The 533,494-nt window shown below is 45.3% G+C and overlaps 13 protein-coding genes across 16 annotated transcripts; 3 read left to right on the top strand and 10 right to left on the bottom strand.

Moving 5' to 3' along the window:
* Nucleotides 1-6,107: 6,107 nt before the first annotated feature.
* On the bottom strand, nucleotides 6,108-15,963 carry KLHL40 (kelch like family member 40). The gene is made up of 6 exons (XM_063303291.1): nucleotides 14,775-15,963; nucleotides 12,413-12,573; nucleotides 10,551-10,658; nucleotides 8,677-8,862; nucleotides 7,627-7,773; nucleotides 6,108-6,363 (listed from the first exon to the last, which is right to left on the bottom strand). Exons 1-6 carry the CDS (start codon nucleotides 15,918-15,920, stop codon nucleotides 6,252-6,254), a joined length of 1,860 nt encoding a protein of 619 aa, XP_063159361.1. The 5' UTR covers nucleotides 15,921-15,963; the 3' UTR covers nucleotides 6,108-6,251.
* A 3,026-nt stretch (nucleotides 15,964-18,989) lies between these two features.
* On the bottom strand, nucleotides 18,990-34,648 carry HHATL (hedgehog acyltransferase like). Its single transcript, XM_063303292.1, has 11 exons — nucleotides 34,502-34,648; nucleotides 31,450-31,517; nucleotides 29,957-30,070; nucleotides 28,809-29,003; nucleotides 27,715-27,924; nucleotides 26,812-26,983; nucleotides 25,352-25,496; nucleotides 25,103-25,138; nucleotides 24,711-24,912; nucleotides 23,621-23,762; nucleotides 18,990-19,243 (listed from the first exon to the last, which is right to left on the bottom strand). Exons 1-11 carry the CDS (start codon nucleotides 34,605-34,607, stop codon nucleotides 19,119-19,121), a joined length of 1,515 nt encoding a protein of 504 aa, XP_063159362.1. The 5' UTR covers nucleotides 34,608-34,648; the 3' UTR covers nucleotides 18,990-19,118.
* Nucleotides 34,649-51,081: 16,433 nt separating this feature from the next.
* CCDC13 (coiled-coil domain containing 13) lies at nucleotides 51,082-74,128 on the bottom strand. Its single transcript, XM_063303331.1, has 15 exons — nucleotides 73,901-74,128; nucleotides 71,505-71,653; nucleotides 69,910-70,052; nucleotides 69,333-69,407; nucleotides 68,534-68,644; nucleotides 67,156-67,260; nucleotides 66,242-66,406; nucleotides 65,557-65,733; nucleotides 63,360-63,566; nucleotides 60,773-60,906; nucleotides 58,713-58,787; nucleotides 56,707-56,835; nucleotides 54,885-55,039; nucleotides 54,533-54,647; nucleotides 51,082-51,447 (listed from the first exon to the last, which is right to left on the bottom strand). Exons 1-15 carry the CDS (start codon nucleotides 74,122-74,124, stop codon nucleotides 51,288-51,290), a joined length of 2,124 nt encoding a protein of 707 aa, XP_063159401.1. The 5' UTR covers nucleotides 74,125-74,128; the 3' UTR covers nucleotides 51,082-51,287.
* A 22,747-nt stretch (nucleotides 74,129-96,875) lies between these two features.
* On the bottom strand, nucleotides 96,876-98,716 carry LOC134497574 (5-beta-cholestane-3-alpha,7-alpha-diol 12-alpha-hydroxylase-like). Its single transcript, XM_063303290.1, has one exon. It carries the CDS (start codon nucleotides 98,668-98,670, stop codon nucleotides 97,141-97,143), a length of 1,530 nt encoding a protein of 509 aa, XP_063159360.1. The 5' UTR covers nucleotides 98,671-98,716; the 3' UTR covers nucleotides 96,876-97,140.
* A 6,983-nt stretch (nucleotides 98,717-105,699) lies between these two features.
* Nucleotides 105,700-108,305, top strand: LOC134497573 (5-beta-cholestane-3-alpha,7-alpha-diol 12-alpha-hydroxylase). Its single transcript, XM_063303289.1, has one exon. It carries the CDS (start codon nucleotides 105,729-105,731, stop codon nucleotides 107,259-107,261), a length of 1,533 nt encoding a protein of 510 aa, XP_063159359.1. The 5' UTR covers nucleotides 105,700-105,728; the 3' UTR covers nucleotides 107,262-108,305.
* Nucleotides 108,306-114,523: 6,218 nt separating this feature from the next.
* On the bottom strand, nucleotides 114,524-308,212 carry OBSCN (obscurin, cytoskeletal calmodulin and titin-interacting RhoGEF). The gene is made up of 113 exons (XM_063301888.1): nucleotides 307,090-308,212; nucleotides 303,580-303,849; nucleotides 301,093-301,353; nucleotides 297,886-298,188; nucleotides 296,583-296,849; nucleotides 293,894-294,163; nucleotides 291,145-291,420; nucleotides 290,295-290,576; nucleotides 289,424-289,705; nucleotides 287,464-287,739; nucleotides 286,581-286,856; nucleotides 285,602-285,883; nucleotides 284,504-284,779; nucleotides 282,963-283,244; nucleotides 282,117-282,392; nucleotides 281,302-281,577; nucleotides 280,619-280,894; nucleotides 279,768-280,043; nucleotides 279,026-279,301; nucleotides 277,908-278,174; nucleotides 275,857-276,126; nucleotides 274,416-274,682; nucleotides 271,756-272,022; nucleotides 269,947-270,059; nucleotides 269,294-269,447; nucleotides 267,672-267,833; nucleotides 262,806-262,910; nucleotides 261,138-261,404; nucleotides 260,329-260,598; nucleotides 258,652-258,918; nucleotides 257,470-257,739; nucleotides 255,068-255,334; nucleotides 252,790-253,059; nucleotides 251,053-251,319; nucleotides 249,456-249,722; nucleotides 247,727-247,993; nucleotides 245,756-246,022; nucleotides 244,239-244,502; nucleotides 243,461-243,727; nucleotides 242,928-243,191; nucleotides 241,141-241,407; nucleotides 239,980-240,246; nucleotides 237,153-237,416; nucleotides 236,071-236,337; nucleotides 235,448-235,711; nucleotides 230,014-230,277; nucleotides 228,090-228,356; nucleotides 227,598-227,870; nucleotides 222,272-222,538; nucleotides 220,754-221,020; nucleotides 218,840-219,106; nucleotides 217,698-217,967; nucleotides 216,457-216,723; nucleotides 214,426-214,692; nucleotides 213,926-214,192; nucleotides 211,518-211,520; nucleotides 210,826-211,098; nucleotides 208,724-208,990; nucleotides 206,775-207,047; nucleotides 204,542-204,814; nucleotides 201,802-202,068; nucleotides 198,930-200,273; nucleotides 197,942-198,220; nucleotides 196,723-196,801; nucleotides 195,260-195,384; nucleotides 194,083-194,280; nucleotides 191,862-191,891; nucleotides 191,184-191,282; nucleotides 190,787-191,008; nucleotides 190,231-190,297; nucleotides 188,404-188,435; nucleotides 186,733-186,855; nucleotides 186,028-186,167; nucleotides 185,544-185,744; nucleotides 185,031-185,113; nucleotides 182,285-182,458; nucleotides 180,995-181,154; nucleotides 180,498-180,614; nucleotides 178,679-178,843; nucleotides 177,912-178,070; nucleotides 176,290-176,467; nucleotides 176,059-176,172; nucleotides 175,042-175,209; nucleotides 174,359-174,461; nucleotides 173,002-173,131; nucleotides 171,272-171,377; nucleotides 165,938-165,980; nucleotides 161,924-162,846; nucleotides 151,147-151,261; nucleotides 149,769-149,905; nucleotides 147,954-148,066; nucleotides 146,076-146,244; nucleotides 144,247-144,328; nucleotides 143,902-144,102; nucleotides 143,136-143,196; nucleotides 142,379-142,456; nucleotides 141,251-141,423; nucleotides 140,665-140,691; nucleotides 139,705-139,857; nucleotides 139,401-139,446; nucleotides 137,785-137,862; nucleotides 132,548-137,057; nucleotides 131,670-131,792; nucleotides 130,295-130,405; nucleotides 128,746-128,913; nucleotides 125,159-125,281; nucleotides 123,196-123,366; nucleotides 122,220-122,307; nucleotides 120,526-120,765; nucleotides 119,366-119,589; nucleotides 118,907-118,982; nucleotides 115,511-115,660; nucleotides 114,524-114,894 (listed from the first exon to the last, which is right to left on the bottom strand). The coding sequence occupies exons 1-113, from the start codon at nucleotides 308,210-308,212 to the stop codon at nucleotides 114,720-114,722; spliced, it is 29,700 nt and encodes a 9,899-aa protein (XP_063157958.1). The 3' UTR covers nucleotides 114,524-114,719.
* A 22,355-nt stretch (nucleotides 308,213-330,567) lies between these two features.
* Nucleotides 330,568-335,971, bottom strand: LOC134496132 (uncharacterized). Its single transcript, XM_063301887.1, has 3 exons — nucleotides 335,179-335,971; nucleotides 333,703-333,804; nucleotides 330,568-332,263 (listed from the first exon to the last, which is right to left on the bottom strand). Exons 1-3 carry the CDS (start codon nucleotides 335,322-335,324, stop codon nucleotides 330,568-330,570), a joined length of 1,944 nt encoding a protein of 647 aa, XP_063157957.1. The 5' UTR covers nucleotides 335,325-335,971.
* Nucleotides 335,972-345,324: 9,353 nt separating this feature from the next.
* Nucleotides 345,325-349,898, bottom strand: IBA57 (iron-sulfur cluster assembly factor IBA57). The gene is made up of 3 exons (XM_063303288.1): nucleotides 349,555-349,898; nucleotides 347,276-347,613; nucleotides 345,325-346,054 (listed from the first exon to the last, which is right to left on the bottom strand). Exons 1-3 carry the CDS (start codon nucleotides 349,824-349,826, stop codon nucleotides 345,660-345,662), a joined length of 1,005 nt encoding a protein of 334 aa, XP_063159358.1. The 5' UTR covers nucleotides 349,827-349,898; the 3' UTR covers nucleotides 345,325-345,659.
* Nucleotides 349,899-354,517: 4,619 nt separating this feature from the next.
* On the bottom strand, nucleotides 354,518-387,316 carry GJC2 (gap junction protein gamma 2). Its single transcript, XM_063303286.1, has 2 exons — nucleotides 387,091-387,316; nucleotides 354,518-356,295 (listed from the first exon to the last, which is right to left on the bottom strand). The coding sequence occupies exon 2, from the start codon at nucleotides 356,273-356,275 to the stop codon at nucleotides 355,025-355,027; it is 1,251 nt and encodes a 416-aa protein (XP_063159356.1). The 5' UTR covers nucleotides 356,276-356,295; nucleotides 387,091-387,316; the 3' UTR covers nucleotides 354,518-355,024.
* Nucleotides 387,317-411,604: 24,288 nt separating this feature from the next.
* GUK1 (guanylate kinase 1) lies at nucleotides 411,605-429,559 on the bottom strand. Its single transcript, XM_063303328.1, has 8 exons — nucleotides 429,403-429,559; nucleotides 419,207-419,320; nucleotides 418,253-418,294; nucleotides 416,890-416,986; nucleotides 415,099-415,237; nucleotides 413,308-413,392; nucleotides 412,098-412,183; nucleotides 411,605-411,831 (listed from the first exon to the last, which is right to left on the bottom strand). Exons 1-8 carry the CDS (start codon nucleotides 429,437-429,439, stop codon nucleotides 411,796-411,798), a joined length of 636 nt encoding a protein of 211 aa, XP_063159398.1. The 5' UTR covers nucleotides 429,440-429,559; the 3' UTR covers nucleotides 411,605-411,795.
* A 57-nt stretch (nucleotides 429,560-429,616) lies between these two features.
* On the top strand, nucleotides 429,617-439,949 carry MRPL55 (mitochondrial ribosomal protein L55). Its single transcript, XM_063303329.1, has 4 exons — nucleotides 429,617-429,717; nucleotides 430,920-431,049; nucleotides 431,784-431,985; nucleotides 439,801-439,949. The coding sequence occupies exons 2-4, from the start codon at nucleotides 431,003-431,005 to the stop codon at nucleotides 439,945-439,947; spliced, it is 396 nt and encodes a 131-aa protein (XP_063159399.1). The 5' UTR covers nucleotides 429,617-429,717; nucleotides 430,920-431,002; the 3' UTR covers nucleotides 439,948-439,949.
* Nucleotides 439,950-442,133: 2,184 nt separating this feature from the next.
* Nucleotides 442,134-455,405, top strand: C4H1orf35 (chromosome 4 C1orf35 homolog). 4 transcript variants are annotated; one of them, XM_063303284.1, is made up of 9 exons: nucleotides 442,134-442,213; nucleotides 443,614-443,720; nucleotides 445,409-445,559; nucleotides 446,900-446,945; nucleotides 447,868-447,950; nucleotides 449,879-449,951; nucleotides 450,066-450,145; nucleotides 451,262-451,429; nucleotides 454,070-455,405. In XM_063303284.1, the coding sequence occupies exons 2-9, from the start codon at nucleotides 443,627-443,629 to the stop codon at nucleotides 454,341-454,343; spliced, it is 969 nt and encodes a 322-aa protein (XP_063159354.1). In that variant the 5' UTR covers nucleotides 442,134-442,213; nucleotides 443,614-443,626; the 3' UTR covers nucleotides 454,344-455,405. The 4 variants fall into 4 exon arrangements, with proteins under 4 accessions (XP_063159354.1, XP_063159353.1, XP_063159355.1 ...); XM_063303283.1 differs by lacking the exon at nucleotides 442,134-442,213 and adding an exon at nucleotides 442,791-443,018; XM_063303285.1 differs by lacking the exon at nucleotides 442,134-442,213 and having other exon boundaries at nucleotides 443,520-443,720; nucleotides 451,265-451,429.
* Nucleotides 455,406-468,088: 12,683 nt separating this feature from the next.
* On the bottom strand, nucleotides 468,089-486,383 carry ARF1 (ADP ribosylation factor 1). The gene is made up of 5 exons (XM_063303280.1): nucleotides 486,231-486,383; nucleotides 476,004-476,187; nucleotides 474,393-474,503; nucleotides 472,400-472,524; nucleotides 468,089-469,615 (listed from the first exon to the last, which is right to left on the bottom strand). Exons 2-5 carry the CDS (start codon nucleotides 476,149-476,151, stop codon nucleotides 469,454-469,456), a joined length of 546 nt encoding a protein of 181 aa, XP_063159350.1. The 5' UTR covers nucleotides 476,152-476,187; nucleotides 486,231-486,383; the 3' UTR covers nucleotides 468,089-469,453.
* Between the last annotated feature and the right edge of the window lie 47,111 nt (nucleotides 486,384-533,494).

The raw sequence follows: 533,494 nt of genomic DNA, 5'->3' as shown, positions 1-533,494 counted from the left end.
ACCAGTTTTCTGGTCCCTGCTGTCATTAAGTGAGGACTACCTGTACTGTAATGTGAACACATCTGGAGAGACCCATACTGTGTGAAAACCATCCTGGCACCCATCCCCAGGTGTGTTCACATTGCAGCACACGCTTTGGGAATTCAGGGGTTGTTCCAGCATATCTGAAGGGCACCAGGTTAGGAAAGTCTCTCTTTAGGCAGATCTAAACCTGGGGTTGCTTTCAATAAAAGCTTTTTAATATTTTGAAAGAGGTGTTTTTTTCTTGCTTCTCGCTCCTGGTGCAACTTACAGTTGGCCAGAGATTCCTTGTGAAGCGCATAGTTTAGTAACGGCATCACTGACAAGGTGGAGGAATTTTAAAAAAAAATCCCACCCCTGAAACCCAGCAAGAGAAAATGGGGGGTTTGGGCGGAAACCGCGTTCATCCATTTGTACGGTTAGAGTGGGAGCTAATAGGGATTCTGCACTTGCCAACCTGGCATCAGGAATGACCTTTGCATTTTGCACGAGAGAGAAGGGGCCGCCGCGCTTCCTGTTTCCATGCGCTCCCACGGTTTCTATCCACGTGAAATTCTGCTTTGGAAACGCCCTTGTGGCACCTTCTGTTTCATCTCCCTTTTTGCAGGGAGGAGGTTAAGGCACGGCTGGGCAACCTGTGATTGATCACGGAGATAACCACTGAATCGATGCTGTCCTTCTTGGCAATAAGTTTGCTTGCTTGCTTGTTGAATGCGTTTGCAAATGTGCTGGTGCGTGGCCAAAAAAGTTTAGCGTGGTATGCGGTGGTGGGTTTGGAAGGAAGGAGAGAAGTTAAAATGATGGGTGAAACAAAGGAAGAAAACCCTCCTTCCGGTTGCCACAGAAGAAAATTACAGGTAGCTCTTGACTTACAGCCATTCATTTAGCGACTGTTCAAAGTTATGACGATGGCACTGAAAATAGTGACTTATGACCAGCCCTCACACTTACAATCGTTGCAGCATTTCCCACGGTCATGTGATCAAAATTTGGGTGCTAGGGCTTCTGGTTGTGCTTGGTAACTGGCATGTATTTACAATGGTTGCAGCATCCTGGGGTCACATCATCGCCATTTACAACCTTCCCAGCTGGCTTCCGGCAAGCAGAATCAATAGGGAACCTCATGATTCACTTAACAACCATGTGAATCACTTAAATGACCATGGCAAAAAAGGTCATAAAATCGGGTGCAGTCATGTGAGTTCTCGCTTAACGACTGCACCACTTAATGATGAATTTTCCAGTCCCTATTGTGGTTGTAAGTCGAGGACTACCTGTATTATCAGGCTCAACACATTTGTGCATTGCATCTTATTCATTATGCACATTGTCCATTGTGCACATGATGCATGATGGGCCAGACCTAATAAATACATTTTATTTATTCTCTTGCTGACTCCTGCTGACTAGTGACTAGGGCTAAATTCCCTCACTTTCTTTGCTCTGTTACAAGTATGGGACTAATAATAATTTATTCTGAGAGAGGTGGGCTGTTCCAGGTGAATTCTACCCAGGAGTGCATTTGGGGGCAGAATATGATTTTTTTCCCCTACCCAGGTCATTATCTGCGAATTCTTGATCAGTGGCTTTATTTTAATTATTGGTTGATTGGAGAGATACCACCTAGAGGGCCTTGTGTGAATGCATTTCTAAATGCAGAGCTTACCCATGGAAGAAATGCTGCTTCAGGAAAATCTTTTGGGTTTTTTTTTAATTTACTAAAATGCATATCTTCAGCCTAGCATGTTACCTTTTTTCCCAAGTCAGTTGCCCCATTCCAGATGGCTTGGCATTCTTAATTAGTTACTGATTTAATCCATTTTATGGAATTACTTTGAAACAGAAAAAAATCCAGCAGGCTGAAGTCCTGCAACGCCCTAGCTTGGGGGGGGGGGGAAGTGAAGCCAGGTTAAAGCTGGTGGAGCCTGCTTGCTTGTGCAGACTCCACCCTGATCTTTTTAAGCATGTTGTATGAACCCTGGCAGAGCTCTTCGTTCATCTCCATGAAAGGGTTTGGGGAGGAAAAAAAGAAAGAGAAAAGGGGTGGTTTTAAACCTCTGCTGGCATGGGACGCAAACACTTAGCCGAGAATTTTGGCTCTTTTGAAGAGAAGGGGGTTCCCACTGCTAAGGGGAATAATTTCAGGATATCTGGCAGAGTTCTTTCACACTGCCTGACCCTTTAAAAAACCTTGACTGGAGAAGCTGTGATCTAACGCCAGCATCTTGGCTACCGCCCTTTCTTTTGTCCTGATCCCTGGCGTGTTCACACAACACGCTTAACTGAGGAGCTATGCAAGCCCAGGAAGTGCGAACTAATGTAGGCCTGGCCCTGGGAAGGAGGAAGGGAGCAATTGATCTGTAAGGGAGGAGAACAGTTCTCCCAGTCCTGGGGAAGAGGAAAGCGTGAGAAACTCAATTCTGCCTTGATTTTGTTTGGTATAAGACGGAGTAGAGAGCTTTTAAGATTCTGTTATTCTGCCCTCCAACAATAAAAAGCATTCCTGGACTCCTTGCTGCTTCTGTCTCTTGACCTTGCCTACTGCGAAGAATCAACAGGGAAATAACTGCTTGAATGAAAAAGGATGCCAAGGGGTGCTGACACTGCCCTTAACTCAAAAGCATGTTTTCCTGGCATCATGCAGCTACTACGTGAGCACAGCTCCTTGAAAGAGGTATTGATCTGTGCAATGTGCACCCATACAGGTAGTCCTCGCTTAATAAACACAATTGGGACCAGCAGTTTGGTTGCTAAGCGAGGCGGTCATTAAGTGAATTGACCTATTTTATGACCTTTTTTGCGGCAGTCGTTAAGTGAATTGCCATGGTGTTAACTGAACTGGGTGGTTATTAAGCAAATCATGCATTTACCCATTGATTTTGCTTGCCAGAAGCCAGTCAGGAAGGTCGAAAATGGCGGTCGCATGACCATGTAACGCTAAGATGGTCATAAATGCGAACCAATTGCCAAGTACCCAAATCGTGGTCATCTGACCATGTGGACGCTGTGACGGTCGTAAGCATGAGGACCAGCCATAAGTCAGTTTTTTCAGCACTGTCATAAGTCTGAACTGTCACTAAATGAATGGTTGTTAAGTGAGGACTACCTGTATCTGCTCCAAAGGATCTTCTCAGTTATGGATACAAAGCCCTGCTCAGTCCCAATGCTAACCCAGTTAATATTGAGGAACTGGGGTTAGGAGAGGAACAGTTTCAAGCCAAATTTACTGGAACAATTGTGACCAAGTCCTGCCTGATTGCTCATCCCAGAAAAGTGATGAAATTCTAGACTGACTCAAAGAATTGTCGGTGTCCTGGCAGCCTCGGGACATACCTACCCAACACGGATTGGCTGCAGCACCCAAGTCACGCCCACTTATTGCCTGTCTGACCAATGGGGAAGGAGCCATTGAAATAATACAGACTTGCCAAGACTTCTCCTTGGGGGAAGTGAGCTGGACTGGGCGGGGTGGGGTGGGGTGGGGTGGGGTGGGGTGGGGGGGGCTCGATATCTCTTAAAATGACAGCTGCCAAATCCAGTAGTAAAAAGCTGTGCGCAGGTTAGTGGCTGACTGGGTTAAGCAAGTTGTGTGAACTCAGTAAGACTTCGGGGGTTCAGCTGGACTGCTTTCCTGACTGCCTGTTTTGATGCCGTTGATGCCTGTTGATCAGTGTGTCTGCTTGTATGTGTGAATCTCTCCTGGGGAGGAAGATTTCCGTGCGCAGTCTTTAAAGTCTTGGGTGATCCAAGCGAAGCGCTTTGCAAGAGGTGAGTCTGTTGCTTGCACACCGCATAATCATGAGCCCTGAATGCAAATTCCTTATAGCCCCATTTCGATGAGCCATTGACAGGCTGTGCAACGTTCGGATTAGGAGGAAAAAGGGCTTTGCTGCGGAAGAAAGGTGGCATCTGTGGGCCATGTCTTAAAACATTCGCATCTTTTCCTGGGAGGATGCATTTGATGTAGGGGTTGCAGAGAGGTGCCACATTTGCAAGGCATGTGCTCAAGATACCTTTTTGCCTCAAAGCTATAAAGCACTGCAGAGCCCTACGCATTACGCCAAACCAGGATCTGTGTGGCTCGCTCTCTTTGAGATATTTGGAGATACCTCAATTCTATTGAGTTCAATTTCACATCTCAATTCTAACTTTATCCAGGGAAGAAGGTCAGTTTTCTTGTCCCTTAAGATGGAAGCAATAGGCAGAGGTTGAGAATGTTTTCCCCAATCCCGTGGAACCCTTGGCCTTCTGAGAACCTCTTTATGGTAGGAAAGGAATTCCCCAAAATGTATGTTTAATCATAAAAGGCTGACAGTAATGCTTTTCCTGCCAAAAAAGGCCCATGGGCAAATTTGTGGAAAATAATCATGGTGGTTTGGCTACGTGCTGTAGTGTCCTCTTTCTATTTTATTGTTCTCTTCAGTAAAGAAGCAACATGGGATGGATCCACAGGATTAAGCATTTCATTTCCCTGTGAATTTTCTCATTTTCTTTTTTTTAAACTGCCTCTTCTGGTTAACATGAGGCATTTTTTTGGCATGAGAGACCCTTGGCTAACGATTGCCCCAAAGTCCCGTTTCACTGGGTCTTTTTTGTAAAAAAAATAATCTAACCTCCCAAATAATTCAACAACTGTTTCCAATTCTACACCAAACTAAAAAAGAAAAAAAACCTTCTTGACCTGGATTTTGAGTCTCTCCTTCTAGAAAGGTTGTGTTACTAAACAGCCATCCTGTCTTTGAAGTTTAAGAGTGGAATGTAGTGGTGGTGGGTCAAAAAAGTCAAGATGCCAGTTGCAATTGTGCAATTGAAGCAATGTATGTTAAAATGTTGCAACCACCATCTTGACTTTTTTGACCTCCCTCCATATATACTCCTGTGGGCAAGATTTGAGTCTGTGGTTTACTAAGTTGCAAGTGCTGTTAGGATGTTCAGCAGGAAAAAAGTAATGGGCTTCTCCAAGCTGCCACTTTTCCAGTGTGTTGGGCTTCAACTTTTATGTTCCTTAGCCTTTATGGCCATATAACCTGGGATTATGGAAGATGAAATCCAGCATATTTAGAGAGCAACGGATTGGGAAAAATGCTGGAGTAAAATCTTGAGTGTGGCATTGCCATAGCTCAGCCTCCAGACGTGGTCTCCTGGGTGTAATGGGATGTGGGAATGACCTTGGGAGATGGGGAAGAGGTACAGTCAGCGGAATGATGGGATAAGAGGCAGCTGAGCCCTCAGCAGGAATGGGGGCCTGGCAAACATCTCAGGAGGGACCCTTCCTAGTTTCTTGGTGTAAAGGTAAGGAGGGAGCAATGTACTTTCAAACTTGCAAGATTCTGTTAATGTAACCTTACAATAAAGTAGAATTAGCTCATCTGGGTGTGCTTCCTGTCTGGACTACCTCGCAAGGCTGACATCAATCTTGCAAGTCTGAAATTTCATGTCTCCCCCCTCATCTTTACAGCCAAAGAAACTAGGGAGGGTCCCTTCTGAGACATCTGCCACTCTCCCATCGCTTCTGTGGGCTCAGCTGCCTCTTATCCAACCATTCCCTTGGCTGTGGGTGTTCCCCCGTCTCCCAAGGTCATTCCCACATACCACGACATCAGGTTAGCGGTGCCAGTTTTGAACCCCAAGTGTCCAACTCCTCTGAAATAAATGCCAGCTGCAAGATGGCCTTCAAGATGCTCTCCTTATTTCCTAGTTCAAGATCGGGGAAATTGGACACCTGGCAAATAGAATCGCCATGGGACCCTGGTTAAGGTGTTGGTGTAAGAGCAGGTGTCTATGTAGGGGTCCACCCTTGGACGTGGAAGCCTCCTGGTTGAATTTTGGCAACCTACCTCCTAACTCCTGGAGGAAAAGTTGAAGGTTTGAAAAAGATTGGACGAATGTAGGTGGTTGTATGTCAATAAGAGGTTTCCTCCCCCTGTGTCACATTGCCAGTTGCATCCAGCTTAGTTTAGAGGTGACACCGTGTTAAAATCTAGTTGCCCAGATGCAACAGAGCACACCAAACTGAACATGGGCAGGAGCCCCCGGGCCCTCACAAACAGCTGCCCTCTCCTTGCATTTTCATTGAGGAAATAGACGAGTTTTGCAAAACCAGCATCTTTTAGTTTTTACCAAACAAAACCAAATCAAGGCACCACAGTGGAGTGTTTAAATGGAGATACAGAAAAAGACAGTGAGGAGGACGAAAAAGGCCCCAAATCGGAGGGGAGGCCTTGGCACGATCACATCTTTGTCAGCCGCAAGACATTGAGACGCACCGGGAGAAAAGTGGCACCCGATGCGTATTGGATCTCCCGGAGGACGCCTTCCCACTTCTTCCCCTCTTCGTCGTACCTGGAAAAGTCACACAGAAACCCTTATCACGGGATGAAGGGATCCCGACTGACCACATCAGTTCTCGGTCTTGAAGTCTTAATGCAAATAGTACAACAGCCAGGGCTTTGCTGTTCTTCTAGGCAGCTGAATTCTACCAATTAGAGCCATTTGCAACAGGTTTGCACCCCAAATCATTGAGATAAAGCAGCAGTTATTGGGGAGGGGGTCTTGTCCATCCCTCACCTGCCTCTCCACTTATGCCTCTGTTTTTGTGACTTGCTTACCCATATTTGCTTGGGGAATTAATCTGGTTTTCTGCATTTGTGCTATGCCTTGAACCATAAACTAGCTAAACCTGCTGAGTTTGCAAAACGTGGCTTGGGCCATCACCCAGCACTTATTAAAGCAGCCGTATCTTTTTCCGGCTTCTGAACAGCTTTAAAATAAAGAGGATCTTTTGGGTGGCAAAGATGGGCTGCTTTAATGAGTAGCAGGGAAGTGCCGTGTTTCCAGTTGTGGGAGGTCTGAAGTGTCTAGCCTAAATAGAGGCCTTAAAGTCAAATGAGGAGAAGTGAAGAAAAGGGAAAAAAGGGAATGAAGAGAAGTTAAATGAAGAAAAGTGGAAAGGGGGAATGAAGAGAATTGAAGTTAAATGATGAGAAGTGAAGAAGGAGAAAAGTCAGTGGAAGATAAGCAGATGAAGAAAAGAGAACAGCAGAAAATTAAATTAAATTAATTAAATAAAATGAAATGAAGGGAAATGAAACGAAGAAGAAAAGAAATGTGAGAAGGGAAAAAAAAGTGAAATGAAAAGAGTTCAAGGGAACTGAAGAGAAGGGAAACGCACAACACGCTGCGCTAAAGGGTTGCTGAGTGATGGCCCAAGCCACATTCTGCAAACGCTTAAGAAACCCTGCTTTAGGGCATCATTTCTCACCTTGGCTGGAAATTCTGAGAACTGAATCTCAACATCTGGAGCGTGCCAGGCGGGAGAGAACTGCTCTAAGGCAGAGCCCATTGACGATCCATCGCTAGGGATCTTTGCTTTGATTAACAACTGGAAACGGAAAGGTGGCCTAGATAGGCAACGAGGTCTTCAGCTTGATGTTCTGCATTTGATCTGCCGGTCTGAAGTCCAACCCCTGGCTTAGGCACTTTCTCATACAAGCAGCATTAAGCAGAGGGTAGCAAAAAGCAAATGAATGCACAACAAATCCATGGGATGTGCTGTTTTTATTCCAGCTGAGTTGAAAAGGGAGAGTGATGTTCAACGCTTCTTACCTCCAGACATCATTGAGCTCCGTGGGAACCAGTTCTCCAGATTCGGTCTCTACGGTGGCAAAACCACCAATTAAATAGAGCGTCCCAGCGAGGCTGATGAGGCTGACGGAGCTGCGTTCCTGGGGGAATTCAGGAAAGGGCTCCCATCTATCAAGGGGCAAAGGAGAAACCAGACCCGTTTGGGAAAAGAGAAAAGAAACACAGATTTCCTCGCAGGCCAGGAGCCTCAGACTCAAAGCATTAGGAAGGCTGTCTAAGCTCCTTAGCCTGCGGGCAGCAACATCCATGCCCTTCCATCTATTGACACAAAACTCTCTAGGGCAGGGTTTCTCCGCCAGGGTCCCGTGGCACCCTCGGGTTCCACGAGACGTCACAAGGGGTTCCCTGGGAGATCACAATGGATTTAAAACATCATTTCAAATTCGGGCAACTTCCCCTTAAAGAGGGAAGTTTCATTCTTTATTTTCAGTTTAAGAACACGGTTAATGCATCTAGACAGGCCTACCCATGAAACAAATAGAATAATTTTGTAACTTCTAGCCTCTATTTGAGCCTGAATGTGCAGGGGTCCCCCGAGGCCTGTTTCAAGGGTTCCTTCAAGGCCAAAAGGTTGAGGAAGTCTGGTCTAGTAATTCAGAAATGGGAAACATGTTGTGGCATACCATTATGCATTTATTACCGTAGTGCGGGGAATTCTCCAGAAGACCCTGTCCAGTGAAAATTAGCTAGTGCTCGTGAATGTGTCCTTTTGGATTAAAGGTTCACCTGGATCCGTGTTTCTCAATCTCAGCAACTTTAAGATGTGTGGACTTCAACTCCCAGAATTCCCCAGCCAGCCATGGCTGGCTGGGGAATTCTGGGAGTTGAAGTCCACACATCTTAAAGTTGCTGAGGTTGAGAAAGAGTGTCCTGTGCTATTAACCCTTCTTGCTGCAGCGTGAAAGAGCTTGCTTTCCTGGCATAACGCAATTGCATTCAAAGAGACTGCAGACCTATTCACAGGCCCTCCAGTGCGCCTTTGTGCAATGTGCAGCCTAAGGGGGCACTTACTTATCAGTCGCAATATCGTACACTTCCACCGAGTTGGTCAAACCAGAATTGGTCACTCCTGCAGCCACGTAAATTTTGCCATTGTGGACAGTCGTCCCGAAGAGAGAACGGGCATTTTTCATCGGCGACAGTTCCTTCCACTCAAACTTTTTTGGGTTATACACCATCAGAGCATCCAGACATTTTCTGCAGCAGAGGGGAGAGATTAAATAAGTTTCCAGCGGATGAACTAAATTCTGTGCTGGGCCAGCTGCAAAAGTTAGGGCTGGCCCAAAGCTTCTAGCTTTCCTTTAGGTAAATGCTGTTTTTCTTCCGGCTGATGTTGTGCAGGCCGAACGTGGATCCCAGCCTTGCCCAGTTATGGCCAGCCAGAAAAGGAGCACCCCACTTTTCCAGGTTACAATTTTAAGTACATTGGATGGGAGCTGTTGAGAGCTGCAGTAGGCGCAGCAATTAAACCATGAAGCTGTGCTGGTGGGGTAATCGTTTAACTAAGCTTTGCGTGGCTTTCCCATCCATTTTACTTGCCACCCAAATCTGTGGGAAATTACATCTTTTTCTTCAGCAGGGAAGTGTAAATCTCAGTGTGTTCGGGGCCTCTAATACAAGGTTTGGAAATCCAGATCATGCACAATCTATAGGTAATTGAGCAATAAACTAAGACCCAAATAATGGATTGAGGATAACCATTTCCATTGCAGGATGATGGACATGCCTACCTGAGGCAACCCCCAAATGTATCTGGGTGGCTGGCCATGCTCAGCCCCCTCCCAGCAATTTGGCCTCTCTAAATGGGGTGGTTAATTATATTTTAGACCTATGATGTGATGACCTAGTTCTCTGGAATATAATGCTGAGGAAACTGGAAGAGAAGAAGAGGAAGATCAGCAGCAAGGGGGATGGACTCAGTTACAATGTTGATGGGAGTACTGGTGGGACATCTGAAGGACTGGAGAAAATCTATCTATGTGGCTGCTAAGAATTGACACTAAGTTGGTGGCATTTAATCAATCAATGCAAAAACCCAGATGCCTTTGAAAAGTCCATAATGCTGGGGAAGGTGGAAGGAAAGAGAAGGAGAGGATGGCCAGCAGCAAGGGAGATGGACTCAGTTACAGTGGTGATGGGGGCACTGTTGGGGGACTTAAAGGTTATGGACGGATTGTCTTGGAGAAGGTCTATCTATGTGGTTGCAAAGGATCAACACCAGTTTGATGCACGCAATCAATCGATCAACCAATGCAAAGACCAAGCTCCCTTGAGAAGTCCATAGTACTAGGAAAGGTGGAAGGAAAGAGAAGGAGAAGGCAACCAGCAGCAAGGTAGATGGACTCAATTAGAGCAAAGATAAGGACACCATTAGCAGATCTGAAGAACATCCTGGAGAAGGTCTACCCATGTGGTTGCTAAGAGTTGACACTGACTTGATAGCATCTAATCAATCAATCAGATGGGGTAACCAGACTCCTTTATTCTAATAGCAGTTCTGCCTCTCTTCTGTCCCAGAATTTAAGGCATATCTCAAAGAGTGACAGCTGCCTATCAACTTGGCCTCTTGAGAGACTGGATTTCAGCTCGCAGGCTTTTCACCAATAGTGGCATCCTCAACAAAGGCAAGATGGCGGTCACAGCATCCAACTGTGCACGTACAAAGGCTGAGGCTTTGGTTGGGTCCCACTGCCCCCCTCTTGCCTTTTTTGACCCCCACCTCCCAGGGCTGCTGCCGCCATATATTGTGAGAGTTGAATTCAACACATCTGGAAAGTTGATCATAATCTACCCTGTACACACCCCTGTTTCTTTTCACTTGTCCTACCCCTGCTGAGAGCCATACATTTATAGAGAGGTCACAAATCAATAGGCCAAAAACTTACTTGTCATTTCCTTTGCCTCCTATGGCATAGACAAGGTCGTCGTGCGATACCACACCGTGACCGTAGACGGCATATGGCAGAGGGTCTGCTTCCCCCCATTTAAAGGACCTGAAGGAGAGAAGAGAGGTTGGATTGGGGGGGTGGCATTCACAGCCCCTCTCTCCTGCTCCCCTTTTATTGGGGGATACAGCAAATCCAGTTTTTGCAGCCCTGTTTGCATCACACCCCACACCAACGCTATCATGTATTTTCCTGCCATGCTGCGTACATTTCTAACAATCAACAAAACGACTGTTTTTAACAGGTTTTCTTCCAATCCTGGGTGGCAAACATATATACTGTATATATCCCCCTGAATTTCAGGTATGATCTGAAAGTTTTTAAAAGTGTGAGAATAATTATCCTATGTTTCTTAAATTCCTTCATTTTCAAGTCCCCCGCTCTCCTTCACACCATTTTCTTCTTTGCATTGTTGCACTAAACCAGATCATTTAAATCACAAACTAGGTTCTATATAATTATTGCTTACTTGTTTTTTCCCCCCAAAAAAGGACCCTTCAAAACAACCAGCTTTTCCTCTGCCTAGCTCTTGCCATTTTATTATAAAACATAGCCAGGACTGCACAGGTTTTTTTATTAAGCCTACATCTATTATGATACTGAGAGCCAGTGTGGTGTTGTGGTTAAGGCACCGTGCTAGAAACCGGGAGGCTGTGAGTTCTAGTCCCACCTGAGGCACGAAGCCAGCTGGGTGACTTTGGGCCAGTCACTTTCTCTCAGCCCTAGGAAGGAGGCAATCAGACACGATTGAACAGATCAAAAAAAAAATTATGATACTACAGTGCTCAGGAATGGCCACATTTATGAGTCTACAAAGTTTATTAAGAACAGCATTTGCGCTTTCTGGCCAGTAATTGAACCTGGAGCTCTATCAACTAATTAATATTTGGTTATAAAATATTAACAGCAAGGCCCTTCAGCATTGCTCCTTCACCTTCTAGCCAAAACATGCATCCCTCTTCATCATGAGAAGAAGGAAAAAATAAAATAAAATTGATGGTATTTGTGTGATCACCAAGGTGGTATGTCCCCTCTAGCATTGTGCCCCTCTATCAATCAGGCCACAACCAATCTCTTCCTCTTGAAATAAGGGGCTAGCTAGCTTTTCCCTCCAATCAGCATGGATTTATTTAGGTTTTTTTAAAAAAAATTATTTATAGGGCTTACAGACCTATAGTCAGCCAATTCTGAGCAGCATGCCACTGTCTAGATCAGTGTTTCTCAAATTTGGTAACGTTAAGATGGGTGGACTTCAACTCCCAGAATCCCCCAGCCAGCCATGCTGGCTGGGGGATTCTGGGAGTTGAAGTCCACACAGCTTAAAGTTGCCAAGGTTGAGAAACAGTGCTCCAGCGGAACCTGCACCAGGCGGGGGCTGGATTGGATGACCTCAGAGAACCCTTCCAGTGCTCTGATTCATTTATGATTCAATGACCTTGTGCATGGCTATTTGAGTCATTTGCAACCTGAAGGGCAAAACTGGCATCCGAAAATCCTTACGCCAATGGCATAAATGGCTCCAAATAATGTAAATACGAAATTAATGTAAGGGGAAATATCTTATGTAGATTACTTCACATGTAGTGAACTTGCCTTTTACATTGGGGGGAGATAAACACCCAGTCTGTTGCATCTTCTAAAGGCAGGGGGATCCCTTAAACTAAAATTTGGACCTAATGCCCTTGAGGTCATGATGGGCAAAAGTGATGCCAAGGATTTTCCTGGCCAAGCAGGAGATGCCGATTAGGCCTCAGTTTCCCCCTACTGGTCCCCACCACCACCAGGAAGCCTTTGGCACTTACAGCCGGTCGTAACACAGGACTGAGTCGAGAGTGTTTTCTCCCTCTTTTAATTCCTTCCCCCCGACCACAAAGATGGAGTTTTCCGCTTCTCCGAGTCCAAACAGGCAGCGGGGGGACGGTACGGGGGGCATGCCCAGCCAGTCCGAATCGAGGTTGTCATACTGCCAAAGAAAGAGAAGACAGCCATGGGGCACCTCCACCCTGTCCGTGAACCCTATGAATGCAGCCACATCCTTCTTTCGCAGAAAGCTATCCAATTATTCCACAGCATTTCCAGGGTATTGAGAATGATGGTTTAATTCTAGTTTGGGGCCACTTGATTTGGGGCCAGGGAGCAGATCGAGAAAGGGGAGAGTACTCTGTGGGCTCCTCCACAAAATGGCTGCCACGTAGGAGGGGTCTTGCTTCATCTCCCAATGGCTATTGTTGGGGTGGCGGCAGGGTGGGGGTCAAAAAAGTCAAGATGGCAGCCACGATGGCACAGTCAAAGCCCTGCCTTTGTGCACTGCGCACGGTGAAAAGGATAGGGCTTTGATCACCCATTCACAGAAGTCATCTTGACTTTTTTGACCCCCTGCCACAGCTATGGTAGACATGGCCATCTCGAAAGGTCTATATTGAAACATAAATTGGTCAGTTTGCTTCGCACCTTTTTTGCCAGCTCCTCAGGATGCTAATCAGGGGTCTCTGCAGGGCATGGTCAAAAAAGTCAAGATGGTGGCTGCAAGGATGCAATAGCTTTGATCACACTGCTGGGGCCACCATCTTGCCTTTTTTGACCATAACTTGTGGACAACCCTGTGGACACACTTCTTAATGAAAAGTTGAACTGCTCCTGCAATTTTTGACTTTTTGACTTGACTTTTTGACTTTTTGTTTTCTACGCCTGCCTCCTGGGACCATGCTGGACTCAGCTTCATGCTGGAAATAAACAGGGCCAAGGGTGATGTTTTGCCCTGCAGCCTAACCATTTCTCACTTACAAGAAGAATATGAACAACAGGATGAAGTTAGGTGAAGAAGGTAAGTGTGGTGGACGATTGCAAGAGAGGAAGCTGTTGGAAGTTCCCCTGTAGAAGATGGTGCAGAAATGTCCACAAAAAGATACCAAGGAAATACGAAGTTCAGCATTTTGTTTCCCCAACAGCCAACCAAGACTCTCTGAGAAGTAACACTAACAGATATCCTGCTCCTGCTACTGGAGGCCAGCTATAGCTACTCTGACTATAAATCAGACGCTTGTGGGTGGGCAGGCTGCCAACCCGTAGTGATTAGCTTGGCTTCTATAGCAACTATGTTGGGGTGGCAATTTTTTAATAATGCAAAATGCTCTGCTGGATCCAAAAAGATTGTGGCTGGAAGGATGTTCTGGGGTATTCCATATTTTATGCATCCTTCTACAGAGAGAAATGCAACCAGCAAAATAGTGGCAAGAAAGAAAGATGGGACTGTACTCTTCTTAGAAGTAGAGCATCATAGCATTCTTCATGATTTTAGTAATCTTCTAATCCAGTGTTTTTCAAACTTGGCAACTTTAAGATGTGTGGACTTCAACTCCCAGAATCCCTCAGGCAGCATGCTTTAAGGTATATGGACTTCAACTCCCAGAATTCCTCAGCCAGCATGCTTTAAGGTGTATGGACTTCCACTCCCAGAATTCCTCAGCCAGCATGGTTACTGAGGAATTCTGGGAGTTGAAGTCCATGCATCTTAAAGTTGCCAAGGTTGAAAAACACTGTTCTAATCCATCCTCAAGCTCAGTGCCTGGTCTAAAATGCAGGATTTAGCCACAGTACCCCTGCTACATGTTTATCCACCCTCTGCTTTCCAATCCCACCATCTCTGGTTGCCCTGAAAATCAAGATACTGGGTTATCTGAGCCTTTCACTCGGACCCAGCAGGATTCCTTTATATATATTTATAGATCTTGGTTAGGGCAAGATCACTCTACTTAACTTTTTATTTTTTAAGACCACCAGGGATACATCTGAATGTGAGATGCTGGTGAGAAATGGCAAGAGAAGGTCAGGACGGCGTCTGGCTGTCCCCTGTTGGAAACAGCATGCTGAGAGAGACAGACCTTTTGTCTGATCCAGCGAGGCAGTTGTTGCATTCTTGACAAATTAATAATATTCTATGTAAGGAAAGTTGGCATGCATTACAATTAGGCAAGGTTCTTTCTCCCACCCTCAGTAGGGCACATCGGTTGGAAGTAGGGTTCAAATCAGTTTGAACGAGGAGTGGGCTGAACGTGGACCTCAGTGAAACTGAGATAAAACCTAGTTAAGTCCCCAATGCAAAGGGAGACCAGAAACCATAAGCTAGACCCTGGTCCCTTGCCAAAGTGAAAAGAGGCTTGATACCTGCAAGAAATAGGAATTCATGGGGTCCTCCTTGTCTTCTTCATTGTAGTAAAGTCCACCGGCTATAAAGATCTGGTTCTCTCGGGTAACCAGACTGACATGGTTCTTTGGAATCTGAGCCGAGATGGAGGCAAAATAACACTCATTGGCAGCTGGGTCATAGGCCACAGCCCCCGAGTCACTGACCATGAAGATTAGGTCTTGAAGGAACATCCCAAAACGCATTGAATCATTTAAGATCCCTGGGAGAACCTCCTCTTCTTTCTCACTCTCTTCTTCATCTAACTCTCCATTGACAACCTGGTCCTCAGATTTCTCCTCTCCCTTCTCTTTTTTCTGCTTCACCACTGTTAGTTTCCCCTGGTGAGCATCTTTCACCATCTGGATCTTCTTGAGAAGCTCTGGGCTGGATTTGATCATGGCATGCTTCTCCACCTTGTCCCTAAAATAACCCTTGTCCATGAGACGGAAACGGATGCTCTCAAAGACTACCGGTAGCGTCTTGACCCGGCTCTCACGGTCCTTGGCCGTGGCCCATTTCATGACCACCTCAAAGACCAACTCTTCCTTCTCAACATTGAGGGAATCACTAGAGATGATGGCAATAAGTTCATCTGGAGAGAGCTGGCAAAACTCCTCATCACGGGAGATCAGGGAAAAACGATCACAGATGAAATCCCGGGCAGCCACTGCTAAGCGGGCACAATCCAGCATCAATCCCAGCCTGAAAATGGCTAGACAGTTGCTAAGACAGAGCCTCTTCTGAAGGAAGGAGACACAGACTGTGAAAATAGAAGGGATCTGGAACATGTTGGCTACTGAGAAAATGTCCTGAACGTTTTGCTCGGTAATCTCAATCTCCGAGGTGTAGATGTAGTGGAGAATCTTACTCATGACCTCTGGATCCACATCTTCTAAGCTGACTTCCCTCTTCTTGCTCTCATCTATGTCGGAGAGGAACATGGCCCTGAAATAGGGGCTACAAGCCGCAAGCACCAGACGGTGGCAAGGGAATTCCCTTCCTTTCACTTTCAAGACACAGTCAAGGAACTTCTGGTGGTCCAGCATGTCCTTCAGCCCATCTTGGAGGAGAGTCTGCTGATAAAGACGCATCTCCTCAGCTTGCTCCATCGGCAAGGCGGCCATGGTAGAAACCTTCTTCCCGGCTGTAATCTCCCAGGAACCCCTTGAACCCTTTTGCTTCCGGGAAGAATGCCGAGAGACCTCCCTTTGCTGCTGATGTGGCTGCTCATCTGCTTCGGTTCAGATGGCAAGAGGGATTTATATAGATGGTCATATCTCTCTCTATATATAGCTGCAGCATTACAAAGCTGATGGAATCTCCTGAGGAACACGTGTAAGCGGATCATCTTTTAATATGGGAAACCAGAGGGCTAGGCAGGGGCGGAGAGGATGACACAGAAGGCTGAATAACAGCTGTATGTGTAATTCTAGCCCCATGACCAGGGCCTGTCTCTCCCCAATGAAGCATTTTCCCAAAGAATTCCTGGAGAAAGACTCAGGTCCGGCTTCTTAGGAACGGGGCGCAAGTGACATTACAGCTGCAAAGGGTGGGCATTAAACTGATACTACACCAATATTCGGGCTCAGGGACCCCTCTTTGCACCAGTTCTTCACAGACACAGACACACACACAGATGCCACAGCTCCGCTCTCTTCTAAATCCAGAGCTAAGCTTAACGGGCTAAAAATATACTGCAGCTTCACAGCAGAATAAACCGGGAAGAAAGACATCTGATCTTCGTTGTGATGGAAAGAAATCCCTCTGAGTCAAGCATGCCGTTGATCTTGCTTTCCTCCAAAGATTTTTATTGCATTTATTTGCACCTCGATTCTTCCAGTAGCGTGGAGTTCCAGGGGCCATCCTTCGTAACTTCGGTTGTCTAGTGGTGGGCAAGCATGGCAGAGTTATGGTGGGTTTGCAATAAACTTTTTATTTATCAGTATAAATGCTGAGCAGGTAGAACCAGTCTTGGAAGCCGGCAGGAATTCACCTTTAGACAATAACTCAGTACATATACCTAAGCGTTTGTTTCCAATCTTTTCCAGCAAGTTTCAGATCTGGACTATATTTCCCTTTCCTTGGGTTTCATGCTTTCACCGTTTGCCACAACAGGACTGTAAAGTAGGGCAAGAGGTGAGTTCCTAGCAGGATTCTTGTTTAGAGTTGCCAGATCTGGGCTGCAGAAATAAAGACAACCACCAGATGGCGCAAGAGAAGTGGATTGGCCTGTATCCCTTTGCTGCCATCTAGTGGCCATCAAGAGCCTTGCAGCCCAGATCTGATAGTCAGCTAGGGCTCTTTGAGAGCTGCTAAGCTACATTCTGCAACGGTAACTGTGATCATACGATCAAAACTGATCTCACTTGATCCAAGGCTTCACGCTGAGCTTGATAACTTCTTCAAAACCATATTTAGTTAGGAAATTGCCTGGCTCACCCTGGTTCAGCTATTATCTGGATACACACCTCATGTTATACCAGAAGCAAGCAGATCACCTGAGGACCCAACATGGTGTCTCATCCCAGCCACTCCCATTGCAAACATCATCTATTCAATCAACCATGGTTTAGTGTGATGTGTGGAGCAGCTAGCCAATATCCCAAGGCGTCTTGTGAAGATGGATGGAGATGGAGAAAAGGACCACACAGATTTTGAACTTTGTTTTAGAGAGAAAAGAAGGATATGAAGCTAATAGATTATATCTTAAAAAACTGAGAAATTAGGCAAAATTAAATTCCCAAAATGGTAGGATTGTTTATTTATTTATTTATTAACTCATTCCTTCTTTTTTCAAAGTTCTCTTTATTTATCTCATGTGTATCTTGAATGCTGAAGACAGTGGCATGCGCATCTAGTCCTATTTTATCATCCTCATTTCATCTTAACAAGAACCCTGGAAGGCAGGTTGGGTTGAGTTGAAATCAGTTCTTCCAAAATCACCAGTAAATTTATGGTCACACTGAGATTTGAACCCAGGTCCTCCCAGTCCAAACTTATTATAAGTTCCACTTTATAGTGCAGGACCCACTAGTGCATTTCTGACAGAAGACCACCCAACTACTGTTTGAAGAGCTCCAGACCATCATGTATGAGATAATACCTCACACTAATTCCAAAACAAACCACTTTATGGCTCAACAGGGTGAGTAATGTTAGTTAATGTCATATTGTCTAGGAGAATCATTCATCACATGAGGTAGGATTTATCATGATCCTGTTTCTTCTCTGCCCCATCCTGACTTGATTACTCATCCCTCAAGTGGCATCTAACTCTAGATCTTTCTGCAAAATTCTAGGAGGTCCAGTTGCCCATTCAGATTCCGACTGGCTGTTAGGAACAGAGTGTGGAAGGAGTTGAGCCCATTCTTGGCTGGCTATCATTGATACTTGACACCATTCCTTCAGAACCAAGGGCTGGATGTCTCAGTTCCCCTGAGCAGGATCCCTGGCTGCCTATGTCACATACAAGTTGTGGAACCTGGCAAGAAACCTCAGTGCCATCGTCTTTGTCTGGAGAGCAAAGAGGACTTCCCTGTAGTCTTAAAAAATGGCAGCATGGATCAGTCAAGCTGTCTTCATTGGTGCTGCTAAGTCTGTACATTCACGTTAGAGTGCAATCTTCAGTTTCATTGTGGGTTGACTTCACTTCAGGACTTTCCAGGACCCATCATTAGTTAAATTCTGGTTCTAGAGGTGCCCAGAGGATATGGTCAAAAAAGTCAAGATGGTAGCCATGATTGTGTTTTGAAGCTCTGCCGGTGTGATGCCCAAAAAACAAGGAGAGCTTTGGTTGCACTGTCAGGGCCACCATTTCCACTTTTTTGACCATACGCTGCAGACACCTCCATCTAGTTCCCTTTTGAGTCTTCATTCCCACCTGGGCTCCCAGCCTGGCTTCTGGATTGGCATGAACCACCATAGATCAGCCTACACCTGGGTTACACCATCTTGGTGATGGTTACTCATTTGCACTCCTGCATTTGTTGGGACTGCTGGCAAGATCTGGGCTGACACCAGGTGCTACCTCTTCTTTAAAAAACGTTCAACTGTGGCAGCAAGGGCAATAATACTTGTGGTCTCGATGGCACATTAGCCAAGGACACGGGGAGGGGAGGGGATGGAAAAGAGATCTTTCCAATGTTTGCATAAATAAATTCTTTATTTTGGAAAAGGTGTTGTTGTTGTTGTTGTTGTTGTTACACTTAATTGAGCAAGACACAGTACAGGAGAACTTCATGGCTCTTACACAGCTTTGGGGCATCTGGGTTAAACACAGCTCAGACACCCCAGGGTCGGATCTGTGGTTTTGCCTTTCTCCATTATTCTGCCTTTTCCTTGTTGTCTTTCTCTTCGTCTCTTATGGCCAGGATCCGTTCCCTTTCTTTGATCAGTTGCACACCGCAGTATGTGATGAACCAGATGGATATGGTGCTGAGAGGAAAACCTGAAACAGGACAGAATGAGAGAGAGAGGGAGAGGGAGAGGGAGAGAGATGCCATCAACATGGAGTTGACCTGGCTGGACTGTAATATCTCTTGAGGAGCACAAAACTGGATGGAGGATAAATAAGAATATCGGGAGCGTCCCATTCGAGAAGACTAAACTCACTTTCCAAGCATTGCTCCTGCAAGGCTTCAAAGGGAATTGGTGTTCACTGAGGGAAGCCAAGGAGGGGAGTTTTGAGTAGAAAAGGCCTTCCTACACTTCTGAGGAAGCTTCAGAAGATGCGTGGTGATTAATCAGAAACATAGGAGGCCATCTTCTCCCGGATCAGGAGAGTAGTCCTTTCCCACACTGAAGAGCGGGGTGTCCTCCAAGGGTCTGGCCTTTCCAAGGTGTTCCTGGGGATGCTGAACTCAGGACCTTCTGCGACCAAGCTGTGACAGTCTGCATGCTGTCCCAGCAGTGGGGGTCAAAAAAGTCAAGATGGTGGCTGCAGTTACACCTTCGAAGCCCTGCCCCCTTTCTTACATAAGTTGTAACATGTGTCAAAAGGGGGTGGAGCTTTCATCATGAGGCCGTGGTCACCATTTTGACTTTTTGGATTCGGCCCACCAGAGCCACCACCCGGGATGCCCTCATATGCAGTTCACTTAAATATTGGCTTGAATTCATAAGTTTCCTCTAGGACTGCTGCGCTGGAACCCCTTTCTTGATTTCTTAATTTCATTCCTCCTGACGTCACCAAGTCTGAATAAAGCCCACCAGAGACGTTGGCTCAGACTGCGATCTTGGGATGTGGTTTGAATTTTATTTGTGGGCTCTTTTGAATAGGCCGGTAACTCCATCTCTCTTTCGCACACAGACACCATCACATTCACACACTTGCAGAAAGGCTGACATTCCAGTGTATAAAATATGGAAATAGAGATACTGCCCTACCTTGCATGACTTTGAATTGTGAATATTGATCCAAGCATGAATCCAAAGTTTTTCCTCTCTGGAGCCCAGCCAGCCATGGAACTTAATGAGATTTAAAGTCATCATGCTTAAGATGCATTGATTTAATGAGCTTACTTTAAAATAGCTTCCAGGCAGAGACGCCTCATGGCATTCATTTGTTTTTAAAGTATTTATGATAGAACTACTCCATATTTCTACCTTAACTATTTTTCCCCTTGGAAGGAAGAAACCAGTGGGAAAACCAAGGAGTGGGGAATGCCAATATCTGGACTCCCCCCCTCCCTAAATCTGGATAAGTGATGCAAGGAATTTGCATTTTTTTTTAAAAAAAATCCAAAATCTGTTTAACTTGTTTACTGATTCACCCATTTTGGGTGGTTGGCACAAAACATAGAACCAGGGACATTCCAAGAAGGTGTGTTTAAAAAGTCAAGGTGATGGCTGATGTCCTAACTTAGAGCGAAGTCCCACGCTGAGACAGTGAGTTGGTCTCTAGTGTTTATTGAACGCTCCAGTAGATAGGAAATCCTGCCAAACTGAAGGAACGTGGGAATCCCACACAGATAAACCCACAGCTCAAGGCAGGTCTGCTCTGAGTTTCTTCGAAGGACAGTTCAAAGCCTCTAAACTACGCGTGTGTTTTCCCCCCTGGATAGGGGCCCCCTCCTGCTCACCATCCGTACCCACGACAGCTGAGTTTGAAACCGAAGCCCCTCCCCTTCTTAACATGCACAGAATCATCAACTAAATGAATGGGGTGACGGAGTGGTAAAAATCTTGTAAACCATCCCCCCAGTCATGGTTAGCAAGCTTAGGTTATGGTGCAAAGGTCGCCATTAGGCCCTCCCATGGTTAAATTGCCTAAATGTATGCAAGTTTTTGAAAACGTTCTTAGTTAATTTAACGAAAAAAGAAAAGAAAAGAAAAGGAGAGAAAATCACAATAAAAATAAACTAACACTGAATACACACACACGCACACACACACCATATATATATATATATATATACACATACATACATACACACACACTGTGCATATAATATAATAAATATATAGAATTATATATATTTAATTATATATATATAATTAAATATATATAGAATTATATATATTTAATTATATATATATATAATTAAATATATAATTAAATATATATTAATTATGTATATTATTAAATACATATTAATTATGTATATTATTAAATACATATTAATTATATATTTCATTATATATATTTAATTTTATATACGCACGCACACACACACATGTACATACATAGAGGGCCGCAACCAGGGTCTGTGTCACCCGGGGCAACCATGGATTCCGCACCCATTTTGGCGCCCCCCCAGCATTCATTTTGGTGCCCCCCCAGTGCGGCACCCAGGGCACATGCCCCAGTTGCCCCCCCCTAGTTGTGGCCCTGTATGTATGTATGTATGTATGTATGTATGTGTATATATATATATATATATATATATATATAATAAAAATATAATAAATCAAATATATAGAACTAGCTCAGCCCTTTGACATGTTATTCAGTCTGGGCCACCTAAAAGCATATTGCTCCATTTTCTGATTCCTTGTTTGGTCTCAGCTTATTATATAGGTTAACCTAACTCTGGGGAAAAACCAAGGTGTCACAGATGTAAATGTGTTATATTAGACACTGGCCAGTAGGAGGCACTCCAGAATTGGTTTCATCCTTACTGTATTGGACCGCTGAAGAGTCCCAATATGTTGTGTAGTGCCACCTACTGGTCAGTAGCTAATATATCATCTAAAGCAACTTTTCTCAACCTTGTGACCCTGGAGGAACCCTGGCAATATTTTTCAGGCCTTGGGGAACCCCTGCCCATTCAGGCTCAAATAGAGGCCAGAAGTTACCACATTATTATATTCGTTTCATGGGTAGGCCTGGATATCTGCATGAACCGTGTTCTTAACATGAAAATAAAGAATGAAACTTACCTCTTTAACATGAAGTTGCCTGAATTTGAAATAATTTTTTAAATCAATTGTGACCTCCCAGGGGACCCCTAGGGACCTCTTGCAGAACCCGAGGGTGCCACCGAACCCTGGCCGAGACACCCGGCTTTAAAGCTATATAAGACTCCCCGCTTTAAAGGGAGGCAGTCTTGAAGCCCCTCGCAGGAGGCCCAGACCAACGAAAAGACAAAACTCTCTAGTATGACTGCATATAGAAAACAGAAGCTGTACTTGCATAATTCCTACGAGATGCAAATGTGGTGCTGATGTAAACTCCAGAAATTTGAATCTGACATTTAAGGGAGCACTTCGCTCCTCCAAGCCTGGAGATCGGCAAAGCAAATCGTTCTGCTGAAGACATGGGTGCCGGGTTCATTTCTGGAAATGGCTTTCTCCTCTAGGGATGGGAATGCCTGCTCCTCGGCTGCTCAGAGGGGCATTGCGTGGAAAAGGGGGAGACATTTAGAGAACGGGCTAGAAGGATTTTATTGTAAGCCGCCCAGAGTCCCTCTTTTGGGGGAGATGGGCGGTAATAAAAAATTTGAAAAATAAATAAATAGAAGGATGGCTAACTCGAAGGGAAGGGGGAAAGAGCAATGGATGGTTTCTGAAAAGAGGGGCTGAGCAAAAGCCAATGTGGTCGTGGGACAGGGTGGAAAAATGCAGGGGGACAGAGGTCTCCACGGATCCCACCCCCTTCGTCAGAGTGACAAAAACACTGCACTGCCACAGAGCATGACGCGCATGCAGAAAGGGCGGAGTCGATGGTGCAGCCCAGCTTTTGTCACCAGCTCCTCTTCATTCCTCACCTCCCTCCCCCAGAGCAGCCTTGGAGACAGCAGGTACTAGAGGTCACACCGGGGTGCCGAGGTCTCTAGTAATTCCTACATGTCAAGAGATTACAGGTAGTCCTTGCTTAACAACCACAATTGGGGCCAGAATTTCAGTTGCTAAGCAAAGTGGTCATTAAGCGAATCTGGCCCGATTTTATGACTTTTTTTGCTGTGGTCTTTAAGCAAATCACCGCAGGCATTAAGCAAACCACCACAGGTGTCATGCGGATCATGTGGTTCCCCAGATTTTGCTTGTCAGAAGCCAGCCGGGAAGGTCAAAAATGGCGATCACGTGACACTGCGACAGTCATAAATGTGAACCGGTCGCCAAGCACCCAAATTGTGATCACATGACTGCTGGGATGCTGCGACAGTCGTAAGTGTGAGGATTGGTCGTAAGTGTGAGGACCGGTCGCAAGTTGGTTTTTTCAGCACCATTGTAAGTCCAGACCATTACTAAATGAATAGCTGTTAAGCCAGGACTGCCTGTAATGCTCATCAGAGTGAAATTGACAGGAGGCCCAGGTGGTCAGTGAAACTAACAGAACAGGCAGTAAAACTGACTAGGTTGGATCATTGAGTCAGAAGATTACCAGTTAGGAAGATCCTCTTGGCGACAAGAAGGGCAAAGTCCAGGCTGTTGAGGGCAAGGATGTTGTAGAAGACAATAGCCCAGAAATTGGCTGCCCCAAAGATACCTCTGACTCGCCGAGACGTGGCCTCTGACATATTGGCCTGCCAAGAAGAGACATCCGTGAGACAAGGAGTTAGGGAATATTTCTCACCTCATTTTCCTGCCCAAATTTTCTGGTTGGTCATGGTGTGTTCTTTGCAACAAGAAGTTCCAAAGCTTAAAAAAAGCAGATCCTGTTGAAAAATACGCAGCTCACTAAAATATGTATGCAACAGGCACGCAGACGTCTAGAGGCTGGGAATCACCCATTCGTTCATGAGCATTCCACACCATCAAACAAAATGCTTGGTTTCTTGAAAATATTTGGGGAAGAAGAGGTCACAATACTGCCAGATGGTTTGGATTTTTCTTCTGGTATCTGACTTCAGCATGTTGTCTACTATTTAAACAAGGCAGGTCGAGATGCTGATTTGGTTCCAACCCCTTCCTCAGTAGTGGCCACAGAGGGGGTGACTGTATTTTCTTCTGTGTAATGAAGTAACATGTGATGTCTTTCCGTGTGCTTCTGCTCTCCCCTTGCACTGCATTTGTGCGTGTTTTGTGTCTGCTTGTTCTGCACGTGCCCCGCTGTGGTTCACATAAGGGAGAGAGGGAGGGGAGAGGGGAGGGGGCTTAAAATGAAGGAGATGCCTCTTCCATAGGGGTGCAAGGGGGAACATTTTTCTCTGCAACCCCCATTTGGATCTGGCCCACCTCACTCTTGGTTTTTTTTTTGCCAACTTTCATGCCACACTAAATTTGGCCCCATTTTGTTCTCTTGGGAGGCGTTGTCCTGCTGATGGACGGATGGACAGACCTTCAAGCCCTGTTGCATTATTCCTTTTCAATATGCCATTAGGTTGGGGGGGAAATTAATAAGTGTAACACTTCCATGCACCCATGTGACTCAGATGAGGAATTTTTGAGAATTCAGTTAGACCTGTATAGTTTCTGCCTGGTTTGGGAGATCTTACAAAGTTGACACAGCCCACGAAGGATGAACTTCGCACCTCTTTCTCAGCAAATGGTTTCAGCTGAAAGAACTGTTGCACCCACAGCTCAAAATTGAGGCCGAAGCAGTTGCAGATGGACCAGATATAGACGATCTCACAAGGACCCAGCCAGAGGGTGGTGATGGCAAAGGTGGAGATGGTGGCCATCAGTTCCTTCAAGATGTTGTCATGGTCCTCCCCAAGGTAATCGTAGACATATCTGGAAATCAAAACAACGATAAGGCAAGTGATGTTCAGCAGAATGGCTGGCGGGGACGTTCTCATGTCTGTGAAGGGTTGAGGCGTTCTAGCTGGCTTCCATCCCAGGAGCTACAGTATGTGTGTTACTTGTCTCAATGTCTCCTGGAATTCTGAAGCACCAGTACGTATTGCTACCAAAGATTGCTTACTTGCACAGCCAGTTGTTAATCCCTCTGTCGAAGTGCCTGGAGACAAATGCAAATGATAAAAGCAACTTAGATTATTAATTGCCCTTACGACTGACATATATTCACCTATCTATGTGGTCAATGTAGGATCCATTCCCAAGGTTCGACCTCTCTGGTGCTACACCAAAGCTGCGTCAGGGTGGGACCCTCCCCTCCTGCAGTTCAATCAGGAGGAAAGCTTTGCTCCTACAGCTATTGGCAGCAACTCACGTTTCCGCAAAGACATAGAGCATCGTGATGCATTTGGGTGGCCGTGGTGGGTCCAGGTGGTCCAGCCTGGCAATGGTGTTGATGACCCCAAACATCACGGCAGCTTTCACCCAGTCATACACCAGGTTGGAGTATGCTAGGCCAGCTGTGGGGCAGAATGGAAGGAGGAAGAAGAAGAGGACAGAAGGACCATACAGTGAAGTTCCATGAAAGAAAAGAAGAACAAAGAAACGTATTTTCCACCAAGGTGGATGTAACAGAAGCAACAATAAAGTCAGTAAGAAATTATTTTACTTAACTTAACCTAATCCGTCTAAGCGTGTGATTCTTTACGCTTGGGAGGGCTGAGTGTGTAAGATCCATGACCTGTTTTTCTCTGGCATGCTTACTGAAGCTATTTTAAGATAATATTCTTTTTTCTGTGCCAGCTTCTCAGCTGTGTTATAAGCTCTGCTCCATTTCAGTGGTTCTAGCAGGCCACTAAATTGGCTTCATTTACATAGTAGACCAGACCCGGAAACAGACTTCATAGGAAGACTAAACTAAGCCTTATTGAGATAGGCTACAAGGCTCTCCCTCCCTTCCCTCTTATACCCCAATGAGTCAGGGGGAGGCCAACCTGATTCTCTTCTTAATATTGTCTCTCTTCCCACTTTCAGAATATTTGCTTCAAGGGCACCTCCCTGGCTCTCCGTGCTATCAGACCCAGGCTGTAATGATTATGTTGCCACCCATTGGTCCTCTGGATTTTGGTAGTCCAAATATGGTAGATGTAATAGGCAGCATTCCCTGGAGTTAGGCTTCCAAGGGACGTGAGCAAAGCCAAATTCAGGCAATTCAACCCAAGAGAACCAGAAGGTGAATTAGCCCTGGAGGTGTTAAGATGGTGGGATTGCTTGAGTTTTCTGCAATCCTTAGATGGGCAGTCTAACGTTGGAAGGTAAGGTGATGTTTCCTCACCCGTGCCAAGGAGAGAAGCCAGACTAGCCAGCAGCTGTATATAATTTCAGGGGGACATTGTCCTACACAGCATTCAAGCCAGTGGTTCTCAGGGAAGAGATGCCAGTTATGTCAACAACCAACGGTTGCTCAGCATCAAGGCCAGGAAGCATAGGGCAGAGTCCACTGAAACACTGGAGAAGTGGGAAGAAGACACAATGGGTTCAAACTGCCATAGGTATAATGGGCACTGCCACCTTCTCACTCACAGAAGGCAAGTGACTGTCCAGAGTGGCTTCAGTCAAGTTTCCAGTCAAGATTCTCAGCCAGCTGCACTGCAGTGTTTCCCAGCCTCTTTAAGATATGTGGACTTCTGCTCCCAGAATTCCCCAGCCGTCGTGCATGGACTTCAACTCCCAGAATTCCCCAGCCGTCGTGCATGGACTTCAACTCCCAGAATTCCCCAGCCGTCATGCATGGACTTCAACTCCCAGAATTCCCCAGCCAGCATGCATGCTTACCCAGTGCCCAGTCAGAGAGACGGTTCACAAACTTCAGGTCCGAAGGAATGGTCAGGATGTAGAAGAAGTGGAAAAAAACATCCACAACCACAATGGCCGTGAGGTGGACGGCGGCATGGAGGACGATGTGCCACATCTCGCGATCTTTGCGCTGCAGCTCGTTGTTGTGTACCTGTGGCGGAGGAAGAATAAGGAGCTAATAGAGATTCCCAGAACATCTGGCCCCATAGATCACACAACAGGGAATAGGGGAAGGGAAGGACGGAGGGAGGGAGGGAGGGGCGAACCATTAAGGGGGGACTTGCAGAATTGATTAGAAAGGGTCCTGGGAAAGAGGCAAGTATGATAAAGAAAGTCAAAATTACCCTGCCTCGATTTTGTTTAACACAAGATGGGACAGAGAGACCCTTGGAGAGGCATTCCAGATTCTGCTGTTCTATCCTACAATAAGTCAGCATTCCTTGAATCCCTGCCATGCCTATTTCTTGACCTGGCCTACCTCAAAGGGCTGGCGTCAATCTTGAATGCCTCTCCCATTCCTCTCTGCCCCGCCTTATGCTCAACAAAATCAAGGCAGGGTAACATTGACTTTCTTTCTCACCCTTCCCTCTTTCCCAGGACTCTTTTGCAAGTCCTCCCTTAACGGTTTGCTCCTTCCTTCCTCAAGGCCAGCTCTACCTTTCTTTGCAACGGGTGGCCAGAAGACCATAATGGGGAGGAAGCCCAATCTGTCGATTTATTCATTTGACAGATTTGGGGCCCACCCAACAGGAGCTGAAGGGGGGCAACACAGTGCTCCCACCTCCTCTTTTCCTCCCCCTTCTTGATTGGTGAAGAAACATCAGAGACCGATGCAACAAGACAGCCCATGGGCCACCGGTGCGGATGGTGGGTGGTGCTTACCTGGGCATGAAATTGGTCAAAAGTCATGACGGGTCCAAAGAAGAAGAAGGGGAGGTAGAAATTGTATTTCAGCAGGGCGAAGACAGAATAATTTCCCTCTTTCCTCTCGCAGTTCTCCAGGGCGAAACTCATGCAGCGCATGATGCTGAATCCGCTCCCCCCATAAAAGAGAATATCTTGAAGATCAAACGTCCCTGTTACAAAGCCATTCTGGACAAGAGAAGACAGTTACCACGCATATACTAAACAAGAGAGACTGCCGCAGAATTTGGTCAAGAGCCCGAGCCGAGCCAAATCCAATAATCAAACAAGCAAATAAATAAATGAAATTTCTCCTTGATTCCTCGGGAAGAAAAAAAATCCTCCAGAGCTTTCTGAAGGACAGGATCCCCCCCTTGGAGGGACTGGATCACTACAGCTAAGCAAGATGCTCTAGGACAGCCTTTCTCAACCTTTGACCCTGGAGGAACCCTTGAAATGTTTTTCAGGCCTCGGGGAGCCCCTGCCCATTCAGGCTCAGATATAGGCCAGAAGTTACCAAATTATTATCTTTGTTTCATGGGTAGGCCTATATACAGTATATGCATGAACAGGGTTCTTAAACTAAAAATACAGAATGAAACTTGCCTCTTTAATGTGAAGTTGCCCAAATTTGAAATAATTTTTTAACTAAATCATGATCTCCTAGGGAACCCCTAGGGACCTCCTGCGGAACCCTAGGGTGCTACAGAACCCTGGTTGGGAAACCCTGGTCTAGAGTTTCTTCTTGGAGGTAATAGTAGAGTGAAAGGCCAAGGGAGCCGCAGAGAGATGGAGACAGGAAGAGTCCGTGACAGGTGATTTCAAGGATTGTTTTCCTCTTTCATTTATTAAAACCTCCCTATTAAAACCTAAAGTCATGGAAGGGGAGGCATGACATTCCATTCAATCCTTGTAGGATGGGGTATACCTTGTCTGCTCCCTGTCCTGCTCACTCAAGGACTGTCAACCGTTTGTTATGGAAGCGTTCCAGCATTACACTCAAGGGTTGGTTCTTAGCTGTACTGTCCAAGGTTCTGGGGAGCTGGGAGCCAACGCCAGGAGGACCTACCCACCTGCCAGGAGCTGAAGGGTTCGATCTTGAATGAAGCTAGGCTGCAGAGGCCAGCAGTGAAACACAGCCATTTCTGTTTAGCCAGCCCCACCGTGTAGAGCACCAGGCAGTGGGACAGGGTGACCATCAGGTAGCTGCTTCCCATCGTGCCCAGCACAGCCAGGATGCCGTACATCATGTACACCACAGACCTGTGCTGCGAGGAAATGAATGGAGAGGAAGTTTGTCCCAGGGCCCCACAGTCTCTTCTCTGGCCAAGGACTGTGTGGTTGGAACAGATGCCTCCTTCGCAAAAGGCTACTGAAGTTCTTGCATTATTTTTTTTCCACCATCAATATGTCCCCCTCCCCGTCACTTCCAGGCCTACATCACAAATTTGCTCCAAAGCAAGGCAAAGAACACACAGGTAGGTGTGTGTAGAATATCTTCTCCAAAAAAACCCCACAACAACCTGCATAATGTACACAAAGGTTAATTTTGGGAAATTTTAATCCATGGGGGTGAAGAATACCCAGGTAGGGGTTTCATGCAGAAGAGCGAAGGTGTCCACAGGGTGTGGTCAAGATGGTGGCTGCGAGGGTGCAATCAAAGCTTTGCAGTTTTTTTTTAATGTGCATTGCAGTCTGCATTTATTTTATTTATTTATTTTCTATCTCGCCTTTATACCTAATGCTCCTTCCTCCTATTTTCCCCACAACAACAACCCTGTGAGGTGGGTTGGGCTGAGGGAGAGGGACTGGCCCAAGGTCACCCAGCCGGCTTTCGTGCCTAAGGCAGGACTAGAACTCTCCTACCACACCTGATTGGCTCTTGGGCTGAGAGAGGGGGACTGGCCCAAGGGCACCCAGCCAGCTTTCATGCCCAAGGCAGGACTAGAACTCGCAGCCTCCTGGTTTCTAGCTTGGTGCCTTAACCACTACACCAAACTGGCTCTCTGAAGTTGGGCTGTATGAAAGGGCCTCATTGGGGATTGCTGGAGCAAATGCTGGGATTTAAAGTAGGCTTTGCTCGAGCGAGTTAGCATCTCAGACCTGTTGTGGAATCCCCGGGGCTGGTTGCTATATGTGTCATTGTGTGATTCCATGAACAGCCAGCAGGTGGCAGGGCTGCTGTATTTTGGGTGACTGCAACCGCTGAGCATCCACATACCTGAGCAGACACCATGGAGCAGATCTTGGCGAAAAGGACGTGCCCTGAAAGAGCGAAGAGGATGAAGTTTCTGAACGACGTAAACCACATGGCCCATTCGAAATCGGCTACATCCTGCAAGGACAGAACCAAGAACCCAGCTGGTCAATGCCCAGAAATTCCTGTTCACGGCTCACGTGTTACTTCCCATGTTGGGCGAGCCGGCTGGTACAAATCCTGCCACTGTTCGCTTGAGAAGAAATTGACTAGGTGGACTGACTGGGCCACAACTGACTTGCTTTATGGACAAAGTCCAGAGGTTCTTTGCACTTTACGTACAAAGAAAGACAGAGGGGGAGAGAGGGAAAGAGAGAGAGAGGTTGAGAGGGATATAGAGGAAGGGGGATGATGGATGGATGGATGGATGGATGGATGGATGGATGGATGGATGGAGAAGATAGGTAGAGGTAGAAGTTGAGGTAGAGGTAGAGGTAGATGAATGGATGGAGAGATAGACAAGATAGTTGATAGATGATACATAGAGATGGATGGATGGGGAGATGTTAGAGTGATAAAGATGTGAGATAGGGAGGGAGGAATCAGGAGATTAGATGAAGTGAAGAGAAGAGAAGAGAAGAGAAGAGATGGAAGGATGGAGATATAGGGATGGATGGATGGATGGAGAGAGATGAGATAGATAGATGATTGATAGATGATAGATAGATAGATATGGATGGGGAGAGAGAGATGAGATGATAGATAGTGATAGAGATGGATAGGTGGATGGATGGATGGATGGATGGATGGAGAGAGATGAGATAGATAGATAGATGAGATAGATGATAGATAGATAGATAGATAGATAGATAGATAGATAGATAGATAGATAGATAGATATGGATGGGGAGAGAGAGAGATGAGATGATAGATAGTGATAGAGATGGATGGATGGATGGATGGGGAACTAAATGATGGGAGAGCACAAGGAATATACAAACATTTCAAGAAGTATCCTGCGTTAAGTGATACAGTCCCCTAAGACACATAAAATTCAGCATGTCACCATTTACTGCTGAAGAACAATGAGAATACGAGAGCAGGCCCATCCTGTTGCAGATTTCCAGGGATCAGTCTCTCAACAATAAGAAGACCTTCCACATTTTGCACCAAGCCACGGTCTGCTTATCCATGGCTTGCTGAACAAATCACAACTGGTTTGCAGAAACTGAGCCAGCACATTACAAAGCACATATCTGAGCTCATGCATGGTATTAGGACCAAAGCAAGCAAGCCACAGCCTGCACCAGCAGCACATTGCACGTCCCCTGCTCCAACTTGCTAGCAACATTCATTCTTGTGTGAATCATTTAACTGTATACAAAATCTCCAGCAAGGGGATTAATTGGCAAATAAATGCATCAGACTAGATATAAGCTTAGGATCTTAAGAACAAGTGTGAGCAATGAGGCACATTCATGTATTCTTCATCTTGCTATCCCAAATTCTCTACTTACCATTTTCCTGCCAAAATAATGCCATCCTGGTTTGATATTCTCTCGGAAGGTTTTTCGATTCATGCTATCTGAAAAAGAGAAAGGGAGGGAGGGAGGGAGGGAGGGAATGATTCTTGCAAGATGACGTCACCCACAACATGGTGAACTTGTGCAAATAATGCAGGTGATGTCATGGTTCCCCCCACCCTGCAGACACCCATAAACATTCCTGGTAGGGAAATTCTCAGCAAGAAAATAATGCCCTATTGCAGCCATATCCAACCTGTAAAGGTAAAGGTAAAGGTTTCCCTTGACATTAAGTCCGTGCTCATCTCCGTTTCAAAGCCGAAGAGCCAGCGTTTGTCCGTAGACACTTCCTCTGTGGTCATGTGGCCGGCATGACTACACGGAATGCCGTTACCTGCCCGCCAAAGCAGTACCTATTAGTCTACTCACATTGGCATGTTTTCGAACTGCTAGGTTGGCAGGAGCTGGGACTAGCAACGGGAGCTCACCCCGTCACACGGATTCAAACCGGTGACCTTCCGATCGGCAAGCTCAGCAGCTCAGTGGTTTAACCCACAGCGCCACGTCATCCAACCTGAGATCCCCCAAATTACATCTGGAGGGCAGACACTTGGAAAAATCTACTTCCCAGTATCCCCACTTCATTGTTGTTGTTTATTCGTTCAGTCGCTTCCGACTCTTCATGACTTCATGGACCAGCCCACGCCAGAGCTTCCTGTCGGTCGTCACCACCCCCAGCTCCCCCAGGGACGAGTCCGTCACCTCTAGAATATCATCCATCCACCTTGCCCTTGGTCGGCCCCTCTTCCTTTGCCCTCCACTCTCCCCAGCATCAGCATCTTCTCCAGGGTGTCCTGTCTTCTCATTGTGTGGCCAAAGTACTTCAGTTTTGCCTTTAATATCATTCCCTCAAGTGAGCAGTCTGGCTTTATTTCCTGGAGGATGGACTGGTTGGATCTTCTTGCAGTCCAAGGCACTCTCAGGATTTCCCTCCAACACCACAGTTCAAAAGCATCGATCTTCCTTCGTTCAGCCTTCCTTATGGTCCAGCTCTCGCAGCCATATGTTACTACAGGGAACACCATTGCTTTAACTATGCGGGCCTTTGTTGTCAGTGTGATGTCTCTGCTCTTAACTATTTTATCGAGAGTTGTCATTGCTCTTCTCCCGAGGATTAAGCATCTTCTGATTTCCTGGCTGCAGTCAGCATCTGCAGTAATCTTTGCACCTAGGAATACAAAGTCTTTCACTGCTTCTACATTTTCTCCCTCTATTTGCCAGTTATCAATCAAGCTGGTTGCCATAATCTTGGTTTTTTTGAGGTTTAGCTGCAAACCAGCTTTTGCACTTTCTTCTTTCACCTTTATCATAAGGCTCCTCAGTTCCTCTTCACTTTCAGCCATCAAAGTGGTATCATCTGCATATCTGAGATTGTTAATGTTTCCTCCAGCGATTTTAACTCCAGCCTTGGATTCCCACTTCATTGCTTCATTGCAAATTGTTTGCAGAATCAAGTTATTTGGCTACTTCTAGATGGATCCACACCATTTACCACTCATTACGTGTGAGATCCTAAAAAAGCTTCAACTTTCAAGAGTAGGTGGTTATAAAACAAAGCGGAAGGCGTTACTGAAGATGGCAGATTTAAGCACATTTTCTGGAATCCGCTAAAAACGCCCAAGTTGATTGTGCCTTGCAGAGAGGAAGTCAATCTCTATCAAGCAAGGATTTGAAGGCCTTTCAAAGGAGGACTGAAAAGGCATCACAGCATCTGGTACAAGCCATGATGGCCTCATGTGCTTGATGGCATCCTCACACAACTGATGCGACAGATGTAATTTGCATCAGTTGCACACAAATGACATCACCCGCATGATGATGTCATGATGTGCTGATGTCACTCGCCCCTTCCCCCACATTACACGAACTTGATCTTTGTACTCATCTTCTGGAGGAATGCGAATAATACCTGACCCACGGCCAAACTGGTTTCAGTCCAGTTTGTCTTCAATCTGAATTTGAGAGGGCTTGGCATTAAAAGAAAATAGTCATAATAATCATTCACAACTGTGCTGAGGTATAAGTACATGGAGTCTCTGTCCCTCCAACCTAAGCACTGCACTTTGTTCTGCTTTTCTAGTTTTCAATGCTTTTAGATAATTATTACATTAAAATGGCTTTAGGTAATGCTTGTTTTATATATCTACTGTTTTAGTGGATTGTTGTGCACCACCCAGAGTCACTTTTCGTGAGACAGGCGACCACGTTAATTGGATTAATAACTAAAAATAAATAATAGTAATGTTCTGAGAAATGCTATCAGGTAAGGCTTGGGAGGTGCAGTTCAAGGAACTGGGTCTGTTTAACTCACAAAGGGGAAGAATGTGGGTCTGTGTGTGTGTGTGTGCGTTGTGTGTCGTGTGAAGATTTCTATAAACATGTGTCCCCCCGTCTCTTTTTTTTATATTTTTAATTTTTCAAGGTATAATTAAGACACATAATGCAGAATATAAGACTGAGAGAATACAAGTTCAAAAAAAAAGGAAGAGGAAAAACTAAAAGTGTGCAGGAATAAGGAAAAGAGCATATCAGGCCAGTGGCTTCTGACCTTTTCCAGCACACCTATAAAAGTACATAAAAGTTAATCTCTTACTATTAGTTAAATGTTTAGTCACATTATTTCTCTGAAATCAAACCATTCAGTCATCAAAACCTAAAATCAAGACTTTATTCTTTTGAGTTACAAGCAAATAGTCCAAAAGTGGCTTCCAGGTAGAAATGAATCCAGTTACAGTGTTTTCTCTTATTAGTCCTGTCAGCTTAGCCATTTGCGCCAATTCCATCATCTTAATCATCCAGTCCTCCATTGGGGGAATTTGTGCATCCTTCCATCTTTGAGCATATAAGAGTAAAACCAGCCTCCACCCCATTAATAAAACATATCTGTAAAGAGACTGTTTTAGCAGTAGATGGGAAAAGAGAGGTAATTCCAGGGGCCCAATGCAAATTCTTTCCTCCTCCACCCAAAGGATTTTTCAACAATTACCTCTGGAGCTCTCAAAGATCTCCTGCCCGCTGTAAGCAATGGCGCAGGACACGACCAGGGCATAAAGCCCCAGCTCATAGGTAGGCAATGCTGCTTTAATGCCCATGTTGGACAGAAGCACTTGAAGGACCAACACCAGGGTCTTCCAGATCTGTGGGGCAGAGAGAGAGAGAGAGGGAAATTGAGGGAGGAGAAACACGGTCATAATATCATTGAATTCTGGAGACAGAGGAGAACTTCCAGGACATCTAGACCACTCCCCCACTCAGCGCAGGACTGCAATTAAGTCTGAAATTAAATGATCCTCAGACAGTGTTTGAACATATCCAAGGAAGGAGATCCCACCATTGCTCCGGGTCTTTGGTCCTATTGTTAAACTTGAACCCATTCTTCCGTGTCTTGCACTCTGGAACAAGAACGAAGACGGCTTGACCTTTCTCTTGTAAGAAGAAGCTTCTAATAAGAGCAGGTCAACAGTGGAACCAAAGACCCAGAGAAGTGGTGGCCTTCAAGCAGAGTGTGGACAACCATCTGGCTGGATGCTTTAATTTGGATTTCTGACACAAGCAAGGGTTGGATGCAGCAATTTGACAGCCCCAATTCAACTCTAGGATTCCAAGATGGCAGACACCACCTGAGGAAGGGCCTTTAGAGAAATGTGTTTGCTAAATGTTTATTTCAGCCTTTCCCAATCCAGACCCTGAGATATGGGGGCTGGAATTTTCAAAATTCCTATTCAGTGTAGGAATTGCCTTCCAAACACTGGGAAGAGCCAGGGAAAAGATCAGACTATGGTTGGGGGATCTCTAGAACCTAGAAAAATAAATTAGAATAAATGTATTAAAAGACATGGATTTGACACCATTACAGAGAAGACTGTCTAGAAAGACTGTCTCTTTTCTATCCCACTGGAAAAGTTACAGAGGCATATCTTCATGTCCAACCACCCTTGGATTCTTCAGCCCAAATCGAAGAGTTAGGTTACATTCTGTTAATATGTTTTCTACTACAGATTAAGGTTACTATGGTAAGTAATCATTTTGGCCGGGTGAAGAGGTTGAATTTAATTGTCCCCTTTTCATGTGTTAATGGTTGCATCGCCTAAGGGAGGAACTTGCCTGAACTTGTTTTAGTTTCAGTTTCCCATCTGTGTAGGCTTGCAGAGAATATGCAGCTGAGAGAAATCTCTCCTCTCAGCAAACAGCCTTTAAATATGTTTGTTTTCTGTAAATAAAATTATTTTTATAGAAATGCCTGGTGTGTGACTTTTCTGATCTTTCCTGGGCCAAAGGCTTTCCTAGCAATCTGCTAACAGGTTATGGGCCCAGTAAGCAGCCCAGTAAACTTAGTAAGAAGCCCAATTAAACCCCAGAGAGAAAAGAGAGATCAGCTCCACACCTCATGCACAATTTAAAGGCAGGTAGCAAAGACCTGTGAAGATTTTCTTTGGATCCACCTGGAGATTTTCCAGCAACTGCTGGTCTACAGGACAAAGAAGCCAGATGAGGTGACTTGCAAAAGAAGGAAGAAGCCATGGCTACCTCCCAGCCCTCAGCAATGCCTCTGGAGCGCCTATCAGAGACCAACTATTTGAATTGGGCCCTGAAGATGGAGATGTATCTTCGCAGAGAGAATCTTTGGCTGCCAATTGGTGAGCAAACCCCCCAAAATCCCAGTGCTGAATGGCTTAGACGGGATGAGCGGGCTAGAGCCACCATTATCCTGGGTGTTGAGGACAATCAGCTAGTCCATGTGCGAGGTATGCAGTCTGCAAAGCAACTTTGGGATGCTTTGAGAGACTTGTATGTAAAGGCAACAGCAGGGAGTAAAGTTACCCTGACAAAAAAGCTGTACAAAGCCTACCTTGCAGAAGGAGATAGCCTTCCTGAGCACCTGCATCATATTCAGCATCTGTTTGTTGAGTTGCAGGAGAGAGGAATGGAATTTACACCTCTCACAAAATCCTATATCCTCCTGTCCTCACTGAATGAAATGTGGGACACGCTGATTTGTACCCTGGAGGCTATGCCTGAAGCAGACCTCACCCCATTGTATGTTACACAGTGCTTACTCGCTGAATGGGAGAAGAGAGAGGAAAGATCCCCCCCATCTCTTCTGGAAAGCTGCAGTACCAGAAAACAAGGGAAAAGAAGGGAAAGGAACCTGAGGCCACAGCACTAGCCAGCCAGCAATGCTTCACTTGTGGTTCAGCTGGACATTTGCAGAAAGACTGTGCCTTGAGACCCAAGAGTAGAAAGACAGAGAAGAAGAACACAAGGGCAACACAGAAGAAGGCTCTTCAGACAACCCAGATTGCACAGGTTGCTGAGAAGGGTAATTCTGATGTATGGGTGTTAGATTCTGGGGCCAATTGTCATTTATGTAATTGTAAAAGCTCTTTTGTGTCACTGTCTAAAACTGAAAGACAAAGTGTATCTTTGGCTGATGGGTCTGTGACCAAAATTATGGGACAAGGTGACTTGTATTTATCCTGCTTGGGAGAAACTGTAAAAGGTGTGTTGTTTGTTCCAAATTTACAATCAAACCTTTTATCTGTGGCACAATTGGCTGCAACAGTGTATGTCATAATATTTAAGAAAAATGGTTGTGAGATACGTAAAAATGGGTAATTGTGTGCTACTGGTATGTTAAAAGACTCCTTGTACATTGTGCAAAATGCAAGGAAGCCAAGCTGCAAGGCTGCAGTTGGCAACACACCATATCATGACCAATGTGTACACCTGATGCACAGGAGATTTGGTCATGCTAATTTCAAGTATGTAGCACAAATGCCACAGCTGTGTGCTGATCTAAAGATAAAACCCTGTGATAAATACTTAGACTGTGTAGTTTGCAAAGAATGCAAAACACTAAAAGCTCCTGTGAGTAAGCACAGTGACAGAGTTACAACTAGACCTTTGGAAATTGTACACTCTGACATTATTGGTCCTTTTGCTCCAAGTCTTGGACAAGCAAGGTATGCAATGACCATCACTGATGATTTCTCAAGATACACATTTATCTACATCTTAAAACACAAAGATGAGGCATTTGAGAAATTTAAAAGTTTTGTGACATGGGCAAATGGAAAATTCCCTAGGCCTGTATCTGCACTCCAATGTGACAGAGGAGGAGAGTACCTTTCTCACAAATTCAGAAGGTTCCTAGTGGAAAAGGGGATAGAACAAATTCTTTCTAACCCTTACACCCCTCAGCAAAATGGTGTTGCTGAAAGGAAGGACAGAACCTTGCAAAATGCAATGGAATGCATGCTAAAAGATTCACATTTATCCTTTAAGGATTGGGGAGAGGCAATATCTACTGCCTGTTATGTACAAAACAGATTGTTTAACTGTCATTCAGGACACTCCATTCCATTTGTTTTATGGTGTGAAACCAAAGGTAAACCATCTTAGAGTGTTTGGTAGCACTGCTTGGCTTCATATTCCAAAACAACAGAGAAGGAAAGGAGGCCCCACAACAAAGAAAGCCGTCTTTGTTGCCTATGAACAAAGCCAGAGGAGCTACAGGTTCATAGTGGGAGAGCAATTGATAATTAGCAAAAGCGCTTCTTTTGCTGAACAAAACTGGGGGAGATTAAATTTGAGCTCTCCAGTTGATCTGACCACCACAAGAGAACAGCAAGGACTTGCTGATGGTGATCTTTTGCCTGATGAGGACATTAAACCAGAAAAGCAAACTGAAGATCTGTCTGATGCCTCTCAGGAAAGTGATAGGAGTCCAAATTTAAGCCCTGTATTACCTCGCAGATCTCAGAGAAGTAATAAAGGCGTTCCTCCATCACGTTTTCAGGCTGAAACAGTAAAGGCTTTTCACATATTCACAGAACCTGAGTCTTTAGAACAAGTGAATGCCTTACCACCTGAGATTGCACAAAATTGGCATTCTGCCATGCAACAGGAGTTAGCATCCTTGAAAGAATATAAAACATGGAAACTGGTAAATCTACCTCCCGATGAATGCTGTCTAGGTTGCAGGTGGGTTTTCAAACTGAAAAGGGATGCTGATGGCAAAATCCAAAAATATAAAGCAAGGTTAGTTGCAAAAGGGTTCACTCAAAGGAAAGATTTAGACTTTGACAAGACTTTTGCACCCAGTTACTAAAGGTGAATCAATTAGATTGGGTAACAGGGTAATTGGGTAATTAGATTACTGTTAAAAATTGCTGCACTCAAAGGAATGTCAGTTCACCACTATGATATTCAAACTGCATTTCTCTATGGTGATTTAGACCACAAATTATACATGCAGCCACCCCCTGGCTATGAAAAAGGGGAGAACCTAGTCTGTGAACTGCAGAAGTCAATCTATGGGTTAAAACAAGCTGCTAGATCCTGGAACCAAAAATTAGATGAAAAACTGCAGAATTTTGGTTTTGAAAAAGGAAAAGCAGATCCATGTGTATATATGAAGAAGGACAAACAAGGCTGTATGTATCTGTGCATTTATGTTGATGATTTGCTGCTGTTCGCACCAACAGAAAAACAAAGGCTTGATTTTGAAGCCTGCATGAAAAGCCGTTTCACACTAAAAAGCCTTGGAACTGTAACAAATAACCTAGGTTTCGAAATACACAGGAAGAAGGATGGTAGCTTTCTGTTAAACGAAAGGGGAGATAATGTTAAAATATTGTGAATGGAAAGACACAAAGAGTGTCTTTGGTCACAAACCAAAGCAAATTGGTTTGCATCTTATTCTGTAGTATAAAAAGGGGAGTGTTAATGTTTTCTACTACAGATTAAGGTTACTATGGTAACTAATCATTTTGGCGGTGAAGAGGTTGAATTTAATTGTCCCCTTTTCACATGTTAATGGTTGCATTGCCTAAGGGAGGAACTTGCCTGAACTTGTTTTAGTTTCAGTTCCCCTTCTGTGTAGGCTTGTATGCAGCTGAGAGAAATCTCTCCTCTCAGCAAACAGCCTTTAAATATGTTTGTTTTCTGTAAATAAAATTATTTTTATAGAAATGCCTGGTGTGTGACTTTTCTGATCTCTCCTGGGCCAAAGGTTTTCCTAGCAATCTGCTAACACATTCCTCTAAAGATTGTGTTGTTGTTGTTGTTATGTTTTACTCTCAGGCTTCGCCCATGCTTCTATGTTGTTGTGTCTCATAGCTACCAGTTGCACAAAAATATCTATTTCATTGATTTTAATGGAACGGGGATGAGCGTGCATTATGTTGCTCCCCAGATTGGTGTTTGAACTGCTGAATGAATTTATTTCATTTGTTAGATTTATAGGCTGCGTTTCCTCCAGGAGACCAAGGTAACATATATAGTGCTTCCTCCTCCTGTGTCTTCCCACAACGATGACCCTGTGAGGTAGGATGAGCCGAGACAGACGGAATTGGCCCAGACTCCCACAGGTAGCTGTTCTGGAAGGTCTACAACCTGGGTCTCCCTAGTTCACATCCAACAACAATCGTGTGAGGCAGGCTGGGCAGAGAAAGGAAGACTGGCCCAAAGCCTCCCAGGGCGCGGAATATGGTCTTCCTGATCCTAATCCAGTACCTTCCCCTCTGGACCATCCTGCACGTCACAATTAGACCCCTATTCTTTTGAATCCTGGCCAGTGAAATACCTGACTTTGCCCCACATCCCACCCCAGGGATGCCTTCAGCTTTATGATGGGCTTCAGAGAAAGGCATTAAAGCACAACCGTAGTAAGAGTACATTCCATTTTTGATGCGTTTTTATCAGCACTTCCGATCAGGGATGTCATTTCCTGTTTGCTGTTACGTCATGAATGTAAACAAACAAAGCCACGTGTTGCTGACGTCACCAGGAAGTGTGGCGCAGGGATACGACGTGGCCCTAACCCACGTGCTAGCCAAGCCGCATGGTCGGAAGTACAGGCTTGTAGGAAGAGGCTTTTTAAACTGCAATCAGAAAAAAATGGTGTTTTAACCTAAAAGCATTTCTTTCCCTATCACTGAGGAAAATAAGTAAGTACCAGAGCCTTTTTACTCACACTATGCAGAACGCCCAGGCAAGAAAGGGACCTCATGGCCAGCAAAAAGTGACTCTCCCTCCAGCTACCTACCGGGTGCCTATGGTTTTTGGCTTTATGGCCATTTCTCTGGGTTTTAAGTCATGCTTTAACCCCAGCGAGGGCCAACTCAGACAGGGAAATAAATAAAAGGGCATTTTAACCTCAAAACGGGGTTGCATATGGGAAAAGCCTTTTTAAAGTACAAGATGTTTTCCTTTAGCAGAAACAGGGATCTGGCAGAGGGGGAAAAGAAAGACTTTAAGTGTACAGCCGGGGGGGGGTCCACGGGGGGTGGGGTCCGCGGGGGGCGGCCACGTCATATCCCTGCGTCCTGGTGACGTCAGCAACACATGGCTTTGTTTACATTCATGACGTAACAGGAAACAGGGAATGACATCACTGATTGGAAGTGCTGATAAAAACACATCGAAAATGGTACGTACTCTTACTACTCACAACGCTGCCAGAGATGCTAAGAAATATCGATTGTCCCCATTTCTGGTCTGTGTGGTTAGCTTCTGCTTCTGGGCTGATGAAAAAAAAGCCTTTGAACAATGGCCGGAGAGAAAGAATTCCCCCTTTGTGTTTCTGCGTGTTGGCATGTGTGTGTGATCACTCTCCATTCAACCCCCTTCCATCCTCGCTCAGCTGTACGGATGATTTCCACTCCGTCCTCGAGGGAGTGAAATAAGGAATAAGAAGATGCAAACTCTGCAAGGCAGGAGGGCGAAGAAGAGAAGGCCACCCTCCATTCCCATTGTAGTTGCAGAAAGGCGTTATCTGCAGCCTGCTGTGCAGCGTGGGCGCCTTTCCAGCTTGGGCACTGGAGAGATACCAGCTACAGAGAGAGACGGAAGGAAGCGCACAGCTATTTCTTTTGGCAAAAGTTCCCTTCTGCTGTTCCTCTCTCTTTTGATTGCAGTGCATCAGCGCCTGGTGCATTGCTGGACTGCTTGGCACCGAAAAAGTGGGATATACCTCTGGTTTAAGGATTCCACCCCCACATGCCCCCAGACCAGAGGCAACTTACTATAAATTGCAAGCTTCCCCGATCTTTTAAGCAAGGCTGTTCTTTCCCCATGCGTCGTCCCAAACTCTCATGCCCCCTGCCCATTTAAGCCCCCCGCAGCCAGGTCTCAGGGTCACCCACTTCACTCCCCGTGAAGCAATTTTTACCAAGATCTCCACCCCCATATCCCTGGCAGCATGCAGCCCACCCCTTCACCTTCACTGACCTTCAGAAAGTTGGCAGAGTTTGGCACTGCAGCCTAAGGAATCAGGAGGGGGGGGGGCGTGGGCAGACTTGGGGTAAAGAAGGGAGTGGGCCTGGGGCAACCTCTTTCAGAGAAAGTGAAGTTTAAGAAGCCATGAAGATAAGGTCCCGCTCAACGCCCCTGGTACAAGCTGCCGGGCTGGTGAATTCCCCTCTGGAGATCCTTGGTGGGGATTAGCAAAGAGTGGAAGGTGGCCGGCTGCAGATATTCTTATCTGGGAGCAGAACTGCAGAGGGAAGGGGTGGCCCAGAGCTGTCTGTCAGAGCAGCAGCTGAGGACAGCCCAGAGCAGCAGCGGCATTCTTGGCAAAAGGCACAGCCCAAGTTAATCCAGGGCACTGCGGGGGACAGGGCGATTGAGGAGCTGATAGGGCCTAGCCAGGAGATCAGTTCCATCACAGTATTGCGTTTTCTGGCCACTGCTTCTGGGTCAGCGGGATTAAATGGCCAGCTCCCTGGGAGTTGTCATTGGAGATCCCTGAGGTGGCAGTTCTTCTGAGAGGAAGGGTCACTTTGGAGCATCAAGGGCTCCTTGGCATGAAGACCGAACGTGCAGCATGGAATGGCACAGCTTCCTTCCACAGTCATGGTCCAACGGTTGCTGGTCAAAAAGTTGATCTTCTTTCCTTGCAATGTGCAATAAGGACTAGCACACCTTCCACAGCCCTGGTCTGAAGGTTGCTGAATCTCCTCCTGGAGATTGGCCAGGTCTCTCAGACTTGGGAAGTGAAGGGAAAGGGGGGATCTGTTGGGGCAGGAGCAGCCCAAGGGGTCTGGCTTCTTAAGGCAACCCGCCTTTTCCTGCAGTTGGCTTTGACTTCAACGTTGTCAGCGGAAGAGCATCCAACGTCGGAGCAGGACCCACCACCACCTTGACTGGGGTCACTTGTGGCTTGGTTTGACACCTGTTTCCTGCCCATTCAAGCGAATGTGACGGTGCTTGCGTGTTGCTTTCCCAAACCACACCTAGCATTCAGCAAGGGTCCACCTATCTCTACTTACAGATGGTTCCTTCCCCAAATGAGCCAATGTTGGCTATCTTATGAAGCTAAGCGAACAGAGTATAGGTAGTCCTCGCTTAACGACCGCAATTGGGACCAGAGTTCCAATGGCTAAGAAGCGCAGTCATTAATTTATTATTTATTATTTGATTAATTAAATTTATAATTTAATATACATGAACGGAATGAAATACCCCCTGGAGATAATGCAAGAGTGAGCAATGCATAAATGCATAAATAAATAAAGCTGGCCTAATGTTAGGAATGTGAAAATGCTGTCAAATCTGTTTCTGCAGATGAAATCCATGTTGAGAGTGTTACAGAACAGGGTTCGTCTGCAATTTTTTCTTTTTTTTTGTCCTGCATAAGCTGAGGTTGTCTTGGCAATCTAAGAAGACTCATTTTTGAAGGAAATTATTTATGAAGGGAAATCTTCTTTTCTTTTCGCGTAAATAAAGTACACAGATTGTTTCTTTACTCACTCACGCAAGCTGACACCCTGGGAACTTCTGAGTGACAAAGTGCACAATTTTCCCCCTGCCCTTTGAAAAGAAAGGGTGGGATTCAGGTGTTGCAGTGCCCAAGGAAAAAGTTGTGGATAGATTGGGAGCCATGCAGAAATCCTGGAGAAGAATGGGACACTGTTCCCAGTAGTAAAATGTTTTTGGCTCAGGAATTCCCATCTCCTGCCAATCTGAGAAAGAAAACCAATGCAGGGCTAGACTGAGCTTTGTACGGTTAAAGAGTCTAAACCAGGATTTCTCAACCTCAGCAAGTTTTAGATTTCTGTACTTCAACCCCCAGAATCCCCCAGGCTTGGCAAATTTAGGACGTGTGGACTTCAACCCCCAGAATCCCCCAGCCTTGGCAACTTTAAGTTGGGTGGACTTCAACCCCCAGAATCCCCCAGGCGTGGCAAATTTAAGACGTGTGGACTTCAACTCCCAGAATCCCCCAGCCTTGGCAACTTTAAGATGGGTGGACTTCAACTCCTAGAATGTCCCAGCCAGCATGCTGGCTGGGGAATTCTGGGAGTTGAAGTCCACACACCTTAAACTTGCTGAAAGTGAGAAACATTGATCTAAACCACAAGATTGTTTTTCTGCATCTGGAAGTTCACCTTCCCTTTTTATTTGTTTGTTTATTATATTCAAGTTGGATGCTGCCCAGCTCCAGCTGACTTCTGGCATTGAATCAATACTGCAGCTAAGTCATTGCGGATGTAAAGAAATACATCTAACCCCTTTCTTTAAAAAATCCAAGCCAGGAGCCCACTGACCATATCCAGACCGATACATTCCATTTGCAAGCCCCATTTGGAGACACAAGGTTGGGCCACCTGGCCTAATTTGGGGATTTTTTCCATGACTTCCCTGCCCCCCTGCTTTTTTGTAACACCCTGAAGAGCTGGGGAGAATTCAGGAATGCACGCATAGTTCTGTGTCTCACTGGGGCTAACGTTTTCTCTGTTGGATCGACAGAGTGACAGTTGTTGTCTAACCACCTTTCAATGCCCACTGTTCTTCTCTGCTTGGGATTCTGCTCCTGACTTCCTCTGAGTTGAAATTCCCACTGTGACCGTTTCATTGGGAATGGCTTGAGACTCGCAAAGATGGTTGGAAGTTCCTGCAGCGTCCTGCTTAGATGAATGGAAAGAATCCCCCCATTTGCACATTCAGTCTCCGGGGGTAAAACCAGTGCAGGCTAGCACACACAGACACACACACACACCTGCCCCACCTCCTTATTTAGGTCCACTCTATGCACCATTCTCCTTATTTACCATTTCTTTCTCGGCTGCATTTTCCATTTCTGCAAATCGTTGTCTTCCAAAGCCATTGGCATGCCTCAGTTGCAAAGGGAGAAAGGCTGGTCTTCGGGCTGCCGAGACACAGAGAGAGACTTTTTTTAATTTGCAAAACCAATTGGAGAGCCCTTTCAACACTTCTGCCGAGGCTGATGTTCCCTGATTAATATTCTTAATTGCTTATTGCTTAAATAGCAGCTGGCTGAGGCCGGCAGTGAGAGTTGCTTGCAAAAACTGTGGTCCGAGACGGGCAAGCTTTGCAGGCTGTACACGCTGAGTTCATCTTTCTTTCCTTTCTTCAAAATCCAACTGGCTTTTTCAATGGCTGCAGGGAGCCAGAATTACGACGGCTGATGGATCATGGCCAGAATTTCTCGAGCTGATGGACTGAGACCAACATGCGCTGCCCTTTAGCTGTCCAGTTCTAGGACAAACCTTGTGGTTGCATTCATCCAAGATGTTTAACCTGGTTACTGAATTAACCCTTTTTGTGGATTTGCACAAGAGGGTGGACCACAGCCCAACCCCCAAAAGCTGCGTTTTCATAGGCTAAGATTGAAAACCAAGCAAACCAACCAACCAACCAACCAGGATTAAGAGTAACCGAGCTTTGAATGTTGTGCAAATGTGGTCCCCACATCTTTAACTGAAGCATTTCAGCATTTTCAGGCAAAAAGTGTCCCCTTCTGTTTGATTCTCACTGGCAGAAATGTGCAGTCAGAGTAAGGCAGAGTTTTCCGTGTACTTAAAGGAAGTTAATTAAGAGAAGCCCATTGACTGGCCACAGAGTTGATCTTGTTTGTTGGTATCTCAGTTATCAGAGACTGAAAAAGTGTGCTAACCCATGATTTCTTTTGGCCTCTTATCTGAGTGGTGCATTTGATCCTGGGTAATGCACAAGAGCATTCCGCCCTTGGCTCTTTTATTTCGCCCGATGGTCCTTAAGACCTGAATTTCAGGATCTTCATTAGATCTCCATTTGAGTCATTTCCAATCTACCGCGGGGGCCTCTTTCCTAAGGCAAATGCATTAATATAAGCATTTAATGGGCATAAGGTGTGTTCCTGGATTAGGGAATCTAAATATTTATTTATTTATTTATTTATTTATTTTCTATCGCTGCCCACCTCAACAAGAATGGTGGTAGGGCTGAAGAAGACCATAACAGCTGAAGAGCAAAGGATCTGTTGCTCTTCCTAAGCAAAGTGCTGGATCTTGTCCTTTCTCGACTTCCTGTTTGCTTGGAGGGGACAGTAGCATTTGCGAGGGATTTTCAGCAGGACCACAGCACAGGGGAAAAGAGTTAACCCCCCAAGCTTTCATGCTGTGATCCCATTCCTGTTTCCCTTCCATAGGTGGTCTTCAGAGAAGACAAGACGCTTCTGTGCCCTGATTACTCTCATTCATTGAATCCTTCCCGGTCTGAGCCTAGCTTGTTTCTAATGATGATCTGGTAATGCAGGTATGGATTTTAGGAACTTTAGGTCAAGGAAATGTAATGAACTATGAATGTTTGCAGAGGGAATGACACGTGGGTGGGAGGGAAGGAGAAGGGTGAAGGAAAAATCTCCCTGGGTTCTATCACATTCACCACCATTAGATGGTTGCTCAAAGGTCCCACGTTTCCTTTATTTGTCCTCGGCCAGTTTTGTTCAACGAAGCAGGTATAAATATCCAGGGTGGCTCAATCTCAGGGTCTGGGGTTACAAGTCGAAGCTGGTTTCCACCACCTGTCACTTGCCAGGGCCGCATTCTTCCATCCAAAGAGCAAAGGCCGAGATGGTGTCTCATTTCAAAGGCCTCAAGTGTGCTACTCAGGAGAATGCTATGCAGAAATCTGTTCCTGGGTGGAAGAGCTGTCTCTCTGCCCGCTGTGCGGTCCCAGCCCCACCGTGCCTTCTAACATTGTGACGTTGCAAATGGAAACATCCTTGGCAGCAGGCACATGGTCGCCAGCCTGTCTGATTTTTTGCATGCTCTCATGCTATGCGCGTGTTGGATGGCCCTCAACAGATGTTGTGTGGTAGCAAGGCAAGCTCCACTTTTTCTTTGATGTTCAACTACTGGCACTTGGGTAAATTGGAGTCCCCCTCTATTGCTGGGCCTTTTAAAACGTTTAGGTTGGAGGTATGGGTGGTTTTTTTTGGACAAGGGCCACACTTAATCGCACTTAATTTTTTTAAAATTAAGGCTGCATTACCAAGCCTGTAGAAGCAGGCTTGGTAATGCAGTGATATCACAGGTTAGAACAAAATGTTTGGGGCCTTCCTTTCCTTTCCTTTCCTTTCTTCCTTCTCCTTTTTCCTTCTTCCCTTTCCTTTCCTCCCCTTTTTCCTTCTTCCCTTCCCTTCCCCCCTTCCCTCCCCTTTTTCCTTCTTCCCTTCCCTTTCCTCCCCTTTTTCCTTCTTCCCTTCCCTTTCCTTCCCTCCCCTCTTTCCTTCTTCCCTTCCCTTCCCCTCCCCTCCCCTCTCTTCCTTTCCTTTCTTCCTTCTCCTTCCTTCCTTCCTTCCCTCCCTCTTTCTCTTTTCCTCCCTCCCTCCCTCCCTCCCTATCCCTTTCCTCTTTCCCCTCCTTCCTCTTTTTTTCCTGCTCTCTTCCCTTTTTCTCTCCCTTCCATTTCCCCCTCCCTCCCTCCTCTTTCTCCTCCCTCCCCCTCCCCCTCCCTCTCCTTCTTTCCTACCTTCGTTCCCTCCCTCCCTGGGTATCTGAGAGAGAAAGACCTCCGGAGTCCTTGGATGGGAGACCACCAGGACACTGAAAGGACACCCTGGTAGGAGGCGGGGGGAAACCACTCCGGCATTATAGCCAAGGAAACTGCATGGATGTGTTCACAAAGTCACCAGGACTGGTGCTCAGCTTGACTTAACTTGGTGTATATTTTAACGCCTCTTCCAGCTTGCACCACCCAATTGGGCAGTTGGGTGCACCCCAGAGATGGACGAGAAACAGGCTTTAAGAAGCACATGAGGCAAATAAATGAGTGTTGCTGGAATGTGTGAAGGTGGGGCAGAGTGCGAGGGCTCTCGTCCCCATAACCTTGGGAAAGGGATGGGAACCTGTGCAGTATTAAATCAAGTTAGAGCAAGACCTCCCTTGGGTGTACTAGGGGGGTCACAGCCAAGAGGAAAGGATAGAGACACACAGTTGGCCTTCTGGGACCATCAGAGCTTAATTTAGAGCCTTACAGTCGTAGCTATTGTTTTCCAGCTGGCTTTTCCTGCCAGGAAACAAGGAACAAGAACCCACCGGAATGCTGCAATTAGAAACTGTAGAAAAGTTTGAGCTGTGCAGATTGGGGAAACCCAGGTGTTCTGACCCACTTCTGGCATCACAGCGCTGACTTCAACAGAAGCATTTGCCCCAGTGTTCGGGCCACATCTGCAGGCTCTGAGAAAGGGTGCCGTGCCGTCTTTTTGTTTGTTTGTTCGTTTAGTTTATTTTGTCAAATTTTATCACCACCCATCTCCCCGCAAAGGAGGGACTCTTTTCTCAGAGGATATGAAATATCCCGGAGTTTATCAGGAATGGACAGCCTCAAGGTTTCAGGCTTTGCTGCCATTCATAGAAACACTTTCTGGAGAGAATGACCGGTTGGGTAGCTGTACTATCAGGCTGAATGTCTGCCTATGATTGGGGTTGCTCCATGGGTGGAAAAACCCCAGGTTTTTCCATACTTTGATGCCAGTTGCTTGGGAGAATGGTTGAAGAAGGAAGCATGGAAGACCCATTCGAAGTATTCCAAAAAATTTGCCCCAGGAGATTTTGCACAGCCTGTGGAGCAAAGAAATCTGACCCTGCTGGGCTGCTGGGAGACCAGCCAGCGTTGGCCGAACACTCCACCTGCTGGGGGCTGCAGGAGTTGGAGAAAATAAGAATTTAATTTAATTTATCTGATTTAATAGAGCTGCCCGCTCCAGACAAAGTGCCAAACAAGCGGTGGGGGAAGATCGAAGGCAGGAGAAGAGTTGAAAGCTAGAAAAACAACTTTTGATAAAAGTTTACTGCAAAAAAGATTTGCTGCACTGATTGTTCTCTCTGTGCACGCTGATGACGGGAAGAGAGAATGGGGATGGGAAAGCGGGAGAGATGCATTGCCTCTTGGCCAGTTTTTTTTTGAATGATGGTGGATGATAGTGTGGGGAGAGATCTTCATTCCCTTCCAGTTCCTGTTCACTAAGGGTGGGGTGGTGCAGAGGGCAGAAGGAATGGCCTTGAAGGACAGGAAGAAGATCGCCTATGGAGGCAAGGGTCAGATAAGAGGGGCTTGCGCCCGGACGAAGAAAGTAACTAGAGAAAACGTCACAGCCAAGCCCCTCCCTAGTTCACGTGAACTAGAGGGAGGGAGGGGGAAGCACATTCATTTAGCATCTCTGCATCTGCTTGAAGCCAGTAACGTATATCCCCAGGCAGACACGTCCCACATTTACTAGAAGACAGATAAATTAATTCCTTTCCTCCCCAACCACGCATTTCTGCCTAGTTTTCTCCCCTGCCCCACCCCAGCAGCATCCAGCTGGAACATCACGAAGCAAGTCTTGCTCCTTTACGACATGTGTGCAATGCGCGGGCAAAAGGTGGGGGCTGCCTTGCAACGCTCCATGCACCACCTTGTCGACGTTGACGCCCTCCCCCCATGCTTTTGTTTCCCTTCGTTCATTCCCCTTCCTTTCTCGGTGCAGCCGCCCTTTCTCCAATTGGTGTTTTCTTCTGTGTCGCTTATTCTGGAGGTGGGGGGGGGCAGTGTGTGCTGGGGGTGTGTGCTTGTGTTTCTCTGTGAGAGAGAGAACGGTGGGTGTTAGGGGTGTGCAGTGCTTTTGAATCAATCTCTGAAATTGTGTCTTCTGGAGATAACACCACGTAGCCCTAGTGGACAAGCAGAGGTGGGGAATCCCTTGATTTATACAAACGGGACGCTTTATTATGTTCTCCTGGTCCTTCAGGACACCTTGATTCTGGATGACTGCATGGACAGGCCCGTTCAGTTTTTGGGACTTTTTCAGAAGTGATTTGCCGGTACCTTCTTCCAGGATGTTTTTTTCGACCTTCCAATCCGTAGTTGAGCGAGAGGGACTAGCACCAAATCTCCGAATTGGCTTCGATGCTTGCAGGAAAACTAAAATTCAGGATCCCTGCTCCTAGTCCACTGCGTTTAACCATGATACCAACGTAGCTCTTATTTTGCAAGCAATACATTTTAATCGGTACAGGCAGTCCCCTGGTAAAAACCAGTTTGATTGTCTGCTCTCTGGGCGAGTGCACACTCGTGCAAAATGGCAGCCTTGGTTTTTGCGTCTTGTGTGCTAAGTCAGGGCTTAGATAACTCAGGGACTGCCTAAAGTTATTCATTCAATTTTTTAACCCTGACTCTCCCTTGTTTGAGAATAGGGCTTCTGGCCAGTTGCCAGGGCCGCAACTAGGGTCTGTGTCGCCCGGGGCAAACATGGACTCCATGCCCATTTTGGTGGCCCCCCAGCGCTCATTTTGCCTCCACCCCAAGCCTGGCGCCCGGGGCACATGCCTTGCTTGCCCCCCCCCCAAGTTGCGGCCCTGCCGGTTGCAGACATACAACCCTATGTAAAAGGAGATTTTCAAGGCACAGTTTTAGTGGGTTGGGGGGCACCTGAATTGTGAGCCTGCCTGGAAGGAAACAGCTGATTGACTTGACACCTGGCTGAAAATACAAGCTGGAAACAGGGCTACCTTCCTCTAAGGCAGTGTTTCTCAACCTCAGCGACTTCAAGATGGGTGGACTTCAACTCCCGGAATTCCCCAGCCAGCTATGGAGTTGAAGTCCACCCATCTTGAAGTCGCTGAGGTTAAAAACAATGCTCTAGGATGTTTTCGTGGCAAAGCTCCAGGGCTGATTTCAAGCTAGCCTGGCAACTATAACGTGACCAGGTGGGGAATCTGGGTGTTTCCCTGGATTCTTCTCTGGGTTTATATATGATATATTTTTCTGCCTACTTTTCCTTTCATGCCTACAGGCTGGCAAACCACCTTAAACTCAAGCTGAATTCCTTTTGGTTAAACATTTTCTGAATCAATCCGAGCCCCCAAGCAACTTGACAAGGAGAAAACTTCCAGAGAGGAGCACCGAGTCAACGAGGAAGCCAACTGGTGGCAAAGCAAGTTTGGGCAGAGAAGAAGGAAGGCACGATGGGTGCACCGACGACATGGCCCAGGAAGAGGAGGTAGCTCGTGGCCTTCCTTACAATTCACGCGTGGGAGCAAAGCAGAAATAGCGACCCGTCAGTCGTGTCATTTGAGAAAACAAAAGAGACCCTTTGCCTCCTCCTGGTCTTGCCAAGTGACAAAAACGGTGTCTGTATTTACACCTTGAAAGTTAAAAACAGGTTTTCCTTGGGCAGGCAGACTGAGCTGATCCAGTTCTTTCTACCCAAGCCAATCCTTCCGGGTTACAGATTCTAGCCTTGTTCGGAGAGGGTGCCGGGCTAGAGTCCACAAAACGTGGCTATGTGTACATCATTATGGACGAGAGGAGCTGGCCCCGAAGCTTCTCTAGCTGGGAAAAGCCTGAAACAGCACCACCCACTTCTTCCACAGGACCAAGGTCTGTTGTGTATCTCACTCCCTCCTGCAAGTGTTCAAACAAGAGTCACCTTGGAGGGAGCAAACCTGAACGTTGGGAGAAACCCCCTCCCTCCACTGGGCCGCCCCCAGGTTGGGCCTGGCTTAGTTCTTCTCCTGCTTCTGCTGCTTCAGAGCGTGCAGGAAGATCTCCTTCACCTGTCCCACGGTGTCCTGGTACACCCGGAAGTCCTCCTCCTTGATCCTGACCGTGTCCTGCAAGGCGTTCTTCAGCGCATTGTTCTCATCCACCTGGATTGCGAGCCTGCATGGAAGGAAACAGCCGATTGGCTTGATACCTGGCCGAGAATACAGGCGGGAAACAGGGCTACCGTTCTCCAGGGCAGTGTTTCAACCTCAGCGACTTCGAGATGGGTGGACTTCAACTCCCGGAATTGCCCAGCCAGCATAGCCACTGTTGAGAAACAGTGCTCTCGGGTGTTTTAGTGGCAAAGCAAAATGTATTTCTTTCCAAAGCATACACATTTGGAAGTATTTCGGGGAGTCCACGGGACAGGCTCGATTTACTTGCCCACGTTTGCCCGCTCCCTAATCCTTGCAGCTCTTGGAAGCTTAAAATAGATCTCTCTGTCTCCGACGGTATCAGCAGGAAGACGACAACCGACTGCAAAAAAAATGGGGGAAAACTACAACGTAAGGAAAACAAGTGATCCGTATAACTATTAAATACGGTTCATAAGGCTCTGGCGGCTTTTGGGTGTTCAAATGCACGCTGTTTGGGACGTTCAAGCTCTCCCGACTGTGGGGAGACAATTTCCACGCCTCCTGTTTTGGAGGAGCAGAGAAGGGTGGAACCAGCAGTCCTTCTCGTTTGTGAGCCCCTAAAAGACGTTGCCCGTAAATTCAACCAACACCTCACCTTATGTTTTATTCTTCGAGAGCACGATTTTGAAAGAACAAGGTAATGATTACAGTCCTAGTGTCCCTAGGTATCAGCCCTGCAAGGTAGGCCAGGTCAGGGAACCGACACCGCAAGAAGTGTTAGGATTCAACTTCATTGAGATAGGCTGTGATAACAGAATCTTGAAAAACCGACAGCATTTCTCGTTCCCTCCCTCTTCTACCAAGGGAAATCGAGGTGGGGTAATCTGTTTTGCGAACGGTCTCCAACGTACCTGTTCCAAGGCCGTCTCTCCGCTCCTCTACCGTGGGGAAGGACGTAACTCCACAGTTTATGCCCTTGCATAAATGCCACGCAAGTACAAAAAGGTGGCGCCCACGCTGCAATGTTATTTCGGCACTATTGCGTCCAGCTGTGGACACCTAGGATTTCGCTTTCGGCTATGCCTTTGACCATACCCTTCCACACCTCCCATTTTAAAGGGCTTTTTAAGGCTAAACTTCCTATCAAACATTTTAATCCAAACCTGTTCCCCACTTTGCGTTTGAACTGTGCGCTGCAGTAACAACAAGCCTATGCCCAAGCTTGCTGCTTTCCAGCAGCAACCTCTAAGGACTTCAGGTCTGCGCTCGAGCCCAAGGAAATCCCGCTTTTTGGTAGCGGCTGTCTTAATGGCTTCTTTGCCGTTTTCATTTTGGGATGCTCGTTTTGCACAGCACCGGTGGACTCAGGAACTGCACTCGTGACCCGCTTGCTATTGTCAGCCTTCTGAGTTTTAGTTCTCCTGGCACGACTTGTATTATCACTTATACATTTCGGTCCACCAGGCTGTTTTCAGCTACGGATCATTTCGACTGGTGGGGAACTCTGCAGGCCTCCTAATGAATCTCCACCAGTGGTTCACGGACCACAGTTTGAGAATCATTGCTGTAAAGCAGCGTTTCTGAACCTTGGCAACTTTAAGATGTGTGGACTTCAGTTCCCAGAATTCCCCAGCCAGCATGGCTGGCTGGGGAATTCTGGGAGCTGAAGTCCACACATCTTAAAGTTGCCATGGTTCAGAAACACTGCTTTGAAGAAACTGTCCACTGGAAGCAAAATTTACCAAAGATTGTAGAGAAACACAGATTATGAATGAGCCATAACAATAAGGGAAATTTGTGAAGCTATAAAAAAGACTAAAACTGGAAAGATGCCTGGACTGGATGGCTCACCGGCTTCTTATTATAAATGCTTTGAGGAGGAACTTTTAAAACCTTTACAAAATACAGTGAATTCTATTTAACAGAAGGCAAAGATGCCACAGAGCTGGAAAGAGGCTAATACAGCATTTGATACAATTAATCAATTCGTTAATTCTTAATTAACAGGGCGTATTTTTAAATTTTTGATATTTTTATTTTAACACTCACATTTTATCTTGCTATAAGGAGTGGTGGTTTTTTTTTAATCTATTTGCTGTTTTATCTCATTGTTGTATGCCACCCAGTGACGCGATGTGTGAGATGGGTAGCCATAAATATGATTAATAAACAAATTTATGAATGTATGAATACATTTATTTATTTATAAATAAATATAAATTTATTTATTTATTTATAAATAAATAATACCTAAGGAGGGATAATATTTGACTTTAACAAGAAGTTATTGGCCGATATCATTATTGAATAATGAGTTATTATTACTGAATAATATTATTATATTATTATTATATAATAATAATATTATTATATAATTTTATTATATTATTGAATAATATTATTATTGAATTATAAGTTGTTCACCATGATTTTGGCTGAGAGGTGGAAAATGACTTTGCAAAAATTTATTCATGAAGATCAATGTGGGTTTTTACCTAAAAGACAGTTAAAGGATAATATAAGAAATCCACTGGACATTTTGGAATATTTGGAGCAACATAATGAAAAACAAGCTGCGCTGATTTTCTTAGATGCAGAGAAGGCCTTTGACAACTTGAACTGGGCCTTCCTGTTTAAAGTTTTGGAAGATATGAATTTTGGAGAGGAATTTATTAAATGGGTAAGATCGATTTACGCTTCACGGAAAGTGCAAACGATTGTCAGTGGAGATCTAACCAAACCCTGTGAGATACAAAAAAGGACAAGATGGGAATGCCCATTGTCTCCTCTCCTGTTTATTTTACTTCTTGAAATATTGGATAGAGATATAAGACCAGAGAACTGTGGGAGTAAAGTTTAAAAAAGAAACTTATAAGTTGAGGGCATTTGCTGATGACTTGGTGCTGGTTTTGGAGGATCCATTAAAGGGAACAGAAACATTAATGGAAAAATTAAAAGAATTTGGTACACTAGCAGGTTTTAAGGTTAGTAACCAGAAGATTATTCAGAAGACGAAGATGTTAACAAAAAAACATGAAAACAAAGGATCGAACAGAATTCTTCCTAAGTCTAATTGAGGGCTTGATTTAAAAAAAAAAATGGACAAGGAATACGAAAGATCTTACTGTGTGGATAGCTCCTCTAACTGAGACTCCAGAGGGACTTCTGAAAGTTGCATGGATGGGAGGTCTTTCTTATCTCCTGCATTCCAGCTCATCCTGGTGCTGCTGGGTGGCTGAGCTATGGAGACAAGACCTGTGGTTAAATGGGAATGATGATCCAGAAGTCGGCCCGCATTCAAACCCACCCGATTCTAACTTTTCTAAAAAACACGATTCACGTTTTCAGTTGAGATGGGAAAAGAGACACTGGGATTTTCCTCAGGGCTGAGGAGTACATCGCTATTCCACCGGCACGCTTTTTTTGCGCAGGGCTTCTGCAACCGGTAGCTTCTCCCGATGCTTAAAACCCCTTTACCTGCTTTGTTTCTGGAGTACGCTTTTGAGGCACCAACCGGTTTCCCCGACTCTGTTTTCAGCTTTGCAAACTGCTGCTCTAGACTGATGTACTTGCGCTGCTGTTCTTGAAAGTTCTTCTCCGCCTCCCAAACCTTAGCAATGCTGTCGTCCACCCTGGTGGGCCAAGCACAAAGACGGCCTGCAGACGCCTTTCGAAATTTGAGGTTTTGAACCTCGAAAGGTTAACCCTCGGGATCCCACCGCAGCAACAACTCAGGATCTGAGGGTGAATTGTCAGCCCCTGGCCGATGTCCCCCAGGCTGGGCAGAATCTGGCCTTGCTGGTACATGGATGGGGGACCACCGGGTATCACAGGGTGGTTGGCTCAACTGGGATGTTGAAGACAGACCCTGGAAGAAGAAGGCAGTGGCTCCTCTGTGCTTATATATATAAACACATAATGCCTTGTCTGGGTTTAGGACCTTTCAGGATTTCCCTTGGGTGCAAATAGGATTGTCGGCCCTTCAGGGTAGGTCAGATTAGGAAACAGACTCCACTGGAATGCTGGAACTCTGTTGAGATGCAGTGTTTCTCAACCTTGGCAACTTTAAGGCATGTGGACGTCAACTCCCAGAATTCCCCAGCCAGCAGGGCTGGCTGGGGAATTCTGGGAGTTGACGTCCACATGCCTTAAAGTTGCCAAGGTTGAGAAACACTGGGTTAGAATAACAGAATCTTGAAAACCCTTGAAATTTTCCCTTCCCTCATAGCCCAGGGAGTTTAGGTGGAGTCAGCCTGAAACTCTTTCTAATGTTTTCTCCAATTCCCAGGCTTAAAAAAACATAGCTTTGTAACGGCTGCTGCATCTATCGGCTCCCCACAATGACGGTGAGACCAAGGCTGAATTCTTCTACAGGCTTGTAGCCTCTTTGAACTCCACAAGGCTAAACTCAGCTTGCAGTTGAGATCGACTGGATGTCCATGCGTTTTTCTGGGCGACAGCATGAACTTGACTTCCTCTTGCCTATTTCAGAATTTCTTCGACTTCCAGGTCTGGGTTACAGCCCCGGACTTCCCAGATTGTCCCCCATCCAAGTATTAACCAGATTGGACCCTGCTTGGCTTTTCAAGATTGACCAAGGTTGGCTGCTGGTCAAAGATTGACAGGGTTGTAAATAAGCTTTGTTAATTTCGCGGGCAACTTCAGATCTTTTCCATGAAAACACACATACAATGTTGGAACTCTGGAACATTTTGCATCCAACAACAAGTCCAGGAGTCAGTGGCATCTGCGGGGTAAGGATCAAAGCAGACAAAGATGGCCGCGACGGCAGCACGATCCAAGCCACGCACCTTTTTGTACATCTGTGGATTTCACGCTTACGTATGAAGAGGTGGGGCTTTGATCACACGGCTGCGACCGCATTTTGCCTGGCCTGACCATCCTGCAGACACTGCTGTATTGAATTACAAACGCATTATAATTCCTTCATTGCCGTTCTAAGGGATGTAAATACCCCACGGGATGGAAAGGAATCAGAGAAAGAAAGAAAAAACACCTTATTTTTGAGGAAAAGTGCTTCAAGAAGATAGACCAAAACACACATAGGGTATGTCACAGGAGAGAAACTTGTCATTCTGATGGGATGTATTGTCTGTCTAGATCTCCCTTGGTGTCCACAGAAACACATCACTTCTCTCCTTTGTCTTCACAACCCAAACTTTTGACCGCTGGAGCTGGAAAAACCCGCCTGACATTTTCAGAGACTTGAGTGACGTGGGACAATGGGACCCCGGGCTTCAAGATATAGGGGAATTTTCCTCTCAGCGACCCCTTATACCTTTTCTGTAGGAGGCTGACCAGCTCTATCAGACGATCCCGTTCCACTTCTGCGGCCTGACAAAGAGCTTTGTATTCTGTGATCTGCATCTTCAGGGTCCCGATATCGAGTTCGTTAGGCTCCGACACCCTAAAGCAGAGGGAAGATCAGGCCGAAAGCCCAATTATTCCATCAGTGATCCATTCAGCAAAGCCCAGCTGGACACTTATGGGAAGTCACAGTCCACCTTCTCTGTCAGTTTCCTAGCTGATATTAAGAGGAAGAACACCTAGGAAGGTACCCCCGACAGGCCTACCAAAAGCTGCTCTAAAGACAGGCAAACCTGGGGCCTTGCCCCCATCTCCTGGCAGGGGTGTCCACAGCAGTGGTCAAAAAAGTCAAGATGGCAGCTACGGACACCCCTGTCTGGTGCCCATCGAGCCCATAAATTAATGCAGCACTGCAAAGGTTGAACGACATGCGGAAGCCAAGATCAAACGCCAAGTAAGTGATTTGCAAATCGCTCACACAAAGTAGACTAACAGAGATCTGAAGTTCACTTATTCATTTATGCCTTAACCATCCTTATACACTGCCCCAGCCTGCAGGATTCTGGATGGTGCATATGAGCTAGACAAGTTACTATCCTGATGCTTAAAAATGTTCACGGACACAGTAGCAGTAGATGTGCACCAACCCACCTGAGGATCCAAAGGGCTGCAGAAATAAAATCGCTTTAAGGGCCTTCCTGAACATAAGGAGGAAGTGGGCCTATTGTAACTTCAGGGGGAAAGTGTTCCATAAAGCGGGGGGCACACCTAAGAAGACCTGTCTTCAAATCCAAGCCCTTAAACCTCCCTTGGGTTGGGGAACCTGGAGCAGGTCCTCCTTGAACGTTCGATCTCTGCTTGTACAGCTCTAACCATAGTTAGTTGCAGGTGCAGGATTTCTTTGACGCAGGAAAACCCAAGATCAGTTCTTGTAGGCTTGGTGGCCTTGAGCCAGGATGCTAATGCCTACGCATCCCGACACAACAGAACATGCACATTGAACAAGCTGCAGGAGCAGAGTGGGCCAGTGTGGGCCAGGCGGGCCTATGCTTAGCTGTTTCGTTGACTTCATATCATTACACTCGGCCCGCTCCTTCAGCCATTTCAGCAGCATTTGACGCAAGGCACGATGTTGAAATGGGCAGGTGGAGAGAAGGGAGTAGGGCTGTCTGCAGGGTGCGGTCCCAAAAACTAAGACAACGGCCACCACGATGCAGTCGAAACTCTGCTGTTTTTTTTAATCTTTTATTGTACCATCATACCTGGATTACTGCAATGCACTCCACATGGGGCTGCCCTTGAAGAGTATTTGGGAGCTTCAGCTGGTGCAAAACGCAGTGGCACAGGGTTATTATGGATGCCAGCCACTTGGCACAGGTGACATCTCTGCTCCGTGCGCTGCAGTGGCTTCTGGTGTGCTTCTGGGTGCAATTCAAGGTGCTGGTTGTCACCTTTAAAGCTCTTTCTGGCTTGGGGCTGGGTTATTTAAGGGACCGCCTCTCCCCAGTGGTGTCCACCCATCCCAGTACATCTGGGTCTGTCCACAAGACAATGCCATGTAGTGGGACCCAGGAGAAGGGCTTTTTCTGCCATGGCACCCACCCTCTGGAACAGTGTTTCTCAACCTTGGGAACTTGAAGATGGGTGGACTTCAACTCCCAGCTGTGCTGGCTGGGGAATTCTGGGAGTTGAAGTCCACCCATCTTCAAGTTCCCAAGGTTGAGAAACACTGCTCTGGAACATCATCCCCATGAAACCAGATTTGCCCCAACGCTGCTCACCTTCTGCAAGGCATTGGAAACTTGGCTGCCCAGAGTTATGTAGACGAGATGGGCGGCCCTGTAAATTTACTAAATAAATAAATAAATAAATAAAGGCTGCCATCTTGGCTTTTTGGACCACAGCCTGCAGACCTCCCCGGAAGGGCGGGAAGGAATCCCAGGCATACCAGATAGAAACACGGAAGTTGGCACAAACCTCCCAGGAGCGTGAGCAGCTGGAAACAAAGTCGCTACCGAATCCACAAGGGTGTGTCCCATCTTCGTCAGTGTCCTGGAACACACAAAGCATCTGTCACGTTGTTTCTCTGCAGCTTCGGCATCTAACCCCCCCCCCCCCACACACACACACACAACATCCGGGCAGGTTGCTGCTATCTAGGGAGTGTTTAGAATGCTGTGGGAGTTCTAATTTGCAAACAATGCAGCCTTCAAATACCACGAAGGCCAAAGCCATGCATTCATCAGCCTTCTTCCCATGCAAAGATTAAGAGGGAAGAGGGTGCTGCCCCTTGAGACGGAAGCATTCTTGGCCCCACAGAAACCTGGAATGTCTGCGAAGAGGCAAAGGTAAATCCTTTTGGCTAAACTGCAAGCTTTCTTGCCTTTCCCATCACAGAATCCCAGAACGGAAGGGCGGAAGGGGGTCTCAGAAATCGCCTAGTTCAACCCTCTACCCAGCGCAGGAATCCACCACTTCGACATCCCCAACACAGGGCCATTCAGCCTCTGTTTAAACAGAGGAGAGTCCACCACGTCCTGGACGAGATGTCCTCTAAATTCCCTTCCTCCCTTTCACTCCAGGTTTCTGTGGGCCAAGAATTCCTCCATATGGAGGAGCCCTTTCACACAAAGATGCAAGGCGCCACCTGAAGTTGATCACTCCCGGTGAGAATCAGGTCAACAAGGGGAGGATGGAGGAGGGTGCAATCCAGATGGCTAGGGTCCTGTAGCCCACCTCTACGATGGGTTAGCTTGGTGAGCCCAGCCACTGTGGTTTGTAAATTCTAGCTGAGCTTATTGTTATTGTTATTATATTTATATAATAATAATATATATTATATAATAATAATAATAATAAATTATTATTATTATCCTCACACACTGAGACAATTGTAATCAGCACAGTAAACTATACAGGTAGTCCTCAACTTATGACCACGATTGGGACTGAAAAACTCATCGTTAAGCAGTGTGGTCATTAAGTGAGGCATCATGTAACCGCACTCGATGTTACAACCTTTTTTGCTACAGTCGTTAAGCGAATCGGGCTTCCCTATTGAATTTGCTTCTCAGAAGCTGGTTGGGAAGGTTGCAAGTGGTGATCACATGGCCCTGAGATGCTGCAACCATCATAAATATATGCCAGTTGCCAAGCATCCAAATTGCGATCATGTGACTGTGGGCACACTGCGACAGTCGTACATGTGAGGACCAGTCATAAGTCACTCTTTCAGCACCGCTGTAACTTCAAACGGTTGCTAAACGAATGGTCATAAGTCGAGGACTACCTGTAGTCAGGAAAAACACAGCTTAATGAGATGCATGAACACAGCCAAGGAGGGGGGTCTTGTTCCTGGGACACCTCTTCCTTTGATTTCTCACCTGGTATGATTTTCAGGGAATTAATCCAAGATGAAAGAACTAAATGAAAGGGTGTTACGAAGGATGCAGACAAACTTAAGGGGAATAGTTAGGCATGCTGGGTACGTTTAGCCTGGAGAAAAGAAGACTGTGATGGGACGTGATAGCTGAGCACAATTGTTCACAGGTTCCAGAAGGAACAATGAGCTTACATTACAAGGGAGTAGATTTTGGATGGATATCAACTTAAACTTAAGAGGTGCTTAAACTGAGGCTGAGTGGCCATCTATTGGAGATGCTAAAGTAGTCTATTCCTGTGCTGGGCAGGGGGTTAGGCTAGATGACCTCAAAGATCCACCCATTCCAGGAGTCTAAGATGGGCACGATTATCGTCTCCGAAGAACCTCTCTAACAGGCTGGGAGAAGTTTTATTATATATCTAAGAGGAGAGATCAGAGTTTCTGCCTGAAACGTTGGCTCAAGCGCCCCTAAATCATACGATTCCTTACGAGCCATCGGATAAAATAAACAAGGGAGTCCAGCCGAGGAGCTCGTTCCCTGACCAAAGGTGGCCGGTCTGGGTCAGGATAATGACCTGGGACCAAAACTCAGGGAGCCTCTCACATATTTAGAGACAGATGTTAAATGTGAAATTTGGAAAGCTATCTTCCCTACCGTGCACAGCTGTTACTTCTATTATAGTCTTCCTTCTGGGGTGCGAAAGTGGAATTTGCCTCTTCTAAAGACTCTGTAGACAATGTGGAAATGGAATCCGAACCACTTTCCTCTGGTTGGGGAGGACGCTGCTGCTGTGAAATACCAGCCATCAGATTTTGAATATCTGGGGTTCAATTTGACCATTTTTCTAGCAAGCCCTAGCTTTCATCAACTTTTGGGATAGCAGGAGAGAAAGGCTGCTATAGGTAGTCCTCACTTAACAACCACAATTGGGACTGGAATTTTGGTTGCTAAGTGAAGCGGTCATTAAGTGAGTCCAACCCAATCTCACAACTTTTTGTGGCGGTCGTTAAGTGAATCACCATGGCATTAAGCAAACCATGTGGTCGTTAAGCGAATCACATGGTTTCCCCATTGATTTTGCTTGCCAGAAGCCAGCCAGGAAGGTAAAAAATGGCAATCATGTGACCACGGGACTGCAACGGTCATAAACGTGAACTGGTTGCCAAGTGCCCAAATCATGATCACATGACCGGGGTGACAATTGTAAGTGTGAGAACCAGTCACAGGTTGGTTTTTGCAGCACCGTTGTAAGTCCGAACCATCATTAAACAAATGGTTGCTAAGCGAGGACTACCTGTATCTATAATTACATTTCATAGTTATGGGTTTGTTTTTATGGACTTTAGGTTTCCAGGGTCCACTTGTTCAGGACTCACTTGCACTTCATGGAGCTCATGTAGATCCGTACCCAGGGACATCCATGGTGGTTAGCAGGAGGGGGTGTCTTGATTTAAGACCACCCTTTTTTTAACCTAAGTTTTTATGCACAGTCATGGCCACTAACTTGACTTTTTAAACCCCACTTGTGGGTACCCCTGCCCCACCCTTGATTTTGCAAACTTTAGAGCAACCTAGCTCACACTGGCAAAATTTGGCAGCAAAATCACCAATTTTCAGTGACAGGTTTTTTTGTAAAGGTTTCTGCGTCCCTCTGTGTGTAAAAAGGTGCAAAGAGGTGCAAGGCTAGCTGTATGCAAAATACAGCATTCCAAAGACAGTTCTCTAAAATGTTCTGCTTCTTCTCCCAAAATGCCCCAATCTGGCAGTTTGAGGAGCAAATGGTTGTGGTTTTCCAAAAGGAAATCTTTTCATCCAGGTCTCCTGGCCTCCAGAATACTTGAGTCTTATTCACACACCCCGCTTGATGCACTTAGTTGGGACTTTAAAATCCTTCAGGGATTTCATGAGTAAATGAAAAGGAGGAACAGGAGGAGGAAGCGGGGGGAAGTAACCAAGTTCTCAGCCCCATTATACTTCGTACGTTGCCAAATTCACTGCCATACCCCTGCATCTCTCAGGGACAGGAAAAATTTTAGGAAACTGTCAGGTTCAGATGCTGCTTCTGCACACACCACACAGACCGTTTTATGGAGCACCTTTTGAAGATCCTGTCTTCAGCAAGTTTACCCTCAACAATTAATTCTGCTTTTCCCAGTAATTAAGTCTGGGAAAATATGGAACAATTCGCCATTGTTGCTGGAACTGGGACTCTGCCACAAACCGCTTCTCACCTGGTATTTTTAGAGATGCGTATTTTTTTACACCGAGGTCTGTATTCAACAGTTACGTTTTTGTAAGCGGCCTAGGCCATCAGCCTTAGTCGACCTATCCATCTCCCCAAACTAGATGACTAATAAAAAGCACAGCCGGACTGCAGTTTAAACGGACCGCATGCAACGTTCTGTGAATAACAGAGTTGCTATTTCTTATCAAAACCGTTCTTGTTTGCCCACGAGAAAGGAGTTCTCCTTTGCTGGGGGCCTTCGTGGAAAGGCAGGGTGGCCATCAGTCAGCAAGGGTGTCATGGATCTGTAATGGGCGGTGAGAAGAGCCTTGAGGAAGAGGAGGAACAGCCGCAGCCCAGGCAACGGTCCGATAAGAGAAATCTGAGTCCTAAGCAGGAATGTAGTTTGAGAAAGCGTCTCAGAAGGGACCCTCCCTAGTTCTCTTTAGGATTAAGGCGGAGGGGGTCACGTCTGAGGCATTGTCTCAAATTCCATTCCTGCTTAGGACTCAGATTTCTCTTAATGGACCGCTGCCTTGCTGCGGCTGTTCCTCCTCTTCCTCAAGGCTCTTCTCACCGCCCATTATGGGATCCTGCACTGAGCATGGGGTTGGACTAGAGGGCCCCCGAGATCCCTTCCCTCTCTAGGGTTCCATGATGGGTGCCATTCAAGACTGAGGGATCCCCTCTCCCAATATGCATGGATAGCGACCTCTCTCACCAAGAGTCCAGCAAGGTAGGCCAGACTAAGAAGCCAACGCCATAGAGGCCAGGATTACTTTTATTGTAAAGCTGCAGTAACAGAATCTTCCAAGTCTGAATGTGCTTCCCACCCTCCCTCCCTTTATCTTTGTGTGAACTAGGAGGGGCTTGGCTGAGACGTTTTCTCACATTACTTGCTTGGCCCAGACTCAGGCCCCTTATCTGACCGTAATCTTTGGGGTGGGTCCTCCTCTTGTCCTTCCAGGCCATTCCCTCTGCCCTCCGCACTCGCTTCTCGTCCCTGAGGCAGCTTACCTGCAACTTGAGCTGCCTGACCATCTCCTCAAGCTGCTTCACCTGAGCCTCTCGGTCCGCCACCATCCGCTTGAGCTGCTCAATGAGGCAGCTTTGCTTCTGGACCTCGACATTCAGCTGCATCCCCAGGGTCTTGTGACACTCTGCGTTCCTCTCTTCCTGCTGGCTCAGATTCTTTAAGATGACCTGCATTTCCTTCTGCTGGCTCTGGGGAAAGCGAAGAGGGACAGAGACCCTTGCTTTTCTCTCTGCATTGCATGAAAAGGGCATGCTGAGCAACAGGAGACTCACTTTGGGCCAGTTGCAGAAATGCATTAACAAACAGGTACCCCTCGGACAGGGATCAAACAACAGGGACCCCAAATCAAATCATTTGAACCATCTGGATCACATACATTTTTGCACCATTCTCTTCAACAGGAGCTTGAAGGAAGCAAAGGTTCTAGAGTTTATCCTGTTAAAGCCCAAATGGAACTTCAGTGCAAGCTGTACAGGTAGTCTTCACTTAATGACCATTCGTTTAACAATGGTCCGAAGTTACGACGGCCTCAGAAAAAGTGCTTTATGACCTGTACTCACACTTACGACCGTTGCAAACTGTTGTACCAGCCCCATGGTCCCGTGATTGCAATTCAGGCACTTGGCAGCCAGCTCGCATTTATGCTCAGTTGCAGCATCCTGCAATCACTTGATTGCAATTTGTAACCTTTTTTGCCAGTTTTTGGCAAAAAATGTCCATTGGGGAAGCTGGATTCGCTTAATGACCATCATAAAAATGGTTGTAAAATCGGGTCAGGTCACGTGGTGACTCACTTAATGGCCGTACTGCTTCACAACCAATTTTCTGGTCCTTATTGTTGTCGTTAAGTAAGGACTAGCAGTAAATCTGTTGATTGTCACTGATGATTTCCAATATATAACCAGTTTATTTAAACTTCCTTTTTGATTTTTTGCAAAGGTGGAAAGTGTTTTATTGTGTGTTTTATATTGAGATTTTATTATATATTTATTGTTTTATATTGTAAGCCGCCCAGAGTTCCTCCGCTCAGAGGAGATGGGCGGTGACAAATTTGACAAATAAATAAATAAAATAAATAAATAAATAAATAATCTATTTTTCTTCTTCTGGCTCTCTAAGGTTTAAGCAGGGGTGTCAGCGGCAAGCTGAGATTTTGTCAAAAGGACGTAACGTGTTGTGGCTTCCCAACGGCAGTTGTGCGCCATGTGTACATGCATGTGATGTCACAGCACAGGTGCCACAGAGCCAGAGTTTGTCTTGCAACACTGCAACGTACATTTTGCCATTTGCTTATCCCTATATGATTGAGCCCCCAGGCTGCACGTGCCCCACCAGAAATCTTTAGATTTGTTCCTCTGGAGCAGGATTCCTCAACCAGGGTTCCGAGGCACCCTCGGGTTCCACAAGAGGCCACTAGGGATTCCCTCGGCGATCACGACTTACTTAAAAAATTATTTCAGATTCGGGCAACTTCACGTTAAAGAAGCAAGTTTCATTATTTTTAGTTTAAGAACACCGTTCATGCATATTTGCAGGCCTACCCATGAAACGAATATAGTAATTTATACTTCTGGCCTATATTTGAGCCTGAATGTGTGCGGGTTCCCCAGGTCTGAAAAATATTTCAAGGGCTCTTCTGGGGTCAAAAGGTTGAGAAAAGATGCTCTAGAGGTATCCCCAAAATTACTTAACTATTAATGGGAGATCAGGAGCGTTATTCAACATACAGGGAGCAATTATATGAACTGTATTTCAATTTTATTTAGAATGAAATGAAATCTTTGCCCTAGCCTCTCTTGATCTAGACAGTGTTTCCCAACCTCAGCAACTTTGAGATGTGTGGACTTTGACTCCCAGAATTCCCTAGGCAGCATGCTGGCTGGGAAATTCTAGGAGTTGAAGTCCATGCATGCTGCCTAGGGAATTCTGGGAGTTGAAGTCCACACATCTCAAAGTTGCTGAGGTTGGGAAACACTGGTCTAGAGAAAATTGCCCTTCTTTACATCTTGGGCTCAAAATCTAAACATGGGCTAATCCGACCCTCCCACAACTGACTGGGAATTAGGGGAATTGTGGGTTGGGAAACACTTTACAAATTCATGGTGTATATAACCGTGAGTAACAGCCAAGGCCAAATCTCCCTCATGGGAAGCAGGAATACCATCAGCGAGATCGTACCAGTAAAGCATCAACAAGTTCATCGTCATGTTTCCCCTTGTCCAGCAGGGTTGAATTTTGCTCCTTTAAAGTTTTCAGCTCATTGGACAAGACTTTGTTCCTTGCTTTGGACCCATCCAGCTTCTTCTTCAGGTCCTCATGATCCTTCTGGAGGACCTGATGCTGGTTCATAAGCTTCTGCCGTTAAGAAAGAGAAAAAGGGAAGCCAAGGCTGAGGATCGCTGCACCCCAAAATGATTTTTGCAATGGCACACAATGCCTTTCAAACTTAGGCAGCTGAAGTACTGATTCTGCCTGAGGGGCTCTGATCCCCTCCTCTACACTTCTATTTTGACAAAACCCGCCTGGGTAGGACTTTCTTCCTACCCAGTGGGGGAAAAATTCACCTTGGAGATGGAAATTCCAGGGAAGGATTAAGCAGTTTATTGACCCAGGTCCTTTTCCCATTTGTTCCCCTTCTGTCGCTAACTGCTTTTGGTTTAAAAAGACAGTTGAAGACAGAAGGATCAATGCTGCATAATGTGGAATGTAAATCCCAGAAAATAATCACCTTCTGAGCGGCCTACCCACCCACCCTGTTCACCGACTCCATCGATGGACAAGCACCTGCCGACGACTCAGCAAGCTTGTGATGTGGTTTCAAAATCTTACTTTTAGTTGAATTTGCCCAGCCAGAATTCCTTACCTCCAAAGCTTCTTTCTTTTCCCTTTCCAAGCTTCGGATCCGCAGCTGGTTCTTCACCTGGGCTGACGTCTTCCTTGACTCAGTGAAGCTTAATGGTTCTTCATTGGCATCATTCTCAGATAACCTGCTTTTGCTGTGATTCAGCTGGGTTTCTAACTCCCGAACCTACGGGGGAAGGTGAGCGGGAAACAGAAGGCCCAGGGTTGATTCGTCACATACCAATTCTTCTTCTTAACTAGGTGAATGTGGGGTAAAGAAATCCGCATTGGGATATCCACCGATCCTAGCTAATCTGACTTGAAAAATTCCTTCCTGCCTTCTCCTGTTGTGGCAGTCACCTGAATACTTCAGCCTGGTTCACACATCCCGGTTTAAGCTACGGTTTATTTGGTGCCATGATCAAAGCTAGTCACTGTGGTCTACAAATGATATTTGTGGCTTTGTCAGATCCCCCCCCACCCCGATCAAGGTTTTACAAAACCCCTCATTGGAGCATCTACCATCACTTCCTTCTCCAAGGAATGGAGTCTGTGTTGCCAGATGGGAGGGGGTGTGAAGTTGGAGTGTGAAGTGGTTTATTATGGTTATGGCGGACATCAAGGACGTGGGACTACCATCTGGATGGGAGGGGGGTGACATGGTTTCATGGGAAAGGGGACTAACTAAGGAATGTAGTTTTTAAGTTAGGTTTGAGCGGGAACGCTTTATTCGCAGCTTGCCTTTGGTACCGTTCATTACACTTCATTAAAACAGTTAAAGGAATCCCAGCCTCCTGACTGTGATTGTGTGGATGCTCGAATGATCAGGTGCGGACCGGCTTAGTGTTTCATGTCAACAAACTATGGTTTAAGCCAGCAGTTGCTTAGCACAACACGCAAAGTCAAATGCATTTGAAAGGATGAAGGTTGACGCACTTTGCCTTGCAGGACAAGAATCTGCTGAGCCCGTCCTCGCCAGCTGCCCGGGGTAGACAAAAGACTTTGAACGTTGATGTCTTCTCCCACTTCATTTGCCAAAAGCTGAAAGTGAGATGTAAACAGACCCAAATCAGTGCAAGTATTGGTACTGGAGGTCTGAAAATGCTTCACTTAAAGGTCATTTGGCCAGGCAAATACCCACATACTTCAGGAGGACGTGAAATGAGTCCCAATAAAATTTGGGCTCCCCAGTCGTTGACTTGTGGCTTATACGCCTCTTTTCAATATTTACTTACATATATATTTATTCAATATACCTATTTATCTATCTATTATTCATCTATTTATCTATTCGATATATTTAGTCAATATATATATATTTCAGTATTCAGTCGTCGCTCTCTGAGTGAGATGGGCAGTGACTCAACTTGAAATATAAATAAATAAATAAATAATTTTTTATCATGTGAAGGGTGTGTGTACGTGACAGCTCTGTCTGCTGACATGGTAAAAGGCTTGTGGACATTCCCTGGGACAGCAGCAGCAGCCATAGGGGGGGTGTCAAAAACGGTCAGATGGTGGTGAACCTCTCCCCTCCCCTCCATGTGATGCATGTACACACAAGGGGATGGGGCTGTTTTTGACAATCAGCCCCCTGTCCACCCACCCACCCACCCCATTCTCCACAGCATTGTTGCTCTGGGATTCCACTGGTAAGAAAACATCCTCTGCTGAAAACACCACCAGCACCACCGGTTTCATCCCTGTGTAAGTATTTATTTATTGAATTTTTATCCCACCTTTATTATTTTTTTATAAATAACTCAAGGGGGTGAACATACCTAATGCTTCTTCCTCCTCCTATTTTCCCCACAACAACATCCCTGTGAGGTGGGTTGGGCTGAGAGGGAGGGACTGGCCCAAGGTCACCCAACCAGCTTTCAGGCCTAAGGCAGAACTAGAACTCGCAGCCTCCTGGTTTCTAGCCCAATGCCTTAACCACTAGACCAAACTGGCTCATTGACTTCATCGCTTTGGGGTAATTTTAACTGCTGTTTACTTGTTATTTTTGAAATGTAGATGGTGATTGGACCACAACCTGGTGCAGTTCGCATTATAAATAAAGGATTATTTGTTTGAAACTCAGTCTGGGGAGGAAATTTCAATAATCCAATTTGGGTGAAAACATTCTCTGCACTAAGAGATCTTCTATTTACCCACCTTCTGGCATATCTTATACATGCCAAGCAAATTTAAAAGGATAAACAAGATGTTTAAAAAATTTACCTAACAGGTAACAGTGTACGGAAATTATCCTGTTCTCCCCCACCCCACCCACCAGTTATTGTTGCCCAGGTCACACACAGACCCCTACCTTGTGCAACAATTTAAGTTCCTGCTTTGTGGTCTGGAGCTGGTTGCGATAATCAGACATTTTGAGATTGGCAGCTGACAATTTTTCTTGCAAAGCTTTCATTTCTGGGCTCTCAGATTGGAGGGTTGTCGTGTTGTTGAAGAAGAACAGAGACCCCGGGAAAAAACAAGACACACCTCAGTTACTAGCACGAGTTTCAAGATCAGGATCGAGAACCACACGGCATTCGACGACAGGCTAACCGAATCCAATTCTGCAATTTGCATGGCATTTTCACACAATCAGGAGGGCCACCCAGCACGGTGGGGACAGAGCCGGGAGGTGCTCTGAATTTGATGGCCAAAAATGCTTCTGAGCCCAAGTGAGTATAAATCTGACATCTGCTGGCAACCCTTTAAAACAGTATTTTTCAAACACTGGTTTAAAAGCACCATCCTGGCTTCGTGCAGCCGCTCTGGAAAAAGAAGCAGCTGCTTTAAGTCGCTGCAGACCTTCGTACGCCAAAGTGCCTTCTGGATACGGCAGACAGAATCTTGCCCAGCCCGAGACCGCTTTTAGCTCCATTGGTCCCAGCTTTTACAAGCCTCCCCGAAAAGCATAAACCAACTGTCATCCCAAACTCCCTTCACTGTTCCACACTGATTAAAGAGCCTAACAATTCAATTAATTAAACACAGTCCCCGTTAACCCCGCCGGCTGATGTCAAAAAGATAAGCAAAGCTGGATCTGCAGTCCAGAGAGGCTAAATTGAGAAGATGCAACTTCTCAAAAAACAGTGTGATGAAGTTTTAACTCTTACCAGAGAGGCGTCCATCTTTTTACGAGAAGCTGGGCTGTCGCCGTGGGGTTGGAGCTTAACAGTCGACAGTTGTAGCTAGAAAAAATGGATAGGTATATGCGTGTGCAAACTGGTAGATAAAGACAGGACAGGCGTGCAGAAGAATGATAAAAACAGATCACACCAACAGCTTTGGTTAAGTCAGCATTCAGCCAAGTTATCGCCAGCAGAACTAAAACTAAGTCACTGTTTGTCATAAAGATCTTTATAAGATAGGGGTGGAAATCTGTTTTAGGATCAAAATACAATCTGTTGCTGGGCTCAGAAATGCAGAGCAATTAGGTTAGGGCAGTTTGATGTGTTCAGCAATTATTCTTATTATTATCAGATTTTTGTATCCCACCTTTTATATGTATGTATGTATGTCAACTCAAGGTGGCGAACATCCCTAATCCTCCTGATCCTGTTTTCCCCACCCCAACAACCCTGCGAGGTGGGTTGGGCTGAGTGAGAGAGACTGGCCCAAGGTCACCCAACCGGCTTTCACACCTAAGGCATGAAATTGTTGAATGCGTGTGCTAACAGAGCGAAGCCTCACTTCTTTTTCCAACTGTCTGATCCTGTTGTTCAGCTGTTTCGTTCTGGTTTTCTCCCTTTCCATCTCAGCCGTCATGTGTCGGTTCTGTTTGGCCAGTTCCACAATTTTAGCAGCGGCAACGTCCCCAGAGAAGCCAGATGTCCCTGAAAAAAGAAGGGAAAGAGAAGCTGGAAACAAGAAACCAGGTGTCTCCAAAGAGATAGGACAGTAAGAAAAGAATGGATTTTGCAGCAGAGTTTCTTAATCAAGTGGGTGTTTCTTATCAAGTCAGATTTTCCTACCACAGACATTTCTATCCTATCACAGACAGGATCCAGAAGAACTGAACTCAGACAAATAATGATCTTCTGTGGGTTGGAGTTTCACTCAGATGGATAATTAGATAGTTGAGGTCCTATACACGGAGTCATTGTGGTTTGGATAGCAGTGAGCATTTCAGCATTCATCCAGATATCAGAGATTTTATACCCACAAAGGAATGTTAAGCAAATTCTGTCTTGATACTGCATTATTATGGCAACTTCAGAATTAAAAAGAAAGAATAATCTGCAAAAAAGGCTAAAGGAAAATGTAAAGTATTGCACGCATACCTATCTGCTAGGTGTTTTGATTTGTTAAAAATACAGGGATCGTGTATTTGATTTGCTACTGATTGTCATGTCATCAGTTGCAATTATATTTCCTGAATGAAGCAACCGCATCATGATCAGCCACTTAAAAGACCAGCTTCCTTCCTTAAATCCTTATTTCCATATTAATTGCTGCTTTTAGGACACTTGAGGGCCAATTTCCCACTCTAATTCAGCAAGTAAAATTGGACTTCAGTTCCCATCACTGCCTGACATCATGACCAACATCCACACTGCACTGTTTTTATTTTCATTTAGCAAAGGACAAAAGCAACAAGGAATTTATGCTTGCTGGCTTTCAAGGAATCTGCCCATGGATGGGTGGGTCAGAGAGAGAGGAGTCATGGGGAAAAGTTGCAGGTGGAGAAGGTGAAGTAACAAGGAAATAAGGCAGGATTGTTTTATATGCCGTAACCTGGCTTGAATCAATGGGATCATTAATTAAAATGTTTTTAGATTTGGTCTTAGGGTTATCCAAGGCAAGGTTTCTTTCTTGTCTCTTATGAAGAAAGCCAACGTCAGAGGCCTTTTGGGTTTTCAGAATGCCAAGGCATTAGAAAGAAATTAAACACCTTGAAATAATTCTATCAAAGAGAAGTCAAAACATCTTTGAGTTTGACCTTCTTAAGGACGGTTATACCCTGAAACATTCCCCATTTTTCTCAATAACTAAGAATTCCCTGCTATCCGTTTCTTTCCCTACAAATCCCTTGCTCTCTCATATTTTGCAAGCAAGTGAATTATAGAGCCATGCAAGATGCTTTATTTGGTCTTTTGGAAAGAGAAGGGGAGAACCTTTGAGGCAGGTCCCTCTACTCCTAGTAAACCCCTTGAAATAATGGAAGTGCATTATTTGATACTTGTTGGTCTGGACCACTATCTCCATGGCCCTTCCAGAAAGAGAAAGGAACTGCAGAAGAGACTGGGGAAAAGACACGGCAGGCTGAGTTCCACTTTCCTGCTTACCCATTAGAGCCAGCCTTTCCTCCTCAATCTTCTTGTGAAGCTGCTTGATCTCCAAATCCCTTTCCTTCAACAGCTTGTACAGCCTGCCGTTCTCATCCATGAGCTCTCGAAGTTGATGCTGCAGCTGCTCATTTTCATTTTCAAGCAACCTAGAAAATAAACAGACAGCTTGGCCTAGCCCATGGTCGCAATCCTGACACGGATTAGGAGGGCCCATGATCCGAAAAAGAGATGAATTTGGGCGGCAGAGACATTCTTCTGCAATTCATTTCCTCCTATCAGTTCTCATGCAGAAAGAGACTTGGCCTTCAGATTGCTTTTAGAGGGAGAGCGACTTTCCAGAAAAGTTGCTGTGGGTGCAGCAAGCTTTGAGATGACAGTTCCCATCTTTCATCGCACAATTATCTCTCCTGCGATCTGCGGCCACCTCATCTTCCCACTCTTCCTTAAATCTCATGGGAAGCTATCAAGAGCAAACTACTCCCACGGAGATCTTCAGCAGCAGTGAAGAAGGGGTGGCCCTGCCCTTGAGAACTACTCGGAGAATTTCCCTTCCTTTGGAGAAACCATCCACTCGGTTTCTCTGTTTAGAGCTTGGATGGGGAGCCTTCAAAGGCCATTTATGCTACAGCGGTGCTAACATTGGTGACCATTCATTGTCCTCTTCATTTTCCCCTTCTCTTTGCCCCTGTGGTTAGTATCACAGAGATGGGAGTGCTGGGCTTGCACCGTAACTAGTCATTATGCCAAAGTTAATAGCCACTGTATCGGTTGGCACTCTTTCCATTCGTCTGTTCCAGGAGGGTCCGTAGGTTGTGGTAAAAAAAAATCAAGAGGGTGGCCGCAAGGGTGCTTTCAAAGCTCTGCCTGTTTTTTTTAATGTGTGTTGCACACACAATGCACAAAAAAAAAACAGGTGGAGTTTCGACGGCATTGTGGAATCAACACAGGACTCAAAGCACAAATAATCAAGGCTGACCGCAGTCTTTACTGATACAGTGCGCTCTGGAGGGGTCCTCACCAAGATGGTGGGTGCCTCCCCTGCAGACAGAAGAAATGCCCCGATATTTATGCAAGACAGAAAAGGAAATGATGTAAGCATACATATTCATGTCATATATACATATTCATAAGCCGTAGATCTCAAGTTACTTTCTGCTCTACTTATCTACTCTGAAGAAAGTGGGAAGAAGGGAGGGAGCAAACTTCTTGAGTACAGGGATTTGTGGCTTGCTATAGGAATGTCCTGATAAAAGTTAGCAAAAGCTGCAGAAGCTGGTGTGAGATAGCTCCCAAGGGTGTTGCCACATACCTTTATGTTTCAGTTTGGTTTGAACAGGATCATTCATCTGAAAACTTATTTTTCTCACAGTTCCATCACAGACACCATCCTGACTTTTTTAATCATATCCTGCAGACATTCCTGGTCTGCCCCTTTCCTTCTTCCAATCCAGACTAACATTCTGGTGGTCCTTTGTGGATTTGTTTAAGAAAGGATAAGGAGTGATTATACGGAATAGTGTGAGGCATGTATATATGTGATATGCACAATGTGAAGAATGGTTAACTGGTATAGTATAGTGCAGTGTTTCTTAAAATGTGGTCTGAGGACCCCTAGGGTTCCCCCAAGACCCTCTCAGGAGTCTGCGAAATCAAAATTATTTGCCAGATACTGCAGATAGCTGCAAAATTTAAAACAAAGTCACTCTTCTCGTTATTATTTTTTATTTGTTAAAAAAATATTGTTTTTTCATGAAAAATATTTTATTTATGTTAATATCGAATGGGTTTAATACTGTTACTTTTACATCACTCAATAAACAAATATTCTGTGAATGCGTCAATGTTCATTTTTCATATGGTCAATATTGATAAATATAATCCATGCAAACAAAAGCTCTTTTGGGGTCCTCCCTAATTTTTTAAAGTGGGAAGGGGTCCTGAGAGCAAAAAGTTTAAGGAACGCTAGTATAGAGGACGAGTGGAAAACTTGGGTTGAGATGCCACCTTAATTTAGACCAGTGTTTCTCAACCTCAGCAACTTTAAGAGGTGTGGACTGCAACTCCCATGCTGGCTGGGGAATTCTGGGAGTTGCAGTCCACAAAAGTTGCTGAGGTTGAGAAACACTGGTCAAGACTTCTGCTCTGAGTCACAGGTTTGACCCATCACTGTGGAGGTAGCAACTGCAAAGTGTTAAAGTGTTAATTTCCTCGTGAATTATTTTCACTAAAATAACTGGGAGGCAACAGGGAGGCTGGGGAAGGCTCCAATAATCCTGTGATGCCTCCATGCCCAATCAACATCTGAAACTATCGATGTGTCGGATCTGGACCTACAGTATGTAACACTTCACACACACCCTTTCCATTTGAACTAACAGGGATTGCTTCCTTACTTTTTGCCAACGCCTGCATCTGACACATCGCTGGCCAAGAACGATAAGTTGAGAGCATCTGGGATGCCAAAGGCCTCGTCCTGATTCTCCTTGTTGTTTTGCTTTAGGCTGTGCTGAGTTTCTTTTTTCTTCTCCATCAGATTTTGCATCCTCTTCTGCTGCTGCTCTTGGAGTGCCTTAAACTGCGTTTTTAAATTTTCATTTACATCTTCATCAGGCTCCATTGCTGCCTTTTAAAGAGAAATCAGGTTAAGATGGTTAAAGCAGAATGCCCTTGGCGAGCTCTTTAAGAAAATTTCCCCAAATTTCCTGAGTTAATGGAGTCTTTTCCCTCTTTTTCATTTCTACCTTCGCCCTAACCCTAACCCTTTCCCGTGTCTGTCTATCTGCTTATATTGGGAAATCTACAAGCATCACAAGCAATGCACATCCATATTGATGGGGCAACCCTTCCTGCAATGCCAGGCTATCCTTTCTCCATATTTACTACTGTTTAAAACAAATCTAAATATGAGAAATTTTAATGCCGAATCAATTGTATTCCATCTACTTTACTTTTTAGCAAACAGTGTCCTTCTCTTTCAAATTCCCAGCAACCCCAGCCAGTAGCAGCCATACCAGAAGGGGGAAAGATAGGGGTTGAGGTCTAATGCCATGCCAGTTGGGTAATGGGGTTGCAGTACAACACTGTGTTATTTAAAATAGTTACTGGAATTGAAAATGCATCCAGCTATAATTTATTCTGAATAAGGCCGTTTTATTCATGATGGCAACAACATGCAAACGAAACCGCTGTAACTTCTGAGAGGGAGAAACTGGATTGTAGGGAACTTGAAAATAGGATCAGGGTGCAGATTTTTTTTAAAAAGGTGCCTTCTCTCCCCACCCTACAATTCAAAGAGTGAAGTAAGATAAATAGAAATTTTCCGAAGATCTAAAACATAAAAAGATTTATTTTAAAAAGTGTAAAACCAAGTATCACACGTAGACAAGCAAAGGCTGGCTGGGGAATTCTGGGAGTTGAAGTCACCCATCTTAAAGTTGCCAAGGTTGAGAAACACTATTCTAATGGCAAAAATTTCCAGAGGGGGAAATTGCATGGGCTGTTTCGACATTGATAACCTGGGAGTTGAAGTCCACCTATCTTAAAGTTGCTAAGGTTGAGAAACACTGATCTAGATGATGAGAAAATGTAGATTTCTTAGTAACTGCATGGAAGGGGTCTGCCACAGCCTTCCCCTGTATATCTATTTTATTACCCAGCCCAGCCTACAGCCATGAGATTCTTGGTGGCCTCCCATCCAGGCTCTGACCAACTTGGTCTTGCCCAGATTTCCAAGGCCAGCTCAGCCTGCCTCCCCTTTGCAGGCCTACCTTTCTCAGACCAACTCAAGACGACAAGAAATCAAACGCCGGTTTATTGGTTTATTTGCTCCTCTTCCGCCTCGCCCCAACTCTGGTTTGACATCCCCAAATGCAGAGATCTTGACGCCTCGAATGCTTGCAGGGGGAACTTGGCGCAGACCAAGGAAAGAAAAGTTTAGGAAACGGAGCCTGTCCTCCATTAAACAGGGGTGGGGGCTCTCTGGAGACTTGTGGGGGGGGGAGATTCCCCCTTGGCAACTTGGAGAGGGGCAGAGAGGACCAAACGGGGAGGGGAGGGAAGGGGAGGAAAACCAGGAGTGGCATTTGGACCAGCCTCCCCTGCTTCACATCTTCCTGGGGGGGCGGGCAGAGTTTGGGGGAGAGGGAGCTCCTTCCACCCCCCTTCCAACCCCTCCTTGGGGACTTAAGGAGGGTGCAAGAGGGCCCCCCGCCCCCGCAGCAGCCCCGCTCACCGCTGCCGGGCCGGCGCCCTCCTTCCTCGCTGGACAGCCCCGGGGCGGAGCTGCTCCCCGGCGAAGGCGCCGGAGGCAGGGTTGGATGCTAGGGACGCGGTTGCCCCGGGAACCGTCGCCAAGGAGAAGCCCGGGCTCGCGTCCAGGAAGATGCTTGGGAGGGAGGAATGCCCCTGGGCTTTGCAAAGGCAGGGGGGCGGCGTAGGCTGGGCTGGGCAGCGGGCAGGAGCGGGGCAGAAGAGGGAAAAGCGGCACCTTTTCTCCAGCTCTGGAACAGGAACCGCTGGATCCGCTTTCCCCCAGCTTGGGTGCCCTCCAGATATGGGGGGGGGGGGCTCAACTCCCAGCATTCTCTGCCAGGGCTCTGTGGGTGGGGGCTTCTGGGATAGTTTATGCCAGTGTTTCCCCACCTTGGCAACTTTAAGATAGGTGGACTTCTACTCCCAGAATTCCCCAGCCAGCGTGTTGCTGGTTATTAGCGGATCGTTTTATTCTTTGGGTTGTTCTGTTTTGTATTGTATCTTGAATGTGTACACCTCCCAGGGAGTACATGGATTGGGGGAGCTTATAACCACTGTTTAATAAGTGAAGAGCCAGCCTAAATGGGGTAAGAGAAATTTTATCTGGATTTAATTTGGGGTGCAGAGGAAATTTAGGGGCTCAGTTCTCCTCCCCTCTGCAGCTAGGGACCTGCTTCTTGTCCCAAAGCTTTAATCATTTTGGATTATTGTTTTGGGAAACAAAAGGGCTCAGCCTGTGATGTTCCAGGATGTGGATGTTTCCAAGGAAATGTTGGGCAGCTGGCTATCAGGGATGCTTTTATTTGGATTTCTGCCCTGAGCAGGGGGGTGGACTAGATGTCCTCAAGTGTCACACCAACCCTTTGCCTACCCATGCATAAGAGGAAAAAGCCTATTTTAAGAGGTTTTCCTTGCAGTACCATTAAGGTGCTCCCTGCCAGGCCTTGAACCAGTTGAAAAGTAGCTACCAGTATACGCTGTTCTGTCCCCCTTGCCAATCCCTCTTCTACCTTACTTATTGTGAAGCAAGTTAAGAAAAGAATTGGTGGGTTCCCTTGCTCCTATTGAGTACTGCCTTCCTCTAATTTCGGGGGCCTGGATGGTGCAACTTAAGGTGGGCACTCAAAATATCAGATTTAGCCACCTGTCAAATTGGCAGAGTGACAGGTGTCAGGCACTAAAGAGGGTGTGGGGTCTTCTGAAACAATGCCACCCTGAACACCCTGCTCAAAAACAGCCTGATTGATAGGTAAAATAAATCAGTAAACAGTGCCACCATGAGAAGCTGCTGTTCAGCAGGAGCAAGGGGAAAAAACTATAACACACCAATCCAATAATCTGTTTTTTAACTGCTGCCACTGGAGCTATCCACACTTGAGAACACTACGGTATGGAAATAAATTAAGATATCATAGCATCTCCAAGGCAGTTTCAGCTAAACCCTGCAATTAAAGAAGCCTGAGCTTATCACTGAAATGCAAATCAACTTAATTAAATGATTAATCATTTCAGTCTTCAGTTAGCAACAATTAGTGGAATGTTAATAAAGGCATTATTATTGCATTGGATTTGTGTAATCTGAAAGCCCTGGGAAGTTTGCTTGTTTGTTTATTTTACAATAATCTATCCGACGGATATGGCTCCAGGCCATTTTCCAGAGATGAAATTAAATGTGGCTTTTGGTAGAGCATTTTATTTATGACTGTGGATTACAGTCAGCAGTTCACTTAAACTGAAAGATCTTCCTGTATTATCCAGATTTAATAACACGTTAAACAGTTAAGCTAGTTATGTATTAAAGGCATATGGATCTTTTTTCTTCGTTTTTAAATGGCTTATTTTTATCTCTATTTTTGTTGTTGGTGTTGATTGTGTCATTGAATCATCCCTGTCTCAGTGTTTTTTTTTTATTTGTTGTTTCTTAAATTCACTAATAGTATTTTTTAAAATGGCTAGCCTGAGGTTAAATCCGGACCTTTACTCATGCCGCCACCAGTTTTCTAATATCTTTTGGGATGCGATGGGATGGGATGGGATGAACAGCAAAATTATCACTTTGCTGTATTGAAAGTAGCCTCCTTAAGACTTTATTCTACTATTTGATGCAAAGGAAAATCAAAGTAAACTTTATGGTGGGTTTTAGGGAGGATCCTAGAAAATTACAGTGATTTCTTTGTTTGTTTCTCTACAGGAGCAGCAGAAAAGCCCATTTAGTCTCTGCCCAGTCCAATGCCCTCTAAACTGGTCTGGATGCGTAGGCATCCATAGGGAGAAGGCAAGACAACTGAAAAAATTAGCACTGCATTTTTTTGATATAAACTCCATCCCTTTGGCATTTGCATGTGACAGTACAATATCACAATGCCATACAAACAGGCAGAGCTTGCATCATGCCATCGTGATGCACATTTCACCATGCTTCCTTGTGATTGGGAACTGACACTAAGGTCTGGATGCAGCATGGGAATTATGGGAGTTGAAGTCCATCAGATATAGCAGCTGACTTGAAAACCCTAAGCTGGTAATGAAGAATAAGAAAGGGGTGCCATAATTAATATTTGAGCCCTTGATTTTTTTTTTGCCAAGGAAAGCACCCCTCTGAAAGTGAGACCTGAAGGGTGTCTGTGGATATCTGTTCAGTGAGCTCTTTCAACAGGGGATTTTTCTCAAAAAGTTTTAATTCTGGCCCTTTTTTGGAACACGCTCTGTTTTTTGCTTAACTGCACAACAGAGGGCAACCGTTGCTGATCTCAAAAAACTAAACAGTATCAGATCTGGTTCAGAAATTGGGATGATCTCAATGGCTTCCTTTCTTTGCTCAATTACAAAGAGGAAATGTACCTATGGAACAGCAGATGGAGGAACCAGCCAAGCCTGGAAGCTGTTTTTTCCCCCAAGGGGCAACCAATAACCATTTGGTGATGGAAAACTGTAACTACTTAGCTGATATTTTAGGAGAAAGTAAGCTCACCCATTTTTCTGGGCTGCAATGATCTGGAGTAGCCACTAGGTGGCAGCAAAGAGCCTAGAAAAATGAAACTTGCTGCCCTCTAGTGGTCTTTGGGGTACTACAGGCCAAATAGGGTAGCCCAAGCTCTCTCTCTCAGCCCAACTCACCTCACAGGATTGTTGTTGTGGGGAAAATAGGAGGAGGAAGGAGTATTAGGTATGTTCCCTGCATATTTGTAAAAATAATAAAAAGGTGGAATAAAAAATAAAATAAAATAAAAAAAATAAAATAAAATAAAAAAAATAAAATAAAATAAAATAAATAAAATAAAATAAAATAAAATAAAATAAAATAAAATAAAATAAAATAAAATAAAATAAAATAAAATAATAAAATAAATATAAATATAAATATAAATAAGCAAGACTGTCATTGTTAATTTGCTTTTCCTATTGGATTGCTGTCCAGACACACTGCAGACTCAGGCGGCCTTACAAGTTTGAGAAGCAAACACATACAGATAAGTCCTTGACTTATTTATTTTATTTATTTATTAATCAAATTTATCACCGCCCATCTCCCAAAAGGGACTATGACCACAATTGGGACCAGAACTTCCATCACTAAGCAATGTGGTCATTAAGTGAGTTGCACCCGATTTTATGACCTTTTTTGCTATGGTCATTAAGTGAATCATGCAGTTGTTAAGCGAATCTAGCTTCCCCCATTGACTTTGCTTGTCTGAAGCTGGCTGGGAAGGTCACAAATGGTGATCATGCGACCCCAGGATGCTGCAACCATCATAAATATGTGCTGGTTGCCAAGTGTCTGAATTTTGATCACGTGGCTGCGGGGATGCTGCGGCGGTTGTAAGTGCGAGGACCAGTCATAAGTCACTTTTTTCAGCACGTTTTTCAAACGATTGTTAAACAAATAGTCGTAAACTACCTGTAAATGAAATAGGGAGAGTGATGGTTGTGAGTGTGGGTCAAAATTCTGAAAAACAAAAAATGGGAATTGACATTATGGACAAGGGTGGCCTATTGGCCCGGACCCTTTAAGTCAGTTTATGGCTTATTGGATGCACAAGCGTAACATGTTAAGCTTGGGAAGACCTAAACTCAGTTTATGGGTTTGTTTTCCTTTTTAGTTTGTTTGTTCAGGTGGCTTGTTGTCCCAACAGCCAGGAACCACGCCGAGACAAGGAACAGGTCTCTAGTGTTTTATTGCTGCTACATAACAGGAAAATCCTAACAAACTGAAGAAGCGTGGGAAAAACCCAGACATATAAACCCCGAAGGCTAAGGCGGGCCCGATCTGTGTCTCTCGGAATGGCCGCCCAATTCCTCCGTGCTACGCATGCGCTTGACAGCCTGGATGGGAGCCCCTTCCTGCGCGCCATCCTCACTCATGACACTTGTGGAAGCCTGGTTTATTTGGTTTCCTTTCAGGTCAAGACATTGAATAACCCCCCATTCAGCCATTGACAAAATGGCTGCCATTTGCCCCGTGGCCGCCACGTATTGGCCCTCCACTGGTTCAAGGGGGCCTTGGCAGGCAGCCCCCCAGGAAAATTAGGATGGAATTAAGTAGAGAAAGGAAAATGGGCCCCAGGACTCAGCTGGGCACCATTTCTTAGCTGAAATGTGTCTGTGCCCAGAGAAACAATGGCTTGTGGCATGATAAAATGGCCGTTACTTCACCCCAGAAGAGGGGGGGAAAAGAGGAACGTGATGGCAGAGTTGCACTTTTGTTGTTGTTCCCTCAGGAATGTACTTTTTTTTTTTTTCGTTCTCTCAGGGGAAAAAAATCAACAAACTGGCTGCTAGACGGTTTCTCCTCCCGTGTGTTAAAAGCCACCACATGGAAGCCATTTTGCCAATTTGCCCCCTTTGGGAACAGACAAAATGGTTGCCAAGCTGAAGGGTTGACTGGTGGCCTTCCACGACTGGGGCAAAATGGCATCGGTTTGGTTCGACTGCAGCGCCTGACGAGGCCAAGAAAATGGCTGCCTCTTTCCCCGCCAGGTCCCTGAGGCCCCATTAGAGCTTTCATTTCTCCTCAGTGGACAGGAAAGGAAATGCAGCTGAAGTCAGCCACCTAAAATCTAATGAAGTCAACCGTCTAAAATAAGACAGGAGGGTGGATTATAGCTGGGCGGCAAAGATAAGATGGCTGATATAAAGACAACTGAGAGGCGTTTTAGGAAATAAAGGCAAAGCTTTATGTGTGATGGAGATATTAAATATGGAAAGGAGGAATGTTGGTGGCATTAAGGATATTTATTCATTTTAAACACCGATCTCGCTCTTGAATGAATGTCAAAGCTTCAAGCTATGCTGCCTTGAGTTCCTGAAGGAAAAGTGATTGTGGTCCTGCAATAGAGAAGAAGCCTTCAGATGTCTGAAGACTGCTATCACAGTCACCTCTTTCGATGTCAGCCCTGTAGGGTAGACCAGGCTAGGACGCCATACAAGCCAAAATTTCTTTTGTGATAGAGATATAGGAACAGAATCTTGCAAGACTGAATGCGCTTCCCCCCTCTCTCCCTTGACCTTCATGAGAACTAGGGAGGGTCTTGGCTGAGATGCTTTCTCAGGTTACCGTTCTGCCCCGGACCCAGGTTTCTTTTATCTGACCATTGTGAGAGGGGAGTGAAGATCCCCTGAAAGTGCCTCAAACTCATGGCTAAGCAAAAGCTAGTCACAGGTGGTGAACGGGCCCTGAACCTTGAATATATGAAACAAGGATGCGGGTGTTTAGATAAGATTGCTTAGGTTAAGAATTTGTAGCTAATTGTGTGTAGGATGGCTTGCTGATAGAACTATGTGTTTGAGTAGAGATAGACTTTGAAACCTCAAAACAAGGAAAAGGGAGGATCTGCAGAATCATCCCACAAACCCATAAGTTTAGAAGATAGTGCAAAAATGTATGAGATAATGTTGCCTGCTGGGAAGAAAAAAAGGAAGATTGTGAGCTGAGCCCTCATAGGAGGGGGAGGACAGATTAGGGTATAAAAGTTTTGTGTTAACCCTGTTCTTGGTTCTTTCCTGCACCTGCATGGAGGGAACCCGCCTTTGCAAATGCGTTACAAATAAACTCTTTTCTCTGTATCATCGAACCTTGTGGATTGGAATTCTTTTGGGAGTTTTTCCCACTGACACCATTGTCTTCCTTCTGTCCCTCAAGGCCACTCCCTTCTCCCACTACACTTGCACACAAAATATACCCAACCCTTCAACTGTTCCTTGTAGGAATTGCTTTCCAGACCCTTCCCCATCTTCGTAACCTTCCTTGGAACTTGCTCCCATTGGTCATTGTCCTTTTTGGTGCCCAGAGCTGGACGCAGTCTTCCACATGGGATGTGACCAGGGCAAAGAAAAGGGGGATAGTGATTTCCTGGGATTTAAACTCTGTGCTCCTATTAAAGCATCCCAAAATAGCTCTGGCCTTTTAGCAGAGCTGGAGATGATAGACCACAGGCACCTTTAGAAACCCAATTCCCAGTGCTGGTGTTATTCCAAAATGGAGCCATGCTTTCTTTAATGGTGGGGTCCTTCTGCATCAGGTGGTGTCCAACCCCATCAGCTCAAAAACTGCATTGGGGGCTTTGTGTGGTGCATCAGGGGACAGGACCACAGCGGGAGAAAGCTTCAGGAGTAGCACTGTTTTTCCCCTTAGGCATTCTCCAAACTTTCCAAAATTCAAATAAATTAAAAAAAAAAAAAACTATAACAGAGGTTGTTCCTCGGACTCAACCGAGCATGCAATCATAAGCATTTATACTATAAAAGGAATATTATTTCCCGTAATCAGATACTTGTTCATCCTTAATCCATTAGGATTAAAATATGGGAAGTATTCTTTCCCTGTCTCAGCCGAATGAACAAGAGATGTCTAATGGGTAACAGGGCTGTTCTGTGGCAGTCATTTTCCCAAGAGAACGACTTCCTTCCTTCCTCCCCAGCTGCTTTTTTCCCAACGCTTCTTTCAGGACACCCATCAGGTTCGGGGACACGTCAAATATATTTTGTAAAGCAGATTTCCCGACCACTAGAGAAACAGCAGTTGTTTTTTTCTCAGCTATCCTAACAGGTGTTGGCTTTTGGCATATGACTAAAAATAACCATAATCTATGGGCAGTTAAATGTCGTATCGGTATTATTATTTCTAACCCAGACCTGTTTGAAGGGCTGCTGTTTTAGCTTCTTACATGCAGCGTAACGATTTCCCACCATATCCCACTTTTTCCTCTTGATTGTAAGCTTGAAGGATTTTGCCCATTTCACATATTACAGGCACAAACTGACTCAGAATTTTAGGCACAGTTATAAGAAGTTTCCTGGGAATTTTGTTCCCCCAAGCATTGCATCTGGCCCAGAAGTGGGAGGAAACTTTTCCAAGTGGCTGACTGTCAGCCCTGAAGCTGTGATATCAATGGTAGAGACTTGTCCTCACAATGCTTCCCCTTGATACCATCTCAGTGTTTCAGATTTCAGACATGAACCTCCTTTTAATTTTTTTTTTTAATGGTGAAATTCAAGAAACAACTATAATATACCCAGCCTCACCAGCGCCCCCACCCAATACAGTAGTGGTTAATATCTATATATCTATGTCATCTATGACATTACAGTGATTAAAACGTGATCAATATCCGTTTAATAGTAATATGGAATTCATTCCTTAGACTTCTTGTTAAATCTCTACCACACAGAAACATATTGCTTCATCTTCCCATTTTTGGAATATAAACGTATTTCAGCAATTGATCCATTCCTTATCAGTTTATTTCCATTTACATAAGATTATCCTCTTTGCTGAGATCCAGGCTCAGTACAGCCAAAGCTCTTCATAAAGTGACAAATTCCATATTTTAGGAATATAGTTTAAGGTTATACTAATATCTTTAACTTTGATTTCCTTCCAAAATTATATTAACATATGCTATGATTTGAAAGCAAAAATCCAGTTATGGCTGGACAAGATCAAAACATAATGAGAGTTCTTTAACTGCCCAGAGTTGCTGGGAATTGGGCGGCATACAGTATACATTTAAACTATTATTATTATTGTTATTATTATTAAATTTCTACCCTGCCAACACAAAAAAATGTCCAACCTTTTTAAAACATTCTTTGAGGGGTGCAATAGACATGGCATATTTTCTGATAATGTAATCTCATTGTTAAATCATAAGATTATGTTTTACATTTCTTAAAACTACAGCTATTGATTTTCTAAGATTGGATATTTCAGTTCTTAGATCAGCTGTTCAGATAAGTAATTATTGCTTGCCTTCATTCTGGTGTTTTTTTTTTTATTCCTCATAAAATTGAATTGTTGGCTCCACTTCAAATGCTCAGTCTCTTAAGGCTCCAAACTTTGCAGGTACTTTTGAGGCTGCTAAAGCATCTGAGCAAACTGCTTCTTTCAGTTGTATATACAGTATTGCTAAGCAGATATTATAGGTAAACCATATTCAGAATGCAGTCTCTCTAAGTCTACAAAACAACCACTATAAACGACTGATTTAAGATATTTATTCCTTGTTTGGCCCAATAGTATATCTTCCCTGCTATCTTCAAATCTGGGTTATTCTACAGTGTCACTTTCTCAACTGATTCTAGAGTCAAGCTTAACTGCTTCTCTGTTAGTAATCAAGTATGTCTAGCAGCTTTCAAGAATGAAAATGAAGGACCTCATTTAATATAATTGGACCATAAAACTTGCCAAAATTTCACAGGGTTTACAGATTCATTCTCCAAAGTTGCCCAAAGAGGGCAATATTCAAAAATGTTCTCATTCTAAAAAATATATATATGTTAAACTGAAAGCCCAAAGGTACAGTTGAAAATCTGGTAAGGTAAGGCCACCTTTAATTTGGCCAAAGATATTCAAAGGGTTTTGAAACATTTTTCTCATGAATTGGTCTATCTGTAAGATGACTGACTGAATCTCTCTTAAGAAAGCGCTATAAATAATGACAGCAATAATTACCTCCCTGGCATCTGTCATAAAACATCATAACTTTTCAAGATAGCAACGATATTTATTCCTAGAAATTGCTGGAGGGGGAACAAAGGTTGACGCACCTGACATGAGCAGAGCTTATCACAAACATGTGCAGCATTTGATTAGGGCGTGAATAGTTTCATTCGACCTATGAGCAATGCTCAAGCTGTGGCCATTTTAAAGTGTTCCAGATGGCTTACCTGAGATTGCCAATGTCATTCATTCTTGGATCCTCTCCTTTCCAATTCAGGAAAATTGTCACCACAAGTGCTTGCCCTGAGATTCATCTGAAATTATACCTCGCTGTCAGGGCCTTTCCTTCTGCTGAGTTAGTGCTCTCCACCCATCCTTGTGTTGACAGAAAGTTGTATCAGCCTGAAGTTTGCAAAACCCTATCCTATCTCTGTTGCCTCTATTCTTTCTCACTGCCATGTGGTCCTATCTTCATATGGTGTGCGCAGCACGTAATAGGCAAAGCAACTGGTTGATTCATTCAGCTTGATGGTCTTCCCTCTTCAACATATCACCAGCCAGAAAGAAAAACGTCCACCAATCATGGGTATTTCAAGCAGGAATGGGATGCGGTGGACCTCAAGACATTGTCTACCACCTCTTGGTTCCTTCCTAAATTCCTCCTCCTCCAAGCACAACCATGTCAGAGTCACAAAGCAGCATCTTCATTTGGACTTATCTCTGCTTCCTTTCCATTCTTCATGTAAGAATCAAACACCAGCTTCCAGATCTCTCCTTACGCAGTTCAGGAAATGACAATGAGTTTCATCTTAGCACTCTGGTGTTCTGCTCTGGCCCTGCACTAAACCAACGAGGCCCGTAGGATCTAGTGCTTCTATTCAAATCTGACAGACCCCTGGTTAAATGGAGAGCGCAGCAGGATAGTCCTAGACAAGGCTGACTGGAAACCAGAAGGGAGATGTGTGCCTGTCCTATCCCAGGCTGGAACACACACATAATAAGGAGTAGTTTTCAAGAAGCTTGACTTAGGATTTAGCAAATACAGGCAGCCGCATGCAGAATGCATGTGCAAATACACACACGCTGCAGGAAAGTCACAAGTCCCTGGAGAATTTGCCTACAACGCGTTCCAAATGGTCAGAATGCAAAGCGGGGAGCAGAAATGTAGTCAGGGCATGGTCCGGGAGTACAAAAGTCCAAACATGGCTTGTCAGCCAGCCCAGGTTTCAAGAGGCAGAATTTTCTCAGGCAAGAGGTTCAGGAGATAAAGACGCAAGAGTGCCACTAAGTGGAACTGTTGCTCCCGATAGAGATCTGCTGGGCAGTGATGGCTCTTGAGTGGAACTTGCACCAAGTGCAAGCAGTCAAGGGTGGACTGGCCACCCAGATCTCCTCTCCTCTGCTCTGGGCTCAGTTCTACGTACTCTAGGGCTGGGAGGGAGTCCTAGATCCAGCCCTTCATCCTGCACTCTTCCAGACGTCTTGAATGTTCCTTGGCTGTGTTGGCCTCAGGTGCCAGGTGGCTGGCATTTGTCTGGGGCATCCTCAGCAGCTTCCTCCATCTCAGATTCTTCTGAGTCTGAGTTGGCCATCATGGTGCCCTCATGGTCCTAAAATTCCCAATGGGGCCCACACTGATCCCATCCAATACTGGACACCTGATTTCGCCTCTGATATAGTGAGCAAAGAGTAACAGAGTTTACACACTTTATATCTGTCACTAGATACCGTTGGTTTAAGGGGTAAAAAAACCCAACGACATTATTTGCACACCAGCAGATGAGTTAACCCCATCTCATTCCTAGGCAGAAAAGGAGATGAAGGCAATGACACAAACTCATGGGAGAACAGAAGGTGGCTGGGGCATATTTGTGCCATGGTTATGAGCAAGGGGAGAGGTGCTTTCAGAGATGCACTGTTTATTCTAGTGATATTTCACCAACCAGTCTTCTTGATCTCTCTTGGCCTACTTAAGTGACAAAAGAAGTTCTCATTTCAGAACTTATGTAACGATGTTCTGGATTCCTAAGATAAAGACTGATTCCTAAGACAAATGGTAATGGTACCATAATTATAAAATGGCATTGAATCATCTTAATTATGAAATGGCTTTGAATCATCTTGCTTTGCTAACCCTCCAGGAAAAGATAAGATAACTAGGCGAGGGAGAGTGATTTATGAGATAGAGTTCTTATATAACGACAATCTGAGTTAGAAAAGGAGTCCTGGTACAATTAGATTTTGCGTGCTCTGCCAGGATTTTATTTTGCCCTGTTCTTTTAACTTTATTTTAGAAGCAACTTCTGTCTGATTCCATCGCTGCTCTCTTTGGGTTGGATGTGAAAATGGTTTTATTTCAATAATTCTAGCTTCCTAACCTTGGGTAAGGGGAGGCATTGCTTAGCCTCCAAATATTCTACAGTCCTATACAGGGGAGAAATCTTTAGACAGCAACCAAATGTCTTTCTCCCTCCCTCCCTCCCTCCCTCCCTCCCTCCCTTCTTTCCTCTAGCAGCCCATCTACCAGTGGAACTCTGGCCAGTGAATAAAAAATAAAACATAGTATAAGTAAAGGTAAAGGTTTCCCTTGACATTAAGTCCAATCGTGTCCGACTCTAGGGGGCGGTGCTCATCTCCGTTTCAAAGCCGAAGAGCCAGCGTTTGTCCGTAGACACTTCCTCCGTGGTCATGTGGCCGGCATGACTAAACGGAACGCCATTACCTGCCCGCCAAAGCAGTACCTATTAGTCTACTCACATTTGCATGTTTTCGAACTGCTAGGTGGGCAGGAGCTGGCACTAGCAACGGGAGCTCGCCCCGTCACGTGGATTCGAACCGCCGACCTTCCGATCGGCAGGCTCAGCAGCTCAGCGGTTTAACCCGCAGCGCCACCGCGTCCCTTTTAAAACATACTACAGAAATCAATTAAAAGAACCAAGCTGAGGCCACTTACCAACATCTCTCTCTCTCTCGCACACACACACATACATACACACACAATGGCTCCACTAACATCCAGCCCCAGTGTCTGGAGGACAAACCAGGTTCACTGCCTTCCAGAAGTTCAACAGGTTTAGATATGGCAGAGTTACAGCCGATGGTGAAAATATCTATGTGATGTTCCTGTAAGAATGTCACTCCACAAATAAAACCTCTATATGAACTGGCTAGGACTTCTGCAACCTTCGGTGAGAGCTAGCTGTGAACATACATCAGAAATAGCTGCTGCAGTTCCTACTAAGAAAACAGGGCTGTCAGTAACCCGATGGTGTCACCTGGTTTGGTAATGCAACATCTGCAAGAAGAAAACAAGCTCAGAGCATCAGGAAGCCGACCATTTGGTCATGAGCTGCATTCCTTGGATCTCAGACAACTGAAACTTGGAGAGGATGAGTCTTTCTTATCAAAGGAGGCAAGGAAGGGAAATCAGCTATGCAATGAAGGTGGCAACACTTGACTGAACTCCTAAAAAACATTTGCAGAGCACACCAGCTACCAACTTGTTCCACTGGGCTCGGAATCTGCAACTCTTAAAAACCGAAGATGCATGATTACCCTCTTGTAAGAAGCCTAGCAGCAGTACCATTTTGTTGCACACCCGAAGAAGGGGCAACTGGGAAATAGTAGCACACAGCTGGAATAAGATGCACTGCTGGGAAGCCACAAAGAATGAAGAGTTCTTAGTCTACAAGGAAGAGAATGAAATGAAAGCAAAAATGGGAGGAAGGAAATCCCGCTCTAGAAATATGGATAGCCCCTGAATCCATAAGGGAGACATCCTAAGAAGGATCATGAGGAAACGGTTAAGAGCAAAAGAAATTCTGATTGTATCACAGAAGTACTGACAGTTGTACTCTGAGTATACCACGTAAGGTATGAAATGTCAAAATCAGGGGCATCCAGTTGGCTTCAAAAAGGGGCAATAACTTTCTAAATTATTGCCCCCTTTTGAAGCCAACTGGATGGCCTCAAATTTGACATTCCCCTTCAGAAGGGGGAAGAACCAAGGCATGAATTAATACTTTGTGAGAATAAAACAGAGCCTTGAAGAGATGACTACTGTAATTAATCCTGAATTAAAGGATGTGTATAGGAATAGAGGATAGATATGAAATAGATATTGATATTGATATATATTGATATTGAATAGACAGAGGTAGAACTAACAAGATCCTATCAATTTTCTCCTTCTCTTTGGCAATAAATGAATGATATATAAAGTGTCAGGCTGCTGACTTCCCTTCCCTTCCCTTCCCTTTTTCCTTCTTCCCGTCCTGTCCCGTCCCTTCCCTTCCCTTTTTCTTTTTTCCCTTCCCTTCCCTTTTTCCTTCTTCCCATCCCGTCCCGTCCCTTCCCTTCCCTTCCCTTCCCTTTTTCCTTCTTCCCGTCCCGTCCCGTCCCGTCCTGTCCCGTCCCGTCCCGTCCCTTCCCTTCCCTTTTTCCTTCTTCCCTTCCCTTCCCTTCCCTTTTTCCTTCTTCCCGTCCCATCCCGTCCCTTCCCTTCCCTTCCCTTTCCTTTTTCCTTCTTCCCTTCCCTTCCCTTCCCTTCCCTTTTTCCTTCTTCCCATCCCATCCCTTCCCTTCCCTTTTTCCTTCTTCCCTTCCCTTCCCTTTTTCCTTCTTCCCTTCCCTTCCCTTTTTCCTTCTTCCCGTCCCGTCCCATCCCTTCCCTTCCCTTTTTCCTTCTTCCCGTCCCGTCCCATCCCTTCCCTTCCCTTCCCTTCCCTTTTTCCTTCTTCCCGTCCTGTCCCTTCCCTTCCCTTTTTCCTTCTTCCCTTCCCTTCCCTTTTTCCTTCTTCCCGTCCCGTCCCATCCCTTCCCTTCCCTTTTTCCTTCTTCCCGTCCCGTCCCATCCCTTCCCTTCCCTTCCCTTTTTCCTTCTTCCCGTCCCGTCCCTTCCCTTCCCTTTTTCCTTCTTCCCTTCCCTTCCCTTCCCTTTTTCCTTCTTCCCTTCCCTTCCCTTTTTCCTTCTTCCCTTCCCTTCCCTTCCCTTCCCTTCCCTTCCCTTCTGTCTGGAGTGTGGGTAAAGAGATTTCTTCTTGTGGCAGCCCAGGGCAAGGCAGTAATTTTGGTAGGCCTCAGTCAGTAGAAGAAGAAAGGAATAAAGTGGGTGGGTGTTGTATCTGCAAGGTTATAGGATAAGGGTGTTTCAGGATTGAGCATCACTTCTAGCCATGACTGGCCAATTTAAAGGTGTCCCTTACGATGCTGGCCTAGTGTGTTTTGACACCGTGTTCCTCTGCTGATCACTGGCGAAGAGGGAAAAAAGCCAAGGATGCTGCCCGGAATTTCTGTTCAGACGATCAGGATGTGAACAAGCAAGCAGAGCAAGGGCTAGTCTCAATTAGCATCTGAAAATGAGAAATACTTGAAGCACGTTGCCATATTCACCTTCTGCATGATACATTATCATTCGAGCTAAACAAATGATTATGATTGTCAGGACGGGAATGCAATCCAGGTGCTCGTAGATCCATTTCACTTGCTTCACTTGCTCAGTGATTCATTCATGCATTCTTAGAATCATCAGGAAATAGGGGCAGAGTGTCACATTCATCGTTCCAATGGTCTGGGTACATCGTAACGTTTCACAAGTCAATTTCCAGATTCGTGTCTGTCATTTGCTGGGAGAGGAATTTCAGCCGTGCCGGGCTGTACTCTCCTTCATGTTACTGAGGAATGTGTGTTTGGGTTATGGCATGTGTTCAAGGTTACTTTCCCAGGCCGATGTGTAACGGTTACAACACCTGGGAGGGGGTGGTTGCTATGGTGGGGCGAGGGGCGGGATCGGGTTTGAAGCGAGGGTTTTTAGTTTGTATTTGGCGCGCTTTTGGTCATTCTCAGCTTTCTTTGTATTTGCACACTATTCTTTCAATAAATCAGTTTTCATTAAGAACCCTCTTGTGAGGCTGAGTATGTCAGAATAGGCAATCATTACATAAAGCTGAGAATTCCTTAAATCTCTTACCACTAACATCCTTCCAGTGTTACTGTGAAGAAATAAAGTTAGTAATGGCTGAACCTACTTCTCGCTCGGGAGAGAGTGAGGAGTCCAGCGTGGGGGACTCGGATTCCATGGGACAAAGAAGGGAAAGAACCCTCACTCTGGAATCGGAGGAACTGTCGGAGTCTTCGGATGCCAGCTCAGCTACTGCGAAAGCGGTAAAGTCCAAGGTGGTCAGGAAGGCAGAGGGAACCCTGTCCGGAACGCCCCAGGCACCTGTAAAGCCAAGGTATCCGCTGTCCCCAGATGTGGCCATAATGGAGAGGAGTGGGTCGGACGTCTCCGAGGCCACTGAGAAATCACAGAGGTTGGAAGACAGGGTAAAGTCTTTAGAAGACATGATGGCGAGGATGTCATTTGCGAGGGGCAGCCAGGACAGAGGAAGAAGGGAACATCAGTCCAGATGGTCGTCCCCGTCTGTTTCTCCCTCCCCCCTCCGAGTGTGAGGAGGAAAGACCGGAGGAGGTACTGGGGGGGATCGCCACCGCGCAGTCCCCGACGGGTGTCTCCATCGCCCCCGCGGCGGGCTGAGGACAAAGGGAGGGGACGAAGCAGAGATCGGAAGAGAAGTCCCAAAGTTGGGGTTGCGAGTCTCCCCGTCTCAAGAGGAAAGGTCTCCAGAGCCCAGAAGGAGGACTGGGTGGAAGGAGAGGAAGAGCAGCCCACAAAGAGCCAGGTATAGGGATTTCACTGTCAAGTTTGATGGGGATCCCATGAAGCTGTCATTCTTTTTGACTAATGCAAAAAGCTATATGGAGGAATTTGGGAGGCTGTTTCCTTCGGAAAGGGACGCGGTGGCGCTGTGGGTTAAACCGCTGAGCTGCTGATCGGAAGGTCGGCAGTTCGAAACCGTGCGGCGGGGTGAGCTCCCGTTGCTCGTCCCAGCTCCTGCCAACCTAGCAGTTCGAAAACATGCAAATGTGAGTAGACCAATAGGTACCGCTTCGGTGGGAAGGTAACGGCGTTCCATGTCGTCATGCTGGCCACATGACCCGGAAGTGTCTACGGACAACGCCGGCTCTAAGGCTTAGAAACGGAGATGAGCACCGCCCCCTAGAGTCGGACACCTTTACCTTTACCTTACTTCCTTTGGAAAGGGCAAAGATAAACGCTGTAGCTACCCAACTGGAGGGGAGGGCAGCTGACTGGTTCGTCCAATTAACCAAGATGGACGCCCTGGAGTTGGATGATTTCAGAGACTTTCTGTGGGTGCTAAAAATGCACTTTGCTGACCTGTTAGCAAAGGAGAAAGCTAAGGTGGCTCTGAGGGAACTGTTCCAAGGATCCAAGTCCATGGCCGAGTATGCCCTCAAATTCCAAGCCCTAGCGGCCAAGGTCGATGATTGGTCGCCAACTACTCTAATAGAAATGTTTAAAGATGGAATGAGACCCGACTTGCTGAGATGGGCGTTAGGAAGGGCAGATCCGATCACCCTATATGATTGAATTCAACTGGCGGGGAATGTCGAGCAAGCTCAGGCTAAGTTCGCACAAACCAGGAGGGGCCCCAAGCAAATGGCCATGATGAGGATGGGCAAGGCACCCGGGACCACTGGCATAGCAGGACGTACGGCCTGGCAGGAGGAGAAGGAGAGCCGTTTTGCGAAAGGGCAATGCCTGCGATGTGGGAAAGAGGGGCACCGAGCAGCGGCGTGCCTGCAGAGGAAGACTGAGGAGCGTCCGGCAAAGCCGTCAGGGAAATCCCCCTCTGTGCCCAGGAAGATGAAGGCAGCGATGGCTGAAACCGAGGCTGAGAGCATTCCTTTCTATGGGGACGAAGGGGAAATCGAGCCGTCTCAGCCGGCGGGAAACGCCAGCCACCTGCCCTAAGAGGCACCGCTGGGCAGGTGGTAGAGGAAGGGCGCGACCACGCTTCGGTGAGTGGAAACTTCCCTACGCTGACAGTGAAGGTGAAATTGGGGTCCCGTACACGAACTGTTGAAGTGTGGGCAATGGTCGATTCGGGGTGCTCGCGGTGTTTAATGCACCCTGACGTGGTGGCTGCATTAGAGCTACCCATGTTCCCTTTGAAACGGCCCATGATCTTCACCCAGTTGGATGGATCTACAGCGGGGGGGAAACCGGTGACTCACTCCACAGGGATGGTGGCATTGCAAATGGGCAGCCACTGGGAGAAACTGTCTTTTGTGGTGGCGCCTGTGGGGGGTCCGTTTGTCATTTTGGGGATGCCTTGGTTTGTCCAACAGAACCCACAAATAAATTGGGTGCACAGGACGGTGACTTTTGCAGATGGGTTCTACAAAGCCCCTGAGGGGGATGACGTGGGCAACGGCGCTGTGGGGAGGGCGGCAGCAGCAACTCCGCATTTCCTCACCAGTCCGCTAGACGGGCTGCCGGAACAATACCAGGACTTTGCAGATGTGTTTGGCAAAAAGGAGGCGGATCAGCTGCCGCCACACCACAAAACTGACTGTGCCATAGAATTTATCCCTAATGCACAATTGCCTAAGCCAAAAATTTATGCTATGACCCAGAAGGAACTGGCCACGCTTCGAGAGTTTGTCGACAAAAATCTGTCTAGGGGTTTTATTGAACCGGCCAATTCCCCGGTAGGTGCTCCTGTTCTCTACAGACCAAAGAAAGATGGAACTTTGAGACTATGTACAGATTTCCGTGGATTAAATGCAGTATCAATATTAAATAAATATCCCTTACTGTTAATCAAAGACATGTTAGCACATCTGGCAAAGGGGAAAATATTCTCTAAGTTAGATCTGAGGGAGGCGTATTTCCGTATTCACATATGGGAGGGGGATGAATGGAAAACTGCTTTCAATTGCCCTCTGGGCTCTTTCCAGTATAAAGTGTTGCCTTTTGGGTTGGCGGGAGCGCCTGGGGTCTTTATGCAACCGATCAATTATCAGTTATAAAGGTAAGTTCTAACACTTCTGACCAAATGTGTATCTGTGATATTCTTTTGTGATGCTGGTCCCTCCCTTCACCAACACGATAATCCAGAATTCCAGAGAATGTTGCCCTATTATTCACCAGCATGTGTGTTGCAGCAAATGGTTCAATCATTCCTGCTTCAGTCATGTGACGGGAGGAAAAGATGCAGTATCATATCCTAAACACACACACTTCTATCCTGCCAGACTCCAAAATCAGGTCTGAAGTTGGTTTTGCAACTCCTGTTTGGGACCAGACAATCAGGAGTTCAATTTTAGTAGAAGAACCAGCTTTTCTTTTGCTCACGAGTCTCTGGCTTCACGCACTTTCACTTGTGAATGATAAGCCAGGACTTTCCAGTATTCTAACTTAATTCTTTTATGAAAAGGCACTCTCATTATTCATTTTTGATGTAGTCCGGATCTTTCTGTATGTATGTATACAGGAATAAATATTGCCATGTAGGATTCCTATCTTGGTGCTGTACTCTGCACCTTAATTGTTGGCAATTCAAGCTCATTCAAGAAAGTTTTGCTTCTTTTATCATGCTCTACAATTAAGAATGGTGACAGCTGGTTTGCTCTCACAAGCCTTTGCTAGGAGTTTGTTGCCTATATTCTGATACCTCAATCCATCACTTTTTATTCTCTGGGTCTAGGATTCCATAATGCAAGGATCTGGTGTTACGTGAGGGGGTATTTTGTCCATGGCTGTGTTGTGCAGGTGAGCGTCTGCATCCCTCAAATTAACTTTGGGAAATCAGAATAAGCTTGGTTGATCCAGAGTCCTACAGGGAGCTTCTGTGGCTGAATAGGGTCTTGAACCTGGATCCCTGCTCCTAGTCCGAACCCTTCCCCACTGGACCACATTCATTCTCTCTCCCTCCCCTTCCCTTAGAAGAATCCATCTGATGCATCATGCAATTTTCTCTTTGCTCTTTATTCAGCGACTTGATTAAAATAATTAAACGATAAAAGGCAAGCTCCATTCCTTACATTAGCTGTCCTGTAAAGACAGGTCATATCATTTTAATGCATGAATTCAGAGAAGCAAACAGAGGCTGACATTACCAAGTTAAATTCTAAAGACCCAGAGTAATATGACAGCGAAGTAACATATAATTTAGAACAGAGTGGGATTATTCAAAACCATCTTCATAAGTATTACAGGTATTCTAGTTTCATCTAGTTTATTTTAATGGTTTCATTTAGACGACTAACAAAGGACATGCTGTCAGTACATCATAACCAGTACAATATTAACAGAACAGGGATTCCCAAAATTTGGGGTATTACAACTACTTAATACGATAAATGAATGTAGATGAACACCCATGAATGAAACATCATTTCATTGGCAAGAAATAAATACACTACACTCAGATAATTAAATGATAATAATTAAATTTTCATTGGGCTTCTTGAACTTTGTCATACAGCAACTGCCCAAGCAAAGCAAGGTGCAAGATGCCAAACATTTATATTCCATTTCTTCTATTTGAGGGAAATGATGTGATTAAATCTAATCTTTTTGTCAACTAATACCACATTTTCAGAGCGGGGTGGGGGGACAATTCTGATGTAATCTGAGATATACAAGAGAAATCTCACAAAATATAAAAACAGGACAGCAGTGCCTGCAGAAATAAAATCCCATCTGAAAGATCATCACATGTATTATGACATTAATACAGCTGTGGCTTTGCCTCATACAATGCATAATTTTTTTGTTTTATTGATTTTATTGTAAACCGCCCAGAGTCCCCCTTTTGGGGGAGATGGGCGGTAGCAAAATTTGAACAACAAACAAACAAATAAATAAATAAAAGCATGATTCTGGGTTCCCAAAATATGTAGGCATGCAAGTGATGAATGAGAATGGGCAGGTGACAATGGCACATAAAAGCATTTTGAAACTAAAATGATATTTGCTTGGGCTTAGAGCGAATATGGCTTTCTAAAAGGGGGGGGTTAGAGAATGCTTGCCACAATTTACCTTCAGCTCTTAAATTCCCTTCTCCCCTTTCCTTTTTGAAAAAGGCTTTTGATAGCAATAATACATTGGAGGCTCTCATCCTGAGAAGCAAATTATGACCTTTCAGCAACACTTATTTTTTCCAACTTATCCTTTGGAATTCTTCTCTGCCTCGAAAAAGATGAAGGAGTGGAGCAGGGGGCAACATCAGCCTTCTGCCCTTGGTAAAAAGGAATGTTGTGAAGCCACTCTGGAAGCCATTTTACAGATGTGCTTGAGACACACTCCCCAAATTTGAAGGGGAGCTAAGAGGCAAAGAAGGTTGCCTACCAACTCTGTTACCTTTTAAAAAGTACGGTTTAGACCAGGGGCATCCGGGGTGGGGGGAGTCATAACAGTCAAGAGGGCAGCCGCAGCTGGGCAATCAGCCCATTTTAGGTTGAAAAAAGGAGTTGGGGCTTTGATTATCCAGTTGCAGCCACCGTCTTGACTTCTTCTGACGCTCTGCATCCTTTGTGAGCAGATGTGTTTTTAACCCAAGTTTTTAGAGAAACTTACATGGAAGAGAATGAACTAAGAAACCTAATTACAGTCCGGCATCCCCAGTTTGAATATTGCTGGTGCCATGAGCTTCACAAGGTGGCTGAAGAAGGTTCTTCTCTGTTCACCCCAGTCTCCCCATATACAGAAATAATACATTAAAGGTAAAGATTACCGTGAAAAGATCCTACCTTAAACCAGGTAATTTTGTTTCCCAGTGATCACAGCTGGGTGTTCTGGAAGTTGTATTCCTGAGTTTTGAGGGCGCCACCTGGAGAACGCTCTACTGCCTTAAGCAATTTCTCTCTAAAACACTTCATTCTTATTCAAAACTGCTCAGCAGTTTTGTTTACATTCTTACAGCTTGCAACAGTATATACTGTGGAATTACTAACAGTTAAGGGACTTAAAATTGACTCAGTTCCTTACTGCACTCCTACTGAACTCAAGAAGAAATAAAACAGCCAATTATACCCAAGGCTTTCATAGAAGTCAGACAGTTCCTTGATATTCATGAAGTGCTCAGACCAGATCCGCTTGATCTCTTCCCAAGCTAAAACCTCTACATTTTATGACAAGTTGATTGCCACATCAAGAACCAGATTTTTCTTTGTAGAATTGGATATATCCAGGTTAAAGGTTTTTTCCCCCCTTTCTCTTTCATTCAAGGTTTTGTGGGATAGGTGGGACTAGCCAAGGAAAGTGATCAAAGCTGACGCTTCAGATAAGCAGTTGGGTGGAAAATTGAAGCCCTGACCCCTTTTTTGCATCGTGGGAGCTGCCATCTTGACTTTTTTGACCCCCTTCCCGTGAACACCCCTGCTCTAGCTGATCCTTTGGCTTCATGCATCTACATCAGTTCCTATCCTTACCCACCCTCTGACAGACTTTATGAAGGAAGTTACTGTCTATGGAAGCACATACTGTACAGCATTAGAAGATGAACCTAGAGGTGACATTAATCTTTGTCCCCCTGTTACAAAATCCAGGTTTAAACTGACACTCTCTACGTTACTTTACAGTCGCAGCCGATACTTGAACTTGATGTCGTGTGTGGGATGGGAGGTCCCAATCCCAGTTCGGTTTTCGGCTGAAGGAGGCAGCTCTTCTTCCACATTAACCAGCTCCATATCGAAGTGGGTGAGCATCAGGATGGCAAATATTTTCATTTCGCTGACAGCAAAGAACCGGCCCGGGCACATGGAAGGCCCACCCCCAAAGGGCATGATGCGGGTTTTCAGCTTTTTCCCATTTTTGAAGAACTCTTTCCTCACGCCGTCTGGACTCAAGAAGCGGTCATACTTGAACGTGTGAGGCTCAGGGTAGATTTCTGGATCCATGTGCAGTCCAAGGAAAGGGAAAAGAAGAAGGTGGTCTCCTTTTCGAAGAGTATATTCTCTTCCATCATCCATCTCGAGGTTGACGTCCTCCATCACACTTCTAAACACGGAAGAGCCCGCTTTCAGGCGGAAGACCTCCTCCACTGTGCTGTCAAGAAGAGGGGTCTTGATTGCCTTCAAGGACAGGTTCAACGGCTTCCCTTCCTGACCCGTCTCTCTTAGCGCTTGCTCTACTTCTCCCCTCACTGCCTTCATTGCTTCTGGATATTTCAAGAGATATGCAAGCAACCAGAAAATTGCTGGACCAGTGTTTGCTTGAGAAGCCCACAGGAGAAGCAGCTGGACCCGACTCCTCATCTTTTCAGTCATCCCAACTTCAGCCATCGTGTGATCCTGGTCCAGAATCCAGCCGCTGATGTTCTCCCTCTTGTACAGCTTTTCTACGGATAGGAGATCCCAAAAGTAGCTCCTCAGTCTCTGAACTTCCTTCTTGCTTTGGGGATCCAGGCTGCTGAGGACCATTTGGGGAAAGAACTGATCAAATTGCTGAAAGTCTTCAAACATCTTATCATATTGTTTGCTTCTTCCCTCCTTAGCATCTTCTTTTCTGGTGGCATCCTTCTCTGGCTCAGAGCCAAATAAAGTCAGGAAAGCAGCTTGGAAGATGGCTTTGTAGCTGAAGTGCCAAAGTCCCTCCTGATGCCACCCTCTTTTCCCTTCACCTGAATCTTGGTCGTGAAGCAATATCACCTTCAGATTCTCCATCAATACTTGGTTTAGGACCATTAGACCTTTACCTCTGAGATATTGTTTGCTCCCAGCTTCCACAATCTTATGATGTGTTTCCGTTGGTTGAAAACTAAATACGTTAATGACTATATTTGAGGCAAATGCACTGAAGTTCAGCTTGTTTTTTGATTTCTTTACTATAAATTCATAAGTGTGAGGATCCATCACAACATGTAAATAATTGCCCCCAACCAGCATGGTGAAGATATCCCCGTGTTTCTTCATCATCTTTTCCAAAAACTGTAAAGGGTTTTTCCCAAAACTTATCCCATGGCCTAGCCATGGAATTAAACCCTTATCCAGGGGTGGTTCCTTGGATTTCCTCCTGCGAAATGCTCCTATTTTATAGAGTCCTCCAAGTATTAATGCAATGAGGATTGCCAGGCAAGCGCAAAGCACTGTCTCCCAGAAATTCATCACCGGTGTGCAGGGAAGAAGCTTTGCAGAAAGAAATTGAAGTGACACAAAGGGCAACCAGTATTTATAAGCATCCAGTCATATGGCAGTTCAGCATGGGACTGCCTTAATTCCATTTCTGAGGTGCCAGAAGCAGTTATGGTTTTCCTGTCCCTGAAGCTGTTAACAACATTCCAATGTTCACCTCTTGCTTCAGGCTCTGCCTGTTCACACTGAGGTTTTTTGTTTTTTTAAAAAATGGACATCGATGCATTTGAACTTGAAATCTTTGTATAATGTGGAGAAGAAGGAGGTTCTAATCCTAGAATCCTAGAGTGGAAAGGGACCTTGGAGGTCTTCAAGTCCAGCTCCCTTCCCTAGGCAGGAATCCCCAGACTATCCCAGACAATCATAATTCAGCTCAGGGTATTTTGATATGGAGTTCAAGCTTTAGGATCGGCACCATGAAATCCCCTGGGATTTCACACCACCATTGGAACACCTGCTTCTAGCTCAGCGGAGGTCAGCAAGATACAACTGGTTTCCACTGGGTTGGGGCATACAGCGGTGCTTAAAAGTTTGTGAACCCTTTTGAGTTTTCAATATTTCTGCCTAAAGAAGACCTAAAACAGGGTCTGTTCTCCACACAAGCCCTAAAACTAGATAAAGAGAACCCAGTTAAGCAAATGAGTAAAAAACATGAGACCTGCTCATTGATTTATTGAGGAAAATAATCCAAAGTTAGATAGTTAGATAATAATAGGAAGACCATTGTTTACTCAATCTTTGGAATTTCCTTTAGAAGGAAAACGAAATCCAAAACTTGAAAGCTTTTTAAAAAAAAAAGTAAGCCCAAAAATAACATGAGGCACCAAGAGAACCAGCTTCTCCTCACCGTAGAAAGCCTCTCTTGGGGTACATATACTTAAAAAAAAATACGAATTGGTGATTTAGAAATGGGGTGGCCGGTCTTAGTGTCCCTTTAAGGCTGCAGCATGGCTTGGAAAGTGAAGTCCCCACTCCCAGCTGGCCCTACCCAGTTGAACGCGAAACACTGTTTGCGATCTGGCTGCAAGCAGCTGTCCAGACGACAGATGGGATGATTCCAGGTATTCTCCTTGATCTGGAGTATGTTTCTGGGCTTCAGGAAAACCTGCCTGGGCCAGAAAAAAGTTACCGCATTGTCATTTCCACCCGCTGAACCAGTGGGCACAGCCATTCAGTCCTGCATTCTCACAGGAAGCCACCTTACCCAATCACAGAACTTAGAAATTGGCACTGTAATTGTTACCTCTGAGGGAATCCAGGCCAGCTTCTTAACCGATGCTTCAGAGAGGCATTTATGATGTTATCAGCTTACACAGTCTGATATATACCTCACGCTAATCCTTTCCAGGGTAAACAACATTATGCAGAACGCAGAAAATGGGTCAGAGTTGAAGCCAACGAAGTTAAAAGGAAGGAAAAAAGCATAGCTACATCTGCCTTTCATCTGTTCCTGTCCTTGCTTGCCATCCTGCTTCCACCATCTTCCTAAAATGCTTCATATGTGTAAACTTCTCCTTCGCTTTACACATATTTGTTTCGCAGTTGGGTCCTCATTCATTCTCTATATATGCAAATAAACCATGCAAATACCTCTTAAGTCACGTGCTGAAGGAGCAAGAATGGCATTGTGGCGGCGATTGGCGGCCAGATGGATAATTCTGGCTGGCAAAATCTCCCTGGAGAAAGGAGAGATCGTGAGATCACCCACATGTACTCCAGACAGCTGCTCCTCATGAGTAGACTGCAGGAACCAAGGTTTTTGTAGTCAACTTGTGAGTCAAGCGGCTGGGAGGCGAGGGATTTCAGTCAAGCTCACAGCCGTAATGTAGCCTATAAGGACATACGATCCACCAAGCCTCATTTCTTAATCACTTTTGGAAATTACTTCTTAAATGTGTTTCAACTATTACAAGTTTTATAGCACTCACCAGGTGAGTTTCCTTCAGTCCTTAGCAAAAGAAGTTTCAAACCTGAAACCACTTGTTGTTCAGTATGGGATAGTCCAATTTTCTGCTCAAATTATTTGTAAGGTATCCAAATGTATGCTTCTATTTTTTTTTTTAAATGATGGTAATACATTATTGGTTTAGTCTCTATGCCAGTGCTTCCAGCATTGGGGCCCAGCCGGTGTTTTGGCCTGTTTGCTACGGAAGCTTGTGGGGACTCTGAGATCGCCCATCTCCAAGGGAGGGGGGCAACAGGGGGCAAGAGAGCTGGATATGGTGCCTTGAGCACCTGAAGAACAGGTGGATGAGACATCTCTAAGAGAGCCAGGGAGGTCCAGTGGGGAAGGGGCTGGACCAGGAGCTGGGAGACCTGGCCTCTAGACCCTCCTCAGCCACAGAAGTTCTCTCCGGGGTCTATGGGCCCCTCTCTCCCTCCCTCTCAACCAAGCCTACCTCGCAGGCTTCTGGTAGGAAGACTGACAGTGATACAGAAGTCTGTGTAGATATAGATAAAGGTAGGAGGGCTGATGACCTTGGTGGGCCAATATGGAGCTGTAGGGAAGGTGCTGAAGGTTCTGGTCCCCATTGAGCCACGGAAGGATGTGTGGTCAATTGCTCTTCCTCAGCCCAAGAGTTAATGTGGGGCAGTGGAGAAGGTGCTGGACTAGGAGCAGGAGAACCCTGGTTGAGGTCCACCACAGCCCTGGGGAATTTGAACCACTCTCTCTCACCCCGAGACTGGGAGGTCAAAAAACTTCTATACACCAACCTGCTCTGAACCATAACTTCAAATGAAAAGGTCTTCATGCTGCACCGGACCGATTTGGGCTGATAACTATAACCACTAGGCACTTATGAGCTGCATTAGGTATATATCCTTTCTGAACACTTCAAAACTTTTAAAAGTATAATTATGTAGCAATTGATTAATTATCCCATTCTTAGCCCATGCTCCCCCCCCCACCCCACCGTCAAAAAACGAATACACAAAAAACCCACAAAGGTTTTCCAGCCATTTTTAACCTAGGGATTACTCCAAAGGGCCAAATTCTCCAGAGAATTAAATTAAATCAGTTTATCCACCTTCCTGTTTGAAGTAGCTTTGCCAACTTCAAAACAGAAGGCAAATACTCCCCTCTAGTGACTGAGCAGAGACAGCACAAACTGTTGTGTCTCTAACAGAGTTCAGGGGGGGAAAAAACACAATTTTCCTTTATTTATTATTATTTTTATAAGGCAATTGCCCGAAGCAGTGGTTGAGGGTAGACAGATCCTCCCTGAACAAAAACTTGACTATTCTCCAACGGAGCAACAGCACATTATTTTTTAGGCTGCCCATTATATTCACAGTCTATCAGAAATACATTGAAGAAAGGTAAACAGTCTCTCAGCGCCGTTCAGATGAATAAAATAAAATAAAAATGAAATTAAAGGATAGGGATTACTCAACTAAACCATCTGAGACTGGTTAAAAATGGGAACTCGGTTTTGTGCCAGCCAGTTTCTGGACCGTTTTCAAGGGCAGCTCGAGCGAATTGCAGTGGCTTGAAATGCTCGACAGACTTGGAAATTTTACTTCACCCCCAAAGGGCTTGATTCAGGGATAGGTTAACAGAAGGATGATTTCCATGTCTCAGGAAACAGTTGTTCTGTTTTGATCAAAGCCCACCTTGAGATGGATCTCCAGTTCTGGATATGCAAGAAGGGGGCGGGGCTTTGACTGCCCATTCGCAGCCACCATATTGACTTTTCTGACCCCACCTCACCCCCATTGGATACACCTGGCTCTCATACAAGTCCCAAATGTCCTTTTTAGGTTGACCTTTAAGCAGGGTAACACTGGGTTTTGTGTAGAAAGGGCTTCCGTAAACTTTGTTCATGTAATGGGGTCTTGATTATATCTGAACTCACATGAACTTTGCAGTTTCAAAAGCTGCTGCAATCTCTTTTACTGCATTTCACAACAGGGGCATCAGCACCAGTTTCCAAGGTCATCCAAAAATGTACACACAAGGGCAAATAGGATTGCTCAATGTACTTCAACAACCTTGGAAGGAATGCCCAGATCTGTTTCAAAAGAACTAAGAAACATGAGTTCCTCCAGAGAGAGCTGGGATGAGCAGATCTTATTTTGTTCCTTTTTCCAACATTGTGTTCAGTGTTTCATTCCATGTTTGCTGCGTTCCTTTTTAGTCTGCCAGAACATTTGTCTTAGTTTGGAGTAAATGTCTTCTTCTACAATGCACACCTTTTCCTATTCAGAAAATATTGATTTTTAATAATAATAATAACAACAACAATTTATTAAAATGTATATGCCACCTGACTCCCAGCGACTCTGGGTGATTCTTGAAATATACTTGCATTTTAAGTCTACAGATTGGTTCAGGAAGTGCAAATTAAGTAAGTTGGTCTTAAAATACCACCTGGACTATTTTTATTTCCCTGTTCAGCTTATTCACAAACATACTTTGCAATCTGAATAGTGCCCGTTATCTCTTCTCTAACCCACTCATCTCTAACCTTTATCCCAGGGTTTCTCAACCTGGGCCACTTTAAGATGGGTGGACTTCAACTCCCAGAATTTCCCAGCCAGCATTCCATGGGGGATTCTGGGAGTTGTAGTCCACCCATCCTAAAGTGGCCAAGGTTGAGAAACACTGATAGACATGAATGGAATGGAGCTGCTTAATAAAATAAAACAATGCAGGACTTTGAATCCGAAAGCAGGAAGTGCTTGGAGGGCACGCAGTCGGCGATTCCTTCCATGAAAGGCAGTTTTCTTCTGGTGGGGTGCCCAGGGGACAGTCCAAACAGTCAGGATGGGAACTGCAGGGTAGTGGTGCTGCCGCTGGTGCGGTCGGTCCATCGTTTTTGTTTGACTGTGCCTCCCAGCTCCTGGGCCAAAACAGATCTGTTGCAAGTTAGAGAAGGCAGTCATGTTTATTTTTTCCTCTGTCCAAAGCTAACCTTTGATTATAATAGTTCAGTGCATTTTTGTAAGCATTCCTTAGGCAATCTTATCAGTGAAATACGCTTTCTCCTGGTTCGATTTTCCTGCTCATTATCAGCATCCTCTGCCTTCGTCGTTCTATGCCTGCTAGCTTCATCATCTCTTTTTGATAATATTTCCTAGCTGGTTCCCACCCAGTCTGGGGATGGGGTTGGCCCAGCCAACGTAGCCCTGGGGTATCCCTGGAGCCCCTCCTGTGTTCGAGAGCTGCTTCCTTGCAGAGATTTTCCAACCAGAATCTCTTCCAGGGCCTACAGAGTTTATTTTTATCACCCCTACGCTATTACGTACACTTTCGTTTCTCCTGGTACCCTTCTTGTTGTACCGTATGTGTTTAATTTCTGTAGGTTTGCTTTCACTCACATCCTCTGGGAAAGCTGTCCAGAGGCAGCAGGCGAGTGGGTGTCCTTTAAAAACCCGAAGAAATCAACCAAATGTGTTCCGTGTGTTTAGAAAATAGTTTTTAAAAAGCCGGCTGCTAAATGTACCACCAGCAGGGGGAGCCCTACGAGGTGACTTCCCTCCTGCTTAGCCTCAGGAAGCCAACGACAGGGACTGAAGCATCGGTGCTGGTGGGGAGATGCCCTTCAGACCAACAGGGTTGATCCCCTGGGTTTAGGAAGCTTTTTAAGGCAAAGGGTTACGTCCCGCCAGAGTCTCCATCCCAAGGATTGCGCGTCTCCACCCATACCGACCAAGCTAAGACGGGGTCGGGGGTGTGGTTTAAGGGCTCGCATCGGGCTCTGTGGGGTGTGTCTTAAAGGCTGCACCCCCAAAATGGAGAGATCGGGGTCAACTTTGGGAAGGCCGAGGCTGTTGAAGGGTGGAAGTTGCCCTTGAAATCATCCCGGTTCCTCAGAATTAAAAGCCTACCCACTCTCTCACCTCTCCCCCAAAAGCATATTTGGGGAGCCCCCCGTTTTACACTTTTGTTTGAACGTGTTTTAAAAGGCCATCGTGTTAAGCTAATCCTGTTTTTCCGTAGGGGATCACATCTTCTGCAAACACAGCAGTTCTGGCTTGCTAATCTGGATTGTAAGAACCCAGCCCTGATGTTGCAACTGTGTAAAGTCATCTCTGTGAGGAAGGTCCGTCCTCCTCTTTCTCCATAAATAGGGCGGTGATTGTAGATACCACCTAACTGTTATTGGTACACACTTTTTATTTGAACTTAAGGCAGCACAAACAAATCCCCACAATAATTACAAGGTCAGCAGAATCTCACATTCTGTATTTTTTCCACAACCCTTTTCATTTTGCACATTGCTCCTCTCCCAGTATGCCAGAGTTCTTCTTCCCCCCGCCTCCCAGTTCTGGAAATTAAACCTTGTTCTTAATGCTAGGTTTAATTAACAAGCTATGTTTGCTTCTTAAGAACAAGGTTTAATTAACAAGCTATGCTTGTTTGCATAGCTGGGCAAGAAGGAATAGACTAGAGTATTTAAAGCAGGCTTTCTCAGCCCTGACCCTGGAGGAACCCTTGAAATATTTTTCAGGCCTGGGGGAACCCCTGCCCATTCAGTCTCAGATATAGGCCAGAAGTTACAAAATTAATTACGTTTGTTTCATGGGTAGGCCTGTATAGATGCATTAACAGTGTCCTTAAACTAAAAATAAAGAATGAAACTTACCTCTTCAATGGAAAGTTGCCTGAATTTGAAATAATTTTTTAAATAAGTTGTGATCTCCCAGGTAGCCCCTAGTGACCACTCGCAGAACCCTGGTTGAGAAACCCTGGTTTAAAGCTTGCATTGGATAAGGAAAATATGCCCCATCAAGTGTAAAATAAACACAGGCACTTATACTTTCAAACTCACTTCCAATTTGTTAATTATTTCTTTGTGGCTTTCTGGTGGAACCCCCCTAAAAGAAGTGGTCTTCCTTTTTTTCTTTCTGTCTCTCTCTCTCTCTCTCTTTCCCTCTCTCTCTCTCTTTCATCGCAAGGGTTAACTGCAACTTGCAGTTTGCTTGTTGGAATGAGACTCCTCCTTTGCTCATAAAACACCTACCTGCCCTTGAATCATCTGTTTTTGAACAGGCTGCTTTTGTTCTGCTGCACAAACTCTTAAGAAATGTCCTTCTGGGAGCCCGTTCTGGCTGCCCTGGCAGTGGCTCTGCTGGGGGGCCTCTACCTGGTGGGGTCCTTCCGCAGGAGGCGACCCAAGGAGCCTCCTTTGGATAAAGGGATCATTCCGTGGCTCGGACATGGGATGCACTTCAGGAACAACAGCATGGATTTCCTGCAGACCATGCAGAAGAAACATGGGGATATTTTCACCACCTTGATCGCGGGGCACTATTTCACTTTTCTGATGGACCCCTTGTCTTTCAGAGCCATTGTCAAGGAAGCGAGAGCCAAGCTGGATTTTATTTCATTTGCAGCCGAACTTGTCCTCACAGTGTTCAGATTTCAGGCCACTGACACAACTCATAAGATCATCGAGGTCTCCAGCACAAAGCATCTTAAGGGAGATGGGCTGGTGGTCATGACCCAAGCTATGATGGACAATTTGCAGACAGTCCTGCTTCACCCCCAAGGATCCTCCGAAGGGCAAAAGTCCTGGAAACAAGACGGATTGTTCCACTTTTGCTACAACACAGTCTTCAGGGCTGGGTATCTCGCTTTGTATGGAAATGAACCCCATCAGGATGAAAAACAGAAAGAAAAAGCCAGGCAACACGACCTGAATCACACCGAAGAGATATATGTAGAATTTCGTAAATACGACAAACTGTTTCCACGCTTATCTTATTCCTTGCTGACCTTTGCCGAAAGGAGCCATGTGAAAAAACTATGGAAGTACTTCTGGCACATGCTTTCGGTGAAGAGGGTGCAACAGAAGGATAACATCAGCAGGTGGATAAGCGACCAGGCACAACAGCTGGCTGAGACTGGAATACCAGAACATATGCAGGACCATTTTATGTTTTTGCTGCTTTGGGCAGCTCAGGGCAACACTGGCCCAGCTTCCTTCTGGCTTCTTCTGTACCTTTTGAAACACCCCAAAGCCATGGAAGACGTGAGGAAAGAAATGGAGGAGGTTGTGCAAAATTCTGGTCAGGATGTGGCCTCCGGTGGGAAGATGATCAATGTCACCAAGGAGATGTTGAGCCAGACCCCGGTCCTTGACAGCACAGTGAAGGAGACCTTGAGGATGCAGACGGCTCCTATGCTGATCAGGGTGGTGATGGAGGACATGGAGGTCAAGCTCAGCAACGAAAGGTCATACCTGCTGCGCAAAGGAGACAAAATTGGCCTTTTCCCCTATTTGTCTGCCCACATGGATCCAGAAATCCACCATGAGCCCCACGTTTTCAAGTACGACCGGTTCCTCAGTCAAAATGGTAACAAAAAAGAGTTCTATAAGAATGGGGAGAAGGTGAAATATTTTACCATGCCTTGGGGCTCAGGGACCTCCATGTGCCCTGGACGCTTCTTTGCCACCAATGAAATCAAACTTTTTGCCTTTCTGATGCTCACCTACTTTGACCTGGAGCTGATAAACCAGGAGGAGGACATCCCTCCAATAGACAAGACCCGCTATGGATTTGGCGTCATGCAGCCCTTGTCGGACATCCAGTTTAGGTACCGATGCCGCTACTAAAGGCTTGCGTGGGGTGGGTAGGCTGTGATCTGAACACAAACCTCTGGGATGGCCAGGGGTGTTTCACCAGTGAACTGGTTTATCTTGAGCCTCCCTTATGGAATTAGTTTGGGGGTGGAGGATTAACCTCTTCTTTTCCTTTTGCACGCTTAGGCTGTTGTGCAAATACCAGTAGGTATGATATATCTCGCTCATGCTTCCTAGCCATTGTTCAAGCTCACGCTTTTGTGGGCAGACAGAGCTGCGGAAAATACCCATAGAAGCCTTAATGAAATTAATTGCCCAAAGTGGCTTTTCTTTCCTTCCTTCTCTGTAAAGTGCCAGCTTCCTAAAACAATGCACTTTTTCTAAAGTGCATCGAGAGCATATTAATGTACAGAGGTCGAGTTTTGTCTTCTACTTACCTGAAGTTCCAGAGTAAATTTGCTAAAGTGCTTTGTGAAGGTTGAGAGGAAGCGACACTTGAGGTGCTGAGCGAGGACGACAGTGGAATTCTCATTACAGTAATTAATTACAGGTAATCCTCACTTAATGACCACAACTGAGACCGGAATTTCGGTTGCTAAGCAAAGTGGTCATTAAGTGAATATAACCCATTTTATGACCTTTTTGCCATGGCTGTTAAGCGAATCACTGTGGGCATTAAGTGAATTACATGGTCATTAAGCAAATCAAGTAGTTCCCCATTGATTCTGCTTGCCAGAAGCTGGCCAGAAAGGTCGAAAATGGCAATCGCATGACCATAGGATGCTGCGACGGTCATAAATGCAAACTGGTTGCCAAGCGCCCAAATCATGATCACGTGACTGCAGGGATGCTGCAACGGTTGAAAGTGTGAGCACCGGTTGTAAGTCAGTTTTTCAGCGCCATTGTAAGTCTGAACTGTCACTAAATGAATGGTTGTTAAGTGAGGACTACCTGTACCAGTTTGTGTATACTTAGCAGCTATCTTAATTCTAACCCTTCTGGAATTGAGTTTCAGTCTTCGATACTGTGAAGAAGTAAATACCTTGACAACCTAATAAATTGAAAATCATGCCTGTAGTGCCTTGTTTTGTTTTAATCAAATGTGTACAAGCCAGGAATGGGAAGGTGGAGGAAACCTGAAGAAACCTGAACTTTGCCCATGGCAAAGATTTAGAAAATTGTAATCTCACTGACCGAGTGGAAACTTGGCAATAACAGTGACTGCATACTTGGATCCTGCTCCTGTTTTCCAACAGAAAGCCTAGAAAAGGGAATTAAACATCCATCCCTCTGTTGTATGTTTTTCAAATCACACTCAAGGCCACCCAAAAACAAGCAGCTTTCTAGATTTATTCACAGAGAAAATCTACCTGGGTGGTCGCTAAGAGCTGACGCCGACCTGATGGCCCAGAATCAATCAATCAATCGATCCTAGATTTGTATTTCTTCGTTCTAGTTCACCAATGTAAGACAAAGGTAATTCCATCAGACCCCAACACACCCAGCCCAGACTTCAGTTTCCAAGTGAATGTTGTTGCTTTGGATGGCAGAGATTAATCCTACCTCCACAGCTCCTGGCTCCTGGCCATTGTATTCCAAACTAGGGTGGGCTGTGAAATGAATCTGTTCTTTAAATGACAGAGATGAGAACAACCCAGCCTGGAGCTAAACAATACAAACAAAAGGGAACAAGGAGCAGAAGTGAAAGCTACAGGGAGTGGCGGAAGAAAGTTTTTCACACGACAGCTGCAGCTGCTGTTGAATATAGGCTATAAAATATATTATGGCCAGCTCTGAATGCCCCATGCAGTGGCAGTAAGGCCAAAATGCTGACCAAGTGATCCTGCACTTAATTCTAAAGGGCAAAAGCCACGGGGGTTCGCACCAAAACGTCCTGTGCTGATGTCATACTTTTAGTCACCATGCTGCTTTTGCAGGTCCTCCTCCGAGAAGCGGGTTAGACTAGATGTTCTCTGAGGTCCCTTCAACCTCTGGGATTCTGTGATAAGCTACGTTGCCCTCACATAGCAGATCTGAAGCAGCTCCAGATTCTGTCTCGCTTTATAGTTTTATCTACCCGGCTGTGCAGCTCAAGGGCAAATTTAACGTGCCTCACGCCTCCCCACTACGCATTGGCCTCTCCTGCATTGCAGAAGTGGGGCTGGCATGAAATCACTTTCGCCACCCACCGCCCACCCACCCAAGTCCACATTTATCTGCACAAGGCAAGCTTTGATTGTGCTGTCAAGTAAGCTATTTAGGGGTGAGAGAAAAACAACTGTCGGAGGAGGGGTTTGCCCTTGTGTTCTGTCTGCTGTCTCATGCACCCATTTCCCTGGACGCGAGCCAGTTTTCTGCAGTCGGTACCAAGGCCTCGTGACATATAATCTTTATTAAAAGAAAATATTTAACAAAGCAGCTCTGTGTTCCTCCATGGGAGGTGTGTGTTTAAGAAAGGCACTTCATTTCCATAGTATACAAAAGGTTTTGGAACCCAGATACTGATTTTAAAAATAAAACCTTGACATAATCCTTCCTTCCTTCCTTCCTTCTTTCCTTCCTTCTCTTCTCTTCTCCTTTCTTTTCCTTTCCTTTCTTTTCTTTCCTTTCCTTTTCCTCCCACTTGGACGTGCTGAAATTGGTGGCACCTTTTAAAACACAGAAGGATTTGGGGAAGGCCCCTGTCTATGACCGATAGCTCACATCTGTACCTGTGACATGAACATCACTGTTAACAGACCAAAGTTGTGTATTCCATGGCAATATCCACCCTGTCTGTGTTGGCCTAGGGAAAATAGCCATTTTTGAAATTCGGAACTCAACAGGCTGTGGCTTATTTTAAAAGAAACAAAGATGGGGGAGCATATATGGTTGCTCAGGTAAAGGAACTTTGCTAAGTTAGCTCTTAGTCATATTCAGGATTATGAGAGCTGCTTTGAAATACCTGAGCTACCATTGCTGTTTGCACTCTCAATAATCTTTTACTGAATTGGCACCTGCTATTGCTCACTCTAAATGTGACAGGTACAATCCATTCATACCAAGTACAAACCAACAGTATTTTTATGGAAACCCAGTGAAATTGGAAGAAACCGGATGATCCACCACAATTTGATTATTATAAAGTACCATGACGTATGTGAATGTCCTCATTTCCATTAACATATACTGTGAGGATTGGTTTTCTACTTTTTGCAGTTATTAGATTTATTTATTTATCTATTTATTTATTTAATGTATATAGCCACCCATCTCAAACCAGTGACTCTGGGCCACTGACAATCATAAAACAGTCAAACAATTAAAACAGTACAAAAGAAATTAAGTACAAATAGCAGCCAAGAGATATTATAATCCATAGATATTAACATAACCAGGAAACGGGGCCCTTCGCGCACTTGGGGCCCAGGCCCGGGCACACAGCCAGGTCTTCAAGGCCTTCCGGAAAGCCAACAGGGTTGGGGCCATCCTAATCTCAGGAGGGTGTAATGGTTGCCTATTCTAAAACACTATCAGACTCATGAGCAGGAATTCAAAGATATCTGATTTATTAAAGAATAGTGTGCAGGATCACAGAGAAAGCTGAGAATGATGAGAGCGCGCCAAATTCAAACTAAAAACCCTCGGTGCAAATGAAATCCCTCCGCCCGTAGAATCTTCCCAGGCTCACAATCCCAGGTGCTCCTAACGGTTTCTGATGGTCTGCGCGAAAAGGCCTTGAACAGAGAACATAACCCAAACACATTCCATTCTACTGACTTCAGATACAGAGCTTGGTACAAGGTCTCACAGCAGCTCCCTCCCAAACAGAAACGCGCGCCAACGCCATGGCATGGGAAACGTTACGATGTATAAACTACACTGAAACAGCGAACATGACATACTGCCCCCCCAAAATAAAGAATACATTAAGCAGCAGGCTTCAAAGGGTAAGCAAGGTGGAAACAGCAAACTAAATCAGTAGCATTAACATGGTGGGCAGACACCCATTCAGGACGAGGGAAGTGTTTCCATCGGACCAGATACTGAAGGGTGCCTCGAAGCTTGCGAGAATCAACGATGTCCTTGACTTCAAAGTGTTGTTGGCCATCAATGATAATTGGAGCGGGAGGAGGAGGTTGAGGGTGCCAATGTGGTGAGTGGTGGACAGGCTTGAGCAGGCTGCAATGGAAAACAGGGTGCAAGCGTTTCAAATTGTGAGGCAGGTCCAATTTAACAGTAACTGGATTGATAAGACCAACAATAGGAAAGGGACCAATGAATTTGGGAGCAAATTTTTTAGAGGGTTGAGGTGATTTGATAAATTTAGTAGATAGATACTTCCAGGATGCCCCCAACGTCCCTGGCTGGGGTTCCTCTACTTCATCCAAGGTGATCAACTCTGCGAGCAATTCGCTGGGTGCCGGTTGCTCTGGCTTTTCTCCATCGTTAGATTCCTCCACATCAGAACTGGAACTCGATCCATCCCGGGAGTCTGAAGGTTCTGGGGTGAGGTTCAGTTCTCTGCTCTTGACTGTCGACTCGGGCATCAAGCTAGCCATCTCCTCAAGTCCCTGGTCGTGATGTTCGAGGGTAGGAGCCATGGCAGAAAAGGCACGTCTCCTGGTCCCTGCCAGCCGACATTCCTTGGCTGATGGGACCCGGAGCAGGCCCACCCTGCTGGACCGGATTGGACGGGTAGAACTAACTGGGAAAAGACGGTCCCTCGGGTAACCGGGTCCCAAGCCATGGAGGGCTTCAAAGATGACAACCAGCACCTTGAATTGCGCCCAGAAACACACCGGCAACCAATGCAGGCCCCAAAGCAGAGGCGTTCCATGTGCCGAGTAGCCAACACTATTTACTAGCCCAGCAGCTGCATTCTCTACCAGCTGAAGCTTCCAAATGCTCTTCAAGGGCAGCCCCATGTAGAGCGCATTGCAGGAGTCCAGACGGGAGGCCACGAGGCTGTGAGTGACAGTGAGCAGAGCCTCCCAGTCCAGGAATGGGCGTGACTGGTGCACAACCCGAAGGTGTGCAAAGGCCCTCTTAGCCACCTTCCAGCAGGAGCCGAGAGTCCAGGAGGACCCTGGATTGCGCACCGGGTCCGTCTGGGCAGGGCCACCCCGTCCGGGACCAAAGATGGAAGAACCTTGGTGCTGGGAGGCCCAAGCACCCAAGGCCACTCGGTCTCGCCTGGGTTGAGCCGGAGCCCATCACGCCCCCTCCAGCCCGCCCCCCCACAGCCTCCGGGCACCGAGACGGGACATCCACGGCATCCCTCAGGCAGCCCGGGGAGGAGATAGAAAGCTGGGTATCCTCAGCATAAATACAGGAAAGACTGGTTTTCTACTTTTTGCAATTATTAAATACAGGAAAGGCTGGGTAAATCTATGGGTAAACTATGAAAGTTTCCCCCCCTTAAGCTATGAAAGTTATGTATTTAAGTATTTTGTTGTTGTTTATTCGTTTAGTTGCTTCCGACTCTTCGTGACTTCATGGATCAGCCCACGCCAGTATTTACTTCCTCATTTTTTGCAATAAAAGCACTCAAAAGGAGGCTTGGTGATAAAATGCTGCTACAAGTGATGATTTTGTTTGAAGGATACTTAAAAAACAAAACAACTCCAGGGTTCCCACCACTAGCAAATGTTAAAATAAATAATAAATCTGCAACAAATGTTTGTTTTGATTACAGTATTTATTTACCTGGGCTTAAAGCTACACAGATTAATAGGTAGTCTGGCTTCTTCAATGATGGGGAAATCAAACAGTTCCCAGTAATTTAATTTTTCTGTTCTATTGGGCTATTTTTTTTAAGTGAACACTAGGAAGAAATATAGATTGCTACTTCAGATATTTGAAAATAGCAGAATCTGAACACAGCAAACCAATTCCTTAGAACTAGGAGAAGCAGCGTTGTGGAATATCTGGATTGCAAACTAGATTCCAACTCTGACAGATAATCACGACATGAAATAACCAAGTCATTCTTCATTGCAAGGGAACAAGGAGCCAACTCAAGGTTTTGCCTGGAAGACAACATGCATCACACCGCTGGTGGTGAAGGAAAGGGCCTCCACACACTCTCAGGTAAGACTATGAAAGATTTTCCGACGTGGATAAATCTGTTTAGAAATGGAAATTAAGCACGGAAGGGATGTCTTGACTCTCCAGCAATAGTGTCCCTGGCATGCTGATATTCTTCTGGGCTCCCCTAGGGAAACGGAGTCCTTGATCACGAACCAGAAGAATGGAAACCCTTTGGCCAAAGCAGGCCGCTCTTGCATCCCAGCTGCAGCCCGCACGGCCGTGGCTGGCCATATAAGGGGCGAAACACACTTCTTGCAACACCGAAGGAGCATCTTTAGGCACAAAGGAGGCGCTTTTGAACCAGTCCACTTCCTCAGCCTTAATGGGAGTGCGCAAGGGGCTCTGCTGCGTTCCCGTCGGCTCAAGCGCTCGGAAGCGAAGGTGACCAGAACCCCGGGCTTACGTTTCCCTTTCGAAAGAATGCTGTCATTCTTTGAAATGCAGAGCTGGTAAGTTGTAAAAAGGCCAACATGCAACCTGGCTAGTTGAAAAGAGAGGGCTCCTTATAAATCAGGAGGGACGCCATGTATGGTATGATTCCTGCAGGAAGCTGCAGGTCATTTTGATTTTAGTTTAGAATATGATTATTCTTAGCATGGAATTTCTTTATCTTATCATCAAAGTATTTCTGTGTATCTTCATCCAAAATTAGAAAATAACGTCTGGTGTTTATCACAAGGCTGTCTATCTCAACAGAAGGCTGAAGGCTTCCCAACGCAAAGCCCTTCTCTTCCGAATGAAACGAGCCTTTCTTGGCACTCCTGGAAGATTCCTGTTGAATGCCAAAGTGCATTTGGGGGGAAAGGTGGCAAAAGGGAGATAAATTAACCACGAGCCCGTCTTCCATTTTTCAGGGAATAACGGTAAGGTTCGTGGATAACGGCATGCCCAACTGACATGGAACTTGGATAGAAAATATTGCATGGAATATTCTTCCCCTCCAGCCTTTGCCAGAGGATCTGAAACAGATTCTTCATTAATATTTTCTTTTCTGAAAACAAAAAACAAAAACCCAGAGATTTCATAAGCTTCCTCTGTGGGTTGAATCCATCCTTAAATTGCTTTTGAAACAGAAAGTCCTCCGTTTTAAGAGAACCCTACATAGGGCCTACTTTCACCTTCTTCTATCTGTTACTCCAGAATTGTTCCACTTTGTCACGGCAGTGTGAGGAACGTTACCGTAGAACAAATAAAATCTATCCATGTGTTCTGACTGTTGTCTCTTCTCTTCCCTGGTTATTGGAAACATCTAAACCCGCCAGCCTCTGATGCCCGGCAGTCTGCATCTTAAAAATCATTGCTTTTTGGATCAGAAATCAGAAAATATAATAAAGTAGATCTCCAAAACTCAGCACTGACGTTCACAGGAGTCAGTGAGTCATGGACAGCCAGAAAGAGATTGAATGCAGGTTGCACTTGCTACACAGCCATTACACCGTACTTTGAACAGAGCAGTGCCCTTTTCCTCTCTCGTTCAGCCACAAAATTCCTCAGCTTGGCGGTGGAGAAAGTAACCGTGGCTTGCTGGTGTTCATCCAAGCCGGTCTCTTGCAGCCATGAAGACTGAAGACATTCTGTTGCTGTTGGTCTTCTCCTGAAAGGAAAGAGAACGCTGAGGTTCAAGCACGATCAGACGAACCATTGGATTAAGAAAAACCAAGATTGCTTTTTCCAAAAAAAAAAAAGAGCTTTCGAGGTCTGTGGGAGGAAGAAGCAGAGTTAAATCCTCTAGAGAGGGTTGTCCCATCAGAGCCTTATGCTTAGCCTTGGCTTCATACCACGCTGCGCTGTGAGAGGAACTGCCGCGTGGTGGAGTAGGACACGTCCCACCCAGAAAATCCCACCCGTGGGAGCCCCATTTAAAAGGAAGTCAGGGAGGAGGACCAGGGCAGCCAAGGGAGAGTGGACACTGTTAGGTGAGGTGGGACAATGGCCTGGGACTGGCAGTGGGACACTGCTGCTGTTGAGCCACTCTCCAGGAGCTCCAGTGCTGTCTAAGCCACTAGACCTTCAAAGAGCTAGAATAAGCCTTCTCTCAAATAAGTAGGTCCAAAAGATCCCTTACAGCCTCACTGCACTTGATTGTTACTCCTAAGGGATTCTTGGTTGGGGGACAGTCGTTAATTGGGATCGTCTGGGGTGTGGGGGACAGGAAAAAAAAATCAGCGCTGTGAAAGAGGAACCCTTGAGGGGCCAACAGGTCTTCTCACCATGGATTAAAGGAGAGTGTGCTTTGGAGAAAGTTGATGGCACCCCCAGAAAGGCCCGCATAACATTTGTTGAGTCGGATTTTGCCTCGCTTGACCAGCCTTCCAAAGTCACAGGCAGCCTCGGGGCTGACGGGATACTCGGCGCTCAGCCTGAAAACAGAGAGGAAGGAAGAGCCTTGATCGTCTCGCGTGGAGGCCCCACGTCAGTTCCGCCCCTCTGCACTGTTAGCCCAGGAAGACACCCAGCGACATCTCCCCACTGTTGACCCTGCATTTGTTAATGGCATTTATGTTTGCGTTCAGCCCTGATCAGCCTTGTCTTTGTCAAGGAAATTCAACCAGAAGTCTCTGCCCTCCCGGTGTGATGTTAAACAGAAGGGGAGGGAAAAGGGGTAACATCTCACAGCACCACTCTTTAGGGAAACCACAGAATGAGAGCAGACCGGGGACCGGAGGGGAGGCAGATGTCCACATCATCCCGAAATATCCAGCGGGGTCCACGCTGACCCCACCCCCCGCTGGTCACCTGACTTCCCCTCTGATATGACGAGTGGCGAAGAGGAACAGGGATGACACACTTTTCACCTGCCACTGGATGCTGCTGGTTTAAGAGGGAAACTGTGTTTCAGACTCAGTACGGTGAAGGACCAGTTAAGCCAGTCTCAGGCCTAGGCTGATGCGGTGCGGTGGCACGGGGCACGGCAGAACAAAGATGCTGCTAGGGCACTTCTGTGCCATAGTTAGGCCCAAGCGGGGATACAGATTTTGCCTCCTATTTCCAAGTGTTCTCTTCCAGGCCGGCTCTGCCTTCCTCAGTCTTCCTGCCACCTGTCCTCTCTCAGCCTCTTCACGGTTGGCCTTGTTTGCTCTTCCCCCCATCATCAGGGACTTCTGCAGCCCGCCTTCACTGCCGCCGCCACCGCCGCCAGTCTTTAGCCTTTGCTCCTTCTTGCAGCCTTTTCTGCTCTGCCTCCAGCAAGAGTCGATCTTTGGCTCTGTTGATCTTTGATTTGCCACCACCAGGACCCACAAATCGTAGAAGAAGACGTAGTAAAATCTAAGTCCACTTCAGATCCATGGAGAGGGAAGGACCATGACCTGCCAGTAACCTGCGCTCTTTTATGGTGCTCAGTCCTTCCCAGGTTTTACTCCCCTCCTACTTCCTTTTGGGGCAAGTTAAACTGGCGCTTTGCTGTGATGCCAGTTTAGACCGAAAAGAGGGCTGGGCAAATTCATGGCAAGCCAAGCTGTTGACGGCTGTTTCCCACTTGTGGAGTAACAAGCAGCGGATCTCAAATACCAGCTGTTGGGAAGCAGCTGCGTCAGAGGGTGGCCTCTGCCTGGGGGGCCCTGGAAAGCCTCTGGACAGCCTCCGGGTGACCCTGAAAACCTAACTGGATCTGCACTGGGCTTGATTCGGCCTCAGAACTTGTTTTATGTCTTTCCTATTCATTTTACAAGAAAGCCAGTGTGGTGTCATGGCTAAGGCACCAGGCTAGAAATCAGGAGGCCGTGAGTTCTAGTCCCACCTTAGGCACAAAGCCAGCCGGGTGACCACGTGCCAGTCACTCTCTCTCAGCTCCAGGAAGGAGGCAGTGGCATGCCACTTCCGAAAAACTTTGCCAAGGAAACGGCAGGGATTAGTCCAGGAAGTCGCCAGGAGTCAAAAACTGACTCAAAGGTGCACACACCTTCATTTTACAGGTGGGGCCCCCCAACTAGGCCCCCAAAGGCAGCAGGATTGCCTACAGCTATGAAAAGCATGTCAGCCCTAACTGTATCATCTAGCCTTTCGTAGAACCGGTAAGCTGCAAAACTGCTGATCTGCAGGCATGCCTCTTGCTGCAGGGTCCAGTGGAGTGGGAAGATGCTGGGCTGAGAGTGGGGAGACCCAGACTCCAGTCCCCCCTCAGCCTTGGAAGCTCCTGGGGGACCGAGGGCCAGTCCCTCCCTCTCAGCCCGAGAGCCTGGGGGCCTAGTGGGGAAGGCCTTGAACCAGGAGTGGGGAGACCCAGGTTCCAATCCACCTTCCTGAGTGACTTCGAACCAGTCACCGCCACTCAGCCTGACCTCCTCACAGGGTTGTTGTGGTGGGGAAAAATAGGATGAAGGAACGCTGCAGGTGCCACCTGGGGTGCCTGAACAAAAGGCAGGATATAAATTTAGTAAATAAAGCAAAGACGATCTGGAATGTTATGCAAAATGGGGCGGGGAGGGGGGCTCAGCCCGGCAAGGAAACTTCCCTCCTAAGGGTGGAATCCTGAGGCTTCTAGGAAAGGCATCCTGTGTTCTTGCGATGAACACAGGGAAAAAGCAAAAAGCAAAATGAAAGCAGTAAAGGAGTCTACCGGCCAGGGGCGTACTGGGGAGGTCAGAAAAGTCAAGATGGCAGCCACGGCCATGCAATCAAAGCCCCACCCTCTTTACCATGCCCATTTTTACCATACAGTTGGAGGCCCGCCCCTTTTATTATGATGCATACAAAGGGATGGGCTTCAGTTCTGTGGCCCCAGCTGCCATCTTGACTTCTTTGGTTGCCCAGTCCCCCAAGATGCTCCTGCTATGTCCCATTGTGTCCACAAGGTGGAGACGGAAGGGGAAACCCGTTTCTTCTTTCTGGTCTTAACTCAAGAAGTGGGACCAATGGATAGGCAGGGCTTTGCTCTAGGAGATACAGTGAAGGAAAAGCAGTAGGAGACCAGTCTGTTCCTCTTAGCTGCTGGAGGCCAAGGAGCAATTATTCAGCTCTCTTAAACTGCCAGCTGGTGCGGTGTTTCTTCTCCGAACATCCTCCTGATAGTGTCTCCAGAACGGCCATGCTCCAGTGCGTGTTCCACTGATTCTGGTGGTACAGTCGCATGAGCAAGGAGCAGGCAACATCTGGAATACTGTGTCCGATTTGGTCACCCCATTTCACAAAGGAGGCTACCAGCTGGAAAGAGTGCAGAGAAGAGCAAAGAGGGCGGTGAGGGACTGGGAAGCGAAATCCTATGAAGAACAGTTTGAGGAACCGGGTATGTTCAGCCTAAAGAAGAAAAAGTTGGGAGGAGACGTAAGTGCAGTCTTCCAGTCCTCAGAGGGCTACCCCAGGAAGAGGCTATGGATGTATTCTCCGTGGGGCACAAACCAGCAGGTTGAAGCTTTACGGAGAGAGATCCAGATTCGAAATATGGAGGAATTTCCTAGCCGTGAGAGCTGTGAAACAGTAGAACAGCCTGACCCCGGAGCCACTGGGGTCCCATCACTGGTGGCTTTCAAACAAAGGTTGGATAGCCATCTGTCTGGGACGGTCTGAGGATTCCTGCCCTCTGCAGGAGGATGGAGCAGAAGACTTCTGTGGTCGCTTGCAAACCTAAGATTTTGTGATTCTGTAAACAGAAGCTTAGGCTGACTTACATGATGAAAGCCGTCACGCCAATCGCCCAGATGTCTGTCTGTGGGACCGCTCCCTTATCAGATAGGAGTTCTGAAGCTAAAAACACACATCCGCATTAGGAAAGTTTCCTGCCTTAACACGGATATGCACCTGATTCAGGGACATTTGGGGAATCAAATGTAATAAAACCCACCCCCCAATATTCTGACCTACAAGAGGGGGTAACATTCTATAGTTGACCAGGCATGCTGTAGCAAAAAGGCTCAAGTGAAAACCCTGGCACCCTTAATTGAAGAATCTAGATAGCAGGATCCAGAGATCAGTAGATCTTAGTATTTAACAACTTTTCTTTCTTACCAAAAAAAGATTCTGGCCAACTCAGAGCTAGTGAAACTAAGTAACATCTAATTACCCCTCCTCCCTCTGTTTACTGTGCCAAACTTCTGTTGCTTGGATTGGCTGATAATGCATGTACTCACCCATGGTTTCCACGTAATCTGCACTTCCATCCAAGGTTATGATTTGGTCTGGCACATAGAACTGTGCATTGCCAAAGTCCAAAAGCTTCAGAAGGTTTGGCTCGACAATAATCATATTCTCAGACCTTAGATCCAAATGGAGGATATCCTGCTTGTGAAGGTACTCAACGGCACTGAGAATCTGCCAGAGGTAGTCTCTGACTTGCACCTCTGAATAGGAAGACCTAGGAAAAAGAAGCCAGTAAAAACACGGGGCTCACAGGTCCCCCAAAAGTTAGACTTGGGTTTGATCCATATCAGCCCAGGGGGGCCAAGAAATCCTTGACTGAAATCAGTCTCAGTGGATATGTCCAGACAGTGCTCGATGGGATGAATGCGAATGGAATTCTACAGGAAAACGGTTATTTTTAAAATTTTCCAGAGCTGTTGTGAATCATGGTGCTCAAGTATTTTTTTTTTTATTTTAAAACAAAGCTTTCTGAAATACTGAATTCCCCAAATTCTCATTTGACACAAGCACATGCAATTCACCCATGTTGTTTTGATTTTTTCGTTTTCCTGAGCCAACTTCATCTAAGAAACCAACATGATACTAACATGGAAAACCACAAGCCAGGCAAGGGTTAGGATTTGGGTTTAGGGACTAGATGATCTCTGAGGTTCCTTCCATTTCTATGATGCTATTAAGTAGCAGTTCAGCCAAAGCCAGGCCACCACGTGGCAGGAAACTCCTCAAGATGTTATTGCTCCGTTGGCTAATTCTTTTTCTTAACTTAACAAAACTGCCTTTGAACTTGTACTGGAAACTGTTCACAATATAAAATCAGTGTCACCCCATCCCCGAAAAGGGAGCTTTTACAGCCAACACACCTCTGTGCCATTCACATGTACTGTCTGAAGTCTTCTTCTACTTCTTTAACCCGAACTAAACATGGTTTTGGCACCAGAATATGAAATGGAAGAGGAACAGGAGGAAGAAAGAGAAGGAAGGAGAAAGGAGAAGGCAAAGATAGACAAGAAAAAGGAGAAGGTAGACAAGGAGAAGGAGAAGAAGAGGAGAGAGACAGACAGAAGAAAAAAATGGAAGCAGCAGCAGCAGCAGCAGCAGACAGCTTATAGCCTCAGCTGGCCAAAATATAAAGAGAGAGGCACCTATTTACCTTCCAGCCAAGGCATGAAGGAGCTCGGGCCCCACGCAGAGCTCCATAATCAGCACAAGATGGCGTGGACTCACGTAGGCGCCCTGCAGCTGCCCTATGTTGGTGTGGTGGAGTTTTCGCAGGATCTGGTACTCCTGCAGTACGACTTCTTTCTCTTCTTGCCTATAGGGGATGATTTTGGCGGCCAAAGGATTTCCGCTGAACTTCTCTTGGCATTGTTTGATGATGCTGAAACGTCCTCTGTTCCACGGAGGAAAGACAACACTGTTCAGAGTACTTTCGCCCCTAAAGTCCTAAAAAGCTTGCGGTTAGGCTCTGCGAAGGAGCAGCTTCTCCTGTATTTACCTGTTCAGACCCCAAGGATTTCATCCTCTCCCGGGTTCCTCACCTAGTGTGGCCAGGTGATGGAAACCAGAGAAAGGGCCTTTTCGATGGTGGTACCCCACCTGTGCTAGTCCTCCTCAGAGAGTTTCCTCTGGCACCTACATTATAATCTTTTCAGCTCATTTTCCTTTTCCTAGGACTGTTAAAAACTATTTTGCTTTTAGAACCTGACGGTGCTTGATTTTTTGCTGCACTATTTTCTCTTACCTGTTGTGCTGCTTTCAGTGTGTATCTTGTTTCATGCTGTTCTGATATTGTATTTATGTTTTTCTTACTCATTGCATACTATGCAGAGAACTGTATAAAAGAATGGAGAGTAAATAAATAACTGAAGCTTCAGGACTGACCGAAGCTTCAATTATTTATTTACTCACAGTTCTTTTTCTCTCCCATATCCTAAATGCAGAATGGTGACTCAATTGCTGTGCAGGATCTGGAAATTTCACCTCTGGCTGTATAATTCCAGCCCAGCCCAGAAACGTGCAATACTTAAAACAACTTTCAGCCACACCATCCACTCCCTGGAAATCTTCAGAAAGCTACAATTTTATTGCATCATTCTTTTCCATGCCACACGCTCACCCGGTACTTCTTCCAACATACTGCATTCCTGTTCGCGTTTTGAAAGCCACTTCCTAGCTCTGGGTCTAGGCATGCGCATGCACCCACCTCTACAGTGCTAAAGTCAGGCGCCAGAAACAATTTATTACATAAATTACATTAAGTGTTTGAATTGGTTGCCATTTTCTTCTAAACCCTTCCTTATTCATCTGACACATGACCTTTGGACATTCCCAAGTACAGTCCATTTCCTCTCTGCGGGGGGGAAAAAATTAAGAAAACATATTGTGATTGGCCAGTGGGGCCTGACTTTTGGTCCTCTCTCTCTCTCTCTCTGTATACCTCTTAAAGAAAAAGCAGAATATAGGAGCAATTTCCAATTCCCAATTTCTTTTATTTTCTCCTCTGTTTCTCTGCAAACGGTTTCCTTTTCAGGAAGCACTGTTCTTTACCTCTAGTCCAGATAGCTAGCCAGTTTACTCTCAAGATTAAAGAGTTCATAGAAGAGATAAATAGGGGGAAAAAGTGTGCCATTGTTTAATTAATTTCTAAACAAACAGAAGTACCCAAATAAGCCCTTAGGCCACCAGGCATAGCCACATCTGGTTTTAATTTGGAAACTCAAATTAAAGCCAGATAGATTTACCAAAGGCCTGGCCCTCTTTATAACAAATTAAGTCTGCGCACACCAAAGACTGCATGCAGGAGGACCTCGAAGGGCGTTTCAGCGGGCTGGGGGATCTCCGTACCTCTTAATCTCTGTCTGGAAGGCGTACGTCTGGTGCTGCGTTGCCTGTGCTGTCATTTTGTCCTCTCCGTCCTGAGACGCTGGGAAAGGGGGAGAGCGGGGAAATTCCAGCACAAACCATGACCGTCAACGTAGGGAAAGTGCCCCTAGCACAGCTCCAGTGTGTGGCTTCTTCTGCTCAAGGTATTGTCCCAAGTGGGGTGGGGGGATTGTCCTGTGGGGTTCTCATGGGGGCGTGGGGCTGCTCGGACACCCACGTTGACCCTTACATCCTCTGCTCACCCAGAACAGAGATTCTTAACTTTGGGGGGCCATGGAACGTTTTTCAGAAAATTGAACTTAAACGCACCAAGTAAAATATGTAAATAGAGATTGTATTAAAGGAAACCAACTGTGCTCAAATCCAGTGATCAAAACTTTAAAAAAATGAGTCAGATGAATTTAGATAGTGAGATTTATGGAAGTACGCAACCCTTTTTGGAGTCTAGAGTCCATTAATTACTCTGTTGCCTATATTCAGAATTGCACGAAGAGCTAAATTGCAGTTAGAAATTAGTGAAAATAACTGTGATTTTTTTTTCCACCCAAGTTCACAGATCCTTTGAAATCTATCCGTGACAACTTTAACTGGTGTGGACTCCAGTTCCCAGACTTCCCCTGCCAGCAGGGGTGAACTTCAACTCCCAGAATTCCCCAGCCGACATACTGGCTGGGGAATTCTGGGAGTTGAAGTCCACCTATCTTAAAGTTGCTCAGCTTGAGACACACTGATCTAGACCATGCAGATGCTGACATGATAAACACAGTGAAGCTCTCAGACCCAGAACCTCAGTTTTCCTGGGCTTTGAGGAACATCTAACTCTGCTCCAGGGCAAGAAGTAAAATGGTCGGTCACGAGGCAATAAATGCTCCTCCTTGAATTCAGATGCCAACCAATGCAAGTCAGTGTTCAAATTCAGTCTGGAGAAGATGGATACCTGCTTGATCTTGTTCACCAATTTTCACTTTGGGAGTTGGGTAGCTATACGGACCCACGCCAGCCGGGCTCACGCAGGCAATGCGGAAGGAGTACACCAGACCCCGAGGAAGATGTTCAACTGTGTAACGGCAGTCCAGGATGTCACTGGCTAGAGTCTTCCATTCTCCATCTTGGCAAAGAAGGAGAAGATTAACATTTTAACCAGATGAACCCCATATAACTCTTCCGTAGTTGGAGAAATGTATTTATTTTGGACGAGGCAGGGATGCCTGCACAGGGGCCTGTCAAAAAAGTCAAGATGGCAGCTTTGATTGCACAGTCACAGCTCCCATTTTTTACTTTTTGGCCTCTCCACAGACACCCCTAAAAGGGCTTCCAGAAAGAAAGATTAGAGCACAATGGGTTCATTTTCAAACAACCCCTTGTATTTTTAGGCAATCAGGGTATTCCAATTGGGGGGGGAGTGATTCATAACCAGCTATGGCCCTTCTGTTTGTTTTGATGGACACCCCTGAATGGTTCGTGTGCTTTCCTTGCCCATTGCAAAGGGCTGGGCTAGATGATCCTCATGGTCCCGTCTAACTCTGCAATTCCCTGATTCTGTGACTATGTATCATGTCCAATCCTCCAGCCCTTGCTCTCTTAGTCGGTCTCAAGATCAATGTTGAGTCGTCCCTATTTCTTCTCATTTCTTTGAAAGCAATTTCATGATCCTTTTGGAAAAGATGACAGGATTTTTCAAAGGAAGAGGGAAAGACATTGAGGATGCATATTCTCGGAACCGATTAGGTTTTTAAATCTTTTGTCCAAGACGATTCTTCATAGGGCTGGCAGCAAGACAGCCCACCTCAGCTGTGCATGCCGAATTAGCGGCTGAGCAGATGGGTGTCGGCACCTGCTCATTCAGGCATTCACACACACAGTCAAGAAACCGGAGTTCTTTGAACTGGTGTATTGAAGCGTAATGAACGGTACAGAAGGCAAGCTGCAAATAAAGACTTCCCGCCAAAACCTACTTTAAACTACATTCCCTTTGCTAGTCCCCTTTCCCACGAAGCGTGTCGCTCCCCCGCCCATCCAGATGGTATTCCTGTCGTATCTCAGTCTCGCGTCCTTGATGTGCTCATAGCCAAAGCAGCCTCTTGCATTCCAACTTCACGCATCCCCTCCCATCTCCTTCCCATCCTGCAACTTATGAGAATGACACAATGGGAGATGCCCTGATAAGGGTTTCTGTGAAAGCTTTGATCGGGGAATCTGACAATGGGAGCCTTTAATGTTTGGATCGCAGTTCGCACCGCTGCTCCGTATCCTGTGTCAGGCAGGAAAAGACGTCCCTGTCACCTGAGCCTCACCTGACGGTTCCATCCTGGAGTGGGCGGGTGTAGATTACTGCAGATTACTTTAAGACTCTCTGACCGGGCCGGGGCTTAGGGGAGTTAAAGCAAAGAGACACTCTGGTCCAGTTTTTAAGATACTGGGCTAAGAGCAGGGAGATCCAGATTCTTATCCCCTCTCAGTCATGGAAGCTCCCACCCCCACACCAGCCCAAGAAACAGGGTGATCCGGTGGAGCAGGTGGTGGATGAGAAGCCAGGAGACCCTGAGTTCTAGTCCTCCCTTAGGCATGGAAGACAGCCGGGTGACTTTGGGCCAGCCCATCCCTCTCAGTCCGAGAACCACAGCGAGGAACGGAGACAATGCTGGACCAGGAGTGGGAGACCCAGGGTCTTGTCCACCTCAGCCGTGGAAGCTCAGGCTTGGCCCAGGGTACTTTGTAGAGAATTTCTTGCAGGGAAAAGCTGGAGGAAGGAACCCTGTGTATAAGGAACCCACTTGGAGCGCCTATAAATCTAAGAAACGAGTAAGTTCTCCCCAGAGACTGGGCGAAACAGGGGCAGGGATTTTGAGCAGCTCAAAGCCTTGGAATCGGGAGACGTTAGAAGCGAGACGCTCCCTTACCATCCTTCTTGCACAGAACGCTGTAGGTCACTGGGGTGTTGAGTTCCACCGGCTCCCAGGCCAGCTGCACGCCGTCTTCAAGCACCTCGAGGATGTCGGGAGATGGTGGATTTGAAGGTGCCTCTGGCAGGATGGAAAACAAACGCTAATTCCAATATTGGTGTGTAGGGTTTTGAAAACACCACTAGCAGTTTGGAGGGCAGGGAGGCAACTGAGGCAACCTGAAACATGAGTTTCAGCCCAGGGTTGGGCAAATACGTATTTCAAGACACACCCTGAACCCTTATCATGGGTTTTGGGAACTGATCTCATCAGGACAAACCCACACCAATTCCAGTTGAAAAGTCTTTTATTTAAACTAATAAGTTGTTTTTCATTACGTAAGAAATATGACCTACTGCTTTACAATCAGCGTCTCCTGATTTTACCCTTTCATAGTGTCATGTTCACCGTTCCAATGTTGCCGGTACATCGTAACGTTTCGCATGTCATTTCACTGATACGTGTTTCATCTGGGAAGGGAGGAGGATTCCATCTCGGGGAGTCGTTATCTGTTGGCTGCTGGGTTGGAATGTGTTTGGGTTATCTCGTGTGTTCAAGGTGACTTTCCCAGGATGGCAGTTCAAACGGTTACCAGCACCTGGGGGGGGGGGGGAGTTTGCAACGGCCGGGCGAGGGGAGGGTTTTTAGTTTGTATTTGGCGCGCTTTTGCTCATTCGCAGCTTCCTCTGTATTTGCATACTATTCTTTTAATAAATCAGATATCGTTAAGGTACCTGCTTGTGAGTCTGAGTCTATTAGGATAGGCAATCATTACACATAGGCCATTTTCCTCTCCTAAGCTCTGTTCTATCCTTATTCTACCTTCCCTTTTACGATTCCTTCTTTATTCTCCTAACTGCTTTTATTCTTTAGCTAATTTTCTTCCTTCCTTTTGTGTAACCTACAGTCTTCCATACTTCAGCTCAATCTCTATCCATCCATCCTGGTCCTGCACACCACCAAGGGTGGTGGTGGGGGGGGTGGGGGTCAAAAATGTCAAGATGGCAGCCCCAGCCACGCAATCACAGCCTGGCACATAAGAAGGAGCAGGGCTCCAATCACCCAATCATGGCTACTGTCTTGACTTTTTTGACTCCCCCTCCCACCAACTCCTTCTCCTTTGGCTGTCTTTATTGCTGCTCTGGTCTCAGGGCTGGAACTGCAGCTGGGCTCGGCTGATACGTCACCAGGGTCTTGCTTCCTCTGGCTCTGCTGCAGCTCTTCTGACCTGGCCCTCTGACCTCGTGGCCACTTGGGGCAACCAGACCACAGTCCCTTCACCATCTCTGCACCAGCACAGCTTGGTTCCCTCTTCGCTTGGCTGTGGCTTAACATCTGCTTGCCTGGGCTAGCATTGGGACGGATCAGTCTGGCCTCTTTGCGTCCTTCAGATGTCTCCTGCTTCTGATGCCCATCTTCTCCCAGCCTTACAAGAGCTGTCTCCCCAAAAGCTTTTGGTGCTTCAGCCTCACTTTCTCCCACTTCTTCCCTCTTTAGTTGGGGTCACTGCTGGTGTAGCTGGCTGGAAGTTCTGGCTGACCACAGTTGCACTACCATGGCCCTGCCTTCCTGACACTCCTTCAGGGTTGTCCTTATGCTGGTACATGGCACTATGGAGTGGGGAGATGCTAACCCTTTCCTTCCTTCCTTCCTTCCTTCCTTCCTTCCTTCCTTCCTTCCTTCCTTCCTTCCTTCCTTCCATCCATCCATCCATCCATCCATCTCCCTCCCCCCTCTCTTTCTCCCCCTGCCCCACTGATGCTCTCGAGTCCAGCACAATCTTTTTTGCCCCCACAGCCATCCAACTCAGTTTTGCTTTCTTTCTTTCTTTCTTTCTTTCTTTCTTTCTTTCTTTCTTTTTCTTTCTTTCTTTCTTTCTTTCTTTCTTTCTTTCTCACACACACAGTGACCCAAAAGCACAAGTTCTGAGGGAGCCCTCGCAAGTTTTAACCAGATGTGATTTTATTGCACAGATATAATCAATATAATCAGTGTGCACAGCTTGGGAAGCAGGAGGAAGAATCCTTGTGCAATATGGTGGGAAGTTTGTTTTTTCAAGTACAGCTTCTACAGAAGATTAGACTTTACTATTCCTCCTCTACCCCTTGTAGAAATCTAGTAAAGACTTCCCAGAGTTGAGCTCAACTTGTCTTGGCTTCATGGACATGTCATGTACATTTCTTGGCAAAATACAGAAGTTGATCGTCATTGCCTATTTCTGGATTTTTTTTTTCAACTTTTCAGTCTAGTTTACAACCCTGGGGTTTTCTAGTGATCTCCCATCCAACTGCAGATCTGATCCTACTTCGCTTTGTAAGATCAGCCAGAGTTGGTGAGGTGCCATATCAAATTACATCTTCAGACAAGCAGTTTTTGTACAAATACCACAGAGTTAAATTTGCTATTCTCGCCTGCCACCAGCCTGAGGCAGCTTTCAACTCAACTGCTCTTAATTCTTTAAAAAAAGCATTACTTGCTTAACAAAACACCCGAGAGAGCCAAATAAAACATGATGTTGGTCAACTGCTTTGGTTTTAGAAGTGGACTTTTTGACTTTTAACAAAGTGACAGCAAAGACCTGGGAAATATTGGGACAGCAGGGAATGTGTGAAGGTCTTCCATTCACTAAACCTACTGTGGCCATGATAGGAAAATGGGAAGAAAATGGGATGCTAACTGCATCAATACAATTAGCAGGCTTGTTTTTTATAACCTACATAGCAGCTGCCAAATTGGAATTGTGCCTGGGGTGAGGGTGGAACCACGCCTCCTGCTAAAACTGCTGTTAATTCCATAATATAAGCTTGTTCAGTTGCCATGTGAAACTTCCCCTGGGGGCTAATAGCAGCTTCAAAGAGGGCTTTGAATTCAACCTGGACACAAGCCACTTTCTCCTCCAAGTGTTGGGCAAGTGCAGCACAATGTTGGGGCAGATGTTTCAGGAGCTGCCAGCTGCCAGAAGCCCCTTCCACTGGCACTCCAGCTGTTTCACTCTGATAGCAAAGCTCTGTTTTTGTTTTGTTTTTTTGAGCTCTTGCTTACCAGTGTTTGCCGGTAAACAGCAAACACTGCACCTTTTGAGAGGGAGCGGGAGGGGGAAGGAAGGAAGGATTTTATATGGATAGACGGAGTGTGAGGGAGATAGATATGAAATTAGATGAATGGAAAGACAAAGAGATGGAGAGTGAGTGAGTGAGTGAGTGAGGGATGGATGGATGGATGGACAATAAACAGATAAAGAAACATAAGATAGAACTGGTGGAAAAGAAAGATGAACAAAAGAAATGGGGCCAAAGCGGGGGTGGGATTTGGGAGAAAGCTGAAGGGGTTAAATGCCCCTTAATCCCCAAGGAAAGATTGCCTTAATTCTGGAGAGATTTTAAGGGTGGGATGTCTTCAGACAGCGCAAGGAGAGATGCTTTCCTTCTGTAAAGCTCCTCTGAATGCCCATTTTGGCCCTACTTCTTCTGAGGGGTGCAGACAAGGTGACAGGTGGCAGCATTTTTGGATCCTTGGGGGCAAGGGGGAAGAAGAGCCTCTTTTACCTGCTTTCCTTATTGTGCAGGAGGTGGACACAGTGCCGTGGGAACTGGTAGCCGTGCAGGTGTATGTGCCAAAGTCTTCCATTGTGGCAGATAACACGGTTAAAAGCTGGAAGCGTTTCAGGGTAGGTGAAATTAGGATCCGGTCTGTGCTGCAAATTCCTGCTCCGTCTGGAAGGCAGAAATAAAAAGCTGCAAAGAATTTGGGGACGGCACAAAATTGCAAGTAAATCTCTCTGAAATATCTGGCATCCCAGCCACATAGTAGCGCACCAAATTATAAGGAATATAGCTTGAAAATGTCTTTCCTCTGGACAAAGGACCTCCTTTTGAAATAAAAAGATTAGACTCCACTTAGAGGAATAATTAGGACCACATAGCCCTTCAGTTTCCAACAGGAGCTTTGGCATGCACAGAGGCACACCTGTAGCATTTACAGCAAATCCTCGCACCCACTGCATCCTTTCCCAGGACCAAGTGGCAGTTGCAGAGGGCTGCCACCCCACCCTGGGAAAAAATGCCCCTGCTCTAATTTGCTGCAGCCTGTGGTGGGAGCATCCTCACGTGCACCAAAGCACCCTTTTGCCTTTGATCCAAAGCACCACACAACCTCTAAAAACCACAGAAAGCTTTAAAAAAAGTGGGCAATGCCAGGTGATAGCAAAATGCGTGTCCTGTTGAGCCAGCCTGGGAGCAGGACATGGATAGCTCTCAGAGCTGAGGCAGTGTATATAGTCATCTAAAGGGCAAGGGTTCTGAGTTCAGTTCCTGGTGGAGGGTTGGAACCCCATAAAATAACATCTGGCTATGAATATCTGATGGTTCCTACTAAGGATGAGGCTGGTCAGGTACTGTACTCCCTCCTGTGGTCAGTGTAACTGTTCTTTGCCTTGACAAGGCATGAAGAGATGAATGCGGAAAACCCTGAATTTCAAGGCAAGCATGCTACAGTGAGCCAGTCTGGTGTCGAGGGGATGGTGCTGGACTAGAAACCAGGCGACTGTGAGTTCTAGTCCTTCCTTAGCCATGGAAGCTGGCTGGGTGACTTTGGGTGGGTCCCTCCCACTCAGCCCAACCCACCTCACAGGGTTGTTGTTGTTGTGGGGAAAAGCAGAGGAGGGAATATTATGTAGTTTTCTGGGAGTTGTGCAAAACAAAGGTGGGATCTCAATCTAAGAGGAGATAAATAAATCTCCTCTTCAGCTTTTGCTACTCTGGTGCTGCCCTAATGTGTTAGACTCCAATTTTTTAACACTCCATCAGCCGCATGCCAGGGGGTTACAACAGTGAAGGCCCACCAGGTCTGGAGGACTCCTATTTAGGAAAAATGGGAGGCTCCTTTAATTGAAAGAAAGGCCCTACCATTTCAGATGCCATGTTCCAGCCGCCTCATTCACTTTCCCCCACATCTGCATCTGCAAATGACTGTACCTTATGTCGATATCAACAGGTGGGAAGTGAATTGAGGAAGGAGTCAGGAGATGAACAGGAACCTGGAGAGAAGGGATATTCTGCCAGCCTGGCCATCCCTGATACCGAGAAGCTACGTTACCTTTGAACCATTCGACGCGAGAGAAGGAATGGGCAGAGGTCCGGCAGGAGAGGGCCAGAGATTGTCCAATTGCAACTGTCTGATCAGCTAGCTCTTCTGCAAAAAAGGGTCCTGGAAAGGAGAAGAGAGTGGGCTCATTGGTGAGTCTGAAAGCACAGATACTGAAAATGTGCTGATTCTACTTTGGAGGGTCATTAAACCCCTTAACCACTAAGCACAATCGAGGAAGGAAGGTCCCCTTGGACTTTCTGAAATGTGTTTGAATGTCAAGAACTAGGAAATAGAGACCAGAATCTTGAGAACTCAAACAGGAACTTTCCAGCCCTCTTTTATCACTTCACAGCTAGAGTACTGTAACTTTTGCTACATGGGGCTGCCCCTGAAGACCATTCAGAAGTACTACTGGGGCAAAATGCAGTGGCCCGTGGGTTTTTTGGTCTGTTTCATAATTGCCATGGGATATTTGCTGAGGATGTGTTTAGCCCCTTAACTGCAGAACACAACCAAGGAAGCAAGGTTTGCACAAGCTTTCTGGAATGAGTTTGAAAGCCAAGAATTTGGGGCCAGTGTACAGACTCGTGAGAACTGAGAGAAGAGGAAGCTTCCAGCCTCCCTTTATTAGTGAATTCATTAAGGTAAGATCTCTTTAAAACTTTGAAATCTCTTTTTCCCAGATTTTTTTTTGCATGACAGATTAAGAACCCTTTTATTTGATGGAACAACATCTCCAAGCTGCTGATGTTTAGAGGAGTTCCTGGTTCATTCTCAGCCTCAACCCAACCTCTTACAGGTATTTTGACACAAAGGGAGACAAGGATAACAATCCACATTGTTCCTGTCACTTTTCCAGACTGCACTCCAGATATCCTACTTGGTTCTTTATATCAATGCTATCTGTCCTTATTTAAAAGCCTTGGATTATCCAATATTTATTTACTTATCAGACTTACAGTATATGCTGCCTGAGTCTAAATGTAAGCAACGACCAGTACAAATTAACACAAGCAATACTATATATCTGCCTCTCTCTCTCTCTCTCTCTCTGTTTCTCTCATTTAACAATTCAAGCCACATTTCCCGGTGTTTAGTCATTCATTCATTCATTCAATCATTCATTCATTCATTCATTCGTTCAACACATTTATATTTATTTATTAGTTAGGGCATTTCTAGACCAACCATTCCCACTGTTTTGGGCCATGGTGGTTAATAATAAAGGCAGAAGGCAGAGATTGAACCCGGGACCTCATCCCTGGGAAGCATGTGCTCTGCCGCTGAACTAAGTCTCCCTTAAAGGCCCCTCCTACACCCCAACACCGCAATCGTACTTAGGTTCCCCCTCCACCTGTAAAGCTGGCCTCTACGTTCAAAGTACCTTTGTCCTTTGTCTTGAGGCTTGGAAGGGTAAATGAAGAGAACACTGATTTCTTTTTTGAGGCTGGTGAAGGCTCAGTCGAGGATGTTCTCTCTGCTTGCTCACTCTTGCGCTCCTCAGAGTCTTGAAAAGGAGAGGACCACCATAAAGGGAAGGGAAGATTGCAGCCATGAGACTGAAGCGCCATCCATTTTTTGACCTCCCCCCAACCAGGATGTCCCTGATAAATGTCTTGGATTGGCTTTTGGACACTGGATTAGGACAATAATTGGTGGCTACTTGTCAGCCCTTTGAGGAGGGTCAGGAAACAGCCACCACAAGGATCCCAGGGATGCTACTTTATTGTTGTAGGGTATGATAACAGAATCTTGAATGCTTGCCAGATTATCTCTCTGCCCTTTCTTATGCCAACAGAATCAAGCCAGGTTATTCTGAGTTTCTTTCTCACAGTGTCCCCTTTCCCAGGACTGAGTTATGGTTTCTTTTCCCTTAACAGTTCACCCATTCTTTCATCAAAGGCATCTCTACCTTCCCTTATGTTACTGGGGTCATTGGCAGGGCTGGCTCCTCTGGTGGCCCATGTTAGTGTTGGAGCTGTGGTTGGGATGGGACACCTAAAGTAGGCTGGAGCACCTAAAAGCTGAGATTTTGGGAAAGAACACCTACATTTAAAGGAGTGAAATGGGTAAATCTATCAGACAACTGATTCTGTTGGTTACAGTTATATGTAAAGGGAGCTGCAATGGGTTTCAGATGCCTGGTGACATTTTTGTTGGTTTGGTCTCATTTCCTGAGCACTGTCTTTCTCTTGTAGAAGGATTAACAAAACATTCATTACATTCCTTTGGCTCATGTCAGTCATGGAATAAAGTCATTACCTTCCCTGTGTTCCTCACTGGACAATTTTCTCGACAACATTCTCGAAAAGTGGGCCACTGATGCTTTCATCCTCTTCTTCAGACTTTGCTCCACCTGCTCCATGGACTGAGACCGGACAATGGGCTTAAAGAGTCCTAATGCACTCTGCAGAGAACTTTTCCTCTTCCTAGTTGGATCTGATGGGAGATCATACATTTGCTGGGACCCAACTGGTAGATCACCTTCTGAGTCAGACCTTTTCCCTATTCGTGGTGCTATGGTCGGTTCTGGACCTATCTCCACCTTGAGGGCACCTTTTTCTCCTTCTCCGAAAGGTTCCCTGATAGCCTCACCTTGCAAATTATCTTCCCTGAGACATATTTTTTTATCCTGCTGAGAATGAAGTTTGAATCCAGGTGGCAAATGCCTCTTGCTGGGTAGCTTCTCAGGAGCTTTCCGGAAGCTAAGGAACTCAAATGGGGAATATACAATGTCATAGAGTTCGTGCAGGTTGAGGAAGGCTGGCTCCACTTCGGAGATATCAAATTTTGCTGTCTTGCTATCAGGACGAGGCAACTCTGAGAGGTCCTGGATCTGCACAAGGGCAATTTCATACATCCGATTACTTCCTTGGCGGCCAGCATAGTAGGACAATCTATCAAACAGAGATGGTGTGGATGTTTCTGCACCTGTATAATCCCGGCCTTGGCCTTCATAAGGAGATGACATCCTGCCTTTCTTGCTCAGGTGAGACTGGGCACTGAAATAGTCTTCTTCCCCAGGATATATAATATCTGCTTCTGTAGGATCTGCTAGGCCAATGCCTCCTTCTCTTTTTCCTCTGCGCACAAGATACCTGCCTTTTGGTCTTACTGCTTGCCCAGGTGAATCTTGATAAAACATCTCTCCTTGTGGTGCAATATGTCTCTTTGAGCCTTCTGCAGCAGGGACTGACTCTGCCAAAGGAGGTGTTGCTTTAGAAAGGGAAGCCATCTCCTCCGCTAAGTTTTCCAGAGCTTGAGACTCTGGGTCGCTGTACAGAGAGAGCTTTTCATGCATCGTGTGCTCCTTGCTTCTTCCTTCTCCAATGGAATATGGTGTTTTCTTTACAGTTACGAGGATTCTTTCCTCAGAGGTTGAAAAAGGCCTCACTTTTGCTTGAGAAAAGCCTGCTAGAGAGGGTGTTTGGCCCTTGGGGATAGCTGACTTGACCTCACTAGGAGCAGATGGCACGTGGTGGTAGAGCTCCCAGTTTTCAGCTTCAAAGACCGACGTAAGATCTGTTTTGACTTGTGGCCTTTGACCCTTTGGGATGACTGCAGCAAATTCACTGGTCTTCAGAGACTTTCCATGCCCCCAGTCCCGACTTTCAGAGGTGGAAGTCAGGGTTTCTGCTTGTTGAGGAGGGCGCTGAACTTCCTTGAGAAGAGGCTCTCCTTCTGGGTAAATGGAGGGCTTTGGAAGTGAGGCCATCTGGGTTTCTCCAGGAAGTATGGATACGAAGGTGGCTCCTGGTTGGAAAGCTGCTTGAATAAAGGAAGCAGTGCTTCCCGGGGCACTAGGAGGGGGTCTGCTGTAAACAGAAGACTCCTGTCGTGAAGGGTGCTGGCTTTCTCCCATGGGGACCATCTCTGGATGAACAGGACCTTCACCTTTTGCAACAGGTAGCTTCCTTTCAGTGTGTGCAAGGGGCAGTTGATGAAAATGCTTCTGTTTTGCACTCTCAGAGACTGAAGTTGGGGCCATTTTTGCTTGAGAAAAGCCTGCTAGAGAGGGTGTTTGGCCCTTGGGGATAGCTGACTTGACCTCACTAGGAGCAGATGGCAGGTCGTGGTAGAGCTCCTGGTTTTCAGCTTCAAAGACCGACGTAAGATCTGTTTTGACTTGTGGTCCTTGACCCTTTGGGATGACTGAAGCAAATTCACTGGTCTTCAGAGACTTTCCGTGTCCCCGATCCCGACATTCACAGGCGGAAGTCAGGGTTTCTGCTTGTTGAGGAGAGTGCTGAACTTCCTTGAGAAGAGGCTCTCCTTCTGGGTAAATGGAGGGCTTTGGAAGTGAGGCCATCTGGGTTTCTCCAGGAAGTATGGATACAGAGGTGGCTCCTGGTTGGAAAGCTGCTTGAATAAAGGAAGCAGTGCTTCCCGGGGCACTAGAAGGGGGTCTGCTGTAAACAGAAGACTCCTGTCGTGAAGGGTGCTGGCTTTCTCCCATGGGGATCATCTCTGGATGAACAGGACCTTCACCTTTTACAACAGGTAGCTTCCTTTCAGTGTGTGCAAGGGGCAGTTGATGAAAATGCTTCTGTTTTGCACTCTCAGAGACTGAAGTTGGGGCCATTTTTGCTTGAGAAAAGCCTGCTAGAGAGGGTGTTTGGCCCTTGGGGATAGCTGACTTGACCTCACTAGGAGCAGATGGCAGGTCGTGGTAGAGCTCCTGGTTTTCAGCTTCAAAGACCGACGTAAGATCTGTTTTGACTTGTGGTCTTTGACCCTTTGGGATGACTGAAGCAAATTCACTGGTCTTCAGAGACTTTCCGTGCCCCCGATCCCGACTTTCACAGGCAGAAGTCAGGGTTTCTGCTTGTTGAGGAGAGCGCTGAACTTCCTTGAGAAGAGGCTCTCCTTCTGGGTAAATGGAGGGCTTTGGAAGTGAGGCCATCTGGGTTTCTCCAGGAAGTATGGATACGGAGGTGGCTCCTGGTAGCTTCCTTTCAGTGTGTGCAAGGGGCAACTGATGTACATGCTTCTGTTTTGCACCCCCAGAGACTGAAGATGAGGCCATTTGTGCTTCAGGAATATTTAAATTCTCCAGGTCTTTCTTCTCTAGCTTCGCTGACTTAGCCAAGCTGAGTCCTGAGGGTTTCTGGGATGGAATTTGCTGCTCCTTCTCTACAGGGATAGAGGAGGCAGAAATGTCAGTGTGCAAAACAGGAGAACTTGAACTTCTACTCTCCACTGTTTGTGTTTCAGGGTAAACCAAAGGCTTTGGATACCCAGGTGAATGGCCTTCATGCACTGCCACAGTCTGCAGGCCTTTTGGACTCTTGTCTGGAGCACCAGCAAGTTGTTTTTCTGCCTGAACATGAGTGATGTGAAAAGGAACAGATTTCAGAAGAGGAAGGCTTTCCTCCTGTTGAGGTGTACGGCCTTCTTCACTCTTGGGAGAACTTGGTTTTGTCTCATAGGACAGTTTTTCCTCCTTGCTGTCCTGAGACACTAAGCTGGTCGTCTCTGATTGTGTCCCTCTCAAAATAGAGCTTTCTCCTTTCTGAAAAATGGCTCCTGTATCCCTGTGAGTAGAAGACAAGGAAGCCTGCCCCTCCTCAGTTTCACATTTTGGGGCCAACCCTGGAGCTAAACCTGTCTGCTGAGCAGCTAGAATCAGGTCTTCCCTGCCTTGAAGAGACCTTCCCTCAAAAAGAGGTGCCTTCTGTTTCTGAAGTAAATCCTCACCTTTTTCAGGGCCCTGTGCTGAAACCAAGGCCTTTTCTTGCTGCTGAAGGCTCAAATTGGAGCCTTCCTTGTCATCAGGTATGACTAACATTGGCTGCTCCTCAGAGAAACCCTCCCTAGTTCTTGTTGCAGAGGAGTTTCCATCCCTTAGATGAGTTACTTCTGCCAGACTGCCCTGGGGAATGAGGTCCATGTCCTCTTCTGCAATACCCTGCTCCTCAGCAAAGCCTGTAGCTCTTATTCTGTAGTCATCCAAAGAACGGCTTCTGGTGGAGACTTGGAAAGTAACTTTTGGTGATTTCTGAGCAGTATCAAAAGAAGCTGATTTAGTCATTAGGGGACCACTGCCTCCTTCTCTGCCCTTCCCAAACTCTGTATCCGCTAATGATCCTCCTTCCCCGCCAAATTCAAACTGCTCTAGCAGGGGTTCCCGTAGGCCGCTTAGAGCGGACTTCGAATATCCCGCTTTCCTGTAAGATCTCTTCGCTCTTTCTAGCTGTTTTCTTTGCTCTTTCCCTGGGGAGGAGGGAACATCTGTCAGACTGTCAGATGGTTGACTGTAAAAAGTACTTTTTATGACACTGTGTCTCGGGACACATCCTGGAGATCTTTCCATTCTGCCTTCTTCTGGTAGCAACAGTCCAGCTTTATCTTGCAATGAAGCCAACTCAAACAATCCTCTGCCATGTGTCTCAGGCTCCTGGTACACTGATGCTTCTCGTTCTTGCACAGGCTGTCCATCCAGCTGTCTCTTCGCTGAAGTTTCTTTCAGTCTTGTGGTTTTGGCTGGTTGCACGGCGTCTTCAGGAATTTTAACTTCAGCTCCAAATTCTTCATATTCTGGATAATCTGGTCCCTCTAGCACAGATAAATGAAGTTCTGGAATGGGACCGAATGGTTTTCTTCCTGAGGAGACTGAAATTTCATTGTCTGAAGATGACCCACTGGTGCTGGAGGAACTGCTTTCTTCTACCAGCTGCCGGGAGATGCCAAGAGAGGTGTTTTTATGACGCTTTTCCAGGATTTCTGGGATGGGTCTCATTACAAGCACCGACTTATAGCTCATAAGAGACCGCTGAACATTAAAAGAAATTGCAGAACAGAACAATTAAAACAGTCGAAAAGAGAAAACATATGCCATCCAAAACACAACATGTTTCCCCAAATGCTGCTACTATCATCATCATCATCATCAAAAGAAATCTGATCCCAATTAATTTTGCCAAAAAATCTACAATAATCTTCCATCTCACCATGAATCAGTAGTTAATAGGAAATCCCATTTGACATTTGCAACTCACATTTGCAAATTATTTCATATGTTAAAAAAAAGAAAAGAAAGAAAGGTAATGTTCAGATATGGCCAGCAGAAACAGAGCAAACCAAACAAAGAAAAAAACCACACTCTTTTTTTAGCGTCACTAACGGTATTGAAGAAGATCGTAGATTTTTATCTACCGTCCTCCTGAACATGATTAGTGGTACTAAATTCCTACAGGGACCTGCTCCCTGATCCCAATTTAAAACAGATTTCTTAGAGCTTGCTGTTAAATGGAGGGGCATGGGAAAAGGAATCCTGAAACAACATTTTAGGCATTTAAATATGCAGTTAAAGCCTAAATTGTTCTTTTTCTGAGTATGCCAGCTTCCTTAGGAATAAAAAGAGGTGTCTGTATTGCACACACTCCATCTTCTAAAATAAGAATCTAAAACATGGATAAGAAGACACACATGCAGACCCCAAAACACTGCCAGCGCTGAAGCCAGAATAATTGTGCGTTATGCTAGAGCTTGCTACTAACCTGCCATCTGCTTCGGGATACAAAAAAATTGAGCTGTTTCGTATCTATAAAATGAGCATCTTCAGGAGAGGGGTTGTGCTGAAAAGGAATATATCAGTTTGAAAATAATTCTGTGTCATATCTTCAAATACCCAGCAAATAACCTGACATTTATTTGAAAACAATGGCTTCTAGCAGTCAAGCATTCCTTCTTTCGTCATGGTTCATAGGCAGTGCTTTAATTTCTATCCACCTCAGCAAACCAAAGAATGTGAAGAAACCTTAGACATGCTCCTCCTAGTTACATCTAGATTTGATTTGCAAAATGGAGAGATTTGAATTGGATGCCCACGAGGTATGTGTCTTGCACGTAATAACATAACAATGAAGTGTGCCCAGATTTGAGACAGGCCTTGTGACATCACAATGCAAACCACAAGTTCCACGCTTGTGTTGACACTGGGATGTAAGTACATAAGTGTGGGACTTGCATCACAATGTACTGCTTGCGTGTTCTCACTCTAGGTCATTGTGGCCTGCAGTGGACACCCAGCAGGGTACTTTGCATTTGGAAAAGGATGAGGGCCCCATAGAAAGCAATTTTTGGCAATGTTTAGTTTTCAAACTCTTTCAGAATGTCTCCTTTCTTTCTCCTGATGTACAAACATCTACACACAAACACACACTCTTCTTTCAGGAAGGTGAATTCCAGAATTTTCTTTTTTAAAGGGAGAAATGTTTTTACCAATCGAAGCGAAGATTTGTAGCTCAGGGTTGAACTGTGGAGTCCCTGGTGCTCTCTGAGCCTGGTTGTTTCCTTGCCGACGTTTCCTTGCCAGGCTAGGCAGCATCTTCGGTGCGAAGAGGGAGTGGGCCTCGCTCTCCAAGGAGTGGGCCTCGCTCTCGGTTTATAGACCGTGGCTTGCGCTGCCCCCACACAAGCAGGGCAAGCCACGGTCTATAAACCGAGAGCGAGGCCCACTCCCTCTTCGCACTGAAGATGCTGCCTAGCCTGGCAAGGAAACGTCGGCAAGGAAACAACCAGGCTCAGAGAGCACCGAGGACTCTACGAAATGTTTTTACTTTTCATTTTATTTAGCACTTTATTTACCAACAATCAGGTAGGCCTTTGGCTCCTGAAACTTCCTCATGGCTTCTCGTGAACCAGAGAGAGGTTTAGTAAAATCCTTGACAGCGAATCACAAACGCAGACCATACGTTGGAGTGTCAAGTTTCTGGATGTTTTCCATTTTCCCCTGCTGCCCTAAAACTCTTTGTCAAACCTGATTCATGGCCTGGAATTGTTCATTTTTAGAAAATGGACCCACCAGGTCAAAAGACACAGCTATTTCTTTACATTCTTGTTGCAAATCACAAATTATTTTGGGAGAAGCTGACATTTTCATATATGTCATCCTAGCAAGAGTATCCACAAAGGGTGCGGGGGTGCGGGGAGGTAAAAAAGTCAAGATGGCAGTTGCAACTGTGCAATCAAGGCCCTGTCTCCTTGGGCTGCCATCTTGACTTTTTTGACCTCCGTCCCCCATGGATATCCCTGCAGCCCAGACTAAGGGGGGAAAAGGGGGGGGGAATAAAAATCTGGTCCTTCCAATCCTTCAGCAGTGATCAAAACTTACAGCAAACCACGTGTGGGACAGGCACTCCAGAGCACTTGGTCTGGTTCTGCAAAGAGACATAGCAAGCCATGTTTCACCTGATACGTCAAGATACAGCTGTACATGCAAAGAATATTTCAACTACTCTGACATGTCTGGAAAGAACTGTTCTTGTGCAGAAGAGTTGCTTAATACGGTAACTGGCAAAGGCATCCTTTAGTGGTAGATTCAGGCTGTGAGCATCAGCATTCTGTCAGGTTTTACCAACAGCTACTTTCTATGCTACCTCTATGAAGTGAAAAGGAAAGTGTACTGAGCTACTCACCCTGGAGCTGGCTGAAGTATCTCTGAGATAAAATCCTTTGCTTCTTTGCTCAAATGATCCCAGTCGGAGCTATCCCTTGAAATGACCCCATGCTGGACATTAAGCAGGGTTGCTTGGTCATTTTCCCCAGCAAATGGAGATTTGCACGTCAAGCTAATCGTTTGAAAAGAGTACAAAAATGTGAAATGTTTGTATAGTCGTGAGCCAAGTATCTATTTATCTTTTTTTATATCTTTCAAGGTATTTATTGATTGTTTTCAGCTCTTTCTACGCTGCCCAGAGTCACTCGTTTGTGAGATCGGTGGCTATATAAATTTGAAGAATGAATAAATATGTAAGTAAGTGAATACAGAAAGAAAGGGAGAGGGTGATCATTCGTTGGTGACAAGAAGTAGCCTATAATTATTTTAATACATAAGTAAATAAAACCAGACACAAAGCCCCTTTGCTTTGGCTGGGGCAAGCTCCATGTGACTCCTTAGTCAGACTTTCCAAAACAAATTGGTATCACCTTGCTTATTTTTATTTGCTGTGATAATGCAGAATATGTCACTGTTACCTCCACTGAACACACCCGGGGCTTAACCCAAGCTGATATCCTTCAGTTAAGCAAAATATGGAATTAAAATGGGTTTGAATACATATTTGCATGTAGAAACTGACCCATAAAAGGTGCTCAATGAAATCTAGGCAAATCTAGAGATGAACCCAAACTGACTTAATTAGGAAAAGAAGATTCTGTTCATTCCCTAAACCAGGGAGGGAAGAGGTAGGAAAGGGATCCAAGAAGACACTGTGGTTTGTAAAGGACCAAACCAGGGTGGGGTCTCCTTCCACAGAAGCCAAGTGCTCTGCACTGACTGAGCAAGTGAGAGGAATAATTTGCCTAATTTGCCTATGTCTCTTTGTCAGAGGGAGAAGGATGTAATACAACAAACTCTTAAGGTCCCACATGCTTACCTTAAATAGCAAATAACTCCAACTGGCCTATAGGAAAAGAAACAAATATCAGAAAGAGATTTCAATACCCATAAAGCCTTGATAGATCAACCTTCCCCAGTCTGGTACCCTGAAGTGGAGTTTCTCAATCTTAGCCACTTTAAGATTTGTGGTCCAACACCCAGAATTCCCCAGCCAGCATCTTAAAGTGGCCAAGGTCGAGAAACACTACCCTGAAGGACGAGTTCCATTCTACCACTGCCAGAATAATCTTCCGTGGTTTCTTCATTTCTCAACCCGTTTGGACCATAAGGCTCAAATTCAGGCCCATGAGCCAGCAAATTACTGAGATCAGGTCCAAGAGAGAAAGGATCACCCAAGGGGGAACCAACAGAGACAGACTTGGAGAGATATTTTTCACATGGATCCCTAAGGTTGGCCATGCCATTAGACCAAATTTGTATCTCAAGGATGCCTAGCAGATTCTGGATCTCCAGCAGCAGGGAAACACTTTTCATGTGTTCTCCACTTCAATAAGGTTCCCTAAAAGCAGTGAGGAAGGTTAGAGCAAAACTAGAAGAAACAAGAAGGGGTAGGATTATTTTACCAGATGTCAGATGCTGTTGTCACTGGTGACTGGGAGAGAATTTCAGGTGAGACAAACTCAGGAGACCCATATGTGCTATACTGAGGCTCAAACGGATTTATCTTTTGAGAGAAGCCAAAATCGCAGATCTTAATGTCATCCCTGTCATTGTGAACCATCAAAATGTTTGAGGGCTGTGGAAGTAGAAACAGAAGGGAAAGTCGGTGTGGAAGAGAATTGAGGCATAAAACCTGTCAATGAATAAGGGCACTCAAACTGCTTTCCTTGCTGAGATTCTGAGATATTCCACAGGCCCCCAATTCTTATCAGTCAGGATGTCCTCCCTGTTTTCCTTTGAAGACTGCAGAGGCCGATGGGAGAGATTGTGGGAGAGGAACAGAAGAAGAAGGAACAGATATAAATAGTCAAAAAATAGGTGGGGAGTCTGTAGGCAGCTTCTCTCATAGATGGCAACTTAGCCCAGGTGGGGAGAAAGCTGGGAAGCAGCATTTTGAACCCTTCCAAGAGACTTTGCCTTAATGAACTGACTAGAAACAAAAGTGGAAAATTCCTCTTCTGGTTCCCACTTGTGTTTATTCCCCCAATAGCAGCATGAAAGACTAGCATTAATGAACCAGAACAAGTCTGGTCGCCCCTTTTCCAACTAACACATTTTGTTAATCAGCAGAAGCTGCAGCTCACAAGAGCTTCTGCCTTTTAATACAATTTGTCAATTGGAAAAGGGGTGACCGCACTCCTCCTGATTTTCTGCCACTATAAGGAGGAGAGTAACACAACTCTCCTCCTTCAATTAACATTAACAAAATCTGTGTAATTCTTGCATCCTTGCCCTAGCCCAGCTGTGTGGGGCTTGTTGAGCTGAATCCTAGGCCAATATAGTGGGCAAAGGTGTCCACTCAGAACTTGTGGCCATTTTGTCCCGTCCCCCCCAATCCTTCAAGGGTTAGGTATCGCCATGGAACTTCATCCCCAGTTCCTCCTGGCCCCTAATTCTACAGCAACTCTGTAAAAATGTTAATTTGTTCTTCAGTGGGCTTCCTTCAACATTATGTCAACAGATGATCATCCCAAAACATTAATGGAAATCATCCGTATAGTCACCAGCTCCCAATCTTTATAAAAATTTACCTTGATATCCAAATGTAGTATTTCATTTTTGTGAAGATACAGAATCCCTTCTAGAAGCTGTTTGATATAGAATTTGACCTATAGGAGAAGGGGGGAAAAATAATTTTTTTATCTTAATGTCACATGGAAAAACATAATTGAACATCCCCAGGGAAACTGCTTGTATCCCCCCCCCCCACATTTTATTGGGGTAAGTTTAGAGGAGCACCTTTTCAATAGGTTTGTCTATACTTTGCAACCACCTGCCCCCAGAAATTCAGTCTGCCTCCCAACTCAGTTGACTTTCTGCAAGCTATTAAAAATGAAGTTATTTTGAATAGCATTTGGGACAATGAGCTAACACCACCAGACTGACTCAGTGGTGTCCGTAGGAGGGGGTCAAAATTGTCAAGATGGCAGCTGTGGAAACCCTGCCCTTTTATGCATGGATATGATGTCAACCATGCTACTGCAATGTGGATGTTTTACTGTATTTCTCTTGATACATGAGAATCACCAGGAGCCTTCTTGATTGCAGCAAAGTACTAATCTAAGTAAATATTTCTGATTTCAGAATTATTATGCTGGCCTTCCTCAGCCTGATGCTGCCCATAGATACATTCCTCAGCCAGCAAAGTGGAACTGGCTGGTAATAATGGAAGTCTACTACATTGGAAAAGAATCAAGCTGGGGAAATATGCTTGACTGAAGTCAACTGTCGTTGTTTGTCTTAAAATCTTTGGTCCTCTCCATAAAGTACATGAGAAAGGAATTTCACCTCTGCTTCCGTCACCATGTTCTTCTTGTACAGGCGGTCCAGAAGCTCTTCATTGGAACATCTAATACATTAAGGAATACGGAGAAAGCCATAGAGTGGAGCAAACAAATAAATCTCTGACAATTTTTTTTCAAAGAATCCTCCCAACAATTTACTCTCCCCACCTGGCTAAATAATTCAGGCGGAGAGAGAGGGGCTGGCCCAAGACATTTGGTACCCCTGTGGTTGCAAGATGGGACTTGAAAAATATAGAAGAAAATTGATTGTCACCATGAGCTATTGATATTTTGAGAGAGGAGTGCCGTCAGAGTGCAACCCCACCACCACCTCTTCAGGGACCTCTGGACATCTTGCACAGCCTGTCCCAGATCTCCTCATGTGCAAGACCTACTCACAAGGAGTGCAAAGGAATTGAGAACTGACCTTAGGGAAGGTATGAAAGAACGATTAAGGAGTAGCTTGCAGAAGAGATTATATCCTCCTGAGAAACAGAGACACATGAGAAAGAAACTCAAAATAATCCCGTCTTGATGATGGTTGGGATGAGACAGAAACAAACATGGAGAAGCTTTCAAGATACTATTAATAGACCTTACAAACAGTAGAGGAGCATTCCTGGAATCCCTGTGGTGCCTGTTTCTTGACCTGGCCTACCTTGACAAGGAAGGACACTAAGGACTAGTGTCATGACTCCATCTCCTTTCATATCTTTCTTATTGCCCTTTTCAGGGCATACCAGACTTAGCGGGAGAGGAAAAAAGGATACAATTCCAAAATAAGGATTAAGGTTTTCCGTGTTTCAAACTGGTCCAGCAGCTGGGTGATTCTGTCATGGGAGAGCTGGACTAGAATATCTCTCTCCCGATAGGCCTGTTCCCTCGATCGGCTTCGCAGGGGGATGAATTTGGCTGCACAGGGCACACGGTTGCCTTTATGGATAACTTTCTTGAGAATGCTGAAGGAACCCCTGGGAACCATTAAGTGTTCAGAGAATGAAAGAGTCAGTTCAAATTCTGAGTTTGGGTAAAAAAGTTTGCTATTCAACAGTTTCCCAGGTCTCGCATCTTCCCACAAAATAACAGCGGATGCCAAGAAAAAAATTCACTTTTACCTGCCTATTTCCTGTTTAACCTCATAGAAAGAATGAAGTTTCCTTCTTGGGCTTCGCTTCTTTGCCTCTTGGCTTTTCTTGTCTATTATAATAAAATAATAACAACAACAACAACAATAATAGAACAAGTGAAATTATGGGCTTGCTTAGACACACCATATAATGTGCTTTCTATTTATTATGTGTGCCCACTTATCTTTCACTTATGTAATATCTCTTTTTTTACCTTTGTGTTCTAAGCATGCAAAACCCTTTAAATTCTGGAAAATGCAATGCAAGCTGTAGATAAATATTATTTGTAAATTGTGTTTGATATGTCCATTAAATGAATATCAGTAATTTATTTATTTTCTATCCCGCCTTTATTATTTTTACAAATAACTCAAGGTGGGGAACATCCCTATTACTCCTGTCTCCTCCTATTTTCCCCACAACAACAACTCTGTGAAGTGAGCTGGGCTGAGAGGGAGGGACTGGCCCAAGGTCACCCAGCTGGTTTTCATGCCTAAGGCTTAAAGTCATCACCGGCCGGAGGAGAAAGATTAAGCAAGACGCCCGGGGCACCAGTGGGGGCCCCGCGACCCCTCACCCACCGGCAACGGGGCATTCGGGGCTCGGGGAATTACGCAACGGAGGGAAGGGGGAGCGCTGACCGGCGCGGGCTATTTAAATCCCGGACCGGCGCGCTCCCTCCACTCTCAGCTTTAACTAGGCATGCACTATGCTTAAATAAACTCAGAACCTAATTTTCCCTAAATTGGCGTCTGTGTCTTATTGAGTAGCAGGCAAAGCCTGACATATGGGCAACCAACAAGGTGCCAGAGGGATGGAAATGATGTCCCAGAAAACAACACCAACCTTATCCTCCTCCGGGAAGTCTAATGGTAATGAAATCTCAGAAACACACTAAGAGAAATCCAAAAGAAATTCTCAACTGTCCTGAGAATGAACTAGAAAAACAGGAGCCTCTTGCACAGAGGAAGATGATTTCCAAAATTGCAAGAGAGATCTCGGCACATTTATTATGAATCCATCCAACCCAAAGATAGTCTACTTGATCTGCAGCAATTTTCTAGGAACTGGCCCCCTAGATTTCATTTCAATATATGGAAAACTTTCCTACAATAAAATCTGTACAACGGTAAAACGGCCTGCCTATGGAGATTGTGGGTTCTCCATTTCTAGAGGTCTTTAAGAAGAGGCTGGACAGCTCCTCTCCTAACAGTTGAATTGGATTTCCTGCACATCACAGAGGGTTGGACCCTTGTGGTCCCTTCCAAATCTACAATTCTGGGTTCTGTGATCTCAGGTGCAGGAAGTTCTGAGTTTTTAACCTAAATACTAGGTGGACCTGGGGTTTTTATTTTGCAGTGCATATACTTTCTCTTTTTTAAATATATGAAGGACTAACTAATAATTGTCTATTTCTTGTCTGCATCCTGTATGTCCGATGTCATAAAAGATTCCCCAGCATTCTAACCAATGTTTGAATATTGACGGGTCTAACCCAAACTCTTAATGCAACTTCAGTGAGGAAGCACAATGTTACCATGGCCCGAGGACAGGAGGGATTAGGTATCTAGGAAGAGAGGCATGGATTCATGGTCTGTTTATATCACAGGAAGTTTAAATACAGAGGGCCAGGGGGCAGGGTGGTAAAAGCAAAGCAACTGGGAAGTGTTTCATGGTTAAAAAAAGAAAAGGAAAGAAAGCAGGAAGATTAGGGAATGCCCTGATGCTACACTAACCAGCTAAGAGCCTTTGAGACAGGAATTCCATCAATCAACAGGGCAGATTGAATGAGAAGAAAGCGGCAAAGTCAACATTACCTTCCTGCACGACAAGCTCCGCCTTGCATAGAACTTCGCCTCCCATATTTTTAGCCATGCAAGTGTAGACGCCACCATCTTCTGCTCGAGTGTTGTATAAGATCAAAGAGTAGCTTGTGCCTTTGTTGAACTGGTAGATTCTTTCACTGCCTAGCAACAAGGAAATACCCTGGAAGGAAGAGAGGATACGGCACAGCCTTAACGTCTCGCAGATAGGCAAGTAAAATTAGCTGCTACTTCAGCCCTTTGCATGGAATCCATCCAGGTGCAGTCTTTTGGTGAAGCCCATCTACGTTCTCTGTCTGGGAATATACTGTATCTCTGGGGAAGGTTTGCACCAAGACAGAAGGAGTTGTGATCTGAAGACCTACCATAGCCTTTGCAAGCCCCATTCAACATGGAAGACATTGCAGTTGGGTGGAAAAGAACCCGTAGAAAGCATGAGCCTTCAGTTGTTGCCACAGGATTAATATGGAGATGTGAATTAATCCTAAGACCATGGCAAAGGAGAAGTACAGTTTGGGTCAGAAAGTGGAGTTCAGAAGTACCACAGTTTATGTCAGGCTCTGCCTGCGATCCAGTAAAGACACAGACGCTAGCGTAGGCTTAGGTTCTGGCTTTATTGAGGAACAGAGTGCATGCCTTTAGAAAGCTGAGAGTGAGGGGAGCGCGCCGGAACGGGATTTAAATAGCCCGCGCCGGTCAGCGCTCCACCCCACATCATCCCAGGTGCGTCCCACGAGTCCCACCAGTTCCATCCCTGTCAGGTGAGAGGTCGTTCAGCCCCTCCGTGCCCCGGGCGTCGCCTCGATCGCCTTCCTGAATGGTAATGATTCATTGCCGGGCGATCAGGCTCTAAATCCTTTGACAGCTCGGGCGCGCCTCTCTTGTTGTTTAGTCAATTGCTTGTTGGCAACTTTGTATCGCTGTCTTCCGCGCCGCCGGTCTTGGTTGTTACTTAGTTTCCTGCACCTGTTGCTTTCCTTTGTGTTTCACAGTTGCCTTTGCCTTAATCCGCCAGGGACCCATTTCCCTGTATTGTCATGCGAGCCGTCGCGATGGCACAAGCATCGCAACGGTGATCGTGACAGTTTACCTCTAACACCCCACAACACCATCCTGGTACGTAACAGAGGCCTCAGGTCCCTAGCAACAATTCTTCTTCATGGTTATTCTGGAATTCCAGGACCTTCTTGGACTCTGGATGAATTCTGCCACCAGCAGCACATGTCAGTAGGCCAATCCTATTTTGACTTCTAAGTTTATATCACCCAGCAGCCACAAAAGGGGTTTCCAGTGCAGAGTATAATGATAATCTATATGATTTAATGTACATATTTAAAACATATACACATACAAATATATTCTGATTGTTTGGCGGGGTTGCTGTTGTTACTGTTTTTGTGTGTCATCCAGGGTTGTGATTCCAATATAGGCGGATGGAGAAGTCTTTTAAAATAAGTAAGTAAGTAAATAAATAAGTGTGTCTGTGTGTGTATATCTGTGTGTGTGTGAGAGAGAGATTTTTAAACTCCAGCAGAAAAACTTTCCAAAGCAAAATAAAAAACACTTCTGTTGTTTTAGGAGAATAATCTATTTCAAAGGGCAAGTTTCAGGCTGAAGGGCAAACACTCCCAGAAGATCCAATGCTTGATAAAAGAAAGACTAAAAGATTGCATAAAAGAAATGTAATGAGTAATTTAGCAGAGGAAGATTTATTGTTGCTAATTGCTCCACTGTTGAAATGATCCAAATCCCTAGGATTCGTTCTTCTCTCCATACCCACGGAGCATAAATTTTCTACCCCCAGTTTTATAAAGGAGACCTGAAGGGTTTCTTCTTCATTTGCCCCCCTGTTTGGGGGCGTCTTTGACCTACCTTAAACCATCCGACAACCGGCTGAGGATTGCCTTCAATGATGGCGTGGAACTTGGCCATTTCCCCACACCGAACCTGGACGTCTTCAAGGGGCACCTGCATGTATGGTGGACCTAACGGTAGAAAAGTAGGAGATGCAGTTGAACAGGCTGAATGGCTTTAAAAAGAACCATTCTTTTCAGAAGGATAAACGAGAAAGGCGTCAGAGCCATGCTAAAAATTGGCACCACAAGCTGGTTAAGCCTCGTTGTCTGAGTTCCTTTGCCCCTTCTTCCATTTTTGTCTCCTATGAATGATCACCCTCAAGCTTTTAGATCAGCTGCCATAAAACAATACATCACAGACCCTGGACTCTCCCGAGCTGCGTTCTTCTGCTTTCTCGCTCTCCAACCTCATGCCCATCAGCCCATCTCATCTGAACATCTGGAGATCATTGCTGCCAATTCTGTGGACTGGTGTTCTGTCTCAGCATTGGCATTAGGGGAAGAACAGAACTGGGCACCTGTGAACATTTCCAATGGAGGACCAGCACAAGAACCACATTGTGAGCAACTCTTTCTGAGGGTGTCTCTGCATGAAGCCTTTGCTCCAGTTCAGAAGCAGCTTTATCTGAGCTCATTATGAGCTCTGTTCAGTAGCCAGACAGATTTATTTCTGGCCCAGCTATGATGCATTTGAAAACTCAACAAAGATGGCCTTCGGTTTGAACTGCCACAGTTCTGCAGAGTTTGTGGACAGGACACTTTTCCTTAAGTAGGAACAATTACCTCAACTCATATCCCCAAAACTATTTCACCGGGACTTTTCAGAGCAATAGAGGAATGGCGGCTTAATGGCTGTGCTTCTGGTTTGCAGGCACATGATAGTACCAAAGGAGGAGGAGCTATGATTGAGTACAAAGTCACAGAATCTGGTGGCAAGGCAGGTGGTTTTTAGCAACACCGATGATGTTCTTGACGGCTTAAAATCCATGTTTGTGGAAGATATTCCTGTTTAGGGCCTCCAAATCCGTGGTGGCTAAAATGGTATTGTTAGGGAGATTGCACATGGAGTTCAGTCTTCTTAGGAAATCTGTGATGTCTCATATGAAATGCATAGTTCTCAGACTGATAAGAGATGGTTTTACAAATGCCTAACTGCAAGATCCTGGGGTACCAATGAAGAGACCCACCACTTTGCCAGTTCACAGTAAGAGAGTTAGGAAGAAGATCGGGACACCTCCACCCTAATGAACTTTGGGATATATTGGTTTTCGACAAGAAATAGCTTAGTCGCTGGAATTCTTGGAGCCCCATCCCTTTCTTCTCAGTAAATCTTGCTAAAGAAACTCTGTGAGAATTCTGCTTCCAGAAGAATGACTTTGGGTACAGGCTGAAGCCAGAGACCTGGGCATATAATAGGTAGGCCAACAGACCACTGAAAGAGGGAAGGTTGTCTCAGTCTTTTTCCAATTGTGCATGTGGGTGTATTCTGATTGCAACTTTAATTTGTTCAATTCATAAAAAAGAAGTAAAAGCATTTGATTGATTGGGCTGTGTAGGTGTCTGGTACAAGGTGTTATGACATCATTTACCTCATGACACCACTGCATTCTGTGTCATTAATCTGATGACAGCATGACATACTGCCTGTCCCCCTCCCTTCCCTTCTCTGCAGAGGCCAATGGGTTATTGAGTTAAAGAATAAACCATGTTCTAATAACACTGCAAATATTAAAATCTAAAAACAGAATTTAACCTAGCTTGGGAAGCCTCAGTTCATTTTGAGCAAAATGGGTTCGTCTTGATGCCATGAAAACAGAAAAGACTGCCTTACTTGTGGCACTCTTTTCTCCTGTTTTATCTACACAGGGTTTCTCTGCGATGCGCTCAGGAGCTTCCCCTGCTAAATCCGAGATGTCCTCTGCTCTTTCACTCCTGAACCACTCCACTTCAGCCATCATTTGGAGGACCCTTCATGATCAAAGTCAAGAAGGAGAGTCAGAATTACACCCAGGAATGATGAGACAAAATAATCAGGCTCCAGACACATGCAACTTTTAGTAGCAGCCAGACCCAGGTGGACTTTAAGATTCTTTCCACCCCTTCAGTCTCATGGAAATGGTAACAGTCTTCCCACTGTACTGTACAGTACTAAACTGGGGAAGTCCACCACAAATATGAACACCTTGCACTTGATCCACTTTGGCCTAGTGGTTAAGGCAACGGGCTAGAAACCAGGAGTCTGTGAGTTCTAGTCCTGTCTTAGGCATGAAAGGCAGCTGGGTGACTTTGGGCCAGTCCCTCTCTCTCAGCCCAACTCACCTCACAGGGTTGTTGCTGTGAGGAAAAGAGGAGGAGGAAGGGGTATTAGGTATGTTCACTGCCTTATTTGTAAAGATAATAAAGGCGGGATAGAAAATACCGGGAGAATGTTCCATCAGGTGAGCGCCACGGAAGAGAAGGCCTGCCTCTTGGGACCCGTCAAGAGTAAGTCCCTAGCAGAGGGTACTCACAGCATGCCTTCTCTGCCAGATCTAATGGAGAGGTGATTCCTCAGATAACCTGGCCTCATGCCATTAAGATCAAAACCAGCACCTTGAATTGCACCCGGAAACAGTCCGGCAGCCAGTGCAGCTCACAGAAGAGAGATGGAACGTGTGCCATCTTAGGGGCACGCATACCTGTCTGCGCAGCCACATTCTGCACTGGTTGAAGCTTCCGGATACTCTTCAAGGGCAGCCCCATGCAGAGCGCATTATGGCAGTCCAATCTGGAGGCGACTAGGGCATGAGTGACTGTGAGCAGAGCCTCCTGATCTAGGAACAGGCACAACTGGTGTACAACACAAAGCTGTGCAAAGGCCTGCCTGGTCACAACTGCCACCTACTCTTTGATTGCCTTGCTTAGATTGTATCACACTGAAATGCAGGTCAGAGGCTGAGTGGAGGCACAAAAGTGCAAAACCACCCCAGATGAAAGAAATTAGCCAGCATTCTTCCTCCAGGAAAGCTGGATTTCCACAGGCACAGACTTTTAATGCTGACCACTTTAACCCTTTCAGCACCCAACTGTTCTGGACCTACAGAACAGTCTTGGCATGGAGTAAGAACAGTGCGTTTTCCCATCATGCAAATAGCTGCTTTATGCCAGAACTTTGGTTGGCGTGTTTATTGGGGGCCACTCAGAATTGTTATAGAATTATACAAACTTACTTTGCAGGGGGAACAGTATGTTCATAAACGCTCTCATCTCGGAGGGTGGTGTCTGCTTGACGGGACAATGTGTCGCTTTCTGCTTCAGTTTTACCAGTAGGCTCCTGCAATTCAGCTAGCCGCAAAAACAGAAACAGTTAGGTTAGCTGCTGCTGCAAACAGAGTGGATAAAATTTTTATCGGTTGTGATCTCAACTATAGGGAGCCAGTTTGGCCTAGTGGTGAAGGCAGCGGGCTAGAAACCGGGAGACGGTGAGTTCTAGTCCCGCCTCAGGTGTGGAAGCCAGCTGGGTGACCTTGGGCCAGGCCCTCCCTCTCAGCCCAAGAGCCAATCAGGAGTGGCAGGAGAGTTCTAGTCCCGCCTTAGCCATGAAAGCCAACTGGGTGACCTTGGGCCAGGCCCTCTCAGCCCAAGAGCCAATCAGGAGTGGTATGAGAGTTCTAGTTCTGCCTGAGGCACGAAAGCCGGCTGGGTGCCCTTGGGCCAGTCCCTCTCTCTCAGCCCAAGAGCCAATCAGGCATGGTACAAGAGTTCTAGTCCCGCCTGAGGCACGAAAGCCGGCTGGGTGCCCTTGGGCCAGTCCCCCTCTCTCAGCCCAACCCACCTCACAGATGACCCAAAAAGTCAACAATAAGATCAAAGCTTCTCCTGCTTTTTATGAGCGTCATGTGTGCAATACACATAAAAAGAAGAAGCAGAGCATCGATCATATCATCATGGCTACCATCTTGACTTTTTTACCATACAGGTAGTCCTCACTTAACGACCACAATAGGGACCAGAAAACTTGTTAAGCAGTGCGGTTGTTGTGAGACACCATGTGACCTGACCCAAATTTTTACAATGGTCATTAAGTGAATCATGGGTCGTTAAGCAAATCACCACAGTCATTAAGCAAATCCAGCTTCCCCAGTGGACATTTTTTTGCTGGAAACTGGCAAAAAAGGTCGCAAATCGCAATCGCGTGATTGCAGGACGCTGCAGCTGGTCATAAATGCGAGCTGGCTGCCAAGTGCCCAAATTGCAATCATGTGACTGCAGGGGTGGTGCAAAGTTTTATGACAGTCGTAAGCTTGAGTACAGGTCATGAAGCACTTTTTCCAAGGCTTTCATAACTTTGGACCATTGTTAAATGAACGGTTGTTAAGCGAGGACTATCTGTACTCTGATTCCATTCCCTTCTCCAGGAAGTTTCAGGGGAGTGACTATCTGCTCATAAGAGGGAGGGTCCAAAGAACATTGAGGCAGGCCTATAGGGAAGATCATCAACACAGGAAGGGCTCTCCCTGGTCTGGTTCAGCAACCAACCAGACACCTCTTCCCCTATTAATCCCATGAAACTCATTGCCAGAGACCGGGTGCTTCCAACCTAGGAGGTCATGAATTGCCAGCATGACGACTTATTAGCAGGCGTGCAAAGCTACACAAACTGGCAAACTTTTTATGATGGTGAATATTGAGTGGACAGATTGCTGATCCAACAAGCGCTGATTTCTCCAATTTGAAGGGACTCTAAGGAACTTGGGCAGCAAGAGAGATTTTTCTGAGCCTCAGGAGTAAGTGCATATGCCTGGGATAGAAGTCGGGCTTCTTCAAATCCTGAGCATATGTATTACTCTAAGCTCCTTTTCCGCTCTGGAGCCTCCATCTGCAAAATGATCCAAGATTTTAATTTGTAATCACCAGGGACAGAATGTTATTGTCTGGTTTAGGCTTCATGAAACATGGCCCTCTTTTTTATACTAGGAGACTATGTTATAAAAAGGGAACTCTCAATATCTCAGCGGAGCTAGTAGGACTTATAAGCTGATCTTGTTGTGAGCACTGATGGCGAGCAGGAGGAGGCCCCTATCCAGGGGGCAAAACGCATGCGTAGTACTGAGGAATTGGGCAGCCATTCAAAGAGACACAGATCAGACCCACCTTGACTTTCGGGGTTGATCTGTCTGGGTTTTCCCACGCTTCGTCAGTTTGTTAGGATTTTCTGTCTAATTAGCAGCAATAAACATAGAGACCTAATCCTTGTCTCAGCATGTTTCCTAACTGTTAGGACATATCTAGATGTAGATTTGGAGAGTTTACTTATGAATTATGAAGTATAGCTTTCCAGCTGTTTTTAGAAGTAGATCATGTTTGCATGATGGTTTAATAGATCTTGAGTAGGTCCCCAGACAAACACTGGAGAGGGATAGTATCTTTTTCTACCCCCCAAGGGCAATAGGTTAGCTTGCCCTTGGGTATAGAGTGCTTTGCTATTCTATTTTTAATGCCTCCCCCCCACCTCATAATTCTTCTCCCTTTATTATTTCATCTTTCTTGAAGGTCATAAAGGATGGCTGAATGCGAACTGAAAGCTCAGCACCCCTGGTAATTTTGTGAGGAACCCTGGGATCCATCTTTCTATCGGTGCTTTGTCTGCAGGACTAGAAAACATTTGCATTTTTTAAAACCTCAAACAGAATAGCAATCCAGTAGCCAGGCCGATTGTACAGGGAGGATTTCAGCCATGCAAAACTGGACAAATCTTGAAAAATAACACTAGCTGAACACGCTCAGAGGAACGGTTCTACAAGGAGATCTCAGTTTGAAAGGGAAGTTTCCATTACAAAGCAACATGCCAGGACAACTCCAGAGATATATTTCATAGGTGGACTGGTATGAAAGATGTGTGGGTGTGGGTGTAACTATGTCGGAATGAAAAGCACGCTGGGTTTCCTCAACAGTTTTGATCAAGAGGTTTTGATGACTTCCATTAAGACAAGTAGTATTTATACTCACCATCAACAACAAAAATAAATAAATAGGCAAACAGCCCCAGCATATTCCCTGGAGTAACTTTTTGAAGAACTCACTTCCCAGGGCAGTTTGGTATAGAAATGAAGGGAAGCCTGTTGGTAAGGAAGCCTTCAGAGGTATCCGCAGGGTGGATCAAGAGAGTCAGGATGGTGGCCATGATATGTGATGCACATAAAAAACAGGCAAGGCATCAACGGTGGCGTTGCGGCCAACATTTTGACCTTATTGAACACTTTGGCAAATATCTCTGAAAGTCTAGATGAGTGATTACAGGAAACGTGGGTAAGGGAAAGAAAAACCATCACTTTTAGGGACATGTACAGTTATGCAGGAGTAAAACACACAGCATGAAAAGCATATGTCTCAACTTGACCCTGGGTTAAATTTTGCAATTTAATCTGCAATCTCTGGCCCTGAAGAACCCAGCCGTGGCCCAGAGTGGCCATAGGCATTTGGAGAGGTGTCTTTGAAATAATGCTGATTAGTATAGGTAATTAAGAGTTAGGATCAGGGCCGCAACTTGTGGGGGGGCAAGCAGGGTATGTGCCCCGGGCGCCGCGCCAGGAGGACGCCAAAATGAGCACTGGGGGGGGCGCCAAAATGGACGCGGAATCCATGTTTGCCCCCGGTGACACAGACCCTAGTTGCGGGCCTGGTTAGGATATACATCCCAGATGCCTGTGGGCTGTCAGCAAACATTTCTGAGTCACTCCCATGTTAGCATAGTGGTTAATGGAGGAACTAAGTATTATAATGGCTTTTTGCTAGCATTATGATAATAAATTGCACAACATAAACATTATGCCATTTACATTTTGAATTCTCCTTTCATTTTTGTTTTTATTCCCACCTACAGAGTAATTGGGTTTTTTCAAGGAATCTACTACATGGATTCCTTCCAGCCTTGGCAATACATTCCCCAGAGCTAACACAGCTGACCTAGTTTCTGATTTTGAATAACCCAAATCATGAAAAGACATGAAACTAGCATGAATTTTTAAGCTCCTGCAGAACTGTCTTCATCTCCTTATCTTCATGTTCAAATGAGGTTGCAACCAAATTCTCTAGCATGTATTCTGTCTTCAGTATAAAGAGAAGCTAAGCATCAGTTCAACTCACATCCCATCACTGAATTCACAAAGCTATGCTTTTACCATTTGGCCCAGCTTTCCAATACTAGAATCTACCCATTACTTGTTTTAATCTGACCTCTTTGGCCCTCTCACTTCTTGGATTATATTAGATGAGAAATCTCAAGAGAGGGTCTGTTTTGTCTTTCTAAAGCCCTCTAGGCTTTAGGATTCCCTGGAAGGATGTCATCATAGGAAGTGTCTTCAGACCTTACACAAAGCTTCAACATACTGGCAAATCTACTAAGCCCTAGGTGAATCCCAGTTTTATACTGGTGGGGCACACGCAACATGGTGAACCTTAAGTGAAAGTTTCACTCTGTATCTATGCTCACAAAAACCAACTGTTGTATGGCTCAACATGGTGCCTGATGTTTGAGACAAAATGTTAACATAATGGCTGGTCTCCTACAAGTGAAATCACAAGCTACTTGACTTTACTTTAGCTCAGTTTAGCTAAGGTGGGCCTGGTGGGAGATAGAATTCATGGAACACGTCCATGGCTGCAAGCAGACTACAAGGCTAGAGAGCTGCTGAAGCAGAGGAGAAGGCCTAGGTGTAACATGTAGTCCAACTGATGATCTGGAATGGGAAAATTCCCATTCCCACAGAGTCATGTTTGAGATGGGTGGTGGAAAAATGTGCTAAATAAATAAATATAAAATCCAGCTTTACTAGCAGAAATAGGATGGAGAGATGGTCAACTTTACAAGGGGGTCTGCAGTTCTTCTCTTTCTTCTCTTTCTTAACAGATTTTATTATTTTTGGAAAGGAAAAAAAAATAACAGGATTTGTGGGAAAACAAAGAAGGGTTGCCAGCCAAAGACCCTATTAGAAGCCCTGAGGTCTTGTTTATTCTGTTCTAGCATTTGATGGCACTTGATCTCAGTTGGACCTGCTTCAGTTGCCTTCACACCAGGAGTGTTTTTGGGGAGTTGGCAGGGGTCAAAAAAGTCAAGATGGCTGTCAAAACCATGTACTCAAAGCCCCTCCCCTTTTACCTCCTCCAATGACTTTGCTTCACACTGTACACTCTGCTATAGTTTCCCAAAGTTGCATCCATAAATACACAACTGCCTAAGCCATTTCATACGTACCTGTGTCCTCTTTCATCCTTACTGTTTTTGCCGATATGCAAATACTTTCCCCAACTAGATAGCAGCGCAAGCCAACCACTTTCCGGATCTTCTTAGCAAAGCCATTCAAAAGAGCTTCTGAAGGATTAATCTAAAACATGTATTCTCATAACCAAGAAGTTGCACACATTCACGCACACACCCATTCACTCACACATACACATACATGCAGAGAAGCACATTATCCAAAATTCCAAAATTCCAGCACTGGTTTATTCCAATAGAAGTGTTTAGCCAATGCTCCGGCCGAATGGACAGTATTTGTCACCTAAAATTCGTATGCAAGACTGCGTAGATTCATTTATCAGCTTTGTGAATATATACACAGTCCATCCTGTTTAAGAAGATGAAAAATAATGGATCGTCTGCAATGTCCTGTGTTGGGCAAACTTGGCACTACTGGGTTTGAAACAAGAAAGTAAAGAAATAAAATGGGAAAAGCTTCAACAGAGGCATAGATTCTGCAACATGAGATACAAGTTGACTGGATAAATCATTATATAGAAGAGAGATGGTGAGAAATGTGGCCATAGAGACACACAACAGGATCCACAAGTTCCCAATTTCTTTCCCAACTGCTTTTGCCTTATATTTCTTTCTTGTAATGGCCTGCTTTTCTCTTCTTGTCACTTCTATTTTGATCTCTATTCAGTAGGGCTGGGAGAAGGCATACCGTGAGTCAGGGTCCAGAGCTCACTCGGGGAAATCTGGTACCTTGAGAATTTTTGAGATTTGGGGCTAAGGTTAGCCATCATCTGCCAGATGCTGGTGAAATAAAATTAGGATGGATGTGGGAAGATCAGAAAGAAGGGTGGCTGCAGTTAAATCCAGAAAGAGTCCTGATGCCATGAGTACTGATGGTGAGCAGGAAGGGGCCCCTATCCAGGGGGAAAAACGCATGTGTAGTTTAGAGACTTTGAACTTTCCTTCGAAGAAACTCAGAGCAGGCCCCCCTTGAGTTTTGGGTTTATCTGTGAGGGCTTCCCACGGCCTTTCAGTTTGGCAGGATTTTCTGTCTAGTAGAGTAGGACAATAAACACTAGAGACTCAAGCTACCGTCTCAGCCTGGTTCTTCGCTCTAAGATGGTACATCTACAATATATTGGTCTAGGATGTGAGAACAGGGTGGTTAGTAGTCAAAGGTGTTGGACTAGGTGCAGGGAGACCTGGGTTCTACTCCTACCTTAGGCATGGAAGCCAGCTGGGGGGCTTCAGGCCAGTACCAGCCCCTCAGCCGAAAGCTAGTGTGGGGTAGTGGTGAAGATGCTGGACCAGGAGTGCGGAGACCCAAGTTCTGGACCATGTGCAGTGATTCCCTGGAGGACTATATGCCAGTCTCTCTCTCCCAGTCCAAGGGACAGGGTGACGGAGTGGGGAAGGTGCTGGACTAGGAGTGGGAAGACTCCTACCCTCCACCCCTGACATTCCCTGGGGGACTTAGGGTCAGTCTCTCCCTCTCAGCCCAAGACTGGGAAGTAGAAAAACACTCCAGAAGGGAAAATTCAAAATCTGCAACAAGTTGGGTGCAGCATCGCAATCAAAGCCCCATCTCTTTTGCACGTGTGCAGATTTTAACATACACATATCCCATGGTAGCATGGCAAGTTAGCCTTGGACAGGAAATATACATGCTTACTGATACACAGTTGTGGATGGGAGATGTATAGGTCCACCCACCTTATAGACAACAACCCTGGGTGGCTCACTGCAAGATCAGTAACACAGAAAAAGTAAGACAACACTACATTAACATCAACACCACTTTACACCCCACAGTGACCCAATAACCACACTTCCATGAAACAGTTGCATCGCACATTTGCTGGGCTCAATTCGCACCCTAACCTAACAGCTGGGGGAACAGCCAGGCCTTCCCCGCCCTCTGGAAGGCTGACAGGGTTGGAGCCATCTGGATCTCAGAGGGGAGGCTGTTCTACCAGGCAGGGGGAGTTATGGAAAAGGTGTGCCTCCTAGGTCCCAGAAGATGATAAAATTTAAGGGAAGGGACTTGGAGTATCCCACCCTATCTACCCTGGTGGGACAGGCAGATACCCTCAGGGAGAGGCAGTTCCTCAGATAACCTGGCCCTGTGCCATTCAGAGCTTTAAAGGTGATAACTGGCATCTTGAACTGTACCCAGAAAGAAACTGAAAGGAACTGCAAGGCGCCCAGAACTGTGTGTGCTACTGCATTCTGGACCAGCTGTAACTTCCAGATGGTCTTCAAAGTCAGCCCCACGTAGAAGGCACTGCAGTAATCCAGTTCAGAAGTGATCAGGGCATGAGCAATGTGTGTGTGCATGAACATGGGATTCGTGCCCAGGAATTGTTTTGTGAATGACCACGGTCAGTATAATACATATCACTTTCTGTCCATGCTATACATTTCACTGGCAAAACCCTGTTTGTGATCCAAGTTGTTCTCATTTATCTTTCCACAAAAGCCCAAAGTAGAATTCATTTGCCATTGTTTAAGGTCATACAGAGTGTCTTTCGACAGCGCCAGGAAGAATGAGCAACCTCATAGGCAATCATTTCCCCAGTAATTTTTTGATGTCAACTGTATGCTTGAAAAAATGTGGAAATGAGAAATTTTGGAAGCTGGCTTGGAAGATGCTCTGAAACTGAAGAACTAATAGAAGAAATTCTGAATTTGCTTCTTGAATTGACATTTGTGTGGAGGAATGTGCCAACCACCTTACTGTTTTATGTGCACCTTTCCCACTGCATTTTCCCCTCCAAAGAGAACAGAAAATCCATTGCATAGTCAGAATGGCAGGCGCCCCAGAAAACAACTAAAAGGCTCAAAAGCTATTTTGAGGAAACCATGACACAAGAAAGGAAATACGATGCTATTGGTTGTTTATTGATAAAAAATTGAGTGTCTAACAACATGGTTCCAATTTACATTTTGTCTTGAATTTGTTTAATCTCTGAAACAATCTGTTCTCCACTTTGGCCATACCCCCTCTCTTACAAGAGAATCTAATCAGGGTGGTTCATTTGCATTAAGGTTACTAAATACAAATTCTTGTTTTCTTTTATAAGAAAGCCCAACATTTATCTACAGATTGTAAATCACATAGAAGCAAAGACTTTTTTAAACTCTAGGAAGAGATTTTTCCTAGGACGTACCATAACATTTCAAAATGTCATTTCTTTTTTTTTTCTTTTAAGTACCAAATATCTAGTTACTGAAAATGCAAAATATTAGTCGATCAAGAGAAATGTATTTCTTTCAAGAAACAGTTGCTTTGTTAGCTATTGCTGAGTAGAATCAAACAAATGAACATTTCTGCATCTGTTTATAGAGCTTCCTTAAAAATTCCATGTTTTACGAAGTCCAGTATTTTGTGTTTCTAAATGTGGGCCAACTGATCAAATAATCTTCAGCAGAGAGGTGGTTGCATAGCTTAAAATGTCAGTAACTATTAAATTTAAAAATGTACAGGGCAAGAGGCACCATTATATAACCACGTACAGAATAATCTAAAGAGGGTTTATGAAAAATGAATGGGACTGTTTAAATGAAGTTTGCCTAAGATCACAACTAACAAATACTCAGCCTTCTACAATACCTTATGGTATAAAAAATGAAAACAATGGAGTCAACATTTGGCTGCACAGCTCAAATGTTATTCTTAAAATGAAAATCTACGTGGATTATCTTTAAGGCTGTTTTTAAATGATGCCTTGATAATGTTTTGCATCGTAGCTACTTGGGGAACTTAAAGAAGCAAAGCTACATGCCAGTAATGTCTTATTATTTTGTATTATTCAGAGAACAGATTTGTAATGTTTCAAAGCAGCTCTTCGTGTCCAGATTTGATTTTGGGGGTGGGGGGGTGGGGGAGGCTTGTCTGCATTAACATTGCAGGTTGGAGATCTTCATTCATTGGAATTGGAATTTGTTCAAAAAGAGGAACGTTTTTCTCCTTATTCAGAAGGGAATAAATGTTCTGCAGGACACATGAAAAGGGAGTAATTACTCCTGAATGGCCATTACATAAAGATTTAAATATTTTGGGTACTTAGCATGATTTCCATATGGCTTTTGCTTGCATCATAGAGTTGGAAGGGACCTAAGAGGTCATCAGGTCCATCCCCCTGCACACCGCAGGATGCACTACACCATCCCTGATAGATGGCTATCCAGCCAACACGGTCACTGGTTTGTCACTGTCATCATTGAATATTAACCTACAGTAAATATTCAAGGCAAAAATCCAGGCCATAATGAGAACAACAAATGTTGGACGAAATTCAGAAGGAACCCATCTTAGTCTGGAGAAGGCCTTCTTAGCAAGCTCCCTTCAGAATGCTCCTCAGTAAGGTTACATTCTCCATTTATGTTCCAGATAAAGGCCCTAATGCATCAGTTATGTATGAGTAATGAAGAAGTATTCAATGCATTTAAACTCATTCATAAGTTCAAATGGTTTGGTATTGTTTTATCTATGTTAAGAAATTGCCCAAGTGGATGGTACTTTGAGGACATTGCATAACTATAGACGGAGACACTGTTTGTGATAACCAGCTAGGGGCTGGTTAAAAGAAAACAATGTATTTATCCATGGCAATATTCATTTTAATAAAGGAAGAATATCAAGAAGTATTGGAGAGAACAAAGTATTCTACCAACACTTTGGCACAAACCCTGGTGTTTTGGAATTGCCGAGAAATCAGTAAAATCAAAATACAATCCAGAAGCCCCTTAATGGGTTTATTGTCTGTATTTAAGCCATGGTAGTATCACTTCTGTCAGTGGGATTAAGATGGATTCAAAGAAATAAGTCTTGTGCCTCCTACTCTGGATTACATATCATTAACTTTCTTCTGGAGTTGAAGAAGAAATTGTTAGAGCTGTTACTGTTAGAAGGCACCGACAAAAACTTTTTGTAGGGTTAAAAACATTTGGCAGTTTCAGTTCACCATTTTAAGGGAAAACGACAATTATTTAGATCTTGCCTCACTAATTGTGCTCTAGATCTACCTTACCTGCGCCTCAATGCCTTACAATGGAATGGTGTGCTTTTTTATATATAAAAAATACAAATCAAAGATTACATTCTATATACTGAACTGACAGAAGTGTTCCCTTTAGGATTGCAAAAGATCCATCTTTAATTTTATTGTAGATTATTTTCTTGGATGTTTTATTTTAAGTTCTTCATTATGATTCTCCTCTCTGTTTTCCTTCTATAAAGGCGCTGGTGTGGCTGATAACGATGGTAATGCTTGATTGTTTTTTTTTAAATAGTTTATAGTGGTTAAGAGATCTTGAGTTGATCTCTCATTAACTTTGGGAAGGATCGTCCTTCTTGATGCAAAACGTGACCGTTTCTCCAACTGTGCTGTAGCTTCGGGTGGAAACCTCAGTTTTGAAATTGGATGGTCTGCTGTCTGTGGATAGCTGGACTTCTGTACAGAAAGATGGTGTCAGCTTGAATGAAGCCCCAGTAAAAGTGTGTGTAGCTGGGGTTGCTGCTGCTGCTCCATGGGACTCACCAATATGGAAAGAAATGTTAGAGGGATCCCTTGACTGCATTTCAGTCACTCTGGATGCTGACATAAAGATACCACCAGGGTGGTGCCCTTCGAATTTGCTAAAGAAGGGTTGCCTGGGCTTAGAAACCACAGGTCTTCCGACATTCAGTAATACTGGCTTTCCAATGGTGGGTTTGTTTATTTCAGTCTGAAGGACAGCTATTTCACAAGGCTTGTCTTCTTCAGAATTAAGATGGCCACATTTGTATGTCTCTCCTTCTTTAGGGACATAATCTTCAAGGTCCTCTAAAGTTAACACTTTCCCATTACGAGTAAGGATTTTGACTTCTCGGTTCCCAAGATTAGGTAGTTCTCCTTGAACTGGTTCATCTATTACAACTTTTTTCTCTGGAAGAACCTCATCTTGTGTAGAGGCTAAGGGGTCCTCAACAGCATAATCCTCAACATGGGTGAGCCGAATGCCCATCCCAGATGTTTCAAACGTTTCACCCAGAGAGGAAGCCTCAGATGAGTCAGCCTGGTTGCTGGATTCATGTAGATGTCTCCTGCCTTCTAGCTCCACACAAGAGCTTTCATTTTTGTTGTCCATTGGTCCTCCTTTGTAGTTATCTCCAGATACTTTAACATCTTGGGACACAGAAGATTCAGCCTGCTCAACTCGTTTATTGTTTGAATTATTCATGTTTGGATCATCTTCAGAGGAATGCTTGGGTCTGGCGCCAGGCCGAGCATAACCTGACACAGATTCATCCTTTTCTGATCTCACAGGAGATGCACCTCTCTTCCTTGGAATCTGGGTCAGCTTCTTAACGTTGAATTCAATTATTTCTTCCACTTCAACCCATTTAGGCTGCTGTTCTTCCAGAGTGGTTTCTACAGTGATACTCCGGGTTGCCACCCCTTGTCTCTCTTCAGGGTCAGTCACAAAACGAGTAGGAATGGCAGCCTTCCCCATTGCCTCGGTGTCATGCCTGGAACCAGGCTGTCTAATCTTGCTCACATAAATTGGCTCAGGTGTTGCAAACTCTGATCCCGGAGAGCGAGAAGGAGCATAGCCTGTCAGTGGATGGGCAGGAGATAGCTTCTGCCTTGTCCTTGGGTTTTTCACGACCGTGGTGATTGTTTCCTCTCTGATGATGAAAATGTTGGAGATTGGGTTTGGGTAAGAAGTAAAATATTCCCCATCTCTTTCCCTCAACTTTGGGGATGCACTCTATATCACACGTTAGTGCAAAAATGAGCACAGCAGTGTTAGTTTTGTGAGCTTTGGGCATGTGCAGAAATTACTGTTTGAAAGGGGTTTCTTCATCCACATAAACAGACACCGGCATCTCTGTCTCCATTTCAGAAACAGATCCCCTCATATCCCTTAAGTTCTCTGACTTTCTTCAGTGTGCAAAAATAAACCAATCCCTCACAGATAAACTATTTCAACAGATTATTTTTACAAACTGGAGGCAGGGAGTAGGAGCAACGTTATTATTCCTCAAATCTCATGCAGGCCATGTGGCAATAGGGTTCAGTAGACAAGCTGGGGACACCCTGTTGTAATCTCAAGAACTACAAGTAGCTTCTAATACATACACCCAAAGCGTACGGTTGTATTAGCCTTGTGTTTTTATGCTTCAAACACAATGATTTTGCTCATAGAGTATTACTCAAGATATTCTTAATAAAAAGGTGGCATCTCGTTTGTAATCAAAGCTATCCTTATTTAAGAAGATAGTATTTGTGTTGGCAAGGAAGCATGTAAGATCTGAGTATGGAATATGGCATAGTTTAGTTAGCATCGAAAGCAAAAAAAACAAAAAATCAAGCCAAGGATTGAGAGGTTAAAATAGTCCTTGTTGAAGGCTAGTTGTGTTGCGATAAGGATACCTCTTTGGGGAATTTCTCTTGGTTTGGTTGGTAAAGAAGTCAAAACTCCAGACCTGATCTTCCCCCATCTTAATCCTAATCTGAATCTTCAAGTTATTTTGTCACAAATTATTATTCTAATTCTATATTAAATCTGATCTTTCCAAAATTAATCCATTTCCAGGATTATCCATTCATTAATTTTTCAACAGCTTTCATTTTTATTCAGATTTTTTCCAGACTGAGGCCAGAGCTAGCGTTTCTGACTGCTTTCATCATCCGAAATCCGAGGTTACCATTTCCGGTTCTGACAAGTTGCTTCAGACCTGACTACTGCACCAAATGCCTATCCCATTCTGCATCTGCGCCTTTTTATGATTTCAACAATCACAAAGACATTAAGATACTTCTAAGAGGCAGTCAAGCAAAAAGAGAAAAGCCATTTGATTTGATTTGACTGGCTGATGAAAGGGAAGCTGTTGATCGTAGACAAGGAGATCCAGAGTTCTACATCTGCCTAATGATGACTAGCCAAATCCTTGCCATCATCAACATTATCTGGAGGATATAGGAATGTGGAAGAAAGATCCATCCAATAGAAAAGAATATCTGTAGCTCAAGGTTGAACTGTGGAGTTCTTGGTGCTCCAGCTAGGTCACATCATCAGTGGCAAGCAAACAACCATGCTTAGAAAGAACCAAGAATTCCACAGAAAGATCACTGTATAGACTGCAGAAATCCTCATCCCACAGGTCTCATTAAGAGCCAACAGACCATGTTGGTCTACATGGTGCTCCGCAGAGGTCTATCTAGCCATCATTTTTGATATGATGTTCAAATAAGAGGAACCTGGGAATTGGCTAATGCACATATTCATGATGATAGACGGGATTTGTGCCTGCAAGGCTACTCTAATGCCGTTTTCGAAAAACTCTTATAAGAGTAAAATGCCAGGCTGTATTTAGAAGTTCCTTTCAAAAGCAATATTGAGTCCCCTTTTGGGGGAGATGGGCGGTGATAGAGATTTGAAAAATAAATAAATAAATAAAAATGCTCACTTTGAGCCTCTATGGGCAGAATCAATCAGGTCATTTGATAAATCATTCCCAACGCTGGTCTCTATAACCATAGAGCTTCGGTAGAAAAGGAAAAGGAAAGCTGGGGCAAAGAGAATATGTGGCAGAGATTAGGTAAACAGAGAACTGATGGTCTCAGGTATACACAGAAGCCCGGAATTGGAAGAAGCCTTTGTTTCCAGTTTGTTTGTTTCCAACCATTTGCTCAGAAATCCAAGTTAAACATCCCTATCAGATGAATGACTTTTCAATTCCTGACTTCACCCAATTTTTTTGACAGAGGGAGAACAGCAGGAAAGGGAACATATTGGTTTATAGACAAAGGAACCAAACCAGTTCTAGACCATCCCTGCTTCAGACGAACTTGCCAGCACAAGAAGAGAAAAAAAGATGGTATTACAAGCTGTGTCTGCGGCATTGAAAAAGTCAAGATGGCAACTGTAACTGTATTATCAAAGCCCTGTCCCTAACAGAACAGGGCTTCAATTGCATGCTTGCAGGCACCATCTTGACTTTTTTGCCCCCCCAAGAGGTCCCGGGCTATATTCTTCTAGCAATAAGCTTAAACATTCCTTTTTTTTTGCCTTGAGAAGATGACATATGTGACATTCCCATTAATCCAGATCTGTTTGCTTACATGTTGTGACATAGTGAATTGGTCCCATATAGCCAAGAAGAAGAAGAACAATGGAGGGAGGGATGGAGGAAGGAGAGAGAGAGATGAGCTAGCAATTAGAAGATAATTCGAAGGAGGTCAGGACACACTTTTAGTTCTCTTTGAAGTAAGATTCCCCTCTCCCTTCAATCTGATGCAGTGAAATGGTTGTATGCCAAGGATGAAAACTAGGCTGCGTTGCCACTTTCTTCTTCAGGAACCATTTCTTGATAGGTTTAACAGCAAGGGGCAGGGGGAGATAAAGAGAGGAAGAAAGAATTGCTAGTTAAAAGGCAGCGTATTTAGTACAGAGTATTTCTTCTGAATCAGTGGCATCCTATGCTGGAGATCTGTGGTTCCTAACTGACATTGGCCTGCTCGACACCTCACAAGCTGTATCTCAGGAAGAAGGAGAAGCAGATGAAAAACACCTCTAGCTGTACGGTGCAGTTTTGTCCTCGTGCCTGTTGTTCTTATAACCCCCACATACCACTAGACCTGATGGGATGGGAAGAAACACATTTGCATGGCCAATAAATACAGATCGATTATTGGGACATGCAGAGGGGCAGCACATCACAACACAAATGTTAATATGTATATATATATATATACGTATATATCAGCACTTACATGATGATGGTTTTCTTGGGCACCTTAGTTTCTTGTTCAGTGACTACAAAGAAAACAGTATGAACAGCATGGGGTTAAAAAAAAAAAGGCAAAAGCTCACACAATCACATTAACTTTGTTATGCGAATCAAGAAAAGAAACCTTGAGTGGAAAGAATTGAGAGAGAGAGAGAAAAAAGAACGGCATCCCGTCGCTAAGGTTTTGACCAGTTTTAGGAAATCATGACGACCAGATCCACAAATGACTTAAGCTGGCAATGGGTGAGCGTTTGCGCTGTCTTAACTGAAAGAGTTAAAGCTAGTTAAGAGCTGGATTCCAACCAAGTGGCACACATAAAAACGTAGTGGGGCACAAACTTGTTAAATTCAACCATGTTGGACTGAAAAGAAAACACCTTGAGTTAGAAATAGTTGCTTTGAGTGTGACACAGAGATTTTCACTCTGCAGCTCCAAACTTTCCCCAAGTGATTGGAAGAGCTTATTTCAAGTAGGAAACAAACGTTTTACACTCAAAATAATTGCCTTGAACTTGAAGCGGTTCAAATTCAAAAACTTCGGAACTCCCCTGTGCTGATTCCTCTACTCTGCATGCGGTATCCCCACCCCACCATCCATACCGGTACATTTCTTCTCTCTTGCGTTAGTCTACTTGCCAAGGAAGCACAGAGTGGTCCAGGAGGGGAAGAAAGGAGGAGCCAGACTGGGAGGGAGCAAGGGCCAGAAGACAGTTAGTCAGCATCTTAAGTGATTTGTGGATCACAATCTAAGGCTGTTTAGCTAATACAGCTCGGGATGTCAGGGCATCCGTATCACAATTGTTGATGATGCATATTTATATCCTGGTTGCTTTCCACATTAGGAAATTTTCATCTGCTTCACAAGCACTTCCATCCAGACATATGCCATGTCAGAAAAGGGATTGTATTGTGTGTCTTCTAAACATGCCATTAGAATATTAATGTGAGGGTTTTCTATAATGATCTCTCCTCCGTGTTTCTGAACTAAGGCAAAAGCAACAATTCTGGTAACTGCTTTTTCCAAAAAAAAGACAGCATGCTACAACGGCTTTCAGAATGTGGATTAAAACAGTACGGAAAGCCAGACGAGGCTCAAGTGATTTAAAATCACATGAAGCCGCAGTTAAGCTCTGCTAATTTTATGGCCAGAAAAATAGCATGTGTGTGTGTTTTAAAAAAGGAGGATTTATAACAGGAAAAAAAGGCCAAACTGAATATATAAATATTCAGAATTTCTCCCTTTAAATAGTATCCAACTGTGTACATTCAAATCTCCCTCTTTGGCCAGATCAGTGCTTAGAAACAAGGATATCTGTGGAGGGGACGAGTCAAAAAAGTCAACTTGTTAGCCATGGTCACCCCATTGAAGCCCTGCCCCTTTTTATTGTGTGTCACAATGAACACAAAAATTGGCAGGGCTTTGATTGCCCTGTCATGGACACCATCTTGACTTTTTTGACCCCCTCCTAGGACACTGGGGTTTAGAAAGCACATTAAAATCTGTGTCAAAATCTAAACTGCCCTGACATTATTTTAGATGAAAGCAGAAAAATGTGGAATAAAATGTTCACAATTTTGAAAAGTTGAAGCTTTGTACCCTATGAATATCTCTATCTCCATCTTATTGTTTTATTATGCTTGGAAGTGTTTGTTTCTGAGACAAAAATTAAGCAAAGCAAAACACCAGCATTTAATGTATTAGTATGCTGTATCGGACATTATTATTGTTTTTTTAACATTACATTTGAAATAACCTATTCACGAAATTTCTCATATTCCACACTCATTCTTGTATATGAGATGGGGCCTACATGGACTTGTAAACTACTGAGTTTTGCCAAATCACAGATTTGTGAGCAAAGTTACATTTTGTTGGAAATATATAATGTTTGAAAGGAATCAAGGATTCCTTTAGATGCATAACATAACCATCAACTTCATAAATAAGCTTCAGCAAACTCTTCCAGTTACAAATAAGCTCCAGAATTACAAGAAATTTGAGCATTTGGGTTCTTGCTGTGTGAAGTTAATACTGTAAGTGCATTGCAAGACAACGGTTTGTAACCCTCAAAGCCTTGCATTCCACCTGTCCTCAGAGTAATACAATTTTTCCTAGCATCCTGGAATATTTTGCCCCAGGTCCACTTCATTTGCTTTTTAAACAAAATAAAAGGATATGTGGCATAGTTAAGAAACACCTCAGGATTTACTCCATCCAATGTGTAATAAGAAGAGAAAATTAACATTACACTGGCCATCTTATCCTCTTACAATTTTCAGAACCCCTTTCAAAAAATGGTGCTTATGATATTTTAACAGCATTTAGCATTGCAAAGCAGATGGACTTGAAAAGCAGGATAAAAGCTGTTAAGTGTGAAAGTTGATTTGCTCCAGGCTTTAGCAATTAATGTGTTATGCCGGCTAATTCAAACAATATAGGCCGATGAAACGGAAATGTATGAAGAAAAACAAAATGGAACTCTTCAACAGGCAGAGAAGATGGTATCCAAAGAGCCTTTATTAGGTTTCCTGTAAGTTCCCCTGGAAAAGCAAAGTGTCCTTTGCACTATACATTTATCCAAATTATGCCATTATTTACTGATTTCTTATTTGACAAGGCAACAGGTAATATATTAAGAAACTTTCAAATTAATTCCACCACAGAGTATTGAAGGAAGAATATAGACCCCTTTCTAAAACACATGTAAATAATTTACAATGAACAATATTTTAAATTAGCCATTCCAGTTTAGCCACTACAGTTGAAAAAGTTATATTTCTCAGATATCAGTCCTGCCACATTTAGAGGGTAATGATATTCACGTTGAATCATAAACTATGGAGACAGACCCAGTTAAAAAGATTAAACTCCTGAACACAATGACCCAAGGAATTCTTTTATTTGAAATATCAGTCTGAAATCTCTAACAAACTGTCAGCTGAAAAGAAAGGAATGGTTTTTAAGCCAGATTTCATCTTTGCCAAGGACAACTGTGAACCACCAGCCAATGGCAGCCATAACAAGCCCTGAAGATGTCAAAGTGATGACACGTGCCTGTGGTGCAGTTGCATCAGAACCTCTGACATAGATACTTAAGTCATGTCATTTGCATGATAATGTCATAATTCAGATGTCATTCCCGCAGTATCAGGGATGCTTAAAAATTTGCCCTTCCCAGATAACTCAATTACAATTGTTTTGCAGTAGCAAATCCTAACCAAAAAAACCCTGTAGGCTTCAGAATTAGTAATACCTAGGAAACTCAAGAGAATACTATGTTCATAGCATTATTAGAATATTAAATTCTAATTGTAGTAAGCCTTACAACCCTGCATTTCCAAGCTACTCCCTTGTTTCTGTAGGAGACCTGGTGGAATTCATCATCTGGTATCTACTCAGACATGACTGCCCACAGTTCTTCATGAGTTATAAGGTGATTGTGCCCCCTCATGGAATGGCAGAGCTTCAACCACACCACCTGTGGTTGAAGCCATTGATGCTGTGCTTTAAGTCTAATGTGGGGAGAAGTAAAGTCTCATTAGACTCTGGAGATCAAGATGGGAGGAAGAGGATGGAAATAGCAGTTCTTAAAAGTCTCCAACAAGATAAAAAGTAAAAGGGTGTAAGATCAAGATTGCCCCAACCATCAGTCATTGAAGGAATAGGTCCTGGGAGCTCATGCCACACTGTTCTTTTCACCAGAAAGACTATCTGAATTTAATTGCCAGTTCTCCCAGAATGCAAAAGAAAATTATTCTTCAACTTCAGCCACAGGTCAGAAGAAAAAGGGCTGCTGGATCAGATGTAGCAAAAACGACTCCGTTCAGGCACGGCCACTGGAAATCAAAAGTCAGCTGGGCCACAATAAAGCTTTTTCTATTAAACTGGTCTCCTCCATGACCGTGTCCATTTTCTCCTCTCCTCTCCTCTCCCCTCCCCACTTCTTATTTTTGTTTCTCAACAGGAGCCCTTTTGGAAACAACACGACTCCGGAAAGTTGGGTAGAAATAAGCAGAATGAAAAGACTTCTAGAGGATAAACTTCACTTCAGATTTGAGCAACCGAGAAAAATGTACCCAAGTGCTTGCAAGAAATAGCTGATCATAGCGCAGAAATGTTTTCTAGCCAGTTCAGTCCAGCTTGTGCAAACTGATTATTAGGAACTGTGAAGCTGAAAAAATTTAATAGCATGGCAGAGGAGGTGATATGATAAAGATAGGCTTAAGGACACACCAACTGTGGGAAGAGGGAGCCACATTTCTGGTTCCCAACTGACTACAATACCTTGGCAAACTCCTGTTGGTAAGCACCCCTGAAGTGCCTTTTCCCATTTGAAGATGGGGCTCTGGCTGGCTTTCAAATGAGAACCGGAGGTTTCAGGTGTCTGCTGTTCTTTGCCCAGCCTCCATGGAGTAAATGCATGTCAGAACCAATGTTCCATGGTGCTTTTTGGGCAGAAGAATTGGAATTGCAGCTGTCAGTGTGGGAAGAGAGAAGGGCAGACCTGCAGGGGTCATGCAGAAAAGAAAAGTGGAGGAGGGGAGCAGGGGCATAAAAATGCACATACAAAAGGGTGGGGCTTGGACTGCATGGTCACAATCACATTGGCTTTTTTGACATCCTCCCAAGGCCACTCCTGGAGGGGAGATGTGAAATTGGGTCCTCTCAACCCTCAAGAACAGGGGAAGAGATATCTTTAGCCTGAAATCTTATTATGTTTTCCTGGGAGTAAAACCTATGGTATCTCATGGGGCTTTCTTTCCAGGAGACCTGCACAGGTTGGAATTACCATCTGAACCACTTGCTGCATAACTGAGATAACAGAGGGATTGTCGAACATCTCCTGAAGGCCACCCAGATCATCCACACTTTGCTAAAATAAGACACACATCTTAGTAGCATAAAAGTTCCACTTAGTCCAGGAGCGAGACCTGAGCTATTGCTGACCGCTGGAGGAGCAAATCTGAGGGTGGGATCATAAAATAAACCCTGAATGACCATGAGAAGTTCTGCGTCTGCTTAATACCAGTGTGGTGGGTGCTGAGCAGCTGATGCTGTCCTTCTAACTTGCGTAGTCTTACCTAGGTGATTTTTCTGTGGAGGACCCACTGTGAGCTGACCCACAATCAGTCTGGAACTCTTCCACCAGGAAACACAATGCCAGACCAGGCAGATGCAATCACACAACTCAGTTCAAAAAGGCAAACAACAAACAGGAATGCAACATCTTCTGAGATAAGACAATGTACCAATTAAACCTTTAAATAGCAACAGGGATTTAATGACATAACTAGAAAGCAGATCAAAAGGCCATACCTTCAATTGTAATGGCTTGCTCTGGTCTCTTCTCTTGAGCCAAGGCTGCTGCGCTCTGGTGATAAAGATGGGCACCACCCTTTGCCATCCCTAACCTGTTTATCAGCTGAAGAGAAGTTCACAACACTAGTTAGAAAGTGTGTGGATTTCAGGCTAAAGGAGAAAACCAACTTCCAGTCTGTCACTCACAAATCTACACAAGCAGTCACTTTGTGTAGAAAGTACATATCAGCCCTTCAAGGTAGGCCAGAACAGGAAACAGATGCCGTAAGAACTACTGCAACTGTGCTTTGTTGTTGTAGGGTCTGATAACAGAATTTTGAAAGCCTGCCAGGACGGGGTGTACATTTTCCATCCATTTGAACAGAAAGCCTGAGAGACGAGAGCCTCTTACACAGAAAGCTGGGCTTCTTATTCCCAAACGGAAAGATTAAATGTGGAGGAAGATGATGAACCCCCCTGGGGGTAATTGGATATCAAGAAGAAAAGCTTGAATTATAATTCTGCACTTGGATTGAAAAGGAACCTTACGTTTCTTTTAACATAAGGTTTTAAAATATTAGATCTGGTCATAATAAGGTTGGATCTTTTTATTTTTTATAATTATTAATTGATTAATTATTGATCATTATTAATTGATTCCAATGACAGTCACAATTATTTTATACCTATTATTATCCTAATAGGTTGGTTGGAAAAATCTTGTTCAGTTCTACACAGTACATAAACCCCCTTTTATTTCTTTTTGGATTTCTTTTTGTCTGTTCTCTTTTGTTGTTCCTCCCTTCCTTCACAATCACGCTACTGAATAGCCATTAAAATAAAAATAAAAAACTCAAAAATAATTCTCGCGTTACATCTTTATTGCACGTGTTTTGGGTGGTTCCTTTTTTGAGGAGACCCTAATAATGTAAACGTCTTGTTTTCTTATACAAGTCCCAGTATTCCAGAAGCAGGCTGCCTGTTAAGTCTGCATGTTTTCCCCTTCTCTTGTAAGCCATTCTAAGCTCTTCTGAGAACACAACTGCTTTAGAGACAAATAAAATCAATCAAAGAACGTTTTATCTCTGTACAAAGCTAGCTGCCATAAGCTAGAGGGCAAAAAGGGAAAAAATAAACCAAAATCACTATCAGTCCAAAGAAATTTGGATGTAATCATATCGCCTGGGCCAAATTAAATGATTAATTAGAAGTGTAATTGTTTAAATTAATGGGAAGGTAGTTTTCCACACATATGATGCTTCTACAGCACCTGTGTGTTTCCCTTCAGATATGCTTCGGTGTGCCATTTTAATCCAAACAACAGAACAGGAGTGGGTGGTCAGGAAAGTCAAGACAACGGCCACAAAGGTGCAATGAAAGATCTGCCTATTTTTTATATGCACGTAAAAACAGGCAGAGCTTCGATCACGCCATAATGGCCGCCACACTGATTTTTTTGTCATACCTATGGGCACCCCTGAGAACAGGAATAGTGTTTGCAAAAGCTCCTACAATGCTGTAAACCGGTCAAATCCCCCATAACATCGAATATTTTCCATTCTGTCTTTTTTTTTTTCAATGTAAAAAAATCCAGTCTTAGTTCACCAGCTCCTTATCCCTTTTGGCCCCAGACTGCCCGCGTTTTACAGGACCTCTTGCCCTGCCACTGCCCATAGGGTCTTCGGCCCAAATGTTTTGTGGAGAGGTTCCTGTCCCACGACCCATTCAGAAAAAAGAGAGAAACTCACTTCGCATTCATAGAAACCTTCATCGCCCTTGCAGGCACTTTTGATAACCAGGACAATGACGCCACTTCGTGGCTCACTAAAGCTCTGGTGTTTGTTTGGATCGGTGAGGAGATTCCCATCTTTATACCACCTGGCAAGGAAATACAGATTGAGTGAGAGAGTAGGACAGAGACATGATGTCATGAGTAAGGATGGCGAGCAGGGGGCTCCCATCCAGACTGTTAAGCGCATGCGTAGCACTGAGGAATTGGTCAGCCATTCCAAGAGACACAGATCGGGCCCACCTTAACCTGCGGGGTTTATATGGCTGGGTTTTCCCACGCTTCTTCAGTTTGTTAGGATTCCTGTTAAGTACTAGCAATAAATATCAGAGACCAGTTCCTTGTCTCAGCGTGTTTCCTTAATTTCTTGTTCCTCCCTCTTTCGATGGGAGTAGGAGTTTGTTAGGATTGATGTCCTAACAGCCAGGAAACACGCTGAGACAAGGAACTGGTCTCTAATATTTATTGCTAGTACTTAACAGGAATCCTAACAAACTGAGGAAGTGTCATGAGTAAGGATGGCGAGCAGGGGGCTCCCATCCAGACTGTTAAGCGCATGCGTAGCACTGAGGAATTGGTGAGCCATTCCAAGAGGCACAGATCGGGCCCACCTTAACCTGCGGGGTTTATATGGCTGGGTTTTTCCCACGCTTGTTCAGTTTGTTAGGATTCCTGTTATGTATGAGCAATAAAACATTAGAGAACAGTTCCCTGTCTCAGAGTGTTTCCTGGGAGTCAGGACACATGGCAGAATAAGACCTGGAAGCAACAGACACTTATTTCTGTATTATTCCCTACGTGGTTCTTAATATACCGATATATTTTGGGGCGAAGTAGGGTTTTTAAAAAGCCGGTACCTAAGAACTTAAGCAGTGCCCTGCTGGATGAGACCCCTGGCCCATCTCGTCCAGCCGCCTGTTCTCCCAGTGGCCCACCAACTGCATAAGGAGGCCCACCAGTCTCCTAGCAGATGCCTTCAGAAGCAGTCCCACTGCCGTCCGGGCTAATAGCCATAGGTCCCCAGGACTTCCATGAATGGGTCCAACCAATTTTTGAAGCCAGCCAAGCTGGTAGACAGCACCACATCTTGCGGTAGCAAATTCCAAAGTTAAATTACATGTTGTGTAAAAAAACAAAAGCAAAATTAAAGTCGTCAGTAGAACAGTGTGCCACCATTATTCAGTAGTATGATCTAGGGGACTCTGGTGATCTCTGTCGAAGTTGCTCCCTGCCATATGCAACCTACAGGTTGCCCTCCCTGTTCTACAACCAAGGAAAAAAAACACTTTGGAGCATGGGCAGGATTATGCCCGTACCTGATTTGTGGGTAAGGCGCCCCTTCAATGGTGCATGTAAACTGTGTGTCTTCGCCGTCAGCGTAATAGGTGTGTTTCATCTTGTTCAGGAATCGGGGAGGCACTGGAAATTAAAATATATCATAAGGAAGTCGGAAGCTTTGTGAAAAGAGAGAAGAGTCAGTAAAAGGCTCTTCTAAACCCATCTTCTACAGGATGGGGGCCAAGTTTGCTTCCACTTGGAAGCATGATGTACTGTATTTGAGAGAAAACTTGGTTGCCTGGACATTATTGCAACATTAAGTTACTTGCAGGTAAGAATGTCCACACTGCCAAGGAGCAATCACTAGCTACAGACATCAACACCTGCCCCAATCAAAACCTTTGAGAACACATTATTCTCTCTCTCTCTCTCTCTCTCTCTCTCTCTCTTTTTTGGCCCCCCCAAAAGTGGGTTTACCTTCTTTTCTTCCTCTGCACAGTTGCATTGTGGGGATTCTCATTCCATGTGTTTTACTGGATTGAGCGACCTCACCCTCCCTGAGGTTCCCCATCACACCCCAACACCCCTGCTGATCTGGTTGAATGGGCTGTGGGGGCAAGGCCAGCGTGCGTGCAGGTGGAAGACCTTCCACTTCTATCTGGACCTTCAAGACTGCCTGTCTGAATGCTTGTGAGTGTGTGTGTGTGTGTAGTGCTGGTACCTTGAACAAGAATTTTCCCAAGGGTGCTGGCACTGCCTGCTGGACTAGCAGCATAGCACAGGTATTGCCCTGAATCAACTCCGGTCAGGTTGTCAAGGATCAAACTGCAAGAGCCATCTGGATCTTCAATGATGATGTGATGAAGATCCCCTTCTACCGGCTTCCCATCTGCAAAGCAACAGGGAAAAACACCCTTCTGTGAACACAGGGTTGTATTCAGGGTTGAATATGATTATGAAATGCGTTCTCTTTATTCAGTTTTACATACATAATATCTTTATTCTTTATTCTGTATGCATCCTTCTATTATAGTCTCTCTGAATCCTCCTATTCTGTGTAGATAACCTTCAATTAACAGCTGATCAAAAGATAAGCCCTGTTAAAATTAGTATACAGTATACTATTATTACTGGGGAACAAATGGAAGAACAAGATAAGGGAGATGAAGAATATAGACTAAAGCATCAACTGGCACCACTGAGAAGTGATGAACTGAAGGAAATATTTATCTATCATGGTTGCATAGCTGGTACCAATAAACAAGGCCTTGTTTCCTTGAGAAAGAGATTGAAAACATCAAAGAAGAAGAAATTGCATGAGGCTAGAATAAAGCATGAACTAACATTAACTGCAGGAACCAGGATAGATACCATGACATAGATAAAAGATGGAAACATGGCATCAGAAAGGTGAGATCTTCCCACAAGATGCTCTTTGGAATCTCCCAACTCCCTTTCTTCCACTATGTTCAGACATTGCATAAAACATCCCCGAAAGTTTTGTAACAGAAAAGGATTCACGGGCCATTTTAGTATCATAATAGTCTTCTTGGAGCCAGGAAAGAGTTTCTGAAAACATTGCAAGTTTAGAACATGGAGAGATTCCTCCCATATCTGGTGCATCCCCTGTTCCTCAAAGGTGGTTACCAGGAACAGTGTCCCTGCCAAAAATCTACAGCTTCCTTCTGACCTATATTTTGGGAAAATCAAGACTGCCTAACCAGCACTGGTTATATACCTTTATACCAGGTGACACCTGGTTTGGGGGTTCCTGTGACTCGGCAAGCTAACTTGACAGTTTCACCCAGTTCAGCTGTACAGTCGGCCAGTTCCTCCTCAAAATCTGGTGGATCTGAAATTAAACATATTTAACTCCATGGTCTTCAGGGATAAGCACGGAATGGGAAAAACAGCACGAAGAAAAGTTTAGTAGCAGAATTCCTGATTCTCCCCCCTGATTTATGCTTACCCCATACAGGGAGACTGATACGTTGCTGGATGCTACAGATTTCCTTCACCCATGAGTTTTTGATGATGACGGTCCTAGCTTGGAAGAGGTACTTGCGGACTGAATCTTCCCGTTCGTGCCAAATCTCAAACGCCCGGTCATCTCCTTCAACTAGATCATTAACATCGATGTGTGATAGCTAAGCAATCAGAGACAGTGTTACAAGTCACCCAGGATATTGTTCACATTCCGTGTAGATCTTACAGCAGTATATATTCAAAGACAACACTTGGCTAAATCAATCTAATCCTTCTGTCCTGTGATTGACCTGCATTTTTCAATTAACACCTGGAAGAGAGGCTGCTTAGATAAGCCAGCTCTTCCTATTTACTGTCACGAGCTGTGACATAACAAACTTCCAGCCCTAACCACAATCAGATCATTGTTTCCCTGTTTTGTCCTAGCAGGTACCCAGTGCCTGCTAGATAAGTAATCCTGGTTAATATCTAACCTTCCTTTGCTGATGCCTAAACTGAGCAACTCTGGGGGTGGAGCAGGGAAGGGAAGTTGCAGGGCTTTAAAACTTGCCCAACGAAAGTAACCCCTTGGTGAGTTGCATTCCAGAGACCATCCTTGCCACTTGGGCTCACCGTGGCAGATGGAGGAGGGCCCCCTGATGCTGTAAATAATTAATGGGGACAATTTAAATAAACTTGATGCTCTTGCCTAGTTACCAATTGAGCTGGACCTCAGCTTTCCTTTTCCAAGCTAACCAAGTCTCTGCATATCCATTTAAAGACTACATTCTCTTTTGGCCTAGCTTTCCAAATGCACACTGACATGGCTTTCCAGAAGGCAGTGAACACCTGGCTCTTTCTTCAGGCACTAGAACCAGGATGTGAGTGGAGCTCAAAGTGCCTGTTGGTGTGTGACTTGTTTTGCGGCACCTTAGTTATAGTTTCATGGTGATATTTCATTGTTATACATTGGCTTTTTATTCATGTTATTTTGTATTGTTGTTAGCCTCCCAGAATTACTTGCTTAAGATGGGTGGCGAGATAACTTTTCTAAATAAATACATTCCAAATAAATGTCTGTGTAAGGGATTGCTTTTTCACAAGGGGGTCTACACTGCAACCTTCACTTATGGATGCAATTTTTGCAAAAAGCACCTGGCTACAAAACTACAGTGTTATACCATCCTCACAGCATTCCTTGGGAATTTTTATGCAGAAAAAGGACAGATTTTCCTTCAACAATACCTTGTTTTGGTTTTGCGAAATGACCAGAGGAATGCATATAGTATGGACTAAAAACACAAGTGGAAGAAGTAGCATTACATTCTTCCTGCTTTTTATGCAAACAGGAGTGATGCGTTTTTCTTACTCTAAGGGTTGCCGTAGCTGGCAAAGTGAACAAATGACTATTCTTGTATACTTCCGTTGGGTGACAGGAGGGAGTGCTAGTGGCTTAGAGTGTTCCCTAGTTTTCCACTTGGAAGGATTAGAAAGTGGGAAATGGCAGTTGCAGTGAAATTTTCACCTCCAAGTTACATCATGGAACAATCATTAGTGTTCAGACTGTTTAACCTGGGTTTAGTTAGATACAAAAAGTAGCCAAAGAAGAGAAAGGAAACATTAAACCTTCATCATGTTCTTGAAGATGTAGCTGTAAGTATCTGTCTTAGTGTCTCGTTTTGGCTTGCACACGAGAAGGTAGCTTCTGAAGAGGAACACGTGTCGCTTGTGACCCTTCCAACCCATGCGGGCCCCTGGAGCTCCTTCCCACACAATGAACTGCCCCTGGAAAGAGAAGCAAATAGGTGGCAGCCGGTTCCACTGGCTTATAGCTCATGCAATCAGAAAGTTCTTCCTGTAATCTAGCCTGAGTTTTAACCCTTTGGTTCTGGTACTGCCCTTGGGGCCACAGGCAGTATGTCCATTCTTCATATAAAGATGACAGTTTGGGGTCCAATTCCCTCCGCCCAAAACTAATTATTTCCCTAGGATTAGGGCTGGGCAAAAAAGAAATGTGCAATTTATACTTTAAATAATTAAACATTTGCCAATATATCAAATGAAACAATGATAGAACATTGCCACTTGGGGGTCCATATGCGTGTGGGTCAAAATCTGCTAGAAGGCAGGCACACTCCGCCTCTTTAATGCGTGAATGCATGGGTGCAAAAAGGGGCGGAGCCTGGCAATGCCACGGCTGTCATCTTGCTATCTGGGTGGTTGCAATGTTCTTACAGGAGTTGCTGGCTGCAACTTTATAAAAGAACCATTTCTACTGAAAAGCACAGCAATTAAATTTAAAACCATATTTTTGGTTCAGCATAAAGAGCCATAACATCCAAGTACAGACTTGTAAGTGTATTATCAGAATGGGACTCCCAGCTTTCATTTACCTGGCGGATGGGCTCCCCTAATATTTCCAGAGTCCCTGGGTAGTTCTCTATGAGAGAGATGTGAAGATTGTTTTCTGCTCGTCTGTTGAGCGCGGAGACAATTGCATAAGCCTGTTCCAGAAGGGCACAATTCTGAGTATTCCTTGCTTTGTTTCGGATCATCTCCTGTGAACACAAGCAGTGGTACCATTTGCATCATTCGTGTCTAGCCCTTGATGAATATTTGCAGCAGAAACATGGCTGAATGAACAGGAAATTCTAGACATCTGCTTCCTATCAGAAGCATTGATGCAAACTTGTTTGTCAGCTAGGAAAACTGAGCAATGTGTTAGACTCCCTTCAGCAGACTGGTTTACCCAGAAGTGCTCTTCAGATCTTGTTATTTGGGGAACTGACTGAGATCCAGCTGAGGTTCTCCTTCACTCTCTTCTCTTCCCTAAAGACTAACAGATAGTTGCAGGGAAACTCTGGAATGTATACCATCAAGCTAGTGAGGATGGTGTATAAGAGGACATCTCTTTTGTAAGCCCAGAGCCCCATCCAGAATGGGTGGACCCCCAAATCCTCTCTGATATTGTGGAGTTTTTAGGAGTACAATGAGGTATCTTAAGCATTGTGGATATTCACTGTAAAGATCTGGAAATACCTTCCTGATATGGGACCTGGCCCTGCTCAGATCAAGCCTCTCAACCTGCTTTCCAATGCTGGTATGGACAGCACATCAGTAGAAGTTGTGCACCATGGTCTATAGCATCTGGTCACAGCCTAGCAGCCCCACAAGGTAGGCCAGACAGGAAACTGACTGTACAGGAAAATTATAACTATACTTTATTGAGATAGGCTATCGTAACAGAATCTTTCAAATTTTCCATTCTTGCCCTCTTATACCCCAAGGAATTGGAAGGGGGCCAGTATCAGACTTTTTCTAATACTTTCCCACCTCCCTGGGCGCAGTGCATTCTTCTGCACCCGTTGCTGCCTTAACAGCTTCTGGATGGTTTCTCCAAATCATTTCCATGCCTCCCCACACAGCCTGGATCCAAGTGGGTATGTTGGACCCATTGTCATTGGATCCAGGCTGTGTGGGGAGGCATGGAAATGATTTGGAGAAACCATCCAGAAGCTGTTAAGGCAACAACAGGTGCAGAAGGAAACATTGAGCCCAGGGAGTTGGGAAAGTATTAGCTCCACCATATTTACTTCAAGGCCCCTGTGTGGAAATGCTAAGCTGGAATGTTTGAACCAGTGTAACCATGCTGCACCAGAAACAAGGGCTCTGAATTAGGGTTGTTCAGGGCTTCAGATTCAGTTCCAAAATGGTGCTTCAGAGCACAGGGGGGATGAACATAGCACCTCTCTCAGTGCCTTAAAGCAGCCATGTTTGCTTTTCCTGGGATTTTCACTACACTACACATCTTTAATAAGTACACATGTGAAGTCAAGATCATGACAATCCATAAAACAAGGGGAATCCCTCCATTTCCCTCACCAGTGATAATGTCAGTCTTCTCTGGCAGCTATCTGGATTGGAAGCGAAGTGGTCAATCCCCAAAACACTGATTAGTAAGATTAATTAAGAAGTAGATTAAAATATTAACATAAGCATTCCAGCAAGAGTTCTATTCTCAAATGGGAAATTAGGGTGGGAAGCCTCTGACTCTTCTTCTCCCGCCCTTTTAATATACGATTTGTCTCTCTTCTTATAAAGCGGGCCAGCCTGAACTTACAAAACAGCTACGCACTAGCGTCCTTTGCAGTGTGAGAACCAGTTGCTGCAATACCATCCAGCTGCACAAGTTATTAAAGCTATGCTCCTAACCTTGATTGCTGTTTGATATTTCTGGATCCGGTTTATTGGTCTCTCTAGATAGTGTTGCAGAGGAAGTATCGGTGGCTGAGAAGGATCCTCGCTGGCTAATGTTCCCTCTGTGTATCGCTGGAGAGAGAAACATAATAGTAAGGGATTCATCAATTCAGTTTGTTTATCATCCAGGAAAACCCTCCATTCCTTTACAGACCACACCACTATTCTATGCTCATCCTGAACTTTGGTATCCTTGCTCTAATAAGCAAGTGGCCAGGTTCACCGGGATCTAGGCACTTACAATAACATTTCAGCAGCGTACACGTAGAAGGATCTTTTTCATGTATTGTTCTGCCTTGCTGCAAAGATGCATAGAATGTATGGTCGATGTACAAACTTATAGGACTGTTTCCAAAGGGGAATGCAGCCCTTGGTCATTACGTGCAAGGAAAAATAGTTGTGTGTTGGTGAGAAGCCCAGAAGACGATGCTCTCAGTTCGGGGTGCTCTCACCTTATAAAACTCCTGAACCACTTTGCTGACCACAATAGACTCGGCTTGAACGCGGCCCACCAAGTATGGGATGTATTTGTCAAATTCTCCTTCATTTTTAATGAAACACATGGCCACATCATCATCAGTGTCACACTTCTGAAGCTCTGGGAAGAAGGTGCTGTGGGGGACAGCAGAAAGGAACATGAGACCAGGATGTGGAAGCCATAGCTGGTAATCCTATACTTTCTGGCTGGAGCTTCTTCTCCAGCTGAAGCGTCCTCCATCACTCAACTTAGCAGCAGGTAAACACAATCTGGCCCGCCTTGTCCAACTGTCTTCCTGAAAAGTCTACGAGGTATGGTCAAAAAAATCAAGATGGCAGACATGATGGTGCAGTCAAAACTCAACCTGTTTTTTAGTTTTTTGTTTTTGTAATGCACATAAATCCTGCAGACAGCCCTGAAAGGTAGACTTAACAGAACATGGGAACAGAAACAAAGAGGAGACATGGAATGTTTTCCCAGGAAACAAGATTGGGAGTGCCAAAACTGAAAAGGCCCTGCACTTGAATTATGTTCTCTTGCATCTCAGAGGGATGAAGAAGTAGGCACAGGAGCTCCAGCAATGCGACTGAAGCACATAGGGTTTTATTTATTTATTCTACTTCCATACTGCCAAATCAACTATGTGCCCACGGAGGTTTGCCACAACCAGCAATAAAAACTGCCATGGAGCAGCATCAAAATTAAAATGTCCACAGTGGTGTATAAAATAAAATATAAATATCCAGAATGCTAATCCAATTGCTAAAAATGCAGGAGATAATTATAATACTCAGAATAACGAAACCAAATAGATAAGATAGAAGGATAATTGAAAAAAGTAAAAACAAGAACTTACGTGCTAATCAAACTGAAAAGAATACGTAAGATAATAATAGTAATAATAAACCTAATCATTATAATGAAATTGAATAAATAGATAATCAGATAAAAATAAAAACCAGCATGCTAATCAAATTGCAAAAAGTACACTGGATAGATAATAATCCCCCTAATAATCATAATGAAGCCCAATAAATAGAAGAGAAGGACGATCAAGTAAAGTAAAATAACAGAAATGTGGCTGGTGTATCCCAAGACATGATTTCTTAAAAACTTTATTTGACTGGATAGCAGCATGCAGGTACTCAGGCGTTCCTATTGGCCTACTTTTTCTAGTATTCTTTCTTTCTTTCTTTCTTTCTTTCTTTCTTTCTTTTTTTAAGCCTTTTGGCTCTTCTTATGCATCTGCCTCACCCCCACGTACTTGGAATGAAAGTGCACTATGTCGGTGATATTTCTGAAGATGACGAGCTTCTGGCTGGACACAGCAGTGGGGACAGCAGGGCAAGTCTCCGTGAACTGGATGTGGTGAGCTTGGAGGAACTGCAAATCTTTGACAAACTCCTCCTCTGCGTGCAGCAAGTCTTGGGTGATAAGGCTAAACATCAAAGGGGAAGCAGAAGGAGAAAAGGAGTGAAATTTGATAGGAATACATCCCATCCTTTGCAGCTCACAGTCTGGGAAATTGATTTTAAATTTCAGCAGATGAGCGTGAAGGGATTCAGGTGAGAAAGAAAGGGCTGGGTTGGGGGACACCTATCATTTCAGAAACATCTACACTTCAGATTAAATCTGCCTGAAAGACAGTTATCTATTTAACTACATTTGCAGCTACAGAAATAGACAACACGGGGGAGACAAAACAGACCAAGGAAACCTCTTTTGTATGCTTCTAATTAGTTTGGTGCCACTGACTAGGCATTGTATCCTGGTGATACAATGGATAAAACGTTTGCCAACTTGATTTCTCTTTGGTGCTGACCTGTAATTTTTCTTAGGGCTGGCAGAAATCTCCTTAATCCCACCCATTCCTGCTCCCCACTGCCTTCCCCTTGTTTTACTTCCGTCAGCCTTAACAAACATACAGGTAGTCTTCGCTTAACAACAGTAATTGGGACTAAATTTCCATCACTAAGCAATGCGGTTGTAAAGCACAATGTCATATGATCACGTTGCTTAGCAACCGCAATCCTGGCAGTCCCCATTGCTGTTGTTAAGCGAGGATCACAGGTCGTTAAGTGAGGGCCTCATGGGACCAGGACTTACAACTTCTTGCCAGCTTCCCACAAGCAAAGTCAATGGGGAAGCAGGCAGGAAGCTGCAAGTCCCAGTCATGACAAGCCCTTCCTTTCAATTCGCAAGCAGGCAGGTGGGTGAGTGCTACAGAGTGCAGGAGGGCTTGGGGGGGTGGGCAAGTGCAGGCAGGTGGGGGTTGGGCTGCCATGTGGTGCAGGTGCAAACAAGCAGAGAGCCACCCACCCACCCAGGGCCTGCCCTGCCACCTAGGGGCACTCACCCTGCCACCAGGGGCTCCTTGGGAGAAAAAGAGGTGGGAGTGACTTACAGGAGTGACTGGCAACCTTCCCTGCCGGCTTCCCCATTGACTTGGCTTGCAGGAAGCCAGCAGGGAAGGTCCCAAATGGCGATTCCATGATCACAGGATGCTGCAACCACTGTAAGTGCAAGCTGGTTGCCAAGCACCCAAATCATGATCACATGATTGCGGGAACACTGTGACACTGTAACTTTGAGGACCAGTCAAAAATCCCCTTTGTTCAGCCCCACTGTAACTTCCAATGGTTGCTGAATGAGTGGCCACTAAGCAAGGATTACCTGTAGTTGTTTTTTCTACTGCTTATATGCTCATATCTCATGGGCCTCCTTGCTTGGAAACACAGTCAACCTTTATTTGATTCAGGACTGATTGCTAGCTCTTCAAGCAGTAATCATTTCCAAATCCACAATTCAAAGGTATCTATTTTATTTCCCTTCCTCTTTGCCACTCTCTGGTTTTCACAAGTCTTTCATTGGGAAGACCATTGCTTTAACTGTTCTATCTTTGTTGTCACCTGAGCTTGCATAAGAATACTCCATCATGGAAACAAAGGTAAGAAAAAATAAAACTCTCAAAAAAATAGAAAGCCCCATTGTCTGTTGTATTGGCAGGCAAAAATTGCCAATTACAGGGAAATTTTAATAGGAGGGAAGATTCATATTTCTTATCTCTTCCCTCTAATACTGTGCACTGTTTTTTAACCCTGAATTCCCCACATGTGTGGACCAGTCTCTGGAATTCTAAAATGGAGTGTTTTCATGAAAGCGCAAAAGAAAAAAACACAGCATCTTCTCAAAATTCACATTTTCAAAGTCAGAACAGCTCCAAGTTGACAATGGAAGAGTAGATGAACAATGGATAACTTACAATCTAAACTTTGACTTGGGGTTTAGGACAGAACTAGGCAGTCCCCTGGTAGTTACAAATTATAGCTGTTTTCAGGGGCAACAAGGAGATGAAGCAAAGATGCTATTAAAGAGGAAAGGCAGAAAATATAAAGGCAGAAAATACAGTGTCTGAGACATCCCATCCTTGGTCAGTGGCCATACCAGCTAGAGATGGTAAGCAGTTTAGTTCGCGACATCTAGAAATACCATTTAGGAAAAGTTCTTTCCCCAAGATTCCTTGATTTAATCTAGAACGCTTATTTAGTGGACCAGGCTGTGTCTCTGATTTCACCCATTTTGGCTTTTCATGATTGATGTGTTTTCTCCAGAATGGATCAAGCAAACCATGTGTTGGACCAAATGGACTTTCCAGGCTCCTCAATCACATGGAGAGACACCCTAACTACCAGAGGTTCATTTTTACAGTCTACCAGTAAAACTAATGCCTTACTTCTCCTGGAAACAGGTAGACTGTCTTCATATATCTTGAAAAGAAACAGATTCCTGTTACATTTCCAGCCTCAAACAGAGGCTGGATGTTCAACTGTACAAGATGCTCTAGTAGATCCCACCCAGAGGTGGGGGTTATACATGATGACTTCTAAGTCCCTTCCTATGGTATCCTTCTATGAAATTATTCTCATACACCACCAGCTGCAAGGGCAGGACAGGGGCCTCTGGACAAAGAAGTAGTTTGCTCTGATAGGAAGACTTTTCACCAAGCTCACCTTAATTTCTTTCTATATTCATCCTCTGAAACAGATTCTCCTGGGAACTCTGGAATATCTGGGATACCCCACTCAGCAGAGAGCTAAAATAAAGAAAATAAAATCATATCTACCTAGAATAGATGTCCTTAAGAAGGCTTTTATGGTCCTCCAGCCAAGGCAATTAGACAAGGTGCAAAGGGTTTTCATTAATAATCCTTGAGAAATAAATAACGCTTTAGAACATCAATTACATATTATAGCAATTATATATAGAACAGCATACACACACATTCGACATTGGAAAGATGAATTTATGGTCCAATTACTCAGTAGATTGAAGATCTGGTTACTTGCAACTTATGAACAAGTTGCTTATAGACAAAGATTATGTATGGATGATTACAGTGAAATATCATAATTCTTTACTCAAAGTGCTGTGTAGAAGTTGCTTTAATTATTCATGGAAACTTGTGGACCAGAGACATAAGATTAAGCAATCTTAAAGAAAAACCAATTATGGATAAGTCTCACCTTTAACTTCTTATCCAAGTAGGCTGGAGAAACCCAACCTTGTCTGGATGGGCTTGACTTGGTGGGTTTGGTCCTGACCAACCACTTCAGAGGATGAGCAGAGTCTAGGACCTCCACATATTGTCCTTCCTTCAGAGTGATGGTTTCACGGTCAGCACCCATTGGGGTATAGTCAGCAATTACCATGTAGATGTCAAAAATCTGTTGACAGAAGGATGATTTGGTGTACTATAGAAAAGGAGCACAGGATTTTTAAAAAATCTAAGACTTTAAATGAATTGCAAATCGGTTTTCCATCCTCAGATCTCCAGATTCAGATAGAAATGGGATATTCTCAGTGTTCTGGGTCACTTTCTTCAATATTCTTGAGGTTATTTCATAAGCCATTCCATAGATCATTCCTCTGATCCACTCAAAAGAATACCTGCTTATTCTTCTCCCTACGGATGAACTTGCAAAAAGTTTACTTCTGCAGGCACCATACCTCTCCCCTTGCATCCCCTTCATCAGATTCAGAGGAAGATTCCTGAACAGTCGAGGAAGGCCTGGATCTGCCATGCCGTGGAGATGCCGATGGTGTCTTTGATTCATCGTCGCTATCAGCTCCAGGAACTTGAAGGGAAGCTGAAATGAAAGGGTAAGCTATTAAAAGGCACAGTTAAGGAGAAATGGCTTTGTTTTGAGAAAGAAATCCAATGTTTCCTGAAAGTGTAAACCACGCTTATCTTCAGATGTATTTAGTTCAGCCTTCCCCAATCCAGTGTCCTCTAGACATGCTACACTTTGTCCAGACCAGCAGGCTATTGGAGAAGGTTCTTACTGAAGAATTAAGTCTTCAACAGAGCTTTTGCTAGAAAGCTATTACATGGCATGCCTCTGAAATTGTTTAAAATCCTCATGCAGAACAACACCAAAAGCAAGAAAAGTAAAAATTCTGAGATAACTTGCTATCATGTTCAAAAGAATAGATGAAAAATTACCCCTTTAATAATAATAGTAATAGTAATAATAATTTATTAAATTTATATGCCCCCAACTCCCAGCAACTCTCTGACCTGTGAGGGGGATTGCAGCAAACTGAAGCTGGCCTTGTACTAGTATATATGCATGTCTCAGACTGACAGCCACAAACCCAGCATTTTCAAGCGGCCTCCTGCATTTAGTCCACTTGCACTGCTTAAGCCATTACCTTGACTTATCTTTGCAGACACCATTTCCGTGATCTGCGATGTCAGTTTCTGGAGAAATTCCTCAGTCCCCACTTTGGCGAGAGAAATGTGGCCCTGAACTGTTTCACCTTCCATGTGCTCCCCTAGTAAAGAAGAACATGGTGCTTGGTCATAACAGCTTCTAAAAACCTCTCCCTGATGGAGATGGTTGGTTGGCGGGATGGTTAGGTAATGTCGGTACCCCTGGCAGCTATCAGAAACTGAAAATGATCCTTTCCAAGCAAGATTCTCAGTTTTCTTTAACAAGATTTATTGAGAAGGTTGGGTTACAAGAGTTCCAGCAACTGAACTATTCTCCATTTGGAACTGAAATAGCCCCATCTACATTAATGCAGAATTATTTTCTTTCTAATAGCCTTTCTGATCTGGTGAGGGGGCAAACGGCTTCCATGATAATGAGGAAGCTTGTAAAGCTCACTGTCTCCTGAACCTTCTGGCTCTTATTGCATTAATCTGCCAAGTAAGGCCACAATCCTTACCCAAACTTCTATCCTGGTATCATCACAAACCTTGAGCTATGAAATCCACAATTCTTTCAAGGAGAACAGTACAAACAGATGATTATTCTTGTTATCCTGGGTAACAAGCTTTGGTCACAACTATGAACCAGCCCTGGGAAATACATTATGAGTGAAAAGTATTATTTTCTTCCCATTGCTTTCAGTGAGAGACATTGCACATTTTGGATTATATATTAGGGTTAAATATATTTATATGTTTATACAAATATATTGTGTAAGTCAGCTCTGTTCTGATTTGAATCATGGAATGTTAATTCAGTTGGAGTCATTGATTTGATTCTGAAAAGTGACCCTGTTCAGTTCCAATTCAATTCAAGTCCAAAGCCTTACTAGATTTCACACTGTTGATCTGATTTGGAGATTCTGCAGAATAATCTTCGAACAGAACCTTCAAACCCGAAATTTCCCACAACCCTGCTGTAGACATGAGCATGGAAAAGCTTTTTCAAGAAAAGCTAACGTTTCAAGGATGCTCAAAGAGTTTCAGACAAGTTTCATCCCTATTTGACATCCCTGTTTTATTACAAAAAAAAAAAAAGATGCTAATGTTACAGAGGAGAATGTTTACCTTTTCAACGGAAAATGTAGAAGTACAATGGGTAAATATCAGAGAAAACTCTATGGAGCAGAAAACAGACTTATATGAAAAATGCCTTGAAGTTAGCATACATACAGTTCTTACAGTTTTCCCTACCTTTTCCAGCTTCAGAGGCTTCAGCAATAACCGCTCTGGCTCTGAAAAAAAGAAAAACAAGTCTCATGTTGCTATGTAGATTTTTTTCCAGCCATTTTTCCTGTCCAATACTAAATCTTGAAGCTAGACAGGACAGAGGCCAGTAGGGCTATGTAAAAATCTCTCTTAATTGCTTATTGGGAGAGGGAGGGAGGGAGGAATCCAAAAGGCCTCTGGAAGGATAGTTCCAGCAAACAGTTGTTCCAGCAACCTACGGCAGAATTCATAGAAAACATTTTAAAGTTCTTCAATATTTTTTAGAAAACACAACTCTACGTTACAGTATTTGAACAACCAAGGCTTTAAATATCGTCACCAACGGGGACACATTACAAATCTCTGGCATTGTTTATTAAAATGAGCAAACAAATATTAGCCATGGTCTTGTTTCCCTTTGCTGTCTTCATACCTGCAACCAGAAAGGGAGGGAAAAATGTTTCTAGAGAAGCTTCAGTGTGAGAGCATTTTATACACCCCATCATGAAATGGGAAAGGGTCCTCTCCCACTTACAGGTTGGTTCCCAGCAATGCAGGAATGTGAAGGCTAGAGAACTCAAGATTTCCCCACCAGCCTAATTAGAAAAATGTGTTAAAGTTATGAATATCACGTATTTTCATCTATGGGTGTAACAGGTTTTCTTTCCAGAAGTAGTATTAGATCTGTGCAGAGATCCAGATTCGAAGACAAAATGAGACTTGGAACACTAATGGGGATGTATGTTGCACTTGTGGGAACACCTTAAACTCCCAGGGTTGCCCTCTGAAAATGCTGTGCAGTTCCAAGGAAACATGCCTTCTGTTTAAAGTGTTACTAGCAGATGTCATGTGCAAAGCCATGCATGTCCCAAGCCACATTTTATGCTTTGAATCTAGCCACTCCACACCCTTGGAGTATTTGTGTCTTTTCAGAACTTACCTGTGTCAAATGTAATACCTAAAATAATTTCTGCAGTTAAACAGAGGCATTGCTTGGAATCATAGAATGGATGAATTGGAAGGGCCCTTATACATCATCTGCTCCTACTTAGAGCAAGAAGCCACTAACTATTCCCAAAAGGTGATGTTTTGGCCTCTGTTTGAGCATCCCAAGTGAAGGGGAGCCCATTCCTGTTTCCAGAAGACTGTCCTATTTCTTAACAGCTTTCGCCATCAGGAAAGTCCTCCTCCGCCTGAAATTCCTTTATTTTCATTGCAACCTGTTGACCCTTTTCCTGCTCCCTATTTCAACAGAGGAACCCCACCTTAACATCCCCCACGACTACCTTACCTTATGGTACTGGGTGGAGGTGTAATCACGCAATCCTAAAATGTGTGAACTGAAAGGGACTTTAGAGGCTGCCAACGTTCAACCCCTTGCCCGTGCAGGAATCTTCTCGACCATCTTCTTCTCAAGCAAATGGGAGCCCCCCACTATCCCATTACTTAGCAGAATCTTAACCATCAAGAAATTCCTCCTAATATTCAGCCTGACCTCCTTTAATTTCGACTATGTGATCTTTGTCCTGGTCTCCATTTCTGTTTTACACATGACAAGGTATGCATGGACCATGCTTGTATCTCCCTGTCATCTTCTCTTTTCCAAGTCAATCGTTACTCATAGGAATTGGTTTCTAGGCCCCACAGCATCTTGGTAGCTCTCCTTTGAACACCTCCGTATCCTTTTATCTGCCTGCTCAATTTATAGCAGTGCTCTTGCTGATCAGGTAAGGAGATATGTGCTCCTCCAAATCACCTCAGCAACATGCCGTGTGCACCCCCAGAGTAAACACACGAATTCTGCATGCAACTATCTATAAAGGGCCATTTGATTCCAAGTAGGTTCCCTGAGGTTGCTATCCAAAACACACTTATTAAGGACTTAGCTTTAGTGAGCTTAATAGGGCTTATTTTGGAGTGAATAAACACAACTATGCTGACAGTATAATTTTTCAGTCTATAAAATAGGAGATACGGTGTCTTATACCAAATTTATATTAGTTTTGAGCCTACTTCAGCAGTCTATCCACTCTTTAACTCTTTTCAGAAGTGGTTCAATTCAATCTCTCTTTCTCTCTCATCCATCATATATATATTACTCTTTTTTAAAAAAAGGCTTTGCAAGGCATGGAGAATGTATATTTGGAGGGTCATCTGCCCCAAAGCTGACATTTTGCCAATTCCCTAGTTGTCCATTTTTGCTTCTGCCCGTGCCATGACATGCTTACCCAATTGATGCCATGATGGCCTCTGTTACCATCACACGCTCCTGAGTCAGAGATTCAGCCTCTTTCACTGCAAGACAATAAATATAGACAGTCATCTCAATCTTCTAAGAAATCTATCATAGAAGGGAGGTAACCCCCCACCTCCACTCCATTCACTGACAGCCAGACAGCATCTGAGTTGAATCTATGTCTTCATGAGGGAAAGAGACATTTAGCATGTAGCAAAAGACAGATTCCACTCAACCCTTCTCTCTACAGGTGGAAAAATGTTTGTTCCTTTGGAAACTGTGGGCAGTACTCCAGGGGAAGAGAGAGAACAAGAAGCTGAGAACTGGGTATTGATAGAAGAAAAATCTACCAAATGCTGGGGGAAAAGTTCAAGAAAGCAAGTAGGTGACTTTAGCTTCAAGCATCAGGTCATCCTAAGAAATAGGAGATAGGTGATTGACTGACTGACTGACTGACTGAGAGACAAATGACGTATGATAGGCAGGTAGTAGGTGTGTAGGTAGATGGATGGATGGGAGACAGATAATAGACAGACCAACAGACTTACCATCCAAGACTTCTAGTGAGGCACTGCAGATAGATTGACCAGCCTGATTGGAGGCGATGCAAGTATAGTTTCCACTATATGTCTTTTCCACATCCAATAAGATGAGGCTATGATGCATGTTGGAACTGGCCAGTTTATAACCTGGAGTGTCTGACTTGATCCAGAGGATGTCTTCTCCTTGGGATTCTTCCTTCAACCATGTTACTGAGGGTGGTGGGGTCCCTAAAAGAAAAAGAAAGAAAAAGCAGTGAGGTTTTGGAATATCAGTAAGACGCTTGGGGCAAAGACTCTATAGAAAGACTGCTAGGGAAAAGATTGTTGATTTATACAAACAAAATAATGATAATGATGACAGTAATCAAAAGGGGTTGGTGGGATGGTCTTTAAGCTTATTTACCTTCCACCTTCACTGAAAGGGTGATGCTGACACCACTCCTCACTTTCTTGTTGGTAAATCTTTCCAGGAATCTTGGTGGCATTAGCTGTTCATGAATGTCTGAAAATTACAATAATAGAGAATATCTGTTCAGGGATGACCTGTTGAACTGTCTTCTCTGAGACCGGTTATTTTCTTGTAGATGTTTCTCCAGATTAGGTAACATCATCAGTGCACGGGGGAGTCAACTTTGCTGGCTGGTTATATATGGCAGTTTGCCTTGCCAGTCTTGGTCGGGGTGGGGTTTCTTCCTTGCTGGGCCCTTGACTAGGGTACCAAGATATCAGGAAGAAGCCACACCCTGACAGGCAGGGCAAGATACTACATATATTCACAGCCAGCAAACTTTACCTAGTTGGGTAATGAAACACCTGCGGGGGGGGGGGGGGGACAAGCTTGGAGAACACCAAGAACCCAACTGTCCAAAAATCTGGTTCTTATGTAGAAAAAAAGAAATTAAAGCACAAGGTGGACTTAGAAAAGAAATAAGCTTGCGACTCAGACTAAACTTGATTGATTTTGCATGGACCAAACACCCCAAATTCATCGGTTTGGCAAAGCAATCCCCAAGCAAAGTTGTGCAGAACTTCAGCTACAGCTATTGCTTTCATTGATATCTCATGTGTTTCATTTTCTCACCTGTTTTTGCTTTTCCATCCTCACCAGCTCCTGCAGGACATAAAAAAGGAATTGAGTGATATCTGGAATTATTTCATTTTATCTATCATCCATCCATCCACCCATCATCATTTCTGCAATAGTGATAGCCTGCCCCAATCCTAACAGATGCTAGGCAAGGCACAACAGTCTAAAATAATGCATTACTGTAAGTGTGTGTGTATATGTGTAACAGAAATCAATAGGAAAAAAACAACTATATCCAAGGCACCATTTCTTAACCAAATGCCAAATGCCCGCTGGAACAGTGTTGCTTTAGCCTGCCTTTGAAACACCTGCAGAATAGAGGCTGTAGAACGGGGATTTTTTTTAGAAGACAGTGTCACATGAAAAATCAGGTAGTGATTTTGATTATGTTATTTAGGATTAAGAGTTTACCCTGTCGTCAGTTTAAGTCCATTATTGACTGATGGGTGCCAACACTTGGCAACCACACAGATTCTCTCCTGGATGGTCAACCTTCAACTTGAATTTTTATGTCTTTCAGTGGGGTATTTGCTGCTATGACCTTGCTGTTGGTCATCTTCTTTTCTGTCTGTCAACTTTACCCAGAACTGTGGACTTTTCGGGTACTGGGTCTTCACAAAACATGTCCAAAATGTGATGATCTGAGCCAGGTCATTTGCATTAACGTTCAGATTCAATTCTCTTTCTACCCTGATTCTTCAAATCCACTTTCACATCCAGAATGTCACAGGAAAACCAATGCCTGCATGATTTTGGCCTTTGCAGATATAGACACGTTCTGGCATCATTTCCAAGGTCTTCGCTATTGCCCTGCCAAGTGTGAATTTGTGGTGATCGTTGGATTCTTTACTGTTGAGACCCAGTCCTAAAAATATCCCATTATTAGAAGGGGGAAACAGCAGATTCTAGAGTGATTGGAAGTGGGCTTTTCAAACATCTCTGGCACAAACAACAGTGGCCATCACAAAATCTCTTCATGTAAGATGGGTAACCATGTTCTTGTAAACGCTGATGGTAAGTGATGGGTTATATAACCTTAGTATCTGAACCTGTAACATCCTAACAAAATGGATGGGGTATTGAGACTTGTCCATGAACGCAGAGTTGAGTGCCATGCCCATGCAGTTCCCTTTTGGCAAGGAGCCTGGGTCTCCTTTGCCAAACACAGGGCAAGTGTCCTAACAACCAGGAAACACACTGAGACAAGGAACTGGTCTCTAATATTTATTGCTAGTACTTAACAGGAATCCTAACAAACTGAAGAAGCGTGGGATAACCCAGACATATAACCCCCAAGGGTTAAGGCGGTCCCGATCTGTGTCTCTTTGAATGGCTGATCAATTCCTCAGTGCTACGCATGCGCTTGACCGTCTGGATGGGAGCCCCCTGCTCGCCATCCTTACTCATGACAGCAAGGGTATTAAGTGCAATAACAACTTCTTTTTTCTTCTTTAAGTTTGAACTGATTTTGGAAATGGTTGTGGAAATGTTTTCCTTTTACTTGCTTGCTACAAAGAATTTGTATGGACCTCAGGGGACAGTATTCCATAAAATGGGGCAGGGGAGGTTTGTCACCTAGCCCACACCCTATGAACCTCACAAGAGGTAGGGAGACCCATAACAGAAACGGTTAGATGATGTTCTGTAAACTGTAGAAGACTTGTGGTCGCTCTTTCATTTCCACAGGACCGTTAGTAACTCTCCCTGTCTTTCAACCCCATTTTTGTTTTGTGGTGACACTGTAGAACTGATGCGCAACTTTTGCCACAAAACTGAAAGAAGGTAAGCTCTTGTTTTAATCTAATATGGCTTCTGGTTGTTGTTTTGTTGTAGTTATTTATTTATGTACTTATTTATTTACATTTGTTATGGCCGCCCACTCCAGCAGACTCTGGGCAGCTCACAAAATCCCCCCCCCAATAAAAGTAAAAACAGTTAAAAACATAAAAACAACACAGATAGCCTGGACAAAAACAACCATAGTCATATCAAGAAACCACAACAAGGGCCCCAGAATCACATTGAAAAAAGATGTCCTGCCATTTAACTAAACTATTTATAAAGAGTTGAGCTTATTTGCTTGCTTGTTTATTTGTTTATTGGAATTGCAAACCTGTGGGAAAGCTGGCTATCAGGCCTCTACTATCGTCCTAGTAGGAGGGTTTGGTTTATCAACCCAAAGGAGTAGCATTAACAGCCATTTCAACCTGCTCACCTGTGACCAGGAGTCTGGCTGCTGAATATGCAGAACCAGCAGAGTTGGTGATGAATACTGAGTACTGGCCATCGTCCTCCTTGGTGACATTGAGAACTTCAAGAGCGTGAAACTCTTGGGTGTCTGTCTTTCGGAGTCGATCGGTTGTATGCAATGGCTGACCATCTTTGAACCAGTAGAGACGTGGCTCTGGGAAACCTAGGCAGACATACGTTAGACAGGGAGAGGGATATCAGAGTTAGGATACAAACCAAGGGATCCAGCACTGTCCCACTTAACACCCCATTCAGCTAGTTGACTACCTGTAGCGTCTCACTAGCACCCTTCTGTCATTCAACAGTGAGAATCATAGATTTCTTGAGTCAGGATTTACCACTGAGGCCATCCAGTCAAATCACTGTTGGATGCAGGAAACCAAATTAAAGCATCTGGGGCAGATGGCTATGCAGTGTCTCCTAGAAGACTCCCAGTAAAGGGAAGCCCATCATGTCACTGGGTCTTTGGTTCCACTGTCAAACTGCTGTTACTCTTAGGAATTTTCTTCTAACACTTCATCAGAATCTGTCTTCCTGTAACTTAATTCCATTCCTCTATATTCTGCTCTCTTGAACAAGAGAGATGTGGTCCTGACCTTCTGCATGAACTCCTTCCAGGTATTGGAAGAGTCTGATCATATTCCCCACCAGTCACATTTTCTTAAGGCTAAATGTGCCCAATTCCTTAATCATTCTTCACAGGACATTCCTGTCTCATCTTCTGATCATCCTTTTCACCCCTCTCTGAAACTGTCCAGGTTTGCTGTCCAGAGACATCCGTGGAGGACCAATGGAAGCAGCGTTGTACTGGTACAACGGAAGCTCCACCTCTTTTGTACATGCATTGCAATGGTGGTGCATATGAAAGGGGTGGAGCTTGTATCACAACGGTGAAAGGCTGCTTTGGTCATTTGGAAAAATGCCCTGAATTCTGCAATGCCTCTGAGTCCTTCTGAACGCACACTGTCTGGAACTGGACCCAGGACTCAAGGTGCAGTGAGACCAAAGCAAAATAAAGTGGAACAGTTTCCGACCTGCAATTTTAGGCTCATCCACTGCAAGACCGGTATGCGAGAAGAGATCAGATTAATGGGATCCACCCAAGACCCTGAAGGCATGGAAAAGATTGGAGTATCTGTTACCTTTCACCTTTAAATGGAATTTGGCTCCAGGAGCTCCAGGTACTACATGAATATCATGAAGTTCATCCATGATTTGGGGCAGCTGTTCCTCTTCTGTTGTGGATTCCACTCCTTCTTGTTCCCGGCTAGCTCAAGAGGTGGTGGGAGAGGGGGGGAGGAAAAAACAGATCATTGACATATTGCCCAAAGCTCACTTACAAATGTAGTTTCCTGCAATCATTGCAGGAAAGAGATTTCTGCTCCCCATTCTGCTCAAGAAGCCTTCCCAAACAGTTGGACTAGAGGTCATCTAGTCCAATTCCTTGCTCCATACAAGATCCACTAGAGCATTTCCAGCAAATAATCACCCAGGCTCTAATGGAGGAGAACTCACTACTTAATGAGGCAACCTATTCTTCCAGCTGACAGCATGTAAAATCCTCCTGGTGTTTAGCCTGAACTTATACGCTTGAGCTCTATTACCCTAGGTGGAATTTCAGTCCCCTTTTCTTTTTGATATTTACATTTATGGACATGCTCACTAATTCTCCGTCAAGATGCCCAAGGACATCACATTCTTCAAATGATAAAAGGCAGTTTTAGAAGACAACGCCACGAAATCATAGTTCATGCATCTCCCAAAGATACACCATTCAACAGTAAATTATAGCAGACAATATATTACATGTCCAGTTTAGACATCTGATATGAACCGTATTGTTCATGAAACATGAAAGTGAAAAGAGAACCCCAGTAACTAAAACCTTTCCTTGAACAAAATGCACATGGGACAAACCAAGACATCAAATAATACTGCAGATGATTTCCAAGTAAACAAGGATGCTTCTACAGGCTAATTCTCTCTGGTTCCACATTCTTACATTTCTGAGGGTTTTTTTATAGGCACCATCATTTTCAATTACTCTTTGCAAACCTAACAGCCACATCTGAATTCTACAACCACATAGAAGAGGGTGGCATTCACCTTGGCCACAACTAGGGTCTGTGTCACCCGGGGCAAACATGGATTCTGCACCCATTTTGGAGCCCCCCCCAGCGATCATTTTGGCACCCCCCCCCCCAGCATGGTGCCCAGGGCACATGCCCCGCTTGCCCCCACCCCCTAGTTGCAGCCCTGCATTCACCATCCTGGAAGGCTACCATTACCTTGGATTATCTCTGCATAAATGCTTATAGTTCAACAAGTGCCACTTATAACACCTTGGAACCAGTCATATTTTTTTTTAAAAAATGTACGGACTCAAACAGTGCAGAAATCTAACATATTCCTTATCAACAGAGAGAGTTATTGATCCTTTATCATGCAATATCAAGGACACCAAATGTATTATTCAGAAAGATTCTGAGATGCAAGATCAATCTATCTCAAGAAAGATGTGCCACAATAATGGAACAGTCTCAACAGTCATAGAAGCAAACCAGTAAGGGCAATAAAGGTATCTTCCAAACCAATGTTGGTTTACCTGGAGAGATAACCTTTGGCACTGTAGTACGATGAGGTCTCTGTTGCATCTCCTGCTGTATCATAGTCGGTGCTGGTTACTAATGAATGGAAAAAAGAAGATTTCAGGGGCGGTGGGCCGCTTTAGAGCAGTGTTTCTCAACCTCAGCAACTTTAAGGTATATGGACTTCAACTCCCAGAATTCCATAGCCAACATGGGAATTCTGGGAGTTGAAGTCCACACAACTTTAGAGCAAAACTTCTCAAAAACAGCATAAGAGAAGGTGGCTGTGAGACTGGAATCAACTGAGCAAGAACCAAAGTTCTAATAACCTGGTTTGTATGGAAGGAAGGGTAGGAACCATAATGAAAGAACTCTAGATATGTTGGTTTTGCATGACCAAACCCTAGTGATTCAATCCTCTTGGCACCTCTTTCTCTTTCCCATCCCATATAAACAAGCTCCCCAGCCCCCATTTGGCATGGGAGGCCCTGGTTCCACTTATTTTTTGTTTTTGCAATGCTTAGATTTTGCTATTGTTTCATGTCATTTATCTATTTATTTATCTATTTCGACATATATGGCCACCCATCTCAGCCTCATGACTCTGGATAGTGAACAGTGGTTAAAAACATAAAACAACAACAACATCACAATAAATACAAACAACAATATCACAATAAAGTAAAAACCTTCCCAGCCATTAACACAAGCAACCCATGGGCTCTGTCACATATTTCAATTCCAATGCCTGGTGGCATAAACAGATCTTCAGAGCTGTCCAAAAGGCCATCACAGTTGAGGCTAATCTAATCTCCGGACAGCAGGCACTGAATTATTGATTAACTTTATGTGCCATTACATCCACCAATTCTTGATGACTTATAACATCCATAGGCATCCCTTCTTTCTGTAATTATTGCAAATGAAGATGCACCTTTTCAGGAGATTTCAAAGTACACACATGGCATATTGGTCCATAGGCATTTTGCAAAGGGAAGAGATCCCTCACTAAATAAGGAGTATTTCCATCCTTAGAAATCATCTGACCTACATGGACACATTTTTCCTTTAAAGCCAGGCGTTCTAAATCCTGGAAACTTCTTATCCTCCACAGTTTCTCAGCCTCTATTCCTATCCTCATGCCTAATGATATCACACAGGCTGAAATGTATTTCATGCTCCCAAAAGTTATGCTCAGCTTTTGAACAAGTTTCCCCACCCCAACTTAAGACTCACAGTCTACTCGCAGCTCAGCTTTCGTTGAAGACACCCCCATGCTGTTTTCAGCCAGGCAACGGTAGACACCCATGTCAAGAGGGACCACAGCAGTGATGATCAACTGATGACATCCTTCCTGATCCTCATTGACCATGAAGTGGTCATCCTCTTCAATAACTCGGCCATCCTTAAACCACCGAACAGTAGGCATTGGCTTGCCGATAACAACACAGTCAAAACTGACTGGGTAACCATCCTGTACCTCTTGGTTTTGAAGCTCAGTTATGAAGACAGGAGCTGGAATGGTTTTGAATAAAGAACAATAAGAACAAATCTGTCTGTCTGTCTGCTTGATGCATGTAGACACAGCTTTCTAAGAGAGGCCTTTATGTTTCTGGGATGTTTAAAACATTGTGATGTCTCTGTATTGATTTCCTGTTTTCCCAGCTCACAGACCGTGAAAAAATACTTGCTTATTAACTGCAACCCTGTCCAATTCCCTTTTCAAAATTAGGAATCAGAGACTGTGGTGAGCATGAAACAATGAGAGTTCCTCTGTGGCCCTGAAACCATCCGGAAAGAAATAAAATAGCAGAACTTCCCTAATCGCAAACATTTTAGAGAAGGCTGGGAAGACTCCTGAACCAGGTCCACTTCCAAGCTAAAGTAGGAAAGCAGAAGTCCCTAGCTGGACACTGACCCTGGTGGGTGCTCCAAGTACCTGGCATTGGTAACCAAAGCAAGATTCCACCCGATTCATCTCAGGGATGGAAAGGTTAAGAGCTCATAACACATCGACAGAATCCCCCTTCCCATCTTCATGCCAACCAAAAGCTTAGAATTAGAGTGAGAGAAGTGAAAGACCTCCCTCGATCTCACACAGGGAATTCTGGTAACTTAATTATCTTAATCTTATTTGCGGGGAAGATGCATCAGACTTAGGATAAGGCAGCTGGGCTACCTGCTCCACTGTCCCTGCCAATTCCATCAAAACTTGTGTATTTACCGGTATCAGATGTTAGCAAAGGAGGTGGTGGTCGTTGAACCAAGGTCCGCAACTGTCCTGGAGGAGGTGAGGTGGCTTTCCCAATACGCAACTCTATCTTTTTCGGACCCTGGTCCAAAATGTCAATCTCAACGGGAATGCCCATAGCAGCAAACATCTCCCGAAATCGGCCAGCAGCTGTTTTGGCCTCGGAGCGAACTTCGAACTTGATATAGATGTAGCGTTCATCTTCACGGTAGGCCTGATGATCCACTGCCTCTATCTCTCCCTCATCGGCACTGACAAAAAGCTCCTCTTCCACATCTGAGATCTCTGTGGAAATTTTTGACTTGAACAGCTTGTGTAGCCTCCTTCCAGCTTTACGGAAGGCATCATCCAACTCGCTGCCAGAGGAGCTTTCCGATTCGCTCTCGGGAAGCTTCTGGGCAGGTCTTTGCTTGCGGGATGGTGCCTGGGGTTGGACGGTCACCCTGGCGCTCTGGGAGGCCTTACCAAATTTATTGGATGCTTCACAAGTATACTTGCCCATGTCGCTCATGTCAAGGCCAGCAAGGATCAAGGAGCATGTTCCATCACTGTAACTGTCTATGTGGTAATGCCGCCCATCCAAAATTTCACTCCCATCTTTCAGCCAGCTGACCTTCATGTCAGTTTTGCTGTGGGCCACACATTCCAAATGGAGGGTGTCTCCTGCCTTGCCAGTGAAGTCCTTGAAGGTTTCGACAAAGACTGGGCGTTCCTGCTGCTTGATTTCCTTCCTCACTTTGTACCCTTTGAAAGCAGCTTGGATTTTCACAGCAGCTTGGGACACGGAAGGGTCATCCAAGTCTCCTTCTGCTATCTCCATTTCGGCTTGCTTAGCAGGAGGAGGTGGCTCGCCGGCTGCCTTCTCCCACTCTCGAGGGACTTCCTCTGCGGAGGCCTGGGCTTTGCTACTGATGCTAACAGTCAATGACCCAGCCTTCTTCAGGTACTTGATCAAGGAAGGTGTTCCCGCCTGGGATTCGTCATCCGAACTCGTAACGGAAAGGTCTGCTTCTCCAGCCTTTGCCGATTCGTCACACGTAGAATATTCCTCCGAGTAGTACTGGGTTACCTCAGCTTCCTCCTTCTTCCGTTTCTGAAGTTTGTCATCTACTTCAGGCAGCTCGCTGATCGAATCCAGGGTTGGCTCCCGACTCATCCTCCGCTTCTTGGCAAGAGCTTCCCACAAAAGGTGGAGGTCACCTTCAAGAGCAGCTTCCGGGGGCAAGCTGGGTTGGACCTCTTCCTCAGCTACCTTGCTTGGTTCCTCTGCACCTGGTGCTTCCTCGGCAGCCTCTTTTGGCACCGACACTGGGGAAACTGAGAAATTAAATGCTGGGATTATTATGATGAAGTCAGAGCACAGGGATTTCTGGGCATAAAAAAAGAGGGAGGAAGACATACAGGAAAACCTCCGTTCTATAGACCCTCTCCCCCATTCTCCAGGTTCCAGAATCAAACAGTCAAAATATGAGTTTGTACTTCACCCCCAAATAACAGAAAATCCATCGTTGGGCAAATCAGTACAGACAATTTAAATTAATTAACAGTTACATCATTTTTGTCATTTGTTATTGAATTGCATTCAGTACATACATTCGTAATTTAGATTTGCATTTAACGGACATTCTCCTTCAACGGACATCTCCCCCTCCGTGGTTCATTAAATTGAGATTTTACTACACTGCTATGTTAAACTTGTATTAAAATGCTATTTTTATGATAATGTATGCTCACAGGACCAACAAACTTCCAAACATTTCTCCACTGAATTGCCAACTTTATGTACAAATAAATAAGTAAGCAAGTAAGCAAAATCATACACCAAAGAAAACCCAGACTTTTGTATTTCTGTAAGTTGGTAGGATTGGATGAAGTTTATTCTCGGCTTAATATCTGAATAGTTACACAATTTGATGTGTTGTGCTGATAGGAGTTAATTCTTGACCTTTGAAGAGGAGTGGGAGGACATGGGGAAGACACCCCAAGGAGATCAGAGAATCAGGACTGGGGCCTATAACCTTTCCCAGACACAACGTATGTGTATTTTAGATACAGCTTCATCAATCTGAAGATCTCTTCCCAAACCAAAGTTTGGAGTTTAATGAGCTGAAATTCTTCTCTAGCCAAAGAAGACTCAAGATAATGTCCATGGCCACATAACAAAAACCCTGTTCCTTTTTTGGGTGTGCTGTATGGGCAATGCACATCAAAAAGGCATCACACGACAAGGCCTCCATCTTTTTTTTTTTACCCCCCCCCCCACTGCATGGATGCCTTGGCTGACACTCTTGTGGACTATACTATTATAGCGAAAAGAGCCATTTCTCTTGGTCTAGAACCCCTCCTCACACAAGTTACACACTTGAGAAAATGTCCACTTCATTCCTTGCTGTTGATTTTGCTGTAAATTGTCCTTTTGTTTAATAAAGTACATGGCAACTACCAAAGGGGTACAGCTCATGATGATGTCCTTCTGTTCCATGTGTGATCCCAGATATGGTAGGTCAGCTATATGGACATTCTAAGAAGCAGCGATAATCACGTAGTGGGTCAAAACAGCCAAGATGGCAGAAGTAGTGTTGTTGTCATCAAAGCTTGAATGCATGATGTTGACACATGCACAAAAGGGGCAGGGCTTGGATCGTGATGCCCCATCTGCCATTTGTCTGTTTTGACTCTGCAGATGCCCTGAAGATGCCACTGCTTAGAAAAAAGAACTGCAGGGGAAATGGCAGTACCGTAGTCCACCCAAGCCAATATTTTTCAGTCAAACGTCTAAGACCAGATTTAGTCATGGAGAAATTATTCAGGTGATGAACACAATGGAACAGCAATTCTAACTTACCTTCAATAGAAAGATTGGCAGATGTTCTGATTTCAGGAGAAGCGATGCAGGTGTACCACCCCTGATCTTCAGATTTAAAATCATGTATGATGAGTGTCTGTTTTTTGCCTTCAGAGACGATTTCGTATCTTCCCCCAGGTTGGATTGGTTCTTTCCCTTTGACCCAAACCACCTCTTGGGCCTCACTGGACAATTCACACTGTAAGCTGGCCTTCTCTCCTTCTGTAGCAGACTTGTCAACCAAAGGTCGAGTGACTGCAACAGGTTCTAGAATTCAACACATGAAAACTGATTAATTTTATTTATTTGGATCAATTTTGGGGCCTCAATGAACAAAATGTCCACTTCATTCCTTGCTGTTGATTTTGCTGTAAATTGTCCTTTTTGTTTAATAAAATACATAGCAACTACCAAAGGGGTACAGCTCATGATGATGTCCTTCTGTTCCATGTGTGATCCCAGATATGGTAGGTCAGCTATATGGACATATGGACAAGGTTATAGAAAAGTTCTGGGCCCCAAGAAAGACGAATAGAAAGAAAGAGTGAAAGGTGCAGAAAAGAAGAATAAAAAAGAACAGAAAATAGAAAGAAAACAAAAAGTAAAAATATAGTGGAGAGAAAAGAAATATTTATTTATTTATTCGATTTCAATAGCTGCCCATCTCAGCAAGTGATATCTAAAGAAATTATTTCTAACCTTCATCACAAGTATAAACACTTTTTACCCCTCTTAGTTTACAACCAATGATCTCTTCATCCCATATCTCATCTCTTGTCTATAGCAAAATCTATAAAGCATCATCTTTTCAGTCCTAGTATCAGCAGAAAGTCCATTAACAGTTACCAGAAATAACAACATACCTTATTTTAACCTTGATCAAATAAACCAATTTTATATTCCTTCCTTTTACTTCTAACAGTCTTAATCTTTAGTCCATTCCAATAATGTCATAGAATTTTATTTGTTTTCATTTCTTCTTTGTCCCTTCTCACTAGATTCTTTAAAGCTTTAACAAGCCTCTTTTATAAATCCAATATAAAATAATTATCCAGGTCACTCTCTAGGTTTATTATTTGTATTTCCTTTTTGATTTTTAAAACCTCAACCAGCTTCTTTTGTACATCCAGTGCGACATCTTTTTCCATGTCATTCTTCTAACCTGTCATTTGTAGATCCATTTTTGATGCTATCTGTGTCTTATCAAATAAAACTCCCTCATCTGCCATTTCTTCCAAAACATCGTTTGGACAGAGTCTATCCATAGAAGAAAATATCGCTATTGACATTGTTGATACTAACTTCTGATTCCATTTTTCAAAAGTGTCCTTTAATATTTTCAATGTTAAAATGTTTTGTGTCATTTTATTCATCCAAGTTAATTAGTTTTTAATCAGGCTTGTGTATTTTTCTCCTTTAACTAAAATCTTTAGTTCCCTCTAGTGTCCAATTTTTAAAAATTCCTTACCTTGCAAAAGTTGAAACAAATCTATTTCCCACAGGAAGGATTCTTTATAATTAATTCCAAAACCTTATTCCAAATTTATCTGGACCCTTAATCCATTTATAACTTTCTAAGATCAAAGTCTTATTTAGCTTTTTGCTGTTTATTTCAATTTTTTTTAATTCTTAAGCATATGATTAAAATTTTCTTTTATTAAGGGTTGAAGGAAAACTCACCCAGCATTTTCAGACTTGTCGATCCAAAGGTCTCTAATAGTTTAAAAGTAGTTAAGCAATTTCCAAAGATGATTAGAAAAGGAAATTTGCAAATTTAGTGTCCTTTAAATGGCGCTGACCATGGTTGAGAGCAAGATGGCTATTTCCATCATCTCCCAGTGCTCAAAATCCACCGGAGACCGCTGTCTTACAGTCTCCTTGTAAGAAGCAACTGTTCAGAGCACACGTGGGCAATCTCCTGTCCTTTCCTTGTCTGTGTTGGAAGTTCTGGCAAATCCAGCATGCCTCATTTGCATGTGAATTAACATGTAAATTAAGTTGTCCCACAATGCAACTCTGAGGAAGCTGTTTGTTGCCACTCCCACTTGCTCTTTCTCTCTTCCTTCTCCACCAGAAGCAAGCACATGGATGTGTGCTGCTCTCCTCCATTCTGGGCACCGTGTGGTGGGCCTGGAATTCCCCTTTCTTCCACACAGCTCTTGGCAGCTGTAGGGCTGAGAGTTTAGGGCAAAACTAAGAATTTAGAAAGGAAAGAAGAACAAAGGAACTTCATCTTTTCCACCAAGATGGATCTAGCAGAAGCAACATTAAAGTCAGTAAGAAATTCTTTTACTTATCTCAACCTAATGTGTCTAAGCATGTGATTCTTCATGCTTGGGAGGGCTGAGTTTGTAAGATCAATAACCTGTGTTTCTCTGGCATGTTCACTGAAGCTATCTAAGATAATTTTCTTTTTCTGTGCAGCTTCTCAGCTGTGTTATAAGCTCTGCTCCATTTCAGTGGTTCCAGCAGGCCCCTGAATTGGCTTCAGTCTGGAGAGGTTCCGAAGAGCCGGTCTACTCACTGGGTCTTTGTTCTTTGCTGTGGCTGTCAGCTCGTTTCCACGGAGCCATCTTCAGTCGGCCCTTTCTTGCTCCAGAAGTGATCCTTTTGCATCAACCTCATCCTGATGCAAAGCAATGCAAGTATGTGAGTTGCACCTTTTGTGCTTGTTGTCCTCCATTTGGACCCCTATGAATCAAAACTGGTAGCATCAGAACTGTAGCCTGTTCCAACTTACCTAGGACTGTTAGTTTGGCAGAAAGAATAGCATCTCTGGCAGCAAAAGTTATCTCTCCACAGTGGCAGAGTTCAGCTTTCTTCAGTATGAGTCTGTATGTCTTTCCTTCTGCTTCAATTCCCCAGTTTTCATCTGGTTGGATATCTATGTCATTAATATACCAAGCAACCTCGTGGACAGGTACGGCTTCACTTAACACACAACTGAAGACAGCTTGCTCCCCAGCAGGGACTGTGACATCTGGCAGCGGCTGCAAGAATTCCAGCCGCCATCCTGGAATGATCACAATATTTATTTACTTGTTTATTTGATTTCTATAGCCGCCCATCTCAGCAAGTGAATCTGGCTAGCTTACGACAATAAAACTACAGAACAATTAAAACAATTACAATTAAATCAATTAAAATACAAAATAAGTATAGATGGCTGCCAAGCAAGCAATGTATAGATGTTAATACAGCCAAGAGGCGGGACCATTCACACGCTCGAGGCCCCAGGCCCAGGCACAAAGCCGGGTCTTCATGGCCTGATTAAGGCCAGCAGGGTCGGGGACATCCTGATTTCTGGAGGGAGGATGTTCCAGAGGGCAGGCGCTATGGAGGAGAAGGCCCGCCTTCTAGTTCCCGCCACCGACACTCCCTGGCGGATGGGACCCGCAGCATACACAACCTGCTAGATCGAATAGAAACAACTGGGAGAAGGCGGTCCCTTAGGTAACTCGGCCCCAAGCCATGAAGGGCTTTAAAGGTGACAACCAGCACCTTGAACTGCACCGGGAAGCACACCGGCAACCAATGCAGCTCCCGTAACAATGGTTACACCATCAGTCCTTTCAAAGCAAGGAAGGAAAGACTTTGACACACTGAGAAGCTTTGAGGAATGGTAGGCTGATTAAAAAGTGGAAATACATGACAATTTTAAATGTTTGGAAATATTGTCTACAAAGGGCAAGTTAGAAACTGAATATTTACTAAGTGTTGTTTTTAGTAGATTTTTCTCTTCTTTTTTCTCTTTCTGTTTCTTTTCTTTTTCTGTTAGGTGATTTATCCTTAAATAATAAAATAGTGAGGATATTGGCATTCAGCTCAGAGATTCAAAAAGACTTCTAAAATCTTTTTTCTTTTGGTCAAAAATAATTCAGTGTATTCTGCTTTTTATGGTTAATCCTTCAACAGCAATGTACTACAGTAAGCACCAACTGTACACCTTCTGCAATTTTTCTGTCCACCTACTGATATTGTATCTTTGTGGTTTTTTCTTTTTTTCTTTTGCTTGTCTATTTTTTTAAAAAAAAGATTAAATAAAAAAATAAAAAAATAGAAAGTGTATGAGAGAAAAAACACCAAATTATGTGTAGAGGCTCTAAACTGTTCAGGAATTCGTTTTCAAAGCAAGCTATTTACAAAGATGCAAAGATTCCACTTTCCTGTTTGGTCAGAGGTGTGGAATGATACACAACGAAAACTCAACTGCTGGGCCCAGAAAATTAAACTCTAGCCTAAGAATAACTGACACACTACAAAAAACAGCTGAATGTGTGTGTGTGTACACACACACCATATACATATACATATACATGAATACTCTGATAGAAGAGCCCATGGAAAGCACGTTCAGGAAATAAGATTATGTATTTATTCTTCATTTTGTGGAAACTGCTGCAGTGCATGTAGATAATCACTTAAAGATAGGTCATGGGGGAGAGGTTTATAGGCACAGATCTTCCCACACAAGTCTTACTTCTGTTTCAGACAGAAGCCACATCAATATAAAAACTCTTCTATGACTTAAAAAGGCTTTTGACATCAACTTCACAGCCCAAGAAGGCATTATTTTATACTGCAGTTAATTCTGTGTTGCAAAGTATTTTTCCAAGCACTGCCCCCAATTACAAATGCAAAATGCTAAACCACCATGTTGTTTATTTTGCTGATCTGGCATTGTGGTTTAGTCATTGTGGTTTGTAATTGAACACAATGTGTGATCAAAGCCAATTGTGCTTAATTTCATACATGGAGATTCTCAAGTACAGGACCCTGATTTTTAGAGAAAAGGCAGGATATCCATCTAACAAATATGTAAACCATAGTTTTAAAAAATGGTGCCATATGTAAGCCCCAAAATGATGTTACCTTTGTGAAACATTAAGATCTGGGACCATTCAGAAAAAGGACAAGGGATTGGATAGGAGCAATATCTAACTGTCTTATGGAACAAAATACTTGGTTGTTACCTTTTACAGTCAAGAAGGCAGATGTCACCACATCACTAGCCTGGAAAGTCACCCTGCAGCTGTCCTGAACTTTGAGGTTCTTCAGAAGAAGAAGATGACGGAGCCCATTTTCAAAATAAACCATCTCAACGTTTTCAGCAGTTTTTGCCGGCACATCATCGATCAGCCAGTTATAATTGTAGCATTCTGGCTTGGAAAGATAGCACTCAAACAGAGCTTCTCCTCCTTCCATGGCATCAACATTCTCCAGGCCCTGGATGACTGTGTTCTTGGCTGTTAGAAAAAGGCGTTAAAAATAATAATGAGATGAATAATAAAAAGGCATTAATCGCTGACTTTCCCATCATACAACATCTAAGTTAGCATGAAACAATAAGACTTCAGATGGACTGCAGACATTGGCTGTTTGCAATGCTTTAGAGGTCTTTTCAAAAAAGTAGTGAACTCCATCTTTAACTGAAATTCAACCCTCATTTGATGTAGATTAAGAGCTCTGGAAAGGAGTGAGGGTTTTCATTGGATTACTAAGTATGTAGGAACAGGACCTGACTCAGGAGCCTCTGCAGGGGGGGCCAAACGTGACACACATTAAAAAAGGGTAGAGGTTTAATCCCATGGTTATGGCCTCCTTGATTTTTCAGCCCTCCCTCCCCATGGGGATGTTGCTGATAACAATCATAACACTGTAAGGAAGAAGCCAAGAAGGACAACACCATTGTTTGGCTCAGCCAGATGTCAGTCAAGGGCAAGATAAGTGTTCAAATCAGGCAAAAAAGCCCAAAGTTGTATGTGACAATAAGTCAAAGTAAAGGTAAACCCTGGGGGTGTCCTTGGGGGGGACATGAGGAAATGACAACATACTGCACATGCTGCTTCAGTACTCATGGTGACTCCCCTTTTTTATTATCCTTTTCACACACCATAGAAACATCTGTGTAATGAACTGTGAATAATGCCAATGAAATTCAGGCTCACCCAAGTTGATCTTGGGTGGTGAAGAAGCTGTAAGCATGACCTGAGGCATCCTGTATAATTATATATATGCTTTTTTAATGTCCATAATAGGAGGCATAATTTGGTCCCTCTGCTCGTCATCACAAAGACTTTCTTAAATTGATTTTATTTAGAAACGGGCTACTGTGCTTTCATAGAGTTCAAAGCAACTGAACAGCCAAGCATTTAAAAAAAAATACTACAAGCAATTATAAAAATAAAACCAGCATTAAAAAATGTAAACAACCTTGGAACAGTAGACAAGCCAAGTAATAAATAATATTTCATCAAATAACACTTTCAGAAGCTTGAGCTCTGAGTAATAGCAAAGCTTGCAATAATGTGTAGCCATTATAAAATGTTTTAGGCTGCTCAAAATGCATCGCTTAGTTATCCTTACAACAGCCCTGTAAGGTGGGCCAGGGTTCCTGTTCAATATTGCACACAGAAAGACTAAATCGCTGACCATGACATGTGCTAAGGAAACTCTAGTGGCCTCATGGCTGAGATTCAAATTCAGCCAGGCCCTCTCCCAGCTCTCTGCTTCTGTCTGAATATATTTTGTGCAATGGTTTACTCCCAAAATAAAGGGCAGGTTGGGGAGATCAAACAAAGCATGTTTGGAAATGCAGGCAAGTTAAAATCTGCATCACCTCAACATTCTCAGAGACCATCACAGTTTCTCTGCAACAAGGAAAAGCCTAAAACCTAGCATGAAGGCTTATGTTCTCACAAGGCTGTTCTTCCTGCTCCCCAAAGCCGGATGAAGGCGTTAGCCGACCCCTCCGTAAAGACCAGATCTCCCCATTCTCTTTGATCTGCAAAAAGCTGGTAGCTCCTCAGGTCTGGCTCCAGAAATGGGTCTGCTGGTCAGCAAAAAGGAAGCCAGCTTGGCCCCCATGTTAGCTGCAGTGGTGCTCCCACGATCGTCTTCTTTCCACTGTGGTAGACCTCACCTTGCACATCAAGCATAGCCACCACTTTGGTGCCTCCAGCTTCACAAGAATAAATCCCAGTGTCCCCAGGAAGAGCAGGCTTAATTTTCAGTTTGGCCACGTTCCAGTCCTGCTCAATCACAACTCGCTGGTCATCTGCCCCAAAAGGCTGGTCGTTCTTCTTCCAGATGGCCTGCACTGGCCGAGAATACTGGCAGATGAATTCTGCTGTGCCGTCTTCCTCAACAGTTATGTCCTGCATGGGACTGACCACCTCGATGGTTGGATCTGTCAACCGATACGTCAGGAGGAATATGGTATTAGTGCAGCCTTGGGGGAATATTTATGGACACTTTCTTTTAAAGTAAGTGCTCTCAGTGAGATGTGTCAAAGCAGAGACCAGAAGCACTATTTAGTTTGCTAAGGAGTTTTAGTTCTTGCTTGGGTCAACAATGAAAATGATGTAAGCGCATGGGTTAGCTAACGAGGCAGCAGGTCATCAGTCACCAATAGGCTAGAAGCAGCTTTTCCTAACTTGGAAGCCCTCCAGCTGTGTGGACTGCAACTCCCAGAGTTCCTCAGCCAGCATGGACAATGGAGAGAGTTCTGGGAGCTGAAGGCCACACATCTGGAGGATACCACAGATGGAGAAGACTAGGTTAGAGCAATGTCTCTCTTGGTGCCTTCCCAGCATTCAGCAACCTGTACGCAACTGACCTATTGACTTTCATTACATCAAACATGTTAACATAACCTCTTCCAAACCCCAGTGCGTTTTGCAGTCAAGGTTAAGAGGAAAAGAACGATGGCCCTGCAACAAGAACACCGGCACTCAAATGATCAGTGGGTCTGGGGGGAAAAGTGCTCACACACTCTCTCTCTCTTGTCTGATGATCCTTCTAGCAATGTGTTTATAAATTTACTACGGGCCTAATTCTGGGTTACGTTCTGGAAGAAAAGATTTGGGAAGCAATCTGAGATGAGTAAAAGAAGAATCCCAGTGTCCGGTGGGATGGTATCAGAGAGATGATACCCACTGCAGAAATACCCATCCCCGAGGCAAGTCTAGGCCAGCCTTCTCTAACTGGAGCATCCTTCAGATGTGTAGTGCTAGAATTCACATCCTAGAATTCCCCAGTCAATATGGCCAGGCTCAGGATCCTGGGAGTTGAGTTCCAAACATTGGAGGATGCCAACTTTTAAACAGTTGATATCGCCGCACTCATATCCAGCTCTAAACATCAGCAACAATTGGACTTGAAATTCACAAGAACCTAGTTTTATGTTATTTACACTAAAGCACTAAAACAGTTTGGGGGAGGGTGTGATAGAGGTTCCAAAGACAAACTAGTGCATCGCAAAGCATGAACCACACCATCACTTAAGCATTTAGAACCCCGTGATGTGGAAATGAATTATGTAGACACAATAACCTATTCCTGTCTGGTCCTATCAGATTAATTTCCATAGGAGATGTTGAGCCCATTTATGCACAGAACAGAAGGGGGTGGCAAAAGCTAGGGATATTTGCATCCTCTTGAAAATATTGGGCAGGGTCTTCTTCCTGATGGGCATTTGCATCTGAAATTCAGGTAATAGTATCATTAATTTCCCCAGAAATTGGAGAACTGGGGTAAAGAATGGACATCTATTGACAAAGATGGAGAGGTTTGGGGTAACCCTGTTTAAGACCTTTTTCCTAATAGGCAATGTTACTCCTGTATTAGTTACTGTACTTGGGTGTGTATTTAAGCATCTCTGAAAATCTCCCAGTTGCGTCACCTTGGCCTGTTGCTACACTTTTTTCTCACTTGCCCATGAGAACCACCAGACAACATTGAAGTTAAAGCCATTTTGTTGGAATCTTTTCAGCTGCCCTACAAAAGATTCTAGGAACACCCCAAAGCTAGATATTTATGATGGCCCAGAAGGTGGGAGGAGCAGATGCTACTAAATATCCTTCTCCAAGAACAATGAATAAGGTGCAGGCTAGTGCTTAATGTGGTGCCTACAGGTTAATGCATGCCTTCCAGTAGCTGTTTTGCAAAAGTTAGTTAGGGGTCACCTGAAGCACAAAGCAAGTGCAGCGTGGTTTGTGGCCTGACATTCAAAGCCTCAAATACCTTTGATTAATAATTTAGCCGAGGATATGTGAGGGCCTGCCCGGAAGGTCACAGTTCCTGAATCATCGGGACCCAAGTCTTTTAAGGTCAGAGTGTGAATTCTCCCATCTTGCACAGAGATTTCATTCATAGGGCTGTTGTGAAGAGGGGAGCCATCCAACCACCACTGTACATTTTGCATTCCGGACCGGGAGAGCTTGCAGGTAAAAGTAGCTGATTCACCGGCAAAAACATCTGTGTTCTTTAAACCAGAAACTATCTGCATTTCCTCTTCTGTGTAACAGAGCAAGAGAACGTACGCCAACGGAGGTATAAAAATGGACCTTTTTATGTTTCTGCTAATCTGACAACATGAACCATTTCATCAGGAGAGATGTGCAAAATTAGCATCTTCAGACTTACAATGAAACCCACGAGAGTAGTCACCTTTTTTTTCCCATAGAGAAATGATTAGGAACTGGTTTTTCACAAAGCTGGCATGATGTTGGCATGATACACCATGGCTGCAACTGTCAGCCCAACTATGTAGACCAAACCAAGAAATCTACCCCACAAGAAGGCCAAAATTATTTTTATTAATATTGATTATAATAACAGAATCTTGCAAGTTTAATTGTGCCTTACTACTCCCCACCCCCCACCTTATACTCACGTGAATTAGAGAGGTGTCAGCCTGAGTGTTTTATGCCTACCTTCTTGTTTTGGACTTAAGCCATGTTTTTCCCCTTGCCACTTTGGTAACAGATCTGGCCTATCTCTATCAAGGTCATCTTCCTTTTTTCTACAGCAACTCATCACCTCCTTAAAAGCTTTTGGCAAAATTGGTTGCAACAAGATAATGGGAGTTTCCATTTGGTCACCCACTGAAAAAGTCAAATCCAGCTCCTGGTAACTTCACGGACACATCCACGGATGCACTTTTCTCAGCAACAATATGGAAGTCATTTCCCTTCTTCTTTTCTTGGTTGTTTCCCACCCAAGTGCTAACCAAATCTGACCCTGCTTAGCCTTTCAAAATCATCCAAGATCACACATTAATCTTTTTAAAAAGTGATCTCACGCCAGAACTGCAGAATTGGAAGACAAGCTGCAATAAGAATCCTACAGTTTATTAAGATCATTTCAAGGCCTAATTAATACATCCTTGTACAAAGGATGGTTACATGTCAAAGAGATCTTTTATTTACAATCATTCATTTTTCTGATTCATGTAACTCCCCAGTGACTATATTAGAAAGAGTGATTTGCCTCCAAGCCTAGCTATATACAGTTTAATAACAACAAGAAGATACATAAAACAGATGTGCGGGTTTGATTTTTATGTATCAAAATAACTTGCCCTTAAAGAAGAAAGGATTAAGGCCTAACCTGCAAAAGAATCAGGTGAATCATTTTCTCCTTAAGTGGCTAAGGTTTCTGGAGTGCCTCCTGGTTCTAATGCTCTCAATCATAGCCTCTCCATTTCTAGAAAATGATCCATCTCAGTGTTGACAGTTCTGTACAGGGTTGGCCTTTCCAGAAACATAAACTAAAGTCTAGCAGTAAATCACATTCTTCCCCATATCTCAGATTTGGGAAGAAAGGCCTGGCTTGTAACTTGCCCAGTCTGCATTTGAGATGTTTTATCAACAGAGGTGACACCATAATTCTTTCCAGAACTGGGTCTTCTTAAGGGCTGCTTCACATGTACATGTTCTTCACTCAGCACTTCATCAGAATAGCACGCTTGATGGTACTTCCTATTTGACGTTAGCTTAGCCCCCGTAGTTAATAAACCTGATGTTACTCAATATTAAACCAATCTGTGCACTCAACTGTTAAATCACTAAAGGTTGAAAAATGAATCGTTGAAAAATAAGGGTGATACAGGTGTGAACAGGGCATCTGCAAGCAAGGGGTCAAAAATGTCAAAATGCCAGTCACAACCATGAGATCAAAGCCATGCCCTTACTTAAGGGCATGAAAAGGGGGCGGGGCTTCAATTCCACAGCTATGACTTTTTACCCACTCCCCCTATGGAGAATCAAGAGCTTGCCCAAGCATTGCAGAGCTATTTTTCAGCCAGTAAGATGTTCTCCAGATGAGTTGTTTTAGGATTAGGCATATGGAACTAGGCAACCATCTTTTGAGCATGCTTTAATTTAGCTTCTCGTACGGAGTAGGGAATTGGACTTAATGGCCTAAATGTGCAGATTGCAGAGAAGAGGGAGAAAGATGGTGAGGGGCTTAGAGGCTAAATCCTATCAAGTACCCTGAAAGGAACTGTTTATGTTTCACCTACAGAAGAAAAGGTGAAGAGGAGACATAGCAGTCTTCCATTACTTCAGGGGCTGTGCCAGGGAAGAGACATTGGATTTATTCTCCAGAGCTCCCAGGAGCAAGAAAAGAACCAACAGGTGGAAGCTTTACAGAGATAGATCCAAACTTGAAAATGAGGAGGAGGAATCCCCTGGTTGTGAGGGCTATGGAGCAGTGGAACAGCCTGTCTCCTAGAGTGGCGAGGCTCCATCACTGGAGGTTTTCAAGCAAATGTTGGATAGGCATTTATTTGGGATGGTCTGAGGATTCCTGCACTGGGCAAGGGGCTAGACTGGAAGATGTCCAAGGCCCCTTCTAATCCTATGATTCTATAAAGTGCCCCCTTCCAATTCTATTGTTCCATGGCTCTTGCCCAGGAGCTCCAACCAGATGCCACACCATTCCAATGTGCCCACCCAGCTGGGTTGTCCTTAATCTCTTGTGGCTCACAGAAAACTGGGCTTCCAGACAGTAAATTTGTATGGTAGGCATCTTCTGCATTCCCCCAATGCTGCTATATACCACCAATTGAAAACTGCTGCTTACTTTAAAGTAAAAGTACCACATCTGGGCTGCAGCTCAGGTTATCTACGGGGAACCAAAAAGATACAGAAAACTCTAACGCTTTGCTGCCATCTTATGGCTGGCTGAGTATCGCAGTCCAGAAACGGCAGCTCCATTTAAGATGGGCGAGGACCACGCCATCCAGAGGCTGATGATTCTACCCTGTGGGGTTGACAGTGTCAAACCATTTGGCTGCAGGGTTTACAAAATATAGATGGAAGGAGAGTGAGGAACGCACCTTGTACATAAACCGATCCTGTGGACAGTTCATCTCCCGTACTGCAAGTGTAGGAGGCACAATCCTCAGGTTCCACATCATGGATGATCAGCTCAACCGTGGTGCCTCTCTGATTCATCTCATACTTGGTGCTGGGCTGCAGAAGGAGGGACCCTTTCCGCCACTCAATGGGAGCATCAGGACTCGAGATCTTGCCGCACAGGACAGCCTTCCCCCCGGTTTCCGACTCCACATTTTGTAACTCTTCTTCAAAGAGAACGGGCAACACTACCAGGCGGAAATGAAACAAAGCATTGGGATGCACCCAGTGCCCTTTGCAGGCGTTGAACCACAACTCTATAATCCCCAGCAAATGCATACCTTGCAGAAGACCATTCCAAGAAACCAAATGGAGCCGCGCTTGGGGTGGGGTGGGGGTTCATTAAATGAAGTACTTTGCCCATCCCAAGGAAAAGCATGAAGAAGACAGAAGACTCTGGGACTTCCCCAGCTTTCCCTACCTTTGACCTTCACTGTGGCAGTTGTCTGCTGGTCTCCTGAATCACAGGTATAGTCCCCATCATCCTGAACTTCCAAATCATAAATGAGAAGCTCTGCAAAGTTCCCTTCTTGTCTGAACTCATACTTCTCACTAGACTGAAGCTTCACGTTCCCTTTCTTCCACACCACAGGAGCCATGGGCTTGGACAACTCGCAGCACAAAGACACCGTGTTTCCTACTTCAACCTCCTTGTTTTGCAGGCCCCGTTTGAAGAGCACAGGAAGAGCTGAAAGATGAGGCATACACTGAAAGGGGCCTCGCTGGTGAAAGGACAGTTACAGCCCACCATCTGATTCTTACCAAATGCAGAATGGTCCAAGTTATTTCTTTTCCTACGACTTTCGTTGAGGAAGTTTGGACAATAAAGAAGAGAGATGGAAGAACACTTGACTCCTTCGAATTATGGGTTTGGAGATAGTTACGGCATGTACTTGGACAGCAAAAATAATGAATGGGGGGATTTTAAACCATGTCACGACAGGAACATCACTGGAAGCTAAAATGCCCAAGACTGCCTTATTTTGGTCATATCACACATTTCCTTAGAAAAGTCAGCTATGCGTTCCATCCTGAGATATTTTCATTAAATTTCACTAAACCTTCTATTCCTTCAAAATATGCTCTCTTTTTTTTACCATGTTGTATATGTTAATGTCTGCAAGGATTCTAGATGCCTTGTATTGGAAAAGATTCTTGATTCCCCTCTTTGGAAGAATGGCTAATTAAGTTGTATGAGCATGCCTTGATGTCTAAAATAAATTTGTATTTAAATAGTAATACCAATGCAGACTTTTTAATTGGAAGCCATTTTTAAATTACAGTTTTATACATGGAGTTGTGCCAGCCCCAAAATTTGGGTTTTAGAGTTGTATTTTAACTTGACATATAACCTTCAGCAGTGCTGCTCAACTTGGCAGCTTTAAGATGTGAGGACTTCAACTCCCAAAATTCCCAGCCAGCATGTGGCTAGGGAATTCTGGGAGTTGAAGTCCACACACCTTAAAGCTGCCGAGGTTGAGAAACACTGATCTGCAGTGTTGCCTTAATCACTTATATTTTCTTTATCACCTACAGTTTCTCTCTCTCTTTTTTAATGAATTGTGTTAACCAACTACCTTTAAAGTTTAATGCAGGTAGTCCTTGACTACAGTTGGGACTGGCAACTCGGTCATTAAGTAAAGTTCACAAAGTGAAACTGCAACTGTGATTATGATTGTACTTCAGCTTTCCTTTGCTTTACAGACCTGCAAAGGTCATAAATTTGAGGATTGGTTGCAAAGTTACTTTTTCATCACTGTCGTAACTGGGAACAGTTGCTGTACGAGGCAGCTGCTAAGCGAGGACGACCTGTAGGGACATCTTATGATTAGAAAATGGGTATGAAATCCCTTATAGTATTATAAGCTTTTGATGATGTATTGGAATATATTAGTTATATGGTATTTCAGATTTGTTGGCTATCCACCCATATTTCACTACCTATATTTGGTCCTTCGTTATCCATTCTCTAATTTCGTTTAAATTTGTACTCGTTTTTGTATTATTCAATATTCTATAGAATTATATTCTATAACATTATAGATTTGTTGGGAGCCAAGTGATGCACAAATTGAATTAAATAAATAAATAAGCATTTATAATATTGTATCCTATAATACAACTGTTGTCCTATATTTCGATTATCCCATATATTCTTTTAAATATGTATAATAAAATATATAAATTTTTAAGAATCAACTATGCTCAAAATGGTTGGAGGGGCTAGAAATCAAGGCCAAGCAAAAACAAGCTGGACCGATACTAGCTTAAACCTCAAAATATTAAACAAAATTATAAAACGTTAGAAAAAAATGGAGAAAGCTAATCTAGAACGTCTCTGAAAATCAAGTAGACAGATGGAGAGAGAGAAAGAGAATCTAGAGTGAGTGTGGCAGGAGATGATTTCTCCCAACAGTTCTCCAATTGCTGCTGTGCCTTCACAAGCACTCACCTTTAACTTTAAGCCTGGCAGTGCTTTTCTTGCCAGCTGTGCTACAGCTATATTCTCCTGAGTCTTCAGGGACTACATCATGGATGGTCAAAATGTAGGCAGTGCCTTCTACCGTGACTTCAAACTTCTGGCTGGGCTGGAGTATGGATGATCCCTTTCTCCACTCCACTGGGATCCCAGGTTTGGAAATCTCACAGCAGAAGGTTGCCATGCCATCTTCAGCTACTTCTGCATTCTCCAGCTCTTTTAAGAAGATTATTGGTGCAGCTACAGGGAGGAAAGAGAGACCACTGTTGAGCAGGTAGAGCACCACTAAAAAATAATTCTCTTTTGAGTCAAGCTTGGCTCCCGCTGACTTCATGGACGCACCCATGGGGTTTTCTTGGCAACAGTGCCGAAGTAGTTTGCCTTCCTCTAGGGTGTTCCCAACTTCCCCGTCTAACCTATAGTTCTGACAGTTCCTGGTGGTCCCCCATCCAAGAGGTCTGACCCATTTAGCTTCCAAGTCCAAATAAGATTAGCCAGTTCCTTCCATCTGCTGAGACAGAACACCAGTAACTGAACACTGAACTGTCCACACTTAAACAGCAGGTTTACTCTTGGGTTTTGAGGACACCCCCTTATCAGACATCTGAACAATGATTCCCTGTTGGCTTCAATCTTCCCATTGATCGTGTTGAGTAGGAATCCTGGATACCAGAGCAATACATGCAGAGGTCCTCAGATTGGGGAAGACCACCCCATTGGGTGTTACAGGAATTTGTAATCCCCCCACCTCCCACCCCAATTCTTTAAAGCACTCCCAAATCACGTACATCGGATAAGGACAGATTACTTTGTTTCCTTAATAAATACAAATTATATTGAATGAATTATTAGGGGTTTGCAGAACACAGAATATCTGGGGGAGAGCCAAAATCACTGAAGTCACAGTGAGATAATTTGTATGCTCAGAAACAAAATTTGCTCTCCAGAGGAACAGTTCATTTAGATGAAGTTGCTTTTTAAAATGCAAATGCAGGACATTGCTTTTTAACGTGGAAGAGCATCTGGGGAGAGGTGTTAAAAAAATGAAGATGGTAGCTGTGACTGCATGATCAAAGACTGGTGACGTGTGTAAAAAAGGGGCAGATCTTCAATCTTGTGGTTGAAAACCCCATCTTGATTTTTTGGGCCCCTGCCCTTTCATGGATGTCCTTGTGGAAGATCAAGCTCCATTCCAAAAGGGTTGACTGACTTACCTTGCACCAACAACTGAGCCTCAGTTGAATTCTGACCAGCTCGGAAACTGATGGTGCCAGAGTCTTCGAGAGTGACTTTTCGGAGAATGAGGGTGTGAGTTTTCCCTTGAACTCCAATATCATTCATTTCATTGGACTGGAGAGGCACGCCTGCCAAACTCCACTGCACATCTTTCGCCTTCTCCCGAGAAACTACACAGTGAAACACAGCATCCTCTCCTTCAGTAAGGGTGAGATCTTTCAGTGCTTCTTTGATGGTAGCCGGTGCTTCTACAATTGAAAGAGAATACTTTTTATTTCTTTTATTTATTTGTGAATTTACATCCCATTATTTGGTTTATCCAAACACTCTCCAAGTCTTTCACTGCAACAGCAGCTGTTAATTCAGGCCAATATTCATCTGTTGCAAAGGAAACCTGTGAATTATCAGTTTGCCTGCTGATGATTAATTTGGCTCAAAGAATTCACATTATTGGCTCAAAGAAATTATTCCTTTAAATAATCTGCAGGAAAGGTGAGGACTTTTTAGCAGTGGAGACTGGGATGTCTGCAGGGGGGTCAAACAAGTCAAGATGGCAGCCATGACTGTGTAATGTAAGACTGTTCTTTACTTGTGTAAAAAACAAAAAGGTGGGGTTTCGATTGTGCAGTCACAGCACCATCTTGATGTTTACACACACACACAGACACACACACATGGATACCCCTGAGAGGAGATGACTTTTCTTGAAGGAATTTATAACAGAAAGACACAGAAGAAAACTTTAGGCTCCTGCTCAAATCGTATCAAGGGGAATTAGCTGAAGAACTCCATGACAGTTGAAGCAAGCCCATCAGAAAGCCCCAGTTTCTCCAGCTATCAGGGAGAAGAATTGCAAAGCCAGTATGCAGAAACCCTGCCTGGCCTTATGAGCCAATTCCTGGGTACCTTCTTCCCTTTGCAAAAAGTAGTAAACTTTTGGGATTTTAGCAGGCAATGACAACGGTCAACTTTGTCTGGACCTGAAAGCTCTACGGGGTCAGATCTGGTGAGGACTTAGATGGGAGACTTCTAGATTCCAAGGGCTGTAGGCTAGGCTGGGAACTTGAAAGAACATCCCAGAAGGTGCCAGTCTCCCCCAAGAGACAATCCGAAGTCTCACCTTTCACCAGCAGAGAAGCAGTGGTCTTCTGGTCCACGGTTTCACAGGAGTAGTCCCCAGCGTCTGCAGAATTTAGCTTGCAAATAGTCAGTTCTGCCACAGCACCCACTTGCTTCAGTTTGTACTTGTCTCCAGAATGTAGCAGTGATCCTTGCTTTTTCCACTGCACAGTGGCATCCCTTCTGGAGGTTTCGCAGCTCAAGGTGACAGTGCTGCCCTCTTCCGCCTCCTGATTTTCAAGCAGCTTGATGAAATGCACTGGCAAAGCTGAAATGGAAGAAATCAAAGGGAGGGGAAAATAAATATATGGTGAATAAACATCCTGGCATGACCACAGGTAAGATCTACCCCCTAACCTTGAGGTCCACTCCAGCTTGATCAGTTGGTAAACATTTAACAGCAAAGATTTCTTCAAATCCAGCTTGAATTGCATGAAAATGTGTGCAAGGACTTCCTTCTGCAGGCCAAAGTAGCCACTAGGGTAGGAGCATCTCCTAACATAAATCACGATAAAGTCTTCCTGAAGTCGAACTCAACTCTTGATGACTTCATGGACATGTCCATGTAGTTTTCCTAGCAATTATATCAAAGTGATTTGTTGTTGTCTTCTTTGGGATTTTGTTCTACTTCCCAGCCCAGCCTTATGGAATTTGGATTTCCTTGTGGTCTCCCATCCAAGTAATAACCATCCCTCTTTAGCTTTTTGCAAGATCAGTCAAAATCAGCTAAGCGCTGCTACTTGAACTGGGCTTGTAAGTCATCTGAAGTCTCCTTCAGGTCAAACCCAGTTTCTGATGACTCTCAGGCTGCTTCCATCCAAATTTTCTTGGCAGCTATATGGAAATAAGAACATGTCTCTCTTCTTCTAGGATGTTCTTTTGACTTGGATTGACTCTAGTAGCTCCTCTGCTTGGGGCTTTTAATGTTGAAACTCATCTAAAACAATTAGGGCTTTTCCCCCATTTTCTGGCACATCTCAGCAAATAGAAAAGAACAATTTATTCATACAGGATGAAGTAAAATGAAAATAAAATTGTATGGGCCTTCAGCCAACTTTTGGGGTATATACTTTCAGAACTGTGGCAGCATTTAGCTGACCTTGGCTGAAGATAAATAGGGTCAAACTTTGTTAGCCCTTCGATGGGATGGGAGAATACAAGAAAATTTATTTTCTGCACAGTACAGAACTAGAATGAGAGGCAATCCTGTTTTCTAAAGACAGGTTTAGTGCTCTTTAGTGCTAAACTCATGTTTAAAAACTTGCCATAGTATTCTTTCAAAAGAGCATTAAACCCACGTTTCTATGAAGCCCTTATAAGAGGGGGCAAGCACTTGAGAAATGGCCAATGAAGATAGTGCCCAGTGACTGGAGGGTGGGAGGTATGCCTGAAGCAACTGACAGGATTTTGGCAGTTTCCATCCCTGACCATATCAGCAACCAAATGGTCAGCAAAATAGGACAGTTTGCGTCCATGGCCAATGCTGTGTTAAACATTAAAAGCCCCAAGCAGAGGAAGAACGCTACTTTAAAAGTGGCTCAACTGAGGAGGACTTGAACCTGCTTCACCTCTGGGATGGGACAGGTTTTCCTGGATCCAGCTTTAATTCTTCTGGTTTTTTAATTATGTACGGCAGCTAGAGTCATTTGGAGTCAGGCAGTTTTTAAAAAAAATCTATGTAAATAAATAAAATAAACCATCATAGACAACGCAGTGAGTACAGGGTGTTGAAAAAAGGGTTGTGGAACCATGCTCATGCCATGATTAGGGGGATGTGAGGATAAGCTCTTGCACTGGAGTCTAGAATCCCACCAGTCCCTGGTGTAACACACCTTCTCTGACTGGGTGATAAGTTACTGATGATAATTATTTTTCTCTGCAAAGCCAGGCTGAGCAAAATCGACTCCCCCCTGACCTTTGACAAGCACAGATGCTGTGGTTTGCTGATCCCCGGTGTCACAGGTGTAATCGCCAGAATCCTCCAGTTGGGCATCATGGATGAGCAGCTCAACAGAGGATGCCTTTTGCCTCATCTCATACTTGTGACTTGGCCGCAGTCTGGTAGAGCCTTTTGTCCACTGGATGGGCACGTCGGGTTTAGTGAGCGCTGCGGCAAGGGTGATCGTCGCCCCTTCACTGACTTCCTGGCTCTCCAGCTGGATTTCAAAAAGGGCTGGAAGGGCTGAGAAGGCCACACCGGGAAAAGAAGAGAGAGGGGTGAGCATAAGGACTGGCCACAGCATTCATGCTTTTGTAATCCCTGTTATGGAGGCGGCGAAGCAGGAGGGCCATCACGCACAAGTCTAACTACGATTACCTTGGAAAGTAAGGAAAGTGAATATGGACCACCAACTATGAAGAAACCAGGAGGAACAACTAAGGAAAATGTGGAAGTCCCCAAAGGATTTGGCTGTCTATAGTGGGGAGGCAGAAGGGGAGACAAAAGACAAAAGGAGCATTGCGTCATCATGGTGCAAGCCCAGATCTTTTGCATGTGTGTCATGATCCTGCAGGTACATAATGCTCATTTTGTTCCTCCAAGATCCTCTGTTTCTGCAGATGCCTGTGGTTGTGAGGCAGAAAGGCTAGTTAACCTGTCACTTTTGTGACAGTTCTCGATCACCCAACATCCTTAAGCAGGTCAGTGCAAGACCCAGAGATTGCCTTTCCTGGTGCAGGGAGGTAAAAAAAAAAAGTCACTGTTTTTTTCAGCATATTCCCTCCAGCATCTTTGCCTCAACAGAACCCAGTGTGGTGAAGCGATTAAGGCCTTGCAACAGGACCAAGTAGATGTGGCTCCAAGCCTACTCATTGGCGTGAACAGGTGTGGCTCCTGTCGTGTTCTGCTACTTTCTTCCATAGCTGTATCAATCAACTTGGTGGTGGTACCAATTATCAAATACTCTGACACTGCCTTCTCCAACATGAAAAATCTCTGGTCCAGATGAGAGGGACTTAAAGTCCCATAGCTGCTGCTAGCGGGGCCTTGGTCTGTCCTGGGAGGGTGAGAGATGAAATCCCATACAGTTGGTGAGCTTAGGGAAATCAAGAAACAGTTTTTTCTGCACAAGAGTTGAGGGAGTGGGTGTCCACTGGAAGGGACAAGGGGGGGGGGGGTAGAATGATAAAAGGAGCTTGATGTCATTGCAGCACAACCCCACCCCTTTTGTAGACATGCATGACATTGCACACACGTATGATGAAGCGAAGTTTACGGCTCAACCACACAGTGCTGCTTTCACTGTTCTGAAGACAGCAGCAATATCCCACAGACACCCGTGGGCTGATAAAAGCTAAAAGTCAAAAGAATAATTAGTAGAAAATAAAATAGGAGCGGCTTTGTAATTTAGAATGAAAGATCATTACGGAAGACCCTTGAAAGGATCAAAGCTATGCAGAAGTTCAGACCCTCCTTGCTTAATAAAACTTTTACCTTCCACTGATAGAGTTGCTGTGCTTTTCTGGTGACCGATGTCACAGGTATACTTTCCAGAATCCGCTGGGTCTAAATGATAAATCTTTAAAATATGGGTGGTTCCCTCCTGACTGATTTCATACTTGGAGCTTGGAGCAATGATTTCGGAGCCCTTTTTCCATATCACTGAGATGTTGGGCTGAGAGACTTCACATTTTAGGAAAGCCGTGCTACCTTCTTGCAATTCTGTGTCAGTTAGCTCTTGTTTAAAGACAGGAAGTGGTGCTGGAAATGTAAAGGGAAAAAAGACTGCAAGAACTGGCAAAAAAGAGAGTCCACTTGCAATCATCTCACACAGACAGGATTTAAATTGAAACAATAAATAACTTTTTGGAGGCTAGCTTAGATTTTATGTATATGTGAATTTCAAAAAAATAAATTAAGAATTCAGGGTTACGCCACACACACACACACACACACACACACACAGAGACGCTTATATATAATCAATCTTAGAGAAACAAGTGCTTGCTCTAGCAATACTTGAACGGAATGCTTTTCCCTAAATTCTGCCAGGAGCTTCAGTCGGTTTCACTGCATAAAAAGTAATTATTTATTAATAATATAGGTCCTAATTTGCAGATGGGAACATCTTTCACAATATATGATAGTAAGTATTGGAACCAGTGGTGTTAAAAAAAATACTGGTAAACTTCCTTTTTTATCATATTAACAGGACAGAAATATTGTCGGAGAAGTTTCCAAACCCAATTTTTTGAGATAAATCTCAGTCTGTCCAATGGAAACTTCATAATGGATAGAATCCAGAAATACAAAAAAATCTGTATGAAGGGTAAATGACCAATTTAAGGGAGAGGCACCGGAGATCAGTTACAGAACACAGGAAGCAGAGTCCTCCACACCAGAATGACAAAACGTGCATTGGGGCAGCACAACACATGCTCCACCCTTTCATACTTGCATCACAATGTTACCTGTAACTATGAAAGGGATGGAGTTTGCACCACAATGTGCAAATGCAGATTTCATCACCTATCCCTCACCCTGTGGACCTCCATGACAGGAAAGGCATTTCTACATGTTCTATCCCAGTTTGAAAACTGTGGACCTTTCTGCTTCCACAACATCACCAGTGTTGGACAACCACACGGATTTATTTCTACCTAAGTTGCATTGCCTTCAGCAAAGGATCGTTACCTTGTCGTGGTGCTGGAGCTTGAGCACCTCAATGATGCCATGAGCTAAACCGTGAAGGGCCACCCAAGACGGGAAGGTCATGACAGAGAGGTCAGACTAAATGCGATCCCTGGGGAAGGTCATGGCAACCCACCTCAGTATTCTTGCCGTGAAAACTAAATGGATCAGTACAACCAGAGATATGTCGGTATACCATCGGAAGATGAGACCCCCAGGTTGGAAGATGGTCAAAATGCTACTGGGGAGGAACAGAGGATGAGTTCAACTAGCCCAGACATGATGACGCAGCTAGCTCAAAGCCGAAAGGACGGCTAGCGGCCGACGGTGCTGGTGGTGAACGGCGAATCCGATGTTCTAAGGATCAACACACCATTGGAACCTGGAATGTAAGATCTATGAGCCAGGGCAAATTGGATGTGGTTATTGGTGAGATGTCAAGATTAAAGATAGACATTCTGGGCGTCAGTGAACTGAAATGGACTGGAATGGGCCACCTCACATCAGATGACCACCAGATCTACTACTGTGGACAAGAGGACCACAGAAGAAATGGAGTAGCCTTCATAATTAATAGTAAAGTGGCGAAAGCAGTGCTTGGATACAATCCAAAAAACGACAGAATGATCTCAATTTGAATTCAGGGCAAGCCATCTAATATCACAGTGATCCAAATATATGCCCCAACCACAGGTGCTGAAGAAGCTGAAGTAGAGCAGTTCTATGAGGATCTGCAGCACCTACTGGAAAACACGCCTAAAAGAGACGTTATTTTCATCACAGGAGACTGGAATGCTAAGGTGGGCAGTCAAATGACACCTGGAATTACAGGTAAGCATGGCCTGGGAGAACAAAACGAAGCAGGACATAGGCTGATAGAATTTTGCCAAGACAAACACTCTCTTCCAACAACCTAAGAGACGGCTTTATACATGGACTTCACCAGATGGACAACACCAAAATCAGATTGACTACATCCTTTGCAGCCAAAGGTGGCGGACATCTAAACAGTCGGTAAAAACAAGGCCTGGAGCTGACTGTAGTTCAGATCACGAACTTCTTCTTGCACAATTTAGGATCAGACTAAAGAGATTAGGGAAGACCCACAGATCAGCTAGATATCAGCTCACTAATATTCCTAAGGAATATGCAGTGGAGGTGAAGAATAGATTTAAGGGACTGGACTTAGTAGATAGGGTCCCAGAAGAACTATGGACAGAAGTCCGCAACATTGTTCAGGAGGCGGCAACAAAATACATCCCAAAGAAAGAGAAAACCAAGAAGGCAAAATGGCTGTCTGCTGAGACACTAGAAGTAGGCCAAGAAAGAAGGAAAGCAAAAGGCAGCAGTGATAGGGGGAGATATGCCCAATGAAATGCAGAATTCCAGAGGTTACCAGAAGAGATAAGGAATTATTTTTAAACAAGCAATGCACGGAAGTTGAAGAAGACAATAGAATAGGAAGGACAAGAGACCTCTTCCAGAAAATTAGAAACATCGGAGGTAAATTCCAGGCAAAAATGGGTATGATCAAAAACAAAGATGGCAAGGACCTAACAGAAGAAGAAGAGATCAAGAAAAGGTGGCAAGAATATACAGAAGACCTGTATAGGAAGGATAACAATATCGGGGATAGCTTTGATGGTGTGGTCAGTGAGCCAGACATCCTGAAGAGTGAGGTTGAATGGGCCTTAAGAAGCACTGCTAATAACAAGGCAGCAGGAGACGACGGCATCCCAGCTGAACTGTTCAAAATCTTGCGAGATGATGCTGTCAAGGTAATGCATGCTATATGCCAGCAAATTTGGAAAACACAATGGCCATCAGATTGGAAAAAATCAACTTATATCCCCATACCAAAAAAGGGAAACACTAAAGAATGTTCAAACTATCGAACAGTGGCACTCATTTCACATGCCAGTAAGGTAATCCTCAAGATCCTGCAAGGTAGACTTCAGCAATTCATGGAGCAAGAATTGCCAGATATACAAGCTTGGTTTAGAAAAGGCAGAGGAACTAGGGACCAAATTGCCAATATCCGCTGGATAATGGAAAAAGCCAGGGAGTTTCAGAAAAACATCTATTTCTGTTTTATTGACTATTCTAAAGCCTTTGACTGTGTGGACCATAACAAATTGTGGCAAGTTCTTAGTGGTATGGGGATACCAAGTCATCTTGTCTGCCTCCTGAAGAATCTGTATAACGACCAAGTAGCAACGGTAAGAACAGACCACGGAACAACGGACTGGTTTAAGATTGGGAAAGGAGTACGGCAGGGCTGTCTACTCTCACCCTACCTATTCAACTTGTACACAGAACACATCATGCGATGTGCTGGGCTTGAGGAATCCAAGGCTGGAGTTAAAATCGCTGGAGGAAACATTAACAATCTCAGATATGCAGATGATACCACTTTGATGGCTGAAAGTGAAGAGGAACTGAGGAGCCTTATGATGAAGGTGAAAGAAGAAAGTGCAAAAGCTGGCTTGCATCTAAACCTCAAAAAAACCAAGATTATGGCAACCAGCTTGATTGATCACTGGCAAATAGAGGGAGAAAATGTAGAAGCAGTGAAAGACTTTGTATTTCTGGGTGTGAAGATTACTGCAGATGCTGACTGCAGTCAGGAAATCAGAAGACACTTAATCCTCGGGAGAAGAGCAATGACAAATCTCGATAAAATAGTCAAGAGCAGAGACATCACACTGACAACAAAGGTCCGCATAGTTAAGCAATGGTGTTCCCCGTAGCAACATATGGCTGCGAGGGCTGGACCATAAGGAAGGCTGAGAGAAGGAAGATAGATGCTTGTGAACTGTGGTGTTGGAGGAAAATTCTGAGAGTGCCTTGGACTGCAAGAAGATCAAACCAGTCCATCCTCCAGGAAATAAAGCCAGACTGCTCACTTGAGGGAATGATATTAAAGGCAAAACTGAAATACTTTGGCCACATCATGAGAAGACAGGACACCCTGGAGAAGATGCTGATGCTGGGGAGAGTGGAGGGCAAAAGGAAGAGGGGCCGACCAAGGGCAAGATGGATGGATGATATTCTAGAGGTGACGGACTCGTCCCTGGGGGAGCTGAGGGTGGCGACAACCGACAGGAAGCTCTGGCGTGGGCTGGTCCATGAAGTCACAAAGAGTCAGAAGCGACTGAATGAATAAACAACAAAGTTGCATTGCAGTTGAACCTAGAGTGAAATTCAGTGTTGTGTGTTTTGTTTTGGCTTTATTTCCCCGTTAAAAAAGAATTCTTGCTATCTTTCTTCCCAATAGCTATGCTTCAGATCCTTTAATGGAAATGTTACCTTGATGGCTTTGCAGCTTTCCCTCAATAGACAAGAATGTTGTCAGTTTAACTCTTTTCTTCAGCATAGGAGATGCGGGTGGGCAAAGTGCCAAGCTAATAGGATTTTGTTTTCTTACGTCTGTTTATCTTTTGTGTAATGAGGTGAGGGTATTTCTTTCACTGCAAACCCTACAGCAGTCCAAGCCTGGAGAAGTTATTTTCTCTCTGTGTTTTCATCCGGCAGAAGTTAAGAACATCACAGATGTTCACCCTACTTTTGAGGGCTCAGAAAAGCACCTCAAATCAATATTTGGAATGGGGGAGATCTATGACCCATGTCAACCAGCTTTCCTCAGCCTTATGATACCCAGCATGTTGGACTTTAATTCTCATAATTCCAGGACCAGCAGAGCCATTGGTAACACTGGCTGGAATGTTACGAGAATTTAAGCCCAATTTAATTTGAGGAAAGGAGCTGACAGTACCAGGTTAACTGCAACTGTGGGCATCCATGCGATGGGGTAAGTGATGAAATGGCATCAGGCCGTCATGATGGAAACTCTGCCCGTTTTGCACGTGCATAATGATGTTGCAGAAAAGTGGTGGGGGGCAGAGTTAGGACATCTTGACACACATTTTATTATTTGGATGAAATCTTGGCTTGCTGCAGATGTCCTGCCTGCAATGCAGGTACTATAGATTGTGATCATAGTTCAACCCAGTTTATATTTTCTTTATCTGCCTAACATTCTTAAGTTATCCCCCTGTGCATAACCAATAACCAGAACTGCGATGCTTAATCATTTACTGTCACAAATGATGAGATAAAGTTCTCATACCCTTCACTCTGAGCTCTGCCGTGGAGGTATATGGTCCCACCCGGAAGGTGATTGTGCCAGAATCCTGCTGGGTGACTTTCTGTAGTGTCAGCTTGTGGACCCCACCTTTCTCAACCGAGATCTCGTTCATCTCATTGCTCTGAAGGGGCAAATCCTGCAACTTCCACTCTACATCCCTTGCATTGTCATGGGAAACTTTGCACTCAAAGGCTGCATCTTCCTCTTCAAATACCTCGATGTTTTTCAGCCCCCGGATGATGGTGATGTCCAGTTCTATAAGGGTCAAAAGATCCATTAGTGACTGCGAGAATTTAGGCCACTAACCCCACTCTTTTTTAATTGTACTATGATCTATCACAAATGGAAATCCATCCATCAATTAGTAAAATGGTCTCTCTCTTTTTTTTAATGGTGTGCTATTTGGTAGAAGATAAGACAATGTAAAGAAGGCATTAACAAATTATGGTGCTAACCACTTCAAAAAACCAGTACCTTTCACAGATAACGTGGCAAATGTGGTTTGGTCTCCAGTGCTACAAGAATACTCTCCGCTGTCTTTGGGCTCCAAGTTGTGAATGAGTAAGTCATGGATGCCACCATCCTGTCTCATTTCATATTTGGGACTAGCGTGAAGTGTTGTACCATCTTTACGCCATTCCACTGGGGCTTTAGCAACCGTGACCTCACAGCGTAATCTGGCTGTGCCGCCCTCTTCTGCCTTCTCATTCTTCAGCTGCCGTGTGAATTCTGGCTTGAGGGCTGTGGAGTCAAGAAGAATGGGAGAAAGTAAAACCTGGACCCTTCTTCCATTAAGCGGCACTTCTGACCCATTTCAGAAAAGTAGAAGCCTGGGGAAAAGGTTCAACAGGACAAATGGATGTTTGATGCCCCAGGAAATAAAAAACGTTAGTGGCAAAACGTTATTCATTTGATAGACATTCCTGGAGGGAGTGGACCTTAGATGTGAGAGATGAAATATATAGCTTTTTTTTTCCTTTACTGGACAACCAATTTAGATTCCTCCAGATGTTTTGCTCATCAGACCTGTGCCAAACCTAATCATAGTTAAAGATTATAAAAGTTGTAGCCCAAATCATCCAGAAAGTGCACTTTGCTTGACTATGCTGAATATTGCCCTTTTTGCCAAGATAACTGCACAGCTTCAAAGGAAATTATACTGTATTTTGCATACACCTTGAAAGAATAGCAATAAGAATCTTTACGAAAGTGTTTTTAACTGCCAGAAGTCATAAAGTCCTGGCATTCTGTACAGTGGATTGTATATGACTACACCCCAGACAGGAGAAAAAGGGCTGGATTGTCTAATAAAGTCCTCACTGGAATTTTGTTAAATGGGCCACCAACTATTATAAAGGTCTATGTGAATCAGGCAAAAGAAGGTTTGACTCATTGGTTTGATTCAAGAGACACTCTGATTCATTTCAGATATTTGAAGGTGTTTGATTAGGCATTAAATTTGAGTCAATAGCTCAAATCAGCTTTTCAATTCCACTTGGAAAGTCAGCTCAATTCAGAAACGCAATTCAGCTGAACCCCAGATCTAAATATTTGCACAATCCTACTGTTGAGGCTGACTGTGGAACCACCAGGATTCAAATGGATACATTTCCAGTTCTCAGAGATGCCACTTTCACAGTGACACATCTGAACAGAATTGTACTGAATTATAATTGCGCACCAGATGGGCAAAAAGAATTTAAATCTCTCTTTTTCTATATTATTAACAACATTGTATATAGAAGCCTACTTCCTGTCTCAAGGTCGGACTTTATATGACATAGTACCCATATTTATTTTTCAAACCATTACCAAGGATGATGACAACCTGAAATGCAGTTTCAAACAGAACCAATTTTGAACTGAAATGTGCCTTTTCAAGTTCACATTTCATTATTTTGAACCTTCAGAAGAATGAACAAAGTATTCAAAAGGTCAAGAACTCTATGAAAAGTGGAGTATAAAAAGTAAAGGCTGTTAAAGTATCAAAAATCAGACATAAGTTTCCCTGAATTTGGCTTTTGGATTGGGTTTTTTGGGGGAGATGGGGGTAATCCCATGGTCCTATTGAATCACACACTTCTATTTCAATTAAGTAATGCCTTGCACTGCTGAAAGGGACTCCAGATGAAATTCCACAGATTGATTTGTCAGTTCATATCACCCAAGGTTGTATCCAAGAAAATGCTGATTAGAAGTTCAAATGTTCATCTGACAGGCACTGTGCACTTAAATAGACAAAAGCTAAGGGAGAAACAGACCAGCATGTCAATGAAGGCTATAGAAAACCCATTAAGATATTATCTTTTCAGCTCCATCACTAAAAAAAATTTATGATTCCTTATCTAATAGCATCCGCCAATCATTAAACCAAGGAGCCCGGTTTTGCATGTTTTACCGTTAACAGTCAAGATAGCTGAAGTTCTCTGGTCTCCGCATTTACAGGTGTAACATCCGGCATCCTCAACATCTAAATCATGTATCACCAACTCTGCAACAGCCGCTTCCTGTCTTAATTGGTATTTGTCACCTCCTTTTATTTTTTTTTCTTCCTTCATCCATTCCACTGGAGCAGCTTTGGTGAGCTCGCAACGCAATGTTGCTGTTCCGTTTTCAGTGGCTCCCACATCCTTCAGTTCCAGTTTGAACTGGGGAGGTAGGGCTGCAGAACATAAAGGAAGAGTATGAAGATTCTCCAGGGGTAGATGGACTGTGGACAAAGCTAGGTCAGAGGCAGGGAAGAGGAATTAGCATGGGAACAATACAGTGATATTGATCCAATGCTTGTTGATTTTTAATGGAAACCCTTCCACAAGCTTCATCAGGCATTGGCAGATGGCCTTGAAGGGAAACCAGCAAAGCAGTATGATAAAAATTAGAGTAGAGTAGAATAGACCGCCTACTCAACAAAGAGGCATGGACAATGATGCACGCTAGAGAAACGCAGTGAGACATGAAGACTGACATTGGAAAGACTAGGAAGATTTTTTTAAAGTATGAAGGCTTATTTATGTATTTATTTATTATCCAAATTTATATCACCACCCATCTCCCCCAAAAAGGGGGACTCTGGGCGGTTCACGAAAAAATCCATAATTAAAACCATAAAAATATAATTACAATAACAACAGCCGGTATAAATAAAAATAAAATAAATACAGAAGCTAAGAAGCCAAGATGTCATTCTTGGGGAGGGCTCTAGCCAACCCCAGGAGGAACTATTGCCTCTCCCACCCCAGACAAGGTATATAGCGAAGATATAAAGGGAGGACAAATCTCGATAAAATAGTTAAGAGCAGAGACATCACACTGACAACAAAGGTCCGCATTGTTAAAGCAATGGTGTTCCCCATAGTGACACATGGCTGCGAGAGCTGGACCATAAGGAAGGCTGAGCGAAGGAAGATCGATGCTTTGGAACTGTGGTGTTGGAGGAAAATCCTGAGAGTGCCTTGGACTGCCAGAAGATCAAACCAGTCCATCCTCCAGGAAATAAAGCCAGACTGCTCACTTGAGGGAACGATATTAAAGGCAAAACTGAAATACTATGGCCACATAATGAGAAGACAGGACACCCTGGAGAAGATGCTGATGCTAGGGAGAGTGGAAGGCAAAAGGAAGAGGGGCCAACCAAGGGCAAGATGGATGGATGATATTCTAGAGGTGATGGATTCGTCCCTGGGGGAGCTGGGGGTGTTGACGACCAACAGGAAGCTCTGGCGTGGGCTGGCCCATGAAGTCACGAAGAGTCGGAAGCAACTGAACGAATAAACAACAAACAACAACAACACAAAGGGAGGAATCACATCACTCAGGTTCAAAGCCAACATAACTATAATAAATGTTCCTATCATATCCTACATATGCTGGGAGTTCACCGCAGGTTCTAATGAACAACATCTGCTGGTCTTCACAGCTGCCAGTATACTGCCTGGTTTGTCTGTATCTAAGACCATCCATTAAACAAGCGACTCAGCTGACGGATGTCCTTCTTGCCAGCTTTAAAACATAGTGGGACTCTTCTAGTCCATCAGGGCATCATACTTGGTCTGAGATGTATGGAAGCTGATCAATTCATCTTCTGCAGAATTATCAATGAGTGTGGGAAAGAGGTGGAATCTAAGACTCAGATGGAACAAATTGGGAAGAAAATAAAGGAGGAAGCCAACTCAGGAAAAGAAGACAACATGAAGAGGAAATGAAAATATTCTTAGCCAGCAGCTATAAAACATTTCCCTCCACGGGGGTCACTGAGGTTATTCAGTCTCAATTGAATTGTTTCTGGCATCATCCTTGTTTGCATATTTAACTAAAAAAGAAAAGACTCAATAAATGTATACTTCAAGTAGTTGCTATTTATCAATATTTGCATTAGGGTTGTGGCATTGCAGCTTATTTCAGCATCCAAGTGTTGCAAGTTCTTTTCTTTCTTTCTTTCTTTCTTTCTTTCTTTCTTTCTTTCTTTCTTTCTTTCTTTCTTTCTTCCTTCCTTCCTTCCTTCCTTCCTTCCTTCCTTCCTTTCTTCCTTCCTTTCTTCCTTTCTCTTTCTTTTTGAACCACCAATAACAAACTGACCCCAAATAGACACAAAGCACTGGAAACTTGAACAGCAGGTTGGGTTTTTGTATCCTCCTTCAGTGGCTGGGGGGAGACTTTTATTTTTCATAAAGAAAGTCTACACATTTTTAAAAAAGGAATCTGAAATTATAAATGCTTTCCAGGAGGTCAGAAATTAATCCCTCTTTTATTTTTTTGGTTAGAATTTCACAATATAGTAAAAGTATAGAAGATGAGAAGGATAGTAAGAAAAAGAGATATGAAAAAGAAAGTGAAAAAAGTAGAAATTCATCTCAATAATAAAATTACTTTCTATTTTTTAACTACTTTCTATAAGCTCTTTACCTACACCAGTGTTTCTCAACCTTGGCAACTTTAAGCTGTGTGGACTTCAACTCCCAGAATTCCCAGCCAGCCATGCTGGCTGGGGGATTCTGGGAGTTGAAGTCCACACAGCTTAAAGTTGCCAAGGTTGAGAAACACTGATCTACGCTATATTCTTTAAATTCCAATTTCTCTTTCTCTTCTGCGTCTCCAATAGTCTTGTTTATGGCTGACTTCTGTATTCATGTTGTCTTAATCCCTGTATTTGTCAGAGCTATACTCCTTTTTCCACAGAGTTCAATCTTTCTTCTATCCCCCTTTTTTTTCTTTTAGTTTCTATTTTCTATTTCTTTTCTGTCAAAGTTTTGGCTTTTTCTTTGTCTTTTCTGCTTGTCCTGGCTGGGCTTCTCGACTCGTCTCCTCTTCTGAATCTTCGCTCCCTCTGAGGGAAACGGATCAAAAACGGACCATTTTTTCCCTCAAGCCAGTTCTGAGGGAAAGATGCCAGTTCTGAGGGAAGGAAAAAAACACCTCTCTCTCCCTGGTTTTCTCAGCTGCTGCCTCCTTTCCAGTTGCCTCTCCTCATCGGGGCAGTCTACCTTTTAATTTTACTCTTTATTTGAATCCTGGGCTTTGGCTTTATTCAGCCTCTTCCTCATGAGGCCTGTGGCTGCAGAGCTCCCCGGCAGCCATCTTGTCTTCCCTCCTCCTTGCCTCCCGGCTCACACTTCTGTTTGATTGGCAGCTGGGTAGTCCTGACAACAGGGGCGGGCCAAGAGGGGAGGGGGAGGAAGGAGGACAGGTGCCTTGCAGGTTGTCCACCCACAGCCAGCATCCATCCTAGATGGTCTATCAATTCAGTGACCCTTTTTCCTGGGAAAAAATAAAGGGCCAGCCTGAAAAAGGGGCAAATCTGCAAGAGGTTCATAAGGATTTAAAAAATGAATTGTTTATGTTTATAACTTTGCTTTACGAAGGAAAATTCAAGAGTGAAACCAGGAAAATAAACACATTCAATAAATCTAAAAGACAGTATGTATCAGGGAACATGGGAAAAATCCCAGTTTGCTGATGCAGTGCTGTCTACATTTGATCCAACAAGGCAGTTCTTAATACTTTGGGCAATAGGACTGCTGGAAGTCCTGACAGGTGACTTTTGCAACATCTCCCGGAAGTCATTCAAAACTCAAGTTGTCTTTGTTGTGGTACACAACGAATGCTGCCTGTTTCTAATGTACTGTATTTCTTTTCTTCTGTGTATTATCACATTCTCGTTATTTTCAGGCAATGTGTTTATATATTCAGCAGAGCAGAAGATCAGAGAATATATTGGAAGGAAGGAAGGAAGGAAGGAAGGAAGGAAGGAAGGAAGGAAGGAAGGAAGGAAGGAAGGAAGGCAGGCAGGCAGGCAGGCAGGCAGGCAGGCAGGCAGGGCAAGAGAAGCAGTGGGCTCTTTGGATCTAAGGTACTCAAGCTGGCCATGATGGGATCTTCCTATATACAGAAAACTATTAGTTCATCCAAGTTGGGGCTGGACACAAAATGATGGAGCGAAGTTAGAGGACGAGAGATTTCAGTTTGATGTTAGGAAGATCTTGCTAGTGGTAAATTTATCAGTGGAATCAATTACTTTGGGAGTTGGCAGGAGCCCCTTAGAGACTAGTGAGCTATCTTTCTCAGATACTTTAATCTGGATTCCAACACTGAGCACACAGTGGATTCATTGGCCAACCTCTTGGATTCCTTGTTTTATGACTGAAGAGAGACTTCCAAAAGAAGGAAGATGGAGATAGGGATGAGGTAGTTGTTAGCCTTTTGTAGTAGGCCAGGTCAGGAAACAAATGCCAGAAAAACTATTAGAACTCTATTGTTATATGGTAGAGTATAATAACAGTATCTTGAAATCTTGACAGAGTTTCTCTCTCCCTCTCTCTTATACCAAAGACAGTCAAGGTGGGCCAAACGTAAGTTTTGTCCTCAACCTCTCCAGTCTTTCTGGGCTGATGTTTTCATAATGGTTGTTGCATAACTTCAAGTCCATCTCCACACTCCTCCTACACAGTCTAAGAGAAGACAAGAAGAATGAAGTCTATTCCCAAAATATTATTTGACAAACTAGTGTAAAAAGCCAAAGGTTTCCCAAGTATTATTTATTATTGTTCCTTAGGGTAGCAGTGATAAGTGGGCACCACAAGAACAGATCTACTGTCCCATATCTTTTGCATCTAGATGGTGGATCAACAGGATATTTCATGCATAGTTTGAGAATCAGTTGCTCTTTTCTCCAGATCAGTGGTGCCACTTCCAATAGGTCACCCCAAAGCACAGAAGATTCACCACTGATGACCTCCTGATTCCTTATCTTTTCCTTGAAATGAGCGGGTAAGATTGATGGCCCAGGTATCCACATGGATGACAGGAGCTCTGAGAAAGGGGAAGAGTCCTAAATGAAGGCAACATCCAAAAAAAAAAGCATGATGCAACAAGAAGTTTTGCAGGATTTTGACCTTAGGAATTCCATTTCAAAAAAACGTCAGATCCGCTGCTAGTTGGAAATAAGATCACTAGAATATCTCAGGTGTATGTGTTTTTGAGCACACACAAAGATCATGGAGGACAACTTACGAGGCCTTCGGTCTTCACTATCAGCCCTAACAACCAACTGTGTCAAGGGAAAGCCTTACGATGCTCAGACATTGCAAATTTTCTCACTTCTGGTTCACCTTCAGAAAGTCCAAGGTTTTCCTAGGACCAAATCTGAAAACTACAGTTCTAGAACTAAAGAGCAATACAGCAAACAGAGCAGGGGGAGGAAGGAGGGGGGTTTCCAGGGAATGGAAGGTAGACCGTGAAAGACAAACCACAAGCTGGCATCAACGAATGAGATAAAACAGAACGGTTTCAGAATAGCCAGGCTTGCCAGATGCTGAACGCAAGATACTTTGATTTACCATGTACTGCCAAAGCCGCAGTTGTTTTCTGATCACCGCATACACAGGAGTATTCTCCAGCATCTCTAAGTTCCAGGTTGAGGATCACACACTCTAACACAGGACCTTCCTGCTTTATGTTGTATTTGCCATTTGCTCGGAGTGTCTTGTGCTTCTTTCTCCACTCCACAGAAGCTGCTTTTGTCAGCTCACACTGGAAAACAACAGTTCCACCTTCTGAAGCCTCTTTGTCTTCCAGACCCTTCTTGAAGTGGGCAGGGATGGCTGAGAAGTTCAGAATGAAGAAAGCATGTGAATACCCAGATGTTGAAGAAAAGGGGCCTAGGTGCATCCCATGGACCATTCACTCCCTTTCCTCAATGAGCATCTGGAACTTCTAAGCAAATTCCTTCACAATGCTCTATCTAGGAGGCTCCACAGCAAAAGAATGAACATTATTTGTACAAGATGTATTAGCCATGTACCTTGTATGCTGTGAAATGTAAAGATATTACTCAGCATCCAAGGGCCGTAAAGATCTTTTGATCCCTTTACTACATAAAGGACAACCTGAAGAAACACAGATGTCCTCCTGCTGTTACACATGTTGGATCTAGCTATGAGAAATAAAATGTTTTATGTACCATTCACCCTTAAGAAAGCTGAAGTCTTCGCATCACCAACGGTGCAGCTGTAATCACCAGTATCTGCGAGTTGCAAGCTGTGAACAACAAGTTCAGCCACAACACCTTCCAGTTTCATTTCATATTTGTCACTTGGCTTAAGCATCTCACTGCCCTTCCACCACTCCACAGGAGCAGAAGCTTTGGTCAGTTCACACCACAGGGTGGCTGCTCCATCTTCTGCAGCTTCCAGGTTCTTCAGCTCTACTTTGAAACGTGGAGGTAAGGCTGAAGGTCACAAAGAGGACATTTGAGGTCATTAATCATTACAGCTGGAATATTCCATGAGATTCCCCTTAAAGGCTATGCATAGAATTATTCTCCCTCGCTCTAGCTCAGTGTTTCTCAACCTTGGCAACTTTAAGATGGGTGGACTTCAACTCCCAGAATTCCCCAGCCAACGATCTTGAATACATATGACTAGAGCTGCTCATTGACCCAATACTGGAGGGGATCCTCCGAAAGTTGAAGTTTATAGCTTAGGGTTATGTTGTTCACTAACATTTTGTGGCTATATATTCTGCTTCTTAAAGGCTTTCCCACTCTTTCTGCAAGTAGAATGAAAGAAAAGCACAGGACTGACATACCTCATCAGATTACTCTCCTAGTCCACTCTCCAACAGCAGACAGACATTACTTAATTATTTATTTTTATTTATTTATTCAATTTATATAGCTGCCCATCTCAGACCAATTATCCTGTCTTTCCAGTAAAAAGGTGCAATTAAATGCACTAGGTCAGGGTTCCTCAACCCTGGCAAATGTAAGATGGGTGGACTTCAACTCCCAGAATTCCCCAGCCAGCCATGCTGGACTAGATAATCTTCACAGCCCCCTTATAACTCTAGGATTCCAACTGAAAATTTAAAAAGTGGCAGTTCACATTGTAAAAGAAAGCAATAGATGTGGGATCTGGGGCGGGGGGGGGGAAGGAAACCCACTCAGACTGGCGGACTGTATCCAAAAGTGGCCTAAAACTCTAAAGAGATAATCAAAGAATATCACCAAAATCACATTTTAATCGGGGGGGGGATAATATTTACCCTGCACAGTTACAGAGGACGATGTGGTTTGATCCCCACAGACGCAGGAATACTCTCCCGCATCCTGTTCAGTGACGTCCTGGATTGTGAGCTCAGCAACATTTTCCTTCTGTTTGATTTTGTACTTGGCACTTGGCTGGAGCATCTGTGTCCCTTTCTGCCAATCCACCGGAGCAGCTTTACTTAAGGCACAGCGCAGCACGGCTGCTCTTCCTTCCAAGACCTCTTGGCTTGTAAGTTCTTCTTGGAAGTGCACAGGCAGAGCTGAGGAGTGTAACACCGATACACCGTTGGTCGTTTTAGCGTCCTACAAAAGGGCGACTAAGGGCAGCTGCTATATGGAAGCCCCATGTCATGAGCACCGACTGTTAGGACACCCCATTTAATTCAATGGAGCTTTTGCGAGAGTGCAAAAGGGAAGAAACTCATCCATGACCATCTGTAGGGGTGGAGCCAGCTGGGACTGTCACACAATTTGCATAATATGTGGCATCATTGCTGTCATTTGCACAATGATGCCATGGTGTAAATGATTATGACATCGTTGTGCAAATGCAGTTTGCATCCATCACAACCTGGCTGTTCTGTTGCGTGATAAAAGTCAACAACGCACCAAAGGTCACACTTTAAACTGAGGTGTGACCTTCTTGTTTTAAAGATCAAAATAAATGGGAACCCGCAAAGAGAGACAGTAAAACATGATGGCCATTTTCTGTTTTTCTACTCTATTTGGATTTCACCAAACATTTTGGACCAAAACATCTTTTCTAAAATATTATTCCTCTGGTTTGCTGAATTTACATTTTTGCTGTTTTACTAAATACATTTCACAGCACAAGTTTTTATAAAACAGACAGGAAATACATGGGCACTTTTCTCAGCACAAATAACTTATTTGGAGCTAGCACTGAATGTTTCTACAAGCTGATACATAACTACAAGCAGCAGCAACACATGAACAATTTGAAATCAGAAGTTCAGGAACAGAAGTAAAATACTTCTAAAAAAATAAAAACAGCATTCCAATGGGTTCAGTGAAAAAAGCTTAAGAAGAAAGAAGACAAAAGAATGCAATAAACAGCTGATAAAACAGAATTAAAAAGAAGAAAAGGAAGTTGGGTGGGAACTTTTAGGAATGAAAGTAAAGAATTGGATTAAAATATCCTTGAAGAAATAAGTTTAGGAATATAATGCTCAGCATCCTTTGGAATTCAGCTCTGCAGAAACAGATGGGATCAAATTCTGGACTGAGATGTGGGTTTAACATGGAATTCCCCATTTTTCTTGACTTTCCCAAGTCAAGAATATCCCAAACTAACCTGTATCTCAACTATGTTTTTCATTCAATGGAATCTGTAGGGTATTTGTAAAAAAGATGAATTAGAAGTCTGTTTTGTAGAATCCGTTTAGGTGCACAGTCTGGCTAAACATGCTAGAGATATGAAAGAGGTTGGGGTGAAAAAGAAGAGGCCAATTACTTCCACACAGCCCCTGCTGAAACACCCCTGATGCAGGAAATGACGAAGTGTTATGATCCAGGGTGGTGTAGGGTTAAGATATTGTATTAGGAAGCAGGAGAGCCAGGCTCAAGTCCTCCCTCAGCCACAGAAGCTCCCTGAGAGCACTCTGGAAGCCACCTTGAACTCTTGGAGAGAACATGGGATATAAAACTAACAAATAAATAAAAACAAACAGCAGTTTTGATACATGGGAATACAGTCGGTTGTCAGGACTCTAAATGGAAGCTTTCTATCTTCCTTCAATCAGCTGAAATGTTCTCCAAGCCAGATTTAAGAGTTTGTCATCCATACCATCAAAATCCATGATGGATCATGCCGTTGGGTCCCCTTCTTTGATTCAGAAGCCATTAATAAAGAAGGTAATACATAGTCAAAGAAATGGTTTCAGAAATGCGAAGTCAAGTATGGTCACTGTAGGGGAAAGATGAGAGAATATGAAAGAGAACAAGTGAAAGAAATGGTTCCAGACAGGTGGAATATTTTACTAAGGAACTGTGATTCTCGTACTGAAGGTAACTAATATGCCACTGTACAGTATTAGAAAACAGAAAAATACGGTGCTGGAATGCACAGAATCGTACAGTCAAGGAATCTTAGCACAAGTTTCAGCAAAGGTTGCATATTGTTACATTAGAGAAGAAGAAAAGAGGCCACAACGGAGTTCTGAAGAGTCAGATTGTTTTTGTCTGCAGAGAAATATCCTAACGAAGGTATGCAGAAGACATTAAGGGAAAAGAAATAGCAATTTAATCTTAGAAAGGAGGAAAGCGTGAGAAAGAAACTTTATACACACACCTCACCTTGATTGTGTGTGGTTTATGAAAAGACAAAGGTCTGTTTCCTGACTTGACCTGCCCTGAAAGGCTGACATTGTGGGAGATAGCTTCAACCTGTAAAAGTTGGCCTTAGCAATATATAAGTATTGTGCAGTAGAAGACAGCACTTCCCAGTTCTTTGCATCCAGATGTGGTGGGACCAAAACTTGCCCGAGAATTCTGGGACTATAGCCTCGGCTTTTCTGGAGCACATCACATTGGGAAAGAAGTCGCGTGGCAAAGCTTAGTAGTAATGACCCTCTGATGGTGTCAGCAGACAACTCAACTCCAAATATTTCTGATGAGAACTGATATGGCAAACATAGTTGTAACATTAAGGGCCAAGCTGTGACACGCTCATTGACTTTGGACACAAACATGGTTACTTGACCAAGCAACCAACATGGAGACAAAATATCAAGACATCATTTGCACACAGAATGCAGATCATACAAGATGATTAATACAGTACAATATGGAACGGCTGATTACCATGAACGGTCAAGACGGCTGTGGTCTTCTGCTCTCCACACACACAGGAATAATCTCCTGTGTCCTCCACTTGCAAATCTCGAATCAACAGTTCAGCTACAGGGCCTTCCTGCCTCATTCTGCACTTATCACTTGACTTAAGGGTTTGTGATCCTTTTTTCCACTGTACCTCAGCCCCAGCTTTGGTCATTTCACAACGGAGAGTGGCTGTGGCATCTTCAACAGCTTCTCGATTCTTCAGCCCTTCTTTGAAAAGAATGGGCACAGCTGAGAAGGTGGTAATAAGGACAGAGTTGAAAAGTAAGCATGGAGGAAAGAAGAAGTGGAGATCATAGAACAATTATTGCATCATACAACTGTGGAAGTCCTATCATTCAGAGATGACAACAACAACAACAACAAAAAGTCATGGACTGGGGAAACATGAATTGCTATACTTCTTTGTAAAATCATTTTCCTGTAGGATGTTGTGCAGGGACACACTGGGGAGACAAATAACCTTGTGATGTTTAAAGAATATGAACAAATCAGGATGACACTTTTGAGGCACCTAAATCCCAAGCTACCCAAGAAAGATTGATTGTCCTTGTGGTTCCTTGAGAACCTTCTCAAATTTAGCATTTCTGCTCTGTGCTCAACCATAGTAATTTCAAAGACTATGCATCAGAAAAGTGGTTGACCATATATATTAGGTTGGACAGTGACTGTGAAGTTAGTATTTGTTATGGATTTATCTGTTCTACATCTATTACATATAATAAATCCATCTTCCTCTCACTTAGCTGTGGAGGTGGGGAATTTTAGGAGCTGTCACTGCAGAACCTTTGAGGGCCCCAACTTGAGGAAAGCTATTATAAACATTACTACAATCTCAGATTTAACAAGAGGAATCTTATATGCTTGGGCACCTTCAAAAATAAGGAGGTTTTTTTTTAAAAACATTAGAAGATTAAAATATGATTGATCAACTAAGCTTTGCTGATATGTACTTAAGAAGCTTGGTGTCTAAGATGATTGGTGAAAGACTATCAACCTATATAGTATGCCACAAGGATCAGGAATTCAGGGACAACTGAAGGCTGAGAAAGACCAGGAGATCCACCCAAAGCAAGGGAGCGAACAGAAGAAATAAGAGCTGTATATGGAGAGATAGAGGTTTACCCTTGACTTCTAAAGTTGCCGCCGTTTGCTGTTCTCCAGATGTACAACTATAGTTTCCAGAATCGGTTACTTCCAAGTTTTGGATGAGTAGTTCAGCAACTCTCCCTTCACGTTTCATTTTGTACTTGCTTCCTGGTTTAAGGATCTTGTGCCCTTTCTTCCACTCTATGGGGGCAGAAGGTTTGTTCAGCTCACACTGAAGAATGGCAACTTTGCCCTCCGTAGCTTCTTCATCCTTCAAGGGTTTGTTGAAAAGGACCGGCAGGGCTGAAGAATGAAGGTAATACAGGACAGGAATCCATCAGAGTTAGAGAGGAGCACAAACAATTCCTTCCTTAGCAAACAGGTGGGGTAATTAATCATAGGGATTAATTTAGGGTAATTTAGCATAATAATTTATCTTAAGGGATTATTGCATGACATCTGTCTGGTCCCACTGATTCCTATCTTGGCAGATTGCAAATCCTGGAAACTGCCTTTGGCAATTTATCTGAATGTGCAATCTGGAATTCTTTGCCTCTTCCTGCAAGTTCTGCTTGACTTTTTAATTTGATGCAATAACGACAGAGGGCAACTGATATGTATTGTTCTTGAGAAAACCAGCTATCATGTAGATCCCAATTCATGGATTAATTAAGGACAGTGAGGGCGGATGGTTGGACTATGTTATGCAGAGAAAAGCATTGGGATAGGACTATTTTTTTTAGCTAGGATACCTGTACAAATCTGAGTATCTGATACTTAAAAGAATATATAGAAATTTGGTCCCCAGTTTCAAATGGACCACATAGACAGGATGCTGTTAACTGCAGCACCACTAACTTCAGTTTAAAAGTTTTATGACCATTTCTATTGTTCAAAGAGCTTAACCCTTTGGAACTATTAACTGTACAGCTCCCATTAATGGGCATTAATGGAAGATTATTCATCTATTGTGTTGTTTATGTTATTTTAATTGTTGCTCCCTGTTGTTAAATTTCTACTGTGCATGTAGGATTCTAGGAGGATCCAGCAACATACAAGTTGGATAAATACACACATAGATTCATAAATCAGGTACAGGTATATCTTCAAATCCACTAACGGAACCTTGTGGCTGAATTTAGATCCCTATTTCAATACATTATTCATCACACTAGACCTTGGGGGCTGCTATAGGGGAATACCTTATTTAGGTCATCTAACATGTAACTAAGACTATTCAACTGAAGTTAATTTGGTTGAGTGTCATTGGGCTCTAGAGGTCCTCAATATATCCTCCATTCCTTGAGAGAAAGTGATGGAAGTTCTCAACATTGTAGACCCCTCAAAGTGGGAGGGGAGAGATTAGGAGGAGGAGGAATAATACAAAATCTATGAAAGACCCTGGAATGGCATAGTGCAGAATCATGTTTTCCTCTTTTCTCAAATAACCTAGGTTTGAAGGAAACAAGAAGGAATTGGTCTGTTGTAGCAGATTTCCAGGGCAAGCTCAAAGAAGGTCTTCCCACAGCTCTAGCTCATAGAAAACCTTTGAGTGTCCCCAAAGGGATGCTAAAGGGATGTGGTTTGACCTCTTCCTCTGGAAACCAAAAGATTTTAAAGAACTAAGAGACCTTCAACATTTATGAGACTGTAAGACTGATTATTGCCAGGGGAAGTCAAAGAATGCTTTAAGAAGAAGAGGCAAGTTGCATGCATAAAGAAAAGGCATGATGCTGAGCTTCATTTGAGAAGAACGCTGGAAAATAAAAGAGTTTACGATACGGTTTGATTTAAGAGTGTGTATGTTACGTATCTCTTTTTACCATTTATGGTGAGTCTAGCTGTAGTCTTCTGCCCTCCACATTTGCAGGTGTAATCTCCAGAATCAGTGACATCCAGGTCCTGGATCACCAGCTCAGCACAAGGACCTTCCTGTTTTAGTTGGAATTTTCCATCCGGTTTCAGCGCCCTCGGTCCCTTGTACCATTCCACAGGAGCTGCCTTGCTCAGCTTACAGTGCAGCGTCACTGATTCTCCCTCTGTCACTTCCTTGCTTTTTAACTCTTCTTGGAAAAACACGGGCAGTGCTGAAGAATGGGACATGGACAAAGACAGGATCAAATTACTGAATGAATTGGATCTTGATCTTGACCTTTGCGATGTTTGAGACATACTATGACGAGAAAGATCAGGGAAAGTAAAACAAGGCATAACCGTAGGGAAAACCTTCTGAGAAGGTTACGAAACTGCACTAAACGTGTAGCATTTCAGGAGGGAAGTGGAGAAATATCTTAGCTGTCAAGGACTATCAGGAGCAAAAAGAAACCCAAAGAAGATCCGTTGCAAAGCTTATTACCATTCACTTTCAAAGTCGCTTTGGTCTTCTCATCCGCACACACGCAGGTATAACTTCCAGCATCTGCCACCTCCAGATCTTCGATGGATAGCTCAGCGAAGCGACCTTCTAGCCTCATTCTGTATTTGTCACTTGGTGTCAGTACCTTTTCATCCTTCATCCACACAACAGAATCCACAGCCTTGGTCAACTCACAATGCAGTGTGGCAGTACCACTTTCAGTCACTTCCTGGTTTTTCAGTGGAGTTTTGAAATGCGCTGCCAAGGCTGAGGGACACAGAAGGAAAAGATACCACATCAAGAGCAACAAGTGATGGGGAAGACTTGCCCTCTCTTGGACCTGATGGCAAAGTGTGACATCCTCTGATTACCAACTGGCTTGTTGTCAACAATTCCCACCGATTCCAACTTTGGAAGATGAACCTCAAGGTAGATTTCTCCTAAGGAACTTAGGGACTCCACTGGTAGAAAGTTGAACACTCACATGACAGAGCTATTCAGACAAGCAGTGTTCAGCCTTTCTTAAGGAGGACAGGAGGACTACTCTTACCCACTCTGCTAATTCCAATCCCCAGGAACAATTTACAAAGCACCCTAGCGTGCAACCGCATCCTGTAAAGCTGAAGAGGAAAGCAGAGGTCTTCATGCCAGAATGACACAGAAGGCCACCACAAAAGAGAGTAGAGCAGATGGTCAAACTTTGAAAGGACATAAATATAGGGGTGTAGGGACAACCCCATAAGATAAACAAAGCTGTGCTTTGATTTGGCTTTTTTACCATTCACGGTTAAGACTGCGGTCGTCTTTTGATCTCCAGAGATGCAGGTGTAATCTCCAGCGTCCTTCAGGTCCAGATCATGGATTGTCAGCTCAACAGTGGCACCTTCTTTCTTCATTCGGTACTTGCTGCTCGGCCGTAAACCTTTCTGTCCTTTCATCCACTCCACTGGAGCAGGTTTATTCAGTTCACAACGGAGAGTAGCTACTCCGCCTTCCCTGGCTTCTGTGTTCTTCAGTGTGTCTTTAAAACTGATTGGCGTAGCTGGAGGATGAAGGGTTAGAGACAGAGGTATGGAGTGTGTGCATATAGAAGTAGGTCAGTCACCAGCAGTATATTCCAGTTATATCATGAGACCAAATCAGCAAATGCATCACACATTAAAAAAAAAACAGGTGGAGCTTCTATTGCACCATTACAGCCACCATCTTGACTATTTTGACCACACCCTTCAGACACCCCTGTTTCTAGCCCCAGATCACAGACTAATAGTCCAGGGGAGCTGTTATTACAATACAGCTAGAGATACCATTTTTAAGGAACTGATTGAAACAAGAAAGCAAGATTCCTTTAAATCGACTATGAATTTTATGATTTTTTATTATGGTGTTGTATGTTGAGATAGATAGATAGATAGATAGATAGGTAGGTAGGTAGGTAGGTAGGTAGGTAGGTAGATAGGTAGGTAGGTAGGTAGGTAGGTAGATAGATAGATAGATAGATAGATAGATAGATAGATAGATAGATAGATAGATGATAGATAGATAGATAGATAGATAGATAGATAGATAGATAGATGATAGATAGATAGATAGGTAGATAGATGATAGATAGATAGATAGATAGATAGATAGATAGATAGGTAGATAGGTAGGTAGATAGATAGATAGATAGATAGATAGATAGATAGATAGATAGATAGATAGATAGATAGATAATGTTGCATTGTTCTTTTTTGTTTGTTTTAATTGGTTGTAAGCCGCCCATAGTCATGTATATGGGATGGGTGGCTCTATACATTTGAAAAATAAATAAATAAATGTCAACAAACTTCCTAAAATCATAAATGCCATATGAACCTATATTGCATTTTTTGTTGCCTAGTTTTGACAACCTCACACTTGGAAACTTTGCAGAGAAGCCGTTGGTTTCATGTAGTGGTATGTGGGAACGACCCTGGGAGACAGGAGGAAGAGCTGCAGACTGGACCACCAGCATGTAAAAGGTATCTCAGCCCACAGAAGGGGGGGATGGCGGTGGAAGCATTTTAAAAGAGACCCTCCTTAGTGTTCCAGAGAGTTCAAGGAAAGGAGGGGAGAAATGCTTCCAGTCTTGCAAGATTCGTTAATGTACAATATAGATAGAGCTAGTATTCCCGGGTGTGCTTCTTGTCTGGACTACCTCGCAGGGCTAACAGGTCACTACTACTTTTTAGCAAAACGGAAATAAAATTAGAAAGTAAAATTAGGAGAGGCAAGGGCAAGAGAAGAAGAGGGAGATATCCACCATCACCCTACCATGGACTTTGATCTGAGCCGTGCTCTGCTGCTCTCCCATATTGCAAATGTATTTCCCTGCATCCTCTGGCTGTGCGTGATGAATCAGCAGTTCAGCCACACAGCCTTCCTGCTTGATCTCATACTTCTCACATGCCCGAAGGAGAGTTGTTCCCTTCTTCCATGCCACAGCTACCTCCGGCGTGGTGAGGACGCAGCGCAAAGCTACAGTCTCCCCCTCTTTCTTTTCCATATCCTTAAGCTCTTCCTTAAAAAGGATGGGTGCAGCTAAAAGGCACAATCAGAATAAGGGGGAAAAGGGGAAAAGTGAGTATCTGGAGGAAAACTGCATATGAGCTGATACGGCAACAGGAAGCAAGATTGTTTCATACACAGGAACATGCTTGGATTTGGGCAGCGCCCGATTGAAATAAATAAATCTGCATACCCCTAGCAAGGGAGACCCCTCAATCACCTGGTTTCTTGACCCCTCAATCACCAGCATGTCTTGGGGCTGCCTTGGAAGACAACTCCAAAGCTGCAACTGAGTCAGAATGTGGGAAATGTGGGTTCCTAAATGGGAAAACCAGTGACTGTAGGATAACCCAGGGTTATGGTGAGGACATTGCTTATCTGGAGGCCTCCAGGCTCAACCCAAAATGCCAGTGGCCATTTTATCAGAGCAAACACAAGATTGCATGGGGGAACACATGGCTGAGTGGGATTCTGCCAGCTCAGGTTGAACATTGAGAGAGGGGTAGGGAGCTTGGACCAGGAGACAGACCTTCTCATTAGTAGGCCCCACTTTGGGGAACCTGCTCCTCTTGAGGCACAATAGGCCCCTATCCTCCTCGTGTTCAGGAAGGATCTCACAACTAGTCCATCTCAATGGGCCTTTGGACCATAGAAGATCTTGGCATGCATTGATCTTCATTGTTTTAGTGATTGCTTTCTTATTACCATTTTGAGCAGTTGTGTTTGGGGCATGGAGATAGGCATTTTGTATTGGTTTGCTCAAGTACAATGTCCAGAGCCCTGGACACAGGGACAGAGCAGGAGCCCTCTTACTTCAGAAAATGGATAAAGTCAGGCAGTTTTGGAGAGGATTGGAGCCTCTGTAAGACCCACACAGAAAAAACAAGCATATCAGGGACAGGAAGAAGGCAAAGCAATTACCCTTTCCCTGCCATTTAGTATTTTTAATCAAAGAATGTATTAATATATAGAACCATTCAGACTTGTGAGCCTCCAACCGTAATATTAGACATTAGAAGCCTACGTCTCAGAAGCATCTAGAGCATTGTTTCTCAACCTTGGAAACTTTAAGACATGTGTACTTCAACTCCCAGAATTCCCCAGCCAGCAAGACTGGCTGGGGAATTCTGGGAGTTGAAGTGCACATGTCTTAAAGTGGCCGAGAAACCCTGATCTAGAGTGAAGCACCTGGCTTAACTGATGATCTTTCCTAGGACCTTCTCAGGAAGTTTTCACTTGAGGGTATATCAAAGGACAACCGTGGGGGGAGAATTTGTTGTTGTGGCCATTGGTTGCTCACCCTGGTTTCTTGCATGCCCCAGCTCTTCAAACGTTGGTTGTACCTTGACTTCCTTACACAAATCAGGTACATCATTGTCCTATGGTGGACATTTAATCAGGTGTTTTTAAGCATTGCCAAGGAATTATGATATAATACGGTATGAACATAAGCAGTGCCCTGCTGGATTGGACCTCTGGCCCACCTAGTCCAGCCTCTGTTCTCCACATTGGCCCACCAACTGCTCAAGGAAACCATTTATGCCTTTTCATAAAACTGCTACTACCCCCACTAAATGAGAGACCTGCTTTGGGGGAAAATGTGGAGTTCTCCTTTCCCTGGAGACACTGAAATTATCTACCCAGTTTTTCCATCCATCCATGGGATGGAGAATTTCAAGAGATCCTTATGTCCATAACCACTTTCAATACTGGCAAACGCTATCAAAGGTCTCCTACCTGTCACCTCTACTTGGGCAGAGGTCTTCAGCTCTCCACTTTTGCAAATATACTCCCCCGCATCCGATGGCTTTGCATCCCGAATGACAAGCTCGGCCACGGGACCACGCTGCTTGAATTCGTATTTGTCACCTGCTTCCAGAACTACATTTCCCTTCATCCACTGCACAGGCAGATCTGGTTTGTTAAGCTCACAGGTAAGGCGGACCTTATTCCCTTCCTTCGTTTCCCTGTTCTGCAGCTCTTGCTTAAAAAGTACAGGCGGGGCTAAAATGGGAAATGGGAAGGGACAAACATGGAATGGGAAGGAAGATGAATAAACCATGAGCGCTTTTGATTCAGATTCCATTTTCACCAAGAGGAATCTAAAGCAAAGAGAAATCCAGAAGTTGAAGATGGAAAAAGGTTTTGTTCCTGCAAGAATTGATATCAAACTGACCTTTGCCCATAGGAGGAAAGAGTCCACCACAAAACAAAATGAAAGGGGAAGCATCAACATGCACACAGTCATTTAACTATGTAGATTTTTTAAAAATAATAATAAAGACAAGCAAAAATTGCACTAACAAACAGCAAACGTACAGCAACATAACTGAAGACGATGGGCAACAGTTAAAGAAAACAAAAGAAACCTTTCTGGGATCTGGATTGTTCACAGCAAGCAATCAGGTTGAACTGCCCAGGGTCTCTGGGAGTCAGGAGGTGTAAAACTTTAATAAAGAAAATAAAAATAAGTAAAATTCATCACTTTTTGGCTGGACATCCCATTTCTAACTCCATTCTGGAAAAAGTTAGGAAGGAAAACTCTTAGATGAAGACTCATCTGTCCATTTCTAGCTACTCCAGACTTAAACCTAGCCAGATCGTACCTTAACACAAAAGAACATCTTTCTGAGATTTCAGTACCTCCATTTTTACTTAATCTGTAGTCAATCCCACTGGAAGGCCTTACCAATGCAATATTTTAGACCACGTCCTTCTCAACTGCCACGGTCCCCATCTGGTCCTCCTCCGTGGATCCCCATTTCTATTCCTTGTCACCTGCCTATCCTTCAGCCAATTCACTGGGAGAAAATATGGATTTCAGCATATTGATTTTCAGCCACTGTTCTGAACAGCAGTCTGACACAGAACAAAAGGAAAAGAGCTTAACCACGAAGACAAACATTAGTTTTGATCAGATGTGGGTTCTTGTGGAGCCTATTTCTTTTGCTCAGTGGCTGCATCTGCATTCAACAGATGAGAAGAAGCTCACTGGAACGCAGTAACATTTTCCCCCAAACTCAGAAGGTAAACGTGATTGTATTTAGGTTAAGATCCATGCCTTGGAAATGGCCAACTCTTTTATACACAAGCTTAGTCATAAATCACCGATGCTCTACAAGCATCCACATACTAGCTGCAGTCATCCACAGAAGGAGGGTATTCAATAATGTCAAAAGGGTGGACATAATTAGATGACCGAAGCTCTGCCCATTTTCATTGGGCATTGCACACATTGCCCATGGAAGAACAAGAGTGGGGCTTCAATGACCAGGCGGTGGGCATCATTTTGACATCGTTCATTCCTTTCACGGCGCTCCTGCCCCAAAGCCATCTTAGAGCAGACAAAGAACAATGCATGAATAGCAGCAGTAGCCCTGTAGCCTGGTCCTCCCACATACTTATTATGAGTCTTCTCTCTGATCTTATTTCTACACTATTGAAACGAATCCTATGCCATTCCTACCTTGTACCACCAGCTTTGCACTGGATTGGCTGTCGCCAATGTCACAGGTGTAGATATCACTGTCTTTCTCTTTTAGTTCATTCACGGTGAGTTGCAGGGTGGTCCCTTTTTGGCTCATCTCGTATTTCTGGCTCGCTTGAAGGTCAACAATGCCTTTCCTCCAGGTCACAGTAGAAGCTGGCTTCTTGGTTTCACATGTAAGGACAGCATTTTTGTTCTCCTCCAGCTTCAGGTCTGAAAGGTCCTTGATGAAGCAGTTCCCAGCTTCTGGAAAAGATTAAGTCAAGGCTCCCATCAGATTGAGCAAGAGAAGTAAGTCAATTAATAATAACTGCCTGAAAACTTGAGTTTTGTGACTGGGACTAAAGGATACAAATTTGTATAGCAAGAAAATCAAGGATTTATCTTCTCTTTTCACCCTGCTATAGGAGACCATTAGCCAGAGAATCATTTTAAAGGCAGTGCAAGAACCAGCAAGAAATGGTTTAAATATTAGCTGTCTTATTTTTATTAAGGCATTGTTCTATCAACAGAAAATGAAAGAGGAATTCAGGAGGAAATAGGATCCTTTGGAGAAGGACGCTAAATAATGGTAGTTTTTTTTCCTGATTAGTTATAGAATCATAGAACAGTAGAGTTGGAAGGCACCACAAGGATCATCTAGTCCAGGGGTCCACAAACTCTTCAGCCGATCAACCCTGTCGTGAAGTTCCAGGTTGTTCCTCAACCTCCAAATATTTAATGTGAAGATAATTTAATAAATACTACTTTAACTAATAGTACTATGGATAACAACAACAACAATGGATGGTCCCATTGACCCTTGACCACTTTAAAGAGCCTTGATCTAGTCCAACCTTCTGCAATGTGCAGGAAAACCAATCAGACCTTGAGAGGTGGCTGTCCAGCCTCTTCTTAAAAACCTCCATAGATGGAAAGCCCACAGCCTCTGTAGGTAGACTGTCCCACTGTTGTGGAGATCTTATCACCAAAACCTTTTTCTCTTGATAAACCAGATCTAGGTAGCTGTAATTTATACACCTTATTTCTGGTCCTCATCTCTGTGGCTTTTAATAAGAAAATCTCTATGGGTGAATAGCGGACTGTTCTGTAAAGTAACTGTCCCATCTGGGCTGTAAAGGTAAACAGGTATGGGGTTGGACCTTCAAGGAAGTCCAAGGCTGTAGTCTAGATGGGGAAGTCACAAGACATCTCTGAAGAAGGCATGAACAAAACACTTCCAAGTTCTTGCCAAGAAAAGTAGACAGATGGAATCACGAAGGGTCAAACTCATGCTCCAGCAGTTGGCAGCACCTTGATGACCTCAAAAATCTAAGCAGGATCAGACCAGGTAGTATTCTGAAATATCACTAGAAAAGACCAGGTCTGTGCACCAGGCTGTTGAAAATCCATCTTGAAAGAAGGGCATGGCAACCCCGTTGCATACTGTTGCCAAGAAAATCCCATGGATATGTCCATGCAGTGCCCTAAACCTTCATTTATCCTTCTTTTACTTGTTAGTCATGCAGGAAAGTTTCTTCCCAATCAACCACATCTTTCCCACTGAACCCTTGTCTCAAATGGCACCATCACTGACCTTCCACAGACAGTGTCGCTCTTGTTCTGGAGAGTTCTGTCTCACAGGTATATTCCCCACTATCTTTAACTGTGGCGTCATGGATTATTAATATTGCCCGTGTTCCTTCCTGATGCAGATCATATTTTTGGCTTCTCCGAATCTCTTTGCCATCCTTCTTCCACTTCAGGTTGTTATCCCATCTTGACAAGTCACAGCTCAGGCTAACTTCCTGTCCTATGGAAGTTGACTTGTCCTCCAGGCCTCTTATGAATTCTGCTGGTTTTTCTGAGGGGAAGAAAAAGGACAATGTCACAGATATGACACAATCGTTGTGGTTGTATCTTGCACAACTACAGCAATTACCGATGCAAGTGATGTGGAATTAGACCCATCATTATTAAATGGCGGCATGTGCAGCTTTACTATGTATAAATTATCCCAAGAGGCTCCTTGACTCTCATGATTTGGTCACGTCCCTGTAGGCCTTTGTGGGGCCTTCACATCTTTATATATGGTAAAATAACTTTTGGGAAGGACACAGCAGTTAAATACGTAAAAGTGATGTTGAATTATAGCCACAAATGATAGGATTTGACATGAAAAACTCTGATTCTACCATACTTGAGGTTCAACCAAAAATTCTCCTATATAGATGAAAGAAATCAACAGAAGAGTGAATTCTTGAGATGTGTTTCCTATCAATTTTTCAAATGTCTTTAGATTGTAAAAAGGAGAAGATGGAACAGAACCTTTCTACATGGTCTCAATGTAATAATGTGATATTGATCTCCTGTATTAATATGATATGGATCTTTTTTAGTTTTAGTTCATTTTAATCACAAGTTTGTATTAATTTCTTTTCTGATTTTATTATCACTGTATTATTTTTATTTATTTATTTATTTATCTCTCAAACTTGTCACTGCCCATCTCCTCTGACCGGAGGGACTCTGGGCGGTTTACAATATAAAACAATAAATAGATAATAAAATTCCAATAAAATCCCTCTTCAACAATTTCTCAACTACCCCAGCTCATAAAAACCAGATGGCTGTGATCTCCTTCAGTCATTATGTAGGAGGGGCACTTCAAGGCACCAGCCAACCCCAAGTATGGCGATTCTCCTCCCTGCCCCAAGCCTGGTGGCAGAGCCAGGTCTTCAATTTCCTCTGGAAGGCCAGGAGCGATGGGGCCAATCTCACCTCCGGGGGCAAGATGTTCGAAAGGGCAGGAGCCACTGCAGAGAAGGCCTGCCTCCTGGATCCTGCCAGATGGATTTATTTTTATCCCACCTTTATTATTTTTTTTATAAATAACTCAAGGTGGCAAACATACCTACTACTCCTTCCTCCTCCTATTTTCCCCACAACATATTAATGTTATCTTGGCCTACTCTGAAGGGCTGACACAAGGTCCGCCTCAAAGCTGCCTCTGCTTGAATATGCTCAGTGAAAGCATTCCCACCACCTCTCCGGCCCACTGATTTGACGGTTTCATTATTCTTGCTCTAAGAAGAAGTTCCTAACGTTCTCTAGGAATTTGCTTTCTGCCAACTCAAGAGAATGGATTTTTCCCTTCTTCTGTATGTGGCCTCCTTCTGGTATCTCAATAGGATGACAATATCCTCCCAGGTAAAACTAGTTAGCTGGAAATGGTGGCCAAGCAAGGATGGTTGCTGGTCAAGTTGATGATTTCATGGGTCTGTCTACACACTCAGACTTATTCTGATATAACAATAGCTCCCCATAACATTACCTTTCACAACAAGAGATGCTTTGGATTTTAAGTCATGGATGGAAAACAACACCTCCCCGGCATCAGAAACAAGGGTTTTCTTGATTGTGAGGGTATATTTTCTGCCTCTGTTGAAGGCTTTGAACCGTGCATCCTGGCCCACCTCATTCCCATTGATAAGCCATCGGCAACCTTCCACACTCTCATGGGAGAGAATGCATTCAAAGCTACAACTCTCCCCTTCTTGGACTTCAACGCTCTTTAGACGCTTTGTAATGCCAATATTAAGCTCTGTGGGAGAAAAGAAGCTGATTAAGTACAAAATGATTAGGTACAGTAGCTCTCAGGACCCTCAATAAATAATGCGAAATTTCCCTACAGGATGGGATCTTCAGGTGGACTAAAAATCCAGAAATTCCCAGTCAACATGATTACTGGCTGTGTTGGTTGGAGTTGTTGAGGGTTACAACCTCCACTTCCTGAAGGTACATGGAAAGCTCAAAAGCAATTGGAATGTCCCATGGGAGAGTGCATATTGTCCATCTGGATTAGCTTGTGTGATCACCAAAGATCTTCTTGAATCCAATGGCACAGAGGCGTCTGTGGGGGAGCAGTCAAAAATGTCAAGATGGCACCTGCAACCATGTAATCAGTCAAGGATCCACCCCCCTTTTTACATGGGTCACAACACACTTTAAAAAAGAGCAGAGCTTAGATCCCACAGTTGTAGTCGCCAGCTAGACCTTTTTGACCCCTCTCTGTGGACGCCCCTGCAAAGGAAGACATATTGTGGTCAGCTTCCAAGGAAGGACCTGGAATGTGGCAAGTCAGTGAAGTCCAACTGCACGTACTTTTGGAAACCATCAGAGACCTAACCTTTATGTCACTCTTCCAGAATTAGAAAAAAACATGGCAGTGGTACTTCTTTTAGAACAACATTAGAGTTTCATTGCTAAAAGCAAGCTGTTGAGGTGCCTGCTCACCTCTCTTAGAACTTTTAAATGATAAAAAGACAGCTTTGGATGGCACCCCATCCTTCTTCTCCTTTCAATAGTCAGAGCATTTATATAACCAATGATGCACTGCTAGTCTACCATTCATTGAAGACATTACGATTAAATTGTAATAAGCAATGAAGACTCCTGGCAGGTGGACCAGCTAGTAAAAAAGGGGCAGGGGGAGTAAGGTAGAGTTTTGCTTCTAGTTTTCCATTCTTTCTTGTTAATTCCAAGGGCCATCGAATCTAATTCAGTCCAAAGGGCTGAGAAAGTCTGGAGACTAGGAGAGGACAGGGTGAGGTGGGGAAGGAGGATCGTGATGGACTTCCTTTGGAAGATGAGAAAGAGTGTAACCCCAAAGAAATAGGGGACACACTGGTGCAGTCCACAACTGTAAAGGATTTTAGAGCTGACCTTGGAGAAGGTATGAAAGAACTGGTAAGGAGGGTCCTGCAGAAACTATGCTGGTCCTCGGAAAGAGGAAAGCATGTTCAAGAAACCCAAAATAATCTGGATTTTGGTGAGCAGAAGATGGGGCAGGCTTTCAAGATTGATGTCAGCCCTTCCATGTAGGCAGGTCATGAAACAGACACCACAAGGATTCCAGGAACGTTCTTCTTTGTTGTTGAAGGCTATGGTAATAGAATATTTAGAGTCTGACCAAATTTCTCTGAGTCCCAAACAATTATTTTGTTATTTTGAGTTTCATTCTGATGCTTGCATCAATCTCTGGACTGCGTCATCTTTTCTGCAAGTCCTTCTCTAACAGTTCTGTCATAACTTCCCCGAAGTCATCTCAAAAGTCGACAGCCAACATTTATCTTAACGTATTGGTCCTGCTTCCCCCTTCCTTGTTTTGAAGGTAGAGTCCTCTAGTGGAACATTTGTTTCCTACCAGAAAAAAAAAAATTCTCTACAGAAAAGTGATATACAACAGAAACTTGAGGGGACATGGCCCCGAACCAACCAACAGTATGCGTTGTCTATGTAGTATAACATTCTAATATACCAGAAGACTCGGAAGGAAGGGAACAGAAAGGGCAATTTAGAGTGGTTGATATGACCATGGTGTGGGGTCAACTGTGATCCCCCTCTGTGGCTTCATCAGGCATGGAGTGGATGTGTTAGACTTCTCCCACACAATGCCCTATAGTTGTGCTGGACCAACTCCCGTAATCCTTATCCTGCACCAACTGTGGAAGTGAAAGTCCAATAGATCTGGAGGCCCACCTCTGGAAAACAGTGGTGAACGATGTTCACCTGATTTAGCAGTTCCAGATTTCCCACTTCGGAGCCTGTACCTTGAATGATGACTTTAGACTTGGCGACATCCGTGCCAAGATCACAGGTGTACCATCCTGCGTCGTCCTTGCTGAGATCCCGGATGATGAGCCCCAGAGCCTTCCCAGACTGCAGCATCTCATATTTGTCTCCCGGGGTGAGTTCCACCCCTTCCTTTTTCCACACAGGCTTAACCTTCGGCTTCGAGACTTCGCACTCCAGCTTGACGGTGCTTTGCTCCTCCGCAACCACATCGTCCAAAGATTTCATGAAGACGGCGGGCTTCTCTGCAGAAGATTGCAACAAAGGTGGTGCGTTTAGGATTGAACGTTTTGGAAGCCCTGCAATCTGGGATTAGCGACAGGGTGTGAGCCTGGACTCCGGCAGAAGCATTCAGCAAGAGTATATGCATGCATATATGTGTATATCTATGTGCTTATACCAACACATATTTTGTATATTATACAAACACTCACACAAAGACATATTAATAGATAATAGACCACTCAAAGCACCTGAAAGCCAAGTGTCATCTGGCATCTTTAGTGCTTAAGAATGTCTCTAGATGGAGAAGAAGATAAGGAAAAAATTGAGCGTGGGGAGGGAGCAGTGTGTTTGGACAAAGCTCCTGAAGGAGGGAACAGGAGTCAGAGCAAAGGGACCCTTGGGGGCCCCTTCAAAGGAATAGGAAGGACAGTAGGGAGAATGACTACAGATAGTCCTCGCTTAATGACTGCAATTGGGACTGGAACTTCCATTGCAAAGTAATGTGGTCATTAAGTGATTCACACCCAATTTTACGACCTTTTTTGCTGCAGTCATTAAGTGAATCACCATGGTCGTTAAGTGAATCATGCAGTCTTTAAGTGACTCTGGCTTCCCCCATTGTTTTTGCTTGTCAGAAGCCGGCTGGGAAGGTCAGAAATGGCAATCACATGACCCCGGGATGCTGCAATTGTTATAAGTGTGAGCGGGTTGCCAAGCACCTGAATTTTGATCGCGTGACTGTGGGGACGCTGCGGCGGTTGTAAGTGCAAGGACCAGTTGTAAGTCATTTTTTCCAGTGCTGTCGTAACTTCGAACGGTCATTAAAAGGACGGTCGCTAAGCGAGGACTGCCTGTATGTGTGCATCACATATGTGCCTATGTGTTCTATGTATGTATTCTGACTCCAGTCTTCAGTGTTCAAACACTTGAGTGGGGTTTATGGGGTTTTCCTTCCCTGACAGGCCCATCCACCAGGAGAGAGGTCAAAAAAGTCAAGCTGGTGGCCACCACCATGTGGCTGAAGCCCTGTTCCTTTTTTCCACTCAACATACATTAAAAGGAGATGGGTCACAACCACCAGCTTGACTTTTTTGACCACCCCCGCCCAAGTGGGCACCTCTGTTCCTTGATATGGTTTCGGGGTTTGGTTATTTATTTATTTATTTATTTATTTATTATTCAAATTTCGTTACCACCCATCTCCCCCAAAAGAGGAACTCTGGGCAGATTACAATAAAATTAATACTATAACAATAACGTTAAAATCCCATAAAAAGTAAAAACAAGTTACAAATACACACATATATATATATTTACATTGCTTTTGTTTTAACATTTTGGATGTTGCCTAGATAGATGCTGTCCTTTTGGCAACTGAAGAAGTTTATAAATAAATAAGGAAGGTGCCCAGGGAGTCCGCAGGGTATGGTCCAAAAAGTCAAGATGGCGACTGGGATGGGATGGTCGAAGCTCTGCATTTTCTATATGCGCTGCGCACACAGCAATGTAAAAAACAGGGCTTTGATCACACCATCACAGCTACCGCCTTGACTTCTCTGACCATCCCCTGTGGACACCCTTGGAAGACACTCACACAGAGACACAGACACACTCACACAGAACCCTTGCTGGCAGTGCCCATTTTGTGGAGGCGCTTGTTTGAAAATGTGCCCGTACATCTTCACCACACGGTGTTAGTTGTGGCATAATGGATGTGGTCCAACACATTTCCCGAGCACCAGATGGACAAAGAGGATTATCGATAAGCCTGATGGCCTGCACTGGGAACGATCATGTATTTCTCCCCTCTTCTCCTTGCCTGCAAATCCTCTCCCTTCTGGGGCTTCTACATGGGAAGGGACCTTACGTTTTGAGACGGGAGGCACGCCAATAAATAGAAGCAGCCATCGCAGGAATACTGCTAGGAACCCGGAAAGCTCTCTGTTTGGGAAGAGGGGACCAGCCTGCAAGCAGCAGACCCAGATGAGGAAGAGATTAACAAAGAGGAAGCAGACCAAATGTTGCGATGTCCTCTGGCTAGGGAGCAGTTCTCTCGTGGCCTTGGATTCCATCTGCCAAGATGGAAAAAGGACATCCCTTGAAGCCACCAAGCTGCCCAAGGACCTCAAAAGCAGAGGGAGAAGTAGAGGCTCACCTTTCACCTTCAACCGGGCACTTTCGGAGACTTTCTTCTGGACCTTGATTGTCACCGTCCCACTGTCTTCTGGCATGACGTGCTTGAGGGTCAGGCTGTGGGACTTGCCCAACTGCTTTATCTCATTGAAGTTGTTTGGGAAGAGGTGGGTGTCATTGAGGAACCATTCAACCTCCTCGCTGTCTTCAGACAACTCGCAGGAAAAGGCGGCACAGCCCTCTTCATCGACTTCCATGTCCTGCAGATGTTTGGTGATCTCCACTTTGCGTTCTGTGGCAAGGAACGAGGAGTCAGGGAGGAGACGCCACTGCCTTGAGGGGACGTGGCCCCATTCCAAGCACAGCTTGGCAAATGCTCCCATGCACGGTAAACTTCGTATTTCCCCTGCTGCCTACCTCCTTTCAATTCATAAGCTTTCACGGAAGCATCAAATTATTTCAGAGAATTGGAGGACTATCCCGAGCAGAAGCTTCTTCCAAATAGGGCAGGCTCAGCTTAGGAGCTCACACCCTTAGCAAGAGAGAGCTTTTTCCTCTTACTTGAGACTCCCCAAAAGCCAAGTTCATCCTATGAAAAAGGCTTCCTTCCCCGAACCTTCACCGTGTTGTTCCCACCACTGTTTTCTACAAACCATTCTCTCATGTAAGCTCCCTGGCATTCCCCAGTCTGTCAGGACAATGTTTATGCCACAGGCTGTTGTCTAAATGTGGTATATAGTAAGCATGTCATAAAATTAAGGACACAGCAGAGTCCTAGTGGATCAGGCAAAAGGCCCATCTGGTCTAGCATTCTCTGTCACCCAGTGGTCAACCATAAGTTAGTAGGAAGACACTAAAAGGTTATGCTGGCTTCATCCCTCTTCCATTGTTGTTCTCTTGAAACTGGCATTTAGTACACAATTATATTGGTTCTGGACAGCTCCCATGACAAGCCACCATCTCCAGGAATCCATCAATTCCTCTCTCAAAATCAAGTACATTGGTGGCCATCATCACATCTGATGACAGCCAATCCCACAGTCTAACTGTAGTGTTTTGTAAAAATGTTTTTCCTTGTCCTGGTTTGGAATGTCATGATTTTTCTTAGTTTCTCTTTTAAGGTCAAGTGGGCCAACCTCAGTGCCCTTTCTGCCTCCAATATGCAAAGAAGGACCGCCCCAAAGCTGCCATCCCATCGACATACCCAAAATGGTCAACGTGGCTTTCGTCTCTGCGCTTCCAGCTTTACATCTGTAAACTCCAGAATCCCCAACAGTCAGCCTCAGGATTTTAAGCTCAGCTGTGAATTTTTCCCTCTTGAACTTAAATTTCTCAGAAGGTTCCAGGAGGGTATGGTTCCTGTACCACTCAACCTCTTTGGGGGATGGCTTGAAGTCGCAAGAGAGGACCACGGAATGGGTTTCCAGGACAGTCTTGTCTTCTAGTGGCCTGGTGAAGACCACGGGAATTTCTACAGAGAGAAAGTTAAGAAGGTGAACTTCTGTGCTCAGAGGAAACATCAGAATCAGACAATTCAATCAGGCTGTAAAGCATCCTCTTCCGACAAGATATTCCTGGTGGTCCCATACAGCTCCACAATTCTATGCCACTGTGAACTCGCCACCTCCAGAGAGGTTGGAACTGCATCTCATAGAACAAGAGGGGATAATCTGATAAGTAAGTAAGTAAATAAATAAATACTCCCAGAATTTCAGCCAGCTTGAGGCCATGCTGACTGATAATTTTGGGAACTGTGGTCCCAGCCCATCTGTGTAGTCATGATCTGTCACTTCCCTGTAAAATTTCTGATGCAGTCTTGTAGGTGATTTCTTGCTATCGTTTTCTCATTCTTCCCCTGGGCCTTAAAAGAGGTGCATCTTTCAAACATTTAAAAACCCTTGAAATGATCCACTGAAACTTTGCACGGTTAATGTTCTCCACCGTGATTGCCATCACTAATATTTTTCAGTTTGGCCAACCCCTAAGGCAGCTATACAGTAAGAGTTCTGATGCTCCCTCATTACTGAATCTTTTACCAAATCAAATCTGAATTGATTCAGCTCTGTTAAGCCTTAAATATTGAAACTTTTAGCAAGTACTTTTATTGCATTGCTATGTTTTATTTTTATAATCAGAAACGTTTAAGTATTTCCATCTGGTATCCATAAATCCTGTTACAAAACTGCACTGCACACGGGTCAGTGAAGATAATAAAGAAGATCTGTTCTACTGATGTTGGCTTGGTTCTCTTTGATTCTGTTATGGCTTGTTCATATTACACGTTGTCGCTTTCCAATCTTAACTTGGAATAAAAATATGTCACATTGGAATCAGATTTTTAGCGGATTTTATTCAACGGGTGCATGTGAATCAGCAACATCTCTTATGGAGGAGAACCCTGAAGATGCTAAAGGAAGAGACAGGAGTACAGAAAGTCCACGTTGAGAAAGCTTATTCTTCCACCTAAGAAATGGGCACACAGGCCTAACCCCCCAGATGTTCTTGTGGCAGATTGCTGGAAAGCGTTTGGCCCGAGAGATCAGAAAAATCACACACCAGGCATTTCTATAAAAATAAATGTATGTACAGAAAGCACAAAACCATATTTACAAGCTGTGCATTCACATGCGCTCAGAGAGGACTGAGCTGCAACTGGGCTGGAAGGCTACAAAAGCGAAACTAAACAAGTCCAGGCAAGTTCCTCCTCCAGGCAATGCAGCTTTAACACCCAAACTGAGGACAATTAAGTTCGACCTCTTCACCCTGCTGATACTTAAGAAAGTACTCAATTACCATGGTAACCTAGTGGCTTGGTCCGTGCAAACAACCAAATGCCAACAGTTCTGTGGCTGTTTCAAGCTTTGGGGAAGTATCAACTTACCTTTGACCACTAGATCTGCCAAGGATTTGGATTTGCCAATGGCAAACTGGACGGTGCCTGTCATCGCTACATTGGTCTTCCTCAGGACCAGCTGGTGGATTCTCCCCTCTTGTTCTATGATGACATTTGGGCCATCCTTCAGCAGTTCACCACGAAGAGACCATTTGGGGGGCTTCACTGACTGAATGGAGATTTCACACTCAAACCTGGCTTCTGCTGGTTCGGTCACCTCAACATCTCTCAGCTCCTTCACGATGTTGATGGATTGTTCTGAAGAGACATTATGGAACACAAAGATGAAAGCTAGGCCATGACCGCTGGTGCTTGGGGACCAGGCCATCCCCAAGCCCTTCAAGTCACCATTGCTGTTTTGAAGGGTGGTAGGAAGAGCTTTCTAAGACAGTAATAATTATTATAACAATGATTGTAACTACTGGATAACGATAACAATGTGGTAACCATTGGCTAGGTTGCTGAAGCAATCTTAAGAAAAGAGGAGGAACGTAAAATAATGTAAGTTTAGTCGGTGCTTCCCAACCCGGGCAACTTCCAGCTGTGTGGAGTTAAAACTCCCAGAATCCTCAGCAGTGATGGTTGGGGAATTCTGGGAATTAAATCCACACATCAGGAGGGGAGGGGAAAAGCTGATTTTGCTAGTAATAGAATTTCAACACTTCAAGATTCTTCTTCTCCTCGTGGATCTGCTGCCACAAAATGGCCCCCTCAGATCAACCTCTGCCCCTTTTCCCCCAATTTCTTTTCTTCTTTTTTTGACAAATTGATATCACAAGTGAGGAAGAGGGGAGTACCTTCCACGTAGAACTGGGCGCTGCTTTTGTCATCAACGGCATCACAGGTGTAAATGCCTTCATCCTCAAACTCCGTCTCGTTGATTACTAGTTTTCGGTAGATCCCCTCGCTCACCATCTCATACTTCTGGCTTGGATGGATTTCATGGTCTCCCTTGAACCACTTGACCGCAGCATTTGGACGAGAGACTTGGCATTCCATGAACCCCCGGTGTCTTTCAATGGCAATCTTCACACGGAGGGGTTTAACTATCTTTACGGGCAGTTCTAAAGGAGGAGAATAGAAGAAGGTCACTGACGTAAACAAAAACCTGACAAACTTCACAATCTCTGCATAAGCAAGGCAGTATTCATAGGACCTAGTTCCCCTTTCTCCTAACTTCTGCTTCTGCCGCCTCGCTTGGGGCGGAGAGGGGAATGGATCTACGTGGGGATGGTGGCTGTAGGTCACTGTCATGTTCCCCGTTGCAAGGCATATGTGCATCACAACGGGGAACATGCACATTAGGTAAGAGGAAGGGATAAGCATAATCCCTAAATCACTCAAGCACCCATATCCAGAAGGGAACCCCCAACACAATAGATAAGCCCTTCAGACCAAACCTAGCACCCATCAAGAGGCAAGGGGAACGCCTTCCCATTTCCCCCGGGGATGCATTCACAGCTCCCTCAGGCACACATGTCCACAGAGTAATGCCCAACATAATGGGAGCACCCATCAGGCAGTAATTAACGCCTATCAGAAGATCGGGGAAACACCTTCAGGGGACGCACCCGGTCCGGACGAAGACAGGGAGACAAAGGAGATCGCCGGGATCGCCCATCAGCTGACACATCGAGGTCTCAAGCACCCATCCGGTCCTGGCCCGAGGGCGGAGAAGCACGACGTCCGCCAGCCAAGTATAAACAGGGCACCCTGTCACCACATAAGGATTCCCATCTTTCTCTCTGCACGCATTCCGTTTCAATAAAGCCGGAAATCCCTAGACCCTCTAAGGGAGTCCGTGTTTTATTCGAGGCGAGGCTGCCTTGACAGCCACTCCTCCCACACTTGGACTGCTTTAGACTCTTCGCCACCTGGATTCTTTATTTTTTACCTTCATTTATATTATGTATTATTGTATTTTTCTACTGTGTATTTTATGGTTGTTGTTTTTAATCGGTGGTTGTAAACCGCCCAGCGTCCCCCAGTGGGAGGAGATGGGCGGGGACAAATTAGGTAGATAGACAAATCAATAAATAAAATAAATAAATAAAATAAACTTGGAAGTCCTTCAGTGGTGTTAGGACTGCTTCTCCCATAATTCTCAACACAGCCAGGGTATTCTGGGACTGCCCTCTGAGCACATCTGGAGAACCTGACATTGGAAACAGATGTTCTAGTGCAATCAAAGGTCCAGTACTAAGAGAACAGTGAATTCACAGGCAAATAAAATTCCTCAGTTCATGCTTCAATCTCTCAATGTTGCAGTACCTTAGAAGAAAACCCAACTTCAATGCTGTTGTTGTTCAGTCATTAAGCCGTGTCCGACTTCAGTGCTGAGTATATATCAAATGATTAAGCAGGTCAACCTTTCAATATTGGGTTCTTACAGAGTAGCTACTTTGGGGAATACACTTCTTGAAAAATGAAAAAGATTGGCACTAAATTATGGAGTGACTCATTACCTTTTACTTGAAGCTGAGCTCGGGATTCTGCAACTTCGGCCACAAATTTGATCTCTGCAGAATCCTGCATCTCCACGCTTCGGTAGACAAGCGTGTGGCTTTTCCCTGTACACAGAAGCACGGTCTCCAAGTTACAAGCCACCCATGTGAAGACAAAGCTGCCCACTCACTTATGCAGAAACATCTCCACATTTAAGGAACAGCAAAGATAAGCAGGAAGGAACAAGAGGATTATGGTTATTGCTACCTTTTTCCCTGGGGATGGAGGTCAGGAGGTTAATGGGACCCATGATGGTTATTTGTGGTGACTGCTGTTGTCCTCAGCTGCCATTATACTGTATGTATGTATGATGATGATGATGATTATTACTGCGTTAATCCTGTGTCAGCCACCCACAGCCACTACTGCAAGACGAACAGCCACATAAAAATATTAAAATAAGTAAATAGAAATAAATAAATGACCAGACTGAAATAACTGTCTTTTGTCCCTTGCATGGATTAAGTTATTTCTAGTGGCATCCATCAAATCTAGAGTTATCTGCAGAATCTTCAGCAAAGGATCGTTACTTTGTCGTGGTGCTGGAGCTTGAGCACCTCAATGATGCCATGAGCTAAACCGTGAAGGGCCACCCAAGACGGGAAGGTCATGACAGAGAGGTCAGCCTAATTGCGATATCTGGGGAAGGTAATGGCCACCCACCCCAGTATTCTTGCCGTGAAAACTAAATGGATCAGTACAACCAGAGATATGTCGGTATACCATCGGAAGATGAGACCCCCAGGTCGGAAGATGGTCAAAATGCTACTGGGGAGGAACAGAGGATGAGCTCAACTAGCCCCAGACGTGTTGACGCAGCTAGCTCAAAGCCGAAAGGACGGCTAGCGGCCGACGGTGCTGGTGGTGAACGGCGAATCCGATGTTCTAAGGATCAACACACCATTGGAACCTGGAATGTAAGATCTATGAGCCAGGGCAAATTGGATGTGGTTATTGGTGAGATGTCAAGGTTAAAGATAGACATTCTGGGCGTCAGTGAACTGAAATGGACTGGAATGGGCCACTTCACATCAAATGACCACCAGATCTACTACTGTGGACAAGAGGACCACAGAAGAAATGGAGTAGCCTTCATAATTAATAGTAAAGTGGCAAAAGCAGTGCTTGGATACAATCCAGAAAAGGATAGAATGATCTCAATTTGAATTCAGGGCAAGCCATCTAACATCACAGTGATCCAAATATACGCCCCAACCACAGATGCTGAAGAAGCTGAAGTAGAGCAGTTCTATGAGGATCTGCAGCACCTACTGGAAAACAGCCTAAAAGAGATGTTATTTTCATCACAGGAGACTGGAATGCTAAGGTGGGCAGTCAAATGACACCTGGAATTACAGGTAAGCATGGCCTGGGAGAACAAAATGAAGCAGGACATAGGCTGATAGAATTTTGCCAAGACAACTCACTCTGCATCACAAACACTCTCTTCCAGCAACCTAAGAGACGGCTTTAGACATGGACTTCACCAGATGGACAACATCGAAATCAGATTGACTACATCCTTTGCAGCCAAAGGTGGCGGACATCTATACAGTCGGTAAAAACAAGACCTGGAGCTGATTGTAGTTCCGATCACGAACTTCTTCTTGCACAATTGAGGATCAGACTAAAGAGATTAGGGAAGACCCACAGATCAGCTAGATATGAGCTCACTAATATTCCTAAGGAATATGCAGTGGAGGTGAAGAATAGATTTAAGGGACTGGACTTAGTAGATAGGGTCCCGGAAGAACTATGGACAGAAGTCCGCAACATTGTTCAGGAGGCGGCAACAAAATACATCCCAAAGAAAGAGAAAACCAAGAAGGCAAAATGGCTGTCTGCTGAGACACTAGAAGTAGCCCAAGAAAGAAGGAAAGCAAAAGGCAACAGTGATAGGGGGAGATATGCCCAATGAAATGCAAAATTCCAGAGGTTAGCCAGAAGAGATAAGGAATTATTTTTAAACAAACAATGCGTGTAAGTGGAAGAAGACAATAGAATAGGAAGGACAAGAGACCTCTTCCAGAAAATTAGAAACATTGGAGGTAAATTCCAGGCCAAAATGGGTATGATCAAAAACAAAGATGGCAAGGACCTAACAGAAGAAGAAGAGATCAAGAAAAGGTGGCAAGAATATACGGAAGACCTGTATAAGAAGGATAACAATATCGGGGATAGCTTTGACAGTGTGGTCAGTGAGCTAGAGCCAGACATCCTGAAGAGTGAGGTTGAGTGGGCCTTAAGAAGCATCGCTAATAACAAGGCAGCAGGAGATGACGGCATCCCAGCTGAACTGTTCAAAATCTTGCAAGATGATGCTGTCAAGGTAATGCATGCTATATGCCAGCAAATTTGGAAAACACAAGAATGGCCATCAGATTGGAAAATATCAACTTATATCCCCATACCAAAAAAGGGAAACACCAAAGAATGTTCAAACTATCGAACAGTGGCACTCATTTCACATGCCAGTAAGGTAATGCTCAAGATCCTGCAAGGTAGACTTCAGCAGTTCATGGAGCGAGAATTGCCAGATGTACAAGCTGGGTTTAGAAAAGGCAGAGGAACTAGGGACCCAATTGCCAATATTCGCTGGATAATGGAAAAAGCCAGGGAGTTTCAGAAAAACATCTATTTCTGTTTTATTGACTATTCTAAAGCCTTTGACTGTGTGGACCATAACAAATTGTGGCAAGTTCTTAGTGGTATGGGGATACCAAGTCATCTTGTATGCCTCCTGAGAAATCTGTATAACGACCAAGTAGCAACAGTAAGAACAGACCACGGAACAACGGACTGGTTTAAGATTGGGAAAGGAGTACGGCAGGGCTGTATCCTCTCACCCTGCCTATTCAACTTGTACACAGAACACATCATGCGACGTGCTGGGCTTGAGGAATCCAAGGCTGGAGTTAAAATCGCTGGAGGGAACATTAACAATCTCAGATATGCAGATGATACCACTTTGATGGCTGAAAGCGAAGAGGAACTGAGGAGCCTTATGATGAAGGTGAAAGAAGAAAGTGCAAAAGCTGGCTTGCAGCTAAACCTCAAAAAAACCAAGGTTATGGCAACCAGCTTGATTGATCACTGACAAATAGAGGGAGAAAATGTAGAAGCAGTGAAAGACTTTGTATTTCTAGGTGTGAAGATTACTGCAGATGCTGACTGCAGTCAGGAAATCAGAAGACGCTTAATCCTTGGGAGAAGAGCAATGACAAATCTCAATAAAATAGTTAAGGGCAGAGACATCACACTGACAACAAAGGTCCGCATAGTTAAAGCAATGGTGTTCCCTGTAGTAACGTATGGCTGCGAGAGCTGGACCATAAGGAAGGCTGAGAGAAGGAAGATCGATGCTTTTGAACTGTGGTGTTGGAGGAAAATTCTGAGAGTGCCTTGGACTGCAAGAAGATCCAACCAGTCCATCCTCCAGGAAATAAAGCCAGACTGTTCACTTGGTAAGGTAAAGGTAAAGGTTTCCCTTGACGTAAAGTCCAGTCGTGTCCGACTCTAGGGGGCGGTGCTCATCTCCGTTTCAAAGCCTTGGAGCCAGCGTTGTCCATAGGACACTTCCGGGTCATGTGGCCAGCATGACTCACGGAACGCCGTTACCTTCCCGCCGAAGCGGTACCAATTAATCTACTCACATTTGCATGTTTTCGAACTGCTTGGTGTGCAGGAGCTGGGACGAGCAACGGGAGCTCACCCCGCCGCGCGGTTTCGAACCGCCGACCTTCCGATCGACAGCTCAGCGGTTTAACCCGCAGCGCCACCACGTTCACTTGAGGGAGTGATATTAAAGGCAAACTGAAATACTTTGGCCACATAATGAGAAGACAGGACACCCTGGAGAAGATGCTGATGCTGGGGAGAGTGGAAGGCAAAAGGAAGAGGGGCCGACCAAGGGCAAGGAGGATGGATGATATTCTAGAGGTGATGGACTCGTCCCTGGGGGAGCTGGGGGTGCTGACGACCGACAGGAAGCTCTGGCGTGGGCTGGTCCATGAAGTCACGAAGAGTCGGAAGTGACTGGACGAATAATCGACAAACAAAATCTGCAGAATGACAAAACGTGCGTCCTGATGCCAACTCCATATGCATGTACAACATGACAATGCATACTGAAAAGTTCTGTTGCAATGCATGTTATGCCATTTGCTTTCCCTTGACTCCTCTGGGGATACCCATGTTTCTATTTTCATTGCTACATTTGATTTAATCAGACCTTTTTAAGTATTTCTGTCTTCGGCTATTGGACGATTTAAAGTTTTTAATAAATAAATACAGCAATTTTATTTGACTTTATTGTATGGGGTTTTTACTCAGATTGTTAGTGTGCTTTATTGAAAACTTCCCAGGCAGTTTCAGCTATTGGGTGGGTCAAAGTCAAAGTCATAGTTATAGTCATATGTCTACTACAAAACTACTACAAAACCCTACCCTACCCTACTACAAAACTACTACAAAACCCTACGCTACCCTACTACAAAACTACTACAAAACCCTACCCTACTACAAAACCCTACTACAAAACTGTATGGTATGCTGGTCAATCACTGTAATAAAGATGTCCTATCCTGTCCTGTCCCATTCCTGTTCTGTGCCTCCTTCCATCTGTCTCCAAAATTAGGGAGGCCACAATTCTGAAGTTTATTTGGGGAACACCAAAAGATTGAAGCTGATGGAGAACCAAGAGAAGGTCTGGTTTGCAGATATCCTATCACCAGCCTTTAGCTGCAAGCCAGCTGTAATGGGCCACTGTCTTCTCAAGTTTGTGTCCTCAAGATTCCAACAAGTCCTTTCTATTCCTTTCTTCCTACCTTCCTGACGTAGCTTGATGTTCTCTCCAGCCCGGATTTTGTTCTCATTACTGAACCACAGTGTTTGGACGTCATCATGCGAAATCTCACAGAGAAAAGAAGCAGGCTCTTTTTCATTCACTTCCATATCTTCCAAAGGTTTCACAATCTTGATGTCCCGGGCTAAGGAATCAAAATGAGACATGTTGTTTAAGGCGGAGTCTTTGTTCCTTGTATTCATTAAACCTGTGTTGGGGAGTTCTGTGTTGGGGAGTTGTCCGTCTGCACTTCCACATTTTATTTTAGCAGTTGGGGCAACCTAGTGATATATCAGGGGGGAAAAAAATTCCTGGGAGAAGAATCAGGAGTAGACATTGAAGTTCAGCTGGGTGGCAACCAGAGATGGCAAAGAATTTGTTAAGTCTGCATTTGAATGTGAACTTATCTTGTTTGTATTGTCAAACAAATTCACAACCCCACATTTAATAACTTGAAATGCTCACTTCCCAGAACTTTGCAGTACAGTTCCCTATTTTTTAAGTATATTAGGGGAAAGTTTGTGAGTGAGTATGTGTAGGTGTGTGTGTGTGTGGGTGTGTGTGTGTCCAGCAAAATCTTCATCTCTATCCAGAATTACATATTAGGCAAATCTGTAGCCAAAAACTCAGCTTTTGGAGAAATGCACTCCCAAATGCATACACATTTTAACGCAGACATTTTTTAAAAAATGTCTCAGCCAACCAAATGAGAAACTGGGAAAACTGAAGGGTTTGCACACAAAAAATTAGAACAGAGGGAAACTGGGGTTGACCTATTCACTGATCTCTTCTGGAAGAGTTGAAATAAAAGCCTAGCTCATCTGAACGGATCCAGCTTAAGAAAGGCAGGTTTAGTGAAGCGGCGAGTAAATTTCCTAAGTGGCAGTAAAATAAACTGTGGAGGGTAGGCATGCTGGCATTTTTAACATATAATAATAAATGAAATGGAAACATTCTCGTGTTCCTTCACTGATACAAGAACCAACTGTATGCTATAATGAAACAAACATATATATCCTGTCACTATAGAGAAATGAGCAACTAGATTACCTTGAGAGCTGGGCATTTTTTCTGCTAGAAAAATAGCCCTCACACTGATAAAAAGTCCAGTGGCTGTCAGAACGATAAACAGATATAGTCTGTCCTGACTGTTCACAAAGGAGGCAACTTTCTCCGCAGTGCCTCGACAAAGTGGGAAAGTTTTGCCTCCTTAAATTGCGTGTGTCTGTGTCTGTGTGTGTGTGAGAGAGAGAGAGAGCCGAAAGCAAGGTCCTTGAATTCCAGCAATCTGGAATTAATCTTCCTTGTAATAAATACTATTAGTGACAGTTCTAAAATTCTTGTTCGTTGTGTGAGCTATTTGTAGAGTCCAAGGAGGGAGGTCTGACCCCAGCAAAGTGATTTAGGAAGGACATGTCTGCCTGTGTCTAAAAGGAAGGTGCTTGTTGGAATTCTGGTCTTGAAATTTAATCTTCTTTCTATTAAATACTGTCCATCACAGCTCCTAAATTCTTGTTCCCTGGATGAGATTCCAAGGAGGGAAGTCTGACACCCACAAAGTGATTTAGGAAGGACGTTTTTTTTCCTCCGGCCCCAGGAACGTACCATAAATCTCCAAAACAGCCGAGCTCTTGTCGTCCACAGCATCACACATGTACGTCCCTTGGTCTTCGTATTCACATTTGTGAATTGTGAGGCTTCGCTTCGTCCCTCTGGAAACGATTTCCATCTTTTTATTGGGCCGTATCTCCACTCCGTTCTACAACAAAGAAGTTGGCAGAGGAGTTGATTGGAGGACGGTTTTACCAGATTCAGCAAGCCCTTGATCGCGTGGGTCTTGCCTTGCCAAATTCTGCGTGGAAGAAAGGTCTCAAGGTCCTGACATACTTTCAACCAAGTTACATACAGTTCTTCAGTCCAGCTATTATCAACCTGGGCTTCAAGAGCCAGGGCAAATTGTGCCAGCCCCTCAACAGGACGACAAGTAACCCCTTGGTTTCCTCTGCAGGAGTTGGTAGGATTTTTGTTATTGAAAATAATGTCGCTCTTCATTTCTTGGGCAGGAAAATGACCTCACAAAGAAATTACACACACACGCGCATACACACTCTAGTTTATACATCTTCTGTGCATTCCACCAGCATCAGAATCCATTATCATGGAGCTCTAGGCTCATTCTGATAAGAGATAGGGTTAAGCTACCCCAGATGTAAACACTGGAGACATATATGGAGGCCTATATTCAATAAATTTGATACCTTGCGCCACCTGACTTCTGCATTAGGCCTGGAAAGCTCGCACTCCAGGGTTACGTCATCCTTGTTCTGAACTCTGAGATCTCCTAAAGGCGTGATGATTTTCACTGGGGATTCTGCCAAGGAGAAGTAAAATGTAAGCCATCAGAGGGGAAGTGGGCTTGTGAGAGACCTAACTGGGTTAGCTGAGTTGCTTAGGACATCTCATGCCACCTGGGGAGGACGTGTAAAGGACTTTTCCATCCATTTTCAAGCTTTGTGACTGAGGATTGATCTGATGCCAACATACTGCCAGGAGGAACCACTTCCGTACTTCTATCCTGGAATAATTTGGAATCATTCTGGGTACAACTGAGTAAAAGACACCACCAGGATTGCCAACCTTAATTCCAAAGATAATATTGTCTGCCGCTCACAGACGTCTGGTGGTTGCAAAATTTCTGCTTACAATGCTGTACAAATAAAGTCCTCACTGACCAATAACTATGAGGGATACCAAAACTCCAGACAGACAATTACTTTACTTGCTATTACTGCTCCCCTACAGGTAGTCTTCAACTTACGACCACAACTGGGACCAGAACTTCCATCACTAAGTGAGTCATGCCCAATTTTATGAACTTTTTTGCCATGGTCATTAAGTGAATCACCACAGTCGTTAAGCGAATCAAGTGGTCATTAAAAGAATCCAGCTTCCCCCATTGACTTTGCTTGTCAAAAGCTGGCTGGGAAGGTTGCATATGGTGACCATGTGACTCTGGGATGCTGCAACCATGCCAGTTGCCAAACACCTGAATTTTGATTGCGTGATCACAGGGATGCTGCCACGGTCATAAGTGTGAGGACCAGTCGTAAGTCACTTTTTTCAGCACCATCGTAACACTGAACAGTCGCTAAACAAATGGTTGTAAGTCGAGGACTACCTCTATATTTATTTTCTCTATTGGTTTTCTCTGGCGTATCGTTAATAATTTGGGATCTGATATCAGCCTTACATGTAACCGTGAGCATGCCAAGTCTCTTGCCACTGATGTCTAGGCCTGCTGAATCCTGAACAGACTGAGAAACAGAAATCAACTCTGCGGGACCTAATTCAGAAACTGAGTTCTGCATCTGCATCTGGAATGACCTTCCTTCCCCTCTCTTACATCTGGATATTGATTGCGTTGCTAACACCCAAACTACCAAAGCATCTTTCTGAGGGTAAAAGAAAGGGGCTTCTAATGGGCAACAGGTCTGCCAACCAGATGCCTGGTGGTCACTGAGAAACCACAGCTGCATTCCTGTGGTTTCTCAGTGGTTTCTCCATGCAACTGTAGTCAGCAAAAATGCTTTGGAGTATGGAGCTGATACCCAGTCAGCTGGGTTCTTTCGACAGGCATTCCATCTATCCAGTGAATGAATCATTGGTCTTCTGTAGAACAATTTCTGCTCAGACGGAGGCTGAGTCAGTAATCCACGTCTTGTTACCCTACCCATTGTACCAAACCACCATGGCGTTTGGTGTCCATAAACCTGATTATCAGGAATATCAGCCATCTTTCTGACCAAGGAATCGCAGTCCTCCTTGTGCAAGACGTCACCTGAACAGCCCCTACAAAGTTTGCCCAGTTTCTAGTAGTGGCTATGTCTTGCAGAAGCCAGGTGATAGCCTCTTCTCGTTATTAATTATCTCAGTTTCATTTTTTTCCCCCTGTATTTCAACATTTGTATTTGTGTCTTATCGTCTGGGTCCTTAACAGAATGAAATGGAACGGGTGAGTTGGCACAACTCTGCCACCCATAATTTAAAAGAGGTGTCTGAGTGCCTACCTTTCACATTAAGCCTGCCTGTCGTGTGAATACCTTCGGCCTTGAAAGAAATAAGACCTGAGTCCTCAAGCGTCAGGGAAGAAAGGGTCAGCGAATGCTTCTTCCCTTGGACGATTATATGGCAGTTGTCCTGCGATTTGAGACGCAGACCATCCTTCATCCAAATGGCTTCCACATTTTCGTGGGACAGTTCCACCTCAAAGGTGACAGATTCCTTTTCATGAACATCTGTTGGCTGCAGTCCTTTGATCAACTTGATGGGTCTCACTTGGAAACAGAAGAACATGGATGAGGCACGTTTAATAAATCTCATATTCACCACCCTTCAGTTGAGAGAAAATAGGACATCCTGCCACCATCCCAAAACCAACACTTAGCATTACACCTTGTTCTCATTTGAAATCCAGAGTTTTCCAAATTTTGCAATGTGGTTCATCAACAATTTAAAAAGAGAAGACAAATGTCTGTATGCAAGATCTAAAAAATAAAGTATCAAAATACATTATATTAGGGAACACTGTTTGCCAGAGTTTTATACCTTGGGCCAAGCTGCTAACAAAAATGCAGAGGCTTGGAGAAATACGCACCAACATTCCTACAAAACTTAGTGCAGACTTTTAAAAAAATCTCAAAATGAGAACTTGACGTTTTCATAAAAATGATGAGCCAACTTGATAAATTCAAAAAATAAGAAAACTCCTGCTGGGCGAATTCATTAACTCCCACTTGCATCACAGTGATAGCCAGCAGTGAGGCTACCTAAAAATGTGAAAACAACTTTTAAAACACACCACAGTGGATATGCTGTCAGCACTGAGGGATGTGCTTGTAGGCATCTGAGTTATTTTGAGAAAGAGGCGCAGGTGAACAGGTTAGAAAACACCAACTGAATGCCCACAAAAATGGCAAAGGAGACGTCCATCTTGAAATACTATAGACCAGAAATGAATGAGTTCTTCTATTGTGGAAATCCAGCCCCCCCCCCATTTAATTTGCATGACCTATGGCATATTGAAAATAGGGGGTGTATTATGATTATTTTTCCCATGAATTGAGAAGCTACCCTGGAACCATCATCAATTTACGATCTGAAGGCATTGAAGTGAATAGGCTTAAATAATGGGATGTTTTGCGTGAAGTTGAAAGTTGAAATGCAATGTAGGTAGTCCTCACTTAATGACCATTCATTCAGCAACCACTCAGTTACAACGGCACTGAACAAGTGGTACTTATGACTGATCCTCGAAGTTGCGGCCCCTGCAGTCATGTGATCATGTTTTGGGCACTTGGCCACCAGCCTGCACTTCCAACCGTTGCAGTGTCCCCATGGTCACATGACCATTTCTGACATTCCCTGCTGGCTTCCAACAAGCAGTCAATGGGGAGCCGTCAGGAAGTCACAAGTCATGGTCATGTGAAGTCCTCGCTTAATGACAGCAACCGGGGCTGCCAGAACTGCCATCACTAAGCACATTGTCACGTGGTTTTTTGACTTACGACCGCATCGCTCGACAATGGAGTTTCTGGTCCCAATTAGCATTGTTAAGCAAAAACTACCTTCTAAGAGTGTTTTGTAATGCGAGTAAGGCATGCGTAAAGATAAATGGAATATTTAGTGAATGGCTCAACAACGAGTCAGGAATAAGATAAAGATGTGTCTTATTTATATATTTTTGGTGCTCGAAAATATATAAATAATACTTATGATATTAGAGGTGTACTGGCTGGGATATGAATGGGACATTTGTATGCACGTGATACCAGTTGTTGGCTGAGAACCAGCAATTTGCAGTGAATGTTAGATAAATTGTATGATGCAACAAAAAGTATGGCTCTGAAAATGAATATATCAAAGACCAAGACAGAGGGTTGAAGGAGGATGGAGTCACTGATTGTGATTTACACTAAAGCAGCAAAAACTACACCAGGAAGATAAATCGGTAGATTGTTCACCAAAAATAGGAACAGCAGGGAAATGGGTAGAGATATTTCAGGACATGCACAAGGCATTGGAAAGGCTAGGAGTTTCTCAGGTCAAGGATATTGTTTTCTCTACAGTATTTCTCTGAAAGATTAAGAGAGTCAATGTGCCTCAAGGACGGAAGGTTTTGTGAGGATTGGCTAGAAGAGTTTGATTCTCAATGCGTATTGAGAGTTCTTCACTGTCCAATTTGATAGGTTGTCTTAACTGGCCGTTAATCTGCTCTCCATAAAACGTAGTCCTTTGATATGTCATGGATCCCTGGAGGAGTTTGCACCAGCTGAGCTAGAAGGCCTGGCATGCATTTTGAGAACAGTCTTCCAGTCCTGGAGGGCTGTCCCAGGAAAGTGGCTATGGATTTATTCTCCGTGGTGACCAAGGAGGAACCAAGGAGTGGAAACAACACAGGAGGTGATCCAAACTCAAAATAAGGAGGACTTTCCCAGCTGTGAGAACTATGAAGCAGTGGAACAGCCTGCCTCCTGAAATCATGGGGTCTCCATCTCTGAAGGTTTCCAAACAAAGGTTGGACAACCATTTACCTGGGATGGGACAAGGCCTCCTGCCCTGGGTTAGGGGCTGGACTAGAAGTTCTCCAAGGTCCATCCCAACCCTAGGATTCTACAATTCCCTCAGTAAGTGTTGCATTCCTCCCAATTAGCCCCAACAGAGGACTTACTTTCTACCGTGACTTTGGCTTGCGTCTTGTCGTGGAGAGTTTCACACGAATAAAACCCGCGGTCATCGCATGCCGCGCTCTTAATCACCAGGCTGTGCTTGGTCCCCTGGGCCTTGATCTCCATGTTGGCAGTTGGGTGAAGCACACTCCCGTTCTTCGCCCATTTCACCTCTGCGGTTGGCTTGGACAGCCCTACTTCTAGGACCACCATCTGCTTCTCCTCCACGGCTTTTGCCTCCAGCTTCTTCAGGAATAACACCGGCACTTCTGATGAGAGGAAACACAGAAACGACTTTGAGAAAGACCCAAACCCCAGAATCAGATTAAAAGCCATGTGGCAAGGCTTGAATGGAGGTGGAGAAAAATCACTCAGCAATGTCGTGATCATCCGCTCAGCAAATTCGCATTTCCAGAGTAATCCAAACGGCCGGGTTTCCACAGCAGGCCAAATCATGATTTGTTCAATTTATTCAAATAGGTTCTTGAATAAATCTCACTTGGCTAGTTCTCTCCGGGGATAATGCAGTACAGGTAGTCCTTGACTTATGACCACACTTGGGACCGGAATTTCCATCGTAAGTCATTAAGGTTGTAAGTCGAGTCACCGTGTGACCGGACCCGATTTTATGACCATTTTTAACAGCAGTCATTAAGTGAACACAGCTTCCCCAATGAGGCAAAAAAGTCGCAAAACGCAATCACATGACCACAGGATGCTGCAACAGGTCGTACATGCGAGCTGGTGGCCAAGTGCCCAAAATGCAATCATGTGACTGCAGGGGGGTGGTGCAACGTTTTGTGATGCTCAAAAGTGCTTTACAGGCCATAAAGCACCGATTCCAAGGGCGTCATAACTTCAGACCATTGTTAAACGAATGGTCATAAATTGAGGACTACCTATATGCTAAAGTCATGCTGGAAATAAATAATGATGGTGGAGAAAAACTGGCCCACAGCTGCACTGGGGATTTTTCTAAAGACACTAGAAGCCCCCAAGAAGGTAAGTTGCAGGAGGATTGCTCCAGTTGAATTGGGCACCATTCCTGAGTGAAAGAGGCCATATTTAAATTGCAGCAACCTTTTCACCCAGCACTAATATTTTCTTCACCTGGGAAAGCTTTCAAAACTTGCAACTTTTCTTCAAGGTGGGACATCTACCATCTTATTCTGGGTACTGTCTTTAGAAAAAATAAGGTCGAGGTTCAACCCAAAAGAATAGAATTTATCTCTATAGACAACCTGTATTTGATGCTTTCATCTAGATGAAGATAAACCTTGCAAGAAGAAAACTAGTAGTACAGGGGAATGGCTTGTTCGAAGATCTCATCTTGAGGCACTAGCTTTCTATTTGCAAGCAGCTTTTTAAACAAACGGGAGAGCATTCAGAAACAAGATCCTACACCTGCTTGATTTGTTTTATCTCTTCTTTGTCTGAGCTCACCTTCCACTTTCAGGTGGGCTTTGCTGTCTGCTCCTTCGGCTTCAGCTGTGATTTCACCGGTGTCTTGGAGGGTCAGGTCAGTGACGGTGAGACTGTGATTGATGTCCTGATGAGAAATGATGTATTTCTTACTGGCTTCGATTTTGGCTCCGCGGTGGCTCCACGTGACGGCTGCATCGCTGGGGGAGACGGTGCACTTGAAAACAGCCTCCCCGCCTTCTTCTGCTGTGATTTTGGAGAGGCCTTTGACAAACTTCACAATGCGAGGGGCTGGGGAGCAGATCAGGGTACAAATCACACAAAGAAAAAGTGCTCTGTGGATGACATTATCAATTCCTCCCTAACATGGTTTCTCAGTTTATTTTTATATACATATATGTGTGTGTGTGTGTGTGTGTGTGTGTGGCACACCACTTCCGAAAAACCTTCCCAAGAAAACTGCAGGGACTTGTCCAGGCAGTCTCCAAGAATCGGAGGAGACTGCCTGGACAAGTCCCTGCAGTTTTCTTGGGAAGGTTTTTCGGAAGTGGTTTGCCATTGCCTCCTTCCTAGGGCTGAGAGAGAGCGACTGGCCCAAGGTCACCCAGCTGGCTTTGTGCCTCAGGCAGGACTAGAACTCACCGTCTCCCAGTTTCTAGCCCAGGGCCTTCACCATGACACCAAATTGGTCCCTTAGCCAAAAATGTACTTGATGTTTATTTATTAAGCATCAGCAAAACATTGCAACTTTAAGTGGCAAAAATGGGATTAAAAAAGCAAGGAGAAAGACAGATATGGACAATAGGGAAGAGATAAACGGGCAAAGGACTTAATATCGGAAATCTACATGATTTAGCTTTGCTCTATATCAAAAGGACAGAACTTGGCAAAGCCACTGGAAACAATCCTGTGGGTCATGGACAGTCACAGAGGGAGTGACCTTTGGTTGTCCCAGCATTATCCCTTTTATGTGCCAACAACTGCAGAATAGAAGTGGAAAGTAGGACACCACGTGATCCCTCCTCTTTTCTGCACCATGAAGGAAACTACTTGGTGTAACAGTGTAATCCTGGCAGGTCTGAGTGGGGAAATCATGGATCTGCTTATGAGCATCTATGGCATAGGGTTACCATCGCATACAGATAGTCCTCGACTTACGACCACAATTGGGACCGGAACTTCCATCGCTAAGTGAGGTGGTCGTTAAGTGGTCATGCCCGATTTTACGACCTTTTTGCTGCGGTTGTCAAGCAAATCACTGTGGTTGTTAAGCGAATCCAGCTTCCCCCATTGACTTTGCTTGTCAGAAGCCGGCTGGGAAGGTCACAAATGGTGATCACGTGACCCCAGGACACTGCAACCATCGCAACTTCATGCCGGTTGCCAAGCAGCTGAATTTTGGTCACGTGACTGCAGGGATGCTGCAATGGTTGTAAGTGCGAGGACCAGTCATAAGTCACTTTTTTTCAGCATAAATTTGAATGGTCACTAAATGAATGGTCATAAGTCGAGGACTACCTGCAGGTTGCACCTGCCATTTTGCTGATTTTGATACAAACACAGACAGACACACACCGTGAGGCCACTGAGACTCCCGAATCAACATTGCTCTAATTCCACCATGCTAGGCCTTTGTCTTGGACAGGGGTGTTCACAGGCTGTGGTCCAAAAAGTCAAGATGGCAGTGATCGAAGCTCTGCCCATTTTTAACGGGCATCACACTACCCAGCGAACATCCCTGGTCTTGAGCCTCTTCATGCCAGATCTCCACTGAAGCTCACATCCTACCACCTGCACTTTTTCTGCTCCACCCTGCAATTACACCTCCAACATCATCACCTTGTCCTCTGTTTTGGATGCTCCAACCAACTACAGGACAGCTTTGCTTCCAGAGCAAATATCTAGATATTTCTAAGAGATCTAGCAATTACATTACTGAAACGGATAGCAAATGGCAACAGAGTCCTCGATGTTCAGCTTTGGTTCGTCTGACCACGTAAGATCAGATCAAGCAGGATTGTAACAGCAAGTCCCTATAGCACTACCAGGCACCTCATAACATCAGTAGGTACCTGCAGGGGTGACTTGCATGGTACACTGGTCATTTCTTGTCTCACAGCAATAATCTCCCTTGTCTTCAGCCCGCAGGCCTGTGATGACCAGCACCCGTTTTGCACCGATCTCTTGCATCTGGTAGCGCTTGCTAGCTTTGAGTTCCACTCCGTCCTTGCGCCAGACAACCGCGCCTTCGGGCTGGCTGAGTTCACAACTCAAACTCAGGGTCCTTCCGATCTCAGCTTTCACTGGCTCCAGCTTCTTGGCAAACTTCACCGGTATTTCTGAAGTAGAATTGGAAAAAGGAAGAAGACGGGTCAAAAGGCAGGCCATATACCACAGGCACGTTCAGAAAAAGTAGGTCAGCCCAACGAAACAGCTCTAGCAGTTCCACGTTGCAGATGCAGATTGAGGTCGTAAAATTTGAGGCAGGGTTTATCTTCTCCATCAGGAAGTCTAGCAGGAAGAAGAAGGGGTGGTTGCAAAGGTATGCAAAACCTGAACTGGGTCTAGATCAGAATCTTTCCTTTGGACTTTATTCTCCAAACTTTGTGAGGTCAGTTGGACAGTGTTAGGGCTGGAGGTGGGTGGTGGGAAGCTACGATTCTCAGTCTAGGCGGAACTGTTGGGTGTAGCTGCCTCTCAGGTAGAGGTGTGGACATGGGTAGTCGAAAACTCAAGCAACCAATCAACCGTAATGCATGCAAAAAGGAAGCAAGGCATCAGTCACACAGTCGCAACCACCATCTTGACTTCCTCATCCCCTGCAGACCATCCTGAACATCCTCCATAGCTTCTCCTTTTCCCAAGTAGCAGAAATCGTTATCGGGAGACTGATGCAAACTTCTATCGGCATAAAATGTGCTGAACACAGAGCCCTTCTTTTCCCAATAATCTATTCTACGGATATATTTTTGGCTCAAGGAAGACATGATTCTAAGGTTGGACTAGTAACTACTAAGACTCACGTAACACCACATTTTGGGGGGGCTGGAATGAGTCTGAGATGACCTCTTTCAGCTTTGGCTGAGTTTATCTTTCTACCTCATGAGTTGGGCTTGGAAACCTGTTTTGGCATCCCAGGATGGTCAGTTCCATTGGGATGGATTCCAAGTGGGTTTTTTTTCCCTCTCACCTTGCACTTTCAGCCGGAACTGCTGCTTATCATTCTTGATCTCACAGGTATACACACCAGCATCTTTGGCTTCAGCCATTTTCACAGTCAAGGTCCTAGCAGCCTTCTCTTTCTTCACCTCATATTTCTTGCCGTCTTTGATCTCAACTCCATCCTTGAACCATTTGACCTCCGCATCATCAGGTTCTACCAAAGTGGAGAGGGTGGCATTCTTGTGCTCCTGAGTGACAATTGTCTCCTCCTGAGCAGCTTTTCTTTGGAATTTGACCTCCGGTTCTAGAAGAGCAATGGGGGAACATAAGTATCTAAAGGTACTTCCAGATTCCTTCATGATTCAGGAATGAAATAAACAAGATATGAAGCGAATCTTTATTGCAGGTCAGGACACAAGAAATCAAACATAGATGACAGACAGACAAGCAAGCCATGCACATGTTTAACACTGTTACAATGCTGCCCCTCGTACTGCATGAGAACATGGAAACAGCTTAATTAATATGGAGGCATCCACTATGCACTTCCTGGTTATTTGGATCAAATGTCACATTTATTTAAAGGATGTGAATCAACCCCCCTGTGTCAACATTTGCTTCATCTCACAGGATACTAGTATGATATATCACCTCATTGAAAGCAGTTGATGGTTTGGAGATGCTTAAAAAAACGAAACAGCCAGTGTCCACATGGCAAACACCAAGATAAAATCGTTAGCACCAGCACTAAAAAGGAGAAGAAACCTTACCAATTGCTTCAACCTTGAAGGTCAGTTTCTGGCCACCTGCTTCACAGGTATACTCTCCAATGTCCTTGGTTGCCACCTGCTCCAGGAGCAGTTTCCGGGTGGTTCCATCTGACTCCATCTTGATGTTTTTGCTGATGGTGATGGGTTTTCCATCTTTGTACCATTTCACCTGAGTGTCAGCAGCAGCCACCTCACAGGCCAAAACTGTGTTCTCTTTCAGGACTGCCATGACCTCCTTCTTTATTTTGTCCATATTAGTAAATATTTCAGGAATCTCTGTGATGTGGAAGAAAGGAGAGCCGTATCGGTTGATGGCATGGGTGTATGGCTTGCATAACAAGAGTCAACTTCTTCAGGTTGAGTGAGAATTTGAATCCAATCCTCTCTTATCTTAGATGAGCACCCAACTGCCCATACACACCTGGTAGACAACTCTGGATCCTCTCACACCTACCTATAACACGAGCACCTCCTGGTAACCTCTCTGTTCTGCCATGCCATACATTCCTGCATGCTATTTGAATTTTAAAAACCTTTTTTAAAATTGCAAAATGAAGTAGGCAAATATCCATCCATCCATATCTGTCTATCAATCAATCAATCAATCATTTAATACCCATACTCTTGCCCACCTAAGTGTTAAAGCCTGGATGCTTGTAACTCATTCAGAGGAATTCATAATTGCTTCTACATAATTTCCATCCAGGGGTAGACAGGTGGAGAAAGGGTTCAAGAATGCACAAACAGCAACAAAAAAGGATCAATATAGAATGCAAAGAGAATTGACCTTCCTGATGGGACACCCTTTGGGATGCTCACTCTCCCTATATGGAAGCAATTGTCATTCTCACCTTCAACAATGACTTTGTAGGTCAACTTCTGCTGTCCAGCTTCACAGGTGTATTCTCCTGCATCTTTCTTCTCCACCTGCTGCACAACCAGACGACGGGATCTGCCTTCTGCTTCTACCTTGAATTTCTTGCTGGCGGTGATCAATTTTCCATCCTTGAACCATTTGACTTCCGTCTTGGCCTGGGCCACCTCGCAACTGAGGGAGGCGTTCTCTGACGCCACAGCCTTGATGTCCTTCTGGACCTTCTCCTTGTTGGCAAACATCTCCTCGGCTTCTGGACCATGACCAGAGTTAGGTTAAAAAAAATAAAACAAACAAAGGAAATACCAATAATAAATGACTGCAGGGCTGTTCTTTTGTTGGGTTAGGGTCTTCTGCTAACTTTGTTTGATTTCCTTTTCCCTAGGTTGGAGGACTACATGAAATTTCTAGCTCCCGGGAGCTCTTTGCTAAAAGGAACATAATAGGAGTACATCCTCTGTTTCTAGAAAGCATAGAACAACTGAACCAAAATCTCTGCATCATTTCAGATTCATTCCATCCTAGATAAATAAAAAAGTATCACTGCCATAGTTTTTTTTAAAAATCTGTATCTGTTTTTGTCAATATAGAGAGACCCTGATCCTGCTTATACCCTGAAATATGATAGGAAATAAAGAAAAAGGCCACATATTTTGCTACCTGTTACGGTTACTTTGAAGGTGAGTCTCTGACCATCTGCTTCACAGGTGTATTCTCCTGCATCTTTCTTTTCCACCTGTTGCACAACCAGATGACGGGATCTGCCTTCTGCTTCTACCTTGAATTTCTTGTTGGCGGTGATCAATTTTCCATCCTTGAACCATTTGACTTCCGTCTTGGCCTGGGCCACCTCACAGCTCAGAGAAGCATTCCCTGAAGCAACAGCCTTGATGTCCTTCTGGACCTTCTCCTTGTTGGCAAACACCTCCTTGGCTTCTCTATCTAATAATGGAAGGATTGGGCAAAAGATGTCAATTCACTTTCTCCTAGGGCATTTTGTTGTTTCCCTTAACAACTAAAGCTTGGAGCTTCAAGAAGGTCCCAACTATATGTTCTACGCCATATAAGATATGTGATCCTACATCTGGATGTTTGCCTCTTGGGCAAATACCACCTCAGCCTCTGAATCTTGACCAAGAGCAAAAAAAAAAATTAAAACATGACTTTTAAAGGTTAGAAAAGTCCATATTTAGTTACTGCTCTACAGATTCCACTTTGTCTAATGCTGATGCTGTTCTGCCGTTGTGTTGAAACAGCCAGATTTCCAGCTACATGGAAAGGCAGATCTGCACTAGGCAAAACTGGCTGCAGAAACAAAGGCTTGTGTTGACATAATTTGAAAACATCCTGTTAGAACTTCTGAGAGCTGATCTGAACAATCAACACAAAAAGTATGCATTTGGTAATTTCTGTCTCCATATATGGGAGGATGTAATGTAATGTAATGTATGTATGTAATATAAAGGCTTTTTTACCTGCAACAGTTACTCTGAAGGTCAGTGTCTGGCTATTGGCTTCGCAGGTGTATTCACCTGCGTCCTTCTTCTCCACCTGTTGCACAACCAGACAACGAGATCTGCCTTCTGCTTCTACCTTGAATTTCTTGCCGGGGGTGATCGGTTTCCCGTCCTTGAACCACCTCACTTCTGTCTCAGCCTGGGCCACCTCACAGCTGAATGAAGCATTTGCTGAGATAATTGCCATGACCTCTTTCTGGACCTTCTCTTTGTTGGCAAAGACCTCCTTGGCTTCTTTATCTAGTGAGGGAGCGGGAGGCAAGAAATAATCATTAACTACTTCTTCTGCCGGCATTTTGGAGTTTCCATTAACTGCCAAGCTCAGGTTCTTCAGAAAAACCCAAGGGCATACCCTACACACCACATGCCTGGTAAGGCATAGTGGCCGAACAGCTGAGCCTTCTCTTTGTTGCCCGTACCTCCTCAGCATCTGGACCATGGTCCCCACCCCAACCCAGACAAAACATGAGTAAGCCCTAATAACAGCTCTTCAGTAACTCATGAGTGCTTTAATTAAGTGTGGCTTCATTTAACATTCAGATATTTTCCTTTGAGTATACAAACCAAGATTTCAGGCTAACCAAACCGTTGTTCTAGAGAGATGGAACCCATTCTCTTGTTCCAGGAAGTGTAAAACAAGCTGATCCAAACCTGAATCATTTCAGAGACAGGCTGGCTAGGCCCAATAGCAAATGCTTTGTGGGTGTGGGTTTGCCAAAATTATCTATTTATTTTTGTCATAGTAGATACTTATATCTGGAAATATGATAGAAAATGGAGGACAAAACAAAGGTTTTTTTCTACCTGCAACAGCTACTTTGAAGGTCAGTTTCTGGCCATCTGCCTCACAGGTGTATTCCCCTGCATCTTTTTTCTCCACCTGCTGCACAACCAGGCAACAGGATCTGCCTTCTGCTTCTACCTTGAATTTCTTGCTGGCGGTGATCAATTTCCCATCCTTGAACCATTTGATCTCTGTCTTGGCCTTGGCCACCTCACAGCTGAGAGAGACGTTCTCTGAAGCCACAGCCTTGATGTCCTTCTGGACCTTCTCCTTGTTGACAAACACCTCCTCGGCTTTTGCATCTGAGTTGAAAAAGAGGTCAAGCAAAATTCAACTTTTCAACCTTGTTCTTCTTTAGAATCATCACTCCCTGGATCACAACCTCTGTAAGGAGAACTGGGCCATTCCCATATCATCCCACCCTCTGGAACACTCTACCCCCAGCGGTGAGGCGGGCCCCTTCACTCCTGACCTTCCAGAAGAACCTGGGGACTCGGCTCTGCCACCTTGCCTGGGGTAGGAAGGGGAGTAGTTCTTCCTGGGGGTGGCTGGTCCCTTCGAGCTCTCTTCACTGAATTAGATCTTATGGCCACTTGGATTTTATACTTATTTTTATCTTCTATTTATACTTGGTAATTTATATTTTTGTATGTTCACTGTTTTAAAGTTAGTTTCATTGTAAACCGCCCAGAGTCCCACTTCTTGGGGGAGATGGGCGGTGGCAAAATTTGAGAAGTAATGTAAATAAACAAACAAACAAATAAATCAGGTTTTCTATAAAATACAGTGCCATATGGAGACCTCACCACACAATGTATCAGTTAGATTTGCGGATGCTCCACTTTTCACATGTTATGTACAGAATCCTCTCAAAAACAGATTGTTGAGATTTCCTCAACTGCCTCAGGGCAGCTGTTTTGCATACTCTGGGTAGCAAGGCTTGTTGTTTATTCGTTCAGTCGCTTCCGACTCTTCGTGACTTCATGGACCAGCCCACGCCAGAGCTTCCTGTCAGTCGAGGGCACCCCCAGTTCCCCCGGGGATGAGTCCGTCACCTCTAGAATATCATCCATCCACCTTGCCCTTGGTCGGCCCCTCTTCCTTTTGCCCTCCACTCTCCCTAGCATCAGCATCTTCTCCAGGGTGTCCTGTCTTCTCATTATGTGGCCAAAGTATTTCAGTTTTGCCTTTAATATCGTTCCCTCCAGTGAGCAGTCTGGCTTTATTTCCTGGAGTACTGAGCTTAAAATGCAATTGCTTCTTTCACATCCCTTGATTCATAAATATCATTTTTATAGCACTTTAAATGGGACCAATACATTTTACTTGGTAGAAGAGAATTAAGAAGTGTGATTTTATATTTCTCTCTCACCTTGATAGCCTAACGGAGAAGGAAAAACAGTGAAGTCCTGTTATACTATTCTTGTTCTAAAATTTCTATCTTGTCATCTATGGCTAGAATGAATAATTTCTTTCAAAGCAGCGGTGAGTAAAGCCTTTGGAAATCAAATGCCCAAAATACAGTAGAGTAGGTCCAAAAGTAAGCAAAATCTTTTCCTACCTGCAACAGTTACTTTGAAGTTCAGCTTCTGGCCATCTGCCTCACAGGTGTATTTGCCTGCATCCTTCTTCTCCACCTGTTGCACAACCAGATGACGGGATCCGCCTTCTGCTTCTACCTTGTATTTCTTGTTGGCGGTGATCAATTTTCCATCCTTGAACCATTTGACCTCTGTCTTGGCCTGGGCCACCTCACAGTTGAGAGAGACGTTCTCTGAAGCCACAGCCTTGATGTCCTTCTGAACCTTCTCCTTGTTGGCAAATACCTCCTTGGCTTCTCTATCTGGTGGTGACAGAAGAAGACAAGACATGTCCATACTCTCTTTAAGCCATTTTGTCATTTCCCCTAAAGGCTAAAATCATGAGCTTCAGGAAGGTCCAAACCCCATTTATACATCCTATGCTCCATAAGATATGGTCATCTTCCACCTGTGGAGTCCTTGGTGCTCTCTGAGCTTGGCTGTTTAACTGCAGACATTTCATTACCCAACTAGTGATGGATACCTTTCATTACCCATGGGTTCATTAGTAGAAGTAATGGGATCATTACTAGGATGGGTTCATTACTAGCAGTGGGACATTTCATTACCCATCATCAGTGCAGGTGAGTGTGGGATTTGCTCTCTGTTTATACTGAAGTAGCTTCCCTTGCCAGTTTTGGTAGGGGTGTGGTTTTCTCCTTGGCAGTTCCTTGATCGGGATATTGTTTTCTGCTTGATTGTTTGTCTATTTGATTGTTTGTCTCCTTGGCAGAACCTTGATTAGGGTACTGTTTTCAAGGAATCGAGGTGTAGTCCAACCATAGTTTAACTTATTGAGTTACAGTTCTATTATTACGTTTGATGTCTAAGACTGATGAAATTTTGCTATTGAGTTCAACTTCTGCCAGATTTTCACCTACATGGAATATGCATAAGGGACATGTTTTAAGTAAAACTGTTTGCAGAAAGAAGTCTTGACCTTGACACAACTTGAAGCTGTTCTGTTAGAGAATCTGAAAGTTCATTTGAACAATTAACAAAAAAAAAATTGGCCACATTTTTTGGCCACCATCTCCATATATAGAGGGATATAATGGAAAATATAGAGGTGTTTGTACCTGCAACCATGACTTTGAAGGTCAGCTTCTGGCCATCTGCTTCACAGGTGTATTCGCCTGCATCTTTTTTCTCCACCTGCTGCACAACCAGACAACGGGATCTGCCTTCTGCTTCTACCTTGAATTTCTTGCTGGCGGTGATCAGTTTCCCATCCTTGAACCATCTGACCTCTGTCTTGGCCTGGGCCACCTCACAACTGAGAGAGACGTTCTCTGAAGCCACAGCCTTGATGTCCTTCTGGACCTTCTCCTTGTTGGCAAACGCCTCCTTAGCTTCTCTATCTGGTGGTGACAGGGGAGAATAAGACATGTTCAGTCATTTTCTTTTGTGACCTTTTGTAAAGTAGCAGCTAAAATCTTGAGCTCCAGGAAAGTCCTAATTGTATAATCTATACGTCCCATGCGCCATATAGTCATCCTACATCTAGATGTTCTCCTTCTTGGGAAACATCTTCTCCGTTATCAACCACAGCTGCCAGCAAAGCCCAGGATCAAATCATAAAACAAACATATGGTGGAAGAATGAATGGGTCAACAGGAAAGGGAAGATGGCTGGGTGGAGTTGATGAGATCTTCAAAAACTGAGGGGTGAGAAGTCTAAAGAACAAAAGGCAAGGTATAAAGCATTGTTTGGATGTGGCAGAAGCAACGATGGTGTGCAAAGACAGAAAGGGATGGAAAGGGATGGCCGTAAACTGGTTTTTCCTTTTTTTTTCTCTTATGCCTTTAATTTCTTCATATTTGTTAGCTTCTTGTGCTCTACTTTGTGCCACATCTGCTGAAAGCTCTGTGTGTGTGCATATAAACATCTTAATTAGTGAAATGTTGGTGGTAATGATAAAATAATAAGAAAATATTTATTGAAATAGATTAACAGAAAAAAAAATCAGTTTTTGCCATGGTAGAAAGACCTTGATTTTCTATTTATATCCTGAAATATGATATAAAAGGAAAGAAAAAATGCAAAACTCTTTTCTACCTGCAACAGTTACTTTGAAGGTGAGTCTCTGGCCATCTGCCTCACAGGTGTATTCTCCTGCATCCTTCTTCTCCACCTGCTGCACAACCAGACGACGGGATCTGCCTTCAGCTTCTACCTTGAATTTCTTGCTGGCAGTGATCAATTTCCCGTCCTTGAACCATCTGACTTCCGTCTTGGCCTGGGCCACCTCACAGCTGAGAGAGACGTTCTCTGAAGCCACAGCCTTGATGTCCTTCTGGACCTTCTCCTTGTTGACAAACACCTCCTCAGCTTCTCTATCTAGTAGTGGAAGCAGAGAACAAGACACATTGATTCACATTTTCTTTTTGGGCAACATGCCCTTTCCCTTAACAGCTAAAGAAATGAGCTTTGGGAAGGCCCAGCCTGCATCTGTACATCCCATGATCCATAAAATATGGCCATCCTCCGTATAGATACTTGTTTTCTTGCCAAACCCCTCTCAGGTTTTGAGCCCCAACCAAGCCAATCAAGGTTTTTAAAATGTTACTTAGAAGGTAAACAGAATCCTTATTTAGCGATTCTTTTAATGTTTTTACTGTTGTCCAACACTGATGAAATTTTGCTGTTGTGTTGAAATACTGCCAGATTTCCAACAACATGGAATATGCAAAATAGGACTATAATTCTGTGCTAGGTAAAACTCTTTGCAGAAGCAAACTTTTGCATTGACACAACTTGAAGCCATGCTGGCTGGAGAATTCTGGGAGTTGAAGTCCACATGTCTTCCAGTTGCCAAGGTTGAGAAACGCTGTGTTAGAACTTCTGAGACCTCATCTGAACAATCAGCAGAAAAAGTGTTTGGCCACTTTTATCTCCATATATGAGACGATGTAAAGGAAAAATATAAAGGTATTTGTACCTGCAACCATGACTTTGAAGGTCAGCTTCTGGCCATCTGCCTCACAGGTGTATTCGCCTGCATCTTTTTTCTCCACCTGCTGCATAACCAGGCAACGGGATCTGCCTTCTGCTTCTACCTTGAATTTCTTGCTGGCGGTGATCAGTTTCCCATCCTTGAACCATCTGACCTCTGTCTTGGCCTGGGCCACCTCACAGCTGAGAGAGACGTTCTCTGAAGCCACAGCCTTGATGTCCTTCTGGACCTTCTCCTTGTTGGCAAACGCCTCCTCGGCTTCTCTATCTAACAGTTGAAGACGCAGGGAAGACATGCTAATTAATTGCACTACCTCTTTGGTGGCAATGTGCAGTTTCTATTGACCATTAACAGCTAAATCATGAGCCCGTTGGGATTCCAGGCTCTATAAACTATACACGCCTCATAAAATATCATCCTTCTACATCAACCTTCTACAGATGAATTCCCAACATACTCAGCATGACACCACATTTTTTGCTATATTTTTTTCTCATTGCATGCTATTAAGTAGTTAGCCTCAACTAATAATGTTAGTTTTCATACAGTGTATTATATGAAGAGACTGCAGTTCCATAAGAACTCTGCTCTTGATATTTGGTTTTTGTCATCTTCAGCTCTAGGGATCAGGAGCAATAATGGGGGGAAAGAAATCTCAAGCTGAGTCCCTGGAGCAGCCTTTCTCAACCTTTTGACCCTGGAGGGACCCTTGAAATATTTTTCAGGCCTTGGGGAACCCCTGCGTATTCAGGCTCAAATATAAGCCAGAATTTACATAATTATTCTATTCGTTTCATGGGTAGGCCTGTATAGATGCATTAACTGTGTTCTTACACTAAAAAGAAAGAATGAAACTTACCTCTTTAATGTGAAGTTGCCCGAATTTGAAATAATTTTTTAAATAAATCATGATCTCCCAGGGAACCCCTAGGGACCTCTCGCGGAACCCTGGTTGAGAAACCCTGGTTGAGAAAGCCTGGTTGAGAAACCCTACCCTGGAGAGACACTGCCAGTCTAAACAATAGTACACACCCACATGGACAAAGGGTCCAAATTAATGTAAGACCAACTCCTTCTGTGCCTATGTATCCTTTTGTATTAAATATTTCAACCTCTGCCTCTCAATTTCCTTCAAATTGCAGGCCAAATACATTTATAAATGTTCAGTGTCCTTAATATTTTTTTGTAGAACTCATTGCTATCCAGGGGAGATGTTCTGAAAAATAGGATGGTAACATCTGGACAGTAGAATAGGAACCTGCATAACCAGGATGATCTAGTTTAAGAGCTCATCAGGGGTTCAAGTGGGAGAAATCAGAAAGGGGTATAAAGCAGACCAGACCTGGGAATTGGAAAAGAAGCTTCGTTCATGGCTGGCAGTCGGGGCATCAAAGATGTAGAAAGGTGTTTTTGGCCACAGTATGTCAAAAGCAATTGGGAATGGAAGGTAAGGATGTATTAGAAGCCAAACCTGACTATTATTGGCTCCCCTCCCATTAGAAATGGTAATAAAGTCAACATCTGTTGGGCAGGGAGTTCAGGCCTGAAAACCCCAGGATAATGAAGAATTAAAAATACACCGACATGCAAAGATCACATTAAGGAATGAGAAGTATCTTACTGATAGTTTGAAATAAACACCCGGATGCAATTGCCTGAATATGAAGACCATGCAAAATTTCCAGTGTTACGTATTATGCACCAAGAATACAGCCTATTCCCAGATTCCACCCAGGATGTTTGGTCACCGCATCCCTGGCTCTTTGAAATGCATGATCACTCAATTAAAGGGGAAAAAAAACTTGCACAGGAACAATTCAAATTCTTGTACAAATGAGAGGGAATCGATACTGTGAGTAATCAAAATGTATTCATTTCATCATGACAGAAACTGAATGCAACTCCAAATCAATAGAACATGAAGGAAAATATAAAGACACTGTACCTTCAACAGTGACTTTGAAGGTCAGCTTCTGGCCATCTGCCTCACAGGTGAATTCGCCTGCATCCTTCTTCTCCACCTGCTGCACAACCAGGCAACGGGATCTGCCTTCTGCTTCTACCTTGAATTTCTTGCTGGCGGTGATCAGTTTCCCGTCCTTGAACCATCTGACCTCTGTCTTGGCCTGGGCCACCTCACAGCTGAGAGAGACGTTCTCTGAAGCAGCAGCCTTGATGTCCTTCTGGACCTTCTCCTTGTTGGCAAACACCTCCTTGGCTTCTTTATCTAATAGTGGAAGGAAAGGACAAGAAACGTTGATTTACTTTCTCTTTAAGACTTTGTGTTGTTTCCCTTCACAGCTACCATCATAAGCTTCAGAAAGATGCATAGTGTATAATCTGTATCTCCCATTACCCATAAGATTTGGTCATCCTAAATTTGGACTTTTGCCTTCTTGGCAAACACTTCCTCGTGTTCTGGACCATGACATCCTTAGAGTCCCAAGTGAACAAGATTATTAAAACAAAGAAAAAAATCAGCAATGAATGATTGCTTTAATTATTTCTATCTTAATCTAACACTGACTCAATTTCTTCTACGCAAGCTATAGGAAGTTTCTATCTATCAGAACTCTTTGCTAACGGAATAAAAATGCCACTCATCCTCTGGCTCCATAAAGTATAAAATAAGCCAAACCACAATTTTGGAGTTGTTTTAGATTATAGTGGCCCATATCAATATAAAAAATGTTTCCTTGGTACAGTTTTTTGCAAAAAAAAAAACTATTTGTTTTTGCCAACATGGAGATACCCCAATTCTGTTTGCATCCTGAAATATGATGGGAAATAAAGCAAAAGGCAACATCTTCTCCTACCTGCTGCAGTTACTCTGAAGGTCAGTGTCTGGCTATTGGCTTCGCAGGTGTATTCACCTGCATCCTTCTTCTCCACCTTCTGCACAACCAGACACCGGGATCTGCCTTCTGCTTCTACCTTGAATTTCTTGCCGGGGGTGATCAGTTTCCCGTCCTTGAACCACCTCACTTCTGTCTCAGCCTGGGCCACCTCACAGCTGAATGAAGCATTTGCTGAGATAATTGCCACGACCTCTTTCTGGACCTTCTCTTTGTTGGCAAAGACCTCCTCAGCTTCTTTATCTAGTGAGGGAGCGGGAGGAAAGAAATAATCATTAACTACTTCTTCTGCTGGCATTTTGGAGTTTCCATTAGCTGCCAAGCTCAGGTTCTTCAGAAAAACCCAAGGGCATACCCTACACACCACATGCCTGGTAAGGCATAGTGGCCGAACAGCTGAGCCTTCTCTTTGTTGGCCCGTACCTCCTCAGCATCTGGACCATGGTCCCCACCCCAACCCAGACAAAACATGAGTAAGCCCTAATAACAGCTCTTCAGTAACTCATGAGTGCTTTAATTAAGTGTGGCTTCATTTAACATTCAGATATTTTCCTTTGAGTATACAAACCCACCAAGATTTCAGGCTAACCAAACCGTTGTTCTAGAGAGATGGAACCCATTCTCTTGTTCCAGGAAGTGTAAAACAAGCTGATCCAAACCTGAATCATTTCAGAGACAGGCTGGCTAGGCCCAATAGCAAATGCTTTGTGGGTGTGGGTTTGCCAAAATATCTATTTATTTTTGTCATAGTAGATACTTATATCTGGAAATATGATACAAAATGGAGGACAAAACAAAGGGTTTTTTCTACCTGCAACAGCTACTTTGAAGGTGAGTCTCTGGCCATCTGCCTCACAGGTGTATTCCCCTGCATCCTTCTTCTCCACATGCTGCACAACCAGATGACGGGATCTGCCTTCTGCTTCTACCTTGAATTTCTTGCTGGCGGTGATCAGTTTCCCATCCTTGAACCATCTGACTTCTGTCTTGGCCTGGGCCACCTCACAGCTGAGAGAGACGTTCTCTGAAGCCACAGCCTTGATGTCCTTCTGGACCTTCTCCTTGTTGACAAACACCTCCTCAGCTTCTCTATCTAGTAGTGGAAGCAGAGAACAAGACACATTGATTCACATTTTCTTTTTGGGCAACATGCCCTTTCCCTTAACAGCTAAAGAAATGAGCTTTGGGAAGGCCCAGCCTGCATCTGTACATCCCATGATCCATAAAATATGGCCATCCTCCGTATAGATACTTGTTTTCTTGCCAAACCCCTCTCAGGTTTTGAGCCCCAACCAAGCCAATCAAGGTTTTTAAAATGTTACTTAGAAGGTAAACAGAATCCTTATTTAGCGATTCTTTTAATGTTTTTACTGTTGTCCAACACTGATGAAATTTTGCTGTTGTGTTGAAATACTGCCAGATTTCCAACAACATGGAATATGCAAAATAGGACTATAATTCTGTGCTAGGTAAAACTCTTTGCAGAAGCAAACTTTTGCATTGACACAACTTGAAGCCATGCTGGCTGGAGAATTCTGGGAGTTGAAGTCCACATGTCTTCCAGTTGCCAAGGTTGAGAAACGCTGTGTTAGAACTTCTGAGACCTCATCTGAACAATCAGCAGAAAAAGTGTTTGGCCACTTTTATCTCCATATATGGGACGATGTAAAGGAAAAATATAAAGGTATTTGTACCTGCAACCATGACTTTGAAGGTCAGTCTCTCTCCATCTGCCTCACAGGTGTATTCGCCTGCATCCTTCTTCTCCACCTGCTGCACAACCAGACGACGGGATCTGCCTTCTGCTTCTACCTTGAATTTCTTGCTGGCGGTGATCAGTTTCCTGTCCTTGAACCATCTGACCTCTGTCTTGGCCTGGGCCACCTCACAGCTGAGAGAGACGTTCTCTGAAGCCACAGCCTTGATCTCCTTCCTGATCCTCTCCTTGTTGACAAAGACGTCCTCAACCTCCCTATCTAGTAGTGGAAGGAATGGGCAAAAGATGTTAATTCACTTTCTCTTTAGGGCATTTTGTCATTTCTCTTAACGGCTAAAATCGTGAGCTTCAGGAAAGTCCAACCAGGATAACTTCTATTTCCTATGACCTGTAACATATGGTCATCCTTCATCTAGATTTTTGCCTTCTTGGCGAAGTCCTCCTTAACATCTGAATCACAATATTATGTTTCAGGGCCAACAAGGATGTTCAAACATACAAATAAAGCATTAAAAGTTAGTGAACCCTCTAATATTTTTCTTGCTTGGTCTAACATGAAATAATTTCCGCCTGAATATGCAGATATAAGCAAATTCGGAGTTTCTTGGTAATAAGTATAGAAATTTAGCTAATTCCCAGATTCCACAAGCAGGAAAAAGAAGACAACACATTTTGAATTATTTTAGAGAGATGGCAGCCAGATCAATAAGAAAAGCTTTGTCGATCGAAGCCCACACACCTTAAAGTTGACAAGTTTAAAAAACACTGTGATAGAGCAATCAGAATGCTGATAACTTCTCAAAAGTACAACAGAGAGTAAAAAAAATCTCTTTTTTTACCTGTTACAACCACTTTGAAGGCCAGTTTCTGGCCATCTGCTTCACAGGTGTATCCACCTGCATCCTTCTTCTCCACCTGCCGGATAATCAGCCACCGAGATTTGCCTTCCGTTTCGATCTTGACTCTCTTGCTGGCAGTGATCAATTTCCCATCCTTGAACCATCTCACTTCCATCGTGGGCTGGGCTACCTCGCAGCTGAGGAAGGCATTTTCTGACAGAATAGCCCTGATCTCTTTCTGGACTTTCTCCTTGCTGAAAAACACCTCTGGAAGCTCTAATGTGAGGAATAAATCAATAATGTGTCAATCAAGGCTTGGCACGTTCCCTACAATTAAACCCAGTTTTCTCTTATCTATCCTGTATAGTTTTTCTTTGTTAATTTTATTCCCCTTGGAAATATCTGTTGACTTTCACAGAGATCTACTTATCGGGGCCCTCTGGAGACTGTTTTTCAGGCAAAACCTTTCTCTGGTAAAAAGTGGTCTGTTAGTCCCAATTACAAAAGATGCTCCTGCATGTAGCTATAGCAACTTAGTCCTAGATCTGCAATTGTGCATATAAAGTGGCATATGCTAAGAACCGTATCCTTTTGTATGGTGATCCATTTTCCCTTCTTTCTTAGTAATGCACCTTATTTTCAGGACACATGTTACAAACTCCCACACAGACTAGAACTCTGGAATTTCTTTCCTTTTTTTAAAATAAGCACTGCTGCCTTCTTTCTCCCTTGAAAGAATAACTCTTACAGAGAGAATTAGAGATTAGAGGGAGATTTAGCAGGGGAAAACAGGCTGACCTTGGCTGGGAAGCTAAGTAGGGTCAGACCTGGTTAGTATTTGGTTGGGTGGCCAACAAGAAATCCCAGAACTGAGGTTCAAAAAACGTAACAGCGTAATGGCAAACTGTTTTCATGCAACTGCTTAGAAAAATAGATGGAGGTGACAGTTAATATTGCAATGCACACAGTCATTTTCAGAAGGAAATGGTTGGACCGTTTCTCACCTTTGACCTCAACTTGAAAGGTTAATCTGTCATCCTTTGATTCGCAGGTATACACCCCTTCATCTTCCTTTTCAGCATTATTGACAATAAGCTTTCGCTGTTTTCCCTGAACAGAAAATGTCACCCTTTGGTCCGGCTTGATGTCTTTCTTCCCCTTTTTCCACACGACACCATCAGTAGCCGATGATACCTCACAGACCAGTTCAAACTTCTCATGAAGGTTGACGGAAATCCCAGGGGCCGATTCATTGAGAAACTTTGCCACTTCATCTAGAAAAGTGGGATGAAACTGAGTTGTTATGGTGGGTCTGGCCATCTGGTGCAAGCCACAATGACATCAATTGTGTCATAATGCCATTGGGCAAATGACAGAAATTGCACATGGGGTCATTTCCCAATGACATCATGATACGTGATGTCACCTGATCTTTTCTCTCTTCCCAGCCACCCCCAATGTAGTGATACTAGTTGAATTTATGCCTGAAATAACATTGCACATCTCGAGAAAACTGGAGAATTGATGTCATTTACATCCTTTGCATAACATCATCACACAAATGAGGAGAATGCCTGCAGAGGGCATTAATTATGTCCATGATTTAACTGCACAAAGGACGTGATGTAAATTTGCACAAAGGGGATGAATTGGATCCCTTAACGAAGTATGCAAATGGTATGGCATAAATGTACGCAAATGGCACAGCTTACGTAAATTTGGACTCGTTGGGCTTTGGGCATTAACAAATATCACTTTCCCCAACCTAACTTTCCTTCAGCAACAATATTGTGCAGCCAAGTTGGAGAAGGGAAATGAGGAAGAACAAACTCCACAAATTTCAAAGCAGCCTTGCAAGGGGAAGTCTGCGGAGAAGGATCCTTGCCCAAGGCATTAAGAGTGTCCTTAGAAACCCCAATTGCAGGATTGTCAACCTAAACCCAGGTCAACAAAATATGATGGTTGCATTCCCGAAGCACACAGTGCCCAAACAAAGCTGTATTATGGCTTAACGTGGTGACTGGTTGCACACAGCCTTGATTTCCACCGTCTTGATTTTCATTTTGAATTTAATTGCATTTTGCTGGTGGTGTTTTCCATGTTGTTTGCCATAAGCCCCCTGGCATGTTTATATAAGCAGAAAGGCAGGGTATTTTAATGGCTAACAAATAGAAAATCACTTGCACAAGAAAAATCAATCAAAGAGAATCTCTGTACAGGTAGTCCTCACTTAATGACCATTCATTTAGTGATGGTTCAACTTACAACAGTGCTGAAAAAAACAACTTAAAACCAGTGCTCACACTTATCACTGTCACATCGTCCCTGCAGTCACATGATCACAATTTGGGTGCTTGGCAACTGGTTTACATTTATGACTGTTGCAGCATCCCGTGGTCACGTGATCGCCATTTTCAACCTTCCCGGATGGCTTCTGGCAAGAAAAATCAATGGGGAAATGCATGATTTGCTTAATGACCATGTGGTTCACTTAATGACCATGGTGATTTGCTTAGTGACCACTGCAAAAAAGGTGCAAAATCAGGTTGGATTTGCTGAATGACCACTTCCTTAGCAACTGAAATTCTGGTCTCAATTGTGGTCATTAAGCAAGGACTACCTGTAGCTCAGGGTTGAACCGTGGAGTCCCTGGTGCTCTCTGAGCTTGGTGGTTTTCTTGCAGACGTTTCATTGCCTGACTACGCAACGTCTTCAGTGCGAGGTGGGAGAAGAGAAACCTTCCCACAGCACACTGAACCCAAGCTATCTAAATCTATTTTACCCTCGATAATGAGTAATGTGTGAAAAGGGCTGTCAGGCAAACGTGTGTGGTATGGCCACCAACACTTGGCATTTGGAATTAATAATCATCTGATATCTTCGTTCAACATTTTCCCCAATTATTCAGTTTAAAAAGTTGTTCACATAATGAGAAAAGACCACCTCAGGAATGCCTGAAGGTAGACGAGAACTCTACAGTATGTTGCAATTTTAACTGAGGAGCATGGGGCTTCCTTGATGACCACGATGATATGTCAAGTTGGTGTTGACTCCTAGTGGCCACGTAGGTAGGCCTTCTCCAGGATGATCTGTCTCCAGCCTGGTCCTTCAGGTCTTCCAGTGATGCGCTCATTGGTGCCGTAATTGAGTCCAATCATCTTGTTGCTAGTTGTCCTCTTCTCTTTCCTTCACCTTGCTGCTGGTCATCCTCTTTCCTTCCACCTTTCCCAGCATTATGGACTTCTCCAGAGAGCTAAGTCTTTACATAATGTGTCCAATGTATGATAACTTGGGTCTCCTTACACCATTTCTTTTACCCCATCCCCAAAAGAGAAAGTCAAGAAGGTCAGCCAAAACTGCATGATTAAAAGCTCACTCCTAAGCACAACATGCATATAAAAGGGGTGGAGCTTCTACCCTATAGTTGTGGCTGCTATTTTGACTTTTCTAACCTCCCCATGGACATCCCAATCCCATCCCTCTCAAATTGGCACGCTGGCTTCACCTCCTGGGTTAATGTTTGCCCATAACAATTTCTTATGCCATCCAAGCCAGGAAACTATGGTTTAATTTCAGCTTCCCAAACAGCTCCCCAAACCAAGGTCTGAACGTTATGCTTCCATGGTATGAAACCTGGGCCTCTGCTTCCCTCACCCATCCAGAAGAAGGAAACAAGCATATATGTGCAAATACCTTTCAAGGTGACTTTTCCAGTGCTTTCTATATCCTTGGCAACAAATTTCACCTCGGCCTCTTTGAAGGCGCTCGTGACCCGCTTGATGGTTAGACTGTGGCTCGTTTTGGTTCTCGTAATTATGTATTTGTCGCTGTTCTGAACAAGGTTGCCGTTGATATACCACAAGCCGGGACAAGGGATAGTGAGGTCAACAGTGAAGTCGGCATCTCTTCCTGGTGCGACTTCAATATTTCTTAAAGGGTTTTTCACCGCCAGAGTAGGTTCTACGGGATAGAAGAACGAAGGGCCAGGGTTAGCATAAGCATCTGTCTTCCCCAGTGTTCTCACCCCGGGCAATTTCACATGCATGCAGAAAGAGACAGAGATTGCCCAGCATCGTGACACTGCCTTGGATCCTGCAATGTCTCTGAAAAGGAACTTTTTTGCCTATTACTCTCTTCAAGATGTAACGTGGATAGATTTTCCCCATGACAATCTGTCCCCACCCTGGTCTTTTAGGTCTTCCAATGGTGCATTCATTGCCACTGTAACTGAGTCCATCAACTATTTCATTTTTTTTTTCCATTGGGACCCTCTGGGCTTAATGCCTCAGTACTCGTTCAGCACTCTGCTTATGTTCAGGAACACATCCTCTCACAAGGGCTGCTGCTGAATTCATCTCTCTAACACTTGCCAAGAAACAAAACTGCTTCTTCCTTTTTATATTCCAGCCAGGGAGCTCACTGAGAAGGCAAACACGGGTTGCTATTGAATAATTTCACGGTGATGCAATTGTAGGGGCTTAATGTAGTTTATCGTGTTTGAAAACACCTTTAGAGCTAGTTATTTATTTATTTATGATCTCGCACTGTTTTTCACTGAACAAAAAGGCTATTTTTTACCCTCCTCCACTTGTCCTGAGAGGCTACAGAGATATTCTAAAGAAGGAAGGAAGGAAGGGAGGGAGGGAGGGAGAGAGGGAGGAAAGAAGGAAGGGAGGGAGGGAGGGAGGGAGGAGAAAAAGGAGAGGGAGGGGAAAGGGAAGGGGAAAGGGAAGAAGAGGAAGAGGAGGAAGAAGAAGAAGGGATTTCTGATAATTTGAATTATCACAGCATGTTATTCGTATTCATGGTAAAACATATTTGAGAGTTTCAGTCATTGGCAGCATAGAAAAGTCTAAATCAATCAATCACCCCCAAAACCCATTGCTGGAAAAATTGTAAATCTCTGCTTTTGCAATCATTCATTCATTCATTCATTTATCAAATTTATATAGCCACCCATCTCACAAAAAGTGACTCTGGGTGGCATATAACTTACCAAGGTGCCAGATTCCAGGAAATTCCAGGTAATCGCTTTGCCCATAATTGTTGACTGCTGAAACTCGGAACTGATAGTCAGCCTCTTCAGTGATGTTGTTTACCGTGAATTCAGTCTGGGGGACCAGCGATTCGTGGCACCTCAGCCAAGTGAATCCGGTCAGCTTCTTACGTTCAACGAGGTATCCATCAATAGGAATAGGACGGTCCGTCTTCAGAAGGGACCAGGCTAACATCACTGAGGTTTCTGTTTTATTTTTCACCACTGGGTCAGTTGGAGGATGTGATGGGGGCTTCTTCGGAGCTGACCAGGAGGAGACAGGGAAAGAACAAGGAATTATTTTGGGAAAAACCCACAGTGTTTGAAAGGTGCTAATATAAGGTTCTGCAGCTGTTGTCCTTTTTCCCATCAACACACACCTCACATACTGGTGTCCCCAGATCTAAGAGGAGCTTCAGAAGACTTGCTGAGGAAACATCTGACTGAGAATCTGGAAACGGTCTGCTCAAGCAGACTATTTGCAGCTCAGAGGACCAAACAGCTGACTCACAGTTTAAAACAGGGGTCCCCAAACTCTTCAGCTCATCGGCCCCTTCATGAAGTTTCAGATTGTTCATCAACCCCCAAGCATTTATTATATGAAAATAATTTAATAAACACTACTTTAATTAATTGTACTACAAGTATATAATAACAACGACCCCTTGGATAGTTCCATCGACCCTCGGGGGTCAATACTGACCACTTCGGGAAACCCTGGTTTAAAAGGTTCTTATGATCATATGGGATCAATTATATGGATCAGTGGGGCACCCATAACATTAGAGAAATCAAGGGCACCTGCACCACAGCCAGTGAAGTCATTTGACACAACTTGATTCCCAGAACGTTTTTAAAAATCCAAGCAGAGGGCAGCACTGATCAATCAATCAATCAATCAATCAATCACCACTAATTTCTTGCAGGCAAAAAACACGCCACCTTTTTCTACACATCCTTAAAATAGGCAGCGCAATAGTATATTCTATTAAGTGGGGCATTAATAAATAATTTTTATGACTTATTTCTTAGCAGTAGGGGGACCTTCTCATGCAACTTGCTACACCACAACCAGGATTTTGAAGCAATCTCTTGGTTTTTAGCTACAATCCAGTATAGACTCTGAGATAAGGTTATTTTTGCAACAGCATGGAATGAAGCCTGGTCACATTATGTTCTCTATGTGCAGCTCTCACATTCTTTCTTTGGTATATGAGATGTTCTCCCCAATAGCTCGACATGCTATGGCTAAGACTGCTGCTTGAGCAGCCAACTTCAGTTGGCGGATTGGAGAGATTTTCCAACAAAGCCATTTTCCAATACAGCAATCAGTCTTGATCAAACTCAGCAGCTGGTCCACACTCTGACTTCTTAATCTGATTTGATTCTGTGCCATCAAATCAGTGTTAACCCTTAACAGTCACAAAGATAGATCTTTTCCAGGATGGTCTGTCCCAACCTGATCCAGGTGAAGTCTTCTAACATTGTACCTTCACCGTTGTAATCAAGTCCGTCCACCCTGTTTTTGGTCATCCTCTTTGCTTTTTCCTTCCACCTTTCCCAGCATTATAAGGTCTAGAGAGCTAAATCTTCACATCATGTGTCCAAAATATGATACTTTGAACCTGGTCATTTGTGCTTTTGGTGAGAACTCTGGATTGATAATTCAAGTGTCATTGGTTCTCATGGCAGGTAGGCTTGATCAGTTTTTTGGAGAAGACCATGGAGCTTGGACATGTTGAAAGCAATCAAAAAAGAAGCTGGCAGAAGAGTGGGCAGAAACAGGGGATATGGGAGGGGTCAAAAAAGTCAAGATAATGGCCATGACTAAACATTCAAAGCCCTGCCCCTTTTTTACATGCATCATATGTACAATATTCATAAAATGCCAATTGCCACCATCCTGACTTTGTTGACCCTACCTCTCTGTACATGCCTTTGTGTAGATCAACACTATCATGTAACATAAGCATGAGGTTAAAGAACACAAAGATGAAATTATTGGCAGATAATCCTGGAGTGATGTTGTCCATCAAGTCATGAAGAGCTGGAAGCAACGAGACACACGATTAATTTTCAGAGAAAGTATTCCTATTTCCACGGCAGTCTATATATCATGATGCAGCTGTGTCACAAGACACCCTGTGAATTTGTTCTGGGAAATTTAATGGGCAAACTTATAGTAACAGAATGTTTGGGAATTTAACATCCAGCTCAGGTTTAGCAGTTGGCTAAATTCATGCTGGCTGGGGAATTCTGGGAGTTGAAGTCCACACATCTTCAAGTTGCCAAGGTTGAGAAACACTGTCCTAGAAGATTATACTGGCAACTCATTTCTGGACAACATGCATGGACATGAACATGGACCTGAAGTCACCAGGAGTCAAGCTCCACTCAAAGGAGACTTTGCGTGTTTTATATTTAAGCTAAGACATTGTTTTGGTGGGATTCTTCTGTCTTTATGATGCAGAAACATGAAAAGTGGCCATTATGCAACCACCCAAGAATTTCATTAAGCTGTTGCAGTCTGCAGGTTTCAGATAATGGCATTTCAAGGTGGAAAAGGAAGAACCACTGCAGAAAGCTTTTGAAGTAGGACACCCTTTCCCTTCTAACCCATCCCAGAGTTACATCTTGACAGGATGAGCATCTAGGTTCCAATGAGGTCAGGTCACCGAAATGAGGTGCAGTTTAATGCATTGACCAGATGTTGACTTTGTACACCTGACCATCACATAGAGCCATAGGGAATTTTCTCCCAATGATCTCTAGGATCTTCCCAACATCACTCAGCCATCGTTGAGGTCAGCAGCATCCACTCGGGGATCCAGCTAGGCAAAATGGCGGTCACACCACCTTCTCTCTTCTTCCAGACCAGAAGAACGGACTTAGTTACCAGAAGGCAGATTGTGAGAGGGTTTTAGAAAAAGTTCCCTATCAGTCAGAGTGGCTTAACAGTGGACCCTATTGTCAAGAGAGGTGATGAGGCCACTCTTCGTGGGACCTGTTCAAGTAGGAGCCGTGCGGGAATTTGGATTGTAGCGCTGTCCTGTTCTCATATCTGCACGCCCCTAAGAGGCTCAGACCTCCAGAACAAGCCTGCAACTTTTAAGCAACAAATAGAGAGGAACACACACACTATACACGCAGAAAAAAAACCACCCTTACCAGAGACAGTAAACTGGGTAGATGTTCTACATTCATCAGCCACAAACACAATTTCTCCTGCATCTTCCATCTGACAGTCTCGGATGATCATGCTGCACTCCTTGTCCGTGGAGGTGAAGGAAGTTCGTGCGCTGGGCTTTAATTCCTCCTTATTCTTCAACCACCGGAACTTCTGACATTTTTTTTCCAGTTCCACACAGAATACTGCGGTGTCTTTTATACTGACAGCGGTCTTCCTCGGCAGTTTCTTGATGATGTTACCTGCATTGATGAACAAAGGCGTCGTTGATTCAGTCCAATCAGATTAAAAGCTCTGTCTACAGAAATACGATGAAGGTGTCCAGGCAGGGTGATACACACATACCTAACCTACATTCATGGGTAGATAGGGAGGGAGGGAGATGATTAAATAGGAAAATGGTAGAGGGATAGATACATGAATTGCTAGATAGGAAGAGAGAGAAAGAGAGAGAGAGAAATAGAAGGATAGATACATGAATGGATAGGTGGGGGAGATGATAGAGAGAGAGAGAGATGATAGATAAATAGATAGATAGATAGATAGATAGATAGATAGATAGATAGATAGATGATAGATAAAGAGAGAGAGAGAGAGAGAGAGAGAGATACTGTAGATGATTGATAGATAATCAGATAGATAGGTGATAGAACAGTGTTTCTCAGCCTTGGCAACTTGAAGATGTGTGGACCTCAACTCCCAGAATCCCCTAGCCAGCATGGAATTCTAGGGAATTCTGGGAGTTGAAGTCTACACACTTCAAAGCACACGGAGGGTGAGAAACCCTGCTTTAGAGTGTTCATTATTTGAAAGTCATCAGACACATTTTTTCTAGCTAGTACCATCTATTCGAACAGCAGGCAGGCTCTTCCATCAGAACCAATTCACACATAGAAAAGAAGTGGGGCAGTTGTGGCAACTCTCTAGACTTTTTTTTTCCACTTCTCCTGATCTACAGGTAGTCCTACAGGTAGTTCTCCTGATCCACAACCCTGATCTACAGGTAGTCCTCACTTAACAACCACAATTGGGACCGGAATTTTGGTTGCTAAGTGAAGCAGTCATTAAGCGAATCCAACCCAATTTCATGGCCTTTTGTGGAGGTCATTAAGCAAATCACCATGGGCATTAAGCGAACCACGTGATCATTAAGTGAATCATGTGGTTCTGCATTGATTTTCCTTGCCAGAAGCCATCTGGAAAGGTCGAAAATGGCGATCATGTGCCCATGAGTTGCTGTGATGGTCATAAATGTGAACCAGTTGCCAAGCACCCAAATTGTGACCACATGACTGCAGTGACACTGCAACGGTTGTAAGTGTGAGTTCCGGTCATAAGTCAGTTTTTTTTAGCACCATCCTAAGTCTGAACCACCACTAAACAAATGGTTGTTAAGTGAGGACTACCTGTATAACAGAACTGCACCACTTCTGTTGACCAAACCAAGGGCCATATCAAGTATTGTGCAAGGCAACTGGCAGAACCAAAACTTATTTGCAAGGAGGATTCTGGAGTTTTCAGGGTGAAAATGCAGGCTTTAAGTACCCCCAGGGCTTAAGATGCTGATTTCCCTCCAGAAATCCACCTTCACCACCAGCACCAAAATGGAAGAAAACAACAAAAGAAATTTTTAAAAGACCCAACGTTATTGGACCCAGCATTTTGGAGGTGGATTCTGAGCCCCCCACCACCAAAAGAATGTCGACCGTCCACAATTTTGCAACTTTGATCTGCAGGATTTTCTCCATATGGTTTCTCCAATGGTTTGCAAGATACAAGATGGAGGTTTGAAGAAAATTAAACAGGGCAGGGAAGGAACTTCAAGCAGAAAGCAGTATTATGTTGATTTCTCCAACAGGGACACCCTTCATATGTGTGAACTCCAACATTCAGAATCCTCAGCAGAAGTAATGCTGGCTAGTGAATTTGGGGAGATAGTTCCTATATCATGTGTTGGCACATCCTGCCGTTAGAATATGAGCCTGTTACTGGACAACTTTTCAATGCAAATATTCACTCTGCCATCATTGCCTCACTCCAGGTACAGGGCACAGTCAAAAAAGTTAAGATGGCAGCCATGATGGTCCAGTTGCAGCTCTGCCTGTTTTTTTTAGGTGTGCAATGCAGATTAAAAAATGGGTGGAGCCTTGATTGACCTATTGTGGCTGCCAAATTGTCCTCTCTTTTTTTTACCATACTGTACAGCAGTGCTTCTCAAGCTTGGCAACTTGAAGACGTGTGGACTTCAACTCCCAGAATTCCCCGGCCAGCTTTGATGCTTTGCTGGCTGGGGAATTCTGGGAGTTGAAGTCCACACGTCTTCAAGTTGCCGAGGTTGAGAAGCACTGCTGTACAGACACCTCTGCTCGGTCTTGTGTAAGTTTGGAATGATATGAAGAATGAAGAATTTGCATTAGAAGGAAGTCCTATTGAGAAAGATCAAATGGACTTCACTTCCATGCGCTTACCTTGGACACTCAGTTCTGCGATGGTTCTGCTACCTTCTTTCATCTCACAAATATAGACGGCGTCATCGTCCATGGTCACATTTTGGACCGTGAGCTTCCGGTACGTCCCTTGTTCTTCGATATTGTATTTTTCATTCTGTTGAAGTCTGGTCTCCTCTCTGAACCACGTGGTTTCCATCTCAGAACGGGGCACTTCACACATGAAACTCGCTGACTCCTTTTCCCGAACTTCCAAATCTTGTAGTTTTGTCTTGAAAGGAATCCTTGGTTCTTGGGAACAACCAGATAAAGAAATGAACTTTGGGAACACACACAACTGAACAACAACCAAATCTCAAATGTAGATTGCTTTAAATAACATTATGATCGAGTCGAACCTAAGAACAGTCCTCCTGGATCAGGCCAAGGCCTATTGTATCCCTACAGCTGGGATCTGGAGGCATTCTCTTCCCAACCTGGAGACAATAATGAGTTTCCAAATGTCATAACCCTTGATAGATCTTTCCTTCATGAATGTATCCAATCTGTTTTAATAAGAATGTCGGAGGACTCCTGTAGAATCATACCTAAACTCTTAGTCCGGCATTTTATTTCTCTTAGTGGCCAACCAGATGTCCCTCAGATGCCCTCAAGCAGAAGATGGAGGCCTACCACCACTGTCCTTCTGCACCTGGGCTTTGGAGAAAGGCTGCCCACAATGCAGAAGTAACACGGAGCCTTCAAAAATCATAGATCTTGATAGACCGGTCTTCTGTGAATGAATTCAGTCCCTTTTGAAGTCCCGGGCATTAGCAGACATCATCCCTTCTTCTAGTTTAGTTTTCTAACTCCAGACACTGCAACGTGCTTACTTGAAACATCTACTTGATTTAGTGACTCTATTCAGAAAATGTTACGGAATTGTCCCATTTCTATTTCACTGAATAGTCCCATTTCTATTTTACTCAATTGTCCCATTGATTTGATTATTTCGATTAGAGCAAGGAATCCATTTCAGGGATCGGATCAAATCACCTTCCAACTGAATATGAAAACGGAATATCTGTACCCTGCTAATGTCAATCTCCTTGTAAAACTAGCACAGACAAATGTTTTCTTCTTTGGAACCCACTCCTGCCAGAAGATATGCTTGGGATCAGATTTCTTCAAGTTTAAAAATACACTAAAACCCTTCTTTTAGTTGTGAAGCCGCTCATGTTTTTTAAGAACCTATTGATGTTAACATTATTATACATTACGTAGCCTAGAACAGTGTTTTTCAAACCTGGCAATGTAAAGATGTGTGGACTTCAACTCCCAGAATGCCCCAGCCAGCATGAGTAGATTTCAACTCAGTGACAGGGCATTTGTATTTCCCCTGAATCATTTCTAAAATAAATGTCCTACAGGGATTTAATCAAGTCCAGGTTGATGATGAATTAGACATAGCTGAATTGTTAGTAGAACTTCAACTGTCTTCTGCTTTTAGATCCAGAGGATGAAACCCATAAAACTTAGGCAAATGAAGGCAGCTGGGACTGGAACAGTCCCACCTGTGTTTTATTTTATTATATTATTATCATTTAGAAGGGAACTCCAAAGCTTTCCATCTGGGTCATTTAAAGTACATGCAAGGCTGCAAGGCTGTTTTTACGTTAACTGTAATGCATTTTTACACGTTTGATCATTGGCTTGTATTTTGGTCTGCTGTTTAGATCATGCCACCTACCAATTTGTTAAATAAAATAAACAATAAATAGAGTTTCTTTTCTCAGGCTCAACAAAGGGAGCTTGAGTAGCTGAATTCAAATTATTTTATTTCTTCCATCCTTTTAGATCTTGGCGCATCTACATCCTAACTATTGTTAGTATGCTGCTAATATATAAATATATATATAGAGAGAGAGAATCAATGTGCACAATTGAATTGTCTTCTTTTTTGCTATTGTTCCAATGATCTAGTGTCTCCTGGACCCATGATGCTTGATCCATGCTGATCTAGTGTCCCCTGGATTCTGGGGGTCCAGACCTACTCCAGAGTATCCACAAGAGGGGAGCAAAAAAACCCAATTTGGTGGCCACCATCATGTGTTCAAAGACCCACCAAAAAGTCGCTGGGCTTTAATCACACGGTTGCAACCACCATCCTGATTTTTTGACCTTCTTCTGCAGTTGTCTTGGAGCTACTCATTTGTAAGGGCTCCATGGCCATATGGCCTTAGACCTCCTCCTTTGTTTTGGATCCCTTGGGCTCTGGAGCTCTGCATTTACTCCTACATATAAGGACCTCTGGACTGCAGGGCTCCAGACTGACTCCATGGAATCCAAAGTTATTCAAAGTTTTTTATTTTTATTATTTTTAATGAGAGACCTCAAAACGCAATTAATTTCCATGTAAACCTTTGAAAGATCTTTTAAGCTTTCAAGGCGGACAAGTATAGACATCAGCAAAGAAATCTCCCTTCCATTTGTGACTTCCTTCTACAGCCAAGGAGCCGCAAGTGTGTCATGATTATGCTGGCCTCCTATGACTTGGTGCACCTATCCTACTTTCACGCCCTTGCTGTGTTGCCTTTCTTAAAATTAAAATCTTTATTCTTTGTTAGGGTTTCACAAGCACCACATACTCCAAACCACTTGGGCCTTCTCATCTTGGACAGGGGGAAAAGTGGAAAGATGGGAGCCATTTATCTAAAGGTTTGGCCCTGGAGAAAGGTGATCTCCTGTCTTACCCCATCCAGATTCCAGGCAAAAGGGGGCATCTTCCTACTGATGCATAGGGGTCGCAAAATAACTTATGTGCCCAGGTGGAACTTGGACCTGGAGAAATAAAGGAGACATCCCAGATGAACCTGGTGGAGGAGACAGAAGGGTGGAGATCTCTGGAGGTTTGCACTGGTGTTAGTCATTCCCTGCTAACAGTAGAAAGTATTCTGGGGTGCTAGTTCAGCGAAGATGCTGACAGCAGCCTATGGACCTTAGTAGGTCTAGATGGAAACTGTCCTTCATGAAAAATTGTCCTTCGGGAAGACAACCTCTGATACCTATGACGAAGGATCTGATCCATCCTTCCATTCCATAGTACTGATTTACGGGCTGTCCTCGACTTACGACCACAATTGGGACTGGAACTTCTGTTGCTAAGCAAGGTGGCTGTTAAGTGAGACACACCTGATTTTATAACCTTTTTTGCCACGGTTGTGAAGCAAATCCGGCTTCCCCCGTTGACTTTGCTTTTCATAAGTCGGCCAGGAAGGTTGCAAGTGGCAATCATGTGACCCCGGAACGCCACAACCATCCTAAATGTGAGCTGGTTGCCAAATGCCTGAATTTTGATCACGTGACCACAGGGTCGCTGCACTGGTCATAAGTGTGAGGACCTCTCATAAGTCACTTTTTAGTGCCCTCATAACTTTGAACGGTCGCTAAACAAATGGTCGTAAGTCGAGGACTACCTGTACTGTATCAGACTTGGTCTGGTCTTCAGTGCGAACCATCGTGCAACCAAACGGACGATCCGCAGCTACTCACCTTTGACGGTAACCAGCACAGAACTGTAGGTCTGCCCTGCCAAGTTAGAAGCTGTGCAGGTGTAGAGGCCGTTATCGACCTGCTTGCAGAAGAGGATCTTCAGCACAAAATTCTCCTGCTCATCCTCATAGATGATGTGCCTCCGACTTTCGAGGATAACCTCGCCGTCCTTCTTCCAAACCGTCTCCGGCTTGGGTTCTCCGGTAACATAGCAGCTCATTTTGGCGTGCTTTCCTTCGGTGACCGTGACGCTCCGTGTCGTGACACGATAATACGGGCCTCCGTCACCCCGGAGGCCCTTGGAAGTCAAGCTAGCAGCCCTCTCATAATCCAGGGACAAGCTCAGGCCAAGTTTGGACCGTCCTTTGGTAGCGATCACAGAGTCCGTGGCGGACAAGTCGGTCTTCCTGATCTCTTCCCGTCTTTTCTGCATGTGGGACAACAGAGGAGAGGTCTTGGTGGTACTGCTGTCTAGGCTGTGCCTTGTGCTCCCCGGGCTATAAGAATCGGGCATGTCCACCATCAAGGCGGCTCCTGCGCTGGAGGATCCAAGAGGGTTCTCTGCGTGGCACGTGTAGGTCCCACTGTCCCCCAGCCGAGTACTTTGGATCTTGAGGGCGTTCTTCTCCCCCTGGGACTCAATGCGGATGCGGTTGGAATCTGAACGCTTGCCCAGGTACTTCCCATCCTTCTCCCAGTTTATGGAAAGAGGAGGGCTGCCTTGCACGATGCACTTGAACATGGCATCTTCTCCCATAATCACACGGATGGATGTTGGCTTCTGGATGAAGTAAGGGGCCGATTCGGTCACGGTGGTCTGCTCCCCGACTTTGATGCTGACCGCAGCAAAGGCTTCCCCAATCGTGTTCTTGGCCCGGCAGATGTATTGGCCGCTGTCCTCCAGGCTCAAGTTGTAAATCGTTAGACGATAGAGGTCGTCGTCTTCGACCATTTTGAACCGTCCTCCCGTTTGGATGGGAAGTTTGTCCTTCTCCCAGCTCACCAGGGGGATGGGATTCCCAATGATCTGGCAGCTCAAGGTGGCATCTTTCCCCATAGACACCACAAAGGCTTTGGGCCTAGTCAAGAACCTCGGGACACCACTGTAGGAACTGTAATCCATCTTGATGGCCTAGGAGAAGGAGGAGGAGAAGAAAAACAACCATGAGGAGCGGTGAGCATGAGAAAGCAATACAATCAATTTTGGGGATCGTCTAAGGAAGGGCAGTATCCAACAGGGGTCAAAGGAAGCCTTTGGGGGCAGTAAACAAAGATACCTATTCCTATCTCCTAAGTCAGTAGGAGTCCTATCTCCTAAGTCAGTATTTCTCAACCTTGGCAACTTGAAGATGGGTGGACTTCAACTCCCAGAATTCCCCCAGCCAGCATGAGAACTTAGAAATTCAGCTCATGAGAACCAAGACCACCACCCTTCATGGAAAAATTCCCCCTTACTTAGCTTTCTTCTGTGGGAGGTGTAAATTCAATAGCACTGGTTCTTCAGCATCTTATGACCTCCTGACCATAAGAAGACAGCAGGTTGTAGATAGGAAGCTAAGGCACATCTCTGTGTCTCCTCTTAGTCTACCACGTTGCCTGCTCTTGTTGAAGGGGCTGCTAACCTGAGGTCCTTCCACCTTATCTTCCTAGGTGTGCATGCACATTGTTGACTAGGCTGTACATAGCTAGTTATGTGCTAGATTTTGCCAATGCCTATAATGCATTTCCTGTAATGTGCTTTCTGTTAGAGTTAATAGCTCTGCTTCACTATCATCGCTCAGATGCCTGCCCTCAGGGATGTTCGATTGCGCACGCAGAAGACTTCTGCCTCCTAAATCCAAAATTGGGGGCCCTGCAGGTGTACTCACCTACAACTCTGATCATTCTTAGTGGGCAAAAATTAGAAGGAACCCGTTGTAATCAGCTATATCACTCAAGCCCATATTAGCTAAGCACACGCTTTTATAATGCCACTGAAAAATAAACATTTACGGTTGTTGTTTTTTAATCTGTTCAGTCATTTTCAATTCTTGAAGACTGCCTGGCAAGTCCCTGCAGTTTTCTTGGCAAAGTTTTTCGGAAGTGGTTTGCCATTGCCTCCTTCCTAGGGCTGAGAGAGAGGGACTGGCCCAAAGTCACCCAGCTGGCTTGATGCCCAAGGCAGGACTAGAACTCACGGTCTCCTGGTTTCTAGCCTCGTGCCTTAACCACAACACCAAACTAGCTCTCTAAATACACATAAATATATGTATAAATATATATAAATATACAAAGTCATTTTATATACAGTATAAACATTATATCATAAATATACAAAATTAGAAAATTGCAAAGTTGGAATATAGTTCAAGCAATCAGGCTACCGAGGTCCTGCAGGAGGGGCCAAAAAAGTCAAGACGGTGGCCACAAATGTGTGATCAACCCCCTGATGCATATTTAACGGGGCAGAGCTTCAATTGCAGCTGCCATCTTGACTTTTTTGCCCCCACAGAAGGCTGAATGCAGTAAATTGCTTGAAGAGGACATCTGTGCAGCCCCAAAGCAGTCAAGCTGACATCATCTTCATAAAGTAAACATTGGCAATGCTAGCCATTTGAGCAACCAGAATCAGAGCCCCATAATCTCTGCTTTCAGGCACAAATTATTTAAACCTTCATTCCTTTGTCCCTGAAAAATGAGTACAAGTAGTCCTCGACTTACAACCATTTGTTTAGTGACCGTTCGAAGTTACGACGGCACTGAAAAAAATGACTTGCAACCAGTCCTCACACTTACGACTGTCGCAGCATTCAAGTGATCAAAATTCAGTCACTTGGTAACCGGCATGTATTTACGATGGTCTCAGCATCCCGGGGTCACATGATCGCAACTTATGACCTTCCCAGCCGGCTGACATGCAAAGTTAATGGGAGGAGCCAGATTTACCTAAGTACCACATGATTCACTTAATGATCGCAGTGATTCCCTTAACAACCACAGCAAAAAAGGTTGTAAAATCAGGCATGACTCACTTAACAACTGTCTCACTTACCAACAGAAGTTCTGGTCCCAACTGTGGTCGTAAGTCGAGGACTACCTGTAGCACAAAACTTTCACCCCTCAGGCCATCAGTGCAGGTTCCCCTTATGCGCCCTGCTCTAAGATTGGGATAATCGATACAATACGACTAAAAATACGATCGTGGCCATGCTTCCTAGAACAATCTATTTAATTAAATTTAATAAAATAAAATAAAAAAATCTGAGCCACCCTCCAGAATCTGGTCATTAGAATGAGTTGCTCCAACTGCATCATCCGATGGTGGCTTATACTGACTCAGTGACCTCAGTTTTCTCTTTAGACATCCACACATCACAGGAGGAAGTGCAACACCAGGTGTCCCTGAGATCATCTTCTGCCAGAGACATAAACGCTCGAAGAAAGACGCGTTTTTCCAACATCGTATTCGCGTACACTAAACCAGAACAAACATCCATATTTTGACCAAGTTTATTAGATTTTTCTATTTCCTTTCCATCAAGGCCTCCGGACAGACTAGATAGCCTTCCTCCTCCAGTTTTATCCCAAGAACAACAACCCTGTGAGGTTGGCTGGGCTGAGCAGAGGGCAACCAGTCTAAAATCACCCATTTCGACTTGGAGTTGGGAAGAAGGCCAGCCGGATGTGGCTTTTTCCCAAGGTCAGTGGCCTTGGGGGGCCTTTTTGCCATCAAAACCAGGAGTTCTCCAGGGTCATCAGAAGTCCCAACCATTGGAATCCTTATCCCACCCCCCGAATTGGTTGAATCTGCATTTATAAAAATCCAGATTAAGGACTTCACTCCAACAGGTCAAACGTTCACTGATTGATTGATTGATTGATTGATTGATTGATTGATTGATCATATTTGTACAGACACCCATCTCACAAGACTCTGGGCGGCGTACAACACTCAATTAAGAAGAACCAATAAATACTGTACATATAGAACAATCATTAAAACTATTAAAAAATTGTTTAAAAAACACACAAAACAAGAGAGGATGATGGGAGCCATTGCAAAATCTCCCCAATCCCCTTATCAAGATCTGTCCCAGATCTCACACCTTTCCCATCAGCTGATTGTTAAAAGAAGCAGATACTGAAACAAGATTCCAGCCGAGTGTTAAGAAAAACTCCCCATCATTTGCAGCAGCGTTTCTCAACGTGGTGGCGCTGCGGGTTAAACCACTGAGCTGCTGAGCTTGCCGATCGGAAGGTCGGCGGTTGGAATCCATGTGACGGGGTGAGCTCCCGTTGCTAGTCCCAGCTCCTGCCAACCTAGCAGTTCGAAACATGCCAATGTGAGTAGATGAATAGGTACCGCTTCGGCGGGCAGGTAACGGCGTTCCGTTTAGTCATGCCGGCCACATGACCACAGAGGAAGTGTCTTTGGACAAACGCCGGCTCTTCGGCTTTGAAACGGAGATGAGCACCGCCCCCTAGAGTCGGACACGACTGGACTTAACGTCAAGGGAAACCTTTACCTTTACCTTTCTCAACCTGAGCAATTTTAAAATGGGCAGACTTCAACTCCCAGAATCCCCCAGCCAGCAGTGAGAAACGAGTCACAGCACTCCCACAGTGAAGCCAAAGACTCAGAGGGGAGATGGTTCCCCTTCACCAGCTGTGTGCAAACAGGCTGAATTTAAATTCCTGAAGTCAGCAGGGTGGGGGGGAGCTTAATGATCTCAGGAGTTACCCCCCGCCCCACTGGGATTTGGTTTTGGTTTTATCCAGTTAGCAGAGAACCAAGCTTGAGACATGCAGGTCATTTTTCTTGCAACAACATGGAAGTAATTGGCCGCTGCCTTGTCCCCCAGTGGTTTTTAAATTATTATTTTATTGATTTATTCACTCATGAAATAAAATAATAAGAGCTACAAAAATATTTGCTTAATGGTAAGCAGATGGATAGCTATATGCATTTGTTTAATTAATGAAATGCTGTACATATATACACATTTAGGCTTCCCAGGCCAGACTACAGCCTTGGGATCTCCCAGTGGTTTCCCATCCAAGCATTAACCGGACCAGAGTCTGTTTAACTTTTGAAATTAGTCAAAAGCTGTGTGCAGCCGCTTAGCAGCATCACAGTATTTACAAAATATTACTAAAAACATCTAAGACTAACAAAAGCTTGTTCAGAGGCCACATGAACCACCGAGGAAAAACATTTCCATGGTCTTAACTGTTCATTTTTCTGATCTATTTTTAGGCAACTGTGACAGAACATTTGACAGCCATAAAAAAAAAACAAAATAAGCTTCTCATCAATTCACTTCTTATGGTCAGCCATCTCATATCTACTGTTTGATCACATTTGAGGCCACTTTTCCACATGACAAGCCCCCAAAGTGTCTTTTCTTTCTCCTTCTTAATACAGAAGCTAAGAATTTCAGTAATGGCCTCATCACTACTTGGACGGGAGACCACAAGGAAATCCCACAGCTGCCAACTAGGAAGCTGAAAAAAAATGCTAGAAGGAGGTGATGGCAAACTATTTCCATATTGATCCTAGGAAAATAGATATCCTTGTAAATCACCAGGACTTAATCACCTCCCTCCCCACGCACAAGAGGTATTGGTTACTTTTTAGTGTACGGATGTGTTCACAAACTTTCTAGCCCATAGAAAATTGCAGGTAGTCCTCGACTTACAAGCACAAAAGGGACCAGAAAATTCATCGTTAAGCAGTGCGGTTGTTAAATGAGGCATCACATGACTGCGCCTGATTTTACGACCTTTTTATCACTGCTGTTAAGCGAGACATCATGTGACTGTGACTTGCAACCTTCCCTGCTGGCTTCCCCATTGACTTTGCTTGTCAGAAGCCAGCTGGGAAGGCCACAAATGGCGGTCATGTGACCCCAGGACACTGCAACCATCATAAATGTGCAACAGTTGCCAAGCACCCAAATTGTGATCCCATGACCGCAGGATGCTGTGACAGTCGTACGTGCAAGGACCAGTCGTATGTCACTTTTTTCAGCACCGTCATAACTTTGAGTGGTCGCTAAATGGATGGTTGTAAGTCGAGGACTACCTGTAGTTTGACAAATCAATTCAACTGCCTAGGCTCACAAGAGACATTGTGACTCAAAAACAAGTCCTAAAGGCTGGGTTGAAAAACGAACAGCGCCACAAACTAACTACAACCAACCATAGTTCAGACTACCGTGTTAAGCAAACCCAGCTTTACATTTCCCTCCTGCCCCAGAACTTTCCAATCTGTTTTAATCTCAGCATACAGAAGTACCAGCAGTCGGGGCTGTCCACAGGTAGAGTCAAAAAAGTCAAGATGGAGGTGACAGCCACGGAATCAAAGGCCTGCCCCCTTTTGGCCTGCCCATTAAAAGGCCTGGGGCTTCATTTGCACAGCTCCTGTTGCCATCTTGACTTTTTTGCCTCCCTCCAACCCCTCCTGGTAACAGTGAGGATTCCAGCAAGAAGCACAGTGGAACTGAGGCATGGAAAATGGAATGCCCCTAGCACGCCAATTGCTTGCCAGTTCTGTATTTTGGCACCTTGGCCTTATGGCTAAGCAGCAAACGTGGTAGCCAATATCATCGATAGTTCCTCCCTTAGGGCTCTTTCTCATGGCCACTTTAATGCGCTGTCTACCATTCCTTGAGAAGATGGAAGAGTATGCACCAATGCGGTACGCCAATGGCCACCCCTACTCTGCACCTAGAATGCCACGTCTCAAGCATCAAGTCCTCACAGCGTTAATGCAGAAGAGCTTAGGAGAGACAATTGGTGGATTCCTGTGGGGTCACCTGCCTGAGGAGATAATGACACTGAAACTTCTTTAGGTGTGGTGAGATGGGGATGAGTGAGGTTAGGCAGGGGCCTGAGTGGGAGGGTTGAGGCACTTTTCAATTTGCCCAAGTAACAGGACAAAGATACGAGCTGTGATCTGTTATTTGGGTTATTTCTAAGCATGGGTTTAGCACTCTTTCGAAAGAGCGCTAAACCCGTGTCCAAAAATATGTGGCTGACAGGTTGCAGGTATGGAGAAAGGACTTAGGGAGGAATATTACGGAGTGCTCTCCCTCCTGCTCCTTCACCCTTGCACTCTTCTTCCCTGCCTGCAATATTTCAGCCACTGGGTTGGATGGGGTTTAGCACTCTTTCGAAAGAGCGCTAAAGCCACGCTCAGAAATAGCCCAAGTGAACAATCACAGGCAGAGAGATGGATTGCAAGGAACACTAGGGTCCTTCCCCCCATTTCACCCAGCGTCCATCTTCTGCTCCAGTGACTGTTGGTGGAGCTATGTCTGAACATGGATTTTGCACCCTTCTAGAAAAAGGCTTTGGGGACTTTTCGACCTTCCCCAAGAGGGAGCTGGGGGTGTCGACAACCGACAGGAAGCTCTGGCGTGGGCTGGTCCATGAAGTCACGAAGAGTCGGAAGCGACTGAATGAATAAACAACAACAAAAGGCTAGACCCATGTTCAGGTAGCCGGGATGATAGGTGGAGGGTGTGAGGGAGGAGGACCACTGCAAGTGGTCCCTCCCACTTCCTGCCTCATCCCTCCATTGTGCCTGTCACCAGGGTAATTTCCATGGGGCTGTGCGTCTTCCATTACATGATGATGTGACCTCCACAGAGTGCCGTTTGATAGACCAGTGAGGCAAGGCTTAACCTCCAGAGTCTATGCTAGTTATTCCAAGGCTGTTTCAGTTCAGCACAACATGGTTGCCAGGATAGGAAAAACTGAATGCCATGCTGGGCTTTGTTCTAGCACAGTGTTTCTCAACCTTGGCCACTTGAAGACGTGTGGACTTCAACTCCCAGAATTCCCCAGCCAGCCATGCTGGTTGGGGAATTCTGGGAGTTGAAGTCCACACGTCTTCAAGTGGCCAAGGTTGAGAAACACTGTGGCTGGGGAATTCTGGGAGTTGAAGTCCACACGTCTTCAAGTGGCCAAGGTTGAGAAACACTGTGCTAGCATCTTGGCCAATGGAGATCCTGATGGCTTTTGTTGACCATCAACGTGGTGCCATCAGCCCAGTTCTAACGAGCTCCATCATTGTGCTCCAAAGCTTCATGCCACTTTCAACAACAGGCCAAACTTCCTAATCTCAGCCAGACTTAATTCGGGTCAGCCATTTCTCTGCCCAAGCAGCTGATGAGTTGTTACAGACACTGCGTCCTGATCTGTGCTACTTCCTATAATCCTGGTGGCATGCGCTCAGCGTTCTCTTTCTCCAGAGCAAACAGCCCCCCTCCTCCACGGTTCCTAAGGCCCTCACCTGACGCTTCGTACTGGCCAACCCACATGCTCTTTCCATCTGTTTGCAAACATCAAACCTACATCCAGTGACAGGTCTGGCCTGGGGTTCTTCATGAAGCTCATAATTTTTGACTTTCTGGTCTGTTCTAGTCAAATCCAGATTTAAGACAGGTTTAGCCATGCTGGAGGAGAACGTTAAGTTGAGGCTTCTCCATGGATGTCCACAGGGTGAGGTCAAAATCTTCAAGATGGCAGGCGTTGGAGGGGCGGGGCTTCAGTTGCAACGCCGTGCCCACGATCTTGCAGAATTTGACCACCCCCTACAGATGTGACTGGTCTGTCCCATTTTCCTAGCCTTGTGTCCTCCAGTTGTGTTGGACTTCAGCTCCCATAATTCTTAGGCAGGTAGACAACCATGGAAGTTAGGAATTCAATGCAGATTCAGGAAAAGTGGTCAGTTCTGACTAATCTGGCTACGATCCTCCTGTTTTCTCACCAATGGTGAGTGATCCTCCGTATCTTATTCATACGGTCAGTGTGGCCCAGGGCAAAGTCCTGGAACTCATGTGCCATTCCAGGGCTGTGAGTGCAAATTATATCTGGCTTAACAAACAAACAAAAAATTGCTGTTTGCAGTTTCAGTAGAGTGCCGTTGCAATCACCTGAGAATCCTACAAGACCAAGACCGTTTGACTTGCAAGCTATAATGGCTTTTCTCAGAACTGTCAGACTACTTAGAGAAGAGAGTATCTCTGAGCATATGAAGAGTGCTTGACTTTCATCACGGGTTAAGGGCCAAGGGCACGTCAAACAGCTTTCTGTCACGCAGAAGCCCCAGAAACATTACACAACAGAAAACAGCTACAGTCATCCAGTACAACGCTCTCCCCTACTAAATAAAAATTTAATTTAAAAAAATGCATGCTTTGCTTCTGGATCTGCATTCTGTAAATATAATACCAATATGACCCACACCTAATGAGTGCTCATCTTTTCTAGCCTAGTGTGTATATTCAAGTTGCCATCCTTTAAGGGAAAAAAAAAATCAAGACCCCTAGATTTGTATACCTGGTATCCGTAAACTTTAAAAACATCAACATTACACGCTACCAAACTCAAGGGCCACCAACAGACCATCTCCAAGAAGTTCACACGTCTTCAAGTGGCCAAGGTTGAGAAACACTGGGCTAGCATCTTGGCCAACGGAGATCCTGATGGCTTTTCCTGACCATCAACGTGGTGCCATCAGCCCAGTTCTAATGAGCTCCATCATTGATTGAATCTACCCTCAACCACAGAAGCTCACAGCGACTTTGGGTAAGTCACCCCCCCCTCTCTTTCTTAACCCAGCCTACCTCACAGGGCTGTAGTCTTGGGGGTAAAAAGAAGGGAGGCTATGCCAACTGCCTTCCCAGTGGAAAGATGGAACGTAAATCTAACAAATAATTTTTTAAAAAAGAACATTCCCATCCGTTTGGAGCATCTTCCCACCCGTTTTAAAGCAGAAGTCTTGATTGCAATGTAATCTTATAAAGCAGAAAGCAGGTTCCCCCCAGCACAAAGCTCTGCTGTACTAAATAAAGATAAAAATAAAGCAAATGCATGCTTTGCCTATTGATCCGCATTCTGCATATATCATACAAACATTGCTCAGCCCCGCCATTCCAGCCAGGCCAGGCCACTGACCGATGGCTCTTAAAATAGCGTCAGCTGTTGGGCTCTATCTTTTTTCAAAGCTCATCTGTAGAAATGCAAGCCGAGAAGGAGGGGGGGAGGAGGAGGAGGGATGCGAAGGGGAGATGTAACAGCTAGGATTTCTACTGCGATCAAATCCATACTTTCACCAACATAGAGCTTTTGCACAGCGGTTCACAATTCAGGAAGAAAGCGAAATGGAAAAGAAAACCACTCCCTCTGTATTCCACACCAGGTTCCTCGAAAAGAGCATTTTCCCTCTTAACGCACATCAGCTCCAGGTCTGGTTCATCTGCTTTTAAACCTCCAGCTTCAACCCTGCCTGGACCGAATTGGCTAGAAAATCCTGCTTTCCAGAGTCCAGCAGGTGACAATGTTGAACGTCACCGGCCACCGCCAGGCAAAACGACCAAGTTTCTTTTGTTTCGGCCTCCCCGCAGATCCCAAAGTCACAAACGAGCACAACCAGTGTGGAAATGGGAGGAGAGAAGACCTGGAGCCTTTTCTCAACAAGGCCCCGTTCTTGGGTCTGTCCCGTTCAGAGTGAAATTGCAGCCCCCCTTACCTGGTGTGTGTTTCAACCTGGAAGACTTACGCCTGTTTCATTGGAGTGACGAGCAGGTCCTTCTGAATCGATGGAATAATCCAGAGGTAGAAGGGGACCTAGGGAGACTCAGGGCTCAGGGTCCCCTTCTCCCCCACCCCCAGTGAGGAACAAAACAGAAACCCCAGTGAGGCTGGAGATGTGCAGAAGGGAAGCCCCCGGTGCCCCCCAGATGACTTGGGCTTTAGCTGGGACACAGCTCCTCCCTTTGGCCGTCCTCCGCCAGTCGCGTTGGCCTGCTGACGTACTTCTGTCCCTGCTGCCCACCTCCAAAATAGTCCTGGGTGTCACTTACCAGGGAGATTAAATTTCATCTGCAGTGCTAAAAGGGCATCGCTCCAGGGAGCCCACCAGGCAGGCTGCGGAGAGGCGTGGGTGCCGCCGGATCTGCCCTGAACCAGCCCCAAGCTCAGCGTAGCTTCAGAACCCGTTGACCCACCGTGGGGCAAGGTCACGGAGCGATGGGGCCTCTGGCTTGGGCCAACCTGAGAAGGAAGGGGAGTGGGGGGGATCCACCTCTTTCCAGATGATGTTTTTGCTCCTGGATTGAAAGAATGGAGTCTGGAGCAAACGGCGCTTTGGGGCCAGTGAGCGTGACCCAACAGGCGCCCTGCCAGAATTCTTGGGGTCTCAGGATCGGAGCTTTAAGGACAGCCTCTGCCGTTCAGGAGAGAGACAGTGAAAAATAAATATTTCCAGATGTACCAGGAGAGGACAGGGTGGGCAAAGGTTAGCAGGCAGAGCAGAAAGAAAAAACTTACATGTCTTGGTAGCTCCCATGAAACCCTCCTTTGGCAGGTGACAGCCTCTCCTGGCCTTGGCTGGTCTTGAAAGATAAGGAGGGTTGGTCCTTGTGAATACTTGGAGGGGAGACCACAGGGAAATCCCCACTCTGTACACTAGCCTAGGAAGTTGAAAAAAACATCCTGGAACTAGGCAATAGCATCCCGCCTTTGTACAGTCACAAAAAGGCTCACATGGAAGGGATGAAAAAATAATCCAAGCTCCATTCACAGGTAGCATTACCTTTTTAGAGTCAGCAGGGGGCAGCACTTGTCTGGTCTCTGAAGCTAACCAAGCTTTGAGTGGGTTACTCTGGATAGGGGACCACTAGGAAATCTCAGGTTGAGGGAGAAGCTGGGAAGGGGCAGAAAACATCCCTTAAAAAGACAACGGCAAACATTTCATGGGGTTGAGCTTGTCTTTATTTATTTATTTCAGCTTTACATTTGGCGCTTCAGCCTCCTGGTCCCTCATGAGGGTGTCAGCCATCTTCCGCTTCAAATCTCATGATCTCCCAGCAGCTAAAGCATGATATGAGCTGGATCTTGAGGTTACAAAAGCCAAGATGACGCCACAACCACCTCCCCTGCTGCCTCCATCTTGAATTTTTTGACCTGCCCCCTGTAGATACCTCCGCATTCCACCTTAAATAGTGGCTTTGTTTGCGAGACATGCCAAGCCCTGGTTAAGTTAATCATGGGTTGCACAATTAACCTAATTTTGGTCAAGAGGGAGACAACGAACCACAATAACCACGGACTGAACTCACATTGGCCTGTAATGGGGTTATTTCATCTGTGGCTCCATGAGGCTTACAAACCAATCTGATTCAGACTGCTGTTCACCCAACATGCTAAACCTGGTTACTGCATTATCCCAGTGTGTTTGCACAATATATGAAACCCTAAACTAACCAACAGCACCTTAAGCTACAAAAGAAACTAATATTATAACCAACCCCACATTATATTATGGACATGCAGCCACTGTTTTTCATTCCCCCGATTACGGGTATCTTGGTTTTGAACAGACATTGTAAGCCTATGAGCTTGTTAGATTTTGACGTCCTCTGCTTTGTGAACTCAGCTATTTCAGTTTGTCAGCTCTGCACAGGAGCCCTCATGGGGAGCTGGAGAGGGGGACAAATGATGGATCACAGCGTCACCGTGCAAACAGGGACTTCTTCACCTGCATCCAACATTAGAATGTGATGTCACAAGGCAGGTTTTGTCATGTTTGGGTCATCATGGTTAGTAGTGGAGATCCATAGCACGGCATGTTGGGTCAATCCTGGCAATGGCTGCTTAATCAGCAAACCATGGTTTAGTGCAACATGAAACCTATCCTTATGTGCTCATCTTTCTTGTAGCATGTAAGGAGAAAAATGGAAGTGGTTGGGCAGGGTATCTTAAAATGCCAGCAGCTGGAGACTGATGCTTTCACGCCTCTGGCCTTCAAATTCTCTGTAAGCTTCTGGCTAAGCGTGGACAGAAACAGGATTAAGGCGTAGCTGGCCTTGACCCAGTGAATGTCTTTGATCAGTAAGAATTTGGCTCTCCGGACTATCACTTTGCACAAGAACCTGGTAAACAAGGACACCGAGAAGAAGGCCTTAGTCAGAAAGGAAGGTTGAAGGGTCCAGAAAAGTCTGCTGGCTACAGAGAGCTGCTTCACTTTCTTGGACCATGTATGCAAAGAAACAGGTGGATATTTCTTTGATTGACAGTGCCAGAAAGGAAGCTGGTGGCAAGCTCCGGGAAACCTTCCCCCTTGTGGGTTTTTAACCTGTTCATCACAGAACCAGTGTGATTCCATGAGTATTAAGGGGGGAAAAAAAACCTCTAGAGTGGTGTTTCTCAACCTGGGCAACTTTCAGATGTGTGGACTTCAGCTCCCAGAATTCCTCAGCCAGCATGGCTGGCTGAGGAATTCTGGGAGCTGAAGTCCACACATCTGAAAGTTGCCCAGGTTGAGAAACACTGCTCAGAGAATAAAAAGAAATTGCAAAGACTGCTTCCAAGTTCCCTACAACTTGCTGGGTTACAGGTTAAAGTTTAAAAATAAATTAAAATTAAAGACTTAATTTAAAAAAATTAGAATTAAATTAAAATTAGACTGTTCTTCAATGTGACCCATGACTTTAGCACAATGTACCAGTAATTTTTCCCCTGACTTATAAACTTAATCCTCTATATAGCCTTTTTTTCCCCTCTCACACTGTTTGTGGCATAATTATACCTCTTCAGCCATGCTAAAGGCCCGGCATGAAAAAAGATAGAGAAGAATAAAAAAATCCCTCTAAAAAAGAGAATATCTCAGTTAAAGGACTTTGTGGCTGGTTTACTACACAAATTCAAATCCGCATGACGGGGTGAGCTCCCATTGCTAGTCCCAGCTCCTGCCAACCTAGCAGTTCGAAAACATGCAAATGTGAGATTAATAGGTACCGCTTCGGCGGGCAGGTAACGGCGTTCCGTTTAGTCATGCCGGCCACATGACCACAGAGGAAGTGTCTACGGACAAACGCCAGCTCTTCAGCTTTGAAACGGAGATGAGCACCGCCCCCTAGAGTCGGACACGACTGGACTTAATGTCAAGGGAAACCTTTACCTTTACCTTACTACACAAAACTGATTGCAACCCACGTCATAGTAAACCCATCCCACTCACCCTCTGAATAACCATGCACACAATGATAAAAAGGTGTTAATTCCATTCACATTTTTCCTACGTGGCCACTTCGGATTCTTAATGCATTACAAGATACAACTACAGTACTTTAGATATTAAATATTTTAATTAAGTGTTAGCCAGCACACAAAACGGGCATCCAGTAATTACAAGAAAAATAATCTCGCATGAAAACACAGCAATTTAGATTTAACGTAACTGAATACCTGTGATCTTCACAAGGGGTATTCTAAAGAACACACAAAGGTAAACACAACACGGGAACATTTCACTTCCAATGATTTTCCAGGATTCACTGTAAATCTTTCTCAAGACGTTATCATCGTTAGCACGTTTCTAACTGCTGGGTTTTATCAGCAGGGTCACCCATATTGATCCACTGCACATGTTCGGCTTGAACAAAGGACATCTTGATTCAAATCAATACAGTGCAATAGCAGCAGGTCAGATCTGGCCTCTGTTGCCAAGAAAGTTACCAGAGAGGTAGAAAAAGAGAGTTTTGCAGCTTTGAGAAACGCATTTCAAATCAATTCTATTCTATTTTGATCAACAATCAGGAAAGGAGAACCTTGAGTGTTGCTCGATACAATGAAATACTGCCTGAATTGATTGCGAAGTCTCACAGCGACTATACCTATTTGTTCAATCATCTAAATCAGTGTTTTTCAAACTTGGCCACTTTAAGACAGGTGGACTTCAACGCCCAGTATTCCCCAGCCAGCATGGCTGGCTGGGGAATTCTGGGCGTTGAAGTCCACTCATCTTAAAGCAGCCAAGTTTGAAAAAACACTGACCTAAATCAAGTTCTAACAAATGGTTCAATCAATGTTGTGAGCACCAGAAAAAAAATGCCATTCAATATTATTGGCCAAAGGTATGTATACTATTACAAAACAATCTGTGCATTAAAACAGGCACTGCTTATCTCTACATTATCAATAAGAAAACTAAAAAGCAAATTAATCTTTTCAAACATACTGAAAACATGTTTTTTGGGGGGAGAGAACTATCCGCTGGTTCCAGTTTCAGTCCACCATGACCCATGACATCAATAAAACTTTTTAGTATGACTGATCTGGAACCAAGCCTGTTAGACTTCTGCATTTCGTGCAGGGAATTTCTGGAGACAGGAAAGAAAAAGATTGTCTTCTTTGTTAAGTCGACCAAGAAATTAAAGTTATCAGGGAAAACAAGTACACTCACTCATAACAATAGGTCAATTGTTAGAAGTTCCCAACCATTTTAATCTATCCATACACTGCGTAAGTAACACTTTTTTTTACGCTGTAAGCTACAGTATTGCTAGGAAGTTTAACAAAGATATCCATGCTTCAAATTAAAGGTAGAACAAAACTCTAGTTGCAAAAATGCATCCATTTTTTATAACGTTACCAAAAACGTGGGTGTGTTGATGACTGACACTCATAAAATCATGCAGGGAACATTTTCGAGCAAGGTTTTCATACAGCAAAGTAAAGATGCATACAAACACTGATTTTTCAAAATCTTGTAGGATGTTCACTGGATCTCTACAAAACGCTTAACTTTAAAATAAAACTCTACTGTCCCAGGGGACGGGTGTGTGTGATATCATAGGCACAACATTGTTTTGCAGATGATACAAATAGCAGTTCACATTTGTGAACAGTGTCAGGCAGTACCACCCAAAATTGCTTCTATAAATAAGCACCAGAATCTCTCATTAAGACATTTAAGAAGAATTAAATTTACTGCAAGTATGATCAAATAATCAAAAACAAATGTTATTTAACGAAGATACCGACTGGGTCTACTGAGATTAGAACTGAGCTTCAGATAAAAGTGTGAAGAAGACTGTAACAGTAAAAGTGTCTTAATTTGGAAAAGACAGCTACTGATACCACTGCTGAAATTACTATTCCAACAAGGAAAAAAAAAAAGACCCTGATCCTGCTGGATATGCAGGCATCTAAGCATTTCTCTGGATGTGCATGCAGGCTTTTATTTTAGTAGACAGAAATCTGATACAGAAATCAATGAACAGGGTCCTGTTTACAGAAATCCGCTCTCTGCATCCATAAATGCAAGGAGAAAGGTAGTTTTATTAACTTCCCCTACAGTTTTTTCTGCTCCCTGGAGACTCCCACTTGCAGAAGGGTTCTGGATCATAACATCTCTTCCCTTGAAAAGACAAAAGTCTATCCTAAAACCAAATTCTGCACAATCTTGTCTACACCATAAACAAGCCCAACCTGGGGCACTCCAAATATTGTTGAATGACAACTCCAAGCATCCCTAGGAAGCATGGCCAGTGTTGAGGAATGCTGGGAACTGTAGTTCAGCAACATCTGGAAGGTCATGGATTGCCTCCCCGTCCACGCAAACGACTGTCCCCATTTCTACCCATCTTGCCAACCCCAACCCTTAAAAAGTTACAGAAGGAGCTTCATCTTCAATTTTCTGGTCACCTGATTATATTCAAGATCTTGTTTTGGTATCTTGTCACCAAAACTATCAATACCACAACTCTCAGATGCAAGAAAAACAACGCATCTGCAATCCACACCTTCAACACAGCATTACAGAGATGTCCCTCCGAAGCATTTTAGATTAGAAAAAAAAAACTTGGCATATTTCTGTTGCATAACTTAAGAAAAATGACACCAGAACAGGGTAAGCTGAGCAAGGCTTAGTGAAGCCTATCCAGGAGCTGGGGACATGATGGTGTGCAGCCCCCGTGATTTAATCCAGAGGAGAAAACAATGTACGGATTTTAATATTAAGATTATATTATCTTCAAGTTACAGGATGTAGATTAATCTTATTTGCTGGTTAAGAGCAACTGATTAATAACAAGGCCCCCTCAAGTCATTCCCCCACTAGAAATGCACAGGGCTGAGTGTTTCTTAACCTTGGCAACTTTAAGAAGTGTGGACTTCAACTCCCAGAATTCCCCAGCAAGCAAAGTTGAAGTCCACACCTCTTAAGGTTGCCAAGGCTGAGAAACGCTGGTCTAGATTCACCCAACCATGTTGTGTCAGAGTAACAGAAATGGGTACCAGACTGATCACATCTTAGTAACGGCTGGCTGGTGCTATGCTGCTGCTGCTGCAAATCACTGGTGGGGAAATGGATCTGGTGTACCAGCATTACCTGGACAGTGATCGAAAAAGCGTCATTTCTAAGAACTTTAACCAACAGCCAACCGAGCATATTCTACAAGTAGACTGTTCCATACGGAGGGGTTTGGGGGAGAGAGGACCCAGAACTTAATTCACACAATATAAACGGTCCAGCCTTACTCCTCTGTATCTGATGTGATCAAAAAGCAAAACGATTAGATGTCTACAAGCAAAGATCCACCTATCAACTCTGAGACATGCCTGTCCCAGGCTGAACTTCTACTTTTGCTAATGGTTACCCCAAACCCCACATAAAACAACCTCAATACAACTGGGAAATCTTCCCCAACAGAAAGCAAAGAGGATTAGGAAATTTAATTTTGAAATTGCTAACTGGAAAACTGAGTTTCAGGTAGCGTGCATAAAAGCTCGTATTTTGACAGGCACCTGTCATTTTTCAAAGCAAACTAGGGGCACCCGAGGTAACTGGAAAACGGATGGCATTATCATCCCTATAATTAAATTAGATGCAGTTTTGATACTGTAAAAGTAGGGAAGCCAGCGTTTGAAATGTGAAACTTTTGTATCATAAATTAGAGCTATGAAATGCAGCCTGTTATAAATCACTTTAAATATATTGCTCAGGTACAAGATTTGAGCACAAAGCTATTAATTGCTTTAAGAAGCTTAAAGGCACATTGTCTGTAACAACCAATTATAACCACTGCTTTTAACAATACTCATAAATTAAGAACTCACTGTGCGGGAAGGTACTTATTGTTACCCCCCCGTCCTGAAATAGCACAGGCACGTCAGAAACAGAAGATACAGGTTTATCAAACTGCAAGGTCCATCACAGGAATATTTAACAGTTAAATTTAATTCTCCTTGCCAACTACTTCTGCACTATAAAAGTACATTTCAGCTCCTGGCTTTTAGTGCAAACAGTACCCAGTACCATGTCTCTCCCACAAACTAAGGCTCCAGATCTTATATTTTTCTTTTAAGAGCATGGTACTCTGAAGGCTGTGCCTTTCGATTTTATTTTTTTTAATTTCTAACTAAAAATAGAGAATATGAAGCATTTGCAACTTCTGGTTGCATAGATGTACGTATATACTACATTTTCTTTAAATATCCACAAAACTGAACACAGGCTGGGAATCCAAAGTATTTCTATCACGAATCACCAACGCTTGCTAAAGCAATGTCCCATTTGGCATAATACTACGCAAGTTAAACACAGTCTAGTCGTCTGAACTGTGTTTTCAGTTCAGGATTCAGAGGACTACTTTCAAGGACTTCTTCATTAAGATATAAAGCTTAAACACGTTACTGAATGATCAAAGCACCAAGTCAATCTTGCAGTGTACAAGTTGATTAAAATATTAATACTTAGAAAGGAGATGAACCCCGTTGTTAAAGCTCCTTTTTGCAGAGGATGTGCCTGCAATGAAGAGGCAACTGGGTTGGGACCCTTCACTCTAGCAGTGATTCTCAACCTTGGGCACCTGAAGATGTGTGGACTTCAACTCCCAGAATTCCCCAGCCAGCAAAGCTTTGCTGGCTGGGGAATTCTGGGAGTTGAAGTCCACACATCTTCAAGTGCCCAAGGTTGAGAATCACTGCTCTAGCAGCTTCCATCACCCTGCATCTCCCAGATGTGCTGAGTAGGATGTCCAAAGGGCATCAGATTGTAAAAGCCATCCTATCATCAGTCACAGATGGTTGCCCCCAATATTACAATGACTTTTCATAGGCAAAATCGGGGAAGGCCCAGTGAAAATACTGGACAGGGCCCATCTATTTTGATCCTCATCATGTAACTTCACATTGGCACATAGCACACTTGATTGTCCAAGAGACGAACAGCAGTTAGCAAAGTGAGCTTGCAGAGAATTAGTCTTCTACAGCTATTCCTACAAACTTAATATATTGGGCATATTTGTAGAACCATCTATACCTGAACGGATCCTGAGCATCCGTTAAGCCTGATTATTAACTCTGGCAAAGGACCGAAAGCATACTTGAAAGTAAGATAAAAATAATGTACTTCTCATTAAAATAAATATGTCGTTAATAGTGTTGTTGTTGTTTTCAGGAAGCGCATCTCCAGTAAAACAGTAGCTCTAAACAGTTCAAACAGGAGTGGGGAAACGACTTGCAAGTCTCAGAGAATTCCATGCAAAGGGAAAGCAATGGTTTTTCTGCAGGCATAGTGATGGTGGTTGGAAAAAGTGTTTTTTAGGGGCGAAGGACCCTACAGCTGGTCTTCGAGATGCAGATCGGGATTGCCCATCCCTGCATTAAGTTGAAGCGTTGGACATTAAGCAATTTATTTTCACTGGCTGACATTCTACCCTAAAGCACTATTTAATGCTTGATACTTAGGCCGCTTTTGCCTTTCAGAATGCATTGAAACCGTCTTCTCAAAACTCCTTTGCAAGACGAATTGCGGGTGAGCCCAGATTGAAACATCAGCTGACGATGATGCAAATTCCCAACTTTCATGCAACTTAAACTAACCGATGGCGGCTTCACCCAGACCACGGGCAACGAACATAAGGACGTCAGCTCCTGACAGGACATCAACTGAAACGTGTGTTATTCATGATCAGTTTTTTTTTAAAAAAAAAAAAGAGAGAGAGAGAGAGAAACACACAGTCGTTTAGTTATTTTGGCACTTAAAATATCCATCTTTCAGAACACGAAAAAAAAAGAAAATAAGTTGCATTGCAAAAACTGGCAAAGGGTAAAACGCCACGTTAGTCTAGCCACTTCCTCGTTCACGGCTTGGGTCAGGAGTCAGTAAGTTGAGCATATATTGCTTAGTTTTGTCAACCTTTCAGTGTAACTCTACGAAGACTTTTGCAACACCATTGCAGAGAAACACTTATCTCGGCTTGAATGCCAGCAGGGTGAAAAACCAGCAGGTACAAAGAGCAAACTAAATAGCTCATCAGAAGAGGCCGCTGCTGCAATTCTCCCTAATTCACTCTCTCGTTCTCTTTGTCTTCGCCTTCCACAAGGAGGGTCTTCGTCTGCAAGGGGACGTTGGCTGGACCCGGCTCTCCTGGCACCCTCCGCACTTCCTCCTTTGGGACTGGGCGGCTGGCCGACATTTTGGGAAGGGCCATCTGAAAAACACACCATAAAGCCGTACGCGTTTTTCGTGTGACGGAAGCCAGCTCTTTCACAGCAGCGGCCAGGGCAAGGACATCTAAAACAAAGGCAACATTTAAGTCATTTACAGTCTGAACGGGATACATTTCCACAATATTTTAAGCCAGCATCAAATGGGCCGCCAGTTCTGATTCTCTTTGCCAAATGTGACTTAGATCATTTTTCATATCCACAGCTTAGCACTGAGAAGATGTATGTTACCAACCGATGCATTCATGCATCTTTTGGCCTCTGCAGGAGACCACAAAAAAAAAAAAACCCATGTACAGGTAGTCCTCACTTAACAACCAGTTGTTTAGTGACAGTTCAGACTTACAACGGTGCTGTAAACCTGACTTGAGCCCGATCCTCACACTTACAAGCACTGCAGTGTCCCCCTGGTCACTTTATCACAATTTGGGCATTTGGGATCTGGTTTGCATTTATGACCGTCACAGCATCCTGTGATCACATGATTGCCATTTTTGACCTTCCCAGCCGGCTTCTGGCAAGTAAAATCAATGGGGAACCGTGTAATTCACTTAGTGACCACATGGTTCACTTAACGCTGGTGGTGATTCACTTAATGACCACCACAAAAAAGGGTGTAAAATTGGGTCAGATTCGCTTAATGACCGCTTTGCTCAGCAACCAAAATTCCAGTCCCAATTGTTGTCATTAAGCGAGGAAAGCCTGTATTTCTGTTGCCCTCAGGTTGACCAGTAGCATTTCGACCAGAACCGAAAGCAGAGTTTTTCAACTTTAGCAACTTTAAGATGTGGGGACTTCAACTCCCAGAATTCCCCAGCCAACATGGGGCTCAACATGTTTAAGGGGGTGTAATCAGCATCTGGGTAACGACAATGATTTTGACCGGCAGCTCTAATGAAAAAACGCAGCGCTTGGCAGTAACCAAGCCCAAAGCACTTGCCTTTTTCACTGGTGGCACATGATGACCCTGGCCTCTGGGGATTGCCAGCATTAACAATCTCATTCTTGCGCCTGGTCTGGGTGGTGTAAATGGCTTCCAAGTGACGCCCCAAAGTGGCTGATATGTTGCTGCGGATGGGAATGCCACAAAGTCGTTCCATTTTCCCAAGTAAAGTGCGCACCTAAAAAAAACAACCCACGTTTTACTGGGGGTTTTCATCTTTGAAAAATAAATAGTTCTGCTTCCCTATCAGGGGTTCCTGTCCTGTAGAATGCTGGGCCCCTCATTTGTCACCCACTGAATCTCAGAGAGCTTGAAGGTCTCATGGTTCACCTGTCAAAGCCCAGGGACACTGCACTTTCCACAAGACACTTGGGATGTCATAACAAGGCTGAACATTGCTTGGCCATGAAGCAAGACCAGCCTCCCACACCGGAGCTGACTGTACAGGTAGTCCTCTACTTACGACCATTTGTTTAATGACGGTCCGACGTTACGACGGCCTCGGAATGGGTGCTTTACAGCCTGTAAGACACTTCAGAGTGTTGCAAACTGTTACACCGCCACCCCCATGGTCACATGATCACATTTCGGGTGTTTGGCAACCAGCTCGCATTTACAACCAGTTGTAGCATCCCGCAGTCACGTGATTGCGTTTTGCAATGTTTTTTGCTGTTTTCCGGCAAAAAACGCCAAATGGGGGAAGCTGAATTCGCTTAACAACCCATAATTCGCTTAACGACCACTGTAAAATTTGTCATAAAATCGGATCCGGTTGGTGACATGGTGACCTGATTTACGACCACGATGACTTACAATGGAAATTCCGGTCCCAATTGTGGTTCAAAGTCGAGAACTGCCTGTAATCTCAGTCCCATAACCAGAGCCCAGGGACATCCTGGTTGTTCTGCCATAAAATAAGCACCGGAGCAGACCTGATAACAGCAGCCTCTTAGCCGAGATGCTGATGTTTAAAGTGAGAAACTGCAATCCTAAACAATAACACCAACAGCAGCTGCTGCAGCCACCTAGTCAACTCACGTGCAGATTCGGCCCAGCCAGTTTTCACCAGCCACGAAGAAAATTATTATTTCACAGGGCGGGGAACACGGCAGAGAAGGCCCTCCTCCTGGACCCTGCCAATCGACAATCCCTCATGGGCAGGGTCCGCAACATGCCCTCTCTGCGTGATCGGGTGGGGCGGGTCAATGCAATGGGGACGAGACGGTCCCTCAGGTAGCCTGGCCCCATGCCACGGAGGGCTTTAAAGGCCCTAACCAACACCTTGAATTGGACCTGGAAGCAGACTGGCACCCAGTGCAGCTCCCGCAGCAAAGGTGTTACATGTGCCATCCTTGGGGCACCCTAGCCTGCTCGCACGGCCGCATTCTGGACCAGCTGTAGCTTCCGGATGCTCTTCAAGGGTAGCCCCGTGTAGAATCCAGTACTCACTCTTGCTTGCTCTTGAAACTGATCCAAAATCAGGCGATCCACACGGGAGGGTTTAGCCGGAAGCCAGGAAAATGGAATGCTGTTTGAGCTGGATGAGGGCTTCCCTGGGAAAGTTCTTGCTAAGTCAGCCTCTATCTGAGGAGAAAACGGACTTGTCAGAGCATGCTCTTTCCCCTTATCCCCAGTTAGTATTTTAAAGACAGATTCTCTCCTTAAACCCCTAGGAGAGCAGTCACAACACTGCCTTCGGGTTGAATTTAATTCCTGGGAACTCACCCCGATGCATCCCTGCGTTTCACTGGTACAATACAGAAGTGTTTTGCTGCTACTTTTTTCAACTGCGTTATTCAACTAAACTTCCCACCCAGGCATCTAGTCCTGGTCCTCATCCAAGTACAAACCGTGGTCAACCCTGCTTAGCTTTCTAAACTAGCCAAAGTTGGTGAGGTAAGTAAGGTTTTTATTTACAGCCAAAAGACCCAAATAGCTGTATAAAGATTTTCCCAAACAGCTGTGTACACAGAGGCATAAAGTAATTTATAAGCCTGAAAAAAAGGTATTGAATTCCCTTGACATGAGGCCAGACCTTACAGTGGAAAACCGTGTTCTCCCTTGACTTCACCAGAAGCAAAAATCAATGCTATTTTTAGTTAAGTCCAAGTTTACCCTTCCCAATCTGGATGCTCTCCAGATGTGTATGCTTCCATCCCCAGACCTCTCCCCTCAAGGTGGGTTAATGGGGAATTCTGGGTCCTGAAAAGATCCACACATCTGGAAAGTGTTCAGAGTAGAGAAGCGTGTCATAAAACAACCCCAGTCACCTTTTTCCGCTCTCTTTCTAACGCTTTCCACTGTTCATAACATTCCTCCAGGTGAACGTGGAGCTCATGCGCAGGCCCACCACGACTCCTGGCACATCTGTAGTGGCTAAGCCGTGGCGAAAAAGCGGGATCCGGCGCAGCTACGTTTCCACAAAAGAGGTCACTAATAAAAGGACTTAAATGGGGGAAATCGTCATAGTGAAGGCCAACCAATTCAGACAAGGGCAAAGGTGGAAACGAAGCATTAGCTGACGGTGAAAAGCAGGGAGGATGAAATGCAGGGAAATTGGGAATTTTGGTATAACCAGGCACTACGGGGAAGAGAGGAAGGAAAGATGGATTGATGAAATCAGACAAGTTGGCCTCATTTTGCCTTCTTCTCAACGCATCAAGCTGGGCCCAGTCTGGGCCTACAGAGGCTGTGTGAGGAATCCCATTAGCTTTACGCCATCTCTCCTTTTCCCCTGTTCTCTCACCAGCGCGGCCCCTGTATGGCAGACTGTCAAATCTGCAGCATTTTGCAGACTTGTTTGCCGAAGGACGCTGTGACAAACCACCGGAGGAAACGTTCGCCGAAATTTCCCCCAAGTATTCCTGCGTAGGAGCCCGCACGTTGCCCCGGGAGCATCCAACAGGATTGTGTGGCTTAAGATTTTCCTTGCAACTGGAAAACGCTGAGCGTCGAGCAGCATCAGTACCCACCAGCAGCATCCCCTTTTTTCCTGAGGCCACCTGGGAAGGAAAAGGCTGGTCTGTGGCGTGCTGGGCGGAAGACGCGCAGGACAGAGGGTTTATTTGCTTCTGCCTTCTGTAAGTTACATATGATGCCGCTGCTGGATTTAACGTTCTGCTCTCAAGGCACCGATCTCCACCGTAAGATGAATTTTTATGCGGTTGGCCCGGGTTCAGAGATAAATTATTAGAGGAGTCTTGGGGGGGATACGCAGGAGTCCTACTTTCAATGTTGTCAAAGACGATGCCCATGTTATTGGGGCAACTTTGCAAGTAGTTTTTGTGCAGTTTTGCATCCACTCCTTCAGGAAGGCTATTTTCTTGTTCAAAGGTGGGACCGAGGAAGCACGGGGACTGTGGGGATTCGTAAGCGCATCTTTCAGCAGACACACGGTTTTCCTGAACCGCTGGGTCCCATATCCTGTCCACAGCAGGATTAGGCAGCTGAATGAAACGGCTGCTTGATCCTCCTGCCTCACCGGCCCCAAGCACAGCTCCTGTTGCGCCGGTCTCCTGACATTCTCCATAAAAGTTAGTGCTACTGATGCTCTTAGGCTGTGACGAGGAAAGGTTCCCCTTGCCAGCATCTACTTTTTTCTTTTCGTAACTGCGCTCAGGTGCAAAGCTGGGCTGCTGTCTAAAGCCGTCACAGGTGAAAACCTTGCCTTCTGGATCAGGAGCCTTCAAAACCTCATCAGACGATGGAGTGACAGCATGAGAAGGGGCAGGCCAGGTGCCTGTCACACGCAGATCACCGAGCTTCCCATTCAACAATTCTGTAGAGAATGCCTTTTCCAAATGTACTTCACAGGGGCTCCGTGCATCAACTAAGTTAGCAAGTTTTCCACTGTCCAAAACTTTGGTAGGAAAAGGCCTTGAGCATCTGCCATTATTTTCCAAGTCCAAGGTCCAAAGTGGAGGAAACAACCTTGACAGAGAGTTCCTGTAACCGACAAGATTTCATTTCTAAACATATTTTATATAATATATGAAGCTGCATCCAACTGGATCAGGCTGCTGACCCATCATAGCAAAATATCTACTGAATCTGAGGCCCTTCCGTAATCTAATCTTACTGTTCAACCTACACTCAAGTTCATCTTGTTTTATATTTGCAAAGATTACTCAGAAATTTCTTGCAGAGAACTGGCTCTAAGCAGAAGATCTGAGGAGGGAAGGGGACATACTTTACGATGCTAATAATGGTGCTAAATATTTATGGTTTTATATGCCGCAAAAAATATTCTCAAGGCAGCTGACAATAACGGTGCGTTAATGATACCCAGGACAGGAGAAAAAGAGAAATTAAACTAACTATCTACAAAATAAATGTAACTTAGAGGCATTATCTAATATATACTGTCAAAAGCTATTCAGTCAACCTTTCAAAACTCTGTATTAGTGAGAAGAGTTAATCTTAAATATCTCCCCAAATGTATTTGTTTAGAATGTGTGGGCATCATCCTATGAAATTTGGAACAGATGTCAGAACAAGAAGTCAGAAAGATCATTTATCCTTTGCTCGGGATATAGGAGTAACTCAAGGTGGCCCTAGCAAATAAAACTGAATTGTGTCATTTTGCAGAGTGGACTTGACATTAAACCTGCTATTCAAAATAATGTATCACAGCAAGTAGCATAATGGAAATCCTCTTCTATTACAGACAGTCCTCACTTAACGACCACAAATGGACCAGAATTTCAGTTGCCAGGTGAAATGGTCATTAAGTGAATCCAACCCAATTTTATGGCCTTTTTTGTAGTGGTCACTAAATGGATCACCACGGTAGTTAAGCAAACTACATGGTCATTAAGCAAATCACGCAGTTCCCCATTGATTTTGCTTGCCAAAAGCCGACTGAGAAGGTCAAAATGGCAATCACATGACCATGGGACTCTGCGACAGTCATAAATGTGAAGCGGTTGCCAAGCGCCCCAATTGTTATTACGTGACCATGGGGACACTGCAACTGTCGTAAGTGTGAGCACGGGTTGTAAGATGGTTTTTTCAGCACCGTCATAAGTCTGAACCGTCACTAAACAAATGGTCATTAAGTGTGGACTGCCTGTAATGTTTCTCCACCACAGAAAAGTCTGGGGTTCCACTCTATAATGCGGGCCATGATGAGCATTCACAAGATTATTGTAACCTACCCATTCAGACTCTGCAAAAACAACTGTTGTCACAGGTTCAAACTGATCCCATTCTTGCCTTAATCTAGGCCAAATTGCCCTGACAGATGCTGACGCGTAAGTCTCACTGAATTTAGTCAGACATGCCTCCCTGTTTGCTTAGGATGAGGATGTTACTCTCAATAGTGACATCAACAGTTTGAACCGAGTTCATATACTATTTGAAAAAAATAAACGACGCCACCGTACCACTCTGTAACAGGTTCTTGTTCGCTGGGCTCCTGTAAGATGCTGGTCACTAATCCAAACATATCAGGGCCACTGGCAGAGTAAGAGAGATTTACCTGTGCCCTGAAAACAGGGATAAAGAAATGGAAAAGAAGCCTGGCTTATGAAGTATCTTTACATTTCTTCTGCAGCATTAATTTTTAAGCTTATTCATCAGTTTGAGCTTTAAGAGACATAACTTGCCAATTCATAAAAGCAAGCAAAACAACTGTTAATATTTAGTTTGCTGAAAATAAAGGTGCTTATACATTACTCAGAGTAAATTACCCAGGAAGCTACATTTGCCAGATGAAAAGCCAACGATGTTGCCTTCAGCTGCTTAGACAGAAGTGCTAAACCTTCAAATACGAAGCAAACAGCAACATTAACAAAAAAAATGTGCCAGGGACCCATTAGGAGCATCATCTGCTGTGTGAGTCTAACATATTGAGAAATGGTATGAGGATGCCCAAAAATAGAGGGGGAGGGGGTTAAAAGGTTTTAGAGAATAGTTCAGGAATTAACTGCTCTCCTTAAATTTTAAAAACTCTTTATCAAATTAATCTAAGTGTTACCAAAGGGAAGAAGGATTGGGATGAGATCGCAGTGAGGACCTTTTCAATGACTGTTCTGATGGAAAAACCTGCCTGCTGCTTGAATGCAGATAGTCCTCGCTTAACAACCATTCATTTAGTGACAGTTCAGATTTATGATGGTGCTGGAAAAACCAACTTACGGCCGGTCCTCACGCTTACGACCGTCACAGAATCCCCCCATCACAACCATAATTCAGGTGCTTGGCAACCGGTTCACATTTATGACCGTCGCAACATCCTGTGGTCACATGATCACCATTTTCAACTTTCCTGGCTGGCTTCTGGCAAGCAAAATCAATGGGGAACCACGTGATTCACTTAACAACTACATGGTCCACTTAACGCCCGTGATTTGCTTAATGACCACCACAAAAAAGGTCAAAAAATTGGGTTGGATTTGCTTAATGACCACTTCACTTAGCAACTAAAATTCCAGTCCCAATTCTGGTTGTTAAGCGAGGACTACCTGTAGATGGTACTAGCTAGAAAAAAATGTGTCTGATGACTTTTAAATGAGCACTCTAAAGCAGTGTTTCCCTAGCATGCTGGCTGGTGAATTCTGGGAGTTGAAGTCCACAGATCTTAGAGTTGCCAAGGTTGAGAAACCCTGGCATATACGTTTAGCACTGCAGCTGGAATGAGTTATTTTCCAAATCACCTTCGAACAAATGACCTAGCACAATAAATTTGGACCCCCATAAGAAGTAAAAAGGATTATTTTTAGTCTGTAGCAAGGTTCTTCAACGTTCTTATGCAGATGAAACCTTAAGGAAGAGGTACGTCTGAGTGTTTGTACCTGCACAAGCGGGGAACGCCCATTTCCACCACCAGTGAAAGGGGTTTTTAGGACCACTGTTCATACCTTCTGCTTGTACAATCATGTAGGGAAGGCACCAGGCCGCCACTGTCAGCGCACCTCGACCAGCTATTGTACAATTGGGGATATTCCATAGTAGGGGGTGTATTCGTTATTCCTCCGAACAACGGGGAGAAAAACTGGGCACCCATTTCTTGCTTGCTGCTGTTTCCCTGAGGAGCAATCGGAGACGTAATGGAAGTGATGTGCTAGGCAGGAGCAGAGTCAAGCCCTAATAAGCTATATACGGTCAGAAAGAAAGAAAGAAAGAAAGAAAGAAAGAAAGAAGGAAGGAAGGAAGGAAGGAAGGAAGGAAGGAAGGAAGGAAGGAAGGAAGGAAGGAAGGAAGGAAGGAAGGAAGGAAGGAAGGAAGGAATCCCAAAGACTTAAATCGCAACACTGTGCAAGGTACCTCGCTTTACGCTCTGCAAAAACGTACTTGAAACTTGGGCTGCTTTTTCTGCCCACATACACGCGTAGCTATTATTCAAGGTGAAGCGGCTTAGCTTAGTGTATTAAATGCTGCTTAAAATAAGGGTAAGTCACGTCGTCCCATTCCTACTAAAGGGCCATAGCAAAGCATGTTCACCAAGCGTGTGGGCGGCGCGGAGAAGGGCTGACTTCGGGTGCTATATAATGTGACTATGTGCCACCAACTCGGTCTCAGCTCCAATTTAGGAAGCTCCAATTCAGTTACCAGGATTGATCTGTATGACAAATGGAAAGTTTGTTTGTTTGGCTTTTCTTATTATTTATTTATTTGGCTTCTCTTTTTCCTCAAATATCCACTACATGGTAGTAAAAGGAGTTCTGCCAAAAATAGGCAGGAAGCTGTGATATCATGATGCGCATGGTGACCTTTGTCCCCCTTGCAGAAGCTCATGATGTCATAAATCACCCCCAACCTCGTCTCCCTATAAACAGTACAGGAAGTCCTCGACTTACGACCAAAACTGGGACCGGAATTTCCATCGTAAGTCATTGCGGTTGAGTCGCTACGTGGCTGGACCTGATTTTATGACCACTTTTACAGCAGCCGTTAAGCAAATCACCATGGTTGTTAAGCAAATCACAGGTTGTTAAGTGGATCCAGCTTCCCCAATGGGCGGGTTTTGCCAGAAAATGGCAAAACATGTCACAAAACGTGATCACGTGACCGTGGGATGCTGCCACCGGTCATAAATGCAAGCCGGCTGCCAAGTGCCTGAAATGCGATCATGAGACCGTGGCGGGGTGCAACATTTTACGATGCTCAGAAGTGCTTTACATGCTGTAAAGCACCCATTGTAACTTTGGACCGTCATTAAATGGATGGTCATAAGTTGAGGACTACCTGTAGAAAGGGTTTAGTGGCCACGTTTTAAAACTTCTTTCTCATACTTCCCGTTTCCCACCCAAATCAAGACACTCGGCCACTCAAATTTGCTGTGGGGTGCCATCGCTGCCAAGTGAATTTTAGTGGTATGAACTCACCTGCGGTTTAGCGCAACTCAGCACGGTATTCTGTTTGACCGTATCTTCACTGTTAGCACGCAAATTGCTGTTTCCAAAATGAGTCACATCTTCAAGCAAACAGAGGCTGGAAGTCCTAACCACAGGCTCCACCTGTTGAATTCCAATTCAACCTTACAGCTAACAATTCCACAGAAATAACTGGGTACAGTAACAAGCAATTAAGAGGCACACAGAATGCAGGAATAAACCCAAATAAGAAAGCAGCATTTAATATTGTAGGTTACAGGATAAACCAGGTACAACCTATACTATCAGATCCAATCTTCTTCCCCAAGTTGGTAAGGAATGCTCCCTAACAGAAGGAAAAACCTGCAGCTATATGTGACCTCACAGGGTTCTTGTTGTGGGGAAAAGAGGCGGAGGGAGGAGTAAAATGAATGACGACATGGGGTAATGTGCCACGTGCTGCTGTTCATCTGAGGTCGTATGCGCCTAATTTTACGGAGCAGATGATTTTTATTATGTCCTGATACGTAAAACCACAGAACTCAAGGAGGGCGTGCTGTCTTTTTCACACGACCGTATTTGCACAGCAACATCACCTCGTGAGTCCTAGATGGGCGGAGAGCAACAGTCGGCTGTTGGGGAAGGTGCGTGCTGCAAAAGAGCACTGTGTACAGACTTGCTATGCTGCAGTGTGTCCAGTCCTTGGAAGGCAAAGAGCCCTCACAAGGCTAGCTGGCTGCAACAGAGCTGTCATGCAAAAAAAAAAAGTCTGATTTCAGCCTTGCTGCTGATGAAATGCAACAAGAAAAGCTCACTCTGCATTCCCTGCAGTTCCCCAAAAGCCTGTATTTTATCTATTTCCCTTGCCCTCCGCTACTTCTTACACGGCCAGCTTCAAGTTTAAAGGTAGATTTCTATCTTACGCACATACCAGCTGACACTATCGACAAACAGCTACCTTTATACCGTGTGTCTTGCATGACGACATCATTTTCCATACATATACATATATATATATTTGCGCTTCCTCATGCAGACAATATAACATGAGCTGGGTATGCAAATCTCAGCTGCAGAAAGTTCTTTCAGTCAGTGCAAAAGATGCCGCAGCTGCGATCAAGAAGCTACTGATTTACTCACCACTCCGGTTACACAAGGACAGAGTAGGAAAAGAAAAGGCCTGAAGACATCCATGATGCTCCTGATAAAACTCTGGGTAATTCACTAATATATTATATAATGTGTTATATATTGCATATAGTATATAATGTGTTATATATTGCATATATTATATAATGTGTTATATACTGTATTATATAATGTGTTATTATAATACATTATATAATATATACAATATATATTGTATATATTATATAATGTGTTATATAATGTAGTATAATATAATCCACTGCTTCTTTCTGCTTTCTTTGAGCCCCCACCTATGCATACCTGACACCAGCATGTGCTCACTGGCACAAGGAAACAAGCAGTTAAATAGTGGTCCGGATCCTCCTTTGGAATACCAAATATACCTCTAAGAGCTACGCAGAATGCAAAGTCGAGGAAGCATCCACTTTTGTTTGCTCAAGAAATAAAAGGATAAATCAGTAACACGGAAAATCAAATTCCAAACTATTCAGGCCGCTGGGAATCTTTTGAGTGTTTTTCAGAAAGTGCCCACTGTCACTTTATCATCTCCAATTAATAGATCTACATGCATTTTAGTATCTCAAATCTAAGTGGGCTAAAACACACACACACCCCTTCGGTGATACCGTAAAATGATACCAAGGTTTAAAAAAGCCTTTAGCCTTCTAAAACAATGCAACTGCTTTAGATGAAACTCCTCAAAATTCTCTCTTTACGCCCTTCCTCCCCGCATTCAAATTTTGGGGAGGGGACACCTGTCTCAATTTCTTTCCTGAACTCGGAACCAACCTGCATAGGAGATACAGCAGCTGCTTCCTTTCTGCACCCCTGGGGATTAATGCCAGCTGGGCACAGTCTCTGGTATAATTCTGCTCCTTAACAACCCCGTTCAACTGCCCTCAATGTTGCTGCTATGGGACACTGACACAAACTCACTGTTTGTTATACATGACAACTCGGACACAGAAACTGTTGCCAAGGTATGGTGTGTGTCCCCCCCCCCCCCCGCCAGGATAAACAAACATGTGAGAACACAGGGCTTGGTCTATGCACAGACGTAATTTTCAAAACACAAAGTGGCTCAGCTTGACTGAAAAACCTTCACCTTGCTGCAGGGCTGGTACCTTTTGACGATTTCCCCGTTTTCCTTAACGGAAGCCTACAAAGGAAATTATTTGGTATAATAAACCTTCAAGGGAGACGGATTCCATCAAATTTACAGCGCAAAAATGCTCTGGGCAGGTATTTTAGAACGATAAAACGGCCAGCAAATAAAGTATTTCCCTCCTATACTTTTCCCCTCAATATTAGGAGGGGAATTATTTTGAGTGGCATCAAGTTTGTGGATGACATTCTACGTAACTGGAAGGAAAAAAAACACAGTATAGCAATTTTGGTGATTTGGAAAGTCAGCAGCAATATTAGGGTTGAACATGTTCACGAACACTTCCCCAACTGATTAAGGAAGCAATTTATCAATATCAACCTTTCTCTATCACCTACTCAAGTGAATCCAGGATTGCTCAAATCTTCCCAGATGAAGGAGCATTATCATTCCCCCCTCCTATTATTATTATCATTATGAATTTATGAATCAATTAAGAAGTTGCCTTTCAGAAAAATACAGAACTATTTGCCTGCTGGTAAAAAGCTTATTCAGCCTGCTTCCGTACATGTACAACAGGACCCAGCTTTGGATTCCAAGATGCTCAATAGCACCTTCTGTAACCCTTGAAAGTAGCTGCTTAAAGCAGAGATGACACAGCTGCCCTTCACTGACATTTAACCCCTTTGCAGACGTTATACGTTTGGGGTTCCAGGAGGACAAAGACAGTTTGGGTTCAGATCATGCCATAAATTCAGGCTTTGACCAAGGAAGAACCCTGAGTGTGAACACAGCCTTTCAGCAATTGAAAAGCAACAGAAAACTTACTGGAGATTCAGGCACTTTTTTAAAGTAACTTACAAAAACGTCAATGCTACCTCAATCAAAGGACTCTGGGTAGCTCACATCACAAAAATCCAATCCACCACAATAAAAATAATACACAGCAGGCAGTAAATCAAAACACTATGATCAACTAAAGGAACTGCAGCCCCAGATATCATTCCCTGCTCCTTAAGGGCTCAGCAGAAGAAAAAGGTCTTAACCAGATTTTGAAAAATTGAGAGAGAAGGGCAGACAAGGCCCAGTGATGAACTCCTGATCATCCTTCTTTGCATGCAGGTGGGGGATCTTCAGCATGCCTGCTAGTCTCACAGGTGCAGATCAGGCAGAGGCCACACGGAAGAGACAATCAGACAGATAACAGGGACCGTGGGCCATTAGGGCAGCACCTTGGATGGGATTCAGAAGGAATCTGGCAACCAACACAGCGCCCACTACAAAGGTGTTATTTTGCTGTAACCCATCAGCGGGCACCCAGTTGCATTTTGCTTCTGAATCGTCTTCAAGGGCAGCCGCACGGACAGCCAATTATAGCAGTCAAAGCACAGGTAAGATTACTCAGTAAATGTTAATATGTTCTGAAAATACAATCACAGCTCCAGCCAGCGTGACAATCCTGCCTGGACCTCTCTTCTTTCCCTTTTCAGGGCTACTTACTTAGCCTGACGATTTTCGATGAACTCCAAAATAACTCCTAAATAAAGATTATAATAATAATAATAGGCTATTTTTTTTCACTATGTCAAATAACAAACTCTGCACCAAGAAGTCTCATGTTTGGACAATGGTAGGGAATGCTACCTGCTGCTAAACCGTTTATTTAAACTAGCTGGGAGACAGGTTGGTTTAAGCACCTTCTGTGGATTTTTTTTTTTTAAAGTAGCAAAATAACACAGGACATCTGCAAATAGAAGAGCCCATTTTTGGAGCCCCCGTAAAATCCCACCCGCATTTTCATGAACAAATGCAAAAGGAAAACTTCCTCTGAAAACACCCAAAGCTGAATGGGGAACTCTCCAGAGCATTCGCCGGTCTAACGCAGAAGTGTGCAAATGTCGGGCTTTGCGTGCATGGAATGTAAATCTGATTTTTTTATTTATAACAAAATGTTACTCGTGTTAACTATTTACAGAGGCATGACTTTAAAGTTTGCTGTGTATCAGTACGCGGCAACACCTGGCCAACCTTGTTTGGCCTTGAAGCCAGGCAGGATGGGAGACCACCAGGAAATCCCAGGGCCGTAGAGTATTCGGGGAATTGTAAAAAATACTGGAAAGTGGCAACCCTGCCCCCCCCAGGTCCAAATTGCTGCCCTCCGGATGTGTCAGACAGGACTCCAGCTATGGGAGTTGTAGTCTGACGATTGGCTGGGCTCATAAAGGGGGACAGGAATTGCAGTCCAACACCCTTGGATGACAGCAGGGGATAATGGGACCTGCAGTCCACCACAGCCGAGGAAGGGCAAGGGGGGGTTGCACTGCTGGCCCTGCCGGTAAAGGAGATGCTAATTAGCGCATCTGGAGAGCAATGCTGGGCGTGCTGGCTGGGGATAATGGGACCTGCAGTCCAGCAAATAAAAGGGAGGGCATCAAGGGGGTGGGAGCTGGCCCCGCCGGCAGAGGGGGAGTCCATTCGCGCACCTACAGGACCCCGGACTGAGCAATGCTGGGCGGGTTGGCTGCGGATAATGGGACCTGCAGTCCAACAAACTGCAAGGGGGTGAGGGCGACAGAGGTTGCAGCCGGTCCCACCGGGAGGGAGCAGCCAGGCTGGCTGGGGATAACGGGAGGGGCAGTCCCCCCCCGCCCGAGTCTCACCTCCGGCCGCGGACCCCCCCGCCCGTCACCGAAGGCGACCGCCAAAGCGCGGGCTCCGCCCGCCACCATCGCCGCCGGAGCCGCTTTGATGGACGGGCCGCCCGGCGCCTCTCATTGGCGGCGGCAGCCGCGGGAGTCCCGCCCTCCGCGCGCGCCGGGGAAGAGGCGGAGAGCGCACGCCCTGAGCGGCTCTGGGAGGGGGGGGGGTGGGGGGGTGGGCGGGGCGGCTGGGGAAGGCGGGAGTTGTAGTGCGGAGGGTGGGTGGCCGGGTGGAAAAGGCGGGCGGAGGGGCCCCGCGTCCCGCTTCGGGGGATTATTATTGTGGTTAATGTTAATATTCAAGTACTTCTGGGTTCCCCCGCGCAAGGAAGAGCAACCCTGGCAGCAACCTCTCTCCCCCTCCGCAGTTGCACACGTGCAGCGCCACTTACTGTGTCGGGGGGGTTGTGTGAAGCTGCTTCGGGCGTCCTGCAGTGTTTTCTTGGGTGGGGGGACTCTTTTCTCACCGTTTCAAAGGAGAAGGTCTTCCCCTTCGTGCCACCCTCAGCTGGCGGGGAACTGAGCCAGGAGGGCTGCGGGGCTGAGCCTGAGACTCCGGTACGCCGTAAGGGTGCCCCAGGCAACCGTGGCGTTGCAAAACCGCCTTGCGTTGACCAAATATAAAGGCAGGATAAAATAACAAAAACAGCAGCAGCAGCTGACTGACTACAGACAACTGCGTGACAAAGTAGCCACAACGGTGCATTGGGGTACCTGCAGGAAATGCCCCTTGTCTGCAAGCAAGAACCGGTGGGACCACAAAACGGACAAAGCAGTAGAACGGGAAGAAGCCAAAGAGCTCTGGGACTTTAGCATTCAGACAGACAAGCACCTGCCCCACAACACCCCAGACTTAACCGTTGTCGATAAGAAAGACAAAAAGGTCTGGAGAGTGGACATCGCAACACGCGGAGACAGCGGAAGAGAAAGGACTGCAGAAAAATCACAAGATGCAAAGACCTGCACACAGAAGCGGAACAACTGTGGCAAAAGAAAGCAAAGATATATCAATACATGGAGTCCTTGGTGCTCTCTGAGCCTTGTTGTTTCCTTGCCGACGTTTCGTTGCCAGGCTAGGCAGCATCTTCAGTGCGAAGAGGGAGTGGGCCTCGCTCTCGAAGGAGTGGGCCTCGCTCTCGGTTTATAGACCGTGGCTTGCCCTGCCCCCACACAAGCAGGGCAAGCCACGGTCTATAAACCGAGAGCGAGGCCCACTCCCAGTTCGCAGCGAAGATGCTGCCTAGCCTGGCAACGAAACGTCTGCAAGAAAACAACCAGGCTCAGAGAGCACCGAGGACTCCACAGTTCAACCCTGAGCTACAAATATTTGCTTCGATTGGTACCATATATCAATATCTTAGTAATAGGCGCCTTGGGTGCAATCCCCAAACATCTGGAGCACCATCGGCGTTGACCAAATCACCCTCTCTCCCAAAACCACTTTTTTACTTCTTTCCCAAAACTCATCAAGGAGGTACATACTCTCTTACGTATGATCAGGAGGAGTCTGGTAGCCCCTTTTCCGACTAACCGGTTTTATTAAAAGGCAGCTTTTGTGAGCTGCAGATTATTCGCTGCCATAGACTAACACAGCTCTCTTTCTACAAATTTTTATATATGAGGGCATGCTGATCTTCAGCCGGGTCTCTCTCTCGTCCAAATTTTAGCAGAGAAAGGGGAACAGAGAAAAGAGCTAATATGGCTTAATATGGTACCCTTATTCCCTCTGGATTATTACTTCTTTTCTGCACCCTTCCGAACATTGTTTACCCCAAAAAGGAATAGCATGTAAATGACCTTGAGTGTGTTAGTGGAAATGTAGGAAGTACAATCATTGTTAAAAATCCCTCTCAGTTGTAGGTTCACCCAACAGTTCTCAAGGGGGGCCCATATGCCCCCCTAGGGGCCCTAGGATATTTCACAGGGGCCACAGGTGAAAAACACGTAATGGGGCCACAGCATGTGCCGAGGGGGCCACAGAAAAGCAAAGCATAATAAACTTACAGTGACCATATTTTCTTGGAAAAAATAAAGGACCAACCTGAAACAGGGACAAATCTGAAAGAGGTTTGTAAGGATTAAAAAAAAAATGTTTATGTTTATAACTTTGCTTTACAAAGAAAAATTCAAGAGCAAAACAAGAAAATAAAGAATTAAATAAATTGAAAGGACAGCTTTCTGAAATAAAGGACTGTCCTTTATAATAAAGGACGTGTGGTCACTGTAATTATACTTGTTGACACCAGAAAATGCACCAGTTAGTGTCCCATGTCTGTTACCGGGTAATGGGACCTAGATGGGAGGCCACAGGAGAAGAAAAGGTGGGAAGGGGTCATGGGCAAAAAAAGGTTGAGAAATACTGGGTTAACCCATAAAGTTAAATCACAAAGCTGAAATTGTGTTTATTGACAGACAGACAGCATTTAATGAGGTTTAGTTTTAACTTCTTTTACAGCCACACCCCAATCCTAATGCTATTTTTCACAGATACTTACAGATTTCACAACTGGTCTCAAAGGAAAATTTTTTGGACTGATCATTTCTATCAAGGCTGACATTAGCTGTGTCCCTTTTAAACAGCCACCCATATTTCTCTTATCAAAACCGGTTTCATTATCTTAAATCTGGGCCCACTGCATGTTTTACCTTAAATCCTGAGTGAAATACTTCCCGAAGCACTGAGCAGCTTAGAAAGCGGTGTCAACATCTGGGATTTATTTATTTGTTCGATGTATAAGTCACCCAACTCAGAATAGTGTGCCCAGTTCATTCCTGGGATGAGCCTCATCCCTCAGTCAGATGGGAAAACAAGGGACAATGAGTATCACAACTCCAGGAACTCAATTTTTCATGAGAACAACTGAGACATCATGAAGATTTTAACACAAAAGTGTTTTCTTGCAGCATCTGCTGAGTGCATCACTCATTGGGAAAGGTGAGTTTAAATCTAAATAAGCTACAATTAGTGCAAAAGCCTGAAAAGTACATTCAGAATTTTTCAGTGGGATTTTTTGTCCTGCTTGACCACTCTGCCAACTTTTCTACTTTCTGGCCAGAGCAGCTTTGGGGGAAGGAAAAACAAAAACCAGAAATAAATTGCAGCCGAAAGATTTCCATGCACAATGGTTGATAGAATAATTTGCAAAAGAAACAAAGCAGTGTTTTAGGTGACGAAGGAGTTACTCTTAATCCCCCTTCTCACTGTGAACAACTTTGTAAAATGTTCAAGTCATGATAAGTAGTTTATCACAGCCCCAAAAAGCTATTGTGCCATTCTGCAAAACTAGTGATCAAAGAAGAATTATTACCACTCAGAAACGACTATACACTCTATTCTTTTGGACTCTGATTAATATTATGTACCACTTAATCATCCAATATAGCTATTTCTTCCCACCAGCTGCTTTTTCTGCCCTGCTTTTGCCAGAGGGGGGGAAAAATTGAAATAGCTGAGCGATCATTTCCTTTTTGTCTTTGACAAGAAATAGCTGAGGTTGCTATGGAAGTGAAGCATCTATTAGTGTTTCTCAACCTTGGCGACTTGAAGAGGTGTGGACTTCAACTCCCAGAATTCCCCAGCCAGCATGGCTGGCTGGGGAATTCTGGGAGTTGATGTCCACACCTCTTCAAGTCGCCAAGGTTGAGAAACACCGATCAAAGGTGGCAAGGAATTTCAGAGGAAGAACCCTTTTGACAGTCATAACTGGAAACCAGTATCAATATACAGACTTAAGGTAATGAATCAAGGGTTGGCCAACTTGGGCAAAGCTGAACAGGAGTCCAGTTCTTTCCTTGCCTGTTGGACTGTGTCCTTCTGGAAGGAAGGAAGGAGAGGGAGAGATGAAGAATCTGACAAATCTAGAAAAATATCACTGTCAGAGAAAAAAATAACAGGGAGCTAAGCTTTCACAGTCTTCCATCGCTGTACGAGTAGGCACCCCCCAAAAACATTCCTCCTTTGAAAGCTGCTAATTTTGCACGAGATAGAATGGCGAAAAGACAATTTCTGAAGACAATAAACTTCAAGCCCGCCAGGCATAAACGAGGCAAATCACTTCCAGCAGAAGACGCTGCTATTTATGGGCAGGTGGGGGCCACCACTTGGGAATAGAAGCGGTGACAGTCACTTGTGAATCGCTGGCCTGCCTAAGCCGCAGCGGCTCGTTCGCTGTAGCCAATCGCAGCAACGCTATTCCAAACTCGCCTTCCCCTGCCCGAAATCTCCCTGCCGACTTTCCCAACCCGGTCACAATTTCGGTGCCTTCGGCCAGACTCTCAAAAGGCACCGGCGGTGAAAGTTGTATGGGTAGAAGGCGTTTCCGGATGACGCCCATATGATGAGTCCTCGCGGTCAACTCCTGGCCGACATAACAGCCTTTGGTGAAACTTATGCCGTTCAGATAAACCAGGTTGGACTCCAAGGGCAGAGCTGTTCCTGGAGGTAGATCTTTCACACCTTCAGGTATACCTGGAAGAAAATGGAAACAGCTGGGTTGAACTTTAGGACCATTTGGCTCAGCAGGGCAGCCAATTCTGTAGCGAGGTGGTAGGCATCGTTGGAAGGGAGCAGCTTTTGCCCTGATGTCATGGTCTGTGGGAATGACCTTGGGAGATTTTATTTTTTATTAATTAGGGAAAACAAGCGACAAGAAAAACAAAACGAAGGGAAGGGAAAGGGAAAGGGAAAGGGAAGGAAATACATATACTGTGCCTAGAAAAATAAACTTTACGCTACAGCAAAGGTCAAAGTGAAATATTATTTTTTAAAAATTGAAAAGGGAAACAACCCCAAAAAAGGAAAAACTTTTCAATCTAGAGGACTGAGAGGGAGGGACTGGCCCCAAGTGCCCCATGGAGGCTCTGTGGCCATAGGGGAATTGGAACCTGGGTCTCCCCACTCCTTGTCCACCACCACCCCACCCTGGTTCTCAGTCTAACACAAGGTTTCTCAACCAGGGTTCCGTGGAATCCTCGGGCTCTGCAAGAGGTCACTAGGGATTCCCTGGGCAACCACAATTTATTTTTAAAAATATTTCAAATTCGGGCAATTTCACATTAAAGGGGTAAGTTTCATTCTTTATTTTTAGTTTAAGAACATTGTTAGTGCATATAGACAGGTCTACCCATGAAACAAATATAGCAATTTTATAACTTCTGGCCTATCTTTGAGCCTGAATGTGCAGGGGGTCCCCCAGGCCTGGAAAAAATTTCAAGGGTTCCTCCGGGGTCAAAAGGTTGAGAAAGGCTGGTATTTCTCCCATCCATACCTAACTAGGTCAGATAAGCCAAGGTCAACTTGAGGTGGCCATCTAGCAGGGCAGAGTAAGATGCAACCTTATAAAAATACATACAAGGAATAGGAGGAAATTGGAAAGGTGACAGATACATGTTTTGAAGGACAGGTTAATCAGTGGCATTCCCTTTTATTAGCCCCAGTTCAAATGCAACTGATTGAACCCCTCTTCTCCTCATTGACCAAACTCTCAATTTTGCCCCAACTCTGTTTTTTCCATCTGGGGTAGATGAAGAAATGAATTAAATCTGTGCACTCGTAACACTGATCTAGCCCCAAAGACACTTGAGGGCACACACCGTCGAGATTATTGCCTTACAATATCGCTATACTTTTCAGCACCTGCTTTTTACCATTTTGTCTGGCTTCCTATGGCAATGGGGAGGGCACTTTTACCTTGTCGGTACCTGTGCCGGTGGTAATCCTTTGGATCTCCAATCTGGCTTCCAGGGACGATCTCCAGAGGGTTTGTGTCTTTGCTGGTGATCAGCCTCCAGCCCATGAGGTTCACTCTGGGATCTGGGGTCAGGACCACCGCTCTGCCAGCATCTTGCTCAGGCACGTCCTCCGATGGTTCCTTTGGGACAACAGCCCACAAACAGAGGTCAACGCAGGGAGTGATGTTTAATTTCCTGCGGATCTTATAGAGCTTCAGATGTTTCTGAAAGTTGTCCAGGAGAGTGGCATCACATTCCAGCAGGATGTGGGACTCTTCTTGTTTGTTTTCACGAACCCTGAAAACACACCAAAATTAGGAGATAATATGACGGCCTTCATCTGGAAGTTTAGTTCTATTTCCTCCCGGTAAGTTCCTCTCCCCGGTACAGATATAATGCGAGCATCCTAGGCTATTTCCTCCAACGAGATATGCCAAATTACATTATAAAAAGCAACAATGTTTTTTTGCCCCCTGAAAATCATTAATGTCCAAAAGTATTACATCAGTAATGAACTGGCCGGGCGCATGTTTGAACCATGCTATAGTTCAATATATTTACTATTTAATGCATGACTGAGCCATTATTTGAAACTGATACTGTTGAACCAGATTTTCATTGAGCTTCACCAGGATACAGGTAGTCCTCATTTAGCAACCCCAATTGGGACCAGCAACTCGGTTGTTAAGTGAAGCAGTTGCTCAGTAAAACAGCGACTGTACTTACAATCTGACTTCAGCTTTCTTTTGCTTTACAGACCTGAGAAGGTTGTAAATGTGAGGACTGGTCACAAAGTTACTTTTTTATCACTGTTGTCTTGGCGAATGGTTGCTAAATGGGGCAGTTGCTAAACGAGGACTACCTGTTGAAGATCTTGGAATGTTCCTTTCCAAACGTTTTAATCACATCACTGAGACTATATCATACACAGCATTGTTTTCTTCCACTCTGCTAAGAATTTTCGTCAAAAGTTATTCTCAAATTCTTGTGAGTTTGTTCTGGATTCAACTTGGGCATATTTCATAGACTTTGGAATCTGCACCCAACCCATCCATAGCAATATGAATTCTCTGAGGCATTTTCATTTTATTTGGAAAACTGCCTATATTCATGATACACTATTTAAGTTTTTCATGCATATCCTCGTTTTTGAACATTACATACTGTTTTACAAGCGAACATCTTCTATCTTTGCACTCCTCTCCTTGATTATGCATCCCATCACAATCACAGCTTGTCTGCTACATGCAGAGGGATTATCCCTGATTCCTGATGGACAAATCAAACTTGACTTTCTGAACTTGGTTTGGGGAGCTGAGGCAAGCCACAGGTGGCTGCTGCTGGATGGGGGAGGTGCAAGGGGGCGCACAAGGGTGCAGGGGAGGGTTGGGGAGGGTGCACAAGGGTGTGCAAGTGGCCAGCATGGCACAAGTCCAGAGGGGGTGGGGAACGGCCTGCTGGCGGAGAAGACTTGCAAACTTCCCTGCCACTTCCCCATTGACTTTCTGGGGTAGCTGGCAGGGAAGGTCGCGAAATGGCAATCCCACGATTGCCAAGTGCCCAGAGCACAATCACGTGACCGTGGGGGTGCTGGGATGGCCAGAACTCAGAGGACCCGTCATAACCACCATGCGTTCAGCACCGTCGTAACTTCGAACCGCCGCTGAACAAATCATCCTAAGTCAAGGACTGCCTGCATGTGGCCACTCGGAGTCGGAAACAACTTGATGGCACATAATCCGTTCCAGATGAAGGAAGGGAACCGAGAAGCCGTGAGACGAAAGGCCCATTCACTGGAGAGCCATGTGCCGGCTGAAATGTACCTTCCATCAGCCCCTTAAACCCAGGCGAGCGTTTGCACCTGGCCGCTTTGGTTTCAGCGCCAGCGATCCAAGGGGACGTGGAAGCACCTCGGGGTGCTGCTGCTGGCTTATGGGTGCCCCCCTAAGGGAGCCAGCTCCTTTTCCCCTAAGCCAAAGGCAGGCCCTTCACAAATTAAGTTCCATAGCCCTGGGATATATGGAACATAACAGACGCATCCTGAATCTGCTTTCCCAGGATTTGCGTAAATTGGTATCTTCCTGTTCCTTTTCATCGGCATCGGTCTTGCCCGAGTTCAGAAACAAGCCCGGCTGGCCCGCAGAAGCAGGCACTACAATTCCCATCTTCCTCTGCCACGAAGTCTGGGAGGATGAGCGTTGTAGTCCTGCCGCCGTTCGCCTTTCCCGCCAGACGCACCTGTACGCGATGACGTCATAGAGACACCTCCCCTGGACGCTGAGGGCGTGCGCGTAAAGCGCGCGCGGCGCGGCTCCGCCCACCTCCGCTAAGCGCGTCACGTCATTGGTCAGCAGGCCTTGGAGGAAAGGGAGGGCCTCCGGGCCTTGGAGGCGAAGGAGCGCCCGGTGGCTCAACGGGAAGCAAGCGGCGAGCGCTCCTTTGCCGCCGCCGCCGAAGTGCAAGCTCCGCGGGAGGCCCCGCCGCAGCGCCGCGCTCGCCCTCACCAGCATGGCGGCCTGGTGAAGAGCGCCAAAGGGACCGGGAAGGACCTCCGCGCCGCCATCTTGTGTGTGGCCGAGGGTGGAGAGGGCATCAGGAAGCTTGGCCAAATGCGCAGGCGCAGAGACGGCCTCGGCGCGCTCTCTCGGCCCTCCCCTGGGCCAGAGCTTCGCTGCTGCGAAGGGGCGGGGCCAAGCTCCTCAGCTGGCTCCTCATTGGCCGAGGCGCCAGCCTGTTCCTTCCAGCGGCTGCAGGCCACGTGCTCTCGTTTTCTCAATGGGGCAACGACTTCGGTCCTCCTTTCATTATATACCGCCTTTCCTCCAGGAGCTTCAGGCGGCGTGGGGACTGGGCAGCCAAGTGAGCAAGCCACGGGCGCGGCATTATTTCCGTGCATACGGAACCTCTATCAGGAGACAAATTCAAACCCAGCTAATGGGGGGGGGGGGCTTGCAATATTATTTTTCCAACAAAAATTAAGGGTGAGATTCTTGCATGCCTAGCCATGTTCCCAGCCCCCTGAACACTATACCACTTAAACCAAATTAAACTACCGTTACTTTAGGAGAAGGCCGATTTGGATCTGCCCTTATTCAAAAAGCCAAGCCAAAGAGAAAGATGATCCTGTAGGCCACTTTTTCTCAATCTCAGCACCTTTAAGGGGTGTGGACTTCAACTCACAGAATCCCCCAGCCAGCATGTTGAAGACCACACTCTTTAAAGATGCTGAGATTGAGAAACGCTGCAGTAGGTAAGCAGGTCCTAAGCCCACCTCTAAGAAAAAAAAACCCGCTTTTCTGATGCAAAAAATAATTTATTTCAAAATCTAGGGTTGGAGAATCCTGTGGTCTTTCACATGTTACTGGATTCTAGCATTAAGTGATGCCTAAGAACAGGGGATGTGGTGGTGCTGCGGGTTAAACCGCTGAGCTGCTGAGCCTGCCAATCAGAAGGTCGGTGGTTTGAATCCGCGTGACGGAGTGAGTTCCCGTTGCTAGTCCCAGCTCCTGCCAACCTAGCAGTTCGAAAATGTGCCAATGTGAGTAGACTAATAGGTACTGCTTTGGTGGGCAGGTAACGGCGTTCCATTTAGTCATGCCGGCCACATGACCACAGAGGAAGTGTCTTTGGACAAACGCCGGCTCTTCGGCTTTGAGACGGAGATGAGCACCGCCCCCTAGAGTTGGACACGACTGGACTTAATGTCAAGGGAAACCTTTACCTTTTACTAAGAACAGGGGGCTTGTCTTCTATTTTAAAGCTTATTTCCAATCCCTGGATCAACGCTGGTCAGTCATCACAGTCAGTCCTAAATCAGGGTTTTCCCAGCTTGTTCAGGCTGCAGAACCTCTTAGTTAAAAATTCCTGGAATCCCTGATCAAGAGGTAAAGCTCTAGTAATAGCAAACTGGCTGCGCTCAAGGGAACTTTTCTTTCTCTCTTTTTCACCCTTATTCCCACGACTCCCCAACTCTGCGTTGCACCACCCCAGCAAACTCACCGCGACACCATGGGATATTTTAAACGTTTGCAACACCTTTATCTTGGCACAGCTCGCTTTTCGGCAGCTGTGATAAAATGCAAGTACCGTCCAAACCTCAATGTGGAAGTGAGAGGCAATGTCCAATCTGTTTCCAAGATTTGAGAAGCTGCACAGTGCCCAACTGGTGCACGCATCCTACTAGTAAGCAGTTGTGGTTATTGAAGAAAGAAATGAACATTTTGTTTTTTCTTTCAATTTATGTCTATTATCTTTTTTCAGTGGAAGTGCTAGCTATTTCTTTTGGCCTAGGGGCACTGTGAAAAAAATTACTGAGAGACAAGGGCGCAGTGAACCAAGAAAGTCTGGGAACTTCTCATGGGACCCCATGTATAGAACAGTTGGGAAAATGCACCACTCATTCCATTCAATGAAACAAAACGAACAGTTTGTTCCATTTTATTAGTACTGAACACTGAACATCCAAAAGTTTTCGTTGCTCGTAAGTAAGTATTACAAGTAGAACTTGTGAATAGTATTTACAATGAAACGGAGGAGGAGACAAGGGCCAACGCATACTTTCTGGCTGCGTTCACACCAAAGGCTTAACTAGCTACTGAATTAATCCATTTTCTCAGTTCGTGCAATCCGCGGAATTTACCATCTAACCGGGTGAATTTGCACACCTAATAGCTAATATCGGCAAAGGTAAGCAGGTGTGAGCACAGCTGCTCTCTCTAACTGGGCTGGCTAAACGTGTCACGTGAACACAGCCAAAATGTTTCTTGCACAAACTGCAAATCAGTAAGATGTACAACAAAGAGGCAAAAGAAAAAAGTAGGAACTTGGTTAACAGCATAGATCTGTTATGGCTACTTAGTTGATTTCAAGTATTACCAGTGGAATGGAACGTGAACGGCAGAATGTCTTAGTTTTGGTTTGGTTTTCGAAAGGGAAAAGGTGTGCCATCTTCTCTGGTGCCATTTCCCAGCCAAAGGCTGAGAGCAACTTGATCTCAGAACTGTCTCACAAGGACTAAAATCTTTAGTGTTTTGGGGGTGGAAATGCTGACTTGGGAACAGTTATTGGTAAAAAGACAGAGATACTTGCCGCCTTTCTTTCTTTTCCTTTTTTGGCATTATACATTAATCTTTTGGTATTCACTTTGAAAATTCCGCAGGTATATACGGTATATAAAAACCTGCACGAAAACTGGTTGGTTCTGCATTCTGATGTAGGATGTGTTCCCACATCTGGTGTTGCTGGTCTGCTCCGTAAAATCCTGACATCTTCCTGTGCCCTAAAGATTCAGGACACCTGAATGTAGGAACGGAATCATTTGGTGCCTATTGATCTAGATACGGCCAAATATCAGAGATTTTTCCCCCCCCCATCAATCCAGTCTAAAAAGACAGAATGCTGATTTCTATACACTTCTCTAAAGAAAAGGATCCTGTTTTTTCCCTAAGTCCTCTCTATTTTTGAAATGGATTGTTCACTTGTTCTACCAGCTTGGCCTCAGATCTTCTTCTTCAAGACTAACTATGATGACACTTGAAAAGGAAAGTGGGAAACTTACACGCCAATACAGCAATGCCACCACTATAGGTTGGATTAATACCATCACCATGTTTGCCTCAACAAATCTTGAGATTTCCTAGTGGTCTCCCATCCAAATGCTAAGGCAGGCAAACTGAGTTGCAGCATTGTGGCTTCAGCCCATCCCAACGTGGTCGTGTGAACTGCACATTTTGAACGGTTCTGTTCTTAGTTCACAAATGCACGCCTGCTAATAATCCCCAGTTATTGTTTTCGTGCAGGACAAATCTAGGCAAAGCTAAATTATTTTTTGAAAATGGGGTCTCCCAGCAGATGCTTTTGTTTGTCAAACCTGAAATCAGAAACGCAATTTCCATAATATTTTTAGGCAGACAGTTAAATTCTCCATGACCAAATCTTCATTTTGGGCTGAGTGAGGGAAAAAGACACCTGTTTCTGTCCACCATATTGCTTGTAAACATTTATAGATTCTTCTTCATTACATTACATTCCTTATTTGACCTTGTCTGAACCTTCTTACTCTTCCGTGGGGTAAATATTGGACACCATTTCAGCTTATCTTTTGCACCAACAGACCAGATGCTTATTCTCATTGTACCTAACGTGTTCAGTGCTGTGCTTCTCAACCTCGGCAACTTTAAGAAGCGTGGACGTCAACTCCCAGAATTCCCCAGCCAGCCATGGGGAATTCTGGGAGTTGACGTCCACGCTTCTTAAAGTTGCCGAGGTTGAGAAGCACAGCACTGGAGTGACTAAATGCGTCCTGCTTCCGGTGCATTGCAGCAGGAGAATTTTTCCCACGCTGCAAATCCTGAAGGGGCGCAACCTTTCATGAAGCATTCCCAGCACCTCCTGGAACTCATTTCTCAGGGTAGTGCCAGAGAAGGGGGAAAAAAATAACAAAATGCCCAACATCCCCAAGCACGTGTCATAGCTGAAGCCAACAGCAGAAAGACCTCATTTCCCTCAACAGAACCTGCTCTGCACCTTCTTGCAAAAGGCCGACTTTCGCTTTGCAGGAACTCTTCTGCAGTGATGACATTGCCAAAGCTGCAGGTTCTTGTACCTTTAGTTGCAGTTACAAAGGTTCTAAAATTTGGAGGGGAAAAAAAAAAAGTGTCCTTTGGCTCCGACATTTTTTGCAACCTCTGCAGATGCTGCTTTCGCTCCAGGGACCTGGAAATTAATTCAGCTCGGGGTTATTTTAGTCCTCCAAAGAAATCTTCAAATGCACCAAGGAAGAGGTGGTATGGTTTGGCCTCACAATCGCGTAGTGCAGGAGGAACACCCCCAGAAAGGGCTCTGCACTGGGCAACAAAGGGCACACAGTGGTTCCCTTCATCAACAGGGGACGGCATTTAGACCACGTTCCCATCTATCGCTCCCTTTCACAGGACAGGACGTTTCCCCTTGCCAAGAGAAAAGATTGCAAAGAAGACATTAAAAAAATGGCAAAAAATGCACCCTTCTCCAGCCTAGGTCTGCACTGGCTACGAAGGGAGAGAGTCATAATCTAAGTATCTGGCAGGCACCAGGGCAGGAGAAAGCCATCTTGCCTTTGCAGAAGCCCAACGTTGAGGTAAGGAAGGGATTGGAATTGGTCCGTTTCAAATACGGCAGTTCTTCAGATGGGTGGCCCGGAATGTGAAAAAGACAGACGAGCGTGGGAAAAAAGGGAGGGAGGGACGGCGTAGGATGACGTGCTGAATGCCGCCAGTTTAGAAAGGGAGGTTATACCTGAGAACCCCAACCGAGCAAGGCAGGTTGGGAAGGTGGGCTCTCGTGCCAAGGGGTGACTGACAGCCCCTTGGAGAAACTGCATTCTCTCTCGTCTGCTCTCTGGAGCCTCAAGTCGAAGGATAAATCTTGCAATCAGCACCGTGTTTGAATCTTCCCTGGAAGGACGAGGACAAACGTCGAGGACGGATCCTTCCCGCGCTGCCATCGGAGGGCACAGATTCTGCTTTTCCCAGAAAATGAAAGGGGGGAGCATATACAAACCAAGGAATTAAGCAAAGGCCTCTGGTCAACTACCGGATGGCACTCCCGCTTCGGCCTTGTCTACGCCTAGGGTTCTCCGAAACAAAGCCCATTTCATCAAAGAAGGCACCCCCCTTTTCCTGATGCGCAGCCACCAGGCAGTTGGGGCCCTTGGCCTGTTCACCCTGCTCTAGATCCACACCGAGTTTTTCCCGTCTTTGCCATTCACGCTACCCTTCTCCGAACTGGCTTTCGGCTTGGCCCCGTGTTTCTCCTGGGCAACGTTGGCTCGATTCTGCTCTGCCATCGACCCGCTGGAGGCCGGGCTGCTGGTTCTCGAGGGCTGGCTGTTCCCCTGAGTGCCGTTGTAGCTCTGGAAAGCAATGTCCAGCTGCTCCTGAGCCACCCGCAAGTGTTTATGGAGGGTAGACAAATCCGGGGGGATGTTGTCGTCGGGGCTGGTGCACTGCTGTTCTTGGACCACGTTGGCCAAGTTCTGCTCGTGAGCCATCAGGCTGTTGGGGATCTTGGCCTGCTTCTCCGACTTCACCACCAGGTTATACTCCGGCGGGCAGGAGATGTTCTTTGGGTAGGCGGCGTAATTGTAAGGCGGCTGCCGGAAGCTGTGGATTTTCCGCTCACGGATGGCGTCGCGAATGGTGCCGATGCCCAGGTGGCACATCTCTGCCAGGTTGAGCAACAGGCAAAGGCAGCTGACCACGTACATCACCAGGAGGAAGATGGTCTTCTCCGTGGGCCTCGACACAAAGCAGTCGACGTTGTGGGGGCAGGGGTCTCGGCTGCAAAGGTAGTAGGGTCTGACCTCAAAGCCATAGAGCATATACTGCCCTACCAGGAAACACACTTCGAAGGAGGCTCTGGTGAGAAGCTGGAAGACATAAATCTTCATCAGCCCCTCTTCCTGGATGTGCCTCCTGCCGTCATGTTTCTGCCCCTTCTTCTCCTCCTCCTTTGTCTTCTTCTCCTCGTTTTCCGCCACCTCCTCAGCGATCATGGGCTCCTCCTCTGCGCCCAGGGAGTCCTCCAGATTCTGGGCCGCCTGCCAGTTGAGCACGAACTGCTTCCTCTTCTTGAAATTCCGAAACCTCTTCTTCTCCTCCTCCGAGGACCTCGCGATCCGGTGGATGGCGTAGCCCAAGTAGATGACGGAGGGGGTAGAGATCATGATGATCTGGAAGACCCAGAACCGGACGTGCGAAAGGGGCGCGAAGGCATCGTAGCAGACGTTGTCACAGCCCGGCTGCTTGGTGTTGCAGGTGAACTTGCTCTGCTCGTCCGAGTAGATGGACTCGCCTCCGACGGCCGTCAGCACGATGCGGAAGACGATGAGGACGGTGAGCCAGATCTTCCCCACGAAGGTGGAGTGATTGTGGATCTCTTCCAGCAGGCGGGTCAGGAAACTCCAGCTCATGTTTGTCATAGGGGCTAATCATTTACGGCCTGTAACATAAAACAGGGAGATTGGAAAATATGAATCCATCCCTCCATCCCTCCCTCCATCCATCCCCTCCATCCATCCATCCATCCATCCCCTCCATCCATCCATTTCTGGGTATCTTTGACTCAGTCTTGACTCAGGTCCATAACATTTTTGGACAAAATTTTGGAAGTGGTTTGCCTGGCCGCCTCCTTCCTCAGGCTGAGCAAGAGGGACTGGCCCATGCTCAGCCAGCTGGATCCATGCCTAGAGCAGGACTAGAACTCAGGGTCCCTTGGCTTCTAGCCTGGTACTTTAACCTCTATGCCACCGTTTCTCAACCTTGTCAACCTTAAGATGTGAGGTCTTCAACAAGCATGGCTGGCTGGGCAATTCTGGGAGTTGTAGTCCACACATCTTAAGGCCCCCCAACTGGCCCTCAATCATCACCATCATAATAAAGTCCCTGTGGTTTTCTTGGCAAGATTTCTGGAAGTGGTTTGCCCTGGCCGCCTTCTTCCTAGGGCTGAGCGAGAGGGACCGGCCCAAAGTCACCCAGCTGCTTCGATGCCTAAAGCAGGACTCGGTCTGATCTGCAGGCAGGAAGTCACCTGATGGAACGTGTCTTACTTTTTCAAGACGCAAAGTCATGTGTTTAGAAAACCAGCATGCTGCAGAGCAAAGTGAAGATGCAACCCTTCCCCATTTCCAGCTACTTTTTTATATAAAGGGGCTTCCTTCCTTCCTCCTCCCCGCCCCTCCCTTCCTCTTTCCCTCCCTCCCTTTTTTTCTTTTTCTTTTCCTTCCCCTTTCTGGAAGACCCTTCAATCTGATACGGTGTACTCCAAATATACCCATCTGTTAACTGGGAAAGCTACCTAAGTCACAGCCAGTCCCAGGTTTAAGTTAATTTCTTAATTCCTTTTCAACTCAACACTTTGCTGAGATAAACTTTTTTTTTTTTTCCCTTTTCAGTACATCCTAACATGCAGCCAGGTGGCAGCATCTCGCAGCTCTGACCTTGGAAAAGCTAAGCAGAGTCAGGCCTGGTTCGTGTTTGGATGGGAGACCATCAGGAGGAGGCCGAGCTGTAGGTTGGATGGGGAGGTTGAAAAAAAAACATCCCCTCTCCTGTGCACATCCACGGAATCAGAGGAGGACCGTACGGCGCTCAGACTGATTCGTCCCTGGGGTAGCTCAGATTTATTTGTTTATTTGTTTATCAAATTTGTCACCACCCATCTCCTCCCACTGGAGGAACTCTGGGTGGTTTACAACAAAATCCTCAATAAAACAATAAATATATAAAATACATTATAAAATTACAAATTATTAATAATATAGATACAAATAAAGTCCAGATGGCTATATCGCATTCAGTCTTCAAGTGGAAGGGGTGCTTCAAGGCACTAGCCAACCCCAGGCATGACTCCTCTCCTCCCTGCCCCAGGCCAGCTGGCAGAGCCAGGTCTTCAATTTCCTCTGGAAGGCCAGGAGTGATGGGGCTAGCCTCACCTCCGGGGGCAGGATGTTCCAAAGGGCGGGCACTACCGCAGAGAAGGCCCGCCTCCTGGACCCCGCCAGATGGAATTCTCTTACCGACGGGGTCCTGAGCACGCCCTCTCTGCAAGATCGGGTCAATGTAACGGGGAAGAGGTGGTCCCTCAGGTAACCCGGTCCCATGCCATGTAGGGCTTTAAAGGTGATAACCAACACCTTGAATTGGACCCGGAAGCACACTGGTACCCAATGCAGCTCACATAGCAAAGGTGTTATGTGCGCCCTTCTAGGGGCAACACAAATAGCCTGTGCGGCCGCATTTGGGCCAGCTGAAGCTTCCGGATACTCTTCAAGGGTAGCCCCATGTAGAGCGCATTGCAGTAGTCAATATGGGAGCTAACGAGGGCATGTGTGTAAGTAATCTTAAAGTTAATTATTAAGTAATCTTAAAGTTACTAAGGTTGAGAAACTGTGCTCCAGACAAACCAGTTCCCCCATTCTGGGGCTTCCAGCTCCCGAAATTCCCCAGTCCCAAGCCTCTCCTGAGAATTCTGGTCCTCAGACCCCATCTTGGAGGTACGGGTGGCCAACTGGAGAGGGACAAGACTATGCCTTAGAACTTATTTCAAACCACACTTGAAAGAAGGGCAGGTTATCTATTGCTGCTTGCCCCCAACCTCAAAATATGCTTGTCTCCCTGGATGGCTCTCTCACGTACACACTGTAGTTGTGATGGAAATGCTGGACCCTGGGTCCAAGTCTGTTAGCTGTTAGTCCTCAGCCCCTTTAGAACTCAACTACCCTTAGGAGAAACCTGCATTGCTCCAGAATGATTTTTAATTGCTGCTTGGGGTCTTTTTTAAATTTTTAATTGACTGATCCAAAACAATTTTTAATTGATAGATGGAGTCTTTTTTTTTTTAAATGATTATTCCAGAATGATTTTTTAATTGATAGAGTCTTTTTAAAAAAAATTGTTTGCTCCAAAACGATTTTTAATTGATGGGGTCTTTTTTAAAAAAAAATGATTATTCCAGAATAATATTTAATTGATAGTCTTTTTAAAAAAATTTAACTGTTTGCTCCAGAATGATTTTTAATTGATAGATGGGGTCTTTTTTTTTAATTAATTGATTCCTCTGAAATTATTTTTAATTGATAGATGGAGTGTTCTTTTAAATTTTTAACTGATTGCACCAGACTGATTTTTAATTGATGCTTGGAGTCTTCCATATGGAAATATCCAGAAACTGAACTAGCCAAGAATATGGAATAATTAAAAGAAAAGGAGGCAGGAATCCTGCTTGAAACCGGGGTGTTACATATGCATGCATCTTCTCTTCCATCTTTGCTCCAGTGGCTTCATCCTAGATGGACCACAAGAGAGAACCTCAGAAAAGTTGGTGGGGACTTTTAAGACAGCAGGGAGACTTCCACATTAGCAAAGACAAGAGAAATGTTGGGACACACCAAAGACAGCGTGCATAAATTTTGACAGCGGAATGCAATCCACAAAATCTTACCCCGTTATAAACACGGTAATCTTTTTCACCACAAGACCTTGCTTTTTTAGGAAAGTTGCTATTCTGAACTCACAAATTCCATTAAACGCTGTGCTTTGTTGAAGGCCGAGCCTTCTTTAAGACTCTAATGCAAGTTTAAGAGCTGCAGGAACATTTTTTAAAAATAGCTTGCTCTCAATTCTCTCTAAAACGACACCGGGAGACGGAATGGAGGATCAAATTAATACAAACCAGGTACTCACAGAAATGATGTTTCAGCTCGGGCCAGATGCTTCTTCAAGGGGGAGAAATCCGGAGGGGGAAAATGTGTCTCCCCATCCAAAACAAACAAACAAACACAATGCTTTGTGAAACTAATCCTCGGCCAGCTTGGAAGGAAGGCTTTCTGGCAAACTTTTAAATGCATCCTGTCCAACTCCGCCTTTCTGACAGCAAAGCGCTCATTCTCCCCCCCCCCACACACACACCTTTCTCCAAACAGCCAAAGGCATCAATTCAAAACAACAACTCCCAAATCACAGCATTTCCATGATGGATTCTGCCAACATATCAATCAAAAGAGAAAGAAAGAAAGAGAGAGAGAGAAAAGAAAACAAAAGAAAGAGGAAGAGAGGGAGGGAGGGAGGGAGGGAGGGAGGGAGGGGAGAGGAAGGAAGGAAAGAAGGAGGAAGGAAGGAGGAAGGAAGGAAGGAAGGAAGGAAGGAAGGAAGGAAGGAAGGAAGGAAGGAAGGAAGGAAGGGACTCCAGCTACCCTCTTAAGCTTTCCTAAAAATCCTTCTGGTTAACTTTCTGCTCTTTGCTTCCTTTCTGTTAAGCTAAAAGTTAAGGCTGCCAGTCTAGGCACTGGTAACGGATTCAGAAGGACGGAAGGCGTGACTAATGAGAACCATCTGGGGAGCACGTGGCCAGGCAAAGCCCTGAGTGGAAATCTTTGGGAGAAATTGGAAGCTGGGATAGAAGTCAGAACAAAGCCACTTTCGCCCAAACTACCCGCAAGTCCCCAGCAGAGGAAACTCCAGCGAGCTCCTGGTGGTGGCATTTACCTGGGGCTCAGGAGATCAAGGCAGAGACTGAAACCAGAGCAGGATACCTGGAATTCTGCCTGGTAACAAAGACATAAAAAAGTCTATCCTTCTGCAAAAAAGACAAAAAATCCAAGATTTTGCTTCGCTTCGTCTGTAGTGAATTGACTAGAGCAGTGTTTCTCAAGCTGGGCAACTTTAAGACGGGTGGACTTCAACTCCCAGAATTCCCCAGCCAGCCAGGCTGGCTGGGGAATTCTGGGAGTTGAAGTCCACCGTCTTAAAGTTGCCCAGCTTGAGAAACACTGGACTAGAGGTTGCATTTTGCATTGTTTAACTGCAGAGACAAAGGGGATATGCTTCAAGAGCACGCGAGGCCCGCCGAACGATAACAGAGATTAGGACTCTGCATCATTTGAGAAAGATTTGGAAAAATGATTTGGGGGCAGCAGCTTGTATTCAGAGCTTCCACTCAAGCCTGAAGAAGATGCGACTGTTGGAAGGGCTGCTTTAATGAGGGGGCTCATTAAGGCAGCTGCATCTTTTCCCAAGCTCACACCAACCCCTTAGTTGCCCTTTGCTTGCCTTCCTCCCCCCATAGATGGTAGATGGTAGGGCATCTAGGTTGGCAGCAAATTCAGCGGGCAGCCATCCCATATCAAGGCAGGCCGACCTGCAATGAAGACCTCCCTTTGGGGCAACTCTTCTCACCAGGGTCTGGTGAAGGCTACCAGATATTTCAGGATGGGCTCCACCAGCTGGAGCAGAAGCGGGTGCTGAAGCCACATTGGCCAACCTGCCCTTCCTTCGCTGGGCTGCAATCTCTGAGCAAAAAGGAAGCCCACAATTTTCTTTTCTCCTGTTATGGACCAGCCCAAGGGTGGCTGCCGGGGAAAGTCAAGGGTGGGGAGGGAGATGACAAAAGCAGCATCACGCCGTGAGCTCTGCCCCCTTTCTGTGGGGCATGGCATCACGCACTGGTAGGAAAGGAGCAGAGCGACCTGCTTGCAGCCTTCGGAGAAAGTGGCTGATGCGACGGATGCCTCTACGGAGGATTTCTCAAAAGCTCTGCACCTTTTGAAAAATGCACTGTCTCTAACGGGACGCATTGTGCGGAATTGCAGATGCTCCAGGAGGTGGGCTTGGGAATCACAGCATAAAATCATTTTCAGAATTTGCTTTGGATTCCAGAGGATCTCAATTGCGTGTTGGCATCTTAGCTCAAGGAACCGTATAAAGCTTCTAGCTCGAAAGACGATTGAAGGGCTGAAATCCGCCAAACGGGCTAGCTCCCAAAATTAAAAGCGGGTGTTCAGATGCAGGAGACATCGCCAGCTCAACACTGGGGCAAGAAGAGAATTAATACATGGAAGGGAGGAAACTGGCAACAAGGGAGAGGAACTGTAAAAAAACCAGAACAAAACAAAGGAAGGACAGAGATATAAACGCCGGAAAAAGACACTGCAGGAGGCTTGCCGGACAGTCTGAAAAAGGATTTATTGCAAAGTTATTGTTCCAGCCAGTGGTTACAACCATTGTATGCAGGAAGATAAGCCACAGACTCCTCACAGGAGACGCTTCAGCAGGCAGTGCTGATAAATCCGTCTCACAAAGACGCCAGTAAGAGGCGGCCTGGCTCAGAGGGCGACTTCATCCGAAGGCTGCTTCTCAGGGCAGCCCACAAGAAGGCAAAATTAAAACTCGGGACCAGGCAGGACCAGCCGATCAGCCCGTCAGCTGCCACCTCCCACCCCGGCTCCTTTGCCCACGGAGACCGGGAGACGCTGCGGCACCCAGCGCAGACCCACGGCCGGGTCCAGCCAGGCCCCTTTTCGGCTAGGGGTGGCTTTGACCTGCCTCTGGAGGGCTCTGGGATGGTGATGATCCCAATGGCCCTTCCCCAAATCCCACAGGGCGGGTTTCTAGTGGTGTTGGCTGGGTGGTGAGATGAGGCCAGGCAGGAGAGGAAGGAAGGAAGGAAGGAAGGAAGGAAGGAAGGAAGGAAGGAAGGAAGGAAGGAAGGAAGGAAGGAAGGAAAGGAGGGAGTAATCGAGGGAAGGGAAGGGGAGATGGGAGGGAGGAGACAGAGTAAGGAAGGAAGGGAGTAATGAAGGGAAGGGAAGGGAAGGGAAGGAGGGGAAGGGAAGGGAAGGGGAAAAGGGAAGAGAAGGCGAGGCGAGAGGGAGAAAGGTAGGAATGAGAGAGGGAGAGAGGAAAGGGATGAGGGTGAAAGGAGGGGAGGGGAGGGAAAGAGAGAGGAGGGGAGGGAGGAAGGGGAAAGAAAAAGAAAGGAAAGAAAAAGAAAGCAATGCTATCATTAAACTGCTAACTTGGCCAAAAAGTGCATGAATGCAGTTAACCGCAAAAGAGCCAGGGTGGTGCGTCAGTTAAGGAGCGGAGACCCCCAGGCATACCTCCAGCCTCCACCTTGGAAACTTCCTGTGTGACTCACACTCCCTCAGCCTAACTGACCTACCTCACAGGGTTGTTGAACTGTTAGCAACTCTGTCAAATCTGCCTTCCTGCAGCTTTGTTCCATCATTCCTGCCCTCCAAAGAGAAAAGCCATCTTTCTTTCTTGGAGTCATCCTTTCACAGCTGTTAGAGGTCTCCATTCTCAAACGCCATCACCCTCCCCCCCCCCCCCGGTCCCTGCATGGGCTACTCTCCAAACCAGGGTTTCTCAACCTTGGCAGCTTGGAAGATGCGTGGACTTCAACTCCCAGAATTCCCAGCCAGCAGCGCATCTTCATGTTGCCAAGGTTGAGAAACCCTGGTTTGGAGGGAGCAGCTTGGAAGATGCTTCAGAGCCCAGCAGCCTCGCAGACAGCCAGAAAAACCTCTATTTGGGGGAGAGATAAACATATGCTGGAAGAGAACAATTCCTTCCATGAATGAGTTCCTGTCACTCCCTTATGCAACTCTTTTGAGGCGTTTTCCCCTCCAGCACAAAGTGGCCGCGGATTCTCCGAGGTGCCCATCCCAGGAACGTGGCGAGAGGCGTTGGCATCTTGGCACTTGGGGACTTCTCTGGCCCAGCCAGGCCTGTCGTGCAAAAGTCTTCAAAGGACATGGAGCCGTACAAAAGCAGCTAGGCTGCAAGAAAGCTCCCGGACCTTTTGTTGATTTTATTTCTCAGTGAGGCTGATAGCCCGGCTTTGATTCAGGAGCTCAAGGCATCGTATGCAGCACGCCGGCCACCTGTTTTTCCCCAGAACAACCACCCTGTGAGGGAGGCTGGGCTGGGGGAAAGAGAGGGGGGAGCTCCAAAGGGTATGGGGGGATTTGAACCTGGTGCCAATCCAACACCTTCCCTACGACATCACACCAAACAGTCCTAGTTCATGCGACACCAGGATCAAGATTAGAACAGACCAAAGTTAAGCCAAATTAAGTTAAAACAAACCAAGGTTAAACATAACCAAGCTTAGGACGCTGGGCATTAAAACTGCAGAACTGATGCAGGGAAGGCTTGGTGTTGTGTGAACCCAGCCTTTGAGATGAAAATCCAGATTTATTTTCCAATAGGAAACGATTCACTTTCTCTTACATCCAAAGGCCATCTCTCTTTCTCCATCACCCCAGCAGTGAGCCAAACTATGGTTTGCCTGCCTGAGACCACTGAATCTGGCTAGTATGCTGTGTAAAACAGAATCAGTGGCTTGGGGGTTGTGTGAACCTCATCCAAGTGTGATTGACACAGTTGGCCGTGTCAGAGCAGACCACGACTTAACACGTTGCATGAACGCAGACCCCTTGCCGGCCCTTGTGCAAATGGTCATTTGGTCAAAGAGTCCAGAAGTCTTGGGCCCCAAACTATACATCCCTAGGTCCAACATGAGTGGGACAAAGCCTATCACATTGGGGAGGAGGTCTAACTTGGCCCCACCATGCTCCTTCTATTAATTACCCAGAATGCCCACCAGGTAGATCACTTCAGGGCATTGTGGGAAATTTAAAACAAAGCCTAACAGAGGGATAACCAGCCTACAACCCTTTAGGTATTCCTGACCTACCACACCCAGCTTCCACACTCACCGTGAACTGTGATGGCTGAGGCCACTAGGAACTGTGGTCCAGCAACACCTGGTGAATTGCCTGGCCATCCCTGAAAAGATCTGCTTTTTCCCCCCCAAATAATTTAACTTTACAAAGGAGGGTCATTTTATATTGCCATGGCAGCAGATGATTTTCACCATATCCTTCTCTTGGGATCGGGGTTGCCTTTAAGATGTCTGGACTTCAACTCCCAGAATTCCCCAGCCCTGGCTGGGGAATTCTGGGAGTTGAAGTCCAGGCATCTTAAAGTGGCCGAGGTTGAGAAACACTGAATTAACACCTGGAAGAGAGGCTGCTTAGACAAGCCATTAAATGTCGAGGCACAAATTAGCGGCAGCACACTCCCACCCTGACATTTTTTAAAAAAAATTCCCAGCACGGTCCACAACACCACGGATTTCCCAATGATTCCCCCCTCCAAGCACCAAACAGGTCTGACTTGGCTTTGTTTGAAAAAATCTTCCCCTTCTGACCCGAATGTCGTCCTCCCGTTCTTAAAAACACCCAACTCGCATTTGTTCATTTACTGCCACATTTAGAGGCCACCACAAGTGTAAGATGCCTTTTGGGGGTGTTATTTATTTAAAAAGCAATGGCTAGGGCGAAGATGGATGGTTCACCCTCCCGATCATCCCAGAAATGACCCAAAGTCACGACTTAAATTGGCTTCTAAGAAGAGCAGCTGATTCAACAGCCTGGCAAGAAATTAGAACAAATTTCTTTCTAATCTAGAGAGACTCATACTAATTTTCTCATTTCAGATACTGAGTCAGCGCATAGCATGGCCAATCTGGTCGTTCCAGTCTGGCTGGTTTTACCCTTTTGACAGTTTTTACTGTTTTTCGGTTCTGCACGCTGCCCAGAGTCCGTCGGAGTTGGGCAGCTATAGCAAATGAATAAACAAACTGATAAATGCATGGGATTTATCCCGATATAGGGTGGGGACCGTTATATGGAAAGCGGAGGAGGAGGCAATTTTGCTGAATTTGGGTGCAATCGGAGCATCTTAGCCACAAAACGAACTGCCAACAGTGGCTAGTTTTATGTAGGTATAAGTGTGCAGGTGTACGCATCTTTATGTATATATGCAGGTGCGTGTGTCGGTATCTTTTTTATATGAATTGTATTAAAGGTTTTACAAAGAACATAAAAATGAACACAATGAATCAAAAGTAAAAAGAAGAAAAAGCAAGCAAGCGTCTGATTTCGATATAAGTACAATTACCAAATTATCTCTTACTCTACGATTACAAACAAAACCTCACTTTTTTCTATTACCCAATTTTTTTCTAATCATCAAGACCACAAGTCATAAGTGCGTTTTTTTCCCCATTTCGTGCAAAAAGTCTGTAAGGGGTTTCCAGTCAGCCATAAATGTAAATATATGTGGGGGCCAGTATCTCTGGGTATGTCTGAAGTTGCTGCTTCAGCTTTCAGCCTTACAATCAGGAGGTATGCCAAGAAGGAGAAGGAGAAGGAGAAGAGGAAGAGGAAGAGGAAGAGGAAGAAGAGGGAGGAGGAAGAAGAGGGAGGAGGAGGAGAAAAGAGGAGGAGGAGGAGACGAAGAAGAAGATGGAGGAGGAGGAGGAGGAGAGAAGAAGATGGAGGAGGAGGAGGAGAAGAAGAAGATGGAGGAGGAGGAGGAAAAGAAGATGGAGGAGGAGGAGGAGAAGAGGAGGAGGAGGAGACGAAGAAGATGGAGGAGGAGGAGGAGAAGAAGATGGAGGAGGAGGAGGAGAGAAGAAGATGGAGGAGGAGGAGGAAAAGAAGATGGAGGAGGAGGAGGAGAAGAGGAGGAGGAGGAGACGAAGAAGATGGAGGAGGAGGAGGAGAAGAAGATGGAGGAGGAGGAGGAGAAGAAGAAGATGGAGGAGGAGGAGGAAAAGAAGATGGAGGAGGAGGAGGAGAAGAGGAGGAGGAGGAGACGAAGAAGATGGAGGAGGAGGAGGAGAAGAAGATGGAGGAGGAGGAGGAGGAGAAGAAAAGGAGGAAAAGGAGAAGAAGAAGATGAAGAAGAAGATGGAGGAGGAGGAGGAGGAGGAGAAGAAGAGGAGGAGGAGGAGGAGAAGAAGATCATCTCATGCAGAGACAAACGAGCAGACTTCTTTGAGAATGGAAAACTCTTACAGATCTTCCAAGTGGGACTGGGGGTTTCAAAACAGGGCAGAGCTCCGTCCTAAAGAGGAGAAAAGCACACCTCTCCAGGGAGACCTTGAGAAATCGCTTATCCCAAAGCTGAGATAGATTTTGGAAGCTCTGCCAAGCTACACCGCAGAGAATGGCTACAGACCACAAGACGATAACATTTCAGGTAGTTGTAGACGGAACAGCGCAAAATAGAAGAGAAGCCAGAGGCAAATATTTGGTCTGGCAGGCAGCAAACTATGTATTTCAGAGGGAAATTTAGAATCCCCACCAGACAAACACTCATTAGAGAGAAAACACTCATTTTTCAGGGTCAAGTGTTTGCACAGTTGGGCAGCAGATGGCTCCAAGAATGAAAAAGCGGCCTGGATTCTTACCAGGATAATAGCAGTAATAGTTACATTTATTGTTTTATTAAATGTGTATGGCTGCCCCTCTCGCCAAGCGACCCTGGGCAGCTAACACCCGCAAAACATCCAGAGAATCATAGGGTTGGAAGGGACCTTAGAGGTCCTCCAGTGCAACCCCCTGCTTGCTTGCTGGCTGGGGAATTCTGGAGTTGAAGTCCAGACATTCTAAAGTGGCCAAGTTTGAAAAACACTGCTTTAGAAGGTTGTATGAAACAAACTCAAGCTCTGTCTTCAAGCGGAGACATAACCTTCGGCTGGAAGGCTGGCATACTGACCAGCTGCCACCTGGCTAGGGAATTCTGGAGTTGAGGTCCATACATTTTAGAGTGGACAAGCTTGAAGAACACTGCCTTAAACCAATGGGAAGTCCAGAAGAAACATGTTTGGGGAGATTTTAAAGAAGGGTACTCAGGAGAGGGAGAGTTGAAATCTGAAGGCGTGCTGATGAAGGAAGGGCGACCGGGCATCTCGTATTTAAAGCACATCTGGCTAATGCAGAGGCTTCCTACTCTGCCAAACGGAGGTTGCAAATCCCTGATATCTTCTGAAAGAACTTTGCAGCTTCATCTGTAGCTCACTAAACCACCATCAGCGCAGGCTTAACAACAACAACAACAAGGCATTAAAGCCACTGTATGTGACTCACATCCTTCAGAATGATGGAGCATGTTATCTGTGGAAATTTCAGGTCCCCTGTGGAACCTGACACTTCACAAAGCTCTTGGAGACAGGCCAGATGTTGAGGATGTCCTGCAAAGATCCTTCTTTGATTGTTTGTTGGGCAAGGGTTTCCTGAGAGGCTCTGAAGCACTGAAGTCTTGCAACCTAGCCTCCTGGATGGATTTGGTTGCAAGAAAGCTGGGTTTATTCCCAAACCAGGATTTCCCAGTTTCATGGTCTTATGGAAGGAAGAAGAAGCCCTAACTGTTCTTATCCTTCCTTTCATGAGAAGCTTCATCCCCTCTTCCAGGCAAAGGAAAATCCTGAGATTGCTTCCCCTCACCCCCAACCAATATTCAGTCCTGACTTCAACCCAGTCTCCAAGGGCCCAAGTGAGGCACCAAGCCAGACTCTTTTTCAAGGCAGGTGGAAGTTAGAACACCACGGTTATCCCAAGGGCCCCACTAACCTTGATTCCCCAACCTATCATGACTGGTTCCTGTGAGATGATTTTGTTTTTGTTGTTGTTTATTCGTTTAGTCGCTTCCGACTCTTCGTGACTTCATGGACCAGCCCACGCCAGAGCTTCCTGTCGGTCGTCAACACCCCCAGCTCCCCCAGGGACGAGTCCATCACCTCTAGAATATCATCCATCCATCTTGCCCTTGGTCGGCCCCTCTTCCTTTTGCCCTCCACTCTCCCCAGCATCAGCGTCTTCTCCAGGGTGTCCTGTCTTCTCATTATGTGGCCAAAGTATTTCAGTTTTGCCTTTAATATCATTCCCTCCAGTGAGCAGTCTGGCTTGATTTCCTGGAGGATGGACTGGTTTGACCTTCTGGCAGTCCAAGGCACTCTCAGGATTCTCCTCCAACACCACAGTTCCAAAGCATCGATCTTCCTTCTCTCAGCCTTCCTTATGGTCCAGCTCTCGCAGCCATATGTTACTACGGGGAACACCATTGCTTTAACTATGCGGACCTTTGTTGTCAGTGTGATGTCTCTGCTCTTAACTATTTTATCGAGATTTCTCATTGCTCTTCTCCCAAGGATTAAGCGTCTTCTGATTTCCTGACTGCAGTCAGCACCTGCAGTAATCTTTGCACCTAGGAATACAAAGTCTTTCACTGCTTCTACATTTTCTCCCTCTATTTGCCAGTTATCAATTAAGCTGGTTGCCATCATCTTGGTTTTTTTGAGGTTTAGCTGCAAGCCAGCTTTTGCACTTTCTTCTTTCACCTTCATCATAAGGCTCCTCAGTTCCTCTTCACTTTCAGCCATCAAAGTGTATCATCTGCATATCTGAGATTGTTAATGTTTCTTCCAGAGATTTTAACTCCAGCCTTGGATTCCTCAAGACCAGCTTGTCGCATGATGTGTTCTGCGTACAAGTTGAATAGGTAGGGTGAGAGTATACAGCCCTGCCATACTCCTTTCCCAATCTTAAACCAGTCCTTTGTTCCGTGGTCTGTTCTTACTGTTGCTACTTGGTCGTTATACAGATTCTTCAGGAGGCAGACAAGATGACTTGGTATCCCCATACCACGAAGAACTTGCCACAATTTGTTATGGTCCACACAGTCAAAGGCTTTAGAATAGTCAACAAAACAGAAATAGATGTTCCTGTGAGATGATGGGATCTACCAACCCTCTCCCAGCTCAAGCAATTTTCGTTTGGTACCCCGCTATCCAACTCAAGGACAAAGAAAGGCCTTGCGAAACTGACTTAGCGGGGTTCTTTTCATCTCTCTCCTGGAACTGATTCGTTGGAGAACCACAACTAATTCTCACGGCTGCTTGGACCAAAAGCCCACTTTGTTTTGCCAAGGTGTCTGCCGGTGTGAAAACTTCAACGTGGGCTCAAGGCAGCCTCAAAGCATCTCCCAAGGCTGGAATCCGGCTGAAAAGTGAGGCTGTCTTTCTGCAACCCCCCCACTCATCTTTTGGAACCAGAACTGGAAAAAATACGAGCCGCTTCAGCTTTTTGGTTATTTTTGACTTGGTATCCCCGAAGACAAGAAGGAGCAGTTATGGACACAGGGAAGCTGGTTCCCCAAAATTAGAGTGTCCTCTAGTGTCTCAGACCAATGGTGTAAAATCCATTGATGACCACAGTGATCTTGTCTTCTCCACCCTGGTGGCCACCACGCATACCATGGGGGCAAAGAACCACCTCAGGAAACATTAAAAAGACCCCCAAGGGTGGCCAGCTACTCCATCACAGACCTTGCCAACAAAAACACCAGTTGGGATGGGTGGGTGGGAAGGAGAAATCAGGAAGATTGCTCTGGCAGACACTGCACATTGGATTGTTTCTTTTTGTCTGTTCTCGGTCCAGAAACAGCACCACTGAAATCAAATTAACCACAGAAAGAAGAATCAGGGAGGGGGGTCTCCAACACAGCTCCCAAAAAGTCGTGACTTCTTTGGCCAACGGCTTTCCTGTCCTGAAACGGTACTAGGGAAACAGAAGGGCCGTGTCTCATTCAATGCGCTGGTGGAACCCCTTTGATGCCCTCTCCTTCTCTAAACCACTTATTGTCGCTCCTGAAACTTTCATAACAGGAAATCATAACCTTTCCAATCTTGCTATTTTGCTGGGTTCCCACCCCTACCCCCACCCCATTTTTTACATCCAGGGCCCTTCCTGGAGGTCCTTCTGGACGTGTTATGAGAGAGGCGGCTAAATGGAAGGAAACGGAACCCTTGTTCGGGAGCGCTGGGGGTCGCCCCCTCTTCCCTGCATAGAAATGGGGCTGGATGGGGAGTTCAAAGAGGTAATGAGAAGAGAGGAAAAGGAAGATGTGAACGGTGTTCGGGGCGAGGGAAGGGCGAGCTGGCATTGTTCAAAGCCATCCCGGAGGAGAAGCGGCCTTTGGCACCTGTCGAAGGGCCGGGCAGCGCGGGCCTGTCACCGAGAGAAGGAAATGGGAAGGCGAGTCGAACAAAGGCGCAGAAAGAGCCGGAGAGCGTGCCAATGACTGGAAGGTGGGACTTTGCAGCACTTTTGGGGGCTCTTAGCTGTGCAAGGCCTGCTGGGTGCCGAAGTGAGGTTGCAAAGAATTCCCGAGCTGGGAGTTTTCCAACCTTGCAAACAGAGGACAGGGGAAGAGCACAAATGCTGGCACCCATGCCGTTGCAGGGAATTAGATGCGCGGCCTGGGCCGTGCATCTAATTCCCTGCAAAGGCATGGGTAGCTACCTGTGGCCCTTTGAGAACTATGATGTTCAGCCTGCAGGAACCCTTCAAATTGTCCCCCAGGGTAGCTTTGAATACGGCCAAAGAGGCTTTTTTTATTTTCTGTCGTTACGATTGCAGCTACATCTCTCCCTTTCTGCCGGGAGCTTAAGTTGCCTTTTATCCCAACAACAACCCTGCGGGGCTGGTGGGACTGCGAGAGAGTAGTCTAGCTGGCCTTAAATCACCCAGGGTACAGCAGGGACCTGAACTGGAGATCCTGCCGCCTAAATCCAGCTCTTTTCCCCCACCGCTACACAATTTAATGCACGACAGAAGTGAATCGTGTTAACCAGTGTTTTTTTTTTTCAATTAATGAAATCAAATGGACTTGCGTTTGCGTGCTACCCCCTGGGCCTGCAAGGGAAAGGGAAAATGCACATGAGGGCAGGAAATTGTGCTAAACTCAGAGCACTTGCCAGCATTTGCCAGCACGGCCAGATCAGTTGCTGTTTAATGTTTAAGAGAAGCATGCATTTTCTGCAAACATCTGAATGTGGAATTGATGCAGGGGTTCTCCATTGTGCATCACAAAGTATGATAAACCCCCCACTATCTGCCTACATCTGCCAGCCTGGCACGGTATTTCTTGTGAGCAGGCACCCAGGGGTAATAGTACGTGGGAAAGACCTTGGAAGACGGGGTGAAGAGACGCTGCCAAGGGAACGCTCAGGTAAGAGACAGCATAGCTGGATAGTTGGCAGGCAAGAGGCTCAGAAGGGACCCTGCCTAGTTTCTCAGGCTGTAAAGGAGATGCAGGGGGAGGATTGTACTTTCATACTTGCAAGATTGATGTCAGCCTCACGGGTAAAGCAGATAGGATTCACAACCAGATGAACTAATTCCACTTTATTGTAAAGTAGAATTGACAAAACCTTGCAAGTATGAAAGTGCAATTCTCCCTTCCTCCCCACCGGAGAGAGTTGGGAACTTTTACTGAAGCCAGAGAGAAGAACCTGGGCACTTTCAAAGCAGGCCTTAAAGTTGTTTTTTTAATAAATCTCTGCCTTTCTACTCTGTGCTTAATTCTCAGCACATCTGCCCTGGAAACAAGAGAAATCCCTGTTTGCTCCCTCCCCAAGGCACTGTGAGCTGGAAGCAACAACCAAGCAAAGGTTGGCTTATAAGCCCCACCAATAATCAGGGACCCGTGCTGAAGAGGCAAGCCTTTTAATTCTAAAGTCAACTGAAAAGAGGCTTGCTTCTTCAGCATGGATGGGCATATTGAACAAACTCACTCACCTGTGGCTTGTCCAGACCTTCCATCAAAAGCAGGAGTGATGACCCTGAACACTATTTCTGACTTTCTCTAATATTTGGCCCCTGCCTTGACACACGCGCATGCACACACCCTTTTCTATAGAGATACACAGGGTTGACCTTTCCCAGGCACCGTCCTTCCCATTGCCATTGTTCTCTGCACCACGCAGATGTTTGGCATATTAGGTGCAAAGCAATTTCATTCCCCTCCTGTGCAACACCTGAGTGTTAGGCACACAAGACAGGAGGAAGGTGGCAGCCTGATGCACACAACAATTTTGTGCTACCCTCCAAATGACTCCACACCACTCATAAGTGCCCATACTTATAACATTTGATACGGCTTCAGTTCGGATGATTCAGCTGGGCAGGAGGGGGGCCTTAAGGCCTTCTCTATATGCTCAGAGGCAGCCTTGTAGATACCCAGAGCTACGTCAGACTTCATAGGTCAAGACCAACACCTGAATCATGCGGAGAAACCGTGACAACCCTTACAGCTCCTATACCATACGGGTTGTTGCATTTTGTACCAGTTGAAGCTTTGGGGGGGCGGGGTGTACAAGGGCAGTCTGTCAGCCTTGCGAGGTGGAGCAGAGAAGAAGCACACCCAGAGGAGCTGGCTGTAACTTCCTTGTAAGGTGACATTAGCAGAATCTTGCTATCTGCAAAATCTGGGCCAGGGGCAGCCGTGACTAAGAGGGCTTTTACACAGATCCGTTCTGTGTGCCCGCTGCAACCGTTCCTGGACCAGGAGGCCCTACGCGTGGTCACTCATGCTCGGTCGCCTCCCACCCGGATTGCTGCAGTGGGTTCCACATGGGGCTGCCCTTGAAGACTGCTCAGAAGCTCCAGCTGGTCCAGAATGCAGCAACGCAGTAGTAATAGTAGCCTCCACTGTAGGAACCGCCCTGGCTTTCAGGAGGTTCCAGCTGCAATTCAAGGCGCTGGTCACCTGCATGGAACAGGGCTGGGCTCTCTGTGGGATCACCTGTGGATTTCTGCCCATCCCACAAGGCCTGAGAAGGTGGGCATGCTCCAGGACCCTTCTATCCAATATAGCATCTGAAGAGACCCAGCAGATGCGTCTTCTCTCTAGCAGTGCCTGTCCTGTGGAACACCATACAGATAGTCCTCGCTTAACAACGGTAATCGGGACCAGAAACTCTGTCACTAAGTGATGCAGTCGTAAAGCGCAACATCACATGGTCACCATTTGCGACCTCCTGACGGCTTCCCCACTGAGTTTGCTTGTGGGAAGCTGGCAGGGAAGATCACAAACGGCGATCACGTGGCCGTGGGATGCTGTGACCATTGTCACTGTGAGCCAGTCACCAAGCGCCCAGATCCATGTGACTGCAGGGATGCTGTGATGGCCACAACTATAAGGACCCGTTGTAAGTACCGCTCGTTCAGCATGTCGTAACTTCGAACAGTTGCTGAATGAGCGGTCATTAAGTGAGGACTACCTGTATCCCGGAGATGTGAATGGCCTCAAATCTGCTAGCCTTTGGTCCTTCCCACAGCAGTGGGCCAAGACGGTGGGTGAATCAGTGTTAGGGGAAGTGATCAGGGCCGCAAGTAGGGGGGGGCAACCGGGGCATGTGCCCCGGGCGCTGCGCTGGTGGGGCGCCAAAATTTATTGATTGATTGATTGATTGATCAAATTTAGCCACTGCAGGGGGGCGTCAAAATGAGTGCTGGGGGGGGCACCAAAATGGGCGCAGAATCCATGTTTGCCCCAGGTGACACAGAGCCTAGTTGCGGCCCTGGAAGTGATCATGTGGATTATGAGATATCCCAAGAGTGATGTTTCATGGCAAGTGGGCAGTGAATGAATGAAAAAAAAAATTCTAATAATAGCAGTATTACATCTGTGTGTGTGTGTGTGTGTGTGTGCGCGCGTGTGTTTACAAGAAAGACAATAAGTATGATAAGATCTAAAAATAATTAAGAATAAAAATACTTAAATAAATCAAAATAAAATGCTATTTTAGAAATTCTAAACCTAAGTGTGGCACATCGTACAGATGGTAGCACAAAACTGGGCAACCTGGAGTATATTTTTGAGTCCCTGTCTGAAAGAAGTAACATTAAATAGAAATCACAGTCCTTACTGGGTTGTTTCTTCAAGGTCACATATGTAAAGGTCTGTCTAGGGTCCTTATATAGTATAACAGCACATGGCTTAGAGTTTCTATTGAGCCATCACCACATGGACGTAATCAAAGGTACACAGGGGTACCCTTAGAACGTCCAAAAGGGACTGCTCAGGGCAAAGCGTGCCCCCTGGCTAAGTTCAACTGAAAAAATTAAACATAGCTTCCAGTTCTACCCAGTTATCTGGCCTTTGTATTTCCCTTCCCACAACAGTGCTAATCAACTGGCGTCTATAACACTAAACTTGCCTTTTGCAAAATGATTAAAGATTAATCCGTTTCTTCATCAGGGGCGTTGGCAGAGGGGGTCAAAAAGGGTCAAGATGCTGGCTGTGACTGTGCCACTTTTATGTGTTGCGATGCGCCTAGAAAAGCAGCAGGCTTTGACCGCACAGCCTGGAGTTTTTGACAGACCCCCTGCCCATGCAGATGCCCCTGATGAAAATGCAGCTACTAACAAGCTTTGTCATGTCTTTAATTTCCATTCTCAAGCTTTAAATCTAGACACTGGGATTTTCCCCTATGAAATTGCAATCAATGTGACTCTCACTATTAGAAATTGTGAAGCCAGTGGAGCAGAGGCCTCTCAGGGTCAGTATGTAAGTCAAGTAGGAGAGGATTTGCACCAGAATTGGAAATCTACAGTTGAACTGCAGATCCTAACCAGCAAGGCAATGGTAAGAAATTGTGGCTTTTCATCTCCCTACTCTTAATCTATAAAGCATCCTCCCACACTGCTGCTGTCCAATACAGCTAAGAAAACAAATGGTTTGTTAAATAAATAAATCCAGAGTTCTCACTCGAGGCACAAATGATCAGGTTCAAATTATCCTACTTTGGACACATTATGCAAAGATCCAGCTCTCTGGAGAAGGCTCCGATGCTGGGAAAGGTGGAAGGAAAGAGAGGAAGAGGAGGACCAGCAGAAGGTGGATGGACTCGGTTGCAGCGGTGATGGGGGTGCCGTTGGAAGAGCTGAAGGACCAAGTTGGGACAGATCTTCCTGGAAAAGATTCATCAATGTGGTCTTTAAGAGATGAAATTTACTTGAATCAATCAATGGAAAGGCCAGTTCCCTTCGAGAAGTCTCTAACGTTAGGAAAGGTGGAAGGAAAGAGCAGAAGAGGAGGACCAGCAGAAGGTGGATGGACTCGGTTATGGTGGAGATGGGTGCACCATTGGAAGACCTGAAGGACCAGGTTGAGGACAGATCATCCCACAGAAAGTCTACCTATGTGGTCAATAAGAGTCAACACTGACTTGATGGCGCATATCAATCAATCAGTGCAAAGATGGACCTCCTTTTGGGAAGTCCATAATTCTGGGAAAGGTGGAAGGAAAGAGAAGAAGAAAATGACCAGCAGAAGGTGGATGGACTCAGTTATGGTGGAGATGGGGGCACTGTTGGAAGACCTGAAGGACCAGGTTGGGGGCAGATTCTCCTGGACAAAGTCCATCTATATGGCCACTAAGAGTCGACCCCAATTTGATGGCACGTAATCATAATTTTAATGATCAATAAAGTTGAAACAAATAAAACGATATAAAATAATGAAAAGTTGGGGGAGTCTTGCATATCCTCAAGAGTAAAAAAAAAAAAAAGCAGGTTATTTCATCCCCCCAGCTCCCCTTTAACAGTCTCAAATTTACCTTTCTTTTTGTCTGGAAGAGATTAACAATGGAAGAGATCTAGTAATAGAAATGTGACAAATAAATAAATAAATTTCTATCTTAAACACCTTCCAATTTATGTCTGACCACAGGTTTCCCACATACTCTCATGCATCAAAAGGGAATCGTAGGATCATGAATCCTAACATTGGAAAAAGACCACAAAGGATCATGAATCCACTAGAGCAGGGTTCCTCGACCTCAGCGACTTACAGATGTGTGGACTTCAACTCCCAGAATTCCCCCAGCCAGCAGGCTGGCTGGGGGAATTCTGGGAGTTGAAGTCCACACATCTGTAAGTCGCTGAGGTCGAGGAACCCTGCACTAGAGCATCTTTGACAGATGACCTCCAGCCTCTGCTTGAGACCCCTTAGTGACAGAGAATTCCCCACTCCTTGTGGCAGCCTGTTCCACTGGCTCTATGTGGTCAGGAAGTTCCTCCTGATGTCTAGCCTGAATCTCCTTCTTTGCCATTTTAACCCCCTTCTTCTGGTTCTGCCCTCCGGGGCAAAAAAAGAATAAGTCCCTTCTGTGTGTGACAGCCCTTCAGATATTCAACAATTCCCATCAAAACTTCTTAACTTTTAGGTCATATTTGACTAATAAAATGCTTCTGTTCTTTGGTCAACACTTCTGTGTTTTTATCTTGCCAGTCACGGACTATAATTAAATAAAAATCCTGTTCTCATTGTATCTTCCCTCGGGCATCTCTTTTACGGACTAAACATGCCCAACCCTTAACTGTTCCTTGCAGGGTTTGGTTTTTAGACCCTTCCCCATCTTCGTAATCCTCCTCTGAACTTGCCCCAGTTGGTCACTGTCCTTTCTGGTGCCCAGATCTGGACAGTTTGTTCCAAGCAGGGTCTAATCAGGAGAAAGAAAAGGGGACATTCACTTCCAAGGTCTTAAACTCAGCGCTCCTGTTAATGCATCCCACATTTTACAAACGCACACTTTGCAGATATGATTAATCCTACCCGATGTGAATGTATTAAACGGGATCAAAACGTATGTGCCTGTGCAGACAAATACATAGACGCACAGTGACACCCATCACACATGAAAGAGATGTCTGTGCAAGCACATGCTCAAAGTATTCCTTAAAAAAAAAATTAAGACTATCATCAAGCAAAATCTTTACGGAGCTCCCCAATTTTATTTTATTTTTAAACGCCGCAAGCGCTCCAACTTTGAGCCCAGCGTGAACGGAACCTCAAAACACTTTCCAAATTGCAAATCACAACAGAGAGATCAGATGGAGTTTGCAGCCCAAGAAAGAGAAGTTAATTCAGGGCAGCCCCTCAGATGAAAGGTCTCCCTCCTAGGCAGAGATTCACCTGCAACCCTGAAGAAAACACCTGGCAGGTACGGTACCTTCTCCCGGAAGATAGGATCAAGCGCCTCAAGGCAAAGCAAGGGAGACAGACGCTGCGCGATTCACAACATGCGTCCCGAAGCTGATGTGCAACAGGGCGCAGGATGCTTGAGAAAACCCTGCAGGGAAATTTCCTGGAGGTATTTACATAGATGTCTCCAACCCCCCCCCCCCCAAAACACAGGAAGAGCCAGCCAGCCAGCCAGCCAGCACGCACACACACACACACACTGGAAGCGGGTTGAATTCACACATCAGTTCTCCCAGGTGGGACCTGCTGAGCATCTCAGAGCAAGAATTCAAGCAGGAATGCAAAGAGATGTCCTTAAGTCTTTTTGAGCAGGGCAGAACATAGGCCTCATGGCATGGTAGCGGTGGGATTCAGACATTTATTTTGTGCGTGTTTGTGCGTTTTCATGGCCCCCAGTCATAAAAATCTATCTGCTCCATCACACCGATACTAAAAGCCATACAACCAGCAGCCTTAAAAAAACCTGAACGCCCTCAAAGGGCTGGCCAAATACAGATTTCAAGCCGTAATTCCCTCCTGGCTTGAATTAAAGTGGGCTTCTCAAACCCAACACAGAATCTTGTTCTCAGGATTTGTTTCTCTTATGATCTGCCTCAAAAACGTCCTTTTCCTAGCAGGTTATAGCCCCTCACGCAAGACTCCCGCCATGAAGATGCTGCCTTGTTTTAAAGCTGAAAATATCTGGCCCCGGAGCCACAATTCAAATGCTAGCGGAGGAAGAGGGCCCGAAGCACCGTCTGGTTCGGCCTTGGACCTCGTGAATGATGTCACTTGAGGTGGCGCGAAACAAAAAAGACCTTGTTGGCTGCAAGGCGCCTGGTGGTGCCCTGAAACGGATCTTTTTCCAGCTTCGCCTCGCACAAGGGAGTCTGTTTGGAGACCAAGAGGGGGTGGGGGTGAAAGCAAAAAAAATATATAAAAATAAAAAATGCATCCCCGAGAAGGTTACCTGCTTGGCCTCGCATTATGAAGCAGGTACGTGTGGCTGGTTGCAAAATCCCAACCGAATCTGGAGGGCGTCATGTTGGAGAAGCACCCCTACCTTTATGGCATCCAGATTAGAAAGGAGCAAAGATGTCCCTTAAAGAGGCGGAGCTTCGATCATGCCGTCACAATGGCCATCTTGACTCTTTTGACCACACCTTGCAGACACCCCCTGCAGGCTCCAGGTGACTCAAGTTAGTAAGCCAAGCTTTATGTCCTGAGCAGAATATCCAGCAGCTACTAGGCACACTGGTTGATGAAGGAGAAAACATTTGCCAGGGCCATGAGGTCTACCTTGCACATCAGGACAGGCTGAGTCCCCAGCATCTGTCACTGAAGAGTCCCATTAACAGGTGCTGTGAAAGTGCCAGCAGGCCAGCCAGCCATAGAGGGAACAGACAGGCCAACGGCTCTTTTTCCTTCAAATCCAAATCCAAATCCAATCCAGATCCAGATCAACTCCCAGTGATCAGAGTTGTCATCTAATCTCAGAAATTCAAAAACGGCATCCTGGAAAAAGGAAATAACGAACTGTTTTTTTAAAAAACTTCTGAGACTAGACAACAACTCTGTTTTGGTTTTGTTCTTTGGATGGCCTCTGATTCAAGTACTGGTTCTATTTAGCTCCTTTGAGCTGAACCCAATTCCTGGTGATCTCCTGATGCTTCCGTGTGGCTTGTTTCTCATCAGTGGGGAGGGCATTTACCACTGTCTCTTGGAGATTTCCAGCCTAGCCTACAATCCTGGCATTTCCTGGTGGTCTCCCATCCAAGGACAAGCTAGATTTAGGCTGTTAAGACGACCCAGTTCACCCCCAGATTACATTTCTTTGGCCAAAGTGTAATTCCAGCAGAGAGGCACAAATCTGTCAGCTGGAGAAGAGATCCACCCAAGAGGACCAGCAGAAACACAACCAGTTGTCAAATGCCCAAATCGTGATCACGTGACTGGGGGACGCCGTGACGGTCGTAAGTGTGAGGACTGGTCGCAAGTCGTTTTTTTCAGCACTGTGGTAAGCACCATCACTAAACAAATGTTTAGTGTTTCGGTGTTGAAATTTAGTGTTTTTTCAGCACCGTCACTAAACAAATGGTCATTAAGCAAAGACTACCTCTATATAGTATGTGCATATATAAAGGAAAGAAACCCTATCAAGTTAACATTTCATTTCATTAACCAAAGCCAGTGTTTCTTGAAGTGTGATCCCAGGACCCCTGGGGGTCCTCCAAGAACCTCTCAGGGGTCCACAAAATGAAAATTACTTGCCAAATATTGAAGGCATCTGTAAAAATTTAAAAGAATGTCACTCTTCATTACTATTTTTTACTTCTTATAAAGGCTTTTTTTCACAAAAAATACTTCATTTATGTTAATATCGAATGGGCTTCATATTATTTTTACATGATTCAATCAATAAATATTCTACAAATGTGTCAGTTTTCATTTTTAATATGGTAAATACCGATAAATCTAGCCCCTACAAACCAGGACTCTTCTGGGGGTCCTCCATGATTTTTAAAAGTGGAAAGGGGCCCTGAGAGCAAAACGTTTAAGAAACACTGCTATAACCGCAGGCTATGAATAAAAAAATTGCTGCCGCTTTTGAAACAAATGGATATTGGTCATTTAATAAGAATATATTCAATCTCCTTGGAGTTTATCGGAGCCAAGAGAGCGTCTGTTAGCTCTGATTGCCAATATGCAACCTTAGCAACTTTCAGAGGCGTGGACTTCAACTCCCAGAATTCCCCAGCCAGCTGAGCTGGCTGGGGAATTCTGGGAGTTGAAGTCCACGCCTCTGAAAGTTGCTAAGGTTGAGAAACACTGTGTGTGAAGGGTCCCAACCCATAGTCTTCATACTCTTTGGGCCCAGAGGGGAGAGAAACTAAATGTCCAAAACTTCCTGGCTGGGAGGAATTTGGGAAAGAAACAAACAAATATGGTTTACAGGCTGCACCTTCTTTAAACGTTTGCGTGCTGGAAATAGCCAAAATTGCTTCAGTCTTCTGCTTTTGTTTGTGTATGTGATTTGTTGTGGCCCTCACAGTCAGTGTGAATCAGCCCTGAGTTCACTACAGGACGTGTTGTAATGGTATCTAGAGCTGCATTTCCAAGCTTGGTTCCAGGGCAGTATAATATTCTTCAGCAGAGTTTCCAGGGCAGTGTTTCTCAACCTTGGGCACTTTAAGACGGGTGGACTTCAACTCCCAGAATTCCCCAACCAGCTTAGCTGGCTGGGGAATTCTGGGAGTTTTAAGTCCACCCGTCTTAAAGTGGCCAAGTTTGAAAAACACTGATTTAGAAGGATGCATGAAACAGAGGCAAGCTCTATCTTCAAGCAGATACATAATCTTCGTCCGGAAGGTTGGCATACTGACCAGCTGCCACCTGGCTGGGGAATTCTGGGAGTTGAAGTCCACCCGTCTTAAAGTGGCCAAGTTTGAAAAACACTGATTTAGAAGGATGCATGAAACAGAGGCAAGCTCTATCTTCAAGCAGATACATAATCTTCGTCCGGAAGGTTGGCATACTGACCAGCTGCCACCTGGCTGGGGAATTCTGGGAGTTGAAGTCCACCCATCTTAAAGTGGCCAAGTCTGAAAAACACTGGCTTAGAAGGATGCTTGAAACAGACTCAACCTCCATCTTTGAGCAGATACGTACCCAATCTTCGTACGGAAGGTTGGCATGCTGACCAGCTGCCACCCTAGTAGGGGGACCCTCTACATGGACCAGGGAGAAGAGTCTTCTACGTGGGGCGTACCAAATCTTATCAAAGTCATTGGAGAGCATACTACCACTGCATTTTATTTGCTAAGGTGAGAGCTTTCCTGCCGTTCCCTCCCCTGGTTCCAGCCGGGTGGAATTTCAGCCTCAGCAAAAATCAGATCAAATCACAAAAGAGAGAAAGAAAGAATGGGTAATAATCCTTGTGTGTCATCATCGCTCCGGCCAACAATGAAAGGTCAGTTCCTGTGCGGGAGAGAAAGCCACCGTCATTTCAATAGCTGGAACTAGGTGGAACGCAACTCCCAGCTTATGAGTCAAACAGAAGCAATGCAAGGTCCGAGCAGTGGGTTGCCCTTCGGTGTCTTAATGAACTGGAAAACGAAGCAGGAAATGAACTGGTCGGTCCTAGAGGCCAAAATAATGCTGTTCCAAAACCTCTCTAAATTTTCCACCGGCGGGTGGAAACCTAATTTCTTGGCCACGGCAACTGATGAATTAAGAGTCCCTTTGGCCAAGGGTGATGCTCGCAAGGGTGCTGAATCCAGATTTACTCGGGAGTGAGTCCAAGAACAGCTGTAATATATTTACTGTATCCATTAAGGTCCAGGTTTAAGCCAGTTCAAAGGCATTTCGGAAGAAGCTTTTAAAAGGTTCTGGAGAGGAGCCAGGAACTTTTTCCAGGGGAGGTGGGTTAGGGAAATGTTTGAAATTCTTCACCCTTTTCCAAATGTTTCTTTGAATCCTTCTGCTCATGTTTGGGAATGGCCCCATCGTGTTTGCAATCAGCTCCCTTTCCTCTCCAGAATTCCAACGTTGGCTTGGAAAGCAAACGAGGGCCAAGAAATTGCACCCCGCTCTCCGAAAGGGCATTACTGTTAGAAATTTGAAGCAGGGTTTGAATGCTGAGGAATGCCCCAAGCGAAACCAAAGCATGGACCACATCACCCAGAAACATTTATTGATGAGCTTCAGATCCTGATATTTCTCCAGGCGTTCACGGCGAAGCGCAGAATGGACCAAATGCTTCTCCCACCCATTTTTCCCAACAACAACCCTGTGAGGTTGGCTGGGCTGAGAGAGAGGGACTGGCCCAGGTCCCCCAAGGACCTTCCGTATCTGAACAGGGTCCAGATCCTTCGGCACCTTCCCCACGACTCCATGCTGGCCCTCCAAGGCAGTGTTTCTCAACCGTGGTGACTTGAAGATGTGTGGACTTCAACTCCCAGGATTCCCCAGCCAGCATGGCTGGCTGGGGAATTCTGGGAGTTGAAGTCCATGCATCTCCAAGTTGCCAAGGGTGAGAATCACTGCCCCAAGGTCATCAGCCTTCCTGCCTTTATATATCTATATTTATATAGACTTCTATATCGCTGTCCATTTTTCTACAACAAGCCTGCAAGGTAGGCTTGGCTGAGATGGTGGGTCTGGCCCAAAATCCCCAGAGAGAACTTCTGTGGCTCAGGTGGGACTAGAACCCGGGTCTCCCCACTCCATCCAGCCCCTTAACCAGTTCAACCTGCTCGGGCAGATCACAAATCTGTGCTCACCCCCAGAGAGATCAAGTTATTACTGGTCTGGATTCAAGCAGCTTAATGCTTGATGATGCAGCCCGGGGAAGGATTCACACATTTGGGCCATCATGTCAAATCTTATTTTGGCATGATGCATGAGCAAGGCTGTTTGGGCTGGTGGGAGTCTCCATCTTCTGGAAATGCCCCCAACCGGTGGATCCCTTTGGATCAGCAGAGCAAAGGGCTGCACGCAAGTCAGTGTTGACAGCAAGATTAAGTTACCATCGCATTGCAAAAGCGCAAAACATAGGAAGGAATTTGCTACGCCAGTTTATTGGGCAAAACTCTGCTGAACTGTCGGGGTGGGGGGGCTCTCTGAGATGACCTTGGCTGCCCTGGAAAGGCGAAACACAGTTCCACACACTCTGCTTGTGGGTGTCTGTGTGTCAAAAAAGTCAAGATGGCATCCATAACCTTGAAATGTTAAAAGGTGCAGGGTTTCAGTCCCATGGCCGCGTCCACCCTCTTAAGGTTTTTGACTCTCTGCGGACAGCAGTAGGTTTTCCTGGTGGCCTCCCATCCAAGTACTATCGCAGCATTTGGTTCCTAGTACTTGGATGGGAGACCACCAGGAAAGGCTGCTAGGAAGTCAGAAAAACACAATGAAAAAAGCCTATCTTGTTGCTAAGAAAAACACACAAGAGGTGTTACCAGAAGGTGAACTCAACCCAAGAGCTTTATTGACACAGCTCAGATGGCAGCAGACAGGTGACCTTGGCTCGGCTCAGAAAGCTAAGCAGGGATTGGATTTGGTTAGGACTTGGAAGGGAGGCCACTAGGAAATTCAGGGCTGTACATCAGGCGGAGAAGTCCAAAAATATCCTAGAAGAAAGAGATGGCAAACCACACCCGTACCGTTGCTAAGAAAAATACAGGGAAGTTTCCATAATATGACCGTTACAGTCTGAGTCAGACTTCAAGGGAGTGTTTATCTCTTTTTTTAACTTCCTAAATAAGTATTTTGAAGCATGAAAATGGCTCAGCTTTCAAGGACAAACCGCACTCTCATTCAGAGAGTTGAATACCTGAATGAGAGGGTTTTATTCCTCTAGTGCAGTGTTTCTCAACCGTGGCAACTTGAAGACGTGTGGACTTCAACTCCCAGAATTCCCCAGCCAGCACAGCTGTGCTGGCTGGGGAATTCTGGGAGTTGAAGTCCACACGTCTTCAAGTTGCCACAGTTGAGAAACACTGCTGTGGTATCTAATCCAGTATAGCAGTGGGCAAGAACACTAATTGTGGGCACTATTTATGATAGTGACTGAGATCTAGACTTCCCTGCAATTGTCAAACTACACATCTGGATTTCTAACGGGCACGATGCCCGCTCCAGATCTTCCAGCGAAGGAGAGAGAACAGAAAACAGAAGATAACCATCGTACCAGGAATAAATACAGGGCCATGATGTAACTTCGGTACCCGGGAGTTGAGACAGATGTGGCTGACGAAAGCCAAAGACCCCTCCGAAGTTGGAAGTGTATAAAAACGCGGTTCTCGTAAAAAGAGGAAAACGGTCACCGTCCTGCCCTCCAAACCGTGGACTGACGTCGGTAGGAAAAAACCTAACGAAATTCCCCCGTTCCAAAGTCACTGCCTGCGACGAGAGCAATTTTGTGTGCGTGCGATTTTGTCTCTAGCCCAAAGGGGTCTTTTGACACAGTACAAGAAATGGATGCCCCGTTTAGAGGCTGGAAAAGTGATTTATACGTCAACGGGCAACGAATCCTTTGAGAGGTGGCTGTGAAAAGGAGGAACAGAAAAGCATGAGAGGGAGGAGGAGGGGGGGAAGAAATGAAGGAAGAGAAAGAGGAGGAGGAGAAGGAGGAGAGGAAGAAATGAAGGAAGAGAAAGAGAAGGAGGAGGGGAAGGAGAGGAAGAAATGAAGGAAGAGAAGGAGAAGAAATGAAGGAAGAGAAGAAGGGGAAGGAGAAGGAGAAGGAATGAAGGCGAAGGAGAAGGGTTGACAAAACAGGAGGGACAGATGGCAAAGAAAGTGACTGAAGTCTATTCTTAAACTCAGGATTTTAGGAGAGAGCTGGCAGAAGGCCAATTAAAAGCTGCAATTATACTTGTAATTACAGTACAGGGTTTTGTTTGTGTGTCCTTAACTATTTTCTTGTTATGTAAAGCTCTTCTCTTCTCTTCCCTTTTGTTTTTGTGTTTGGTAAATTGTTCATTTTTAACTTACGTTATTTTATGTATGTCTGAAAATGGATCAATAAAAGTAGTTGGCTTTGGGGGGGAAAAAGCTGCAATTATTTTTGCATTTCCCATTTATATACCCCGTCCTTGGTCAAAAAGACAACATGCAGCCAAAGACGTGGTTGGGAATACATACAGGTAGTCCTCGCTTAACAATCGTTCAGTTAGTGATAGTTCGGACTTATGACAGTACTGAAAAAAAATGACTTACAACCAGTCCTCACACTTACGACCATCACAGCTTCTCCACACTCACGTGATCAAGATTTGAGCACTTGGCAACCAGTTCACATTTATGACTGTGGCAGTGTCTCGTGGTCACGTGATCACCATTTTCGACATTCCTGGCCAGCTTCTGGCAAGCAAAATCTGGGGAACTGCATGATTCACTTAATGACCATGTGGTTCACTTAATGACCACCACAAAAGGTCATAAAATTGGGTCAGATTCACTTAATGACCACTTTGCTGAGCAACCAAAATTCTGGTCCCAATTGTGGTTGTTAAGCGAGGACTATCTGTACTGGCTACTTTTGCACAATGTTAAGGTTAACAAGGTCTGTGAACCCAGGAAAAGGTTGTATAGTCTTGGAAGACATGACAGCCTCTTGGGAGATGTGAGATATATAGGACATGAAACCAATTAATACCAAAATATCTTCACTCTCTGACAGGGAGCACTTCGTGTGTCTAACATTTAATGCAAACCCTCAAAATCCAATGTTGCATTTCCAGGTCATCCCACGAACCAAAATGAGCAAATCTTTGGAACCCTCCACTTCTCCAAATTTTGCCATGCAACAATTATCTGGATAATTTGCAAAACGACCTTGGGGTGACGATCATTCCAACCGACACAATTGCGCTGAAGGAACTGTTCCCAAGAGTGCAGAAACGGGGCCACACTGCCAGTGAAAAGGCATCGGCTGGGGGAAACCGCGCACAGCGATGTGCACAAGCTTCAGGACAAACTCTGAAAACGTTATCAGAATTTACAGACTGGCGAACGCGAGTAACCGGGGTGGGGAGGGCAGGGCGGGAATGGCCTCGGCTGATTTGTAGCTGAAGACACCCAGAAATACCAAATGAACGCATTTGGCCCTCTGCCCCCTTCCGCATTCCTTCTCCAAAAGGAAGCAAATCCAGAGCCCTGGGCTGGGCTGCCCAGCATCATGATAAGCAGGGAGGACCCTCCCACACACAACAAAACCCATGCACCAGAGCCCACTACGACACCCTTCAACCCCCCTCCAGGCTCAACTTTTCTGGGCCTCGACCTAGGAAAAGCAAGCAAGGGCCAGGGATGGACGGGGGACCATGACGCACACACCACGCACTGTCCCTTGCTCGAAGGGGCTTCAGCCACAACTATCCTTTCCCGCATCATTAGCAGGCGGCATCTGCCCTTGTGCCAGTTGGTGAATTAATCCGCAAGGCCTCTGCAGGCCCCCCCAGGGAAACTGCCTCTTTCCTCCCCTTCCTCTTTTGGAGAACTTGCAAAAGTTTGCAAATGTTTCCTTTGGACGAGGTCTTCCCTTCATCAGCTGCTAGAAAAATGTGGAGTCCCTGGTCCCTCTCTTTCTGGAAATTTAGCACCTCCTTCTGCATTCCTCAAGCCTGGATTGACAATCCACCCCCCCTGCACCCCACCCCCAAAGCCAGCCAGAGCCTGGCCTGGCCTCCTTTTGTTCCTCCTACCAATTTAAATCTGCCCAGCCTGGTTCTTGCATGAGCATCCCTCTTGCTGGGCTTGGCAGAAAAGCACAATGGGGCTTTATCCCATTACAGTTCTTAATTAATAAGGTACTTGTAATTTGCCTTTCCTGGAACCTGCATCTTCATGACCACCCTGTCTCCCCCCCACCTCCAGTTAAAAGTGCCCATCAGTCTAACCCAGTGTTTCTCAACCTTGGCAACTTGAAGATGGATGGACTTCAACTCCCAGAATTCCCCGGCCAGAATTCCAGGAGTTGAAGTCCACCTATCTTAAAGATGCTGAGGTTGGGAAACACTGCCCTAGATAAAAATCAGCATCTTGGCTGATCTTACCAAAAGTGAGCAGGGCTGAACCTGATGACTGCTCGGATGAGAGACCACTAGGAGATGCCCAGGCTGTAGGGAAGAAGTGGAGACAAAACAAAACAAGCATTCTCAAAGGGCAAAGGGCAACTCACTTTTGTCCTGCTGCCAAGAGAACCAAACAATTACGTACATGGAGTCACAAGGAGTCGGCTTCACCTCAAGGGATGTTTTATTTACATTCCTTGCGTTTTTAATTTACTCACGCTCAGCAAAAGCCTTTGTCCCACGTGGCCTCCATCCACCGCAGGGCCTGCCAACCACAGTCCTTAGAATGAAGAGCAGGTGCAAAATATATCTGAACCCAGCAGTGATTCACCACCCAGACGAAACAAACTTCAAAAGCAATTCCGTGTCCTGGATCACTGGCATGCGCCATCACTCCAGAAGATCCTGGTCCCTCTTCTGTCCCATTCCATGTCTCCCTGGGCCTTCAACTGGGCGCAAACAGACGTTATAAGCTCCCCCCCCGAACGGCTGGTGGCAATTTTAATTAGCTTTAGATCTCTTGACACCCAGTCCACATTTGCAAGATCCAGGAACACAGCAAGGTGTCCATCTTTCTCATGCCACAGCCTTCTCCATTAACATCCCAGGCTTTGACCCCACTGCAAAACTCTCTGCTTTGCCCGGGGATGGCCTGGCCTTTCAGCTCCCGTGCGCACTTACAATCTTCTTTTGCAAAACCAGGACTTTCTTCCCCGCTGCAGGATGAGACGGCTGTAGCCAATGAGGAACACGGGTGTCTTTATCTGAAGTCCACAATTGGCCCATTGAAAGCTAATCTGGGGAATCCGGCGTGCTTTTTGCAGTTCTGCAACCCTTCCGGAGTTGTTACATTAGAGCTGGAAAAGAAAGCTGTCCTTCTCCCCTCTGTGATGCACTCTGCGCCACCAAGAAAAAGCATGGGGGGTATATAACGCCCGTCCATTGTTTCTCAGCTGCCAGCCCCAAATGCCAAGCTAGCTTTCCATCTGACCTTCCCATGCAGGGAAGGTGGGGGCTGGGGGCCAGGAAGCTTGCGCCAACGTGCGTCAATCAACTTGCAGGATACCAAGATGACTTATGGAGTAACACAGGACCAAGGAAGGGAAGAATCTCTTTCTTTGCTGCATTTTTTCTTGGGGGGGGGGGATTTGATGCCATCTGTAGGGGGAGCCACCTCCAATGCCCACCACCCTTTTTCTTCCCTCCTCTGGCCATGCTTCCCACATGCATCTGGGCCTCCCACATGGCACTGCGCCTGCCATGGCGCCATGCCCAAGTCATCTTTGCAGATCAGCTGGCCATTTTTTCTCCAGAGACCGCCCGGGGGGGGGCAGTTTCTCAATGTTAAGAATTGCTTTTCTCTCCCCTCCCTGTTAAGACGACAAATCCCATTTGTGCCTCGGTACCTTTGCACTAGGCCCCAGGTATCACTATCACCACCACCACCACCACCACCACCACCATCACTGACTAGCCATGAAAAGAAATGCAGCACTGCAAAGATGGAGCAGGACATGTGGTGCCATTAGGAGAGTGATGCCAGCCTTCCCTTAACGGCCAGATAGAGAAGCTGCTCGCCTTTGGCGACTACCCGCATTGGCCCTGGCGAGTACCGTCCTACCACCGGCAGGGAGGATTTGGGGAATGGAATCACGGAATCACACTTCCTCTCCTTTCCTTCCCTTCTCACTTTAGCTACGCTTTTCTCTATTAACTAGCCATCACGGATCTCTCTGAAAAGGCTCAGCAGAATTTAATAATGGTTCTGTTAAAATAAGTAATAAAATGGGACTCTTTATTGTCTGTCCAGTCCTGAAGCTGAACTTCCTGTCAGTTCCCCCCCCCCTCCAGATGCAGGGCCAGGATACAGCTGCTGGGGTTTAAAGCTCCCCATTTGCATCCAGGCCAATGCACATCTGTGTGGAATATTGACGCCTGTCCATCTGCTTCAGAGCATCTGTGGTGGCCCAACAAAAGAAGCTAAAAGTCTCTGTCACCGGAAACAGTCGAGGGGTTAACTGTTTCTTCCTGCAAACAGCAGAGGAAATAACTTGGCAGAATAACATCAGTTCTATTGTCCGGCATGGGAGGGAGGCGCTTGTGAAGGTCCCCAGAAGGGATTTCGCCAAGATTCCTCGTTGGGAAGACTTCACCTGAGATCCTCCATAGTTATCTAAAGTGGAGGAACCTTCTTGCCTAAAGACAAGCAATCTGGTCTACTCGTCCGCCTTCCTCCAGACCTGGTGGACGTCAACTCCCAACAAAGGGATCCGACAGGTCCAAAGGAAGCAGGCGGGGAAAAGAAACTGAGCCACTTTGGGTAACATAAAGTCCACCCTGGAGGAGGAGGAGGAGGAGGAGGAGGAGGAGGAGGAGGAGGAGGAGATGGTGGAAAAAGAGAAGGGGAAGGGGAAGGGGAAGGAGGATAGATGAGGAGGAGGAGTAGAGGAGAAGGAGAAGGAGAGAAGGAGAAGGAGAAGAGAAGGAGAGAAGGAGAGAAGGAGAAGAGAAGGAGAAGAGAAGGAGAGAAGGAGAGAAGGAGAAGAGAAGGAGAAGAGAAGGAGAGAAGGAGAAGGAGAAGAGATGGAGAAGAGAAGCAGAGAAGGAGGATAGATGAGGAGAAAGAGAAGGAGCATAGATGAGGAGGAGGAGGAGGAGGAGGAGTTAGACAAGGAAGAGACAGAGGAGGAGGAGAGATAGACAAAGAGGAGGAGGAAGAGGAGAGGAAAAAGAAAAAGCTGCTTTTTCAAACCTACTGTAGCTACCAGGCCTCCATGACAGACCTTTTGGTTTAGCTGCTAAGCTCTGATGGAATCTTCACAAATATTCACAACTCTGGAAACACTTTTTTTAAAATAAACAAATACCTTGAAAGGAGCTGGAAATGCATAGGGAGGCCTGAAGCGAATGGGACGAGCAGCAGCCCAAGGGGAAGAGCAGACCGGGCCACTTTATGGCTGAATGGCAGGATTAAGCCAAGCCACAGCTGGGTTCAGGACAGTCTGGAGAGGCGTCAAGAAAGGTCAAGATGGAGGGTACACCCCCATGATCAAAGTCCCACCCCCTTTTTCTTTGTAGAATTTTATTAAATATTTTTTTAAGAGAAGATAAACTAATAAAAAGTGAGAAAAAGGAAAGAAGAAAGAAATCAAAAAGAAAGCTAGAAGTGCAAGGAAGGGGGAGATGCACCCTGCCAACAACCCGGTGGGCTCACTGAGTAAGTTATCCCTAAGTGGGGTAACAATGCACTAAGCCAGAACTAGACAAACCATGATGGCTTAGTGTAATGTGCAACACCCACAATGTAGGACAGTGGTATGTGTGTGGCAAGGGTGATACCTCCACATGAGCAGTAAAATCCAGAGTACATTAGATCTGCAAGAACCATTTCAGGGGCAAGCTTGCTAGGATAACACCCTTGTCTGTCTGCACTGTATGATTTTCTTCACCCCAAATTGGACTCGGGGCAACCTGCTTGAGAAAGTGCAAAGAACACTTAGATTTGCACACTTCTGATTAGCTCACGAGTTGATCCCAAAGATCCGGTGCTCTCCAAGCCAGCCCATCAAGAGACTTCATTTGTTGATACCAACAAAGTTTGAACCTTTGGGAAGAACCCTGTGCCCCTTCCCAGATGGCCCACCCGATTCTTTGGGCACGAGTCTCCCATACAGTCCTGGGATTTCCTTGTGGTCTCCCATCCAAGTACTAACCAAGCCTCACTCTGCTCAGCTTCGCAAAATAAACTGGGGGTGGGAGGGAGAATATACAAAAAGAGAAAGTAAAAATCTCCATCCAGACTTTGGTGGCTTCACAGAAGCATATCTCCAGTTTCCTTAACAACATAGAAGAAAGAGGCTTGCTGTTGCCTCTTTGGGACTTTTTTTCCCCTTCCCATTCTAACATCCTGTCCTGGGATCTCCTAGTGGTCTCCTATCCAAATACTGCCCAGCTCTAACCTGCTCAGCTTTTCGAGCTCAGCCAAGTTTGGTTGGCTGCGACCTCCTCCTTTTTCCAATGTCCATGCATGGACCAGGAGAAGAGAAAGAAAGAGAGCAATGAAAAAGCTGAGCCTGCACAGCCCAGATCCGTATGAATTTGCACAGACCAGCCTAGCTGATTTCTTAAACTTGTTTAAACTCTCTTACAGGGGTCTGAGAGAGGTGCGCCACCTTGTGGTGTCTGGTAGAGGTAGCAGTTGTTCATCAACAGCACCACAATTTTGCCCCGAATCTTGTATTAAGGAAAAGCTCCAGGTATCTGTAGCTGCATCAGAATTTAATGGCGGAATTCCACACTACTTTGCACAAACATGGGTTTTTTCCCCCTAACATGAGAGAGCTAACCCTAAGCCTAGCAAACTTGAGCCTCAAAGATGAATTTATTTACTATTTATTTATTAACAAGAGTTATAAGGCCACCCAACCCAAACAGTGGGACTCTGGGCGGCGTCCAGCATAAAAACAATAAACCAAAACAACAACAACACCCCAAACTACATAACATTAAATATCTAAAATATATAAGTATAAACTACAAAATTAGATACACAATTAAATACCAAACATCTGCAATATACTGTATAAATAAAAAATGGCAACCAAGCAATGTAACAGAACAGAATCGATGTTTACCACCAAGACATTCATTTTCTCCTGCAATCAAAATTTAAAGCACAAAGCAATCATCAGCAAAAGGCAATTGGAAAAAAAGAGATGATGATGACGCTATAGATTAAAAACTTGTATGCCACCCGACCCTCAACAACCCTGAGTGGCTCACCACAACCACAATAAAATCGATAAAATGTAAAGATAAAAGATAGCGAGCGTGATGAAGCAAGGGGTCTTAAGATCGCAACACTGCGAAGTTCGTGCCTACAAAAATGGATCATTGTGGAAAAGATCCTCTCTCTTCCCCACCAGGAATATAACTTTTGGCAGGCTCACTTGGGAAAGAGGATCTTAAGTCTGGCAAATGAAGCAAAACTTGCCAATTTTTTTCAGACCAGTGGCTGCACTCCGCTCTCTCCTGGCACCTCTGGGGTGGCGCGGATGGTGCCAGCTGCCTTGTAGAAACAGGCTGGGCTGAATTTTTTGGGGTTTTGTTACTGTGTCTAAATGTTATTCCATTTTGCGCCTTAACTACTCCCTTCCAACAAGGGGGGGGGGAATCAGTGGTGTTTTCAAAGAATGCAAACAGCGAATGCCTCTGTCAAACACACGGAACCTCTTTTACCCCTTAAAATTCACAAACCTTCTCCAGAATGGGGGAAAAATAAGGCACTGAAAACTTGGCTGTTTTCCCAGGCTCTTTTAGCACTGATGCTGAGTGGGATCATTATTTATCCTTGAGCGCTGGTGGGTTGTGATCAAATCAAATCAAATCTTTATTACGGTCATAGACCAGCATAAGGAAGGCGGGGTACCGTCATTAAAAGAGCATAGGGAATACATTAAGAGTAAAACTAAAAGTCTCAACCATTATGGAAAGCTAGAAGGTATAAAAGATACAGTCGAAGAATAAAAAACTAAATATGTATAAAAAGCGAGCATCTGAAAGAAGGGGTAGGAGCATTAGATGGGTATGGGGGGCATAAAAGGTTAGCATGTGGAAGAGTTTATCTGTCCTGGTGGGCTTGTGAATTTTAAACCTGTAACCTGCCCAGGGTCTGTCTGATTGATTGATTGAATGAATGTATACAGGTAGTCCTCGCTTAGCAACCGTTTGTTTAACGACCATTCAAAGTTACAACAACGACGCTGATAAAAGTGACTTATGACCGGTCTGCAACTTACAACCATTGTAGCATCCCTGCGTCGTGTGATCAAAATTCAGGCATTTGGAACTTACAACAATTGCAACATCCTGGGGTCATGTGATTGCCATTTGTGACCTTCCCAGCAGGCTCCCAGCAAGCAAAATCAATCAGGGAAGCCGGATTCGCTTAAAGACTGCATGATTCACTTAACGACCATGATGCGCTTAATGACTGCAGCAAAAAGGTCCTAAAATCTGGCAAGTCTCACTTAATGACCGCATCACTTAGCAACAGACGTTCCGGTCCCAATTGTGGTCATTAAGCAAGGACCACCCATCTCAAGTACATGGCTCTGGGCATCTAACAAATACTAAAAATAGTAAAAACATACACACACAAAAAAAGTCAAACACAGAAATTACAAAACACATCAATCTGCACAACCAGGAAACGGGTCCCGGTGTGCACCCAGGGCCCCGCTGGGGTGAAACGGGCAACTCCGTCCATCCTATCAACCAATGATCAATCAATAAAATCTGGGGAGGTTGGCCTTCTCCACTGGGGGACTCTAGGGCCCATAAATGGGGTGGAATGGGGACAGCCACTTGCAGACAGCATCTTCTCCACTTTTGTGAGACAGAGGGGGAGAGAGAGAGAGACCCCCTCAGGTTGGGACTATACCAGTCAGAGGGAACTGTACCAGACCTCGCCAAGGAAGCAGATAATGACAACAACAGAGTCAGCAGCCTCTGCTTCATTTTAAACAACCTTTATGGCAGTGTTGCTCAACCTTAGCAACTTTAAGCTGTGTGGACTTCGACTCCCAGAATTCCCCAGCCAGCCTTGCTGGCTGGGGAATTCTGGGAGTCGAAGTCCACACAGCTTAAAGTTGCTAAGGTTGAGCAACACCGCTTTATGATCTGTTCCCTTTCCCCGGCCTCTGATTAAACAGGATAGAAAACAGCCCTTGATTCTGGAAATGCTGGAAACACAGTTCGCCTGGTCCTCCGCACAAACTTAGCAGGGCTCTGCTAAACAGGCCTTGCAAATGTCAGTCCTCTAGAGTAAACAGTGTGGAGGACAAAGAGGAGTGCTGGAGAGACGCAAGGCGGCCTTTGCAGGCTTCCTCCCCTCTGCCCTCACGCACCTCCCAGATGCGCAACCCAGCATCAATCCAGGGGAGGCTTTCTACAGACGCCGAGGGTGGCCTCTCTGCACACCACACCTCCTTTCCACACCCCCAGCCCCTACCCAGCCCTGTTAACTTCAGTGCTGAATTTGGGGTCCGGTGCAAACTTTCTTACGCTTTAAAACCAGTTAAATGGTTTACAGCAGTGTTTTTCAAAACTTGGCAACCTTAAGAGGGGTGGACTTCAACTCCCAGAATTCCCCAGCCAGCATGCACAGAGGCCCTGTAATTTGAAGGTGTTCATTTTTTTAAAAAAAAGGGGAAAACTTAGATTGGTTACAAGGCCCTTGGACTTTCAAAATCAATTCCTGTTGACTAGCGTTTTCTCTTAAGGTTGCATATTTTAACTGAGGCTAAGAAATCAGATATTTTCTTTCTTGCAGCTGCTTCATAAAAGGAGATTGCAGTACCCTAAGTATCAAATAAAGTATTTGATCATAACGTCATCGTTTCTGATCCAAATATCTCGGATCTGATACACGCATCCCACTGTCCCACAAACTGTGGTTTGCATGGCATTGATTTACCAAATAAACTCCCATTGGGCTAATCCATAAACCGCGTTTTCCAAACCGCAATAATTGGCCTGTTTGCAGTAAGACAAATTCAAGCAAACTTAAGCAAGGCTTGATGAGATGCGTGAAGAAGCAGCCAACTTCAGATATGCCTTTTCTAAACCAGCCTACAGTGTGCAAGGACTGAGCCCGACATGGTGCACCACAAAGGAAATAATTTAGGCCAGTCTAACCAGGTAGTAGTCCTGGTGTTCCACAGCAACCATTAGTTACAATTTGCAAATTTCCAGAGAGCGGGCTGAATCCCCAAATTGTCCTCGGTGCTATATAGGGAGTATTGACTTCATCTCTGCCCACAGCACTTCGTTCCTCCCTCATTCCTTTAGTTTAACGCTCAACTAAAGTTTAGCTTGAGTTTAAAGACCAGGTAGCAAGCTCTTCCCAATTAAATCCAAAACGCCCTTTAAAAAACCAGCATAAAACAGAGTTTCCCTTGCTAAAATGCCCCAAAGATGGGAAGGAACATCCATCTTTTAACCTTAATTGGCCCCCATATCCAGCACTTCCCCACTATCTCAGCTGCACGTCATTGACCTAACCCAGCTCCGTGCTCACCCACACACTGACCAAAAAAGTTTTGATTTTTTTGCACTGCGGTACAGAAAACTCCAGTCCTCCAGCAAATAAAAGTGGGTTCAAAAGAGTTAAGAGGTACCCAGTTAAGACTAAGGGTTCCTGTGGAAATAACAGATCCTGAAAACACCATCGCTGAGCAGAATTAACCCACATTAAACAGAAAAGAGACAAGAAAGAAACCCAGACACCAGTTCTCCCCGTTTTTCCTTCTTCCTCCAGAATAAAAATCTTAGGTTTAAAGTTATGTTCAACGATCAAATCTACAACAAAGAGCATTTCTGAAGTACGTATCTGTGGCTCCTGAAGCTGACTCAGAAGGAATGGTTCTTGCAAGCCGCTGAAAAGTTGCCAAAAAAGAAAAAAGGAAGGGGGGAAGAAACAGATGGACGTACCAGGAATGCTTTGGGCATCTGCAAAAGTTTCCCATATTCTTGGCCGGCATCAGCATCTCCGGCAGCGGCAGCGTCTCTTCGGAGCTACTTCTCCATTTTTCCCCTGTTTTCCAGGCATCTTCGGCCAAGGGCCGGAGCAAAGCTGGGAATGCAGCGTCTTCTGGGTCCCCCTTCCCCTCCCCGTCTTGGAACCAGCCCTCGGTCCCTCGGGAAGGATCTGGAGATTTTAATCCAGGAATGTGACTTCCGATGTGAGTGCAGCCATACAGAGGCAGCAGGCAGGAGATCGGGCGCTCCGGCCACAGGAAAGGCAGGACAAAGAGTTTGCTGAAATGCAGGAGGAGATGCTTCTCTGCACCCCAAGGAGGTGCGCTGGGATGCGCCACTTCCACAGAGGTGGCAGGTAAGGCCGCATCCGCTCTTCCATCCACCGGCGAGCCCAGGAAGGGCACCTAGTCTTTCTCCCCATGATACTGGAGGCTTCAGCCGGAAGGCTGCCATTAGAGCAGTGTTGTCTGAGTTTGGCAACTTGAAGATGGGTGAACTTCAGCATCCAGAATTCCCCAGCCAGCCTGCATGGACTTCAACTCCCAGAATTCTCCCACCAACCTGTGTGGGCTTCAACTCCCAGAATTCCTCAGTCAGCCTGTGTGGACTTCAACTCCCAGAAGTCTCCCACCAGCCTGTGTGGACTTCAACTCCCAGAATTCCCCAGCCAGCCTGCATGGACTTCAACTCCCAGAATTCTCCCACCAGCCTGTGTGGACTTCAACTCCCAGAATTCCTCAGCCAGCCTGTGTGGACTTCAACTCCCAGAAGTCTCCCACCAACATGCCTGGACATCAACCCCCAGAATTCCCCAGCCAGCCTGCCTGCCTGGACTTCAACCTCCAGACTTCCCATGCTGGCTGGGGGATTCTGGGGGTTGAAGTCCACACAGGCTGGCTGGGGGATTCTGGGTGTTAGCATTACATTTGGGGGAGAAAGATCCCCCAGAAGGAAAACACAGGGTGTGTCTCCAACTGCCGATCCAACACCGTTCTCAAAGCATCTTCCAGTTGAGAGCAAGTATCCCAACACCGAACAGGCAGGTTTTCTGCACCAAGAATGGGGCAAATCATCAATATTAGTTGGATCGTTTGCTTCCATTTTTCTAAATTCAGCCTTTGTGGATGTCTGGCTTTTGGTTCACAACACGGGCAACATCGAGGCTGGTGGCCGTGAGAGAAGGCAAGAGGAAGTCCAGGCAAACCGCTAGTTGGCAGCTCATCGACCACCTCCTGAGGCCGGACTCACAACCCTGAGCAACACACCACTTTGAGTAACACAACTGCCCGAGTTGCCAACTTCAGGAGGGCTCATGTGGGAAGACCAGATACAAAAATCTGGAGTGAAGAGCCATTTGCAGCACCCAATTAAGTATATTTGACCTGCAAATACTCATTCCCTCGTTTCCCCCCCAAAACTCACACCACTGTTAATAGGAAAGCAGGTTAAAGTTTATTTTGGGGACGGAAAAAAGAACACGCACAGCAGGCACCAAATGTAAACACCAGGAATTTTCTGGCTGAAAAATAGCTCCTTTGCAACGGGAGGGACCCGCCGAATAAGCGATGCTCAGGAAAAACGCAAAGACGCTTGCCATACCTTTCACAGACAGGAAAAAAAAGGTGGTCCTCGGCTGTAGATCTTCCCTTTTGTTTCCCCCGACACAAACAGAGGGCTTGTGCACCACGAGCCGGCGGCTTCACCCCTGACACGGAGAGAAAGGATGCAAGAGAAACAATTAATCGTCATTTGAACACCCGGCCCGTGGGCTTGCACCACCAAGCACGAGGAAGCACCGTCTCCGTCGCCTTTTGAAAGAGCTTCATTGTTGCGCCTCCCGGACTCTGCACAGCCGGAACAGCACTCTGGATTTCAGGGCTCGGCCCCGGGGGTCACTTCCCACCCGAATCATGTCCCCCTTTGGACGCTGTCACCACACAGGCCCGGAGACATGGCAGTCCCTTGTGAAACCCCCCTGAACGAACACCCCAATTTGTGAAGCCGAGAGATGGACGTCAGGTCCAGACTCAGCCATGGAGACATGCGTCTACATGCACCCAGTGTATACGGGCAAACTTTGGGCATGCACAGTGTTTGTTCTAAGGTGCTCTCTTTGAAAACAACCCTCTCTCCTTCTAGACCAGGAATCCTGGTTTGCTGGCCTCTTCTCTCCATCGCTGGGATCTGCCAGTGGGAGACAGAAAGGGCAATCTTTGGGCTTCACCATCTCTTGATTAGAAAACAGAACTGGGCCCGACATTAAACTCATGATACAAAAAGGCTGGTATACTTGCAGGTCAAATATACTTCGTGGCCAAAAAGGCTGAGTTGTTTGGGATGCTCACAACCACAATGTGGATGAAAACATATATATAATCTCAGAGGCATCCAGTGCAAATCATGACGACGAGAAAAGTGGTGGGTGTCGCAACGCCACAACACAGACCCCGTGACTTGTATCCATCAGGTGCAAGCAGGCTAAGTCACAGGATCTGTATCACATTTCCTCATTTTCACTCCTAAAGATCCCTATGTAGACCTTTGAGATTTGACTGTTGTATATTTCTGGGTGCCAATGTGAGCATTATTATCCTTTTTTACAGGTTACAAGTAGTCTTCTTTAGCAACTGCCTTGTTTAGTGACTGTTCGCAGTTACGACAGTGATGCAAAAGTAACTTTATGACCAGTCCTTGCGTTTACAACCTTCGCAGGTCTGTAAAGCAAAGGAAAGCTGAAGTCAGATCATAAGCATAGTTGCAGTTTCAATCAGCGACCAATTTGCTTAATGACCGAGTTGCCAGTTCCTATTGTGGTTGTTAAATGAGGACTACCTGTGTTTTTCAGTTTTATAGTATTTATTGTGCTGTTGAACCACACAAGAGATTGTGGGGAAGGTAGAAAAGTAAGGGGACAAATGCTAGAAAACGACCAACAGACAGGAATATAAATCTGAATAATAAATAAATAAGCTTCTCTTATGCACAACAGCTATGTCCAGGCTGGAAAAAACATGGGAAAAAGAGATTTGCAACATTCAAGGAGGCTCCACTTTAATGGAATTGGTATTCCAGAGGCCTGGAGGTTCCTATCCCTTTCCAAAATCCTACCCCTTCCCCTTAATCCTTGCATTAAAGATCTGTCATTAAAGTCAGTGGGGTTCTTGCTTCCTCGTTCATTTATTTATTACACAAATTTATATGGCCACCCAACTCACACACAGTGACTGTCCTCCTTTGAAGAGCCTGATGCACTGCTTAAACCAGTATTTTTCAAACTTGGCAACTTCACGGTGGACTTCAACTCCCAGAATTCCCCAGCCAGCAAGGAATTCTAGGAGTTGACGTTCACCCATCTTCAAGTTGCCAAAGTTGAGAAACACTGGCTTAAACCATCTAAATCTCCAGAACTTTAGGTGGTACATCAGAACAATGGTGACTGCCCAGATTTCCTGAGATTTAGGTGGTTTATAAAGGTCTTAAATTAATAAATGTATTTTTATCCTGCCTCCTCTCAGAGCCCAGGGTGGTGGGCATAAGTTTTGCCATACTTTGAATTTGCAGAAGAAAGGGGCTTTGCGGAAGGTGATGGCACTCACACAACCCCTTTTGGCAGCTCTTTAAAGCAGCTGCATCTCCCCCCCAGGATCATCCAGCTACGTCCCGCAGCCACATCACAATGAAGAAGACACAGCTGCTTTAAGGCCATGGTTCCCTAACTTTTTCAGGCGGCCCTCCTCTTGCCTGCCAGGCCACGGCCGTAGTGCCCCCATGTACACACACATACAAGCACACAATTCTTTCTTGGCAGTAGGTCTACTGCAAATTAAAAATAGTGAATGCTACACGTTTTCACGTAGGTATAACCACGTTAATTTTATTCGTTGTATAATTTATACTTAAGTGCTGGTTGCTTATATTTTTGTGCATAGATTTTGTCATGTATGCAGATTTTGGAAAAAGCTTTCTTCGCTCCCTTGGTTCTCGTGCCCCCAGGCCGCCCCCTTTTCCCTCATCTCCCCTCTGGATCTTTCCATCATCCACAGCGGGGTGATCCTGCCCACATGAGGAACCCCAAAGCACTGCATACCTTTTTGCTTTTGAACCCCAAGCAATGGACAGCCCCAGCATATGGGGCTTGGGGAGGTCTTCTACCCTTATTTTCCCCATGAGACCCCTCTGAGGTTGGGTGAGTCACATTTCAAGCTTCTGTGGTTGAGCAAGGACTTCAGGTTGAGCCTCCTGTGTCCAGTGTCTTCACCACCTCCCTGCCGTGGCTCTTCAAAGCAGCTTTTTTGAGCTCTGTGTTGAACACGGTTGTGAGGTGGTGAAGAACCTAAGGTGCTTGCTTACTCCAAATCAACAACTGTCCCTCTCTCTTGATGCGCTTTTACATCTCCTGGACTTCAGTCCTGATCAGCTCCAGCGAGCACCTTCAGCGATAAAGGGAACTGTGGGAACCGTAATCGGGTTCATCCGTAGGCCCCAGACGGCCTCTCCTTTATCCAATTGTGATCAGGATCTTCTCAACCCTGATTAGTAGTTCTCCAGAATCAAAGCTCTGAAGGGTTAGCCATGGTCCTCCAGATGCTGCTGAAGGTCACTTCTCAGAGGCCACCTCCAGTAGGATCAAGGAGATTGAGTTTCTCTGTGGCTTTGCTGCCATCTAATGGCAACCCACAGTATTTCCCACCACTGGCAATTTCCAGATGGGAGGACGTCACTTCCCAGAATTCTCAGCGAAGGCCCTGCAAGCCAGGGAATTCTGGGAGTTGAAGTCCACACATCTTAAAGTTGCCAAGGTTGAAAAACACTGGTCCAAAGGGTAGTGCCTCAGACCCTTTTCCCGTCCCTTAACACCCCCACCCCCCAGAATTACTCTTCCACTGCAAAGCTGGGGAAGGCAGATTTCAATCTAAAACAAGGCATAACCTATTTGCACCGGAGCAGCCCTTCTGTCTCCAGCGGCATTCCTGGCTTAGACCTTGGAGAGGGTTTTTAGATCCTAAACTCCTGGTAACCTCATTTGGACTGGGGAGCTCAGCTGGGTTGGGGGTGGTTCATATGTGGATGGGAAACCACCAGGAAAGGCCAGGGTTGTAGCGTAGATGGGAAGATGAAAACCCACTCTAGAAGTCAATGGCAGAGCCATCTACAGTTGCCAAAAAAACAACAACAGCATGCGTGTTATTCAAGGGACCGCCTCTCCCAATGACATCTGTCTGTCCCACCAGATCTGGCAGAGAGGGCATGCTGTGGGTCCCACTGGGTAGAGAGCTTCACTTGGCAGGTCTTGGCAGGGGCCTTTTCCTTCCCCCCACAGCGAGGCTGGCTTCATCCCTTTTAGCCCTCTGGAAATCCCTGAAGACCTGGATGGGTCATCAGGCTTGGTGAAATACTGAGATGGCTCCCGGGTAATTAATACCTGCTCTTTGCCTAATACTTTTTTTATTTTTGTGCCTTTTCTAATTTTGAAGTTTTTAATAATGATAATAATACTGATACTTGTGTGTGTGTCTGTCTTTGTTGTACGCTGACCAGAGTCACTTGTCTGTGAGATGGGCAGCCATAGAAATAGGACAAATAAATTAATTAATTAAATTAAATATCCACAGAGTCACCAAGAGTCAAGTTGACTCAAAGGAGGACATCGATCTTTAAATGCTGAGTTATTCATCACTTGCTCCCCTTTCCTTCCTATTGGGGGAAGGGAGGCTTCTGCACGTGGGGCACGCTTCTCCCCAACTGATGCGGGGGGGGGAGGTGGTGTGAACTCACGTGTGAAACGTGGCACAGAACTCAGCAGAAACAGAAAAGAACTTTCTGGAGGGGTTTTTACCCAAAGCCAATCTTGGTCAACAAGCCAGTCATCCCAACTAGGAGCCCACACTGATGTTTATCCCGATACAGGTAGTCCTCCGCTTACGACCACAGTTGGGACCGGAATTTCCGTTGTAAGTTGTGTGGTCATAAGTCGACTCACCATGTGACCAGACCTGATTTTATGACCATTTTTACAACAGTCATTAAGCGAATCCAGCTTCCCCAATAGACATTTAAAGGTCGCGAATTGCAATCACATGATCGCAGGACTCTGCAACCAGTCGTAAATGCGAGCCAGTTGCCAAGCACCTGAATTACAATCACATAACTGCAGGCATGGTACAACGGTCGTCAGTGCGAGGAAAGGTCGTAAAGCACTCTTCCCACGGCCGTCGTAACTTTGAACCGTCATTAACTGAACAGTCGTAAGTCAAGGACTGCCTGTATTCGGAATGGCCTGAATAGGAGGCACCTTTCCAATTCTAGGTTTCATCCCCCCCACCAGCCACTCTCCTTAAGAACAGTGGGCAACGTTAAAGTCTGGATTTGGGGGATGGTTTTCGATGCGGGGGGGAGCTCACAAGCTTTCTGGCTTCACATGAAAAGACTGATCACGTCATGCACAAAAGCAACCAAGGGAAGCCAGATGCAAAAGGAATGCAGATGTGGCCCTCCCTGGGGTGCACAGAGGCAGGCCCTGCTCCAGCTGCTGCTGGCCCCCTCCCTTGGGAACCCGCCTTCCCAACTTTTCTGCTTCTGACGGATTTTGCGCATTTTTACGCAAGGCTGGAGAAAGAAAGCGAATTCACAAAAATTAGAGAGACCCACAGCAAGGCACAGGTCTAAACCGTTGGGATATCCATGCATTATGCTCCTCAGCTCATCAGGCTGCACCCCACTTATGCCCAAATCCCCTTAATTGCAGGGGAATCCTTTTTGCTAGTAAATGGAAGAGCAAAACTTTAGAGGCAAAACCATCCAGGTAGGTTCAAATTCCAGCTGTTCCTGACTGACGTGACAGGGCTGGCCCAACGATGACGCTTTGATTTTCATTCACGGCGGCAGTTTTCTTTCAAACGAAAGAGGAAGGGTGCTGAGAAAAAGCTGTGTCTGCACAACCGCCATTTGCTTACTAGAGCCTAGTGTCTGTAACCATGGTTAACTGAACCAGACCACCGTCATGTCTGATGGGTTTGCTCTGCTGTCATTCCACCTGGGATTAACATCCATCCCTTGGTAATACGAGGTTGAAAAGATCAGCACGGGTTAAAGATGCAAGTGGCCTTTTGAAGTAATTATCAAAAATTTGGAAGTTGCTGCTCTATGAAGGAAGAAGCCCAGAGCAAAGGGTGCGCGAGAGGCACGGCGCCAGTCAGGGAGGGGGCGCAAGGATGCGAGGGGGCGCACAAGGGTACATGAGAGGGTCAGGGAGGGGGCGCAAGGTTGCAGAAGTGGCTGGCCTGGCGTGAGTGCAGAAGGGCTGGGGAAGAGCAAGAATTACGCCAGCGATTTGCAACCTTCCCTGCTGAAACGGTCGCTGAACAAATGGTCGTAGGTCGAGGACTACTTGTATGGTCACTGTATGTATAATGTACAGTACCTAAAAATTGGGCTAGGTGATTTTCTCTGTATGTAATCCATTCTGTGGTTTTCTCTTTCGACTGTATTTGCGTTTTGTGCCCTTTACTGTTCTCTTTTCTGTAGGTTAAAGCGCAACAATAAAAAATAGAAATCCCTGAGAATTCCTAGTGGTCTCCCCTCCAAGGACTTAGTGGTCTGAGTTCAGCCAAGAGTGGTCAAGTGCGGCCCCCTGCTGGAAGTGGGATGTAATTTTCAAGACACACTGCCTATCTCAATTAGTCCTAAGCCAGGGAATATGTCACCATCATCCCCAGACGCTACCATTGGACAGGCAGGTTCTTGGGGTGAACCCAATGTGAGGGGAGGGACATGGGTTGGCAGTCTTCATATACAGGTAGTCCTCGACTTAACGACCACAGTTGGGACTGAAACTTCCATTGCTAAGCGAGGCGGTTGTTAAGTGAGTCACCCAATTTTACTACCTTTTTGCCATGGTCATTAAGTGAATCCGGCTTCCCTCATTGATTTTACTAGTCAGAAGCCAGCTGGGAAGGTTGCAAATAGCAATCATGTGACCCTGGAATGCTGCAACCGTCGAAGTGCAAGCCGGTTGTCAAGCGCCTGAATTTTGATCATGTGCCTGCAGGGACACTGCGATGGTCGTAAGTGCAAGGACTGGCCACAAGTCACTTTTTTTAGCACCATCATAACTTCAAATGGTTGTTAAACAAATGATCGTAAGTCAAGGACTACCTGCAGGCCCTAATGGATCAGCCACTAACCTGGAGCAGGCTGGGATTTTTCAGCAATGGTTCAAGCTGGGCATCAGAGAATGCAGCCTTTTTTAAGATCCTGGGGGGGAAAAAAAGAAAATGGTCAATCAAATAATTTTTCTAATTGTTTTATTGCATGCATTTGGCCCCAAAGACTCATCCTGTGGGTGTCTGGCTAAATTCTTTTTTCCTAGCACAGACCCATTTTGCAAAGCTTGTTTTTCTCCTTCGACTTCAGAAAGCACCTGCAAAGATAGGAAAGTGGGGACTGGAATGTCCAGCAGTGATCCGCACATGTGCAAAATGTCACTGCATATTAATTTTATATCATCTCCCGTTCTATCCGGTGTTCACACATCACAGTTAAACCAAGTTACTGAATGACTTTATTTTCAGAGTTATACCGCCCAAGGGGATGGTATATTTGTACGTTGCTCCATCCTATTTCAGACCTAGCAATCTGGAGAAAAGTTGGTTTCCAGCTCTGCCATGTTTTTCTTCCCTCCCTGGCATTTCTAAGAGGCAGGATGCCTGTAAAGCCTTCCTTGGCCATCTTGGTGCCAACCAAGTCTTGGTCAGCTCACAGATGTGAGTTTATCCTGTGCCTCCACTTCTCCAATTTTCTGCATCTGCCTCCTTCTGTGTCTCAACAGCTGATTTTGTCTGCGTTTGGCAAGTAAGTAGGACCAGACCTGGTTAATTCTGGATGGGGCACCACAAGGTAATCCCAGGGTTCCAGGCTAGATTGGGAAGTCAATAGAAAAACATTGCAGAAGAGACAAATCACTTTTGTACAGTGGCCAGGAAAACAGCAGGGTTATATCCATGAAACCACCAAGAACACAGCTCAAAGGAGATTTTTTTCTTCCTTCTTCCACATTGTTTCTTAGATCTGTCTTCCCGCACATCCACCAGCCCATCCTTCATTTCCCAGTTCCCCATCAGTTCTCCCTGGCTCCTTTATTCCAGCAAAGACCAACACATTCCAGAAAACTCAGCCACTATGTTGGTAATTCACATGCCACCACTAGCTAGAAGGGCCTTCATCTGGTTTTTACACTTCATACAGCCCCACCATGCCACATGTTTCCCAAACCGGTGACTTCCAGCCACGTGGACTTCAACTCCCAGAATTCCCCAGCCAGCCTGGCCATCACTGCTGAGAATTCTGGGATCTCAAAGCTGCACACCTGGACGTTGCCAAGGTCGATTGGGTGTTAAGGAAACTCCAACTGATGGAGAGCCCTGTCTGCAAATAAACTTTTTCCCCAACTTACTTCCCCCAACCATGTCTTCAAAAGTCATGTGAAAGGAGATGATGGAAAGGATGCCAGCTTGAAACCCCACCCATGAATTCCCTGGGATGTTCTTAGGGCATTATGTCCACCTGAATTTCACTGAGCTAGAACCGGGCAGGCAGGCGAACCTGTCACGCCCCAAACACAGATCCTGTTTTCTGCGGGACGTGGGGAGGGCTTGCGTGATATTCCAGGTCGCTGAAAAGTGCAAAGATGTTCCTGCCCCCTCCCTCTGACCCCCCCTCTTAGGGCATCTGGAACGGGCGTTCCACCCACCTTGCTTTCTTCTTGCAGGTGGGGTCTCTAAGCTCCAAAATGCGCCCCGGATCGGGCAGCTCCGGCCCGGAGGGGCGCCCCACCGCCTTCGGAAATCGCTCTCCCCGAGAATCCAGGGAGCTCCCCGTCGCCAACCCGGTTCCGGCCCGGCCCGAGGTGCCAAACCGCCTTCAGAACCAGAGCCCGGAACGCGCGCTGGACAGCCGGGCTGACTAAAGCGGAGCTGCCCTCGGGCCAGCGGGTCGTGGGAACGCAGCCGGGTGTGGGGGGCGGGGAGAGGGTCTGGGACCTGCTTTTTGGCTTGCTCACCCGCCCGCGCGCATCCTTAGGCGCCCCCGAGTCCTCCCCTTGCCCCCCGGCCGAAAGGTGCGCGCGATGGCACCGGGGAAGCCCGGAGGGGCCCCGTCCTCGCCCGCCCGCCCGCCCGCCCGCCCGCGGCCGCTCACCTCTCGGGTCCTGCTGCTCCGCTCCAGACGAGAGGGCGGGCTGGATTCCGGCTGGAGCAGAAGCCGGACCTCTCCACGGGGCTGCGTTCCGGCGGCTTAGAAAGCGCCAAGCGGCCGCGTCGTCTCGCAGACCCGCAGGACCCCCGAGGCAGCGCCGGGCCGGCCTTTCGCCCTGCGGCCGGTCAGGGGAGCTATGCGCCCCCTCGACGGGGCCCGTCTGAAGCCGGCCAGCCCTCCCTCTGCCCCCAGGGTCGGCGAGGCAGCCCCCGTCCGAAGCAGCCGCCGCTGCAGCCGAGCCATCCTGCGGAGGCTCCGCGGCAAAGCCTACCCAAGCGGTGCAGCTCCGGGCGCACGATGGCGCGCACATCCTGGCCGTCGAAACGTGCGCTCTGGACGCGCCCGCCCTGCGCGGAGCCGAGCCACGGCGGGCAAGCCCACGGGGGTGGGGGGAAGCTTTGGAGCCACCCTCCGGACAGAAAGCTTCGGCGGAAGAGGGCCCGTCCCGGGATGAAACAGCAGCCTCTCCTGCCCGCTGGTGGGAGCCGGGCCGGTTCCTCCGAGCGCGAAACGCGGTGCCTAAACGCGGACCGTTGTGCACAGCGGGAATCCCAGCACGGAGCAAGGGGGGGAGGGGAGGGGGGCGGCGGCGGCGGCGGCTTCAGCCCAGAAGTTGTTGTGTTTCTGGCCAGCGTCCTCTTCCACCTCGCCCGCCCTCCAGGTTTGCAAAGTTTTGCCCTTATAAAGCCTCCGCTGCTTAGAGCCGTTTCGCGACATTTCCACCGACCCCTCTCCCCCCTTCCGCCTTCCTCTCTGAAAAAAGAAAATGCATGAAGCTCTCGGAAGGTGTATTTCTGCAAAAGGAACCCTTCGGGGGAAGGATTCCTGTCTGCTGATGGCTGGTGAGGTTCAGAAGATTACCGTTAGGGTAGTGGAGAAAGTTGAAAAACAATTGCACCAGAATTGCGGGCGGACGAGAACAGGAAGAATGTTAGTGGGTCAGCACACCACCGAATGAAACACGCACGCACACTTGGGAAAGACCAAATGCAACGAAAACCTAGGAGTTAGGAACTGGCAGCATGGCACCAATGCAACCGGGGAGGCTTTGCTTGACAGTATTTTACCTAAGATATTAGTGTTTCCACAAATCAAACTCAAGATACAATCGAGCCAGCTGCAAGTGACGAAACTCCCGTTAATATGCTCAGAATGGCCCTGAACGGGGGTCTCATCAGCCCCAAAAGACTTGCAGTGCAGCAGTTTGCACAGACTCTCAAGAGTGTTTCCAAACCTTGGCAACTTTAAGATGCATGGACTTCAACTCCCAGAATTCCCCAGCCAGCCTTCAATTCCCCAGCCAGCCTTGTCTTTTCCCTGGTAGACTGCCCCTAAACAGGAAAGTCCTGTTATATTCCCTCAACTAATAGGACAGTCTTTCCCACTGTCTCTGTGGACCAATTCCCAGAATGACCCACCTGGCTGAGGAATTCTGGGAGATTAAGTCCACACATCTGGAGGACATTCAGGTTGCAGACGGTGTGGAAATAAATTCCTCTGGTCTCCAAGGGCTCAGCTCTCCACGGGATTTGTGCAATATTTTGATTTGCATGTGGCTGCAACTATGGAGCACGATCATCTGCAGATGGGGGCCCAAGGGGGCAAATTGGTACTGCCTCATTCCAACCCCCCAGTGCCAGGAGACAGACATCTGGTGAAATCTATTCCTTGTTGCAGAAGGGAAAGAGGCTAAGAAGTGATCAAGTGAAAAAAAAAGAGGTTCCTAGTTCACAGCAAAGTAAAAAAGCAGTGAGGTATCGGGGCATTTGCACATTGCATAGGATCAGTTGGCAACGCTCAGCCCCCTCCTTTCTCCCAAGGTGCCCGTAGCAGAATGCCAGGGCAACCGCTTTACAACAGCCTTGTGAGGTAGGCCTATTCCGAACTAGCAAGCTGGTCATTTGGGGAGATAACTGTAGTGGCAGGTTGCACACACGCTGACTCAGAAGAGGCCTGACCTCAGTGCAGGATGCCAAATTCAATAAGCTTGCTTTGGACGGTTTGCCATTCGTACTGAAAGCAATAAATCGTCGTGACTCAGGCCCGATGCTTTCTGTAGGATGAAGCCAATCTTGCTTGGGGGAACATTTGACTGTGTTGCATTCTATCCCCAACGATAAATCAGAAATGGGGATTTCCAGTCTGGAGGCTTGCTTGGGCTTGCACGATAGAAAGAGAGCCAGTTTGGTGCAGTGGTTAAGGCACCAGGCTAGAAGCCAGGAGGCCGTGAGTTCTAGTCCCGCCTTAGGCACAAAGCCAGCCGGGTGACCTTGAGCCAGTCCCTCTCTCTCAGCCCTAGGAAGGAGACAATGGCAGACCACTTCTGAAAAACCTTGCCACAAAAACTGCAGGGATTTGTCCAGGCAACCAGACATGATTGAATGGATTAAAAAAAAAACCACCAGAAAAGACTCTTAATAACAGCCATGGGGTTGCATTGGATTAGCTGGAGCAGGCAGCGCCCCTGGGTGGCTCTTTTCTGGATTCAGAAAGCAAGCAGGAAAGAAAATCTAGGGTGGGAGGCTAGATTAGGGGGATGCAAAAATATCGATCAGCCCACCGGCTTCAGAACGCCACGTCTCCTGCGGCAGGGCTGTGATTTCTGCCCCTGTGAACTTGGCCGGCATTCTCCCTGCCAAATTCCAATTTTAGACTTGCATGTAGCGGCATGTAGCTTATCCTGCCTGTGTTAGCAAATCATTTTGTGATTGTGACACAGAAAGAGGGAGAGAGAGAGAAAGACCAAATTCTGGGGAGGTGGGCAGATATACAGCACCAGCCCCCCACCCCCGCAAGGGTTCTCACCTGCCATGAACGCCGTGTGTTTTATGGTCCCATTCTTGTGGTTTGCATGTGTGCAGCAGCTCATTTTCTGCCTTGATTAAGTCAGGCCGGCTTCCCAGTTCCTTGGATCTTCCCTCTTTCCTCCCCTCCAACACGCCTCTTCTCTTTGCTCAAGGCCAGTTTGCCCTTTGGTTGCAGAAGAACTCAACCCGTCACCCTTCATACAACTCAGAAAATGCACAGTTGGAAGAGACCTTCAAGGTCATCTAGTCTGACCCCCTCAGCCTGTTTGCAACCCTCCGGCGAGGGGGAGGCCACCTGTCCTAACAGCCAGGAACCACGCTGAGACAAGGAAACAGCTCTACCTTCTCTGAACTTCTTTGAAATATGGTGGTGCCCAGAACCGGACAAAGAACTTCAAATGTGCTTTAATCAATTCCTGTGAACTGGATGGAGTGTTTCTGTTAGTACAGCCCAGGATTATATTGGCCTTTTTAGCTGCTGCATCGCACTGTTGGCTCATGTTCAGTTGGCCGTCTTCTAGCAACTCTAGATCCTTGCATCATGAATGGGTTTTTGCAACACACTTGGGCAATTGACTCAGTCTGCGTAACATACCAAGCCAGAAACTGACCACAAAGTCTGGGTTTGCATGCCCCACTAGGCCAGCTTTCCACGGCTTCTGGCTGTATGGACTTCAGTTGATCGCACTGGCAGGAGAATTCTGGGAATTGAAGCCAACACCTCTGGCAGACACCGGCTTAGGGAAGACTGCTAAAGGTGGCTAAAATGTAAGTGAGGAAGGCACAAGGACACAGCCCATATGGCCCACATCGAGTTGTAGGTCTGGCATGAGTTGCAATGTTAAACGTGGAGGCTCTTTCGGCGGTTTTAGAAGACCCTTCTCAGATGCTGTTCGTGCAGAGTGCCCCACCATGAGAAAGGGAAGTTTGACAGTGTGATTTCACCCCTCCACACACACACACACACACACACACAAGGCAGAACAGTGTAGGAAAACCTGCACAACAATAGAGGTTGTGGTCCAACACATTAAGGCAGCATTTCTCAACCTCAGCAAGATGTGTGGACGTCAACTCCCAGAGTTCCCCAGCCAGTATGTGTGCACTGTGGAATGAAAGAGAAGTCCAGATTTTTTTTTCTATGGGATTTGCTTTCAGTAATTGGGGAGAGCCCAATCTCCCTTCAGTCGTTTCTTAAACATACCCACATCTTTCCGTTTCTCTCGATAGGACTTTGCTTCTAATCTTCCCCACTCTTCTCTAAACCTGCTCCAGTTTCTCTGAATCTTTCTTCACGTTGCCCAGAAATATTTGAGGTGAGATCTGACTAAAACATAAAGTGCAACAGTCAACTCCCCCAGATCTTCGTGTCGGTCTGCGGTAGCCAAAAGTCAGGAACCTGGTAGCGCTTTTTGGACTAACAGATCTTACTAAAAGGCACAAGCGTTTGTGAGCCACATCCCATTTCATCAGATGCAACTGTTTAGCCTGTTGGTTTATTGGATGAAATAAGGTGCAGCTTGCAAAAACTGTATTTTCATTCATGCCTCTTCCCCACAAAGCTCTATTGCCTTTTTGCATCCTCGACCCACCTCTGCTGGATTTGAAATCAACTGCTACTCCAAGACTGATTTTTTGCTGGACTCACCAGCATGCCAAACACAAGACTAACTATTTGGTGTGGCCTGACGCATCCTGGGAGTCTAAAACATGGCTGGTGCATTGGTGATCAGCCCCTACCCCTTCCAACTTTCCAAATACTACTTTGCAATCGTAGAGCTCCTAAAGCTTGCAACGTTTGTTTTTTAAGGCTGTCCCTTCTCATCAAAATGAATTCTGCACCAGTGCTTGCAAGCACACCCACGTTCCCTGAAGTCATATTTCCACTGTCATTAAGAGATGCAGCCTTCTGCCTGCCAGCGGGGAAATGTTCAGCATCTGGGCTTCTGTTCTGTGATGCAAAGTTGAAGCACCCTCCCTCCCGACAACATAACTCTCTCCTTCTACTCCGAAATGCTGCCCTGGAATTTTGATCCGGTGCAATCTGTCTTCTTGTGACCCTTCCAATTACACCAGAAAGGACTAATTAAAATAAAATTGTGATTTACCACAGGGATGTCATCATTCTAGACCAGTGTTTCTCAACCTTGGCCACTTGAAGATGGGTGGACTTCAACTCCCAGAATTCCCCAGCCAGCAAGGGGAATGGCTGGGGAATTCTGGGAGTTGAAGTCCACCCATCTTCAAGTGGCCAAGGTTGAGAAACACTGCTTCCAGCCCAAGATCAGTAGCAAAAACTGAGATTCAGTCCTTTTTCTTGTCCAAGGCAAGAAGCAAATGCTGCTGTTATTCTGGATCTGCAACCCAGGATTAAGCTAAGGGATATGTAGCAGCAGTTTAGGAGGAAAAACTGGGAAAAAGGAGTGATGACCAGAGGTGGACCGGATGATCTATCACAGGCTGTTCTGAGGGTTACAGAAGTCTCCTGACCACAGAACAGGCTTATCTTGAGGCTGGCCCACTTCCAACAGACACCATTGTACAGCAGGTACAGGCAGTCCTCGCTTAAGGCCTGTTCATTTAGTGACAGTTTGGACTCACGACAGTGCTGAAAAATCCGACTTATGACTGGTCCTCACACTTACGACCATTGCAGCATTCCCCCCCCCCATCACATGATCATGATTTGGGTGCTTGGCAACCGGTTTGCATTTATGACTGTCACAGTGTCCTGTGGTCACATGATCGCCATTTTTGACCTTCCCAGCCAGCTTCTGGCAAGCATAAGCAGTGGGGAACTGTGTGGTTCACTTAATGACCACGTGGTTTTCTTAATGCCCATGGTGATTCGCTTAACGATTGTCACAAAAAAGGCTGTAAAATTGGGTCAAATTCACTTAATGACCACTTTGCTTAGCAACCGAAATTCTGGTCCCAATTGTGGTCGTTAAGCAAGGACTACCTGTATGGCTCCTAGCAGCCAAAAGAGGAGACAGATTTCTGTTTCAGAAAGGTGGGAAACTTTCCCGAAAGTGAAGGGGAAGACGAGCCTCCTGAACCCTTTCAATTGGGGATGTCATTTCCTCTCCACTGGATGTGAAAATGCACAAAGGAAAAGGCAGAGTTAACTGGATCTGATCTTTACTCCTTTAATAGAAAGTGTCCTAGAAGGATTTCACGGGAGAAGCAAGCTGAAAAGGAATGTTTCAGTATTTATACTGTGGATTTATGGATTTATGTACGTCTCTCTCCAACACAGAACAATAAAGCAGTAAAACACATCGAGGAATGCCTGCATGGCTCGAGGCTCCGCGCCCAGGAAATTCATGTTTTCTTGGACCCCTGCACTTTCTGGATCTCCTGCAAGGAGAGAAAGGAGAGATTCAGCCTTTCCCGTTCCCAGCAGGGTCGGGATTCCAAATACGACGCAGCAGAATGTACAAAGCTAACGCTCAGCCTGGCGCCAGACAGGTCTTTCCGTCCCAAACAGGCGCTGTTTCAACCTCAGCACCCATTTTCCCGGAAGCTGTGGGGAAAGGGAGGCGGTTTAACACGTGGACCAAGAAGTCGCTGGGCCAGTTTAACTTGCGAACGGTGCTGCTTCCGAGGAAGCCCGAGCAACTCACCTCTGCAAGGACGGTCTTCAGTTTTGTGTAAGCTTCCCCCAAGTCATCGTTGATGATGATCAAGTCAAAAAGGCCCACCTCCTTGCCTGACATAAACCAGGGATTAGAAAGCTTTAGACGCGCGCTCAGCCCAGATTCACGCCTTTCCTTCTGGCAAAAGAAAGCAATGAAAAAAGCGGCCAAATTGCGGATCTTCGCAGCCGCCTCCGTCGGTGTGCATCGGATGGCACAAGGGATTTCTTTAATTGCTGGATTTATATCCTGTCTTTCCTCCAGAATCTTATTTTTTTCCCCTACAACCACAGCCCTGTGAAGTAGGCTGGGCTGAAGAAAAGACTAGCCCAAAGCCACACTGCGTTTCCAAGGTTGAGGGGGGATTTGAACCCAGGGCTCCTTAGTTGTAATCCAACCCGACTTCTGTCTGGCCAGGAACGGCTCTGCCCAGATGGTTTTACTCAAGAGGAAGGAATTGCTATTGCTTGGTAAGACAACTCCAAACCGTCGGTGATAGGACTGGAAGATATTAACTCCCAGGAATATATTTTCTACCTTTTCCAAGTAAGTACAGGTAGTCCTCACTTAACGACCACAACTGGGACTGGAATTTCAGTCGCTAGGTGATGCGGTTGTTAAGCGAATCCGATGAAATTTTACAACCTTTTTTGCAGAGGTCATTAAGCGAACCTTATGGTCATTAAGTGAATCACATGGTTCCTGCTGATTTTGCTTGCCGGAAGCCAGCTGGGAAGGTCGAAAATGGCAATTGCATGACTGTGGGACACTGCAACAGTCGTAAACGGGAATCAGTTGCCAAGCGCCCAGATTGCAATCACATGACCGCAGGATGCTGTGACAGTCATAGGTGTGAGCAACAGCTGGAATTTGGCTTTTCAGCACCTTCGTAAGCCTGAACTGTCGCTTAACAAATGGTCGCTAAGTGAGGACTACCTGTACGTTAGTCTGCAAGGAAAAACGTATGCTGCTTTGAGCAGAGGAGAGAAAGAACCGGATGAAAAGAGAATTAAGGGAGGGAGCAGGGGCTGAACTGGGCAACCCTCCTCCTGAGTTGGCCCTCCCTATGCTGGCTCCTCCCTCCCTCCGCCATTCTTTCATTCCAGAAGATCAGCCCTGCTGAAGCTTGGACCAGAACGCCTTTTCTTCCACCCGGGGAACAGGGGAGAAGCGCCCAAAAGTCTGCCGGTTCACTCACTGAGTTCCATGTCGACGCAAGCCGCTTGCAGCCGCTTCTGTAAGCTTTCCTCCGTCTCGGTCTCCCTCTCCCGTAACCGCTTCTCCTTTGGCAAAACAGAAAGTAAAGATTTCTCATCTCTGGGGAGGGCCTCGCTGTTATTCCTGGAGGTAGCACTGAAGCACTCCAGACCAGGAGTCAACAATTTGGTGCCCTCTGGGCATTTTAAGCCTTTTCCCCCGGGGTGGGAGGGGAGTTGTAAGCCAGGTCAGCCAGCCTGGAGGAGATGCTAGGCAGAAGAAAGGTGCTTGGGATCAAGAAAGACTGGGCTGCAAAGTTGCCTATTAAATATGAGATAGGACAGTACAAGTAGTCCTCGCTTAGTGACTGCCTCATTCAGCGACCATTTGCAGTTACGGTGGTGATGAAAAAGTAACTTTGGAACCAGTCCTCGCATTTACAACCTTTGCAGGTCTGTAAAGCAAAAGAAAGCTTAAGTCAGATCGTAAGCACAGTCGTGGTTTCATTTAGCAACCGCTTTGCTTAACGACTGAGTGGCTGGTCCCAATTGTGGTCGCTAAATGAGGACTCCCTGTATCCAGTGCGGCCCAGAAGGGCACTGGTTACTTGAATGCAACCTGAAGCTGCAAACTTCACCAGTTCTTCTCTAGGGATCATTAATACTTGGTAAGGGAGAAGAAAAACAAGGACAGGCATCACCTGGAACTGCAATGAATTTTTTTGAAAAAATTACACGCTCTTAAAAACAGGCCGTGGTCATCACACCTAACCAGCCCCCTGCCCCTAGCCAGCAGCTCCAGTTACAGGTGGAGGAGGCAGATTGGAGAAAGCTGGTTGACTGCGTTAATTGACGTTTTCCTTGTGAGCAATGACGCAGAAGCTATTTTATCTAGACGCAGGGAGGAACAGCCTCTCTTTACCATATTCCCTGCATTTTCAGGATGGGAAGAACAGAAGTAGAGCCAGGTGGATCCTAATGAAGCATTTTAGCTTAAAAGGCTCCAGTTGGTTGTTGCAGCAACAGCTGACCAGAGGCTTCCGAAATGTTTTTAACAGAATCGCATCTTTCTCTTCCCCAATGAGTTCTGGTGGATGTTTTAGCGCCTCGGCAGCCATGGCTGTAACCCAAAATGTCCGTGGCCCTTCACACAGCTTGATGCCCCTTGATTCCCAGCTACCTCCCTGCCATCTAAAATTAGTGAATAGATGCAGACTTTATGACTGGAACATGGAACCATCCATGGGTTCAACAGGAGATTGATCAAAGATTTGGGAGATGCTTTATTTACACTTTTCTTTCAGCACCAAATGTGCTCCTCCAGATGCTGTTGAATTTCAACCCCAGCCAGGTTTGGAACAGAGGAAAGAAGATACAGTGCCCAGTCAGTGGAATCCATTCCCACATGATGTGGGCTGGCCACCAGCTTGGCTTGGTTTAAAGGGGGAAAGGATATATTCACGGGGAACAGGGCTACCAAGGAGCCTTGAAGACTCCAGACTACCTCCGAGTTGGAGAACAACAATGTGGGGAAGGACAGGCTTCCATCTTCTGCTTGCAAGCACCTCACGAGGATCTGGGTGGCCACCACGAGAAACCAAACGCTGGATTGCAAGGGCCGAGGCCTGACCCACCGGTACCACTCTTGTCCTGATTTCCAGCAATGGATTTCGAATTGCAGAGTTGCTACCCTCGCTGATTTTGCCGCCAAGCTTTGCAAACGCCGACACCCCAGTGCATTAACTGCAACCACAGCTGCAGAAAATTGTAACCCAACCCCATGCACCTCTCACCAAGATTTCTATGGATGGGACTTGAACAGAGATGTAGATGGGATTGAGGTCAGTCTTCTTGATATTCTTCACCCCCTGCATGTCAATGTCGAGGATGCAGATCTGGTTCTGCGCTTGGACAGCCTGGATGGCGGCTTTGCTGACCGGGAGGAGGAAAGATGGGCGGTTACGGTTCTTTAAAACAAAAAGGGCTTTTAAAATGGCTCTTAAAAAATGAGTGCAAACATTTCGAATTTCTGTTTAGGTATCTAAACAGATACCTAAAGTACAGGTAGTCCTCACTTAACAACCGTTCGTTTAGTGATGGTTTGGACTTAAGAAAGTGCTGAAAAAAACCAACCTACAACCAATCCTCACACTTACGACCGTCGCAGCAGCCCCACAGTCACATGATCACGATTTGGACGTTTGGCAGCCGGTTTGCATTTATGACCATCACAGTGTCACGTGGTCACGTGATGCCATTTTCAACCTTCCTGGGTGGCTTCTGGCAAGCAAAATCAATGGGGAAGCACATGATTCACTTAAAGACCACGTGGTTTGCTTGACCCCATGGTGATTCCTTTAATGGCTGCCACAAAAATGGTTGTAAAATTGGGTCAGGTTTGCTTAATGACTGCTTCACTTAGCAACCAAAATTCTGGTCCCAATTGTGGTCATTAAGCAAGGACTTCCTGTAACATTTATGACAGTGCTGCAGTGGGGAAAACCATAAGAAAGCAAGGAAGGGTTAATTAATTGTAAGAACACCCTAACTGATTATTTCAAAACAGCTTTTGTAGCATGAAGTCTCTCAGGTTGAATATAATTTCCTGGAGCCCTGAGCAATTCTCGTGGGGGCCAAACAGGATGACTGTAATTCTTCATAGGCTTCGTAAAGGTTACTGCGATTCCCAGAAAGGGAATACGAACACAATAAAACCTTAATTTAACAGACATCATTTAAGCAATTTCAGATTCAAGGGACCAAGCATCCACCCTCCTGAAATAACGGAGGAGTCTGTTGCATCCAAAGACATCAGGACGAGACAGTTGGATTTACAAGATCCTATACTTGATCTCAGCCAAAAGACCAAGAGGTAACTTATGGCATTTGCCTAGGCAAATGGTATCATCTGAGTCATTATGCCAATGCTTTAAATCGACACAAACAACATACTTTCATATTTAACAGATCTTTGGAAATAACGGACTGGCATCCCAACTGATCTGGTAAATTGAGATTTCACTGTACAACCTCTCTTTTATACTCCACTCCGTTACATTTCAAAGGATGGCCCTAAGCATGACTGTTGAACCCTTTCATCATCAGCTGACAAGCGCCCGAGGACACAGAATCACAGAGTTTGGAAGGGCCAAACCCTGGTTCTTGCTTACGGCTGGCTCTGTCTGCTAAATCTCAAATTTGACGCTCCTGATGAAACCTGACGAAGAAGTATTCAAAACTGGACCTACTCCACCGCCAACAGCGTGAACAGATTATGAACACTCACTTGGACCAACAAGCCAGAGGCTCACTGCATCTTTTGGGCCAGACTTACCACTTGAAAAGCCATAACAGCAACTTATATTTGGAAAGGGGAGAGAACGTGTGTCCAGATCCAGTGCTGTAGTACCCCGAAGGTGGATAGGAGCAACCTTCTTTTTCTCTGCATCAAATAGTTCTTGCTTGAAGTTCCCAAGTCTAGGCTTTCAACTTGCTTTAGTTTCAAGTACCTAGTCCTTATTTTTACAAAGACAGACGTAACCGTTCAAAAAGCAGCAAGCCTTCCGATCTTATTCAGGGCCTACCTTGTTCCATACATGTTGCCAGAAAACTCTGCATGCTCCACAAACCCTCCAGTGTCAACTTCCTTCTGCATCTCTTCTCTGGTCACAAAATGGTAATCTAGGGAGAGAAACCCACCAGGCTTTCCACAGCTGCATGGGAGTGGCCGTGCACGCTTGTTAGGAGAAAGAGAGACAGCTGCGTTCTTCAGCAAGAGAGGCCCCTGCTTAGGTGGAGGATGGTCATCTCGCTGTGAGTACTCTCACATCCAAGAATTGCTCAAGGAAACAGGAGAACAGTGCACAGTGAAGATGGCCATTGTCTGCTTATGTGTGATGGTATGTGGGAAAGACCTTGGGAGACGGGGCGAAGAGGTGCTGCCAATGAAACGATCAGATAAGAGACGGCAGAGCCCGCAGCTGCGTAACAGGAGGAGAAAGAGGCTCAGGAGGGACCCTCCCCAGTTTCTTGGGCTGTAAGGAGACGGTGGGAGATTTGTACTTTCAGACTTGCGAGATTCTGTCAATGTAGCTTTACGATAAAGTAGAATTAGCTCATCTTGTCGTCTTTCCTGTCTGGTTTACCCCGCGAGGCAGACAGATTTGCTCCCAGGTAAATGAGTGTTGAGTTCAGCCCTACGGATGATGAACTGCAATGCAGTGGGATTGTTTTCGTTGAATGAACTGAGCAGAAGCTATCTATCCAGACAGAGGGCACAGCCAGACAGCCACATTATTCAAGAGATGGGTGGGAGGTGGGGAGAGATACACTTTCAGACTTGCAGGATTCTGTTAATGTAGCCTTACGGTACAATAAAGTAGAATTAGCTCATCTGGTTGTGTTTCCTGTCTGGTCTGCCTGTAAGGCTGACATCAATCTTGCAAATCTGAAAGTACAGTTCTCCCACCATCTCTTTTTACAGCCCGAGAAACGAGGGAGGGTCCCTTCTGAGCCTCTTTCTCCGCCTATTATGCAGCTGAGGGCTATGCCCCCTCTTATCTGACCCTTCCCTTCACAGCATCTCCTGGCCCAGTCTCCCAAGGTCTTTCCCACACACCATTACATTATCCTCTTAATCCAAAAGAATCCTCCAAATTGGTTACTTTTATAAAAGACTGGAAACCTCTGATGGACTTTTTTTTGCTGAAAATGGAAAAAAAAAAAAGAATTGTTGATATATGGGTTTGCTGATTAAAAAGGTTGTCTAAAGAAAGACAGGAATCATGTGTAATTTTAAGGAGGGCTGAGAGACAATAAGTTTGTTAGTAACTGAGATAAAGGAGATCGGAAATTGTTTCTTTATATACCTTTTCTTTTTTTTCTATATGTATTACTTTTCACACTTTTTCTTTTATAGATTTTAAACAATAAAATTTAGTCCTGTACCTTTTCCATTCACTTCTCCAGGTCTTGGTTGTCTTGTTGTATCTGAAAATAGTAAAAAACATAACTGTTTGAGGAGCAATGCACCCTAACGCTTGCAGACATTGTGAAGCGACTGCAAAAATGTGCTGCTGTTGTTTTTTCCTCTCCAGCCCGGCCTTGACCTAATCAGTTCTCCCCTGTTTAACCTACACCCTGATTTCCTTTTCAATTATTTTGCAAGAGAAAGGAGGTTAGCTGTGCAGGGAAAAAAGGATGCTACAGGTAGTCCTCACTTAACGACCACAACTGGGACCAGAATTCCAGTTACAAAGCAAAGTGATCATTAAGCAAATCCAACCTGATTTTACCACCTTTTTTGTAACGGTCATTAAGTGAATCATGTGGCTCCCCAATGATTTTGCTTGCCAGAAACTGGCCGGGAAGGTCGAAAATGGTGATCACGTGACCATGGGACACTCTGATGGTCATAAATGTGAACGGGTTGCCAAGCACCCAAATCATGATCACATGATGGCATGGACACAGTGATGGTCATAAGTGTGAGGACTGGTCGTAAGTCGGTTTTCCCAGCACCATCATAAGTCCAAACCCTCATTAAATGAATGGTTGTTAACCGAGGACTGCCTGTATCTGCGTCAAGAACAAGGGAGAAAAATAAAATGCTGTGATGAAGTCATCCTTTGGCATGGGCTGAATTCACAACGTGTTTAACCTCATCACCAAATTAACCTAATTTGGGGGTTCTCCCAATACTAGACCTGGAAGCTAACCAAAGGAACCGGGTTCGTACAGTTCACCGAGCCCCCAGAGAACCAACTGAAGCTGAGTGCGTGTGAATGCAGCTTCTTGGATTTTAACTGGAATGGTTGCGTGTCTCTTGCAGGGCCAGCAGGCAGCCAGCAAGTGCGCATGCCCGCCTTCGCCCGCCGTCCCTGCAGACAAGGGCACACTCACGGGAGACGCTGAAGCCAAAGACCTTGTCATAATCCTTGAGAAGTTTCTTCAGTAATGTGCTTTTCCCCGCGCCCGAAGGGCCACTCAGCACGACTGGCCTCGGTCCTTTCATACCTGGAGAAAGAGGGGGGCAGCATTATAAAGCAGGCCCTGTTGTCAGAAATCTAGGGGAAAAAAGTTAGAAAGATACCTTCTGTTTTTCTGCATCTAGGGTTAATTGGCCTACAGCAGCCTTTCTCCACCTTCTGACCCTGGAGGGACCCTTGAAATATTTTCCAGGCCTCGGGGAACCCCTGCACGTTCAGGCTCAAATAGAGGCCAGAAGCAACAAAATTATGATATTCATTTCATGGGTAGGCCTGTATAGATGCATTAACCGTGTTCTTAAACTAAAAATAAAGAATGAAACTTACCTCTTTAATGGGAGGCTGCCCAAATTTGAAATATTTTTTTAAATAAATCATGATCTCCCAGGGAACCCCGAGGGTGCCACGGAACCCTGGTTGGGAAACCCTGACCGACAAGCTCTGATATGAGGGGAACCACTCCAAAGGATGAGAAGGTATTGGAAAGCCTTTCTGATGTGCACTTAACTCACCCTTAGACCTTTTTTTAAAACTCTTTTTTGCTTTTACTTAATAAAACGGGACAGAAAAAAAGAGGAAAAGAAATAGAAAAACGCCAGAAAATACACGCATTGCGGCTTCTCATACACGTATATAAGTTTCGATCAAAAAACGAACCATGAATTTGAATCACGAACCATGAAAATCATCCAGGCGCTGCCTTGTCGTTCACCTTTGGAAAAAATAAATATTTATAGGCCCCAATTACTCAGTGGATTGAGAACCCGATGTTAATTAGGACGTATGAATGAGCTGCTTACAGACACAGAGGATGTATCAACTCACACTTTGATCTCAGATTACAAAGCCCTGGGCATACGGTCCTTCGCTCGCCCTGACATCTGTCCAGATGAAATGCTGACTTCTGTGAAACCTTTTTGCTTTTTGCTAACTTGCTACGAGCACTATTTTGCTTTGCTTCCTGTTTTTCTAACCATGATGATGGTGATATCAGTAGCTGTCAGGGTGGACATCCTGGCTGTGTCCAGACACCAGCTTGCCTATGGCTACTCTCAGCATATGGCATCATCCTATGTAAAAGAATACAGACCTTGGCGAAGGAGCGGATGAGGTGTTGAGGAGAAACACCAAGGAAAGAGGAAGCTGAGAGAGACAAACTCAAAATCACCATGCCTTGATTCTGCAGAGCGAAATGTTTTCAGGAACATCTGCAACAGGACAGAGCAACCTGTGCCTGCTGTTGAGGGTCCCTCGGAATCTAACAAATATTCCTCTGTTTTTCAGATGGGGGATGTGTAAAAAACGGCATGGAAACTCTAAACAGGCATATCTCCGAGTGGGGGAGATGGGAGGTAATAAAAGTATGACAAATAAATAAATAATCTCCGTTTAAAAAAAAAAAAAAACAGCAGAAAAGAACTCCCCAACCTTCCAACTAATTGTGATGTCCTCCCCGCAAACAGGGGTGGTCCTTGGCCATCCAAGTATTTTTTTTTTAATTTATTTTATTTATATTTCAAATTTAGTCACCACCCATCTCACTCAAAGAGTGACTCTGGGCGGTTTACAGTAAAACGAGAATAAATAAAGATTAAAGTGCAATCAAAGGAACAGTCTTAAGTAAAAATATAAAATCCAAGACAGAGATGTTAAAAACTTAATTTAATTCAATTCATGGGAGCCCTCCCCAGATCTACAATACCCCCTCCGAGCTACCTATTTGTCGCTCTCAGCCAGCCACACAGTAGAGAAGCAGAAGATTAAAGGAAAAAGCAACATATTTTTGCTAAAATATTTTCCACTCTCGAGCTCTTACACATCCTTGGGTTAACCCTACCCGAAGTGGCCGTGTTCATTTAGAACTGATCAGTTTGTGCAAAAGTTTATTTTATTTTCCCCTTAGAAAACTGAGCTTTCTGAACGCTCTGAGGCAGAGATGTCCACCCAACAAAATCTTGTACAACTGCAGCCCATAAAAAAGAGTGCTCTGAGATTTCCCATTTCTTTTCCAGTGATCTGCCAAAACTCCCCACTCCTTTGCTATCTGCTTCCTGGATTTGCTCTATTTACGCAACTGCCCAGATTCTTGGTGTTTATACCCTTCGAGTTTCCCACCGCCGGCCTCGCTTCCCAGAAGGGATGAATACAGTATTAGGCAACTAGTACATGAATGCATATTTCACATGTTTTGCAACCCACCCCACAATAAAACCAGCAGGGTCCTCTGGAAACGAACAGCAATGAAACGGTGTGGATTCTTGAAAATAAAAATAGAAACAAAGGGCTTGTAATTAAGCCAAGCTTGGGGGGGGGGGAATCTCAGGACCAACTGCAGTCTTTGGATCTACATCAGCTCTCTTGCGGTTCTGCATAGCTTACCTTTTGCCTTCCCAAGGGCCTTTTAAAATTCAGTAATACAATCCTGTTTTCTTATTTGTCCAAGAAAGGAACTGATCTGGGTTATGCTGGAGGGGAAGACGGCGGAGATGGAATAGCAGGCTCTTTGTGAGTGCCTAAAGCCTTAATCACCAGCTCTTCACCATGGGACAGCCCTCAATCCCTAATCATCTCTTGAGGTTTCCCACACACCTCCTCCTGCTTTTTATGGCTTAAAGACTGACTGAGCTTTCCTCCGGAAGACGTAAACTCTGCCTTCAGACAGAAGGCATTTTAAGAGATGCTGAGCGGTCTCGTAATCATGATTTATTTAATATACCCTGCTGGAGAGCAACAGCTAGCTAATCTTGGATGATCTCAGAAAGCTAATCGGGAGGAATCCTGATTAGTACTTGGAGGAGAGACCACAAGAAAGCCCATTTCTGTGATCTAGGCTGGGAATTGTTTTTGTTTTAACGGATTCCAGAAGAAGGTAGAGGTGAAGATGATGTGGTGTCTTCATGGTGTCACCAGGTGAGCAAAACCCAACGGAGACTTTTTATATTTAAAAGTCTTCTATTCCAGCTCTGGGAAGCGACCGCCTCACCCCCGTTACATTGACCCATCCCACCCAGTCAGGCAGAGGGGGCATGTTATGGACCCTGCCCATGAGAGATTGTCGATTGGCAGGGTCCAGGAGGAGGGCCTTCTCTGCTGTGGCCCCCGCCCTGTGGAACAACTTACCCCCAGAGGTGAGGCAGGCCCCCACTCTCTTCCGGAGGGGGGTTATAACCTGGTTGTGCCACCTTGCCTGGGGTGGGAGGGGATTGGATGGCCAATCATGGGGGTGGTTGGCACCTTGATGGTGCCAATGATAACATCATTATTTGCCATCTTGAATTTTACATTGTATATTTTACACTTTTATATTTATATATATTTATATTTTATTGACATTTTATTCTTCTATTTTTGTTTGTAAACCGCCCACAGTCGTTACAATATGAGATGGACAGTAAAGAAGTATGACAAGTAAACAAATAACTAAATCACGGGTGCAACAGCCCCTGAATACACTCAGCAGGAAGCCCGTCCATCTGACATACAGCAATGCTGCCCATATACCCTCCGGTACCAGAGATGAGAAATGGATTTTATGCAGACATCTTACCTGAACCTTAGAAAGCACCTCATTCCTTCAAGAGGCACATTCCTTAGAGTTTCCAAAAGACATTTCCACTGACAAATTGGAGAGGGTGGGTTTTTTTTTTTACACACTGAAGTTTTCTACGTATGGGCTGGGTTCACGTCTCCTGCTTGGCCATCATTTTACCATGGCTTATTGAATAAACCACAGCAGCAGTGTTCTCACTGGCTAAGACAAAGTTCAACCAACTACATTAGGGTTCCGTGTGAGGCGTGTGCTAGAGGTTTTAATCATAAAGAAGCACTTAAAAACGTGATTCTGTACCTGCAATGCTACAATTCAGGTTCATGGCATCCCAGGGTCTTAAAACTATACTCTTACTTCAAGCCCATAAAATAACTTGCCAATTTATTCAGAATATTAGGAGATGGAAAGCCCAGCTCTCTGTCAGGTCATGGGTGAAAAGTCTCCTTTCTGGACAGAAGCCATCCCAGGGTCTGGGTCTGGTGATCCACTGCTCTGTAGCCCACTGCTTCTCAATCTCGGCAACTCTTAAGATGCATGGACTTCAACTCCCAGAATTCCCCAGCCAGCATGGGAGTTGAAGTCCATGGGACTTGAAGTCCATGCAATTTAAAAGTTGCTGAGATGGAGAACCTTTTTGCTCTAGACCTTGCACACAGTTTATTCTGTCCTTTTCCTCCAATTAACAGGACCACAAGTTTTCACTGCACTATGCGGCCAATTAAAATTCAGCCGTCAGCCACCTAAGGGCCACGGTTCTGCACCAGACGTCATCAGAGACAACTGCAGACGGGAGGGCTAAAATCCACAATACAGAGAGCGCGCCAGAAGGATCACGGCGGCAGCTTCTGGTGAGCCCAGCTTTCACCCATGCAGGTCCTGACAAGCAAGGAAGGCTCAGAGGGAGAAGAGCATTTGGCATCAGAAGAAAAGAAGATTAGGAAGCGATTTTGCCTGCAGCCTCAAGAAAACTTTCCCAATTAGGCACCGCTAATCTCGTTTCCTATTTATAGCAGGTCTTCTTCTAAGCCAGCTTCTACAGACTTCTACGACAGCGGATCAAAGGGCAACACAAAAATGGAAAAAGGAGTTGCACAAGTCCTTAAATTAAGATCCAGGAGACCAGAGAAGGAGGGGGGTAATAATGAGTCACCCAAATTTGCAACCAATTATCACCAGACTACAGAAATTTGCAGGAAGTGAGCAGAAAAGAATGCAGCTGACTCTGTGAAAGGGACTGACGCTTGGTTGGATGAGACCAGAAATCCAGCTACTCCTGCATAGGCTAGCCCAGCTTTCAGGAACCTGGTGTCCTCCCTTCTGGACTACAACCCTCATCATCCCCAGCCAGCAGAGCCACTGCAATCTCCAAGAGCAGGTTCTGGGTGCTGCCAAGTGTCTCCGGTGGTTGAATGTGTGGAATGACCACGCTTCAAGGCTAGAAGACTAGTTCAGTTCCTACTAGAGAGCACCATTAACATCCCTTGCCGAATTCAGCTTTGGTTGGGGTTGCAGTGACGTAAAAAAATATTCAGAAACATTCCAAGGGGGAAGAGCAAAAACTAATAATCAGAGCTGGAAAGTGAGGGTAAGGAAGATAAAAGTGTTCAGCTGGGGGCGAAGAAATATGTAGGGGACAGTGAAAGAGCATGGCCTATTGGTGTGGAAAACTAAACGGCTAGGAGGTGGGGAAGGTCCTAGACTTTCAGGCCTAAGCACCGGAAGACTTCTGTCCTTTTGGAGAAGCTGCGTGAAGGACGGCTTAGAGCCAATGTGGTGTTGTAGCAGAAGCGCAGAGACCCAAGTCCTAGTCCTCCCTCAGCCACTGAACCTCCCTGGGGTGATATGGGCCAAGTTTACCTTACAGGGTTGTTGTGGAAGGGTGATGGTAGGAGAAGGCAACACAAGGAATTCCTGCTTGAGAGAGAGGAAGGAAGGAAGGAAGGAAGGAAGGAAGGAAGGAAGGAAGGAAGGAAGGAAGGAAGGAAGGAAGGAAGGGTGAAATAAGAGAAAGATAACTTAGTTGAAATAAGTAGCTCTAAGACAGACAGAGAGACAGACAGATTTCAAAAGAGAGGTGTGATGTAAACAGTTGAGTAAACAGGACTAAGTCTTCACTTACATACAGTACTACCAAAGGAAGAGATTCTTTCTGATACAGGTTTTGATCAGGACAGGGAGATGTTCCAACTTAAAGACATGGTAGAGGTTGCTCTTCTGCTTGAAGGTGACTCTGAATGGCACCCTGCAAGTCATCGCCGCCCATTTTTGAGAGATGAAGGGTGGGGGACAGAAAATGCCGTTTTCCCATCATGACTTCCCTGCTCTGGAACAACCGGTCTGGCTCCCTTCGAAATAGCCTTTCAGAAGGTAGTGGAGAACTAATTCTCCTAGAGGGCTTTTAGGGACGGACTGAGCACCATCTGGAACAAAACTGTACTTATTAATTTGTTAATTTACACTGTGTTTTGATTATCGTGGGTTGCTTGTTCTGATACGCTTATACTGGGGTGGTTTTATCTGCTTTATTCTGTTGAAAGCTGCTGGGAGGCAATTATGATTTGGTGGCATGGAAGTTCACTGAAGGAATAGGTAAATAAAATAAATTACTGGGGAATTCACCCTGGCTTTCAGTGGCTATTCATGCATATAAGCTGTGTATAATTAACTAACAGGGAACAGCACAGCACATCAGTTTCCCAGTGAAGGCAGCAATAATTAGATATTTCCTGCTTCAGTTGCTTTCATACAATGTCATCCTGTAGTAATTGGACAGCTCTAACATAGATTTAATAATTGCCAAAAGGACACATAAGATGCGTCATTGTACTTTTATCTGGCATCTGCCCTTAGCTTCTAAACTTCCATTCATCTCCCTGAAAATAAAGAGTTTTTTAGAAAAAAAAATAATAATCTTGAATATTTATCACAATTATTTGCAGAACCAACATTACAAAATAAATAATAATAATAATAATAATAATAATAACAACAGTAATAATAACATCTGTTTCCTTCTGTCCTTCCCGGATTCTTGGAAGTGATTATTACTCAGGTTGTACCCTAACTTTGAGTGTAAAGGTAAAGGTAAAGATTTCCCTTGACGTTAAGTCCAGTCGTGTCCGACTCTAGGGGGCGGTGCTCATCTCCGTCTCAAAGCCGAAGAGCCGGCGTTTGTCCGTAGACACTTCCTCCGTGGTCATGTGGCCGGCATGACTAAACGGAACGCCGTTACCTGCCCGCCGAAGCGGTGCCTATTAATCTACTCACATTGGCATGTTTTCGAACTGCTAGGTTGGCAGGAGCTGGGACTAGCAACGGGAGCTCACCCCGTCACGTGGATTTTGAGTGTAGTTGTTGATAATTTCACATCTTCTGGCCATTTCTATAGAACAGGATTTTTGCCAGAGGAGAACCTGCCTGTCACTTCTCTGGCTTAGCAGAAACTTCCCAGATAGGAGGCATCCTAGGATGAAGCCATCTTAAGCTTGATAGCCTTCTCAACACGTGAGGGCAACCCAGTCCCTTTTCCCCCCACCTTTCCCTTCATCTTGCACTTTTTAGCCTTGGAGTTAGACAATCCCTGGTTATTGACATAACTGACATTTCAGCCCTGAGATATTATAGTTGCTCGCAAACTCCACACTACTTGCACACATATATTTCCCTTGGGAGAAGGGATATTTAATGAGGATTAGTGCGTAGGAAAGACAGTTGGGATTTTGCTACCGTTGAAGCCTCTACTAGCATCAAAACATTTTGAATTACAAAATTAGGGCTTGGCTACTAATTCCAACTACCACCCCACAAACCACTTTGCTTCTAATTCCTGTTGCCATAAGATGCGCTTCGTTTTGTAGCTTTTTTTTCCCCCCTCCTGTCTCTGGAATGGCGTTATGAGAATGGGAAAGTGGGAGCCATGCAGCGAAAGAGGCTTAAATCGAGTGTCCAGTGGCTGACTCTGATGCTAAAATATGAAGCCAGCAGTAGCTCATACTGTATATTTCTGAGTGCTCTGATTACAGTTCCACTCAGGGAGAGAGACAAGGTATTCCAAAGTCACGGGGAAATGGCTGCAAAGAGAAACTAGTCTGCTGCTTCTCACACTGAACAGGCAAACGCAGAAACAATCTTCCCTTATTTCCTAACGGAAAAGCGCAACTTGAAGGCACCACCTTGACGGCGAAATTGCCAACGGCTGGTTACGTCTAGGCTTTCTGTTACTCCAAAAACTGCCACAGCATAAAATAAGTCAACCCCTCTCCCTGAATCTGAACCTGCAATACACTGCTTCCAAGTAGCTGCAGATTTCCTCATGGGTCTGTACTGCTTAGTGTATGCTAATATATCTAAATAGAATTAAGGTATAAATATAGTAGTGACTTTTTAAATTGATATGGCAGTTCGGTGTGCCTCGGAAGTGGGAACACAGCCATGTGTTGGAAAAGGAGAGACTGTGGATGGTGATGAGATTTTATTTCTAAATCGAGCAGAGTGGGCTGCATTCAGGACAATGGCCACAAGATCATTTTACAGAAGCTGGATTCTGGGAAAGGACCCCACAACTGCTGGCTAAAGGTGATGGGAACTGTAGTCTGGAAGGCTTTACAGGTAGTCCTAACTTAACAACAATTCAGTTTGGACTTAGAACAATGCTGGGATAACCAACTTACAGCCAGTCCTCACACTTATGACCAGTGTAGCATTCCCACCCCCCAGAGTCACATGATCAGAATTTGGGTACTTGGCAACCGGTTCGCATTTATGACTGTTGCAGCATCCCATGGTCACGTGATCACCATTTTCAACCTTCCCAGCCAGCTTCCAACAAGCAAAATCTGGGGAACCATGTGATTCGCTCAACGATCATGTAGTTTTATTAATGCCCACACTGATTCACTTAACGGCCACCACAAAAAAGGTGGTAAAATCAGGTTGGATTTGCTTAATGACCACTTTGCTTAGCAACCAAAATGTATGTATGTATGTATGTATGTATTAATTAATTAATTAATTACTCATATTTAGCCACCGCCCATCTCCCCCAGAAGAGGGACTCTGGGCGGTTTACAATAAAATTCCCCATAAAACATAAACATTAAAATCACATAAAACAATTATAATAAAACCCAATAAATAAATAAAATCCAAGAGAAATGTAAAATCCAGGCTGGTGGGAGGGACTCTAGGGTGCGAGCCACCCCCAAGAATGGTTATTCCCTTTCCCACCCCAGGCGAGACGGCAGAACCAGGTCTTCAGGGCCTTCCGGAAGGTCAGGAGAGAAGGGCCCTGCCTCACCTCCGGGGGCAAAATATTCCAGAGAGTTGATTTTTTTCCAGTCCTGCTTGTGGTTGTTAAGTGAGGACCTGTATGGTGGAAGAGCCAGAGGGGCATCTGGCAACTGATGCGAGGCTGGGATGTGGGGAAGGGCAAGATGGGCAGCTGCAGAGTGTAAATATCTGACAAAGCAGCCCCAAGGAGGGTTGAGGTCAGCTGCGCTGGGCCACACTGGAAGACTACATCTTCCATCGCCCCCCAGTTAGCCCAACCACTGGTAGTGGAGCTGTGTGGAGGAATTTATATCTGGCCTTGAGAAATGGGTGGGAGAGGGGAATCGGTGACTTAGCCCTGGAAAAGTAGAAAGCATGAGAAAGAGACTCAGAACAGTCCTGCCTTGACCTTGTAGTCCTTGGGGCAAGAAAGCTTGAAAGATTTTGTTAACACACCCTACAGCAATAAAGTAGCATTCAAGGGATCCCCGCCGTGTCTGTTCCTGGACCTGGCCTTCCTTGAAGAGGTGACACCACGTTACACCGGCAGAGGAGAAAATGGGCCCTTCTCTGATCAGCTGTTAGAAATGCCCTGGTGGATCCTGGAGTCACTTATTTATTTTCTACCCCGCCTTTATTATTTTTACAAATAACTCAAGGCGGGGAACATACCAAATACTCCTTCCTCCTCCTCTTTTCCCCACAACAACAACCCTGTGAGGTGGGCTGGGCCGAGAGGGAGTGACGGGCCCAGAGTCACCCAGCCGGCTTTCCTGCTTAAGGCGGGACTAGAACTCACAGCCTCCTGGTTTCTAGGTCGGTGCCTTAACCACTAGGCCAAACTAGACTTAGCTGGGGTTGGACTAGATGACCTCTACGGTCCCTTCCAATTCTAAGATGCTTTCACCGAACGACGGGGGGAAAAAACCCTCCACTTCGGCCGCTGTGTCCCAGCAGTAGCTGGGCAGCCATGGGATGCTTCGGGTTTGGCTCGTCCACGGAGCAGGCTTCGGACTCAAGGGTGACCTCAGTGGCCATTCTTACAGCTCTGTGCGTTTGCAGTTCTGTGCATCATGGAAGGGCCGCCCCCCCACCTGCGCCGGGAGGACCACAAGTCCCATCACGCCCGGCCCGCCAAGCCATTTGGAGGAAAGCGAGGGGAAGGCTGGAAAAGCGCCTTAACTGCGGTGGAACCAACGCGAAGGGGTGCGGGAGCCGGGGGGGAGAGATTTCCGCGGAACACCGTTGGCGCGAAGTGGGGTATGGGGGGACCCTGAACCTGCTGCACTCACCTGACACCGCAGCGCACAAGAAGTGCCGCCACCACATGAGGAGTAAAACCGGAGTCGCGTCCCGGGAGGATGGCTGAGAGAGACGGGGCGGGCCATCACAGGGCCCCGCCGCCGCAGGCAAGCTCCGCCCCCACTCCGGGAGCACTCTACCTCCCCGCCGCGCCGAGAGGGAGCATGGGATAGCGGCGCCGGGGGTGACGTCCCGGCCGCAGGCGATGACGCTAGAAGCTCCTGGGCGGGGCGAGCGCCGAGTCACGTGCGTAGAGTAACTGCGGTCGTTCCGGGGTAAACCATTCGGGATACGGGCGGGGGGAGGTGCGCGGTAGGTTGGACCATTCTGCAGGAGGGGGAGAGGAGAAGGGGGCCGCGGGGGTTCGCAGCGTGGGAGAGTCGGGATCGAACCACCGGCAGGTGGAAAGGGGGGGGGACCAAACCATTGTGAGAGCTGGTTGAGGGAGGGTGTGGACCCGGGAGGCAATTCAGTTCGGAGATGGGAAATGACGTTGGGTGGGTGCGAAGCAAAGTGGTCGCCGATAACCCCTGGTTTGCTTAACCATGGTTGATCCAACAAGACACAGTGGCTGGGCTTGCACAGACCGGCCCGTGCTCTCGCCTTCGTCGCTTTCCCCAGCTCGGGTCCTCCCAGAGGGGTCGGACTCCAACTCCCATCAGCCTTAGCCAGGGGGGACATGATGGAAGCTGTAGTCCAGTGCACGAGGATTCCCTTCCTTAGCAAGCGAGGTAGCCTCGTCCAGCCAGCTCTGGCTGGGGGGAAGCCGCCCCAAAATCTTGTGGGGGGGGCGAGCATCTTATTTATTTATTCAATTTATATTGCCACCCATCTCAAACTAGTGACTCTGGGCAGCTTACATATAGAGGTTGACCGCCTCTGTTGACGGAAGCTTTTAGCTTGTCTAAAAACGGCTACGTAAAATAGAGCCTCCATATTTCAAGGCACTATACCTTGGGACCCGTTGCCATGGACTTACTTTGCCCTTTCCTTGGCCGAACCTCAATCTCAGGCTCTCAGCTATCATAATTTAGAGGCATGCTTTTAGCTCGCTCGCTGACCACGTTGAAGCTTTTTAACCTTTCGGAATTCAGGCCAGTAGTTTCAGCACCGGAGTGGTTTAGATTCTTTTAGGGCTTAAATGAGGGGGTTCCTCCTTTAAATCGGTTAATTTAAGCAGGCTTGGCAGGCCTGTTGCATATCAGGTCTTTCTTAGAATGCCTGGTGGCTGACAGTTGGAAATCAGGCAGCGGGAAGCCCACAGAAAAGAGGAATTGCAATAAATCATTCCCGGTAATGGTTTTGTGAATGACACGAGGCTGGGGATCCTTCCTCAGAGCCCGACCCCGTTGAACTGCTGCTTGCAGCTTTTTCTTCCCACGCCTTTTATTAACCTGCCTTTGGGATGAACTCCTGCTAAAAGTTTATCTACTGCTGACACTGGAGGCACAAAATTGTGGATCCAGAGCCATAATGAGACTTGCTTGTCTTCTTTTCTTCCAGTTAGTTCTCAAGCGCCTCGGACTATGGCCCTGAAAAAACCCGTTGCCTTTTGCTCCCATTAAGAATTTCTGACCAGGATTTATTTCGATGGCTGCATTGCACGTCAGGATGGCAGCTCTAAGCAGGAGCTTAAGGTATTTTGGATGTTCATGGAGTAGCCTTAATAGAAATATAGACCTGTGATCTAGAAGGGAAATATTATAGCAGCGATATTCTGGAAAGGAATATATATATGGTATTTTAAAACAGTCTAGTGCAGAGTTTCTCAACCTTGGTGACTTTAAGATGTGTGGACTTCAATTCCCAGAATTCCCCAGCCAGCATGCTGGCAGGGGAATTCTGGGAGTTGAAGTCCATGCATGCTGGCTGGGGAATTCTGGGAGTTGAACAACAGCAAGGTTTAATGCACTCATGTTGCCCTTAGAATTCTTTCAACCCCCAAAATGTAACCTTTTCCCCTCAACTGGGTCACAACGAAGGCAAAGGAGGTTGGGTATGACTCCCAAGCTACGCTTTTTGTATTTTTACCCTAAATGTTTTCTCTGGTGACAGGGTATACCAAAGATGATATCAGAAGGCACTCTAGCTTTCCTTGCGGTCTTGAGGACTAGCAACTTGCTTCTGTTTTTAGATCAGCTGGGGAGATTTCAAAGATGCAGCAAACTTTGGTCAGGAGAAATGGCACCGCCCGTGGGGTTTCCTCGTCTCGTAGGGCCAGGCCAAACTGCCCCTTTGCTCAGCCACATTGGCTTCCCTTAATGAAGTGGGATTTCATTGAGAGGTGTATTAAAAAAAAAAAAGTCTTGCGCGCATAAGTGGATTTAGCAAGTTGCTAAAATCCTCCCCTCCTTGTCTGAACGGGTTCCAGCATCTCGCAGGTCGAGCGTCTGTCCAGGTTCCTTCTCAGGGTTTGTGGACTTCACACCTCGCCCAACCAGCTGAACTCAAATCGGACCTCCATCGCTTGCTTCCCGAGACAGAAGTACGCCCGGCTGTATCCCGTCCTCCTGGTTAGACCGGACGGATCCTCAATCCACCTTCGCTACAAAGAGCCGAGGCGGATCCTTCCGGTGAGAATTAAATCCCATGGCTTTCCTTGCAGAGACAGGAAACCAAGTTCCAACCATTTCACTTGTTTCTGAGCTCCTGTCTGGCCTGGGCCATTTCAAGCTGCAGGCGGGAGGCTGATAGGACAGAAATCCCAGCAATTCCCTCCATGTCGTGTGCAGGAGCATAAGATTTCCGGCTTGCATAAAGGTAGTCCTCAATTTACAGCCATTCATTTAACAATGGTTCAAAGTTATGACAGCCTCTTGTGGTACAACCTGTACTCGCGCTTAGAACCATCACATCACCCCCACGGTTATGCGATTGCAGTTCAGGCGCTTGGCAGCTGGCTTGCATTTATGACCGGTTGCAGCATCCTGCAGTCATTTAATTGCAATTTGTGACTTCTTTTGCAAGTTTCTGGCAAAAAATGCCCTTTGGGGAAGCTGGATTTGCTTAATGACTGGTGTAAAATTGGTCGTAAAATTGGATCTGGTTACATGGTGACTCGACGTACGACCGCAATAGCTTACAACAGAAATTTCGGTCCCAATTGTGGTCATAAGTGGAGGACTAATTGTATTCCCTGACATGCTCCTCTACTGCATAAAAACCAGAAAACAGGGCCTGTATTGCTTGTGGATTGTGGAAGATTAGATCTGGTACTTAAAATGTCTTGGAGGAAGTTTTTGAAGCATTACCGGTTTGGTCATTGAAGATTTTACATATAAAATTTTAAGGAACTGCTGGCTTTTGCGAACCCTGGGCCTTGATAAGAAAGCGAGTTTCATCAAACTTCAGTGTTGGATGGTCATAGAAACTTTTATTTATTTGTTTTAGGGGGGGGGGAATTCTTTTCCCACTTCTACAACGGTAGATTTATTTATTTATTTATCGAATTTATCGCCGCCCATCTCCCAAAAGGGACTCTGGGCGGTTTACAATAAAACATAAATAGAAAAATAGAAAACTGTAAAACACAATAATGCACAATAAGATAAATATGATAAAAACCCCAATAGCCTGGAAGTTCTATTTAATTTAAATTTAATTTCATTTAATTTCATTCCATTCTATTTAAATGTAAAACATCCCAAATAAAACCTCGGATGTAAATATTTATTTATTTATCAGATCTATCACCGCCCATCTCCTCCGAACGGAGGGACTCTGGGCGGTTTACAACATAAAACAATAACCATATAATAAAATTCCAATATAAAATATAGACTAAAACAATTTTAAAAACTACCAAATATAATAAAATCCTGATGGCTATGGTCTCATTCTTTTCATATTAATCAAACTGCCCTGAAGTATTGGTTGGGGCAAGGTTACGTCTGATAAATTTCATTATTATTATTATCATTATTATTATTATTATTATTATTATTAAATTTATATTACTGCCAATCTCCTCCGATGGGGGACTCTGGGCAGTTGATATTTGATCAAGGAGTGATGCCCAGCCACTTATGTGGGGAGAGGAATATCAATCCTGAAGGATATTTATTAAATATATTTTTCTGTCTCTAAAAAAATTTATTTGACAGTGATGGTTACTTTGGATGCCACTGGATCATTACAGACAAATGGTGGCTTGCAACAACAGAAGAAATGATAAAGTATTGGTGATAAAAATCTAACCTCTCTCGCCCTGTGGCACAAAGTAATAACAACAAAAGTCCAGCAGTAAATAGCAACTCCAGTTTCACAGTACAAAAATTATTCAGTGGTGAATAGTTCTATTTATTTTATTTTATTTTATTTAAATGATTTGTATGCCCCCATCTTAAAAGATGACTCTGGGCGGCTCACAACAACAAGGTTTTCCCCTGGAGCAGAACAGAAAAGTTCAGTTTTTACTAATTTCCAAATGCCACCACCAAGAAGGCCAGTTTAGCTTCTGGATTGGGGCTGTTCCAAAATGTTGGAGCTCTGATAAAAAACCAAAAACTTCTTGGCCTCAGCCCTGGTCATCTCATGGACTTGAGGCACCATCACCAGCTTCTGGGTGTAAAATAAACATGACACTGGGAAGATCTTGGATAGCATAATTCGAGGGAACCCCGCCCCCACGCTTTATGCCTTATGTCTGACTTGTTTGAAGTTTGGTGTTGGAAAAGACTCCTGAGAATACCACGGATAGCCAAAACAAATACATTTGTTCTGGACCATAGAATAAATCAACCCAGAGTTCTCCCTCGAGGCACAAATGACCAGGCTCAAATTTGGACACTTTGTGGGAAGACCCAGCTCTCTGGAGAAGGCTCTGATGCTGGGAAAGGTGGAAGGAAAGAGGAGAAGAGGACGGCCAGCAACACGGTGGATGGACTCAGTTACAGTGGCAATGGGGGCACCCTTGGAAGAGCTGAAGGACCAGGCTGGGGACAGATCCTCCTGGAGAAGGTCTACCTGTGTGGCAGCTATGAGTTGGCACTGGCGTGATGGCACAAAATCAACCAACCATTCAAGCTTGGCTAAAACAAACTTCCAAAATAGATGTCAATAATGAGTTGTTTCTTCAGCAAAGGATCGTTACCTTGTCGTGGTGCTGGAGCTTGAGCACCTCAATGATGCCATGAGCTAAACCGTGAAGGGCCACCCAAGACGGGAAGGTCATGACAGAGAGGTCAGACTAAATGCGATCCCTGGGGAAGGTAATGGCAACCCACCCCAGTATTATTGCCGTGAAAACTAAATGGATCAGTACAACCAGAGATATGTCGGTATACCATCGGAAGATGAGACCCCCAGGTCGGAAGATGGTCAAAATGCTACTGGGGAGGAACAGAGGATGAGCTCAACTAGCCCCAGACGTGATGACGCAGCTAGCTCAAAGCCGAAAGGACGGCTAGCGGCCGACGGTGCTGGTGGTGAACGGCGAATCCGATGTTCTAAGGATCAACACACCATTGGAACCTGGAATGTAAGATCTATGAGCCAGGGCAAATTGGATGTGGTTATTGGTGAGATGTCAAGATTAAAGATAGACATCCTGGGCGTCAGTGAACTGAAATGGACTGGAATGGGCCACTTCACATCAAATGACCACCAGATCTACTACTGTGGACAAGAGGACCACAGAAGAAATGGAGTAGCCTTCATAATTAATAGTCAAGTGGCTAAAGCAGTGCTTGGATACAACCCAAAAAATGACAGAATGATCTCAATTCGAATTCAGGGCAAGCCATCTAACATCACAGTGATCCAAATATACGCCCCAACCACAAATGCTGAAGAAGCTGAAGTAGAGCAGTTCTATGAGGATCTGCAGCACCTACTGGACAACACGCCTAAAAGAGATGTTATTTTCATCACGGGAGACTGGAATGCTAAGGTGGGCAGTCAAATGACACCTCGAATTACAGGTAAGTATGGCCTGGGAGAACAAAATGAAGCAGGACATAGGCTGATAGAATTTTGCCAAGACAATTCGCTCTGCATAACAAACACTCTCTTCCAACAACCTAAGAGACGGCTTTATACATGGACTTCACCAGATGGACAACACCGAAATCAGATTGATTACATCCTTTGCAGCCAAAGGTGGCGGACATCTGTACAGTCGGTAAAAACAAGGCCTGGAGCTGACTGTAGTTCAGATCACGAACTTCTTCTTGCACAATTTAGGATCAGACTCAAGAGATTACGGAAGACCCACAGATCAGCTAGATATGAGCTCACTAATATTCCTAAGGAATATGCAGTGGAGGTGAGGAATCGATTTAAGGGACTGGACTTAGTAGATAGGGTCCCGGAAGAACTCTGGACAGAAGTTGGCAGCATTGTTCAGGAGGCGGCAACAAAATACATCCCAAAGAAAGAGAAAACCAAGAAGGCAAAATGGCTGTCTGCTGAGACACTAGAAGTAGCCCAAGAAAGAAGGAAAGCAAAAGGCAACAGTGATAGGGGGAGATATGCCCAATTAAATGCAAAATTCCAGAGGTTAGCCAGAAGAGATAAGGAATTATTTTTAAACAAGCAATGCGCGGAAGTGGAAGATGACAATAGAATAGGAAGGACAAGAGACCTCTTCCAGAAAATTAGAAACATTGGAGGTAAATTCCAGGCAAAAATGGGTATGATCAAAAACAAAGATGGCAAGGACCTAACAGAAGAAGAAGAGATCAAGAAAAGGTGGCAAGAATATACAGAAGACCTGTATAGGAAGGATAACAATATCGGGGATAGCTTTGACGGTGTGGTCAGTGAGCTAGAGCCAGACATCCTGAAGAGTGAGGTTGAGTGGGCCTTAAGAAGCATTGCTAATAACAAGGCAGCAGGAGACGACGGCATCCCAGCTGAACTGTTCAAAATCTTGCAAGATGATGCTGTCAAGGTAATGCATGCTATATGCCAGCAAATTTGGAAAACACAAGAATGGCCATCAGATTGGAAAAAATCAACTTATATCCCCATACCAAAAAAGGGAAACACTAGAGAATGTTCAAACTATCGAACAGTGGCACTCATTTCACATGCCAGTAAGGTAATGCTCAAGATCCTGCAAGGTAGACTTCAGCAATTCATGGAGCGAGAATTGCCAGATGTACAAGCTGGGTTTAGAAAAGGCAGAGGAACTAGAGACCAAATTGCCAATATCCGCTGGATAATGGAAAAAGCCAGGGAGTTTCAGAAAAACATCTATTTCTGTTTTATTGACTATTCTAAAGCCTTTGACTGTGTGGACCATAACAAATTGTGGCAAGTTCTTAGCGGCATGGGGATACCAAGTCATCTTGTCTGCCTCCTGAAGAATCTGTATAACGACCAAGTAGCAACAGTAAGAACAGACCACGGAACAACGGACTGGTTTAAGATTGGGAAAGGAGTACGGCAGGGCTGTATACTCTCACCCTACCTATTCAACTTGTATGCAGAACACATCATGCGACAAGCTGGGCTTGAGGAATCCAAGGCTGGAGTTAAAATCTCTGGAAGAAACATTAACAATCTCAGATATGCAGATGATACCACTTTGATGGCTGAAAGCGAAGAGGAACTGAGGAGCCTTATGATGAAGGTGAAAGAAGAAAGTGCAAAAGCTGGCTTGCAGCTAAACCTCAAAAAAACCAAGATTATGGCAGCCAGCTTGATTGATAACTGGCAAATAGAGGGAGAAAATGTAGAAGCAGTGAAAGACTTTGTATTCCTAGGTGCAAAGATTACTGCAGATGCTGACTGCAGTCAGGAAATCAGAAGACGCTTAATCCTTGGGAGAAGAGCAATGACAAATCTCGATAAAATAGTTAAGAGCAGAGACATCACACTGACAACAAAGGCCCGCATAGTTAAAGCAATGGTGTTCCCTGTAGTAACATATGGCTGTGAGAGCTGGACCATAAGGAAGGCTGAGCGAAGGAAGATCGATGCTTTTGAACTGTGGTGTTGGAGGAAAATTCTGAGAGTGCCTTGGACTGCAAGAAGATCCAACCAGTCCATCCTCCAGGAAATAAAGCCAGACTGCTCACTTGAGGGAATGATATTAAAGGCAAAACTGAAATACTTTGGCCACATAATGAGAAGACAGGACACCCTGGAGAAGATGCTGATGCTAGGGAGAGTGGAGGGCAAAAGGAAGAGGGGCCGACCAAGGGCAAGATGGATGGATGATATTCTAGAGGTGACGGACTCGTCCCTGGGGGAGCTGGGGGTGTTGACGACCGACAGGAAGCTCTGGCGGCTGGTCCATGAAGTCACGAAGAGTCGGAAGCGACTAAACGAATAAACAACAACAATGAGTTGTTTACTGACCATTATAGTAGTTGTACAAAAGGGATGCAGTGCCCCAGCTGATCCCTCCATCTTCCAAGAGGACCCTCATGTTAGGCTGTGGTGATTCACCAGGATATTTGCAGTTTCATGTGATAACCAAGGACCCCTTTGGGGTTAACAGGAACAACAAGCAACAAGAGGGTGAAGGGTGGCCTTCTACTGTGTCAGACCCTCAGCTGGCTGCAGTTCTCCATGATTTCGCAAAGTTCTTTTTCCAGCTTCTCTGAAGAGGTCAGAAATTACAGTTGAGATGGTGTCCATGCCTGCAAAGGTTCTGTTACTGATCTGAACATGGAAGGAAGATGCTGAAAGAATGAAAATAGTCTTGAATCAAGCAGAGGTGCTGGTCTTTGCATCTTTGGGTCCCAGCTGGAGGGTGTGGGGAAACAGCTTTGGTGTCCTCAATTCTAGCCCTAAGAGCTAGAATTGAATATATTTATTCTGAATATATTTATTATATAGAATATATTTATACACAGAATATATTTATTCTGTGTTGTAAACAGCCCAGAGTCCCTCCGGTGACAAATTTGATAGATAGATAGATAGATAGATAGATAGATAGATAGATAGATAGATAGATAGATAGATAAGAGAGCCACCACCATTTACAAATGGCCCTCCAGAACAACGGAACCCTCCAAGATTCCAGCTCTGTGGTAATGTCCCTCCTCCAGATAGTCCCAACCTAACATTGTCATTGTTGGAAGACTTAAAGGTTAGGGAAAGATTGTCTTGGAGAAGGTCTCTCTATGGGGCTGTTAAGGGTCAACACTGACTTGATGGAACATAATAAGTCAATCATTGTAATTCCCTTGAGAAGTCCATAATGCTGGGAAAGGTGGAGAGAAAGAGAAGGAGAGAACAACCAGCAACATGGTGGATGGACTCAGTTACAGTGGCAATGGGGGCACATTGGAAGACCTGAAGGACCAGGTTGGGAACAGATCTTCCTGGAGAAGGTCTATCTATGTGGTCACTAGGCAACACATAATCAATTAATCAATCAATGCAAAGACCCAGCTCCCTTGAGATGTCCATAATGCTGGGAAAGGTGGAAGGAAAGAGAAGAAGAGGATGACCAGCAGAAGGTGGATGGACTCAGTTATGGTGGGGATGGGGGCACTGTTGGAAGACCTGAAGGACCAGGTTGAGGACAGATCATCCCACAGAAAGTCTATCTGTGTGGTCAATAAGAGTCAACACTGACTTGATGGCACATATCAATCAATCAGTGCAAAGATGGACCTCCTTTTGGGCAGTCCATAATTCTGGGAAAGGTGGAAGGAAAGAGAAGAAGAAAATGACCAGCAGAAGGTGGATGGACTCAGTTATGGTGGAGATGGGGGCACTGTTGGAAGACCTGAAGGACCAGGTTGGGGGCAGATTGTCCTGGAGAAGGTCCATCTATGTGGTCACTAAGAGTTGACACTGACTTGATAGCACATAATCAACCCATTTGATTGTTCCTCAGATGTCAAAATGTCCTGTACTTTTAATTAATATTTGCTTAATGGTTGTCTGATTATGCTGTGGTTTTTGTTTGTTTGTTTCTACATTTCAACTTCTTACTGATTAGAGTTCTTTGGGACTGGGGCAGCATATAAGCCCAGCCAGCACACCCACAAATTCAGGCCAGAGCAGAATATCTTGCAGGAATATATGTGCCAAGCCATAAAGGGCTTTCCAAGTCAAAACTAGCTGTTGGAATTCAACCTAGAAGCCAACAGCCTACTAGGTGTAAGACTTACAATAAAATAGCTATAAATGCTCAGAGTGACATGGCCTGGGTTGCTGTGTTTTGGACTGACCGCAGCCTCTGGGTCTGTGTTTCTCAATCCTGGCAACTTGAAGATGGGTGGACTTCAACTCCCAGAATTCCCCAGCCAGCATGGCTGGCTGGGGAATTCTGGGAGTTGAAGTCCACCCATCTTCAAGTTGCCAGGATTGAGAAACACTGCTCTGGGGTAGTCTTCAAGGGCAGCCCACGTGGGGCCCATTGCAGAACTCTAACCATGTGCCAATGCTGGCATGAGTGATCGTGTTTTTTCTGCTTTTAGATACCAGTAGACATCAACACCCTCCCCGAGGCCGAAAGGAGAAGCCGGTTGAGAAGAAAGAACTTGATGAAGTCCAAGCCGGAGGAAGTAACTTTTGAAGGCGACTTTAAACTGGATGATTACACGAAATTTTGGAGCAAAAAGTGAGATTTTTCTTCAGTGAGAAAGACAAAATTCAGTGCAGCAGATATCTAGAACGTTATAGAAGGTGCAAAAAATTAGGATCCACCCACAAATAAAGAGATTTTTTTTTCTAATTGCTGTGATCATGTTTTCTTGGGGGGGGGGTGAGTTCATTTGTTTGAAGGAGGGAGTGGGAAAAACACATGCTAAGCCATGTGATTTGGGGGTAGTGTGTTGTGTAAACCCAGACACTCCTGGTTTATTCAGATCCCCATGCAACATCTAAATATGAACCCCAAAATGTGCTTCAGTGCACAGGGGCCTTTGCAGCTCTTGAAAGCAGCCGCATCTTATGCTGAGATTATGCAGCAGCTGCAGAAAACTTGCACAAACCCAAGTGTTTTGCAGGTGCAGAGAGGTGGTAAGTCAGTGCTCCTGCATGCTCCAAAGCAGTTTGTTTCTAAAACGTTGGACCTCTTCATTTAATCAGCTTGCAATGCTTACTGAATGCATGTGCTAATTTAAAACCTTTTTGCGCTGGTCTTGCAAAGGCTTCTGGAATGCCTTGCAGTTACTTACAGCAAGGGTGTTTACTCAACCTTGCTGTGTAGACAACACCGAAGTTGCAAATAACAAGGAGGGAGTTACAGCTGGCAGTTACAACCAACCAGTAAAATTAACAGAGGGAAGTACTGTAGAAGATGGGCTGAGAGCTGAAAATCACCGTTAGAAACTTTTTAATCTGCTGAACTTCCTTTCCTGTGAGAACTCAAAGACAACCAATTTTTTGCCCCAAGAGCTGTGCCACTTGATCAGGATTTTTTTTTTAACCAACAGTTAAAACAATCAACCATACTCTTGATGTAGATCAGTGTTTTCCAAACTTGGCCGCTTTAAGATGTGTGGACTTCAACTCCCAGAATTCCCCAGCCAGCATACTGGCTGGGGAATTCTGGGAGTTGAAGTCCACACATCTTAAAGCGGCCAAGTTTGGAAAACACCCCTATAGATGATCCCACATTTGCAGCCTAACTGCTGATATGGGGCTGTTTCCAAAGATTCTTGGGGAGGTGAGCAAGTCAGCATCTTGCCTCTAAAATATCGGGGACACTTGGTAAAATAGAATGCCCACGTTCCTCAACATTTCTTTGCGAGCTGTAGGATCTAATTTCATATCTGGGGTTTTCGTTTTGTTGTTTTTTTAAAGATGGACATTCTTAAAAGCAACAGAGGACGCTTCCCTGTTGCTCATCAGCAGATCGGCTTTTAGATGCAACTTCTGGCATTGCTTCGTGGCCCACCCCGCAGGGCTGTGATTCAGGGGAGATGAAGAGCAAGGGGCCCCAATACTTGCAGCATTATTATTATTACTCTTCCCAATTCGGCAAGCGAGGACTAAATTTGCTCCCTGTTGATGCCTTCCAGGGCATTGGGACTGCAACATCTTTGCTGGCTGGGGAGGATGGGAATTGTAGTGATGCCCAGAATTCTGGGCGCTCCCGTCCCAAGGCACCCGGCAACCCCCCTTCCACGTGCCTTCTTCCCTGCCTGGGTTTCTGCCACCCTGCTCCATATCCCCCTTGCTGGCTGGGGATCATGGGAGTTGGAGTGCGAGCCCCGCATGCACAAACCGGGCGCCGCGCAGGCCCACCTGGCCAGGCATTCCGCTGCGCCAAGCACGGGGACTACAAAGCCCAACACCCCCGGCAGCCACTACCATTCCCATAACTGCAGGACGGCTGGAACAAAATTCTCCAGGGTAATAAAACTATTCACCACGCTTTCGTTTATTTGGGGGAGCGCTTTTTTTTTTTTTTTTTAACAAATTAAGACTTCGGCCAGCCGCGAGCGCGAAGCGCAGCCGCTCGGGGCGAAAGACCTTTCGACAGGCGACCCCCCTCCGCGAGGCGCTTGGTCCAGCCCGCTTCCCCCTTTCCCCAAGAACGGATGGTCTCGCCCGGGCTTGCGGAAGCGGCGCCCGGGAGCGGCACGTGAGCCTGCAGTTGGGATCGCTCGGCCGGGCGGGCAGGCGGAGGTCCGTGGGGTTTCCGCGCGGGGGCGGGGGCGCTCCAGTTCCGGGGGGCGGCCGGGTTGCCCTTGAAATGGCCGGCTGGTTGCAGTGCGCCTTCTCTTCTTTGCAACTGGGAGGGGGTCGCTGTGGAGCCCATGCACCAGCCGTGGGGTCTGCCAGCAGGTGGGATGTGACCTCCCATCATCCCCAGCCTGGGGGGCACGGCGGTGGGTGCCCATCCCAGCTAGGGAAGGCGCCGGATCGGCCAAGTCGGGCCGGGTAGGGGTCGTGCTCCCAGCCGCTGAAGCTTCAGTGGGAGAAGGTGGTCCTGTCCGATGACAGGGGTCCAGCTGGCAGAACTGCACCCCTCTGCGCCGTGGGCGCGGGGATGAGAAAGAGGGGAGCCGGGGCGTCATATTGGGAGGGGAGTTGAAATGATCCTGGACTCCCCACCTCCCCTAACGATCTATGACAGTGTCTCTCAAGCTTGGCAACTTTAAGATACGTGGACTTCAACTCCCAGAATTCCCCAGGGGAATTCTGGGAGTTGAAGTCCACGTATCTTAAAGTTGCCAAGCTTGAGACCCACTGGTCTACCAGTTCTTCTTTCAATTGTTTTTCCCCTAAAATCTGCGATCCGCAGCTGGAGTAATGGAGCAACTCAGACAGAGGGCTGGATGCAACATTTAAGGGAATAGATGCGTGTCTGAGCCCACACCGTTGTTTTCCAGGACAGGTCTGAACCTGTAGGCCCTTCCCACAGCAACCCATTCTTGCTTTTCTCCCAGCATTGTGCCATTTAGCAGTCTGATTTTCTATGACCGTTGTGGGTTTGTGTTTAATTGCTATTGGTTAATAAATAGCAGTCAGAAATAAGTCAGAAATCCTTGCTGATTTTCTGCATATCCCTTAGTAGATCCCCAGCTAAGCTCTGCACATCCATCCATGTTCAGGGAGGTTTGTTTTTTTTTAAAGGATGTCAGTTTCTCATGTGTAGAAAGTATTTTAACATAGAAAGCAGCTCAAGAAGGTCACTGGATAATATGTTCAATAAGACAACTATAATTTTTTCCCAAACAAAAATGTATTTATATACCTTTATATATATTATATAATATAATATAATATAATATAATATAATATAATATAATATAATATAATATAATATAATATAATATAATATAATAATATAATAATATAATATAATATAATATAATATAATAATATATATATTTCAGTGGTATTTTGCTGCCAGGACCTTATTAAAAGACCTTCTGAGAATGTTCAACTTGGCTGAAGATAATACTATAAAGTAATAGTTACCAGCATGTAAGATTTGTGATGGGGGCGGCATTAATTTTAGTTAATATGGCTGTTAAGATTCTTAACCGAGGCTGTTTTGTTTGGATTGCACCTTTGAAAGAAACAACAAAAAATGTTCTATTCGTCTGTTTCCCATCATGAATAGAAAGAAGTGGCTTCCCGTTGTCAAAAGATGGCCTACAGAATTTTTGCTAGGATAAGATAGAGCGAGCATGGATGTGGTTTGCAATTCTACATTCAAAACTTCCTTGGGCAAATCATGAATGCAAGAAGCAAACTTATACCCAGCTTGACAGAGTTCAAGTCTCATGACTAGGTATAACTGACTTTAAACTGCTTTCTTTTCTAGACCCCAGTTAAGCCTGCAGCATGTTCGGCTCCTCCCGAGGTGGGGTGAGGGGAGGACAGGACCAGTTCAATTGGGAAGATGTGAAGACGGATAAACAACGTGAAAACTACCTTGGTATGACAATACCTTTCTGATCTTGGGACAGTTGAATCAGCTCCAATGCGAACCAAGTGTGGAAGTGGCTCCAGATCTGTTTCAGTGTGAGAACGGCTGGGTCCAGATGTCTCCAGCTGCAAATTCACAGCTGGCTAAGCTAGAGGGAAACAGTTGAGCAGTTTGTGATTCACTGTGTCTAGTGGTTAAGGTGCTGGGCTAGAAACCAGGAGTCCGTGAGTTCCAGTCCCACCTTAGGTATGAAAGCCGGCTGGCTGACCTTGGGCCAGTCCCTCCCTCTCAGCCCAAGAGCCAATCAGGCGTGGTAGGAGAGTTCTAGTCCTGCCTCAGGCATGAAAGCCGGCTGGGTGACCCTGGGCCAGTCCCTCCCTCTCAGCCCAACCCACCTCACAGGGTTGTTGCTGTGGGGAAAATAGGAGGAGGAAGGAGTATTAGGCATCTTCGCTGCCTTTAGGAGAGCCAATTTGGTCTAGAGGTTAAGGTACTGGGCTAGAAACCAGGAGGCTGCGAGTTCTAGTTCTGCCTTAGGCCTGAAAGCCGGCTGGGTGACCTTGGGCCAGTCCCTCTCTGTGGAGTCCTTGGCGCTCTCTGAGCCTGGTTGTTTTCTTGCAGACGTTTCACTGCCAGACTAGGCAACGTCTTCAGTGCAAGGAGGGAGAGGGCCTTGCTCTCGGTTTATAGACCGTGGCTTGCCCTGCTTGTGTTGGTGGGGGTGTTGTTCTCTCCTTGGGAGTCCCTCTCTCTCAGCCCAACCCACCTCACAGGGTTGCTGTTGTGGGGAAAAGAGGAGGAGGAAGGAGTATTAGGTATGTTCACCGCCTTGAGTTATTTATAAAAATAATAAAGGCGGGATAGAAAATAAATAAAATAAAAACAAAATAAATGTTGTGGGAACCCAGTTATTGTCTTTGCATGTTGTGGAAACTAGGCACGTGGTATGTTACTTAGGCACAGCAGGTGATGGGAACAGAGGAACTGTTGTTTTATTAACCCAACTTTGGCTGATCTAGGAAGCTAACAAGGGCCCAATGTCACTAGGATTTGGATGGGAGGCCATCAGAGAAGCCCAGGGTTGCAAGTAGATTGGGCAGTCGAAAGAACAGCTCATGAGCAGCCACTTCCATGTTCTTGTGAAGAAGGCTTCATGAGCGCAAAGATCTGGAAAGCTAAGCAGGGTCAGCTGGGGTCAGTCCTTGGATGGACACTGTCTGAGAAGCCAAGGTGAGAGGAAACCAAAATAGGAAACCAAAAAAGCATTCCAGAAAGAGGCACTGTCAACAACATGGAAGTCTGTCAAGGAAGCTGTTTGGATGTGCCCATGAAGTCACCACAAGAAGCGCATCACCTGGTGGCAACTTTATTTTAACCTGGATTTTGGATTTAATAGGTTGTATCAAGCCAGCCACTGAGTGACTGCCTCTCAGTCACAGCTCCTCCTATTCTCTCCCCTCCAGACGTCCAGTCTAGAGATAATACCATTTCAGCCCACAGCTAGAAATTTTGGAGACAGTGGTTTTCTAGAGATGGAAGCTACAGATGTTCTCCAGCTCGGCCACCCCAAATCCTCTCAATTAGACACGCTTTGGAAGACGCCTGAGGCCCTTCACCCAACACCACCGAACCCTGGGCTTTCAATCCTGTGATACCATTATCTAACAATGTCAGTCTTTCTTTCGTTTGTCTTTCAGGGAACTCCTTGATGGCCCCGGTGGGCCGTTGGCAGAAGGGGAAGGATCTTACGTGGTACGCCAAGGGGAAAAAAGGCGATGCACCTTTGTCCCGGGAAGAGGAGCTGACCGCCATCCGGCGGGCAGAAGAGGAGGCCATGATGGCAGCCCTGTGAGTTTCAAACCCACCCATCTGGTGGTCCTTGGCAGCTTGTGTGCCTGCGCAAGTGACATAGCTCGGGTCTCCAAGTAAACCTTGGAAGTGGGTTCTTCAGCTGCAAAGAGATGAGAAATGACAAGTGGGCGGGTATGGATGAAATAGCAGGCCTTCAGTAAAATTTCTCTGGAAGGAAGAAATGACACCAGCTGAGAAAATCACAAGAGCTATTAAGAAAATCAGGGAGTCTTTGCTTCTCTTCAGTTTTTCCAGCAGCCTTCTGGGTAGGAGGATTCAGGAAGCTGCTTTAAGGGGGGCCAACACAGGTGAAAAAGTTTCCAAGCTGGAAAAAAGATGGATGTTGAGTTCTGGAATTTTGAGGGTTAGCTCAGTAGAGACAGATGGCTTTGGAAGTCTAAGCTGGAGTTGGCAGAATCTCCAACCCCTCTGCAACCTGCAGGATTTCCCTTTTATCTGGGTTGTTCCTAAACAGTATTTCACTTTACATTAATTGTTCTACCCTAAGAAAAACTCAGAAGACACTTTGCAGTTGCAACATATACGTTACACTTGAAGAGCCAGCTAAAACCATTTTGCTCTCTGGATTCCTTGGGTTTCTTCTGAAGACAAGTAATTAAGCTGCGGGTCTGTGTATCTGTATTGACAAAGCTGTGACTCGTCTGCTGTTGGCATGCATGCCCTGGAAGTGATTTACACATTAATGTGGCTCTTGGACTGAAAAAAGGTTGCCTTCTTCAGCAGACCTTCCCAATCTGATGTCATCTAGATGTCACGGTTTAAACTCCCATAGTTCCCAGCTACTCTGGCTAACAAAGTCTGGGACACCTGGGGAAAAACCCACTTTTAGTTTCCCACTGGGATAGGAATGAGTGCAGAGCAAAGGCACCTTGCTTCTGATGTCCTGATATGCTCTAGAGGTGCTTTGAGCACCCTCTGCTTCTCCAACTCCAGAAGCTGGCCAAGGGCTCTTCTATTTATTTCCAGAGTGTTCCAAACTGCTTCCACATCACAGTGTGATTGAGCTGACAATCTTTCAGTGTCCAGGTTTGGGAGAAACCTGCTAATCAGATACTCACTAGGACAAGCAAATTTGGGTACTATCTTAATGACTGGAATAAGTGTAAGAACAGGAATGGAATCTGGAACCCAATGAGATGCTTTGGCATACAGAGGGGTGGGGGCATTGTGACAGCATGATACAAACCCCGCAACTTTTCTATTTGTGTAGTGATGCCCATTTCATCATTTTCACATTGTTTGTTGACTCTTCTGTAGCCAAACATCCTGGCTCACTTCTGCTCAACTGTATTCTCCTATGTGTTGTTATTTTACAGAGGTTATAAGAACGTGAAAAAGCAGCCAACAGGACTGAGTAAAGAGGTATTTTATATATATTTTTTAAAATGTTATTTTAGTCCATGGTACCCCAAATTTCATACCTAAAGAGCCACATAATAAAATAGGGTCATGAATTAATTCACCTGGCTGTTTTGTGAATGGGCAGTTTGAAAACATGCAAATGTGAGTCGATTAATAGGTACCGCTTCGGCGGGCAGGTAATGGCGTTCCGTGTAGTCATGCCAGCCACATGACCACGGAGGAAGTGTCTACAGACAAACGCCGGCTCTTCGGCTTTGAAACGGAGATGAGCACCGCCCCCTAGAGCTGGACACAACTGGACTTAATGTCAAGGGAAACCTTTACCTTTACCTACCCCAAATTTCATACCTAAATAGCCACATAATAAAATAGGGTCATGAATTAATTCACCTGGCTGTTTTGTGAATGGTCAGTTACTGAACTGTGCTTCAAATTATTTCAGTCCCGTAACAGCAGGCTCACAATTAGATCTGCGTTGGATTTCTTTTTTTATGAGTTTAATTTTTTGACACAGATAGAATGTGTGCCTTCTCCTTGGCCCAAGGGAAACCGCAGAGGCTGCTTTTGAGATGGTGCCTGATCTCTATATCTTATGAAAACAGAGCAAAGAAAATGTTTTCTCCATCTGTTCTGTTTGCGCATCGGAACGGATAACATTAATTTATGTAATAATTCTTTCATCAAGCAGCAGAGTTGATTAGAAACTCACGATGATGAAAAAAATACCTACTACGCCATCTTTTGATAAAAATCAGCCTGGGATTTCTCAGAGCCAGACTGTGTTCAGATGCTGCCCTCTTGAAGATTTTAGGGAACCCAACGGATCTGGTAGAGGAGAATTTATTACGGCTCAGAGCTATAATCCCACAAGGCCAGATGAGCTTGTCTAATGGTCGACGGGCTGTCTACAATTGTTCCCCAGGATCTTGCCGAAGTCTGCAAACGCGATGGAGCGGATCGTGATGAGAAGTGTGTCGATCGAGTGATGGGTCTGGGGAGTTCTCGGTAAGCGGTGCCGTTCCACAAAGTATTCCACATGCTCCTCTCTAGGGGGGTGATGGCACTGGAGAGGCAATAAATGTGAGACCCGGTGTGGGTAGCGGTGAAGGTGCAGCAGGGGGATCTCAGCCCCAGAAACTTTGGGCTGGTTCCTCCCTCTCGGCCCCAAAACCAGGGTGATGTAGAGCAGTGTTCCTCAAACTTGGCAACTCTAAGCTGTGCAGGCTTCAACTCCCAGAGTTCCCCAGCAAGCTGGGTGGGTGCTGGCTGGGGAATTCTGGGAGTTGAAGCCCGCACAGCTTAGGGTTGCCAAGGTTGAGGAACCCTGGTGTAGAGAATAAGGAAGATGACCTGGACAGAGATAGGCCAGATCCATTACCAAACTGATAAGGGGAACAACACGGCTTAAGTCCAAAACAAGCAGGTTTGTGCAAGCAACTTAGATACCTGCATAATTCACATGCGTATAAGATGGGGGAGAAGTAAAGCACAGTCAGTCTTCCAAAATACTCTTGATTGATAGGTTATGTGCCATAACTAATTATTGTGGTTGTTTATTAACTAATTAATATAATTAATTATCGTGGTTATGGTATTATTATTTATTGGTAATTATAATTGGTGTAATTATAATGATTGGCAACAATTACTGTGCCATAACCAATACTTGAAGATGTATGGACTTCAACTCCCAGAATGGCTGGGGAATTCTGGGAGTTGAGGTCCACACGTCTTCAAGCTGCCGAGGCTATAGCTAATTTTAATAAAAGTAGTGCCTTCCTTCTTGTGGAATCGATTTCTTGGTTTGGTCTACATCGGGGTTTCTCAAGCAGGGATCCGTGGCACCCTCGGGTTCTGCGAGGGGCCCCTAGGGGTTCCCTGGGAGATCACAATTTATTTAAAAATTTATTTCAAATTCGGGCAACTTCACATTCAAGAGGTAAGTTTCATTCTTTGTTTTCAATTTAAGAACACTGTTAGTGCATATCTACAGGCCTACCCGTGAAACGAATATCATAATTTTGTAACTTCTGGCCTACATTTGAGCCTGAATGTGCAGGGATTCCCCGGGGCTCAAAAAATATTTCAAGGGTTTCTCCAAGGTCAAAAAGTTGAGGAAGTCTGGTCTACATAGTGGGCTGACAGGTAGCATAGTGGTGAAAATGTTGGATTAGGAGTGAAAAGTCCTGGGTTCTAGTCTGTCCTCAGCCCCAGATGCTCCCTGAGGGACTTTGACCCTGTTGACTGCTGTCAGCCTAACCTACCTTGCGGGATTGTTGTTCTGAGGAAAAATCAGATGAGAGGAACAGGATGAGCAGGACAGGGGTCCTCCTGAAGAGAAGGTGGGATAGAAATCTTACCAACAAATAATACCTTTCTGAAGGGAGTGACCACTCTCCCGGTCACTTCATGCGTTTCTCTTAATTGCATTAAAAATCCCACCTCGTCTCTTTCTGTCTACCCACCCCATCTGTCCTCTTATTTATTTATTTAAATTACTTATAGCCGCCCGCTCCAGTAGTCTCTGGGCGGCTTTTAGAGCGGACAAGAAGTAAAAACAATTTTTTAAAAAAGTAACAATAATTATCCTGTTATTTGCACAGCAGTTCACTGGGAATGAGCCCGATTAACAAGGGTGAACTTTGTGTAAGCTCTTGACAACAGCCTCTTTCTTTCCAAGAAAGTGCCCCGTTGTCCTGTATGGAAGGGTTCGTTTTGGCGCCCCCCAAGCAGGGCTGTGGGCTTCGTTGAAGGAGAGCAAAATTCTCCTTAAAGGATGGACCCAAAATTAAGCCCTTGCTGCGGTTTTAATTCCATATTGTGGATTTTAATTCTGTAAGCCACCTGGAGTCACTGTGTGCGAGTTGGGCGGCCTTACAAATTTGTTGAATGAATGAATGAATGAATGAATGAATACATTTTTGACTTTTCAGGAATGCTGGGGGAAGAATGATGTTTTCTAAAGAAGATAAAGCAGCAGCAAAACTGGGTCTTTCCGTGTTTACGGTAAGTTGCGTTGCTGCACAGCTCCATGGACGATCCAGCTTTACCTGTCTGTTTTCCTAACGCACGTCAGGGATTTTTTTTCCCCTCGTTTCTGTTTTGTCTCTGAAACTACAGCATCATCCAGTGGCCAATAGTCCAGAGCCATCAGCTCCTCCAAAGGAGCAGGATGAGAGAAACAGCGTGGAAAGGCTTGAGTAAGAACCCTCTTGATTTATGCTGTCCTTCCTCTTCTTCTGGGGCTGCAGAAGTGAGTTGTGCTGGTTGCTAGATCTGGCACAAAGGGATGGAACTTGAGGAAGGAGGAGAATCCCTGGGAAGCAGAACAGAAAGGCAGCCTAAATCAGCCTTCTCTGCTGTAGAAGGTTGGGAGAAGATGGCCTATTCTGTGAAAGGAAGATAAGTTTCTGGAGGTCTAAAGACCAAACCCCCGATGCATTTAAGGCAGCTCTCCACATGCTCACTTCCTTCCAGTGGGTTGGTTTACTTGTGGCAAACAGAATGGGCCTGTATTGGTATGTGGGAAAGACCTTGGGAGACGGGGCGAAGAGACACTGCCTAGGGAACGATCAGATAAGAGGTGGCTTAGCCCGCAGCTGCCTAATGGGAGGAGAAAGAGGCTCAGGAGGGACCCTCCCTAGTTTCTCGGGCTGTGAGGGAGACGGGAGGGAGAGAATTGCAGTTTCATGCTTGCAAGATTGATGTCGGCCTCGCAGGGTAGGCCGGATAGGGATCATAGCCAGATGAGCTCTATTGTAAAGCTACGCTGACGGAATCCTGCAAGCGTGGAAGTACAATTCTCTCCCCCAACAATCTCCTTTACAGCCTGAGAAACTAGGGAGGGTCCCTTATGAGCCTCTTGCCCCTCCTACTATCCAGCTGCGGGCTCAGCCGTCTCTTATCTGACCATTCCTTGGCAGCAGCTGTTCGCTGATTCTCCCAAGGTGCTTCTCGCATCCGGTCGCAGGGCCCAAGCAAGCAGGGAGCGCAGAGAAGGAGAAGCGGTGGGCTTCCTGTCCCCATTCCCCATCATTTCACCAGCAGGGCACAAGTCGAACGTTCTTGTTGGGAAAGGCTCCCCTATCTGAATGTTAAGGTCAATGTTAAGGGTTGGGCTAGTTTCTGTCTCACTGCCTTAGACAGGATGGCTCCTCCTCCCTCCAGCCCTATCAGGACTGTACCACCCCGTTGCCTGTGGACTTGCATGAGCCTAACCCCACTTGGGGCAACATCTTGGGGGGGAGACCTTGGGTGGAACGGAAGGGGAAGTGAAAGAGAAGAGCCTTCTTCCAAAGGGTTCTTGATTAACACAGCAGGAGTGAGGTCAGCAAGAAATCTAAAAAGGAGAAGAGGAGGAGGAGGAGGAAGAAGAAGAAGAAGGAGAAGAAGAAACACAAGAAGGAAAAGAAGGAGAGAGAGAAGCACCAGAGAAAGAGAGGGGCTTCCTCATTGACCGCCTCTTCTCCCGAGAACAGGGAAAGGTATCGTTCTGGCCGCATCTTTGAGTAGAATTTTGGTTTTGTGCGGCTCCGTGGCTGCTTCCGTTGCTGAGAAGATCAGAATGTTGTGGTTGTCTTCATCCTTCGGCAGTTGAGGCTAGGAACTTTAAGCTGGTGGGAAGTGAGAGTAATGGTCCAGAGTTACAACTAGAGACCCCCCCTCCCTGGATCACTCAGCCTCCAAATATCCATCTGTCTTTCTATCTTGACACCCCAGATTCCCTTTGAACCAGGACAACGAGGCTGCCCAGAGATTATGTAGTAGTTGTAAAGCAGGGTTTCTCAGCCTTAGCAGCTTTAAGATGTCTGGACTTCAGCGCCCAGAATTCCCCAGCCAGCGTGAATTCAGGAATTCTCCCAGAATTCTGGGCGCTGAAGTCCAGACATCTTAAAGCTGCCAAGGTTGGGAAACCCTGCTGTGTACTAAGACAAACATTTGACTAACTGATGCTAAACAGCTGTTCCGACTTACATACACATTTGACTTAAGGACAGACTGAGGAATGGAACCCGTTCTTAAACCGGGGACCTGCTGCACATTTTAGCGATTACATGTTCATCATCGGTGCAAAATTGTACTTCAGATTCTGTCTTACTTTGTTCCATACCGTAAGTCTTTTTGTCCATTTTGAATCTTTCTGATAACTGTAAATGGGAAGACTATTGGCAACAATGTCCTTCTGCTCTCTTAATTTAATCTTAAATTCTCCTTACGGTTTTCCAATAATTCCCGGTACGTCAATCATTTGTGTTTGCCTGCTGCTTCTCTTCTACGATACTCTTCTTGAGCTGAGACCCACAAAGGTGTTTCCGGGCACAGCCTGGAAGTCTGGTCTGCCGTATAGGGCCGACAGGTGTAGTAATGCTTTGATACAGCCCGGCTTTTGCCTTTAACTCCTTCTCCTTTGTTGTTGTTGAGTCGTTAAGTTGTGTCTGACCCTTCGTGACCCCGTGGACCACAGCACGCCAGGCCTTCCTGTCCTCCACTGTCTCCAGAGTTGGCTCAGATTCATGTTCATTGCATTGGTGATGCCATCTAGCCATCTCATCCTCTGCCGTCCCCTTCTCCCTTTGCCTTCAGTCTTTCCCAGCATCAGGGTCTTTTCCAGTGAGTCCCCTCTTCGCATTAGGTGGCCAAAGTATTTGAGCTTCAGCTTCAGTGTCCTTCCAATGAGCAGTCAGGGTTGATTTCCTTTAGGATTGACTGGTTTGACCTCCTTGCAGTCCAAGAGACTCTCAAGAGTCTTCTCCAGCACCACAGTTCGAAGCCTCAATTCTTTGGCGCTCAGCCTTCCTTATGATCCAACTCTCACAGCCATACATCACTACTGGGAAAGCCATAGCTTTGATTATACGGACCTTTGTTGGCAAGGTGATGTCTCTGCTTTTTAATATGCTGCCTAGGTTTTCCATAGCTGTCCTCCCAAGGAGCAGGCGCCTTTTAATTTCATGGCTGCAGTCACTGTCTGCGGTGATCTTGGAGCCCAAGAAAATAAAATCTGTCACTGCTTCCATTTTTCCAGTTTTTACTGACTGTATAGAGCTTCTCCATCTTTGGCTGCAAAGTACATAATCTGATTTCGGTATTGATCATCTCGTGATGTCCATGCGTAGAGTCATCTTTTGTTGGAAAAGAGTTTTCCTTAGCAGGTGCATTTTAAACCCTCAGCACATGAGGGCACTGTGAACAGCCTTTTGATTCAGAAGTCTTTCCCCGCGTTGTAGAAGTTGAAGTTGAGATTTGGCGAAAAATGAAGCGTTAAGTGTTTGGACAGGAGCAGAGCTCCCATTTAACTCTGAATTCCCTTCTTGAAATAATGTTCCAAGCCTGCTGGAACTTATTTTTTTTTCCCTAGATTCTTCTAATTAAGTAAAAGAATCAGTGACAAATCAGGATGCTGTGACATCTGCGTCATTTTTTTTTTAATTTTTAAGAAATTGACCTCATGGGCATTAGAAAATTTTTAAAAGTGGGGGGGGGGGGACAGCACTGCAGGCCAAGGTTTTGGTTGGTGTTGGTGGGAACCTCTTTGCCTTGAACTAAAGGGGCAATTTGTAGCCAATGAGGCCTTTCCCTGGTTGCCATTTTGTGAGTTAAAAATTCGAGATGGGCTCACTTACTCAAAAAAAGATGCCTCCCTCTGCCCTTAAGGCCTGGTGGAAGGATGTTTATCTTTTGTTCTGTTGCAGTATCTACCCCACTTTGACTGGGGTCCATAGTCTGTTCCCATGAAAGGGGGACCTTGTAAGGTCCAGTCTTTGAAAACGAGGCTACATCCTCATTCCTTGCTCTTTACAGTACGGTGGACAGAAGGAATGACCTTGAGGAACAGGAGGAAGAGCCGAATCAAGACAATGGTCAGATAGGAGAAATCTGAGTCCGGGCCAGAAGTATAATCTGAGAAGGCGACTCAGACATGACCCTCCCTAGTTCTCACAAAGATAAAGGGAGGGAGGGGGGAAGCGTGATCAGACTTGCAAGATTCTGTTACTTATAATAAAAGTAGTATTCGCCTGAACGATGTTGGTTTCTTAGTCTGGTCTACCTCGAAGGGCTGATACACTTTCTCTGTGCTGTCCCGAGAATCATATGACCTGACTTTGCCTTCTTGGTATCCACAGGAAACGGAGGCCCTCTCTGGAGCCCCTGCCGTCCTCTTGCCGGCGTGATGGTCCTTCTTCACCTGCCCAAGCAGCACAGAAACCGTCCGGCAGGTGTCAGCGCAACGCAACTTCATCTCCTCCCTCAAAGCTGGAAAGGGGGAACCGTGGACGGCGAAGCCACAGCCGGTCCCCGCCTTCCAGAGGCAGAGCTTCAGGGGCTCGGAAACAGATACGGGGGTCTCCTCAAGCCCCCCCAGCCAAGAGGAGGCATGACACGGATTCAGACGATTGACCCATCCAAAGCCGCCTCAGCTGTTGCGTCAGCAGAACATTTCCTTGGCCGTTCGTGGATCCGGATTCCCGTCTGCTGCAAACATGGGCGTTCCTTTCGTAGCTGGAGCGTTGATCTTCCTCTGTCCCTCGGCACCGCCATCCGAAAGCATCTTTTCCAAAAGGACCTGTGCTTGAATGCCTTTATGAACGTAAAACCCTCGTAGCTATGCTAACCGGTCAGCTCAAGTCGGTAGTTTTAAAATGCCAGGTGGAAAGCGCTGAATTGCCCAGAGCTTTTTGGAAAGGATGTGCCTGCTGCTGATCAGCTGAGTAGCATGAATTTTAAAGAGCAACAGAGCACTGATCAGATAGGGATCAGCTGGGGATCAGATAGAGTGTCTCATCCCAACCAGGAGGTTCTGGGGGAGTGCAGAAATCCCCTTCTTAAATTCATAACGCCAAACAAAGTATGGGGGAGCTCACACAGCGTCTTTCTTTTGCAGTTGAGACAGACAGCCAATTTCAAAAGCAGCCACAGATCTTGTAATTAAATGAGGAAAGACTCCGTTGGGTCCGGCTCAGCTCCTTCATGGGCACATCCCTGTAGATCTGTTGACCACACTAGGTGTTGGCCACTGATTTCTTCCAAGCTAAATTGTGGCTGCAATTTATCTCAGATCCAGGAACTGCAGGAATTATACCAACTCCAGGAGAAAGAGGCTTAGGCTTATAAAAACTTAGGCAAGGTATAAATGTATTTTGTGTCCAAGGTGCCGAGGACCCTGGTTTATTTTTTGCAGCATACTCCACAACTGCCAATAGAAAAGCATTCTTCCCTTGGCAATTTAGATTGAGGGGTAGAACCTTATTTTTGCTGGTTTCCTCTGTCTTCAGGGCACGATTTGCATCCATCTCCTTAATGGAAGTCGTCGGTTCATAACCTTACCTTACTAACAGCGTGTTTTTGGTGAGCATTCTTTCAGGTTTTCAACCTGTACAGATTTTTATTACGCCCTGCGAGGCGCCCGAAAAATGGAAAAGAATCGGCAAGCGTGGCGGGTTTTTAAAAAAGCGGCGTGTCGTTTTTTGACCTTGATGGCCTTTTCTCTTTCCTTTGGTGTTCTAGACGTCCTCAGCTCTCCCCGGACAGAGTTGAAAAAATACTTCTGACCGAATGGCCCATGTGAATGTGCTCTGTGTTTTTACTGATCTCTACCACCCTCGGGGTATTTGGGGTTCGATATTGGGAGAGAAAGAGCGTGCCCATCCATAAGGAGTGGCATTGTGGCATTTCCCGGGAGAAACCAGGGTGGGGCGAAGTTCTTACTTGTTGCTAGTTGCAAGTGTATGATAGGAGAGCGGTTTCTGGGCACTTAGATACAGTTGTTGTCCCTCCACTCTTAGGCTGCACTTCCTGGCACATCTGTCACGATGCCCCTTGAGGTTTTGTGCATGAGGATGGTGGGGGAAGGAAGGAAGCAGGAGTGGGGTGACCACACTGGTGTTTCAGCCATGCCTTTCTCCTCTTCCTTGTTTTGTGCAGGGTTTTTGTTTTTGTTTTTGTTTTGCAGTGGCTGAGAGACTGTTGGGGGATACCACCGTCAGCCTTTGAAGCCTCTAGAGCAGTGTTTCTCAACCGTGCCAACTTTAAGGTGGGTGGACTTCAACTCCCATAATTCCCCAGCCAGCCAGGCTGGCTGGGGAATTCTGGGAGTTGAAGTCCTCCCACCTTAAAGTTGGCACGGTTGAGAAACACTGCTCTAGAGAGTGGGGTGGTGATGCCATAGCAGGTGGGAGAGGAACCTCAAAAGACAGGGCAAGGTAGCAGGGCTCCTCACGTGGAGCTGCCCTGGCTTCATGGTGGTCCTTCTGGAGTTGGAAGTGAGCCCAGGGCTGATCAGCTCAGCTACAGAAAGCCCGTAGCCACGTGGGGCTGGTGGAAGAGGACTCAGTCCCATGTTTCCCCTCTCCTTCCCAGCAGTAATATCCCCCCTCCGCTGCTCCTTTGCGTAGGACTACCAGTTCTCCAAGGGCTCCATCTGTAGTGACTCCATAGCAGGGCCTTCTCAGTGGTAGCCCGCCTCTTAACAAACAACTTGCCCTCCTATCTAAAAACTAGCTATTCAGTAATGAGTTTCCGTAAAGAAGGATGTGGCTGTGGGAGGGAATAATTGGGGGGGGGATGTTTGGTCTACCTTGAAAGCTCTGGAGGTGTTTATCAAAATGATCCATCTTCTGAATTCACACAATACATGGAACCCAGACTCATGTTATGCAGGCCCTGGATCTTTACCTGATTTGGTAATCGCTCTTCTGCTGATCTCACAGGGTGGGACAGACCTTTCTTTAAAAGTAACCCCAAAGTACAACCTGTATTTGTATCATACGCTATATGAAACCCAGACCAGATGGATCTTTCCAAAAATAGGTTAACTACAGCAGGTCCCCGGTTTAAGAACGAGTTCCGTTCCTAAGTCTGTCCTTAAGTCAAATTTGTATGTAAGTCGGAACAGCTGTTTAGCATCAGTTAGTCAAATGTTTGTCTTAGTATACAGCAGGGTTTCTCAACCTTGGCAGCTTTAAGATGTCTGGACTTCAGCGCCCAGAATTCTGGGAGAATTCCTGAATTCACGCTGGCTGGGGAATTCTGGGCACTGAAGTCCAGACATCTTAAAGCTGCCAAGGTTGAGAAACCCTGCTATAGAGTGTATATTTTACCTTTCTATGCATATGAAACACTGAAGAAGCACTTCCGAATACACTAAAACCTCTTAAACATAATTATACACAAAGTAGTATTGTGTGTTTATTCCGAAACATGGCACTTAACTTGAATTTTTAATACAGTAGCCTTTGCGGCAGTGCGTTCTTAACTAGGAGTCGTTCTTAAACGGGACCTGCTGGCAGGAACATTCTGACGCGTTTGGCATTACCAATGCTTTTTTCAGAGAACGGGTCCGTCAAGGCCAGCTCAGACCTTGCATAGATTCAGCTCCCAAAAGCATCCCTTCGGGGAGCTGAAAGTGTTTTCAATCTGGCTCTGTTTCAACCCCAGGCTGAGGCTGCAAAAATGGGGGAAGAGGATCAAACCTGGGTGGAAAAAATGGATGTACCAAATTAAGTTGGGAAAATAACCGGGTGGTGCAAAAGGAACTGCAGCCCTTCTTGGAAAAGAGGTTTTTTTCCTGGGAAGGGAGAGAAATATCACTTTGTTTTGCTTGCTTGCTTTCAATTGCAAGAAAATTGATATGTTGGGAGGGGGCTGGCCCTGTCCTGGAGGTTGGGGGATGTTTTCCACTCACCAAATTGCTTTACAAGAGGATGTTTGCATGGCCATAAATGCATGCAATTGATCTCTTTTTATAAAGCATATTTCTCAACTGAGTTCTTCGGGGCTGGTTGGTGCCCGAGCTTCCTGCCGTAAGGGAGGGAGGAAATGGGGGAGCGAAATCGCCCAATAACCTCATTACATAATAAAGTGGCAAGAAAGGGGGGACCTTCTCACCTACGTGTTAAGTGGGGGGAATCCTGTGAGAAATGCAGCTTTATGGGCACAGCCTGGGTTGTAAGTCCCAAGCAGAGGGCAGTCCTGCCCCCAAGAAAAAGGGGGGGGGGAGAGAAAATGGCCCATTGTGAAATTGGAGTGCCGTAAAAGAACAAAACCGAGCCACACAGGTTGGTGGCAAAAGACTGAGGTGGCACCGTTGCCTTCAGGTTCCCAGGCAGTTACAGACACTGGTCCTGCGGAGGGGACAAACACAAGAAACGTGGAATTTATATTAGAAATACCCATCCCAGTGGCCCTCGGCTTCACTGCTCTGACCGGGAACAGGAACCGGGTCCGGTCTTTGTAAATGCCCCCAATGCTTTGGTGGCAAAGCTCTGGGGCATTATGGGAAATTGCCCTTTGCGTTAGGGCAGACTGGCGCATTTGGGAAAGTGGAGATCAAGCTCAGCCTGCCAGGTGTTCTGGCAGTCGCTGGCACAATTTCTGAGCATTTGGTCTGGTTGGCAAGGAATGCTGGGCCAAACGATCCGGAGGCTCACATTGGGAGAGCTTGCTGTAAAGCCGTTTCTAGGTCAACCCCGCTGGTTACTGATCAGGATGCTAGAAATGTTTTACGAGGGTGGCACAGTCTACGCTAGGGTTTTCAAGCTTGGCAACTTTAAGACGTGTGGACTTCAACTCCCAGAGTTCTCCATCCAGCAAGGTCTAAGACGTGTGGACTTCATCTCCCAGAATTCTCCAGCCAGCATACTGGCTGGGGAATTCTGGGAGTTGAAGTCCACACGTCTTAAAAGTTGCCAAGGTTGAGAAACACTGGTCTACACCTGTTTTCCCTAACTTAGTGCTTTCGGTGAGTTCACACAACATGGTCGACCAATTTCAATAGAGTTGAACAGATATAATTCAGTGTATTATGGAGAATAACCACTGTACCATGTAACCCTTCATACTTCTTTGTGGGGAAGGCCTAGAGTATTACATGAATAAGTAAGTTAGCCTAAGATTATTGTGCTGTGTGAATCCAGCTCCGGGTTGTGTTGGAACTGTAATTCCCATCTAACCAACCCCATTAACCTATCTATTTACTTCCCTGCTTCCCATACAGCTGACCAAAGATTCAAAAATTAACAATACAAATGAAATGCCTTCAGGTATATTTTCAAAACTATTATGGTGAATCCCATCGGCAACACTATTTGATTTACAACCCAAAACACCAACTGAATTGTTACTGTGGTAATAAGAATACGTCAGTCCCCTGAAGAACGGATTGAAACTACTGAACGAGATAAAAAATCCCCCAAATTTAAAAATATTCAACGTTATGTTTTTTTTCATGCCCCGATAAGGCACAAATAGCATTCCATTTCCTGCAAAACGCTGCCCTTATTGTACCCTTTTTTCCCCTGATAAAACAGCCCCCAATTTTCCATAAAATGAGAATTCTGTTCTGCTCGGTGCCCTTCTAACATTCCAGCAGTCCTTTTTCAGAGAAAGCCAGAGGCAGGCAAACCTTTAGATTTATTTCCAGTTGGCCCCGATGCGCATCATCCAACCCCAGGCCCTTTGAAAACCACCGCTGTCTCTGATTCCCAGCTGCAAATCATCCTGCTTGGATGGGCTGGCCCTCCTGGAACCCGCTGACCATCTTTGACGTGGGCACAGTCGTGCCTCCATCTGCCCAGGTGGGTTGGAGCAGGGCGCATGGTGCGCACCTTACAAGGGACAAAGGTGTCTTCATCAGACCTTCCCGTGCTGCTTCCTGTCCTACCTCTCCATCCTTGCTCGCAGGCATTAATCACGCCTGGATATTTTGCAGCACTTCAAAGTCCCGGAAACAATTTGGACAGGGTGCTGTTGAGGCTAAAGCTTGACTCAGAAGGATGTCAACGGGGAGGGGATCAAAAAAGTCAAGATGGAGACGCATGTAAAAAAGGGTGGGGCTTCAAGGGCATGGTCGTGGCTGCCATCTTGGTTACTTTGACCCCCTCCCTGTGGCCACCCTTGCAAGGGTGGGACACCCAACAGCTCTGGCACTTGTGAGTGATGGGCCAACAGGCCCAACTTCTTAGCTGAACCCAAGCCCAGGATTGGAAAAATCTTTGGGACCTTGTAGAAAACTGGTCCTACATGGAGCAGAAGGGGAGCCAAAGGTTTTAGAGAGCAAAGGAGAGCATCTCTTTCCTTGCTTCCTGCATACAGGTAGTCCTTGCTTAACGACCACAATTGGGACTGGCATTTTGGTCACTAAGCAAAAGGTCATTAAGTGAATCCCACCCAATTTTATGACCTTTTTGTGGCAGTCGTTAAGTAAATTAACGCAGCCGTTAAACAAACCACATGGTTGTTAAGTGAATCATATGGTTTCCCATTGATTTTGCTTGCTGGCTGGGAAGGTCAAAAATGGTGATCACGTGACCATGGGACACTGCGATGGTCATAAATGCAAACCAGTTGCCAAGTGCCCAAATCGTGATCATGTGCCTGCGAGGATGCTGTGACGGTCGTAAGTGTGAGGACCAATCGTAAATCAGGTTTTAGCACTGTCGTAAATCCGAAATGTCACTAAATGAATGGTTGTTAAGCCAGGACTACCTGTACTCTGAATTCAAGATACCAAAGATGTGGAACTCATTCCTGAGATTATATTTGAATGGATTTGGTTTCCTGCCGGTGAGGAAAATCACTGACTCCTCCAAACGCTGAAACAAACTTGGATGGCACCTTTCGGTTGCATTCACACACCACAGTTCACCTGCATCCTGAATGAGCTCCACTTTTGGGCTCTGGTAATAACACTTTGCACCATCCAGAAACCAAGCAGGCTGTGGTACAAGCATCATGTTCAGTCCCACCCACACCCACATGAAAACCCTCCCAAACCCTAACCATGGTTGAAACTCACCAAGTTTAACCTGTTGTGTAAATGGGGCTATAAGTTGGTTAAGCATCTGATGCCGCGAAAAACTATGTGAAGGAACCAAGGCTGATGCTCCTTCTAAAAGTCTTCTGGTCTTGGATGTTGCCCTGTGGGTTGAATTCACTGACCTTGCTCTCCCCCAACTCCCTTTTCCATAATGTCTGTCGACTTGTAACTCCTCATTGTAACTGATGTTGCACCTTGCATGTATCAGCAGGAAGCTGGCACCAAAACGGAGCAAAACACCGAGCTGCACTCCAGGAGTTCCCCCCAATACCCAGAATGCCCTGAACATTCTGCACAGGAATTATGGGAGTTGAAGTGACAACCAACCCAAGCGAGGGTGCTAGATGGGAAAGCCTGCAGCTCTTTCCTCTGCATTTTTTTTGAAGTTACAAAGTTGGGGGGGGGGTTGGATGTTTGGAGAGCAAGACATGAGCAATGGCTTTTCCAGGCCCCATTCTTTAGGCATCTGAGCCAGATGGCTTAATTTGGAATGTCTCCCTGACGCCGACAACCCATAATTATCTTCATTTCCTTTCCGCCCGCCCCATCGCAACAGGTCATTCCTCAGATGCAAGAGATTAACCTGTGGCTCATACATCATTAGTGAACCAATGTCTGGTAATCAATAGCTCAGTGACTTGCGCGGCACATGCAGATTTTTGTCTGATTGCTGCTTTTCAAAACGTGCATGGAAGACTTGGTCACAGAACGAGCCGTGAGCGGTATTACTTCTTCTAAAATTCTTCCAGGGGGCATTTGGGGACCAAAGTTGTGACCCAGCTGGGCAGAAGGTGGCACTCTAGAGCTTTGTAAACCGTCTTCTTGACAAACTGAGTGGGCTCCAAAGTCAACCGTTTGGACTTTTTGCCCATAAACTGGAGTCTTTCCAACCTTATTTCTCCCAGACCCACACATTCTCTCTCCTTTCCAAAAATATTTTTAATTAAAATTTTACCACACAACGAAAGTATAAAAAAGAAAAAGGAAGATAAGAAAAAGTAAGAAGATAGGAAGTAATAAAAAAGAAAAGTGACAGAAAGAAAACATAAGATTATGGCTTCCACCCTTCTTTCTATTGAGTAATTGCCATCTTATTCTTTCCTCTTCCTCTTTAACCCTTCTGAATCCCCAAATCCATAAATCATCAGTTCAGTCTTTTCTTCTTTTAACAAAAAGTCCATATAAGGCCTCCAGTCTTTCAGAAAAGTCTGTATCGTTTTTTTCCCCTGACCTATTTCCAAAGCTCTGTCAATTTTACGATCCAATCTTCTCCTATGGATATTTCATTATTCTTCCATCTTGGTGCATACAATAATCTTGCTGCAGTTACCATATACAATATTAGTTTCCCCTATTTCTTTTCCAGTTCAGCATCCATAAAACCCAATAGAAATAATTCTGGTTTCACTGTAATATTAATCCGTAGTATCTTTTGCATCATTGCGTGAATTTGCACCCAGAATGTCTTTGCTTTTTCCCAAGTCCACCATGCATGATAAAAAGCCCTGTCTTTTCACACTTCCAACACTGGTTTGATCTTTCTTCGTACATTTTTGATGGTCTAACTGGTGTCATATACTAACGATACATCATTTCATAAAAGTTCTCTCTTAAATTATGACACAGTGTAAATTTAACACCAGCTTCCCACACTGTCTCCCATATCTCCATGTTTACAACCAAAGTTTGCGTCCCATTTCACCATCCAGTCTTTAACTTGTTCATCCTCTGCTTCAAACCTTAATAACAATTTATACATTTTAGCTATTACGTGATCGTCATTTGTATGTAACTCTACTTCAAATTCAGTTCTCTTCGTCTCAATTCCAATTTTCCTTTTGCCCACATTAAACCACTTTCATCTGATTATAGGAAAACTATTGGGAAAAAAAATGCCCCCAGTCCCACTCTCATAGTACTCATTTGCATTCTTTCCAGCCAAAAAAACATGTTGGAAACAAACTGTTCAAGGGAGTCAGAGACTTTTGGCTTCATAAGAACTCTCCAAAAACTGACCAGAACCGGGCCGAATTTGGTGCTGGGGGAGACAGCCGGCAAAAGAAAGATTTTGAAAAGTGGGTGGATCCAGCAGGGGGCAGCCAAGGAAAGAAATCCGGAAAAATCTCCCCAGTGCATTCCAACAGGCAGGGCTTGACAGGTCGGTGACTGGGCCATTCTAAGCCCCGCTTCCTCCTGGTTATGTGACTAGGGTAGAGCATGTGCAACCTGCCCAGGGCTTCCCACGCATACATACCCACAAATCCACACAGATGCCGTAAGAGGGGAGGAGCCACATCACATTAGGTCATTGCACAGAAAAAAAGAAAAAAATCCAGATACCTTTTCTAGTAAAGAAGCTGGAATAGATTCCAGAAGCCAGCTCTGCAGGCTTTCCCTACCTTGTTGCTTTCCTGTTTTATTAAGGATCTGCAAAGCTTTCTTCCAGTCCTGAAATGGACCAGTCAAAGTACAGTTGGGATGGAATACATGTAGTCCTTGCTCAACCACCACAGTTGAGACTGGAATTTCAGTTGCTAAGCAAAGAGATCATTAAATGAATCCAACCCGATTTTACAACCTTTTTTGCAGCAGTCATTAAGCAAATCACTGTGGTTGTTAAGCGAACCATGTGGTCATTAAGCAAATCACGCAGTTCCCCATTGATTTTGCTCAATGGGGAACTGCGTCGAAAACAGTGATCATGTGACCATGGGATGCTGCAAAGGTCGTAAATGCAAACTGGTTGCCAAGCGCCCAAACCGTGATATGACTCTGGGGATGCTGAGATGGTCTTAAGTGTGAGTACTGGTTGTAAGTTGGCTTTTTCAGCACTGTCGTAAGTCTGAACTAAACAAATGGTCATTAAGTGAGGACTACTTGTAGGTTGCTTGGGGATGAATGTTCTGCTATCTACCATTTTTGCCCAAACGGTATTATTCTTCCTCAACCAAGCGCTGGATGCAAAAATCCAGTCTGGGTCAGTTTTTCTCAACTGTGGCAACCTGAAGATGTGTGGACTTCAACTCTCAGAATTCCCCAGAATTCTGGGAGTTGAAGTCCACATGTCTTAAAGCGCGCTGGCTGGGGAATTCTGGGAGTTGAAGTCCACATGTCTTAAAGCGCGCTGGCTGGGGAATTCTGGGAGATGAAGTCCACATGTCTTAAAGCGCGCTGGCTGGGGAATTCTGGGAGATGAAGTCCACATGTCTTAAAGCGCGCTGGCTGGGGACTTCTGGGAGTTGAAGTCCACATGTCTTAAAGCGCGCTGGCTGGGGAATTCTGGGAGATGGTCCACATGTCTTAAAGCGCGCTGGCTGGGGAATTCTGGGAGATGAAGTCCACATGTCTTAAAGCGCGCTGGCTGGGGAATTCTGGGAGTTGAAGTCCACATGTCTTAAAGCGCGCTGGCTGGGGAATTCTGGGAGTTGAAGTCCACATGTCTTAAAGCGCGCTGGCTGGGGAATTCTGGGAGATGAAGTCCACATGTCTTAAAGCGCGCTGGCTGGGGAATTCTGGGCGATGAAGTCCACATGTCTTAAAGCGCGCTGGCTGGGGAATTCTGGGAGTTGAAGTCCACATGTCTTAAAGCGCGCTGGCTGGGGAATTCTGGGAGTTGAAGTCCACACATCTTCAAGTTGCCTAGGTTGAGACACACTGGTCTGGGTGCTCAAACTGGCCAGCAGGGTAACACTCCCATGCAGGTCTCTGGACTGGCCCCAAGAGTGTGTGAATGTAATTTCAGTGGGTCCCACCCCCCTACAAAAAAGGATGATCCTATTTTCTTTCTGGTTTCCATTGCTTTCTCCAACACAGAAGGAGGAAGTAAAGCATCTACCCCCCCTTCTCTCTTTCATTCAGCTTCAAGTTCTCCAATGTAGAATTTAATTTTTTTTTTGCTTGATTTATATCTGTAATTTAGATTTCATTTATATCTATAATCTCTCCTACTGTGACCATACGTCATTTCTCCTACTCCCAGGGCAAGAGCAGCAATTAAAAAAAGAAAAGGGATCCAATGCTACACATTTTGTGGAGGATGGGAAGCAAATAATCACCCCAAAATGCATGGCCCCTTTTATGTTTTTTATCCCCCAAGCCGAGAGAAAAATAAAAGATATAAAGCATCTCACTTTGAAACCTAATAGCTGTCAAGTAAGGATGGCTTAGATCTTCAGCGGCATGGAATACCAAGGATTTGGCATCTCTCTTGCCCTCAAAACTTTCCCACCAGCAGGGATTGCCCTGAAACAATTCAGACCCCCATACTATTAAGATGGTAAAGGTTAAAAAAAATATATAATGCTTTTTACATTGATTTGGAAATAGACTTCCACATCTGGAGAGACAACCCCGTCACATCCGAAGCACCAACTGAATTTTTTAGTCCCTTTGCAAACTCAAGGCATTACAGTCCCCCAGATTGTTATATCCAACGATGCTAACTGAGAATTCTGGAAATTTGGAATAAATACATGAGGAAGGTGCTGGGAAAGCTGAATTAAGCCACGGAGGTAAGATTATAAAAAATATTGTAACCAGGGAAGTTTCATAGTTGATGTGCCTTGGAAAATTCTGCACCTGGACAGAAAGAAAAAGAGGATGACCTTTCTTCTTGGCACACAGTCGGGGTTTGCGTATCTTCTTAAACCATGGTTTAACCATGGTTTAGTCAATAGCTGGCAGATGTCCCCAAACCACAGGTGATAAGATTTAGATCCAGAGAACTGGGAATGAAAGCATGTAGTTGCTAACCCCACCAGGCAAATAAACTTTTGTTCTAGCAAAGTGGGGCTCTGCAAAGGACTCGCGCTTTTATGAAGGGGAACTACTTTGGATTTAGTTTTACAGGTAGTCCTCGGCTTACGACCATTTAACGACCGAAGATAAGACGGTGCTGAAAAAACTGACTTGCGACCAGTCCTCGCACTTACAACCATTGCAGCATCCCAGGGTCACATGATCGCCATTTGTGACCTTTCCAGAGGGATATTAATGACTTAGGGCAAAAAGGTCGTAAAATCAGGCATGACTCACTTAACGACCACACCGTTTAGTGATGGAAGTTCCGGTGCCAATTGTGGTCATAAGTCAAGGACTACCTGTACTTTCGTGGTGTGCTGTCCCAGAAGTTAGACAAAAGCATTCTCTTTACCAGAGTGTGAGGGGCATTTTATGGGCCATTTGTCAATGGCTGATAACGAGGCTTTCAATTTTTATTGTTGCAAGTGATTGGCGCAGAAAAACAAAATCTTAAGGACAAATCTGGATATTTTCCCTTTTTCTGATGAGATTCCTGCTTTCTGCTAGGCATTTCATTGGCCACACTTCTTGCAAGTTTGCCTAATTAAAAGCGAATGGTTGCATCCAGGCTGGCAGATCTTTTGACAAAGGACTGTTTTAGACAGCATCTCTTCCCAAAGGGACCTTTGGTGCTTGTAGGCCTGATTATTGCAATGGGGCAACATGCGGCTAGGGAATTCTGGGAGTTGAAACCCACACAGCTTGACGTTGCCAAGGTTGAGAGCTAATGCCTTGCTGTATCGGCACCTTTTTACATCAGTGATTTCTGCTCTGCATTCCCAACCGGAGTTTGAGGCGCACCCAGTTGTCTTCCCAGGCACAGCTGGCTCAACCTGGCTCGTTGTGAAAACCACCCAGGTTGAGCCCTTGGGATGGGCCTGCCTATGGTGCCAGCGTGCATTCAGCACAATGAGAACTGGGGGTGGGGTGGGGGGTGGGGGACACTTGTTTCTGCCACACGGATGAGTGGGGGGAAAGACCCAGCTTTGTGGGGGAGGCCTCTCCCCAGCTTAGCAAATATATACACCTTGCAGGGTCACTCAAGCTTTAAAGCAACCGGAAGCTTAGGAAAACACTTCCATTCTCTTAAATCAGGGCCTTTCCAACATGTCTTGCAAGAAAAGCCGAGACCTGGGTACACTAACCCTGTGTGCACCAGCAAGAACAGGCCAAGAGGCACTTTGAAACGCAGTCCTGGACAAGCCGTATCTGGTTGATCTCGGAAGCTGAGCAGGCTTGACTGTGGTTAGTTTGTGTGAATTCCAGGAGTGGCAAGCAGAGCGGCCAGTTGAAAGCACGCTGCCAAAATTGGGGTGTGGAATTGAGCTTGACTCACCTCAAGGACGCCATGCAGTGTGCAAATTCAAGTTGCTCGTCCTTTGCCACAACTTGAAGAGGGGTGGACTCCAACTCCTAGAATTCCCCAGCCAGCATATGCTGGCTGGGGAATTCTGGGAGGTGAAGTCCACCCGTCTTCAAGTTGCTGAGTTTGAGAAACCATTCTATGCAATTCTCACAATTGCCTATGCATGCCTGAACCCCGCTCCCCCCATTGTAATAAATACTTGTGAACAATCCTATGACCTCACAACAGCCCAGGCAAATACCCAACTGGAGATGATGAGAGAAGCCATTTAATCACGTTTGAGAACATTATTGCTTTCTCCTCCTTCAGGTGGAAGTATTTCTGGCTCTCTCACACACTGGTGCTTCTACACAGCTGTTACTCAGCTGGCTCGGGCACCCTCTTGCATGTTTCTGTGGTTTCAGAGGCGCTCAACAGCATCCCTTCCCAAGCTTGTGGAGACAGGGCTTTATCTGAATGGGGATCGAGATGCTCCTAACCAGGCAAAAGAATGTAATAATCCTCTAGGGATTACACTTCTTTGGAGCCCAGGATCCTGCTCCCTTCTGGGAGTTCAGAGGCTTGTGAAATTAGATTTCTCTCTTTTCTACCAGCAGCTCAGAATGGAATACATAAGCACCCTTCTTCTGACTCTTCTCCACCACTGACCTAAAAGCCTCCAGGGAGCCTCCGTGGCTGGGGAATTGGGAGGGGGGAGGCAGGAGCAGAATCAGGGTCTTCCTACCCGTCTGGCACTTCCCCACCCGAGTGCCTTGGCTCTGGGACTGATCCAGCTAGACAGGGAGCTTCTGTGGACAAGAGGGGACAAATCCTGGGTCTCCACATTCCCAGTCCACCTCCCCACTGGCCCTTAGAGAAGAGGCCGGTTTGCATGGACAACAGGGTCAGGAAGGCACTTCAGCTGAAGACTGAAGCTAGCCGAGCATCAACCATTCTGCATCGCAGCCAATGGGAACCATCAGAAGCTGCGGCTGGCGAACCCTCTCACTCCACCCAGCGCTCACCTTGCTTCACGGTGTGGCTCCAGCCCAGCTTCACCAGGAGACCACAGACAAGACCTCAACCGTGGGAGAAGCTAACACACACGATGGCGCTACTCGGTATTAAGCGCCTGCGTGACAGACCCCGGCATGAGAGAACAGGCAAAACCCCAAACCTCGGAGGAATAGTTAAGAGACTTTTATTCTAATAGCTTTAATTACAGTGCTCGTTTGTTGAAATGATAACTGAAAACAAGTATACAAAACAGTTGATTACTGTATTGAAAGCAAATAAGGAGATTTTCCACAACACTAAACAAACCAGTTCTGATAGTTCCTCAAGGTAAAGTTTAAACAGCTCCAGCTTCTTCAGTGTTTTATCAAAATACAAAAGGAGGGGGGAAAAAAAGTTAAGAGGTCTTCTTCGATGGCAAATCTGAACCTTGCAGTATGAGGGATGCAAAGGGTTTTCTCACACACACAGATGTGGGATTGTTCCGAAAATGGAATCCGATGCTTCTGGAATGGAATGCAATTCCAAACTCTCAGGCTTCCGTATTTCCCCCCAGATGCAACAACAGAAGGCTCAGGCGGCGTTTCTTATTTAAGTACAGTACTTGCTGATGGCAGAGCTGAGGACTGCTGCGGGCTGATTTCCGTGCAAGAGACTCGTCTTCGGAATAATGCTACGCTGGAGAAGTCCAAGGATTTCGGGAGAAGCTGCACTCCCCAACAACCACAGAAAACATGACGATGGGACCCGCGCACGGGAGGGAAGAAAAGCGTTCTTGGCCAAATCTAAGGGAGAGTTAAAGGGCTACAATGGGTCCTGCGGGCCAGTTTCTCTTTAATCGGTGGCCTCAACTGACTTCACTCTCACGCTGGGGAAAGCCTCACATTCGCATAAAAACACAAAGGTTGTCAAGCACAGGAAAGACCCAGAATGCTGCTCATTCTATGATCTGTAACAAGTTAAACTGCTGGTATTCTTCAAGTTGTCGCAGAAATCACAAAGGGTATTGTGTTCAAGTGTTTCAGCTTTCCTCTTTCCGTTCCTTCGCCCCCCCACCCCCGTTTTCTTGAAACTCATCCCCAGGCTAAAAAACAGGCACGAAATCTGGCCTCTGCCCAGATCTCCAAGCCAAGAGGGAGCGTATTTGGTTCTAGTTCACACAGCACCAGATTCCTGGCAACCTTCTTCTGAATCCACTTAAAATCCCTTTCCCAGTACTAAACCGCGAGTTGATTTTTCTTTATAATAAAAAAGCCGAGTAATATTGCATAGGAGTACCAGAAACTGCCTCATGGGAAACAAGAACTATTTACATTAAATAAGAAACCTAAACTGTTTTCGGGCTTGGTTTTGCCACATGTACAGCATGGTGAAGGACATCCTGTGACAAGAGATATGAAAACAGTTTCCGGCACTCAATACTACAAAGTAGCATGGTTTGCCACATTAGAATAAAGCGAGGAGGAGGAGGAAGAAGAGGAGGAAGAGGAGGAGGAGGAGGAGGAGGGGTGGAGAAAAGAGGAATATTTTAGGGCTTCATTTCTGGTTTCGGAGCTGATTGGACAACCAGTCCAGTCCTTCATAGAGACCATCACCACTGGTGGCACAGGTGGCCTGGATGTACCAGTTTCTGTGGCGGAGAGAATGCAATCCTAATTTGTCTGTGATTTCTGCGGCATTCATTGCATTCGGCAGGTCCTGGAAATGGAAGCAACTTGCTTTAGAAAAGGCATTTTTTCCCATCACAGCCACACAGGAAAGACTCATATGCTATAACCCAAGTCCTCCTCAGAAAGGAGGCAGAAGAAAAAGACCTGCATTTTATAATCCAGTGACAGGCTTTACACCTACCATTGTCCTAACAGATGAGGAGTAGTTCTCTAGTGTTTATTGCTGCTACATAAACAGAATCCTAACAAACTGAAGAAGCGTGGGAAAAACCCAGAGATATAAACCCCAAAGGCTAAGGCGGGCCTGATCTGTGTCTCTCTGAATGGCTGCCCAATTCCTCCGTGCTGCGCATGCGCTTGACAGCCTGGATGGGAGCCCCTTCCTGCTCACCATCCTCACTCATGACAACCATTCCCCTATGACATTTAATGGCAGCAGGGGCACTGGCCGGGTGTGGTCAATGAAGTGAAGATGGCAGCTGCAACCATGTCATTGAAGCTTTGCCCATTTCTGATGCCCAGTGAGCTTTAAAAACAGGCAAAGCTTCTATTGCACCACCACAAACAGCCTTTTGATGTTTTTGACCATACCCGGTGGACACCCCTGAACACTAAGCTAAAATTCTGCATGGTAACAGCAAAACATATAGATGCAAAACACCTCTTAAACTACACCTGGGGAAAAACCCTCAAATGTGATTCTCAATGGGAAAGCAGGTAAAAGTTACCTGTGTTATTTCTCAATATGGTGGAAATGACAGGTTTTCACATCTTTCCACTTAGGAACTGTGAAGATTCTGAACTCTGGGGAGTGACTTCTCTTCTGAAGCCACTAAAAGTACCTATTTTTATTTCTGAATTAGGGCATTCAGGAGACCTTGCGTGAAGAACTCTTCCAACTGCTGTGGGCCCAGAGTGCTATTAAGCGCAGGCTGCTTCACACTGGCATGGAAGTAAAGCCAAGCTGGGCAGTAACTGATACGGCTTTTAAGTGAACCAGAAAAAAATGGCAGCATTCCAGCAGGAAATGAGGTACAAACCTAGGCTGACAACTGCATGAAAGCGTTTCTTTCTTTTTAAAATGAAGGCGCAAGACGGTCGTGGCCTCCTTCTAAGGATGGGCAAGCTCTTTTGGGGCCCCACACCTCACCCCCAGAGAGGCAGAGCAAAACGTAAAGTATAATGAAAATCCTTAACTATTAATTTGGCACCACACACTAGATAAACAAACAAACGTCAGGGAATAAAAAGCTACTCGGCTATTTAGGTTTTTGTCCTATCAATAAGGAATACTTAAAATACTTAAGCATTCCAATTTTATGGCAAATTCATCAAGGACGTATGATCTGGCCCAGGGCCTGGCTGAAGAACCACAGCGTTCCTGAAGCCCTCCCGCCCTGGGATGGAGCGAATTATTTTTTTCAGGGTTGCTCCTAAAGAGTAACAGAGAGCAGACCTGGATCAGAGGCAACTGCCACCGTGTGTAAAAAAGGTGCAGATGTTGACTGTACAGTCATGGCTGCCATTTTGACTTTCCTGACTGCCCCTACCCTGAGGACACCTGTGTCCCGGATGGAAGACGGGCAGGGCTAAAGGCTGCTGCAATTTAGTGCCTCCCTGCTGAACCTCTGAGGCGTAAAATGAGGACTAGGACAAAGCTTGGGGGAGGCAACGCACTTCAATCCGCCCACTTGTCTTACAGCACAAATGTGTTCATTTTAAGATAAAAAGCATAGCAATTTTTTAATTGAGGGGTGTCTGGGAAAATCTCATTGTAGTCACAGGAAGACTGGTTCTTTCTGTTGTCATTATCACAAAGTGTAAGAATTTCAAGTATTTTCTTAGATCTGTTAGGTCAGCTTCCTGTGACGCAATCATTTCCAATGCCACATGAAGCAACTACTGAAAAACAGCAAGACCCCTCTGGGATTCCACCGAGGCTGCACTGGCTGATGCAGCAGTCACTTATAAAGCCCCCTTTGGCCCAGGGCCTGGGTATCTGCAGGACCGTCTGTCTCCAGTTATCTCTGCCCATCCTGTAAGATCCAGCTTGGCTGGCATGCCCTGGGGCCTATCAGTTAAGCAGAGTTACCTCGTGGGATCCGGGAGACATGCCTTCCCTCACAGCACTTGCCCCATGGAAAAGCCCCCTCCCCACAATTTGGTTGGTCCCCACCCCGCTGACCTTTAGGAAGATCCTGAAGCCGTGGTTCTTCCCCCAAGCACTGGGCTGGTTATAAGTGTATGAGTTGTGTGTCTGGACCCAGTACGGTCTATTTCATTATTTTATCATTTTCCTTTTTATCTGATTGGTATAACCCTAGTTAGCCTGGTATGGTGGGCAACCATATAAACTGAATGAATCAACTACAAACAAATATTTTTTATTTTATTTTTTTATCCTGCCTTTTATTATTTTTACAACTAACGCAAGGCAGGGAACATACCTAATGCTCCTTCCTCCTCCTATTTTCCCCACAACAACCACCCTGTGAGGTGGGCTGGGCTGTGAGAGTTTGACTGGCCCAAGGTCACCCAGCCGGCTTTCGTGCCTCAGGCGGGACGAGAACTCTCAGTCTCCTGGTTTCTAGCCCGGCACCTTAACCACTAGGCCAATATTGCCCATCACTTTGCTGTAGCTCAACTAATGGGCCACAGATCACATATTTTGCTTCCTTGAGTTATCAGAACATGCCCACCGCTATTTTTTTCATCATCACAAAACAAGCGGGTGGGGAGATCTCTAAAACAAGAAGACTGGGCAACAACTGGAAGGCCGAGGGCTCCCTAGGGGCAATCTTTTCACACATACCTGTTTGTTAGCGAACACTAAAAGGACAGCGTCTCTGAGCTCATCTTCTGCCAACATTCTCATGAGTTCTTCTCTGGCCTCGTTGACTCTCTCCCTGTCATTACTGTCAACCACAAAGATCAAACCTACAAGGAAATAGCAATTGTTAACTACGAATGTGCCAGGGATTCTAACATGCAGCCATCTAGACCAGTGTTTCTCAACCTTGGCCGCTGTAAAATGTGTGGACTTCAACTCCCAGAATTCCCCAGCCAGCCATGCTGGCTGGGGAATTCTGGGACTTGAAGCCCACACATTTTACAGTGGCCAAGGTTGAGAAACACTGGTCTAGGTGAGCAATGGGGATTTTGGTGGTCTTCATCCATTGGTGAAAACTGTTAATATTTTTATAATTTAAATCTTGGTAAGTACATACACAGAGAGAAGCATACTGCCACATTAAGCTTTATGGCAATACAAAATTGGCTTCAGGGTGTTTGTAAATATAATCTACATGCATCTTAATCCAATTTCCTTTGATTACTGGGTCTAAGCTAGTCATACAAGAGCTTAAAGGCAGTAAACTCTGCAAGGGTGTAATTTACTCTGTTTAAATACTGAATTTGATCGAGTCAAGGGAACCACATCACAGAGAGCGATCTTCTGGATTTGCTTCAAAAATCTAGCATGCTATAGTATCAGTCTCACTCGGAAGAATTCCGGGCTTTGGGAAATGAAAATATAGAAGGATAAACAGGGCTTCTTTAGATAAAACTGGAAATCTGAAGAAAGGGAAATGTTAAAATGTTAACAAACGATCAGCGAGATACTGTGTGATAAGGCTATGGACAAAGCCGTTAAGACCAACAATTCTGAGTAGAAACAATTTCACAATGCAGAACAGAATAGCATATTCTCCCCCCACTTTTTTTTGCATTCATCTGAGATGAGCATCACTGCTCAAATTTCTACCAGCAACATGCCGATGTGGTTAACCTGCTGGTAAAGTGACTAAAATGCCACCCTGAAAGGGGTTCTGATACCAGCATGAGAGGGAGGGAAGGAAAAAAAAGGAAATAAATGGAACTACCAACTGGATTTTTTTTTGTATAAACTTCCAGTGACATGCAGATAAGAAGCTGAAAGACATTACAAATACCTCTGTATAACAGTAATGCTGCACTTAACTTTACCCTCTCGACACCAAATGAACAACAATCCTTCTATTTTCTTTCTCTGATTTAGCAGGAGAAAAGTCAGAGTTTAATATTTTGATGCAGAAAACCAAATTAAGCAAAGGCTGCTAGAGTGCCAGGCACAAAAGGTCACCTAAGTTCATGGCAAAGGTAGAATGTGGATTAGTCTTCCTCCCGGTCTATGGCTCTTCTGGGTATATTAAACCATCTATTTTCTTAACCTGCATTTGTATTTTAACAGGCTACATGAATCCACCAGCCACTGAGTCAGAGCCCTGACCTGTTTAATTCAGCAACTTCAGGGGGGAAAAGCTGGCTCTCCTAACAGCAAAGCAGAACCTCTTCAATTCCAGCTCGTACAGCAAATACTGAGGGGTGCTGGGAGTTGTAGTTGAGCCACACCCACAGGGCCAAGTTCATTCTAGGCCTGCTCAGGGAAGTCAGAGACTGAAGCCAAGATTCTAGGCTTGCTCTGAATGATGGAACGGGAGAGGCCATTTGCCGAAAACGAACAAATAGACAGACATAATTTGAATCGCAGTCGCAGATTTTATCATAATGGTGAATGAATTCAGCTAAGGCAGCTCAGACAGAAGGGTGTTATCTAGATCCCAAGACTGTAACAGAATTCTTTGGGACATGGAAAGCATAATCCGTAACAACCAAACCTGATTCAGGCAGCTCACAAGATTCTCTGGTGCTAACAGTGTAGTTCTGGTGCAACTTAATGACTCTTGGCAACAGGTCAGCATCTAAGTGGGGTCTTATTTATAAACGGAAACAGTATGGGGATCTTACAGGGGAAAAAAAAAACTTACCTTGTGTATTTTGGAAATAATGGCGCCAGAGCGGTCTGATCTTATCCTGTCCACCAACATCCCACACTGTGAAGCTAATATTCTTGTATTCTACTGTTTCTACATTGAAACCTAAACAGTTACGGTGGGAGAGAATGTGCTCAGTTAATAGGGGAAAGACTTGTCCATAGAACAGAAGATGCTGTCAATCACACGTGCTCTTCAACAGCCCCCCTCCTTGCCAGCCGAACACTAAGGTGGTAAGAAGCACATTTAATGAGCAAATCTCACAGTTGGTAAGAAGAATATACCCTAGCCTTTCCTTCCCCATATATATTTTACAATTGGTGTTAAAAAGCTAGACATATAGTGTAATATCAAAGAACTCTAAGGGTGAGGGGAACTCGGAGGTCTTCTAGTCTAACCCTTTGTCCAGGGCAGGAATCTTCAGACCATCTCAGGCAAGTGGCTGTTCAGTCTTTGTTTGAGAACTCCCAAGGACGATGCACTGATGACTCCAGGAGGTAAGCTGCGCCACTGATGATGGTGTTTTTATCCCACCTTTATACAAATCGGTAACTCAAGGCAGTGAACGTACCTCCTGCTTCCTCCCTATTTTCCCCACAACCACTGTGAGGTGGGTTGGGCTGAGAGAGAGGGCCTGGTCCAAAGTCACCCAGCCGGCTCTCATGCCTAAGGCAGGACTAGAACTCTCCTACCACGCCTGATTGGCTCTTGGGCTGAGAGGGAGGGACTGGCCCAAGGGCACCCAGCCGGCTCTCATGCCTAAGGCAGGACTAGAACTCTCCTACCACGCCTGATTGGCTCTTGGGCTGAGAGGGAGGGCCTGGCCCAAGGTCACCCAGCCGGCTTTCACGCCTAAGGCGGGACTAGAAGTCACAGTCTCCTGGTTTCTAGGCCACCACTTCCACCACCACACCAAACTGGCTCTCTGGAAACAGAGAAGGATTAGCCTTTATGGTCCAAGGAGTGGACTGCTAGATTTTAATTTACCAAATGTAAAATGTACCAAATGTGCCATACAGGGAACTAACGATCAACATAATGTTCATACTTATTTCATTTCAAGCGCAGTTAATTAACTGAAGGCAGTCTAAAAGGAAAACACTTTTAGATATTATTAAACCTGCGGCATCTGCACTCAAGAAGCATCAGACAACCCCAGACCTGCCTTTTAAAACAAAAGCAGAATATTCTAGACTTTAGAATATAGTAGAAAAGTAGTCTATTTCAGACTTTATTCAAACAAGAACTGAATGAGTGTTCCTACATAGTTTTCCTTGAAGGTTTGAGCATTGTTAAATTTCTTTAACAGGGACACTACAAGGAGTGCATGGAAAGAAATGCCGTGAGATCTTGACATTTTATCTCACTCGCTTGAAGGCCAGTATGTAATAGGTCCGCAACATGGAACTTCCTTCAGTTCAAGCAGTTCTCAAAGTGCAGCACAGAGGGAGCAAGGCCTTTGCTACTTCTCATCAAAGCAACCTATACAGGCTACTCTTAATTCTTTTTCCCGCAGGTGCTACACTGAGCAGAACACACTCATAAGCCTTCACTTGATTTTAAACCTACCACTTAGTTCCAATTAAAAGTTGCCCGAGTTCTTACCTATAGTAGGGATGGTAGTTACTATTTCACCCAGTTTAAGCTTGTACAAGATAGTAGTTTTTCCTGCAGCATCCAGCCCAACCATAAGTATGCGCATTTCTTTTTTGCCGAAGAGGCCCTTGAAAAGGTTTGCAAAAATATTTCCCATGTTTGAGGATGATGTTCACCCACTGGCCAAGAAAATCTAGGAAACAAAGGGATTCAAGACAATTAGCTCAGTAAAACAGCATGATCATACCCAGCCCCAAACATATATATATATATATATCAAAAGCCCTCTTGAACGGAGGGGGATTTATTTCTCGTGTGAGCATTCATAGTCAGTTCATGGCAATGGAGATCCAAAGCAACATAAAAGTTGAGCATGAGCAGCTTAGAAGGCAGTAGTTATGTGAGTTAAATAGCCAAGTACACGCTAAGAGAGCAACAGGTATTTTCATCACAAGACAAAAAAGTTTTAGCAGCAGGCCAGCAGTTTGCTCCAGTACACAATTTTTGTAATGACCACACGGACTAGAAAAACGACAGTAAAATGGTCAAAATACCTAAGGTAGGGGTGTGAAAGCCATGCTACTCCAAAAAGACAGAACAGATCATGTGAAGCTCATTGACTGTAATTATGTCTATTCATACAAACACCCACACGCTTCGATTCAGTTGCTTAGCCAAAGAAAGGAAGAGAAGGCTTCAACACAGCAAAGGAGCGTAAAAGTAATTCTAAGACCTCTGCACCTTTTCCTGTTGCCTAAACGATAGAAACAGCAGCCAGGGCAAACCACCATGGATTTGTGGCAGAATGCTATTCAATGCTAATCGTACTCAATTAGAACAAAACATGCCAGGAATCGAGTATTGTTAACAGGAGCATTAACCAGATGATTACATTAAATTTTCCTTAATGAAAATAATCTCTATCACACTATGCACTCATTCTCCCCCTGTGAAACTGAGCCCTGCTTGATAAACTCTGAGTTGGCAGAACCCAATCTGAACAGTACGATTCTCTGAAAGAAGACTGTTCAAAATTCTAGAGCCCGAGCATCATTGGATGCCGAGCTAACAATGCTCCTGGGATTCTCCACTTCATTCTACTTACATCAGGACCAAAGATGACGCTGTTAGGAGAGAACATGTTTCTACTCAGCCAAACTTGGCAGAGAAGAAACGCAGCTGGCCGCCAGCTGATTCCTCGGAGACGCCCCTTAGTTTTAGTATGAAGTGCTGTGGATGTTGTGTGCGCTGTTTTAACTAGGACTGTCACCACAACTTGTCTAGGATCCTCCACCCCGAAGCACATGAAATTCTGGCTCAGCGATGTACTGCGACTGGCTGAACCTCAAAACGACTCTGGTTCATTCAAACAGATGTTTTCATCACGGCAGGATGAACCCGAACGTGCCCAAACCTTTTGTCAGCCACCCAGAATTTTGAGAGAAAGACAAAATTGCAAAATTGGATATTATCTGTGGAAGAGGAACTCCATTCGTGGGAAGGATTTGGGGGCTTGTGATAGATAGTGCTAACTCCCAATTATAGTGAACAGGTTAACCAAGTTATCCAACAAGTGATTTGGGGGCTGAAGTAATATTTTACGGGTGTGAGCTAGCAAGCTCTCCAGGAACGGAAAGTAATACATGAGTGCCTGCAGGAGGTTGAACAGAAAATACTGGATTTTCAAGTCCTTCTGCCTGTGCCAATGTGTGCTCTGCATCTATTACCCACACCTGTTCCATGCTATTTTCTGACATCTCTGCGCTGCACCGAGCACAAGATGAACAGATCACCTCTTCCCACATGACCTGAAGACTCACCCCTTCACCCCACAACTGCAGCTACTCTTGTGGAGCACCGAGGCCTCTTGGCTACAACCAGCATTACAAAAGGCCCACCGCAAAACAGATGGGTGCAAAGACGATAGGGGAGGAGATAATTGTAATTCTGAACCTATCTGTCTGTTTACTAAGTGAGGTTCTGCCAGAAACAATCAACACCGCCTATCAATTCTGTGATCAATATTAATTCAAAAAAATTTCACTGAAACAGAAAAACAGCTATAGACAGAGATAAAGCCAATTCCATTTTCTAGAGCAAGATTTGAATCCTGATCTCGAAATCATATAGGGAAAGAGGCACCACCTATTTTTGAAAGAAAGAAGACTTTTTCCTGAATTGTGGAAGCAGAGCCTGAATTGTCTGCATCCAAATGAAATGCCCAGCTGGGAAAATAACTCTGGCTGCCTTCGACTGATCTCAAAAATCTAAGCAGGACTAGATTGGATTTGTATTTAGACGGGACATTTCCAGGATGACCCAAACCCGTGAGCCCAACTGGGCACTCAAAAAGGATCCTGGAAGCTGACAGTGAACCCCTCCCGTCCTGGGTCAAGAAAACAACACGAAGGTGTCCATGAGGTCACCAGAAAAGAGGTCAGCCTGAAGGGGAATTTAGCTTTTACCTGTCTCTGCCAACCTCCAAAAGAAAGTTTCACTAAAACCTATTCTGAAAAAGGTGCGGAAGGAGGGAAAACAAGCGACTTCACGGTTTGTATGCAGCTGGGGGGTCTTCCTGGCCTCGCTGCTCCTGCTTGAAGAGCAGGTATCGGCTGTGGCCAGGAAGGCCTTTGCACCTGGTGCGCCCTCTCCTACATCAGGGGGCCCTTCGGACAGTCACTTGTGCCCCAGGCAGCTCTTGGCTTGACTAACGCAACATACTCTATATAAGGCTGCCCTTGAAGACCACCCAGATGCTCCAACTGGTCCAGAATGCGTGGCACAAGCAGTAATGGGCATACCTCAGCGTGCCAATTTAACACCTCTGCTTCACGAGCTACACTGGTTTCTGGTTTGCTTTTGGGGGCAATTCAAGATGCTGGCTGTCACCTACAAAGCCCTACGTGGCACTTGAGGGACCCCCGGCCTCCCATAGCACCTCCCCATCCGATTCGGTCCTGCAGGGTTGGCGCGTCCTGGCTTCTCTGATTAAACAATGGACCCCAGAAGTGCACCTTCCCTGCGGCAGTGCTGCTCTCTGGACTGAGCTTCCCCAAGGTCCGGATGGCCCCCACTCTGCTGCTGTTCAGAAGAGCTGCAAAGACCTGGCTCTTCACCCGGGCCTTTGGCAAGGGGGAGCAAGACCCCTCACTTCATTGCGCTTGCCTTCTCTTATCTGAAATTGGTTTTACTGTAATTTCTTGGTTTGTTGCGAGCTGCCCAGAATTATTGAGAGTTGGGTGGCATACAAGTTTACTAAATTATTACTCATGTATTGTTTTCATGAAAGTTGCATGTGCTCGCCAAGAGCGAAGCTCAACTTGAAAGTGATTTTTTATGTACAATGCACTCCAAATGTTGGGAAACAATAATGAAATGTCACGTAAGTAATCTCCCTGAATAATTGTGTCTGCTAAACTGTGTGAGAATTTAAGCTACGTAATTAAAGATATTTAGTCTAACTGCCTCTGGCTGTTTTATGATGGCTGCGGCCTTTAAGTTACAAATATGTGAACATTTGAACCCAAACTCTCTGGCTATACATTTTTACACATTTCAAAGAGATTACCATGAAGCAGATTCTAATTCTTAGCCACCACAAGAGCAAACTAAGCATAAAATTAACAGTGCATGGCAACCTTTGTTCGCTGACTGGAACTTTATGAAACAAGGGCAATAAAATATTACAAAGATGGTACTGAAACACAATTCACGACTATCTGGGAACAAGTATGGCTGAACTGCAGACCGGCTTTTCATTCACGATGAAAGATCACCAAATATCAAGCATGTTTTCACATGAGCTTTGAAGAGCATGCCCCATCATTTGTAACTGGGCAGCTGCAATATTTATCCTGAAAAGATTTTCCCAGACACTATATTTATGCTATTATAAGTTAATTAGGTCTACAGAGTATATTTACTCAGTACTTAGCGTGCCCCGTCATTATGGTGCTAATTTTCAAGGGACTTATTTGATGAACAGATTCTGAAAGGACAGAACCAAGTGCTTCCCTGCTATGTAACATAGCTTCCTATTTCCTTCCTTTCCCTGCCAGACTATCCTGGGCTGGGGTGGTGCAGAGGAGAAAAATGTTCTGCTGCTTCCTTTTTGTGTGGATCTCCCATTAACGCCCATTTCCAGGATCTGGCTTCACACCAAGTGGAACAGCTGCCCTTCCCCTCAAGAACCAAAGGTCTTTCGAAACCCATCACGCACCAGAGACTGCGTCCAGAGCACCCGCCCCACTAAGCCAGCTGCCTCACCCTCTTTCTTTCCAAGAGGAGAAACCATCTCTTTTCAACCATTCCACACCCTTTTGAAGAACACAGGAACAGCCACGATTCTAATCTTATTCTCTTCTGCAGGCTTGGCTCCTAAGCTCCAGGCTGTTACAGGCCCTCACATAGTCAACCTGGGAGAAGAAATTTTTCAGGACTTGAAAGCAGTTTATTAAATTTAACGCAGTGAGCATGCACTGTCTTGGGTTTTATATGCCAATCATAAACCCTCGAAGATCTGGCCCACTACTTATTGGGTAGCCAATACAGTGGTTTATTGCATGTAATCCGTGCACAGCTCAGCAAATGGCTGTCACATTCTGGACTAACCTTGACTTCTTGATCAATATCACATGCTATTGCTTAGGAGAATTCCCTCAGGGTTCACAGACAGAGTGACACTTCCACAGAGATTGCTTTGTGTTAAGTACGCATCCTAAACACACTGGACTACTCATGCAAAACCACCACAGCCTGTCCAATGCCTGAGATGTCACAAAACAAGCATTTATCTTGTTTACAGATGCCCATTCAGCACCCCATTAAAAACCATGGCTATGGTTTTTTCACTGCTTCAACTAAGAGAGTGCGGAAAGGCGTGGGGTTTAAGCGGAGAAATGTCCTTCCATATCTTGTCCCTCTTAAAGAAAAACCAACGGTGGGCGGACATTTATGATGCCTGAGAGGAAAATGCATCACAGGGAGGAGAAAGGATCTCTTCCAATGGGAACAAGTCCTCAGTTGCTCACACACTTCCCCCCCCCCCAACTACTGACAGCACACCTGAAGTAGTATTAGATTTGGAACAGGGAGAGATTTACTTCGACCAGTGGCAGAGGCCTCCCTTTCTTTCACACCCGGAACATCTGGTAAAAAGCCACCAATTTTCTTGCCAGTGCTACACGGCACTCGCAGTAACTTCCCACACCATCTACTCCACTGACAGAGGACAAGGCTTTTTACCTTCGAAATATTCTGAACTCAAAGCAGGCCATTCAACTCCTCTGGGTGTTTTCTGAGTGCGAAAGGAGCTCAAAACATTGAGTTCACACGTGGAACTTGAGTTGTTTCGAGCTTCAAATCTGAAAATTCTCACACTCAAGTATCCATTGCTGGGCATCACCCCCGTGTCTAGTTTAGCGTCTAATTCTAAATTAGCCCTCGATGTGATGTGATACTTTGATAACCAGCCCTTCAGCGCTGCTTCTGTATTTCTGCACTGGAACAGACTGCAGTACAGACTGCGAGAGTTAGCCGTGCTGCAGACTTACGAACTTGCCATGACTATTTGCAATACAGGTAGTCCTCGCTTAATGACCACAATTGGGACAGGGATTTCAGTTGCTAAGCAGTCATTAAGTGAATCTGACCAGGTTTCACCTTTTTTGCAGTGGCCGTTAAGCGAATCACCACGGGTGTTAAGTGAATCATGTGGTTTCCCATTAATTTTGCTTGCCAGAAGCCAGCCAGGAAAGTCGGAAATGGTGATCGCGTGACCATGGGATGCTGCGATAGTCGTAAAAGCAAACCGGTCGCCAAGCGCCCAAATTGTGATCATGTGACCGTGGGATGCGGTGACGGTTGTAAGTGTGAGGAGCAGTCATACGTTGCTTTTTTTCCAGCACCAGTGCAAGTCCGAACTGTCACTAAATGCACGGTTGTTAAGCAAGGACTACCTGTAGTGCAGTTGATACCATGTGGGTTAAACTGCCATACCTCAGAAGACAAATTCCCCCAATTGTTTGTGTGTCTAGTAGTAAAATCTAAAGAGAAGGTGCCTAGGTAAGCAAAGGGCACACATAATACTGTTTTACCTGGACATATTTTCTAGTTCTAAACTACTCAACTGTCAAGCTGAATTACTCATTAACTGGCTCAGCACATGCAAGCACAGGTGCCTTTTTACATGGTAGAGCGATTAAAAGTTGGAGGCAAACAAAATAGCGGTAACGTTTTGATGAAGACTTCATGGCAACAGGTGAACGAAAACATCAGTACAGCGGCACCTCAGTTCTCTGAAGAACTACTCAGAAATAAGAATCAGAACCAGGTTTTAGCACTCAGAAAGAAAACCGATGAATACAAAAAGTAGCTGCTATAATCGGAACTGTACTAGATCTCGCCTACCAGCTATAAAAAAGGGCTTGAATAGAAGCTGCTGTTACGTTTCAATTCACTCCAGGTGAGGTGCATGGAAATCTAATTATACGTTCACATTTCATCAGTAGCCGAGGAGACATAAGCTTCCCCATAAGAATTAAGGGCAGGAGTCCTAAGATATGTGAAGGTTTGTTAATATAGTACTGATTTTTCCCCCCTGCAGAATCTAGCCAAGGGTTACTTATGGATAAGCTTTCCCACATACAGTGCTTCGAATGTGAAGGGAAAGCGGTGATCTGAAGCAGAGGTTCTCATGTCACACAGACCTGCAACTGTGTCTTTCATGGGATCGTGTGGCTGAGAAAAAGACATAAGAAATGGCAGCACACGCTATGTGGACACCTTTTTACCTGTAGATCAGAAATGCTGGAAAGCCATAAAATAGATCTACAAAGATCTGCAAAATTAACCAAGCAAAGCTTCCCTGCAGCAGCCATGTGGTCAGGAAAAAAGACACAGCTGCTTTAACAAGCTATCGATGGGTGCTGCACTGAAGTTACTGTGAATTCCAAGCATCTCTTCCAAACAGGAAGCAGTGCACAGCCCTAGCAATTAATAACACAAAGACTGAAATGTTAAAAAAGCTGTCAGTCTGTTATTTTTTAAGCTGGAGGTGGAAATACATGAACGAATTCCACAAATCTGGGGCTGCACACCTCTCAATAAGGGGCAGAAGAGACTTCTAATACACCGACAGAATCACATGGGAAGTGGCTGGCCAAGATAGCAAGGTTCTGACCCACTTATATTTTAAATGCTAAAGCCATATATTAAATCAATTTAGCCAGAAACAAGCAGACAGCCAATGTTATTTGTACAAAACAGGTCTAACAAGTTCCACCTGCTTAGCACACCACCACCCCCAAACTCTGCTGCCATATTCAGGACCAACCAAAGCGTCCAGAGCACCTTTAAAGACAGCCCTATACATAGTGTGTTATAACGGCCTAACCGTGAAGTTTCCTTCCTTCAGCTTAGGCCACGACCACTAAAAACACAATTCATCAAAAACACTTTGGGCCACTGACGCTGGCTCTTGGAGCACCTCTGACCTGCACGCCGGCTCTTTAGAAGGAATGCAACTCCATCCAAGGCAACCTGTACCCCCACAAGACTTCTGCTGTGGTGCAGTTTCCGTTTGCTTGCCCTTGGACTCAACAGGCGACAGTTACCATGTTTAATTCAATCTTACTCAGCAAGAGAACTGAAACTCAGAAAGGTAGGTTATAAAGAACTGCAATTCATCAATTAACGAAATACCCATGCCACTGCTTACAAGTTCATTAATTACAAGGGGGGAAAAGCCCAATTGTTTCAAGTAAATAGTAATTAGTGCTTATAAATTTAACAGGGTTGATCATTTTTAACTAAACTTCAGAGGGTGACTGCAAGAAGATATCACACCTATCACATACACAGCATGTCAAGGGAAAGTCTTTTATTTTAAGCTTGAAGTAGGCACAGGGAGGGATGGAAACTAAACAGTGCTCCCCAATAGAGCTGGAAGGGGCGGGGTATGGATCAGAGATCCACCTTTAGGTGCAAGAGGTTCTCCAGACTCAAAGCATCCATCAGGCACCCAAAAGCTTGAACTTGCTTGAAGCCAGGAGAGTGAGATGGGGATATAATGGCTTGCTCTTGTAACTTGGGGCTGTCCTCCTGATTTAAAACAACAATAAATCCATTGTTGTACGGCAGGGCTCAGGAATTTATGCCTCCCTGATGAGGTTGCACACTGTAACTAATGCATTACGGCAAGCGTGAAGTGACCGCATCCAGGACTGGGGCAGTAATAGAATGGTTTATGGTTTGCTAATTTAATTTCAAAGGAAGATATAAATAGCATATAAATATGGAGATTGCAAAAAATGTCAGACATATCTGCATTAACGTAATTAGTTCCCAAGCCTGTTCCAGACAATTACACATTAAATCCCCAAACATACAAGACTAAGCAGTTGACGCCAGCCTACACGCCATGTGTTATCACGGGCTCATTTCACCGAGATGGTTGTAAGATGCGTCTAAAGCAACCAGTCAGAAGCAAATAGGTAAAGGAAATGCAGCAGCCCCTCAGATATTTTGATTCTTCATTTTGGCTGAAACTTACAGATGTGATCCAAATTATCTGGAAGATGCCAAATTGCACATCCTGAATTTACTATAGCAGCAGTATAATACTATCTTATTTGTCACCTATGATTGGCAGTATATAATATTCAAGTGTGCGTGCCCTATGCACATTCTTTAAGGAGAGCTACACAAAACAGGTTCCCTGTGTTGTAAAAAGGAAGTGCCAAAATCTCCAAATCTTTTAAGAGTGTAGATGATGATGATGATGATGATATAGAGTAGCAGAGAACTTTGTGAAGGAGGTAACTTCCACAAAACTGTGATGAATGAACAAGCAAGGAAAAGTCTACGCTGGGGAAAGAAAGGGGGGGGGGGAATGAAGCTGAGTAATTATTTGCTCCTGAACATTAGTTCCTGCATCTTGCTTATATTGCTCTCATGTCACCAAGTTAATGATGAAAACCTAAGCCAGCCAAAATCTAAGGTATGCCAGTGAACTACATCACCAAAAGATAGATGAGTTAGAAAATGCCACGGTCGAATTCACCGAGGAAAAAGCAATTTAGAAATGCCATTCCCCTTGGCATTGTTTCATTGTGAAACCTGGTCCTTAAACACAAAAATTAATGCTTAAAAGCAACTGCCCCCCTCATTATCTCAAGTATGTATGAAGGACATGCCATGACCACGTACTGGCAACAAGGGAAGCTATTTAACTCCTTTTCTCGAAAAAACAGTATCAGCCCAGAACGTAAGAGGATGAGACCTTCTCCAGCGCAGTGCAACCGGCTGGTCAGCAGAGACTAGCGGTATCAAGCTGGCCTGACGTTTCCTGGTATTTCAGGAAAAAGGAACTTGTGCAGTAAGTTACGGTGCCCGAGATGGCTTTCGCCCCCAGAACTATACTGTACTTGCCTGTGGGGCAAAGCTACAAACCCTGGAAGTGGGAACACCCAGGAAACAGCTTTTGGAAGACCCTTGCCAGGGCATGCAAATCCAGAGTTTTGAGTGTGATTTCCTCAACTGCGACGAAAGAGGAAGTTTGCTCCCCGACCACAATGTTCTTGAACCTCCCTGCCCTTGCGCAACTGTTTGTCCTGCGGATGAAATCACCAGCGGGTGACTAAGGAAGCAAAATCCCCACCCCGACCTTCCCATCTTCGGCCGAATTCCAGCCAAGGAAGGAAAAGAGACCCCCCAAAAACCCCCCCGGGCCAGCGGCCCTTCGGCCCCGTTTCCTGGTCACTCAGCCACGCCAAAGCGCCAGGACGGGGGCGGGAAGGAGGGACCCCCCCTCGGCAGGCGAGGGTAAAGGCCGGCGCTCCCTCAGGCCCGAGGCCGAGGCCCAGAAGGAGAGGATCCCCGCGCAGGCCCCGGAGCCCGCCAGCAGCGTCCGACTACTGTCCCGCTCTCCGTCCCCCCGCGAGGCGTGGTGTGGATGATGGGAGTGGTGGTACCACGCCTCTGGAGGAAGCCGGCGGGGGGGGAGCGGGCGAGCGCGGGGCAGGGCCGGCAGGCCACAGGAGGGGAGGGGAAGAGCCCCGGGTCGCCGACCCCGGCTGGGCCGGGAGAAGAGCGGGCGCCGGTGGGACTCTGCCCCGCCCGGCCCCGAGCTAGGCCCGGCCGCCTCCGCGCGGGCCGCGGGCGAAGGGCCGAGCCGGCTCGGCCCGGCCCAGCCCGGCCCAGCCCGCCGCGGGAGAGCGCGAGGGGGCCGCTGCTTACCGGGCGGCGTCGCGGGGTGCCTGGCTGCGGGGTCTCCGCCGTCGTCCTCCGGGCCCGCCGGGTGCTGCCTGCCTCTGGCCTTCGCCTTCCGCCTCCCTGCCGCCCGCCTGCCTCCCTCACTGCGCACAAGATGGCGGCTCCCGGCGGCCACGTCAGTGCCAAGGGCCCCGCAAAGCACGACGGGAAGCGAGGGGTGGGTTGGGTTTTTTTTTCCACCGCCCCCCGCCTCCCTTCTCTCCCGCACGCGGCCGAAAGGGGGAGGCAGGGCAGGGCGGGGCGGGAGGCGTGGCCAGGGCGAAGCGGCCCTGCGGGACAGCCGGGCAGCCGCAACAGCAGGAGGAGGAGGAGGAGGAGGACCTACCGTAGGAGCATGCGCACTCCGTCCCCGTCTCGCGCCCCACGGACCGTTAGAAAGAAAAAGGGGAGGGGCTGCGTGCCCTTTCCAAAGGCGCTGGAGGGAGTGGGGGGGGGAGTGCGCGCGGCCGAGCTCGGCCGTTGTGGGCGGGGCAGGTTCTGTATAGCGCGCGCGCTAGGAAAGGGGCGGGGCCTGCTTAGGCGCGCGCTAGAATTTGTGGCGGGAGGGGGAGCTTGACGCACCCGGGGTGGCCGCCCTAAATTGGGATGGGATTGAGATTGTAGGCGAGGAAAGCTTACTGAGCAGCAGCCCAGGCTTAACCGTGGTTTGCTTAACCATGGTTTGTTAAAGACGTCACCCCAGGCTGAGCCCTAAACCGTGGTTTGATGGCTCAGGGATAAACCCGGGGCTGGCTTTGTGGGCTGAACCCGGGCGAGGAAGGACAAGCCTGCTTGGCTTCCTCCCCAGGACACACTAAGCCTGGTTAAGGCTGATCTTGGCTAGTCTGAGCAGGTTGTGCGAACCGAGGCCACCGGCCCAAGTTAGGGTTCAGGGAAATGAAGGGATCTGGGAATGAATTTGATCAAACCTGGGTTGCCCAAGAGCAGCTGCTGAATAGTCCCCAGAAAAGCTGAGCCCAACCAGTTTAGTCCCCTCTGGTTGTGTGAAGGCGCCCAGGGTCAGCAGATCCCCGTCGGGCGGTGCAGAGAAAGGCAGAAATTGAGTCCCTCCTCAAGAGCAGCTGCCCTGACTTGCAAGCAATGGGAATAAATACTTTAAAAGGAGAAACAGCAGCGGTCGCCCAATTAGCTACTGGTTTCTTTGGGCAATTTGGAGCAATTATTTTAGCATATACTTTTGAGTTTGTTTGATAAAATACGGAATCAGCAAATTTGTAAAAATTGCTGCCTCGGTTATCTATACCAGTGTTTCTCAACCTTGGGGACTTGAAGACCTGTGGACTTGAACTCCCAGAATTCCCCAGCCAGCTTGGCTGGCTGGGGAATTCTGGGAGTTCAAGTCCACAGGTCTTCAAGTCCCCAAGGTTGAGAAACACTGATCAACACTGTAGGAGGAGAGCTGTGTTAGGCTGTGGGCTCCCCAACTCCTGATATTTTGGGGGTCTCCATTACCCCTTGTCAGTATCACAGAATAGCTTGGTGAAAAGAGGACGTCTGCATGCAGATGAAATAAGGCTTGACACAGAAAAGTACCTTTCATTTTTAAAAAAAAGCCATTTTCTCAGTGAAAGGGGCATTCTGAAAATTGATGGCGACTTCCTTTTTCTCTTTTGATAAAATTTTTACGAAGAAAGTTTTAACAGGATAAAAACAATAGAAATATGAGAAGCAAGGAAATAAGGAGGAATAGTAAGTAAGTAAGAAAGGAAATAAGAAAGAAAGAAAGGGAAAGATTATAAGAGTCGCTCTTTGAGTGAGATGGACGGTGACGAAATCTGAATAAATAGAAATATAAAGAAGCGGCGTCTGATCTTTTTGACCGTGCTTGTAAATGCATTGGAGAGCCAGTTTGGTGTCGTGGTTAAGGCACCAGGTTGGAAACTGGGAGACCCTGAGTTCTAGTTCCACCTGAGGCACGAAGCGAGCTGGGTGACCTTGAGCCAGTCACTCCCTCTCGGCCCTCAGAAGGAGGCAATGGCAAACCACTTCTGAAAAACCTTGCCAAAACAGCTGCAGGGACTTGTCCAGATATAACAGATTGAACAGATATAAATAAATAAATGCGTTGAATTTTTACCTTCTCCCTCTGAGGTTACATCATAATTTCCTTCTTTCTACCTTTTCTAATCTCCAAACCCATAAATCACAAGTTCATTTTTCTCTTTTTTCAGCAAAAAGTCCATAAGGCGTTCCCAGTCACTTATAAAACTGATGGCAATTCAGGCAACGGCTGTGGTTTTGTAGCTGGGAAAAGTGCTCTGTCTGTGCTCAGAGGCATGCAGACATCCTCAAAATATCTTGGAGTACCTTGTTGGAGGCAGAGAAGCGAAGTGGAAAAGCAGCCCCAGGATTCAATGGGTATGTGTGTTTGTGACCATCTCCCCCTGCCCTACGAGCTGCAGGTAGGAGTCCAACAGGTGTTGTTCTTAACCTGCCTATTGTACTGCTGCTAGAGGTATGTAGCCTTTCCAAAAAGAGTGGGGGGGAGTGCAATTTTTAAAGCAGAAGCATGCCAGGGAAAAATCAAGGAAAAGGGCCAGGAATAAAATGTTTGGAAGCAAAAAGTCAAATCCACATCCAAAGGTTGCTTTCCCTGTTGTCACGTCTAAGAGCAAACAGGATCATAAAATGCGTGACATGCTGCATTATGTATGTGAAAAGGGAAACTGCGTCTTTCTCTCTTGGGAGATCTCTGGATTGCATATGCAAGGAAGAGGTGCCCAAACCAGCATTTTCTTTAAAAACAAACAGAAGATTCACCTTGGGGGGCGGGGGGGGGGACAATTGTTCAAATTATTAAGTGCAATAGCACTTGGGGGGGGGGGCGTTGCTATACAATTTGTATCAGATTCCCCACCCTCAGCAGTTTCCTGTTAAATTATTTTAAATCACATTTTAAAAAATGTGAAGTATGATAAGGGATGGCAGGGAATATGCAAAACTCATTTTGACGCCACGGAATACTCTCAACTTGCATTTTCAAGGTTTCCATGTCCCCAAATCAGACGGATCATTTATTATATTATACAAAGGACCCCACAGTTAAATTGGAGCAGTCGTTGAGGAAGCTTGCGCGGCAATCTATTTTGGAGCCTGAAAAAACGGATATGTCTCTGTTAGAAAGTTTAATTTATATGGATTCCATATTTATGGGATTCCAGCAAGTGCATTTTATCTCCTTACTCTTAAGTTGATAAGCGACACATTCCAGCAAGACTTCTTCCTTAAAACCATTAATCCCTTCTAATATTTAAGGTTTTCCTGGTATCTCAATTTCTGCAAGGGCTTGCATGTCTCATATTTTTTTCTTTGATGTCTGGTTAATGTGACTTTAAAAAATATTTAAAATTCAAAACCCCACCATCTCAATACGAGGAGAAACTGTTTTGCCAATGTGTATTAGTGTTGTGCCCAGTGGTGTGAATTTGCACTGCAGCCTGTAATACCTCATGCGTTGAATATGGCTTTTTCAAAGCTGAGAACCAGCAGGATATATTTTAACAAGTATTATACACCGATGCACATGATCATCTATCCCTGTTCACCTGAATGGAAGAGATTTTATACAGTAGTACAGTAACCTTTGCCATCTTTGACTTGAATGATTCTTCCCAAGTCAAGGTCACAAATAGGGAGCGTTTTCTTAAAGAGATAATCCTCGCTCTTTGCAGATAAAAATTCAAAGGATCAGTTTTCAGGGCTTTGCAAAGCTTCAGTTGGAAGACAATTTGACTGAATCTCCAGGCCTGGTCTGACATCTTCACCGCTTGGAACTAATCTGACTCAACAATACAAATGCAATTGACAAGTCAGGCTGGCCTGAGGTCAACTAGCAAACCACACACTGTCTTTAATTGAAAGGATGATCCATTTAATTGGAGATTCATGGCATTTGGGAGCTACAGTTAAGGAAGGCTAGTCTGGGTGCATCAGGAACATAGCGTAGAAATATAGCCAGTTTAGGGCTAAGTTTTGGACAAGACGGTGCTAAGTTCTTTGCTGGCTGTTAAAGAACCAGTTGATTGATTGATTACATGCCATCAAGTTGTCGACCTCTAGCAACCACATAGGTGTTGGTATTTCCATTTTCCAAGGAAAAATATAACCGAATCTTCTCTTTAGGGTGTAAGAATTTCTAGTTGATAGAAACAAGAGGCATTAGAAATTCTTCCGGACAAGCCTTTCTCTCCCGCCAGAGACTAGATCAGCGTTTGAGAAAGGAATGTACTGTTCCATTGAAGTAATACATTCAAGGTTAGCTTCAGACAAATAGACTAGAAGTAACGAATAGTGCATTCTATTCACTTGATAAGAAACTGTATTTTATTTCACACGAAACCCTCCCTGGAATTACGACATAAAATATTAGGATGATAATAGATTAAAGCAGATTGGCTGATGAAATTAATGTATTCGTGTGTCAATAGATGTATAAATACTAAATGATCTCTCTGTATGGTGCGGCTGCCATATAGGGAGTTACTTTGAGTTGCTTTGTAGACTAATAAACTTATTTCTGACTCAGCCAATTAGGGGTTTCAGTTGGTTCCCGGCCTGGGAAACGAATGGGAAGATTTCCACCTTCTAACAAGGAAAAGAGCTGAAATGCAACCTGTTAGCTGCCATCCAGCCTCCGCTTCCAGGGTTGCATCTCAGTTTTGTATCTGTGGTGTTTCCTGTATGACACGATACTTGAGGAATTTTCACAAGCCAATGTGTCAGGATTAGAAATAAAGATCTGCATATTTTAATGCAGTACATAGCATCTCATACGAAAATGCTTCTGCCTCCCTGCTACCAGGATGCATCTTCCTCTTAAGCAGAAAGAGAACTTGGGAATGAGGGCTGAAGCGGCGTTTCCCGTAGGACTGACTTTCTCTAAGCACTTGTTTGAACCGACCAGTAGCATTTTAAAGATTACAATGTGCATATAACGGTGTTACATGAAACTATAACGGCTGCGCATTGCTCCTTTTCTAGATGGTTTTGAAGGATAGGAGGATCTGGACGTAGCGTCATAGTTTTTTGCTTGGGTTTTTTGCCACAGACTTTTTTTTCTATATCAGAAAAAGGGCAGGGCTGGACTTCATTTGAACTGAATCAGGCAGTCCCCAGTTTAGAGACATAACCAGTTTTGGGGATTTTTTTTTTTTTTTACTTTCCTCTTCCATAACTGCCCTCTTGCACCTGTTGCTGGCCATTTTCATGTCCCAGTCTTGCTCACCCCCATTGGATCTTTCCAGCTTCCTCTGGTGTCGGCACTAAAAGAGCAATATCCTATTCTACCCAAACCAAGTTAGCTGACAAGTTCATGGCGTGAGAAGCCAAACAAGATGGCTGATAGCCGCGGGTGTATATTTGTATGGTTACCGTATGTTAAGGGGTGCAGCGCACAGGGCGTTCTTTAGAACTACTTAGGTGAAAAGATGCATACAATAGCTATACAAATAATACTGGATTTCTTTGCATTTATTTAGGGTAAAAGTTGACAAGCCTACGTTGCAACCTACAGAGTCACTCTGATAATTGCCACTCTTCATGCTTTAAAATGGGACGGCAAGCTTTTAGGGCTGGGCCATATTTGTCAGGGCTGATTTGCGAGGGTAAATTAATATTTTATGACCAGCCATGCCCATCTACCAAATCGGCTGGTAGATGGGCATGGTCGGTCATAAAATAGTAATTTACCCTTTTAAAAAGTCAGGAGTTTACTGGGCACTGAGGAAAGTGTCTTGGAACACACTGGTGCCCAGGAGTGCTATGCTGCCAACGCCTGCCTTAAAGGCAAGATAACTACCAGCTTATCCCATAAAGAGGGACCGTTGGCTGATGAAACAAGGGGGTGATGCTACAAAAATTTTGTAGCTCTTTTTTTCCCCCCTGCAGAGGAATGGGGTTCCATCAACAGAAGCTCATTAGGTGAGTAGGGACATGTGGCCTTGATAGCGGGCTTCACGGAGAAGCGTCGAAGAGCTGCCAATCAGCAGATGACCCCTGACCTTTCAGAAGAGGGATACCCATTGTTCCAGGGGCGAGGACAAAAATGGGAGCTTGTCCAGCTAGAATATCGATGTCAGGAGGACGTCGACCCTCATGGAACACCTGCGTGGGGGAAAGATAACATTCAACCGAGTTAAGTGCGGTGAGGACAAACGATAGCCCTTCTGTCTTTATGACACAATTTATTTTAGGACTTACTAGATTTCTCTCCCTCCCCATTCAGCCTACCCTTCGGGCAAACTCACAGGACGCCTACAGCACCTGGGACACCCAAATTAAACTGAACACATTGGAGAAAGTGTCTTAGGACTAAGATCTACAGAAGCCGCGTAAAAAGAGCACCCCATCTAAAAGAGAGCCGTTGCTGGCCTTGGCCTGAGGCAGAACGACATCAGAGGAGGCCCGGGCGAGCGTTCGGGTTGGTCAAGGCCTCCTGGGAGGCGACGCGTGGTTGGATCCACGCAATGGCCAGGGCTTCCTTGAGGCAGGGGAGCTCTCCAGCTGCTCTGTGGGAAGCGATGCTTTGCCCTTCCGGGCCAGTCTCCACCTTCCCTTTTTAGAGAAGGGTGGTAGGAAGGGGATCGGGTTCCAGCTGGAGGAAGAAGATGGTTTGGGCCCGTTGCAGCTGGGATTCAGTCCGGCATATGGCGCTGAGACGGTGACGTTTGGTGAGACGGGGCGGTGCGTCCGTCCTGGCCCCTCTTGACCTTCCAGTGGTCTTCGATGCCCTTGATCATGGTGTCCTTCCGGACAGGCTTAGGAGGCTGGCAGCGAAGCACAGTTTTGTGACGGTTCTCCTTCCAGGTAGATGCCATTCAGCTTGGGAGTGGAGAGCCCAGTTCTGAGCCTCTGCTTTGGGAGGGTCCACAGGACTTGACTCCCTCCCCACTCCTATTTAACATTTACCTGAAGCTGCTGGGTGAGGTGATTGGTTGGCACAGGATTAGGTATACTCCACATGCCGATGATACTCCGTTGCGCATCGCTGCCCCTTGCCAGCCAAGTGGTGCCACTGAGGTTCTGTTCCCTCGTGCATGAAGGCTGTGAGCGTCTGAACGGGGAGAGACAAGCTTTGGCGAACCCTAGCAAGACCAAGTGGCTATAGCTTTTAGGGGACCCTGAATTTGGAGGTTTTCCCATCTTTGGCTCTCTATGGGTGGCACTCCCCCAGAATTGGTGCCCAGCCAGGGGTCCTCTTGGACTCATGGCTCCTGCTCTTCAGGAGGACTTTTACACAAGCCTGTTACGTGCCAGTTGTGCCTGTTCCTAGATCAGGAGGCTCTGCTCATGGTCACTCACCCTTGAGTCATCTCCTGGCTGTACTACTGCAATGCATTCTACATGGGGCTGCCCTTGAAGAAGTTGCAGCTGGTCCAGAATGCAGTGGCACAAGAGGCTTGGGGGGCACCACAATACACCCGCTTGACACCACTACTTCATGAGCTGCACTGGCTCCAGCAGGCTTCTGGGTGCAGTTCAAGGTCATGGTTCTCTCCTATAAAGCCCCGCATGGCACTGAGCCAGGTCTGTGCAAGACCATCTGTCTCCAGATGTTCCTGCTCTTCCCATCAGATCCAGCAGGACGGCACATTCGAGGTCCCTTCTGTAAAACACCATCACAGAATGAGGACCAAGAAATGTGCCTCCTCTGCTACAGTGCTTGGCCTATGGAACAGCGTCCCCTCCCCTCAAGATTTGAATGGTCCCAATCCTGCTAGCCTTCCATAGGGCCTTGAAGACCTGATTTTCCTCCGATACTGGGCCTGGTTGTTAGTGGAGCTCCTTGTGTAAGGTGCCCAGCAGGTTTTCACATGCCGTAGTTTATTAGGAGCCTTGGTCACCTTATATTATCTATGTGTATTTACTTATTATGTTTTTGGATTATAGATGTTTAAGTTGTTGTTTTTTACTTTGGTGCTGCGTGGCTGGCATGTTTTTATGTGTTGTTAGCTGCCCAGAGTCACCAAGTTGAGATGGGCAGCCATGTAAATCATTTAAATAAAGAAATCCAGCAAGAATGACTTGCATGCATCTCTTCCCATCTACAGCTCCAGAGATGGAAACGGGGGTGTGGGCAGGATGTAGTAAAAAAAGTCAAGATGGTGCCATGATGGTGCAGTCGAAGCTCTGCCCACTTTTTAGGTGTATTGCAGGCAGAACTTGGATCACACCGTCATTACCTTGACTTTCTTGACCCTTGGATGGAGGGAAGGCTGGCCTTCTGAGGGTCGGGATGTGTTATATGGGGAGGTTTGAGGGCCCAGAACCTGCCATCCAAACACTGACGTGGGGGTGGCCAGAGAGATTGCCTGCTGAAACTCGTACACAGAACAGGAAACCATTTGCCGCGCTTCCTGATTGGTGGGGATGATGGGAACTATAGTCCAGGAAAAGTTGAAGAAAGTTGGCTTGGGATTTGATCCCCTACCCCTGCATGCCTCCTGGTAGGCAGAAAGGCAGGCAGGCAGGCAGGCAGGATTTAATGGTGATCTTCTGTCTTACGTTTGAATAAAGCTTTTGTAATTAAGTCTAAGCATTTTTATAGGTTACCATTAGTTCCAAAGAAATTTGCTGTATGATTTTTTAAAAAAAGAAGTGGATTTGATCTGAGCCAGTATTCTCTCAAAGGGATTCCCCCCCTGCCCCTCCACGGCTTAATGCCTACCTCTTAATTATCTCAAACACAAATGTTGCTTGGGAATTTCCAGCAAACGCTAATGATTTCAGGATAGCACCATCTCTCCTTCCTATTTTAGCTTGGCCTTTGTGTGGCTTCACCTCCCATTTTACTTCAGTTATTCATCTGTATTGACAGCATATATATATACACACACACACAGACACACACACACAAGAATGATACCCCTTATCTCCAGGGAAACAGCTCCTGATTTATTCTAGTGAATGCATTTCAATTACCATCCTAAGCCAGTGTCCGTGCAGCGGGGGCTCAGACAATGTCGTGAGTCATCCTTATTTAATAGGCTCCGCTATTTTTCTGAAATCCGCTGGGGTGGGGGATCGTTGTCCCTTCGAAGCGTGCATCGTGTGTTCAGATATGCTGGTCGATTTGCAGTGGGGAGGGAAAGCTACAGCCCCATTTCATTCCCTGGCCACAGATCCTTAGCTGTAATTTCAGCAGCGCCAGGCACATTGGCAAGTGGGGCAGGGAGCGCACGGGTGTGAATGGTGAATGAGCCGTGCCCATATGCCTGGGTTCATACCAGTTTGGTTATGAGTACAATGGACAAGTCTGACAACACGGAAGATTTGGTGAGGGTTGGGGGGCGGGGGTATTTTTTTGTGTATTTGTGTAGAGCATTTGGTTTTGGTACAGTTGGGTGCATTGTGTGAACTTAGAAAATGGTTCTATGCGGGAACCAGGTTAACTGCCCAGAGTTCCTCTTTGAGTGAGGGGCGGTAACTAAATTTGAAATATAAATAAATAAGTATGTCATGGGAGCACAGTAGCATGCAGGGCATAAAACCGAATTGGATGTAAATCTAATCTAACCTTGGCCAAAAAAAACCAACTGCTTTTTTTGGAAACAAATATCACTTCTTCTCCACCCCAGAAAACAGCCGTCATGGTCGTTATCAACAGAAAAAAAAAAGGCAAACCAGATTAGCTAAAGATTAAATTACAAAAATGCAATAATTACAAACCTGAAAATTAGGCTATACATCATATAAGAAAACCATTATTTGCTTGGCAAACACTCTGGAAATACATTTCTTTCCATACAGGTATCCGAGACAGTTTCTCTGGAAGTGTGAAATCAGGAATTACGAAGTAGGTGATGAGCTCCTGCATGGCTGCACTTGGAGAGTCCTAAGTTGCTGGAGGCAAAGGACAATTTTTGAGGTCTGTAGATGCCCCTGAAGAGAATGAGTCTGCCCACTGGTGCCCTTCCATTAAATCTCCCTTGGGTTCCAGGATGGGGTAACAATATATTCTTCTAACAAGCCTTCTGAGTTTTGTTTTACTTTTTAAAAAGTGGCCACTCGCTAATCTAATAACAAGGGAAGAGCGCATTCATGCTCAGGAAGAGTGGCTGGCTTTGCATGTGGCACTAAGCCATAAAGAAAGTTTGTTTTTAGTTGAGCGCAAGTGACAAGCCTGGCCACTGTGGTTTGTCACACATCCGGAATGACTCATTGTGTTGTGCTAACTTAGTCAATGGTGTTTTGCTTAATAAACCATCGTTGATCAAACTACAGTTTAGCATGATATCTGAACCCAGCCCTCATGTCTGTGTTGTATCATAGGCTGAAGACAAGTGGTTGAGGAAGGTTAGAATTCGGGCTTAAAAAGATTTGTACGGTGTTAAAAATGTGTATTTGTTTTGGGCATATTTCTCCCAAAATACACATCTTTACTGCAATTTTGGGCAATATACAGGTTTTGCAAACTATTCCATGATATAATGCATGTTTTAACTTTATGAGTGTGTGTTTGTGTGTGTGTGTATCTATGTATGTATGTATGTATGTATCAACATCTGTGCAAACCTTTACTTAATAGGGGCAGTAGGGGGTGGTGGGGGGAGTGATGAAAGATGTGTGAGGGTGCCATCCCACAAATGCTACAGCTTACATTCCTGTGTCAGAGATGCCATTGTGGCGTTCATACGATCACATTCACACGTCATTTTCTTACCATGGTTTGCTCTAGACAATGTTGAGTATATTATCTCTTAAAAAATGACCAAAAGGCTGCATTGCAAAACTCGGAGAAGTGTGAATTTGAACGATAGCTAAACTTTAGTTTGTATGTTGGTTTGAAAACGTGACGTTCAACAAGTTCATACCGAGATGCGAGCAAGCCACTTTCCCCCCTCCTGTCATTTGAGTACTACTGGTACCTTCATGCATTGCTCCAGATACTTCAAATATTTCCAGACAGGTAGCCTGTTAGACTTATGGCTTATGAAGACTGTGACATTTATTATAGCAGAAGCATGATTAATGACAAGTTAATTTCTTCATGCAATCAAAGGATTTGCACTCCCTTGTGCATCAATCCACTGTCTTATATTAAAGCAATCTGCGGAAGCTCGTCAGGCGAATCCTCTTGCAGTCAAAATAATGCTGTGCCCTCCATCTGCTTAAAAACAGATGGGATTAGGGATCCATTTGGGAAGAATCTATTTTAGCTTTGGGTAGAGAGGCAGTTGTAAGATATTAGCTGAACTCCAGGGACCGGGTTGCACATTTTTCATGCGCCGGCAGTTGCAGGTATCCATAAACCTACCAGGTTAGCAAACAGAAGCAAACAGTCAATTTTGGGTAGGTATAGACACACAACGCAAATTGCAATCATCCAGGAGGAAAATACCTCTGGGACCCGAGGGTTGCCGTGTGTTTCCCTGAAATGCAGTGCTCAAGATCTTAATGTCATGGAGATCCTGCAGACGTGTTGGGTTCCATCTCCCCCGACCCCCTCAGCAGACAGACGGAGGATTGTGGTGTTTGAAGTCTGCTGTCTGGGGAGGGGATGGACTAGACCAGTGTTTCTCAACCTGGGCAACTGTCAGATGTGTGGACTTCAACTCCCAGAATTCCCCAGCCAGCTTGGTTGGCTGGGTAGCTCTGGGAGTTGAAGTCCACACATCTTAAAGGGGCCAAGGTTGAGAAACACTAGACTAGAACCGCAATGAAACTCATGATTTGCATTGGATCCTGACGGGCCGAGGGGTCAAAAAAGTCAAGATGGTGGCCACACCCATGCAATCGAAGCCCACATTGCAACATAGAAAAGGCCCCCCTGCCTCATTTAATCCTTCCAGCCTAATGCCTTAATCTTGGCATTATCTGATAGATAAACCGGGTTGTTGAGGACTGCCAAGTTTCTGACCATTCACAGCGAGTGAATCAGTGGTGACTGATCAAACAAACACTGTTAAAACAAAGAAGGCCTCTGTGGCTCAATGGCTTGGTATTCTCTCCTTCCAAGGAAGCCAAATCCAGTTTGCAGGGGGACCTTTCAGGATTGGGAGCCGGACTACTATTTTAATCCTCCCATTGTTCGGTACAATTCATTCTTTCATCGGCCTGGCTAGGAGGCAGTGCTGGCGATGTTTTCTAGGCTTGTAAGTTAAGCAGATTTGGGACTGGATGGGGGACCACCAGGAAATCTCAGGGCCTGGGTGTCCACAGAGTATGGTAAAAGAAGTCAAGATGGTACAATTAAAGCTCTGTTTTGTATGATGGTTGGTGCTGGGAGTATTTGGTGACCTTCTTAGGAGCTCAGATGAGGGATTAGGGGCAGCCACCACAATGACGACACTTTTCAGAAGCAGTTCCCAAATCGTCTTGTTCTTTCCCTCTATGTAGCCTTTTCCTTTTCTTCCTCCTGGACAATAAGCTGCCTTCTTTTTCTTATTCTGTCAACCAGGGTTTTTTCAAACCGTGTTCCAGGGAACACTTGGGTTCTGTGAGAAGTTGACAGGGGTCTGCGAATGTCTAACAGTTAAAAAAAAAAAAGTTCACTCAGACACAGCCAACTTTCTGTCACTGGAGCTTTGCCTCTTCATCTGGCAAATTTGCTTTTAACGAGCAAGTTTTGTGGCTTAAAAACATTCAAAAACCTTGCTGTAAACTGTTCTGAGAACCTTCTGGGTTGAAGTGTAGGATAAAAATAATTAAATCCGGCCACGCTCTAACAGATCTTGTGTTTTTGCTGCTAATATACGAGAAAGGGGGTTCTTTCTGCAGTCCCAACCCCTGGACTGCATTTTAGGGGAAATCTTCTCCTAAAAACTGCAAACAACACCCAGGATACTTCCTGGGGCCACCAATGTTCATTGCAGTATATTTCTAAGCCAAACATAACGTATTGGTCTCGTTCTTCAACCTAGGATGGATTTCATACCCACCTGGCGCCTTTCCTGCAGTTCCAGGCAGACAGAAGCAAATAAAAGGTATGTTGAGTTGCAAGCTGGGCTGGGCGTGAATTCTTTGAAGTGTCTGTCCGGTTTCCCTGATGTTCCTTCCTTGGGCCTGCTTCCGTTCAAGTGGGCCCTGTGCAGATGTTCCCACGTGTGCTCCTTCTGCAGCTGGGCCGTTCTTTCTGCCTGCATGGCCCTCTCCGGACACGGAAGCCTCCCCTTTCACCCCAGAAACCAAACTGAAACTATGCTAAACCAAAGGGGCTATTCCATATGGTAAGTCCAGGGTCGCTCTATGAATACCCCCCTTTGTCTGCCTGTCATGCCCAGATTTTTTGTCCTTCTTCCCTTGAAATGGCTCACTTTCTTGCTCGGTGGAGGAGACAGAACACAAATGTAATTCACTTCTCATGTTATTAAAGAGCGGGGAGACAACACAAATATGGGTGGGCAGGCAGCCCGAAGAACACTGTGGGTTGGAGCACCCATTTCTCCATCAAGCTGCCTCGGATCCCAGAGACGGAGCAGGTGGGCGGATGAGGAGAAGACGGCCTTGCCTGTGTCCCACCGTGATCCAACGGCTACACCCTTCCTTGCAAGCAAGGGCCCAGGAGGAAGCCCAGGCTGGCCATTCCCAAACCTCTCAGCTTGTGGGAGACCAGCTTTGTTCCGAGGGAAGCTGGGTGGTCCCTCCCCACGCCAGAAACTCCAAAAGGTTCATCCGAAATGTCGCATAGCTTTATAACCATAACCGCGGGGAGTTATTCTCTCCCGAATGAAGCCCGTGACCGTTGGAAAAGCATTAAGGTGGGGCTTCTAAATTCCAATTATCTGGATCTCAGGAACAAAAAAACAGATTAGGTCGGGCGGACAAAGGAATGTCCCCCCTCCGATGTCCCTGTTTTGTCTCACGGAACTCTCCCGATGCATAATGCCCGGATAACTACCCCTGGAGCGCGATCATCTTCTCTTTGCGCCAATCCCCCGTTTGCCGAGAAGGGACGGAGCCATTCAAGGGAAGAAAGGGGAGCGGCCAGTGCCTCAAATGCCCATCCAGCTTCTCTCATTAACTGCCCAGAGTGAATGCTGGGTCCTGTCAATATGACCCAAACGCTCTCCTTGGTGACCACAAGAATGAAGATGAATGGAGCAGCCCGTCTTTTTCCGTGTGCCTCCTCTGCCTTTTCATGCTTCAGCGGCCTTCTCTTGCCAACCTTCTTAAGGCTGAACATTCATGCCCGTTCTCAAGCTGCTGTTCATGATTATCTAATTTGGAGGACATCCGTGCTTGGTGCCAGGTTCATAAGCCTCCCTGAAAGAGCATGGGGGTGGCCTTGGGTTTCTCAATATTACTGGCCCCACCAGTGTAACCTTCCCCAGGCCTGAATAATTTGCCTGCAGACCTACAAGTCCCCAAGCTTGGGGGTGGGGAGGAAGGGCTACCTGCCCCACCTTTGGAACGCTGAGCACCCTCACAAAATGGCTGCCCAGGTGGGCCGTGGCCAGTTTCAAAACATTGGTTTGCAAAAAACTGACTGGTGAGGCTAAAGGCAAGCAAACTTGACTGAGGCCCTCTAAGAGGGAATTTTTAAAAAAAAAAAATTAAATGTTATTAAGTTTTTAAGATAAAGAGAGACAAGCTAACAAGAAATGAAAAAAAGTAAAGTAGGGAAGCAAAATACTAAAAAGAGCAAAGTCAGAAGTGCAGAAAAAGAAAAAGAACAGGAAGAGAAAGAGAATACAGAAAAAGAATGACTTCTGACTTCCTTTGCTACAGATATAAGCATTTATTTATTTATTTACCATTCAAATTTTATTACCCCCCATCTTCCCCAAAAGAGGGACTCTGGGCGGCTTACTATAAAACCAATGCTACAACAATAAATGGTAAAATCCCATAAAAATAAAGCACATTGCACATATAAAATGCAATAAATAAATATGGAATCCAAGTGGCTGTAAAATTCCAATCCGGTGGGAGGGGCTCTAAGGTGCGAGCCACCCCCAAGGATGGTATACATAGCTTTCATTAATTCCATTCTCCACTGTTATTTCTAATGATCAAATCCAGATATCGTGATTTAATTTCTGTTTCGTGCAAAAAGTCTAAGAGGGAATTACAATCCTGATGCATCTGGAACGTGCCTGGTTGGGGAAGAAACATGGTTGCCCGTTCAAACCTGTTTTGGGATTCTTTGAAATACAAAGTGGTAGGGGAATATTTTTAATAAACAAAATATTAAAGAACTATCTGTGGTTCAGAAGCCGGAGGTCCTTGTCAGCGTTTGTGGTTTCTGGAGAAATTTGAGAGTGCCAATCTCCCTCCCTCTCTCTCTATTATTATTATCCCAAAAAATGAATCACAGAAGAAAACATCCTTGTCTAGCAAATCACGCTGACCTACTTTCAGATGCAAGGAAAGATGGAAAAGGAAAGCTGTTTGATCCCCGTTTTATAGGTATCACTGCAAAATATTTCAATGCGACTTCCAGTCGCAGAATCTTTGGAAGGGCAAAATGACAATTCTTCTTGCTTTACTCCAGTGTTTTTCAAACTTGGCCACTTTAAGATGGGGGGACTTCAACTCCCAGAATTCCCCAGCCAGCTGTGCTGGCTGGGGAATTCAGGGAGTTGAAGTCCCCCCATCTTAAAGTGGCCAAGTTTGAAAAACACTGCTTTCGTTTCATCCAGTCCTGGGTTGTTCTTCCACCCAGGTTCATCAATATCCAACCGCAACATCAAGCAAGGATATGCATCTATCAATGAGCCCAGTGTGCTACCCAAGTTGCTGAAATCCTGGATAAATGCCCCTGGGGTCTTCAGCCCACCTACCCAAAAGTGTGCCCTTGTGCTCAGCCCTAAAGACAATTGCGATGCTTGCTTGCTTGTTTAATTTCCCAGTTAGGGGGAACAGCTCTTTGACTTGGGATATTGATTTAGATTCGGAAGGATCCATCTGCTTCCTTGTTTTCACCTTTATATTTCCTTCAGGGGACATGAACTCCACAGTTTGCTTAAACAAAAACAAAAAAAAAGAAGAAGAGAAAGATAAGCTTAAATTCACATTAAAAAACAATCCTGGCCATGCTGGAAAAAAATTAATTAATTAGTTTGTTCCTTCATATTCAGACCCAATGATACCTTTATTAGAATTAACCAGAACAGCACGAAACAGGATGCAAACTTTGAGTTCTCCGGGATAACTTAAAGCTCTGGCCTAAATTTGGTAATGTTTAGCCTGGCTGGGGAATTCTGGGAGTTGAAGTCCACCCATCTTAAACCAGCCGAGGTTGAGAAACACTGGCTAGCCTGATTAATGCATTTGGAGAATTTGAACCTTGCACTCTTGGCTAATGCTTTAGGCAGCACATTTAAAATAGTGGACCGTTGGATCTTTATTTCTTAGCTCAGGTGAAGTGCCTAAATCCAGAGTGACCGAGATAAGGCTGCACGCCTACACAATTTTAGCAAAGCTCCTTGAAGGGGGAATAAGCAGACAGAGGGATAAGAAAAGAGTTAAAACGGGACAGCCATCGAAGAGAAACCGAATACCTTTGCAAAGACCTGCTTTATCGCTTGTACGCACCTTGTTAAGATTATATTTGCTGCTGGTTTTTTTTAAATCCGAGGCCAGCTGTCTTTTTAAAAAATCTGAATTTTGCTTCCAGAAAATCTAAAGAGAAACCATGAATTCCCATCCTCCCTTAGGCATGAAAGCTAGTCGCAGTCGTTCTCAGCCCAACCCACCTCAAAGGGTTGTTGCTGAAGGGAGAATAAGAGCATTACGTACTCCCTCTTGAGCCGTTCAAAATAAAAGGTGGGATATAAATCTAATGAATAAATAAAGCTGCAGCCAAGAAAGTATAATTTAGATTTTAAGTATGCACATGTGTGCCCTTGCACAAGCATACTTTTTATTAAATTATTATTACTATATTTATATGCCACCTTTTTATATATATAAAGGTGGCGAACATATGTAATATTTGCGCTTTTCCTTAACTTATTCTTGCGATCACTGGAAACGGCTCAAGAGAATTAAAAAATACCGCCCTTATCCTAGGTTCTGAATTTCAGGCAACACCCATCTGATCTTTGAGATCATAAGGACTAGAAACTCATCTGCCTAACAGCATCCTTATTACCTGGCACTGTATTTTTCCTTTAAAGTTCTTTTTTTTAAAAAATTCGCAGCAAAAATAGCCAGTTCAAGTTCCTGACCCGGTGGATGGAGGTTTTAGAACACTAGGTGGAGCAGCAAGATAAGAGAAAAGAAAAGTGAGTATGTTTTCTCCCCACCAGACATTAACAGCAGGCGAATTACTGTGTCTCCTTCCTGCACAAACTATGCATGTCCAGTGACTCAAAACGGGAATTGCTCTGCTGAAGTGAAGGGAGGGTTGCCCTGTAAAAGCAGAGTGATAAAATTGGAGAATTGGAAGGAGCTACTGGGGCCATCCAGTCCAACCCTCTGTTCATGCAGGAATCCAAATTAAAACCTGGCAGAAAAGTGGTTGTGCAACTTTTCCTTGGAGATATCCAGGGAAGGGGAGCCCACCTAGGTGGGTTTTCCTCACATTTAACAAATGTCCACCTTCCTGTAACTCAAGGACATTATTCAGGTCCCTGCACAACCATTGCATCAAAAAGGATGCAAGACATTTCACCTTAGTAAATATTCTCCACTCCATAGATACCATCTTTCCTGGCTACCAATGGGGATTGCTTACTGGCCCCCAGCCCCCAGTTGCACCTAAGCTTGGCCTAGATTTGACTCAGCCCCCTCTTTTTTTCTGCTACATTCAGATGACATTGCCTTCATCTCCTCCTCTGACCACGAGTGAAACAGCCTAAACTAGGGTGGGTGGGTGCGTTTGAAGCTCCACCTGGTTTTTATGCGCAATGTATAACAAGTGGAGCTCTGATGGCATCGTTGCGGCTGTTGTCTCAGCTTTTTTGACCATATCCTGTGGACACTCCCAGCACTGAATCGTACTGTAGAGAGTAAGGAAGTTCACCTTAAAAGGACATACGCAGGAGCAGTTGCTTCGGCAAAAGGGGCTGAAACGTTTTTGAAGTCCAGAATGTCCAGGTAACCTTTAGAAGCACTTCAGACAACAATGATGTCAGTCCTACTCAGTCGACCAGACCAGGGATTCAACTCCACAGGAAGGCTAAAAATACTTTTAGTGAGATTGGCTATAGTCTTGCAAGTCTCCTGGTGCTGTTCCTCCTCCTCCTCCTCCCCCTTCTTATATTCCAGTGAATTACGGAAGCATCCGTCTGATCCACTTCCAAATATTGCCTGGATGTTCTGGATTTTAAGACGTTTTAGCCCCTTTTGCCCAGGGAACAGGCAAGATCTAACTCTCTCCCTGCACGGACATTAAAGAAGAATGTCCTTCTTCCGAGACCGTCCAAAGGCACACGCTGGGATCAGAGGCGACAAAGGCAGGAGGGAGATGGGGAAGGACCATTTCATGCCATTCCCGCCAGCCCAAAGGATGGGTGGAAAAGCCTTTGGCTCAAGCAAGGGGAAGGGTCCTCAGCCAGGCCACAGTGATTTGAGACCGAGGCTCAAAAGAGTTGTGCAAGAGGGGTCACAGAGGGGAAACCAAAAGACCCAAATAGAAGGGGGCCTTCATCTGGTTGGGGGGGGGAGCTGCAGGGCACAGTCAAGAAATCACGATGGCGCAGGACAATCGAAGCTCCGTTTTAAGCGATGCGCATAAGGAGCTGGCCCAGCTGCCATGGCACCAGCTTGACTTTTTGCCCACAACCTGCAACCACCCCTGGAGGAGGGGAGATGGGGAAGGAAAGCTCCGAATGGAGGGAGGAAACGATCGACAAGGGGGATTTTATAACTGCAACCCACTGACTTCTCTACGGAGCTCCGTTTGCCTTGTTACTGTCCGCCTCGCCCAGCACGAAAAGTCGCAGGGTGGGACCTCTTGAAAGCAAGCCAGCCCAGGCGGCAGGTTCTCCAAGGGCCCCCCGGTTTTGCTTTCGGGCCGACCCGGGGCCCCCAAGCGCGCGGCAAAAGGCCTCCCACCCCACCAAAGGCCAGCCCCCCGCCTCGGCTGCCCCGTCGCCCCCCGCCCCCAAGCCACAGCTCGCTGCGGCGACCTTCCCCGGCCATCCCAACGCCTTCCTCTGACCAATGTGGCGTCGCGAGATAGTAGCGACTGACAGCCTTCGGGAAATTGTCAAGCCTCGAGCAAGACCTCGTAGGGCCGGTTTTCCTGCCTGCCTTTTATCTCCCTTTATGCAAATACCCCTCGAAAGTCTGCGGCGGGAGAGCGCGCCGCGCAGGATAATAATAATAATAATAATAATAATAAAAGGGGAACATTTTCCCCGCCGCGCGGGATGCGGGGCCGGCGCGTCTTTCTCCCCCAGCCCAGCCCAGCCCAGCCCAGCCCAGCCTGATTTGCAGCGAGCCGAGCAGCTGCCGCGCTTACCCCCTGCCGGGACTCCGTATTTTCCATATTATCTACCCAACTGCAGGCGGACGGAGCGCGCCTGATGCTCTTTTGCATGTAGATTGAATTTAGCACCCCTTTCCGAGACTCGGAGATTAACCGCATCCCCAGCAGGGCTGGCGCAGGACCGGGCCGGCTCGCATGCGACGTGGTGCCGTCCGTCAGAAGCCCGACCCGAAAGGGGCCAGCAGGGAAAAATTAAAAAAAAAAAACGTGGCTTGCTTTAGCTGCCGCGTCTCTGCTCAAAAAAGCCGAGGGAGGAAAACGCAGAAGGGACCTGAGAATGGGTGGCGCAGCCCTGGGGAGCTAAGCGGCGGCGGGAAAAAACGGTGTCGGGACAGGAGTAGGCAAACTTAAGGCGCACTTTTGGGGGGAACCCTAAAAAAAAGGGGGGGGGGCTTGACTAAAATGCAATGGGTGATGATGATGATGAGTACTGTCAATTGGGTGTTAGCAGCTAGTGTTTTCCAGATTTCGGGTAATAGAGCCAGTCTGGTCTAAGAAACCAGGAGGCTGTGAGTTCTAGTCCCGCCTTAGGCACAAAAGCTGGCTGGGTGACCTTGGGTCAGTCCCTCTCTCTCAGCCCAACCCACCTCACAGGGTTGTTGTTGTGGGGAAAAGAGGAGGAGGAAGGAGCATTAGGTATGTTTGCAGCCTTGAGTTATTCATAAAAATAATAAAGGCGGGATGAAAATCAAATAAATAAATAAATAAAAAAAGATAAGCTGCTGGATTGTTAGGTAGGGACTACAAAGACCACATCCCTGTAGTTTTTTGGCAATGAAAGGGAAGTATGTGCCTGTTGTCATCTTCCACAATTGTTTTAAGCTTCTCAGTCTGGCTACGATCTCCTAGTGGTCTCCCATCCAATGATTAACAAGAGTCTGGCCTGGCTTGCTTCTGAAAATCAGCCAAGGTGAATAAGCTGTTCCCACCTGCTGAGGTGCTAGAAAGAAACCCCCCCAGCCCCACAATACACCCTTTGCCAGAGCTACACTTTCCTAGTGGCTAAGAGCTGTTCTGTTTTCAGCCACAAGGCCCTGAAGGTTCTGCTTCTAGGGGAAACGGCTTAAAAATCAAGGCCATCAACTCCAAAGTGTGGCGTTGACCAGGGTGTTTTAACCATTTGCCAGGCTGTTGGCAACGGCCTTGTACCGAAAACAGTTCTTTCTAAGTGCAACTCTGTTCTGTTGATCAGGATTCCCTGAGTTGAAAAGGACTGAGCTGAGAGAACTGCAGCAGCTTCATTCATCCCCCTTTAGACCAAGTATATGCCCATCCACAATCCGGTGGAAACATTTGGATTTTCCTTCTAACAGCCTACCTATGATTCTGCTAAGAGGCAGGTCGCTCTGCTAATGATGCAGCTGAATCTCCTGAAGCTTTATCAGGCTGGCAATCAACTCTTACCTCCTTGGTGTGCCATAAATTGAATTTCCAGAACATTATCTGTCAGTAACCTCAGCTGGCAAGGAAGCTCTTTGAGTGAGATGGGCGGTGACTAAATTTGAAATAGAAATGAAATGAAATGAAATGAAATAAGCTGTCTTACGAGGTAGGGTCTGAGCAAAAGAAATATCAGGCGAATATTAGTTTGATAGTTAATTTTTATTGAAGAAATTTTGCACGGAATAAAAACAATGCAAATTTAAAGGAAAAGTAAAAGTTAAAAAAATAAAAGTGATAAGTAAATAAGAAAGAAATAAAAGAAAAAACAGAAAAGAAGGAGGGAGAAAAGAAAAAAAAAGATATAAAGAAGTGGCTTCTGATCTTCTTTAAAGCAGTTAAAAAAGCATTTATATTTTATCCTCTCTCCATAAAGTTACATCATGGCTCCCTTCTTTCCATATTCTACCCTTCCTAATCATCAAACCCATAAATCACCAGTTCATTTTTTTCCCGTTTTCAGCACAAAGTCCATAAAGGGTGTCCAGTCACTGACAAATTTAGTTATTGTCTTTAATCAAACAGGTCCATTTTGCCTTCACTGCAAATTCTGACGTCTTCACCAATCATTCCTCCACGGTGGGGTGGAGGCAAATATCTGTGGGAGGGGTGGGGATATTCCATGGGGAAAAGAGAAATGTGGAAAGGGTTCCACCCACATGCCCCTTGTTGATCCAAAGCATCCTCTGCGCATTGCATTTTATAAAGAAAAGGGCATCTATTTGCTGCTTTTTGTCCTAATCTTTATCCTTCGCTGACAGGTGACCGTACATTCAGCAAAATTCTATATATTCAGTCTCTGCATTTTGCATTATCTTTCCCTCTCCCCTCCAGCTGAACAATCCTCTTATTGTCAGATTTGAGCTTGCGGCTCCGACAGAGAAGGCCCTTTCGTCTGTGCTTATAAAGTGAGGTGTAGGATTGTGATTCAATACATAAATCCTTATTTCTGTGAAATCTCGGATTTAAAAAAAAAAGGGGGAGGAACGTACTTCTGTATCATTTATCTCTGGGCTACCTATCTACACTGACTGCAGGAGCTTAAGTTCCTTCGTGGAAGGTGGCTGGAAATTCCAAAATTCACAGCAGCAGCGAGGCAAAGTCCTTTGATGGGAAGCACAATCCTTTTGCACCACTCACGAAGCATTAAGGGATTTTCATCCCCTGAGCTTGGAAGCACTGTGTGTTTCATCCCGCACTTGTCTAAGTACTGCCTGGGGCCTCAGACATTTCTGCAAACGGAGAAAGGGGGAAAACTGTCCCCCCCCAAGTATCTCTCTCCTGTTGCCCGAAGGGGATAGAGAACCCCACTGTCTTGTGCTAGAGATTCAGAAACTCTCGCATTTACTGACTTGGCAAAAAATTCGCAGCACCACCAGGCTCGAAGTGGAGTCATGCTGCAGAGAGGAACGTGCCTTGGTTCAGCAGCTAGCTGGGAGGTAGACAAGGACCCATCTTTAAAAGTATCATTTGCTGTCTGCAGCAGACACCGTGAAAACAGAGGTATCAGGCGCAAGGCTTTCATCCTGGCAGGAGCATCAGGTCTGGTCTCTGGCAGGAAAGGCGCTTTTAAGCTGCGCTGCAGAATTAATGGAAAAGAGAGATGAATAGTGTCGGTTTCCAAATCTTCCAGATGAGCCTGGCCCCTGGAGACTTCACATCTTCTTGGCAACCATTGAGAAGTGGCTTGGCATCATCGCCTTCTTTTGACTTGCCCAGTCAGCCAGCTCCTCGGATTTCCTGGTGGTCTCCCATCCAAGGATGAGCCATTAGCTTTTTGAGATCAGCCAGGGTGGGCGAGATGCTGTCACCCAGTGCGGCATGATGTTTCCCTCAAGGCAAGCTCTGTTCCTACTGACTTCCAGGATGTCTCCACCTTGTTTTCTTGGCAACCAAACATTTTGCTGTTGCCTTCTTTCTGGCCTAGCTACAGCAGGGGTGTCCTGGTGGTCTCCCATCCAATCTCTAACCAGGTTTGGCCTGTTTAGCTTTGCATCCCCCCAAATCTAACAAACTAATCAAGTAAAGCTAAAATGCTCATGGCTGTGCATTCCTCTCCCTGGCTTCCCCCAGTTTTTAAAAACAATTTTCAAGGAAAAATGCTGTAAAATGCTGTGTTCTGCAGTGTGGACTATCCCCTCTGCAAATGTAGGGATGGGGATGCCATGTGGATTTTAACTTGAATGCTTTCACTACCCATTCTTGTACCTGCCCTCAATTCGGAGTGGGGGGGCGCTTATTTCAGCTTGCAACACCCCTACCTTCAAATATATTCAACTGCACCTTCTTAGCTGCACCTCTGGCCTTCCCATTTCTCCTGGGTCAAACTCTGGCCAAGCAGCTCCATTATCGCTACTGACTTGCAAGGAGTGTTATTGGCGGGACCGCTGATCAATTTTACACACCTTGGTCAAGTGGATTTCTGCAAGGCTGAGCAAACACAGCAGCAGCCAAGACCCAAATTTTGGGCGGGCCTCTGCAGAACGTGACTTAGTAGAGGCATCTGCTTTTAATTTTCATTTTTTAATTTTCGGAAAGGCCAAAAATGCACTTTATGTGGCCTGTTTGGAAAGCTTCAAATAAGCTAATGCACCTTCTTCTTGCTGATGTGTTGCACTTCAGTGCCCATCATCCCCAGCCAGCTATGGCTGTGTTGATTGGGGTTAACCCTGTATCTGGAATGCCTCCAGTTGGGTGCGGTTGACTTAATCTGTTGGGACAGCCCAAAACAGAGATGGGCTTTTACCTTTATTTTCTTTGATCACTTTGAAGACTATCAACAACAACCATCAAATAACCCCTGATACATACCTTTAACACCAAAGCAGAGCCAAGGTTGGGCCATTTTGATGCATGATGTGGAGGAGCAATGCTGAAGGATTTGCAAAGAGGGAGAAGGATGGTCCAATGGGGAAGGAGCTGGACCAGGAGTGGGGAGACCGGGTGTGAGGCCCCCTCTGCCACGAAGGTTCCCTGGGGGACTCGGGGCCAGTCCCCCCCTCTCAGCCCAGCCTATCTCACAAGACTGTTGTAGGGAAAAGTGGGAAGAGGAAGTGTGCTAGGTATGTGGGATCTAAATTAAACATGTGAATAAGGAATACAAGGCAACCAGCTTGATTGATCACTGGCAAACAGAGGGAGAAAATGTAGAAGCAGTGGAAGACTTTGTATTCCTAGGTGCGAAGATTACTGCAGATGCTGACTGCAGTCAGGAAATCAGAAGACGCTTAATCCTTGGGAGAAGAGCAATGACAAATCTCGATAAAATAGTTAAGAGCAGAGACATCACACTGACAACAAAGGCCCGCATAGTTAAAGCAATGGTGTTCCCCGTAGTAACTTATGGCTGCGAGAGCTGGACCATAAGGAAGGCTGAGCGAAGGAAGATCGATGCTTTTGAACTGTGGTGTTGGAGGAAAATTCTGAGAGTGCCTTGGACTGCAAGAAGATCAAACCAGTCCATCCTCCAGGAAATAAAGCCAGACTGCTCCCTTGAGGGAATGATATTAAAGGCAAAACTGGAATTCTTTGGCCACACAATGAGAAGACAGGACACCCTGGAGAAGATGCTGATGCTGGGGAGAGTGGAAGGCAAAAGGAAGAGGGGCCGACCAAGGGCAAGATGGATGGATGATATTCCAGAGGTGACGGACTCGTCCCTGGGGGAGCTGGGGATGTTGACGACCGACAGGAAGCTCTGGCGTGGGCTGGTCCATGAAGCCACGAAGAGTCGGAAGTGACTGAACGAATAAACAACAACAAAAGGAATACATGGAGTTATAACAGTGCAACCCAGCCACGTTTATCCTGATAGGCAGTTTTTAAGGAGCCGTTTTTGGCTCCAGTAGTCTGCCTAGACTTTCTGGCTGGCTGAACAGGGAACTCTGCAAACAGCAGGCCACCGGTCACTATACCAACGCCACTCCGAGTTCTGTGTTCTCCATTATAATATTGGTTGTATCCTTTGCCGATCTCCCGAGCTTTCGCTCCTTTCTACTTCGCCTCTTGGATACACGCGATGTCGATGCGGTGGGCCTTCAGGGCTTCGGCCAATTCTCAGCTTCTCCCGGTCATCGTTCCAATATTGATGGTCACAATACGTAGATGGACTAGCTTCTTTAGCCCGCCCCGTCCAGAGGCGGGTAGCCCTCGCAAATTTCCCACGTCGCTCGGGCGAGGGCATTGCGCGTCGCTTCTGGGGAACGCCCTAGCCTTCAGGTCCAAAATCTGATGGGACATAACCATTGATACGGCTGAGGTACACTTCAACCGATGTGTCGCTCCATCTGTCGTTGACGGCATTTATACCTACTGCCAGGTGTTAATAAGAGGCCGCTCCTCTGGAGAACAGACGCCTTTTGCAACCGCTTCACTGAAGTACAGACGCTGCTATGTGAAGATGGTCCTTCCACTTTACCTGCCGCTGGGACGTAGGGGCCTCTTCCGCCTTCAAAACCGTTGACCACCTTCTGTAACCCTGGAAAGGGGCCCTTACAAGGTGCTACCAGCCGGGCCAGCCGGACCAAGGATTTTTAAGGAGGTGTTGCTCCTCCATCACTCACCCTTTGTCCTGGCTTGTGACAGGCAGAGCCCGGCTTCCCAAACGTTGGGCCCAGGGTGGCGGGTTTTTCTCCAACCTGACTATAAGTGCGATTACAGATGCTTGCAATCTCGTAAAACAGCGTTTCTCAGCCTTGGCAACTTTAAGATGTGGGGACTTCAGCTCCCAGAATTCTCCAGCCAGCATGGAGAATGCCCCACTCAAGGAACTGCCAAGGAGGAAATCGCACCCCCACTAACACAGCAAGGGCAAGCTACCCTATATCAACAGGGAGCAAGCCCCACCCTCCCTCGCACTGATGATGTTGCCTCGTTGGGTCATGCAATGTCTGCAAGCCAGCCAAGCTCAGAGAGCACCAGGACTCCACCGCTCAACCCTGAGATGCAGAAATTACCTTCTATTGGAAATCAGATTTTGTACACCTGTTGTGTTCTCAGGGCTCTCGTTCTGATTGAATCCTGGCCAGCGAGTCTGTGGTTTGGACCATCTGAGAAAACATATAACATCAACTCAGAAGGATCTGCAGAGGCTGGAAATCCTGGAGTCCACTGGAGTTGGGCAGCCAATTGGTCAGAATTTTCATTTTCTTCCTGATTTTTTTTTTTTTTTGCATTTGGGAATTCACAGTATGCCTTATCACCTGTCGTAAAAAAGAATCTGTGCCTATTATTGTGTGATGGAAGCTGCTGCTTTAAAATGGGAAGGCATTGCTTGTCTTTTTAAACCAGTTTATCAGTCTCCTTTGTACGCATTTTAGGGGTTGCAATTCTTCCTGGAAGACTGTGGAGAGCTGTGTGTGTGTGTGTGTGTGTGTGTGAGTGTCTATAAAGAGTGAGATCCATCAATCATTCAATAATCTGGAGCTCCGGTAAGAATGATCTGGCATGGGCAGAGGGAACAGTGTCAGAACGAGCAGGAGAAGGAATAAGAGAAAGAACTTGGAAAGCAAGAAAAATGGGATATTAGGAAAGGAGAGAAAGGATGGTCAAGCATCAAAGCTGCTGCAGTTCAAGATTAAAAACCCATCCCTAACTTGCCCTTGAAAAGGAGAATGAAACAAACCCACTGAATTTCTTTTTTTTTGCTCCAACTCACCCCAAGCAGGACGTTTTAAGGACATGAAAGGGTGACGAATCAGCATCTTTCAGCGAAAGTGCTTCCAGGGCCTTGGAGCTTATGAACTGGCTCCCCAAATCTCTTTAAGGCTAAGGAGATATTGAATTTAAACCCTGGCAAGAGGCAGTCTATGACAGCCCTAACCAGCTGAGCCATCTCAGAAGTTCCCTGCTCTATCCAGCCCCTTCCATGCCGGACGCTCCATGCCAAATCAGATCTGACATTTCATTTAAAAATCTCCCCAATGACTTGGTTTAGCGATGGGGACAGGAGCCAAGCCGGAAGCCCTGCACAGCATAGAAACTCTTAGCAGCGGGAATGAATCTCAACAGTTTACAGGTAGTCCTCACTTAACAACACAATTGGGACCAGAATTTTGGTTGCTAAGCAAAGTGGTCATTAAGTGAGTCCAACCTGATTTTGCAACCTTTTATGCAGCAGTCGTTAAATGAATCACTGCAGGTGTTAAGTGAACCACATGGTTGTTAAGTGAATCACACAGTTCCCCATTGATTTTGGTTGCCAGCAGCTGGCCAGGAAGGTTGAAAATGGCAATCATGTGACCATGAGACGCTGTGACGGTCATAAATGCGTACCAGTCACCAAGTGCCCAAATTGTGATCCCGTGACTGCGGGGGTGCTGCAACAGTCGTAAGTGTGAGGACCAGTTGTAAGTAGGTTTTTTCAGCACTGTTGTAAGTCTGAACTGTCACTAAACAAATGGTTGTTAAGTGAGGATTATCTGTATTGCTTGCCTGGTTCTTTCATAATTCTCAACAATGCCCCCAGGAGACAATAGGTATTCTATTAGAGTGCTCACCTTCCCAAGGGCCAATAATTTTTTGGAGGAGAGTGGAGGAGGGACTAAAAACAGGATCTGAACTGAGATACTGCTGAGTTTTAAGGCAACCTGACCTTCATTGTGAGAAAAGCCATTTTTCTGCTTTCCTGTCTTAAAGGCACACCCTTGAGAAATTGGGGTGGCCTGCTGAGTATTGATTTAACAGTTTAATTTATCAGAAGAACCCTGAAAGAGCTCTCTTGGCCCCCCATTATCTGGGAGGGCTCATGGCTGTCAGAAGATGGAGGAATTTTTCTGGCCAGATGTGAAAATTCTGATGAAAATTCAAAGGCGAGTTAAAACTGCAACCAATGGGGAAGATATTCCAACAGATCTGGATGGCAACAGGCAAGGGGAAGTGGTTTCAGAACAAAACAACACCACCCTTGGTCCCAGGGGGGTCCACAGGGTATGGTCAAAAAAGTCAAGATGGTGGCACGGTGGTGCCATTGAAGCTCTGCCTGTTCTTATATGCATCATTTATAAATGAAAACACTCTCCTCATTTTGGAAAAAGCTGCGAGATCTTGCAGATGCTCTCGTAAAACTCTGTCTAGATCAGTGTTTCTCAACCTTGGCAGCTTGAAGATGTGTGGACTTCAACTCCCAGAATTCCCCAGCCAGCATGAATTCTGGGAGTTGAAGTCTACACATCTTAAAGTGCCAAGGTTGAAAAACACCTTGCAAATTCCACCCAAAGCCTTTTTTTTTTTTTGGCTTTTTATCTGAGCTTCATTCACATTTCACTGCCCAGCTATGGAGAAAAAGTGGATTAAAAATAGTCCGGCAGTAAGGGTGATGGGAGGGCCTGATTGCACTCGAGTATAAAGGAGATAAATAAATAAGTATTGGGGGATCAGTGTGTGCCTCTTTAATCCCATTGCTCTGATGACTCTTTTCATTTTTGACTGGGTTCGAAGAACAGGCTGAACCAGGTTAGATGCATTTGCAAAGCCCAGGCAATTTGGTTTGCGATTTTCAATAAACTTGGTTAGTTTTTCAGTGGCTTAGCAACCTCAGCTCCTGTGGTCAGTGGATGGTTCAATACATTGTCCAAACTATAAAGCAAGTTAATTTCAGTAACATGTAGTAGGAATGCACCCAACCTCAGCTTTAGCCTGTGTTACAAATTCACATGCCACAAAAAAAAAGAAAAGAAAAAGAAAAGGTGTTTGTTATGGGGAGTTGATGGGCTGAAGATGCTCTTTAGAAACCAGATCAGATACAGGCTTTTCAAATGGAGGAATGTTCTTAGCCTGAAGACACCAGGAGGCAATTTTATAAATGGAGGACATTGTTATTGCATTATTGCTTTACCTAGTGGCTTTTAAACTTTTATTGCAAACTCTTTGGAGCGAGCCATGCGTTGTTAGTTTCCCCAGATGAGCAACTGCTGTTTTGTGTGTTGTGCTTTCTCAGCCTTGACGCTGGGGTCCTTGAGTTCTTCTTGGCATCAGCCCACACTCTCACCCTGGAGGTAGCCTCCGCATCGGAGTCTCCGCCTTTTGCAGGTGACCCTTGAAGTTCAGGGCAAGACCTTTCTCTTCTGGAAGGTGAAAAAGTTGGGGGCTCTTGGTGAAGAATGTGTAAAGGGGAGTTGTTGTCTTCAGCAACACTCTTGCCTCTATTTTAAAGGAAGCTTGATGCCTCTCACTGCAGTGGCATCAGCTCAAAAAAGACCCCAGGGCTGCTGTCTTGGCCCGTTCCGCAGGTGCAGTCTATACTGGCACCAGATGGCCTGGAAACCCCAATATTCCCTTTTAATTACACAATGTTATTTCACCCCTATGCTGTCAACAGCCTAATGCAGCCTTCTGTAAAGAGCCCTTTAATAAAAAGGGTTCGTCAGAAAAGATGCTACTAGACTCTTTCTGGTTTTTCCGCCAGCCTTATGTAGGTACTAACAGTTCTGGAAAAACCTGATTAATCCAACAGGGAGCCATGGTGTGTAAACTCCAAGGGAGGTGGGTTTGGGTGACCAGACAGGCTTTGGTCAATCATTGATGGATTCCCAGGAATGGTGCCTGCATCTTCCAAGGGAGGTGGACGATGCATGCCATTGGCTACTGGCCGACCAATCACCATCCTCAGAGTATCTCTCCTCTCTCCATCAGATGCAGTGCATTGGGCATACCGCTGGAGAGGCAGGAGAGGCTCTTCCCATCCTGGCCAGTTATTCCAGCAACATAGGAGGGAATAAGTGGTTTTCCAAAAGAATAAGCCCGTATCTCCATAGCCATTTCCATTTAGGACTCCCCTCAGTGTTGGCCATTCTGTTCTTTGGAGATAGCCCTTAGGCCTCCCTCCCTCTCTTTCTCTCTCTCCTTCCTTCCTTCCTTCCTTCCTTCCTTCCTCCCTTCCTCCCTCTTTCTCTCCTTCCATTTTTCCTCCCTCCCTCCTCTTTGTGCGCGGGAATACTTCTGGAAACTTGAAAACGCCTCTAAGCATTCAGATAGCTTTCTCTTGTACATGGCAGGAACATGGGAAGGATGACTTCTTAAATGTCCCCATTCAAATAGGCGATCGCTACTAACAGTCTCCACCCAGTAAGAAAAGATCACATCATTCTCTTTTTAGCTCAGGAAAAAACCCCGCTTCTCAGTTTGGGTGGGAAAGATAAAACTGATCCCCGGGAACGCCACTCCCTCGGCAAGCGGGCCAGGAGGGGAAAGCTTCCGCTGCTGCGTGGCTTTTGCCCTCGCCCGGCCGAAGGAGCCCGGGTCTCCTCCGCCCCCCCAACGCCGCCCGTCCGTCTGTCCGTCTGTCTGGGCAGCCGCGGAGCCAGCCCTTCCTTCGGCACCCAGCTGTCAATGGCCGGGCTCAAGGGGATGGCGGGAAGTTCCGTTTGTCACCTTCCCTTTGTCCTCTCTGGAGCAAGGGCCGAGTTTTATGGGCTCAGAGGCGCTCTCGCCGACGCTCAGAAGAAAAGCGGTTCCGGGCTGGGTGGGAAGAGGTGTTCTCTGGATGGGAGAAGGTTTCCCAGTCGAAGGGAACTCGAGAAGCAAGGCCGGCATTTCTGGTATACAGAATTTGTACGACTCTCAGAGCCGGCAGGGGGGCAGCTTGTTTTTAGGAGCTGATGCTTCCTCCTCCTCTTCCTCAGCCTTCTCCTGTCTTCCTCCTCCTCCATATTCTCCTCCTCCTTGTCCATCTTCTCCTTCCCCTCCTCCTCCTCTCTGTATTTCGGCAGTGTGTGGATTCTCCAGTGCACAACCCCACAATAAACCCATTTGGGTTTTGATTTAGCATACGATGTGAAACCAGCCACTGTAAACCGTGTTTGTGGTTGGTTTACCAATTTAACTAACTGTGGGTTAGCTCATAAACCATTATTAAACCCACACTGGTTTAGGGCAACATGTCGCCCTAGCCACTTAAACAATGCTAGGAACTGCATTTCAACCGATGACCCATAACGCCTGGAATGGAAAGTATTGATCCATCTGATGGTGTTAAATATTGAACACGCTTTGGAGGTCCTCCACAGGGTGAGTCCAACGTTTTCGATGGTCCTCCTTAAACAAAGGCCCCACACTTAGAACATAAGCTTCTCAGGGTCTGCAGCCCTTCTCTTTTTCTCATTCTGTTAAAATACCAAGGATATGGCTTTTGCTGTTAAGGGAATCGCTGTATAATTTTATTTATTTATTCATTCATTCATTCATTCATTCATTCATTCATTCATTTAATGCATTTATTCACCACCCATCTCTCCCTCACAGGGGGACTCTGGGCAGTTTACAGTAAAACATCACTCCTATCCCGCTGTGTCCCCAGGATCCTGGAGATGTCAGTAACATTTGCAGTCCTCGGCACGACAGCTGGCTCTTCCAAGGCACAAACAGGGTGCCCATCAGGCATTGTGGACTTTGGGTAGGCACACAACCTTGAAGAGAGAGAGGGAGCTCGTCTGCATCTCAACACAGGGATTTATTGCAGACTTAGGCCTGGAAATGCTGGCTGGGGGAATTGAGGCTGTGATCAACATATGACCTCACAGAAGCTCTGAATCCTGCACTCAAGTTGGACCAGGTTAAGCCAATGAATTGCAGGTTCGATTTCCTGCAAGCGAGTTCAAAAGGACAGTCTTCTTGGCGCACCCTGAACCAGACAAGCACCGTGTCTTGCTCCTCAGGCCCGGCCAGCCTACACGGAGCTTTGAGCCTACTGGCGTTCAGACCGTCAACTCAGCACAGGGTCAGACCACCAGCTGGGCCCAACGACGCTGCGAAGTGAACATAATAACATGACTCCAAAGCTGAAGGTAAAGCCGGAGAGCCACAACCGGGATTCCTGCTTCACCTTCTGCCTTCTTGCCCCCGTCCTTCCAGGGCGTCTTCCCTCAACATGACTCACGTCAACACCGAAGGTTAATTAAGGTTAATTATCTTCCTGGCTTGGCAGCACATACAAGTTCAAAAGAGAACCGGGGGATCTAACACCTCTCTGGTTGCCATCAATCACTTACTGTAAGTGGCAGGCCGCCAGATCTTGGGGATCAAAGAGAAGGTTTCTCCACAAGGAGAGTCAACTTGTGAACCTGGTAATTTCAGAGGTGCTTACAAGAGGACATTTGCCAAAGCTTTCAGGTTAAGGGGAGAGGGGGAAGAGATGGAGCAGGAGAGTCCATTTGATGTCTCCCAACGCTAGAATTAGCCTCTTAGGTCATACACAGCTTTGCCTACCCCGTTAATAAAAGAAGGATCCAGACAAAGCCAAAAAGAAGTATATGATCAAAGAATCACAGGAGATAATGACGTCTACTGACTTGGTTTTCCAAGAGCAGGCCCAGGAGAGGTCCTGCCTGGGCAGGAGAACCAGGGAGGTAGAAGATGCAACCAGCTGATCAAATACCTTTCAGTTTCTAATCATTACTCCTTGAAAAAGCAATTCTTTTCTCCATCAATCCATCCATTCATGGTAGCTTTAGGAGCTGGCAGATGTCCAGGATCCCATCCTGGAAGTCGGTCCCAAATTGGTCCCAATTTTATGCTAACGCCTTCCAAGAAAAACATGGTGAAGAGTTTTATTATTGTCCCCCATGCTGAACTCTCTTATGATCAAAGATATGAAGATCTCTGAAGGTAGGAATTAAGTCTTCCTCCTGAAGATGTAGGATAAGGAACGGAATGTAAGTTTCTGGGTTTTGCTTACACTTATGATGTGGGAGAGTGGCATTTTTATGACTATGCTATGGACTGAGGAATCTTAGAAGAAAAACAGATGTATCAGAACTGGTAAATGGCTAATAAGTTGTAATAATCTTCTATGCAGTCTTGAATGACACTTTAGCCCAGGACCCCAAAAACTAAGATCACCTTTGCATCCATCCATCCATCCATCCATCCATCCATTCGTTCATTCTGGGTATTTCTAGATGAGGAGCCACCAACCAAAACTGTATTTATTTATTTATTTATTAAATTTCTCTGCCACCCATCTCACGTACAACGACTCTGGGTGGCTTACAAATAATAAAAATGGCAAATAGCTAAAACAATTCAATATAAATGCATAAAAATACAAATACAAATCCCATCTTTTCATACTTAAAGACGGATGGAAAGATGAGGGAGGGGAAGGAGAATAAGAAGATAGACGAGGAGGAGTGGGGAGAAGAGAAGGCGAAGGCGAAAGTGAAGTAGTTGACAAGGAGAAGGAGGAAAAGGAGAAAATAGAAAGGAGGAGGAGGAGGAGAAGGAGAAGAAGATAGATGAGGAGGAGGAGAAGGAGGAGAAAAAGAGACAAGGAGGGGAAGGAGGAGGAGAAGAAGATGGAGGAGGAGGAGGAGGAGGAGGAGACAGCTAATGTGGAGATGCAAAGGAGGCTTCCACCTGAAAGAATTCTGGTGCTTTGGTGAAGGGATTGGGGTAGGAGAGGGGGGAACGAGTGGGACTTTGGGCCATTCTTTCCCTCTCAGACCAAGAGCCAGGGTGGTCTAGTAGGGAAGCCCTGAGCAAGGAGACCCCTCAGCCACAGAAGGTCCTTGGGGGACTTTAGGCCAAGCCTCCTCTCTCAGCCCAAGAGGCAGGATGGGCTAGTGGCGAAGATGCTGGACTCAGAGTGGGGAGATCCAGACTCCAGTTGCCTGACCCAGCCACGTAAGCTCACTGGGGGATCCTGGGCCAGTCCCTCCCCTCCTCATGGCCCAACAACTAGGCTGGCCTAGTAGGGAAGGTGCTGGACCAGGAGTGGGGAAACTCAGGATCTGGTCCCCTCTCAGCCAGAGAAGTTCTCTTTGGGGCCTTTGGGCAGTCACCCTGTCTCAGCCTAGCCTACCTCACAGGGTTGTTGTGCAGACAGACGAGAAGATACTTCCTTGCACACTGCCCTGAGCTCCCAGGGAAAAGGCAGGATAGAAGGGCAAAAATGAAGACAGAGGATGGTGTCAGATGTTCCTCTTCTGGATTCTATCAGCGAGACCTCGTGGGCATTTGGCTTTCTACCATTAGGAGAAATGGCAAAAGAAGCTGCCCATCTCGCCTCTCAAAATGTTTGTTTGGTTACGGACCATTTGGGAATCCAGAGAAGCATTTTAAGGTCCCCACAGCTTTCAAGCTAATTAATTTTGGGCACCCTTGAGATTTTTTTCTCCCTCTTTTTCTCTTGCATTAGTTTCTTTCCCCAGAAAGTGGGTCATCTTCTTATAGTCTTGTATTGCTGGAAGCTGCCTCTGGAAAGACAGGGTATAAATTCTGTGATTTTTAATTCCATTCTAAACATTTATGTATATAAAAAAGGCATTCTGGGTTCCCACATCATGCTAAATCATGATTTCCCAGAGATTATTTTAATAAGCCACAATCGGAGGGGATTCATAAGCCATCATTCAGTAACCTCAGTGGCTAGCTTCCTGGTTCAAAATATGCCAGCATTGGATTAACCACATCATAGCTTAGCACAACAAATAAACCCAACCTTTGTCTCTGTCTGTTGGTGTCGCCAGGAAATGCTATTATGAAAAATGAACGAGAATGTATTGCATAATCAGGGTTTCTTTGGGGGCTGTTGTTGTTGCTTGCTTTAGGAAGGGGCTTGCCAGAAAGAAAATGCCAGGAGCCTTTTATCTGAAAAACGCCATTCGAAAATTTGGGACCCAGCTCAAAGCTGTTGAACCGTTGGAGAAAAAAAGAACTTCAGCAAATTTAGAGGCAGAGGTGGCACCATGTGCTTGCCTGGGCAAAAAGGGGTGGCAGGGGTTTGTTCATGGTTCTGCTGGGGGTGAGAAAACAGCCGTCAAATTTGCCTGTTGTGTAAACCAGACCCCATCTTAACCAGGCCTTTTTATTGGGGCATCGCCTGTGTTTGTGGACCCAACGATTGATCGGGCTCAGGATTAAGAGGGGTCCCTCAAAAGATGAGGGACTATCACTGCAGAGAAGCATAATGAGTTTGGACTCTACAGTGTCTTGGTCTACCTCCTCCCAGACCCCGGGGTCTCTCTTTGCCCCCTTGCTGGTTTTCCCAACAGTTGCTGTTTTATTTGACAATTCTCACACATCCCTGTTTGCCCACTCAGCTTGCAAGCATACGATCTTCACACCTCTGCATCCCCCAGGGTGGAAACATTTGATGGAGCCCCAGAGGAACACCTCCCTCAGTTACCTTGGTCACCTTTGCTAGGGGTGCTGCCAGGCGGCTGCATCAGAGTTGGGTCTATCAATCCTGCAATGAGCGGAAAAGGAGGTTTGGCTGAAAATTGGCGGTTCCAAAGAACAATCCTCTTGGTAAAGAGGCCGGTGAGTTGGGATGCTGCGCAAGGAAAGAAGAAGGCAATAGGAGATTCCCCCGGCTTGGTTCCCCTTTCCAATAACTCCTCCTTGCTCTGCTTAATATGGGGCGGGGTGAGGTTGGGAGAGTGTAGGTTGGTGCTTTGAATGGGGGGGGTGGTTAGCTGCCAGTCAAGTTGCCCAACTGGCGGTCTATAGGCACAGAGGAAGGGTGTGCCTGTGATCTATCTGTCATGCTATTTCTTCAGAACGCAGGCCTAGTGCTAGTGTTCTGAATTAGGCGGATGGAAGGATCACAGGTGCATCGTTCCTCCATGCCTGCGTTGGACCCGTGTCTGAATTAGGCGGATGGAAGGATCACAGGTGCATCGTACCTCCATGCCTGCGTTGGACCCGTGTCTGAATTAGGCCGATGGAAGGATCACAGGTGCATCGTTCCTCCATGCCTGCGTTGGACCCGTGACTGAATTAGGCCGATGGAAGGATCACAGGTGCATCGTTCCTCCATGCCTGCGTTGGACCCGTGTCTGAATTAGGCAGATGGAAGGATCACAGGTGCATCGTTCCTCCATGCCTGCGTTGGACCCGTGACTGAATTAGGCCGATGGAAGGATCACAGGTGCATCGTTCCTCCATGCCTGCGTTGGACCCGTGTCTGAATTAGGCCGATGGAAGGATCACAGGTGCATCGTTCCTCCATGCCTGCGTTGGACCCGTGTCTGAATTAGGCCGATGGAAGGATCACAGGTGCATCGTTCCTCCATGCCTGCGTTGGACCCGTGACTGAATTAGGCCGATGGAAGGATCACAGGTGCATCGTTCCTCCATGCCTGCGTTGGACCCGTGTCTGAATTAGGCCGATGGAAGGATCACAGGTGCATCGTTCCTCCATGCCTGCGTTGGACCCGTGACTGAATTAGGCCGATGGAAGGATCACAGGTGCATCGTTCCTCCATGCCTGCGTTGGACCCGTGTCTGAATTAGGCCGATGGAAGGATCACAGGTGCATCGTTCCTCCATGCCTGCGTTGGACCCGTGTCTGAATTAGGCCGATGGAAGGGTCACAGCTGCCTAAACTGGTCAACAGTGGTTGGGCATATCCCAATTCTTGAGGACATCATCAGCCACATCACTGATGGTGCCCTTGATCATGTCTATTTTAGACTGCCTCACCAGTGGGCTGGGGATGAGATGAAGGTAACAACATAAGTACACAGGATATAAAATACAAAGTAAAACAAAATGTTTACTGGAGCATGTTCATGCCATAGTTAGGGAGAAGTTAGGCTGAGCTCTGAAAGTCAGTTTAAGACTTCCCGCTGGGAGTTCATTTATAATGGCCTTTCCTTCTCTGAGTCTTGGGGAAAGCATTCTGATGCTCTTTGGAGAGACTGCTGAGTGGAGCAGGCCAAAATTCACCCAGCCTCAATGCGATCCATATCAAGTCACAGGTCCCAACACAATTCATTCCTGACCAGCTGAAAATCCAGCTCCAAACTGGAATTCTTGGCTAGACTCCTGCATCTAGGACAGTATTTCTCAAGCTTAGCAACTTTAAGATGGGTGGACTTCAATTCCCAGAATTCCCCTGCCAGTATATGCTGGCTGGGGAAATCTGGGAGTTGAAGTCCTCACATCTTAAAGTTGCCACGCTTAAGAAATACTGGTCTAGGATAGATTCTTGAAAAGATTTTTATTTGGGGGGGGGCAGTAGTCATAACCCGGGGGAGGACTTTTAAAGTCCCCCCCCCAAACCTCTCCTTGTCTTCTTAGAGAAACCTCACTGGGTGAAGGAGTTTTGCAGTCCTTTTAGCCCGAGGGGAGGGTTCCTCTGAAGCCTAGCAATTCAGCGACAGAGCGATGGTGGGTGCATTTGAGGAGCGAGGGTGGCTTGTAAATCTATGCGCCCCCCTCCCCAATATCTCCTGCGAGAACCAGGTGTTAGAAGAAACAGCAGCTGGGTCACGCCGACAAGTCTCATCCGGCAAGAAAAGCTGGTTTTCTGTTTTATACCATTTCCACGGGTTAGAACCCACCCGGAGAACTTTGATTTAAAAAGGAGGACCTGGACCTGTTAATCAGAATAAAACCCATCAGGGGCTTTCTTCTGCCGGTGAGCTTGGGAAACCGGGCTGCTGATCGACAAAGTCTGCTCTGCTGAGGGGTTCACCAAGCGTGCAGATGCCTCTTTGCAACTCTAAGCACTTCGCTCCCCCCCCCCCCCAGCCATGGGAACACAGGAGGGGAGTCCATTGCTGTCGAGACTTGTATCCCTTCTCCGATGCATTGCGCGATTCACCGCAAATAGTGACTTATCCCCCCCGGGGGTGGGGGGTGGCTGGGGGGGTGTCAAAGCACCTTGCTTAGGCAGCAGTTCCCATTTTTCCCAGCTTGAAGTCTGTTTCGGTTATAAACATCAATTTAGAACCTGGCGTACGGCAAATCACTGTTTATCGAAGGGTCCGATGTCCAAATGCCTCATTACTGCAGCTTGCATCAACCGTCGGTGTGCATTTGTGTTCCAGAGAGAGAAAAAGTCTTCCCAGGTGGCAAATGGGAAAGATGAAAGGACCTGCTTCGGTGTGGTGTCTGCTCAGCAGCCCAATTGATCGGGCATTGCCTGCTGTGATTGGAAACAGAGGGGCGAGAGAGCGGGGAGTCACAACGGAGATGGGCGGCTATATAGATTTAATTAATAATAATAATAATAATAATAATAATAATAATAATAATAATAATACAAATACAAATACAAATACAAATCCACTGTGGGGTGTCTGTAAAGCAATTTACAGCTGAGCTAGGGGGTTGCCAGGGTATGAATGAGCTGTCAAGGGGACCTTTCAGAAAAGCTTGCACAGCCCAGCGATAGAGGGAAGGGTGAGAAAGAAAGTCAGTGTTACCCTGCCTTGATTTTGTTGAGCATAAGGTGGGGCAGAGAGGAATGGGAGACGCATTCAAGATTCAGGCCAGCCCTCTGAGGTGGGCCAGGTCATGAAACAGACATGGCAGGGATCCTGGGAATGTTCTTCGTGGTACTAAGGAGGAGTAACCAAATCTGAAGCTTTTGAGTCTCTGTGTGTGTGAGCGAGAAAGGGAAGGAGCAAGAAAGGAGTGTGAGAAGATGGTTGTGGAGGCCGAAAGGATCCAGGCTGGACTCAAAAACATTGGAGGAAGGAGAAAAAGAAAGAAAGAAAGAAAGAAAGAAAGGGAGGGAGGGAGGGAGGGAGGGAGGGAGGGAGGGGGGAGCGGAAGGAAGAGGAGGGAGGAAAGGGAGGAAGGAAAGAGAGAGAGATAGGGGGAGGGAGGGAAGGAAGGGAGAGAGAGAGGAAGGAAGGAAGGAAGGAAGGAAGGAAGGAAGGAAGGAAGGAAGGAAGGAAGGAAGGAAGGAAGGAAACTGTCAGCAGATGAGCATGTATTATGAGCTTTCATCCCAGTCTATGAAGAATTTAGAGGTGGGGAAAGTGTAAAAGAGCTCTCAAAGGGGAAAGGAAGGAGCAAATCATTAAGTGGGGACTTGCAGAAGGGATTAGCCAGAGTCCTGGGAAAGAGGGAAGCTGAGAAAGAAACTCCAAATAACGCCCTCTTCTGCTTTTGTTGAGCAGAAGATGGGACAGAGGGAATAACAGGCTTTTGAGCCTCTGTTATTCTACTTTCCAACAATGAAGCAGCATTCCTGGAATCCTAGCCAAGCCCTTTTCTTGACCTGGCCTACCTCGAAGGGCTGACATCAATCTGGAAAGCTGGCTCTCCCTTGTCCTGGGATCCTGATTAATCAAGTGTACAGAAGTGGGTTTAGGATAGGAGATCAGTGGGCCCCGCAGCCTTTCAGTGCAAAGAAAGTATGTCCTTTTTGTAAAGCCAGACGTCCAAAATCCCTGTGGATATACCTCAGATCACCAGCTCTCTGCCAGTGACCATCCCAATCTGAGATAAATAAAATAATAAAATAAAATAAAATAATAAATAAAATAGAATAGAATAGAATAAAAACAATGACGGCAGGGGATTGCAAGACTGCCCTAGAGACTTAATAGGCACCTTAACTGGAGTCCTTTACCCATATGCTGTAAAAATGACACGGTCATGTTTATGGAAAGCACACACACAACAAAAAAGATGTAATCCTACACAAACACAGCTGATACTGAGCCCTGAAAACAGAGGACAGAAGTACCTGAGTCTCTTGCTGATCCATCTGTGTGTGTGTGTGTGTGTTTGTATCTGTACACATTCTTCCATGCGGTCCTAATTCTTTGAAATTTGGGGCGAATCTAGCCATTGCACCCACTTTCCAGCAGAACCGGGGTTGAAAACGAATCTTCGCAACTATCTAAAAGTTGCTAAGCATTCCCCTTCTGAATCTGAATTTTCCATGGGTTTGTGCTGTGGAGACCATGGATTACAGCTTCCTGGGAAGCTGTATCCCAGCCTTTCTCAACTTTTTGACCCTGGAGGAACCCTTGAAATATTTTCCAGGCCTCAGGGAACCCCTGCACACTCAGGCTCAAATAGAGGCCAGAAGTTGCAAAATTATTGTATTTATTTCATGGGTAGGCCTGGATAGATGCACTAACAAACTTACCTCTTTAATGTGAAGCTGCCCGAATTTGAAATAATTTTTTAAATAAATCGTGGTCTCCCAGGGAACCTCTGGCTGAGAAGCCCTGCTAACTATTTAAAATATTTAAACTATTTAAAAAGAGTCCCCCTTTTGGGGGGAGATGGGCGGTGATAGAAATCTGAAAAATAAAATCAATCAATTAAATAAATAAATAAAATGAGTGATGTGTTTATTAGCTTCCCTGGAAGTAGATATCACCATGTATGCTCCAGTGCCATTTACTGCATGCCGCTGCATGTCAATGCTCCAATCATATCAAAAATGAAATTCCATTGCATGTCAACTGTCAGAAGCTAAAACATAGCCTCAGTGTGGCAGATACTTTTGGCTCCTGATAAAATGACTTTCTATGGTTCTGTTTGCCCAGCTTGCTTCAGTAGGTCAGTTAAAAGCCTAGTAGGGACAGTTGCTGCACACACTCCACTGGTTAACTTTAATCTTGGTTTGTTGTGGCTTAACTCAAGATGCTCAGGTTGGTTAGCATTAATTATGCACGAATCCAGGCCAACCAATTTGTTTATAGTTCAGGGTATTGTGAAAATCTCGGGATATGTGTTAATCCAGTAACCATGGTCAAGTATGTTTAATTTTATATTTATGGCTTGAATTTGTCAACTGCCCTAATCTCCAGGGACTTTCATGGCCTAGCAAACAATAGCAAATAGCAAACTTCATAATAAGTTAAAAGTCCACCGTAAACGAAGGCATTAAATGACGTGAACTACAAATTAAAAATGGAGGAAGGACAACATCTGGAACAGTAAGTACGCAGGGTGTTGTCCGACTTTTCAAATGGCCTTTGGAAGGGCACTGCTTTCAATAGCTTCTGGAAGGCAATGAAAGAGGGGGCTAAAATAACTGTGAAGGGGAGGCAGTTCTACAAGACAGGCACCGTTAATGGAAAATTGTCTCCACGCTTCAGCCCCGACCCCACAAGGAATCAGGAAACTAGGAGCAGCTTTCCTGGGAAGAGTGAATCCGGGTGGGTCAGTTCCAGCTGGAGAAGACAGTCCTGAGAGTCACAAGTTATAGGGCTCAAACAGTCCTTTTAATTGTTCCAGAAACCTATGAGGAGCCAATGCAGGGCTCATAGTACAGTGAGGTGCCATCATGGCCATAAGTCTAGAGAACGCATGGACAGCATTGTTCTGGGGTCCTCAAGGGTGCATTGCAGTAGTCCTAGTGAGCAGTGATGAAGTCATGAGCTTCTCTTGTGAGATCTTCCTGCTTCAGGCAGGGCTCCAAGTGGGGCAGCAGTTGTAGGTGGGCACCCAGCCCCCAAGTGCTCACCCAGCCATAGCTGGGAGGGTGGGAGGATCCCCAAATACAGACCTTGGAATCTTGGACAACATGGCAGCTAACAGAGGACCACAGTGAACAAACAGCAACTGTGTCTTGCTTTGTTCAAGTTTAGGCTGTTTTGTCCTTTCCAGGCACCAGAAGGCTCCAGATACGCAAAGAAGACCTCAGTAGCATCTCCAGCAGGTGCAGTAGTCTAGCATCATCAACATCATCAGATGTTGAACTTAGGGATGACCTCCCCTCGTGGCTCCAAGTAGATGTTAACCAGTGATGGGAGAAGATCAAACCCCAGAATAATCCACAAACAAATGGCCACGAGGCCAATCTCTCCTGTCCCCACATTGACCAGAACTGCCCACTAAGGAAGGAGTGGAACCACCAGAAAATGGAGCCTCCAATTCTCAACCCTGGTAGGCAGGTCATGGTGTGTGGAATCAAAGGTTGATGAGTAGACCAAGAGAGACACCCTACCATCATCCAGGTCCCAACAAAAGTGATCTATCAGAGCAATCAATGTTGATTCAATTCCCTGTCCAGTCTGAACCCTGACTGAAAGGATCCAGATAGACCGTATCTTCGAGGCCTCTCTGCAGCTGACCTCCCAGAGACACCATCCAAGGGTGGTGGTGGAGACTGGGAGATATTTGTCAAGTTCAGATGGACTGGGCGTGTGTGTGATGTTTTTAAGGAGAGGATGTCCTGAGACTAAGTTCGTCTTTGGACATTTTGTCCTGCAGAAGGACAACCTTGGCCAAGAAGGAACTCTTCTTCCCACCAGACATGGACAGTTACATCATCCAACGGAGAAATAAAAAATTGCCCTCCATGTTTAATGCAACATGGACTGTCTATTCAGCCACCAAAGCCCAACCACCTCAGGATGAGATGTTTCAGGTCAAGGTTGGGGGTAGGAGGACTGCCAGGTTATCGTGAAATCAAAGACAGCCCACTTCTAAATGTCTTCCCTTCATCCCCTGCTGCCCTCTCAGATTAAAATGCCCTTTTCAATTATAGGGGTCATGGATGCTTAATAACAAAAAATAGAGGCTGAGTCATTGTTTCCATAATACTTCAGAAAATACATTTCTTGGGCCTGCAGACATCTCCGTACTGTATTAAAGCCTTGTTTGGGGCTCTGCTGTTCCTCTCCCCCTCCCTGCATTTTTTTCCAACCCTTCTCTTTGCGCCCCTTCCCCCCCCCCCACCCCCCCATCGCCGTCTCAAAGTGAACAGGTCTATTTTCCCCATACGGCTGGGTTTACCTGTGATTAACACGCTGACCCTGCAATTACTCACATCTGGGTGAGCGTCATCTTCGCTTTGAAGTCTTTTCAATAACTTTTCTTCTTTCATTTCTTCCTCCACCCCCAAAACCAAACCTGAAGTTCCCAGAAAGGGTCTCCCGACCAACAGCCTCAGTGGTGCCCCCCTCCCCAAAGCTTCCCCAGTGCCAACGGACACGGGACCAAAAAATTAGCTGAATCCCAGGGTGGAATTCCTCTATAATAGGTTCAGGTGGTGATGGTGGGGTGCGTTGCAGACCCCCGGGATGACCTTTCCGATGCATGCATGAGCCAACAACAGCCTCTTGTGCCTTTCTGCTGGTGCTTTTTCTAGCTGACAAGGGTTCCTATTCACCCTCGTTGTCTCTTTCGTATCTAAAATTTAACGAGAAAGGAGCAATGTTTGGATAATGAGATAATGGCTGTGCCACGGCTCTTAAGGGCTCCACCCTGGGAGATCAATGTTGGAAGCAAGGTGGAGCTGAAGATAATGGGGTGGGGGACTGCATGGTCGAATCTGGGGAGGGGAGGATTTATTTACAGAAACCCAAAATGGCACATTCAGGAAGAGTTTGGACCACTGTTGTGGTGACTGTCAATGCTGGGCCCATCCATAACTTTCTGATATGGGTTGGTCTTTCCAACTCAACTCAATTGTTTTCTTCTCCCATCTGCTGGGGGGAACATCAGACATTTATGGGTCAGACATGAGATTTCATGTGAAATGGTAGGCAAATCTGCCATATGAAAGACAGCACTTCCCCACTTCAGACTGAAGGGGTAAGGTCTCTCTGTAAGGACTGTACCACCTTCAAAATTTAAGTCTGAATCTTCTTTTTCTACAAACTCTGTCAGCACTCTGAATAGTATGCAGGATGGAGTTGCCAAATTATGTATTAAAAACTTCTGGTGTTTCAAGGCAATGTCTCTATCCATGTGCAAACTGTCTTTTTTTTTTTTATGGCAACAACCTTCTCAGGGGGGAATCACAGAGCAGGTAGCTTAAACATGGAAGCTTCTGAACATGCACAGAGTTGGTTCCCTGAAACTTTGATTGATTAGTTGATTATGTGCCACTGAGTCAGTGTCAACTCTTAGTGACCACATAGATGGACCTTCTCCAGGATGATCTGTCCCCAACCTGGTCCTTCAGGTCTTTCAATGGTGCACCATCACCACTGTAACTGAGTCCATCTGCCTTGCCGCTGGTCATCCTTCTCTTTCCTTCCACCTTTCCCAGCATTGTGGACTTCTCAAGGGATCTGGGTGTTTGCATTGATTGATTGATTGATTGATTGATTGATTATGTACCATCACTTGATGTCAACTCTTAGTGGCCAGATAGCTAGACCTTCTCCAGGAAGATCTGTCCCTAATCTGGTCCTTCAGCTCTTCCAACAGCACCCCCATCGCCACTGTACCTGAGTCTGTCCACCTTGCTGCTGGTCCTCCTCTTCTTCTCTTTCCTTCCACCTTTCCCAGCATCAGAGCCTTCTCCAAGAGCTGGGTCTTCCCATAATGTGTCCAAAGTTGGATAATTTGATCCTGGTCCTTTGTGCCTTGAGGGAGAACTCTGGGTTGATTTCTTCAGCGATCCATTGGTTTGTTTTCTTGGCTGTCCACGGTATTCTCAGGAGCCTTCTCCGACACCCAAGTTCAAAAGCATCCATCCTCTTCCTCTCCTGCTTCTTAAAAGTCCAACTTTGAGTCTCACAGGGAAGACCGTGGCTTGCATGACTCTGATCTTTGTAGGTACAGACACATCACGGCATCTGAATTTCTTTTCCAAGGCCTTCGTGGATTCTCTACCAAGTGCTAGCCTGCTGCATATTTCTGACTGCCGGTTCCTTTGCTGTTGATGGTTGATCCTAAAAGGCAGAAGCTCTCCAGCACTTCCCTAGCTTCCCTGTCAATTCTAAGGCTGGTTGTTCTACCTGTTGTCATTAGTTTGGTCTTTTTTATATTTAATTTTAGTCAATTTTTTCGCTGTGTTCCTTGCCTTTTATTACTAGGACTTGAAGATTCTTTGCTGTTTCAGCTAGCAGAATAGTGTCATCAGCATAGTGCAGGTTATTGATGTTTTTCCCTCCAGTTTTAAAACCACATCTGTCTTCTTCCAATCCAGCCTTGCTCAATACATATTCATCATATAGGCTGAATAAATGAGAGATCAAACAGCCTTAATTTGCAAGCATTTATTTTTGAAAAATGCATCTTACTGTAAATAAAGGAATAGCCCACCACCAGGAAATTATTGTGCATCCTTCCTCCTCCTCTGCATCATTTTGATCTGCCGATTGGCTTAAAAGACCTTAGTTATGGGCCTTGTGGGCCTGGCAGCTTCAAAAAAGACAAATTTTAGGGTGCATCAACAGAAGGATTGTTTTCAAATCAGAGTGACGAATGGGTGTTTTTCAAACTCAGCCACCTTAAGCTGTGTGGACTTCAACTCCCAGGATTCCCTAGCTAGTGCTGGCTGGGGAATCCTGGGAGTTGAAGTCCACACAGCTTAGGGTGGCTGAGTTTGAAAAACACTGACCCAGAGAGCTGGTGGGCTGCCTTTTGCTGGATATCTTCAAACAGAGGTTGGACAGCTCCCTGTTCAGGGTGCTTGAATTTGGATGCCTGTCTTGAGCAGGGAGTTGGACTAGATGGCCTTAATGCCCCCTCCCAACTCCAGAACTTGACGATTTTTATGATTTGTATCCTTCCAGCCCTCCACATTTGTCCTGCCAAAATTCAGCAGCAAAAAGACCCCTTTTCAGCCATGCAAATTTTTTCTTCTCCTCCCCACTTCCTCCCACTTTCCCCTTAAAATCTACTCCTCTCTCAATGGCTTGCAGTCCAAATGACCACATTCAGATGTTCAACTTCCCCTGCAAATTTCAACAACATGATTTCAGGTTATTTAAAGGGAGCGGGGAGACAGAAATATGAGCAGCTGGACTGCTGATGGCCTACAGTTCCCATGCTCAGCTTCAAAAACAGGCCAGGGGGTTAACATGGAGTAGGATGTAAAAATGGACATACACAACTCTGCATCCATCTGTCTGTCTGTCTATCATCAGACATGCCTGTCTGGCGACATTGTCACATCCCTGGAAGTTCTTTTCTGGCCCTTTGGGGAATTTTGCACCGTTTTCCCAGAATCATACACAAGAGACACATTCTGCAGTGGAGTGTTTCTCCGTGTCTCCTCTTGTTCAGCCACTGAAAGTACATTCAGGACTGAGAAAAGGGAAGACCATTACACAGTGCAGAATTAACTGGCAGAATTTGCCGGCTTCAGATTTCCACGGCTTTCAAACAGGACGGTCCGGCCACGGCTACCCTTGGTGACCTCTGAAATCACAGGTGAAAGTTTTTCACACAGCTGCTTGCTCTGCCCTAGTGGTATTTTCCTAGCTGTGGCAGCACCTTCTGGAATGGTTGGACTACAGCTCCCATCACCCCCAGCCAGAGGGGTGGTCCACAGGAGGGCCAATATTCTTGCAGGACCCAGTGAGGACGGTGTATGCCTGCAAAAGGAAGCTACGAAGAGGTTCAGAGGCTTCTCCAAATTGTGGGAATCCTGCTGTGCCCTGCGCTCCCGCCCTTTGCTTTGAGAAGATTAAGTCTTTCAGCCAAAAGAAAATGCAGGAAGATACTTTTTCAAACTGCCTTGCAGCCACGCCAGGCACCAGCTCTGTTAATTAGATTACAAATGCTCTTTTCTATTGGCACGTCCTCGGGAGAGACAGGACGCTTCTCTGAGGCATCCATGGCTATTTTTGCAGTTTGAGAGCAAATTTGCCTGCTAGGTGCCTCCTCTGGAGGAGGGGAGAGGCTTGAACCCCTAAGAAACTCTGCGCATTGGACCCCCCTTCTCTGACTCACCCTGTGGTCCCCTTTCCTTGAGCCTAAACTGCAGATACGCATATTAAAATGGGCCCGTTGAAGAATGAAAAAAATTTGCAGTACCAGATCAGTTTATAATAAAACCCAGTGGCACAAAACAGGTTTCCTATATTAAAAAAAGAACTAATGGTGAAATTAACTGGGTATATCCATCAACTGCGCATTTTGCTTGTGATGTAGCAGAATTTAGTGATACTTAGTGTAGCAGAGACCTGAATAACTGAAAGTGAAAACTGGAAGTAAAATTGATCTGGATGATCTGGACATTTGCTTAAATGTGGGGCTATCGACTCTGTGGGCCAACATAAAATGGACAAAATAAAGAAAAATGTTTAAGGGAAAATCCTGGGAAAATTTTAGCTCAAATCACCATCACTATCTTGGATAACCCAGAGTCAAATCCTAAGAGAAAATGAAAACTTAATTTCCAATCCCTCCCATTCAGTTCTATCTTAGGAAGCAAATAGATGGCAGTTGGGAGTAGAATTGAAATGGACTCAGATGTATTCACTGGTCAAATAAGTCAAGATGGTGGCCGCAATGGAGCTGAAACAGACAAAGCTTCCACCACACCATGGTGGCCGCCATCTTGACTTTCTTGACCAAACTCTGCAGACACCTTTGGATGGAGCAGTAGACAAAACCCCCTGGGATCCAAGAATAATCTTGGCTGGATCCGGTAGCCCTCAGTTAACCCCATTCTGGAGGTTGATCCTAATTTGCAAAATGTACAGCCTTCCAAAGCCTTTGGAGTTTTGTTTATTCAAAGCCAACACCAGCTTTACACCAGCACTGAACCCATCCACATTTAGGTTCCCATTTTCAGGAACAAAGCTGGCCCAGGTTAGAGGAAAAGGACGGCAATTTCGTCTTCCCAACAAATCCAGCGCAAGTGGATTAAAAAAAAAAAGTTGCAATGGGGTGGGGGGGAAATGGAGATTTTTGGCACTTCCCTGGCCTCCTGCTTCATTCGCGGACTACTAAACAGAGCCAAACAATGCATTTCCTTGGGAACCAAAGCATTAATTGCCATAGGGTTGCCCAGAAGCCCAGCTTG

The sequence above is a fragment of the Candoia aspera genome, chromosome 4 (genome assembly GCF_035149785.1).
Source record: "Candoia aspera isolate rCanAsp1 chromosome 4, rCanAsp1.hap2, whole genome shotgun sequence".
NCBI lineage: Eukaryota > Metazoa > Chordata > Lepidosauria > Squamata > Boidae > Candoia > Candoia aspera.
This window is presented reverse-complemented; position numbering and strand designations above follow the sequence as displayed.

Bases quoted from the DNA above. Each gene is read 5' to 3' on its own strand.
- KLHL40 (XM_063303291.1), bottom strand. From the start codon at position 15,920: ATGGCCGCCTTGCCGATGGAGCAAGCTGAGGAGATGCGTCTTTATCAG. The intron at 12,574-14,774 runs GTATCAAGCCTC...TTTCTTTGGCAG, and splicing joins TGAATTCCTATTTCTTGCAG to TATGACAACCTCGATTCGGA. The intron at 10,659-12,412 runs GTAAGTGCCAAA...TCTCTCCTTCAG, and splicing joins GTCCTGTGTTACGACCGGCT to GTCCTTTAAATGGGGGGAAG.
- HHATL (XM_063303292.1), bottom strand. From the start codon at position 34,607: ATGGGCATTAAAGCAGCATTGCCTACCTATGAGCTGGGGCTTTATGCC. The intron at 26,984-27,714 runs GTAAGCACCACC...CCTCCGCCACAG, and splicing joins TTGACCAATTTCATGCCCAG to GTACACAACAACGAGCTGCA. The intron at 23,763-24,710 runs GTGCGAAGTTCA...TCTTCTTGGCAG, and splicing joins AACCATTTGCTGAGAAAGAG to GCCAATATGTCAGAGGCCAC.
- CCDC13 (XM_063303331.1), bottom strand. From the start codon at position 74,124: ATGGAGCCTGATGAAGATGTAAATGAAAATTTAAAAACGCAGTTTAAG. The intron at 69,408-69,909 runs GTGAGGCTTCGC...CATTTTTTCTAG, and splicing joins TCAGACAGTTGGAAAAAGAA to CTACAACTGTCGACTGTTAA. The intron at 60,907-63,359 runs GTAAGCTGCCTC...GGTATTTCACAG, and splicing joins TCAGGCAGCTCAAGTTGCAG to CAGCAGCGTCCTCCCCAACC.
- LOC134497574 (XM_063303290.1), bottom strand. From the start codon at position 98,670: ATGAATTTCTGGGAGACAGTGCTTTGCGCTTGCCTGGCAATCCTCATT.
- LOC134497573 (XM_063303289.1), top strand. From the start codon at position 105,729: ATGTCCTTCTGGGAGCCCGTTCTGGCTGCCCTGGCAGTGGCTCTGCTG.
- OBSCN (XM_063301888.1), bottom strand. From the start codon at position 308,212: ATGGATTACAGTTCCTACAGTGGTGTCCCGAGGTTCTTGACTAGGCCC. The intron at 290,577-291,144 runs GTAGAAAAAACC...CTCCCTCACTAG, and splicing joins CTTCAAAGTAGCTGTTGCAG to ATAAAGAAGCTGAGGAGGTC. The intron at 287,740-289,423 runs GTACAGTGTCTT...TGTTAGATAGAG, and splicing joins CTTCAAAGTCACTGTTGAAG to AAGCCGAGGAGGCGTTTGCC.
- LOC134496132 (XM_063301887.1), bottom strand. From the start codon at position 335,324: ATGGGTGCCCAGTTTTTCTCCCCGTTGTTCGGAGGAATAACGAATACA. The intron at 333,805-335,178 runs GTATGAACAGTG...CCCTGTTTTCAG, and splicing joins CATGATTGTACAAGCAGAAG to GGCACAGGTAAATCTCTCTT. The intron at 332,264-333,702 runs GTACGGTGGCGT...TGTCGGTTACAG, and splicing joins CAAGAACCTGTTACAGAGTG to GAACTCTCTGTCAAGGTTGT.
- IBA57 (XM_063303288.1), bottom strand. From the start codon at position 349,826: ATGCTGGTGAGGGCGAGCGCGGCGCTGCGGCGGGGCCTCCCGCGGAGC. The intron at 347,614-349,554 runs GTGCGTCTGGCG...GTGTGTTTTCAG, and splicing joins TATGACGTCATCGCGTACAG to GGTTCGTGAAAACAAACAAG. The intron at 346,055-347,275 runs GTAAAAGTGCCC...ATTTTCTTCCAG, and splicing joins CCGGCACAGGTACCGACAAG to GTATACCTGAAGGTGTGAAA.
- GJC2 (XM_063303286.1), bottom strand. From the start codon at position 356,275: ATGACAAACATGAGCTGGAGTTTCCTGACCCGCCTGCTGGAAGAGATC.
- GUK1 (XM_063303328.1), bottom strand. From the start codon at position 429,439: ATGTGGTGGCGGCACTTCTTGTGCGCTGCGGTGTCAG. The intron at 419,321-429,402 runs GTGAGTGCAGCA...CTCTTTCTCCAG, and splicing joins CTTGTGCGCTGCGGTGTCAG to GTATGAAAGGACCGAGGCCA. The intron at 412,184-413,307 runs GTGAGTGAACCG...GGTTTATGTCAG, and splicing joins TTGCGTCGACATGGAACTCA to GCAAGGAGGTGGGCCTTTTT.
- MRPL55 (XM_063303329.1), top strand. From the start codon at position 431,003: ATGGCTGCATTGCACGTCAGGATGGCAGCTCTAAGCAGGAGCTTAAG. The intron at 431,050-431,783 runs GTATTTTGGATG...AACGGGTTCCAG, and splicing joins GCTCTAAGCAGGAGCTTAAG to CATCTCGCAGGTCGAGCGTC. The intron at 431,986-439,800 runs GTGAGAATTAAA...TTCTGCTTTTAG, and splicing joins AGCCGAGGCGGATCCTTCCG to ATACCAGTAGACATCAACAC.
- C4H1orf35 (XM_063303284.1), top strand. From the start codon at position 443,627: ATGTTCGGCTCCTCCCGAGGTGGGGTGAGGGGAGGACAGGACCAGTTC. The intron at 443,721-445,408 runs GTATGACAATAC...TTTGTCTTTCAG, and splicing joins ACAACGTGAAAACTACCTTG to GGAACTCCTTGATGGCCCCG. The intron at 445,560-446,899 runs GTGAGTTTCAAA...GTTATTTTACAG, and splicing joins GAGGCCATGATGGCAGCCCT to AGGTTATAAGAACGTGAAAA.
- ARF1 (XM_063303280.1), bottom strand. From the start codon at position 476,151: ATGGGAAATATTTTTGCAAACCTTTTCAAGGGCCTCTTCGGCAAAAAA. The intron at 472,525-474,392 runs GTAAGTTTTTTT...ATTTCCTTGTAG, and splicing joins TTATTTCCAAAATACACAAG to GTTTGATCTTTGTGGTTGAC. The intron at 469,616-472,399 runs GTATGTGTGAAA...TTCCATTTCCAG, and splicing joins TAGTGTTCGCTAACAAACAG to GACCTGCCGAATGCAATGAA.